Source organism: Anopheles funestus, chromosome 3RL (genome assembly GCF_943734845.2).
Source record: "Anopheles funestus chromosome 3RL, idAnoFuneDA-416_04, whole genome shotgun sequence".
Taxonomy (NCBI): domain Eukaryota; kingdom Metazoa; phylum Arthropoda; class Insecta; order Diptera; family Culicidae; genus Anopheles; species Anopheles funestus.
In genome coordinates, this window is record NC_064599.1 from 27,545,074 (window position 1) to 28,105,795 (window position 560,722).

Sequence of the window (560,722 nt, forward strand, 5' to 3'; positions counted from 1 at the left end):
CTACGTGACAGGTTCGAGTAACGGCGTTACACTTAGCGCCCACGGTGAATACACCTGCACACAACAGTACGACAATACTCAAAAGTCTTCAGAAAACATGTTGTGAGGACAAATTAGTATAGAATGTAGAAGATTTCTAGATACATAGTATATGGAAGATGCTCATGCAGATGAGTATAGCTGTTCGTAAGGCCAAGAACTCTTAGCACTGAAAGGACGAAATCAAAATAAGCGGGAAAAGGATCTTTTATTTTTTTTATGGATGATTTTGAGGAAGATGTTTAGAAGCATTTTTGACCTCGTATGGGTAGAAGGACAATGGAGGAACCGCAGTAATTATGAGTTCTACGATGAGTTGTACGATGAAATCACTGTCGTGAAACGGACTCGCCAGACTTCGGTGGGTGGGTCATGTCATTCGAATGTCACCGGACAACTCAGCTCGTAAAGTCCTTTTAGATTGTTTACATGGACAGAGGAGGCGTGTTAGGCCACAATTGAGGTACTCTATGGATACTACCAGCGTTAACGTTTTAATGCGTTCTCATGCGTTCAATGCGTTGGTAAAATATATTTCGAATTTTTGAAAGGCAATGAAATTATTAGTCATTGTATGAAGGTGCATTTTATTATGTTTATCGGTTAGTCTAATGGCTTCTTCTCAACACGCACGACAAGTGTAGGATAATGTTTGTTATTTTAGTATTTGTTCAATTAGATTTTGTTTGGTGGCTAAATTTTGTCCATCGAATGTGGGTTCCAAAAATTGGGTTTCCTAGTAGAGTGAGTATAATTTGTAAATGGGTTTAATTTTCAATTTTTGTTTTCATTTTCTTTGAGCTCAACAATTTCGTAATCTCGGGTTTGCATCCATGTGCCCTGTTAATCAATGAGTGAGTGTTACGAATAACGGGTTTCAATTCGCTCGCTTCCAATTACTGTGTATAACCGAATTACCATATTGTGGTGAGACTCCTAAACACTAATCGAGGTAGGGTGGTGTGTGTTTTGTATTTTTTTGCAAAATCCAAGCTTTTGCATTGTTAGTTTACATCCATTTTGCTAATCATTAACTACAGCTCTAGCTCTACACCTTTTCCGTCCGCAGACATAATGCTGTTTTGTTCTGCTCTCAATGTTTCAGTCAATCTTTGTTTGCCCTACAATGAGCATAAGCAGCTCCTGAGGTGAACATATTCCTCCAAGTGAAAGGCTATGCAATGTATATTATTTCTATCATTTTATTTGCTGCAAAGCGTTCCATTCTTCAGAGACTGAAAAGGACATTTACGAATCATGCTGTTGAATTATTTGCTAATGCTCGGTGCAGGGATAGAACATTTGGTTCCTTGTGAAAGGACTGGGGGCCATTGGTTCTCGTGTGTGCTGATTCTTAGCTAGCTTAACATACAGTTTGGTTTGACAATAAATAACGTGCTTGTATTAGCTATGGCGTTTTAAATGCTTAGAATTTGATTCCACCCTGAACCTGTGCCATCAAGGTGGCAGATGCCTGCAGTTTCTTCGTTTCTTCCGGTGTGAGAATTTGTTTCACCACGTGGCTAACTCCATTACGGCCTAGTACGCATGGCAGCGAAAGGTAGACATCGTCAGTAATTCCATGTTCACCCTGTATGTAGGACAGATGTTAAAATGAGTATCATTTAATAGCTACAATTTATATACTTCTAGTCATGCAACTCACCTTAACCAGAGTGGAAACAGCGTGGACGTTGTACGTGTTACGCAGAATGGCAGAAGCCAACGATGCCACACTCAAACCAATCGCCCAGGAAGTGTAACCCTTCAGACGAATAACCTCGTAAGCACTGTTCACAACTTCATGATGCAATTCGCCCCACTTCTCCGTGTCCGCATCAGTACCGATGCTTGGGTTAATTTCGGCCAATCGAACACCGGCCACATTTACACCGGACCACACCGGTACACTGCTGTCACCGTGCTCACCGATAATCCAACCATGGCAGGACGTCGGAGCAACGCCCAACTTCTGCGACATCAGGAAGCGGAAGCGGGACGAGTCGAGGTTGGTGCCCGATCCGATGACACGGTTCTTTGGCAGACCGCTCAATTTCCACGCCACGTAAGTGAGAATATCGACCGGGTTAGACACAACCAGCAGGATACAGTCCGGGCTTTGGGCAACCAGCTTGGGAATGATGCCCTTCAGGATGTCGGTGTTACGCTGGACGAGATCCAACCGACTTTCTCCCTCCTTCTGGCGCACACCAGCCGTAATTATGATCAACCGTGATCCAGCTGATACAGAGAAATCTGCAAATAAAAATTAATATATCGCGTTACTTGTTTTTTTTTTTGTTTACAAATTTAGCATCATAAACAATTGCTGATCTTCTGATTACGCAAAGAACAAAGTGAACAGAAGGCGCTTACATTTGAAAAGTTTACAAACGCCATCTAGATGTGAGAGTTGGTAGTATGACGTTCGTTTGTGAGAAAACATGAGTAGCGTGAGAGAAATTACCTCTCTATATCTCACAGTGAGATTCATCTCACTTATTATTTTTGGCGCAAAGAGCGTTTAGATGAAATGCTCTCGTAAATAATAGGGAAACAAAACATTCAAGAAACATTGTAAAAAAGCTTGAATAAAAAGAAATATTCAATAAAATAAAAAAAAATAGTCTTCAATAAAATAAATCTCGTAATTTTACGAAATTATCAACAAATACGTGGTAAAGAAAAAAAAAACCACGCATCATCTATAAACAGGATTTAAAAAAAATCTATTTTTATCCCTGATATTAGTCTGTTTCAACACTTATAAACAAACCGGAAGATGATTAATCTTGATGGTGCTACAATAATCACTCTAATGAGGCGTCCAGTTTGCGCTTACTTTGCAATGGACTTTGTTATGTTTGTCCAGTGATGCATGTGGAAGTTACTGTAAGCTAGAAGCAACCTATTAAAACGTTTAATGAAAGTGTTTTGTTGTTAGTCCGATAGACACAATCGGCGGGACGATTTGCGGCCTTTTTTTCAAGCAATAATAAAGAAATATGACACACAGATAAGAACACTTTAAGCTACGAGCAAGTAATGTACCGAAGAAGGGTAGCTAACAGAGGTGAATGATAATGGGTAAAGGGGTGTTGGTTGGGGATCGGTTTTCTTCTTTCAAAAAGCTAATCGCTAAAACGAGCCCGAATTATTTAGCAAAAAACGTTATCTGGTGCCGCTCAATTTACGAGCGATGATCTTGTAGTAATACAGTTGCAAATAAGAACTTTATCGATGGACTAAAAATGGCGTACAAGCGTGGTTTAAACATGACAGAAGCATGTTTCATTCCTCATTTGTTTTAATAGTTAGAATTAGTTATCTTAACTCTCCGCTGTAATCAAGTTACGTGGCTGGTGTGTTTGATGAAGCTTTAATTAAATTACAAACACTCCACCTTCTTCTATCGCTTCAGTTCAAGCTGAAATGAAGCTTTATCGTTCCGTTGTCTGGAGGGCATTGCACTTACTTTCCCCTAGTTGCATTGCTAAACTGCACCTTTCTGCAGCGTATTCTACCGTCCCACTTTAGTAGACAGTTGCAATTGATGCATCCTCCATACCTCAGAATAATAAAGACGAAGGCAAAGCAACTTCGACTGGCCAAGACAAAGTACACTTGAGAGGTCAAACTGAAGTCAGTGTTTTTGTATCGAACGTGTGTAGGGGCATGCGCCATGGTGTGTTTCACCCTGTACGCTGAACACGATGGGAAGGAAACATCTTTTATTTTTGGCTGGTGCAATTTCTTTTATACTTTCATCCCGTGCATTATAATACATGCGTGTATGTGTTCAAACTGAACTGTCCTAATAACGGATACGTTTGTTTTGGGGTAATTGAAAAAACAAAAAAAGCGAACCGCAAGTCTACAGCAGCACTCAGCACTTTCGCTTTCGTTCGTGTTATTTTCCCCTGATGGAAATTTACAGAGGGACACAAATTTAGGGCAGTAAGGTTTAATGCCGAAAGAGCGGCAACCAAACAAATATTGCCGAATATTTGCTCTCTCTCGCTCAATTTATCTAACGGTCGCTCACAGACAGTGTTTTAAATTGATCACCCCAACAGTGAAGATGGCAATGTCCGAATGATAGTAAAAGTGTTCTTGAAATGTCATTCAGCCGGACGGGCAGGTCTGGAATGATCCATACTGGCCACGACACCACCACGGCGAAGACACTCTCGTTCCGTTCCAAACTTACCGGTGCCTGCGTTGATGTGAGCATTCTTCATGAATGCCGAACCATGCTGCAGATCCAACATTTCACCCTGCAGCTTGTCCGCGTTGACGTCAATGAGGGCTACCTCGCTGGACACATTCTGTTGGAAATTAGGCAAACGGAAGGCAAAGTTTGTTGGAGGCAAATCGTTTCATTCGTGGCATTCCATTGCACTTGAACTTGTTCGGCTGGGATGGGAACATACCTGGGTCAGAATACTGAATGCACAGGCCATACCGACCTGACCGATACCGACCACGGTGACCTTGTTGCCAGACGAGGTCATCGGTTCGGCAATCTGGGTAAGCAGCTTATCTTTTAGTTCAGACATTTTTAATTGAAAAACTTTCTATTCTGTGGAGATGGAACCGATGCAGAGAATTAAACCACTTTACAATAAGCACACTAAATGCTGGAAAGCACTGAACAGCACGAGAACTCACTTTGGAAAATTAACGGCTATTTATCCGTCCGTAACTTGCGGAATGTCTCGCCGGAAAAAAAACTCGCGGGAGTCAGCGTTGTCGCGTGTGTACCGTGATGCGGCTAGCGATGGAATATTTGTACTGACCTCGGTACGATCCACCGATATCCGAAACCGAGAGTGCGTCGTGGTCGGTACGGCATTTTTGAAGGTGACCTTTGGTATCGGTGTTGATTCTCGTTTCTCCCTTACCGCGCTTTTTCATCGTTCTCTTGCCAGATGAAGATACGCGCGCAGTACGTACAGAAACGAGCGCGTTGGACAAGTGAGCAAATGGAGGGTTTGCTTCCTTTTCACGCACAGCACTCACCGGGCCGGTTAGGGGCACACCCGGCGAGAGCGAGTGAATACGGTCTGTGTGTGTGTGTGTGTTTTTTGTTTGTTTGATGATGATGAAATCGATGGAACCTAGCTGATGTAGCTGGTGCGTGATGGTGCGTCAGCTGTTCGGGAGCTGTTTGTGGCGGGCTATGGGCGGGAGTTTTGTTTTTGGTATTGGTACTAGCTCACCACGTGGTTTTGATTGCCAATTTTAGAACTTTATTTATACTGTGAGAATATCATAAAAAAATTAATAGGAAATTAAACTATGCAACTAAAAGCAACAGGTAAACCCTGCTCTTGTTAAAGATAAGGAAATGCCGGTAAGCACACCCGCACTCGAATGGTTGTAAATGAGGGTGTTTAACTGTGTAAAAAAAAAATTACGAAGAGCTTTTTAATACTTATTCAAAGCTGTTTGTATACTCTTCCATGTAAAATTGATACGTGATTCATCATACACGATCGTACTCGATTCACATTTCTAAACCAAGCAGGCGAGAGAACGGACTGGACGCACGAGTCAATGCATGATGCAATGGTGCACTGGAACGCAGCAATACACATGTGCAATGGTCAACGCAATTTGTGAAATACACACGCACACGAGTCGCTCGCAGGAATAGGCAATGCTTATGAATGAACCATTTTCCCAGCTGCACTTGAACATCTGCCAAAGATCGTAGACGGAGCGGCAATAGATGCAATACGGCAGTGGAGATAGCATGGATGCAGTTTTGTTTCATGCGACTGCATTCTTTACGCGCCCGTTGCTACTTTCAATGTCACTGCCGTGGAAGATGTAAGGCACGCGACATTTTGCACGTACTACTTTGCACTAGTATGATAGAAAAAAAGTGAAAGGGTAAGTGCAGTAATAATATGTATATTTATAAAGTAAATTTGTTTTCAGAGTTATAATTCGTTTTAGATAATTATTCGAGAACAAAGATCAAATGAGTGTATATGGTAGAAATGGTGAAAATTTATGTTTTTAAGTTAAGCAATACATAGAAGATTTTTTATTAAAATAAAAACATTTCGCTAGTGACTGTAAATCGCGAAGTAGTAAAAACATAAAAAACACGATAAATAAAGTGATTCTTTGTGTATTAAACGTAAAAAAAATGAATAAGTTTTTTTTAAATTGCAACAATCGTAATATGTGTCCATGTATTATACAAACATTACTTTTATATACTACACTTTGCAATGCAAAACCAACACATACCGTTAAATGGGTCTTCGTATAACTAATAAATTGAAAATACTGAAAATTATATGCTAAACATTTCTTTTGATACAGTTTCTAAAAACAATTTCATTTTTTGATAATTAAAACCGAAATACATGGAAGTTGGAATAAGAAAAAAAATATTTGCCACACACAATTGTGCTAAAAACCCCTGCCCAACGTGCTATACAGTGTGTTCCAAACGTTTTGCAAATAAACATGTTTCATGTTACTTTTTTGTAAATGGTTCGTCTTTACGACTGAAAAAAATGTTTCTGAAGATCTAAATTATCCTTTTTAATCTGAATGCATGTTAAAAATTCTGGTAAATTTGCTTATTAACTTAGTTAAATTAATTAGAAATCGAGGCTGTTTTGAAATATTGTTTTGATATCGTATTGAATTAAATTCGTTATTAGTTAATAAAGCAGATCGTTACCTGTAAAGATTTTATAACATTTTTTTGTAAAAATTGTTCCTTCAAATATATTTATTTATTTATTTATATTCCAAGATAATGATGATGAAATATAACTTACACTCAAATTGAACAAACTATTCAAGTACTATGGACGTGAATGTGAGTGAATAATTGTTAAACATGGAAGTGGTATCAATTAAAGAACTTTGATTATTTTTTTTCTTTAATGAATTTCTATCTAAATTCCTGAAATATTTATGTTTTTTTTTCATTCAAAAAATAATAAATTCATGACAAGAACAATATTTTATGTTCTGTTACTGTTTTAAAATTGTTCAATCATAAAAAAGGAAGAAATTTACCTCTTGCAAAATATATTGCTCCATCCATGCGATTTATATGACAGAACTTTTCATCGATGCGCATTGACCATTCGATCTTTGTTCGATATTTTCATCCTGTTCGTTTACGTTGAAGTACTATTTGTTTTCTGAATTAATAATTTCCTTGCCATCTTTTGTATTTAAACACCATCTGGCTGCGGTATCTAGTCGATGCTGGATTTTTGAGGTTTCACATTCGTTTCCGTTTCGATAACATATTGGCAGCGATATGTGATGTAGGAAATGTATGGCTTTTAGTTCACGTTAAATACATACATTGCGGTAAGCAAAAAAAAAAATATTCTGCTCAGTTTATTTCCTCTTTATTCGCGAACCTGGTACAGTTGGTAATTGATAGTAATTTAAAATTTATCATTCTTGAAATTATTTTATATGTTTGAAATAATTAAAAGCAAATGAAACAAAAAAATTGTTGAAAATTGTTAAAGCAAATGAAGAAAAAGATTTAGCATTTTCCACACACGATAGAAGAAGTCAGGTGCATAAGAAAGGAGGAATTATGTATGGCTTTAAACAAGACGGATGAGCCCCGAATGCCACACTTCTCGCAGGGGTTCATATTTAAAAACACATAAAAAGAAGGATGACTAAACTAACGCGCTCGAGACCGATTATCTTAAAGCAGATCCGCAAGCTCGAAACTATACGGCTGAAGAATAAAACCGTATCCCGCCATCGGTAACAGTGATGAAACGAGTGAACAACTGTTTAAGTTTCGCTTCGTAAGCTTCACACTCGCCGTTCGAAATGGCCATCCAATTCCATCAAATTGTTTCGTGCGATGATTAGATAATGTTGCATCGTGTGATGCTCCAGTTTATTGATGTACGGTTTCCACCCCTTTAGAACCGTCGGTCAAAACAATCTTCTTTACACTCGAAAAAGAATCTTCTCTGATTAAAGTTTCCTCGGTTAGTGTTTTCTTTGGTCCATTTTTTGGAGCAAAATGTGGAAAACATTGCTTGATTTTCAACAGCAAAATACACGATTGTTTTAAGCGTCCGAGCTGCACCGACTGAGCGCAGTTTAAATATCTTAATTTATACAAACCACGGGAACGACTTGACGAATCGTGGCCAAACGCGACGAAAGATATTCGCGAATTGTTTAACTGAAGGAGAATATACACAAAGAAAAACTGGATAAACTGACTGTAAAGAAGGTTTGGTGAAGCAAAACCGAAAACATCAATGAAGTAAGGAAGGTTTAAAGAACTTTCAGGTACGATTCGCTTGAAGCAAATATTAACAAAAAAAAAACTAACTAAAGGACATACTGGGAAACAGGAAATGGTCATGGAATAGCAGGCGTATAAATGGTCAAAATATAATAAAAGTTAAATAAAGTTGAAAGTAATTTTGAAAAGATTATCACTGATGTCTTTTATAAGAAAAATAAACAGAGTTAACAAAGAAATCGAAAAGGGAAAATCCCTTTAAGATAACCCTATTTTAGTACAAAATATTATTTATATAAAAACTACATATTTTATAGCATTTTGATGACCACTTTATCCAAGCTCGAAGATTAGTGACGTTGTGTGTAAAATTGCTGCTAACAGATCCGAAAAAGAGGAAAAGGTAGGAAGTAATAATGTTTACCTGAGCGCTGATCTACCCGATGGCTTGGAACAATTTAATTTCGCATTTCACAAGTTGTAGCGGATGACGATCAAGTGATCTCTTCTTCCATTCCTTTCCCATAGATGATGCCCACGATGGGGAACAGTGCGCCTCACGGGCGTTAAGCAAGTGTTATCTTTGAAGCCTCCATTTTTTGTTGTTCTTTAAGGAATCGCCTGATCTGCTGCGATCTCTGCAGAGATCTTTCACGGATGATTATGTGTTCCTTTTGCTGGTAGTTTACCAGAAGAAAAAGAAAAACCTTGATGAGCCACAGATAGGTTGAACAGTCGGAAATTTGATAAAGATCTTGCCGTGTATGTTTGCTTGTTTTATCCGTTGTAAAAAATCTTTTTTTTTCTCCTGCGATAAAAGGCTTGAAGCAAGCACGAATAAGTGTAGTAAGTCTGCGCTTCGATGCCAATGTGCATACGTCTGTGAGTGGTACAGAAGCTGGCATCGTTTATTAAGTTTCGGGCCGAATGTCCGTGGCTGAGTGTGAGTCTGTTGAGCTGCAAGCTGTGATTAAAACAGTCGTACATTCTGGTGTGACAGGAAGGCGGTGCTGAAGAACTACAACGTTTGCTTTCCACCATGTCGTTACATTGGAAATGTGTGTTTTAACAAATATCGGATACATGCGCTTGAGCTTCTCGTTGAATTCATTAGAGGGATAATGTATGCCTCGAAAAAAAAATCAATTTCCCAAACTATGTTTAGTTAGAGGTGCAATGTATTAACTAAGTATTGAAATCAATATTTTGGTAACATTCGAGAATTGGGCAAAAATTAATGTAAATGATGATGATGAGCTCCCACGTTGTAGTACATAATTGCTCCTAAGATTTGGAAAGCTCCTGACACCTGTACATACCTAGATCACTTACAGTTCACATTTATAGCAAGAATTAGAACATTCGATTATTAGTCAATTAGTCGATTAGTCGATTATTACATATAGATCTAGAGGAATTACTAGGATTGTAAATCGGACAGAGGTTCGATTTAAGAAAAGTTTGTTTTATAAAGATCTGTAAAGTATCTTTCAATTATTCAAATATTTTAAAGCTGAGTTTGTACAAGAGTTTTTTTTTACACTTATGTTGTATTACTATTTTCGTATCTTGATAATGAAATCAATTATATGAGTCAAAAGTTAAACAATTCTATCTTAATTTAATTTTATTGTAATTAAACATTATACTAGCTGTCTTTTTGGGTTTGACACTTCATATGATTTATTTTTGTTGTCCTATAAAATGTGCACTAAACAATAATATATGGATCTTTAGTACAAGATATCAATACCTCGCTGTTATACAGATCTCAGTCAATTTTACCCACAAAAGTGACTTTATTTCATGGTGAAGAAAAACTTGTTAGACAGCATTACATATAGTGCCGTAACCGTATATGCTGCGAAGCATAGTAAGAAAGTTCTGCAAAGCAGACAGGCAATGTCTTCCTGATTGTAAGTAGAAAGGATCATACGCCAGTCAAGTACGGTAGCAAAACTGGCGCATTTTCACTAATTAGCTGCTATGCTGTTCATTTTCATTAGAGCAAAATGCAAACGAATCCTGTCGGACCCGAACATCTCATCATGGTTGCAATATGAAGCATAGTGCATATTAATTATTCCACCCTATATCACAATGTTAATTGAAGTTATTTTTAAAAAGAGGGTATAACTAATTATTTTGCTCTCAACACTAGTGCTGATTTGAGTAAGTACTGTGTCTTCCATAAAAGCTATTCACGGAAGTTACAATAACATGCTTTTTAAAATACATCTTATTGTAATTGTAATTTTCGTCAAGTAAGTGGAGCTGTACTAAAACTATAAGAATTTGCACTAAAACTGCAAAAAGTTGAAAAATTCAACGGAATTCTTGTATGCAAAGTAGGACATTACGAATAGTTCATTCGAATCAAGGGATGCTTATGTGTTAACGATTCTAACTACGATTAACAATCGATCCTCCATGTAGATTAGTGGTGTGTGTCTGTGTATGTGCCCGCTATTAAATATATAATCTATCAATCACTCACTACACCAGAACGCCTCATGACCTCAATCGGGCTGGCGAGAGTGATGGAACATGAAGAATGAAAGAAAAAAATGGTCGACGCGATAACACACACCCGGATCGGTTTTAGGCAGGAAGTGTGTGCGGTTTTTGTGTTTCACAGTTCAGTTATTATTAACTGCAAACGACATCGAAGGGCACACCACCGGCCGTGTACGTCGCTCCGTTGTTTCGCGTCCTTTTTTTTTCGCATGGATGCATTCGTAAGACAAAAGGGAAAGGATTTCGGTAAGGTTAAACAAAGGCGGCAAAATGCAGCCTTCCTAAGCACAATTATATTCCCAGCACAGACGGGCGATGCACAGGGCCAGGCTTTGCATTGGAACAGGTTGAGAGTAAACTTTTTTTTTTTTGCTTCTGTTTTTTCCACATTTTTAAAAGCATCAGGCGACGTCAGCGGACCCCTGCTTCAATACCGTGTTTTGCATGCCCTACAATGGTTGGCAGAGAAGATGGCTGACAGCAAAGAATGGAAAAAAAGGGAGTAAAGCATGCTGGCGACATGTTTTCACTCCTATGGTGATTTTACAGTTCCAAAGGGGGAGGGGGGGTATTGTTTACGGGAGGGCATATATATATATTTTGTTGTTGTTGTTGTTGTTGCTGTTTGCATTTTTCTCACTACACTTCGACACGTACAAGTGTCTTGAGTACATGGCCAAGGTTTCGCCGTCTGCATCTGGTGTATCGAATATCAGCCAGGCGGGATTAACGTTGCAGAACTTCACCAAAACGTACTGATATGGATATCAACCTCCATTAATGTGTGTATATGCGTTAAATTATAACAAATAACGACTAAAAAAATTGTATTTCAAAAAGAAGATGAATAAGAGGTTGAGATATTAAAGGTATTTCAGAAATTATAAACCCATAAGGGTATTCCTCAATAAAGTAATGAAGTCCTCAATAATCTTCATTTGTTGAGGTGTTTAAGGCTAAAATTATAGAATTCAATTCAATTTGTTGACGATTTTAGGTGGAAAATTAATGTTAGGTTTATTATAGATTTTATGTTTGTTTTGTAATTAGTAACAATCTATGCCTTCTACTATGCCTCAAGGCTCTACGACATCGACACACACACACACCGCAACTCATCAACTTTACCACTTTTGGTATGGTGTGAACTGTTGGTCTCCTGCCTTATAATGCATTTGGTTGGCGAAACAAAAAAAAATCCTTCCCCTGTCCCAGGTTTGATCAGGGGGGAGTGGCGGACCACATTGCTCGGGTTCGATTTTCGCTCCATAACAACCATCCCCGTTCCATACGGCAAACGTTCTGCTCCACTTTTTTCCCCCCTTTTGGTTTTTGCTTTTAATCGTGACCAAGAAGGATCGCGCGGTGACGCGTCAGTAGACAAATAAGCTTGTCACTTCGTATAAGTGCAATGAAATCTACACCATTTGCTGAAGGGGAGATTGTCCACAATTTTTTTTGCTCTTGGTGTGTTTTTGCTGCATACATCCATAACTACTGCGAAAAAGGGGGTGAAGGCGGTTTACCCATACACACTTACTGATGAAGCGTGACAATAGCTGCTTTAAAGGCAGGGTTTTTGATGTCTGGAATGAAATTCGGGACCCAGTGGAAGTGGAACCTGGCCAAAAGGAAAAACGGATGTCGGATGCCAAGGATGTATCGAAGAAGCACTTGGGCACGTTTTCCGGTGTCGTTTTGTTTTTCCTTGCTTTTTCTTTTTTTGTTTTTGGTACTGCAGTGACGTGGATTTCTTCCCACGTCAAAAGGGGAGAAAAGGGTGGAATGGAGGTGGCAAGTAGCGGGTTGTGCAATTGTCCTCGCTGGGAATTTGGTGTAGTGACATGGAAAATTTAGTCATCAAACATCGGAACCGTAGGGTTGTCGGTTTTATTTCTCTTGTTGTGATGATTAACATTTGAGCATTGAAATGTGTCGTAAGGGTTTTGGTTGATATTGTTAGGGTTGAAGATAATAAGATTTTAAGTGTGATTGAATATAGAAATTGATTTGCAAATGATTTCACAAACGCTAAAATAATAAAATGGAGATAAAGAGTGAGATTCCTTTTATCCGGATTTAGTATGCATTATCCCTGTTCTTTGGCTAGATAATTGAAGAACACGGATAAAAGATTGTTTAAAGTAAACTACAACAGTTTACATCGATTTTTAAACTGATCTGTCAAATTGTGCTTCTAACTGTCAGTTTCGAGTAGCCCGTATAAACCGACATCCGGATAAACGGGGTAGCACTAAAGTACTAATGAACATTCCATGCGTATGTTCACCATCCCTTATTGGCTATCGGGCGAGAATACTGAAACATAGTGAGTGGAATAATATATTGCTATCGATTTAAGTAACTCCAATTACCATCTTTTACATTTGTCCCGATCCACTGATTGATAGAATCATTAACTGTCGAGAAGCTGAAACAGCAGCTATAAAACGATCGCATGTTGATCGCATGAGGGTACCGTAACAAGATTGTGAATCAATCGACCATTGAGTGAGGTGGAGAAAGAATAAAAAGATCCAAGCAAATAAAAAAAAAACTCCTATAAACCGGTACATTTGAAGCCGTACGCGTTCCGGACGAAAGTCTCGAAATTCTCGGGACTTGTTTTGGTGAAGCTTCGGGAGGGCTAAAAAGTCAACTGCCGTTGGCTAGCCGTACAAACGGTGAGAGACATTCCAATCCAACGTACAAAACCAACGTGTGGTTTACGGTGTGCTGATAGTATAATTTTCACATTCCCAAAAAAACACGGAACAGGTTAAAAATTGCACACTTACGCCAAAACTTTCCTATTTGTTTGCTCAAAATTTCGTTGTTGCGTACGGCACACACACTCCAGTGTTTTTTTGTTAATTCCAGTCGGGTCGGTTTCTTTACGCTGCATCTCGTGAATCTATTTCCCCTTGGTGCAAATGTTTTTTTCCCTAGTTGTTTTCACTTACCTTCCCTTCTTGCTTTCACACTGTTGGCAAAAGTGCAGCCGAACGTGTGAAGGATAGAGATACAAACAATAAGGAAGGTTCGTTCTAATTGAGAGAGGGTTGCCGAGCAAAAGGGTTTAGGAGAGACAACACAGAAAAAATGGTTATGCGAATGCAAAGAAGAGAGATTGTTGGTTAGAAGAAAAAAAATGGAGGTGAATAAGGAAGGTGCTCAGTCTCAAACCGTTCAACCCCCCAGAGTGGAACGAAGGGGCGTTGATGGGTTTTTGAACGGTGGAGAAGGTTGGTTTGGGAACAATCCGGTCTTGGATCGTTCGTGTAAAATGCGCACGGTGAGAATTGTGAGAACAGATCAATAGGACAATATTGAAGTACTACAAAAAAAAAAATACAATTAGCACCGGACCGTTTCTCTGTTTAACATTGTTTCACCAACAACTTTAAGTATATTTTCCACAATCAAGCTTTAGTACTTTTCCTCTACTAAATATTTCGTGTACTAATTTTTTTTTCTATCTTTAGAAAATTTAATGCTCTTTAGAAATATACTAAATAGTACTAAAATTCATTACGTCTCGGTAATTCTATATACGTAAACAAAAAAGAATTATGTAAAAGAGAGTTGGAAAAGTAAAATATAATTCCTTTCACCGATTTTAATGACATGTTTACACATTAAAAAACGGGAAAGAATATAAATTAACAATTTGAACATGTTTAGTGAGTAAAAAAAAATAGATTACTTTACCATATCTACCATTCCGGTAAACAAATATGAACTTCATTTCGAACGAAGGATCCTGGTCACGGCATCAAAATTGTTAAACATATTCCGCTGAGTGTAAACTTTCGACCCATAGTGCCGAGGTAGGCTTCAGGACATTTTTTGCACAATAACCACGCATGGGTGTGCAATAAAAAGAGAGAGAGAGAGAGAGAGATAGAGAGAGGGTAAGTGCGAGCAGGAGCAAAGCATCAAAATCAACCTGGTGGGTCATGATGGCGGTGAGCATATTGCCGGGTGGTTTGATGGGTGACGACGAGCCGGTGAAGGTAGCCGTGCTAGTAAAACAAATGCCCCTACTCCATCGCTGTGCCCGTGCCCGCATGGAACGCGAGGCTCGGCTGGTTTTTTGCAAGGCAAAGCAAGCAAAACCAAAAAAAAACAACCAAGACCGGATCGGCGAACGCGACTCGAGTGCGTCGGGAAAAAAGGCTGTTTGGACCCGGTTTTCGGCATCAGAAGGGCTTCGGCAGCCGCAGGTCGAACAGTGCAGTTGTGCCCGGTGCAGCGTCAGTTAATATGTGCAATCGGATGTGCGCGTACGTGCAACGGTTGGCACTGCTCGGGTTCTGCATCGTGGCATTCAGCGTGTTCTGGTGGTGCTTCTTCTGCAGCATCTACATCGTAATGTTTGGCGATGCGCTAACGGCCACAACCACTGGTGGATCGGCAACCGATCGCGGCAATGCACAGCACTCTGCCCGGGTTGGCATGATGGCCAGCTCCGACGATGGTCACTTCGGTTCGTCGTGGGCTTAAGTGAGTGTGTGATCAAGTGTTTTGACGGTAAGGGCAACACGGCACGAATCGGTCAAAAAAAAAACGAGAAAACCCCAGGAAACGCATCACACGGAACGAGATAAGCATCAAACGGTCTGACGCGACAAGTGCCAAAAAGTGTTGAATGTTTTGTGAGCAGAAGGTAGAAGGAATAAAAACAGCTTCACGATTCGCTGGTTGATCTCCACTGCCTTTTTGTTTCTCGTTCAAAAGCATTTGCCAAAAAAAAAAAAAACAGAAGAACGAGAACAGAAAAAAAGATCAAACGAACGCACGGAAGACCAAAGCGTGCGGGCAAATGAAGTTATTAGGAGGAAAATAATAATCATCGTCGCGGTTTCCGGCGCCAGCGTAAGGAATGTGTTTGGCCGGCCAGTTTTTGGAACGAATTAATGTGAGTGTGATGGTTTTTGTTTTTGTGTTGTGTTACGTTATCAGTGAATGAGGTGCCATCCGTTGTTAGTTGGCCGTTTTCTATGCATGACTAAGTCACTGAGGTACATGTGTTTACAAGCAAATTGTTGGTGATTTACCTTGTGTTGGTGATTGTAAAAAAATGAAAGTGAGATTTTGCTGCTGTTAAGGTGGTTTTAGTAAGTGGCATGTTTTGTAAAGAGGCTAGACTTGTAGAAGAATAACGATATTAACGATAAAAATAAATTTGTGTTGTATAATTAAACGCCGAAGTACACCAAACATGACAATTAAACAAGCTAACAGAAGGAAATTGTGAACTAGACATCTGCAAGGTGAGTTTCGCTGTTTTGATTTAAAAAAAAAATATTTAAAAATGAAACGTAAAGAAAAAGACGTTGTTGTCAATCATAACCCCACCAAAATATACCAGAAAAATAATGGAGAGCAAAACACCAACATTGTGGAACGATAAAATTACCTTTATTTACCTTTAATTGCGTCATGTGCTGTGTGTTACGGTCCCTCGTTGTGACCATTGGGGAACTGGCGAGGGTTAACAGGATGTAAAATTTATGCAGTTGCATTTCCAGCAAGTGGAAGACCGAAAAGGCCAACAGGACAAGGGAGCAACAAAGGCAAAAAAATTCAATCATTAGTTTGATCATTTCGGGTTCCGGATGGTAAATAATAAAAATTGTAATGTGGTGCCGGTTTCCATTTTCGGTTACGGAAGGTGAATGATGGTGTAAGTAAAACAGGAAGGAGAAAGCAAAAAAAAAAATACATGCAAAAAACGATGCAACCACGAGACAGGTCGATCGGTTTGTACCGTTCGATGAAGCCAATGTGACACGTTTTGCTTTGCTGGTCAATGCGTGAACTGGGGGCAGGTATCGAATTGCAGCCGAAAGCAGAAGTATATGCAAACTTTAATATACTCGTACACTCGTTATGGACTTTTTACATGTTTTGTCAAAACTTCCCAAGAGTCCCCAGGTATAATACACACGGAAAGGAGGGTGGGGAGACACATTAAACGTACTGCTGGCGGCTGAAAACACTTTTACAGCTGTGCATGATTGTGCGAGTCATAAAACTGAGCGAATGTTTAACAACAGGGAGTATTGAAAAGAAACGGTTAAAGAATCCAGGTAGTAAATGTCGAAAATAGTAGTAAAATATGGGTGCTTTCTTGAAAGTAAAACAATGTAATTGAAAACTTGTGAAAAGCAATTAACAATCTACAGCAAGATTAGAATGCGGTCGAAATATGAGAATAAGATACATTTTAAAATTACAGTAACATGAGACATTCATCAACATAATTTGTTTTATAGCATTAAATTTTTAGTAAAATTTAAATATTGAAATACTGAACAATCCATCAAACAGATATTATAAACTGTTTGCATGAATTTAATATAAATTATAGCAAATGAAATAATAATGAACTACACTGATGGATGAATAAATAGCAGCTTATAGCAGTAATGAAGCGTGATATAAAAAGTTTTCTGCAAAACAAACATAAACGACAAATATCTTTTACCTTCACGATCAGAAAAAAAATCATACGATCGAAAATAAATAAAGATGTGCTTTAAATAAACAGTACACAAAACAAAAGCGTTCGCACCGAAACATGTCAATGCATCTCGACGCAGAACGAAGAAAACTTTAAGCACCACCACCTCGTTAAACGACTGCATCCAATTAGTCCACGAGTCGAAAGCGATCTTGGAAGGAAAATATTTTATTCTCTTCTAAACGATTGCGATTGCGTTCCGTGCCATTTGTGAAAACGATCGTACGTTTGGGAGCGAATGGTAAAAATCGTCCCGATCGTAACGGCAGTACCGTACTAGGTTTCGTTTGCCGATTATCTGCAAATTGGCTCGAGGAAACAACGGGCCTGATCGGGCCTGATGGCAGGATCGCCCAATTAAAGACATTTGATGGCCGTGTGGCGCACAGCATGCGTAGGCGTTACGAGGGGTAAAGTTCTCGGGCGTGCGTTTTGTGTGTGTGTTGTGTGTGTTTTCCCGGTATTTTGCTGCGGCATGGGTACTTTTCCCATCGGTAAATGAGCCGATACGATTGCAGCACATTTCCAATTACGTATGCGGTTGAGCATTTTAATGAACTTTTAGTCTGCCTACGGATACGGTTTACAAGGGTTGATGGAGGTGCTGATGAAACAGAACCATTAGCGTGCGAAGCGTTCCAAGGGATAGGAATTGATGGGGGAGATCGTTGTGATGATGAGCTAAAAGAAGTAGCTCAGATGATGAACCAAATGAAGTAGCTCAAATGATGAGCTAAAGCAATATAATATTTCTAATTGTATGGTACAGTTTCCTCCCGCGAGTATCAAGCTAAAAGCTCCATTTAGTGCTATAACGTTAAAACATTATCAACAAATGTTTAACCGTCTATTGTTTCCGATGCACTTACCTGCATGGTTTGTGCTATGAGATGTGACAAATAGCATCGAGATTCGTTTTTTTTTGTTCTCTCTCTCTCTCTCTCTACCCATCTTTCCTACATCTCAAACGTTCCTATGTTCCCTTCATACACTGAAAGTCTCATTAGACGAGTACATTATGGAAGGATGGGACAACTTCATGCCCCCTGGCAGAGTCAGTAAAAGCCACTTTCTGAAAAGAATTCAACTCACGGCCGAATGGTAACATACGCTGGCGCGTGTAGATCCTTTCATTGGTAAGATTGTGTCGTTTTTTTTTTGGAATGTTGCTGTAGCAAGAAAGACTTCACTGTACACACATTGAACCACGTTTCGTCATCCCGAAAGATGCTGCCAGCGCACACACGGGTGCATGCCAGAATGTGCTGGCTGCTGTGGTCTTTTGTGCAACAGGAAGAGGAAGAAAGTAATTAAAATTTATGTGTATGTTTCAGCAACATCATCGCAACATCTAGCGCAGGCTTTTGATGGTGTGCTGCAAACAAATGTGCCGGGTGTGTACAGCGGGTGTGGGATGAGATTTTTCTCGGGCTTTTGCTTTTTCACTTTCGATTGGTAGGGAGTGGGGTTTTTGGAAAAAAACAAACCACCAACCCATTCATGCGCCATCTTATGCGAAGGGGGACAAAATTACGAAATTCAGAGTGAAGATTTCCGGGCGTTGGTGGGAAGAACTTGATGAAAGATTACTATTAGTATCCGTCGCGGTCCATTGTGAGTAACAAGTTGGAGGTATGTTTAGGTGAATACACATATCATTTACCGGCATGTTACATTTCTTTTGCTTTTATCGTTTTGTTTGCAAGATGTTCCCGCAAGTACGTTGGCTTGCATAAACGGTACACTTCAAGCATCTTCTGTTTTACTTTTTTTCAAAAGAGAGTAAAAAAAGTATACATATCTGGAACGTGATGCTGGATAACGAATAAACGACAAAAAAGCAAATAAATGTACTTCACAATGAACATTTCGTTTAATGAAACATGGAATGAATTGAGTGACACGTAAATTATGGCATGTTATAAAAATAGTCATTTTATGGTTATTAACGTTATTTATTCGAGCGATACAATGGCTTGTACATGTCTAATGTACAGTACATGTTTATAAGAAGATGTTAATAATATTTTCATAATAGGATTCATTAATTCTAACCAGAAAGTTGAATTAATTTAACGCAACGTAAATTAATGCAAACTATTTGAAACAACTATTTTATAGCTTTTAGTAGTATTTTAGTAAATTAACGCACGATAATGTGTGGCTACAATTTTATAGAACAGGTTTTTTTTTTATAATATGTTGTAGAGTAATTAACCATAATGCAAGTTATGGTACAAACATAAAAAAATTTATTTGATTTTGCAGTATAACATTTTTTTATTTAGTTTTCTGATAATGCTCAATTGCGAACTATTACTCGTTAAGCCAATGTAGATTCTTAAGTGAATCATTTGTTACCAATTTTATACCGTAAGCATTTTACATTGCTTTGTGTTGGCAAAATTGGACAGCGAGAAAAAAGGAAACAAAAAAGAAAAAAAAAATTAAATAAGAAAGCAAATACAAAGATGGGCTATGTCTCAGCTTGGACAAAATCGCTCAATACACATTGCACACACTTCCTTTGAAAGTGGTCAACCTGCTCGAGCACCCGTACGCTGTTTCGTTGCAAAAGCTGATCGAGACTTCCCTTCGCTGCATCCTTTTATGGGAACCACACTGGTAGTCGATGGTACTGCTGCTGCTGCTGCTGCTGCTGCCGGGGTCGAGACCACCCTGGCTGAATAATTTTTCAGCTCTTCCCCATGCATCGTTCCATCTTCGGATCCGGAACCGTGCCCGATCGATGCAGACGGTTTGTGCTTAAAGGTGTAATTTGTGGTGAGGTGGTTGGTGTACACACAGGCGAAACATAACTACCGATCGGTCGATGGACCACTTGGCGAAAGGTAAATGAAGGTTGGTGGTTTCTTGTTCTGTTGTAGTTGGACCGTTCTGTTTTGCTGCTGCATTCCGATGCCGGCAAGTTATACTTGCCGCTGGAACGAAGTACTGGAACCGCTTGCATACGTAGTCTCGGTGGGGGGAAATTGAGTGTGTGTGTAGCGGCGGCCCAATTGTAACGTTGCATTGATACAGTTTTATGCTAAAATGTATACCGGTGTTTATTATTTTCCTTCTTGTTCAGTTTCGATTGGTTTCCGGTTTTGTACACTTTAATAGCGCATTCAACTATTTGTTACACTCACAGCCCTAGCCATAAAATGCTTCAACATTCGTGGTACTAGTTACATCCAAAAGCTATCCTTTCATGATGCTTTGTATTTATATAAACAGACTCGGTATATTGTAAATCAACTGGTAAAAAATATTTAGACTTTAACAGCTGAATTATGAAAACCATGCATGCTATAAAACGATAGTGGCGTTATAGTTATGTTACGTACTGTATTCTGCTTAGCAGATTCAATGTACTATTTTGCGTTAATTGTATGTTGCAATTGAGAAACAATAAATTCCAGCCGTCAGAATAACAGATGCTTTTTGCTGGGTGATATCTACATAAAAGACCCAGTGTTATAACAGGGTTTTTGTGTTGAAGTATGAAAGTTAGAACCATTTCAGAATCCACTTTGAATGGAAGTCAACTATTTAGAGATAAAAGTCGAAACTCAATCTACTTTATTGATTCTTTGCTAGATAAAATTTCTTTAAAAATTATTTTAAACCTAGGCAAAGCTATCACGGTGTTAGTTGCGAAAATTTTAAATGCAATAGATTTCCGTTGGAACAAAATTTATGTGTTTATTAGTATTTTTTAATGTGAAATCCATAACTACATAACTTCATGACTTATCAGTCATTTTGACGATTTATATTAAAAGTGGTTTATTTTCATTATGGAAGGGTTAATATTTGATGATAAAAAAGTGTCCGTTTCCCTAGAGTAATGAAGCATAGTTGAAAATAAAATATAAAGCTTACCATAATTGGTGCTATAACCATAATAGGGTCGCTTACGGTAGTACTAAGTTTCTCACATCAACTCGAAAACCCTGTAATGCTGTTGAACTCTTCTTAGGTAGTTGAATAAAGTACGGCGATCGAGTCCAGTTGTTTTATTATTAACTGGCGTTACAGCAATTTGTCAATTGTGAAGCACGCGTAATTAAAGTTATCAAGTACCGTTAAGTTGATAAACTCAATTAATTGCAGGGTTTTTGTTTCTTATCTAACACGTGTTAAAGAAAAAAGCTTACCAGTAGCCGATGGACGAATAAGTATCTGTTAACATACATCACATTGAAGATAGTACCATTTAGTAATGGTGTTTGTTTTATAGAATGGTGTTTGTTGAAACAATCACGTACAGGCGTAATTCGGTAGAACTGAAACCACGCCTATAACCGTGCGTATGTTTGGGTTAGCATGATTAATCCATTTCGTCAACTATCTGTCCATCGTTGGCGTACTGTTTGTTGGAATTTTATCAGTTTCGCTGTTTGGTGTAGCATGAAGGGATGGTAAGACTGCACTCTGTCTGGCAGGTTTATTATCTGTGTCGAAATGGTACATTGGATAGCGTGGAGAAAATGGTACCATACCCAAGGATGGAGACTCGTCATCGTCCTGTATATTAACATCGATACGACCAGCAGACTTTTCAAATGTGTGTGGAACTGAGGAAATGATTAAATATGATAAAAATGAAAACAATTGTTTTAGTATGAAAAAGTGTTGGAAAAACATTTCGTTTTTGGGGTAATACTTACTCACAAGCGACTGTAAACTACCGTGAAAGAATTTGCGAGGTAAGGACGAGGCCGTTGTCATATGTGCTTCAACAACCGATGCCCTATGCTGCCGTTGGCTAAGGTTCATTAGGGGTACCGTACCGATCGTGATAGGAACTCGCACCTGTGGACTGTATGCCATTCCCTGCACCTTGCCAGTGAGCTCGACAAAGTACTCGATACGAATGATAGTGTCGCTGCGTGTCGGTGGTTCGGAAGGCACAAGAAACCGTCGTTCATATCCGGCTGATCGTTTCGCATCGACGCCACTGCACTGAAACTTGGCCAGCGTGTTGTACACGGATCGCACGTGCTCGTAGGGTGATTTGCTACAGTAACGCACCCGTCGGCGCAGCTTAAGTTTCACCTCCGTAATGCACTTATTGCTACCGTTCGATATGTCTACCGTGACGAGAATGAACTGTCCCGGCACGTAACCCGTCATCGGAAGCTTCACGTTGATGGCGAGCGGTTCGGACCGGCACGGACCACAGTAGAAGTGTTTGATGTGTTCCTGCACTACCGCCACGTTTAGTGGTGGCATCACGGTATTTAGATTGAGTTGATTCACCACGGTAAACGCGATTTTGTAATTTTGATCAAACTTCCACGGACGTTCAAACACGACCTTTGCCGTGTAGCGAATATAGCCATAATCACCCTCGAAGGATGTGGGCAGTTTGTTTGGTAGTTGCAGTGCGAACTTGTAAATCTGCCGTCCCGGTTCCATTACGATCGGTTCATCTGGGTGGAGGGGAAGATTAGAAAAGTCCGAACAGCTTAAAGAGTGAGCGATTGCATGTGGGCATCCGTATCCGTACCTGTTTCGGAGCGTACAAAATCCATGGAATGTTTGAGGAAATCTTCTCGTCCTTGGAATGCAATCGTCGTACCAGTTCCATAGGTTTCCGTCCATAGGACACTGGCCAGTCCGGTAACTTTTAACGAAATACCTGCGAAATATTGAGGAGCGTAGACATCACCATTAGCGACACCGCGTTATTCGAGTGCGTACCGTAGATTGAGCACCTTTCACTTTCTTTGCCTTCGGAAGATCAATATCTACTGTGCCAGTAAACTTTTGACCAGCAAAAAATACGCCATGACTATTGTTGTCGAATGAGATCGTACATGCGGGTGAAGAAGCCATTAGATCTTGGATTGATCGAGCGGTAGCAAATGCTGCAAAGGATCACAACTCGGCTAAAGTACGCCAGGTGGCCACAAGAAGAGAGAGAGAGAGAGATTCACCACCAAACACTTTCACATGAAGACGGTTCACGGTTGCGGTCTAGGAAAAAAGGTGTGAGCTGTTTCGCGACGCACGACCAAATGCACGGAAGTTTTGTAGCACAACGCGTTAAGCTTATCTGTTGGAATGGCGAAACAGCGATAAGATATGGCGGGTTTTTGTGAAAAGATTGCGATTTCACTAGCGGGGGGGTTAGTTTTAGATGACTAGCGGATTGAATCACTTACATTTAGCCAATCCCATGTAGGTGTAGGTGAGGGAATAGGTGAAGGTTAGGAAGAGATAAATTTGCTTTATTTGCTGCTGTGATACAAGGCTAAATAAGGTATAATTGCTCCACGCGATGGTGATACAAAGGGCTACAGACGAGGATTAAGCTTGGCCATCATCAATCATTCGATTTAGAACCGTTTGCTTTGCTACTGTAGGCGTTGAAAAATGATTCTTTCTGTTGGTTTTATAACTATTATGTCACATTTTCTTTTATTGCGAAGGATATTACGATAATGAAATAAATTTTAAATGTGTTTCTTAAGACATATTGTACAATCTTCTGGACTATTGCACCGATTTATCTTTTCAAAATTTTACTAAAAAAGAGAACACAACCAACAATCTTTACTTCTTGCTTCTTGTTTTAAAAATTTCGAAAGGTGCTTTTTTATCATTTTACAAGTTCTGGTGGATATACCAGGTGTTGTGATAAATGTTGAAGGCATCACGCCAAGATTACGATAATTTTATTAGTGATAGTTTCGTTACAATTTCCGAAATATTGTCACGGATTATTGCATTTATCGTTAGCAACCGTTATTTCCATTCGCTCATTTTGTCGTGCATTCCCTTTTCGGCTCTACATGAAACTAAAGTGTGTGCGTTTTGCGTATAATAACTAATATATTTTAATGTAAAATAATAATTGTTACCCTGTCATACCCTGTTATCATTTTCCTTTACAGGGTTTTAAAGCTCATTTATAATTGTCAGTAGAATTTTTCACTACGATAAAGGACTATTTCAATAATGGACATTTCATTTCCCTAGGCTGTTGAAGTAGTTCTTTACGGAAATAAAAAAAATCTATCGACAGAGTTTTTAAATCTTGTGAAACATATAAAGATTTATACCTTTGTGCTATAAAGTTTAGAAATTCAAAAAAATAAATAAAATAAATCAGTTGAGATTCCTTAAAATCTTTAAAAAATCTAAAATACTTTAGATAATATAAAAACTCGTTTCCATTACTTTGTACTAAATGAGAATTTTTCAATCCAGCAAATTTTATCCGCTTGTTTTGGAAAGTGGTTGAAACCCATTATATTAGACAGGAAATGTTTTACATGACCGTTTCTGTGTTTTAGTTATCGCGCAGTTTTCATCACGCTCATTTGCATTCAAATTAAAATGCTGCATTTGGGATAGGGAAAAGAGAAAAAAAAAACAAAACGGATCGGTGTCAACTTCGCTGCGAGAAATCGTTCCGAAGCGAAAACATCATACTATCGGTGGCAAAGGACCCCTTTCCATGGTCTCGCTATCCAAAGTACAATGCGTTACTCGTTACATATTTCATGTAAAATTCCTATCGTCCCAAATATGGCACACACAACCACCGGATCGATCGCTATTGGTCGTCGTCGAACATGGTAAAGCTCTTAAGTGGACTGTCAGGTCACTCAGGCAGCAGTCGCATTCGGAGAATAAGCAATAGCATGAGGCCACGGGCAATACTAAACGGCTTGCGGCTTGTTCCAAGCAAAAATCAGCGAAGATGTGCTTCCACATACTCCGTATAAACGAGCATACAGAACAACCCGTATGCCGGGCCGCAAAACTGGCCGGTTTTGCGCCGATCTGTGCTCCGTTCCCTCACAAACGGCTTTGTCAACCACGGGGAACACTCGATTCATCAGAAATGTACATATTTTGTACAATTCCTGAAACGCATTTCTATGCAGTCGTCCCAGTTTTGCAACATTCATTCTGAGCCCCAGGGTTCGTCGTCTTGTGTCTTTGAATGGTTTGCAGACAACAGATGGAAGAAAACAAAAATCACCAAGCTGAAAAACTACTTTTGATCGGTGGTAACGCTTTGAACATAATTTGGTGTGGTGTATATTTGTTGAAAAAAAGGGGCAGAGAGGAAAGTGTGGGAGAAGGGGGAAGTGGGTGTACTGATTTTAATTAAAATAAATTAAGCAACTTTTCACGGTGCAAACCTCAGCCATGTGTTGGCTGATTTCAGACATTTGACTGCAGCACAGCCGATTGTGGTGTAGCGATAGTTTGGCTGATCGATCAAACGACTCAAAACGTTAGACATGTTTCAATGTCCAAAGATTGTGACATGGTACGGATGTACAAGGATTAACAGACGATGCGAGTAGCTGTTGTTGCCATTCGAGCTTTGCGAATGTTCATTCGCATCGGAATCCGCGTTGTATTGATTTATTCATGTTACAAACGGGAAAAAAACGGTTTTCCACTGGAAACCAACTTAAACGTATGCAACGTTACCAGCTGTTGCGAATTTCGTTTACATTCCGCATCGTTAACTCGCATTCGATTACTGTTTCACGAAACTTCAAATGTATATTTTTACTTAAATGAGTTATATGTTCTCGAGAAAATTTGTGTATTCGCGTAAGAAAATAATGCAATTGTTAAAAATCATCAAAAATGAACCTGCAACACCGCGAAAGGCATTGAATGATCTCGAGCACCGCAGCTCACACCAATCTTAATGTGTGATCTTTCTTCACGATCTGCTACTTAGTAATCGGTGCAACTGCACCTGCAGCTATGTCCGCGCTTAATGAACGCCTTAACATTGCAGCAAATTTGTAGTCCGTAAATGTAACCTCCGAAAGGATCGTGACGCTGTTACCGCGGTCGCCGACATTCTTTTCCGCTTTGTGGTTATATGTCGCCCTTGTTTATGTAGTATGCTCTCTCGTACATGTTTTGTTGTCTGTTCCTTCATGGTTCTCTTGATCAAGATCAGGGTAGATCAGGCTGTTGTGTGTATGGTTCGTTGAAGCAAGATGAATTTGACAAACATCTGTGGGATTTTAAAGGTAATGGAAAACTTTGGGTTTTTTTGTCTTTTAGAGTAAACGTTATCTCAAACTTTGTGTGGAAATAAAATTTAAATAACTGATTGTTTGATAAGTTGTTTGTTGACAGAATGATATTGAATTATTTGCAGCAAAATGTTGGCAATAGAAATCTATATTTGTGCGCAATTTTGAGTGTTTCCTATTAATATTTCATTATAAATGAAATGCATTTCAAAAATGAGTTGTGAAGTACTTCAAGCTGAGAACATGCTGAGAATAAAGAGGATCTACTTACCCGTAAATAAATTGTCAAGACAGAAAATGAAGTGGTTAGAAAGACGTTAAAATGTTTCGTATCTTGCTTGCTAATTCATGTCTCTTGAATATTATATACTTTCCTTTGAATAAGCAGCTGCTGTTATCAAGTCATCTGTCTAGATAAAATTTGAATTTAGTAGCGTTGATGAGCGTTTTTTGGACAATGTTTAAAAAAAATGATCGTTGAAATTAAAAAAATATATATGAGTATAGCTTTTCATTATTCGAGGAATCTTACAATAAAAATACATAATTAAATATAAAAATCTTATTACAGTTTTGTTGTGCATTGTGAAGCAAAACTTTTAGTTTTCAATACTTCTTCGGCACTTTTTAATAAATAATAAAAAATAAATCATTGTACCCGACGCTTTGGTCGAAGCGACACAGATATCCTTCATAACAACAGACACCGTTCTGTTTGTCGCTTGAATGAACACTACGAACTAGAACACCTGGACCGGATTATTGCGGGCGTTGGGTTGACTCCCACCTTCGTTACCAGAATTATGAACTGCGATTGCAATTTGCACGTGAAATGCGTGACGGAAAGGATTAGAGTATGTATGCAACTGAACTGAAAAAATCAGAATGAACCGAAGCGGTAATTTATTTTTCAAAGCTGGACACATTTATTGCGTCACAGAGCTGTACAATGATTAAATGTTTCTTTTTTATTAAAGTTAAAGTAAAGTATTAAAGTAGTAAAGTAAAGTAAAGTAAAGTATTTTTATTAAAGTTTCCAGTTTAATTCGACTACTCTTAATAAACCACCTAAAAATACATTTTTTTGCCCTGGAGTTATTTAAATTTGCAGAACAAAACATTGGTTGAGTTGTGCATTGTTTTTTTTCCTTTACTTACTGATGCAAATTTTCAGCTGCCCCATACACTATAGTTCCTACCGTACTTTCGTACCCTTTCCAAAGCCACAAACGTTGGTGAGAAATTTGATTGGGGTAGCACAACCTATTCATACCAGTTATCCACACTTGAAATCGTGTCGGGCTGGGCAAATGGTTGCATCTACAACTGCAGTCAATTTGAGTGGTTTTCGCTGAAGTGCGAGACGTAGGATCGAGAGTATGATCATAAACCGACCACTTGAACACGCCACCGCTCATACACGGTGGCAAATAATCCATTACATGAAGTTCATAAGAAGCGTTTCTACGTAGCATTTTTGTTGCTGCTTACTTTGTTTTGTTTTTTCGTGAGTGTGTGTAGCTAGTGCGACTGGCTCTTGATAGAAAATGTGTTTGAAGGTAGAATGTGTGATTGCATGAATTTAAAAAAGTATGAAAGTGCTGCTCGAAGCACGCATGCAATGTTATTGCACATGTACCAGATGTTTCTCAGTTCGTCGAAAACACTCGTCTCGGCAGACTAACATAACGTTACAGAAATTATCCAGGACTAATAGCTTTATGCGTTTTTTTTGGGTTTTCCTAATAATTCCGCTCGGTTACAGGACGAACAAGGCAACGAACGGTGGATGGATGAAAGAAGAATCAAACAGCAGAGTTTTTCACTTTTTTGTATTCAAATTTCATGCCTAGTATAGGAGCAACATTTTTACAGGGGTTTTCAGTTCAGTTTTAAATGTAACCGAAATTTTTCCTTTCAATAAACTACCCATTGAACTTGGTTAAAAATTAGGGGAAGCTATCAATCAAGGGTAAGTTTACATTTTAAACGAAAAACTTCTCCAAGTCATTTTCCAGTCATTAAAATCATAAAAATCATGATTCTGTCGTTACAACTCAAAACAAATAATCAAAAACATCAAACATAAAAAAATGGAAACCATCAGTCAGAAAACAATGTTGAAATCGTAGGAATTTTCGATGTGGAAATGGAACGTAATAAAAATTAAAATCCATGTCCACGGAATCAAATACTCATTAGATTAGTGAAATAGTCTTTTACTGAAAAGTTTTTTTTTTAATTTTCTAATGAACTTTTAATTTTAAAATCAAATGAACCCTGTAAAGGAAGAAATCGATTTTTTTTATTCGATAAATAAATTAATAAACCAAACTTCACCATCGAGTGTTGGACTGGTACATGTGAGTACGATATAGAATACTCCCCTGCTGGAGCATTCATTAAAAACTACTTGGAAAATTATTAAAATTGGTAGAAAACTACTACAAAACTCAATTAAACACCCAAGTGAACTGAAGCTTGGATTTACCTATGCAAAAATATTGAAATACTCGTCAACATCTCCTTGAAAAGGCGTACAAAACTAAAGAAATATTGTTTTTTTTTCTTCAAAAAGTTCGTTCGATTGCATTCACTTGTAAATTATAATAAAATTTCACGTTAAAACAAATACTAGTTGCTTTTGTAGCAGGAAGAATTGAAACAAAACAAAAAAACACACTCAAGAAAAAAACAAAAAAATAAAACAAAAAATGCTCAAATTACCTTCGCCGTATTGTGAACTACCGGAGCGAAGTACTAGCCGTCTGGCAGCGGCCCTAGAGTGTTACACATCAAAGACGGGTAGAATTTTTAATTACGGTTTTTTAGCCATTGCTTCCTTTCCAAATGCTTTCTTTTTCGTACGAACAGACGAACAGCGAGTATCCTTTCGCGCCGTTCCGATGCACCGTATCGCCCGGCATTTTCAGGGTGGTACGGCATCACCGAGGTGGTACGGGACGTTGTTCGGCGGTAGCATTCCTTGGAGAAGGCCTATCATGCGGTATCATAAGCCGTTGCATGATTAGAATGCCGCTTTACATCACGCTCGATGCACATAAATGGTTTTGCCAAGTCTGGTACCACCACTTGTGAATGTGAAGTGGACTAGAGGGGGGAATATTACGCCACAGTGCGATCGCTCATTACTGTCTTTTGAATAAAGATGTGCACAAGATACGGCACTCTAAGTAAAAGTCCTTGACGCAATGATACTGCCTGCGGTGAAATGATACTATCGGGCGCGCTGTCGATGAAAATTTTGCGCCAAAGAAGAAAGGAGGCCCGTTAATGGAGTTTCTATTTTGGTGTTGTGGGCGCATCGTTAAAAAATTGAACGTCACTTGGAAAGTGGAACTTAATTTATTTTCTTTTTCCTAACCGATTTTGTGTTTAACGTTTTCTTTGGACTTTTATTAACGTTTTTGTTTGGGAATTATTTTTGGGGTAAAAACTCGTGCAAATTGTTTTTTAAAAACCAAACACAGATAAAACAACTTTTTCTAATCGATCCAGAAGGTCTTTTGTCGAAGAATGTTACAAAACAGATGCGAATACTCGCTGTAGGTTGAGTTTATGGACATCATATACCAGGTAATGTTTGCACAAATATGTTCACCGAGACGCATTTGGCTTCTGTCCCCCCCGGGGAGAGGAAAACCATTTTATCGGATGATGTGCGCGACAACGATGACAGACGACGTTGACGTACTTCAGCCATCAGGAGGACCATGCGCCATGATGCGACGACATATCAGTGTTTGACCATGCAAATGAAGTCATTTGTAAAGTGTTTGAGCATTCTCTGTCTCTATATCCCGCTACACGACACCTTTCCCGGTTTTATATCGCAAACCGTTACAAATGACGCTGACGGTCGCCACATTTTGCAGTACGCCGACTGGTGTTAAAAGCCCTTGTACCCCAATAGGCAAAAGGACGATGAACTTGTTGCAAAACGATTGAATGTGCTGAGACTGGCTAAACGTGGCAGAAGTACGTACTGCTGCTGTTGTGCTAAACGAAGAACACTTTGAATGTGTGTAGTCTACGCAAATATAGTCGAAAGTGGATCTTGAGATTGATTCGAGTCCGGGGCGGTTATCGTTGTCGGTCGGCATGTTGGTAAAGTGCCGGGGGAAGCGTTGTCAGCTTTGAAACAAATGTGCCAAACACTCACCCCCACCCCCTGGGCACGTTGGTGAGTAATTGGAAAGCTTTCATTTATGTGGTTATGTGGATTGATGTGGAATGGTACATCCGTTTGGTTTTCTATTGGCGGGAAAATCTGTCAGCTAGACCAGGGATGAGCAACCTTTTAGAGCTTCGGGCCACATTCAAAAGCAAAAACTGGTTGGCGGGCCACATTGCAGGATGTATTGATATAATAATGAATGTAGTAAAGCTGCTTTTATCCGGACTTTTTCGGACTAGATGCATTGTTGTATTTTTTTAAAATGAATTAGGATTAAAAATCTTTTTTTTTTAGTTTTGCGTGTTGCATTAACCGGGTAATTTGCACTTTTAATTCTTAATAACATTTGCTATAAAATTTGCTTCGCGGGCCGCATAAAACCACTTCGAGGGCCGCATGCGGCCCGCGGGCCGCAGGTTGCTCATGCCTGAGCTAGACGATTGTTAGACGCATGGGAATATTTCGTGAGGCGTTGATGTGCAACAAATTATGGTTCAGAGATTTTTGTTTAGTTTTGTGTGAAATTTTCTACAGAGATATAGTTGTCATAAAATGAAATGCTCTAAACCAAATAATAATAATTAGGGATCATAACTTCTGTAATAGTCAGATAATTTTGTTTGAAATTATTTATCGACGCATTTTACAATCAAAACCATTACTTGCATTATGGTCTTTGGTCCAAAAAAACGGTCTTTACGAACAGTTCTCCACAGTTTTAGAGTTCAATTTTCCAAAATAAGTTTCAAGTAGATCTTGACAGAGTTGCATGCTTTCTGGTAGATTTTGACGAGTTTTTCAGAATCGAGATTCCAGTACCAGAAATACGTCTATATTGTGCTCATGTACATTGCTAGCAATAACACTCAAAATAATTAGCATCATGACATTAAATTTATTCCTGGAATTTGTTTTCCATTCTAGTGACAATTTTCCACATGTTTTAAAGTAGTTCATATCGAGTTTTGCAGTTATTTTTGTACGAGAGCATCCGTGAAGGATTACAGGGGTTATTATTGAGTTTTGTAACAGTTCGAGTATAAGTTATCAAGTAGATTTTGACGAGTTTCGGAACGTATTTCAACAGCAAAAATTATTGATGTTAGGGATCCTTCCACTACTACGTAATGATGTTAAGGGACAGAAGGAATTCCCACCAATCACCAAACAACCAAAACAAGATAGAAATTATTATGTGCAGTATTGTCTCTAAAAAAAGAGAAACAACTGTTAACATGTTTCAGTGCTGAGGACTTACAACCAATGTTCTAAAGTACTCTTTTGACGATCTTTCGCTAGTCTTTTCAGTAATTGACGCTCACAGAAAAGGAAATGTTCTTTAATTTGTGACACGTGATGATCGGGGAAATTCTATGTAACAGGAAATTGATAGATAGATATCATGTATAAAAAGAAAGAGCTAGCAATCAATAATCGACCAAAAATAATAAGATAATTTAATAAAAATCTCGCTATGAACTTCTATATGCCGTCAAAGGTTTTGTGCACAACATACAATTTTCCATAGAGGTTTTAAGACCACGAAACTCCACCAGGAACGATGTTTAATAAATAACACGAATCTTCTTCAGCACTTTTTGGAAACTGTTAACACCCAAAATAACGATCGTGGAAGAGCATAAGAACATACGTACCTTGAAAAAACTTGACACTATTGAGCTGGGCCAGAAACATGACTCAAATGTGCAAATGGCATTAGTTAATTTTGACCTTGTAAGTCTTCCTCCTTACCACCCCAAACTGCATATATTGTTGAACAAATACGGAAACTCTTCTACACCTGTTCTCCTGTTACAGACACACTAATCAATTTTCGAACGTGTCTGACCCGCTAGAAGACGGTGTCATGAACATGACCGTATTCTTCTAGAGTTTCTTAACACTGTTCCGAGTTACGCTTGGTTTGTGTTACATTAAACGCTGTTGGGTTTTTACACGAATGTACGTATAAGCTGTTTATTTGTTTTTGTGAGCAGAGTTAAACAGCTCAAATTTCATGCAGAAGAATCAAATCATTCATCAACTGCAGCGTGTTGAATCCAGACGGTGAAACTGTGTGACATTTACTATATTCGTCATGTTATGCTATTAGTTGTAAAACATATCAAGAGTTGGAATTTACACTTCGAATAAGTTTAAACATGTGATAATGAACGATAATAAATAGAAAGCATTATTATTGTGCCACTAATTATAGAACATATGAATTGTAGATGAGGACTCTTCATGAAGAATTTATTGATTGGATGGTTTGGTGTCATTCTTATTGTGTCATTCTTAGGTCCTCCTAGCCCTGTTTTGTCATTTCACACACTTCTATAGCCTTCTATAGCTTTCTATAGCCTTAGATTTTTTTTGGGAAATTTAGTAAATGGATTTATAAATGGATGTATTTTAATGCGAATTTGTTGAAATAAGTTTCTTTTCACTCAAATAATGCTTTAAATAAAAAATAAATAAAAAATAATACAAAATTAAAGAAAAATCTATAAATTTGAAAATCTCTTAAGGCAATCCTTCTTTTTTTGAGTAATTTAACTAAAACTATAAATTGATGTATTTTAATGCGAATTTGTTGAAATAGGTTTCCTTTCACTCAAATAAAGCTTTAAATAAAAATAAATAAAAAATAATAAAAAAAATAAAAAAATTTCTGAATATTTGAAAATTTCCTAAGGCTGTAGCCTTAGCTTTTTTCAGGGAAATTTAGAAAAAAAATTAAATTGATTTATTTTAATGCGAATATGTTGAAATAAGTTTCTTTTCACTGAAATAATGGTTTAAATAAAAAATTATAATAAAAAATAAGTTTTTTAAAGTTTTTTTTTTAAATGGAGTAACATAACAATAACGAATTTAAGTCTTGTAGCTAAAACGTGCTAGCAATATAGAGAGTAATTGGTTTCTCCTTTTTCTCTCATTTGCAGATCAATAAAAATGAAGGATGTTTACACGCACGAGCAGCCGCATTGAGCAACATGATACCAAGGTTGCATTTCATACACCAAAACACATCTTCAGCTCTTCGATCGAAGGCGCCCGATTGGGTGGTGCCGCAAGCAACGCACTGAAACAAGTCAATTCTCTAAGCGCTTGGAGCTTAGAAGTGGAAAATATTTCGATGATCGACGACGAAATGCAGGTGATCGATACGATCGATCAGAGCTACTGGAATGGAAAGTTTGTACCACCTCCACCGAGACCACCATTTCTAGAGGAATCCATTGCACCGGACGGTTTGACCACCTGTGACCTGTGTTCATGGGCTTGGCAGGACAAGGGTACACTATCACTGGATGGGGCGATAAGTATGTCTAGTAGGAAGAAACGAATGCGTGTAGTGAAACTATCAATTTAATGTTTTTATTTCTTATTTTTATTTATTTCTTAGAGGAAATTTTCTCATCTTCAGACACGAAGGAATTTAATTGGACGTTTGCGCTGATAGTAGTTTCGCTAACATCGGCTTTTCTCGGTGCCATAATAATGATAGTATTTCTTAGATGTAAAAGGTAAGATCGAATGCCCGTATGACACTTTAAGTGCTTACTAACCAGATGAAAATGTTTTCCAGAATTCGAACGAACCAGCATGGACTTCGCACATTGTGTTTCGATTCCAGTAGTACAAAGGATACCAGTGGGTTGAATTTCGATAATCAAACATCGAAAAACTCAACCAATGGGTCATGTAGCCCTCGTAGTACAAATTCCGGCCTGTGGACATGGTTTAGCAGTCGCAAGAATCTTTCGACGCCGGATCAGCTGGTAAACTCCCACACGCTGCCAGTGGAGAACCATTACACGCACATGGATGACAATAATTACAATCCGGTGCAGATCGATGAAGCGTCCTACGCGGAAGTGGGAAACGAAATAGGTCCCTCAGAAACTACCTCCTATAAATCAGGCTCCGTACAACATGTGAGTAAGTTTGCTTTGCGTTGGAGTGCAATTTTGTTGCTGATTATTGTTAAGACAACGTTGTTGTTGTAAATTGTAAAGAAAAACAAAAATCAAACGAATTCAAAACACAGTTTAAAGACAGACACTTTCTTTCAGGGTACAGACAACGACATTCTAATAATGAATTGCCCACTGCCAGCAATACCGACCGGCTCCCATAGCGCTAGCGGCGGCGGTGCTAGTGGATCCGGCAGTGCGTACTATTCCGGTTTGCTCAACAATGCCAACATGGCTGGCGGTGAGGATGAAGATGAGCGTCCGTACGAGATTGTCGATTTAAAGGAGATGTCATCGCCCCACAAAAATCATAACGTCCAAAGCCACTTCTTGAATGAAACGAACAACTTGCTGACGATCGAGAAACATTCCGAAACGCTACCGGAAGGGACGATCAGTGCATCAGACTATGTTTGATAGCTATAGGGGTTGTCAACTGTTTTACAGCAGCTTTTGGGTACAAACTGACACAAGAAACATTCCAATCTGAAATGAAAAAGAGTTCATGATCAACACATAAAGGCTTTGAAAAGTTTGAAAACGTTTGAAATGTCTGAAGTGTGTCTATGCAATTGTATTTATTGAATCATTTTCGACCAACAATCCAAATACTCATTTCAAGCTAGGTGAAATACTTTTTTTGCAAATGCAGTTTACTCATAACGTTTTAGTAGTAAGATAATTCTGATTACATTCTAACGTTTAATGGTACATTTAATGAAATCTTCGATTGCGCTAGAACCTTTTACGCCAACAAGAGTAACGAGTCATTTAACGTAGTGAAGTGAACAAATTAGTGTCTATCACTTAACATTACATTTCATACGGTAGTGCGATAGATCGCGATAGATTACAATTTATCAAAACCAGACTGTCCACGTTTTATGTGTGCCCGTGTGCCTATTAGTAAGTGTGTGTTTTTGTATGTGTGTTTCATCCCCAGAAGTAGCCTTAGTCGTACAGTACGTGAGCGATTGATCAACGATAACCAGTGTAGCGCAAAATTACGCAACAAGCAAACAAACAAAAAAATTGAATTTATTCAAATAAATATCAAAATAACATTAGCAAAGTGAAACACCTTCCCTGCCCGAAACGTACCTTTAGCTTGTAAACAGAGGGAGGTTTTTTTTCTCTTGTACAAGAACTAGTCGTAAGTGTTAGTGCAGTGTGGGTTTTGGGCCATTGGAAGTCAAAATTCGTACAATTTTACAACAGCAATTTGCATGGGAGCATTTAATTAATACACGGTAAAGTTGAACACACTAACGTAGAAAACCCCATTTATGCAATTTAGCAGAAATAATACAGTTTCATGTAAAAGACGATTTAGCGCCATAGTGGAAGGACTTTTGTAAACAGTTTTATCAAACACGGCATCAAGTTTTGATGCGAAATTTACACCGAAAATAAATACTCCTGAGAGGTTCTTTTAACGGATGGGTTTAAATTATTTCAGTGAATATGCTTGTGGCTGAATATCGGTAGTAAATCTCACAACTACCAGTGAGCTTTAAATATGTCAACTGAATCAGCTTGGAATCAGCTTGAAACCAAATGGATGTTGACACCACTAGCGGATTTGTTATCAAATCCTGACCTTCGCAGGAGTGACGTACAGATTGTGGTTGAAGTTGTCCAACACTCTATCTATATCTTGAGTCAAAGATCAGCACAGACAACAACATTGATGTTAAGTTACGCGCTAGAGTGGTGGCTGTCTAGCGGTCTTTCTACAGTCTGAGGAAATTTTTCCAGCTCAAAACACCTGCCACGATGATGGAAGCTCGGATTATGTAGAGCTGATATAGCTCCAGCTCTCTCATAAGCCTCCGAGACAAGAGCAAATGAACTGAATGAACTCACTATCGTAAAACGAATTAGACTCGCCAGGCTCTGGTAGGCTGAAGTATTGTCGGTTGACCCCATAAAGTCTTTTTGATTCTGATTTGATTTTGATTGAAAGACTGTTGACAAGATCCCATAAAGGTTGATCTGTTGTACCATACTGATTTTATTTTTCCATCCATTCCATTTCATCTTAATTTTGGCCTATTCTCTGTCTTCTCTTTTTTTCGTATTAATTATCACAGAAGTTTTTTGTGCATCGAATCATATTTTATTCAATATGGTTTTTAAAATTTTATTTTTTATTGTTCAACTTTTATCAAATTTTCAGCCAACAGATCGAACCATCATTTTGGTGCTCTTCAGGGAGTAAAAATATCCTCGAAAATTGTACCAGGTAATACCACCTCGTATGGTGAGTTTTCCTTGCAAATATTCACCATTCAAATGACTACATGAAAGAAAAGGAAGAAAGAACTAATATGTAGTAAATATTACGCTACTAGAATATTTTGTATTGCTGATCCAGTACCTCTCATAACATCGATGGAACCACCACGCACCATCATACGATTTGGCACAGTTGGAAAAAAATTCATCATTGTCCTGATCGTATGTTGAAAATGTTGTGTTCCCGTGAGTGGTAAATGAGTCACCTGCCGTACCAGTGTATTTGCCAACCGATTGTATGACGTATTTTTCGCCTTCATCTCCGATCTTAAAGTTAGCGTAATGTGCATACGCAATCACACCGTCGAAGTCTTCCAGCACAACGAGCAGTTCGTGTTGATGGGGTTTCAAGATTGCATGCAGCTTATCCAATCCTAACCAGTGTTCGCCATGTAGATCACCAAACCCATCCTTATACTCGGTCCAGTTACGATAGAAATTGACCGAACCATTGAACCGTCGCTGGAAAACGATCCAGTTACCTCCGAATTCGTGATTGTTCGTCCAATCACGTGATACTTCAAACGTTCTGTTGCTGGAAGCATCTGGTCTAATCAAATACACTCCCGTATCCTCTGGTCGTCGTTCTAGCTTGTGCTCTAAATTGATCATCCCATGTGTAGTTAACGTCGAAAATTGACTTAATTGTTCCGAAATGTGTCCTAAAGCTCTGTTTGTCGCATTAAACATTTCGGTCGTTTCGTTTTTCATTTGACTTATACTTTGACGGCATGAACTTTTCGTTTCATTTAGTGCAAGAAATACACTGCTGAAATCACGCTTTACTTCGTCTACACGATCGTTGAACACTTTTGTTGTATTACTCAAGATTCGTGATAAATGTTCAATTCGCTCTAGTATTCGTGATTCGGTTCTAGCCGTGGCTTCATCCAAAAGATAAGGTGGATTGTCAGGAGGATAGTGAGTTACCACCACTCCAACACACAAGGTAAGTAACACAATGCTCCAGTAAGTCATTTCGCGCAGAATCCGCAGAATTTCAGCACAGAATCCGTCGATCGCTATCGTACAATGCACAGTACCACACTAAACTGTGGTTCGGAAGTGATGCAGCTACTTATAAAGACCGTTCTACGAAGCGTGATTTGTTCTTTGATTATCACGACGAATACATTTATCATATATTTGGGAAGTACCCTTAACCAAGATAAAGAATTAAAATTCTTTGCATACATGCTTTCTGTGTGACCTTGACAAAATGACGATAGCGAAACATTATCAACATGTGTGGCTAAATATAGCTGAGTTCATGACACATAATTATGTAGGCGACGCGTGTTCATTAGTTTAAAGTACAAAACTTTTTATTAATGACGACTCGTTGCTTACAGTTGAGTTGCTCGATACAAACTAAACTTTAATTCTAAGCTAAACCTACTTGTTGTGCCTAACCGATGGTGTTTGGTGCAGCGTGGCTTGATGGTGTCGGATGGCGAACGGGGTCCAGAACTGCTGAGTTGTCGTCTGGTCCGGTCTGGACGACAACCGTGGGAAATGTTGCACTGTTCTAGGTGTCGTATGACGGTCGCTTGTCATAGGCACATAACTTCTCCGGGGGGTGAAAAAAGCGTGTCCTCATGCGTCTAATCTGTCCACGAGAGTAGCTTCACTGCGATGGTTGCGTGGCTCGTTCTGTAGGCGGGATTTTCTTTTACCGATTTGATTTACTATTGCTGATACTAGGTGACTTAGATAGCAATAGGCAATTATGATCAAAATTAAAGATACTGCAAAGCTAAGTCCGATTCCGCTTAACAGACTCCAATTCCATGTTATATTCTTGTACTGTTGTAGGTAAATGTGTTCGATATGATTGCGATTCGTTAATGTTCTATTGTCTAGGGACGCCAAAGGAGTTTCTACGATTTTTCGATGAATTGCGGTGTTGAATGTTGTTCCTGACACTGAAGGGCTCTTTACATGGATTTCCTTTGATGTGAATGTTTGGTTTTCGAACTGAATGGTACAGTTAGAAAATGTAAGTAGGAAATTTCCTCTCAGTATTCTGTCATTTGGGCCACAATCGGTTTTGATTAGCTGTCCATTTGCATTCTCGATAAGTAAGAGATTATCCGCTATGAGTTTGGCTGTGATTGTGTAATCTTGTACTACAATACAATTACTTTCTTTTCCCATCACTAGAGGGAATATGCAATTGTCGATAAATTCCATTGTATAGGAATACCTTTGAACGTATTCTTCCGGTTTCGTTGTTGTGTAGAGTATCTTTTTGTGTTGTAGCAGATATCTTGGATGATGTCTGATTACGGAATTATTATGGTTTATCGCAATTATTTCAATGATTTTTGATTCGACTTCTTGTAACTGAGGAACTTTGAGTATGTATAGCAGTTTTTCTTTGCTGACTGCTATTTTGGGTGTCACGTAGGTTAAAGCTTCTTCAGGGATATCTGTTTCTACTCCTTGGTCTTCTAAAAGACGTTTGATGATGGCGTATTCACGTGGCGACAAAATTTTGCTGTTTGTAACAGACATTTTGGATAACAGTATCGCATCTTTGATATCTTCTAGTATCTTATTGATGGTGTCTATATTGATCATTGTCGTCAGCATATCAAGTTCGGTAAGGAGTACATCATTTTTAACTTCGATTATCTGCTTCACTTCATTGGTGAGGATTTTGATTCTATTTCCAAGATGTTCGTTGAATTGATATTGTTGGTTATTGCTTTCTATAAGATCATTCATCGTACGATTAATGATTTGCAGATCATGGGCATCCGGGCTTCCTCCGATCCATTTCCAAACTGACCCTATAGCTTCTATGCTTCTTGTTTGACGCTTTCTTGGTTTTATCTGATACAAGTTTGAATATACGTTGTTAATCTTATGTTTAGCGATTTCCGAAAGGGGACTATTTGTTGGCCTATTGATAGATTGATTTAGAAGAGTGATCGTATTTTCGATATCTGTTAAGTTAATTTCGTGAATTATGTTAATATTGCCGATTTGTAGCTTACATGGGTGTTTATCTAATATTAGTATTGGCTGATCAATTAGATTACTGATTAACAATTCCTGTGCTTTGGAGTAGGTGATTTGATGTATTTTGAAGATAGCTATTAAAATAATCATTTTGATTAGATCCATCTTAGTTGCTTATTCTTGTTTCCTATAGCGTTTTCCTATATCTATTCTATCTTTTTTTTTATCTCTTAAGTAATTATTAGTTTCTTCTCTTAAATAATTTTGTTTGTCCGTTTTTCCTTTTTCCTTTTTTTTACGCTCCTTCGTGCTGTATATTGCCAATACTCTGAAGATTGCTAAAAAGAAACTGGAAAATATTGGTACCGGCGTGTCAATTATTTTGATCCGAATCGTCTTGTCCTGTAACGATAAGACAATATTAGTATTATGTTTAAAGATTGTTTAATCCGTGTTAATTAATTGTTGTTGCATTTGACATTTTTTTTGGCGCAATTTTTCCACGTGTTGTCTTATCTTATTTTCCACGTCTTGTCCTGTAAAGATAAAACAGTATTAGTATGAACTTGTTTGAATATTACTTAATCCGTCTTAATTTGTTTTTGTTGCGTTTGACATTTCTTGGCGCAATTTTTATTGTTTTTTCATTATTTTCCACGCATTTTGCTTTTGAAAAACGTGGGTCGAGTTTTTTCCTGGTATTTTTCTTTATGAAAATGTCCTGCCCTTCAGTAATAACCGGAGGATTTTCCTTTTTGTTATTATTCTTCTTCATTCTATTTGCAGCCTGGAGAAGATTTTTCCTTACGTGTTGAAAAACTTTGTATGCATTTGCAGTCCTTTCTATAGGATTCGTATAGCCTGGATTAAAAATTATCTCATTCGGAGTGTACTTAGTGACTGAATGTACTGTATCATTGTACAAAGACGTCACAATCTGCACAATCTCTGACGATGTGCTGCTATTAAATTTGTGCTTGTTGGTGTTGTAAAGTTCTATTATGGTGCTATGAGTTTTTTCAATTTGTCCATTCGACTCTGATGAGGAGGCGAATTCGATTACCGTACCAAAGTTAGCTAAAAATTCTTGCAATTGGATGCTAGTGAATGCAGCTTCGTGATCACAAATAATTTTTCTTGGCAATCCGAATGTTCTATTGTACTGTGAAAGGGCCTTTTGAATATCTGTCATGTTTCTGGATTTAATTTCTATAAGTTGAAGGTGTTTCGAAAATGCACATATTAAAGAAAGGTAATAATGCTTATCCATTCCGAAAATATCCATGTGAACTCTATGAAAAGGACCATTTTCTATTGGTCGTGGTGATATTTTAATATTGTATGGTTTTCGTTCGTATTTATGTTGCGTACAAATCGCGCACGAATTAACTAGCTGCTTGATTCGTTTCATCATGTTCGGGAAGAAGTATGCACGTTTAAGTTGTCTTTCAACTTCGATTATACCTCTGTGGGCTCTTTCGTGTTCTTTTCTTATAATATCGTCTTGGATTGGTTCGGATGTTACGTCTTCAACCATATTTTGAGTAATAACAAAATGACAATTTGAATTGCAGAAGTTTTCTCTGTATACTGCTTGAATTACATGTAGTAAGCTTTCTGGAGCAAAAATAGCATTTTGCTTTCCATTAGAAAGGTCTTTCATTAAGTGTGTAATTTTTCTTCTATCAAACGATGGTGAACTAATAGTTGTCCTCTTATAGTTTTGAAAAATGTGCTCTGTAACAACGGAGTCAGAGTTTCCTATTTTGAAAATGATTTGGTTTCTGTAACTGTTGATAGCTCTCTCTGTAAAATGTATGTAATAGTCGTCGGAAGTATCAGCTGAATGTATTGTATCAGCAGAAGATGAACTGAAATTATTTTCCACTGAAATTTCATCTACCGAAACATCGTTTTGAAGTTCGTTAGTGTTAACTTCCACTTTTCTACTGAGTGCGTCAGCGACTACGTTGGTCTTTCCTGTCTTGTAAATTACGTCATAGTCGTAATTTTCTAGGTCCAGACGCCAGCGTATCAATTTGGCATTTTTATTTGAGTTTTTTATGAAAATCAGAGGTTTATGATCGGTAACTAGGGTAAATTTATTACCATACAGGTAGGGTTTAAATTTGGTTACTGCCCATATGATGGCTAGGGCCTCTTTTTCAGTTGTGGAATAATTCGACTCTGTTTTGTTTAGAGTACGGCTAGCGAAAGCAATGGGTTTTTCTATTTTATCTATTACCTGTGAAAGGACGGCACCGAGGGCGTAGTTACTTGCGTCGGTTGTCAGTATAAAAGGAAGTTCAAAATCGGGGTAAGATAAGATTTGATCGGAAATTATTATATTTTTTAATCTTTGAAATGCCTCTTCATATTCTTGATCATTCAGGTTAATTGTTGAATCCTTTCGTAAGTACTTAGAGAGGGGTTTTGTTATTTTAGAATAGTCTTTTATAAAACGTCTATAATAACCAACAAGTCCAAGAAATTGCTTTATTTCTTTCTGATTTTGCGGAAGTTTCCAATCTTGGATCCTTCTTATTTTTTCTGGGTCAGGTTTTATTCCATCGGGAGTGATAATGTGCCCCAGAAATTCGGTTTCTCTGCGTAAGAATTCACACTTGTCAAGTTGTATTTTGAGATTGAAATCACTCAATCTGCTAAGAATTTTTGAAACATTGCAGAGATGATCTTCAAGGGTTTTTCCAATTATGATTATATCGTCTAGATACACATAGCAGATTGATCCAATATAGTTTGATAAAATATTATTCATAACACGTTGGAAAGTTGCGGGGGCATTTTTCAGTCCGAAAGGCATTCTCTTAAATTCAAAATGTCCGAGAGCAGTTGAAAAAGCTGTCTTTTTTGTGTGGTCGGGATCCATTTCAATTTGGTGAAAGCCTGATTTCAAATCTAGTGTGGTAAAGTACACCGATTTGCCGAGGTTATCTAAGATTTCTTCGATTTGCGGGATGGGAAATTTGTCGTCTATAGTTTTGTCATTGATTTTACGGTAGTCAATAACAACGCGTACCTTACGCTTGCCTGAAGCGTCTTTCTTTTTGGGAACTACCCAAACTGGTGATGAGTAAGGGCTAATGGAATGTTTGATGATTCCGTTATCAAGCAATTCCCTTATTTGCTCTTCCACATCAGTTTTGAAAGCGTGGGGGTACCGATATGATTTTGTATATACAGGATTATCATCTGTTGTTAGAATTTTATGTTTTACCACAGATGTGGCTGTGAGTTTCTCTTCTGCTCTTAGTAAAACTTTTTGATTCGCAATGATTGTTTCAAATAATTTATCTTTTTCGAACGTTGATAAATGATCAGTGCGTATTATTTCATTTAGGATTTCTTTCGTAACACTGTACTCTGGCTGTAACGGGATTGGCGAAATTGTTTCAAAATTATTCACCCGTAAGTTCAGCTTTCCTTTAATGACAGGTGTTGTTTTTTTGGTACTTAACACCTTTGTCATCGTTGTCTTATTATCAGCTTTATATAAACCTGGCTCAATAATAATACCTTTACACAGTTTTTGAAATGTTGGTACGAGCCAGTCGCCATTTACTGTTGTATCCATTTGTAAATGATGCGAGTATAATTTGCTGGCGGGGAAGTATTTTTTGTATTTTAATTTCAAGTTTCCTAGCTGAAACGTTTCGTTTTCGAAGTTTATTTTAGCTTTGGTTTGCGCCATAAATTCTGAGCCGATGAGAGCATCAAAAAAATTATGAAACTGTAACTCATAATAGATTTGATTTGGCAGCATATTACCGAGTAAGTTAATGCTACCCTTCCTATTAACTTGTTGACATCCAGCAGTGTTGTTTATTTTGGTGTCGTTTACCTTTGTAGTTTGCGTCAATATGCCTGGTCGTATAATGTTTTTATTCGCGCCAGTGTCAAGCAAAATGTTTATAGGTTTGTTCGCTTGAGTGTTTGATGTTATGTAGGGCAAGTAATTCATGTGTTTCGATATTCTGGATGAGTTAAGCAAAAATTTACATCCAATTCCTCCTCGGCATCAGATTCCTGATTATCAGAAGTATTTGATATTTCTGAATTAAAAAATTGTTTCCTGTTTAGCGTTAATCTACTCTTAGATGACCCTATTTCCATGGGTTCGGGAGGAGAATTTACACTATCGGGTTTACGAGGTCTGTTGTCTTGTTGTCTTGCTGTCTTGTTGTCTTGCTGAGGTTGCGCAATGCTTTCTTTAGTAAATTTTCTGTCTATTAGTTTTTTGTTTTCATATTGCCCTATGGGACGATAGATTCTTGTGTCTTGTTTATTTACCTGAGTAAGGTTCCGGGTTGATTCATTTGACGTGAATTTGCATATGAATGCATATGCATTTTCTATAGTTTTAGGCTCGGACGCTTGTACGTATCCAAAATACGGTTTTTCTAGTCCACTAACGTATGCTGATAGGCTATACTCGTCTATAAAATCGTTTATAGCATCCCAATGTTGATTATATTTTGGGTTCTGTTTTGCTAACGATTTTATGTTGTGAACCAGTTCTTTTGTTTTCTGGTAATGCTTATTAGCGTTACCCTCCATTTTGTTATGCCAAAGTTGGCAATTATACGTGGAAAGCTGTTGTTTATCGCCAAGAGTTTCCGTTAAAATTTTCTTTACGTCGTCAAATGTTTTTGGATTTCCATTTGTACACAGCATGTCTTTAGCATGTCCCTCAATTTTATTTATCACCGCAGTAATGTAAATTTCAAAAATGTTTGGTGACACAAGGTTTTCGAATAAGCAAAGAGTTTTTTCTGCTGTTTCTAGCCAACTTACAAGTTGCTTTTTGTTGCCATTAAATGTTGGCAGCATTTTTATTGGATCCGGGATTCGGAACGGGTCTCCTGACATCGTCATTTCGCGAACAGGTTCATTTTGCCGGTATACTGGTCCATTGTCATTGCTAATGCTTTGGAATCGCAATTCATGTTGCGTTAACCTTGCACCTATGTTTTCCATGGCTTGCATCATGCGTGCCATCTGCTCACTGAAATTCTCCAGCGGAATAGATGGAATTTGAGGTTCCATTGTAAGGTTTTCCAAAGATAGATCCAAATTTTCAATAGGTATGTGAGAATGTTCTCCAGATACCAAACTTTCTTCTGACTCGGAACTAATATCAGATGTAAATCCTTGTTCCTGCAGCAGTTGTTGTGCTTTTTTAAAAGCAGTTTTCTTAATGTTTGGCATCAATTTAAAATTGTTGATACTCAAACTCAAAGCTCTATCTAGTAGTGGCTTTAAACTCGTTCGTTTATCTGGTAGCACACAATTTCACTTTCCCGGAAGTTGATAAATTTGAAATAATTTTACTTCTCGAAAAATAAAAAATCTTGTTGCTATCTACTTGTATTTCGAAGCGTCTATCTAGTAGTGCGCTGTCGAAAAATCCTTCTACGTCTATCTGGTAGTGCGTAAAGGGGGTGCCGAGAAATAAATTTACACTTTTCACCAACACAATACTCTTTTCACTATCAGTCTGGGGAAAATGAAAAAAAACCGTTACCGTATGTGGTGGGACGTTACGGTTTCTTACACGCCTATCTGGTAGTACGTGCAAGAAAGTATTGATTAGAGAGCACTGTAAAAATATTTTCGAGCGTTGTAACTACACTTTTTCTATCACTACACTACACTGCACAGTGAATAAAAAAAGGTCGGTACTTACAGTCGGTGGGTCCGTGGTTCGTGTCAATTCGATGCTTAGGGGCGGGAGATCCACTACTCCTCGGCGGACGGTGATCCTTTGCTGCTCCGGATGCTAAATGCGGGATCTTTTCGACGAAATTTGTTATTTTTCGCCTTCCACTTGTAACCATTAAGCTTTTCGTTTAACACACCGGACGGCTGCGCCAATTATGTAGGCGACGCGTGTTCATTAGTTTAAAGTACAAAACTTTTTATTAATGACGACTCGTTGCTTACAGTTGAGTTGCTCGATACAAACTAAACTTTAATTCTAAGCTAAACCTACTTGTTGTGCCTAACCGATGGTGTTTGGTGCAGCGTGGCTTGATGGTGTCGGATGGCGAACGGGGTCCAGAACTGCTGAGTTGTCGTCTGGTCCGGTCTGGACGACAACCGTGGGAAATGTTGCACTGTTCTAGGTGTCGTATGACGGTCGCTTGTCATAGGCACATAACTACATATCGATTATTTAACGACAATCTTATTATTATAATTGTTTTTGTTTAGTTTGTGGTGTTTATACCACAAACAGATAGTAAGCCTTAAGTCGCTACATTTTTGTGGCTTTCACTCTGTCTAAGCAATCGTTATCGTAACGTTAATCTAGCATCCAGTAGGAGGCGTTACAATAGAAGTAGATAGGAAGAGATTATATCAGCGAGCGATCGCAACGAACGATCAATCTTTCGAACTACGTATCGTCGAGGCGGACAATTGTAATAAAGTTTGAGAAAGCAAAACCCAACAAGTTTAAATATGACTGCTCATTGGCCCATATAGTGAACATTCAAGTTTTGGTTGAGAGTTTAAATTCTTCATAAAAAATCTGTCATTGAAAAAAGGAAACTCCAAAACCAGGACATTTTCAGGATGTCTTAAATGAACAACTTCCTCGTATATTTGTGTCCATTTGAAGGTATAGCCATATCAGTGTAAGTAGAAATTGAATTAAGAAATAACCACAAAAATCTACCTGTTTACAGGGAATTGAAAGTTTCATGATAACCGTGATAAAACCGAGTTTGCCGAGTAACCACGCGCGATTCGCTAAACAAAAACTTCGGAATTCAAAAATTCAAGATATTAATAAAGAAATAATAATTTAGCCCATAGCGGATTTTGCGGAGTTTTTAATTTATGACAAAACGTCACACGTTTAAAGCTGTGAAGGTGATTTTTGCTGTCGCGTAGCCCTTGAGAGACGGGGACTGGGCAGGATAAGCTAATTTTTCCTGGTTACAGGACCCGGGATCTGTAGTTCTGTTGTCAGCATTTGTAGCTATACCGCACTGATATGGGTATGGATCCGAAGCCTCTCGAAGGATAATATAGGCACTCCATACCCTACTCCGACTCAATACGTCGACGTCGTACAGAATGGTAACATATCTCTCCAAATATCTGAGCTTGGGTATACGGGTAAATCCAACCCCTTGGGAAGATGGGGTATATGGCTAAATTGAGCGGAGGGGGACATCCAGCGACTGTTCCCCATGTCAGGGGCGGCTGAATGTCCCTGCTGTCCTAGCATCCTAGGGGACTTTAAACAGCTAAGATGCGTAGGCCCTCGGATGAGACAGTGGGTTGGGTGAGAGGCCTTGAAAGCCACTCTCAATATAACTGCAACGAATAGTCACAAATCAAGTATTCAACCACGAGCTAGCTGAATTGTTTGGCGATGCAGATATCCTGACGGTGGTCAAAGCCGGAAAAATTCGATGGTTGTGGCACGTGATGAGGATGCCGGACTCATGCCCCACCAGGAAGGTGCTCGTCAGCGATCCGAGGCGGAGAGGATGGATTGCCGTGGATGGAGGACTGCACCACTGGACCGAGTTTCCTGGAAACCGATTGGAAACTTGGCCATGTTCTCGCGACGTGCTCGACCGTGAGCTGGCCATGAAAGAATAAGAAGAAGACACGGGATCACCGACCGATGAGGCCCCCAAACCACAGACAACCGAATTATGTGCGCTAAAAGGAACTAAACACTTAATCTGTATGGCCAGATATGGCCAGCAAACGATGTAAAGGCATTGGCAAAAGGCGCACTTGTGGATATAAAATGGAAAAATTGTCAGAAATAGATCTTCGTCGTTGACGTTACGACCTACTAAGTCACGTTGGTCATAACTGCCTTACAAGACTTATTGTAAATCATTGCCATGCAATAGCTGAAACTTTCAACCAAGTTGACGAATTTATTTACAGCAAACAAATTCAAAATTGACAATTATAGTAAAAACTTCAAACTATTACTATATAAATCGGCATCAAAAGAGATTTTGTTTCAGAAGAAAAAAAATATTGGAACAATTTGTTCTGCCTGCATAAGAAACAACATGCATCGAGATCTCAACCGTAAGTTTAAATTTCAAAGAATGTGCCTTAAACTGCATCCCTGTGCCTTGATAAGGGCATAGTCGAATATGCAGCTCAATTGACCAATATTTAGTATAGTGATTTTTGTTGTTGTTTATTAATATAAATCTTTATCGTACAATATATACGGGTAAAAAAAATCATAGATTCATTCGTACGCAGTGGTGTGTGCGCTATGCCTTTTGAATACCTTTTTTTTGTTAAATAATTCGTCTACTAGCGATAAAACTCCATGTCAGGCTCGTGATATTGGTAAGATAATTTTTATCAGTAAACTTTATTCTTTCCATTACAAGCGGTTTTTGGTGTGCTGCATTGCTTTAGCGTTTCTGTTTGTTTTGCTCCATCGTATTCGTTTTGTTTCACCTACTGACCCAGCTCGGCAGATCGTGTTAACCCAGGATGTTTTGGGGTCTAGAGTATCCATATTTCTTCAGAGCAGCAACGACGTACACAGCACATACTAACCGAGCTCCGAGTTGCACAAACAAACACGCAAATTCGTTAAGATTTAATCGCTTTCTAATGTAAAGAGCTCTTTTTGTTTGGTTGATATTGAGTTGGAGATGTTTACCGCAGCACGTAGTTTTTTTTGTTTGTTTGCGTGCGCTCTTGTTTTTGTTGTTGTTTAAATATCGAATTGAGTTTAGTTCGAGTAACTTTCCATCTTATGCTGATTGTTTGCTCCATCTGACGTTGTTTCGTAGTAAAATTAAAGTACGAGGAAGACGCATATTTTAAGCACAACTATACACAACGAAAAAAAAAGATAAGGAGAACTGGAACAGAAGGGGCAAGGGAGAAGAAAAAAGACACAAAAATTCGGCAAAACACAACACGTTACACGCGGAACACAATCGAAAGGATCGTTGGCTAAAATAAGGAAATGAACCAATTCAGGGTAGGCAGCGTGCTGTGTCCAGAGTGTGGGACCCCATTGATTTGACCGGGGTCGGTTTGCTGGCGGAGTGATCTATTCTTTATGCGATATCCGATTGTAACGTCGTCCTAAGAATCGACTGCCGGCAAAGGAACGTACCGTACGGCCAACGTGCTGGGCACTCTGGGGGCAAAAGGGATGTTGCTACAGTTTAGGACGATTCGTTGATGGTCCGGGTGGTTTCTTGAACCAGGTAGACCTGCGAACCGGGCACGGTCGAGGTGGTAACGAACGTGCGGTGCTTGGCACGGACCATACTCAGATTGCTCTCAGCCACATCGGCACGGTCTTCGGCGGCTTCGAGCTCTCGCTGGAAACGGCGAACCTTGGTGACACTCTGCTGTGAGCATTGTTCCTGAGCAGAAAAAAAACGAATAGTGAAAGATTAACAACCGAGTGTAAAAAAGGGGAAAGCACACTCAAAAGCAACTACACGTACCTGTTCGGTTAGCTGACGCTTGTAGGCAGCGATCTTCTGGTTGGCCTTCTCCAGGGCGTCCTGCAGGATCTGGATGTTCTTCTGATCCTCCTCGATCTGGATGTACACCTCCTTGACCGAGCGTTCCTTCTTGCGCAGAATCTTGATCGTTTCGGAGTGCTTTCGTCTTTCCTCGTCCAGCTCAACTTCGATGTCACGCAGGCGTGCCTCGAGCTTGTTGATGATGCGTCTGCTACCGGCCACGGCATTGACCTCGACTTCCTCCAGACGAACGGACAGTTGCTGTTGGAAGGGGGGGAAGGGATCAAATTTAGTGAGTCAGTTGTCAGAACTCCCTTTTGGAAAAAAGTTCTCGAAAACTTGAGAATGTTAACCTACCTTAACTTCAACCTCGAGCGACTTCTTGATGGCTTCGATCTTGACGATTCTTTCCTGTTCCTCGTGCAGCAGCTCGACAGTGTGCTTAAGCTCAACCTGAACGGAGTGACAGAAACGTTTTGTGTGAGGATGTTAGTGCAATTGGAACATTTAGAGATCACATTCACAAAAACACACACACCTGAATCTTCTGGTAGCGCTCATCGCTGACACGCAGCTCACGGGTAACTTCTTCGTAGTCGGCGACCAGGGTCTGCAGTTCGGTTTCCAGCTTAGCCTTGAGCGAGGCATAGTTAGCGTTAACCACGCTCAGCTCGTTGATGCGCGTAGTGGCATCCTCGAGCGAAACCTCCACCTGACGCTTGGCACGCAGCGACGAATCGTAGTTGACACGGATCTCCTCCAGCTCGCCGGTAAGCGACTGGATGCGGCGCTGAGCAATACCGTACTGATCGACGGTCGACTGCAGCTGGCGCTGGATCTCCTCGTAGTGAGCCTGCATCTCGGTCAGCTGTAGCGACTGCTTCTTGATCGTCTTCTGCAGCTCGATGTTGGTGTGGTTGGCCACATCCAGCGACATCTCCAGCTCGGTGATCTGGATCTGCAGCTTCTTCTTGATACGCATGACCTCGCTCTTAAGCTTGGTTTCCGCCTCAACGACGCGAGCATTCAGCTGTTCGATCTCGATACTGGTCTGCTTGCTGGTGAATGGAAGGTGTGGGAAAAAAGCGGAAGGTTTTGTAGTTAGTGTAAGTGCGCAACAGATGATTGGCTACAAACAAAGTGGAATTTGGTGATTCATTCAAGATACACAGATTCACGACTATTGTCCGAAGTGGTGCAGTTGGTAGCACTTCATCACTAACGGTAGTAGATAAGATAGGCAGAAGTTAAAAATAACATAAAACACAACAAATTCATGTTGATCATCGTCTGCTTTCTCATTGAACGACAACGCTACGCACTGAAATGGATTTCCCGAGTATTGTTAGAATCTGTGAGTCATAGCGGTAGACTTTGGTTCGAGGTACTAGGATGTTTAGGTACCTGCAATAGTACTATAATTAATTGCATGAAGATGATGTCTATGAACAGCACTGTCATTGAATTGCGTGAATCACAACAAAATCGTAATACAATGAAATATATCCTGTAAGTGACATGATGTTGTAACTTTTGCTCGTACATATTTGAAATGCAAATGTGTATGTATCTTGTAAGTTGTGATTTCTAAGCGCACTAAATGGCAAACAGAGGAATGTCCAAGAGATCGTTGTCATATCGTACTTGGCATTGTGCCAAATCTTCCAAATGTTCTCGTTGTGAATATTATTAGATGCGACACAGTAAGTCACTAATGTTAAGTAACTGCCGTTCTTGTTGAAGTATTGGTGAAATGAGTAGTGTTCTTTGTTGCTTTTCGACATCATTTTCTTAATGTGGTTCTTGATTGTCTCTATCCTAATCCCACTACTTTGCATGGTATGTGAATACTTCCTCAACGACGACGGTCAACGAGAACGCTTCCTAGTCATGACGGTCTGTTTTATGAGCGGCGAGACATCTAATTATTTCTTTAATTAATAAAATAAATAAACATGATTTACTCGCCGCAACTCGCTTCGTACAAACGATAAACCATCGAGCTTTGCGTTCGGCAATTGAAGATTGCACATCAACCACTAAAAGTTATTGCACAATATTAATTTCAAACAACTTCACATCAACCGCATACCACGTTGGTGATCTTAACGGTCACCGTAACATTTGTTCATTCGTTGGACACGACCGAACAGCAAGCGAGTGTATATTTATGTAATAAATTAAGCCTTCAGTTGACAAGACTGTAAGCGTAAGCGGGTACGTTACATGGGGGAACAAAAGAAAACAACCGCACAACAACAACAAAATGCTTGTAATATAAAAAAAATAAATAAACTTAAAGTCGCCTTGTGCTTCAAACCGCAGAAAAAATATAGGTAATACTCTAGTCTACGAAAGCAGTTCAAGGTAAGGACACTCGGCAATAGCAACGGAACTCACAAATAACATTTCCCCGTACGGTTGGGAGGAAAAGGTAAGCAAAAATAGTGGGGTAGAGGACAAAAAGTAATACCGTTCGGTATGCATAGACCTCAAAATGGATGATCTTGTGTGTATGTGTGTGTGGTCACACATTCGTCAGACCGCTGGCAAAACGCTCCCGTCTAATGTTGCGCGAATGCCGCCAGTACTCATGAACAGAGCAGCAAACGAATGTAAATATATATAAATATATATATTTAACTTCAAAAAAAAAAACATTGAACGGCCCATTCTAGTCGATATTTATAAGCACCATAGCTTCACACTTCAATGTAAAGTCATCGGGAATAGGACCTGCGAAACGTCTTACTTAACGTAGTTCGCAAGCTTGATGAATGGGCAGAGATTTGCAAAGTCGCGCAAAAGATGCGAATAAGCGGTAAGGAACTCTGGGAGAAATGAACGTCGATTGGTTTAGATTTATTATTGCACAACGGAAACGATAGATGGTCTCATAGCCACGTGCACGTTGGCTGTGAGTGTGAGTGATCGAATCGAGAAAAAAGAAGAAGAAATACTAATTATGTACAAGCGAAATTTTTCGCAAAAATGTCTGTCGCGAAAGCTAACCGACACGCGAGGTCACTGACAATCAGACAATCGCATCTGACAGCTGCATCTTGAGTAATGAGATCAGTTAAAAGACTTGTAGCAAGAAGATGAACGACATGGAAAGTTCGAGTTGTTTACAGCGAGTTGATACATTACCTTAGAGGGAGTGCAATAGAATATTTTTTTCTGGAACTCGTTGACAAAACAGCACTCTGTCTCTATCTCTCTTTCTCGATTGTAGGAGAGTTATAATAGACTAAGACATATTGAGGAACTGGGACAGAAACCTTGTGCGTGCGTGTGTGTTTGGAGTTGAAGGGCAAAAGAAGGACAACATACAGCGAGCCCAAATTGGAAGTGTAAGGCACAAACTTGAAGCTCGCTATTGCTACTAAAACTATCCCACTAGCTGCGAGATCTCCTGCTAAATCTTATAAATCTTAATCCTTAACCACTGGACAAACTAATACTAACGTTCAAAAGGATCTACGTCATTTTTGAACGAAATTGAGATGATAACATGCGGCTTGGACGAATGAATGGTGAAGATCATGGATGTGCTAGTTCACCTGGTATCATGCAGAAATTCCTGCGTCTTAACCGCAAAGTTCTTAATCTCCCGGCGCACATTATCGACGGAGGTGTGCACCGCTTTGTACTGCGTGGAAGCTTCCTGTGCCGCCTCGCTAACGTCCACAGTACTGGTCGAACGCTTGACAATGTATCGCACCTCGCTATTAGCCCGGCTGCCCACCTGCTGACGGGACACGGACGAACTGTACCGGCTGCTCGATTGATTCAGCGAACGTTCCTCCGATTCGCGCGTACGGCGCGATTCGTTCAGCAGAATGTTCTTAATCTGATCCGCCGATTTGCCCTTGATCGCTCGCTTCAGCTCGGGCGAAATATCGTCCGCACTCTTGAGATCACCGTAGAACTGGGTACGCTTGATCAGTGCCATCCTGTTGTGTCGTTCGTCTGCTGCGTCCCGTGCGTTCCGTTCGGCCACTTTGCGCTGGTAGCGTTCGATCACACTGTCCGCGGGTACGTGCTTTTTGAGCCTAGCTGCGTCGGCAGTCGCGGTCACACTGAGCACTGAACGTTTTATATCGAATCGGTAGTCGGGTAGGTACCGTTCCGCCGTGTCAACGGCTGCCTTCGATAGACGGACGACCTCCCGGTTGCTGTACGGTCGGAAGTGGAAGTAGCCAGTGTGATAGCGGTTGAGACCACGTTCCTCCGTGTACGGTAGGTACGGACAGCGTGGATCGGGCAGTGGGGCCTCCCCGGCATTCGCACACTTCGTATCGAGATAGTCAATCATGGGCTGGTAGTAGTGCATCGCATGCCCGTAGTTGTTTTGGTAAATCTGGGTGGGGATAAGCCGTTCGCGTCTTTCGCACCGGTTGTCCAACGCAAACAGTGGTGCCATCTAGCTTTTCTAGTCACAAGAAGTTTACGCAGCCGAGGAAAGCGTAAGCGAGAACGGAAAAGGAAGCACACACAATCACAAATACAGACAGAGAGTGTGTGTGTGAGAGAGGGAGACTGCGATCTGCGAATCTTCACTTTATGTATTACAAATCGATAGTATTTGCGTCCCAATATTTCGATGACTTTAATCCTACCACAAATACAAACACATCTAGCAGATTTATTTTTTGCAAAAGAGTTTCCTAATTAATTTCTAGCAATTTTTCTGTCTGGCTTTCGCTTTTGTAGTTGTTTTTCTTTTGCAACTTTTTTCCCCAGAAACACACACACAATGTAGTTCTACCCGTCGTTCCCTAAATTCCTCGTGTAATGCCTACCGAGGGAAATACGAACGAAAAATGTCTATGTTACACAGCAAGGAAAACAAAAAAAAAACTAACAAACAAAACCACAAGAAAACACCGGTGACGAACGTGACGAAAGCACTAAAAACAACTTTGAGACCTTTTTCGAAATAGAACAAATGATTCGTGATATTTTTAGCCCATGATAAAGGACAATGAAATGCACTGATGGTAATGATTAGGAGCGGCGTGCGAATTACGCACTGAGGATCGTGCCGTTTGTGTGTTTTTTGTTGTTGTTGTTGTGCTAGAATTTGACGTTCAAGCTCCCATTTTACTGTTGCGAGAAATTAGAGGGAAAAAGCACACATGCGTACGATTTGCTGCCATGTTTTCGCAGTAAATTAATTGAGCAATTACACGATGTGTGTACAGTTTTATGGTGAACACGTTCCGAGGTTGGTTCATTATGAAATATTACGGGCGAAACTCGTGACTGCATACTGGGTGGGTTTTGAGTGCACGATGGAGTTAATCATTTGGGCGATGATTAGATTTTATCCAGTGAATTGAAGAATAAGGGGCGAGAAAAAAGGGAGCAGAAAAAGGCTTCCATTCCTTACTATCAAACAGCATGAAAATGGATCCATAAGTTAAAAGCAAATTTCTAAACTAAAACAGACTTGAAGTCGCTATAGTTTCTATTTAATTACACAAGACGTTAATTTTACATTTTACACGATGACATTAATAGCTCAGTTCTGTCGGCACGGTGCGACATCGTAAAATTAGTAAGATGTCACCTCGTATAAACCATTTTATTAGGCCAATAAAAGCGAAGAAATCGGCTGTGTGCTGCTGCTGTCACGATCAATCTACACTATTTGCAATAAATTCTATTTACGGTTGGCTTTTTCCGTGCCACATCCCCGAGGTCCAGCTAGCGTGACACATTTGAAGAGCATAAAAATCACCAGTACGAAATGGATCCATTTGGCACGATTTAGTTTCAATAAAACTCTCACCCAATAAAGTGTCCTTGCAGTTTACGAAAAAAATGGCGCACAAAATTGGCAAGATATATTTCGGGAAGCGATTTACACGATTATTAGCACAAATAATGTGAAAATGGAAGGATTGCGGCACAAAATGAACGCTTTCTTCGAAGGTCACCAACTGGTTGGATCACTGAACTGCTCTTCACCTTGGCTGTTTGTCGACTAAATCTAAGGTCAGTCAGTAGTCGTAGTTGAAAAGGGAAAACTATCGGCGGTAGCAACAACCGATCAATCGCAACCCGAACGAAAGTGATCGGACAGAGATGCGGTAACGGAAATTGTATCGTTTCGATGCATTAGATGCTTCGATCGATCGGGTAGGCAAGCGTCTGTAATTCACTCTTGAAGTTTAATTCACTATCAGAGATCGGTGCTACGTATCGTAATGTACGGACACATCGATTATCGAATGTGGGAAGTGTAGCAAAAGCGTGCACGGGCATGAGATATTTTTGTATGCAACTCGTGCTAGCAAACGTTTGCCATTGCCGAAAGGGAGAAACAGGGACATTTTCGCGGTAAGAGAACGTACCGTTCGATTGTTTTTCATCTTGCCTACGGTCAACAAACTGTGCTGTTGGTTCGTTCTAGGAAGAAGTGTACACGTTTGTTTGATTGTATCGTACGGTTGTTTAAAGGTCGTTTGCAGAAAGTGGCACAAAAGAATAGCATTTGCTTATAAGAGTAAACTGAACGTAATGGTGGTGCGTTTTTTGTTTTTTTTTTTTACGAAACCGAAATGGAATGTGAATATTGTTTGACGTTTCAGCATGCTAATTTATTTGTACGGGGAATGTTTTATCGAGATCGCGGTATATTGAAGGTGAAAAAATTATGTGAATAATAATGGAGACGCCTGGTTGACCATATCAACCCAGCTACAATAACATCGATGAAGTGATTCCAACTAAAGAAACTAAAGAATGTAATATCCTAGTCGAGGATCAACTCCAAAATACGCCATAGACCGTGATACTCAGTAAAGAAATAATAAATAAATTAATAAATAAATAAATAAATAAATAAATGAATAAATTTTAAGTACGTAATGGAGACGCCTGGTAGTTTGTAAAAAATCGTTAGTAGATTCTTCAAAAATACACGCGAGTGAGATCTATTGCTAAAGTACTATGTTCAAATAAACTTTAAGTGCTATTTGACCTCAAAACCTTTCCCAGAAGTATCTGCACTAAGCGATATTGAATCGTTAAGCACAGCGTGGAATTCTACGCCACGTACAGCGCCATAGATAGAATCTCGCGCAGCAAATTGTTCGTTGGAAATTCTTGGCACACATCACCGTTGTATCTCATCTGGTGACGTGACATTTGTGTATTGTTAGCATTGGGTGCAGCGCGCTTCTACTTACCGAATGGTTTCAATTTCTTCATCCTTCTCCAACAGACGACGCTCGGTGTCATGACGGAACTGACCGTACTCAGCAGCAAGTGCCTGAGCACGCTTCTCCTCAGCTTTACGGCCCTGAAAGTAAATAAATAAAGCGCAAACCGTGACTAGTCTGACCCCTTTTTGTCAAACGAGAAACAAGGAAGTATCGGCAAACTTACAGCCTCAGCTTCCTTGTACGCGGCAGTCAATTCCTCGCGCTCATTCTCCAGCCGGCGCAGCTCGACTTCATACTCGTGAAGACGGCGCGTCAGCTCGGTGACGGTACTGCGCGACTCGTGCAGCTCATTCTGCAGCTTGTTGTTATCGCGTCCGAGCTGATCCTTCTGCTCACGTGTCTTGTCCAGCTCGTGCGACAATCGCTGGAAGTCGGCCGTCCGCTGGCGAAGATCACGCTGCGACGCATCGTACAGTGCAATCGTTTCCTCCAGCCGGGTCTTGATTTCGATGTTCGTCTTCTCGAGGATCTCGATACGCTTGGTGTACTCGCGGATACCGTTGTTTGCCTTCTCCAGGTCAATGATCAGTACCTCGATTTCGCTCGTCAGTCGGCTCTTTTCCTTCTCCAGCTTGCTCAGACGGGCCTGCAGTGATTCGATGTGCTCCTCCGACTCGGTAATGCGTACGGTGTACTTGCGGCGGATCTCTTCCACCTCCTCGACGCGTGCCATACATTCGGCTTCGTACTTGGACTTGAAGGTACCGGCCTCACCGTTTGCCTTGACGAGCTGACGCTCCAGATCCAGACGGGCCTCGGACTCTTCCTCCAGCTGCAGCCGGATCGATTCCAGCTCCGTCTCCACCTGGTGCAGGCTGGACTCGAGCATTGAGCGACGGCGATCATCCTCCTCCAGGCGGCGTCTCGCTTCCTCGAGCTGTGAGTTCAGCTGGGTCTTCGAGAACGAGATGCTTTCGACGCTGAGCTTCAGGTCCTGCACCGACTTGATCAGATCGATGTTTTCCTGCGACAGGCGCGTCTTGTGCGAGCTGATGTCCACGATCGTGCGGTTCAGCTCCTCGATGCGTATGTTCAGCTCCGTCACCTGCACCTCAAGCTTCTCGATCGTCTTAATGCTGATCTGCTTGTCCTTCGAGATGCTTTCGACCTGCGACAGCAGCTCATAGATTTCTGTCTGCAGTTTCGATTTTTCCTTCTCGACTCTGTAACATGTAAAAAAGGTAGAAGAAGATTGAACGCGTCAGCTAACCCTGTCACAATGTTTCTTTCCGGAGATAGCGATCCATACGGGCGAGGTAGAGTGCCCGAGATGGCGCAAAGCATTCATCGGCAGCTATCGCAGAGGTGCGAAAAAACAACAGGTGATCAGACATACGGATGAGTGGGAGAGGAGCTACACTGTGCGGCTCCGTGTAGTTGTGGAATGATCATCGTCAAAGTTTCGTGCGCCTACCCGACATATTTGGCCCCGTATAAATGAGCAGCACGTCCCAGGTCTTAAAATAGACCGCCAGCCTCGAAACCTGTCATGTCATCTGCCCAGGTTTTACGTTGCTGTTCGGTTGCTTTGCCATAGCGCTTGCTGGCGTTCTTGGGACGCATCGCTCTGTTTACATACCAATGGCGGGCGAATGATGATTGCACCGATTCACCACCGTACCGTCCATGTCCGCTTGGCATTCAAGCGCTGTGAAACTCATTCCACCGCGCTCGTATCGTGGTGTCATACCGCGAGCAGGAGTAAGTGAGTGAGAAAACCCATATGGAAAAATGGGGAGTCGCGCGTTAGCGCGATAGGCAGTTATGTGATCACGCTTCGATATTACCGACCGCGGCCACGAAATACCAGTGAAACGTGTTGCGTGACGTGCGCAAAGAGTTACGAAAAAAACATTCCTAGCCGAGAAATGTGTCTCAGTAGGTATAAAAAGAGAGAGAGAGAGAGTGTGTGAGGCGCTACGAATGAAATGACGAATCGTAACTTAATCATCACCCGCACAGTGGCCACTCGATGTGAAATGAGTGGGTGTTAGTTGAATTGGTAGCTTCTAACTTTGCCGATAGAATGCTTCATGTGTGGAGATGTAGCACCATCGAGATGGTTGATAAAGCGATCATTTATGCCGTTGTTTTGTACGTCGCTGCTAGCGCAAGCAAGAAAAGCCGAAGTTTACCTCTGCTTTGACTTGGTCAAAGTCTCGAGCTGTTCGTTGAAGTCGCTGACAATTTCCTGATGCTTGCGCTTCAGGATGTGGGCAGTTTCCTCCGACTCCAGGTGCACATCCTCGAGGAGTTTGCGCAGCTTGGTCAGTTCGGCATCGCGCTTGCGGTTGATATCCAGCTGCGGAAAAAATGGATAAGAATTGTCATTAATTCGTCGTAGAACGTGTCGTGCTTTTGATGTCGCTTACCTGTCCCTCTACACCACCCTCGGCTTCCTCGAGACGCTCCGAAAGCTGAATCACCTGTACGCTGAGATCGGCCTTCTCTCTTTCAATCTGGAACAATAACGAAGCGACATTAGTAGATTTTTCTTTAAAAGGTCCGTACTTTAATCAGATAAAAGTTAATAACTTCCAAGGAAAAGTAACTATTCCAATAAAAACAAAATAATGATATAAGAATATTTTGCTATAACAAGTTCTGAGGTGCTATAAGTGGTTCAGTGCACTAAAAAAAATAAGATATTATAGAAACACTGAACGGGATTCCTGACTTTATTAGGGTAATACAAGTAGATATTCAAGTTCCTGTACTTAAAACATTCTACATTGAAGAAGTTAACACCTTCTTAAACACTTTTTTGTTATTTCGAACCTATTAAAACATATGCATACATTGCACAACGATCGATTGCAGCGGTGTCATAATGTTCGTCCGAATGGTATCGTAACCCGGAACGTGTGAAATCCGTCCGGAGAAGTTTTTTGGGGTGAAATTCGCTAACAGAAATAACAGAACGAAAATGTGGGTAATAATTTGCGGCCCAATGCTCGGCACAGAAAAACCCGAGTCAGGTAAGCCAGACCATACCAAAACGTTGGAAGAAGATCTATTTTTGGCCAGTCCGCTAGATAGGTGTTCGCCGGTGTGTGCATTTGCTTCAAGAATTTCGGAACGCAAGAAGGCCACATCCTACGCAATGAGGTATTGCGACGACACCCATATGTCTAGCACAGATCCGCAAAGATACGTGGAGGAGGCTTTATGTACCCGATGTACAAAAAAAAATGTCACATGGAAAAGTCATAATGATCTCAACCGCAATTATGTGCCCGTAGAGCAAGCGTAGTTTATATTTTTAATTAAAATTAAATCACCACAAAAAAAACAACGCATAACATTGCTCATCGGTTCGGAAACAAGCACAAAAGAAGGTATCAAAAAAAAAAGAGAGAAGATTAATCCGTCAGTCTTACTGCTTGGTAAGCGGCACACGCCTCGCTGAGATGAAGATTTTTATTGCAAGTGAAATTTTTATTGTCGAGCGACGCAATGAGCCTGATTCATGTACTATAAGCAGCGTCTGCGACGGTTGGGAAAGGAGTCCAATGTTTCGCACAGCTAAGGCACACGCGCGTTCTTTCGGTTGTGTGCCCTCTGTGGAATGTGCCGACGATGGTAGAGTTTTAGCAGATGGCTTACCGACGCCGTGTTATAGCGAGAGATTTCCCATTGTGGATTAAGGGTTTGTCTGCCTACGGTAACGTCCTTTAGTTTATCAACGCACCATTTGAAGGAGGTAATGATCAAAGCTTTAATGTGGTGATACGTATCTTGGGAACCAAGTTCAGCTCTCGGCTTGAGATAAAACCCAGCATTTTAGGGGTTCGCCATGAGCAAAAACTATTTTCGAAAGGCCAATATTCTCTTTTGCCGTTTACGGTCGCTATACGCCCATACACACACCTAACAGCAGGTCACACAAACACACACAAATATATGCGTACCGTATATCTTCTATGAAACGATCTAAAACCACCTTCTCCGTACGATCGCAGGAGCGGAAGCTATTTTTAGCGCTCGCAAAAGGGAACCATCTCACATTTGGACGCGATAGTATGGTGTGAGTTCGTCTTCTTTTTTCTTACAGTATCCACAAACAGTTGGTCGACCTGAAACTACCGTAAAAACTTTATCCCGGCCTAAGGAACGAGGAACAATCACCGGTCGAAGGTGTGTGGTGATGCTGTCGTTCGCTACGGATCGGTGATGTAATTGCTTTACCACTCAAGGACCTGTTTGTAGGCCCATGCCAATCAGCGGTATGTGCCCGAATGCTTTTCAAGACATTGGTCCACCAAGGTTAGTAGAACCTCCCGGGAAAAAGGCGTGGAAAGGGGAAAGATTGTTGGTGGATGGCAGTGATATACATCGACACTTCAAATGGCCGTTTTGCCCGACGTGACAGGGCGCATTTGCAAAAACCTGATGGGCCTGAGTGTCCGCCTACGAGGTGTAAAGCGTAACACCCGCACACGGTTGGTTTGGCGCACGATGGCCTCTGCCGGAAGTGCGATTGACGTGTGAAAAGAGAGCAGACCCGTTTAAATGGGTGCAACCGATCGGTGTCCGCTGTCACAATCACTAGCACCTATTTTTACAAAACTGGCCCAGTAGTATAAGGGTAGTTTAAGGTGTTAAAAAGGGAAGAATAAGGAATTGTTTTACTGTATAATTTCATGAAATAGCCAAAGCATTTAGTTTTTTCCCAAAAATGTACTAAAATGTACTAATAATTTTAAGTATATTTTTAGTACAGTTGTACTAAACATTTAAGTGGTGAAATGTTTACTATAAAGCAACTCTAACTTGTCTAATAAAAAAATCAAACTAGAAACATGTAGCTTTTTTTGATTACATTAACCAATATTTGTTTTTTAAGAAGTAAACTAGCAGTTTTAGAACACCATTTAGTACAAGGCAAATATAGTGTCACTATGGGCACCATCACTTACCCGTTGGCGGAGACCGCGTTCCGACTCCAAGTCATCCTGCAGGAGACGGATTTTGTCCTGAAATCAGACGATAAAACCGTTTGAAAGTTTTTTGAGCCGATGCGGTGAGATATTGCACGCAAGTTATGGGAACTCATCGCGCAAGAATTTCACCACCCATACAGCATTCCACAGCAAATTTACACACTCGTACACACACACACACAAGGACACGTTTTTGGGACAGAAGCAAAGCGTTTTCGTACAATGTAGATCTCACTAAACCGTACACACTGCGAAGCATGTGAACACACAATATGGCCGGAAGATTATCATCTAGCCAGGCCCCACCGAAACATGCACTTGTTTTTAAATTTTTTTTTGGGATAGTTGGTAGTTATTCGGGAGCAACACTTGTACGAATTTATTTGCCCTCTAAAAAAATACTAGGTTCACACTTTCGCAACACGATTATTGGGCAGCAATTTGATGCAATCGAGTATTTAAAGAATGCCGCCATCGAGCATTGATGGTGTCTTCTTTTTGCTTTTCTTTTCAAATAATTTCGTCACACTAGTCACACTGTTTTTTTTCTTCTTCTTCTACCCGATCGCATTTAGTAGTACTAGCGCATTGAGTAGGCATTTAGGCAGCAGCAGAGCATTTCACGACTTTTTTTTATCACAATCATTGCACGAAAAAAACTATGAAACTCCGAAAACACATTGCTGCACACAAAGGTAGTGTTGCACACTAATTGGCATTATGGGAATAGTGGAATGTAGTGTTGAGTGGTGTTAAGTGGATTTGAGCGTTGCTTAAGTATCAGTGAGCTGTGGTAATGTATGGCCATTATAGCAATGGGCAGCGTTTTGCATAACGTGCAGGCGTTTTATATTTTTTCTCCAGCCTTCAGACAAGCACTTTGGTGTGAATGTTGTGTGAGTAGAAAAACTTGTTTAGTGTGTTATGGTAACAAAGTTCAGCATTAAGCAATGTTCTACTTATGCAGTTAATGAGCAGTGTTTTGCTCCTTCAAAGGTGTAACAATCGTTTTTGAACCGAGTGTGTGTGTGGGTACTTGTGTGGGTACGAGCGTCGATCAGTCAATCAGGCCCGATAGTTTCAGCAATTCGGCACCGTTTCCTTTCATTCTCCTTCGGAAAAAAAACTCACCTCCAGCCGGGACAGAGCGCTCAGATCAGCACTGTACTCGATGCTAACATCGGCCGTACCACCTCCGGTTGAGCGGTAGGTGTACTTAGACGTTTTCGTAGTGACAGCAGACGACGACATGACGTTTTCTTCGGTTTCTAGTAGTTTTTTTGTTTGTTTTTAAGCAACACAACTTTTCACTTCACGCAAAACTGTTGGAAGTGTTGCGCCTGGAACACACCGAATGTAACCAAATGTGGGTGGCGCACGGACGGTTCACACTCGTTCGATCGTTGTTCGTGAATAAAGCGCAGCGAGCACGAAAATCTCGGATCCAAAAAAATAAATCCTGACACACACACGCGCACACACACACACCCTCGCACTAATGTACGTTTCCCCCCGAAACCGAGGCAGCGAGTTAAACCAGGATCAATCCACCCTGAACACCGTATGAACCGACTGTCAGAAGCGCACTAAGGTGCCGTGGTTTTCATAAATGCCGGAGCAAGTTTGGTGATCTACTAACCGGCCAAACCGTGTTTGCTGTTTCCCCGAAACACACCATCCTCGGTTTACGCATCCGCTAAGCGTCTCTTTCTCTCTCTCTGTGTGTGTGTGTGGTTGTGTTACCATCGTCATCGTCATTTTCCCTCTGCCAGATATACTGAAAAACCCATTTCGCATTTCCATCCGTGTCGGGTAGAGGCGTTTGCGCAGATTAGAGCACGTTCCTGCGTAACGTCGCTGGTGCTATTTGTCTGGTGTGTTTGGCTGTGTTGGTGTTGGGTTTTGTTTCCCCCCCTTCTTCTGCGCTTGTCGTGGTATTGCGCTACTACGAACCGGTCCAAAAACGCGAAAAACCACCGGCTGTAGCGTATTAGGGCGGCTGCAATGTTGCCGACCGTTTTTTGGGTGCTTTTGGGTTTTCCAAAGCGACGAATCGTTTCATTCGTATCATCCACACTGGCGCACACCATGATCCGTATTGCGCACGCATCGAAACCGTTCCGTTCGCGTTAGTCAGGTGTTTTAAAATTAGCACGAACACGGATTGTTTTATTGTTTTATAAATACTCACGGTTTACTCATATTTTGTGACTCCCTCTCCCACCCCATGTATTTTTTTGCTCCCCTACCCTAAGGTGCCTCGGATGTGATTAAGGACCCCTTTCCCTTCGCCACCCCTACCCACAGCATTGACCCGATGGCGTCATCGGGTTTTGGGAAAGAATTTTTATCCTGCTTCTTTTTCCCTCCTAATAATTCTCTTTACTTAGCTTTCAATCCACAAAAAAAAAATCTTTCTCGCTCGTACGTTACAACTGTAACTGTGTGTTGGTGTCGCAAAAAAACGCATTTCCACCTATAAACTGATTCGTTGCAAATGGCGGAAGAACGAAGTTTCCGTTTTTACCTCGATTGGTAGTACCGAAGAATGGTGAAGCATCGAGATGGTACGATCATTATCTTAGCATTCGTCCCCATAAATGCAGCTGACGTGTTCATACGGACGTGAAAGAGAACGAAGCAGCAGAGGTAAATATTTAGTCACGATCGTTGTAGACTTACGTGTGTGTTTGTGGTTGCTTGTGTGTAAATGACAGTGCTAGGAGGACCCATCGTAAGTGGGACAACAATAATAATATTTGAGCCATTGATGAATTGAATCATGGGGATGCTGTCCTGTTGATGGTCTGTTTTCCCGAGCGTCTCCCGTGTGTTGCACGCTTTCAACGCTTGTTTCTTGAGCCCGATTAACGCTTGAGTTGCGTGACTAATGAGGGGGTTTATTAAATTCAAGCAAGTGGTGGTTTGCGAGACAGAAAAATAAAACTGTACTGTACGTCGAAGAAAAACTCACACAAAGTTCGTACAATTTACAAATTATGCACTCCGATGTCCTATATTCTAGTCTGGAAAGATTTCTTCTAGTAAATAAAACTAAAGCCAGGAAATATTAAAAAAAATCTTTTATTCACTACTCGTGCACCATACTGTTTGGAGAGAATCGTGTAAGCTTTGTAACGAAGCAAAAACACTATGAAGCTTCCGAATTATGATGTGAAAATTGTACAAACACGCCAAAGAAGCTACCGTTATATTAGACTATTTTTGGCTCCGCCTTTGCCATATCCGTACCGTAACAAAACAAACTAAGCCAATGGAATGTTGGTTGGGACTTGCGTTCTGGCAAAATGATACGTTTTCAGTTAAGAAATGTTTGGTTATGCTTACAGGATTGTGAAGGTTATTGTTTTGTATATAAATAATGTAACGATCTCTCAACGGGTATTTAAAAATAAAAGAATATAATGAATCTTTTGAGACGAGTCATTCATATGATCTTTTAACAAATAATCATTCGAATCAAGAGCTGAAAAATCATTCGTTGAAGATTATGGATGAAAATTTATTTTTAGTTTAATCAACTTCATAATATGCAATATGCAAAACTTCATAGTGCAATTAAAGATTAAGAACAAGGTATATTCGAAGAAGCGAAAAAAGAATGTATAAAACTATTAACCTTCAGAGATTCATGAATCCTCCAGGATTCAACATTCAAGGTGAGATTCATTAATTTGTATTTGTATTAAATTTAATTTAAATGTTAAAAAAGAAATATCCGGACTTTGCCATTAACAAGGACTAACAATTTGATACGTTGGGCTTGAGATGGTTGGCTAGGCTATTGAATCTACGGATCTTTGAGTTAATGGGATTGTTGCTGGCATAATGAATGCTAGGAACACATAGAACGCACCCTGGAAGCTCCAGGAGGAACAAAAAAGTTAAAGTTTTCTAATATTTCCGGTGCATCGATATTTTTTCCGGTAATTCGAGACGAGACTACAATCTCAAGAGGTCTTATTAAGCTAAGGTCCTGGTTTCTGGCTTTCCTTAACATCATTTACCTGTAGTAGGGATAGTTATCTATGAGTACAGGGAAACGATCCGGACGAGATTCGCTATCCGATCCTGTAATGTAGAGGCCGTCACGAATATCACCTCTACTATCGGATCAGCCTGGGTCTACCTAAAATAGTCAAGAATATCTCCTAATTCTCGAGTATGCTGACTCCCTCTCTTGTTGGATATTATTGTGGATATTGTTGGATATTATTAAAGTAGTGTTATGTATAAGAAATTACATTGAATATTTTTAAGCAAACATAGGTACAGTAGCTTGAGGATAGTTACAATCGTTGTTAGTAATATCGTCAGCGGACATGAAGATCTTATGGTCAGGAAACACAGATGAAACATCATTGAAGAAGAGAACGATAATGCCTAGCACCTCTAGCCTGTCAAAGGCTGCTGAAAATGTTTAGGTCTGGGTAAATGCAGTCAATTTACTGTCCTTTGGTCATCAGGAATCAGGATTCATGGATCTTCATGAAATTCAAAGTCATTCCATCGGTTTAAAGAGTCATTATTCAATACAAATAAACATATTTTGTTGGAAATAGAGTAAATATATTAGCACCTGTTGTAAAAATTAGTGCTGATACTGAATATCGAAAAATAATGTGAAAAGAGAAAGATAAACAAGCTTCTTTTTCAATTTTTCCTAAGTCAAACGCAATATGGCCAGAACATCAGGTGAAGATCGCATACTAGCTTCGCGCACCTTTTCTTGATTATGTTTGCCATAAATATGACAGAGTTAGACGAATACCTGTAAGCCGGTGCAAATAGGTAAAACAGACATAAATCGGACGAAACCGTACACACTTTGCATATTTCGCGGAACAGCACGAAAGACCAGCAAAACATCATCGTCATCATCATTCTCATCATCCGCTACTACAACCAGCGGACTCCTCACAGGAAAGCAGTCGAAATGTGTCGCCTAGGTAGGGCATGGCGTTCGGTTTTATATTTTTAGCTATTTTTCACTTTGCGATATTCGCCCGTACCGTCCGTAGTCCGCAAGCATTCGCACCCGCCATCAAAACAGGTACAAACGCCCGTCGGTGTTGTCACCGTGCTTCACCATCCAGGGAAAAATGGGAACAGTTGGTGTGAGTGTGTATGTGTGGACAGTGGGAAATTGAGGAATTTTCCAGCCTACTCACATGTTTGCCACATTGGTTTTGTCGAGGAAAAAAGTGTCGGCAATCCGTTTGGCACCCGGTTTCGTTGGTCACACGGCAAAGGAATGCCGAGAGAGAGAGAGAGAGAAAGAGAGTTTGAGAGGCAAAGTACGGACCAACCGGGCGGTTTGTAGTGTTGCGATAAATGTAAAAAGGGGGGGTTGAGAGCAACAGTGATCATTATAAATGCTGGGACCCGTTTCTCCGTTAGCCAACCAGCACTAAACCCTATGGTGTGTGAGATGGACAGATGCATGATACTTTCCTGCCTGTTTGGTATGCTTGCTACAGTTTCTAAATATATTCTACAATTTTCCATACAAAACGAGTTGTGTCCGAGTATTTGTATGAGTGTGCGTGTGTGTGTGTGTGCGCGAAAGTGTATGTTTTCTGTGTGCATGTGTGTGAATAGTGAGGATTATATTTGTATCCAACTAACAATCCAACGTACTGTTGCGAAATTGCATGATATTTACATAAACGCACACCTTTTGATTGGGTCAGTTCTCGTTCCAAGATGGATGTGTGTTTCTTTTCTTATTCACTGTGGGCACGGTAAATGCTTTCCTTTGCTATAAACGGCAAACAAACATTTCACTCACATTTTCATTTTCTTTTCGTTCTTATTTTGTGAATGAACAGTACACAACAATGGTAAAGATCTTATCTCATAATATCATATAATCTTTATCTCAATGATAGAAAACTGAAATTGATCTGAAAAGATTATATATTTTTTTATTGAGTGGTTTAATAAATTGCTCAAAATGAATTTGAGCTACTAGCTCTAAATCTTTATTAAGTGTCTTGCTTCTTTGGGAGTAAAAGAGGAAAACGAGATTGGAAGATTGGAAAAATAATTATATTTAGTCTTGTATAAATCTTAAAAAAAAATAAATTAAGATTACTAAGAACATTGCGAGCAGGTTGAACATTTTGGCCAGTAAGGGCGAAAAACCAAATAAAACTGTACGAAGCAAACTGCGCTGCCTGTTGCAGGCGCGAACTACTAAGTGATCGTCACTGTCTTACATAATGATAAATGATGAACGTAAATAAATTAAGACACATGTTCGCTCCATGAGTCACCGGAGCCGAATGAAAAGGCTTGGACGGCCAATAGGACGGTGAAAAACCCCCATCTCATCCCCTATTACTGGGACGAGGGTTAAGCAAATCATGTGCTAGTAAGTGCTTACCGCTTCCAAGTTGGAAGTTTTGTTGCGTTCGATCGAGCTGCTCCATGTCTGGGCGATGGTAAGCGATCATGCGACTATGCGCAAAATGCCAAACGGCTAATTTTAGTCGGCATGTGTGGGATGCTTCAAAGATGGTTGTCTTAGACGGATTGGATTGTGGTTTATCATGTGCATCGCAGACAGTCCGAAAACCGTGTGTGCAATGGGTAACCGTACTGCGATGGAATCGACTAAGGAAATGAGATGATTGATTGTAAAAAAAGAAATCTAGAAATGTAGTCGGTTTAAAGTAAAGTGCTTTAAATTGATTTATTTCATATGAAGTCTGTAACGAAAACGTTTTCCACTACTGATCAAGTACTTTGCTCAGGTGAAGTTCGCACTTCACTTCCTAAATAACCGCACTAACATTTACTCTTATCTGGAAATTAGTTTATTGGCAGAAAACATAAACCTCCGCCACTCTTACGTACGTGATGCGGCTGCATCACATAATAAACGAACCGCTGTGTGTGGTGAATAGCTTCACGAACATTAGTTTCTAAAAATAGGTCAACCACTTATGAAAACAAATATTAAATATGGAGTGACGATTTCAGCTTTTCGGGTTCATGGGTCATTTGTGTTTGTTGTTTTTCTGAGTTGGTGTTTAGTTGGCATGTTTAACGATTTCTTCTTTTCTTTTTTGTTCCCATAGTAGACGGCAATGTGTAAAGCATAAAATAGTGAATAAAGTGATCGTCTTAGATCGTGATACAGATTTCGAATTTATAGTGATTGTTTTACGTAGTACATGGTGTTGCTGGATTATATTTTGTTTTGTAAATTATTTGAACATTTGTTATTAATAAAATGCCTTGTCAAAAAGAATACAAACAAAAAGTCTTTCGAAACATTTCGAGCATTAGATGTAAATATGCTACTCCTTTTGGGACCAGATTATTAACTCATGATCATTGAGATATTAATATCATTATAACTATTAAGACATGATCAGATAGAACACACAAATTCAATGTATTAGATTATAAGGGTTGTTATACTATAAGAAAATCCATAATTTTATTGCCAATGCCAATTTATTGCCTTCAATCATCAATAGAATTTTTTTCAAACTCTCTAACATTTTTGGTTTTTAAACTATATTTTAGATTAACTTTGGAAGATATTTAGGATTGCGGCTTTATCAAAAATCAAACATTTTTCTTTGTGACTTAAAATGAAGTGAATTATGCTGTGAACTATAATTTTTCAAAGTACTGGGCGCCTCCTGCATTATAGCTGTTAGCACTATACTAAGCATTAAAGTGCTGGAGGCGCCCAGTACATTACTAAAATTTTATTTCGTACTCTGGCTACAATAAAATGACTGAATGAATTAATTTTCCAGATACGCTTACTTTTAATCATACAAATTTTAGGTTTAAAACATATTTAACCATGAAAACAAGAGAAATAAAATACTGGCACTGGTTCCACACGACAGGACAAAAGATGAGAATGACAACTCTTTTTAGTCAGTCAACTCAGAGTGAATGAGTCGTTATTAGGAGTCAGCTCGTTTAACTACTCATTACGAGGTCATTAAAAACCCGGCATAAACGTATAAGTCATTTATAAGACTAAAACCTTAGGAAATTTTAAATTTTTTAAATTTTTTTATTCTTTTATATTTTATTCTTTTTTTTATTTAAAGCATTATTCGAGTGATAAGAAACTTATTTCAACCAATTGGCATTTAAATAAATCAATTTATAAAACTTTGCAAAATTATAAAAAAATAAAAATATTCTAAAAATTCAAAAATTTCCTAAGGCTATAGCCCTACCTTTTTTTTGAGTAATTTTGCAAAATTTTGTAAATTGATTTATTTAAATGCCAATTGGTTGAAATAAGTTTCTTTCGACGCAAATAATGCTATTAATAAAAAATAAATAAAAAATATTAAAAAAATTATAAAACATTATATTAATTAGAAAATTTAAGAATGCAAGGAACGAATGAGTTAACCTGCTTTATCATATATTTTATCATCACATCACAACATATCTCATTTACATCAAGCATTCATTGATAGTGCGAAGCAAATTAAAGCTGGCTCCACAGTAGCCTCGGAAATCATCCATATCGATTGACCACATCATCATGCCGGCAAGGTTTCGATCGTTGACGTAGTTACACTTCTCCAATATGCTTGCCCTATCGTCATACCCAATCCACTGGTGGTCGAGGAATCCGTACGGGATGCGTTGTGTTTCCTCCCACACACGTTGCCAGCCGGATCCTGGTAGAAAGTGAACACAAGCCTCATGGTATGCCATGTACCCGGGCTGTTCTGTATAAGGGCCCGGCAATCCGGCCCCTTCCGATGGTGCCCGCAATCCATTCGATGCGGAGTTCGATAGCGTAAACGTACGTCCATACGCAGGAACACCCAGCACTAACTTCGTTAGCGGTGCGCCTTGACTAAGCCAATAGTTAACACTGTGATCCACATTGAGCATTCGTTGAAAATCGTTCTGATCCGAAGGTCCAGCGAACAATGGTGCATTATGGCCGGTAAATTCATTCCACGCGCCATTGTAATCGTATGCCATGAGATTGATTAAATCCAAATGTGGCACAATTCCAGGAATATCGTAAGAAATCGACGCAATTGTTTCACTTGCCGCGAGAGCACCTGTGACCAGCAATCCATGCGACCGAAGCTCGACGGCCAATTCTGATAACATTAGCACAAAATTGTGCTTATCATTTGCCGTATCGCCGTCGTGCATCCCCGGAAACTCCCAACCCACATCCACACCGTCAAACCCATGCGCCAGACAAAACTCTCGTGCATTACGAGCGAAAGCAGTACGCAAGTCAGCGCTCGCGGCAATGTGAGAAAACAGTGCTGGATCAACAGACGCTCCACCGATGGCGGCCAATGTTTTGAGCTGTGCATTCTGCTGCCGTAACTCGTTGAAGCGACGAATATTTCCTCGACCACCATCATCCTCCAGGTCGAGCCATGGATCTAACACTTTTACTGCACCAGTATCATCCACTCCGAAGAACGCGTACAACAGATGGGTGCATAGGAAGGGATCAATGTGTTCCACGTTGAACTGCCCTCTGCCCGCACGGTATGTTGTCCATGAGGCATAGTAACAAACGATTGGTTCTGTTTCGAAATCAACACGAAAGGTGTTAGTTGGGTGTGAAACGACCTCACCAAGTGCTGAATTACGTCGTCACTTACTTCTTGCTTCTATGTTGCAAATCACAACAAACACGATAAAACACAAAAGAACAACACGGCGAATCATTGTGCCACGATAGACAGAACGTTCAATAAGGACTGACGTACCTTTCATAGAGCGTCAGGTTAAATATTGCAATGATCAAACGATTTAAGATAAGCGTTGATTAGATAACGAAGGAGAAATGCAGTTTAACCTGCTCGATATAGATTAATTTTAATCTTTCGGTACTATTTTAAGAATTGAGGGTATACACGTGCGAGTAGAAGCTTTGATACTATTTGAGATAAGTAAATAAACAATTTTTGGGTGGTCAATAGGGAGGCGTGGGATTGTGCTTCGACTCACTGTAGGAGGTCGAATTCGATTATCTGAGGCACGTGATGCACATATTACCAATATTACGTAGTATATATTTGAAAATAATAGCTTCTTCTCAAATTACTACAAATGATTTTATTATTTCATCTGATAGTGGCGGCCATGCAGGAACTGATGACTCTAGTTAGCTAACTCCGCCAGGAGGCGCTAATAGAAGCTTTGTTTGTTAGAATCAGTTTGACGATGATATTCACGAGTATTTATAGCAGCTACGGCGTTGACTAAGTTGAAGAAAACTTTCGACGTAAGTTTGGTATAAATTATAGTAAAATAATTTTATTTAAGTAAAACAGAGTTTCAACCTTCACTTTCCATCCGACTCTATTGTCATAAGATTATGATAGACATATTTTGCAATGTATTTTAATATTGGTGCAATTTGCTTTAGTCTATAGATTTATATTTAGTGTATGTGTGATAAGAGGATAAAAAATTATACTTTAGCTTAAATTTAAGTTTAAAAATTTATAAATAAAATTATACAATCAACCAAAATTGCGCTCTTAATATTGTCCATGAATAAAAAAACGAATACGAAAAAACCAGACTTCTATAGGTGTTGTTGCACACATTTAAAAAGATTTAAATCGTACAACCATAGCGTTCACTCAATGATAGGGTCAAGAAGGTTACGAAATAAATTTCCTACCGGGTCACTGAGGTGAGATGATCCAGCAAAATGGCAGAATTATAGAAAACAGGAATTTATTTTCAGCTGCTATACTAACATCAACACACACACACACAGTCATTTTCCCACAAACGGAATCGTCGGAAAAGGTAAGATTGGGAAATGGAGTTGATCGTGATTTTAAGGTTTCGCAACGTTTGCTACTCTAACAGCAAGCATTTCGAGCAGACCACCTGGCGTATTGTGCAGGTGTATTTGGAATCGGTAAACCAAACGATAGCCAAGCTACGATCGTGTAGATAGAAATATAAATAAGGGTAAGGAAATTAGTTTCAACTGTAGAATTGAGCGATTTCTCGTAGGAAATGGTGTATACGAAATAGATGAGTGAATGTTTTAGTTATTTGAAATTTTAGTTTTTTTTTTATTCATAAAGAACGGCCTGGCCGTATTGCTATGAAATTTTTTAGTTATAAATTAAAAAAAAAATACGTCGTAATTGTTATAATTGAAACAAAATATTGCAGATGTCTTTGTAATAAAGCAAACGGTTTGTTTAACGGCGCAATTCACACAAAAATACTTTCTCCGCTGGAGACACCTTACTGTTCTGTTGCCGTTGAAGCATGGAATAGTAAAGCTTTCCAGTTGTTGTTGTATTGTATAATATGTACCAAAGTAAATGAAGCTTTTTTATTATAACACTAGTTAAAAACATTCCTTGAATATTGTTTGGGCATAACTTTTTTCCATTATTTACTTAGTAGTTAGCAACATAGTTTAATTTAATGTGCTTATTTTCGTCCAATATTCTGGTGGACACATCAACACCATCACTCCATCGCAATAAGGGTGCTTCCTTTGTCCGTGCATAAATCTTTGTTCAATTATTCCATTATTGTTTCATATAAGACCAAAATTATGCTTGAGCTACAAGCTAAGAATACGGCATAAATATACATTCAATTTTTCAGCAAAATGTCCAGTGAATAAACCATGAACCTCTGAATATAAATTGTAATATAACTAATGTAGTTTTAAGGAAAAAGTATTCGTACAAAAAGTTTTCAAATATAAAATAAAGCATTTTCAATTTTAAACAGGAGTAACCGCTAAACAACGTTAATCGATTACCACAGTCGATACAGACAATGAAATGTTTCACGACATCGTTATGAAATATTTCACAAAACTCAAAGTTTCATCGATTCGATTCATGGTAGCAGTTAATTTAGCGGCAGAACATATTGAGATTATACGTCACTAAAACTCAATAAATATCTAACTATGAATAAACTAAATTTAATTCTTTTATTCAGTCCTCCTATGAACTCTAACTACCTAAAATAAGTCCTTTGGAATAGGTTTCTTTGTAACTGAAAGCTCAGTTAAACGGCATCGTAACAAAAACACTGGGTCTGACGGTTCGATGTTAAAGATGTTTGATTGACGGAGCTTTAGTAAGATGTGTTAAAGAAACTAAATTTTCTTTAACCCACTAACCTTCTTAGAATATTCAAGTATTTCTGAATAAGGCAGATAATTAAAAATATTTCTTTATCAGATGCCACCTTAACGTTCCAAGCAGTAATTGTTTAAATTTTATCATGAAAAAAAGTAGATGGAAGACGAGAGATATTTTCAGAAAAACGTTTATAATATACTGTAGAGTTGTAAATCCTTACGAACATAAGAAGAAACGAAAGAGTCGGTCATCGATCTCATATGGTTTGCTATGGTTGAGACACACGAGCTTAAAGAGAGGATCAGTTTCAGTGGCAACTCGATCGCCGCGGGATGCACACGCACTCTCGATCACTGTTAGTAACGATCGCGTTAATCAATTAGTAATCGTGTGACTGTGAAGCATATGATTGTGCTCATTAATAATCTGCAAACCAAACAGTGTATGTAATGGTGTGTAATGGTTCGGACGTTGCTGTTAAAAAGTGTGTTTGTGGGTGGTGAATGAAAATTGTTTCGAATTGAACTCAAATCAGGGTTGTTTCTTAAACTCAGTGAGTTTGTGTAAACATTAAAATGGAAGTTGTTATAACATTTGCAGACTATTGAGAAAAAACCACGTGTAGAATTAAGAAGAGAAAACTTCACGGAAGCAGTTTCAAATGTTGGTGGGTTCGTTAATGTTTCACCACTGTTTTATGTGATAAATTCCTTTATTCTCTCGTACGGTGGAGTGTGGCGAGTGATAAAAATAAATCTGCCGTCGCGGGCTGTAGCGCTTAAGCGTAGTGTACGGAGATTTTTCTCTCTATCTCTCTATGTTCTAGCGACTTTTCCTAAGACTTTGCCTACCGAAAATACGTCGCAAGAACCATCCCACCACGCTGGTAAATGGTGTTTTCAACGATGCACGGACAGGAGTTTCAGCATTGCAATCCGCTTAAAGCAAGAACTACTCACGAAGAAGCAGCACGAAGAAAACGAGAAGCAAAAACTTAGCAAGAATTTAGTTTCCTGACGGTGAGGGAAACTGCAAGGCACCAAAATTAGATCATCGCTTTTCCGTGATTCGTGAGTTCGAGCGATCCCGAGATGATCCCGCAAGCAAACGATATTCTCACGCAACACGCAACAACGCACCGATCCCACAGGTGGGACTCAAATCGTTTTGGATCGCAATTGAAAAGTAAATGCAATACATAAACGGACTCGTTAATGGTAACATTCGGACTAGGGTAAGAACCATACGCACACCGTGCCGGCGTTGATTCGTACGAATTCGTCGTGAATAATTGTGTGATAAACGATAAACAATTGGCTAGAGCATAGGAAGATTTCGAAGCGTAGGCATCATGACGACACCATGATTGTTTTGCTAGTTGGTGCAGTTGGTTTTTGAGGTTAGGCCATTGTTTGTGCTGTTCGGAAAATGCCGGCGAGATTGTGGTTTCTATTTTCGGCTTCAACACACAAAACTAATCGAACGGACGCTGTAAATGATGCGAATCTTCGTCTGTGCATACAGATAAACAAACTCAATTGTTTCAATCTGATGGCAGATGTGTCCAGATTATGCTAGAGAAAATGTGTTTCAAGGTTTTACTAAATGTGGAGAAGATTGGTTGAAAAATTCTCAAGGACTATATTACCTTTTAATTATATTTTTTATGAAAACTTTGGAAGAGCACATTTAGCATAAAACATGACACATTAAGTGTTATATTCGCATCCAAAATGCAGACTTTAATCGGGACATAGGCTCTTAGTCTGCTGAATGTTTTCTTGATTGATTCCTAATTTCAATCTCTAAACATTCTAGTTTTTGCTTACTGTTACTGAAAATGAAAGAAAAATGGAGAAGATTCAGAAGTAAGAATAATTATCGTTGCTTAATGATAATATCAGTTTCCTCATTAGTAATAAGTCGCATCGGAGGTAAACAATAACTTGAATCTTTTTCTTAAACTTTATTAGTAAATATGATATAATAGTTATTTCTTTTTTCATAATCTTTTTTTTACTTGAAGTAGCAAATTTCATCTAAACGTACAGTCCAAAGACACCAGGTTTTTTGAGAATAAGAGAAAAAGTTGAAGAGATAAATAAATCACAAATCAATCTCAAATCATGTATATAAAAGTTTCTAATATTAAAACATGAATAATTGAACACACGATAATAATTGAACACACGAATAATTGAACATTAGATAACGAGCCATAATGCATATTGATATTATTTAGTAAACAATCAAAGATAATTAATGTGTTTTGTTTCACTGTTTCCCTGAACCTCTTGAATATAACAAGAAACCTCTGCAAAATATAGAAATTACACAAAAGTACACGACATAGAAACAAATAAAAATTAATTTTAAAAGGCATGATGCCTGGGATGCACACTTAATGGACATTAAAATTGTAACAAAAACAACTACTTTTTAACTAAAATGCTTTTCTTAGCCATTGCGATGGCAGATGTGAAAGTAGTTTTCACCTTGTTTTTTTTGTCCTTCTACTGCTCACAAAACGAATCACAAAGATTCCTTTTTTGAAACGAACGAGTAGAAGATCTCGGTATAAATTTATCCCTGTCGACACAAGGATTAAGCAGCAGAGTTTTGCTAGAGTTCTGACATGTGGGATTTTCTTGACACATGAACGGATTAGGGCGACGGTATGTTTTCCCCAAATGCAGGAATGGAGCAGTCATCTGGTTCCCAGATACCATCTGCATGTGTGTGTGGGTGTGGGGGCAAGATAAGCTTTTGCAGCTAGTGCTGTGGATGCAATGTGCAAATGAGAACCGGAATCCGGTCGACAAACTAAATATTGGATGTTAAAGTTTACACTTTTTGACTTTATTTCAAAAGTCAAGCGATAGCAAGACTTTGCAGTTGCATATGATTTGTGTAGTGGGTAGAAAATGAATCTAGAGTTTTGGAGATTAAGGTAGAGTGGAGCGTTCTAACGATAAAGTTCTTAACTTTGTAGTGTGAGATAAAATACTAGCATTGGTAATACATCACAGGTCCGAAACTTATTACCGTATTATGGCTAACACTAATGTGCTGGGGAAATTCTTGTTTTTTTCTTCTTCACCATTCATGGGGTACGAATGGCCAAATGTCACCGAGAAGTAATCACATGCAACGCTGCACTCAAAACAAACGTTGCAGCTCTTTTGCCCCACACGGCGGAAATTCGTTGGTGGTATACCGGTTACTAAAATAATGGAAAATGTGGGTCAGACTATGGGATATTACCAGCGCTTGGGATATTCACCTCCATCTTACAGCATGCGTCACACGGGATTCTGTGCCGAACGTTTTCCCACACACTCACACAAACGCGCAAGTGGCTGCATGTGAGAAGTGTCGTGAAACTCTTCGGTTAGGACACGTGACGGACGTTTGCCATCCGCCTTCGGTTTTTTGGTAGGTTGTTTTTGGCATGCGGGTGTTCCTTCGGTTTGACGCGATTGCGGAAGAATTATGACCCAAATCTGGCTTGTGTGGCGAGAGATGTGTGGTTCGTTTCGATTGGAACACGGCGTTGCATCATGGTTGAGCTGGTGGATGTAGCTTTTCAAAGACAACACACATTTGCGTTGCATCAGGTAAAACGCGTATGCTAAATATAAACATTCACTATCGAATTGGATCGAATTAATCAGATGATAAAATAGACTAGTTCAGTGGAAAAACTACAAATGTAACATTTTTTTTGTTTCCACGGAAGTTAACTTGTATGTCAAAGAAAGGTGTGTTGAAATTGTGTACTAAAAGTGATAATTAAAGATTAATTTCTATTACAGGAATTATAAAAGATTTTTGAGGAAACGCTCTGTTACATTCTTTTTTTTTTTTGCTCGGTTAGAACGGCCTGGCCGTATCAAGACTTATTTTACCACGTAGCAGGATAGTCAGTCCATGCTACGGGGAGACGGTCCGGATGGGATTCGAACCCGGTCCCTGCCGTGCTCTGTTACATTCTATTTACAATACTTTTCATATTTTTTTAATTAAGACATTTGAATCCAATGTTTAGGTAGACATCGAGAAACACTATAATGGAGATCTATGAAGATCCCCGAAAATCCGCATATGTTGAATCTCTTTTTTTCTCTCTGAAATTTCGATTGTAACTCGTATTAAGGGATGAAATACTTGTTTTCATTTTTCGACAAGCCATTAATGCAAGACAGGGAAAAATTTTCCACACATAGTCAGACATAGCCATTGAAGTAAAAATGTTTTGAAAATAAAGTAGTAAAGATATAATATTTAATATTTATTTTAATATTAAAAAATTGTTATATTTTCTGCGTATTTAGTAATTGACATTTAAAACAATTAAATCAATTGGAAAATTTTCATAAAATAATTTTACGTTTCTCTAATCCGCTTAATTCTAGCTAAATGTCGAGCTAAGGAAAATTCTTGAAAATATAATATAAATTTATTCTATTTTTTTATTTTTTTTTTTTGCTCGGTTAGAACGGCCTGGCAGGATAGTCAGTCCATGCTACGGGGAGACGGTCCGGATGGGACTTGAACCCGGTCCCTGCCGTGTGGACGGGCGTCGTTTTTCACATGCACCACCGGGCCGCCCCCTATTTTTTTAATACTAATTTTAAAATAACAATTTCCTTCCTGTAATGCAAACAAATGACTAGTGCAAACAAATTACTAGTTTATTAGAATATTCAAACTATAAAATCTTTTCGAAAAAAATCGTTTCTCTGTTACACACATTTTGCAATACATAAAGAATATTGAAATTTGCAAACTCCACTGTAGTGCACTGTTTATTTTAATCATTTTGAAACTGTTCCTGCCCACAAGACCCAGTTTCCAGTCAATTTTCTCTACGATTGGACCATTCCAAGGCTACCCCAGCTGGGATAATAGACGCATAGTGTCGGTAGTTGTCACTGTGGTTTTATTTATTTGTTTACATTCAACACAAAAATAGAACCACAAAGATGAAACTATCAATAAAGAGCCGTGAAATGTTTTTCGTAAACAACCGGCCAACCCAAAAAGCATCCAATGCCGAAACGGGGAAAAGCAAAGAGAAAAACACTACGCACACTGACCCAATGAATCATGAAACTAGTGGATTATGTGTTTTGCGGGTCGCAAACTAGGTAGCCGTTGTTTGGGAAAAGCCAACTTTCCCAAAGAATCAAACGCACCACAAAAAAAAAACGAAAACGAAAGAAAAACAACTCAATTCACGTGACACAGCCGCTGCACATCGGCTGCACTAATACCGGAAGCAGACGTAACGATGTTTATGGTTCGCTTTTTACGTGAAGAATGCCGTGTGGGATATGACAGGAACACGATGAGTGATTTATGAGAATCAGTAACGATTTGCTACGCCGCGTGAAAATGAGGACCATCCGCGACCATCCAACCGAATGCCGTTCGTATCTTCCTCGTTCGTATGATTTATTCACACACCGCGGCTTGGTTGCTTCTACCCTTGCTTCATCCAGTTTTGCCAAAGGGTTTGGGACTGCATTTGGGTTTCTCCCATTGAACGATGGCTGTCAGAACATGATCAAAGCTTTTGGCTGGGATTTTCGTTTGCAGCGCCGGCCGTTTAATGCCGCGAGGCAGTGCAAAATGGACTGTAGTTGATGTTTGCCAGATTTACCAAAACGTTTCAACCCACCATCGAACGGAACCGCGCACTCAAACGAGCTTGTTTCAGGAAGCTTCCGATTATTGAATGGACAGGGAGCAAAATAAACCATGGATTTTGCGGGCCGGTTGGATTAGCGATGGCTAAAGTGTTGACCGCGTGTTCGTTATGGCGAGGGGAATCGCCAGCGGTAATAATGGAAGCAAAGTTTTTCACCAATACAGTGATTTATTGGTCGATAGATTACAGACTCTATTAACGCTGGGTGGATATTAATCGTGCAAACAATTAAAATATTAATTGTTGGGGGTATAATTACAAGAACAAATGGGAGCAATTTTAAGCAATTGAAAACATTCAGATTACTGTTAAAGAAGGCCGTGAAGTTTCAAAAAAAATATCGACATAGGTTTGAATTGCAAAACAAATAGTATTTCCAATAATCGTGAATTATGATGATAATTTACATATCTTAAAATGTAACTCTACAAGCAATTAATGGTAATTGAAATGTTTCAAAATCTTCAGTCAAGTTCGTTTTAGAAATACAACCATATAAAAACATTTATAATCACACTTTTAAACGGAATTCCCAATAAAAAAAATGTTAGAGAAATTTGTTCAAGTTTTCTAGGACAAAAGCATATTTTTTAGAGAGTTGATCATAAAATGCAACAAAAATTATTTCCAATGGGGGCGCCTAGTACTTAGTATAGCTGGTTCTTACAGACCGTTGGATAATAATAATAAAATATGTGATTTAGAATAGACGAGTCCACTGTAAGCCGTTTTTTAAATTTACAAAGTAATTTTCGTATGAAATTTTTGTTTTCATCAAAATTTTATATTAAAATTAATCAAAAATGGAAAAAGTTTAGCGAACAAAAAATTTTAAAATTTTTTAGGCGCTTCCTTAAAAAAACTAATATAATGGAGTTTCGAAATTTTGACGTTTTCAAAGCTTAATTTATTGGATTACACATTAATATATGGTTTATTCCTAATAAAACGTGTGATTTGTGAACTTTTATTTCAGTAAATATCTATCCCAATGGCTAAGCGTTTTTCTCTTGACCGGCAGGGTTTGATTTTTCACGAGCTCTTCCGGGTAAATTCCAGAAATGGCAGCTGAAAACCCCCAAAACATAGAAGAAGTACCCCAGAAATCGTTGAAACTTTTAAAAGCAATTCGGTACGCAACAACATAGGCATTTGGAGAATGTTTTGGACGTATCCACAAATGGAACAATATGATTGGCTTCGATTAACAACGTATCGGATGTTGCCGGCACACGTGATGTCAAAAATAGTTTTCTTTCCCGACAAACGTCTGTCCTTGAAATATTCATCACGTTGCGCGTTGAGTTCTCTGATACAGAGCCCCAATGTACAGAGACATCGGCATCGACACGGTGCGTTCATGTGCATTTTCTCGGTGGGCGCACAATCGACGGTAAGTTTTCCACCACGGATGGATGCGCCGCCGTCTTCGGGCGCTAATTTGACACTTTAATTGTTATTTATTTAACAAAAACCGCACGATCGTTCGCTTGTTCCATCGGTTGGATGAATTCACTGCTCGGGATCGGGTTCGGGTTGGTGCGCGTAACGCAATAAATGCTGTCGCGTAGAACAACCGTACGCGTGATACGGCAGTGAAAATTGAGACGCTCTAAATATAAGTCACCAAAGCAACTGTCTACCGGTCTTCCGGTTGGCGAACGAGCACACAGTATTGCTGTTGTTGGTGGTGGTGGTGGTGGAAGAATTGGTTTGGTTGGAACTGTTGGGATTCTTTAATGTTTGTACGAAATGGAATACGGGAGACATTCTTCTGTTTTGGGTGTCCAATAAAATGGAATGTCTATTGTTTTATTTTAATCGTTTTTCCCCATTCTCTATGCGTAGCAGACGGAATTCGGGATGAGATTTTCTCGAATTAAAATTGTTCTTTTTCTAATTTGCTTTTGACTTCCGTTGGGATGTTGATGCAGAGTGTAGAACAGACGCTATAATTTTTGCTATAATAAAATTCAATTTTCCAGTGACTATCTCACTATTCGTAGTACGAAAAACACTTCATTCACTTTTACACGTTTAGTGTCGATTCACGGGATTCACGTCACCTATTTAAGTGTGAATGTGAAAGGTTAGGCTGTTTAATACTGTCCTACGGACATGCGCACTGGCCAAAAACGTTTTTATGGCAGTGTTTGTCGCTCGCTGTCTACTGCTTGCTCCCGATCTACATGCGATCGAGTGATTAAGTTTCGCTCGTTCCCAGCGACACATTCAGGTGGTTGACCATTTTGCCGGGTACCATCAGTATCAACGAACCGCTTCACCGGGAGCAACCATTTTTTTCTCTCTCGAATTCGAATCTATCGAGAGCCCTTGTTGGTCCTAGCGCACACCGACGAAGGGCTTTTTTGATCTTAAACGATTTGAATTTATCGCGATCGCGTAACCGAATCGAAAAGAAAAACGATAGAAAGAAGCGTGAAAGGTCGCGAATTTCACGATCGACTTGTGTGCGTTGATGCACAAACGCAGTGTCGAATATGTCGAACGAATAATCGGAACGCGTGTGAACGAAACCGATCGATTCTGTGCCAAAGCGTGATCCTGCAAGCAAGCAACCGATCGTGTGTACGTGTGTGAAACAGGTCTGTCGAATGTTTGTTGCGTTGGTGATGGCAATACTCTTGATACACTTGCGCCGCATTCTACTGCTGGTCACGGTCGTCTATCTGTTGGGGGAGTTCGTGCGGAAGCTACTATACGGTGGTACGGCGGCCATACTGCGCTCTTCACGATCCGTCAGCAGCTTCCTGTTTGCCAAACGGCTTCACCTACAGCCCTGGTTCTACATCTACACGGTTTATCTGTACGTGCTGCTACAGAACGGGCCCGGTTTTAATCAGCTTAATCTGTTCGATAACTTCTTCTGATAAAAGGTGGCAGAATTATCTATCCAGTGCAGTGCGGCTCTTCGGGAATACAGCCTGTTTGTCTAGCACGGTAGTGTTTGTGGACCGATCGTAGCAACCCGTGGCAGGTCTGCGGTACGTTTCGCACGCGTTTACTTAAAGAGCGACAGGGAGCAGCGTACGGGCAGGATCTAAAAATAATACTGCGCCAGTGAATTAGTCCACACGACACGAAGAAAAAACAAACCGCCAGCGAGGAAAGAACATTGTATGGGTTTTGCTTGATCACGATCGTGTGCGTGCTGCGTGCGAGCTGCTTGTGACTTTTGCACCAACACGCTGCAATGTAAACGCATGTTGCGGACCGTTTTTGTGTCGTTGTCGGTGAAGAAGAAAATTCGAAATAAGTTTTTTTTTCCTCTCGCGTGTCACCTTTACTGGAAGAGTGTGTGTGTGTGTGAGTGTGCGTTTATGTGCATTTTGTTGCATCGGACTCGGGACGAAGCGGTTGCAATCGCTGTTGGCCAATGTGGAACGCAGTTGCAGTGTGATCGTGTATGAGTGAACGTAGTGTGAAAACATTCCCAGGCACACACCACATGGTGCGGAATGGCGTAAGAGTGTTTTTTCCGACGTTTGTTTGCGAAAAGCATTCTCGTGATCACCGTTCGCTCAAGTGTGTTCTAGCACGCTCCCATTAGATAAGGGCCATTATTCGGTGCTTACCGTTCCGTGCAGCCGGTAAGGAAAGGTTCTAAGCAAATCTAGGGCTTAACAGTTAGTGTTCGCACATGCGTGCGGATTGGCAGCGAAAGTGCGATCGTAGAGCGATCAGTTTAAAGCCAAACCCTTTCGGGAAGGCGAGTGTGTGTGATGCAACAAGTGGGCGGCATGTTGAATTTTCCCCTTTTGGTGAAGTGAATGGTTTTGTAACGCTCCTAATGCCACTTTTCTCCGAGTGCTTCCAGCAGTCAATCATCGTATCGTTTTTCTTCTTGTAGTGCTTGATGCAATAGTTTCACGGAATGGAAGCAATCAAATGGGTAGCGAGCTGTTGTGAAAGTGTGTGAAAGTATCAGAAAAAGTTGGCATTATAGTAACCACAAAGAAAAAGTGTATCAACATCGCAGTGTATTAAACTATAGCAAAAACCCCGAAGTGTTTTGTGTAAAATGGTAACAATCGTATGGAGAAAGCGTTCTACCATTCTGAGTGTTGTGCGAGAAATATGTCAGTGTTTCAGTTAGGAAAAATCTTCAGCATTATAAGAAAAGATTTATAGCAGCAGAAATCAGTTACGCCGTCGTTCGAACGACTCCTACAGCCACAACATACGGATCTAAACGAAAGTCATCAAAATGTCGTATCGAAGTTACAATGTAAGTAAAACATTTGATTACAATTGCAAATATAACATGTTGTTTGATAGGACTTCACGCCGTTGTAATCTATAGTGTATTCAAGAGGAGATATACACTCATAAGCTCTTATAGGAAGGTAATATAATGAAGATTTTTAAATGCACACAAAAGAAAAAACGGTTTAGTATATGTAGCTGTTCAATGAACTTTTTCTTTTGTCGCCGATTATCCGATTTAACCTTGTGTCGGATTATCCATGCAGCTGAGAAATGACAGTTGCAAAAGAAAGTTTGACATAATCAAAAGGAAAACCAATTAAGGCAAATATTGAATTTCTCAATTTTCAATAAGACACTATAAAATGTGCACTTAAAATAATATCCATTCCTGCTACATTATACTGAAATAATTATTATATTATTTTTTTATTAAAAGAAAATGTACCTATTTTCCGTGTTATTCGCTTTTTCGGCTAGTTACTAGTTTTTCGAAGAATTTTAGATGAGTGTTTATCTGTATATCTTCTCTTAACACTACACTTAAATAGCCAGCAAACATTACACAATGACACACCCTGTTCTTCACTGGAACGAATGAATTAAACAAGATTTAAACTACAGACAATTTATTTTTCTAGTGTTACACTTGCCCTAAATAATGGTACGGCTGTGTCATGGCATTCCGACAGGCCAAGCAAACATGGGAAAATCGCTTACCAATCCTACTCAATTTATGAGTAACAAATTAGGAATCGAGGAGTCACCTCTGACGGTGCAGCATCGTTGTCATCGTGCTTCTGAGTCAGTCGATCGTTCTATTTTAGAACCGTTTTCATCCATTCTAGGTACTTTGCTTATGCCACGAAACATACTCGTGTGTACTGCCCGCTCATCAGTGCCGTAGCCGTAGACTTATGAATCATCGGGGATGTGCCAACATCTTACAAAAACCCGGAGCAATTTATGACACTCTTAGCGTAGCCTCTCTTTTCCTTGGATTTTCTCTACACCCAACGACCAAAGTCCACACATTGTAGAACGTTCCCACTGCTGAGCGTTGTGGAAGTTTGTGGGATTGAAATTGCAAAGGATGGGTTGGCATTCAGTGCATAGCGATGCTCATAAAACGTGTTACAGGCTGTGCTGATGGATGCAAAGCATTTGCATTGCGTGTATTGTTTACACGTGTGTGCCTTTTTTTCTCTACTTCCAAGTGGGCGTTAAAGTCGCGAGAGTACATCAAACACCGCGGTCCTGGGTTTTGTTACTCTCGTGATACCAATGGAACCGCTTACGAAGTGGTTAAAGGGAGTCGTTTTTTTCACGCCCATTCTACACGGATGCGGGATGCAGTTTTTTGGAGGACTGCAGTGAGTACGTGTAGTTTTCGCGGGTGATGGTTAAAGTTTTTAATTGCATTTGCGATGAAAAACAGGTCATGCGCTAGGGCTGGGACGGAGAGCTATATATATCTTGTAAGTCATTAGGAATATGTTTTTTTTTTCGCATTAGGTTTCGGTCCGTCGGTTGGACAAATCCAGTTTATGCCGCTGGGTTTGTGTAATTAAATTTTATATCTTTGGATGTAGAATGAAGTAGTTCGGTTGTTGAGTAGCTATTGGTCTGTAATTAAGCATGCTTTAGTGTATTATGGAAATTTTTACTTCTGTTTTAGTAAAGCTTAAAACGGTTTAAATAATTTTATGGAAAAATAAAAACTTTGAAAGTCACAATAAACAGTGATCTATAGTAAACTGAAGGATATTATATAGTTGAAGATTAATGGTCAGGAAATCCCAGCAAAGAAACACCAGAAAAGAAAAATTTGGATAATAGAGACCATACAGAGAAAATGTAAAGGAAAAGTTAAGAAAAAGACATTAGGGAAAGAGAGAAAGGAAGGGCGGCGCATCTTATATCCAATAAGCAAACCACTAATAAATACAGAATAATTGAAGGATCGTTTAGATTCCAGTGAAGGTCTAATTACTCTCCGGATATTGTTATATCAATGTTTTGCATTATTATAATGTTATTCAGCTTACATTTTGTTTCACAGTTCACTCAAAATAAAAAAGGTTTCTGATCCCGATTGGATTGTCCACCAAAAAACAATTTGACAATTGAACTACGGTGAAACAATGCTCAGGAATTCCAGAAATCCCATCTTGTAAAACCAAAAGGAAGAAGTTAATATTGCTGTTATGTGCAAGATTTTATACATAAACATATTATACAGATTTCCAACTATCAAGAACACACTGAGTTGAAGTTACCACCATCAACTGTTGGTAAACAGGAAGCTTTTATGAACACAACGTTCTCCAAAAACACGTTCCACGAAATGAACTCTAATGCCATGAAGGTGCAAGAACAGGTAACAGGTATAATAAGATTGATACTGATACACATATGTTCCGGTCCGTTTCAGTATCCTTGGTCAACGTCGAGCTACAATGCAAGCTCATCATCGTATTCTACATCGTCTAGTCTGCCCAGCTCCTATCGGAGCTCAAGAGTATGTATTTTAAAAGTTCGCCCTTCCATGTCCCGTTGTGTTGTGCTGTGGTCAGTGTAACGTTCCAACGATTCAAATTGATTTCATGTGTTTATTTCTCAAAATTGATTTGTTTACTTCAATTCCCGGTTTGTTATGCTTATTCCTCTTACACCAAAAGTAAAATGAAAAACATCTTGTACGTCATATGTGTTACAGCTTTTAACAAATTACCGTCCCCATTACCCCGTTTGTTGTCTTTGTCTGCTCTGTTTTAATTCCCTGCTCCAGATGACGTACTGATAAGTCTGGTGAAGGATCTGGTGTGTTACTTGTTTCCGAGTCCATCTTCCAACCGACTGTTTCATACCTTTCCCATCTGTTCGATTTGGTCTGTACCTTTCTGTGCAAAGTGTGTAAAATGGCGATCAACTGTCGTCACCGATAATGCCAACGTGTATGCATTGCAGCATACGCAAGTACGACGGGCGTTTTTTGTCCCTCACTGATTGACAGGTTGGCTTGGCCTGCGATATTTACGTCGTTGCGTTCTTCCGTGCTATTTCGGTCGTATCGCCCCGAGTCCCTAGCATCAAATAGGGGCAACTTGCCCGACCGTGACGGTAAATTCTGTAAGTAGAAGATGAAAATGGATGCCAACTGTTGGTAGACTAGGTGACGATTGGTTAACGCCGCTAGGCACTGCTTACGTCTGGGAAGTTTTTGCACCGTGTTCTATTACCAACGTAAATAAATGAAGATGAAATAAATCCCAACGAAAAAAGGAACGGATACAAGCTTCAAATTGGCGCCAGGAATTGCAAATTTCTTGCATTGCCATTGCAGTTACATGTCTGAGTTTAGCTCATGCAGGAGCTTAGCTTGCAAGACTGAAAGTATTAGAGGATTGATGGATGAGGATGTTCGTTCTGCTGCAATGCAACCGTTTTGCTGGCATTCAAAGACTTATTTGATGGCGCTAGTAGGAATTCCCATAAATCAATGTGATTTTCTTTTTATGTTCCGCGTGCATGGTGACTAGTATTTTGTTGTACGGTTTAAGAGTTAAAAGAGTCGTAAAATAAATAAATGTTAATCAACTGATTTCTATTAAAATACGTGTAAAGCTTCTTAATCGTTGTCCACTATCAGTAAAACTTATATTCTACGTATGTCTGTTTTCCTTCATTTTAGTTCTCGACCGAACCTTCAACGACGTCCCGGTTCGGTTCGTTGAGTTCCACGAGCAGCTACCGTCCATCCTTTACTTCCGGGAGCTACCGATCACCACGATCAACGACGACCACGGCAACGTCGTCTACAGCTCCAAGCTCAACCGTTTCCTCGTTCATCAGTCGGTACTCTAGCTTGGCGGCCGACAAAGAAAAGGAACGGGAAAGAGATAAAGCAAAGGAAGAGGAGCGACGGAAGGAGCGTGAATTGCGGGAGAGAGAACGCGAAAAGGAACGTGACCGCGAGAAGGAACGTTTAATCGAAACATCGAAGAAACTCGAAGCAGAATTAAAGGAAAGTAAACCGGCACCGTTAAAAAAGTCCTCCCTAATTGCGGCAAAGTATGGTTCCAGTAAGGATGTAGCAGCTAATGACGATTCATCCACAAAGAGTGGAACAGCTGGTAAGCTTCAATCCACGAAAGAGACTGTAGTAAAACCGAAGAAAGATAATGCACCACCGGTAACGTTCACCACACGATATGGACGGGCTGGAGTTGCGCGAGAACAGTCCCGTGAGCCGAGTCCAGCGACGAGAACAAACTCCTCAACCACCATCACGCCGCGTAGCAGGCATCGTGAACCAAGTCCCGCTCCAACGGCTGTTACCGAAAGAGCCCGTTCGCGTGATCCAAGTCCTGCCGTGGAAACTAAGCGTACCGGTGGGTATGCGCTAGCAATAGCGAGTAAGCTGTCCGGTACGAAGCTACCGCAACAGAATGCTCCCAACGAATATAGGCGACAGTCGAGCGGTACTGCGTTTGGGCAGGGCAGGGCAAGATCCCGCGATCCAAGCCCTACGGTTCGTACGAGAACATCACGCGAACCTAGCCCTATGGAGCAAAGGCGCATACAGTTAGCTAACAAAATGATCGCTACAGCAGCTCGGTCTCGTGATCCAAGTCCGGCACCAGTTCAGCAGTTGAAACAGACAGTTGGGTCGAACAAGACAAACAGCGGTACGGATCAAAAACAGAGGTTTACGAGCTCCATCACAATCAAAACTGGACCAGGTGCACGGTCGCGCGATCCTAGCCCAGCTGAAGCGAGAAAGATCCCAACGTTCGGTAGTGCGAGTAAAGTACGATCGCGAGATCCTAGTCCAGCGGAAACGAAACGTACCGCAACATCTTTGAGTGGACGTGCGTCTCGCACAGGGAACGATTCTGGGCTAGTAAAACCATCAACATTTGGCAGTGCAAGAAAAACGCGTGATCCAAGTCCCAGTATCAGCAATAAAGTACGTAGCCGGGATCCAAGTCCTGCGATGGTTCCACGCCGAACTTCCCGTGAACCAAGCCCTGCCGAATCCGTACGAGAAAAGTATGGACTTGGAGGTTCGGGAGCTTATCGACCGTACGGTCGTTCGAATAGCGGCCTCGGAGCTGGTAATCGATTTGGTGCCAGTGCAAGCCCTGTTCCGAAGAGTCCAATTGCAGATCTAGCACTGTCGTACATGACGTCCAGTGAGGCTATAGCAGCACGAACGAGTCGCCCATCCTCAAGGCTACGGCTTAACTCACAGTCGCGTGAACCATCGCAATGCTCATCACCGCTGACGGCGAGTCAAATCTTTTCCCCAGAACCACGAACAGTGCCGAACGAAGATCAACAGCGCGAGGGATCTACATCGTCGGAAACCACTACCACTAGTTCATCGTCGGAAGAATCGTCCGAAGAAACGGAAAGTAGCGTTGAACCAGAGCCAAAGATATTTATCGAAATAACGCTTGTAACGCGTGGTACGTCACCAACGCCACCGGGTGCCACACCACTAATAAGAGCGCGCCGGGCAGAAATGTGTAAGACCATTGAAAAGACTATTCAGAAGCAACTGCTACCAGTTGAAACGGCTGACAAACAGGTACAGTCAGATCGGATGGATGATTCGACCAAATATTTACGCTACGGGCAACCTTCTGCACGTAGCTGGTCACCGTTTTTAGACCAAAAGTATGGATCATCTTCACCGACACTTGGATACACACGTTACTCAAGTGCATCTTCGCGCTATAGTCGTGATAGCCCAAGTTTTAGCCGTGAAACAAGCGTAAGTTCCTCGAAGAGTGATGCACCGGAGAAACGAGAACTATCAGCGCTAGCTGCCAGAGTGAAGGAACTTAGTCTGTCCAAGTCCAACAGTCCCAAATCTACCGGAAGTCGGTCGTCGACGGTTAGCTCTCCGGGTGGTAAGCAGAAGACGCCACCCAAACAGAAATCACCAGAAAAGCCTCCACCAGCACCGACAAAGGACAGTCCATCGCCGGTACGATCTGTCGCGAATAAAGACTTCCGCAAGTCGGCACTAAACATGGGTCCGGCCCCTGAACGACCTCGCAAATCTTCCTCCTCCTCGAGCAAGTCGTCCAGTTCGTCGGCATCGACTGCAACGCCGGTCGCTGAAACGAACGGATCGTCAAGTCGCATTCCACACGTACGGCAACAGAACGGCACCAAGGTGACGAAACGTTCTGATCGATCCGCATCTTCCAGCTCGGAAGACACAAGCAGTGCCAGTGGTTCATCCGGTACCGATACCGATCGTGAGCAGTCGATCACGCGTACGGCACCAAACGAACAGGATGATCTCAGCACCGCAACGGATGCATCGAACGCCAACAATGAGTTACTTTTACGTGCGATCCAGTTGGCAACGAACTTTGTGAACAATCAAAACCGTAATGCGACCAGTTGGTACGATAATGCTAGTACGACGAGCATGTCGGAAAGTCTGACAGCGGATCCGAACGGGAAGTCTGGTTGGGAGGCGGGAACACATTACATGGAAAGCATTAAGGATGATTCCAGCAATGAGGAGGATGAAGATGAAGAAGTGGATGAGCAAGGACAGCAAAAGGAAGGTGATGAGGATGGGCAGAAACCAACCTCAGAATACCAGCAAGCAATGTGGTGGAGGCGTTCGGGTAACTTTGAACAGACGGCTACGGTGCAAGAATCTGTGCCGAGTGCTCGTAGCTTCAGTTATCGCATCAGGCGCGTTGAATCGGGTGAAAAACCTTGGTGGTTATCAGATGAAGGAAACAAACCGGTATCCGTTGTGGAACCGGACTCGACGGAACTGTCCAGTACTGCTGGACAGGATATGGATGGTGGGGTAGATACCGTGAACGATGATGATGGTCGTACTACGGCAACGAGCATATTCGAGAGTCAAGCGTTGAGTCCGTTCCGACCGATTCGGGTAACGCGCATTGAGTCCGGTGAACGGGCATGGTGGATGAAGAGCACGGAGAATGTGGCGGCAAAGTCATCGGGTGAACGAAGCAAGCAGCCTAGCAAGGAACAAACTCCCGACTCCGCAGGTAAGAAGAGTCCTGGCTATACGGTGTTTAAGCTCGAAGCGGAAGATGAGGCATGGTGGGAACAGGCCATGGCGGATCTTTCGCGCAAGGATCAAACCTCGGGCAGCAGCCCGAGCAGCTCATCGGTCAGTCGAGAACCTTCGAAGGAACCTACTCCGGAACCACGAAGTCAAGGGATTACTCTTACTCGCGTCGTATCGGGTGAGAAAGCTTGGTGGTTGTACAGTTCCGAGAAAGTGAACGAACTGGGTCAGAATGCAGCTGGGGATAACGCTACCGACAACGGTAGTGACTCGATACGTGAGTGTAGTCCGGTAAAAGCGAAACCATTCAAGATTACACGGATCGAGTCCGGTGAGCAACCCTGGTGGATGTTGGAAACTTCCGATGGACCAGTTTCACGCTCCGAATCGAAATCGAACGTTGTGAGCAGATCGAACAGCTTCAACTCTAAGTCAAGTGGCAAGCAAACCAGCCCAACAAAGTATCGTATAACGCGCATCGAGTCCGGTGAACGAGCATGGTGGATGACTGGGGACAGTCCGGACGAGAGTGCCGGCAGTCCGCGCAAGCTGTCCTCCTTCGTCGAGCAGCACGGCGAAGAGGAAGCCGATCTACAGAATGCTGACATCGAGGCACAGGTGGAACAGGAGCTGGAAAACATCACAAACTTTGTGGCCGGTTTGCCAAAATTCCCCACGGGTGAATACACGATCGAGCCAATTACAAGCGAAACGCCTCCGCTCGGCGATCGTGCCAGTCCGGAAGGTGAGGCAGGTGGTCGGGCTTCACCGTACGATAACATTCCCTCGACGATGTCCGTTTCACTGCAGGCGAGCAGTCAAGCTGGTGTGAACGCGTCGGTAGAAAGTGGTACGAATGTTGCTACGGACGTTGGTAGTTTTAGCACGCGGAAAGACGCCCAATCGCCGGTGTTCATTTCTCGGCACACCAACATTGACGATCTGCTGGGTGGATCATGCCATCCGCTCAGTCCAATGATGGATCGGATGTTTATTATGGATGGACTGCAGGAGATTACACCGAAGGACGTCCGGGTGCATGACAGTACGCCGCAGTTCATCGATTACGCAGCACAACAGAGGTAAGCTTATTGAAATAAGAAGAAAAGATATGAGGAAATAATTAACTATTAAAACATTTATTTGATATGGATTTTAATTTTCAATCATTGTAAAAATGGTGCAAATTATTTTTAATTTATGAAAAATTCTTAATGTACAAATAGTCACAAAATTAGTTTATAATTCTTAACGGATCTTACAATTTGAATTTTAGTACAACGATATTTTAGTACGAAGATCGATCTTTCACATTCACCAACCAAGGCGTGGTTTGTGTCTTCGCTAAGCCAACGACTCTCAGCTCATTCTCACCACACTTATTTTCACTTTCTTTCTTTCACAGGCAACGTAAAGCGAGCACGGTAAGTGATTTTTAAATAATTATTATGTTTTTCATTTAAATACATTTATGAAACGTGAATAACTTGGAAAACGATTATTTAAAAGATTTTTTGAATATCTCAGTTTTGATTCAATCAATACGTAGCACAGGAAATAATGTAGCAACACATGATCTGACGCGGCCTTAGTATAGTTTCTGTGCGTACGCCTTTATTTTCGAATCTGATGAGTCAACATGTGTACCTACATCTACATTACCACCTGTGAAATTTTCCCATCAGTTCGTGGGCGATATGACACTAACATCCTGCTTTTGCTCCTGTGCAAAGTAGCAGCAACGGAAAGGTTTCTTGTAGCTAGCTGCTGTGCTAGTTGGCAACAGTTTTAATGCGCGTTCTGTAACAGAACATACGTTTGATGTGGAACGTTTGCGGGTTATTTGTGGTGTGATGGCAATTTGCTGCCATTTGCCGTCCATCGTATCGTGCTATTTAAAGAAAAATTGCCAACTATTGCCAACTATCGTACACACTTGCGTTATATTACAACGCAGTTATGCTATAATTTTGAGGGTTTTTTTTTAAATTAAAATTTCCTAAAAAAAAATCCGGACATGAGTAATTTTTAAATATATTTTTTCGGGTCATTGGCCCACCGGCTGTTTGACCTAGATGTGCATATGCATAAGATGAGAGTTGCACATTTTCATCAGGGTTGAAGGGAATTATTTTCATGTGCATTGTCAGCGTGAACCATCAAACAACGATCATGTGCTGGTGGATCACATGACTGCGAAATAATAAAATCTTTTCTGCATTAAATTAAATTCTGCATAAGGTTCCACTTGCAAGCCATGACCCTCGGTACAACTTTTAGCTTGGCAATGTAAACATCAGCATGCTTGAAAAATTTCCATGCATCGAAAGATTTATGGCTCATCGGTTGGTTGAATATTTTCAACCCAAGTTGGTTCTTGGTAGTTCTTGAAATCAACTATAACGAGACAGAATCCTACACGTGAATATCATCCAGTTATAATAAGAATTAAATCTAATTACTTTTTAATGAATAATTGCATACACGCGCTGCCCCATTACTAATTATAGCACAAAGAGTGTCCGAATAAATAGGAACGGATGGTTTAGTTAATCTAAATTAATAATGGAAACGTTCGACGGCTTAGCGAAACTCTCGATAGCATCGACCACATGTTTGCGAATTTATTTCCAGCCTCCAAAAAACCCCTGATGCGCATTTTCCACGCGTTCGCGCAAAGCGCTATGCAACTCACATTACGCATTTTGGTTGACGTAAAGCGTAAAATGAATCTCATCGCCGTTTGGTGATTTCTTTCGAAACTCATTTTTATCGTTTTAAAAATAGTCATTATTTCATCAGCAATGAGTAAAATCATCCATCTTTTACCGGTTTTATGATAGGTATCGACCGGTCAAACATATGGAAAAAGGCACCTCGCATCGCTTCCTCCCGTGTGTGTGTGTGTGCGTTCGTTCGCAAACACAAACATTGCGTACGATGCGTCAGGCCTCTCGGTCGACGCCGTCCAGAAACCGTCCAATACAGCGACAGCGGTTGGAGAGTAATGTAAACCGCGAACTAACGAGAAACGGTCAATATTTGATCTTACCACCCTCACACGGTACATCACAAGGGCAAGCAAAACCACGTAGAAAGATAAAGAGACTGAGAGGCTGGACAGGAAATTGCACGCTCGGTGAATGATCATTTTCTTTGTTGGCCTTCGAAAAAGGCAACATTGTTTGTGGTGCCACCGCGCGGTGCCACTTGGAAATGGGCAGGAAAGGCACACCACCACTGCTTGCTGAGTGCAACGCATACTACTGCGTGGAAACGTTTGGTACTTGTTCATCGTGTCAGCTGGAATTAGGTTGGCTGGAAATGAACGTAACTTTAAAGAGTGATTTGCTTCTGAGATTTCTACTGGAACTGTGGAACTATTAAAAGGGATACGGAGACACGAAAGTATTTTTAAAGTATAGATTGCAATTGGTAAAAATATGCTATTTTTATTTAACTAATTTCTACGCAGCACTAATCAGAAAAACACGTGATGAAGGGTTGAAGAGGGGAGGAGCGATCAGCTGATAGGACAAACCAGTACAAAAATAATCGCGAAAAGGAAAAATAAGTGTTTTACAGCGCTACACTAAAAACACAAGCTGTATAAAGTTTACATTCATTAGAGTACTTTTTATTATTATTGTGAGTATAAAAAGAAAAATGGAAAGCAAGTCTGCAGTCTCTAATATTATTAAACCAATTTTTTTTACACTCAAAAGACAAATTTAATTTGTTTAACACTATTTTAAATTCATCTATTTACACCAAAAAATATAAAAAGGCGAATTCAAACAGCAATACAGAACAAAATAAATAGAGCACCCCAAAGATTGCTATAAAAAATCTGCAAAACTACCCTCAGTATAGGCTGCCCTTGGTAATGCAATCCTGCAGCGGTTCCAATAGAAGCCATCGTGGTGAACCAAACCCCCCTAGCCGGCAACACATCACCTTCCCGTACATGTGTGTGTGTGTGTGTGTGAGTGTGTCGCCATTGCAAAAAAGCGGTGACAGACCCGGCTTCGTTTCTTCTTGATTTTTAACACCCTGCCCGTGTGGAACGGCACGCTGTGGGATAGAACCATTTGCTACAAACCGTCCCTTAAGGGCCCAAAAGAAATGGTGCACGCAGTGTACATCGGACAACTACACCGAAACGGGATGACCTACACAGGTGTGCACATGAGGGCCCGGTCCCGTCAAGAAGCCGGTGACCGGTCGGCTACGGGGATCCGCTACTGGGTGGGTCCGGCCGGGGGAAAATGTGTGCAGCAACGGAAGGGGATGGAAAACCCGTTTCAAGGCAAAAACCATCGCCGTGTGTGCGGTGTCGGTGTTGGTTAGCTGGTTAGCAGAGAGCAGAGAGCGTGTGAGCAGGCCGCCTTCGAACGTCTTGAATGGTGTGGCGAGAGCGAACACACAGCCGTACGAGCTTTTTGGCCTTTCAACCGAACCGCGTTAAGTCAGTCACGGAAAGATCGTTGCCGCGGAAGCTTTCGGAGCCGATCGCGTGTGCGAGAGTGGAACGCGTTTTCTGCCGCGATTAGAATCCGGATAGTTCGGAGATCACATCGACGGATCGATCGTTATCAGGCGCGCGCAGAACAGTGTAAAAGGGTGATTACCTTCCCCAGTGCCAGAAGGACAGTGATTTTTGGGGAGTGCAGCTTTAATGACGGCGTACAGCGGAATGTGATCCCAATCGATCGTGTATCTCGGCACGCTGCAACACGAAAGGTGCAGCAAATACAGTACAACGCAGTGCGCGATTTGTAGCGCCCGGATATACGTAGCAGCAGTAGTGTGAAGTGAGCACCGAAATAGAACCATATTTCACGGTCTACACCCACTCTAGCGACCGGAGTTCGGAGTCGGAGTTAATGGTGCAATTTAGCGGTTTGGTAGAATTTATGACCAGAGCCACGTGTAGTGTTGCGGCTCTTTGAAGCTCGCTCGTGGAAAAGATCGATTATATTGGTGGTTGATCGGCTTGGTTTTAGTTTTTTTTTACTGTGTGAAAACTAGAGAGCATTAGTTTAGCAAAGGCTTTTTTAAATGAAGCCTTAACACAAGCCGATTAATTTGACTGCTGCTGAGTGCGTGTTGAGAAAGTGCGTTTTAAAGGAGTGGATGTAAATGTTGATTATTTAGTAAAGAAAAAGAATCAACCATAACCTAAGCTATAAGGAAGTGCATTGAAGTGAGTTTTGCTGCGGTCCAATTTACAAATAATCACGTTCAACGTCATTACCGAAAGAACGAAGTAAGTCAAAAGCGTTCCAATTCCAACGGATCCTTCAAGAAAGCTGGAAACGAGGGCGAAATGGTCGACGGAACTATTTATACGTGTGCTGCGGTTTGTTCACCGCGTCTGGGTCGCCTCAGCGGTTTGGCAAAACGGAAAAAAGTAAAAGTAAAAAAACAACGCAACGACAATGGAATGGAACGCGCAACAGACTCTTGTTTTGGGGAGTTACGCGTTATGCTGGGCAAAAGGGAAAGAATAAGAATTTCAATTTCAAAAGTTCCGTGACGGATGTGATGGAAAACACGGTGAAGGTCACCTTGGATGGATGGATGATTGCTTTATTTTTTTTTTGGTGGCGGAATGGGAGTAAAACAAAGTACAAACAGGTTGGTCAGTTGAAGGATTTATTTTTATAACAAATTTTTACATTCTTCGAAACCGTAAAAGCTCCAATAAACTGTCCAAAAACACGTCAAATCTAATTGCCACCTGTACCCGAACAAGTTCTAGCTGATTGCATAACGAATAAAATCGTTTCAAAAAACGAAAAAAAACAACACCCCAACATGTCGCAATCGAAATGTGAGTGCGGTAATGGTGTTTAAGAATTCATGTCCACGAAGGACGCCGTGCCATGGAAATGGCGTGCTCGATCGATTGGGACGTTCAATGGGCGCGTATGGAAAATTTAATTATATGCAACGGTTTAGCTACAAAGCGGAGTGAACCGGGCTTGCTGGGTAGGCACAGTAAGGAAACAATAGAAAGCACTAAAGCATTCTGGGCACATTGTCGTACCGGGCGCAAACGTGTACAGCGGTACTGATAAACGCACCTCATGCGAACAGCTGGCACCGTCACAACCGGTGTCATGACCTGGTATATGGCTCGGGTGAGCCGTGGGCCGTACACAGTTTATTAAATTGAGGTGCAGTTAGTCGCAAATTATTGCCATATCGCTTACCTGTTACCCGGTTCGAGGGTATGCGCTGGTGGAGATTGTTTGCCGTCATTGCGTTCCATTTGACGTGAGTGGATCAGCAGAAGGTAACTGTGCTTGGGAATATTGGAAACTATCAGGAAAGTGTGATAAGAGTTATCTTATTGGTATGGTGTAGCTCTTTTCGTGGAATGATAGGTTTATTTTTCGGTGAAATCATCAAACATAAGGACGACACTCTGTTGTGATAAGGAATTCTGCACTTTTAGATTAACATATCAGATTCATAATGGATGAAATCCATTTATGGTACGTGCTTTTTTAATAAGATATTTGAGTATCTTCTTATGACTATTTATTCACCAAGAACCTCCTCACTTATAAGGCGCTGTTCCCAATGAACTCGTCATCAGCGCCGTCACTTCTTTATCACCTGTTCATATACAGGCTACATACAGGAGAGCCATAAATCAAATACGTCAGTGTCATCAGTAAACGTCAGGGTCTGAAATGACTTATGCCTAGATGTTTTTCCAGTCCGAGCCTTCGTTCGCTCTGTCTAGGATGAAGTTGTAGAGGAATCTTTATTGCAGACTTGCAGAGAATCGCAGAAAAACCATAACAACTCTCGTAGGCTTAGCCGCGAATCTAAAGAGAATTCTTTAGTGTTACTCAGGCGTGGAGTTACTGGTTATATTAAAATCTTCAAGATCTTTTACGTTCTGAAGACTTAATAAGTGATGATGATATTCCTTTCTCTAATGATTTGCAACTGTCTCCTCAACAAACTAGACTACGGAAATCTTGTAGTATTGACCGGTATTCGACACCTCTAATTGCTGCTCCTCTCGTGTTTGTAGCTTCTTGGATAAGTTCTGGAAACATATCCATTTCAGAAATTCCAGAGCTACAGTAAAAGTCTCGAGTCTTACATAACCAACAATCGCTTGGAGGACCAAAACATTCAATGATGTTTTCAAATTTTGTTAAACGACAGCAATATTCCTGAAATTCTCCACTTCGCTAAGTCATATTAATTATACCTACTTCATTATTAAGATAAATGAAATCCAGAATCAATCTAAAAATCAATTTCATTTAAATAACAACCTTACCCAATTTCTATTCCGGTAGCCTGGCTATTGTAGTTCCAACCATAGTAAAAACTACCACTCTAGATAAAACCCCGTAAAAAAAACGTTCGAATGTACTGTCTTAAAACAAACGGTACTCTTCACGTTAGCAGCGTAAAACTGGCTTGCGAAATGGTTAGTTAGATCTCCACCAGCTTGCCATTTGCTGGTTTGCGACCGTTTTGCTAGAAGTTCATTTGTGCTGCTGTTAAAGTGGTGTATCGCTTCTTACCAGTTGACTGGTACTTCCACATTTCCCAACAAAACGGGCATGCCCCATTCTGCCTGTGTGTGTGTGGTTTTGTTGTTACTGTACTTTCTCGGATTTGCTCGTTACGGATCAGGATCGATGAAAAATGGTGCCTTTGACCTTCTAAAGGCGAAGAAGCAAAAGCTCATATTCTTGTGCCTTTACCCTTTACTCCACTCCAGATCCATGTCCATGCCGTTCCGATCCGAGCATCCGAGATCCATGCAGCCTGCCCGGACTCCGGCTCAGCTAATCCGTTAACGATCGCGACGAAGCAAAACCAAAACAAAGACTTAAAACCCATCCAAATCAGATCATAATTTCCCGCCGTTTCCACACCCCCCGTTTTTTTCGTGGCTCAATCGTGGTTGTGCTAATGCAAACCCATCATAACCATCAGAGCCGGAAACGATGGCTTATTTATCGATCGGTGCCGTTTTGCCGTACATTCGCAATCGGGCCGAGTTGGGCAAAGACAAGCTTCAAGGGGTTCGAGCGATTTGTTACGCTTCCAGTGACATGAATAAAACGCCATAGAGGTGGAGTTGGATTTTTCTAGCACTGGTCCACGGTGATCTTGAACTTGAGTTTGGGTTTTTGTTTACTAAGCGAAGATTAAGTCAAGCTCGATCAAGCGTTTTTTGGATGAGAAATTTATTTTCAATAAAGAGAAAAATTATAATGGAAAAATCAAAATAACATCCCACTTACCAGTCAGTCACTTCATTCATTGATAAGAGTTTTCACGCGGCCAATTTATTTACTGATTGAGACGATTCGATCTGCCAGCGATTCATTTGTGTGTGTGTGTGTTACCAGGAACACGCCAAGCAAAACAGGTTTGCACAAATGCAGAAACGATACAGTAAGCAAAACGAACCCAAATAAAACCACCAAGAGAGACACACCGAACCGTTTGTGTTGACGATCGAACGTGGCCACAGGCCGCCATAAGGCTGTGCCGTTCCAGACCATCCAGTATACCATCGAGAGCTTGATTCTTGGCCCTGGCGACGGGTTGCTGCTGCTGGCGCGTTGTTGTATTTTTTTTTGCGACTATTTTTTGTGTCTTCCACACTCTGGTGCAAAACAGCAAGAAAGCATCGAATGGTGAAGAATAAAATAAACGACAAACGTGAACAGGTTTAGGATTTGCCGTGTACCTTGGTAGAAGCATCCGTACCGGCTGTAAAGGGCTACTGCACCGTGTGTGTGTGTGTTTGTGTGTGGAAAGTGGACGAGTTAAAAGGGGACAAAGACAACGACAAGATTGGCAGCATAAACCTGTTCTGGATTTAGGATGCGGGGTGGCTCTGTTTTTTTTTGTTTGCTCTGTACAAACAATGTGTAACAGTTGGGGCATCGGATTCTGTTTTCGTGTCGCGCAAATGGTTGTGCAGGTCCTCCTTACAGTATAGACGAGCATCACGTTGATTTGTAATGGGAAACCTTTTGGGCAATCGTGTGGAAGAATCGTGTGGATTCGAATGATGTGTTGGATGGAAGTTTTTCGCTTCATCTGATATATTTTGCGGGGACCAGTTGACCCCGCATGTCCAGCCGGTGCCGATGGAAAATGTCCTCCGTACCTCGGAGGGAGGGGGGGTGGAGGGATTTGAGGGGGGAGGAGGGGGATATCTGTGCATTTGTGGAACTTGATGGACGATTGTTTTGCCGTTACAGTGGCACGATGCTACCGAAAAGGTGGCTGTGGAAATGGATTGTTGGAAAGCTCCCGAAAATGGATCCTTTGTGTCCTTTGCACACCGGTCTGCATTGAGAAACAAATCGTTTGGCAGCGAAATGAAGCGACTGGAAGAATGAAATATTCATAAGCGAATATATTGAGTTTGCAAATATCACTACCTGCATCTACCCCCGTTCGGTGCTCGGTTGGGTGGAAAACTTGTCCCCCGCCCCCGGGACGATGTTGGTGAAAATAATTTCGTCTGTAGCCGAAAATTGAGCGATTCGTGTCGTAAATGGGCAAGGAGCAGACGTACGAAAACGACCCGAACAACCGACAGACCAATAATGAATGATCAGGTGTTCGGAATGGCCAGCATCGAATTCAATCGAGCAGTAAAAGCGAACAATGAGGTGTTTTTGCGATGGTAGATTGGGGACCTCTTTCCTCCGCATGCTTGCCCCCAACCCTATGCTCGTCGAAAAGTCTGATATCAGGAGAAAAAATGAAGAATGGCGTCAAACGCAAGTTGCAACCGAAAAAGATTGAAAGATGGACGAAGGTTCATCTTTTCTTGTTTTCTCTTGTGGTACGATCTTTAACAGTGGCAAATGTGCTTGTGTGTGTGTTTACGCTGTATTTTCGCGCGTATGTCATTAGCACCGAAACACACAACAAAATTTGAGCCCCCAATAGGTAGCTATTACTGGAAGGAATAAAAACCAAAAGCAAAAAAACAAAAAAGATTAAAGTGCAGTGATGTTAACTTTTTTTTTTGTTGCCCCCCACCCATTTTGTTGTTGCCTTTTATTATTTCGCTTCATTTTCGACCGAACCGTAATTGCAACGAAATTAAAAACTCGAACTTTATTATGGTTCGCCAATCACAAAGGCAGGAAACATTGCCAACAATGAGTGCTCTTAAATGTGTGCCATTTGAGGGTTGAATGTTAAATTAATATTCAGTAATCATGAGCTGAGAATGCATTACAAGGTGCAACATCCATTTCTGCTGGATGTGCTTGTCCGGTGGAGTAACGTGCGAGATTGTGCGAGTTGTAAAGCAGAATAATTTTTGGGGCTTTTAAAGGGAGAAAAATATGGAAGAAGCGAATAAAAAGCTGCGAAAATAAATTTTATAGTAAAATCCGATTCAATTATAGCAAACCATTAACAAATAACTATTATACTATAGCAGACTTTGGACTCGGAGATTACTTATTAATTTAAAAAAAATAGTTTTCTTATTCTATTTGTCTAACAAATTTCAAAATTAATGAAAATAAATAAACAATACACTCACGCATGAACATGATCCATTACGAAGCATTTTACGCAAACAGCTTAAAGTTCTAATTGCTCGGGAAGCAAACAAAACCAACCACCGGGAAATAAATGGCCGGATTTGTTGATTACAAGGCTCTAACCGGAAGAAGTTTTGCTGTAATGCAAACAACAATCCCCATTTCCTTCACGCCATGCCAGAAGCAACAGGTAAAAGGACGCACTGCTCGTGAAGAATAATTAAACTTGATTAGAACATTAATATCGACTGCAAGTGTCGGTAGAAAGTGGTAGAATTCCCTCTCGTCCAAAGGGTGTTGTGTAGATAAAAGCGAGAGCGGGGAAAACACACAAACACGCACAGCAGCACCCACAGTAAATTGCTCGTCAAAATTATCCTCGCCCGGTGTAATGGGTACGTTCAGATAATGCCACATTAAGGCAATCAAATAATGCGTCCGGAGTCGATTCATTGGTTGTCCAAGTTGCTCGATCACTTGATCATCGTTTGACCTTCGACGCAGCTTGGCCGCATTTGAACCGGGCGGATGCATTAGATCGAAAGTGGCTTCCGTTTCGGGCCATCGGGGTGAGGGTTTTTTCCCCTCTTCTTATTTAGCGCAGAATTCAACCCATCGAGGTACCAGCGCACGGTACGGACGGTGTTCTGACTGTTGTGGATTGGTATTGCTTTCCTTTCGGTTCTTTTTTTATGTGCTGTACGCCTTTACCAAGAGGTAGTTCTAGCTGAGAGCGGAAGTCAGTTATTGCAAACTTCTTGACTACATCCTGGGCGAAGGTAATTTTCGTAGCACCGTGAGAGAGTACACTGGAAGAAAATTGGAAAATTTCTACGACGAGATAGATGAAAAACGTTTTAAATTGTTAACACATTTTTCTCCGGCTTGGGGTTTCGTCGTTTTGACATTTTATTTATAGGAAGAAAATGGCTTTAAAATTGACAAATTGACAAATATAAAAAGAAACTTTTTATATCGCTTTGGAGTATTTCATTCGCCTGAAACGTCAACCACGTATGCCGTAAACATGACAAACAATTTTAATTAATTTATTACGTCTCTAGGAGCTTATCTAAAGATATCTAAAAGGAGCTTCTCGCACATAATACCCGTACCATTGACGGCCACCGACACTATTCGAATAAGTTTTCCACGCTGGTTGCTTGATATGAATTCGTTTGCATAATTTTATGCTTTTATGTAGTGTTACGCTTGCGTCGACGCTCTCTCTCTCTCTTCCTATAAAAATGAAGGAATGCAATGTGTCCAACGCCAAAAGGGTTAAAAACCTTCACACACCTCACATGATCAAGACTGATCTGGCATCAGTAAATTGTGAACGAAAAGTGGAACTGATAGAGTTGGCTTAAAATTGAAGTAAACGTTACGTTCTGCTATCTACTCGATCTTGGATAAAGGGCCAATCTTGAGAGGTCAGCCAACGGGCCAACGGATCTTACCTCCGCACCAGGGAATAACTTCTGCTTGCAAGGGTTTTGTCACAATCGAGTGCACAAGCGAGTGAGAACGATAGGAGAGGCGATCTACAGACAGTAAAATATTGGTTTTATGCTTCCAAGAAGGCTACAGTAATGGTGGTGAGTTGTGTTAGAATGAATTGTTGTGAATTGAAAAAGAAAGGGTACATTAGCAAGAGACCTCTATAAATACTGCCAGTTTGAAACAATGCACGATTCTTATCCGGTAGATCGTATGTGAACGAAAGCTGCTCATCGTTCAGGATGAACGTCAGGATGAATACATACCATAAATTATGGTAAAATATAAAGTATGATATAATTAAGTTGTAAAAGACTTTAACGTGTGGATTGTGAACGAACCCTTCTATAGCACTGTACTTAGCCTTTTATGGTAAATAGTACTTTTACTTACTTTTATGGCTCAATAATGCAGAATTAGTTCACACTGATAAAGGAACACATTAAATTTGTTGGACAACCAATTTTCTGCATCCTTTTTTCTTATTCTCACCCACGAATGGAAACACAGCGATTTAAATTCAATTACACGTTGTAAATTCCAGCCCATCACTTGTTGTTGTCGCAGCTGATTACACAACTCGCTTGCGGAACGGTAAGACCTACAATCTAACCAAAAAGGGTTGTAATGGAAGCGTGAAGGGCGTACAGGACTTTTTTCTGTTTCGTTTGTTGTTCTTCGCGTTTCGGTTCTGAAGACCCCCCGGGGGGAATCTTGGGAATCCGTCGGGTACTCGTTCCGGTTCGTGGCGGTTAAGGGTTCCGGTCGCTGGATGCGTTTTTCGGTCACAGTTTCCTTCAATCGGCTTCAAATAAACAGCACCAACAATGGTGAGAATTCTGGCGAGTCTATTATGCGATTGCCTTAGACGACACGGGACGATCGCCGGGATTGATTCTGGAGAGCGTTACGGAACGCGGCACTTGTTTGCATTGTCCGTGAACATCATTGAAATGTTCGTGAATCGATTGGAAATGTTCGCCCGCAGAAGTCATGTTACGGGTGTAAATAGATTTCACTTTCCCGTACCATGTCACCATTCGGTTTGGTGAAGAATTCCAATGTCATTAACAAACTTTTTAACCGTATGACACCAATTGGAAATAGTTTCTGGTTCCTTTTTTTGTTGTTAAATAGTCTACTTCTTGTGCTATAAAAATCCGAAAAATTCTAGCCTTCGTTGACGGGCGACGGTTTGGTGGTGAGTTGTCGCTTTTTACACGAGTTCGCGGATAATTGTTATTACCAAGCAAGTAATTATACGAACCAAGGGGTCTGATGGGCATCAGCATGAGGGTGGAAACTTTCTCCACACCATTCGACATGGTGCGCCATGGTGGTTGTGCTGAACGGCTGAACTGGTACGGATGCGCTTCGCTTTTGTTTCTCCCAATTTCGTGTGCTTGAAGTTTGTGTGTTTTTTTTTGGGGGTAATTTTGTTATTCTCTCTATTTGCGCTCGGTTTCATTAATGGCTATTCAAAGATCGTATCAACGCGAATCATTGCTGTTCGGTTGGGAGCTGTTGGGACACACCATTGTTTTGTGCCATTTTTCCACCGATAGTGTGGAAGATGTGCTTGACGCATCATCAACAGTATGCAGGGAAGCAGGAAGGACTGTAGCATCCTTAATTGATTTTTAAACATTATTACCCCTGATGACTGGTGGTGTACTGTTTATTGAGCAATTGAACAAAACGGGTAAAATGTAGAAGTAATAGCTATTTGTACGATTCGTTGTACATGATCATTAGCGTGGTATTGTGAAAAAGTGAAATTACTTTACTATTTTATAATTTTTTTTATGTATTTTATGAAAATACTAGAAAATTATTTTTCAAGGTATTTTTTGTTCAATTTTAATTCACATCAATAAAGCTACGCTTTAATTTAAAATTGTGAAACAGTTCCGTGAATCATATATGTTATAAAAACATTTTTGATTAAAATCCGTACACTTTTTTGTACTATTATTCCATCAGCATGTACAAATGATACAAAAAAAACAGTGGAACTAATGATGGAATTTAATTTCAAACCGTGTTCTGTTCTGATCCAACGATCAAGGAAGAAGGCGCATGTGAAATTTTCCCATCATACATCACAGCCTAAAGCAGCAGTGGAGCGCTTTATTTGCTTTGGAGATTGAGTCCCGAGGCACTTCCTTCCTTTCGCTGGTTTCTTCTCGGTCGTAGCTGCCATTTGTCGTAGAAGAATTCTTTCCATTTCCCATAGCGCCAACACGCCCGAACCATAACGGATCCGGCCAAACGAATGTATCGCAGCACGATACGGAACGAAAGAAGGCACACAGCACAAACCTTAGCAAAGGGTCGGAATTCTACCGACTTGGTCGGTCGGTTCATGTTTTTGCGCCTGCTTGCCTTCTTGTTCTATTCTATTCCTTTTACGCTTTTCGAGACCGTCGCGTTTCCTCGGGCTGACAAGCTTAAGGCTGCTCTCTCAGCTGCGCGTTCTGAACCTTGTCTTGTCCCTTTTCGTACGGTTCGGTGGTGAAGATGATACCGATTCTTACCACGTCACGGCAGGTGGAAAGTGTAGAACAATCTAGCGGCTAGCTAATGAGTGATTCAGTCACCGACGATGTGTATGCGTCACACGCCGATGGGAAATAAAAAAGACGCCCCGGCCACTAGACGGAGCCCTACGATGCGTCCAAGAATTTTGCCTCCTCTTGTAAGGTGTTAAGAGGTTAAGCAAGAGAATCTCAAGAATGTTGAACCGGCTAAACGGTTGGACGGTGGTCTGTGGTGCTACAACGTTTGGTTGCACTCTTGCATCCTCAGCTTCGTTGGTGCCGTGTTGTGGGCGAGAGACGAAAGGATCAATTTGTGATCCTATCCCACTTTTTCTCGTATCAGTTTCAGGGTTTCTCTCCGATCGCGTCGATCCATTGCGATGAATTGAGATTTTTAGCTCAGCTTTGAAGGCCGCCGAACCGATTGCTATCCGCTTCGAGCGATGGTGGTGAATCATTTTCGATTTCACCGCGAAAAATTGAAAACCCTCGGCTCGGTTGTAGAAGCCGTACGTACACTCTTGAAGACCACCCACTTTAGATAAAAAAAAGTTTTATTTCGTTTTGTGTGAAACTATTTTTTTAACCTTGAAATACGTTAAACAGCAAGTCAAGATTCTTAATAAATAATTTGAGCGTTTTGAAAATTTTAAATCGAGAAATTTGGCTAAATTATAAACAGATGTAATTAAATATGTACAGATGTAATTAAATATATTAATATATTGATAAATATAAATTATAATGAAAGTCAGAGCCCACGGTAATATACTCTGAATCTCAGATATGTTTTTCTTTATTCAAAAAGATTCAATTTGTGCTTCGTTGCCTTACAAATGTTATGAGCAGATAAGTAATGCCGACTCTTTAACATTTAGGTATAAACAAAATTGCAATTGAATCCTAAAATAGTGTACCTCGGGAACTTGCTATAATACACTCCGAGACCATGTGCTATAATTCCCTTAAATTGTTAAACAATAATTGATTAATAATTGAATTTCAACCGCAACATAATAATTTGAATGATATCCTATCCAAATACAAATAAGGAATATTAGCGTAAGATAAACATAAATCATCGACTTTTACTATCAAGATGACCCAAACCCGCTCTTGGTTCTTATCGTAAATGTTGTCATATGGTACATATTGCGTAAATATAGGGGTGTAGCATATTAAATCTAAAATCTAAAAAAAGAAAAAACAATTATCCTGATGAAAGACTTTTCGAGAAAAAAGAAACAATCAATTGTGACAGATTATTTCAGATTATAAGCTCTGACCTGTTTATTTATGCAAGAATGAACAAAACAAAACAAGATATACTAGCTAGCTGATATCCCAAATACCCGCATGTACCACCCCTATGTACTGTGGCTTGTAAATAAGTCACGGTTTCAAACATCCATTAGATGCCGTGTTTTATTTTGTCCACAGTAAATCAGGAGTTTATTTTACACAGCATTTACATTTAATATTAAATTAGTGGTAGTGTTTTCGTTTTGTGCAAGGGAACGCACCGGGAGCGGATCCAAATTTATAATCATGCAAAACGATGCAACCATTCGACATTAACATTGGCGGTAACATCGGTCCGGTCGGTGGTTGGTGAAAATCATTATGTCTCAATAGTGTCCACACACATCTACACCCAAAAGAAAAAGGGCAAGGAATGGAAGTACAAAAGGTAAACCACAGCACAGTTCATGCATACGGGCCATCGGCCATCGGTACCTATGTGCATCGGTTGTAGAGCCAAACATGTATTGCGTCAAAATGTTGCGGCGTCTGGCTTCGTTCCAAAACGTGACCAGAAAGCGATAATTGATCGGTAAACAGGGTGCAAGGGTGGGAAGGGTAGGAGAGAGGGGAGGATGTGGGGAGCCACCAACCATTCCGATGGTGGTGTTGGTGTGGAACAGAGCAAGTGTTGAAATTGAACTGAAAATCCTCCCTGACATGCTCACGGCACCGTTGTCGGTGTGGTTGGTGTTGTTGGGGTTGCAAACTGCTCCGGTTGATGGTGCTGCTGGGAAATCGAGAGCAAAGTGTTTGGAAAAGTTTTCAATCCCAGATTATGCATATTTTTAGCCGCAACACACCGTGGATGATGGACGGACTGGAAGTGGTGCGAAACTCGATCAATCTAAAGTTTTGTTGGGAAGTACGAAATTGAGCTTCGACATTCATCTATTTCGTGAGCGATTTGGTGTGTTGTGATTACTGTTGTGTTCGTCGTTGTATTTGATTTAAATTAATTATAATGCAGACTGGAACTTCGTTATATTTAAAATATATAAACATTTTTTATAAATATGATACGTTGATGTAATAAATCATATTAAAATATAAGCAAAATATAAAAAAATATAGCAAACTACTATTATTAAATTAAAACGCACACACTTCACGGAGTCCTATCACGTCCTTCTACATCAAATGTGCATAAACTTATCGATTTCATAACGGATTGGTTTTGCGAACCCGAGTGCGCGTCGTGGCCTTCGCTGGCGCCATACCGTTAATCAGCGTTGATACTTTCTACGCAATTTAAACAACTACCCTCCAGTTACCAGCGGCAAAACTGTGCTGCGGTTTTGTGTTCAGAACTTGGCCAAGATGGCAGCACAAATTCAGGGCAACCGATATTCCCACCACGGAAGAAGATGTGTGTCTGTGTGCGCGTGCAAGAAGAGAAGGTATCAATTTCCTTTCGCCCGCGATCTGATTCTGTGGCGCATCGTTACACCGAGCGCGAATTGAACGTTCTTGTGGGAGCGAGGGTTTTTGAAATTGATTCCACCAAAGTTGTTCTTCATCGTCTCCGTTTGCCTTCTTAACGAGGAATAATCAACATTTATGAGCTGCAAAACCATAAAGCTGGGAAAAAATGTCAAGCCTGGTGCAAGAATTTTGTCAATCAAATGTTCACATCTAGAACACGTGTTGCGTTGTGGAACAATGTACAGGAAGAATGTTGAGTTTCAGTATGGTGACGCCCATACGCTGAGGTGAAAAACAAATCGATCTCAAGCTGACGTAGGACGAACAATATGGATTGTGTGGATGGTTTTGCTCGGGCCAAATGAAGGAAGACTATTTGCATAGTAATTGGGTATTATTGCATTACCACTAGTTTCTTGGGTTTTATTGAATATTTGCATGAAGAAGTGGCCTTGGGCAATGCAAGTGCAATGGTGGGTTGTTCCGTTGTTTAAATATCATGTTTTGTGTTTTTAATCCCTAAACATTGTTCAATGTTCTTCGTGTTTCACGTGGAATTGTCAATCAAGCAGTGTAATTTCCAACAACTTATAAGTATTCAAACTAGGGAAGAATATTGAAGGATATTCTAAGATTTGTGCTTCTCAAGATGTACTTCGTATTCCTCAGATGCATTCGATATTAAATTATTACACCACTTCAACGCAACGGTGTCTGGTACAACAAGTTTATGGCCATCTCCGGATTCTCAGAGCAATAAATGATTCGTAACCACGAACGCGATGCGTTTACATCCATAACCATCGCCTTGAGCGTGCGATATTCTTGGGAAAAATTCTCGTCAAAAGAGTCTGGTCGATAGTATAAACAAACAAATCGAAACCAGCAACACCAACATCCAGAAATGGTATTGTGTAATTACAGTACGCATATTTTTTGCCTCTTTCTTCAACACTAGTGTGGCAGTTGGTAGCGGACAGTTACTCACACAGAAACTTGGCACGAAGTTGCCTCTCGTCCGTTTGTTCCAGTACTCTGAAGCTAGTAGGTTTCATTCCATGTGAGTTCGACCATCCGGACAGGACACGTCGCGTGTTAAGTTGAGTGAAGTACCGTACCGTTGGCGACACATATCAAGTTCCACACGTGTATGGGTGCCTTTACACACCCCTGGTATTATCGACAATTTGCTGACGTTTATAGGATGTAATCGATGCCAGTTTGCCCTGATGGTACTGGTCGTACGCATGGGAAAGGAAAAAAAAACCGAAGGAAAATTGTAACACACAATGGAGGGTGAATCTGCTTTGCTTATAGTAGTCTACATTATTCATTCCCAAAAAAACAATTGGAACCAGTAAAACAGAAGACTAAAAAGAGAAAGATAGAGTACCGTTGAGAATATTCGATACGGAAATAGAATGGGAAAGCCTTTTTGGACTAGAAATGGGTATAAATTGTGAAAACGATTTCATCCTTTTAAAGATATTCTCCAATAAGCAATACAATTAAAACACATGTGCCATTAGCGTAAGTTGTTCCATTTTGGGTAGAGAAATGTACCATCTCGTTATCGAAGTTCTTTCTCGCTATTCGTTCGCTTTGTTGTGGCAAGACACCATTTCCTAATCCCTCGTTAATCCAAAAGGATGAAACCTCTTTACGAGATTATTTCGGTCATTTGTGGACGTAAATTGACTTAGCCGTAGCCTCTAACCTTGGACTGGTGCACATGAGCAGCTAATAGAGGGAGAAAACGCCTAACATATGAGTCACTGGCACACTTACTTACACAACTGGGTGTACTCGCAGCAAATAAAATGTATTAGATTTTATTGTGTGCTACCGTATAGCAATCAATATTTGAATATCTCGTCCACATAATGTCCAATTCGGACGTAACACGTACGTAAGAGGTTTAAAATTAGACTACAAAATTATAGCACACGGTTGTAACTGCCGCAGCTGGTGATTGGTTTTATAATGTACGAAAATTGTTACAAATTGTTATCAAAATTGCTTTCGGAGAAGCAATTACGGCACAAAATTTCAACGATGTGTTGCAATCGAATGACGTTGTTTGTTGTGTTTAATTTCCTGTTGTGTTTTGCTCAAGAAATAGTTGAGAAACGTAATTAGTAAACGATTATTGAAATTTGCCCGTGTGTGATATACATGCTATGGAAATATTTAACAATCTGTGGATGTATCAAATTACGTTTGAAGTTGAAACACACTCTTTCCATCTAACCTCAATCGTTCGTAGTGATCCCACTGAAGACACAATTCATTCGTTGAACTTTGAAGCAGTCAGAGTGAGAGCGGGGGCCATCATCATAACCGGTAGCAATTGCATAGTTTTCCCACAGACAATAGCGACCACTGCATTTGTGTGAGACGCATGCGTGTGTGTATGTGTGTGTGTGTGGGGCAGAGGAATTGGCAAGCTGGCATGCGGCATAGCGTAGACAAGCCAGGGTAAATATTTGCTCAGGAAATATAGCTCCAGTATGCGCGTCAGCTGTGCTGCACGTCCGGAACCGGATGGAAGTCACCGCTTTTGTTGAAACCCCCTTGTGCAAGTTTCAATGCACATCTTCTTGCTGGCTGGTTCACACACGGGTGCATTTCCGCAGCCGCCAGAGGTATGGCTCTTGGAGGCGCTTGGAAAGTGAAAGCATCCTATCGGAATTCTTCCGAAAGTTGGAAGATCAAATAAAGTGAATCGATTTAACTTTTCACCTATATTTATTTTTTTTGTTTGGTGTGTGTTCGCTCCGAGTGATCTTCCAGGTTTTTTTTTGGACAGAAAACTTCAAGGAAGAGATGTTTAGCTAAAAGAGTTGCCACTTATGTAGGTGGTGTGGGTTTTTAATACGCAGAAAGCTCACTAAATCAAAGCTTTCATGTACTTAAGTCTACAATATTTTTTGTTAACGTCATAAAACACTTAAAACACCAACAAGATAGATGCATAAAGCAACATACGATAATGCTTTTAAGAGGAACCAAAAGCTTTTGTGCTAGTTTTGTTTGAGTGATATCGAGACCAGATCATGTGTTAAATCCCTTCTCCATATTCTTTCTTCTTTGATCCACTATTCCGTCTCGATTTTGGCCGCAATAAAGCTATTTTGTAATGATTACATTGTCCCAGACTAGAGTACATATGTGTGTAACGCCCCGCACGGTAATACTTTGCCTCGGGTAAGCCATGTTAGATCGTACCATTTCAATTACCTCCCCACGCGCGCATGCAAAACTTCAAACTGAGCACCCCTGTGTAAGCGATATGATACAGTCAAAAAAACCGGATGATTCGAATTTGGATTACTTCCTTCTATTTGTGGCCTGTTTTTTTTCTTTTCAATTCATGCTGCACACGTGGGTTTTTGGTGCGCACAATTGTGCTTTTCTTTTACTTTTTTTTCCTAACCTTCTTAAGCGTCGACCAGGGCATTTCGGTACTGACGATCGGTTTGAATCGGTTTCCTTTCCTTCATTGCATGGATTGAATTTTTTTTTTTTTGATGAAAATGAAGAAAAAAGAACACACACACGTTAGTCGCTGAATATTGAAGGTTCAAACATCTTTGAAGCGTAAGGAAATTAGCAATCATTATAACTCAATATTTGAATGGATGAAGCGTGGTGGAGGTTGGATTTTGTTACATTTGCTACGGTGCGAAATTTTCTCTCACACACCCGAGTATCACGCACCCGAGTGAATTGCACAAAAATTTGTTCAAATTTTGATTTGCACAACGATGTGTGCACGCACCGGGGCTGGGAAGCATGAGATGGGAAGCAAAACAGAAGGAAGAAACAGAAAACGTTAAATAACGAAACAGTGCTATTATTTGTTGAATGTGATGTTTCACCCATGTTTGAATGAAACTGTCTACATTAAAGGTAAAGGTAATAATGGTTTTTGTTATTAAATGATATTTTAGAAATATTTACCTTTTTTTTCAAAATGGAGAAAAAAGATTTTCAAAAACGCTAAACATAAAATGTATTTATGTAAGCGTTACGATAAGGATCTTGCTTTCGATTCAATTTAATTGATAGAATATAGATAGAATGATAGATAATAATAAATATATGAATAACTTAAAAGATGGAAAATTGTAAGCTTTAGTACTCGTGATTGTCGAGGTATCTAATTTCCAATTAATGTCTTAAAAATTATTTTATCTATTTTTTTCTTTTTTTCCCCTTTACCCAGTTTGTAGTGCCACGCAAGAAAAAGAATAGGCATACTAAACAAAATATAAATGAAAATTTAAACAAAACAAAAACACTTAAAAGTTCTGTTAGGTATAATCGTTGATTAGTACTCCGGATGTTACAAACGCATCTCGATCCTCTTATCAGGATTAAGTAACAGCGGGTCAAAAAAAAACACGTGTTAGGCAGTAATATTACGATAGTATACTAGCATACAAACCAACTTTCAAGTAAATAAAAAACATCAAACAATCCTTTTTTTAATAAAATACCTACCTCTATACCACTTATTAAAATGATTGATTGAAGAGTAACTTTGTCAACAACGGGCTTTAAAGTGCGGCTGTTGTGACATTTAAAATTGAGAGAGAGCACTTCAATTAATCTGTTGAATGGTTTTGCTACTGTTTATTATAAGAGTGTGAGATGAATGTGGTGATTTGCCCTAGCGCCACTGCGTGTGTTGCATTGAAAAATCACATTTTGTGAGAGGAAGTAAAAAAAACACTTGCACGTCCGAACGAATGAGGAAGAGAAAGGTGAAGAATATCGAAAGAGACACATACCCAACAATTGAAGAGTAACAGACAGAAACGCCAACCGTTGGACGGAAGCAGGATGCAGCATCGTACGGTGAGGTGAAAATGCCATTTTACATGACTTTCCATGCGTTTGTTTGCAATGGAAATTATTTATTGCTATACGTGCTTGCTATCAAAACAGGAAGCAGTACACAACGGCGTGATGACGGCTCTCGTGTCAGAGAGAAAGAGCGAGAGACAGAGTAAGAGACTCAATGCATAATGCTGTGGAGAGCGTTGAATCTCTCAAAAAACTTGAAACTTGATCAATTATCGCCTCCGGCTGCGTAAAGTATGCAACGATCAACGTAGCGCGAAAGATGCAAAAAGGAAAAGCGAAATGCAAGCGTGGAAATTGCGGGCCCCAAACGCATCGCCGTATGATGGATGATCGAACTCGGCTTGCAGCTTTTTCCCCCCCATTCCAGTGGCACCGTGGCAGCGGTTGTTTGTCGGGGGGAAGAATTCGCATCCACAAAACCGGAAGTGAAGGGAAATGCACGTCAATTCTTTCGATCCAGAGTTTTGAGCTGATTTATTTATTTTTTTTTTGTTATCGCCTTCTCACACTGGTCGCTTTTTCCTTTTGGATGATTTCGCGCATTTTATCAAACGATTGCATTCCAAGCAAAATGGTAAAAAAGACCAGCATGACAACTGCATTTTGTGTGTCGCGCGTATATTGGTAAAGCGTTAGAAAAAGTGCACCATTCCTGTGGTTGGGTTTTAAGTTGATTTTTTACTTTCCTTTTTTTCTCTTCAATCTGCCACACATTCCTTCACTGTGAACAAACTGCAGCAAACGGAAGCGAGAACCATCAACGACCCTTTTGGACCGCTTTTGTGGGATTGATTTTTCGACTAAACATTCAAATGGTCTATTCTTGGCAGGTTTGGAGTTCCCGTACCGTATCGGATTTTGCAAATCACTTCCGGTGGTGTGTGAGTGTTTTTTGCATTCTCTCCTTTGTACAATTGCTGCAGCAAAATGCACCTGATAACTGTACCGCAAAATGGTGCATCGTGGCGCGTAGTGCTGTACGTCTCCTGTCCTGTTGCAACCACTAGAATGACGCAGCTGCACCAGTGTTAACGTGTGCAATTTTTGTACGAGTGTTTGTGCAATTCGTGTGTATGTGGGGTGTGATTTTTCCCCAGTGCCGACAACTGTTCACGGATGGTGCGTTTGTGCAAGCCGCAAAGCGTGACCGCGACGATCTTCCATTCGCTGATGTCCTTTTTCTCCATGCAAAAAACGCGAAAATTTGCAAAAATCTATCAAACATCCGGTAGGTCACGGCAGGGACAATTGGTGAAGAAACCGACGTGGAAATTGTGAGCCCGTAGAACCCGAGTGGGCAAAAAAAAAGTGTAAGGACAGTGAAAACGTCAAACCACCGACAGAATGGAGCCGGACGAACTAATCACGGTTCGTGTGCAATATCTCGTGGACAGTGACCCGTTCAACAGTCTGTCGATGTATCCGATACCGTCGCGGGCTCCGGTGTTTTCGTTTGCCAGTGCCGTACCGTTGGCTACGCAGCTCGGTGCACTGCTCCGCCATCTTGGCGCTCCTCAAAGGGTAAGCGAGAAACAAAATGGTAGTATCTTCAATATTGGTGATGGATAGTTGGTAGAATTGTTTAGTTTAAGTTAAATATTATTTATACAGATGAGTGTGTTTATATACAAAGACTTAAAATTATAGTTTCAAGCACTGGTGGTTGTTCAAGTATTCAGACGTAAATAAATTTGGGTTCCAAACATAACCACAAAAACACAATTCTTATTATTTTTTTAAACTTTGAATATGGATCATATTTGAAATGTTTAAATTTAGTCTTTGGCTATTTGAACTCATGGCCCACTTCAAAAAACTTGAAGCACAAGCAAAATACTGTGGATTTGTTAGAATTCAGTTTAAAATTCTTAAGTAACAAGGCTTCGAAGATAGTTTCATCAGAGGTTAGTGCTCAACATCTGAGGTTAATTTAATATAATATATTAGTGTTTCATAATATTTTACAGTTTTAAATAAAAAATTGAAACATTTATCAAATAGTTAACATAAGATCTGGCACAAAGTAGGGATCATATTAAATTAGTTAGTCATAATTATTGATTGATGAAGGAAAAAATGTACAACAAAGAAGAAAAATTTTCAAGATTACTCCAAGCTTCTCATTACCATTCCAAAGCACCCACAAACTTCAGACGCTTTTAACCATGCAGAATATGGCTGGGAGCATTTTTCTTCTCAATTTACGTCCATTATCCTACATTCCATTAGCCGGCTATTTACTCTTCCACAAAATTGAATTCGTACAGTTAGATAACATCAAACACACATCTGCTGGTCAACCTGGTTCATAACGTTGTTTTTTTGTGTGTGTGTGTTTTATTATAACCAAACCGGTACGACCCATTTTCCGCACGTTCACCATAAAATTCAATGATCGGCGCCCCGTGCGCAGGCTATCGCGCGGGGGGGGGGAAATTGGTCAAACAAAAAGTAAAAGATTCACGCGGCGCAAAGACGACCGAAAGAAACATTCGCAAGACAATTCGATTGTCGTGTTGAGCATCAGTTTCAGTTATCCGTTCACGTACCCAATGGCTTTCGCATTGGGTCACGTTTTGTGGTCGGTTTGGAAAGAGAACGCCGTTTGTCGGGTGGGCCAGTTGCAATCCGCTGCACCGGTGCACACACACGGTAAGGAAACACGTTGCGTTTCAACTTCCGGCTCTGGCTGTTGGACAATTTTTCGCCCGTTTTGTGCTTGGCCGGCTCGGAACCGATCGGTGCTTTGATTCGCACACTCACTCACCCGGTGAAGAAAATTGCGAAGTTTCCATCCGTTTTTTTTTTCGGTGGCGTGTCGGGCGTTAATTTGCGAAAACAATAACAATAAATTGCACGGGCGGTTTGCCATTCGTTCGTTTGTTGCGGTTACGCTTGTTTTTTTTTTTCGTTGATGTGTTTCTGCCTTTGCCCAAAAATTGTTACCGACCCAATCGAGCTAAGACGGCGTGTAGAAAAGACGAAGGTGCTACACATGCCTTGGCGTTTTTGGTAGCTGTTGCTCGGCTAATGTAGCTTTTAAGCGGAAGATTGGTGAATTTGTCGCAAATATTGTCACTAATGGATTGTGTTTACTTTTTATGGCACGATCATTTGCAAGGCACTGCATCCGAAGAGGAATGGTAGGAGGAAGAAGGAGGAGCGGGGTGACACGGGGTTGTTCGAATAAAACAGTACTTTCAGGCTTCCCGCGACAAGCTGTTACATCCGAATGGGAATAATTTTATTGCACGCAACACATCCATCGCTGGCGGAGTGTTAATGGTCATGCTGGATGTTTGATAAATTAACGTCTGTTGTGATGAATGTTTGGGCTGGACAGGATAATTTTTTTTTGTTTATCGAACATTGAAGCGAAATTATGATGAGAAAAGGGGGCCATTTTTCTATGTTTAATCGATTAAAAAGAAATGGAAAGTGTTAATGTAGACATACATACATTAGGTTAGTTTCAACTTCATTTAGTATGGGGCGATTCCTTTTTGCTCTTATTCTTATTTTGAAAGTTTTATTGGTTAAATTTTCAAATATTAGCGTTATTCTACCTTTTTTGGAAAAAAAACTAAATAACTGAAAATAGAAATTAATTGGTTGAAGCAAACACGTTTATTTAGAAAGTGTGCCTAATAATGGACAATTATATGATCTTAGCCTATCTTTAGGTGTGAAAGAATTTCTTCAGGGTGAGGAACAGATAACGATGCTGGACTTGCTAGATCCTTATTCAAAATAAATCTTTTGAAAAAAAAAACAATACAGTTAAGGTTATTCTAAGGATCATACCCCAATAACTTTATAGTTTCAATTTCCAAACAGAAAAATTATTATGTAAAACAATCCATAAAAAAATTATTTACCCTTCGGTTCCTTCAGACAATAGCCCTTCTAACAAAAGCCAAAAGTTTCTCAAAAAAAAAATGCGTTATTATCTGACGATTTTAATGATGTTACAAAAGGCTGCAACCACCGTGAAGAAGATGTTAGATCGAAACATGACTGCACGGTGAGTTTTTCTAACGCACCATAAAATGGTTAACGCATCTTCATCATTGATCACGAGCTGCTAAGTTGCACTAAACAAAAAGCATTAAAGAGCATGTTGATAGCTGTGTTACCTTATGCTACAACCATTCTCACTATTGTCACGATCATGATGGCGCCACAGATGCAGATCTAGTTGAGATTGGGTTTTTATTTCCTATAGAAATTCAACCAACACTCCCTTCCAGCAAAGCGAGGGCAAACTTTATTCTTGCACCTATTTGGTTGCTTCATCTTTGTACAGAAAATCTCGCTTCTCGTTGGCCTACATTGGCCCGCACGATCCCATCGATCACCGTGCGATCAGATACCAAAATCGCTGTTTTCGCACTGACCCGTACTCAGTACGAGCAGGCGAAGCGAATCCATCCGCCCCGAATCAGATTGATGCATTTGTTTCATTCATTAGCATTGGGCCGGAGAATCAGTCCAATGTTCGGACGAGGTCTTTACACCAATCTGTGCCGATACAGACGATATTGGCAAGATACATTAACGCCACGGTAACTCTGCTGTTTCGCGTGTAAGATTTATTTTCAACCATTTCGGGGACAGTAAAGAAACAGTGTGACCGAACGAAGGAACCATCCGGACGGGGAAATCGTTAGTACGCGGCAACCGGTTCGTGCAAAACGGAAATGCTGGAGTTGTGCCTTTCGTCACGCGTACGCGTACGGTTTTTCGGGTAGTATGCAAATGACTAAACGGTCAACGAGTGGCTATCGTCGGTTACATAAAACGAAGGTAAAACCGGCACACATCCATCCATCCATCAGCGAAACCGCGAACCGCGTGTATTGTGGGTGATCGATTGAAAGTGAGTACGAATTCAATTAAGCTGTTTAAAGCTAGATGCGGCAGGGTTTCAATACGAGGGAGAGAGAGCTTCACGTCACTTCACGCTTGACGGTTTCTTTTGCGTCAACAAAAGCGAAAAGCATGCCTCGGTACGACTCTCTTTCCAACCGGATGCTATTCGTTACACGCTGCAAACGACACTAAAGCGTGTGTCCAAGGTACTACTTTCAATCGTTTCGATAGTTACTATCGTCGTGCTGCTTTATAGCTTTCATATTGATTTGTTTTAATTTTGAAGAATAAAAAATTGATTTAGCTATTATTTCCTTGAAATGCAATATTATTTTATAATAAACAAAAATTGTTAATTTAGTTTTATAAGGTAACAACTTTTCCTCCACTGTAACGCGGATGAAAGCGCATACAACGCTTCTCATCATCACTGTGACGCCGAACATTTTCCGGCTCTATTGATTGGGTCTCGCTTTTACAACGCTTTTGGGTAACAAACGTTTCCCATTCTTCCGGAGGCCATCTTAGCGAAATGGCCGCCGTCGGGTGAGGTGTATCACGACATTCGTGCCCGTTCACCAGTGCGGCGCATCGCGTTTGTACCGTAAGCGCCGAAGATGCTGCTCAGTATTCGCGAAACCTCATCCGTGTACAAACGATCGCTCATTCGCTTCATCTATTACAGCATCGCATCATTACGCGCATCGAAATCACAACACAAACGGGCGGCCTCTAGTGTGAGAGCGTAAAGCATGAAATGGGTCTTGGTCCCCGGGCGGCAACTTCTAGAGAGGAGCTTTCAAGCGACGGCTAAGTTGTGTGAGGTTTGGCTGCAAATCATAATAATGACTCAGTTATGTGGCATCTCCGCGTGCGTGTGTGTGTGTATTTAGCAGCGAGATTTTTTGTAGCCCAAAAAGTAGCTACCAATCGATGGTCGATGTAGAATGCGTCGCCCCAACACTGTAGGCCGGACTGTGACCGGTTACATATAATTAATGGCACCTTCGGATAAAATCGAAAGCTTTTTGGGCAGCAAACATTCGCGTGTACAAATGGGTATCGTCTAGTTTCGATTTCAATCGTTGATCGGCAAAGAACTAAAGAAGGTGATTGAGCGGAGTGGTGCATATCGGGGAATGATACGTAACGTACTCACAACGTACATTAACATGAGAGACCTAGAAACACCGAAAACGATGTATAACTTGTGCTTTTATCCCACGTAAAACAGGAAGCATTGTGTAAGGTGATTCGCTGCAACTGAAATTAAACATTACGATGAGCAATAGAATAAAATCCTGCCTCGTTGAGCCGTTTGTTTGTGCGTTTAGGAGCACTTTACGATAGTTACGATTAGGTTTTTTTATGTGTAATTCGTTAACCTTCAAACTTTAATTAATCAATCACTAACTTTTTGATATGATTTCAAAACAATTCAAGTTATAAAAAAATTAAAACATTTAATGTTTTATGTATAGTTCGTGCAATTTCTTACATCTGGTGTCTATTGTTTGTATGATTCTACTGTTTCAACTCCATAACTGCCCACATTTTATTAGTAAAACAATATAATTTAACGACATTATACTTTGGATAGAATTACACAGCTACTGAAGCCTTGAACATAATCTGTAAGCAACTTTTTGCTAGAAATAAACGAAATAGATGAAACCGAAATGCTTCATCTTTAGTTTTCGTCTAAAGCCCCCGAAACCAAAGGTACCTTCCCCAAAAGTTGTTTTTTTAAAGATTTCTTTAAATTTCAATTATATTTTTAATATAACATCCTCATGTATCGAAACTTCTCCAAAAAGTTTTTTTTTATAATTTATCGCGTACAATGTTAAAGTCTTCAGGGGCGGCCCGGTGGTGCATGTGAAAATTGGCGCCCGTCCACACGGCAGGGACCGGGTTCATATCCCATCCGGACCGTCCCCCCGTAGCATGGACTGACTATCCTGCTACGTGGTAAAATAAGTCTTGATACGGCCAGGCCGTTCTAACCGAGCAAAAAAAAAATGTTAAAGTCTTCGCATATTATTCTCATACTATTCTCCTGTTAGCTTAGTAGTTTATCTTATCGATATATTCGCCTCATATTGACTATAAATACGATTTTTCATAAAGCTTTCGCAGAGTTTTATGTACAAAATTCCATTAGGATCAGCATGGTTTGAAGTAATTGAATGTGAAGTGAGCCAGAAATGACAGTCCAAAAGGTACCCTCATTAGGGATTTGAATATTAAAAATATAGCAAAAATAATTTGAGTACATATATCACAAAACACCAACGATTTATCCAGCATCCTGGCAAAAAAAGCGAAAAAAACATGTAAAACACGCATGCCAGTATTTATTGTACCTTATTTCTTTCCCCCCCTTCTAGGAAATTGGAAAAGTGACATAAAACAGAACTTGTTTTTTATGCCACAGTTTTTTTATCACACTTCATTAGATGTGAAAACGACCGGCAAACGAAAAGCTAAGAGTAAAAAAATGGAACGACAACAAAAACTGGCCACACTATTTGTCGCAGCAGCTCTATGGCTCTTAATTTGGGAACTTTTTCATGGTGTGTGTCTTTGTTTTTCTCCGCAAGCTCTGCTAAAAATTTTCACCCGGATTATGCATCACATTAATTATAAATGGTTAAAGAAGAAAACTGTGTTTTCCTTGCTGTCACAATGTGATAAATTGTTTTATCACTAGCATCCTGCGCACAAACGCATGCCTGCCATATCCGTATCTCGTATTGCATTTCACCGGCTGCGGTTTATGAACGCAAAGGGCAATTTCATGGGTGTGTGTGTGTGTTTGTAGGGGGATGAGGCATTGAAGCTGGTCTCTAGGCAAGATCAACAAAACACAAAAACAAAAAAATTAAAACACAAAACGCACCGAACCGTTGCAAGCGCATCGCTTTTCCCGGTATCGCTGACCGGTGCACTCATTGTATACGATTCGGAAATGATCCAGTTGCAGTGGGACGATTTATGACCTTCAATGTTTCACCACGAACGAGATTGCTGAAGGAAGAGGAAGGAACCGGGGCAGATGGGATCCATCCACTGGTGGTAAAGGGAATGCGTATAAAAATGGCCACTATGGACGCTATTGCTTGATGATGATTTTTTTTTGGTTGGTTTTTTGTATTTTGTTCATGCATCTTTGTTACCTTTCGTTATTTGTGGTCGGTCTTGGAACCTACGGTTATTACAGTTTCCAATTTGGGATGCACTTTGTTGTTTTCGCTCGTCTACGCGAATGTTTACACACAAGCATAAAAATACATACACTCGATGCGGGCTACAGAGCTAATATTCATTTTTCAAGCCGTGATGAGCAAAAACAAAACACCAAAGCAACAAAAAAAACAAGGTGTTCCGAAATATGAGTACCTACCATAAAATTAAATAATAAATTTTCATTTTCATACGCCTTGGTGAAGCGTTTGCTGCGGTCTGGTTGCTCATCTCAAGGGATTATTTTGGAGCGAAATTGGAAACTTCGAGCGAGAGAGAGACGGTACACAGCTGCATCATGCTATGAGCGGATAAATGAGTCCAAAGGAAGCAAAACAACAAGCCAATATTGTGGTTTTTTGTTTGATTTTATTTTTTCCTCTGTTTTTCATTTATTTTGTTTCAACGTAGATCTTTTATGTTTTAGGATCTTTTCATAAAAAAAGAAAAAGTCACATATAATTTAAGTTTTAGCTTATACAACCTGTTTTATGTAGTATGAAGTAGAAAAATTGAAGTTCAAAATTTTGAACATAATTTCGTTTTTTGTTTGGGTAAATTTCGCAATTTAGACAAGGAAAAACATTGTGCGACAGACCCTATAAACTGTAAATGTTCTTGTCTAGCGATATACATTAATGGTGCTCGATATCGTGACATGATAACACAATTCTTGGTATCGATATTAAATGTTATTAATATGGGCCAATGTATGGCCTTCAACAAGGCAAGGTGCCACGTGCACTACAGCCAGTAAAACAATTTATTTACTGCATGAAATGTTTCAAGGTTGTGTTCGCTTTCGTTTTCGGTAATCAGAACTCACTCCATTGATCGTGTTAATTAACGTCATTAGACGCCTTGTTATAGCGTAATTTGAAATCAAAGGGCCTATGTCAACAAACCCACAACTGACAGTAATTTGACATATTCTAATAAAATAATGAAGAAAACTTTATCTTAAGTACTTTGAGCAAAGTAAGAATAGTATGATTCAAATATTATAAAAAATTTAATAGACTAATGAACTAAGAATTGAGCAAATGAGCAAATTTTAGTTAGTAATCAAAAGTGAAATGTAAAATATATAATAAATCATTTTAAGTTCATCCTTATTGTGGATCAGTTTGTAATTATTGAAGAAAGTAGAAATACTTTTGTATTTTGCATTCAATTTATTGTTTCGAAATGTTTTCATTTCATTCCGTTGTATTATCAAACTTTAATAACAATTCATTACTTCTTTACACTCCCTTTCAGCTGGACGATGCGGCCCTGCAAGTGTACAAAGACGGAGACTATGGAGCGTACCTCGATCTGGAATCGTCGCTGGCCGAACAATCGGAAGATATTGAAGGTCTTAACTCGAAGTAAGTCAATCGCGGCACTCAGCCGAATCGGAATGAGACGCGAATGCGTCCAGTTTCTCCTGTTCATGTCCACAAAACCAGCTTAACCATCCACCAGTTAGAGATGAATTTAAATTGGGCTTACCGGCATCCTTGCCGGCACTTCCGGCGGCGCGGAATTGTCGAGCTAATTGCAACGCATTAATACCCCTCGCCGCCGAAAGAATGAGGCGCAAATTGTGCGCTTTCTTCATACGGAACTTGGGATTTTTACCGATCTGCCGACCTTCTCCGTCGGGAAAACTCCACTGTCCACTTTCTCGGTGCTCAAGTTTTTGCTTGCACTTGATACTTGAAAAGTTTTGGCCTGGTAGTGCAAGATGACTCCCCGGGCCATAGTTTGTAACGACTTCGTTTTGTGCTGTCACCAAAGTTGGATCTTTGTCACACTTTCATCCGCAAAGTGTTCGTATGCAACCGAAGATTCTTAAGGGTTTTTGTCGAAAAAAAGCATTCTTTTTCTTTACCACTTTGTTTCATCTTTGTTCGGTTTATGTAGAGTAGTTCCGGGTGAAACACCCTAATGACGCAAGTGGCAATAAAATGTCACTTGCATGTTGGGTTGAAGTTTTTTTTTTGTAAGATATCGGATAATATTTGTTGAAGATTTGAAAATGTTCTTCTGGAGCAAAGTTTGCAAATAAGATTGGAGAAAAAAATGGTAAACCCTATTTTTCACGAGTGTAATGTGAGGAAAAGATTTAATCAGTAATTGGATAACGATTTTATGGGATTTTGTCGCACAAGGCCTTTCAATGGAGTTGATGAGACACATAAGTGGAGTTCTTTGTTTTAAGAAGAAAATTATACAACATAATTTTCTGGATTAATTAAACTTTTACTAAACAATTCAGAAACGTTATCCTCCCAAGAACACTAACGCCCTCCAAAATAAAATAGGAAAGTTTCTTTACTTATAGTTGCGTTAGCTAATAAACTGTTACTATTTATGACATTCTTTCGTCTGATTTTATTTTTTCCCCTCTTTTCGTTACACAGCCGCAAAAACTCACTGGTCGTCCGTACGCAGCTCAGTGTGCGAGTTCACTCCATTATCGGTAAGTTGGCAAGAATTATTACGGACCCGGGCACGTTCTTTTCCGTGCGCACCTTCAGGCCAAAAGCCATTCCGGTTCGTTTTCCGGTGACCAGAAATGACAAAACATGTTGCCTTCCACCCCTGAAAACGGTCATAGGTCCTATCCGTGCGGAGCGTGCAGACCGAGATACTTTAAACGAAACAAGGAATCATATTCTTTTCCATCGTCAAAAAGTGCTGTGTGTAGTCTACGGTATCGTGACGTCGGGGTTGTACGATGGGAAATTGGGAGTCTTAGAAAGTCGTGCTCCATGCAAACCGGGAAGTGGAGCTTCGGGTCATAAATGTTTATGGTATATTGGGATGTTTAGATCTTTACGGCATGGTCAAACAAGTTAATTTCATTTCACTGCACACCGTGAGGTAGATGTTGCTAGACTGGAGAAGTTATAAAGGTACATACTTGACGAGAGTACAATCTTTATACGTTTAAATGTTGTAGACTACCCACAAAGAGTAACATTCGCTCGTTACTTTACAACTGGACGAAAAAGCTTTTATTTAAAGGTTCAAGATTTAGATACAGGTTGCGCAAGGTATAACAAAGACAAACAATTTGCCATAAATCAGCATGTTGAAGAATAACGTTCCACCGTCCTGGCGAACACAAAGGATGCAAAGGATGCTTTACGATGTGTCCTTTGAAAATTTAAGAATTTGTCTACATTTTCCTTTTTTTAACGTCAACGTAAACACTCGGGGATCTGTGGGGGTTTCCCTCCAGACAAAGAACATTCCAGTGCCGAATTCCATTCGGATTACTTGTGCAGAAGTTTCTCACATTTTCGCTTTACGGCGAGTATCCATTTTGCTTGCACATAGGTAAGAAAAGTGACAAAGAAATCGAACCTGCTACGGTGGCGCTTTCCTCTGGCTGTGTCTCAATCGTCGTGCATAACTTAGTTGTGCCTTCTTTGATGTTTCACTCAATTAACTTCGGTTTACGGTACGAGGTTTTGGATTTCGTTACGGCACACCTGGGTGTCCCGGATGAATTCTCCGGTAACGATACCTTTCAGAACCCCGTTTTACCCCGGCATGGTGGTATTTTTGCTTTACGTAGCAGCACCATAGCCACTGCAAGCGAGAAATGTTTTTATTCTCTTGCTCATCTTTTCATTTTGTTTTGGTAAGCTTTCTATTGTTTGGAACTGGTCGGAGAAGAATCTCAACAACTAGTTGGGTGTTTGAAAATCGAAAGTGTAGATCGATTCGAAGGAATTGGACCGTTACCGACGGTTAACGTTCTCTGACCGGTTACCCATAAAAGCGTTGGAATTTTTCATCTTCTTTCGGAAACGCGTCCCGGAAGTCCAGGATCATAACGGAAGGACAACGCAAAGTAAATAAATTTTAAATTGGATACTTCAAAGGATGGAATGAAGTCCGGTGATGGAATGAAGCGGACGGTTCCAGCACAGCAGAGTTATCACATTGGATGATAAGGTAATGGAATGTATGCTATCCTTTGTGTGTTTTGGACAACGAGCCATTCATCCCACTAAACATTCATCGATATCATCCTTAAATGTTAGTTGCCCTATTTAAATATTCATAATATTTGCGCAAAGATGATTTGATGAAATGCTTTACCTCTAACCTCAGATGGCTTGTAAGGGATGGAATTACTTTCGAGGGTTGGCTCTAAATGATGGGTCCAAAAAATTTTGATATTCAAATCATTGTTTCATTCTATTATATAAATGCCCAATACTATCCGACTATTCTTGTGTTTTTTAAGTAGCGTTTCGGAACAGAAAATTCCTAACATTTCCTGTAATAACCACGTACAAATATCCGTCAACAAATTTGGTGTTCTGGGTATTCTTATAATAAATATACAGAAGACGGTGTCCTGAGTTGTAAACTCAGATTTTCTCTGCGGTTATCTAGTTATAGTCGGATTCTTTGTAAACGGCTCAGTTGAGATTAGGTTGCGATCGTTTATACGTTAAAGTAGAGTAGAGATGTGCAAAGCGAGTAAGAGTGAGATTGTGATTTGAAACGTTGTATTGAACGAGTTTCGTTCACTCACCACGTGGAGTTGTAGCGACTCTTTTTTTACTTACTCACTCATTAGTGTAAGCATGCAAGCACGTAAGTCGAGTTTCAAAAAGAGTAAAAAAAGAATATAAGAATAGAGTAAAGCATTATTTGAGTGAAAAGAAACTTATTTCAACAAATTCACATCCAAATATATCAAATTTATAAATTTTGCTAAATTTCCCAAAAAAAGCTAAGGCTTAGTACTAAAAAGCTAAGCCTTTAGAAGATTGTGAATTTATAGAATTTATTTTTTATTTCTTTATTCTTTTTTAACTTAAATCATTATTTGAGTGAAAAGATGCTAATAGCAACAAATTTGCATTAAAATACATTAATTTATAAATTTTGCTAAATTTCCCCAAAAAAAAGCTAAGGCTATAGCCTTAGGAGATTGGCAAATTTGTAATATTTTTTGCGGTATACTCATTTGGCTAGTTTGGGTATTGCACCAATGTATTCAGTTTCAACTCATGTGCATCAAACGTTTCGTTTCAACTCATTTTTGTTTCAACTCACTGCTTGCACTCATGAGTGAGTAAAATGACCGAAGCTTAACTTATATGTTCCTGCCGGGGTTTTTTAAGACTCCGAAATGAGTCGTTAAACGAGGTGACTTCTAATAACGACTCATTCACTCTGAGTTGACTCATTACAAAGAGTAGTTATTCTCATCTCTAGTATAGAGTGTAAGACGGCTATGATGTTTCAGACACTGTACTTATATACGTGATATATGCGCACTAATTTTCAAGACCTGGATATGTCCACCGAATCTCAATATGTAACACCAGAGAGCTAGGTGTTCCAGAACAGAAAGTCCTAACGTATCTCTCAAAGGATACATGCAAATAACCGTGAGAAATTTGGATTTTCTGGGTATTCTATTGATTGAAATGCAGGACACGGTGTCTTGGGCAGAATATTCTCTGTTTTCTTGAGGTTTTTTAGTTATAGTCGAATATACTAAGTCCCTTGGAAGAGCAATCGATTCAGATGAGATTTGGTAACGATCCTTTACTGTACATAGTTTACGACTGTTATAACTATCAACTATACCTCAAAGCCACTCCATTACGCTGCATAAAAGTTTGGTAGCACATTGAATAGAAGTCATCATGATCGAATGCCCACAAGATTGACTGTTCGGGTAAAATGCGTTTGACACTATCTTCAGAGTATCAATAAGCAACAGGTTCCAACGAGTGCAAAAATCGTGGAAGAAGAAAACAACCCCAATTCCCCATTAGACTTACACAGGATACTTTCGGTCGAGTTGGCAAACGCGAGCACACCATCGTTCCGTTTCCACATTTCCCATCGGGATGGAAATAAAATTTATTCCATACCATTACTCCAAACGCTTCACAAATTCTCCACCAAAAACGATAGTAGAACGGTCCACACACACTCATGACGCAAGTACGTATCGTTCCGGATGGCAGGAAATTGGTTTGCAAAACTGTGCACCAAACCGTACATCCACCATTGAACTTGCACTTGCAAATGTAGTCCTGTCGAAAAAAAAGGCAGCGAATACTACGCGGCTTGGGGTGTTTAGTGCAAGTGCAACATCGAGCATCAACCATTCTTTCCTGTGATAGGATAGAACACGCAGCCTCGTTTTTGTACCGCCACAAATTTGTCCCAAGCAGCAACTCGTTGGTGCAATGTGAAGTGGTTTTTGGCGAATAGAAGCTGATAAATTTTCCTCCATTTCACTTTGGCGGTTTTTTGGGTCAGACCGCGGTTTAGCTAAGTGTTCACCTCTAAATCACTATTAGTTGCAGTGTGGTGTGTGGTTTTATGTCGATGCCTTTTTGGGCTAATTGATTACACATTTACCAGCTAAACAGGGTAAATGTTTAGCTTAATTCGTTGGTTACAGGGTTTTGTTGAATCGTGATCGTAGATTGCAAATTCATTGTTTTAGAACTTCGAATTGCTCGTTGAAAGGATGCTACTTGGAGAAGAATTTCCATCAACAAAGGGTTCAATCAGCAAAAATTTAAATTTGCACAACGGTGCAAAAGTCACTGCCTAACGCCACGCTGACTCGTAAAAATGCCATTACGTAAAATTTTATCGCTCAAAATGGTTAGGTGAAATAACAGTTAAGACTAATCGTGCCCTATCATTAATTACCGTTCGGACAGTTTGGTGTGTGCGCGCCCTCGGAAGGGGGATGAAAGTACATCGAATCACAGGATTTGCTGCCAAACAGAGCAGTTTCATCGATTGAGAGAGAGAGAGAGAGAGAAGCAAATGGGATAGGGTGAAAACAAAAAAAAATCTTAACACCACATTAATCCAGCGGATATTCTACACTACACGCGCCCACAACACAATCAATGATCAACAAGCATCAGCAGTTTTGATAGCTCATAACCATTTGCTGCCCGCCAGCGCAGGGAGCAGAGGAATCGTAGAAATGAAACGAAGACTAAAGAAGCAGAATGAGAAGAAATGGCCATGAATGCTGTCGAGAGTGTGTGTGTGTGTGTGCTCGCCGTACTTCAACCACGGCCGGTGCGTTCTTCTGCCGGTCTGGTCTGTCTCCTGTGCTGCTGAATCGATGTTTTGTTATGCTAATTAGGCAATTATCGCTATCGAAAGAAAACATAACCATCGATCGGATTCGGATTCGGTCATAAATTCATACGAATTCAACGAACCGAAACCGATGAGGGGGCAGGGTTCGCTTATCGTCCTGACCTGCTACCCAAAACTACACGCGTGCTGGCGGTTTACCGAGGGGGCCCGGGTCCGTCACCATTATTATGCTGATGATGCGGCCCCATGTTGCGGCCACGGCACTTACGCCGGAAGATGATGTTGTTGCGATGGGTGAGTGATCATTATGAAAATGGTAATACGGATGAAGTGTGCCGCTGACATGGGACGCATCATTGACTCGCTGCTCGCTCATCGACTCATCATTTGCTTCTGTGCGGTCCACCAGGGGCACAATTTTGAAGTCTGTTCTATTGCAATTGTTGGGCTGTTTTGTTGAGTGTTTGCACAAAACTGTTTCGCAATAGCAGTGTGGCCAGTGTGGGTGGTCGTGGGCGTTGATGGATGCTAGAAGTGGTCATATCCTTCTTACAATGTTCACTCGGCGCGCTAGGAAACATAACGATGCACAATGTATGGATGCTGTGGGCTTTTTGACTTGAGTTGGGTTTTGTTCGTGACTGTGGAATGCTACACTCGAATATCTTTTGCTGATGGTAAAGAGTTGATTTGCATGTGTCGTTGGTAACATTTTTAGCATCGTTATTTTATTCCATCAGAAAAGAACATACGGTTGATTTTAACAGAGCATAACGAACAGTTTTTCTTCCAGAGATTTGTCAAGAGATCACGAAACATAATACATGAAGAATCTGTATTTCAAAGTTGATTGATGTTTGTAGTAAATATAAGGGGAAATTAAAGAAACAGGTGGGATTTCTTAACATAACATTAACTGCATTAAAACAATTGTCTTATTTCGCCAGTTGACCAGAACCTTGGGAAAGGACACCAAAAACAATAATGTTACGATTTGATTGTATATTTTTGAAGCTTTGGTAATCCATTGTCGCTTCGTTTTCGTTCGCTGAGTGTCATTGGAAAGATTGGCGATTGAGAAATTCTGTACTAAATCCTTTAGTCGCCCCTTTTTGGCAATTGCTTACTAGTCTTATTGGTGCTTACTGGTCTCGACTGACACTTCCCCATATCAGATTCCATTTTGTCCAGGGACTTTTTCACTGTTTGGGCAATTGCTCCAGGACCTCCAGTAAATACATAGAATTGATGAAGGTTTTGAATACTTTGGTTAAATTAAATAAAACAAATGGATTCAATTTACTCCTGCTGGTTGTTCTGTAAGCTCAACGACACACCTAACAATTTAATTAATACACAAAATACTTTAGATTTAATTATCTCATTTACAAGTCAGCAAAAATTGTCAATTTGAACTATGCGGTTTTGCGCTTATTCAACTCACACTGCTGCTGCATGATTTAAATGCCATACCCAGGGTGAATAGACACCCATTCGAAGCTGGTCATATGTGCGCAGTAAATCCCCCGGAACCGTATCTGAGCAAACAAATATTGTTGTGTGAAAAGCGACAGCCTAATGATGATGTCAGAGGGTAGCATCCTGATTTGTCTACGCACGCAACTCCACGTTTCTGTGTATGTGTGTGCGATGTGTCGTTCCCAAATTGTCCCAAAACACATTGCCGTATTGTCTTAAACAAACATGGCCCAAATACCTACCGCACCACACGTTTACCGCTTTGTAGCATGCCGCATGGCAAAAAGGTTAACCTCGCATGTTTGCACTGGGAATTTTTGAAAAGTTCAGCTTTGCAGCTCTGCTAAATTCTGCAACGTTCAGAACCCTCCAACGAAAGGTAATTGCAAGAAAGGCCAACAGCAGTCACCGATTAGCTTCATTCGGTATTCTGCCGTCGAAATCGATAATAATGTACGACGGCTAAATACGACGACGTCGATCCAGAACTGCCAGAAGTTTGGGGAGACGTGAGAAATAAAGCAAACCATGGTCAGCAAATGGACGATAATTTGAGAATTTTCAGCGTAATACCCACAACTTCCCGCTCGTACCAACTTCCATCACACCAAGCTCCAATGTGGTTTTCAGACGAAGCAAAGTAGATGCCGACTTATAGCCAAGCATCGGTTGGTACTAAACGGTACTTTATTAGCATCGAACGGCGATGATAGTTTGGTGGGATTTGTTTCCCCACCCCTACCCAAAAAGGGCCCGAATAATGATCGGGCAGAATTTAGCCAAAAATGTCCGTATACGTAAGTAGCCGAATAGTAGGTAGTACGTGAGGGAGCCCTGCAATGGTTCTGACGAGGGAATATCATTTAAGAGAGCTGCCCGCAGTGGGAAATAACGGGAATCGCAATCTCGAAGACACCTCCATTAGCCTTTCAATGTTGTCGGGTGTCTTTGCGAATTCGCTTTCCTAAAATGAGGCTATATCCTTGCGTCCTGGCCGGGAGTGACTGTGCGAAACTTGGAACCAATCGGTAAGCTGCAATAAACACGGAAATAAAACCTAACCAAAATCGGTCAAGTAGCTGACGAGATTGCGGCTTCCAACTGGAAGATACCTTAAGGGAAAAGCCCTGTCTGCTAGACATAAAAAAACGGCAAATCATTCAATCACTGCCCACGGCCCGCAAAAAAGCAGCTTTTTGCACGAAAAACCATCGTCAAACTTGACGAAGTTAAAACCATTTTTTTCGTCTCCATCTTATCCACATAATTCTTGTCAATAGACTCGATCGAATCGATTTTTGATTCTGATATACCTTGATCACTTGATCAGAGAACTTTTCAATCCCGGATTATCGCAGGAATCTCAGGAAAGCTTCGGCGCGCGCGTTGGCGAAATATCAACGAGTGAAAATATGTTAAAAAGGGGGTAACATTAACACTCCCCTTTTCAGCAGACCTCTCACTACGATGGTTTGTGTGTTTTTATAATAAAGTGACGTTACGTGCTTTCACTAATCGGCGATAAAGAAAAAAATGAGCGCTCCCGCAGTCGTTCGCTGTGTGCAGCTGCTGAGGGTTCAACGAAGTGGCAATTTCTGACCGTTTTGCTTCTTTTTTTACCGCCAAATGGATGCTCGCTCCTTAGACCGGGGTTTTGCTCTAGAAGATATGATATGCCAGGCACGGTGCAATCGTAACAGATGGATGGCTTCATTTGTGGGGAGACCCGGAGAATGGGATTATTAAGGTGGCTAGGCCAAAGCGTGATTATTTATTAGCAAAACGGTAGCAATTATCTCGACCGGTGCCGTGTGATTTGTTTGACTCGGATGTTTGAAGATAGCTTTATTTGGTAGGGTTGAAATATGCTTAACGAAAGGATGTTTTTTTTTTATAATTTCGGGAGCATGGATTAAATTTTGGCCAACAAACTGCTACCTGAATCTTTAACAAAAGACGCTCAAGACTCTACTGCACGATACGCAGCCGATATGGTTTTACGATATGTCAAAATTAATCACACACTGAAGCATTGTTAAACAAACGCTTACCAACATAATTGAGCGAGCAACTATTGTCTTTGCAATGACTCATTCAAGCTGATTGACTCACTTCTGTCTTGCTTCTTTATTTGAGCTTACATAAACACACACATTTACCATTCGAAGCTGTACGAAACGACCCAAATATTTAAACAGACAGCTGTTGTGGTTGTTGTCGGATGCAAAATGAAGTACATCGTCGAGAGGAGCAATCCATTCCGTTTGAAACCTTCTTCTTCATCTGTGGCTTGTTGAGAAAGGGCTTTGAACAAGGTCAGTGATGGTAAACAGTTTTGAAGAAAGAAAAAAAAACGGTACTGCACTTATGGAAGCTAATAATTTTGTGTTTATGATCATCACTTTACACTGGTAATGTCGCAAGAACTGACTCACTCATTCACTTATTGCTGAACCCAGTCAAGGTGAAAACAATCCGTTTGTTGTGTCATTTTTTTTAGCTTTAGACATCACTTAATAATCGCTCGAAATCGCTCAAAACGATCCATCACTTGTTGATTTAATGAAAAAATAAAAACTACTCTACCAAATCTATTGAAAAAGCTTGCTGTGAAGCTTTTTCTTCTAGCTAAAAGCACCCGTTAAGTGTGTCGATTTTCTTCTGTAGGGCTACTTCGTGCCGAGTCAATCACGTCGCATTTTCTTGCTTGATCTTTATTTTATGTTCGTTTATGTCTTTCACCCCCATCCCTCCCCATACTTTCTTCCAACAGTGACATTCAATTGATCGGTAGCGCGTGTCTGCGTTCGAGCTGTTTCATTTTCCTTTTTCCAGCAACAGTGCGTAGCATAAGTATGCGAATAATAAGAATATAAAAATAAAAATTAAATACAGATACAGAAAAGTGGTAAAGTAAGCTTTTGAAATTTGAAAATAAACTAATTAAAAATCAAACTGAGCCTTTTTGACATACATTTTTTTTGAGAAAGCTTTGTAATTAATTGATTCGTGCAAAGTCATAAGAAAATAGGATAATGTTTAAACTCAAAAACTTAGCATAACTGTCTTTCATTTTCTTTGATGTACCCCTAAAAACAATCGTTTGCATTGTTATGTTATGCACTGTAAATTATAAATGTTAGCTCTTTGTGGCGTTTTTTTTACCTTTTTTTTAATTTAAATTTAGAAGATCAAACTTAAGCAAATAATGATTTTTTTTCACGAAGTAATATAATGGCATAGAGAAGATTCGTAAGGGTTTTTTTTAATGTATGATATAACTGAATAAATATCGAAAACTACGAAAGTTCTTTACACATCGCAAATGGAAATGTTTTAGATAATGGAATAGTTTAGATAAAATTATTTTACCCGTAACAGATAAACCAACAGATAACTTTATCTAACAGCATTCACTACCATTTTTCTATCCCCTAACACCCTAACGCAAACTTGCCGCCGTAAAGCTTCACCGGAAACATTCTCCAATGAATCGCTAGAGAAAACAGACAAGAAAAAAGCTTCCTGCGATCTTCTCCAGCAAATGACAGATTTTTTTTTATTATTTCATTGCACTTTTGCAAACTGCACTGCAAGCCCGGGAGCAAACACGAAAGACCATCTTACATTGCGCCCTTTTCCGTTGCCATGGCAATCGCATCACGTTGCGAAAGCACCCGACGATCGGGGCTGTGTTCGGGACGGTGCTGATGAGCTCGTTGACCATTTTAGTTGACAGCTCGTGTGCGGTGAAGGGAAGCAACAAAACAAGAAAAAACAAAACCGACCAACACGACCATCATTTACTGCAGTTGCACTGATCGGGATGGGGTACCATGGTTAAGAGCCATTTGTTTGATGGGGAAGGGTGAATCGATGCTTGTCTGGGCGCAGCACTGATCCGGCCCGTGAAAGGCTCTGGGTGGCTTCGATTTCGCTTTGCGCCAACTGCACCGACGAGCATAACTTGCGCCAAATGCCTTTAAATGAATGAACTTGAACTTCTTCCAGTTCCCGTTTCTTGGTTCCTGGCAACCTAGTAAGACTAGAAATGAAGTACTTTGGTATGGGATGGAAGAATAGTTTGTTCGTTGGCTCTTTTCTCATATGTAGCAGAGAGTTTTCCTTCCAGAGTTTCCTTTATCACGCCAGTTTTTATCAAACGGCGACACTGCAGTTGTTCCCGTTGATTAGCCGAGGTGGCAGCGACGTAACGATGATTGGAATTTGGGGTCTCGCGTCGATCGACAGTTAGCGGTGATCGAACCTTAGCACCTTCGATATTTCCTCACAATCTTTGCGGTTTTTATTAATTGTCACATTTTATCGCCATTCCACGCCACCAAGGTCGATAACTTAAGATCTCCTATGTGCTAAGATATTCTTATAATGACAAAAAAGTCCAAATTAGGAAAAAACAAAGATTAATATTTGTGGAGCAAACTGTATTTGGTTTAATATAAATTGTTTCCCATCAAACATGGTTATATAAATGTTAATTTAATCCAATAAAAATATCTTTTCCCTGTACAACCCATTTTACACAAGAAACGCTAAAAGTGGCCCAGACGTGCATCATAAACAATGCGTAGCTCAGCGAAATATTATGGACTTTTTATTACCCGTACGGTTCGATACCATCACATCCTTATCGAATATCCATCGATGAATCCATTATTAAAGGATAACCATCCGGAAAGGGGAAACATTCCATTCTTTCCCATCTTCTTCCGCACTTCAGAATTGTATCGAACGGTTCGTACTTGTGTGTTGGAATATATGTATGTGGTCGATGGACCACAAGCATCAAGATGCAATAAAATCGAATAAATTTCACATCTCATACGACGTACGAAATATAAAGCAGCTGAAGAAATGGATGTATTCTGGCAGCGTATTTGAATCATGTTCGTTTGCTTCCACGCGTTCGGGTGGACTTACATATCTTTCTATTACTTTTAACAAAAAGACCTTATCATATTACGACTTTTTTTCAGAAATTGATTTTATCGATATGAAACTAACTCAGCTCAGAACGTAAGACAATGAAAAAAGCAGAAAAAAACACAAAAAGTAATTACGTTACAATAATCAGCTAAGAAAGGAAAGAAAAAAACCCGCTTGTCGATACTAATTCGTAATATTAACACCCAACTTCCTGCAAGAAAGGGGCAACTCAAACAACAAAAAAAACATTAAACCACCATTACAACCCGTACTTTATCAACCCCTTTTTTACTAGCTTGTGTAGCGGGTAGCGGACATTATGATTATGGTGATAAATTGCATCCTGTGTGCAGAAGGCAACCATTTTACGAATTAATGGTCACTTTTTACGACGGCTGCGACAAAGCATATTACTTCGCCAACGGCACTGTGGTTGTTAACATTTGTGCACGGTAAATTAGGGGATAACATTTGTGATCCCTTTCTGGGTTTGGTTTTATTGGACCGATGACAGCGAAATGATTTATTTTACACACCAAAGTTACGCTTCCGTTCTAACGTCTGTTTTACGGAAAGCCGATGAACTGGAATGTCAAGAAAGAAGGTGGAAAGTTTATGCAATTTGGAAATGGAAATAATTATAAGACAAGTTTTGTGAGAAAAGACTGTGTTTTTTTCATTAACATTAAATTTCTTCACTAGAAGCGACAATACCGAACTTGACCTGCATTTGCTACCAATACGGATCGCGGGCCCGATATTACGCTTGTGAATTGAAAGTATTTCACTTCAAATTCCAAAATCACTTTAAAATCGATCAATGCGAAACATGAACAAAGGCAACGGGCACCATGTAAACACGCTTGCTTCATCTTGAATAGAAAGGAGCGTTTTGGATGGAAAAGAAAATTGCCCCGGTAGGATGGTGGCACGATGGCCTACAAATTATGGTTTGATTTTTGCAAACTCACCCTCACTTAAAAATCACCGTTCATTCTAAATTCGATCATTCGGTGGGTGGCTGGGAAAGCGATCGAAGGGTGTAGTGGATAAGTCGGTGTGCCAAGAGTTTGATCGCAAATGTGGCATAAAACACAGCCAATTCGCAGTGCAAAAGTGTGAAACGCTTTCATTTCATTATAGTGTGGACAGTTCACAGCTTTCTGGTTTGGTGTGAATGATCATGGAAGCATTTAAGTATTAAGTTATCATTTGCTATAAAATTATTGTTTGGATGCGTTCGAATATTTTCTTTACTTAGATCTGCTGTTCATTTTTTTGTTTGGTAATTTTTGTTCTCATCTTTAGTAAGTTTGTTTTTCTGCTTCTTAATTAGCCTTTTGTAACGAATTTCTTTATAATTTAATAAAGTTTTCTTTGCTATAAGCCGTACGTAATATTATAGTTTATTTTTTTCTTAGATAAGTTTAGTTAATTAAATTATTTGTTTTCTTTTGCTTTATTTACTCATTTGTTAATTTGATTTTTTCATTCTTACATTTTTTGTAAATTTTATGTCATATATGTAATAAGTTTCATTTTCTTCTTCGTAGATTACTCCCTTACAATTTATTCATTATTTATTTATTCATTATTACAATTTATTATTTGTTTGTTTTGCTGTGTACTGTGTTTCTTACTGTACTTTTATTGTTTTATTTTTTGTTTTCTTTGTATGTATTGGTACTTAATGCTTTTTTTCTCAATACCTTCCTTTAAAAAGAACGTTTTTCCCTTATTGGTACGCGTCTTGTTATCATATTTCTTCATGCAAAATGAAAGTGATTTTCACTCCCATTTGCCCATAAGAAGATCAACCTGAATGAAGAGCTTTATGCTTACGTTCCCGTTCATTCAACTCGATCTAACACGATCATGCTTAAACACCAGCAAAGGTCGCTCCAATATCGGCTGAACTTGGACATTTTCAAGCCCGATTTACCTTCACGAAGTGGCCAGCAAAGCGTTTGGTAGGCGTGAAAGTTGTGCCCTTCAATTCCAGCCGATGTCGATAATGGACCGCTGCCAAAAGGAAAAAGGTCTCTGTCCGTACGTTTGTGCACCCACCATTTGGACACACTCACAATTTGGATGAGAGATTGCCGCCCATTTTGAGTGACCTTCTTCTTCCGTCGAGGAACGGGGAGTTGCTTTTTTTTTGTTATCGCGACCTTCTCCCCTCGGTGGCTGTGTATCGGCTAGAAAGGTGAAATTTTATCACTCAAATTAGGAAGGATTACCTAAAATGATTCTTTTCCACACTGTTTTTTTTGTTGTTGCTCGTTGTCGTTGTTTATTTCACGCCGGAGAGCTGGAACGATCCGAAACCTTGTCAATCGACGGGTGGACGAAAACAACGACTGAAACCCTTCGCTAAACCGTTCGCTAGACAGCTCGAACGCGAATTTCGAAAGGCTTTTAGGCAGCTCGGATGCAGCCCATTTGAAGCTCAATTTATTTTATCGTGCCCTGTTTGTGAGCTACGTTGATTGAATTTTACGTGACGATCATGGCGGTTAGCGATAGAGTGGCATTAAAGGAAAGTGAAGCAAACGAAAAAAAACAGAACAAAACTCACATTGTGTTCCATTGTACTTATGGCAAACAACAGTAGTAAGATCCGCTTAAAGTGTTGGTTGCGCTGCTGGATGCGTAAGTATGTGAAGCAATAATCGCAAAAGTTATGTCAAAAACACACGACATATTATTTGCTCCATTCGAACATTTGTTAGTGACCATCCAATGGTATTTCCGTTAGGGTATTTGTTGCGGAGGGCAGCATACAAATCATAAAGGAGCGTTGGGAAATTTCAATATCCATACATCCTCGGGAAATGGTGAACCAGGACATAACGAACTGAAATCCTCGCCACACCACATAAGGAAAATGTATTTATGATGGTGAAATCCTGATCCGTTTTCCCCCTATGTGGCATGTGAATTCGTTTACCATTCTTATGATTTACATAATACGCTTATTCTCAACCAACCCCAAAAGCCCAAGAATATCCAAGGTCAATGTACCAGAGAATGAAGAAATCCACCAATTTCCTTGGAGCACCATTTCCGCATCCCTTTTCCATCTTCCCAAGATGTCATCCTCCGAATGTGTTCCTTTTTCGGGGTTCACAAAATTTGGAATCGGTGGAAACGGCACCAGCACTATTGGAAACCAAGCGACACGGACCCGTTGCAAGCACCGATATTATCATGTCTGTGTGTGCAAAATTACAAATGCGAAACGAAATGTTCAATATTCTGGGCTCGTTTATGCGTTGCCCCGCTTGTTTATGGTATGATACCCCACCGGTCTGAGAACGAACATCGTTGAACTGCGCTTTGTTTTGCGGTGGCTTTTGCACAAACAACGTGGTGAACAAATTCTGGCGTAATTGACGGTTCAGCGCCACGATGCAAAAGCCTGAATGTTCTGAGATTCTCCGCAAGATTGAGGCGCGAATCGCATCAGTCATTCGGTGATGTCTCCGCTCACTGCTCTCTGTCCATGGCACTTCAGGCGTGGTCTGTTCTGACGTGTAGGAATTTCTGTGCGTGAGTGTATATTGGATACATGGATGGAATTCGGGTCGATTATTTAACAGCTTTGAGAGGACGCAACCCAGTGACGGGGCTTGTTCTGTCCGGGCGTCTCAAGACGAAGCAATCTGTGCAGAATGTTCGATACACACTTAACGGCCCCGAGCCGTATCGTAAGATTCGTATCGATTCGTCTATGCTACCAGAAGCCAGAAACCGTCCCAATCGACTGTTATCCGCCCTGCCGATCCGGGGCTATAGCTGCGAACTAATCAAAAGTGCCGGAGGTGGATCATTCAAGTTCATACATAAAAATCGATTATCACACTTGGAACAGTGGCCGGATGTTTGCGATGGTATGACGGAGTTGTGTGCCGTGGGAACGTATATCGTTCAACCAATCGGTTGAAAAGTATAAAAAGCCCAAAAGGATGGTACGGTCTGGAAGGATTCACAATAATTTGAAGGAAAGAAAAACATCCTGAAGCTATAGAAGAAGGTTCAGGTCACACAGAAACTAGTTGATATTCTACACACGTCTGATGGAATGGTGGAATTCTGGGTATACGTACAAAGACACATCTTCTGTAGGGTATTTTAGGGCTTTAGTAAAAGACAGCTTTAAGAAGAATATATGTTAAAACATATCTTTAATTCATTAGTGTATATGCGCACGTTACGGATGACAGCTGCAGAATAAATACAGTGTCTAACATAACTGTAGGAACATTTGTTTTTTTTTGCAATGTATCCTAAACTCCATAACAATATAACAAACATGATTAACTGAATGAATTTGTGTGTTTTTAGTGATTTTTCCATGTTTTGGCATCAAATCTTAAATGAAAATTGCAGGGGTTCTTACTACTTAATTGATTCATATCCGGTTTTGTCGTGTAAGACCGGCGCCGTTATCGCATACATCACCGGGTTGCATAAATTGCTACAGTGAATAATTCCTAAATAAATGGCGAAAATCGATCCTCAAAATAACATGCTTTTAATTTCGAATCTCGTATTAAACCTGGCAATACTATTCTTTTATCATTTGTAGCATGTAAACGAATAGTAAAAAAAACCACAGACTCCATTTTTAAATTTATTTTTTACTGGTATTCTTATATTTACGTCAAGCACTGTAAAATTAAGCTTTCTGTAATCACAAAATAAAGCACAGACCTATCGTTCTTACAAAATCACCTATAGAAATGGCAACGAACGGTTAACAGACGGAAGCAAAAAAGAATAACGGTCAAGGTTGTAATTTCTACCGATAATTCATTCATACCGTTGTCACGACTTTTTCACCCAATCTGCCTGAACAGCTCGGTTCAGCGAGAGAAGAAAAAAAGAACGATTATTATCATGCAGTAAATATACACACACACGGAGGTTTCATTGCACAAGCCAGAGCGTGATTTCACAACCATCGTGAATGGTAAAAGCACCAGGGAAATAATGGGCAGGAATCTAAGACGGCAAAAGATGAAATGTGTGTCAACGGAGCTGTGTGATTCCGTTGTTTATTTATGAGAATCCACACACGGGGACGCGACGTATAAGACACTGCCGGTTTATGGTTCGAACGTGCAGGAGAAGAAAAAAAATCCTCACAAAGGGATGTGAACTTCTTTCAGGGAGTACTGTAACCGTTATTTCCGTATGTTTCACGACCTTGCTGTTTTGTGTTTAATTTTTGTTGGATGCTTTCACAACTCTACTTGTTTGGATATAAAATTTTACAAAAATGGTTCGAACGAACAAAGCATCTGGAAGATGTGCACTTACCTTGCTGTGTTGATGTATTTCCTTGGCGTAAGTGACGAGATTTGCCCTAACATCTCCAAATCTCCAACAAACAGAAGCGAATTCTTCTCCCCCCAAAAGGATTCCCTCTGTTTTATGACCTCATCGTTAGATGACATCCTAAAATCAACGCAAAAGTCAATGGTTACAACAGTGCCCGGATGTTTCGTAGTGTCGGTCAGGCTGTACCATCATCACTGACACGTTGACGACAGGTTAGAGACTTTGTAAGACTTTGTCGTTGTCATTTGTGCTGGTCGTTTTTTATGTGCGAATCGGTTTCCATTGGCATTGCTACGGTTACGGGTTCCATTCTCATTTCCCGTTTTCAGGACAGGAAGCTCCCTGAAAGACCAAGACCAAGGCGAAAATGTGGAAGCAAAGCTTCACTTCTAAAAAGCTCAATAAATGATATTGAAACCACAGTTCGCCACAAAACCATAAACACACAAAAGCGATTTGATGATGTTTTTTCAGAAGCGAAGGAAAAGCGTTGAAGAGGAAGCAAAACGGAAGAGAGTCAAAAACCCCGTCTTACAAAACTTCGGTAGAAGATGCCATAAAAGTTTATAACCTTTGGCCACCACCATCACTGTGACGTCTCTTGCCACCAAACCGCGCCGTATACGTGCATAAAACAAACATCTCCCTCCGAAGGCAAAAGGGTTGCTTGTCACACCATCAACGGCACAAGGGTTAAATTCCCTCTCCAGGTCTAATCTGCATCAGAGGCCTATGTGTTTGCATGTTCATGCTTTTTTTCATACTCCTACGTAGCACTGCATCTGTTGGCATCTCATCTTCCGTCAGCCTTCATATAGAGCCGTGATTGGTGATACATGGTTTTCCGCTTTCTTCCATGAGGTCATTGTCGATTAGTGTCGACGGGATTCGATGTTGTGTGGCTGTGTGCTGTGATTGACCTTCTCAACCTTCCATCGAGCAGCAATCGAAACCGAAACTGACATTCGGTGGTTTATTTCGTGCATGGCATTAGCCACAAAGGCTTTCCCGTTTTTGCAGTCTGATTTGATACGAACGATGAAATTGATGTGCACCCCGGTTGTTAAGTTCACGATCAAGGTCTAACGAATCGGGCCTGGTTTTGTTTTGTTTTTTTTTTGCTGTATTTAGTTTTCTTTATCTTGATGCTAGGAATAGGAAACGCAGCTTTAGAGCTTTCGGTTTCGGTGGTTTTATGTAAAGAAAAACGAAAAAAGCAGGCTTCACGCGCACTGCTTACTACGGAAGGTAAACGAAGCACTTTAAAGGGAACTCATTTTCCCTTCCCTGGTGCCGTGTGGGAAACGAAGCATCAAATAAGTTCAGCAGTAAACGTGCAAACGGTCCGGACGATTCGGTAATTAAAAGAACATCATAACACGAATGTTCCTATAAATACAGCCCAATTTAGAACGACTCATTTAAAGTTTATGTTTCTTTTATTGGGGGGTGGGAGAAAAAAACGATCGATGCCAAAACGTTACGACTGGTGGGGCAGGCTGACGTTAACCCATGCTAATGAGCTTATTAACTTGACTCGGACGAAAAGTACTGGCCTAGCTAGCTGACACTTAAAATAGCTCCCTTTGTTTTATGAGCTACCATGTGCTCGAGTTTGACGCAGGAGGTCGTTTGGGATGAGTTCTTCAAATGAATATCCAAAGAAGAGTCTTCTTCTAAATCAGAATTGAGAATTGACTCTCAAAAGATTCAGCATGATCTAAAAATTCATGAATTCATGAAGTTCTAGAGAATCGTGTTATACAATAGGAACAGTTCAGCAAATGAATCTCCAAAGAAATTTGTCGCCTAAAAGAATCAACCAGTTCTTACCTGTCATGAATTGCTGAAGATTCTTTAAGTTCTAGTGCATCGTGATTTACATGAATTTCCATTCATTTGCACCGAGTACAAGGACTTTTTTTAATTCATAAGGAACTGCGGGATAAACTGAAGTACAAGAACTTAATCAAATGTGAAAAAAAGAAAGTTTAACCCTGAATGGTTTTAAAGCTTTCGGAGCTTTTGGAAATGAACTGGTAGAAGAAGTTTTGCAGGTTATTATCCTGTAGTAAATGAGAAAATAAGTGATAAAAAACAGTTATTTAATTTCTAAAACGATTAAAAGGGAACAATTCAATGATTGAACTGAAAGCTACTCACATTTGAACAATGAATGAGAAAGATTAAATTTCTATGTTGGAACATGTTGTGTGCGGGTGTATTAACCGTGGGCGCTAAGCGTAACGCCGTTACTCGGTCCTGTCACTGCGTGACAGGACACGATGTATCGCTTCGGCAGTTATCAGCTTGCGCACCATCGTGTAGGTCTCTTCATCGCCGGCCGCCAAAGCGACAAGTCGTGGTTGTCCTGTAATATACGTTGTAATAAATGTGTTGATATATTATTCTAATTTGTGACGTCAGTGTGTTTTTAAATACTTCGACGAGAACACAAAAGTGGCGACGAGAAAAAAAAAAAGTAACTAAGAACGCGTAGTGCAAACAAAAAAAGAGAAAATTCCGTTCCCACGTAAACGCCGTCGTAAGGACACGAGCCTGGGGGACTCAGAAATGGAGGAAGAACAGCGTCGTTTCTCGCAACAGTTCGAGGTTGCGGGTACCGCGTTTCCATCGTCAGGGCATGGTCAGCCCATCCTGCCGAACGCAGCTCCGTTGGATCACCATCTAGGAGCAGCGCCAATCCAGCATCCGCCATCGCTCTCGATAGCGTCCCCGAACCATCATCCGCCATCGCTCTCAATGCCGTCTACAAGCCAGTATCCGCCGCCGCAGTCGAACGCGCCTTATAACGGTGAGCCCTCTATGTTACAATTAATCCAGCTTATGCAGCAGTTTATGGCCAAGTTGGAGCAGCAGCAGCCGGTATCACAACCGCAGATTGCATCTCAGCATCATCCGGTATCAGAACCACAGATGGCATCAGAGCCACAGCAGCAGCAACAAGAGGCCCCATCCAATCCGGAACAAATCCTTGACTCGTTGGCGAGAAACATCACCGAATTCCACTTCGAAGCCGACGTCGGTATAACGTTCGAGAAGTGGCACTCGCGCTACGAAGATTTGTTCAGCAGGGACGCTGCAAGGATTGACGATGCAGCGAAGGTGAGATTGCTCTTGCGGAAGCTGGGCCCATTGGAGCACGAAAGGTATGTGAATTATATCCTACCCCGTAATCCGCGTGATTTTACACTCGAGGCAACTGTAGAGCGGCTGAAATCTTTATTCGGGAAGTCGGAATCGCTTTTAAGTAAGCGCCACAAATGTATGCAGCTTGTGAAGACGAAAGCAGAAGATTTCCTCGAATACGCATGTCGCGTGAATCGGGCGTGCGAGGATTTGAAACTAGCCCGCTTGACCGAGGAGCAATTTAAGTGCTTAATTTTTGTATGCGGTTTGAAAGAGGAATGCGATAAAGACTTTCGAGTCAAAATACTAACTCGAATTGAACGGCGGGCTGACATAACATTAGAGCAGATATCCGAAGAGTGTAACCGCATTTCTAATTTAAAGAAGGAAAATGCGATGATCGGTGGGGGGACGGAAGAGCGTGTGCTGGTAGTAAAAAATGGAGAGCGCAGCCATGACAGTTTGAACGGAAAAGGATCGCGCTCGCGTCGCGTGTATCGCGATGACCGGTCAAGGAGCGACAAGCCAAGTAACGCTTGTTGGCTATGCGGTGGCATGCATTGGGTGAAGGATTGTCCGAAATCTAGTCAGAAATGTCGAAAATGCGGCGAAGCTGGTCATGGAGAAGATCGCTGCCGCAAGCAAAAGCCTCGTGCGGGTAGAAGAAGATACCACCCATCGCGTTTTACCAGAACCGTGCGAGTGTGCAGTGTACGAGCCAGTCGTAAATTTGTACAAATCTCCATCAATGGAGTGAGCATCCGATTGCAGTTAGACACTGGCTCAGATATTTCCATCATAGGGCAGACTGCATGGGAAAATTTAGGGAAGCCATCATTGGTGAAACCAACTGTGAGTGCAAAAACCGCTTCTAACGAGAGACTGAAGCTGCTGGGCGAGTTCGAAGCAGATATCACAATATGCGATACTACCAAACCGGCGATCATCCGCGTGGCCCAGGTGGACTTGCTTTTGCTGGGAGCAGACTTGGTAGATCGTTTTGCTCTTGGTTCCGTTCCCATGGACAAATTTTGCGCCAAAATTTCGACCAATACGAATATTCCGAAAGCGTTGCAGCATAGTTTTCCGGAAGTGTTTAGTGGAACAGGCCTTTGTAAGAAAGCGCGGATCAAGCTGCAGCTTAAGGAAAATTGCAGCCCAGTTTTCCGTCCAAGGCGACCGGTCTCTTACGCAATGCAGCCTATAGTTGAGGAAGAATTGGACCGGTTGGTAAAGATGAATGTCATAACGCCTGTCGACTATTCAGATTGGGCGGCCCCGATTGTAGTTGTACGCAAAAGCAGTGGTAAAATTCGGATATGTGGAGACTATTCGACCGGGTTAAACGATGCGTTGCAACCGCATGAATACCCGCTGCCACTGCCAGATGATATTTTTGCGAAGCTAGCACATTGCGTAGTGTTTAGCAAGATTGATTTATCGGATGCTTTCTTGCAGGTCGAAATTGAGGAGCGTTACAGACCCTTTTTGACGATAAACACGCATCGAGGTCTTTACTTGTACAATCGTCTACCTCCCGGAATAAAAATAGCACCAGCCGCATTTCAGCAAATCATGGATGCGATGCTTGCCGGGTTGCGCGACACGTCTGGTTATATGGACGACGTTGTCATCGGAGGCAAGACTGAAAAAGATCACGATGATAACCTACGCAAGGTGCTTCAGCGTATTAAAGAATTTGGATTTACCATCAAGGCCGAAAAATGTGCATTCAAGATGCATCAAATCGAGTACCTCGGACACATCATTGACCGTGCAGGTCTCCGGCCAAATCCAAAGAAGATCGAAGCCATTGTAAGGCTGCCTGCGCCGACTAATGTGAATGAAGTTCGCTCATTTTTAGGCGCTATCAACTACTACGGCAAATTTGTTCCTAGGATGCGGGATTTGAGGTACCCCCTGGACAGATTACTAGTAAACGAAGGTCAATTTGTTTGGACAGAGCAGTGCGAAAAATCTTTTAACAAATTCAAAGATATACTAAAATCGAACCTTCTGCTAACGCACTATGACCCTAGAGCCGAAATTGTAGTAGCAGCGGACGCCTCCTCCGTGGGACTTGGAGCCACCATTAGCCATAAATTTGCGGATGGATCGATAAAGGTGGTGCAGCTCGCGTCCCGCGCCCTAACAAAAGCAGAAGAATCTTACAGTCAAATAGACCGCGAGGGACTGGCAATCATATTTGCGGTAACACGTTTCCACAAAATGCTGTTCGGCAGGCATTTCCGCCTGCAAACCGACCATAGGCCATTGCTGCAGATCTGTGGATCAAAAAAGGGCATTCCCGTATATACCGCTAATCGATTGCAACGGTTCGCGTTAACACTCCAGTTGTACGATTTCGAGATCGAGTACATACCAACGGACAAATTCGGGAATGCAGATCTATTATCGCGTCTCATCAGCAAGCACGCAAAGCCGGAACCGGAGTACATGATCGCGAGTATCCAGCTCGAAGAGGTTGTAAGTTCCGTAGCCATACAATCGCTAAAACAATTCCCTATCCGTTTTAGAGAAGTTGCAGCTGCTACGGAAAACGATGCTTTACTGCGTGAAGTGCGTCGGTACGTCCTGGCGGGTTGGCCTCGAAACACTACCTATGGTGCGGAATTGGCCCGCTTTTACAGCCGAAAGGAAGCACTTACGACCGTCGGTGGGTGCATTCTTTTCGGAGAGAGGGTGGTGGTTCCTGCTGTTTTGCAGAAAAGATGCTTGACCCAGCTGCATCAAGGACATCCGGGCATCCAGCGGATGAAAGGTATCGCGCGCAGTTTCGTCTACTGGCCATCATTGGACAACGACATCGCCGATTGCGTCGCAACCTGTGATGCGTGCCAAGCTGCAGCCAAATCCCCTCGATCGGAAGCACCATCATACTGGCCAAAACCATCTGGTCCTTGGCACCGGGTCCATATCGACTACGCTGGCCCCGTGGATGGTGACTACTTCCTGGTTGTAATAGATGCCTTCTCTAAGTGGCCCGAAATAGTAAAAACGGCAAGTATTACCTCATCGTCTACGATTTCAATCTTGCGAGGAATATTTGCTAGGTTTGGACCGCCGGTCACTTTAATCAGCGACAATGGAACCCAGTTCACCAGTGAAGTTTTCAAGGAGTTCTGCGAACGTAACGGTATCGAGCACATCCGGACCCCGCCGTTTCATCCCCAATCGAACGGCCAAGCTGAGCGTTTCGTGGACACCTTTAAGCGAGCGTTGCGAAAAATACGAGTGGGAACTGCAACGCTTCAAGAGTCTTTGGATCTGTTTCTGCAAACGTACCGATCCACGCCAAATCCTGTGTTAGATCAACGCACCCCCGCTGAGATTATGTTGGGAAGAAGAAGCAGAACGATTCATCATCTATTGCGGCCTCCAGCAGCATCGGAGGCTACGACGTCGAACAACTTTCGTACATGGCAGCCGGGTGACCTCATTTATGCGAAGATGTTCCGGATGAACTCTTGGAGCTGGGCTCCTGGGAGAATCGTTCGCAGGGTAGGCCATGTAATCTACGAGATAGTTACGTCGGACCAGCGAAGACATCGACGGCACGTAAATCAGCTCCGCCGTCGTATTGCTGACCCATCGGATCAGGCCGAGCCGGATCAACAGCAGCTGCCTCTTCATGTCCTGTTGGATGAATGGGACTTGCCGTATCATTCGTCCCGTGAGTCACCGTGCTCTTCGCCGCCAACCACAACGCAGCCAGCGGCGCCAGCATCATCGCCAGCAGCACCGGCACGGGCAGAGACGCAACAAACGCCAGCATCATCGCTAGCAGCACCGGCACGAATAGAGGAGAATACAACGAGAGCATCATCGCTAACAGCGCCAACAGAGCAACAGGCGCCGCAAGCACTCGCGACCATCGACAGCAACATCCATCAGCAGGCACGGCTACCACGACGTTCTTCTAGGCCTAGAAGAATGCCTCGTAGGTTCGACACGTACCAGCTGACTTAAAAGGGGGAGGTGTTGTGTGCGGGTGTATTAACCGTGGGCGCTAAGCGTAACGCCGTTACTCGGTCCTGTCACTGCGTGACAGGACACGATGTATCGCTTCGGCAGTTATCAGCTTGCGCACCATCGTGTAGGTCTCTTCATCGCCGGCCGCCAAAGCGACAAGTCGTGGTTGTCCTGTAATATACGTTGTAATAAATGTGTTGATATATTATTCTAATTTGTGACGTCAGTGTGTTTTTAAATACTTCGACGAGAACACAAAAGAACATTTCATTAACTCCTGGTACTTGATGAAAATAATGGAAAATTAATGTATTTAATCAAGTACATATTAAAAATGCGTAAAATCATAAATAAAGATTGAGAGTCATACATTCGCTTTCAAGATTCACTCCGATTCATGTATCTGAATCAGATTAACCCCAACACCGTACAGGAAATACATCACCTACAATTGCATGTCTGGTACAATTCTCATCGTCATCGTAAAAAGGCAAAAACTCACGTATCGCATAACACTAGCAGCCATTATGCCGGTGAACGAATGCTGGTAACTATTATTCTTCTCGCCCCGCCATCTGCACGGAATGTATCCGCCGATAGCAAATGGCTGTGTCCAATTTTCTCTTATCTAATAACGTGTATAATTTAATAATGAATCAAAATGGATTGATGCGTACGCAAAAGCTCCGGTACACGTATCGCGCACGTACGCAGCGTGCGTTGCGTAAAGTGAAAAATACATCGTCAGCCAGACGACGTGCACGACGCACGACACGAACACAATGCGCGAAGACATTGTGCGGCTAACACATCAACCTGCCTGTCTGCCTGCCTGGTTGCCTGCCGGTCTGTTCCCGGTTCGGTCGCTGCTCATCATAAATGCCCTTTCAATCAAGAGCATAAATGTGTTTATGCTTTCTTCAGCGCAACGAACGGCCGGCGGGCATAGCGCCATCGTAGCACCAGGTTTTCGCTTGTTTCTTCTGCTGAGTTGCATGTAGCATTGTGCCATGTTTCCGTTTTTCCTTTTTTCCTCCCGACCACTCTGGCTGACTTTCGTGACGATGCAGCACCTAGACGGCTTTTTGTACCAAAAAAAACACAAGATGCCACTTCCTTCTGCTGATCGTCACCTTAGCACTTTTTGCCCAAGCGACAAACAAACTTGGGCCAAGCGCTTGGCAAATTTTGCCCAACTGCCCCCAAGCAATCCTTTCTCTTCCTAATCTTGACGCCTGGCGCCATCCGCGTTTCGATGGTGGAGCCCGGTTACGGGTGGCTGTGTGATAGAGCAACCGTCGCCATACACACCGGTGCGGATGATTGATGTCTTTACTGGTCTGCGTTCAAAGCGGCACTGATCGGTCAATTTGATATTGCCGATACGCTTACCGCTTCACAATAGCCAGTACGCCACCGTGGAGATGTATTGATTTCCTTTTTCCTCGTTACGCTTGGATAAGGTCTGATTTATGTTTCTTTCTATAAGAAAAACATTCACTTAGGTACAAGAAAAACTATCACTTAGAGTATTGATTTTGAACGCCAACGAAAAAACATTCAGCCTCGCAATATAACGCTCTAATGATGTTCTTCTTTTTTATTTTCCTCGCGTTTTTTTTTTTGCAGAAAAACTACTTTCCTCCGAAGGTCGCGAACTGCGACGGGTACTGTTTTCGTTGAAGCAAATCTTCCAGGAAGACAAAGACCTGGTGCATGGATTTGTGGCACACGGAGGGCTGAACTGTTTGGTGCAGATTGGTAGCGAAGCGGACCAGAACTATCAGAACTACATACTGCGTGCCCTCGGTCAGGTGATGCTGTACGTGGACGGTATGAACGGTGTGATGAAACATTCGCCGACGATCCAGTGGCTGTACTCGCTGATCGCTTCCCGCTACCGGTTGGTGGTGAAGACCGCACTCAAGCTGCTGCTGGTGTTTGTTGAGTACTGCGAGGGTAACTGTTACCTGCTCGTTAGCGCCATCCGGTTCATGGATACGGCCCGTGCAGTGGTTCCGTGGAGCAACATCATGCGGTAAGTAATTCTTGTTCTTTCCGAAGCAAAAACCTTAGAGAAAAGGCTTGAATAGATACATTTTGTTAAATATATGATCATTTTGTTGAATATTTTGTTTATGGCAATCGAGGCAACTTAAGTAAACTATAATAAGCTTGTACTTAGTCTGATTAGATCAGCCTAGTTACAGAATAGTATCAAGCTCAAGTATTGTTTCTAGACTTCTTATTTAATTGGAATTCTTGGTCAGCCTGAGGCAATGGAATTGCAGTGGCCTTAGAGCTCTGTAATAAGCCACCGAGAAAATTCAGGAATTTGTCAAGAACGATGTAAGATATAGTTCAATTATTTCCAAACCCATCGAAAAGTGCGGATACTCCTTCAAGAATTGTGGAATTTCAATGAAATATTACAACACGAATAATGTCGATTGAAGATCTGATTTAGAGTATTGTAGTTGAGTTAATGTGGAGTTTATCTTTCGCTACCTGTTCGCGATCGATCCCTACGTTGTGTTTTAAGTTTTCTTTCGGAACGGGGAAAATTAATGTTGAGCGCGGTTTCTCGCTTGACCGTTCGGCGTACGTCTTTTATTACAAGTGCTGTGATTTTACAATGGTTCTTGGCCCTAAACGGTCCTTGCACTAACACAACTAAACTATGTGACGGTAACGCTACCCCGGTGAAAATATCAACGCGAAAAATAATGCGTTGACTGTCAAAACAGTGTTGCGCGTGCAAAGCGTAAACACTACCTTTAATTTCCATTCCGATAGAACTCAGGGGTTAATATAGATTAGGAACTGAAGCTACTGATAACGTGAAAAGAAGCTCATAGCATTTAATGTTTTATACATTTATATTTAAAACAAGGACTCCCACTAGGACCACTAAATTCCTTGTTCTTGGTAATGAAAGTTTTACAAGTCTCAATTTAAAATGGTTCTACATTTCATTTCAGGCTACTCAAAGATTACGAGAATGCCGACACCGAACTGTTGATCTACGCTACATCACTGATAAACAAAACCCTGTCGGGGCTAAGCGATCAGGACAGTTTCTACGACGAGAGTGATTTCCTCGAGCAGCAAGGCATGGAGGGTATCATCCAGCGGTACATGTCCCGTCCCGGCACGGATCTCGATCTGCTTGATCAGCTGCAACTGTACGAAAGTGTGCTGCGCTTCGAGGACGGTGAGTGCGATGGTATACGCATACCGGACAATACCGTCCGCAAGACGCTTCGGTACCGTTCCACCGGTAACGATACGACCGATCGACGGAAATCGCGTCGACACAGCACGGGTACTGCTCCACCTCAACCACCTTCAATGGCACCACCTCCGCCACCACCTCCACCACCGCCTCCTCCCTTGCCGGCCTTCCCTATGTATTCGGCACCACCCAGTGGTCCGCCACCTCCACCACCGCCACCCTTACCTTCCCCGATAGCACCGGTTCAACTGTACGGTGGATTGCAACTGCCCGGACAACGGCAACAGGACGAAGACAGTTCCAGCTCAGCACACAGTGGAGACCATCTACCGGGGACCGGCTATCACGATCCATCTCGTGACACTACCGGCGTGACGCCCGGTTTGCGTCGACGTCGGGAACGGGCCGAGCGGCAGAAGAATTTAATACGCGAACAGCAAGAGCTGGGTCAGTTCCAGAACGGGTGCATTCCTACTGTCGAAGATGAAAACAATGTCAACAATGGTACGTATTGCTCGTTAGTCTTTAACTTTTGATTGAAGATCGCTAAGTTCGCTAATCGAGTCGTGTGAAACGACAGCTGATGCTCATTGTGTTACTAACTTGTGTTAATGTATTCCTTTGCGCATGCTTATTTACGTTGTGCGTTGGTGTGTTGTGTTTGTCGCGTGCTCGATGTGATCTCGATCAACTAGGATACACGGCGGTACACTGGAATGGTGCCCCTTACCGCAGATCTAGCGGACACTCCAATGGTATTGGAACACCCGCGAACTCCTCGCTGCTAACACCGCCCACCATACACGAAGATGACAAACTTACGTTACGGCTGAACGGTGGTTTAACCTCGTCTGTGATTTTACACAAGCAACAACACTCTAATCATACGGAGCACACGAACGGTATCGCTCAGACTAATGGCAACGGTACGAGCAATGGGACGTCCCCGCTGGATAGTGTGGAGTACCGCAATAGCCGCAACCTGTTGCTCAACAAACATGGCAGCGGTGGTACTAATGGGACGGCAACCGACCGTTACAAGGTAGATCTCAATGGTAATAGCGTAAGAAGTGTGCGCGGCCTGCTGGCGGAACAGGACGATGAGAACAAAAGTCCCAACATAAAGACCCAGATGAGTCACTCGCTGTGTGCGTACGGTAAGCAGCTAACAAACGGTAAGGATTCCTCAGACACGAGCTACCATCGCCGATCCGGTACGAATGTGGGATACGAACGGACGAACGGTACCCTGAATGGAAACCATATGGACGTCAAAAGCCAAGATCTCCCACCGGTTCAAGGTAAGGCACTGTAACTAGGCAAAACCATCCAAGTACTGCTCCAATGAAGACTGGAGCATACATTAACCTTTATGCATTGTGTGTTTGTGGAAGCGTTACTGATCGCAACTCTTTGAGACCTGAATGTACATCAACTCTATCATACACGTTTTCCTTCCGTTTCCAGCAGAATCGGACAACGAAGATAAGAAACTGATCCTCCAGCTAAAGAAGGACCATACGGTTAAAGATCTGACACAGAAGCTCAGCTGCTTGCCGCTGAGTCCGCAGGAAGAGAAACCTCAGAACCGTATCGGTGACATGTCCGGACTGATTTCCAAAGCCAAGGAAGGTTTGGCGAAGAGCAAAAGCAACAAGGACATCTCGAGATCACCGAGCGTGGACAATGACATCAAAAAGCTGGCCAACGGTGATGCGAAGAAATCCGAAAACGAGCTACACTGGGAAGAGATCCTGAAGAATATGACGCGCAAGCTTAGCCTGTGCGATCTGGACTTTACCGATCTTACGTCCGACGATGATAAGGATCTGCTGGCACCGCGTGGTTTTGGTGGTGCGGTACCACCACCGCCACCACCGGGCGGTATGCTGATGAATGGTGGTATGCCACCACCGCCGAGTATGATGCGTCCGCCACCAACCAACCTAGTGCCACTGCCCGGTCACATGATGAACGGTATGCCGCAGCTCAACAGCTTGGACGGGTCGGCGACTATTAAGAAAAACAAAAAGACTGTAAGTGACTTGGTGGTGTTAGTACTGTGCGTAAATACGAGATAAGCTATTAATATCATTTTGTGTTTAGGTGAAACTATTCTGGAAGGAGGTACGTGATGATATGGTACCAGCGCTTATACAACGCACCATCTGGGATGAGCTGCCGGAAGCGATAGTCGATACGCAGAAGCTGGAGCATCTGTTCGAATCCCGCGCCAAAGATTTGATGACAAAGGTAAGCGCAACCGTGTCCCGTGTTTTCCCAGTCCCAGTCGGAGCTTGTCTCGTCACATCATCGTACTGCGGGGTGAAGCACATCTACTACTACTTACAGTACTAATGTACTACCAGTGTTCATTACTCATCTGTTTCTCTTTACCTTCTCTCGTTCTATCCATACGTCGTTCATGGTGCGCAAAACTTTCGATATATACATATACATATGCAAATGCGATCGGCATCTACATCTTCTTGCCTATGCGAAACATCATTCAATTTCATGCACGTGTGGATGAACGGCCATTTGTTACTGCATACTGTTCAAAATTTTTGTTTCTTTTTTTTCGCCGGGATATCTTTAATACCCGCAACACCATTGCTGCAAAAATCAAATTATCACTGTATGCCATATCATCCCACGCGTCGCTCGGTTCAATCAATCACCAAACCAAACACAAAATCAATCAAAAATATTCAATCACCGTGTCATACTCACCGCGTGTGTCTTTGTGTATCCAAAAACCATCATGACTAAACACTGTACGACCTAACCAGGAGGTGAGTGGTTCCGTAGTTTTCCGGCTCATTGTGCACTTTGTGTGTTGTATCTCGTGTGTTGGTTATTTGCTATTTTATTTGAACTGCTTTGAAGCTAATGGATGCAAGATGTAGTTGCTTAAGTAATACGCAAAATCTTTAAAGCTTTGTAAAAGGAATTTTCTTTAAATATTAAACTAGCTGTCCAACGCGTTTGAACAAACCGTTACAATGTTTAACATGAATGGATCCTGCTCAAAATGAAAACGCAAAAACATTTCAATCCTCTCCTAATCTCACCTTATTTAACTTTACGACCATAGACATCAATTGAACTAAATCCCATCTTAACATCACATTTAATTTTTGACCGTCCGACCGTTTCCGCCTATACGTGTAAGTGTGTACTTTATGCATGTATTTCTCTTTCCCAATCCCTTAGTAAACCCAGCCGAATGTAACCCGCATTGGGATTTCAGATCCTTTTAGCGATTCCCATTTTTTGTTACCATAAGCACAAGGTTGTTTTGTACGGGTTAGCAGCATGTGTAGGGCAGCAGTAACGTTTCTTGCTGTGTCTTAATCCTCTTTGTTTGCATCTTTGTTGGTGCAATGATTCTATTTGATTTCCGTTTTCCGAAGCTCCCAATTTGCTACCGTGGTGGTTTCACCATCAATGTGTGTGTGTGTGGCCATAAACGAAATCGATCTGTTTAATGTAGCACTTGGTGCCTATTTTGCGTTGCTTCCCTTTTTTTTTCCTTTTACTAAGCATCCCATAAGTTTCCGAAGGTGCTACGTGTCTTACTTCATTTCCTGGAGAAAAAGATTTCCTTTGCTACAATAATGTCTATCCAACCGGCTCAACCGTTACTGTACCAGTACCGAACGAGGATAAATCCCATCTCCGAGCAACCTGTCGATGTGCTGTGGTACACATTTTACCCCATGCTGGATCGGTAAAAGTTACATAAAATACGTTCCATGCTCCTTTCGTCTATCCTTCCTTTGTGCTGAATTGCAAGGGGAGAAAATATGGAGCAGGATATGGTATTTGTTAAAAATAGATGAAAGTAAGCAGATAGCATGATGAAAGCCTTACGAGGATGAAAGGCATCATTTGTTAAGGGAGCCCCACAGGAAATTTCGAAACAGACTTGGTTGATTTATCGCACCAGAAATCATCGTCTGATTGGGTAACCAATATACTTAACCTGAGTTTGCCGGGCCCACACGGACGGACACACAGACACGAAACCTTAAAAAAGGAAAAGATGAATGTGATACTCTTATCCAACCAATTTTTTCTGCTATTTGTCTCTTTTTATTTCCCCTTTAGTAGTTCTTGAGCAATACTTTATTCGATGAAGTTACTAACAAGCCTATCCGGAGCGATTTTTTAAACCAATCTGATATTGGAGACCTCGCAATTGAGATTTAATGTTCACTCGTTTCCTAAACGCATTGCTGCTGAAACAAAGGTAGACCAACTTTTAAGCTACTTTATACACGTAGTAGACAACTACCTTTCCAAGGATTACTGGCGCTATGATGTTGCTTCCAATACACCGTCTAGACTAATGTAGTTGAAGTTTTCCTGGAACCTTTCTCGTAAAGTTTACAACTACTACTCACTACTTTTCACCAGGTGTTTCCTACATCTAGCTTATGAACAACTTTGGAAACTTTTCTATCAATGAATGATCTCTCTCTCTTGTTAGATTTAACGACCTCTAAGGTCACGTCTATCGACTTAAAAAAAGGCTAAGGGAGATTGTCATATTTGTACAAACATTTTAAATTTTTGTAATAATATTTATTCTTTTTTTATTGAAAGCAATATTTGAGTAAAAAGAAACTCATTTCAATCAATTCGCATTAAAATAAATCAGTTTATATAATTTTGCTAAATTACCCACAAAAAAAGCTAAAGCCTTAGGAAATTTTTAAGTTTTTAATTTTTTTTTTTATTTTTTCTTCATGATTTTACTTAAAAACTTGAACTGAAAAGAAACTTATTTCAACCAATTTGCATTAAAATAAATCAATTTTTAATTTTTTTTTTAATTTCCCAAAACAAACTAAGGCTATAGCCTTAAGAGATTGCAAATTTATAGAATTTTTTATTTTTTTTATTATTTTTTATTCTTTGTTTTATTTAAAGCATTATTTGACTGAAAAGAAACTTATTTCAATAAATTCGCATTAAAATAAATCAATTTATAAATTTTGGTAAATTTCTCCAAATATAAATCAAGGGTATAGCCTTAGTGGATTATCAAATTTATATATTTTTTTAAATTTTTATTATATTTTTTATTCTTTTTTTATTTAAAGCATTATTTGAGTGAAAAGAAGTTTATTGTAACAAATTCGTATTAAAATAAATCACTTTATAGATTTAGCTAAATTACTCAAAAAATAGCCTTAGGAGAATGGCAAATTTATGGATTTTTTGAAGTTTGGTGTCGGAACTCCTAAACCACCCAAAACCGTCCCATAAAACCGTTTTACTGATTTTATCTCACGAAAGAGAAACTTAGAATCTCCGTGTGTGAGATTTAGATTTAAAAACTAATTAAAAATCCAAATATGCTTCATTTTGTAATTAAAAATAAAACCCTACCCCAAACGTTAATCAAAACGATCTCTAACCAATTTATGCCAGCATAGAGCAGCTCAAAAAAAAAGGAAACGAGTTAAGCTTAATCATAACATTAAACTATCCAACGGTTCTGTTTTTTTTATATCGTGAACTATCTCGCCACGATATCCTCACCGAACTGTAAGCTTCCTTTTCTATGTCCGTTCGCCCGATTGTTGTACCGCACTTGTTTGCACTTATAAATATGCATGAGCCTATTTTACATCTTATTTAGTTTCGCTAACTTGTCCTTCCATTCTTCTACGGTCATCTTTTTGTATGCGCGTGTTCGGAGACAGTGCCGCCGATTTTTTTTGTTTGTGTTTTTTTTTCATGTTCACCATGCTTGTTTTTTTCTTCTTCATTTTTTACGAGCTTCTGGAAGGACAGTCTGACAGGACGCGAAATTTAATAAAACCGTACCGTCTTTCATACTTCACCTTTCGGAAAAAGGGGGAGGACCATTTAGTAAACTGTTGTTATCTGTTTCTTTTCTGCTTTTGCTTGTTATCCTTTTCTTTTTCATGTTGGGTTCGTTCGCCCATTTGCAAACAACGTGATTATCAAACCTGGTCCCGACCGCTGCAGAAGCAACAGGAGCTGAACAAAAACAAGGAAATCATCGTCCTGGACCATAAGCGCTCGAACGCGATCAACATCGCCATGACGAAGCTGCCTCCCCCGAGAGCCATTAAAGCGGCCATTCTGAAGATGGACTCGACCGTCGTAACGCGCGAAGGCATCGACAAGCTGCTGAACATGCTGCCGACGGACGAGGAACGGTGCAAGATACAGGAGGCGCAGATGCTTAACCCGGAGTTGCCGCTCGGTACGGCCGAACAGTTTCTGTTGACACTGTCCTCCATTTCGGAGCTGGGCGCCCGGTTGAAGCTGTGGGCGTTCAAGCTGGACTTCGAGAACATTGAGAAGGAGATAGCGGAACCGTTGAACGATCTGAAGCAGGGTATTGAGCTGCTAAAGTCCAATCTTACCTTCAAGTGCATCCTGTCCACATTGCTGAACATCGGTATCTTCCTGAACGGTGCACCGGTGAAAGGGTTCCAGATCGATTATCTGGCGAAGGTGCCGGAGGTGAAGGATACCGTGCATAAGCACTCGCTGCTGCACCATCTCTGCCACATGGTGATGGAATCGCAGGCAAATACTACGGATCTGTACTCCGAGATTGGACCGATAACGCGCGCCTCCAAGGCGGACTTTAACGAGCTGGCCCACAATGTCGTGTATCTCGAGACGGAGTGTAAAGCGTCGTGGGATAGGTTGAAGTTGATCGGTAAACATGATACGGCACCGCATCTGAAGCAGAAGCTGATCGATTTTTTGGCCGACTGTGCGGAACGGATTATTATACTGGATATTGTCCATCGGCGGGTATTGAACAGGTAATGTTTTTTTGTATAGAATAAAAATTCAACCAACAATGTATTAATTGGTTGATGTTTGGTTTCTTTTTTGCATTCGGCAGGTATCGGAAGTTCCTACTGTGGCTTGGTGTACCTCAGTCACGTATCGCTGAATCGCGCCCGAATGAGTTCTGCCGGATTGTGTCGGAGTTTGCGCTCGAGTATCGTACGACGCGCGAACGTGTCCAGCAGCAGATCGAGAAGAAGGCTAACCATCGAGAGAGAAACAAGACTAGAGGCAAGCTGATTGTGGATGTTGCCAAATTTAAAACACAAGAAGATCGAGCCGATGATGAGTTGCGGTAGGTTTTTGTTGAGGAACTTTTTGTTGCTTCTGTTGAGGAACTGGACATTGATTAAATGGGATTTCTTTCTCGGTTTGCTCTACAGTACCTTGCTTGGAACACCAACGAAGGGTCCTGGTGGTGACGAGGTCGAAATGAGCGGTACCTTAACATGGCGCCGGCGTCGTGGTGATGCGACGGCTTCACCAGTAACGCTCATGAACTCGCACCCAACCGTACCGAGTCCGGCGCACAACACCGGCTCAGTGATGGGTGGCCGGGACGAAAGCTTCACCGATGGAGATGACGAGATATTGGAGTCGCTGGTAAAAACAGCTACCAAAACGGCCACTCCACGACCGATGCAAAGGGAGCGGAAACGAACACGCCAGGCAGATCGGAAATCATGTAAGTTGACAGTTGACCGACTCATCCAAAGGATGGTTTTCTGTCGGGATGAAAATATGTTTTTTACCCTTTTTTTTGTTTCTGGTTGTCCTTATTTTAATCTCACCACCGTGAGACGAAACCGTGTTGGGTTGAAGGCTCACAACACTTGTACACATCAATCGATACAGTACAAAATCAAGAAACAATAACCATTAAGAAAATCTAAACTGCTTAAACCTGAGTGATTGTTACTTCCCCATTACTTTACAACCCATTGTGTTTCGGTTTCGGTGTCACATTAAAAAAAAAAAAACAAAACACCCGCACCCAAAAACGATTAACAACCAAAATAGCAAATAGTCCACCATGGTTTGACGGAGAATTTCTTCCATTCTTTCCTCATTCTTCCCAATTACAACAGTTAAAAGATCTAGAACGCGCGAAGGATTCACAATGGAACGAACCGGAAGCTCACCTCCTCTTTAAACGAGTGCGCAGCATCTTTCCTTTCTTTTTCTTCCCAAAAACCCTTTTTTCCCCCCGTCTCGTTAGGACCGTTTGACCCGTATTTATCCGTTCCCATACCGTCCCATCTCGAGCTGTCGATCACACCGTATACCGTTGTGCCTTCGATTAGGTGCACCCACCGACCTTCCGAACTGGAGACCGTTTCCAATGTCCAATGTCGTTTTCCATTCGTATCGGTTCGCAATTATACATACCGGTGAATATTGTACCAAACAAAAAATGTGTTTTGCTCATGGTGTTTTTGTTCGCTTCCTGCGTGTGTTCGATTGTGTTGCCGTTCGTTTTTAAGTTGTGTTTATTCAACCATTTTTCGTCCTTGTCTTGAACCTCTTTTTTCTTTCTCACCAAAAACAAATCGTTAGAATATTTTTTTTACTAATTTCTCAGTTTATTCAGCATGACATTGTAGCGTATAAGTATTGTCTTGTTTAATTTTGGTATTGTTTTCTATAATTTCTCATATACATCAATGATCATACAGTGCGTAACATTATTGTAAGGCTACTAGTTTTTTTTAACGAAAAGAGAGATAGAAAAAATGTTTAATTAAGTCAAATAGAGCAACAGCTAACCTTTTTCCTGATTTTTAAATATTTTTAAGTACAAAAAAAATGAGATAAAATTTATTTTTTCAAGAGAAAAACGCTTTATTAAATTTCCTTTATAACTTTGTAGAACATAATATTTATCTGGCGTTGTAATTTATTCTATAATATTTAAAAATCAAATTGCCTTGTAATTATGTTACGCACTGTATCAGTCTTGCGTTGTGTTTAATTTGTCGTTAGACAAGACAATGAACTGCATTCGTAAATGCATGAAACGATTCAACGAAGATGATCGTGGAGAATGATTTGAATTCCTTGTTTCCTGTGTACCCTGTTGTGTCCTTTTGCCTACCCTGGACGATGGATATCGCATGCACCAGTGACTGACAATGCCATCGTTCCCGCCCGTTTGCCCCGTTTCCCATCCCTCGCCATCTGCATGGACAAGTGGCGAAAAGTGGCACAGTTTCGCACTCATTCCTCATTTCGCTTGAGCATGAACCAAAAAAAAAAATTACCAACTTTATCAAGCAAATAAATATGCCTCATATTTGATTCCAACATTTTTTTTTCTGTTTGTCTCCTATTTTTTTTTCTCTTGTTCCAACGCCTTCACAATCTTTGGCCTGCCAATCATCGTCATCAACGCAACAATAATCTGAATGACAACAAAAAAAAACAACACGCTGACATCCTTCCTACAAATAGTACGACGCACGTTAAAGAACGGATTATCGGAGGAGGAAAAGCAACATGTGGCCTCGTTAATAAAAGGATATTGAATTCGGGCCGCATCATCACACCCGCACGGGAACGCTTGAAGGAAGACAACGAACGAAAGACCGAAGGACATTTGCCCTCTCGGAGGGTTATATCCGTGTGCGTGTGTCTGTGTATGTGTGTATGTGTGTAGCCTAGTCGGTAAGATAAAAAAGGCGACAAGCAATCCGAGTTTTTTAGATAGAGCGTACCAGTGAGAAAAGCGCCACCCGCGAGCAAATGATGTTCCAAGCTCGATACGCCTCATTCAACATTCTGTTCCGCATGAAATAATTCCGATCGATGGGATCAGTGCGAAGTTTGCTCACTGCTTCACGAGCGTGAAACAGATCACTTTACATCACACTACCAAAACGGAAATTGCGCTAGGCTAGGGCCAAATAAGTGAGATTCCACCATTGCATACTTTCTAGGCGCAAAAAGGAAACGACCCGATCAAAGATAGAGAATAGAAAATGGTGGCACTGCATTACAGTGAAGGCGTCTGTAATGCGCGAATGTGTTGATCGTATTAAAAAGCAACTATTAAACAACATAAAAAACCGACTGTTCGACTACATCGCGCCAATGTGATACGAGGTGGATAAAGGATAAGTTTTAGCGAACAAAGAAAAGACTCAATTCTTATAAAAAATCAAAGATTAATGGAAGAAAACGCCTTGCGTCGAAAAGAAGGACCAGCAGAACAGTAAATGGCAGTAAATCGTTGCATTGTACAGCAGAACGAAAAGCATAACAAAACAGATACTGAACAATTAACATTCAATGGAGAAAAAAACCCAAAAGGATCGACTACCTGGAGAGTAAATGTGCTGGAAGTTTATACACACACAATAGTCCATTTTTACTTGAAAATACAACGTCTGCATTAATGAACGACACATATAAAAAATATTAATAAATTATAAACCATAGATGATGCACTTTTTATCGATCGTGTAAAATTGTGAGAATGGAAGCAAAATGTAGTAGTGACATGGTAAGTATACAGCTACAGCGCTGAACCACACAGTATAAACACGCACTACATACTTAAGTGCATACTTAAGTGCTTGAGTGACGCGAGAGTTCACTAGCGAACTGTAAGCCGGGAATCCTTTATTTATTTATTTATTTTTATTTGGAATCTTTATAGCAACTCGAGATCATTTACTATTGGTCGAATGGATTGAAAAAGATGAAAAATTATTTCCCCTTTATCCGACTGGCACATACCTCTCATTATTTCGTAACCTCATGTCAAACGTTAACGTATGACCCCATCGCCAGCCTCACGATATAACCATGTAAAATTATATCATTCACAAATCAACGAGTTGTAAACATTGACACACTTATTGCACCAACAATCTCGCAATAGTAATTTTCATTGTACGCAAATTGAAGCTAAAAGAGAGAAGGATGAAAAACAAATTTGAAAGTGCAATACGGGAACAGTTTGATAATGTGACCCATTATGCAATATGAATGAGTAACAATGAAACAGGAGTGAAAGAAAAATGATTAAATTCAACAGACGTATGACTTGAAACGTTAGTAATGAAATTGATGTACCAAAAGCACCGATATATTCCAATTTTTTTGGGGGATAACGATGGTAATGCTTGTTATCTACGTGACAGATGTCTTCATCACATTGTCACAGGCAAAAGGAAAATGGACCATTTTTCAGAATCTCTGCTGCAAACGATGTTTGAGTCAGATGTAGCTAAACTCAGTCATACAAATTGAAGCTTCATGGCAATAAGAATGCGATGAGCATTTGGTGGACCGACTCAAAATTCTTTTTCCAAATGTTTTTTATTCAAGTTTACCTTCCTAGTTTTTTCTTTACCACATTTACATAGTCTTTCTTTGAATGAGTAAAATAATCTTCTAAATTTTGTACGTATATTAATTATCAGTTAAGTACTCAGTTTGTAGCTTATATGATATTTGTCATCGTTTAATTATTGAAATTATTAAAAAAAATAATACATTAGCTTTCAAGTTGCTGTACTCAATGTAAGAATTATATATTTAAATAACTGAAGAACAAAACCGTGTTGCTCCTATATCCAAAACATAAAAATTAATGTACAAGTACCTTATATTGTATCTATCAAAGTAAACTTTACGATTCGAAAAGTGGTTAAATGGTTTAAGACTTTAACTATCATTCCTAAAGCATTAAAATGACAGAGATTTTCAAAAACATTATCGGTGTTGGTTCATTGCTGCCAGAATGATACATAAATGTGGTAGTGAAAGCGAAATGATTGTTCATAAAAGTTGATCTCATTCCGTGCGGAAATGTTGGCTCTATCTATGTTGGCAGGCCCACATCATCAACCGACTGTCCCATAACTGTCCGTCGCATCACCGCGTGACGCTTCCCTGCAGCTATAAGCCACACATTATTTACGCTTCAACACAACTTACTTCCGGGCGGGTATGTTTCGATCACGAACCACCCATATGTAGCTCCCAGTCTTTGCTCTAACTATTCTTGATGGCTGGGAACAATCTCTTGCCAGCCTTTCGGTTACGGCTCATTGACCAGAAGTAGGCAAGCAAGCCGGGACCGTGTGGCAGTGTGGCAAAGTTGTCAAGAACGGGCGCGCTCTCATCCTCTGATCATATTGATGAAACCACTACCGAGAGATGAAGAAGACTTAAGGCATCTTCAGCCAAACCCATTCCGTTGTTCGGAACGGTACGATGGAACCGGGTCACCAACATTATGCAATAAACCCACCTCCAAAGGCACCGAAGTGGAATGCACTTAGTGTCGGTGTTAGACAAAGCACTACAAGGCAGGTGATTTTGGGTGACATTTTCGCACTTTCGCTTAACACCGTGTACAATTCCAGTGTTCCGATCCGGTCGGAGATACACATCAGACTCGTGCACGAGTTTCTCGATGGCACTTTTCCCCCCGTGTGTTGGCCAACGTTCGTGCACCGGTCAGTGAAATTATTGTCGCATAATGCAAAACGTACCGAACCGAGGAATGAGGGAAGTAAATTAAACACTGAAACACTGCTACTTCCCGACCTACTGGAGCGTCTGTATTTTGTGGCAGGATAAGGAAGCAACGAGCTTTTGTTTTTTTTTTCAACCCCAAAACCCCCCTTACCTGGGTTTCCATCGGTCGGTTGGTATAATTGTGTCATTGTTGTTGGAAAGTGCAATTTTCTTCCTTATCAACTGTAGCGCATCACATCATCGCGTGTGCGTGTAATGTGTTTTGGCTCTTGGTGTCTCTCAGTCTGTGCTGTTGTGCAATAAAAGGGGTATTGGCGTGTGTGTTTGCTGTTTTACTATCTATCGATCATTAATACACCACTATGACAAATAAAAAATGGGCACGAGTTCATCGGTATTGAGCTGTTTAAAAAAAGAAAGAAAAAGTAAATTTTTAGGGAATGTTAGATTAAGGTTGAATGACATCAAATTTTTTATTATTTAAATACAAAAAAGAAGCTTTCAAACATACTAATTAATTATATGCTATAAAATTAAAACACTAGTGATATACCTTAATATCTCAATAGCAGCTAAAAAGGCTGCTATAAAAATAGCTGCTATAAACAGTTTGGTTTTTGTTGAATTTTAATTGGTCTCATCTTTTTACTCAAAAATCTCTTTTGAATTTAAAAAGTGTCAAAATTAATTTTATTTATTTCGTATTGTTTCTCAATTTATTTTTATTTATTTTCATATTTTTTCATGTAACATATTTTGATTGCACAAATTATATGCAATGCCCAACCAAGAGCTACCTTTCAAAGCATAAATGAAATTAAACAAAACAACACTAACCGTGTAGAATTATGTACCGAATAACCAAAAAAAATAACAATGCGCTCAGTTACATCTGCTCCCAGACGGTGACGATGATAGTTTACCAACCACTGCACACGAAGCGAACCGCAACGACCAAAAAAAAATTATAAGTAAAACAGTGTGTACAGTGAAGTGATAAATAAACCAACAAAGTCTCGTACGCACCGCAGTCACTGTGAACATTCATGACGCGCACGTTGTCGGTAGTTAAAAGATGTCAATTTAAAAGTTATTCGGTGTGAACAATAATTTACTCGCTAGTATATTCGTAGCTTTGGTAGATATTTGGATTTAATAATTTTGCTACAAACAGTGAAACAGTTCATCATGTCCGTTGCAGTGTGTCCACTCGGCGGGGGTGATGATTTCCATAAGAAAATCGTACTGGTGGCTCTAGTGCAGATGCTAGTGTTACAGCTATTAGTGCAACAAACAGTGGCGAATGTGCACGAGCAAGAGTTTCGGGCACAACGATCACTTGCCAGCAGACAGATAGCAAATCGACGGGATACACGCTGTAAGAATAAACTATCTTTCACCAAAGCCACTTCACAGTAATGAATTCCTTCTAAAGTGTTACTCTCCTAACCGAAATATGATGCTCATGAAGAGAATAATATTAAAATATGTGAAAAAATTCCCTTCTTATATGCTTCCTCACGAACACAAAAGCGCACAAACAGTGATGAACAAACAAAGAGAAAGAGTCAAGCATGATTAATGCGGACATTATCCTTTCGCATGAAATAATGTGTGGCGGAAACAACAATCGCCAACTCTAGGCACGGTCTTCAAGGATGTTAGCATTGCGTTTGGCTAACTGCGCCACTTGACACATAAACCCGGACCCGGTGGCGCTCGTGTCTGACGAACGGCCGGAACATGCGGTAAATGCGTCCTTGGAATATTCGATCTGATGACTTTATCTACCGCACGCTTACATCCGGTCAATGTAATCAAGACTAAAACAGTCTCTCGTACTGCGTAAAGTGTTTCCTCTAGCTCTAGATGTGAACCTTTAAACGCTTTCCGTTACGTATTGCAAACACGTCCCATTTTTTGGCTCTCGGTTTTTTGGCCAAACATTCATCCAGTGTGAGGGATGAAGAAGAGAGAAAAAAAACATGGAAACGGAAGGACATTCCCACTCCACATGCGCCTTGTTTGTGGAAGTTATTTCTGTACGAGCTTTCACTCAACCGCACGTAAAAGTGTGAAAGGATCGAATCCTGCATCCTGCAAGCTCCTGTACGATGAAAGCACTTCTGCTTCAATATTCATAACCGGTCCGGTTGGTGTTAGAAAGAGAGAGAGAGAGAGAAAGAGAGAAAGGGAGATGCTTCGGTTGCTTCATTAAACGTAAGGCAAACAACGAACTGGCTGGAGGTTGGGTGGCTCACTTTCAGTAACATATTTTCGACTCCCCATCAATGTACATGCTTGCCAGTTGTTTCTGCTCTTTCCGATCTTTTCCCCACCAGTCGAACTAGTGATTCTTCGGGTAGGTATCAAATAACAACAACAAAAAAGAACTAACCATTTACTGCCAGTACCAAGGGTACTGGATTCGGCAGAAAAAAAAACACGGACCCAAACAGCTTCGTCTGGTAGATTGGTTCAAATTTAATTAACTAAACAACACTGGGTCCCGCGTACGATGCTACCAGAGTTCATCGTACATGTATCGTTCACTTAACGCAACGACTTCACCATCATTCAGGATCAGCGGGACGTTGTGCTTTTAAAGCTGGGCAAATCCCACCAGTTTCACCGAAAGAGAGATAGAGAGAGAGAGAGAGAGGGATGGGGGAAAAATGGATCTTAAACCAGAAGCAGAAAGCCACACGAAAATCTGCACACACAAAAAACCGCTTCTGCTCGACATTCTGGTGGATTTGGTTTTGAATATTAAAAAGTTCATTTGATGCTACTATCACCACCACCAACCGACTTTATACATCTGCATCGGAAGGTTAGGAAGCTTCCAAAGCATCACGGTGGGATCATTGATAAACGAGCGCTAGGAACGATGGTAGCTTTTTTTTTGTTATTTTATTTCAGCAGCCATAGAACCGGCTTCGGCCGGTGGTAGTCACAGATAAGCAGATGAGGAGGGATTTTTTATTCTGCGTAATTGAATCGTACGTACGTTCCAGATGGAGTAAATCGTACGGATTCTGGTGATGAAATGAGTGGATCATATTTGAAATCAATGTCTTATGAGCTTTTCCTTTTATTGCAATTTGAAATTCTGTGACTGAAGTGTTTCTTAGTGAAGATATGTTTTGTTATTGAATATCAATTTAAATTATTGTCGATATTTAAAGTTTAGTTATTGACGAGGTAGACATTAGAAGTGATTATACCCTTATGATTTAATTTTTAATTGAAAATTATTCTAGCTTTTCCGACCAGTAAAATAAAATAAAAAATATTTAATGATGAAAAATATAATCTTTTTAAATCGCTTCAAATCTACACAACCCAATATGGCGTATCTAAACTTCCGCAATAACAGATTTCGTTTCCAAAACACACGCACAAAAAATGCAATTAAAAGTATGAAATTCGGGTCAATGCTTCCATTATTCCACTTGCACATCTTCCGCTTCGGTGCCGTTGTGCTGTCATTAGTCAAAGCTTTTGCTTCCGACGTAAGCCATCACCATTCAGTCCACCATTATCACTGTGCGTCGATCGCACTCGGCTGGAAGTTTTGCTCCAGCATCACGGAAATGACGTCAAACGGATGCACTAAGCACTGCTTTCCATCGTCTTCATATCTCTACAGTTCTACCAATATTTACCGTGTACCAGTGGGGTCAAGGACTGTGTTCGGCAGCTTCCGGTGAGTATGGATCCTGTCAGCCCAACAACGAGTGTGTACTGCGCGGTGGCATTCCGGCTGGACCCTGTGCCGGTGGATATGGGACGTGCTGTATCTGTGAGTAATTTCAATGAGCCTGTAAAGTACACAGGCTTTATTTCAACACACCTTTTCTACAGTTATGGCGTCGTGTGGTGGTGTAGTGCGTGAAAATGGAACCTACTTTGTTAACCCGAATCATCCGGATAGTACCGATGGGACCGGTAGTTGCCAGCTGACCATCTTGAAGATGCATCCGGACATTTGTCAAATTCGGCTTGACTTCGATCACTTCTCGCTGAATGGCCCTGAGATCGTGAATCACATCTGTAACACGGATCAGTTTCTTGTGTCGGGTGGAAGTCCTGCTCCGACGATCTGTGGAAGTGCTACGGGAGAACACAGTAAGTAGCTCTAGATTCTAAGTTGGCAATTAACATAATATTTAGAAGTACGTTGTGAGTAAGCAACTCTGAATGGATTTGTTTGGTGTCTAAACATTCAATCAATCTGTTGTGACCTTTATGTCCGGTCAGTTTTTATAATACAGTTTCTATGAACTGAAATAAGTGGGAACTAACAAGAACTTCGATAGAAACGTCCAGATATTTAAAACGATTTTTGCAGTACAACTCATACACTTATTTAACTGTATATCTTGCTACAATACTGACGATTTCGTCTAAAAGTTGAACTGGACAATTCTTGAAGATTTTAGACGACTTTTATGAATACCATCAGAACCATCAAACTTATATTATCTTGGAGACTCCCGGCGCAGTCATCTAAACCAATCATGGTCGAAGCCCATCATCTAGCGGCCTTTCTGGGGGACTCATCAACGCCATAACTCCATCTTAATTTTGGTCTCTGCCCATGTGGACGAACTAAAAGGACTTTAACGACAGGGTCTATCTTAGGCTGTAAGATTCTGATACTTGTAGCTAAGATTTGGTCAAAATCATGGCGGCTTTATAATTGATAATGAAAGATTTTCTTCTCTCAAGAAAAAAAACTACTGAGAAAAGAAATTGTCCTCTTTAGATTGCCACCCGTTTCAACATCAGGCTACAGAAACTGCACATACAAATAGAACAGACGAAAGTTTCAAACAGATACGGAAGTAGCTCTAGATCTTCAATTTAGGACCAACAATCATACTTTAGCGTTAGTAACTGGTTAGTACATCGAAGCGTTAAACGACTTTTTCCTATTTTTAGTAACAATTTCTGCCTACCTGTGCTACCATGCATACAAACCTTAATATTCACACATTCACATTTTGCACCATTACAGTGTACATAGATGCAGGGATGGGGCAGAGCAATCCCATCATACTAACCGTCATCACAAGTGGACCAAGCTTCCCCCGTACCTGGCGCGTCCGTATATCGCAGATCCCGTGCGGTGCCATCGCCAAAGCCGACCAAGGATGTCTCCAGTACCACACGGGCGTGAGTGGACGAGTGAAGAGCTTCAACTTCGATCCAATCAATGGACGTCAGCTATCGAACCAGGACTACAGCATATGCATCCGGACGGAGCGCAATTTCTGCAGCATTCAGTATACGGCTTGCCCGGGTGCGGTACCCGGCAATCGGTCCCGCACGTTCACACTGTCCGGCAATAGCAATAGCATTGTGCAGGCGATGGTGGGTGGCGGTACGCAGGGCACACCCAACTCCTGCACGAACGATTGGCTGATGGTACCGTGTGCGAAGATTGCGGACCGTTTGCCGATGGCCAGTACGTGCGAGGACAAGATTTGTGGTGGCACTTTCAATGCGGAAGTTAGCTCCGTTGAAAGGACGGTCGTGTCGACGATACGTCCATTCCGGTTGGCGTTTCATACGGATTCGATCGAAGCACCGACCGATGTGGATAATCGTGGCTTCTGTCTCGATTACGTACAGCAACCGTGCACTAGCAATAAGTGAGAAGGTTTGAAAGGTAAAGGAGTCCCTGTCCATTAGCGTCTTAAGCATTGTATTCAAACGCGCCACTATTTCGGATGTTGGCTTTTGTCGGAATAAAAAGGAAGCGGCAAGAATGCGAGCCCAGCTTTTGTACCATTTTCTGTAAAACGAAATGTTTCTTACGAATTTGTTTATTTGAATTTGTTTTTGATCATTTGTCACAATCAGTAAGGTTGTACGTGTTATGTTTTTTTAATGATTGGGTGTGATTGGCGCTCACGGTTTCACCAGTGTATTCTCTGCGTTGTTGTTGATGAGTTCGTAGTTGCACTTGGCAGAACACACGTTTCAGTTATTTAGTTTCGTTTTGATAGAGGTTTTCTAATGAGATGTTTCTGTTTTTCTTTTGTTTTGCAAAACTAATCATTGTATGTGTGAGTGTGTGTTTTTTTTTGTTCTAAAGTTTTACACTCCTCGTAACAATCGTAATCCATTCCGGCTCAACATCGTTAATATATTTGTGGTATATTCTCATTCCTCTGTAATAATTTTTTGACCTTTTTTTTGTATCTTCTGTTATATGCATAATATACTTTTTTTGATTTGATCTGTGTCCATCAACTAGTAAAACACTCCGAGTGGATCATGAAAATGTAAGTAACACGAGAAAAATAGTTCAACATTCTTGTCCGGGGCATATGTACGGTGTGATGGAACCTACTAGGTACGGAACGGGACAACCGAAACCGGTGACGATGGATGTGTTTGTGTGTGTGTGTGTATATAAGTGTTTGTGTGTATGTGTGATCACTTAACTAGATACGCTTCTAAATCCGCCCCGGCCACTTCATCTCTTCTGACCGCTTTATTTTTCCTCCACCGGGCACGGCCCGGGGAACAAAGTCTAGCATAAATTCCATTTTACAATTTGCTTCCCCATTCTCCACATACTTTGACACTTTCGAGTGAAAGATTGCCCATGGCAGCGTGAAGAGCTTCCGTTCTTTCTTTTTTTTTATTTTCCCTGGACAGAGTTATGAAGCTGTATTGAACACAGCGATAGTGAAATATTTAGAACATCGAGTTTGAAAGTGATCCGTTAATTTCAAAACATCTCGTCTTATAAACCTTGTTTTTATTTTCATCCGCACTAAGTATAGTATCTATTGGGTCTCCTGTTTTTTTTTTGTTTGTTTTGTTTCTTATTTTCCTCTTTGCTCTACTTGTTTTTCCGATTGATTTGTTATTTTCTTTCCTTTCTTTTAACTTTTGTTGCTGTTGTTTTACTTTCTTGTGTAAGTGTGTGCACCGGTGGCACTTGTTAACATTAATATAATCAAATAACTAACGTGGTAAAGTGGCTCGTTATACTATCATGTTACAGTGGTACTCTTCTTCACTTGATTAAACTTCTTAGCGTTTTTGTTTGTTATTGTTGTCAGAATAGATTTTGTTTTCTGCTTCTCTTTGGTTCGTTTTAATACGGCAATGACAACATTGATGAGAATTAAAAACGGACATCCGTTTTGTCCCGCTGCACTTGGTTATTATTAACACGTACAATTGAAGGAAATGAGGCGAAAAAAATGTGTTTATCCACACTGATCCTATACTGTTTTGCTGTTTACGTGAGGTATGTGAATGAATATCCAAAAGAATGTCATGAGTGGTGCATTTATTGTTTTTGTGTTTGATTTTGTGCTTGATATTTTAGAATGACAAGAAAAGGAAAAACTATTACAACTGATCGTCTATATACGTTCACTAACATACACCTGTTTTATGTTTTCTTTATTTCCTCTTTTTGTTTCTTCTTGGTTATCCTTTTTTTTCGTGTTCCTGCTTTACTTTCTTCTCGTGGTTTGCTTTTTCGCCTGTGTTCATTATCATTTAACAAATGTTTGCATTTATCTAAGCTTTCGTGTTTGTTTATGTGCTTTCATGTTCGCGATACTGTTTTATCCTCTCTTAAAGCTTATATCACTTTCAACGAGTTTTGTTCACTTTTTTTTTTGATTTATTGGTCATTTATTTTGCATGTACAGTTTGACACCGGGTTTCTGTTTTTATTCGTTTTGTTTCTGTGATTTTTTTTACTGTTTTTTTTTATTTGAAGCCTTTCGGTCACGCTTAAGGTAGAAGAAATTAACATCTTTACATCTTTTTTTTTGACATATTCAACTTCTGAAACAATAGTCAGAGCATTACAATTTTGTCTATCTAACCCCTTGTGCGCGGGTTAATGGTTCACACAGAAAAAACTACATCAATGTGTGCGTATGATTTCATGTGCGGCAACACGCACTCAAAAGTAACTTATACATACGATGAGTAAAAGAGTTACACAATCGTTTAAATACGCAAGTCAACAGTTTTGGTGATGATAAAAGCATGTGTGCAACAAAAACACATCCTAGTAGCTGTAATTAGTACACGCCAGGTAGGAAACTAACACGGTGAATGGTGCCCAAAACTACCACACTGATCACGAAATACTTTATAATTAGATAATCATGTGCCCTCAGGATGAATGATATGATTCACTACCTTATCTCAGTGTGGTGCACGCTAAGGAAATGCTTAATTACCGTTTTTTTAGTACAACGCGTGCGTTTTTAGTACAAAAAGGAACACTGATTTAAACGTTAGTAAAATAATGGTCAAATTTTGTGGAATGTTTTAAATTAGGTTTTAGGGGAAGTTAAATTACAATTTAATATTCTTCCCGTCCGGCAGATGTGTTTGGGTTGAAATAAAAATATTTTGTAAAATTTTAATTGTGCATAAATTGTGCTTGTTTGTATCGCAAAACCTTAACCGAAAACCAACAACAAAAAACGCTGAAAACAATCATTTTAATGTTCTTAAGTGTACCGTTTTGTATTTCATCCGGGCTTTTTTTTGGTATCTATCTCATCCCCAACCCTATAGACGGTGTGTTCCAAACATCCTTTTAGATATTTTTTCGCTGTTTTCCCAATGTTCCACTTTCAAAACAATCCCCTCATAAATGGCCACGGCATGATAGATGAAAAAGTTATGCCGGACCGACTTTTACCGAACGGGAAATGAATGCTTAAAAATTCATCCATTCCGAGCAACAACTTCACTTGCGCCTATACGATTGCACGATCCTTTTTTATGCCTGTTTTGCATACACTCACAGTGAATAAGCTTGAAACAAAAACAAAAAAAGGTTCCACTTTTGCCTAAACTCGAACCCCAGAAGGGTTCCATTTTTAAGGGATGGAACGGACGTCGGTGACGATTGGCGGTGGACTGGCTTATCGATACAAGCACCACCACCGTGAAGACATACCAAAAACGGAAAACCATCGATTTGCTAGAAAGGACTTCATGGTAAAGGACGGCGACGAAAACGGAAATGGAAACAATTTGCAAAAGTTATATTAAAAACTTTAACAAGCTTTCAAGGACTACGAGCAGGATCGTTCCTAGTAAGGAGACAGAACCAATGGACAATGGATCCCCTAAAGCCAACCATTTCGAAGTGGAACGAAACACCCGAAAAAGAGGCGACAACGAAACAGATTCAGGCTCCCATTTTCGATACCCTTCGACGCGCCGTTCATTCCAACTTGACTTTTGTTTCCCCCCAATCATTTGCTACGTTTGCTTCTTTGCACAGCTATTTCGTTCAACTTTACAATTGTATTATGGATTTTGGGCTGTTTGTTTTATCGTTTCCAATAAAAAAAGAAAGATTCCACAATGCCACCTACAAGCCATTATGTCTGAATATCATTTAGTGTCCTACGCAATGGTTTTGATTTTAGTCATCATTTCTGCTGCTCCTGTCTACAACTCATGCATTTTTGTTAGTGAAAGACGTCAGTTTTTTTTTTCTTTTTGCTTCTTCAGGACATTTACTGGGTTAAAATAAAACCTTAGCAAGTTTAGCAAACAATCAATATCCATTCCATGTGGTGGACGAGAAACAGCTCACCAGCAGCATCCGTTGTTTGTGTAAACAATTGTGCTATTTGTGTTAGTGTCGCACACCCTGCTAGATGTAGTTTGTGGTACGGGAATGTAACGCAAAAAAGCAGCAACACCGTGACAAAGTGTGACGACGATGCCGAATGGATGTGACAGAAGCACTTAATGGTAGCAAAAAAAAGATTGAGGGTTGGGTTTTGTTGAAGGGAAACCGTGAAGGCTTACGCGTTCGGCACGAACGCCTCTTTCGACTTCATGAAGTACGTCAGTATATCGATCGGTAGCGGAAACACGATGGTCGAGTTCTTCTCCGCCGAGATGGTGTTTAGCGTTTGGAGGTAGCGTAGCTGCAGTGCAGCCGGTGAGTCACCGATCACCTCCGAGGCTTCCCGGAGTGCCCGCGATGCCTTCTGCTCACCTTCCGCCGCAATTACCTTGGCACGAGCTTCCCGGGCGGCTTCTGCTTCGGCCGCCATTGCACGCTGCAGCTGCACCGGTAAACGCACGTCCTTGCTGTAAGGGTTGCAATTAGGGGAAAGGGTGTAGGGAAGCAACAAAATGGACAATTCGATAGTGATCGCATTTTGATCGAAAGTGAGCAAGAGTGGAGTGAGCTTGAACCAGTACTTACATCTCGACGCGCTCCACCTTAATGCCCCAAGCTTCGGTCGCTTCGTCGAGCGACAGCTGCATGCTGCCGGAGATTGTCATCCGCTCGCTGAGGATTTCGTGCAGATGCCGTGTACCCATCGTGTTGCGTAGTGTGGTTTGGGCAAGCAGCCGGGTCGAATGATGCGCATTCTCGACATTCGCAATCGAAACGGTAGCGTTCGACACACGGTAGTACACGACGGCATCGACCGACACGGTAACGCTGTCCTTTGTCAAAACCTTGGGAAATAAATTTCCATGCATAAGAATCAGGATCGAATGCGTTTGTGCGAGATATAAAAAGTGATTGAGATGAAAGCGTAACATCAGTAAACAAACCGCTTTCTCGATTAAGATCGTCAACCATTTTTATCTGTTGCATTTGCATAACACTTAACTTAACATGAGTAAGAAACCGGTCTCACTACTTACCTCTTGCGGTGGTACATCGTACGTTCGCGTTCGCAGATCAACACGCGCGTATGCATCGATGCATGGCAGTATGAAGAAGATACCTAAGATGGCGTAAAATCGCGAAAAAAACCCCAAGCAAAGAAAGAACGAAAAAAAAACAATTAAGGCGTGAATCAATTAATATGCTAAGTACTTCCGGGCTGCCGTGTCTTTTTCACTTTTCTTTACCATCCGTACCAAATGCCCATGCCGCACTTGATACATTTGGCAGGGAAGGGAAAATTGTTCCGGCTAATTTACCTGGTCCTTTGGCGCCACCTTGCATCAGACGACCTAATCGGAATATAACGGCACGTTCGTATTCCTGCACGACCTGTAGACGTAGAAGAAAATGGGTAGAATGGTGTAGGTACAGGAAACAGAAGGTGTAATTGCGTAGCTTAAATTATTCTCCAACTACCGGCCAAAAAGGCCAAGACGGGACGCTTGTACCGAAGGGAAATGGTTGTTAAAGGAAAAAACCGTTTGTAAATTAATAAATGGTGCAATTTGTTCTCGGAAAACATTTCCTTTTGTTGGAAAAAAATAGAAAATTTGTTTTTCAGCTACAAAAAAACCCATAAGGATTCAGGTTGAAGGAAATTTTACGCATAGCAAAAGTAGAAAAGAATATTTGTGATATCTCGGTATATCTACCTTGACTTTCTATTTCATAATGCTATTTTTTCAACATTTATAGTTAATTATGAATATATTCATTATAAGGAACCTTAAGGTCATGCAAAGAGTTCAATTATAACGGATGTAACGGAGCGACAATAGTAGCTCAATTTTCCAAAATAGTTTTGCGATTCTGGCGTGACTTCAAGGTTGTTTAAATAAATAATAAATTTATTGTTTTGATGAAGTCGATAAGAAAGGCAATTTTTTTAAGCCCAGTGACGATGTTTCAAAACAACGGACCATCAAGAAAGCGCGTCGCCGGATACTGCTGACTCCTGTGATACAAACAACGGATGCTGTTAACAGTACCGCAGATTTGTTCGTTTTGTTTTCTTGTGTGCCTTGCCATAATTTTTCCGATAGCCAGAAGAAATTGTAACAAGATAAATAGGTGAACAAAGATGTTTTTAAATAAGCTTCCGAAACAGATCGAACACCTGTATGTAGTGGGCTATATTTATCTAGCAAGATGGTCAAAAGCGTTGTTTATACCGACATTGTTGAAGCAAGTTCAACATACCAACAATAAATTCACTAACAATGCAGCAATTATTTGAGTGAAAAGAATCTTATTTCAATAAATTTGCATTAAAATACATCAATTTATAAATTTTGCTATATTTCCCAAAAAAAACTAAGGCTTATAGCCTTAAGAGATTAGCAAATTTATAATATTTTTTTTTGGGAAATGTCCACGAGATGAGATTTATTTTTTCGAATTAACAGCAATTCTTATGTTTTGAAAATAGTATCTACATTCACAATAATGATGTACAACACGTACGTACTTTAAAAATTAAAAAGGCACTAGATTTTTTTTAAACTTTACAATATTTAATGACACTCAACCGATCTAATTTTTGAATTTGTATTTGTTTTTCCTTGTTATTGCCAGCAAAATCGAGCTATCCTGACCGCCATTACTGTCGTGGCGTCAAGTCGCGCTTTAAATAGCAAAAATACACGACTGCGACTGTACGCAATTTTTTGTAATATGGAGTTATATGGAGCAAATTAAATCTGGATCGCGTTCGCAAACGCAACAATTGCTAAGCGTTTAGTGACGGGGTCATGGTGTATAATATCATATTGCAATATACAAATAGTGTTCGCTGACGCAATGACTAGTGTTGACTACTAATATAAGCTTATTTTATAATTAGAAACATTATTGTCTTGTTGATTGGACGATATCCTCTCAATTTTCGTCTAAAGTATGGATTTGTAGAATAAATAATGTAAATATATGGAGGATCTTGAGAATCAGAAATTTGCTGGTACTCAATTTATAAACACTGGCTAGACAGTTTTATGTAATTGTTAGGACGTTCTAATTGTATTCTGGATTACTGCACAGAGCGTAATATTTAAAGACACAGATACATCCAGGCTGTTCTTCATGAATAACAAACATATTTTCCTACGAAAGAAGTTTTAAACTCATAACTATTAATTTTTGAAATTAATGAAAAATCATTATACTAAAATCAATCAAATGGTCAAATTAAAGTTCTTTGAAGAATCCTGTGTGCTTCGAGCATAAAAGTATTGAATAATGTTTTATCATTTACATATAATCCATTATTCACCATATGGATCACATAGCTATTCCTTCAAAATCAAACGTTAAAAGGTTTGACAAATTGCCAATTAAAGTATTCTCTTTTGTAATATCCCTAAATCGACATTCTTCCTTCGTAATAGAACTTTTTGTTATTGTATCTATTCTTTCCATTTCCATTTGTTCTCATTGCATCCATTCAACATTTTTAACCCCATCATTATTATGTGGCGTTCTTATTTTTTAAGGCTGCCGAATCATTCATCTTAAGTCAATAAATCTGTTGCACAATCAGCTCCCCGCCACCATTCACACATTTGCCATTTGCCGACCGAATGATGCCGCCCCAGGAACCCGATTTTATTCGCGTGCATTATACGCGCCCATAAAGCATCCGTTGTTTTCTTTTCTTTCCTTCCGGGCTTGCACGAAACTTCGCTACACACCATTATTCCGACTGGGAGTGGGTTTTTTTTAATTTTTGGCGGGGTGAAATTGTTTGCCACACGGTCCGGGTATTTTCATATTCACATCGTCCGTCACTTTATTTAAGTTCACACTTCATTTAGCCAGTACCCTTCAAACATCCCCTGACTTTGCCGTTCTACCCCGTTCGGTGGTTTGGTGGCTTTTTCTCGGCAGTGAGAAAAATAGATGTGAGCACTCAAAATGAGAGCAATTTCCCGCTAGTTTTCTACCGTCAGGACGGTTTTGTGGTTTACACGGTTTCTGCAGATAGCACGCATATGGATGCATGTGTGTTAGGAACTATGTGTGCGTGTGTGTGTGTAGTGATATGCAAACAGCCCGAACAAGGGATGGAAAATTTAAATTTGATTCCCTTTGCTTCCGCGTTCCCGCATTCCCGGTTTCCCGCCGGCTGACAAAACGTCGTCATTTGTTGGAATGATAGTTGGGAAAATTTGGTCGAAATTTGTTGCCACCCTTACCTTGAAGCAGACGAGCAGGCTGAACGGCATCGTAAGGACGACGAGCACCCAGGATAGAAATATCAGGATACGGCCACAGGTCGATGCTTCGCCGTTCGTGTCATCCTCGGCTGGAAGAAAGTACAAGCACAGTGTGAGTGGAAACCAGGCTGACAAGGGCGAGCATACACGTCGATACAAAGAAAGAAAGTTTAGCTAAGAAGTGGTACGCAACAGCACGTAAGAAACACCGTTTGAAGCCACTGTTGGCGTGGCACCCGAACGCAAAGTGAAAAACTTTTATTAGATTTTCCACCATGCATATCGTAGCGTATCGGGGTTGTTCTTTCGAGGTACAAAAAAAGCTGTTTTACCACGCGGCTGATTGTTACCATGGGCCGGGTATTTTGCATTTCATTTTTTTTTTATCTTTCAACCATTTCGGGCGCGTAATTGCTACATGACGGCGATATGGTTTACACCCGACCGTGTAAAGTTGCTGGTTACGCAAAATGGTCGCATGTGTGACAAGTGTTTTTCACATCAAGATAAAACAGCTAGCGGTGTAACATGTTGCGCCAAAAATGTTGCAATCGGTCACTTCTAGTTGATTGGCACGATCGTACCAGGTTTAGAGCCATGCTTGAGTACGCTTGTTTTAAAACACAAATAAAAGTTTTGCATGTTTTATATCATTGCATTAACAATCATTAGATTAGTTTAAACAAATAAACACTGAATAATGCCCCTTAAAAATGTTTTTGACTTTAGTTAATGAACATAGTTTACATAGGGTTGAGTTTTATTTCAAATATGGGCAAAAATTAGAAAGCGCTCATCGCATGTTGCTAAGGCTGTCGATTGCATAGATTGAGGCGTAATCATTGTGCTATGGTCAAATCAGCTATTTTAGCCGCTCCTCAAACTGACCCTTTTGAATAGTAATTAATTACATTAAACAAATGACAAAAATGTTAATCAACTAATGTAATTTATTTCCAGCATAACGACAGCTGCGCTATTGTGCAGCTGATTAATTAAATCAATAATTAATTAATTAATTAATTAATTAATGGATCGTAATTAATATTTACCATTTCAGATTTTTTTTTAAAGTTGATTAAATGAATTTACATTAAAAACTAGTTATATTTTTAACGCTCTACATCCACTCATCCATGTATGCAACCAACCATGAGGTTGACGCTTTCTATTTTTTTATAGCTAATACCTTTTCTACAACACAAGAAACTAAAATTACAAACCAAACTAGAGTAGATCGTGTAAAAAACTAAAAAAAAGTTAGTTTGTTTTATAACATTAACACTCCGACAAACAAACATCTGTTATAAATCGTGGAAAACTCACACTATATACACACAAAACAGGAACCAAAACAACACTAATTTAACTTTGACAAGATTATTGTTGCAAATCATTACTTATCCCACTGTTTGCATTATCGTTTGAAAACTTTCCACTATCTACGTGTCGTTTACTGTGCGCTTTAAGAGGAATTTATTTCAAACCAGTCAACGGTATTAATGCTTTTGTGTTTTTTTTACGTTTTGCCTTCTTTATATAATAGCTTCCATGCCTAGATCTCCACCATACACACACACAGTCATAATTCATTTGCCAAACAAAACCGAAAGCAAACATCAAACCGGAATTGAAACTTTTTTACGCTTTCCTTACTGTACAACAGTAAATCACTCCTGAAAGTATGCAGCCCGCAGCACAAAGCGGCTTTTTTCCCCCGATACGCCTTCATCTAACTGTGTGAGAGTGTGTGCTGTGGATGAAAAGTTGAATCCGTCCACCGTTTGCTGTTGCAGAAAAGTGGATTTATGTTGTGGCACCCGCACCATACTACTTCGCCTCGTGCCTTTTTTATCCTCTAATTCACGATATTATGCTAAAAAAACCACCGAAAATCGTTTGTTTGCATAGACACCAGTTTGCATCATCCAGTGTCGATTCATATCACCGTTACCATTTTGGGGGGACGAGTGCGAAACTTTAACGTGGCATTGCTTTTGCTGGTGGAGGTGTTTTGACTTAACGACAAGAAACGACCAGCTTAAAACGTCCGGGAAAGCTGTCAGAAAAGTTGCCACAAAGATAAACAGAATTTAATTTCCAAAGTAAACGAACGATGTCGCGGTTGTAGTCGGTCATTGATGGACGATACCAGAATGGCTCTTGACAATTTGAGCAGGACAACGATGTGTCGGACAAATGAATTTTCAAGACTAATGGAACAAAAGCCGCAAAGCTACGTCAATCTAATGCCAGAAGAGACAATTAAAATTTCCACAAATAATTTCAATCCACTTCAAAGGATCTGCTAAATCAAGGACGTTTCTCTGACCAATCGGCAACGTTGCGAAGGTCACGATGCCCGGGGAATGTTTAATACCGTAAAAAAAAGAAACTCTACCTCGAGCTCGCTGTACCGTTGAAAGCGAAATACGCCAAAAGCAAAAATGTTTCACGGTGAATTAAATGAAATACTTTATCCATCCTGATTTTCGCTATCTCCGCTGACGTGCCAGGGATCTTGAAAGGCATTCGTTTAACGACAAGCTACAACGAGGAGTACGCTAGGATCAGTGCAAAAATGGAAGACTTCTCCGGCTGTGTGCGTATATACTTCGTCATTGCTTTCTAAAAAGCAACGAGCGACAATAAGATCATACCGTAAAGTTTCATAAAGCGTTGGAAATTGAACGCGGATAGCGAGAAAAAAAAACTTTTTTTCCCCCTGACGAATAGTCTCAAACGTGACTTCAACCCCTAGAGGTAATAACGGTGAGTTTATTTGGCGAAAGGTCGTTGTTGAAAGCTGCAATTAACTTACGCCACGAATTTTACTACCTGCGCCGAGGAAATGACTATTACAAATGGTGTAATTTATTGTCAATTATGTTGTAGCGCAAGGAACGCTTTATGCCCATGCAATTGATATTTTGTACAACAATTGCTCGATTAAGTTGGTAAGGATATTATTTAGCAGTAGCAGATATTTTTGTGTGATAAAATGAAGTGAAATCTTGTTTTGCGCTTGGCATTTTTATTTGATTAATCAATTTAATGATCAGTTGAATGAGAAAAAATTGACAATCCAATTTATTTAAAAAAAGGGTATAAAAATTATTCATCTTTTATTGAAAACATTATAGTATTTTACCAATTATTTTATCGATTTACACATTATGATATTTTAAATTGAAATTTTTAATAGAAAGAATGAGAATATGTGAAGAATTTTGGTGCAATAGTTTTGAAATACACTTATATAAAAGTATCACTTAGCACACTTAATTTTGACGCGTAATTTTTGGGGTTGTGCTACAAACTACCATGCAAAAAAAATCACCGTAAAAATATTAAATGTATACCTTTAACGAAAAACAAACAAATTTGAAAATTTTAAAGAAAAACAGTTAAAATTAAATAACAATTTTGATTTCAATTTGAATTTCGAAACACAATTCAATCAAATGACACATTTAGAGGAAAATTAGGTAGACAACTGAAAAACACGAAGTGTAATTTTTGTAGGTAGTAGTTGCCATGCAAAAATGAAAACAAAATGGTTCACGTTGTTATTCACTGGTGCTATAAACTAATTTTAGTGCGCTGATTATATATTCATGAATATCGATCATACGTTCGTTACGGTGTACGAAAAGTGTAAATGAGGACACGGTTTATGCAAATAAACGTTCAGGTCAGGGGGGTGGGGGCGGTGGTTTAAAAAAGGGATTTAATATATGCTTATATTGATGCAAGGATTCGAAAGAGAACAAGAAGATGAACAAGAAGAGTGGAATCAACCAAGTTACTATTTGCAAAATAACGTGTCTACTTGAACTGCGAATTAATAATCAGACGTTTTACGTACTTCCTGCAGGTTCGTTCGTTCGTTAGCGCGAAACAATGCGAATGTTGCCAATGTCGCAGAGATATCGAAGTTTCGGATCGGAAGATAAACGATGTTGCCAGTGCCGAGGCCCCGATGATGGTCGCGAGATGATGTTTATGGTGATGAATTTAGTACCAGGAAGGTACGTGTGGTTCATCCATGTGCGCACACCCCCACATACACACAGAGAGAGAGAGACACACACACACGTCAACACCGCAGGACATTAAGGGAAGAAATTCCAAGACAACCCCAGTGTAGGAGGTTGTGCGCCGGGATGACACAGACAGGGAGAGAAAAGAGAAAGAATCGAAACAAAATGGTTTGGAAGAAAAAACGTGTGTTGGAAAATTGGAAAGCGCGAAAAGCCATCAAACTGCCCACGTTTCATGGACCAGGATCTGCTAACCAAACGTCCACCATCGGCTCGTTCACCACTTACCGTAGAGCAATAGAGAGTTTTTCATTTTAACATCTAAAAAAATAAAAATGTTATGCAGAATATGAAAAGATGAGTTAGTTTTTTGGATGAACAAATTTTGCGGTACAATAATTTAGCAGGTTTCAGGTACGATTTTGGACGTGGTGATGGTTTGGGGTTAATTTGGAATGGAAGTGGTTAACGGTTTTAGTTGCATCGAATCGAGGTCAATTTGTTATTGTTTGGGTGGGGTATGTAGTTTTGTTACCATGATTGTACAGTGTGACGGGAGATGTGTGTTTGAATTTGTATGAGATTTTAAAGAGACCAAAAGAACATATATCGGCCAATTATAACATGTTTAAGTGACGAATGAATTCATGACTTTTTTTCTATAATTCTAAAATCCTTTTTCTTTTTACATTTTAATAGTAACCTTAGCAGAAAACAGTGTTGTTTTGGCGATTGAATAAAGATTCCCAAAAACTACCCTTTTCACATGAAAAAAGAACAAATTTTTCACTTTTTGTGAAAAAAGAACGTATCGTAAAATGTTATTACCTCTTGGTGGTTTGAAACCATTTGCTATAAAACATATCGTGTCAACGCAGAGTGCCTTTATGGTTTAAAGTCTACCTTCACAAATAGAACCAAAAGAACAGCATTCTCCAAATGTTTTTTTTTCGTACAAAAAAAATGCACATACACACAAACTATCAGGAAACAACCAAAAACCCACTTGCCCGAGAGCACTACTGTTCTTGCAGAAATAACAAACATTTGCTTATGGCGTCCTTTGCTCGCGATACAACCGTATCTGGTTCCCCAGTGTTACGATTCAGTGGGAGAAATTCCTTTCCCATACTGCAAGCTTTATTTCTTCTTGCGCGGGTTGGCAGCTTCTTAAGCCGCAAGACTTTATCGGATTGCATTGGTTTGGTGAACCACGGATTTCGGCACCATCACGAGAGCATTATGTGTGCTGCCGGCAGTGCTGCATCTATACAGAACGGGCTGCCGGTCGGCAAGTATGATGCACACACACACCGAACCTTGCTGCTGTTAACGGGCGTATGAATTACTCCCACATATTAGGGTTGTTTGCAGCACTGTTTATTTGGCATATTTATTTGCCCCCTTCCTGTCGGCGAACATGACTTCGCGGAATGCGAGATCTTTTTTTTTTTGGCCATTCGGTTGAGATTTGTTTGTGTGTTGCAAATAGATTTTGTTTCTACTCCGATGTCAAACGCGAATGAACAAGTATTGCAATTTCAATTTTTGTTGTTGTTAAAAAATAGAAAAAGATTTTTTCCTCTACACCAATAAATGTTAACTAAAATACTTATTTTCTAACTGTTCGTAGAAGAAATGTTTCTCAAAATTTTACGGTTGTATGGTTCTAGGTAATAACTTTCCAATTCGTTCTCGGCATAAGCACTTATAGTACTTTTTTACTACTAATTTTTCAAAAAAAAATTCATATTTACTATGGTCACTGTCAGTAGTACAATCAGAGTGTTTATAAAATAATTAATAACATTTTTTTGCAAAGATGAAAAATTTTACAATAATTTTAATTCAAATCTCCTTTAATCAAATCCCATTTAAACACTCTACCGATACTTTTATTGCGATATTTGATTGTATTACCCGCACGAACTGTTATCGATCTTCTTGAAGCAATGTGCCTGTTGTGTATATTTCACCATATACATGACATACCTAGCACACGATAAAACTCGTCACACTGTTCATTGAAAAGGTAAATAAATTGCGTTGCACGTTAACAAAAGCATTTCCTTTTTCACATTCGTACCATACAGTTGCGTCTCTAGCTCGATCATAAAGGGAGCTTTTGAGAGGCTGAGAGCTTAGTCCTTCTATCCGAGCGGTATTATACATACACATCTATTCCTTGCCATAAAGCATAGAAAGATACAATAAAAAAAACACATCCACCCATAGCTTTCAGTCCTTCATTGTAAGTGATCAGTACGGTTCAGTGCAAAAGAAAAACAGTCCTTTTCCTTCGTTTCCGACGTATAAAAGCTATTTCTCTTGTGCTGTGCTTCGGCATGATCTCGGAGTGGGTGGATGCTTGAGAAAATTGAAGCAAACAGCAACATCAAGTGTAGAGGGCAGAAGAACATGCAAAAAATACCCCCAAAACCGCAACCAATGGAGATGCTTCTCTCTCTCTCTCTTTTACACGTGCAACGTACCTATTCTACTTTCTCCCCGAACCAGTTCCCTAACAATGTCCAAACAAAGTATATACGCTACACGAAACTACCCTTTCAACTTTTCCCCATTTTTCTGATAATCCTTTCTGGCTGCTATAGTACAATCGCAAAATACACATCTTGTGCGAAAAAGAATAATTCTATTTTTGCAAACCATTCTACTTTATTGTAGTCGTACGAAACGCAAACGAATGTCAGAGCGAATGGGAAAAGTGCTTGTGTGAAAACATTTCAGCATGTTCAGGTTCAGGAAGCGATATGACACCATTTTGTTCATTTACGAATGACAATGTTTTGAACGACTTTTAAAATATTGCTCCAGGAATAGTGTCACAGCAAAGATAATCTACAGTTGGTAACGTAACTTTATGGCTAAATATTTTATTTGTTTTTTTTTCGTTTAGATCGTATAGTTTTGTTACGCACTGTATAACTATGATTGTGGAAGACATAGGCTAGCGTTCCTTAGTGCTACATATACGCAGCAACTTATATAAACTGCTATAAATATCGACTTTAAGATCCTTAAAAACAATGTTTGAGCTACTCTGGAATCTAAATCAACTCGCAATCATCTAGTCACGGTTCAATTGACAGCAAATGTTGCTCTCCACGGCACATAACACCGTCTGAATTCCTTTTGAATAAAACCAAAAACCTGCCTTCCACTGATATGCTTAATGACGATTGTGGTTTCAACAGTCTTCAGAGCCTTCCTTCACAAGCATAGATTACGTAAATGAAGACGCAATTAAAATGATATTACCCATAGAAATGGTCGTCACGCCGTTACGTCCATTTCGAACCGGCTAGTGACTAATACCCTTCGTTCGCTTCCAACATTCGGAACCCGGCGTACCCCGCCTCATGTACCACCTCATCGTTCGTCGATCGACGTTAGGATCGTTTTGTTCCCGAGCTCCCGGTACAATACTACGGACCGTACGTAACGACGAATAAGGGAAATTAATAGGATTCACAAAATCACCGCCCCAAAACAACGCTCCACTGTGGGATGCCTTTCGAACGCAGACGAAACGTTTCGTCGGTACATTCCTTCCGGGCTGAAGATTGTCATTTGGGATCACACGAAAGGGCATCCACTTGAGCCACCAGCCTAATTAGACGGAAGCGAAGAAAACCCCGAACCACGGAAATCTGAATAACGAGAGACACTTTTGGGCTATCGTTAGAAGGTACGGTGTTAGATCGACACGACGCGATAATGAGACACATTACGTTTTGTATGTCGGTGTGTTGTGGTCTCGGCCCGCCATGATGCTGCTGGTAGCGGATGATAGATGGTATGTGCTTTTCGGATAAGCGTTTCCCATTTCGTTAAAACACCCCGTTTACAAACTGTCTGTCTACCGGGGACAGGATATGTGCATTTGTGAAACTGTCAATTAACGATAAGAAAGAATACACCAACCAATTTACGTTGCGTTATACGTTATCCGTGACAAAAATAGCAATCGTTATGGTTTCCCAAATAATAAAACTTTTTTCCTAATTCTACATATAAAGTACTTTTAATTTAATTTCATTTTGTAACCTTTACAACAAAGCTTTCCACATACATACATAAAAGGAAAAATAACACTTTTATTTATACTTAATTAAACTTATTATTTAAACATGAGATTTATAAGGAAATCTCAGGAAGAATACTGACTGTGAAATTACTGGATTTTTGTCCGAAAAAGTATTTTTCAAAACGATATACTTTTGCGTCGTTCCGATTACATCTGTCAAAATTCATTTCATCACAGAGTTAATTCTCGCGATCATATTCAAAGATTAAAGTAAATATGTAAATGAACAAAAACAAAAAGAAATATAAATGTAAAAACAAGCAAATATGAAAAAGAATCAATGGATGTCTAAAGCGAAAGAGACATAGATGAACATCTAATCCATATTAACAGTTAGGACTTGGATTATGACACTTAAAAAGAAGAAAATAAGAGTTTATTATGAACTATAAGTCATTTACTGCTTCAGAAACGTAATCCAAGGAACTTTTATAGAAACATTTCATAAAATTTTGTTCGTGTCAAGAATCCTTGAAACTTATTCCTATAACCTACTTCATGAAACGTGTTTTTCTATTTTAAACTGTGTCGTAAAAATGGACATGACATAGCACTTGCCATAGACATCGAATATGCTAGATAGCTCAATAAATAACTACCCTGCGTGATAGTTCCATTTAGCGGCGATCGAATGCACACATGGCTGTAGATAAAACATCCGACAAGAAGGGAAAACGAATAACATGAACTACCGACTAATCATCGCTTACAACCTTTCAGTGACGCACGAAACGTTACCTCACTTAGGGTTAGGCTCTGTGCATATTGCTAGCTTTATGACAACATATCTCCTCATGGTTCCACACGCCAGTTTCACAACATTGACCACTAGTCAATAATTACACACGCTACATTCCAACGTTCCCCAATGGTTACGTGTGATACCAGTAATGGAGTGATTGTGTGCGAAAGACATCAATTAAGTTACTGTCGCCTGTAAGTCTTGCCTTCTTTTTACCATACTATCAACCAGCACACCCATCAAGTACAGCATGTGTCCATGCGCCCATAACCCCCGAGGATATCAGCCCACTGATCCATGTCCTTATTTTAAACCAATCGTGCGTCGCAACAAGGAAAGGCTTGGCCACAATACAGCACAATTCTAGCAACGCCCAATAACGATGCATAACGAAGTCCTGATGCTTATCGCGATCATTCATAATCATTGGCAACGGCAAGGTTGCTTCCAGTTTGCGGTTGCCTGTACAAAACTTTATCTGGCCGTGGTTGTTGAGCGTAATCGTACCGGAATAACCTTCACAAAGGACCGGAATCTATCGGAACATGTTCTCCCTAGCTGTTTTCCCCTCTCCCCTCCTCTCCACTCCAGGGAGCAGCAGGATATCTCAATGCTCGAAAGCGGAACCATTACTACCACATGCCACGATGTGATCCATCAAATTGGACTACTTCTCTAAATACTCCGGCACGCGGCGCATAAACCGAAACCGAAACCCCTTTTTCTCTTGCCCTTGCGATGTCTCTGCACGAACGAACGACTGATGCGAAGATTTCCATTCATCATCAGCAGAAACCGGAACTGTTACTGCTTCGGTGAAAATTTGTGTGAGAATAAAACGGAAAGCTCATTTTTCTTTCAACCCACCGCCACCCATTTTCTTCAGCTCGGTTTTTGTGTTGTCGTGCTAGTTACGGGAGACAAGTACGCTTTTCATACACAACGTTCCAGCTCGATTCGTTTCCCAGCTAGTTTATTCAAGTGAGCACCCAGTGCGACACGGTGCGATAAATCTGTAGCCTGCTGATGAGGAAAATTTAAAATTTTGACATTGTAATTGGTGAAAAGTTTCATGATTTATGCGGCGTGTGCAGAAGGCAGAATTGCTGACGCACACACACACACACACACAGGGCAAGCTTTTATTTAGAAAACGGTACAGTGGTCCTTCGTGCTGCTGTTAAGGTTTATGGTGCACCCATTAATCAGTTCGCTACCGAGAGCGCTTGCAATCGTTTGCTTAAAAGCACTGCTTGAGCGTTACAATTTTCTCAGCGCAGCTGATGGAGACGCCTGGTTGTTTGTAAAAAAAATCCCTTCAAACGATGGAGACGCCTGGTTGTTTGTACAAAAAAACGAATCCCTCCGAAACGAAACATGGAACGACGTTCGGTTTTAATATACGGACCGGTTTTGAGTGACTTCACCCATCACAGCATGACGGACGCTCGCGCACACACACGTAGTCGAAGTTGCCAAATTGCGGTAATTAGGAAGATTTGAATTAATTACTGGCTAGCTCGAAAAAGCTTGCCCAACACAAGAGTTTCCCTAAAACTTCACCGCGCTCGCATCATAAGGAGTACGAACTTGATGAAGACAAAACGATTTCAGTGCTGCCCTGCATTTCCACTTTTCCACTTTACCATCTCCCATTTACCCCGGACGATGATGGGGGGATAATTTAATTAAAGTATGCCTCTCTGCGCTTGGTATAGTGTAGCATTGCGGCATCAATGTCTGGACTAGAGCAGCTGCAAAACCATTTTTGGGGGAAAACGTAACTGTTTTACACCCGGGGTAAAAGACGTACATTTCTCTTTTCCTTTTGGGTCTGATTTAAGGAAATTTGTCAGACTGGTAAATCATTAATTTTAAGGAAAATGTATAAAATTGAAAAGACGGTCAAGAATTTTATAAGCGAAAGCTTTTAATACGAGGTATAATTTATTAAGAGTAAGGAATAATTTTTTTAATTCGAAAGAATCCAAATTACAATATCAGCTGTTCTTCGTAAGAAAGAAAAAAAAAGTTTTTATGTATGAAACTTTGAAAGAAAAATAATTTAATATATGTGGTATAAATAAAACGAAGCTTGTAGAATGAAAAGCTAAATTCCTATAAGAAAACTTTAACTAAAACGATGCTTGTGTTTGATATTATGAATATATTGTTATAGTTTTTGATATTTTGTTTAACGAAGGCAGCTAACATATTGCAAAAGAATGCAAATAACGCGAATTTTCCAAACTACGAATTTATGTGTAATAATGAATTTCTTTGAACCGCATGACGAATTCGAAGGGTATCGGCCAGTTTGATTCTAGTATTGGAAATGATAGGATTTTCTACTGTGTAGAGGAATAGAATATTTATTCGTAATCATCAAGAAATATTTGCCGAGCCCAGCAGGAAATTCAATTCAAAATTCAATTCCTAACTACTGACACATAATCATGCGGGATTTCTTCGGCAAAGGCACAAATATACTACTTTGCTCAAAAAAGAAAATATCTCTCCACTAAGTAAGATATGCTACATTCAACCAAGAAAATAGCAGCAACAAGAAAAATCCTGTCACGTTTTCTATTAGATTTTCCTGCGCTTCTCAATTTCCTTCTTGCCCCGTGCGTTACACAGCGATACACAGCGTGGTAGAAAAGGGCCAGCAAATGTTGCCAACATTCAGCACACACAAAAGCTACGAAATCTACACGTCTGCACTGCAAAGAGGATTTTTCCCGTCAGCCATGATCAATTGGTAAGCCTATTTTGTGTGTTACATAATATGACAAGGGATTTGTGGTATGGTGATCATATGAATATTGAAAGCCCAGCAAATGCAAACGCCGTGGATATGGTGGAACGAAAAAAAAAGCCTCGTATTGATCGGTAAAGTAACAAAGAGGCACGGCATTTTTAAACCACCACACGGGGCACGATATTGTCTCGATGCGACACGGGCACCCATGCCGTTCCACCGTTCTGAAATGACGATCACCTTGACTACTGTGTCACCAAAACACAGACCGCGTTAGCATCACACAAAAGGATAGTCCGCACCCAATCGGGATGGCGACCATTTCATCAAGCATTCAAATGGGCCTCTACTGAATGACTCAACCACACACATCAGCTCACCACCGCCATTTCAGCTCTGGCCATCATATTGTCCTCTTTCACTAGCTCTAGCGAGTGTTACGCGTGTTACGCGTTAGGTACAACATACCCGGTCCGTGGGTGGTCATTACGCCCGTCCGGGACTCGAGTGATTTCCTTCGACCGCAAATGATTGGATTTTACGGTACCACCGATGGTAATAAATTGCCTTCATTCGTTTGGCTTGCCCACTTTTAATTGAATTGAACCGATAACGGCAATGCGCTCGAAATCGAATAACTTTCTTCTTTTTTTTTGTTTCTCTTTGCTGCTCCACATTTTTACTCAAAACCGCTTTCCTCGCGTTTGCAATAAATAATGAAAAGCTTCTTCCCGGCCAAGCAACCATCCGTTCAATATATTTCTGCTTTTTTTGCTACTGCTGCTGCTGCTGCTCGTCAATTCTACTATTTAGATATCTGGTTTAATTTCGTCATCCACGTTCCGAAACCAAATGGGAACGATTTATTGGCGGACAGAAATTTTATTTCTTTTAAATCCCGCCCAGTGCCATAAATTTTCCCATTCCATTGACCGCTAATTTCCGGTTTCCTTTCCGAAGTGTAAATGGTGTGATAAGTAAGTGAAACGGTTTCGATTCACCAAAAAACCACTTCACAAATTGCTGTTTGTTTTGCATTATAGCAGTGGCATCTGCTGACTGTGACATAATTCAAGCACAATTACGATGGAACGATTTTTTTTTGTGCGAGAAAAATCAGCTGAAATAAATTCTTTCAAATAGTGTTTGTTTAGACAATTGTCGTGGAATTTCAGTCTCTTCCCGATGTACGCGCGGTACTTGAGTGAACGGAATTTTCAAATTTAATCGAATTTTTGTTTCGTTTTGATGATTTCAAGTTCTTCTTTTTATATTGTAAATTAAACACAAACATATTTTTATTTAACTTTTATAAAAACTAGTTTTAAGAAATTGAATGAAAATTTAAGTAAACTGGAATATTCTCGTAGTACATTAACACTAAAACTGGACCAGTCATTTTGAACAGAAACGCTTCATTTTTTTCATATTACTTTTACTGTTTAAGTAAGTACTATAAAGTAAATCTGTTACATAAATATTATATAGTACGAATTCTAAAATACCTAAAATGTTATCCATCTGTTCACAATTGTTTGCAACGTTAAAAACCCAATGCAAAAACGCTTAAAACGCTTGGTAGTTCAAGCGTTAAAAGCGTACATCGAGTAGATGAAGTACATTTAAAAAAAAGTGAGTCAAAAGATATGGTTCAAAACAGCACAATGATGGTTAAAATTTTTTATCAGCTTTCTTTTTTATTGATAAACATTCGTGTAATCATTTTATCTTAACGTGGGTGTGTTCTTGCTCATGAAAATTATCTTGCTTCCGGTGTGATAAAATAAGTAACGCATCACTTTCAAGATGAAGAGAGCAACAGTTCCAACAAGCTCAAACACACTTACGATGAATTATTTCCACACCATGCTCTTCGTATTCTTTCTTCGTTATCCACGATTGCTGAAACAAGGGACTTTGTGCTACCATGCATCCACCAGCCCAAACAGTCAGGTTTGGATGTTGAGCCGTCACGACCTTGCATCGATACCCCGACGGTACCAGTGTCGTTAGTTCTTGTTGCAAACGTTCCGCAAACCCGTTAAGCGTCGTCGGTCCACCGGCAAGTATGATGTACGCGTACAGATCTTTAAGGGTGCGTTCCTTACAAGCAGCCACACTCTCCACAATTAGCTCGTGCAATGGTTTAATCTGTTGGTGACCTATTACCGATGGATTAAACATTGCCTCGCCGCATCGAATGCGTTCCGCACCAATCGTGACGATTGATCCGGTTGAAGTTTTATAGTCGAGATTGTTTATCGTTTCCTTCCCCATGTTGGGACTAACCGCACATACTTTTTCCATTATCTCGTGAGCAATTTTTCGATCACTTACGTTGAGTGCACTTGCCAGATAGTCTACCATATCGCAACCAGCGAAATCGACGCTTGCGATAGCTGCGGTAGCGGGTGTACCTTTGTAAATCGGAACAACACTTGTCGTTCCATCGCCAACATCAACCACGGTTCCGATGGTACGGCCCGCACCATACAGTGCCAACGTTGCCTGCATCGACACATAAGTGGCAGGTGTTGAGAACTTTTCGAACATTATTTGTACCGCTTTTTCCCGATTTGCCGGCGCACTAAGTGGTCGATCGGTGAGCAGCACTTTATGATCTGCCGGCGCAACTTTCAGCACATCTTTAAACGTGTACTCCCAAACACTTTCCATCGCATCCCAATCGCAAGGTACGCCTCTTTGCATTGGGCTACGAACGTGACCATTCGGCAGGACTTCACCAACGCGACGGATAACGCCATCGGTACCTTCAGCTACATGCATAAGGTTTCTAAAAACTCCCGTCGGATCTTCTTCACCGGTAAAACCAACCTTCAGGGTGTGACTTCCATTGTCAATAATAATGGCAGGTGTTTCGTCTACGGACATGCTTACACTTTCGATTTCTTCGAGTGACTAAGTGCGACTGAGGGGTTCAGTTCCGTTCCGTAGCTATCTGTAGGTGGTTTGTTATGTTATGTGAGTTCTGTGAGTCATGCGTGATGGTTGAAGGCGTTGTGTGATGTGTGACTTGCACAATTGTCACACCGTCGGTTATCTTCACCGAACAAAAAAAAAGATAATGATTGTTAGGCCAACAACAACTTTCAACTGTTTGATAATCTCAACTGCTTTTTTCTGTTGAAGCACATTGTACAGTTGTACATTGTACATTGTACAAAAAAAAACGAACTTTTTTTGCTGTTGAATACCCACTTATAGACACCTTTTTATAATCAAATTTAAGATATTTTATTACAGTGCGTAACAAAAGTATACGAGTGCATACTTATGGTGAGAATAACAAAACAATTTGAAAGGATAGATACAAAATTGGAATGAATACAACAAAATCTATTTCCATGATTTTCTTGGAGTTTCATTTTGTCTCCGAATCCCTTTTCGAAATACAAAATAATATCCCTACAGCAATTTTTTTTTTTGTTGGGAAATATTAATCACACAATTTAACGTTTAATAATACACATCATTAAAAAGTTTGAAACAATTGAAAGGTTCATATGCTAAGTAAATCGTTCTAATCCGCATTGCTTAGCAAATTCAACCACAATTAAAGAAGAAAAAACATTTGTTTCAACATTTTCGCAGGTTTGGTGATCTATTGTCACACCATTTTGGCCTCGAAATTGATGAATTTAATCCTTCTTTCAAGGTTTTCCTTACGAAATAATGTTTGACCATTGGGAGGGTTGGCGATCCTTGCTAAAATCTTGTCCTTAAAACATTTTTTAATAAATCTTTCAATAGCTCCTTCTGGCAATTGCCTACTGTTCACGGACCTTCAATGACATTTTCGCCTAATAAAGTCCATGTTGTCCAGGTACTTTGCCACTATAAGGCCAATTGCTTTAACCGTTTCTGAATATTGAAATATACAAATATACAAACTTATTAGCTTTACGGTCAGAAAAATTAAAAAAAAAACCATAAGCTCTGTTTAAACAAACAACCTGAGAAAAATTAAGTATTTAAACAAAATTGCATAAAATCATGACTGATTGTTCCGATGAAGCTGAGAAGATATTCTTTCTCCACAAAAAAAAATCCACTGAAACGAGGGTTACTTTTAAACGGAACAAATTGGTATGAAATGATTTGAAACTCCACCAAAAACCGCCCCGTCATTACAGCTTGTGATACTAATGGGGTGAACTTTGTCTTCCCAAAAATTACTAATCACTCTACCGCAAGTTAGAAGCACAAAGAAAAAAGCACCCAAGTTTCAAAAACTTGTCACTGAAACTCCCGAGCGTAAAAGAAAAGACGATTTACTTGCTTCTTCTATGCATTTGTAACCACGCGTGAAGACAATTTCATCATTGCCTTGAAACGAATCATTAGCAAGCAGAACATCTCAGACACACTTTTCGGCATTGACAAACCGGGGGCCAACCTCGGGCCAGCCGGACCGGCTTGATAAAATGCAGTACACAACTACTTAAGCGATAAATCACTATCGAGAGCACCCTCCTGACCTGACCTTCTTACGCAGCAAACTTTGGACAACCGCCAAGGCCGTTTCGTTCGAAACCTGGCCGGAGAGTCGAATTTATCGTCCGGCCTATGGGGGCAAACAAGAACAAAAACCTCTCCCGGTGGCCGAAGTGAGCACCATTTGTTTGAAAAGGTCAGAATGATGCCGCCCTGCAGGCAAAGATCTGCAGCTTCCATGACTTCGAATAGCCTTCGACGTCACCGTGTTGAAGTAGGTCAGTGTTTAGTGTTTTTAGCGACCATTTAGCAAAAGCGGCACTGAGGGCATGATTGAGCAAACTTTAAAGGATAATTTATTTTATACAAAAACGTGGAGAGTAGAGCAAACGGAAAGGCGGGAAGGTTTTGTCGACACCCGCCTGAATGTAGCTGCTTTGACTACTAGCACAGAGCTAGCACAAACTCCGGTTCCGATTTGGGTGTTGGCCCCCCAAGAAACAGTACCAAACTGGAGGCAATAAAGGCACTGAAGCGTATCCGTAAAGTAATCGAAGTCTGTGAAGTATGCATCGTCGAACTGCACCCAAAAAAACCGATGATGTTTTGTTTTACTCTGATGAACCGGGGGCTTTTAACAATCTGGCGCAATTGTTTCAGCTAGAGAAGGGGTTTTGATTGAAAATTTTCCTAAGGCACCCACCCACCGGTACGTTGGTAGAATCCTTTGTTCTAGTAAACGAACCCAAGACCAGACACAGCCATCAGACGCCTTTCATCACACCGGTCGAAGTTGAGCAAAGCCCATCAACTCGGCAACCCGACGAACGACCCATTCCATTCTTTATCGGAAAGTTTCCACCGGATTATAAACTGTATTTTCATCAAATACTCATCAATCACTGGGTTCTTTCTTTCGGGGAGAATCACCCCTCCGAATGATAGAGGTGACATTCGTCTGGTATAAATAGAGAACCTCCGAATACCCCCCGGGGGATATTCGTTCCGTTTTTTTTTCATATCTCAACCCTATCGAAAACATGTCATTTATGATGAAGTGTGGCCTCTTATTACAAACTAGTACTCAACGTCTGGTAACAGTATCTCTTCAAACCACGGCAACACTATTGTCTGCCAATAGTTGTGCAGAGGTACAACACATTCACTGTCTGTTACTCTGAAGTCTCTTGTTTCCTGTATTGCCGCTACTCTGCTGGTACTTGACATCTTGTCACTCTCTCTCCCTCTCACACACAGAAACACTCGGTGCAGTGATTTCCTTGTGCAGTGTGCAGTGACACACAATGTGGCCTAGAAAAGTGATGAAGCAACCGAAAATGACACGGCAGGAAGGACATCACATCCGTCTGACCTGCCTTTGCGCGAAGTCTATCATCCTGGCACGGGATGTCAGTGCCGGCAGTCTTCGGGCAAACTGTGTGCAACTGTGTGTTGTCTATTGTAGAGTATCTGTCAGTAAGTGTGCATGGATATGTATGTGTGAAGGAGGTTTGATGAAAAGGGGGAGAGGGTAGAAAAATGGATTGGATGCGACCGTTACTTTTTAGATGGAAGGGTTGAATTTCTAGACAAAAATGAAAAAAAAAATCCTTTCATAAAATTGAGGAAAAATTCTCTCAAGAAAGGACCTTATAAAAAAAAATATCCTCAATACAATCTTGTGCATTGAACGCTGTGCAGTGCAATATTCAGTTGTGTCCACTGCAACGGGCACGGATTGACAGGTTGGGGTTTTTTTAATTAAATTTTACACACATTTCAGTACAATCGTGTACATTGTCGCTTTACAGCACATCAATGTACTACTGCTATTGGCGTTTTTTTTTTTTGTTGCATTGTGATTAGGGAACTAGGACATTAGGAGTATCTATATAGGGTGGTAAATAGGATGTGTGCGCACAAGGACATATATATACACACACACACAAACACGCGCGTATTATCACATGTTTGGAACCACCAACAAACTAAACACTCAAAAAACCACACGTTCCCTCCTTCCACCCTACCTTCCACTATGACAGCACTGTCTTCAGGCATATTTCCGTTTATCAGTGTGATGTGACCAAGCTTGCCTCCTCCGTTGGTAGTCGTCGTGATGGCAGATTTGGGGTTCTACGTCTGCTACGTAGAAACACACTGGGCAAAAACACTGTACAAGAAATCGACCGCTACACTACACGCGGACCGTTCTGGACCTACGCGACGTTGCAATTATCCCAGCACGGATGTAACGTCCCAGTGACGCCAGTCCACCGTACCCGATATGTTACACCACGGGTTAGTGTTGCCGTACGGTACTACACCTCGACGAAGGGAAGGGTAAAAACGGTAATACTTTATATATCGATATGCAGTGGCTTGTGTTTTTCTTTTCTTTGTGCGAAAAGTTCGCACAGTCAATGTGTGGTTTGGTCGGATTTTCTCCTTGAGGGTCAGTACTGGGAAACAATTTGCCGCGAAATCAATATTCGATCAACATGCATCATTTCGTAGGCACTGTTTAGCTTGTTTTTAGTACACTGCTAGCACGTGGGATTTTACATGCCATCCACTTACGGAAGAGACGAACAAGTATGTAACAGACACTCAGGCACACACAAACGCACACTCTAAAATGCACACATACACAGGGAAAAGGTTGAAGGCAGAAGGGTTTGCCCGATGGGTCGTGCCTTTGGTTTTGCGAATTTCTCCGCAAACTTTAATCCCTTGCGCCTACCGTTATTGATCACCGGAGAGGGGATTTTTGGTACGTACGGTTTGGGATGTCGAGATTGGAAAGAAGCACTTCCTTGCTCCCTTCAATTACCGAGAGGTATCTTTTCTCAGCCAGATTAATAAATTACACCACCGTTACAGCCTTTACATGCGACACAGGGTTTTGCTGCTCAGGATTACACCATTATCGAGATAGGACAAGATTCTCACAAGAAAACAACTCACAATAGACAACACAACTAGGGCACATCAAGATTTCATTTCAACAAATCACACCAAATTTAAATCTTCATTATTTTTTCCATCATTTTTTCTAACACAAATTTTCTTCACCAAAACTTCAACTCCACGAGGGACAAAACGGTAAATACAACTCCCAGTAGCAGGGAGGGCCTAATAACACCAGCACACTAAATGGACACAGTCTGCAGATGGAAAGTTTTTGGGGAAACAAGTTTAATAACTTCCACCGTAGTACGTTGCAGCACTACGGAAGTTCATCATGGCGCGGGTTCGCGAAACAAGGTAACCGTAAGGTACTGTAACAAGGCGAGAAAGCAACTGCTACCATCACCTCATACATACATAAAGGTTGAAGGAAAAAGCACACACACACACGTGGCAAAGCGGCCACACAAAGAACACCCAATCCCGCCGAATGCGCGCGGGGATAACGAATTTTTGAACGGAAATGAAACCTGGGCCCCGGATGCGAAAGCTTGCGAACGCTTGCTACAGAGCAACCGAAGAACAACACGCGAATAATACACACGGTTTTGTGTGTTTCTCGGGCCAAAGGGGTCACAAGCAGACACAAGTAACAACAAAAAATATTATAAAAATCAAACCGACACTAGAATATTTAGCCGCGTCACTTAATATTTCTTTTCTTTTTTTTGGGGGGGAAATATTGTATTATCCTTTTTAAAGAAAAGAAAAAAAGGTATCGAATGCCTTCGCTGTTAGGTACCGTATTTCATGCGTCACACTGCGGATCGAACGCACGTTCGCTTATCAAAAACGCAACACTTGGTACAGCTTCCAAACCGGAGCAACGCAGCAGCAATACTTGGCGCAGGCAAACGTTCGAACCACTCGCTAGCGAACGCACAACCAAACTAAAGTTCCAGCGAACGTACGGGTAAGCTTTGAGGTCGTTTTGTCTAACTGGTTTGGGACTAGGATTTTTTTTTCTTTTTGGTTGCCTTCCCTCACAATTGTTACACCAAAAAAGGATCCCCAAGTTTTCTCCCCCAGAACTCGTCCGGGTGAGAAATGCTCTCACTGCTGGAGTACATCACGTTGTGAGATGCGTGAGAGTGTTCGAGAGGATCACAAAAAGCTTTTTAGTATGCTCCTGAAAAGCTTTCCCACTGGTGACGGGTAACTGTTTACTAACATGGGTGCAAATGTAGATTCAAGCACACGACGTAAAACGAGCTTTTCAAATTTGTTCAACAGTGTGTTGTGAAAAGCTTCAACCGTGGCTGAACAAAGGATTTCTTTACTGGAGAAGCTTTTCAGGACTTTGCTCTGCTTTTGAACATTCAAATCAGGGGAAGTAATATAACGCGAGTAGCCACAAATTCCCAGAGAAGGCGAGAGTGAGAGAGAAAGAATCTTTTTTGAGAAAGTTCTCTTCACATTCTCCATATTTATAATTAACACTGGTATTGTTGTACCGGTGGAGAGTCCTTTTCCATCTTGCTGCTCTTAGTAGCTTTTTCTCTCTCGCTCGCTCCCTTTCTTTCTAACAGGACTCTGTTGCGTCGAGAAGGAAAATAAAATAATTGTTTTTGTCGTTTATGTTTTGTCCTGCAGAATTGTATACGAAATAACATGTGCAGTGCCCCAACCACAGCTAGACAGCTCTTTATTCCAATTCCATTCTTTGTTACGAAAAAGCTAACTTGAAAGGAATACTTTTTATACACAAAGTTTGGTATATTTTTTATCTTGTGCGGTACATTTGGTTTTGCCATACAAAGAAAAGGCATATCAATGACGCACAACATTCGTCAACCGATTAGAGAAACCACCACTCGTTAATATTAATCCTTTTGCCCAATTCAAATTGAACGAACGCATCATATTAATGTATTGACAGTGAATCTTTCTTTCATCATTTTACATTTCTAGTCTGATTTTTTTCTGATTGGTTGCTAATGGCCCATCAAAGGTCATTTCAAATAAAGAATAAAGAGGAATCCAAGTATGCCCATTATCTTGCAACAGACTACCAATTTCGTTTATTCAAAGGCCAACAACCTGGCTGAGAACTTAACCCTTGGAGACTTACTTTAGAGGTCGAACTATTTAATGACTGACGTACAACGACATAATAAACTGTTATCAGGGGAATAGACAAAGGTACATCAATCAAATTTCGTCACCTGTTAGCTTTCGGGCGAGGGAATTATATGAATAACTATAACAATACGTCATGCAGTATCCTTGACAGGGTGAAGCATCTGGTGATTAATTTTGAATATTTCATAAAAAGAATGAGGTAAAAATACTATTCAGTAAATAGTGGAATATAACGTAGAAATCTATAATTTTAATAACATTACACATCTTATAGGGTTCTTAGGATTATAAAACAATGCTAGCGAAAATTATAACAAACATAACGCATGAAATCTAAATGGTGTAATATGGCACGACAATTGCATGAGTAATAATAAAATGGAAAACATTTATTAGTATGCCGTCAATATGGCGATATCAGTCAAGTGCAAACTCGCGACTATAAAGCATAACAGAATGGCATTGAAGTATAGAATATTTATTTTATAGCATCTTTATTACTAGTACATATAGTGGAAAGCGTTTATAATAGAATGTTATAGAGTCGACATCACGTAATAAATTATAGTCCATTTAACACTTCGGGCAATATGAAACAAAAATTTTAGGATCAGGAATCAAATCCCAACTGGACTGTCGCCCGTAACAAGGACTGACTATTCAGCTACTTGGTCAAAATAAGTCTAGTAAGCCAGAAATTGCAAACGTGACCTTAGAGGTCGTTAAGCCACGAAGAAGAAGAATCCTTCATTAATATTGTAATAATAAAATTATAACTTACCTAACTAAACCCTCATCCCAACACCTAACACGCATTCTAGTTCGATGTTGTTTTATAATACTCTACATACACTTGAGCAATACTTGCTTTCACGCACACATTAATTGCCGAAAGAAAAATGTGCCAGGGTTTATCCTTGGCATAAGTTCCATGGTCAAAAACAACGCACCTCCATCATTAATCAAAACTTGCGAAAAAACCAAAACGCTTGAGCCGCTGTCGATTGAACAAAGAAATTGTTCGCTTTCCCCTTTTTTCCCTCCATAATAGAGGTGAAATTGTTTAACTTAGCATTACTTTCTATTTCTCCTGCTTCGAACTACACCACGGGCACCTGCACGTTGTTCTATTTATGGTATGCAGGAAATCAAGGGCTCGTACACAGAAGGCTCAATTGTAAAGAACTCGTGGCTCGTGCGTTACGCTTCAAAGCTCAAAGTGAAGGGTGAACAGAATTAGCACGCGAACGAACAATAAATTCCATGTGAATGTAAGTCACGAAATCACGCCCCGCGTGTCATGGTTCAGCATGGTTTAGTGCCGGAATTTTTGGCGGGGTAGGGCAACAACCAGCGACCGAAACAACAAGTTTCAACAGTCTTCAACAGGTTTAACGCCGTAATTTTCATCGTTTCTTACCTGTTTTCCCAGAGTGCGATGAAAAATCGATGAAACACACACACACATACGCAGACCGGATTTCATTTGTCTCTCGGTGACACGACCATACAACACCCCTTTTCAGGCATTGATTTGTTGCTGAAGTCGGTGTTGATGTTGACACACGGGGTCTTTTTTTTCACCATAAATTTGCCTTATTTGCTTACGAAACGCTTCGATGGAAGTGACTAAATTTATTTGTTTTTGGATGGGGTCAAACATAATATGGCAACGCAACAAATAGCTAAGCAGAACATTTCTAGGAGGAATATGTTAAAAATGTGTTTGATTCACAAACTGGACCAAAAACTGTTTTGTTTTTTTGTAAAACGATAAATATGCACTTGAAGATAAGCTTTAGTTTTATTCTCGAACGTTTGTAGAACTTCTTGTAATTGAAGACAAGAAACGAAATATTGTGTATAAACTTAATTTAGTTGCACTCTGTAACTCGTGATGCTATAAAACACTAATAACAAGCTCCATTGTGCTTAACGATCGTGAAGTTGAACGAATTCCTTGCCTCTAAATTTGCTGGTACAGTGTATTCCAACTACTCAGCACACAATTTTCCCCCCGACGACAATTCAATTCCAACTCCAAGCACACACTTACACACGTTCCTGTCATTCCCAGTTTTATTTTCGTTAGTGGCCCAAAAGTGACGTGAAACATGTGAAGTACATGTTGCAACTTTCCTCTAAGCCATCATTTCGTAATGCACCCGATTATCCAGCACATGCACAGTATCGCCCCAATGCAACCATAAATGCGCGGCTGCAATATTCCAATCGTCACCTGCAAAAACGTTCCCCAGAGGCATATCTGTTGACTCGCCCATTCAGCCGGGTAGAGTTTTCTTTGGGTTCGGACAAACGAATACTCTCCAAGCCATTGCAAACAGGTCCGGAGACGTTGCAGTCGTTCGCTGCATTCGTACAACTGTGATTTTTGTGCGACCAGAAGAAGGGCTTCTGGTCCCTGTCGTCGAGTGTGTACTCCGGACCGAAACCATTACTCTGGACTTCTTCAGCACTTCAGCAGATCAACTTTGGTGCTTTGCTCGTGCAAGTGCTCTCAAAATGCTCGTCAGTGGAATGTTACGTGATCGGTGCACGGGAGCACCGGAAACCCCATTCATAAACTCTGGCACGTTCGCCAGCATCACACGTGGTAGTGTGGGTTTTGCCTATTGACCTTAACTTTGCTCGGGGCGAGCAAACATAAGTTTGTTTGTGTTCCCGTTTGTTCATAAATGTTTATTCTAATTAGGATGTACTTGAGCGAACCGGTTCCTGATAATAGCTGCAGTACTTTGTACAAGGAGTTCTCGAGTGGTTTCATCGATTAATAGTGGCTGGACAGAAATGATGGAATTTTTAAAAGTAAATATTTACTAAACACAATTCTATCATTCTCTATAACAAAATGTACAATGTACAGCTGTAAACTTTTACATCTTACTATTCACAAACGGATAGTGATGAATTGATGTTTATGAATAATATATTAATGTCCATTAACTTTCTCCAGCTATCAATCCTTTCACTAAAGCACACAATATTGTGATCCTCTCTTCATCTGTTTGAAGCTTCTTTAGATAAATTGATTCCATGTCAAGCGTAACACTTTCACACGCTTAATCTTAATCCCGCTCTAATCCTCACCCACCGCACGGTAAAACTCGCATTCAAGCTATAATTAATTAGGTCCGGCATCGTTAAAATGATGCCTTTCGCTTTTTAAGTTCACTCGCTGCACAACTTGAACGACTACGTGACGTCCGGCGGTGCTCATGAAGGCGAAGAAACATGTGCTTCGTTTATGTACCACGAATAAGCTAACCGGATAATCCTTACTTCCAACTTTCAACACCATTCTTAGTGTATCAGGCTCTAGGAAATTGTTCCCGTTTATCCAAGCTAAATGGGTTTTTTTTTGCTGAATAAGATGCAATTTTATGTAAGATAAATTTCCCACATTCTTGCCTGATTCATTGCGGGGTTCATGCTCTGGGTAAAGCAGCATTCCCGTTAGGAAGCATTTTAGACTATTATTTATTAGTGTGTATTGTGGAATCTACATCGTGTTTATGTTGCTGAGGTTTTTGCGACAAGATAACAAAAACCAACCTTTTCGAAACTATTTAAGCAACACACAGAAATTTTGCCCATTGATTTGGAGAATGTGTTGCGCTCAGTTACAACAAGAAAAGTATTACCCCGTCACTACATGCTTAGCAATTGTCGCGTTTGCGAATGCCTTTGCCTTAGGAGATTGGAAAATTTATATTTTTTCTATATTTTTAATATATATTTTTTTTCTTTACTTTAATTATAGCATTATTTGAGTGAAAAGAAACTTATTTCAACAAATTTGGATTAAAATAGATTAATTTATAAACTTTGCTAAATTTCGCAATAAAAGCTAAGGCTATAGCCTTAAAAAATTGTCAAATTAATAGATTTTTTTTCTCCTCTTTTTTTATTTAAAGCATTATTTTAGTGAAAAGAAACGTCAAGTCGCGCTTCGAATAGCGATTTTTCGCTGAAAATACACGCACAAATTTTCTGAATCGCTTTCGTAAACGCGACAATTGTTAAGCGTTTAGTGACGGGGATATGTGTAATAAACATACGCTCGATTGGTTCCGTTAAGATTAAGTTTACATTTGGTGAGTTGTAGCGGCATAATAAGGTGAAATAATGTCAAAAATTCAAAATCTGTAACTGTAACTACTGTCTTCGGTTTCTGGTTTTTAGCATCTGTCAAATCGTGTATTTGATTGTCATTTCCTAGTAGCACTGTATTACTAAGCTATTGATATATTTTGACACAATTTTAGATATAACATCTTGGTAATCGTAATATGTATTTATTTAATTTCATGATAAACACCATCATCATCCATGCAAAGGACTAAATTAATCCAAATTGCAAATTATGCAAATACACTGAACTGAACATTGTCACACTTTCAAACAACTTTCACATAAATTACCATCAATTAATTTTAAAGTATCATTTCATTTTCGTGTAATAAACATTCGACAACATTTCGGATATCACTTTTTTACTTGTTCTTAAACTTCACTTTAATGCACCTCACATCCCATTGGCGATATCTGGTTTTATACGTATGACACTGTTACCAACAAATTCTCTGCCAGGATTATTTCTTTTTTTTTTGTTCAAGAAAACAAAAACTAGATCCTGTCTTATATGCCACCTTCAACGACTGCTTGCCGAAACGACCAGATAAAATGTCGTTCTCGCTCTTGAAATCCATATGTTACACCTGTCACCGGCAGGGAAACATATTATCTTTCCGCTCTCTATCCGTACTTTATAACCCGATGCTCGTAAAAAGCCCTCCAAAGAAGGAAGGAGAAAATAAAAAAAAAATCCCCCGTTCGACGTTTATCGATGGCGTCGCTCCTTGCGGAAGGATGCAGACTACAGTCGGGTTAGAAATAAAAAAAAAGAAAATAAAAGCACAGACTAACACAAACGTAATTTCTGTTGGATGAAATGAAATGAAATGGAAGTAAAATTCATCATCTGCTGTCATAATTGCGTACGGATGCGGGGTACAGTTCTTGCCAACCGAACCGCCAGCAGGATGGTACACATCCGTTTCTTTTGCACCAATGGTGCTAAGTGTAGGAAACTGCGCCGGAAACGCATACACGGACTGGTGGCTCATCGACAAAACGAGGGGAAATGGATGGAAGAAAATGAGAAAAATGTTTCACACAAAAAAAAGTTGGCTTTCTGTAAGATAGCACCTTCGAGAATGCTGATTGAGAAAATATGAACCATCAGCTGAACGACATGGACAAATTTATTGGCGAGCAGTAAAAGAACTTGATTTATAGCAGAAGTTTAAACATATCTTCGTAACTTAAGTATTATTTTTCTTAACTGACAGTTTGAAGCTAAACTAGCACATGTTGAATAAGCGAACAACAAGGATAATGAACCATTTTCTTTTTCTATTAAATATAAGTGTATCATGTATGGTAGATAGAATTTATTTATGTGTATTGTTTTATTTCATTTTCCAACTTATTTATTACAAAAAAAAAATATGAGCTTTTTTTATCGAACTCGGTTTAGGAGTTAAAACAGTTTAAGTCGGTTTAAGTTAACATTTTTATTGCTTTAATATCAAGTGCAAACAATCAATTAAAGTAATATTAATTGATTTTCTGTCACGGTTGATGAAAGGGTTATGTTGCCAATTAATTAGCATTTTAGTTTCATGAATATTTGTTATGTTTCGAGTGATTCTTGGAGATTCTCTATCGTTTCTTGAACTAAACTGTTTGCTCGTTTAATAATTGAATCAGAACTGAATTAATGAATTACTTCCCAGACTATCCTTCACGATAGCTAGAGAAAAGCTTCAAAATTGTTTTTAGAAAAAATTAACATTTTTTACTAAACATTATACTGCCTTTCTCCTAAATAGAAGCATAACTGAAGGCAACTTTGTTCAAACACAATTACACAACAATTTACACCGAATGTGAATTCATCACAATAATTGTAAAACTAGATATGCCGCACAAAAATTTTCCCGTAGCGAATACCAAAAAACACATCCGGCGGTGCTAATCGGGAGGGAAAACTATCGATTTTCTCATCACAACAACCAACAACAACGGGTAATCATTTATCAGCCTCATTCGACCTGTGTTCCACCAGTCGTCGAAGGGCGGACAAAAAGCGTAATGTGTCCGTGCCGTTTATGAGGTGATATACGCCAAGAACACGTTGACAGAGGAAGCTTGATGCAGCGGAAGGAAAACTGAGGCTGCAGGAAAATGTCCATCTCACTCAACGTGATTCGTCAATCATTTTTCGACAATGTATAGCCAAAAAAAAGGAAGGAAGGAAAACCCGTATCCGGACCTCCTTCAACGATAAGAACGGTGAACCGGAGCTCTCGATGAGTCGTGTCAAGCGTGCCGAAGAAGTATTGATGGATAGGAAGAGAAAAATTAAGTAATGGATGACAAAATTTATGATTAATTAGGCGAAAAATGAGATCCTGTTTGGAAGAAGTTATACATGGAGCGTATGAGAAAAGGACAGACTGTTTTTTTATGGAAAATTGTTCATCTGGTAGTCTACATAGTCTTAAATATTTTGGTGGTTTCATGTTTTCAGTAAATAAAAAATGTTTTGAAAGCAAGACATAAAATATTCCACATAAATTATTCCAATGTAATACAATTTATTATTCAAAAAAGCTTTACAATTTAAGGTAGTCAGAATTCCTTCTGTATTTCTAGAAATGTATACTTATATTCATCAGCACGGTCCCGCCTCTAAAGAACAAAAACTTCTTTTCAAAAACTCAAATCCGAAAGACCTATGGTGTGCGAAGAGATAAAAACACCACAAGAGAATTAAATATTTACGCGCACACACACAGAATAAGATGCGTACTCCCAAAAACTGGGGAAAAAAGGAGGAATTGTTTCCATCCCCAAAAAGTTGTTTTGTCTTTTGCCCATTGCTTTCCATTTCTTTTCATGCAGGGCTTTCGTGAGTATCAAGATCGCGCACAACCTTGAAAGCACACTTGGCGCCGCATTCAAGCAAGATAAGATATTGTTACTGTGGTACATTTATTCTTCCACTGCCAACCAGGATAAAACGACAGCAAACTGTGTCCCAAGATGACCTTGGGGACATGTTGAAATGAGATTGTAAGGCTTAAGATAAAATGGAAGAATGATCATCCGCCAAATTTTCCGAGCAAATACGTACCCAACAGACGGCCGTGCCGTTGCGTTCCCAGCGGTCGTATGAATGGTTGAATGGAATCAGTTCCTTTGTGAAACACAATTAACGAACTGAAGTAAAAGACTACTTAGAACGCCATTAGTCGTTACATCAGCGATTTATACTGAAGGAAAGGTTTTTGGCCGGTGCTCGTTTAGCGTAAATCGCGTTCCAGTCGGTGCGACACATCTTACCATTTGCGCAAGGATACAGACGTATGGTGGGTGTTTGTCGCGAAAGATTGCTTACTCCAGCAACGTACGAATTAAGTCTCAAGACCATAAATCAACGATGAATGCACAAACGGTTCCCATGAGGGAGGGACAAAACCCCCTTTCGGAAAAGATACCAAACCGGGTGGTAGGTGTAGTTCGAACACAATTGAGAGCACTGTTTGTTGTCAGTGTAATAAAACACCACCATTGACACACGTATTGACAAATTGAATACGCTAGAGCGGATAGATTTATTAGTTCCTTACTGTCACCGCCGTATGTGTTCAGAATATACAATCAGCGCCAAAAAAAAAAATCGTTCATCTTTACGTTAGAAAAGAAGCAGCGACGAAACAAAAAACAAACAATCTTGAGGTTATAAATGTCTTCCTCAATATTGTTCTATTTATTTCTTGATGTTCGGAAATAATTTATTTATGATACAGATAACATTTATATGGAATTGAAGTAGTGGTTTATGGTACATAATTAAGATGATGGAAATTCTGGATAAAACCAGGAGAGAAAAAACATGAACCTGCTATGCGTGATTCATTTGCTTACTTTAAAGGAGTATTGACATCCCAAAGTAAAAAATTGTATACTTAAAAAACGCTTCAAAGTGTCAAGTTTATCATTAACTTTACACGTAGTTCTTGAAATACTCCATTTTAAAGTTCCAGACCGAAAACTTTAAACTTCAAGAACAATTATCTAGAAAACAGATATTAAAAGTTATCGGACATTATAAATCAAACACGATTGATTCGATTTGAATACGATTGACATTTTTTCAGTTGAAAAAAAATATTTCCGTCATCGTACATTTTCGATTTTTCATACATTGAATTTTCGTTATAAAATTTTTCATACATTTATATTGGTTTTTGCACATCTAGTTTTTATGATCGCCACAGTGTACTATCCTCTTAAACTGTTTTCATAGGTTAGACACATCATACTATGCAGATGCCATTGCTTATTACATTGCTAAAAATATTTCGAAATAAACAAAGTCCTATTTAGGTAGTCTTACTCATTAAACAAAACACCTCTCAAATAGTCATTCTGGAGACAAAATTTTTAAACACCACAAAACAAACCATTCTTGCCTCACTGCAGTAAACTATAATGATACACTCCACCTCCAGCTTTAGCTGAATTGCTCATTTCCATAATCTAAAACGATTCCCTATTCTGTATTCATTATTCTCTCTTCTTGCAGCATCTACATACACCATCATCGGTCTGATGTATGGTAGAGGATTTTATCACATATTAATGAATCCAAAATTAACTAACTGCTTTGTTGCAATAAAGCATCCCGATAGGGCATAGCTGTCTGGCATAGTTTTTGGGCGAACGATTCAAATAGCAATCATCTTCAAGGCAACAGCACAACTGGGAGCTGCTCATGAATTTCGAGTCCTAAACTAATGTGCCAATCTGTTCTTCCATTCGCTTCTGGTAGCTCGATGCGAGCAAAGTCCTTCTCCACCAGCATCCAGTATTGTTTTACAATGCAGCCACAAAAAAAACGTCCCAACGGCAGCTCCAGTGACAGCAAGGTAGTTGAGCATGCAAGTAGATAGTGGTGCAAGTATAATCGAAACGACAAAGCAGATTCGTGAACAATTATTCAACGTGAGATACTGGAGTGAATGGTGGTAGCCGGGTGGCCACTGGTTTTACTCGCTCGTTTTAACGCAATAGCCCAAAAAAGTGGTCCAGTGAACGAAACCGAAACCAGCGTGCCCAGAGTCAGGGCATAGCTCAATAGAACGGTTCGAGTGCATTTGCAGAAGCGCTTGAATAATGCATTCGTAATGTGATAATGAATTTTAATTATGGACCAAGATTGCTTCATTAGATTGGGGATGTATCGAGTAAGCCGAATTTCACATCTACATACGTACGATTGTAAATGGAAATGCACAATGAATGCATTTGTTAGGAGTCGTGTTTACGTCCGCTTGTTGGAGTTTGGAGTTGTTGAATGTGGTTTCAACGTCTAATTTATACTACGACATTATTTTGATTAATTGACACTTTAGTTTAGACACAGTAATGCTTTAATTATTGATATTGTCTCTAAATAAATCTTATGAAAAGAGTCATTCATATGAATCTTTAGCGAAGAGTCATTCAAATTATAAGTTGACTTCCAAAACATTTATGAATCCACATATGTACATCCTCAAAGAATGTACGGTGTCAGACTTTATAGGATTGCAACGGGTGCCAAATCCCAACAGGACCATACTCTTTAATATCTTCGACTAGAGTTAAATAAATTAAAACATAGTCTTAATACCATAAGAAAACATAACCAAAGTACTTCAAGAATTCGATTGTGTGAAGACCGATGGAGTTGAATTTTAAATTTCTAACAACTCTAACTTTGTGTGTCAATACTGGCTTTCTTTGACTTAATTTACTTGCTCTGAATTAAATCTGAATCAAATTCACTCAACACTACACAAATATAGTTCTCAATCAGTCGTATGAAGGGAAAAAATCGAGCTTAAGTTGTGATTGATACAAAATAGTTGAAAACAATACTTCTGCTGAACAAAAATTTTTAAACGTATAATATACGTTAATATAATTGTATGTTCAGCAAATTATCTAGTTGATACAAAATAGTTGAAAACAATACTTCTGCTGAACACAAATTTTTAAACGTAAAATATAGGTAAACTTGAGGTGAATGTAGTTACAGCGTCATAGTTGCTACTCGCATCATAATTGCTATTCAATTATTTATACACAATAATTCGATGTAGCTACGCTACGTACAAAGAGCTCATATCGACTTATTCTCCTAAGCTAGTTGTACGAAAGAAAGAATGACGTATAATTGCTATAACTACCGTACCCTGTACACAGTAAACATGGCCTTTCAGGGTTTGCAACATTTCGCCAACTCACCATGCTGTCGACGTCTAATCGGAAAGTATGAAAGCTTTCATCCTTATTTTTCCGAGGCGTACCATTACCAACCAGCCAATGACAAAACGTTTCCACACGTGTTTGATTTCATTTGCCGATGCATATTTCAACTGCGTCATGCCGACTGTTACGGTTATGTTCTCTGGCCTGCCGCATACAGTGCCATGATGTTCGGCCATTGCAGGCCATAGTGAGGAGTAATGGAGGAGCGAAACGAAAATCAACAGTCACCTGCGACAAAATTAGGTCAGCTCCGAGCGTTTTGTTTGCTCTTCAATTTTATCCATTTACTCACCCTTATATAAAAATACCTTTTCTACTAATTCACAATAGTTATTAAAACGCATCAATATATCAATACAAAAAATACACACTCAAAAGTGTGCCGGAAAAAAAGCCAAACGAAACAAACAAGGTTTGCAATGCTAATGCAAATCATTTATCCAACCGAATGAACAATCTCAAGTGTCCTTCTAGTACCTGTACTTGTGCAATGCAATCAAGTTCTACGTGAGGCACCGTTTTTGCGTTACCGATTGTGCCCTTAAGCAAAATTGTATTCCCTCCAATCAACCGTATCGGTCTTTACAGGTCACTACACTTTTGAATGCTACATAATGCAACGGGATAATTGACTTTGGTGCTCGATCGAACGCTATTATGTAGTTAAGCCTCGGAAAGGTTCGGATGTAATCTGCGATGTTTACGCTAGAATTACTATTTAAGATGATTCAATCAATGTGTCGGGCCAGTGAGGCAAAATGCTAAAAGCGGAAGTAGGTTAGTTTCTACCTGGCACATAAAACTAGTACCTAAACCTTGTATGTGATGGTTAGAGAAGCTATATGTTACTTTTAGTTTTATATCAGTTTTATAAGTTTCATTTAATTTTAAGAATGTTCCTCAGTTTCTTTAAGAAAAACTCTCATATTTTATTCTCATCATTCTTACGGTTTTTATTCTTCTTCCTATTTTGTACAGCATTTGTTAAAAAGTTTGAAGAAAAAACATGATTTTATATCTTAACTTCTTCAACCCACTTTTATATCAACAGCCTTGCTGATTTGACATTTACTAAACTGTGCACGCGATTCAATATTCGATTTTGTTAATTCAGTAAAGCTGTTTGGCATTTAATGTCAACTGTCAACTGTTATTTTATTCATTTGAGTAATTTAGTAAAGTGGACTCACTCCATTCTATTAAATCAATTCTTCATCTATTTCATTCTTGTAGGATAAATATAAAAGGATAATACAGGGATAAGATAGAAATAAGGATAGTACAACAAAGTCGATCATAATTTTCCACTTCAACTTTGAGCGAAGCGAGAAACGGTCGGATTCAAATTTATTCTCTAAGAAACTAAATATCAATCATAATATATTCACTATTACAAGCTATATTTCTCCTTGTATTTGGAACATCTTCTACTCCACGATTAAAAAGCTCATCGAAATTGTTTTCTAACCAGTACGTACAATTTGCGTTATTTCTGTAAGAAGCTTTCCGCTGAGATAGAACGTTTTGTTTTCACTTTTGCTACCAAAACCTTGATTCCCGCAAAGCCACCGCTAAAAACCAACGAATCCATAAACCGATTTCAGTTCCACTACGGCACGATTGTTCCCAATAGAATATAGAACCTTTCGGTTAGCCACTCGTTCCTTACGTTCTTACTAGCTATTCGCCACCTTTTTTCTTCACCTTCCATTACATGCCAACATTACTTTCCTTTTCCGTCACCAACACTGGCAAAGATTTTGCTCTAAGATAGCACGAAACCAACGCGATCCCGGTCCCGTTACGGTCGCGTAAACGAAAACAACAACAACGACGAAAAAAAAAAACATTCCCACGAAGGATATCGTTTTTCCTTTCAGAAGGATTCGGAGACACAGACGCCGGTGAGCGTTTTTCCTTGATGGGAAAAACTTTTCCCATCCATCCCCGTTGCCCTGGTTTGCGGCCATATCCACCAGCTCGTGAGAGAGAAACCACTAATCCAGCCATCCGGAGTACCTTTTCTTCTCCCATCCCCCAACATCCATGCTCTTTCCCCACACCCCATGACCGGAAGCGCTGGCCGGAATGTAAAAAGCAACGGAAAAGATTCAAAACTTATTTACAGTAAATTGCAACTTGTCGGAAGCGCTGTGACACTCTGATTAAAAGTAAATTCTACTCTTTGTTCTAGGGCACCAGGCATAACCTCCGGCAATTGTATTTTTGTTTTCTCTATCTCAATCTCACTGTTTCGCACTCTCTCTCACTCACTCTCGCATCCACCATTTGTAACTGCTTGCGATGGAATTCATCGGGGGGAAGGATAATTTTCCCTCGGATCGTGTTATTGACAATGGGCAAAAAGTTGTCCCCGCGAAACTGGTAAAACTTTTTCGTTCCATCAAGATAAATGAATCGGACTGATCGGTGACATCCCCGCTGGCACACGATATTTAACGACAAACAACAAGTAGACAATAACAGCTGATGGTGCGCTTGGTATTAATCAGCGTGACTTTAGCAATGACTTTATTTGCCCAGTTTTTGCTTCAGGGCCAAGTTGCTTCAATTCGAGTCGGGACTACAGCACACGAGAAGAATCGTGAAGAAATGAATCCGGGGCGGCGTAAACACGCAAACGTAAATGAAAACCATTTCCGATGGAAAATTGTTCGTGATGTGGAATGATTTTTCGCTGTAACTGTTTATTTCCCTAAGCTTAGGCATTTATAATTTAAATCAATCATTATGGCACACGGAACCGATTCGTGAAAATGATCATGTGAAACGCAAGGGAAGAGAATCATCGAGAAAAAGCTGCAACCCCCTTATCAATCTTCCCCCAATTCAAGAGTGTAATATTTGCATACAATTTCGTAAGGAGATTACTGGAGAAAATACTACTCCCATAAAAATACAGATAATGTGGGAGTTTCTTTTTTTTTGTTACATTTTCCCATTTGAAAAACCATTTCGTGTCCCAGCGGTATTGGAATGTTTTAGTACGGGTTTTTTTCTTCTCCTTTTTTATCATTTAAATCGAGAAGCAACGACATGCTTTTTGGGATTTAAATTACATCCATTCGATGGAGAGAGAAAAAATTATTTCACTTCCAAACGTTAAGTGGAACATTTAAAGCACAGCATCTTAAGCTACACTGTCGATACCTTTCATTTATTTATTCAACCTTCACGTTCGTAAACATGGGGCGTTGCTTAGGCTTGGTTGAAATGTAAGAATTTTTTCAGCTTGAAAACCAAAAGTAAAAAAAGAAAATCACCCAAAAATCAATCCCAAAAATTCCGTTTATTTTTCCAAAACACGTACCAAGAAGTTATGGAAGATGGAAAACTTTTCCTTCCAACTTTTGTGCAACTGGGGTTTTTGGTGGCTGTAAGCAAAACGGTTCAACCAACCAACCGGTACTTAGTTCTGTTTTGACTTTATTTTCAACCCTAGCGCCCTAGCATCGAAAGTTCGCAAATCGGAGGGTAAATGCAAATTACATCCCTACCGCACCAAGGATCCTTGGTCAGTAAAGCAACTTAACCAAAAAACAACAAAAAAAAGGTCCGGAACCGTCCATTTATCCAGTGTTGCTCTAAACTGGCCTCGCTTGTTAAATGGGTTGCTCCGGGTTTCGTTACTGTTCTTTTTCCTTCTCTTCGATGCCTTTACAGAATGATGCTTCGGGGTGTAACTGTTTAACACAGCGTAACCAATGATATGATGCTAAGGTTCTTTGCGTGCTGGAGAGAAGGCATGCGTAATCCGTAACACGTGAACGAAAAGAACTGTTATTACTACGGTTACTCGTAAATGTAATTGAAGCTTCACTAACAAATTCGAATTGTATCAGATAAGATGCTTTAGGTATGCAAGAAAGATCGAAATAGAGACAGAGATTGAAGTAATATTGTGTTCAAAACTGGAAAAAATACTTAATTGAAGACAAAAAAAATATTTCATATGTTGGTTCACTAGCATGATCCACATTTTATACTTTTAGACGTACTTACTTACTATGAAAATGATTCAAAATTTTTCATTCCAAATCTATCCTATAACTCTATCCCTTCTATTTTGTTCTTATCAGCCGGAACAAGGGCAAACTTCTATCAGCAATTAAATTTTCCACTCAATAAAACATCATTTGTGTCATAAATCTCCCCGTTAATTGCGACTATCTAAATAGCATTTTATTTTATGAGCTAAGATTAGTAATAATATTTCTGCCAGAAAACTGTTTAGTAATAAAACAATAGTTTTAATAGACATTGACAAAGAAATCAATTTATGCTATAAAATTCAGAAGCGGTTCTTTGGTGAGCTGTCGTGGCTCTAATGTATCGAACAGAATTTTTTTTCATTATTTAATTTAATCCAAATTAACCGTCGCAAACTATACTTTAGTATTCTTCTTTATAAATTATATATGATAACAAACAAATAAAAATTATTTTGCGATATTAGGAAAAAGTTCTACCTTTTAACGTTAGATGTTTATGCGAACTTTCCAACATTCTAAACCGCTCATTGTACTTTGTAAAATATATTTTTCTTTAACGTAAAAATACTCCTTAATTAGAAGACATATAACAGAAAAAGTTGAAAATAACATCATAAAGCTCATATTCGTATACGAACGCAGCTAAGCAAACAAACCTTAGTTCGTTCCCTCTTTTCCATTACAGTTTATTCACTGCATCCCGTTAATGCATCACGCGAGTGAATGAAACACCGCACCAAATGGTCATTATCTCCCTAGATAGGCGGAAAGCTTTACTACAGGAAAGCCAGACGAAACGTGAACTCCCGCATGCCAATCTACCACACAAAGCAACATCATCAAGCACCGCCACGAATTGCCACGTTTTACGAGCGCTAATGTTTACTGCGAACAATTTGCACCGGTCGGAAAATTCAATTTCAGTCTACTTTTAATATGGTTTTTGTGTGGCAAGCTCAAACAATGCCGTCGTATTGTGATGGAGCATGGAAATCAACAGTGAAAAACCAATCAACGATCAGACAGAATGAGTACTGCTTACAGTATGGAAGTTGATGGAACGTCTCAGTTATTTCATTGTTGAGAGAATAAACTTTTTCCCCCCAGTAGAATATGAAGCTGTAAATTACTTATTTATTAGTTTGATAAACCAAACTATATACGGTCAAAATTGACTACACATTTACAAACACATTAATTTCCAACTCCGCAGTTGTCTGTCCAGCAGTTGTTTATTTAACACTACATTACTCCATCGGCACTGAGCACAAGTAAATTGATATTCAAATTCATCATCATGTCCAGCGGAAAATGCACCTCACGTTTACGCAATTGGATTATTTGTTCATTCCAGCGTTCAACTATTTGCTAGCCCGTCGGTTGAGTGTGTGTTATTTCGAAACCGAGAGAGAGCATCATTAATCAATGGCTGTGCCAGTGAAACGTGTGTATCCTAAACCACGCGAATCTCTTATCATCAAGCCGTACACATTGCGATGCAAGACAGTGCCCGGCGATGGTTGTGCACGTACAACGATGCCCCCCGCCTTTCGTTCGTTCGTGATGGTTTCGCCCCAGCGAACGAAAACACGTGAAACACCATGCGCCTCCATTAGGCACGAATTACCAGGCTTCTCCATCGTTGGGTAAATTTGATTACTCTACCCAGGCAAAGAAAATTTCTTGGGCACGGCCAACCAAAAAAAAGAAGAAGAAGCAAATCCCAGAAGGATAAACACAGGGCACTCGCTTCGGTGTCTCACTTTTACCATCACGCCTACCAATTAATGTTTTCCGAGGCTTGCGAAAATTAGTTTATCTTGAAAATCAAGAAAATAACAATAATTTGCTGGACCTGAGCCTGAGGTAGGCTCATTCATAATCCACCTTCCCCTCACTCATTGCGTTGCTCCCCCCTCTCCATTCTTCTCCACCGCAGCTATCAATTCCACACAAGTTAACCCACTAAATGTTGGTATGCTTCGGTGTGTTTTCCCGCGTGCCTAATGCCAAGGCGTTTTCTATAAATAATCCAAATTTTTGCTACCTTATCCAATCGCAACCAGCACAAATGGGCTCGTTTTCATAATTAAAAGCCTCTCCACTACCACGAGCAAAATGTTTGCCCAAAAACCCCTTACAACCCTTTTTGCTGGATAGCAGATGGTATTTTACCCAGGTCAACCATTTGCGACAAAAGCGAATGCGAACGGGGTAAGCCAAAAACCTGCGGCATTTGCTCCTGCTTCCTGCGAGATAATTAATCAACTTTAGTAGTAATTACGTAAATCCTTCTGAGGGTAGAAACGTTCCGTTCCGCATAACCTTCACGGCTGTACCCGAAAATGCTCATCGAGATCGGTTACCGAAGGCTGGAAGAGATGTTTCGAATGAATTAGATTATGAAATATGAATTTTACGACGTGGTAACACTTCAAAATTATCTTTACTCATCGATACTGATTTAATAATGCGCTCTGCTGTTTAATTAGAACCATAAAAAGTAGCTGTAACAAATAATTCTAATAAATTCATTTGCATCTGTATCTTTATAATATTACAGTTCTTGACAAAACTATAAGACCACTTCTGTCTTTTTTCTTTTCTGAAAATTTAAAGAGGAATTGAAGAATCAAATATAAGAGATGTTCAACGAATGTAAGCACAGTAAAATACATAAATTTATTTTTAATATTTAAAATTGCCCGAATAATCTTGAAAAACGTGTAAATTTGTGAGACACATGAAACAGTAGAGCATGAAAATACGATTCCGATTGTTACTAGCACCACGTGGGATATTGACATATGATTACTTCTCAAGGGTACAATCAAATCGTAATTAACATCTCACCCAGCGTCACAGGCCATGACCAATAATGGGTTCTTTTCCTTCATTGTAAATCCGATGGGATACTATTATTTATTACATTGAGGGTCGATTAAAGGACTGATTTCTACTAGTTGTTAGAGACCAAGGCAAAGGTAAATAATTTATATGACCCATATTTACATTACCGATGAAATAGTTCTGTTTCGATATAGTTTTTTTTTATTTTTGATCGATATTTATTTACGTATTAGTGTTTAAAATTGTAATATTAAAGCACTATATTCCTGTTTCGCAAATTAATGAAATTAATTTTAGTAACATGATCAAAAGAAAAGAAACCCAAAAAATACAAATATTACAAAAACAAAACGATCAACACAATATTTTTTTATAATTAAATCAAAAACATATCACGAGATAAAAACAAAGATAGCTAAGTAGATCAGTATCAGTGTGAAACCAACCGCGAAATTCCTGCGAGTGTTGGGATTTATTTTATGCACATTCATTTCATTCCTGCTTCAGATCTCTGTGTGCATGATACTGTGGCATAAAAGTAATACGATAAACTTTAAGTTATATTTATCATGGGGATTATACATTCTTTTCGCCATATATCTTCTGGACCGTGGCCAGTACCAGCGTAGGAAAGGCCCCGCGAGCGACGACATCCAGCAGCTGTCGCAGTGCACCGAGAGTTCGCAAACCAGCAACCAGACTGCAGGGCTCTAGTGTTACAATTTTGTTTACGACCCCTCTTACGAACAAAACGTGCGAGCCTATACGATGTCACGGGGGGATTCCCTCCCGTACGGCCATGTGCATGATTGTGGGTGGCTGCGATTTGACTACGAAAACCAAAACCACACGGTAAATGGGGTTAGCAGCGTACCGTGGTTTGGATGAAATATTTACACGATTCTTCACGCATGTGCTTTAAAAAAAGAACGGAAAGAAGAACAAATACCAATGCGTTGACATATTTTGTAGCAAGTTATTTTTGTTTATAGTTGAAACTAATGGCATTCGCTAAATTGTAAGCCTCATTAAGGAGCAAAATTAGTGTAATGTTTACTAGGGCTTTTCTGTTTGTATTTTGCTTTACTAACGACATGATCAGTTTTATAGTAAATAACATATAATTCAGAATTAATTTACTTAAAGAAACTAGTAAAATTGCTAGTTAATTAATGAACTATATTATTTATTTTTTATTAAATCAATTCTCACTTATCGTAAATTTATTGATTCCTATTGACTTCCCATAAAAATAGAACACAATAACTGATAAAGCTTCATATTGCGTCTGTTATCATCATCTCCTAGAAGCTTCACCGTTGTATGTAAATGCTACCGACAGCAGATGCGACACTAGACGTATAGAAGCGAATCTATATACTGGAACAAACCACCATCATCAGCATATTATTCCACTCAATGAATACCTTATTGGAAACGTACGACACCAACGCCCAATCGCGACAACAGCTGTGGGTATATGGGTACCTCAGGTCACAGCCACAACGGCCCAATCTCTTAAAACGCTGTCAGCATTTCCGTATTACAAAATCCCCTCGACTAGCTCAAAATCTCTGCAGAGCATATCCGTGAGCACGTGCAGCTCTAGGAAGCACCGTAAAGGATTTTGTCCAAATTACCCCCCTCCAAACGATTTTCGTATACCGCAGCAATTACCATGACAAGGAAAGGAACGCTTCTTGGCTGAAGCGTTGACAGAAGGAGACCGTTTATTTTTTATTTCCTGCACAAAAAAAAAGAAATCCCTGATGTTTGACGCATAGGTGATGAATTTCGGTCGTATAGAGAATTAGGAGAATTACATACAGAAAGTTTTTCTAAAGCCAACCGATGCCTTTGCATACCAACCTGATGAGTACATGGATGAACCGGACGCGGTAGTGTCCGGGCGCCGCATCGAACCGGCACGGGAATTGTTGTTATTGCCAAAGTGCAACATTTTGATCGGATGCGCTGCTGGATTAATAGTCGGTGCCATTCAGTCGATCGCTCTTTGCACGCGGTCCGAAACCAGCATGCAACACCAGAAAACCACAAGTCAGTTGTACGCGTTGCACCAAAAATCTGCTACCACTAAGTGGTAAGTGGTACGGCGAGCAGGAGGAGGGAAAGAATCAACCACCACCGACGTATGCGTTGGAATAACTTCGAAATAACCGCAAAACTGTCAACGCACCTTCGAATGGTGTCAAATGGGTGGAACTCCCGCGTGACAAATTATACGCCAGCACTCAACTCCACTTATATCTCGCCGCTAGGCTGATAACCACCGTGAACACGATGGTTTCTCGGTATATTCACACACTTTTTTTACAGAACTAATGAGCTGTAGAAACCGATAAAACGACACATACATGCAGACACGCTCACACCTGTAGAGGAAGCGAGTGAAATCAAAGGGCGTTTTGGATTGGATTATATCCCACCTCAGCAATAGACACTTTCACGAATTCACTTGCGTTGGTTGTAGGACCACAAAAAAACTCTTCAAGCAATACACCACACTAACGAACACTATTTGAAGAAGTAAAGACGAAATTATTTTACGCGCGTACTTGAACTCAAGCCGATTTTTGCTAATTGCATCAAACACCATGCGCCTCCATCGGGTTACAATTTCCACAAAGCTTCCTTTTTTTTAGAACACTATTTACTTCAATTTATAACGACGTCACTATTACCTAAACCAATAAATATCGCACAAAATCATTAGTTTATATTTTCACAAACCGCTCCCACAAAGAAAATGCACCACAGTTTAGAAGTTTGTAACGAACCCACGGTAGACGAAAAGTGTCGAACATTCAATATTCATGTGCGGAAAAGTCCACCTGCCTTACTCGCAAAAACGACGAACCAACGTCGACTGACGGCAGTCACCCACGGACGCTCTTCCTGAAGGTGCTCGTATCAAACCTGTTTTTTTTTTTCTGTCATGCCCGTGCCATCCATTAACGGGTATGGTAGCAGTAGAACAATCGTCTACTTCTGTTGATAACTTTGTGTGCGCATTTGTCTGTGTCGGTGTGCGTTCTGTCCGACGACTTTTGCTACAGGTTCGGGCTTCACATCTACCGGTTGCTGTAGAGTTCATTCGGAAACTCACCCTGTACGGTTCGTGTGATATCCTTGGTACTCATCGCCACGGAGTAATTCGGCTATCCTGTGAGTGGTCTTTGATTAAGCGAAACGAAACGACCAGTGGCACTCATGCGCGCGCCACACCAATGCGTGTTATCGGGCGTTATCGCGTAGGTATCTTCCACCGAGCATCATCATCATCATCACTCACTGGAGAGGCAACGCGCGATTGACCGAGCATTCGAGTGAATGGCGCGCGAGTGATTTTATGGGTATGCTTTTCTTATTTGTTTTTAACACGCCGTACCAGCGAAGCCAGACCCGCGGGGAAAGATGGGTGGCATGGTTTTGGGATGAACGGCAGTGGAAATTCCATTCCACACGCGAGCGATTTCTTTATCGCAATTTTCCGACAAACACTCGTACAATGTCGCTTTGCTCGCATAACAGCAGAACGACACGCTACAAGTGCGCACACGAGGAACAGGTCTGCTCAGGCAATACACAACCAGTGGAGTACAGTGTTTTGCTTTTAGTGGACAAAATGATAATGGGAGAAGAGAAAAAAAACTCGTAGTACTACTATTTCGAAGACATTTTTTTTAAATGTGTAAAATTGTTTAAATAATCGTTACATATAATAAAGAAGCGCTTAGTTGTGTAAAAAGTAAAAAATATAAAATACAAATAAAATAAGCACCAACTCAAGTAAAAAAATATAACCAAAAATGAAAACATTCTAAAAGAGGAAAAAAATATAACAACAAAATGAAGATGATAATAAAATGGAAAATAACGTGTGTATAAATCAGACCATCATTTTATTCCCTTATGAAAAAAGGAAATTGTAACAAAACACGAGGAATGGAACAACAGCATCAGGGCACGCATGCGTTCCTTACGCGAACCATAAGATCCATCGGTCGTGATTATACGCGGCGCACTTCGTGCAAGAGTCTCTTAAACATCCAGTTCCCGCACACGAATCTTCAACCAAAACAGCTCGGATGATTTGATGTTTAAGGTATTTTTTTTTCATTCTTCGTCTGAACTTCACGTGTCCCTCTGCTGCCGCCCGCAGACGTCGACTTTGGTTCATTTTGTGAAACAAAAACGTTTTGGGGTGCAGCAGGGCAACTGATACAAGTAGCTTAACTACGAAAGAGGCCTGCCAGCGCAAATATCAACAAGACTTGCAGCATGTCTAAAAGTCCTTGACTGCTGACGCCTACACTTGCCAGTAAGAACATGAACTCAGAACGAACACAGATTTACCATCTACTCGGGCTAATAGCTTGTTGGCTAGCCCTTTTTCTTTCCCGACCGACTAAACGTGTACGAGTTTAGCGAGAAAAAGGGGTTCAACAAACAGAAAAGAAACGAGAAGGAGAAAAAAAGGTAGCAAAGATAAATATGTACACTTCTTTTGACTCCATTTTGTTTTGGTTTTTTTTTCTAATTGAAGCTTTCCCGTGCTTTCATGTGCGAGGTGTTTGCCGTATCGTTTACCCTATCCCCCGGTATATTCACTACCAATCTCATCATGCGAGCCCTCGGGCTATCATTTACACCCTAAAATGAATTGCACGAACCTCGTACACCCGGGAGGGATGGATTCTGATTTGAATTGAGCAACTATAATACACTGTCCGGACTTCTGGCTTTATTACACACGCCACCCATTCAGTGGCGTTTCTTCATCTTTGAAATGATGGTCCGGACGCCCTCACCCTTGGGGCCATCCCACTAATCATCCGCATGATTTCTGATGTCCGTTGAGTCGATAAAAAAACGCACACACACACACCAATGCAATGAGTGGTCGTCTGCGGTCACATCTCTCAGCTTCACAGCTTTTATTCATGCACTGGCCCATTCTCGCGCGCGCACACACAAACACAATCTTGACATAACGACCAAAGGACACGTATAAAATGGACTGTATAAGTTGGTGTCATAAAACAGTTTTCCCGTTTCATTTCTCATTTCAGAAATTGCGGACTTTGACCATGCGGTCGTTGTAGCGGGCGTACAGAAAAATAATGGCCGTGAGTTTACTTTCCGTCTGCCCTTTTTCCTCTTCTCACGCTGGACTGATGGTATGATAAAATCCTTTACATGTTCTCCTGCGGGAACCGGACCGGGAACCTGTTTGCGTATTGAAAACTTTCATTCATCTCATGGGCATACAGACCAAACAAGCTTTTGTTTAGCCTTCTGCTTGGTAGTAGAACACTTTTTTTAATCCTCATTTGGGTGTTTTCTTTACCATCGCTGTTGTATTATTTTTTATATTTCTTTTTTTTAGAATATATTATTCTACCTATTGCTGCCATGTTACAAAATCTGTTCTACATGTTTGTGTGTCATACATCTACTCACTATCTCTCTCTTTCTCCTCCTAACACGAAAAACCTTTAAACTGTTCTCATATGTACACACAAAAATATCTACAAAACCGAGACACCAGCTACGAACAAAAAAAAAACACGCGAGAATAAAATGGTGACCTGTGCAAAGTATTTCCGTACGTGTTTGACCCAATCTGATTGATCCCAGCGGGGTTTTTGTGTGGAAATGCTTTGCTTTTGATACACGTTTCGGTAGTCATGTTTCGCAGCAGGGAAAATCACAGAAACCACACATCCGGAGGTGGGGTTTTTTTTGCATGAATTGAAGTTATGTTTCAGCCAGTATGTGACTGTTAATTTTAACCTAACAGCAATGTGACAAAATTTCGGTAAAAATGTAGTTTACTTTTTCTTATTTCAAATAAGTTTCTGGTGCTTAAAAAATTTTATGATTTCGTTTATGGTTCGTTTTAGAGAACCTGGATAAGAATTTATGTTTTTAAATTTATGGTTTTAAATCATACAATAAGAGTGAGTAAAATTCTAACCGAAATCGAAGAAAAAGGTATTTTATGATCAAAACAATGACTAAAGCAGCTGAGCGCAGTTTGAGTATCAACAGTAAAGTCGGAGAATATATTCGCAAAAATCATGAAAAATTTTTTTAAACATTTTTAAACAATATATTCTGTTATTACCACTGTTTCATCCTTATAATGTGTTTCATTATGAAATAATAATAAAAATCATACACACGTCACAAAGCCACGCTTCATTTCTAAATGAATGAAGCTTTGGGAAAGTCATAACTATTTGATGGGGTTTCTTTTATGAATCTATAATTCAGGTCATTTTCTAATGACATTAACCCGTAACGTTGGCATCAAAATTTTGATTACAAACGACGTACACGATAGTACCGCCTAATGAAGGAACACGTTTCAAAGCAACTGCTTGTTACGGACGTACAGCTGATTGTTCTGACACCAGCAACTCACACGTTAATTATGAATTATATCGTGCGAGAATCTACAACTACACTGGGCCAACCGTTACCATCCTCACATGATTAGCACTGCGTTTGATCCATTTGACACGAACCGAGTGTTTCAAAAAGAAGAGAAAAAAACGGCAAGCTCTGGACAAATCCGGAAAACATCTAACGAAAGCAAATTCCTCACACGAACTAGCTTTTACCGCCCTCCATCGCGGCGTTGTGTTATTAGGATGGAAAAAGTTTTTATACACGCTGCTGACACGTGGTCGATGTATCGCGCAAAACGGTTTGACACCGACAGTCGATTGCTATTCAACGATGTTAGTGGCACTTTCGCTAATGTTGGTAGCCGACCAAACGATGTGCGTCACACGTGGTTCGACAGCTTGGAAGAATTAATTTTTAAACCAATCACTCGTTGGCCCAGCTCAAACGCTAGCCGCAAGGGAAAACTGTCAGCCGGAGGCCAAGTCAAGCAATTTGTGAAATGTGATCCGGTGGCATATTGCCTGGTGCGAATGGTTCGTTGTAGAATGTTCCATCGCATTCCATCGGTGTTACATTGTTTAACAAATTATAGTTACCGGCATGAGGTTACTGAAAGGGTTTTTTTTCCTTTTTTACACTGTTGCTTCTTCCTTTTCCGGTATGATGTGTGTTCCAGTAGAATGGTGAGAATTAATTTGTATATAAAACTCTAGACATAAGATCTTTTACACTGAAAGTTTAAAATGATTAATTCAAAATTTTGCATTTTCTTTAAATTTTAAAGTATTATTTTATTTCTTTAACGTTCTCCTTTTTTAGTTCGAATTGAAGTAATAAAAAAGGAAGTTTTATGCAACGGACATATTTTAAAACAAAGCAACTTTAATTTTTTTTTGTGGGAAAATCAAGCAATTTTCACCTTTTATTTCTGTTTCAAATCTGTTGCTTTTTCCCGCAATTGCAAATCGGCGCTCGTTGACCTTAATTATCTATTTGTGTTTGTCTTTCATCTGTCTTTACTTTGTCTGTTACCAGAACTACCAAACTCTATTCGCAATATATACAACTCATTCTATTATAATCAATATTTTATACTAAAACATCTGGACTAACACTTTTACGAAAACTTTCAAATATGGATATGGATAGAATTCCTTCAAACTTCTTTTCTGGGGCATGTTTGAAGACATCCATTAAACAAAACAAATTCTGCAAACTTGCACCATCATAAAATATCTCACATTAGAATTCGCTTCCCAAAAAAGGAACTGCTCAGGTGTGATAAAAAATCGCTTCACATTCATCTACCTTGAATAGCGCTTCCCTATCTGTTAGCAATGCTATTGTTCCGGCTGTCATGTCAAAAATATGTTTGAACATTTTTCTTCCTCAAATCATTTCATGCTTTTATACAAATCTGACAGCTGAGAAGGTGTGTAGAATATACCTAACCTTCAACACCATTGGGACTGTTATAAAGCTGCAGTTTCTAACCTCACGGGGAGATTCAACTTCTTCCCAACTATTCAAAGGAAATGCCCGAACACCGACGAGAGTCCTTGTTTTAAATGAAATCGTACAAATGCTTTGCTTTATGTTTCGTGCTAGACATTGTGTCTATAAGACTGCACACTGTTTTCCCAAGTGAACAATAAAAGTTCCCACAAAACGTGATGTGTCTCACAGTATTCGGGCAAAGTTGGCACGTACTAAAAGGGAGGGACGGATTTTGAGATTCTTGTCCCTGAAAACTGCTTTTGCTTAAATGTTAGCAGTCGTAAGGTTGCTAAAAATGAGTTGGATCGAAACGTTTGAAACGCATGAGTTGAAACGGAATACTTGTGTACAATACCCACACTAGTCAAATTAATATACTTCTCGCTCTGTCTAACTACCAAACCTATATAAGCAAACAAGCGGCTAGTCTGATCGGGAACGACATGATAAGGAAACCGCCACTGCCTAAAAGATTGGCAAATTTATATATTTTTTTTAAATTATTTATTATTTTCTACTCTTTTTTTATTTAAAGCATTATTTGAGTAAAAAGAAACCTATAGCCTTACGATTTTTTGGAGAAATTTTGCAAAAAAAAATAAATCGATTTATGTTAATGCCAATTGGTTCAAATAAGTTTCTTTTCACTCAAACAATGCTTTAAATTAAAAAAAGAATAAAAAATCATAAGATAATAAAAAATTATAAAAATTTGAAAATTTCAAAAGGTTCATTTTGCACCAAGTTTTGCCTATAACTCTGTCGGTATCCAACGGATCTTTAACCTGTGGTCGATAGATGGCACCAATGGCTACATTTTCTTCATGGACGGGCATGCCCTCAGATGCCTGTGCCAGAAGTTATTCGAGGAACCAAGTTCCATACCCTGTTTGAGAAAATGTAAAATTTTCCTCATTTCTGAGCAATTCAGCAAAATTTTTAAATGTGATATATTTTAATGCGAATTTGTTGCAATAAGTTTCTTTTCACTCAAATAATGCTTTAAATTAAAAAAAGAATAAAAAATCAGAAAAAAATTTAAAAAAAATTTCCACCCGAAAATTTCATAAGGCTTACCCCTTACGTTTTTTTTGGGAAATTTTGCAAAAAAATTAAAATTGATTTATTTTAATGCCAATTGGTTGCAATAAGTTTCTTTTCACTCAAATAATGTTTTAAACAAAAAAAAAGAATAAAAAATTATAAAAAAAATAAAAAATATAACAATTTGAAAATTTCATAAAGCTCATTTTTGCACCAAGTTTTGCCTATAACTCGGTCGGTATCCAACGGATGGCCAATCTTTAACCTGTGGTCGATAGATGGCACCAATGGCTACATTTTCTTCATGGACGGCCATGCCCTCAGATGTCTGTGCCAGTAATTATTCGAGGAACCAAGTTCCATACCCTGTTTGAGAAAATGTAAAAATTTTAAAAAATAATTTTTTTTGCAAAAAATTAAAAAAATAAAACAATTTGAAAATTTCATAAGGCTATAGCTAGTGGGTCAAGAGCGAAAGAGTATTTCAATCGCTCCGGTCATCTTATTGTGCGCGCTCCCTCACAGCTCACGGGAAAAGGAGGTAGGTGTATCGCAGGAATCGCTCCTGCGTGCAGCGCTCCTTGTGGTGCGGAACTTCGCTCTTGGGAGCGCATCGCTCAATCGCTCCTGTGTGTAGCGCTCTGTACGGAGCTACCTCTTTTTCCAGTGGGCTGTGCGGGAGCGCGCACAATAAGATGAGCGGAGCGACTGAGGTACCTCTTTCGCTCTTGACCCAACACTACTCATAACCGGCAATTGTAAAGAAAGCTCGAGTACTCAATTAAAAACCCTGACCTTCTAACATCACTCTGCATGTTGGTGTCCAAGACATGGATGCAAGTGATATGTCAACTCTTTGCACTCTTGATCTAGATATTGGAGATTTTTATTGATTTTCCTATTATCCTTTATAAGCTTTCTCTCTCCGTGAAAGCCGGCTGGTATCTTCATCAAAGGGTAACGCATACCGTCTCAGTGATGACAATCTACGATAAGATGGACATGCATCAACTCGGGGTCTCGAAGGTAAACCCCACAAAAAGGAGATAAACCACTAAAAACCATTTGTTGTACTCACACACAAGCGTTTTGCTTTAGCCAGTACGATGTCGCTCGGTGGACTCAAATTGGATGGCTTCAGGGATGCTCTGGCATGTCACAAGATCAAACACACTTCAAAAACCCGAAACGTACGAAAAGTCAACCAAAAGCAGCTCAAGCGTAACGAGCTGAATTTCGTTTCCGCTTACCGAACTCGTGACCCCCCAGGAGTTTTCCTCCATGATTGCATTTGCTCGGGATTTCAAATATGAAAATGAGATTCGAAAGGTCCTCGGGCAATGTTTTTGTTCTGCTTTTTTGGCAGTTATTGCTGGTTATTTTGTCTGGAAACAAAATTGCCGAATGTCGAACATCCATGTGCTTTTTAGCTAGGTGGTTTTGTTTCAGAGAATGTTTTGCAAACTATCATTCACAGTTAAAAATCTTTCGTAAAAAAATCCCTTACAAATGTATTTTTTTGTATATTTTTTTTGTATTTTTATATATTTCATTTTTATATTTCATATCAATTAAAATAATCCACAAATTTCCAGGAAAAAACCAATGCATGATTTTTTAACACTTTGTTGAGCCACTTTTCTTGTTTCAACCAGCACCTTTTCACACCTTTTATGGTATCTAAATTTAAGCCATTGCTACTATCGAAGGTTCCATTCGGTCAGGGATAACCGAACATAACGATGTGAAATGAGTATGCAAATGTAGCGATACGCCAAGTGAACAAAGACTCTCGTCCAACAAAGCCCTTCTTCCACGGACTTACGTTATTGAATGTGAAGAAAGGAACGCGTATCATTGAACTAATCGCGTAACATTACGCACAAGAAAAACCCCATTTCACACACACGCACACAGAACTACGCACAACAGCTCAAAAGCATGTCCTTCGCAGAAGCGTATCCTCCCAAAACCCACATTTCTCCTGTCGAAAAGTTCTTTTAGCACTGAACGTTTGTGTACTCGGTCGTTGGTTCTTACCAACGTTGAACGCCCTTTCCCCCGGTTCCGTACACAAAAGCTAGAACCTTTTCCGACTGTTAATGGCTTCTTGTCGCTACAACAGCTTAGGCACTCATAATACCTTGGAAAACATTCCTTCCAGTGGGGCCGAGACCTGAAACTCATTACTTTACCGCTACAGCTTTGTTTGTTGCCCGGCCCGGCTGAAGCTTGCCAATACCCCCACGGGTACACACCAACCATCACACCTCGGGTACATCCATTGAACGCCCAAAGTGGCCACCACGTCCTGAAAGGTGATAAGTGTTCGACGAATCGGTGAAGAAGCTTGGTGACTTTTTCCAATTGAATGTCAGTACTTATATTGTACCCATCCGGTTGGACAACAGTGGTCACGGAAATCCTGTCATTTAGCCAGTTCGAAACACGAATCGGAAACTGATGCTGCTATCTGCTTTGCTGTCCCGTATCTTGCCGTATCGTGCCGGCAAAATGGTTCAGTGTGTGAGTGTGTCCCAATCATAGAAAATGGGACGAATAGAAGCAAAGTCAACTTATGGCTCTCGATTACGAACGGCACCAATCTTCCCCATGGGACTTTTATTGCTGGAGCACGTCGTTAGGTACCAGCATCGAGGATAGCCTGTTATTTGAATTCCCATTTATTGCAGGATTATCCTTTTTTTTCGTTGAAATAGCTTTTGCTGGTACGAGTTGCTCATTTTTAAGGACATTGAAAATGGCACAAAATCACACAGCACAGATATTGTTTCATTGTATAAATCCCATAAGAGCGATTGTTTGTATTAAAATTTATTCGGTTTTTTTAGATATAACGCATCAGCTTTCTCTTTTACAAGATTACGATCGAAGCGATAATGGCTGAATGTTTACAAGTTTTTTTCACTCGCTTTAGAACTTTAAAGTTTATAACCAACAGCAAATCTGAATGTTTAAGTCTATATTTTGTTCAATTTGATCATTTTGTTGAAATGTTACACACACAAAAAGCTTTTGAAAGCTCTTCAAAAACCAAACACTTTCCACGTTGAATAATTGCGAATGCACGAAGATATTTTCAATAGAAAATTTTTCTTCAGTTTACGAATTTAAGATCTTTAAATAGATTTTTTTTTAACTTTAAGCTTCTTAGATTATTAAGAAAAAATGGTGTTAAATTCAACAGGTTATTAGGAACAGTTCTAAGAAGTACACAATGTAAAATCTTCATGATCTTTAAGTCTTTAGGAACATATTCCACAAGTTGCACTATCGAAATCGAAACCTTGTCCTATTTCACACTTTACAACAAAATCCCTTTTATTAGCACTCGTCCAAAAAAAAAATTGGAACAAAAAAGAATGAAAAAACCACTCACCATAATTCCGCACCGTAGCTATATTATTGGAATGCAACAAAAGAGACCAAAACACAATGCATTAGTTTCAGTGAAATGGAAAAATTCTTTTGTTTAGTGACGCTTCCTTCTTCTAGCAAAAAAAAAGAAAGCCGTCAACATTTGTATTCCCATAAGGTGCAACAAATGGGAAAAGTATACTTACTACCCATTATTTTGCTCCGATATTCGTCATCGCGCCTTCGGAACGATGCGTTCGTACTGATCGTTGCAATACCGTAGCTATTCGCTACGCCCGCTGCATCTCCGGCGCCATTAGTGCCACCACCGCCACCATTTACCACTGGTGGTCCCATAGGATCGAGAGGAACCATCATTTATGCAAATATCACGTTCAGTTCCCTTCTGTTACACACTTGCTACTAACCAAGATTGCTACACACTTGCTATAAAATCGTCCTATAAATGGAATGAAACGATCGTACACAAACACACGCGCACTTGTTGAAACAAAAGAACAAAAAAAAGTCTTCACCGGACGGACACTAAATGTATAATCAGTTTAAAGTAATTCAGAAAATTCGTTTTTTTTTCTGCTGGAAAATGGAAATCAACAACAGTGTTCATAATATTGCAAGTAAAAAGCACCACAATTTTCCCGACCTAATCATTGCCCTCGGTGGTCGAGATCGTATCAAACCAGATATCAATACTAATTTAAATGCGTTCGTTCCAACGTTCCAGAAGTAATTCCAGTTATTAGCATGTATTATTCACTCATTCCACAAGATAGTTTCTATCGGCATAAGCGCATATTGACGGTATCGGATAGTAAAGGTTATTTTTTAATTTTATCGATCAATATTGTCAACTGAACGTCGACACTATTTCCTACTGCTGTTGGCAAACATGCATTTAATCACAATCGGAACGAATAGTTGTGATACGGTATGCTTAAAATAAAAAAAGAATAAATGTTTTAACTGACACTAATTTTTAATTATTTTCACCAAGTAAGGTACATAATCAAATGTGAAAAAAGGAAATTTTAAACTTTTGAACTGTTGGAATATACGCTGAAATATACGCTTCGAATTGTTGTTGAATGGGCAATTTTACCTTTCTCATACAAATAAAATGGTTCATAAAGTCTTCTAAAAGCTTAATTACTAAATTTGTTGTTTTTTGCGGTCACTTTTGAATACCTGAAAAACAACAACTGATTTAGAAAAGCTTTAAAATATTTTTTTTGGGCTTATATTGTTTAGAATGATAAGATAAGTTATTAAAGTAATTAAATTATTTCTTAAGTTTTAGTAATTTATTCTTTTAAATGGGTATGAATATTTCAATCATTGAACCAACATGCTATTAGAATCCTTCAGAGGTTATTAGAAAAATTAGTGTATTTTATCATTTTTTTTCTCGGTTAGAACGGCCTGGCCGTATCAAGACTTATTTTATCACGTAGCCCGGATGGGAGTTGAACCCGGTCCTGCCGTGTGGACGGGCGCCGTTTTTCACATGCACCACCCCTGTATTTTATCATTTTAAACACAACGAATCTTAACCAAGGAGCAGCAATTGAATATTATTACCAAAAAAAAATTTGTTTGTTATTTCTATAATAACTCACTTCCACACACGATTACTCTCGTTTACACATCCTCAGAAATAACTTAACACCTATGCACATTCCTTTTCGCATTCCACAATCATAACACATAATTTAACTGAAAGCTTTCAACCACCACACGAAAGCACCGGACGGTTAGAGCTAGTCCAACTGACCACTGAAAAATGCAACAGGTATATGCAACGGCCACAGACAAATGAGCGTCCGAGGTGTATTATAAACATTCTGGCCGCTCCTTGCACTAGCAAAACATAACTTTTCTCATCGCAAACAAAACACCGAACGTAAGTAAAAGATAAAGTGTATTAAAAACAAAACAAAAACACTGTAATAACTAAAGTGTAGTGTAATCAAAATGGAAACACAAAAACCTCCAAACAAAATCCCATCAAAATGGGAACACAAACCGGGCGACTCTAGTGAATAGAGGAGTGAACAGAGCCGTACATATGATTCAACAAAACCGAAAACAAAACTAACGAAAGTGTGGAATTTTCCTGGTTTACTAGCTGTGGTTTACACTGACAAAGATGCAGATGATGACGATGACGGTGGTATCACCACTGTTCCGATGGTTGCCTGCGAACACAAGCAATACGTGTTGTGCACTGAGTGAAACTTTTCATTTTCGACTTGCACCACTGTATACGATCCGTCCCTCGCGAGCACTCCTGTACGCTCCTTCAATCCGCCGCTACTCAAACCCCCTCGGTTTGCAAGAATAGTCCGATGCAGTTGACATAGAACGGGATGCATTTGTTTGGTTGGTAACTTTACGGCGAAAGAAATGCGTCCGATGTGAACTCTCTTCAACTTTACCTCATCACACTTTGGTCCTTCAAACTGTTCAGTGGTAAAGTGGAGAGTGGCAGTACGCTCCCAAGTAGGAGAAAAGGCGGCAAATAGGCAAATAGCAAGACGATCATTAAAACACACACCCCGGTTCCTGCTGTCACTAAGGAAGAAACCGGAAAGTAACTCTCAACAGCAAAAAAAAATTTCATTTTTTTCTAGGCTAAAACATGAAGTGGACAGTTTCTAGAACCGGGTCGTCCTAGGACGCAGCTGCAATGGCTCTCATGTCTTCAACGAACTGCAAACTGTTTTGCCACTATTTTATGCATCCCTATTTCTCCTAGTGCTGCACCAGGTTGGTCCTCTTTTGCGTTTAGACTTTTCTGTAGCTGTGCCATTATGAACTAGCAGGAAGAGGACTCGAAGTACTGCTCCAGTTCACTTTACCTTCCCTGTAAAGGCCACCATTTGCAATAATAGCCTGTATGACGCCCTTTAACGATGGGCCCGATGGTACAAAAATCGAAGCAATGGTTAGAATGAAATAATTCATAAATCATATGCGTTGTTTCGTTTTCTTTTCTTTTAAAAATTCTAAAACTCAAACTCAAATGTACTTTGTAATATAGAGAACTTAATCTATTGCAGACATGTCAAACATGTTGCCGGCGAGATCTTCCATACGCAAAACATTTCTCTTAACATGTCGCAGGAAACATCCCAAACTGTTTAGTACATTGATGAACTGGATGATGTGAACTCTCTTCGACATCAGATCTGTAACGGAATTATCGAACCGAGTACATTTCCAATCAACTGGATTGTTGAATGAAGATATTAAGTTTCAATGCAGAATGCGATCTGGCTCTTCAAACGATCCACCCCGCTATTAGCATCCTGTGGTCGCCATCAAAGACTGAATAACCCTTGAGATAGGTATAGTCAGGCCAAGAAACTTCGCTCTAAAAAGCGCATTCAGTTCGACTACGGATCGGATTAGTGCACCTCCCATTATCAATCGTATGACATTTACCATTAGTTTGAAATTTTAGAACGGTTCTGTTCTACTATTTTTTGGAGTTGAGATGAACGTATACCTTCCACTTCTGGAATGCCAATGGAAGCTAATCACAACCCCCGATCTCACCTGTCCTCCCGCAGTCATCGATCCTCTCACCGCTATTCGACAACTCGGACCGTAAGGTGTGTAATCCATATGCAATCCGACCTGCGAACCGAAATGAGTTTGACATTACTGATCTTATGCCTTCTTGCTAGTCAAATTGCTTTATATTTCCGTATGATGTACGGCACTATCGATGCATACGCACGAAGGTATTACTCTTCAATGCTTCATTTTTCACTCCTCATCGACCAACCAGTAGAGCTTGGTTGGTGTAAATTGCTGACCAGATACTAAGCTAGACCAGCTCGGTTGCGGAACCGATATGGCACGTCATTAAAAACCTGCGGCTTTAATGCTTTAAATAAAAAAAGAATACATTTTTTTACGGTTAGAACGGCCTGGCCGTATCAAGACTTATTTTACCACGTAGCAGGATAGTCAGTCCATGCTACGGGGAGACGGTCCGGATGGGATTTGAACCCGGTCCCTGCCGTGTGGACGGGCGCCGTTTTTAACATTCACCCCCCGGAATAAAAAATATTAAAAAAATTTAAAAAATTCCTGAAACAAAAATTTTCTAAGGCTATAGCCTTAGCTTTTTTTGAGTGATTTAGCAAAATTTTATAAATTGTTGTATTTTAATGCAAATTGGTTGAAATAAGTTTATTTTCACTCAAATAATGCTTTAAACAAAAAAATAATAAAAAAATTCTATCAATTTAAAAATCTCCTAAGGCTATAGGCTTGCCTTTTTCGGGAAATTTAGAAAAAATTATAATTTGTTGTATTTTAATCCAAATTTGTTGAAATAAGTTTCTTTTCACTCATATAATGCTTTTAATAAAAAAAATAAAAAATAATAAAAATAAAATTAAAAAAATCTCAAAATTTGTAAATTTCCTAAGGCTATAGGCTTGCTTTTTCTCGGGAAATTTAGAAAAATTTATAAATTGTTTTATTTTAATCCGAATTTGTTGAAATAAGTTTCTTTTTGCTCAAATAATGCTTTAAATAAAAAAAGAATAAAAAACAATAAAAAAATTAAAAAAATATATAAATTTGAAAATCTTCTAAGGCTATAGCCTTGCTTTTTATTTGGGAAATTTAGCAAAATTTATTTTGCGTGTAGTTACTTGAAAGAGATGATTCAACAAAATGTGTTAAAAATTGTTAAACTTCTGGGAAATGATAATAAATTCTAATGCAACTCACCCATGCACTTATCTATGCGCTTTAGACATTTGGTGATCATGGCCTTTAAACCAGTGAAGCTCGAACGTTGTCCATTGCCAATCGATTATTCGTGCCCTTTCCCTACAGACACGTCTACACCATCACTTTTCATTCCTCCTGAAGACTCTGGTACACATTTCTTGTTTCGAATTACTACGCAGAGGGATGCTTTTATTTCTTCAATTTCCCATCGTTCAATCTTTTGCTGAGCATCTACTACATAAAAGAGACATAAACCAATAATTTCCCTTTGCGCGAAGTTGTAGAAGAAACAGACTAGTTATTAAAACTAAAATTAAACATAGCAAAATTCTTTCACAATATACTAAAAAAACTTCAATCCCGGGGGCTTTACCTAAGGAATAGTATAGTTTATTTAAATTGTTCTTAATTTATTACGTTTATTGGGCAGTCAAAATGATACCCCTTCTTCAGCAGTCATTTTCAAAACTGTACTATTTGCTATTAAACGTGAACATATCTACTATGTGAAGCCCTGTTAAATTGTCAAGATTGAAGAAGAAAATCAATTAAACAATGCCCAGATGTAACATAACATATCAGTAGAACAAGCTAATGTTCTGTACCGCCTTTTTTCACTCGGGTTCCGTTGTATTTGGAGATGTTGGAAAAAGTATTTGCTGCTTAAACTTTCTTAATACGAAATGCACGGGGGATAAAAACTCTCAAAATGCCATTGAAACACATAAAAAATAATAATTACCTACAAAATCTACAAAGCTCATTTATCAACAAAGGCTCAATGAAACGCACTATTTAACGGATTGTTACTTTGTCGAGTTTTCAAAATGTGGACGATAAAAGTTCTCGGGAAAACTGCTTAAGATGGCATCATAATACGATTCCCGAAGCAAATATCTTTTTAACATCGTTTTTAAACCAATTTTCCTTCAGCTTTTTCGCATTGGTGTAGTTGTGTGAGCAAAATGGAAGCAGAATGAAATAAAAGGGCGTATTTCGACTAAAAAAAAAACTCGTTACTGTCACTTAAAAGTTTTAGGAAAATTTAATCCGATTTTCATTTGTTTGATTTTACAGAACACAAAAGCAAATTGCACTAACAAGCAAACAAAGTAACGGGGTTAGAGAAATGTTGAAGCTACGGTATGATAAAATGCGAAATCTTTATCCATTTGATAGCCGAAACTACCTACGGAACGGTTAGCAGATTAGAAAAGTCGATATCCCTGAGGGTTTGATGATACGATAATTTTCGACAGCTGCTGATGAACGTGTGTCCACTTCTTCTCATCAACCACGGCCAGTATTTCCTCCAGTATATCGCGGCTAAGCTTTTCCTCGTACAGCTTGTTTAAATACTTTACCATGCGGCCGTACTGCTTTAGGGAAAATGCGTGCCAAATCGTTAACAACAGTACCTAAAATTTTAAATTAAAAATTGTTAAAATGGATTCGCTTTCGTTTTTTTTTAACTACCACAACAACTACCTTTGAATCGGTGTATTCAATAAATTTGCCCACTTCACCATACAATTGATCCAGCTCCTCCGCATAATCCGGTTGACTTACGTCCTGTGCATCGAACAAGTTCTGCAAAACCCGCAACTTGCACAAGGCCACAAACTTACGCTGACAGGCATCCAGCAGAAGTTGCTTTTGTTTGTCCATTTGACTAAAGAAGAAAAGGCAAACATTAAATCACATGGCCACAAACGTCTCGAACTCATCGAACGTACATTTTAACTTTGGCTGCATTTGGTCGATTATCAACCTTCATGCCATAGTACGCAAGCAGTGCATTCTGGTCAACTTCCTTCACCACCAAGCTAGCCAACTCAATGATACGAAGCAGCTTCACCTTCAACAGTGTCGCCGGTGCGGCATCAGACGGGTCGAGTGATTTCGTAAACGCGTACGGAAGGTTTTGCTTCAGCTCGCTACTATCGTAATGATCTGCCATCGCTAAATGAGCTGCCAGATGGTTGGGATTATCCTTCAGCAGAGCGTGATACAGATTGTCCGCATTTTCCGAATCCAACTTTGCTATTTGTGCCGTCTGATAATCGCGCAATCCTTCACAATACTCATCCCATTTGCTACGCGTTTCCTTCGCGGGTGTTCCATTCGGTACGCCACCATTAGCACCGTTCGGTGCGGTAATTACATTACCGGATCCATTCGAACCTCCACTGGTTGGGTTGCTTCCGTTAGTCGCATTATTGGCCGTGGCAGTACTGCTAGTGGCCGCCGTTGAGCTTTTCTTTGCCGGTGGACCTTCCGTCAGTATGTACTGGAAGCTGTGCGATACACACTTCTTTATGATGTCCTCCTTCGCGTACGTAATACTGCCCTCGAGCCAAGAACACTGCGGTGGTATGGATGCTTTCTGTAGCTTCTCGCTAGGAACCGGCGCTAGGTAGATGGGGCGACATGCACCAGCCGCCAGGAAGCAGCTCGTCATCTTTTTCGCACCTGACAGCACCTGATTGTACGATTTGTACACGTCCACCGATAGACTATTGCTAGCCAGCTTGAAGTTAACGATCATGTTCGCTTCGGTTAGCTTCTCCAGCAGTTCCTTCTTTTCGTGGCGCACCTGCAAACGGATGGTGTAGTCACCCTTTTCCAGCTTTTCGTACTTATCGTAAGAGTACGCATCACCGCACCGAACCATCATCTTGTTCGTATCGAACACCATCCAGAACTGGGACTCGAACTCACTCTCGTACAGAATGTTACTAAACAGTGGCGTGTAGAATGCTACTTCGTATCCCTTCACCAAATGCAGCTGGTACGTGATGAGCGTTTGATAGATTTGTCTCGCTGGATGAATAACGTCGCGCGCCGTTAGTGGTGTCACCTTGGTTTCGGAAGGTTTTAAAACCATTGCAGCGGTTTTTAACGATACTACCGGGTGTACTTCTTCGCTTGTCAAGGCGGTTAGGTCGATCCGATGGATCCCGCTAGCGCTATGCATTACCGCTGGAAGGATACACTCATAAATTAGCTTCACATATAAGATTAAGATAGTTAAAGCATTACGTACATCCATTCAGAGGGCTAATGCCATGGAATTTCACTGAATAGCGCAATGGCAACGTTCCAAAGTTTGACCAAAATTTGGCAATACAGATTTCAATTATATGATCACCCTGCAAAATAAAGAAAACATAGAGCAATAAAATCAATTATCCTTCCCATAATCGTCCCCCCATGTCAAACCTACCTCCACCCTAACAGGCTGCACTGTTGGTGTCGTACCGTTGACGGGTAAAATCTTTTGCATCTCCATCGCCTTACAGAACTTCATCGGTAGGATCTGTAGCGTGTGTAGGAAAAATTTACCCCCAACCGCATCATTCGCATCAGCCGATCGCATCTCAATGACGGCCCAGGTCGCATATTTCGGTACCAGAATAAAGTCCCGTATAATGGTGTGCGGTTTACAATCAACCGGTAAGTCACCGCGCACAAATTCGTTCGATTTCGGATCGACTACGTGCGGTTGCACGACCGTGACCGGAATTTCGAACAAAACACCCTTCTCGGGGCAGGAAGAATCGTACGCTTTTACGCTCGCACGGTACACACCCGGTGCCAGTCCGGAGGGATCTACCTTGACGGAAATCTTTCGCGCCGAATAGCACAGATCGAGATAGTGGCCACAGTTGATCCACGATTCCGTTGGTATTAGTGTTAATCGCACGTTGAAGTTGATCTTGTCTGCTGCGTCTGCAAATGTAGGATGAAACATTATTTAGCTGATGCAGCTTAATGAACTCACGACTCACTCACAACTTACCAGCGTATTTTTCGTTGAAAATAACCGGCTCTATGTTGACGGAGAAGTCTTCCACCTTTGTAAGAACACCGTGCCGCATATGGATACCTTTTGCGTTATTGTTTCCCACCGTAACGGAGAAACGAAGTTTGTTCTCCAACAGCCCACAGTACGTGGTAAGATGGTCGAATGCTTTACCAACATTTAGCAACCCATTGCCCTGCGCGAACTTGTCTACGTAATCAATTCTAGTTGCCGTGTTCCACAGCGCACGCTTGATGCTGAATGCCGTGTATGGGACGGCTTTTTGTTTTAAGCCGGAAATCAACAATCCAACCGAACCGGCGACATGTGGTGCCGACATGCTGGTACCATTCATTAGCTGTGCCTTAGACATGGTAAACTGTGGCACCGAAGCAATGGCCGCACCGGGTGCACATACCGTCACACCGAAGCCTCCATCGATGCAGGGATCACGCGATGACCAGGTGTACACGTTGGCCGGTAGCTTCTGATACAGTGCGTACTCGGCTTCCATCATTTCCGGTGATACGTACGCACCGACGCCAACGCAGCTCGGTTGGCTAATGTCGGGCGGTGTGCCAATAGTGCATAGTGCCGGCCCATGGTTACCGGCCGAAGCAACCCACACTACGCCGTATCTGTTTACAAGCTCGCTCATCAGCTCTCCCACCCGACCCGAGTTCGACCAGTGGCCGTGCTCTCCGTAGCTCATGTTGATAACGTCAATTTTACGACCAGCTTCACACAGCTCCATCACCTTTATGATGGCCCGTACGAGTGCCGTTCCCGTTTCCATCGATTCCAACCGACCATCGCCGATGGTTAGCGACACAATCTTTGCAGCCGGTGCCACACCATTCAGCTCGGGATCATTGGGATGGTAACCGCTGGCAATGGAAGCGACATGTGTACCATGACTCGCTGCAAGAAAACGGAAGGAAAAATCGATTTATAAATAAAAAAAAGAGTAATATTATAGGCTTCGTTCCACGCTTATTGCAAACTCACAGCAAACGCCAACCACTTCCAGCACATTTCCTTCGTCGTGCACGTTTATCGAAACCGACAGAAAATCATCCAAATTAACGAGCTGATGCGAACGGGTATATTCCACCACGTGGACCGCATTCTCTAGATCACCCTTCTCAGTCGTATCGATCACCGCCATCCAGCCTTCCTTCGTCGGGAACAGCACACAATCGTACGATGTTTTCAAATCGGTAAACTTTTTGTCGCACGTATTCAAAAACTCCAGCTGACTTTCCAGATTTTCCTTCACCAGCTTCTCCTTCCCACCCAACCCAGTCGGTGGATTCTTGGCCTCGAAATCGCTCAACTCTCGTGCCGCTTCGCTAACGGCTAGTTTGTGCCGATCGTCCCACGTTTTTACCTTCAGATCGTTCAAAATGCGCTCGCGAATGCGCGACGGGGAAAGATCGTGCACACTCTTCAGCCCCACACGGTACTCCGAGCCGGCAATATTTTTCGCTTTCATCGTGGAAGACAGCTGCAGCTTGCGACCAGAGAGACCCGTAATGGTACCATCCTGGCTAGCCGTGACCGTTTTGCTGGTGTCCACATCGCCGCACCCGGAACAGTCGTAACGCTCAATTACTTTAACATCTCCGCCGGGAATTTGCTATCGCGGTTCCGTTCGTTGGCATTGATTATCCCCCGATACATAGTGAATGCATGTTACCGAAAAATAAAAAGTACAAATAAAACAATTAGATAAAGCACACGACACACAGAATGGTTCGCACTGCAATTGTTTGCACTGAAGAACGATAACAGCATGATTAGCGAAATTTGATACATCTGCTCTGCGCCGTCCCTTGTCCACGATCTTCACAATCAGCATCTACCTACCTCTAAACCTTTTGCCCGGGGATCAACGCCGGAATCCAGGATAGCGATTGTCACGTCCCGACCATCGTACTCCGGGTACATCCGGATGAAGCTAAGCGCACCGGTTTCATTCTTCGGTACCAGGGATGTTACAGGGAATTTTACATCAACAACACTTTCCATTTCCTTTCGCACAAAACCGTTCCCTTTTACTATGCTGGTGCCTACAATCGTCTTCACCTTTTTCCTACAGAATCTGTTTGCTGTTTGCTCTGGTGCGCTGGTGACAGTTTGACAAGCTACCGCATTTGCCGATTCATGCCCCCCGGTTCTGTTTTGTTTGGTCAGTTCGTCTAACCACCGCTTATTCGAATGGGGCGAGCAGGTGATCCGGTCAGCTACTTTTCGAAAGCAAACCTTTTCAAATGCGGCTAGTATCATTTATCACTTCCTTATCGTCTATTTCCCTATTTCGGAGAGCTAGCACTTGACACACTTTGCTATTTTTACTTGAAGTAACGATGCATGCGTTACGTTACGCCTATACGTAATATCCTACCGGCAACGCACGTGTGGGGACATCATTTCATTTATACGTTACATAATAATTTATTTCTAATTTGAAAAGAATCCGCTTTGTGTTTGTTTTACAGCAAAAAAACGAATGTTCAGAAGGAATATTTTCAAAAAGTGTGCTGAATTATTTACGAATTCGCAAAGGTAAGCTAATGTCACAGCAAACACCGCCTGTTCAGCCTGGCCGTTTATGACGTTTGAATTGTCGTCTACGTCATATGTCAAACATTTGCATCTTTCTTGCACAGGGAAAAAAATTAACTTTGCGGTATTCTTCAAAAAGTTCGAAAGATTCGTGTATTTTGCGTGCGCTTATTTTGTAATTAGTGTCTCTGTTGTCCGTGATAAGTTGACTTTTTTGTTTTCGACATTATCGTCCTGTAGGTTACACAATGGAAGAAACATCATGTAAGTAACAGTACACGGGGTTTTCTTTTCTGCTACACCACACAGCCAGCCGGTGGTTGCTGTCGATGGGTGTACATTTTAGGGAAAACCAAAACTACCCACACACACGGTGGACATTTTCCATAAGAACATGCATTACGTTCGCTATCCTGACCACTTGTGTTTATTACTGATGGAGTATGTAAATTGTTTCGATATATGATCTGTTTATTTCTCTTGAGTCAGCAGCAATTACTCTGTGAAATTTCTTTGTTTGACTCTACTCTTCGATGCATTGCGTGTCACGAAGCGAGTAGAACGACGATGCAAATGCAACCCCCCAATCAGTAATCAAATTAAATTGTACCAGTGCATGGACGGTAGTCTGCTCGTTAATAGTATATTGCATTTTCAGCACTAGCCTATACCTACGTAATGAAGAGATAAACAGTACTAGTAACTACATCTGGCCAAAAGCCAGCTGTGTGCTATCGTACAATGGTGATTCATCTTTGCACACAATGTTATCACATTTAAATGACAAATGTTTTGCCTGCCCTACCCCAAAGGGCATGTAAGTTACTGCCTTCACGAACAGCGAATAGTAGCTGTACATTAATATTAGAAACGATTATATGCTATGATGTAGGTAATACTGTTTGGAACTTTCCCAATCGTACAGCAGAACACAGGGTGAAAATCACTTAGCACCTGAACGCGGCTGTTAGCACCTGTTTTGAGCTATTGTTATTATTTGTCTGTGTACAATACACGTAATCGATAAGCTTGTTATTTTGCAATTAACGATGGTTATTATTGATGATGTCCAAATTGATTCCTTCCCTGTGTCGTATAGGTTTTGTAACCATGATGTGAAAAATGGTGGGGAATAGAGATTTAACACGCTTTTTTACATTTTAGATCAATGTATAGCCCAACTACTGTATGGAAAATTAAGATCAGCATTTCGTTGTCAATGATCATGCGATCAGTCAATGGAACGTTTGTTTCATGAATTTGTTTTATGTGATCCTCATAATACTTTCAGTTCAGATGGATGGAAATGCGTTAGAAAAGTAATTTCAAATTCTCATTAGTATAGCCAGACTGTAGCGTTTATTTTCCGATCTGGTGGAAATGAATGATCAACCATTGTTGATTATTTATTTTCATGATATGGCTGATCCTACGGAGGATTGTTCCGGTATTAACAATTACATTTTTGGTATTGGCACTATAGATACTAAAATTCAATATACAAGCTTTGGATATCATCAAAACAGCAGCACTGCAGCTGTTTAGCTGCCTTGATCTGCTACAAGATTCCTCTCAGCCACTTAACCTTCGATTAGATTGAAATCGCTTATGTAATTTTCACTAAGATTCTTCTTCATTTGTGGCACTACAACCACGAGAGTTTCTTGGTCTGTCTTTTCTGGCGTTCCTGGGCTTTATTTACCCGTAGCGACAGAATCACAATCCAGCGTACCGGATTTGCGGTGAGAATTGAATTTGATTTCCCAATAAAATGGTTCCCAAAACAATGTGGATGACCCAGTCCATTTGTATTCACTATACGCTAAGTAGGAAAGTCTTTAGAATATATAAAGATGCGTACGGCAGCATCAAAACCATTGATCAACTATGCATCTTTTTTACCAGCTCTGTTTAGCTCCGTTAAATTTCCCCGTGCCTTCCAGGAAATTTAACTCTGGCGAATTAAACCGGATTTCTCACCACTCAAATAAGCATGAAATGATTTAAATAAAACTACTGAAGTGCATACTTCTAACAGTTGTAATTTAATTATTTTGTTTTGTTTTGAACAAAAAAAAACCTTTCCATTTTTGTCTTATTTATTTCCGGTATTCTTATTATTAATTAATTATAATGATCTACCATCACTTGTTCATGAATATGTAAACCACAAAAATTCTACTGGCTTGGGTTGTCAGGTGTTATTCTAACGACATGACCCATGCCTTCCCGAAGCCTAGCGAGTCTAATTTGCTACACGATAATGAGTTCATTACACAACTCACAGAATCTGTGGTAACGACTGTTCTATAGGTCATTGTTAATAAAAGCGTAAATAATAAGCAAAAACTGATAGTTTGTTGTTCATTCTCTAAATTGCTTCAAATTTATCTGACCTTTTTTATAATTTATGTTTAATACATTCTCTGCATTAAGTAACAATCTTTATTCTAGACGGTGAATGCTGTTATTCACTCCAAAACTAAAACTCCTCTGTTCGGCAAACTGTGCAAATGCCAAGCTCACGGAGGAAGTCACCTAAATAAAAACGTGAGCGGTACCGTCCCTAGGAAGCAAGTCACCTTTTTGTGCAAGCTGGGGAAATGGTAACATAACCGCATGTTAACCTTACGCTTTCGGTAACTTGAGCTGACCAACAAACCGCATCAACCGAGGAGAGCGAGAGAACAAAGTCATCCGCGATCGTTTGAATCTTTTGCTTCGTACGAACCGTTGTTAATGTCGCCATTTGGATGTGGTGTGGACTAGCAATAAATCTTGCCCCATTACTCCGAAGGGAAATGTACAGTTTGTGTTTTATGCGGTACAAACTGAGAGAGGAGGGAACCTGTCACTCGCGTACGATCGCGAACTTGATCGGGTTTTTTCATCCCAAAGGGATGAAGCAAAGGGTACAGTGTTTTGCCGGAAGCTTGGCCACCGTCTTTCTTCTCACCACAATGTGGAGCAAAGAGAATGCTACACTGGAGCTGGAGAGCTTTTTGCGCGTACGTACACTGGGCCCGTTATTGGCGCGTTCGCCTTGCCTCAACCATTTTCTCATGCGTTCGATGTGCCACGCGCTCCACGTAAACCCGCGGAGATTGGAAAGGTTTGCTTTCAGTTCACAAACGCTCTTTGAAGCTGGCGGACGGCCATCATCCGCGTTTGCGTTGGCGGTTTTGCGTTACGAAAAAGCTTCATTCGCGTGGTGGTTAAGCTGGATCGGAACTGGTTTTTTGTTGTGTGCTGTTGTATTTTCTGTACATTGAAGGAGCCATTTTACCGCTTAATGGAAAGGAACGAAAAAGTGTGCCAAAAAAGTGGCTTTCGTAGCTGAAAACATTTTTTCGTTGGTTGCAATGTTTGAAGTGATTTGGCACAAGAAAACGGCTAGTGCTTTTAAGAAGCTTTCCGTCTACTTCACTCGTCAGCAGTGTTTGGTCAATACATAAATGGCCGTAACTGAATGAGAAAAGTAACGGAAACCATGTTGGTAAAGAATCATCGTCGTTGAGGGAAAAGGAAAATCGAACGTCGATAATTATGTATATTAAGCTCGACAAGTTTTCGACAGTTACGTGACACCGGATACACAGAGTGCGTGAACCAATCGGTGGAGTGATTTTTATAGCCTTTTCCCCGTCCCAAACCGCCAAAGGTCACTGGAGCATGAATGTGCCGTGATATGTTTCGTGGTGAATAAAACACATACAGAAATGAAATCAATACCAAAATAAAAGCGAGCAAAAGTTCAGGTGGGATTGGCCTGTGGGACGAGATTTTCCCTGACGAGTTCCATTTCATATCAAACTGTATAACGAGCACTCTGAACACACGTTAATTGAATGTTACAGTTGACCTAGTGAAATGAGCCACCGAGCCATCCACCAGAAGCTTCTCAATATGGGTTTCTCTCTTTTTCGTGTGTGAAAGAAGCACAATTACAGCTCGTAAAACCGTTACATGAAAGCACTGTGCCTCAAGACAAAGACGAGCAAGACGAGCAAGACGAGCGAGCGAGGAAATTCCCTTCACAAAAAAAGCACAAACTCCCAGCCGTGATGGAACTGAGCGATCATAAAGCAATAGAAATGTTGTGCTCCGTGTTTGTAGAGTGAAGTTTGTGGCCACACAATACGCAGCTGTGGAACCTGTTGGTGAATGTGTGACGGTGTGTTTTCACGTTGAACGTTTTAGCAAAAATTCATTAAACACTGACAACTTACTAGTATCCCGATCGGTAGTACCCATCCATACGTTTGAAGATTACGTCGTCGATCATATTTATTGGAGTGATCGTCCTATACGAAAAAACACACTTCAAGCTTCGCCGGAGTTGGTTATACACGCGTGAGGAAAACAACCTGGCCGCTACCAATGCCAAGCGTTCGTACCAAGGCTTTGTTTTCTACTAAGCTCATTGCAATGATCAATTGCTTACGTAGTGGTGCAGCACACTCAAAAGGCAGTTAGGCCGAGGCGCAAGAATCGCTGTTGGACATGATGTTGGCAAAGCTATTACGCAGGCACCATTATTTCACCATTACGCACCGTTGTAACAGTTTCAGATCTCCCTTTCATTTAAGGGAATCTACCTGTGTACGATGATTTGCAGCAACGAGTGCGAAAAGGTACGATTTTTGCGCCAAATAGCTAACATTGAAGTGTGTCTGACTTTGGATTAGTTCAGAAAGAGTCCCGATCAGATTCGAAACATAAAACGTTGAATGGGTGAATTCAGTGATCAAGCACAACCATCGTCAGCTGGCAGGCATCACTACCCGAAAGAACTCCCCAGCAAGATGCGCGTCGGTGAGGACGATCTGCCAAGCCTCGAGTACATCGAGGATCCGTACATACCGAAGCTAGATCCGAATTGCTTTACACCTTCGCTGGACGAGGTGTACGATATCGATGAAGATGATGGACTGATAGGACACGAGGAACAGCACTGGTCCGACGAAACGGAACGTTATCTCCGTTCGCTAACGCTCGATCAAATTCTCGGAGTACCCTCCGACGATGAAGATATCGATCCAACGTCGGAAGTGGAGCTACAAACCGTGGAGACGGAGTTCAATCCGCCGCTATCCTCAGACGAAGGCGATAGCAGCGAACACCCGTCCAGCAAAGATCCTGGCGAACGGTTAGGTGTTGGAATCTGTTTCGAACCTGCCGGCAAAGATGAAACACCACCGAGTCCGTTACGATCGGGCAGTGGTGGAGGTGTTGTGCGAAACATTCTGACCGGCCGATTGTTACTCGGCGGTGCCACCAACAGACGTATCCGTGCACTGTTCAATCGGCGCAAAATTCGGGACGTACGGGTCACGTTCATCGATTTCTCGAAGCCATATCTGGCCCGTATCTCGAGTGGTGATAACTACAAAAGCTTCCTCAACATTGGGAGTGCACCAGGTAAGCGGGAGCCGGTGGTTTTTCAGGGTTTGGGGGCGTTCTCCACAGGAAACAGGTTGCATAAAATAGCGTCCCAGGAAACGTCCACCACGACGCCTGACCAAATGCCATCTGCCTAGAATGCGTTGAACCACGTCGATGAAACCCTTCAAGTGTGGAAACTTTTCTGTCGATGACGACAGACACGGAGGACATCAACGATCGCCTTCATCAACATTGTGAAATGACGCGGTGTTGTTCGTATAAATTAGCTAATAGCGGAACTCTTACTTCTTGCGTTAATTTATGTTATTGTTAGGTGCTTTTGCATTAAGTTTTGCAGTAAGTGGCGTCTTATTATAATATGATGGCGTGTTATGAAAAGTTGTTGAAATGAGTCACTGTATTTGAACAGTTAGTTTTGAGGTTCTATAACGCCATGTTTGTCATGCTTATCTTTGATTCCTTTTTGTGTCGCATATTCAGTAATAATTGCGTCCTTGAAATTTTCATTGATTGACAAAAGTCGATTAGAATCGTATTCGTACCGCAAAAACGCAGACACATACACTCACCTCAGATAGTGTAAAAGCGGTAGTAACAATGTTTGAGTTCCTGATGCGTTCCTGGTACGTGACATATTTATTTGCTTATCAAAAAAGAATTTAAATTATTTACTAGTCGTAGCAGAATAAAAGAATAAAATAAAACTGGACACTGATACTGAGACAAGCGCTGAAAGACTCGGAAATAACCGGCGTGTTTTTTTTTTGTCCGACTTTCTTGGACGATCACGTCACACAATCGTTCGTTTACAGTTTCATACACACGTGTCATTAGCCGCACACAGCTGTGTGGAAATAGCTTTACTATTTTTTAAGGCCTCTGTTCACATTATTGCTGGATCAGCACGAAAACGGAACAGCTAATCGCTTTTACTTGTGGGTCATAAACACTTCACCGGAGATATGTGCAAGGCGAAAAAACCGTGAACAGCAATTCTTCGTTCAAATTTGCTTTCGTAAAACAGATTTAGGTACTAGTGTACCGTAAGAAATCAAAACCGAACGCGCTACGTTTTATGGCTTGATGCGAATGCGAATTTCTGCAACCGATTAAGAGTTCTTTCACTTTTTCAAGGCCATTGATTTTAGTAAGCTTTTGCCGTGCTTTGTGGCCGAGGCGCACATTCGTGTAAATAAATCAGAAATAGACACGCGTAAGTGCCATTGTGGAGGCAATGGAAAAATAATTATCTTGAATTATTATTCGGCCAAAATCATTCGTCAATTATTTCCTCAATATTCTCGAATTTATTAAAATGTTAGTGGAAAGTTGTTTGTAAGGTTTTCTTCCTTATAACGTGATATACATGTTTTATTTCCAAATGAAACGAAAAGCTTACTTAAGTTTACGCATTTGAGACGACAACTTTGTAGGCTTGGCCACGTTTTCCTCAAAGCCATACAAGATACAAAGATTTTTTTGTTACGAAGTAAGGACACAAAACACATTTCAAGCACGAAAAAAAGAACATAAAAACAGTACAAAAGTTTGGGTGAAACTACAATGTACGGAAACAACTTCAACTGGAAAAGCGACGGTGACAATGTGCAAATGGTGGCTGGTGAAAGTCTTTTTTTAAAACTTCACGGTTAAATAGTTTTTCTGTGGCTTCCCGTTTTCTGCACAATAAAACTTAACGGTGTGTAAAGCTCTAGGTCGGCTCCTGTTCATTTTCACGTGGTAAATCTACTGAAGTATTGAAAAACATTTGTTCCTTCGGATTTAATTTTAAATTTATATATTTAAATACATTATTACGGACGTCGATCATCTTCCTTAGATGATCGTTAATCAGAATTTACTTTAAATAATTCCAGAATAATCAATATAAAGACATTACATCCAATTAATATTATTAAAACACTAATTTATATTATTGCTCTCAATATCTCATTACAGACAATTCTGGAAAATTGTCCGATGCATCTCCGGTTGGGTCGATCAGCTCGGCCGAAATTGCGAATGAATTTTCCGGACTATCAGCCGAAGAGCAAACAGCGCAGCGTGAAGAATGGAGTCAGGTAGGTTGAGTGTACTGCTGATAGCACGTAAAGCTGAACCAGAACATCCATTTTTACGTCAAATTATGACAGAAATTACAATACATCTTCGTTTTCTATCCCCCGCAACAAAAAAAGGAATTGGCACGCGTTGAAGAGGAGATAACAACATTGCGGACGGTGCTACAGTCAAAAATGCGCCATGCTAGTGAGCTGAAACGCAAGCTAGGCATTACCGTGTGGAAGGAAATCACGGACGACGTTAGCCAGGGATTTAAGAACGTCAAAGAAAGCAACGTGTAAGTAAATTATGCGGCAATAGTTAAATCAAAAAGATAAACCAAAGGGAGAAGAGGTTAAATTTTGAGTTCCTTTCCCTTATTCTATTCCATTTCTAAACACTGCATGTCTTGCTAGTGTTTTCTTTCCTTCAAACGAAGTACGTTTATTTCGGTGTTTGTCGATATTATGATATTATTTATATCAAAAATTCACCTTCCTTTATTTTACTCTTACGGTTTGTTCTGTTTTGTTTATTTCTACGATATTTTTCTGTATGCATTTATCAGTTATCAAAGCGTCGAAACGAAGGTCGGAGAAATAACGACCGTGGTTACAAGTGCACCGATGTAAGTAAAATTCAAACCACTCTTTCAAATGCACGTACCTATACAAATTTGTGATTAAATTACCCATACACAATATTTGAGTATATGTTTTTCTCACTAACAAAGCCCCGTAAAATCCACTAACCACTCGTTCGCTTCGATGTTACTTTAATTAACTCCTTTTAAGTTTTGTTCTTTGATTGTTTTTTTTTTTGGTTTACTTTTACAACTGTAATTATTATTATTTTTTATTATTTTATAAAACAAAATAATATCCCTGAAATTAAAAATTGATTAAAATATAAGTACATGTGTAGCTGTGTGCTCAATAAGCCTCCATTTTTTCTCTTTCGCTTGCATGTAAAAAAATAGGATATCGAGAGGGTAAGTCACTCAAAACCTACGTACACTAACATGCTTGCTGTCTCTACTAGTTAACTAACCTCTACTGACGTTAACCTTCTTCTGTTTGTTCTTCTCTATGTGTATTTCTAATGTATTAATTGTTGTACACATAGTTAGTGACACTATAACCTAATAACAAATGTTTTGAAGTAGAATTGTTTTCGAAGCGAAATATTTATTTTGCGCACTTTTGTCTTCATTTCTTTCCAATCGGCATACAGCTACCAAAAGACGGAAAGTGCGCTCAAAACGACAGCCGGTAAGACAACATCTGTGATCGGTGGTATTGCGGGAAAGATGACCCAAAAGTTGACGGAAATGAAGCAGTCGGATTCTTTCCGATCGTTTGAAGAACGCGTCGGATCGGCATACGAAAATGTTAGGGTAAGGCATTTCTGGCCCGAAAGCATGATTTCTTTGTGCTAATACTTCCATCTTTTGCTTTTGCAGTCGAAGGTTTCATCGCGCTCCAGCTCGGTGCAGAGCTTGTCTGATATTCAGAATGATGAACGTCGCAGTTCCGTGACAACACCGACCGCCATCCCAGAGGAGAAGCCTATCCCTTAAAAGCTGCTTGCTTTACGGCGAATTATATATGTGTGTGTGTGTGGTGACTTCTTGCAAACGATCTTCGGCAGTAAGAAAACAGGAGAAGGATCTCGTCATCCATCAACAAAAAAACAAGAGCTGTATTCCGCGTAGAAGACTAAGCTGTATTCGGAAGAATGGAGTTTTGTTTCAATTTCTCTTTCATTATGGCTTCATCAAGGTTTCAATCTATCATTTGTGACCGCTTGACCGTTGGCGTAATGAACTGTAAAAGAATCTTATAAAGGAACGAAGAACAACAACAGTGAAACCGAATGCGCTAGCAGTTTTATGGTCCGATACACATCGATTTGCAAAAGTTTATCATATTTAATTTATAAGCCACATATGAGTTCGAAGTTAATTCTACTGTATTGGACAACACAACAAAAAAACAAAACAAAACGAAACAGTTATGCTAAAAGGCGGCCACTTTGTTTTCAAGCAACACCTTCGCGCGTATCGGCATTAGAATGATAATAAGAGCCGGTGGCGATCATTCGAGTGGCAAAGAAAAAAAGAACAAAAACAGCTTGTGCCGCAGTTAACATATAACTAATAATAAATAGCAAAAAATCGCACTCTCTTTAATACAACGCTGGAACTAAGTAAGTGTTGTTTGGCTTCTCTAGTTCAAACTGAATGTTGTGTGTAAGGTTTTTTTTGGACCGTAGAAAACGCATGTTTTCCAAATGCAGGGGGGGGTTAACTAAATCCTTTGTCGCCTCAAAACATAAACAATGAATGCGCTTTATTTTCTCCTCATATTAACCCTCTCCCCCGGCAAAACCAGTCGTATACAGGTGCTATCTATCTATATAGAAAGAATATTCCTACAAATTGCCACATAATGCCGATTTGCTTTCCTGTTTTTTTTTGTCATGCAAAACCACACTCTATCGACGTTATTCGATGTTAATATCTATACACTAAGAAATGATATTCCTGATATAGTTGCTGTGCGGTGATGTTTAGCTAGGAAATGTACTACTTCTTGACTACGGAAGAGACCAGAGTATGATTGGACACACGGTCAAATAGAAACGTAGGGACACCGCCAATCCGTGTACCTCTCTCATATAGATGAACTCTAAAATGGTGCCTAAATTCATAGTTACACATATATACCCAACAAACCGAGTTAAGTTTTTTTTTGTTGTCCGCCGTAGTACAACACAGTGGGGGGCAAGGTCCATAACTTTTAATGCAGCAAATAATACAGCATTCATCGAGGTGAAATTGTCCAGCAAATCGAAAGGAACACATTCATATAGATTCTCATACATTAGCTCCTACACACTTTTTTATGAATCACAAAACAAACACACAAACTGACCACAGCATTATTGGGAGCAATTACAATGTGTGCCCCAGCTAGAGAATAGCATATTTCACCACGAAGTCGGAGGAAAAGAAGAGTATTTATAGTCCTTCCCCGTTCGTACTTATTAAACTTCGCGAAAAAATTATAAAACCTACGTTTTAAGCCCAAAATAAAGACAGTGAACTATAACATCCGTTTCAGAGCGGTCCACATTTTAAGTGTCCAATGCGATTGAATAATGGTCAAGAACTCTCCGTTTTTTTTGTGTTTGAAATACTCCTCTGCACTGAATCTGATGCGTGTTCCTCCTTCAGCGTAACGAACATTACAGGCTTTTGAAAGTCCAGCTAGAACTTGTATAAGGTGTTTCGGAAGATATGTGTAATTTTGATAGATCTTTTTTTTTGTCAAAATGGTGCAGTGAATGAGTTACGAAAAATAAAGAGCATTTAAATAAAATACATCTCGTGGCAAATGCTGACGATCAAACGATCATTCATTAGTTCGATCATTTAACGCGTAATTGCTGTAGCTAAGATACATTGTATTTTTAATGAGAAATGTGAGGAATGTTGGAACACATTCTATTGATGATATTAATTATTTTTAGGGCGATTATGGGCTGGCGTAGGACTCCCCCAACGTCTTATAATCGTTTATTTTGTGGTTTTTTATCCGATCATTCCTCAAATCGGAACTCCAACTGGATCGTTTGGTTTTATTCTAATGACATGGTCAGCCCACCAGTCAGGAGAATCCAATACGACATGCAAGCTTGTATAATTACTTAATTAACTAATCTTTCGGATAATAGAATAATTCGTTTCCGCGTGTTAAGCGATTAAGTAAAAAGAACCTAAAGCAAAATTTGTTCAACCGCATTCATCATAACTATATATTCCATGTAGAGATATTGGATTCTTTACAATTTCGAATTATGAGATAACGTTCCGTGGGTACAGCTGTAAAGATAGATACTTGTGTTGTTTTGTTGGTTAAGGAATTGGGGCGGGCGGGGGAAGTGAAGATTGGGACTATAATGTACTTTACCGTACGACCACGCGCGCGAACTACATATAGAGGATATAACAGTATTTGCGACCCGACACTTCACGGGCAAAAACAAACAAATGTGTAGGAAAGCAAAACCAAACACGAAAGCCACGTTTAGGCAACAAAAGAATCGTTTGTGCGGTTATTTGAAGTAATAATGGTAATAAGAGCGAAACAATGTTTTATCGAACCACTTGCATCCGGGGGCCGTTATTAATTCAACGTAACACAGGCACCGTCTATCGATCGCACACCAGTGAAGCTTTCGGTGAGCTAAGCGCTGGCGAACGATCTGAATGATCTGCTCGCACAATAATTCGGCAACGGTTCTTCGATAATATTGTCATGAGTTTTGTTTTCGTTAGTAATTCATCTAATTTATAGCAAGTATCGACAATGGCATTGGGAACAACAAGATACTACACCGATTGAGAGAGAGATTTGGAATGGAAACGACGGGATCGTAATGATGCGGGTTGTAATTGTGTGATCAATCCATCATCACCTTCGTGACGATTACACTACACTATGCTGATTTAAATTCGCACGGAAAACAAAAGCACACACGCACGCGCGCAGCTGGCATGTTGCCAAAATATTATGTTTAAAATATTCCCTCCCGCAAGTACCGCGAGGCAACAACGGGGGGAAAGGGATCCGTCGATCGCTAGGCGCTATATAAATGTAAAAAAAAAGAATACGAGAGATACATAACACAGGCAAACAGATGCGGAGAACAAACGAAACCTGAAGGCAGAAAGACGTGTGTTTCACCAACTAGGACCGCTTTCAGGCAAAGAAGAACAGCGTTAAACAATTATGTACAGCTCCACTAAAAATTCATATTAGACGACGACGACACATCGATAGTTTCTAATGGCGTGTTTGTGTTTTTTTTTGTTGCTGTTGCTGACTATATCCGGTTCTCTAGGTATCTGCTCTGTGCTCGTTGTGCTGCCTGGTACCAGCACGCACATGTGCACTAGGAGAATCGTTTGTTCACCGCATTTTATAGACGTTTGCCCCCTTACTTGGTGTACTGGAAGTTTTTATGCACCGTCGGCTTGATGTCGTACACAAGCGTGAGGATTTCGCTTAGCAGCGCTGCCTTGTTGACCGAAATGGAACGATTCATTTCGACGATCTTGCTAGCAGTATCGGCATCGATCTTGGCCGCCACACCTTCGCGGCTTCCCATGTGCTGTAGGATGGAGAAGAAACAGATAGATCAATATTCAGCTAGCCAGTATATCGCACCACACGGTGACCACCGCATAAATACCTTCGCCTCAAACTCTTTAAACTGTCGCTCGCGTTCCTGACGGTATCGTTCGATTTCATCCTGTGCCTCCTCCTTCGCCTGTTTCAAGCGCCTTTGCTTTCCTACAATTAAGATATGTTGTTGTTTTTTGAGTTAATTATTCAACGGAGAAATACAAACAAAAACGCATTGCAAATCTTTCGGACGATGGGCAAGGCCATCACGAAGTGGGTGGTCAGACTCTTGGCCATGCATTTGTACTATCGATTTTTCCTGCTTGATGACACTATGCCAAGAGAGGACAAAAGTGAGACACCCTTGGTACGGCAAAAAAAATACTTACGTTTTCTTGCTTCGCCCACTTTTTCCGCTGCACGCTTTTCGGCGGCCAACAGTTGCTGAATTCCCTGCGTTTGGCTAGCCATTTTGCTCGATGTTCGCCCGTCGATTTGATGCGTACTAATCCAATGGGTAGAATATTAATTTGCACGAAATTCCACGCAATGGAATCAATCAGCTACTTTTTTTTTTCTTTGCGAACACAAAATGACTTTTCGTGGACAGCAAACGTCAAAGTGGAGTAAAATGCAAAAACACTGCAAGGTGAGCTCAGAACGGTCAATAGTCACCATATTGGATTGCACCACATCGGAGCAACACTTTAAAAATTAACCCACAGAGGATTTTTCGCTGCAGATAAAGAAATCATTATAAAACTTTAATTTTAGGCCATACGAATTGAATTTTTCTTTCGAGAAATTCGAAACAAACAGCAAACATTCGGGCTGTCACTTTGGTATACAATATGACGTTCTGGAATGATGCTTCATGTACCAACCTCTTCTTCGCACTAGCTAAGCGAAAAGATTGCATCTCGATTTATTGCGACGGTACGCTAGCGAGTTTTGTAAACCTTTTCATAATGATTTCTTGCTAGTGCAAAGCTTTAATGAAAACTGGTTAAATACTCAATCAAAAGGATTGCTTCTTTATTATTTCCTTTCCTTAATAACCATTGCCAAAGTCCGTTCGTGTGTGTGTTTTCATCGGTTTCATTGGATGGTGTGCGAGCGAGAAAAAAACATGGCGTCGGCTAGCTAGGCGCACATTTTGATGTTTTGTGCTCGGTTTTCAAAGCATAAATTAACTAGGTGCAATAGAAGTTACGCAGTGAAATACTCAACAAACTAGTGAAATGTAACAACGTCTAGAAGAAATCGGTTTACACTAACAGGATAACAATTATCTTACTGGAGCTTGTGCAATGTGCATTCTCTAGCATCGCTTGGCGAATTTTGGGCGGGCACTTTAAGCGAATGAAAACAACAGGCGCACATGAGCTGATGGTATACCTGTGATGTGGATTGGTGCTGCTTTTAACTCATTTTACACATCTTTCTCCGCGAAAGTGCATTTAGTTGTTGAACGAAATCGCCTCCAGGAGGAAAGAATGCTCACTAAAACAGTTTGAGCAATTAAGTAATGTCAAGTTCGGTGTTTAAAGTGTACGACTCCTCAAGTCGCGATGGATTCGGAAGCGATGCCGGTGCAAGCGGAGCTATTGGCGTCAAGGACAGCACCTTAAGCAAATCGTTGACCGCGGTGCACGAAGATCTTAAACTCGACTCCAACCTCGTCATAGTGGTGAATAAGGATGGGTCGGTTTCTGTGGATCAGGCTACTCTCCAGAGCCTACTAGGTAATTGTGCTGTTGGTTGTTTAGTTGTTAAGACAACAACCATGTTAGCTTTATTTATTTTTTTAATTCGTTTCGGTTCATATCTTTTTTAGCCAACGAAACGAACGATACATCCGTCAGTGTGGTTCGCATTTCTTCCCCTACGCCAAGCATCGAGGAGGAAATAGAAGAAGAGCAAAGACTTCTAAAGGAAGAGAAGCAAAAGTTAGACGCCGATGCCGATGCTGCCAGCTCCAATGAAGATTCGAACGAGGACAGTAATTCCGTTGCTGGCACCAGTTCCGCTACCTCCAGTGTAGCCGGCATAACGACGCGCCGTGGTCGTCCGCCCGGTAAGAAAAATTCCGGTACGATGCTGCTGGGAGATGATGATGATCCGAAGCACGTAAGCCTAACGGTGGAGGCTTACTATCCCCCGAGCGAGGCGTCCAGCTTTGCAGCCCAAGTGCTCAGCCTAACCGGGTACGAACATCCGCTGCGTAAGGAGGCGGTGGACATCGAATATCTGAAGCAAATCGTAGCAAACGATCATTGCTACACTCCGCTTTTGTCACCAACGCAAAAGCTGCCCCCGCGAACATTGTTGGACGATGTTGATTCGGCGGAAGAATCGACGATAAACACGACAAACAAACCAAAGCCGGGTAGCACCATCAACAGCACGCTCATTGGAAAGTTTGCCGACGTACGTAAAGGTATCACTGTGAAGGTGACCAAAACGGTTCCCACAGCGGCTTCGAGTGCAACTACAATCACACAGAACAAGCTGAGAAAATCCATTTCCGGCCCGGGCCTTGTACTGCCGGAGCAGAAAAAGGCAATCAAACCTGGAAAACCTGTAACGAAATCAGCGAAAGAAATTGACGACGAAGATGACGATGAGGACGATGATTTCGATTCGGATTACACGGAAGAAGAGTCTTCCTACTCGGAGGACGATGACGAGATGGATGCCGATTTTAGCGTCACCGGACGTACCACGATCAAGAAGCGGAAGAAATTGGTAAAGAATAAAGTGTCTCCGAAAGCATCGCAACGTGGACCGTATAGAAAATCGGACGCGAAAGAGCACGGCGAAGCCGGCCAGGCAAAGGAAGCCGATAGGCTTAAGCACGGTAAGGTGATTGTTAAACCTATCACACCAACCGCAGTAAAGCCGTTGCCACAAAAGACACTACTTACAAAGGCGGAACAGATCGTTAAAGTAACACCCGTGAAGAAGGATGTCGTGAAACTGCACACCAGTTCATCCTCATCCGGATCATCAACACCGACCGGTACAACCAGCAACAGGCAACTGTTGCAACCGGGCACGATTGCTGGAAAACTACAACCCAAACCCGACACAAGCCAACCGAAACAACCTTCACCCGCTACCGCTTCGACGACAGCAACCGTAACCGCACCCAGCATTGCGGTTCCTAAAAAGGAAAAGAAACCCAAAACCAATCCACACGACGCCGCACTGTTCAGCGATATGTCCGCACTCTTTTCCACACCGGACATAATTAAGAAAGTTAATTCGGGCAAAACTCCAACATCAACGAATACTTCTACGGGAAATATTGCTAACGCTGGGTCACCGTTGATCACCACCACCACCAGTCAACCAAGTTCTCCGGTGGTAAAAATGCACGTTCTTACAAAACCGACCGAACAGAAGCAACCAACAGCACCGCTACAAACTTCCACGCCTACTGCTCATACACTGCCCAACACGCAGCAACGATTGGATCTGATCGATGCGATCGTACAGGAAGATTTGCACCAATCGGTACCGGTTGCACCAACTCCCAAGCCGAACATTTCCTCGCAGATGCAACCGTCTCAGTCTACAGAAATACCAAACATTGTGCAAATGTTGGAGCAACCGTCCGCCAGAACGGTTGACGCTAGTAGCACAATTTTAACTCCATTGCTGCCGGAAGTAAAATCGCTCCAACCAGTAGTACAACCAGTGATACAACCGGTCGTTGATCTTCTGCCCGACACAAGCATCCTGGAGGCACTGAACAGTAACGATGATGCGCTACCGGAAGAGCTGCTAGAGCATGTAGCGGAATTGGCAAAAAATAAGGAACTGCAAGAAATACTCGACAAGCAAGTGCTTGGTGTGATTGGTTCGGAAGGATTACTAGCCCCTCCCGTTATTCCTATCGGAGGCGAAAGTGTGACGAACATGTTACCGGGACAATCAATGATCCAGGAAGCTTCAGCAAGTATCCCATCCACCATAGCTTTCCCGATTGTTCCGATACAGACCATTAGTTCCGATGCTTCGTTAGTAATGAATTCCAACGAGCCCGTTCAGCAACAGCCCACGGGTACAGCGGATCAGTCGGTACCACGAAGGGATGCGATCCAAATTCGACGTAGCGATGGTCGGCTGATCACGTTGCCACCAATCGAAGCACCTACAACACGTGCCTCGAAGCGACGTGCGCAAGTAAGCGATCCTAGTACACCGAGGTCGACAGTACGTCAATCAATCGATCAATTACCGATCACGGTAACGGGTGGTCCGGAAGCAACGTTTACGGCAACACCCGAAACACCCAAACCTACAAGACGATCGTCTGTCAAGGTTGGAACTACACCAACCTCTTCCCGACCTGTGACACCGGCCGCAATGGTTGTTACCGATGGACCGAACGATCAAGCAGCTGGGCAAACAGTGGACGACGCATCGAAAGCGAAGCGAATCAACAAAACCCGTCAGTCAGTCGATAATAGTCGCGTGAAAAGAATCAGCTCAACGAACGTGGCCATCGCTATCGAGGCGGCAGCGCAAGATGATGATTACGAATCGGACGAAAGCTGGAACTCGGAAGATGATCCGGATCGGTACGAGAATCGCAACGAATTTGGTTGATATTTTAAAGGTTTAATATTTATTTTTTATCAAATAATTCTTTCCCTTAGGCTTTGGTGTATATGTAGACAGCCGCACAACAATCGCTTTATGATATGTTGCGATTTGTGTGAAGATTGGTTCCATGGAAAGTGTGTGAATATAACGAAAGCAATGGGCCAACAGATGGAACATGATGGTATCGAATGGACTTGCCCGAACTGTCTGAAGAAGAAACAAGATCGACAGGTAAAGTTAATAACAAATAAAGTCGCACAACAAAACAATCTCTCGATGCTAATTTTTTTCTTCTTTTCGCTCATTATTAGCAACCAAAATTAATGGCGTTTTGGGCAAAAACCGGTGGTGACACGGGAACTACTGATACGGCTGCACCGTCGCCCAAGCCATCACTGCAAGGCACCACCGGTTCGCCGGCAATAGCGACCGAGGGTAATTGTGTTGTTTGCAATAAGCAAGCTAAATCAGGCTCAATTTACTGTAGCGATGAGTGCATTCGTAAGCATGCTTCAAATACCGTTGCCAACTCTCAACCTGCGTCCAAGGTGGAAAAAACAAAAGAACGTCCAAACGTAGCATCTGCAGCGGTTTCAGTGACGGCTGCTAGTGCGAATGATCTATCAAACGACAGTCAAATGGTAAGAACAGCTTCCATGTACCTCCCTTGCCAAAGTGACCATTCACTAGCAAATGTTTAAATTTCAGGTGATCGTTATGGAACGCAAAACTGGCCGTTGTTTAACCGGGAAAAATGCACCATCGTTGGAAAATCTTAAAAGCTGGCTACAGGCCCATCCTACCTTCGAGGTTGTTCCACCCACCTCCCAGCAGGGTACGATTATTCTGAAAAAGCAGGCAGCGATGCGAAAGCAGCAACTTGAGAAGGAAGCTGCCGAACGTAAAGCGGCATCGTCCGCCAATGCGGTAACAACTTCCACCGGGCCAGTGGCTAAAACGCAAACTCAGCTTAAATTTAACGAACAAAAAAAGATAGTCATATCGAGCGCAACACCATCCGGTGCGGTCACGACTAAATCACAAAATTCACCTAAAATTCTCACCACAACCAGCAAGCAAGCAATGGTGCATAAAGTTGCATCGCCGTCGGCTACCAGCACGTCTTCTTCCCACTTGGTGCTTGTTAAGGGAGCTGTTACACCAGGGGCGAAAGGTGTATCTAGTCCGGCAAATCAACAGAAGATACCGGTGGGATTGGCGGGTAATAACAGCTCACCGACAACAACACACCCGACAACGGGATTATCAACGAGCGTTAGCAAACAAAAGAAACCAACACAAACGTCTGCACCATCATCAGCTCTCTCCTCGGAACAATCGAAACAGTTCCGAAGCTCCAAATCATCTACGACGGCCGGTGGTGAGAACATTCGTGTGACTGTGAAGAAAACATTAAAGGTACGTTTGCTATGAAGTTTTTTTTTTAACCTTATTAAACAAATATGAAATATTAACTATTTATAATTCCCATTCTTCCGCACAGGAACATCTTATGCAGCGTACCGCTGAGCTGCAGGAAGATAGCACCTTTAATCGACTCACCGAAGAGGAGATTGATCGTTTCGTAGAAGACACAGAGCATCAACTGTTTGTACTCTTCAACAAGGACACCGGCATGAAGTATCGGGCCAAGTACCGATCGTTGGTGTTTAACATAAAGGATCGCAAGAATTTATCACTGTTTCAGAAGATATCGGAAAAGCTGATAGAACCAAAGCAATTGGTAAAAAGCTTTCAAAGCTTTGCGTTATTCTATGTTTATTAAATGGTTTCCTTTCTTCTCAGGTTCGTATGACTGCTGACGAGCTGGCAAGCCAGGAGCTGGCCCAGTGGCGCGAAAAGGAAGCTAAACATCAGCTGGAAATGATTAAAAAATCGGAACTAGATCTGTTAGCCTGTGCGAAAAATTACGTACTAAAAACGCACAAGGGGGAGGAAGTGATCGAAGGTAAAACGGACGATCGCGTCCAGCTGGATCCGTCCGCTCCGGTTGAGGATGTGGTACTGCTGTTAAACAATTCCGCCGTTAGCAGTACGAGTGAGCTGGACGATTCGTCCACTGCCTTCCCGGAAGGTTCACATCGTTCGAAGGATTACGATTATGGTGTGTACGGTAAATCGTACACGGGAATATACGGCGGCAGTGGTTCGATATCGAGCAGCAGCAGTGTAACAGGGCTCGGTAGCGGTAAGCTTGACAGTCACGGTTCCGGTGGTGCTGGTTCATCATCATCTTCATCGCGGAAAAAGGAATCTCGCCGAAGCAGCCGCAGCCGCAGCCGGGGCAGAAAGCATGAGCGTGATCGTTCGCGTGATCGTAGCCGATCGAAGCACAAACGAAAGCGCAGCCGCGAACGTAGCCACGAAGGACATACGAGTAGGGACCGGGAACGCGACAGGGATCGGGAACGTGACCGGGACCGGGAACGGGAGCGGGACCGCGAACGTCATCACAAGGGACGTGAACGAAGCAAGGAACGTTCGAAACATGAAGGGAAGAATTCGCGGGAAAAAGACACCACGTCGAAGAATTCATCGGACAAACGAAGAACTTCAACGGCTAGTCGTGGTATGGAAGGGATCGATCCGAACGCGGCTAAAGATGTGCCGGAACCAGAACGAAAGGTCGGCAAAACCAGTGAAGCGCAAAGTAAAGCAACGTCGGGATCGTCCAAGAAGCGGCTTGAAGGTACGAAAGATGCGATTAAACTTCCGGTAACAGAAGCGGAAAGTGATAAATTGCTAGAAAGCAAGGACGCTATTAATCCCGAATCGGAACACCTGAGCGATGCAGCCGCGTTGGAGAAAAAATCTTCAACGCAGGAAAAGAACGCCGACGATACGAAAGTGTCGACGGCAGCTGTTGAGCTCCCGAGCAAAGATTCGAAACCCGATCAGGATCAAGAACCGTCCAGCACAGTGACGATTCCAACGCCACCACACTATCCGTTCGAGGGTCAATCGTCCGACGAACCGAACGGTGGAACTGTGGTCGATCAGCAGAAGCTAGAAGCGGAAAAGAATCATTGGACGGGCAGTGTGCATATGATCGATGTGGCAAGTATCGAAATGTCAATCCGTGCCGTCAGTGGTGAAATTCACGACGTTGCTAAAGACTTTACCGAGGATCTAAACATTTGTGGCACCATTAAACCGGAAATTGTATGGGAATACATTGGGCAGATAAAGAAAAGTCCCAACAAGGAGGTGTGTTTGGTGCGGTTCCATTCAACGGAAGCGAGCGCTTACTATACGCTGTACAATCATTTGCACTCCCGCAAACGGTACAGCGTTGTGAAATCGCCCTCGGTTGCGATAAAGGATTTTTACATCTTTCCCCTGCCGGCGGATCAAATGATTCCGATGATTTTGAAACCGCTTCGAGGCATTGGTATCATAGAAGGTGATAGCAAGCCGAACCTGTTGCTGGGCATACTGGTGAAGATTAAGGGTGGTAAACGGCCATCCTCTTCGAATGCAACAAATGCTTCCACCACATCAAAGGTAAGTAATTCAAGATCCGTTAAAGTTTTATTATTTTAGATTATGTTGACTTTTTTTCTTTCATCGCCATTCAAACAGACCGTACGACATCAATCGAGAAGCACTGTTAGTGCAACGGGTGGAAAGTCCAGTACCGGTACGGCATCTGCATCTGGTAAACCTTCTTTAACGCAACAAGTTATTACAAAGTATGCATCGAAAGAACCATCGAACGATGCAAATATGTCACTCAAACCAACGGAATCCGAAGCTGGCTTGAAGCTCGATACGATGGTGGTGCGTGCTGAAACGAACACTAGGGGCGAATCTGCCGAAATCAATACTCCCGACACGCCGGTTAACGATCCCATGGATATGGAAATTGATATGGATATTATAAAGGCACCGATTGCTGGAAAAGGTAAGAATTGTAATGCAGAATGCTTTTAACGATCTAGTAAAACAACAAATCTTTGCGAGTGATGAATATGAACCACCTTTTACTAGAAGCTTAACGTTTCAACTCGCGATCATGCTTTATTAATATTAATAACTAATAATATTTAATAATGACGGTTTTTGTTAATAATATAATTTGTTCCGTTTTTTTTCCTTCTAGTTGTGGCCGTAGAGGGAAATAGTAACAGTAGCAGCGTTGGGCCGAGTCGTGTACCGGAAGCAAACGCCATGCTGATCGACGATGATGACGATGAACCGTACTCGCCCGGTGGTGGTAGTGATGATAGTAACTTTGCAGATGTAACCGCTATCGTCGACACGACGAAGGTGTCACGGGGCGGTGTCACCGACCATGGTGTCGATCCGGACGAAGAGCGGATGCGGATTGCAATGGATGAATTGAATAGGAAAATAGCCGAACAGAAGAATGAGATTGTGGGGCTGATCAGCATGGCCGATCTGAAGGAGGAGGAAATTAATTCCGCATTGCCACCGTCATTAATTAACGGAATTCCTATACCACCCAATTTATCACAAATTCTGGCCAGTATTAAGGGTGGCGGTAGTGGTACTGCTGCATTAGCAGCAGCAGCAGAACCGATGGATGAAATATCTTCCGGACCGTCTGGTAGTGGTATGGTGAGCGGCAACAATGTGGAACCAATGCCGGTTATAAATCGACCATCGGAAGTGCCAGAAGATGATGAAGAGGAATATAATCCGACGACACCGGCGCTGTACGGAGCGTACAAAGCTGCTGCCTCGATACCATACGCCGCGATACCGATTGCAAACAGTCAGGGTGATATTGATGAACGGATTCTACCAGCTACGCTGCTTCCATCGACCGTGGCGGTACAAAATGTAAACACGTTCGATTCGATCAGTTCGATGACCGCTTCCGAAGCTGTACTAGCCAATCTTGCGGCCTCGTTGCCACCGGTTGCTAATGTTTTGCAACCGACCGGTAGCGGTAGCGGAGGTGAAAGTCGTCTGGCGAAGCTATCTGAAGCAGAATTACTCAGCATGGTACCGGATGATGTAATTTTGCCCGATTCTTCGTCGAAGGATTCGTAAACAAAAAGTTTGTTGCTACTTGTATTGTACAAGAAAGCTAAAAAACACAAAACCATTACATTACAACACAATTCACATCCTTCTACACACACACACTGATACACGTTTTTGCATATGAGAAACAAAAATGAAATCGAAACCGCGAATACGTTCGAATAGCTTCGATTGTAAAATTGCTCCGTGAAGATGATTCAAACAGAGAACCTTTAAGTTCCACAGTACATTTGTAAGCTATCTCGAACGTACAAGATTTGAACAATGGCTCACTCTTTAGCACATAGCGATAGGACTCTTTGTCATTCCTGCAAAGTATATGCACCGTTTGTTATTTTGCATAATAACAAATGATTAGCAATGTTTTGACAAGTGGGCATAAAGGCAATATAAGAAAGAATACTACTAATAACCCCGAAATGCGTTTCAACGTTCCATTGCTACATATTGCTAGCAGTGACTAAGATATGTTACTTGCCACACATACACCATTATTGCACAGTGATTGTTTGAATAGATAACTTTAGCTTGGAAGATATTGCTGTGAAATATCGAAGAAAAAAAAAATATCTCTTTGAACTGCTGAATATTGTGTGTATCTGGCAAATGTGTTCTACTGTAAAAAAAAAAAAAACATTATATAGTTGGCCTATAATAATTACAGTACTTTAACCTTCTGTATAAAGCTACATGCAAAACGTTACAGTACTACTAATTAGCGTAAGATCTGAAATCCCTATTTTCAAAACTTTTGTAATATACTATGTGTACTAGCTGTTAGTTTCTTTTTTTTTGTAAAACTCTAGGAACAAACATTTGGAAATGTGATGTTGAAAACAAAGGAAACCCATTGAACCTGCATTTATACTTTGGTGTATTATGGTTAAGCAGAAGCCACAATTAACATAGCGCGTACGATTTAACGAAAACCTACTCTTCCTGATGATGGTGGACCCTTGCATAGTTCTAACATACGTGTGACTATTCCTTGCATGACGATTAGAGAAGTAACATAATCTAGCACCATTGTGGAGGCTTCCGTGTTTCATTTATAATAGTCCAAACAATTGAAGAAATAAATATGATTAGGATCATAAAAAGGGGTTTTTTTATTGTTGGAATGTCGTGAAAGAATTGGGGATTCTAACTCTAAATTTATTCTTGTAACGAATTCAAGTTTCGAACGCAGCAAGATTTCGACAGTAATTGACTCTAATGCAAAACTGTTTTAGTTAAGATAACAGATTCTCGGATGACTGGACCAGGCGAACGACGGTGTCGGGTCGGCTGAGCAGCCCCAAGGATATCTGCTCAAACATAAAAGGACATAGAAGGGGATAGATGAGAATAATGCAGGAGCATCAGTACAATCGAGAAGGATGGAGGCGTTGAAGAAGGATTCCATAGGAGAACGACGGGATTCTACAGACTGTAAGCCAAACTACTGACACCTATCCTCAAAACAAGGGATGTGCAAAAAAGATAGCTCCAAGCATCTTGCATGTAGAAATCCTTGTAAAAGACCTCGTTACCAGCTAGATGCGATCAAGATAGGTCCTATCCAAGGGAGACCAGACCACCGAACAATACTCTAGCAATGGTCTCGCCAAAGAGCAATAAAGAGTTCTCAAAAACATGGGATTAGTCTTCAGAGCCAGGACATTGATATTTTTCAAGAAAGTGAAAGAGTTTTCTTAAACAAGTTTATGATAAAAATGCCAAAAAGGTTTTTTTAATCGAGAAGGTTTGGAAGGACGGAAGGAAGAGTTGCTAAACTGACCAGCTCAGCAAACTAGACAGGGCAGTCACGTTATTAGAATGACACCAGACGGCCTAACCCGTGAAGTCCTCGAAGTCCATCGAAGCGGTTCTAGTGCCTGACAAGTGAGTAACTGTTGTGTGGTGAAGTGGAAAGTATTTATTGTAAAATAAGTGTGAATCGAAGCCATTAGAAGGATAATCTAGTCTCTCCATACAGAACAGTAACAGGTCGTTCCACATGTCCAAGCTTGAGTATACGGGTTAACGCCGGAAAGCATGGGAATCCTTAAATTAAGAGGAGTGTTAGTTAGTGACCGCAGATTTTCTCTTCTGTCCTGGCATTTTACGGGACTTCCTGGACACCGTTTGGCAGACAGTGTACATGTTACACAAGGTTTTGTTAATTTTATTATGTTTTCTTGATGTTTTATTTTACCTTTAAGTGAAATTAACTTGCCCTTTTTTATTCTGCTTTTCTTTAATTGTCCTTTGCTGTGTTTATAGTTGCATACATATTATTCCTCTACTTACTTCATGTTTCTTAAGTTATCTGATTTCTTTTCTACTTTATTACTTTTTTAACAACAATATTTTTGTTTATACATATTTTTCTTGTTTTTCAACATCTTTAACTTTCATCTATGTTTATTCTCTTGTCTCTTGTGTAGTATTGTTTTTGCATTCATTTATACTATTAATTATTTTTGTATTTCCTTTTCATTTTATATGTGGTGTTTTTTTCTGTCACACACAAAAAAAACGTATTAAACGTTATTAAACCAAACTTTTGACGCATACAGTTTGCTGTCCCCACGAGACCGTTTAAAGTCCCGACTTCTACTCGCAAGGGATCTTTTGGATATACCGCCAAAAACTTGTGGCGCATTAAATTCATCCCCAAAACCCGTTTGATGATACCGAGATGTAAGATTATGTGATGCCATTCAATGTTACTGCATCAACTGGTCAAAAGCGTTTTTGGTGTCACTGGTAGCAGCCCCGGGGAAGATTGGCGAAACGAACTTTGGCACGAGAATGTGGGAGTTAAACGTTCACAGTGCATTAATTTTTCACAAAGTAAAAGTGAAACTCATGCTATCGATACATATTCTACCTCCTTCTACCTTCTCGGTGAATCCTGTCCCATCGATGAACCGGAATGGTTCCAATTCAAATGCCTCTCAGTCAGTCACTGTTTGTCCCTTCGATTGGTTGTGGTTTTTTGTTGTTAAGCTAAAATAAGATTCGAAAAGTTTTCCAAAAATACAGTTGCAATTAGTGCAAAGTTTAGCCATCAATTAGTCGCCGACAGGTTGGATTCATTCATTCCGTTTACTGTGTGTGTGTGCGTGTGGCGTAAATTTCAAACGAGATCCTCCGTTATCCAACACGCATGTTCCGCATTTTGCTGTTCTCACCGCAGGCTGCAGCTCACTTACCGACTCACGCTATATTCACCAGCAAACGCAACGGCGGAGACAGTATATAAAGTGGGAACGCAGTGGCGTTACATTGGTTCAGTTCGTCCCGGAACCGGAAGCAACAGGTCTCGCACATCCCGGTGTTTTCGGAAAGGGAAGTTTAGTTTGGGAAAGTGTTCAAAGTGGGCTCCTTACAGGGACCATTCCAGTGTGATCGTACGCAGTGAATCGTTTTCTTACAATGGTGAATTGTGGCTCCAGCAATATTCACAATCATTAAGGAAAAGATCAGAGTCAGTGTCTGACAGTTTCTGTGGTGTAGAAAAGTGTTTGTGAAAAACACCAAAAAAAAAACAGCAGAAAGTGGGAAAATTCATTCATTGCCAGGTGCTTGGCGTAACGCATTAGTGATCGTAACAATGTGGCACCTGTGGATTGTTCTATTGATATTTACGGCAGGTAATTATCACATTCAAACGTTCAACTGCCCATGGTTTTTGGGGTGTAATGGTTCCCTTAACAGTTATGTTCTTTGTTGTACGATGTTGTCGGGAAAACCGTTCATCGTTTATATGATTTTTATTGGTACAACATGGCGTTTATTTGCCTGCAGTAATTATGTTCATTTAATTGTTCTTAAACGTTTTATTGTTCAAGTATTAATGCCAGTTTTATAGAGCATTTTGTTCGTTTTTAGTTTTTATTGTAATTTTTTCCCCCAAATTATCTTTTTATGTAAGGTCGAATTTTTTTACGTAAAATTTATTTTCAATTCTTTATCAAAATTGCTTTGAACTTATTTCATTTTAATATTTTGTATATTTAACAAAAAATAGTTAAAAGAATACTTAAATATTACCTTAACAATAAATCGATATTTTTCAAGTAGCTTTAAGAACTTTTTTTTTCTAACGCAAGTGAAAGTGAACAATGAAAGTGAAAGTTCCGTACAAGCTTAAACCACAGTACCGGTTTTTAGAAATAGATAAGAAGAAATTATTGTAATGCAAGGCACGTTTTCTGGCTGGTAGGCGATGGCCATGCTATTTCGATGGCATATTATTAGCAAACCATTCGTAACATTAGCTAGCACGGTCACCAAAATATATTTGGCTACACTGCGAGATAAAGAATGATAAATTGCTTGTCGGTAATTATTTACGTGCGAATCGTGGTCTTTTTTTGTTTTAAACACTAAACGATTAAAATGAATCGATATGCAAATAAGTGTGCATGTGTTTTTTGGTGGTTGTTATGTTTTAAAATGATTTTTAATATGTTGTTTACCGGAAGAACGGAAAATCGCTCAAATGGCTATGTTGTAGAATGTTTTCTTGTGATAAACTGTATCTCATCCAATTCTTTATTTGTAATCGCGATCGTGTGATGGCTTTTGCTCGAATGTTGTTTCTCTTTATTCAATAGTTTTTCATTTATCAAACCGTAGGTCAAATGTTAATTCAAATAATATTGATTTTCATATAAATTGCACACTGTTTAAGTAATGTTTTTTTCTTTAAAAATGTTTGAATCGTTTTTCCTACTTTTAAAGTTTTTCTGAAATCCAAACCTAAGTTGTTGAACAATAATAATCTATTTAACATATGTTGTCCTACACTTCATTTTTCACTCTGCTACACTCCTCATCGAGACTCTCCATAATTTAAACCTGTCCACCAACTTTTGGAACACTAGGTCCCTAAGGATATTGATGCAGCTTTGCCAATCTGCAAGAAATGATAAATTAAAATTTTAAAATCCTTGTTATTTATATGGTGAATGCGATTACATCTTCAATCCTTCAGAACCTCAGACAAACTGAAACCAGGGAAGGAACCCTGGAGTTGAATTACTCTGGCTCTGGCTCTGGCTAATTATTATTTAGAACCCTCCCCAAATAAATGATAATAATTGCTGATTATCAGATCAATAATTATAATAATTATAAATAATAACGTTTAACATCACACAACAATACATTTTGAAATGGATAATTAAAATTCGATCTTCCTTCTCAAGACTGGGAAATATGTGAGCAATGTTGTAAAACTAATAGCACTTTGATCGTTAGTCACTTGAGAATCTCTTGAGGAATATTTGTTTTATATTATTATTTAACTGTTCAATAGCTTATAATTGAAGTTTTGTAAAAAAAAGATGAGCTTCCGAAATGCATTCGTTCGTTGGTTAGATCGTGGAAGACGAATTAATACCTAGTTTTACGATCTACTAAGATCATCGGCTAAATGTCTTGTGAGATCGTTAATTTTAGAAGCTACTAATTTTGCTTCAAGAAGCTTATTTTGTGCTAAACAAACTAAATCTTTGGGGTGAATTTTATTCAAAACTAAATGCCAACTTCTCGGTTTAGATTTCTCCTTTTCAGACGGAACTGTGTACGGCAGCGTTAACGAAGGTCCCGATGATACCGGCCATGGTTCACCGTCATCGTTTTCCAGCTCCAGATCACTACCGTCCCAACCCATAGACTTCGTCGACACACGTCCTGCTGGGTTGGAGCGGGATCACGTCAACGAAGCCGCGCGGAAGGAGATGGATCTGTTTAGCCAGTTGAAACACATGCAGCATCTGTCGCGCAACGGTCCACACCGATCAACACCGTACACCGCGTCCGAGTCCGAGATGGCCGGTGTCAGAAGATCGCTAGCAACAGTGCTGCAGGTGTTGCTGCCGTACGGCCGACTACAGCAACGTCCACATCTGTCAGCCGTGGATCAAGACCCGTTCGACGAGGAAGAACTGCTCGGTGAACCACTGATACCCGATCGACCCAATTCGGCGAACTATCTGCTTCATGGCAAGCTGGTCCAGATTGGCCCAAGGCAGCGTACAACCGCATTCGGAAGCCCGACTACCGAGCCTGAAAGTCGCAGTGAAGGAACGGCAGATGAAACGTTTGGAACCGTTGGCCAGAAGCGTGCGGCGGCCCTTCGTTCGACGATGGCTCGCCGATCACACATTATGCCTGCAGTTTCGGGTGGCGGTGGAGGAGGCGGCGGAGGAGGCGGAGGTGGAGGTGGAGGAGGGATGGATGATGGCAGCTTTATGCCTTCCATCAGTGTTGGTGAGTTTTACGGTACGGTCATAATGATGAGATTTCTTATCCCAAAACTGTAATCGATTCGGCACCTGCAGGTTGCTAATGGCCATGGCACGCTTCCAAAAAACTTCAACTATCAGCTTCGGTGCTTTGAAATCTTGCATTAGATCTTGTCTAATGTTCTTGTTATGCTTTCATCGGTGTAATGTAATGCATGTTGATGTTAGTGGTTTAGTTATATCTAACGTTTAACCTAATTTAATATGTTTAAGTTTTACTTGTTTGACTGTTAAACGATTTTGAATATTGGGCTATCTCTATTTTTTTTTTCAATATTAAAAACACTATATAACTATGGAAAAAAATTCAAATTGAAAAAAAAATAGTATTCAGAGAAGATTACAAAACGTATTTCAATATTTTTTGATGAATTTTATCACATTGATAAATGAAGAAATAGATCGAATAATGAAAATTTTCCTTTCGTCTCACAACTGTATCGCATAGTATACTTTTATTTATTACTTAGGAAATGTAATAGTAAATGTGCTAATTATTTGTTAAAAGCATGTCTCCTTTTATTAATTTTTATTTTCGGATTGTTATAGAAGTTGTTATACTAGCTGTCATTCACTTATATTTTTCTTTAAAATGATAAATTTAGTTCAAATTGCATGTTTTCAATCTCACAAATAATATTACTACCAAGTTTCCTAATATTTTTAAAGGGAAATGCATGCTCAGAAATAAGCAATTAAATATCATTAGTATTGTCTGGTTGACTAATATTTAGAAAGAAGTAATTCAACGATCAAAGGCTGATCACTCATTTCGAATCGAAAAATAACTCAAACTTTTCATAAATCTTAGCACTGTATTTTGAAAAAGACAATCTGAATTTGAAATCTTACATATTTGAAATTATAATATGTTGTTAAAGGTAACATAAATTTTCGTTGCCTTATTATTTTTTTTTGCCTAAACTTATTTAGCTCGGAATTAAATTAATAACATCCTATATGGTGGTTCTAAGTCTTTTACTGGACAAATTCAGAGTGATCGTATAATTTTGAAATGCACTGTATTTTTCTTCTCATTTGCCAATGGAATGGCAATTGCTATTACGCCGGAATTTATAAAATTTGCTGTACTTTTTTATGTAAAAAAACTTTAAAACACATTTAAATAACCAAATATTCTTTGTGTTAAACTAAAACAAAAATTGCTAAGTTAAGTGTTAAGTGAAATCTTTTCACAATGTACTAAGAATTAAAGGTTTAATCTTGTAGCTGTAAAGCGTTCGTTTTATTAATTAGAAACAAGTAATGCTTCATCCTAACCAGTACAATTTCACCCAATTTTGAATGAATCAGACATGAAACATATCGGAAAATAACGAGTACAAAACTAGTATCATGGCATCGGTGTACCATCAAATCTGTTGTTAAACTATTTAATTGGCTTGACGTGGATAGAAATAGATGGGAAAACAGTATCTCGATGGGCGCCACCCCCAAAAAAACGGGTTGGTCGGGCACAATTGCAATTGTATAACAGCGCCTAGGCGCTTACATCATACCAATTGATTAGTGGCAAAAATTGATTGATTGATCACCGTGGTATAGTAGAACGAAACCATGATTATTGAAACCATTATTCATAGGTAACCGTGTACGCGCCTTAACGCCTTCGACACTCAACGGTGGGGAGCTGTCGCTGTTCGCTCCATAAATACGTATTTTAATTGCCATCTTGTCTTGCCATACTGTGGCAATGCTTTATTGAAATGACGTAAAATGTATCATCATCATCATCGTCGTTGGCCATTTCTAATGGTGGGATGCTTTGAGCTTGAAACCACACGTGATAAGGATAGTATCCACCGTGCATCTATCCATGGCAACTACTGGTGATGGTACTGTGAGTTAATTCGTTTACATACGATGCTGGTGGTGATTGAATTCATCTGCTCCAAAGCTGGTTGCTTAACTCGAAGGACACAGTTTACCGGTGGGGGGATCGGAGTACGCAAATCCTGCCGTCACTTGTCACTCGTCAGGTGATGAATTGTATTTCCCGATGTATTCGCGCCTGTGTTCTGCTCATATGTAAAGCACGTTCGCACTATCCTTGTGTATCGCTTGTCCTGTGTTGTGGGCTGTTTAGGTGTTTTAGCCGGCTTGGCTGATCTAATATCGCTAATTGATACCGACAAGAAAACCGGGCTAATATTCCCCCCTTACCGTTTCAGGTGCGCTAACAAACTTGGGCGATTTCTTCCAAAATCTCAAGCAAAACCTGGAATCGCTAGAGTCGAAAAATCTGAACAACGATCAGGTGAAGCTGCTCGAGGGACAAAACATGATCAGCAATCTGCGCAAAGGTAAGGAAGAAAAAAAAACCTCCGCTCGCCCCACCCCGCAAACGCTCCAATGATGCCAAAGTTTTCTGAAGGGTTCTTCTATTCCAGAGTTTGTCGAGGAGTATCCCAAGCCGGCGGGCAGTGCCGCTTTCCTACACGCCATCCGGAACTATCGGCCCTCGCACCGGATTCGGGCACTGGTGTCTACCGTGCCGGAGCTTTACCGTGGTACGAACTTTCACGATCCCGTCTACATGCTTGCCGGACTCGGAAAATGAGCTACCCGCCAACGATCCGGCCACCCCATTCGGTCCTGTTGGCCACATGCTAGGTGAATCGGTGAAGTGACTGCAAATGTTTTTCTTTCCCCCGGATCTCTTTTTCACCGGATGCTTTACTAAACACCTTCTTCCCAAAAAAAAAACTGTATGAATCACAACGGAAAATCCCACTTATTGCCCTGCTCGTGTACTTGCTTGTAAATAGGTGCCAATAATGTAACGGTGGGGGAAACACTGTTTCACCAACAAAACCAATTTGCCCCAAAAAATAGCGTGAAAATTAGTGTTTCGCTTCATCCCTAGAAAACACTACCAATTATATCTATCAATATTATTAATAAAAAAAATAACATTTAAAAAAAAATATATTAATAAACACAAGAACAAACAGTGTGTTGATCGCATCAAGCATCAAACAAAGCACCAAAAACAAAATGTTGGGTACAAAACAAAACCAAGCCAAAAACAAACATAAAATAAGACGAGATGTTTTTCAATTGTTTGGCCCAGGATAAATAAAATGGAAAGGAATCCGAAAAAAAATGGGAACTATAGGAAGCATTCAATTACGTTAAGGCCAACCAACATGAAGGTGCTTGGTAGTTGGATAATAATTTTGTTGATACCAAAAAGCAGAAAGGTAATTGTAACGTGAGGTAATGGACACCTAGGATAGCTTGTGTGTGTGTGCATGGGTCAACAGGAACGGATGGAAATTGGTGACAAAAGCATATGAACAGGAGTAGGCGAAAACGGTGATGAATTTTCATTATTACATGTCAATAAATTGTACCAACCAGTTTCGCTTTTGATGTGTGGAATAAATTAATGATCTGTCACTGTTTCGTTCTTTCGCTTTTTTGCCTTTGGAAGCCCGCCTTTGGAAGCTTTTACTTCAATTCCGCAAACAAAAAAGTGTTCGGAAAGATTGAACCAGTTTTGCCAGTGTTTGATGAGTAAATTTATTTTTTTAAATTGATTTTGTATTACTTGACATTCATTTTGAGACAGTTTCACAGATGAAATCATATGAAGTTTGTTTTAATTGATTTTTAAACAAATGAATTCTGTAAATTCTCGATCATCGCGCTACTTCTTCAATTGTTTTGGTTTTATCGTTAAGAATAGTTTCATTTTTCCTTTAATTTTATTTTTTTTAGTACAGGATTTTTTTAACATCTTAATAGAAGAATCCCATGCCAAAAAAGGAAATTTCCCTCGGCAACATTTCCCAGAGTTCAACTGTGTTGCTGTTCTGTAGATTGGCTACTGATTCCTTCCGTTCCTGTGTCGATCATGTGCAGTCTGTTCCAGAATGTATTCCCATTTTTTTCCAAATACAAACTTAGCAAGGACAAAACAAGTAGAACTCTTAGAGATTTAAATCATTTATTAGTTATTTAATTCATGAATGAGTTAGAGATGAGAATAACAACTCTTGTTAGTGAGTCAACTCAGAGTGAATGAGCCGTTATTAGGTGTCACCTCGTTTAATGACTCATTCGGCGTCATAAAAAAACCCGGCATAAACGTATGAGTTAAGGTTCGGTCATTTTACTCACTGATGAGTGTAAGTATCTTACCTTTTTTTTGGGGAATTTAGCAAAATTTATAAATGATGTATTTTAATGCGAACTTGTTGAAATAAGTTTCTTTTCACCCAAATAATGCTTTAAATAAAACAAAGATTAAAAAGTAATTAAAATATTAAAAAAATCTAAAAACTTGAAAATTTTCTAAGGCTATAGCCTTAGCTTTTTTTGAATAATTTAGCAAAATTTTATAAATTGATTGATTTTATTGCGAATTGGTTGAAATAAGTTTCTTTTCATTTAAATAATGCTTTAAATAAAAAAAAAGTAAAAAAAATAATAAAAAATATAAAAATTCTACAAACATGAAATTTTTCTAAGGCTATAATCTTAATTTTTTTTGGGAAGTTTACCAAAATTTATGATTTGATTGATTTTAATGCGAATTGGTTGACATAAGTTTCTTTTCACTCAAATAACGCTTTAAATAAAAAAAGAATAAAAAGTAATAAAAAGATAATAAAATTCTAAAAACTTGAAAATTTTCTAAGGCTATAGCCTTAGCTTTTTTGGGGGAATTTAGCAAAATTTATAAATTGATGTATTTTAATGCGAATTTGTTGAAATAAGTTTCTTTTTACTCAAATAATTGCTGCATTATTAATGAATTTATTACTGGTATGTTGAACTTGCTTCAACAATGTCGTTATAAACAACGCGTTTAGCCATCTTGCTTGATAAATATAGCCCACTGGTGGTCGATCTGTTTCGGAAACTGTGTTGGAATCGTAGTTATGATTACGCGTTCGCAAACGCGACAATTGCTAAGCATGTAGTGCTGGGGTCAAATCGAACGTGCCCCTAAAAAGTTCCAACGATAAAGCGTTGCTCAAATTTGCTCAAATCATTTCCGACCCTTGACATTAAGGGAACAAAACATAAACATACGGGTACTTATTAAGCACGGGCCATACATTCCAACATGTTGTACAACAAGTTTGCATCCGTTTAGGTGTATTCCCGAGAGGTTTTTGTATTGCATATTTTAATTGATTGAATCTGGTTTAACATTACGAAAAAGTAACAAATGTTAACACCAATACTTAGTTGCGACATATTCATATGTTTTGTTCAATTGTATTATTAGTTTCATTTGAACTAAACTTTAAATTTACATAAGAGACACTAAAATCTATAGCTATGTTGTATAATCAAACAAATTGTATTTTGTTTATCAACTTTTAACAATCAGTTTTAACACCTTTTCGAATCAGTTATTGGTGATTTTGGATTGCAAAAATATATTGAAGAAAACATCACGTTCACTCGTTTGTACGTCTATTAGTGGCATTTTTTTTTACTAACACATTTTATTAGGTTGGTTAACTATTGCATCTTTCGGACACCACAAGTGTCTCAGCTGTCATAGGGATAGAAAATTAAAAAAGGGGTTAAAAGTAGAAAACACAACACAACGAAACAGCGTTCAACATGTTGAAACACTTGTGCCCTACGTGTGCAACCCGCGCTTAATCGCTTTCAGTTTCCGCAGCAACGTTCGGTACTTGCGTTGTTTTGTTGATCAACGTGCTCGTGAAGTTTTGCTACTGGCGTACAGCCGTATTTTCCGCGAGAGAAAACTCATCCCACCGAAACCATAAAAAGAGAGAGAGAGAGCACGCGCCAGGGCCCTAGCAGGAAGGTATATTTGAAGCAACGGAACCAGTGCGAGAACGTTATCCGTACGCTGCGGTCTAGTCGCGTTCATCCTTCACGTCCGGCCTATTACCGTGTCATGTAGTGTATGTGTAGTGCCGTTTGAGGTCGTGCGCATCCTTCCCCAACAACAGCAACAACAACAACAACAACCCACCATCACCTAACGAAGGCACAAAAACTCACAGTAACCACGGGGTGGAGAAGTTTTCACCGCAGTTATGCACCATCATACATCATCGGCAGCGCGATAGCGACGATAAAATCCCTAAACGGCAGTGTGAGACACAAACGCCTCCGCTTCAAATGGATTGCGATTGTACACGATACTGACCCCGTCGTACATTTGAAACAGGTCACATGCAAACGGATGACATCAGTTGACAAACTGTAGAAACGGTTAGATAGGAATATATTTCCCCTCCTCGGTTTCGTCCCCGATACGTCCTTCCAGGCCCTTGCCCACCGCTCCTCGCCGCCACCCTTTTTCCAGACATTCCACCAACATTCCGGTACTTTTTCGCAACGGCATAGCGGTCAAATATTTCGGGCAAAGCATTGTTTAATCTGGCAGCAAAAAAAAAACAAAAATTGGAGAAACAAAAGGAAAACGTAGGAAAACAAAATTTCCATCACGTTCTGCACTCGTTCTGGCGTGACAATTCTGGACCTGGACGCGGCCCTTTGTTCACAGCCTACACAGTACACTTGCGTACACGCACCCGTTGACGGTCGTGCAGATTCTGCAGCATCCTGTAGGCGAGTGTGACGCGGGAAAGCGGAGGTTTTTCCTGCTTTCCAACACATTCCCACAGTCACATCGATTGATCCGGCTTGTGTTTTGGTGAATAATTGCTAGTGAATTATTACGACATGTCTGCAGTTTGTCCGAAAGGCTAACATATTTCTCAGACTGATTTATGTTTAGTACGTGCTACGTCTTGTGTGTGTGTGTGCAAACCGTTCAAACGTGTGAAGCGTGCCAGTTAAATTGAAAACATCCACACCACGGCTGGAGCAATATCAATAAAAGTCAAACAACGGCAATCCATCAAAGTAGCTTGCTGGTCGTTTACGAGTTTGACTACAGCAATTTTTGACGGTTGCGTGGAAAAACGAGCCAAAACAAGCAACAACAAAAAAGGAAATTAAGTGAATATTTGTGTGTATGTTTTTTTTTTATTGTTGCTGCTGTGCTGTGTTCTTCCGTCTCACAAATATTTGCAAATCGGGCGAACCGAGACGAACGGCCACGTCCGACCAGACCAGTGCTAAGTAGCCGCGTACCATTGCTCGTCTGCTTCAATGTCCTGCGAGAGAAACAAAGTGAGGCTGTGGAATTGTTGAGTTCGCAAGTGAGTGAAGGTGTGCGTGTGTGTGTGTATTTGAGTATTAAAAGCGCGTTGGGGCGTTGTTGGTAGTCGAAACGAGCAAAGGCTACTGGTGATAAAACCAGAACCTCCAACAACACACAAAGTTCTATATCAGCCGACAACAACCAGCATCCAGCAAAAACGGAAGGCGAAGAAAGACGTTCAGCAATAACAACAACTTTGAGGCTGCTTCTACTCTCGCCAGCACTCTCGGGGTTTTTTTGCGAAAGAGAGGAAAATCTGCATCATCCCCCTGGTTGTACATTTTCCACCCCTATTTGACAGTCTTTTGATTGAAGTGTGTGCCGGACTAGGAAAACTTCATCACTAAGCCATAGAGAAAGAGAGAGAGAGAGCCCAGCAACCCAACGCAAGAGAAAAATCGCGTTGTGTGAGAGAAAGCGTGCGAGAGAGATAAAGAGCGAGAGGAAAAACGAAACAACAGGCAACGAAACGACGAGTGGAGCGGTGAAAATGTCGACAAACGATGCTAACTTTATGCTGTTTCCAAACATCAACGATTGTTCATACGTTTCGTGCTACTGGTAAGTGTTCCATGTTTAATAATTGCTCACTTTTTTTTATTGAACAATAAAAATTTCCCTTTTCCGTATAGGAAAATAAATGTTAATATTCATTTAACTAAGAGATAATTATGAAAATGAACAAAAAAAAAGAAGCGAGAGAAAGAGTGAGAAACAAAATTCTACCTTTTCTGCTTGACACAACAACAATCGCCTCCACTGTTGCGCCGAAATGGTTCGTTCCCAGGCGCTCAATCAATCTTTTTGCCATCAATTTATGTTTTCCTTTCGCATCGCCGAACATTTATAAACAATAAGTATACACGCACCTACTGCCACCCGACTAGCGAAGAAAGACCGGGTCCGCACACACTTTTCGCGCCGCTGCTACTGCAGGTATGACAAAGAAAGCTTTCTGTTTATCTTGCTACGAAAGCGTACGAAAGAGTGAGAGACATCGCAAAAGCATGGAACGAAACCGCAAGATTCGTATGTACAGCAACCAGAGCAACCAGAGCATGCTGCGTTCGTTTGCTCAATGGAGACGCCTGGTGGTAGGTGTAGAAGTGTGTCCCTTTTTTTAATTTCACAACCCAACACGAAAAGAGCACAATTGGCACACGAAGTGTGTGTGTGTGTGTCTCGAAAAGCAAATCGCTTGCGGAGTGGATATGCTTTTCGGTGCGGCAAAAGATGATGCGAATTTTGGGCCGAAATATGCTAAGGTTGCTAAGGTTAAATGCAATCCTACACCACTCTGTGTTCTGTGTTCGCGTACCCGCTGTGTCTCCCTTTCTTTCCACACATTTTACACATAATCTGCAAAAAAATACTTTCACAAAAATTCGTGTGGAATTCGTCTGTTCCCAGCCTTTTGTAGGTTAGGATGTTTTGTCATCGTTTTTCGAGCACTCTATTGCGGCTTTTCTCCGTGTCCGGATCCGTGTGATGTTGCATTTGGCGTGATTCTAGGAAGAAGAAAAGTTATTAACAATTACGTGAGACTAGCAGATCATGAGGCGTAGCTTTTGTGTTGAGTATCATTTATCAAAGCTTGTTTAAGGATAATAAGAATGATGGAGAACATAGTTATAAATATAAATACAAATATGAATTTCTTGAATTCGATATCACTTGATTGCGAGAGGATTTTCGTATGTGTTCATATGAGTAAAAAAAATATTTCATTTTGGAGGAAAACAAAAAAAGCTCTAAAAGAGACAAAAAAACATAAGTTTAAAGGAGCAGAAAATAACAAATACGGTTTTCTATTACTTTTGCATTTTTTTTTGTATTTGAACATAATTTGATATATACTTCAACACATTTCCTTTTAATTTCAAAATAAAATCCAGAAATAACTATATAATTTTCTTATTTTTTATCTCGAAACCCCAACTTAAAATTGTTGAAGAATATAAATATATTTATATTCATGTTGAAGAATATAAAAAGCATATAAAACATTTTTTTTGTTTTTTAGATGTTTTTAAACTTTTTGTTAGATTCATCCATTGTTACTTAGTGTAGCAAAAAATAATTATTCCCTTTAGAGATAAAAAAAATATTGTCTTAAATAGAGAACGTTTTGATTCGTCACAAAAATCGGCTTATGCTACTCATATATAATAATAACGATTCGGCATCCATTTATTGCTTAATGCAAAACGTATTTTTGCAATCTTCTTATAACGAAATAATTCACTTTAAAATGCACAAAATGTTGCCTCTTACTATGTCTGTTAAACAGTAAAATAATGACAACACTATAAACTAAACTCATAATCAATGCAGAGCTGTGCATGAAATTCAAAATGAGTATTTTAATGAACAAATATAATTGAAATTGAAATCGAAAATATCAGCATGCTAGCAGACGAACTTCTGAATACGAATAGTGAAATAATCACACACTCTTTTCATACAATCAAGTTCTGCGAATGGGCACAAAAACGTTGAACCCAGCATAATAATATTCCTCGGCAGCCCTGCATACCTCACATTAAATGTCCAGGTACCAAGATATCCTTTTATGCGGGATGATTCCGTTGGAAAGTGAAAGATTTTTAATCATTTAATTTTTTGTGCAGCGTAATGGAATAATTTGGAATGGAATGAAGATAGAAATGGTTCGTGCTGGATCGGTGCACATTTTACCTATTATCAACTTCATTTCCATTACATCCACGTAATTTCATCAGTGCGAAAGCGGCGTATCATTGATGATAAGACGATGGGGTATGACATTCCTGGGGTGAATTAAGCGAAAGCGAGACATAAGAATGTTTATATACACTTTTTTTTATTTATCTGCTTCTATTTATCCCACCCAATCGTCATCAAACTGGATAACATTTTTATTCCTTGCGAGGAAAGCTAAAACCCTCGCCCGGTTTTGTTTTTTTTGTTTTTTGGGTTTCGTCTTTTTATCGTATTTTATGGGTATTGCTTCACTTTGCTCTCTATGGGGCTTGTGCAGAAAATATGATGCCTCCGTTCGTAGCGAACATGGAACAAAAAAGAAAACGGTCAATGTTGAAGCAATACAATGCTTGCTGTGTCCGGACATTACCATCACTGTTCGGGTAGCCAATATAGGGACTAAATATTCAACAGAACGTACCGAAGGGAGTGCCAAAAGCGTGACATTTTTTTTGGAGAAAACATTTCACGTTCGTCCTACCGACGTATGACAGCGAGCTTTGCTTATTGCTGCGGGTTTTCCCGCCCCCCACCTCCCTCCATCATTATTGTCTAACTTACAGATGAAAAGCATCTTGGCGCCAAAGGTTGTCAGAAGAAATTCTGTGTGTGCAAGAATCATGCCAGTGGCACAGAAATGGTATGAAAAGAAGAAAAAAAAAACACTGAGACGTATGCTTTTCGCTTACGTTCAATGTCCATCGGTCCATTTGCACTCTGGCCTTTGAATTATGTTGTAAATGGTTTAGGTGCCGTTCTGATGTGCCTTTTGCTGCAGGCTTTACCACGGTTTGGGATAATTATGCGTCCGAGGATTTGTACGTCAATGTGGCTCGGTGCAATTGGATTCGTTCGAGCTGCGAGTCCCAGGTTGATTATTCTAGCACGTGCCAGCCATTGTACAAATATTGCGTATGGTTGGTAAGATAATGGTAATTTCTTTCGAATCATGTATCTTGTATTAAACCTTTCACAAATTATTTTAAATATTTTACTTCTTCTTTACTTTACCTTTTTGATATTATTAACACAAGAACTACCAAGCGTTTTAATCGTTTTTTATCGTAAATCATTTATTAAACAATGTTGAAAAACTTTATCATGTTTTCATATAATGTTAGAGTTCGTTGTACAGAATAGACGTGTAAAAGTCATGCATGAACTGCGATAAAGCTGTTTAATCTAAAAAACAAGTTTTTTAACACTAGAACTACCGGACCAGTCATTTTGATCGAAACGCTTAATTTCAATCAAATTATTTTTTTGTATTTAAAAATGCTATCATAGTTGGTGGTTGACTTTTGAGGATCTATTCGTTAGTATTAACTTCTAAAAATATTAAAAGACACAATCCAACTTAAATTCATCCACATTGCATATGAAGTAACACCCAAATGTAAAACGCTTAAAACGCTTGTTAGTTCTAGTGTTATTTGTTTCGAATATTGAACAACAAAACTGTTCTAAAAAGCGATTGTTTAAGGAAATATATTTACTTATAAGGCACTAAAACAACGTTCAAGGCTTACTGCAAGAATCCACTAAACCGCTCAAGGACGAGCTTCGTCCATTATCGTTATCCCGGCCTTTCTGGCGGACGCATCAATTTCATTGTTCCATCTCAATTTGGGCCTACCACGCCTCCTCCTGTCCATATGAACGACTTAAAAGAACTTTACGGGTTGGTACGTACGGTGTAATTCGAATGACATGATCAACCCATCAGAGCCTGACGAGTCTAATTCTCATAGAGTTCATTATAGTGACTCCTCCATTGTTCTTCTACAAATACGAAACATTTTTATTTCAAATTTTATAAATAAGAGGATTTCGTTATTTTTGAGACAGAGTTCATGTCTCACACGCGTATGTGGGTGCTTGAACTATACAATTTCTATATAATCCCAACTTCGATCGTCGGGACAGGTGTTCTTAGTGAAGCCCTAAGAATGTAGAAAGATCGGTTGACAACCTCAATGTTGTAGTTTAAAAACATTCCTTTGAAAATATGGAATACCATAGTAAAAATGACGATTATTAGATACTTACGACTTATCAAGCGTTATCTTACCTAAAGGCACAATTGTTTTAACATTTTTAGTTATAAGTGTTTGAAACTTGTTTGCTATGGCTAAGAACTAATTGTAGATATTGAGAAAAGCCTTTAAAAACTTTGTTTTGTTCAACGAAATTTTGTCATACGAAATGTTACAAAAAGTTCTAACAAAAAATCTTGATGTTGTGAGTTTTCTATAGATGCCTTGAGTTTGAAAGTTTTTTTTAATAATTATTTTATTATCAATTTGATATACATTTAATGATAACTACGGCCTCACTGTCCAACTCGTCGCAAAACGAGCTCATGGGAAATTTGCACGCAAAGGCGTGACAGAACAATCAGATATACATGTGTTTCAATTTTTTCCGCTCTCTATAGTCAATAACCTTTACCAGTAAACCTTGTGCTGGTTCCAATTTAACCTTGAATGGCACGCAAACAGTTTTAGGTAGGGCTTAGAAAGAAAAAAACTTTAATTTAATTGAATACATGTGTAACTTTTTGTACATTACAATAACGCGTATCATGTTCCAGCTTGAGTACTCATCTTTTATTCGAAAAAAAACATACAATACTCTAGTTCTTTTTTAAAACTTTACCTTGTTTATAAAATTACTTAATTACTTTCCGTGTGCAACTCAACAGCTTCAACCATAAAGAGTTGTTTTATTATATTCCTACTTAAATACTACATACAGTTCGTGACACAGCGTGCTTGAAAGCTTTGAAGCTTTCTTAAAATTCAAAGCTCTTTTCATGAAACAACGAATTTGCATGATGTGCTGTAATAACACGAGGCACCATCAACATAAGAATGGATGGTGGTTAGCATACCAAGGCATCATCGAATCAGAGTGTGAGCCGAAGTTTATTAATTTCATAAGGTCGTTCGTGAAATGTTGGGCTCTATGACAAGGAGAATTTTTCGTCTTCTTCGGTCCGTTCCTTTCAGTGTGTATAATACTTTTAATTTACTAAGCACATAAGCAGACACACAGACACACACGCACGTGCCAACAGGATCGAGAAGAAGTTTTTGTGTGTTTTCAACTTTTTCACGCTTTATTATTATTAACTTGTGATGTAGGCAGAATATTGTATTACAAAGATTTTGAGACACTTTAAGATTGCTTTTCTTTGTCTTTCAAACTTGCCCGCGGGTTGATTTTGTCGTAAAATATTGGTTTTGGTGCGATCGGGTCGAATATCGTTCACCTTCTGCTAAAGTGAGCTGAACGTTACGTGGACACGTTACGAACTGACGAATGATGCCAATAAAGCGTGAAAGTAGTAAATTTTTTTGCGCGAAACAAGCAACCCTCAAGTAGGAAGAAGTGTGGCTAAGAACAAAATTGTAAGCCAAAAAAAAAGGAAAATCTATCTCGAGGGATTTCACAAAGAACTTCCAAACGGACTAGCGTAACGCAAGGGACGCCGACACCGTAATGGAGACGCCGATGGTTAGATTTTTATGCGCATCGCATGCTAACCCATAATAATGACCACTTCACACAGGCCATTTTTTTGGGAGGCACCACCACCGTGTGCTTTCCGGGACACCACGAGTTGGCGACTTCATCGTCTAGCAGGTCACACTCACAGGTTTGATGCACGCACGATTTTTAAAGCGCCCAGCTCTCAGCACGCTAACAGTGTAAAACGAATGGCGTATGTTTGCGCACCATTCGTGATCGCTGTGGACGATGGTTTTGTTTCAGCAGCAGCAAAACAATTTGATGGCGTCCTGTGGACTGCGGATACGACCCGCTGATATACATCTCGGACCAGACTTTGTACGCCTGTTCCACATTTCTGGTCCACATGCCCAGCAATTTAGTTGCTTTTGAGTGCTCAACCCCTCATGATTATAATTTGAAAAGAAAAGAAAAAAAAACACTGAAAACCCACGGCAAGGTACACACCCTCACACCCTTAAGAGGATGGAAGAAGAGGTGGGAAATACCAAGAATGGTACTTTGGTATGCGCTTTGCCTTTGGAACCGGGGCCAGTATCATCCGGTCGCTTTGAAAGTAACAACATTTTCCCGGAATCAACCCTGTTCCCTGTTACCTTTTGCACACGGCGATGGTCAGCACGGTAGTACGGCACGGGAAAAGAAATATGCAAATCATGCGCTAACTTCACCGTAAGAACATTTCTAGAGTACTCTTCGTTAGGACGTTTCGCCTTGTGGATGGGTTGGTCGTTTGTAAAACTGTTGCATTCCCCGGATGTTATCACATGTGTTACCGTAGTCGTAGAGCAATGCTGTAATGCTCAATTACAATAATAAACCAAACGTTAACACTCACGTGCGGGGATCGTGACACTCAGGGAGAAACATTTCTCTGCTTGTGTCTAATTTTATTTTGGATAACTATATTTCACATCTAAATGTCAACGAGGTTTATTCGTAAAAGTTTTTTTTGGTTTTGTTATTAAAAATTGTTTGAGTGATCCAGATGCAGTGAGTTGCTCTGTTTGCACGTGAATGTTAAATTATTACCATTGGATAAACATTTTAGAACAACAATTATCTCATTCATGCTAATGAATGTGCCAACTTTTACACTCCATAGCTTTTGGATTTATTCTGATTGAATTAGAATATCATACACAAGACAAAAGGAAGCTTTGTTTGTGATGAAATTAATTGTAAACATAAATAAACATTTTCATTAGCAATATTTTAGGATGACAGAAACAAATATTTGTTTAACATATTTTCAGCTTTTTAAAGCAATATCAATGGAGTGTAGTTTTGTGTTACTAAAATTTATCAGTTTATTTAAATGTTGTCGCTTTTTACTTCAAATTATTGAAGGAATAAAGATTATTAATGTTTAAAAAAGTATTTTCATTGATTCTTTTCTGACGCCTTTAACAGGGGTTTCCAACTCGTTTTTAATAGTCAATAGAATATTATTGTTATTATTATTTTTAATAAATGATAGACACATTATTTTCTTCAATGTTGAACAGCCCTTTATCAAAAAGATAAATTAGATTGACAGCAAAAAAATGGGTTCGTAAACTTTGAAAAACAGCATGAATTTTCTAATTTCGATTCTGTATGAAAATTTTGTATGAAACTATTTAGCAATTCTTCACTTTGATTATACCATCAACCATCAATTATAATGATTTTAGGAGATACATCATAACCATACCTAAAATGGAAGCATTTTTTAAAACAACTCGCGGTCTACCTCGCTGCTGAAATTCTTGGAACTGTCCTCTGGAGCCAACACTGTCGAGCGCCATCGTCAGACAGTCTCGTATATCAGCCCTGCAGGCAAACGCATCAACTCCATTGATTCATCTCAATGTCATTCTTCTGTCTTCTTCTGGATGACCAAAAACGAATAGAAAAACTGAATCGTCAGGTGCCATTCTAAAAGGCATAACTCACTCACTATCGTCAGACGAGTCTTCTTTGTTGTACGATAATGAAATAATCGTGCTCATCATTATAGAAGTCCCTATATGTCCATTATTCCTTGATGCACATGAGGACTTTTATAGACAAAAGAAGAACATAAAAATCCTTCTCCATACGCCGTTTCGTATTTTTCTCTCGATACGACTAAGAGGTTTTCGTTAAATTTTCACTGAATTTCTGTGTCTCTGAGGCGTATGTGAATATTGAAACTGTAAAGATTCTATATAATCCAAGCTCCGACCTTCGCAACAGAAGTTTGGAAAGAAATAGTGCGAAATAAAACAAGCAATGAAGTACTTCGTCTATTCCACATGTATCCTTATTATATGTATCCTTATACAACTCCCCAGGCATGGAGTAAAGCAATAAGTCTTCATAACCATTCATTTTGAACTCACAGTACATAGTAAGATCAACAATAGTTCCACAACTAAATAACAACAAAGTAGTATGAAAATATATAAACATTAATTTTGAAACCATAAAAGCTAACCGGTTTTTCCCTTTTTTTCGAAGTAGCTAGTTATCTATTGCCTTCTTTCCCTATTTATGAACTAAATTTTTGGGCAGTTCGGAGATATGCAGATCGAAAATTTTATCCCAAAAAAACGGTCTTGTTATGTTAAGTTACCTTTTCGGAGAGTATCTATCCATATCTGTTTAAAATAACTGTTAAATATCTCATCTGGCATTATAATCATTGTTGACTATCGTCTAGCAAATTGTGGTTGGAGTAAGTGAACGCTGCGTATGAGGAACTCACGGTACAAGTCGTAGTTTGGACCCAAAAGGACCTGTTTGATTAAACCCTACTATTCGAACCAAAGTATGGCGTTGGTTTAGCTTAATTTACTTCTCAGCTACCTAATCTTTTATCTTTACATGGTAGAGCGGTGCTAAAGATGACCAGAACTCTAACCACCAAGATCACTATCCAAAAAAGGGAAAGCTTTTCTAAGATAATCAAAAGAGCAAATGCAACACACCGTGTACACTTGAATTGCCAAAAGTAAGTGTATGTTAGCATTCACTTCATGTTGCGCTGGTGGTGGTTTTCTTTAATCTTTCATTTATGTTTGTGTGCCTTGCCGAGCGAGGATCAGTTTCGCGTTTCGCCAACACTACGCAACACGAAACCGCTTGGCTCTCGCCACGTTCGCTTAGTTACTGCATTTACTTTCTAAATGACCTTCGCCATCGTTGTCCGCCGTACATTGTGAATAATACGACAAGTTAAGCCGCTGCCGGGGCCCGGCCAACAACCATTTTGGGTTAAGGATTTACTGGCAAGCTTTCGATTCGACCGTGTTTATCTTGCAACCATCCTGGCTGAAGATGCTCAGACGATCAAAGACGTGATGCTTGTTTTTTTTGGTCCGTTTCTTCCCGCCCTCCTCATTTTCTGGACTCCAGGCCGTTCTATGTTGTGCTTGTTTACAAGTCTTTGCAAATGTGAAGGCCTTTATCTTTACCACTATCTGCCGAGACGGCCACATTTCGGGTTTTTTTTTTTTAATTTTGCGTTTTCGATTTGGTTGTTTTGTGAACGGATCTAAGAATGGTTTAATCCACGCTCAGTGCACCATTACCGGAGCGAGCTTTGTATGTTTGGGTTCCGCTTGTTTCCTTTTTGATTTGAAGGAAAAGTGGTGAAACCAATTCGTAGTATTGAATTTTTTATGACCTTTTTTAAACATAGAAATATTTAAAATAAATACATGATCCGATAAGTCCTTTGTACCATAGTTTTCCATTAATTTTGTTAAATTTAGTGTTTAAAATTAATTATAGATTTCAAGAATTAGCGTATCAATCTTTTCATGAAATATTTCAAGAACGAACTGAAACGAAGTTACACTAGATAAGGCGAGTTATGAATTTGACTTTACATATCAATAAATGGTTCCAGTTTTCCATTCGGAATTTTCCCAATACCTCGTGAGATTTTCCCACGTTTAGAGATAAATAAAATGTGTAAAAAGATTGATTGTTTGAACATTTTTTTTATTGAACTGCGAAAAAGTATTGTTGCTTCTATACAGCTCGTAACTGAAGAAGCCAAAACCCACACACAATCTATACTATTTGAAAAGTGGTTACAAAATTTCATTGTCCGATTTGCATAATTTAATATGAACATGGTTTTTCGGCTGAGAGTGGGAAATGTTACACCACTTACCGTGCTGGTCCGTATGGAAATAAATAAGGGGCGATTTATTTTGTAAAGGATGCTTAGTATTCAGCATATCCAATGGCAGATATAAAAATGATCAAGAATATCCTTCACTTTTTTTTTTGCTCTTCAAAGAAGACGTCCTTCGTGCCTATGTCTCCTGGCGGTAAAGCGGTGAGAAAAAGTATTACCAACATTGACAAACAGCATGATTGGGTTTTGCATAAGACGCACGCCGGCCACATTTGGCTGTGCCTGCGTCTATAAAAGCAACCACTCAATTCAGGCAGAGATAATCAATTCCACTTGCTCAACTTCACTAGTGCCAAGGCATGACAACAACAAAAAAAACTCACCCTGGAATGGAATTTATTTGAATAAATCCCTGTGCTGCTGCAGCACGCATCCGACATGTTTATCGTCTTCTCACCACACGCCCAGACTCGGTTGTTTGTGTCGAGTGCGAGTGTTGTGTGTGCCAGCGAATCAAAAACGAGGTCCGATGAATTGTTTTACTCCCCTGTGGATAGAATAAAAGCCGCAGCATCTTCATTCCCATTCACATTCATACCTGGGCTCCTTGCCTAACACCTCTTAGTGATATGGGATTTTGTGTGTTAATATCCCTACGGTCTCATTCATGGTTTTATTGTATAAAGCAGTCAAAACTGTTGAAGATGTTGCCCTTTCCTTGCAATTGCACGTCGAATCGTTTGCTTTATTGGAAACGGAAATCAATTTTGATTACTTTATGAAGTCTTAGTCCTTTTTTTAATAACTAAAAACATGCATATAAATTACATATTTATATTAATTCTAAACATTCTTCAATATCTATCTAATGGGTGCTGCTTATTTATGAGCTTAACATCGAGCAGAATTGTGGACAATTTTTCGAAAAAAAAGGTTCATTCTCCTATCTACGACCTTGTACCCTCGTCAGACATTAGAAGAAATGAGTTTCTTTAGCTAGCGTTTTTTTTCTCTCTCTTCTTCTCTCTCTCTCTCTCTCTTACTCTCTGTGCAAATAAGTATGCTACGTGCATGCAATCAACATCTATCTCAAAATGTGCGTGACGTGTGGCAATAAGTGTGCGTAAAAAGGGGCCGCGTAAAACGCGTGCAAAAGGGAAAACTGTCACCCAATTTTCACCTTCGTCTATTTTGGCAAACACATCAAATATGTTTTCCACCTATGATGTTGACCAATCCGAGGGTTGATGGTTGAATGTGAACGATACGTTCTTACCTTTACTGACAATGTTATCATGAAGGGAATATTTTCCTGAAAAAAAATCTGCTACTAAACAGGGTTTTGATCAGATTTTTTTTTCACTGAGTGAAATGAAATATTTTGAAAATACAGGGTTTTCGTGTTGAAGTAGATAAGTTGAAGCCATTCCAAGACTTTTTTCAAGTTCAGCTAGAATGTGTTCAGTTAGATCTGGAATCCTTTCCACCTGTTGGTACTTTTGAAAAGTGCATCTTGAATATTTTCAATAGATTCGAAACCCCTGTAAAAGAGATATAATTTTGCTATTTCCAATTTCATTTTACTATTTTACAAAGTGAAATCGATTCTGTGCAAATTTTGTACAGAAATTGAAAAAGTAATAAAACAATCCACTTCAAATTGGAAAAATCCAAAAATGATCTCAACTTTCTCACTATAACTCCAAAACCCTGCAAGTAACAATATCTTCAACAAAAAAAATCACACTATAATAAAATCGTTAAATATAAGCTAACAAATAACCATTACCTATCCACATTAATTCAACGAGCCTTCTTAACATTTCGAGATAAATTTAAAAAATAGCCGACAAGCAACGCTGTACCTCATTCACTGGTGAAAAGCTGTTAATTGGAATCATCCAAAACAGTGCTATAATCCATCTTTCATTATCATATCTATTATAATGTGCAAAAAAAAACAAATGGCAGACCAAAGCTGCTCGGGATGGTAGTAGCCATGCCATGATTACATTAACGCACGCTACCGTGCGCGCGCCTTCGATTCGAAAGATGAGGCGGTAAATTTTAAATATCGAACGAAGGAAGTGGAATCCCAAAAATATAACTAATTATTTTTCCATTAGCGTTCCACAAAAAAAAATCCCCAATTCATACCCGGTACCATCACACCTTTTCTCAGATATTCAATACCTAAAGCATTCTGTTGAAGTAAAATTTAAATCATCATCACTGCGAGGGGGCTTTTTTACCATTAAAATGCCATTTCATGTAAAATTCTGAATAGCTAGTAAGGTAAATTGAATAATGATGACCCATATCAGATGGGTTTATTTGTTATTAAACTATTCTTTACAATCGAATAATTAAACTAATCATGTTTGATGCCAAATTATTGAACGAAAATGAGCAATACTTAAGCTATTATTTTCGTACTGCATTTAGTACGTTCTGCTCATGCTGTACCAGAGTTTTCCATTCGATAAATCATCACCGAGAGGATCTAATTTGCATTGGAAATTGCGTGAGGCACGGTACAAGCCGAAACGGTAATGATGAATTGGACTTTCTCGCTGCACGAAACTGTGAAGCAAAACCGGGCGAGCGAGGAATATAGGATTTCAGTTTCTAATTATTTGTAAATTTATTACACAAACCTTTTTCCACCATTCGTTACTGTTGTCAGGAAGATAAAGTAGTATATATATGGTTGTGGTTGGCATAATGATAATGGATTTTGTTGTGCCGTTTCTGGGGCAAGCCATTTCATTCGAGTTTTCCGCTCAGCAGCCGTGGCGTAAAGGTTATCGATACTGTAATATTAATGTCTAAATTAACCATGGTCTTTATGTTAGGGGCCAAGGTAATAAGAGCAAAAATACTCTGTTTTTAATATTGTTAATTAATTCAAAAGTAATCAATACGGCCAGATCGTGCTACATAAATTAAAAAAATAAATCCAAAAGTTGTGATGCATATGCCATAGTGTCTGAAAAATAATCTTTTAAAAGGTTAATAAATATTTAAATACATATGGAAAAATAATAAAAAATATGATTGAAAATATTTCATCTGAAATGATAGATTAAATTTTGTTTATTTAACTTCCTACATTTTCAAGCGTCGATACTAAAAAAGTTTTACATTAAACCGTAATACTTCCCTTCCAACGTGTCTTCTACGTTTCCATGATTTTATTTGCTGCCTTCCTTTTCCCCGTTTGCTTTAGTACGACGCATGCACATAACTAAAATGACATAAGTAAATAACAGCCAGCCAAAAGTTAATCAGTGCACAATCTGATTTTCTCCTCTAATGGAAACGATAAACAGACCAGTCAGCACCAGAGCGCGTCCTTTTGCGCGATGTGAAACCGTTTGTTGGGGGCATGTAAAAAATAAATGCAAAGCCTTGTCTGCTGTATGTGTGTAGGGTTTGTCAGACAAAAACAACAGCAACAAAAACTATTTGCTCTCATGACGATTGAAGATGAAAACAGGACGCAGCAGTAGGCAAGGGAGTGTATGTACAACTCGAGGGCAACGATGGAAACAAAACAAAAATCGGAAAAAGTATATCAAACTCAGGCCAAGGCGTGCAGTGGTTTCAAAGTAATGAAATATTGAAAATCATTGCAGCAACGTATGAATTTTTAACATCGATAGCGTGTATTTTCTTTGTCTGAAAAAATGCCGCGCGCGAACTTAATAGCCGCCGGGTGAATATGTAAATAAACTTTTGCTATGCTATTACGCTGAGCGTATAGTAGAGTTGCAAAGGGTATTATTTAGTTGTTTTTTTAGTGTGTCACATCACATAGTGGCACCAGAAGCTTAAATTACTGAGGGAAATGCATGCAATAAGTTAATGGTTTGACAGGGCGCTTTTCAGTTGCAATGGAAAAAATACCGCCATTGCTGGGTTATTTGGCAAGTTTGAAGTAGAAAATTTGCTTTTTGATTTCTCTAAGTTATCTGCCAGTAATGCTCGAGAAAAAGGGAAAAAATCAATTCTCTTTCTATGTACATATTCTACTTTAAATCAAAAAGAATCTAGAACTACCACTAACTATGTTATTTTTACTTGAAAACCCTGCAAACTTTCTCAACCGAGGTGATATCAGTAATTCTTGAACAAAATACAAGGATTCTGCGTTTATATGGATAAGTTTGAGAAACTTCTGTCTATTCTAGTTGAATTGGTATGATTTGTGTTTTTTCCACTTTTTAAACAGATTTTTGGAAGTTGAATTCGAACTGGTTTTAAAGCTTTCTCCACAGAAATAGTGACAAATTTTGCAAACCTTAGAGTTGCAAACGTTCCAGAAAATGAAAATAATTCTAAATCGCGCCACGTAACATACCAACATGAAAAGTAAGCTAAAGTCTGAAACACAACCCCCCCCCGACTCACGGGCACTCATTTGAGTGACTTTTTTTCGTGCAGGGTGGTTCGAAATCGGTTGCGTGTTTTTTTAATTATGTTTCGAGACACAGACACCTGAGGGCATGGCCGTCGAAGAAGAAAATGTAGCAATTGGTGCCATCTATCGACCACAGGTCAAAGATTGGCGATCCGTTGGAGCTTTCGCGAATAGCTCCGGCCACAGACATGGTAGCGATTAGTGGTGCATGGACGAAATGTAGCCACAAGTGCCATCTAGCCATGGCCAGAAGAAAGTTTGGCGATATCTTGGATACCGGCGGAGCTATGGGGCAAAGTTGGGCCAAAAATGAGGAAAATTTTACGGTTTCACAAACAGCGTATGGAACTTGGTTCCTCGATGAATAAATCACTTTTCACTATGCGAAAACCTCCTTACAATTTAATAGTAATTGTAAAAAAAAATCAAATTCAGGCCACATTGCACAGTCTCCGAACCACCCTGTATTACGAAATGTCTCCAACTTATTCACTCGAAAAACCCTGTAAATATCGTGCAGAAACTTTCGACACTACAATTCAATCAATGTTCGGCTGTACATCTATCGTACACATCATTATTTAGAAAAGTTTTCTAAACAACTTTCATTGCTGACATCTTTTGCCCTCGCCACGATTGTTACAAGATTGTTCAGACATAGATGGACAGCAAGAGTTATGGAAAAAATGCAATTACACTGACGAAGTTTTCGCTCTTATGGAAAAGTAAGCAAATTTAACTTTCTCTGCTCTGTTTGGACAACAACAAAAAAAACAGCAGGGAAGCATGCACTTCGATTACGACGTACCTAAGTGTTTTATCTTTACGTTGAGTTACTGATGTAATGCCATAATAGCCTTATGGTCTCATGGTGAAATCTTACAGTCACATACAGCGCCGTGTGTAAAGGAAGCTGGTTTGGTACCTTCTCTGTACCGATTTTCCCAGCGGGACAATCGTTTCAATGCTGTGGTACATATTGTGTACCGTGTAACGAGGGGGTTTGACAAAGTAATAGCCATTTTCATGGTACGCACCGTATAGGCTAGTTATTGAACGGGTTGTTTGAGATATGAATAAGTATTACGAGCAGCAGTAAATGCGAAGGTTTTTTTTGGCGATAATTTAATAAAACAGAAACGGGCACTTGGGTTTTATTAAAGTTTTATTGAAGCACTAAAAAAATGTTTCTACAATTATATTTCATATATGAAAGGAAAAAACAAAACAACATTTTGTGCCAAAAAAATCTTTAAATTTATATCAAGGGAAAGCCTTTTCTGATAGGGACATAATATTCTACAATTTAATTTTAATTAAGTCTGTAAGTTTTATTTGTTCTATTAGGGTTTCTCTAAACCATTTCGAAATGAAATGGTACATTACTGGTCAGAAACGGTTGCCCGTTGTGCTTTTACAAAGTTAAAGGGCGTAGGATTGGGCTTCTCCTTTTCGCCGAAGTTACGAATTAATTCTTCGGCAAATAGGTCGTTTCCTTTTCGTATGTCTGTTGAGACAAAAAAAAACACCCACCAATGGAGATTTCATTCTACGAGGCTTCAGATTTATTCGATCCACTCAATAAAAAGTGTACCCTTTTGCTCGCTATTTGCGATTCGGTTGCCCTTTTTCGCTTTCCTCTTCTCAACAAAGACTTGTCCAAAAGATTGATGAATCGAGTGGCGGTAAAAAGGGGCGGTAAAAGAAGTTACAAAACCGGACAAAGAATAACTTATCGCCGATTGGAAAGTGAAGTGGAAAAGTATTCGTTGTTTGTATTCGTTAACTGGTGTTGTTTGTGATTTTGGCTTTTTCCACTAGTTCATCACTTTTGACTGTTATGAGTTGAGGTGAAGAAAATTAAACCGTGATCAATTACCGATAAACTTTAAGGGCATAGCAATGTTTGGTTTAATCTTGAGTGTTTCTTTGTTTGCTCTGTTTTTAGTGAAGGTTCATGTAAAACAAAGCAACATTTGAAGGCTCTTGTTGAAGAGTATAAAGATATTTGAAAAATAATTTAAAGTGTTTTAAAGGCTTCAAGTGAATAACTTAATATCAAGCTAAAGTAATAAGTAATTCTGTGCAAAAATTTTCTCAATTTACACACTTTCCTACATGGCGGATAGGTCAGTCATGAAATTTTGTATAATATGCAGACATTGGAAAGAATTCCACAACTACTTCAACACATTCCAGTTTAATGTTGTCTTATTATATGAATAATGGTAAACAATTGTCATATCTAAATCGTTCTTAATATATAAATCACTCAATCAAAGGATCAAACCCATTTAGCAAAATACTAATCTATGATCATATTCATCATTCTGACGTTTTTAGACCTTGAATTAAACTGAATACCGCTATCTAACTGCGAACGTGTCTTAGAATGAGCTTTGAAGTTGTGAGCATGTGGGAGAGTTTGAGCCTGCGAACATTCCAACAACACTCCAGAACCATCAAACAAAACCTCAGTGAGGAAACTCAGTTGGAAAACAATCTACTTTCTCATTCACTGGATTTGAATTTGATGAATTTCTTCATTTCCACTTTGCTTTTGATTGTAAATAGCGTAAGATTTCACATTCATAGAATCGTCTACGGACCAATGTACAAGCTAAGGATTTGCATGAAAGGAGCAACATTGAGTTCAATGAAAAAAAAACAAGTACACAATTTTACCAATTCTTACAGGGGTTTTCAGCCTTTTGTTTAACAAATAAAGGTCTTTTTCAACAATTCAATGATTTTAGTCTTTGTTTTAAACGTAACATTAAATTACATGAACATATTCAAAATCTACTACTCACATCAAAATATTCAGCCAAAAATATGATACAACCATTGAAGTAACATGTCAAGAAGCTTTTAAGCACCGCAAAAGATTGAACGATTAAATTATTAGACTAAATTTATTATGCCAATTTGAATGTGTAATGTAATTGACACGTTTTAATCTCATCTGGCGCTCTGCTGAGCACTCGTGCCCACTACAAGGAAAACACATAAAAACAATCCAATGAGACAGTGACTAATATATTAGATTATGGTGCAAGACGACACTGCAAAAAACAAAAACTCACTCGTACACTCGAGTACGTTCTGCATGTTTTTGAAAGAAACCATGAGTTTTCATTACGAAATTGGACAACGGTACCAATGTTGGTGGACTGATGGTAGTGTGGAAATGACATTTTTTTCTGCACAATTCGAGAATATGAATCTCTGTCGTTGCGGTTAAGAGAAACATACGCTCATGTACATACGTTCAACCGGCAATTGGCAAAACGTTGACCTTGTGAAGTGAAGTTTTGTATTTGCGAACGAAACGTACTGCTGATGCTGCTTCTACTGCATGTTGGATGGGATGGTGCATAATGCTTTCAGCACGGTCGCAATACCGGATGTTGGTGCACTTCCGTTGGTTATGATGCACGGCTAGTGGCAATAATGCTACTACACAACGCGGGAAAGCGAGATGTTTCGAGATGCTGACGATGCTTCAATGTTTGATGATGCGGCTTTTAAGTATTTGCAGACCAAACGAGTGCTTTGATATAGTTTTTTCCCCATTTTTTTAGCTTAAGAATAGCGCATATGAATCATTTTAAACGTATTTAACAATGGTGGAAATTTTCTTTAATTTAGACTTTTTTTTTGTTGCTACTTTGAGTGTCATTTCATTTAATTCACAAGCAGACTTTGGAGAGCTTTTTTTAATTATTACAAAAAATGCTCCCCAAGTCCTTTCGTTTATTACAGCAATCAAAGGCAATGAATTTGCAGAGCGTGTAGTACAGCAGTAGAACATTTACTCCCTTCGGTATGTAACATGGGCCACGTGTTACCTGATCGTTGTGATAGTTATGAATGATTCAGCAGCAATTCACCCTACCATGATATGGAAAGGGAATGTTATTCAGGCACCATTGGGATTAAATTATGGTTGTTTTTCCTTTTGTCATACGTTTTTCTTTGATGTTTTTTTAACATCAATCTTTTTTTTTGCTTCTTTAACATTATGAACTAATGCACTACTTGGTACAATGTATGCCATATGTTTTCCTCCGCTTTCTGATCTACAAGGATTACTAATCTAAACATGTTGTGTATCATTGTTTTTTTTCTTCTTTGTATTTTCTCCCTTTTTTTTGCTCCCTTTTAGCGAAGAAAATGTTTGGAAGCTGTGCGAGCAAGTGAAGAAAACGTACCCTTCGGAGCTGCCGAAATGTTACGCCGTGTTTGTGTCGAACGAACGGCGCACCGTGCCGCTGTGGAGACAAAAGGCGGGCCGGGGCGATGAGAAGCTGGTGATATGGGACTACCACGTATTTTTCATGCACAATCCGTCACCGCACCGGTGTCTGGTGTTTGATCTAGACACGACGTTACCGTTCCCGACCTACTTCCACAAATACGTTACCGAAACGTTCCGATCGGATTATGCCTTAACGCCGGAACATCACAGGTAGGTTTTCCACTCGTACTGTTGTTTCATAATGGGTTGTCTTGTTTTTTTTTTGGCATTTCACAATTGACAGGTATTAGAGAATTTGGGGTTAAAATTTTATTTTTCCATCCAGTGGGGTTCAACTGTAATAACATCTACGTCAACAAAATTTTTGATATTTAATTAGGAATTTTTTGATGAAATTAATGATCATTAAAAAGCCACAAAACGTCCATGTTCATTTATATATTAATTGAAAAACTTAGTGTATTTTACACAGGCAAGCACATTCAAAGTCAAGTTTGAACTGATTATTAGTACGGATAAATTAAGAGCGTTCATGAAAATATCCTTCAAATTCCGCAAATTCAACGTCTTTTTATAACCTGCTCTTGTCTGAGTGTTTTCTCTTGTTAATTTTGAAATAACTTTCAATAGCTTCTTTCCCAAAAGCACCTTCGTAAGTGTTTTACGACGATTTCCCCAACAAGGGGAAGAACTTTTCTGAATCTCTAGAGTACCTTCGGAAAGCAATTTTATTGGTTCAAGTACAATTGCTTTAAATGCTTGAGCACCCTTGAGCAATTATATTGGTTTAATTCGAATAAATGATATTTGTTTTGCAAAATTAATTCAATATTGTTGGTAGAAGGTTAGTACGAAATGATAGTAATTAAATTGTTTCAAGAATTAGAACAAGAAGATATTATTCAATTTCTAAAAATGCGGCTGCTGGGTCTTAAAAATACTCTTCTGGCTATATGTTCCGTCCCTGCTGTCATTATTAATACTTTGTCTAGTTTAAAATGTTCTTATTGTTGTTTTATTTTTATTTTATAAATTATAAAACTTTTTATGTTTTCTTTTATTAAAAAAGTCGTCATCAACAATGCAAACATATTTTTCCTATGGAGACGCCTAGTACTTTGTAAAACTAGCAAAATAGAGCGTTGTTTTTAATGAGAGGATTATTTAATAGTTCTGATTTTTTTTCTTCATAATTTTTTCTCATAATTTTTAAATTTAGTTAAAAAATGTCAGACTAAACAGAGATTTATGTTTTTTTTTGTGATTCATCGTTATAAATAAAATATTTGCATTTATTTATTTCTTATTAAATAAATGCTTTTTTTGACTTTTATTTAACACAAATGTCCAACGTGTAACTGAAAAGAAATGAACGAACGGTTAAGCTTATCGATTTCACACCTATCAGACACGTAAACGAGGACAAAACAGCAAGACTGCAGAAACGCTTTGATATGATCGTTAATCAATTCTGGATCGGGGGTGCCAAATTTAATTCATTTTGTATTTTTTTTCGCTTTGCTTTTTGTTTGATATCCCAACCATATGTCTATCCATAAACCATCCTAATACCTACCATTTGCTCGTTTTGCTGTCACGTTACACAGATTCTTTCGGGTGATACCGGCAGAGAAATATCTGGCAGAGTTTTCGTCCGATCGACGACATATGCGTAGACCGGATGGTTCCTGGATTAAACCACCACCGTCCTATCCACCAATACAGACAAGCGGTAAGCTAATCGAAATCGTTTCAGTCCAACCATGTCGAGCCAAACCGGTCAAATATTAGCACTTTGAAAAGCGACAGAAGCTGCTAAAAAATATGCGCTAAACACGGGAACGCAAAGCGAAAACTTAATTTGCTTCTCTTGATTTTTATTTTAGCGAGCACCCACAGCTTAGACGACTTTATCTGCATGAAGCCCGGCAAGGGACCGGGTGCGGTGTACGATTTGCTACATTTCGTACAGCAGTTCTACAAACCGCCGGATCGGAACATCGGTACGAAAACGCAAAATTAAAATCACATTAAGCAAGGCACGACGTTACGCGGCGAACGAATGTTTAGCGATGCCGGTGGCAATAGCTAGCAAGAACTAATTAGCGAGCACTGTAACTGAGGGCCAATCCAAGCGCCGACTACGCGTACGCGTCGGCCTTCCTCTCCCTCAAGAAGAAAATGTACGGTGGCGTACGGGATACGGTACCTTATCAGAACACAACACCAGGAATACGCACCGTGCCATTGTGTAAGAAGTATGAAAGTGGGTAAGTTAGTGGGTTTTTGGTCGGGTCTCTCGAGCAGTTTTGCATGGTGTTTTTTTTTTCGTTTTTGTTTCGTAAATGCTAAACGAAGCAAGAGCTGTTGCGATGAAGCGATGAATGCAATAAAACCGGTGCGAACCTTTAGCTACCCATTACTGACAACGTAAAACCGATAGCCCTAAGTAAATGTGTCCGTACAGTGGAGAGAAGAAAAAACAAACGGTGAACGTATAGCATTTTTAAAATTGCTTCCAATAGTGCTACCGGAAAAATGAGAAGCAACTTAAATTCTGAGCGGAAAAGTAAATAAAAACACGCTTGAAGAAAATAAGAAAAATACATGTTAAAGCTGCTTTCACACAGCTTGGCGACTATATTGGTATTGGGACAATTGCGTTATTCAAAAAAGGTAGCTATGAAGCCACTAAACTATTGCCACGTACACTGGAACGGACCCTGTCCTGTACGATGCAGCAAACACACAAATATATGTATTACGATATCAAAATCAAATAAATGCACAAACAGATGCAAGCATTAAAACCAACTAAGAGCTAAGAAAACAAAAAACAAACAAACTATAAATTGCCGCATTTGCAGCGTGACTTATTGTTATCTAATGTAATAAAACGAAACGTCGTTGAAAAATGGAAGAAGAAAAAAAAGGTCGTCCTTCAAAATCAAAACACAAACATCACATAAACATTAGCAAAGTGCACCAGCAAATGAGACAACAATAAGAAAAGAAAACCACAACCGCACGAACAGAAATATGTTATTGAAAATGAGAGAAAATAAAAACTATCGGCAAGCAAACAGCGAAGAGAGTTTTGCAGTAGGCACGTTACATTACTTCTGTTTAGACGATAAAGCAAACTTATGAAATAACACTGCAGAATCAAACAAAAGCAAAAGGAACGTCTCAATACGTTACCGTAACTGCACACAGCCTAAATGAGAAGTTCGTTGGCAAAAGAGAAAAAAAAACAACATCCGGAAATGTGGTAATTGAAACATTATGTATGGAAATGTATCTTCTACTCTACAATGTGATATTAGTTAACTAATTACAAAAAAACACACCCGAGGCGAAAGAAAGCAACAAACACCCAAACATACAACTGAATTATGATGAAATAATAATGGCACGCACACGATAAGAATAACATGCAATATGTTGAATGTTTTTCAAGTAGATCTTTTTAAAAAAAAATGCAAGTTTTAGGAGAGTTTTAATCGGTTTTATTTCGAACATAATAATTTAAGAATGAAATTAATTTATTAATTAGTTTCATTGAAGAATCCAGCAGATGCCGTCATACTGACAATTTAAAAAATTAATTATATTCATTACACACATTTTCATTTATTTTCACAAGAGCAAGAACATTATCAAACGTAGTAATATGAATGATTAAACTTTTTTATTCAACTTTTTAATGTTTACAACAGTTGTTGGTTCAATGATTGGTTTATTCCCTTTAACTTTTTTTTTGAAATAATAACAACTAATTTATACATTTGAGACGCAATGTTGTAGTGAACATTTTGCAATAAAATTTGAATGTTGGTCCCAATCCGCATCAGATTTGGAATCTTGATTTCCAGAAGTTTAGAATAGTTTTTGAACCATTTTACTATTGAAAATGGTATGATAAGTAATTAAAATAATTTATTTGTGTGTAAATTTCATAATTAATTCTAAGCAAATATATCAATCATTGAACCAACATTTATAAACATTTAAAAATTAAATGACAAATTTTTATCTTTCATGGATTCAGATTTGATTATGTCCTTGTAATGGTAATAAAACAAATGAAAATGAGAGTATCTTTTACTATAGTATCTTTTACTACTTTTTTTACTTTTACTACTTTAGTATCTTTTACTAAAATGGTCAAAACCCTGTAAAATATTATCCAATCAATTTTAGTAGCATTTTATTGTTGATTTGATTCGATGCTCCAGTTTAAACAGTCTGTGGTTGAGGTAAAAATCAATTAGCAAACGACAATCTGTTTTGTGTGTAATTGTTTAATCTTGCTTTGGTGGGGTAATTTTGTCGCCAAACAAATAAAAGCCACGGTTAAAGCTATTACTGTTACACATCTATTTTCATCCAGCTTTATGTAAGCAGTAACATTAAATAGTTATAGATAGAAAAGAAGGAAAACATATTTTAACAAGGATCCATTGCGGATCGGTTTCAATTTAGTTGTTTGTTTTATTCTCTAGAACGAAATTTTCAAATTAGCCTTTTGTAACTTTACGTATACATTGTACGATGTTTGTTGTCGGGAATATATGTGAAAGAAGGGAGTAGAACAATGTATTTACAGGGAGCATGTAGTTAAAATGTAAAGTACATTCAATTGGGCCTACCAACAGAGGCTGTACTATTTTTCCATTGTATGTATGTTTCATACAATTTATCTACAGCTAAGTTTACAGGGTTTTTCGGTGTTGGAACAGTGAGTGTTCTGTAGTGTTTGATTGCGTTTAACATTCTTTCCAATCAGCTAAGCTTTTAGCAAAACTCGCCGATACATTTGTTCATGCCAAAGTCGTCATATTGCCACCGTCTTTTCCATGTTTTGAAACAGTTTTGTACTAATATTGATAACAAATGTTTAATAACAGAAAAAAACAACACACTTAGCTCTCTTATACAAAATTTGCACTACCAAGCAGCACAACGTTTCGTGCTCGTAACAGAACAAATCGTATATTTTGGTCCATTTTAAACAGATAGTAGAAAACAAAATACATTTCGTTAAACTCCTACAACCGAGCACGAGCACGATGTTGAAAGGATGAAGGGAGGAAAAGAAAAAGACGAAAAAAAGCAAAAACCCAGACGCCAAATTACTTACAGACAACTTAATCTTTTGATAGTCTTTTGCAATCTTACAACATCAAACACATCTCGTACCGGCATTGGTGATGTTTCTGTACCTAAACACGAATGAATGGCAAATGGCCGAACGCCATGGGACAGGTTTTTTCTGTACTTAGCGCTATAACCAAGCGCCATACTCTAGCATCTTAATGAATCACCTTAACCAATTTCTATCTCAAACCGCACCCTCTTCTTTGAAGTTAAGAAGTAAGTAAAAAAAAATCATCATCAAAAATCATAAAGCAAGCATACTTAGTGAGCATTCCGGGGCGGAATTTGAACGAATAGTGAACAAGAGACAGAGGGCAGAAAAGCGGAAAGAAAACAACAATTATGCTACGCTTGTACTATTGATCGTGCGCAAGTTGCGGGAACTTATTTACGCAAAGCCAGCACTTACTATCCACACTTATTCTCAAACCAATCCAAAAGTCCAAGTACGGTTAAGATCGTTGTTAACTTTTTCCCCCATTCTCTTCCTCACTGTTTGTAGTTAGTGACATAACATAATTATTAACATATTTTAAAATGCTACGGATTTAACTAAACAAACAAAAAAGAAAAAGTAAATCATAACATAAAATGAATAAACTGAAATATGAAATCCATTACGTTTATTAGTAGCAGTATGTATTCACTATCTGTATTACAGTTTGATGAGTCTACTAAAGCATTATCAGCGTGTTAGCGTAACAATTTAAGATTATAAAAAATGCTGATACAAAAAAAACAAACATCCTGACACTTACGCATCTAAATTACGATACTCTGCATGGTCCGGTATATGGTAAAAAGAAAAGGTAAAATGGCAATCGTATGAGAGCAAAGAAAAAAGTAAAAACCACTTCTAACAATGATCGATTGCAATAATAATTAGTTTTTGAAACGGGGAAATAAAAGAAAAGGTACGAAGGTTTATTTATATTAAAACATATTTTTTACACAGTACAGTAAAATGCAGTTTGCACAACTCTTTTTACTATCTCCTACACGATCAAGGCCTCAACGATCACTCAAACATATTTGCAACAACAACAAAAAAAACGAACGCAGGGTAATGTGTGTGGTGGAAGTGGTGAACAGGTCACCATAATGTATTGCTATACTTGGAAGCGATATTAGCGGCTGTTGCTTATTTATCTCGCCATTTGTATCAACACAGTACATACTGCAAAGAAGCAAAAAAAAAACGCTACTATACACAAACGAATTAACAAGCAAAACTGACAGGCAACATGTTGAGACTATCTTTTAACTGTAAACGGAGAAGAAGCGAAAGAAGAAAAAAAACACACATACACACACGAACGTTAACATGTATAGCAAATGGGAGCTGTGCGCTGTTTGCACGGCGATATTAAACTTTAAAATATTAATTACATAATTACGCATAAGAAGCATAGCCGTAGTACACTAGCTGGATTTTTGGGGGTTTTTTGTTTTGTTTTACCATAACTAACACACAAGTGTGATAGGAGGGAAAATCGGCCCAATTTCCGTTTCTTTTCCTCTCCACAATTTTAGATAACAAAATTATATTTCAACTAACTTATTGGGGTTGTAAATTCAAATAGATTCGTTGGAAGTATTTCTGGATTTTTTTCAAGATGATCTGGAATGTGTTGCGGTAGTTCTAAAATTTGAAAACGATTCTGTTAAAAAAAATTACAGTTCACAAAAGTTTTAGAAAGTGGGCAGAATGCCAGATCAACCTAGACATATTCTAGTTTAACTTGAAAAGAATCGAGAAATGACTTCAACTTCATCTGCCGAAAAACCCTGTAACAAATCTGTCACATACTACTGTTTACTATACTTTCTTCGAGGGAAGTAAGTAAATTGGTATACAAATTGATTAAAATAAAAAGTTAGTCCCTTTTGATTTCACCATCTCTTAAAAAGGAACGATTGATCCAGATTCAACGTATATCTCTTGTCACAAAACTTATCGCTACCCTTCATTGAACCAATTTTTCAATGCACTAGTGTACCTTGGGCTTTTAATAAATATATGTACACACAGTTTGTACAAATGCATACATTTTAAAGCTTAAACCTACAACAAAAGTGTTTAACTTTATAAATCCGTCTCTCTCTATCTCTCTCTCTTTCTCTTCCTCTCACAAACATTTTCTCTAAATCACTCTCCTACTGCTTCAACCATATACATGTACACAACCCAATAATAGTGTCCTGTTTGCACGCGATGGACCAATAACAAAAAAACACACTGGCCTCTGGGAAACTTTGTTATGGCCGATGGTAGCCATTTTTATCCGAGTACCCTTTTTATGAGATCAATTTTCCCTTCCATGTGACAACCGTAAGGCAAGCTGAAGAAATTAAAGAAAAAAAAACACACTTTTCACCTCTTTTTCACACAACATTTTGGTTCGGTTTTGATGTGCGTAATTAGCGCGGTTTGCGATAAAATGGTAAAGAAATTGATAACTAGGTAATGGTAGCTATATTAATGATGTACGATGATAACAAAACTTAGTAGCTAATCGTGAAATATTAACAACAACAAAAAGTAACTGCATTTCATAACCGTTTAATAACACTATTTTGCTATATATACTCTAAATAAAACGATATTAAACCAACTAAATTGATCGTCACAACTGGAACATGCTGAAACTAAACAAACAAAACAGCAAAAGAAATATCAAACTCGACCCCATTTTTGATGTGTACTGTACTGTTTCATCAACCACACAAAACACACAAAGCGAACATACCGAACAAAGCAAACAAAGCAAACAAAACAAAATCTAAAGCTTCTCCTGCAAACCAACTACGCAACGGAAAGGAAGACTGTGTATTTTGTGGTGGCAAACATGCGCTACCAGCTTTCTAAAGTCACAAATACAAAGTTCACAATCGCAATGCACTTTGCTGTAATCTGGAGAGGTGTGACAAAAAAAATATGCAAAACATGCAAAACAAAATGTGACGCTACAGTTTGGCAAATGTGCGATCGATCGTTTATTCGAAGTAGAAAAAGAAAAATCGTTTTTTTGTTCAAATAATTGTTATGGAAAAACATTCTTTATTTTTCTAAAGTTGTTATACCGTACATGATCGCAACACACACAAAAAAATGGAGGGGAAAAAAATAATTATCAATTTTCCTCACTAGAACAAAATAAACGATTGTTAGGGCAGTTGGAAGCAGTTGGAATCAGTGGACGGTTGGTGATGGATCATTTAAGTCATACGAAGGATCGGAAGGAAAGGAAAGCATTTCTTGGATGTGGAGCGAGGCGCAATACTGATGTAAGATTACAATATCAAGAGTGTGGACAACTCGTTCAAAAATACAAAACCAAGTGTAACAGAATGGAATGATGCTTCAATAAAATGATGAATAATGCATTTATTTGGACGGAAGGAAATGTGTGTAGTTGTTGTTTGGTCTTCTTCTTCTTTTCTTCTTCTTCTTAGCTAGTTTCCCACAAGTAATATCACGAATAGTTCACAATTATGTACGAATAGTTCGTTCAAGGTAAGTAATCCAGACTGCTAAGGCAGCGCGCTGTCACTTCTCGAACAAGACAAACCAGACAAAACCACAAGAACAAACCCAAGCAATCATATGGAGGTGCTCTGTCAACCTGCATAGAACAAACCAGACAAACACGACATAGAACAAAACAGTTTGATTTTGTCTTGCATGTCTGTGTCACACCTTGAAACTCTCTATACCTTGTCAAATTTCACCGAAGCGAGTTGTGTGCTGGATTGCTTTGTTAATAGTTATTGTTGAACAGATTTTGAGCATACATAAAGTCACCGAAATTGGAATAAAACGAGGAAAGATTGCTTAGCGACAGTACTAGGCATTGAAATTGTCGATGGAGTGACAGTTCTACACGACAATTGGCAGAGCACCTTTCGAACAGTGTGGTGTTTGTCTGGTTTGTTTGGCTGTTCACAGCGCGCTGCCTAAGGTTGGAAATAGACGAAGCGAGATTTACGCGGATCGAGTAATACGCGGCTAGTTTATACCAGATTTAGCCCAGTTCAGGTGTCAAATTTGCCGCGCCTGCTATCGCGCCCGCGTTTCCGCAGAGTTGTTGAAGTGCAGCAACTCTGCGTTTACTCGGTAGCGAGATCGATGACATAAAGAGTTGTTTACAATTTTGTTGATGATTTTCTGATTAAGAAGAACCAAAACATAAATATTTCGCTACAAGAACTAAAAACTACAACAAAAAGAGTAGGTTTATAGCTGCAGTGAATAGATTTTCTTAAGCTATTGGCACTGCGTACGCGGTTTGGTCCATACACGAGGCGCGGTTTACTCGCCTGTTTGACCGACGTTATACCAAAATTGACACCCGCGTATTACTCGATCTGCGTAAATCTCGCTTCGTCTATGTCCAACCTAAGAGATAATTATAGGTTACAGTAATAACATATAGGAATCTTTTCAAGGACTATTTCAAGGACGAACTGCACTATATGATGGAATTGCAATGAATAAGTTAGTAGGACACGTTAGCTAGTGCAGTAAAAGATTTTATATGTAGAATTAGACAAATGAACTGTAACGAAGTTGACTTGGGATATGAATACACAGTGACAGGATCAATCTCGAAAAACTCCAAGAATTCATTTTCTTTGACATTGTGATATTTTCTCATATGGACATTACAATGCTTTTCTATGAAGGACTACCTGTCCGTCGTATAAAATTGACCTGCTATTTCGAATATCCTTTCGAGATTGATGAAAGGCCTTTCCCCCGAAAACAGGCTTGTCCTTAATGTGCGGCACAAGTTGAAGGTGATGATCGAGAACAAAATGATCCATCATATCCTCGAGGCTACTATCCAAATGGCGAAGATTCGTTTTTCGGAACTGGGTTTCAGGATATAAGAAGAATAAGGATAACGTCACCGAATGTCTTCGGAAAGTTTTGGTCTTTGTCAAGATGTATCATAAGAAAGAAGTTTTGGTATTACGGTCTTACCCGGCCTCGGTCCATCTCACAAAAAATTTGAAGGATTTAAAATATATAGGGATTTTATCTGCTAACACAAATGTGTGCAAGTATTTTAAAAGTCTTAAAGTTCACTAGATTTTACCAACAGTTTCTTTTTTTATGGGGTAGACTTGAAAAGGAAGATCTTTTTCAATAATATTGACCTCGATCACCAAAAAATATCGTTTTTATTCTGCTATATTTATGTATGAGCTTTGCTCATTGCAATAACGGACAATTTGAAACGCTATGCAACATAAAAACAGATGCACTTTGTGCAACATAAATACCGACGTAAGACGTTTCGCGAGAACGAGATCGCAACATACCAGAGCGAGCCAAACGGTGCCACACACGGCGCTAACGTTTTACGAAACGTTTTATGAAAATAAAAACTTCGTCTGTCAAACTTTTTCATCCGCTTTCCGAAAATTTCAAAGGTGTATCTCAAAGTGTGCGAATTTTTCTTCTATATATCATGTAAGTAATGCAAAAAGCACCGTAAGTTGCAGACGTTATCATTTGACTAGCAGTTTAGCAATCGATACAAAGCTAAAAGCCGATAAAGTTCGTCTAAAATCGTGTGTACTTGTGCCGCTTGTACCGTCGTGCGTAAGTTAATTGAAACAAGAAAAAAAGAAAAAAAGCTACACGTTTATTATCAGCCCTGGCTGGTGCCATTTGCCGGCATTTAAGTTATATTAATGTGAGACGCAAATGGTTTCTACCGCTGACAAATTGCGATTGCAGCGGAAAAGCAAGCGTTTTTTGGTACGTTGTGTGGACAAGGCGTGTAATAATAGGCGGATGATGTTCAGTGGTGGAAAATTATCGATTTTTCACAGTGCTTTTCTCACTCGGCTAAGGTGAGCTCACTCGCTCTTTCGGTTACTCCCTTGCAATGTGATACAGGAAATGAGTGAAACCGGACCATTTTCCAGCCATTTCGCTACATCAGCCGTAAGCAAATGTACTGAAGCCGGTACGGTGTAAAAAAAACCGAGTGATCATTCAGCTCATTACAGGCACAATGTAACATAACTTATTGGAGAGAAAATATGTTAATGCTTGATGATGCGGTGTTTTAAAAATGTGTGTTTAAAAAAGTGTTTCCTTTAGTGTATGTGCTTATGTGCGATTGTGTAAAAACAACATAAATCATAACTGAAAGATCAACTTGTTAATTATTACACCGCGCTGTTAATCACACTCTCATGAATGTGTGAAAAAATCACAACAATTACGCGCAAAAAAAAAAGAACAAAACACAAAATGGGTGACAAAAAATCCGCACACAAAAAATAGGGGTTGATTTTTCATCTACCCTCCGAACAGCTGTTTCGATCGATTTTTGACAGACTGGAAGATTGGACGGGTTTGACAGAAGCTGTGATTATCCGTTGTGTTCGCAACCAAAAACAGCCGGTTGAGAAGAAAATTTGCACGAAACATACGCAGTCGTTCTTCTTTTGCCTGCTTTTGTTATTTTCTCTATTTTTCCATTATGAAAACTCTCTAACTTTTATGCTTTTTATTATTCATTTTTGTTGATCAGATAACAATTGTATTTAGTATAGTTTTAAGTAAATTTTATAGCTAAATTCAAAATAATTCTAGCGTAATATAATAAGGAGATACATTTTACAACTCGCGCTAGTTTATTTTTAGGGAAAAAATGTATGTGATAAAAATGTAAATAAAACAATACAAGCAATACTCAGAAAAAAAGAAAAAAAAACGTTAAAAAAGAACAAAACAAAACATACACAAATTAAACAAATCAGAAATTAAAAAAAAAGGTTTTGAGAATTTGACACAACAAACGTACTTAACAATTATATGAGGTATGTTACAATATGTAGTTTATTATTGTAGAAAAATGATCATATCGCACATTTCTTTTGTGCAATGCAAGTTACGCGACTGTTTGCTTATTTTCTTTACTTACTATTTTCGATTTGCAATCTGCCAAAGTTTGTTTTACATAACAAAAAAATGCAATAAACTCATTTGTCCTTAATTGCTTAAGCTACAAAACATTAAAAAAGCATTTTAAATATATTTTGCAAAGTTGCAAAGTTGGATCCTATTACGGTGCGGTACTGCGCATGATCACCACAGCCGGTCGTTTCCTCCGAGAACTCTCATGCCGGGTCGGTCGCGCGTTCTAAATCATCTTTTAGCAATAAAAGCGAAGAAAAAAAAAACCGAACACCGCCAAACGCATTAGTTTTCCCTGCATTACATCGATACGAGTGTCGCAAAAAAAAAAGCTACGGAATTTTATTGCTGGCCGTTTTGCGTAAGCGTAAGCGTGTGTTTTGGACCGATCGTTGTCTAAAATGATGGTTTCTCCCATTTGGTGATACTCCGTTACAGATACTCCTTGGAAGTGAAGCAGTTGCAGTAACGTACGACTGAGGCCATGGCTTACCGCAACAACAACCGTCGTGGTGGTGGCGGTGGTGGTGGAGGAGGTGGTGGTGGAGGCGGTGGAGGCGGCGGTGGTGGTGGTGGTGGCGGTGGTGGCAACTTCGGTAACAACTATGGCAACCGTATCAATCCTTGGGATGCGGGTGTGGGCGGTGTCCGTGTGAACAATGATGCGCTCTCATTTGCCAACAGTTTAATTAATAATCTGCTCGGCAATCAGAACGCGAACCAGGTACCGTCGCTACTGGACGGTGTTCAGTCATCCCGGTTCGACGACATGAATGGTTATAACTTTATTAGGGTAAGTGTGTGCGCACCGTGTGTGTTGTGTGTTGTTTGCTGGTTTTTTTTTTGTATTGCTTCTAGTGATCATCTTGCCTGGAATTGCAGGCATTTTGCTCATTTACTTTCGTTTCATTTATTATATAAGTTTTCAAATGTTCATCGTAAAACCGGTTAAATCCTAGCTTTTGCCCAGTTTTACCCAGTTTGTGAAAAAGTTTCACAAAACGTTTCCCATCAACGAACAATTAACAATTTTGTTACTATTTTTTCTTGTCTTCAAATTTGGACGATTGCTCCTTTTTATGTTGAATTTTTGCATTTTTTTTTAGGTTTTGTTTTATTTTAAACGTTTTTTTTTTGTAAGATGGCGAGTCATTTTACTTTAAATTTTTTAATCGATTTTTTTTTCTTTTTTAAATTTTTATTTGATATTTTCTGTATGATTTTTAGCCATTTTTTCTTGAAAATGTTATTATTTCATTTTACATTTACTAATTTCTCTTATTGTACGAGAAAATTATAATATTTTTTTTCGTTAAATTAACGCTTAATTAGACTAGTGTATAACAGCATAACTCTTGCTAATACGAACAGAATTTAGGGCGTTTTGGAATTGTTTCGTTTTGATCTTACATAATATTCCTCGAACATCAGGCACAGCATCATTTTTGGCCGTATTATCCTCAACACCAAAATAACGTATAACAGTTCACCCCCTTTTTTGTGGCATATAACACACCCCATCCCGAATTGTTTATCAGCCATTTTGGTCAATTCAATCATCCAAATTAAACCGTACAAACGTTTCCTTATGTTTTCCTCATTTATTTTTCTCTCTCTCTTTTTCTCTCTCTTTCTCTCTTTCTCCATTTTGTATTTTGTAACGAATGGTCAGAATCGATATGGTAAAAATCGTAACATGAATGGACGTGGCATACGCAAACCGGATGCCGTTGCCCGTACCAAGAATGTGCTGGCGAAGAATTATAATAAACCGTTTAGCAAAGATGCACTCGGCAATGCTGGTACAAGCAGCCGTAATCATGAACATAGGTAAGAACGATGAACACAAGAGCATTTTGGAAGCTTCGGAACAAACAACTTTATAGGCGGATGTGTGGATGTGGAGACCGCGTGTATGTCATATGGGTTTTAATTCAACCCAAAAAGCACCTAGCTCCCGGTATAACAGTTTAGTGTTTGGAAGCTAATATAAGTATCCGTATGGCTACAAAGTAATCAGAGTTTTATAGACAGCCTTTTCAAAAACCGGAATAAATGAGAAAGTTTTAAGCAACAATTTCTAGTGTTTCTGGAACTTTTTCATTTGTTTTTTTCTCCCGTTCTTCGTTTTTTACTTTGCCCATGTTGGTGGTGCTTCTGGTGGTTTCATTTTCATGCATATTCATTGCACCGATAAAATACTGCATTCATTGATAATGCAAATTATGGCAAACACAGAAGAAGACAGAAAACAAAAATCTTTTCTAAAAGCGTTATCTAACTTTATTTTACATTCTTTTTCTCCTCTTGCACGGTTCGGTTACGAATTATTACAACATCTGTTGTTGAATGGTCGTTTCAAAGCAACGCTCTGTACATCTTTGATATTGTTAATTGATCGTTTCATGCTCTGTTCATTCTTCTCTGGTTTTTTGCGTTTTTCTTAAACTCGTTCCAATGTACGAATGTTTCGTTTTTGGTTTTGTTTTTGGAACTTTTTCTGTCGCCCTCACCACGTTAAGCAAATTCATTTCACTGTTGTTGTTATTTTGTATTTTTTTTTATCTGTTTACTTTTTAATGCAAAACGGTATGCCTCTAAAATAAATACCTGTATCTTACTGTTCTTACTATTAAAGCACGTTACACAACGTAAAAAAAAGCCGAATGTATTAAAACACGTTTCGCTGCTAGACTTGTAATTGGATTGTATCATTGATCATTTTATGAAGAGAAAAAGCTATTTTCCTTACCTTTTGCGTCGGATAGTTGTTGCTGCTGGAGAAAGTAATCCAAATTTGAAACAATAATAAACTCTTCCTGATGTTCGTGGAATGTTATGTCCTTAGGTTTTGATTAACTGTCTATTTTTATTTCACCCCAAAAAGAAACACTTTTTAAGTGTTTTTGGGGTTTGGTTTTAGTTTCTGTTTTGTTTTGCTGTATTCTAATTCTAATACTTTTAACTCATTGCTATTGTTTCACCTTTCTAGCATTATGATTTCGATTCTGTATGAAATTTCACAAAACCCATTTATTGTTCTCTCTCTCTCTCTCTCTTTGTGTGTGTTTTTTTACCGGTTTATCCCTTTTTCAGAATGACTATATTTCGCGGTTAAATCTTGGATATCAAAGACGAAATCCAATTCAGTCTAGTAATAATAGTAAAAATAAGAACAGGTAATAAATATTACAAAACCATCTTTGCACACTTGGCTTTTTGCATCATTTTTTGTTTTACACACGTTATACGCCAATAGTAGTAAATAGTTGCATGTGTTTTATTCTTTTCCATTTAAATGTAGTTTAACAGTATTTATATAGTTAGTTGAATGTTTTCTTACCGTTACCGTTTGCTATGATGGTCTAGTTTTTGTATTTGCCTTGGATCTTTATACTTCTTTTTTTCTTTTTTCTGTATCTTCAATATGCATCATAAATAATTTAGTCGAATGTTTATCTTTTTTTTACTCTTTTTATGGACATTCAATGCATGATTTTTATTTTTTGTTTTTACTTTACTTCATTTGCTTTTCAACAACATAGTCATTGCCTTTGCCATGGGTTTGCACTGCATCGTGTACATACAGTGTCGGAAGCGCACAACCGGACACTTAGAAAATGGACAATTGTTAGCCTTGGTGAGCGACAAACTCGAAAGTTGTCTCTAAAGAAATTAATGGTTTTATTATACTATCCTTACTCCTTACAAATAGTAAATAAAAATTCGAATAAAACATTCGATTTCGATACTAAATTAGAGCATGATTTATATAGATTTTTTTTGCAATGGATTCTGTTACAAAACATAGCAAGTTTTTATTGTTCACAAAGCCTTATAGAGATAATAAATTTGTCGTAGGACTGCAACATAAAATTAGGCATAATAAGAGCGGGCAGTATTATTAGAATCTTTGGTACAATCAAAGACTAAGGCCAAAGTGCAACACTTTGCATTCGTCTTCGTCTTTAAAGAAAATCATAAATATCCTTTGCAAAATTAAATAAAAATGTATGTAATTGTTATCAAAGTGTTATTAAAAAAAATGTATAAAAAGTAGCTCACGAAGGTTACAAATTGTACAAAATTTTCAATGTCCGGATTTGCGATTTCGGAGTACTGCGTCGAAAGAGTAAGAGTGAATTATGCTGGAAGCACCGACCATCTCAAAATGCAAATGTATAATAAGATGGTAAAAAAAATTATTACAAAGGGACTTTGTACTATACGTGTGAAGGATAGTCCATAAATTATATAAAACTAGCCTCCGGTGTGCGTGTGTGTGTTTGTGCGCGTGTGTTTTATAGAATTTTTCATTTACTAAAGTATCCAATATTAACAAACCATTTTTTCTTCCATCTTTTTTCGCTTCACGATTCTGTCCGTCACGAAACAGTGGCAATAAGGGAGCAAAAAAGGGTAACCTAGCTGGTGGTGGACCGGCTTCTGCCGCCGGTAGTAGTAGCAGCGCAAAGGAGAAACTTTCCTCCGCCAAGGCATCACCGTACATGGACGTGTCGAACGATTTTCTGTACTGTCACATGTGCGATAAGCATATGTACGATGCTACCTCGTTCGAAAACCACATCACCGGTCGGACGCACCGCGTGATGAAGGAAAGCATCGAGGAAAGCTACCGGATGCGGGCGACCCTGCTCCGACAGGAGGCACGCATCGCCGAACAGCTCAAAACGATCGAGATCGATCGTCTGAAGCGTATGGGGAAGGCGAAAAATTACTACAAGGTGCGCGAGTACTGTCCGATGTGTGAGCTGTTCTTCTACGGGCACATCATTGCCCACCGGCGCTCGGAGAAGCATTTGGATTTGAAGAAGTTCCTGCACCCGAAGTGTGATGACTGCGAGCTGGAGTTCCACAATCGCACCGAGTACGACGATCATTTGCTTTCGGTCGTGCATATGAAGAATTGCAAATCCAAACCGAGCCGGCTCGAGATCGAACGAAAGACAAAACGTAAGTTGCGGCAAACTACCTTCAAACCTGATTGTTTGATCACTAATGTCTTTCGCTTACCCACAAAATTCCAGAATTGACCATCTCTACCATGAGCGATGAGTTGTTAGATATACGTGAAGAGATTGCACCCAAAAAACGGAAGGATAAACCGGAAAGTTCCGGCACGGGTGTGAAGCGATCCGAAGCGGATGGGAAACCTTCGACCAAGCAGCACTCGGCACCAGAAACGCAATCGACATCGGGCGGCGCGGGTGAAAATGGTGACACGAGTAAAGTGGACGACGAAACGCCAGCTATGGCTGACTCGACCGTCGAGGATGGTAGCGAGTGTGGCAAACCGTCCACAGTGGAGGATGGTGTCGGTGCAACGCTTGACGATCCAAAGCTGGACGACGAATGTCCGGAAGACGAGCTGGCAAAGGAGGAAGAAAGTGAAGACTGCATACTGGATTACAAACCGGGCGACGAAATAGCCCCAGAGATCGACAACAAATTGCCCCGGTACAGGAAGAACCGTGCGCTCGGGTTGAGCCTGATCGGGAAGTTGGAGTGTGTCGAGTGTCGCATCTGTCACAAGTACTTCGACAGTGAGGCAACTGGCGAAGTGCATGCCCGTACACATTCGCACTATCGTGCATTTATACGCTTTCTGAACGAGAAAGCCATGGAGGTACGCATCGCCCAGAAGCGTGCGGCGGTTGCGCTTGAGGAAGCCGAAGCGGCCAAGAAGAAGCAAAAGCTTGCGGACGAAAAGAAGCACACAGCGCCGGAGGACGTTAACGGTGAGCCGGGAAATGCGGGTGAAACCGAAAAGAAGGACTCGGACCTGTACGATCCATCCGAGGCGACAGGTGATAATTATGATGATACTACCAGTAGCTGTCCCGCTCGTTCCAATCCGAACCCTAGTGATATGGCATCACCTTCACAGTATGCGAAGGCAGACGACCAGTGTGATTGAGTTCGATTTGTGTGTTTTTTTTTACTTATTTTAGAGAATTATTTCTTTTTGCACGCAACCGTATGTTAATTGTTAACTTTACGCATATTATACAATGTTGTGGTGTTTTTTTTTCTTCTTTCGTTCCTCTATTGCTTCTATCGTCGCCGGTTTTGTGTTGCACATCACCACTATATTTACTAATCCTCCAAAAAACTAGTGTGTTTGCGCGCGCGTGTGTGTAAAACGAGTTGACCTTTGTACTGTGAATATACGCACATGGTGCACGTGATAATTTGATTATGCTAAAACGATTCGGTTTATATTTATTTCTCTTTTTTTGTTGTTGAAATTTTTATTATTTTCTTTTAGGCGGTTTATTTTCTGAGATGATGTTGGAATCAGTTCTTTGGATGTTTTTTTTTTCAAGTTGTAGTAAAATCTTTCCACCTTACTCGAGCTTTTACAGGAAGAAATCAATTATTAAATTGCCAATTCATACTTGAAAAAACAATTCAAAAATGGTTCCATAAATTTCTCACATGTACTAGCAAACCCAGTATTTTTTTTATTCACCGCATGATATTACGTTTTGTGTTAGATGTTCGTTCCCGCGCGCCGTTTTTTAATTCGTTCGATTCGGGGCCACAATTAAACTTTCGGGTCCGTTTTTTGCTTTCACGTTTTGAAGAATCGGGTGATGCCAGTATGGCCGAGGATGGCAAAAGTGATGATGGCCAAACCGGATCGGAACAGGTCGAACCGATGGAAACGGATGTGACCGGTAAGGATACGGTTGCCATATCGACAGCAGCAGCAGCAGCAGCGGCATCAGCAGCATCAGTGACGGATGATGATGAGTCTGGCACACAACCGGAACCGGACTCCAGCAAGGAGGATGATTATAAGGAATCCAAGGAGGACAAACACAACACGAAAGGTGGTAACCGGCGTGGACGAAATATACGATCGGGACGCTTTGCTGGCCGCTATTAGTTGGGAAGCGGAAGGAATGTCTTACAAATGTAGTGCAGCTAGCAAAACAAATACTTCTTACCAAAGAAAACTGTTTAAACTTCGATGCTAATGGCATACGTGCAATGAGTTGATTGTTTCTGAAAGAGAGAGAGAGAGAGAGAGAGAGAGAGAGAGAGAGAGTGAGAGAGAAAGGGTGAGAGAGATGTCTGCAAAATTCCGGATCTACTTGCACCCATCTACACAGTTGTGGATCGCAAAACAAAATCAGACACTCAAAAAGTCACAAGAACATGGTAAGGAATGCAATGGACATTAAGGACATTAGTACATACCGTTTCGGAGAACACACGGTGGCTACCGGAAAGGAAGGGAAAATGGTAATCGTCATGTGGTTTTTTTTCTCGTGTAGCGCATTTTACGTCCCAACACTACTACTACTACTTACTACTAATCTACACTGTGGTAGCATTATTCGCCCATTCCGGGTACTCACCTTACGCGGCTACATTTCTATCTAACGCATCTAGCGCATCTAAACCAAACAAACACACACGATTTCAGATGTAAAACCTTTGATGTGTTTGTATGTGTGTATGTGTGTGTGTGTGTAGCGCTTCTAGAAGGATCAATCAGGATGATCCGTGCAAATTAATACCATATATTACCAGAAACATTGTGGTAATATATCTTTTGTGAACCCCCTTTCGAAGCCAGTTGCACATTGCAAAAATAAAAAAGTGAAACAAGCGAGAGGGAGAGAGAGAGAGAGAGAGAGAAAGTGTGTCTGTGTGTCGTGTGTAGAAGGTTTGTGAAAGTGATTAACAATCGACTTTACTGTTGGAATCCTGTCCGGATTCGTTCGATGGTGCTTTGTTCGTTCATTAGCTGTTTGCCTAATAGTTCTGTATGTGTGTATTCATCCGACGCAAGCTTTCTCGCCGCATTGTGGCAGAACATTTGAGTGATACTACATGGGGTATATGGAGTCGTTTGCACATGTACGCAAGGGAGGGAGTGATTGTTTTTTTTTCGTTTACTAAATCGTAGTGCAAATGGGCTTGGCACAGATGAGCACAATCGCTTGTTAATGATAGTAGCAAGATTTATACTACAAGTACCACTAACAGACTCACATACGGTCACAACAGCAGAAACAACAGACTCTTAGTAGTAAGGAGCGTTTCAGAATGGTTCTGGTATGTTTTTTTTCTGTTTCAGTTAAAAAAGATACCAAAATAAAGGAAATGAGGAAAAAAGGGAAAAATGAAGAACGAAAGGATCGAAAAGAAATGTAACAAAAAGGAAGAAAAAATAACACGGAAAACACAAAAGGAAAAAATAGAAAAAATATGAACAAAGAAGGAAGATAAAAATGCACAAAAAGAACAAACAGCATAAAAATGGAACAAGAAAGAAGAAAAACGAAAGGAAAAAAATGAAAAGAAACAATAAGCAACGGAAAGGTATCCGGAAAGGAGTAAAAAACAAATAATAAAATGAAATCAAAACGATCGAAAAGGAATGCAAATTCGTAACGTTTAATTTAGTTTTAAAAATGGAACCAATTCCGTACCGGTACGAGTTGTTTGTTTATTTACAACCTTGCCCATCACTACATAGCCAGTAGTAGACAACGATCTAAACGTAATGGTAATTGTTTCTCTTCGTATACTCTACCCTAGACACCCGGCGCAGCTGTTCATAACCGATGTATTGATATGTATGCAAGCGAACTGTTTCTCGCTATGTGCAAAAACTGCGCCACAATAAGTGGCTAAACAAAAATATAACATTAAAGAACCTTCTGTATAATGGAATTGTTTAAAACTGGCACGGGCTGTCTTTAAAAGGAAGAGGCAGCACATTTCTAACCATTGTCGTACGATGTACGATTCAATAGCAATGCAGTCACTAGGACAATGACACTCTAATGAAGAGGTCCGCAGTAAAGCAAACATTTTTCCACCAATTAACTAAATACTGTGCAGCTCTCGTTGGGAATGGATGGCTACAAAAAAAAACTTCAGCACATAAAGGCATTTGAAAAGAAAAAATAAAATAAATAAATTCGCTTCTAATTGTGTAGTGCATAACAATGCGTCATATAACGAAAGTTTCCACACACACACACGAAAAAAAGCAAATTTGTCTTAAACTAATTCTCCCGCATCTCAAAGGGCAATGAAAAATTCCCACATCAAACCACTTACCACTAAACCCGCCTGCGTTAAGCTTTTTGCAATAATACTTAAGTTTTCTTTCACACTGTCATGCACCGAACCGGTACAAAAACACTCAAATCTAATGGTGATGAAAGTCCATAAAAAGCAAAACTACAATTATTCACGCACACACCAACAAAAAAAAACACTGATTTGCACACAAAAAACATTGCAGCGCACATGAGGGAAAAAAATTGTCAACGCAAGCAAAAGCAAAGCAATGCTAACAAATACAAAAATAAAGTGAAACAAATTCAGCACACTGTTAGTGCGCCCGCCCGAAGCTCTACAATAGCGCCAAGTTGAACAAATAAAACAAACAAACCAAAAGGAAGCAAAAAAAGCGAAAAAACAGTAAATATAAGCTATCGATTAGCCGGCTCCGGTCCAAAACATGTGTAGATGATTGTTTCGTAGCGAAAAAGTGTAACCGTTTCAGAATCATACTATTAACAAATGCAAAGGCAAAAAGCTAAATCAAATTACAAAAAAAAACTCGACCTTAAAACCATTATGCACCACATATATGACACACACTGTACACCGCCAGTACACTGTATGTGGCCTTTCGGTGTTATGCACCCGCCATCAAAATTTTGGGCGTTTGGTACACAGGCACTTTGAATGAAATTGATACAAACTATGATATGGATTTGGATAGTGGGGAAAAAAATTGGTAGCAAAACAGTATTTGCGCCTGCGAAAGATGTCGAGCGATCGTTATGATCTTTTCCACCATGATCATAAAAAAACTATAACCGATCTAACCTTACAGGCACATATTATTATTGTTGGGCCCTTAGTTTTCTCGGTTGGAAATGACTTAAACGAGCGTTCTGAAATTCAGAACCACTACGAAGAGGCAGAAGTAAAAGAATTAATACACCCTTGGCGTCACAAAATCGGGCTACGGCAGTGCAGGCCATTGCGCTGTAAATCAAAACAGAGTGAGATTTGAGGAAAATTAATGTAATAACAAATTCAATTGTAGCGACATACTTGTAGTAGGTACAACGATCGAGCTTTACGACGTAAAGTGACGAACGATGCACACAGGCGTTGTGTGAGGCAACGGGTTTCACTCCGACAATGGGTGAGGTTCGAATGAAAACATCTCATTCCGAATGTAGACCAAACCTACACCTACGTATCGAATCGAACGCAAGAATGCAACTGCAATAAGTGTAACAAAAGGGTAACAATCGCTGTCAGTACAGTTGCTGCCAGCAAAAACGGACGGGGGAAAAAAGAAGCTTTTTGACGAGGGGCAATGATATCCGGCAGCTTTTATGCGAACAGTTTATTGCAATGCGAAACGAAGTAAAAATGAGTACCGAAACTGTTTCGTCCGGGTGGAAGAAATGTTTCCGCCGGCAAAAGAACCGGGGCAACCCCCGGAAATATCTGTTGCACAAGCGAAGAAAAGCGATTTATTATGCGAATAATAAAGGTCATTGTGGGAGTACACAAGGGGAAAATCGGTTATTCTTATCTTTATTGCAGTACATTGTGACGTGCTTTGTGTTTAATTTTATTGGAAAAAGTAAGTTTTGCTCAAAAAAACCAAAACAATTTCAACAATTGTGTTCATTTTTGCAAGTAGCTTTTTTTACAGCGTATCACATTGTAAGCCACCTAAAAACCTTATGGTTTAATCCTCCCGGGAAGTAACCGAATGGAATTTAAAATATCTTCCGTTCACAATGATTTGGAATTTGATTCGTGAAGTCATACAAAAGCAAGAAGCAATCATATCGACTTTAAAATACATCAATTTTACTACATAAGAAAATAAATCCCAGCATAAAAGCAATCAGAAACCACCTCAAATAATATTTCAATAACCAAACATTTGCTCTAGACCTTTAACTGTTGGATAAGGAGCGAAGAAGAAGTCCTTCAATTCCTTTTCCTTCTCAACATCATCAATTGGCTTCTAGTCACTCTAAACTCGGTCTATCCCTGTCCAATAATCCATTTTTCTTTGATTAAACGGGCAGTAAACCTTACCGTTTACTTTGGTGTTGCTTCTTACCCTTTTGTCCCGTGTGATCTTTTATGTTCCCTTTTATCTCCTACATTGTCATCTTCCTCTCCATCTCGAATGTGTTTTGTTAAGGAATGAACCATTCTGTATCAATTTGTCGTTTTATTGGGACTTCTTTTTCACAATACCATTTTACCTTTTATGATCCTCTCCGTTCTTTGTACCTCTTACAGTTAATAACCCTCTTGGAACCTTTTAATTTCATTTTTTTTTTATTTTCTACACTCCATTTTATGTTAAGATATTAAGTTAATTTGTTGTAGCCGTTAAGGTAAATTTATTTGAAATTGAATTTAAAAAAAAAGTTAAAAGACATATAAAATGGGGTGTGTAAGAGTATGTTTATGATTTTTATTAAATTTTCAACACATTTATCATATCGCTAGAAACAACATCAAAGTATCATGTGCAAAAGATCAAGTAGCAAAACCACTTACAAATGTTTGTGTTACTAAATTGTAGCCAAAATACAGTTTTTTGCTTTAAATATTAGAAAGTATACCGGTGGTGTGGTTTACCATCAGTAACGTTGGAGACATTTTAGTACTAACTTACAGACGCACACAAATGTATACATAATGATCACACACACACACACACGCACACGTACAAGCTCTGCTTTCTATGGTTAAAAGAGTGCTTAATTATTGAAACCGTCGATCATTTAAATGCAGGGAAACCGAATCAGTACAGTGAACTTCGCTACCATTGCACTCATTTGCCGATCGATTTGTTGAAGCTTAAGGTGGCACCGAGTTTCTTGCGTATCCTCGGTGATGACCAGCGTGACGATCGATTACTTGTCAGCAAACCGCTCGAGACTTTAAGATCGCTGGTAGGGACACCCTCATCGACATCATCTGCTTCAGTTTTGATCTCCATTTTCTATGTAGGAAATTGATTTAAATAAGTTTAATGAGTTTCAATAGGCATAGTTCCTTCAAGGCTCACGAAGGTACCTGTACGATCAACCGTAGTAGCTGATGTTGTGTGTCCAGTGCCATCCCAATGTCGCGCAACTTTCGCTTCTGTTTCTCCAGCTCAACCGCAACGTAGTCTTCCGTGTTTTCTAGCACATAATCGATACCACCTGTCCGAAACCCGGTAAAAACGTTAAACACAGCCCAACGACAGTTCGCTTCGGAAAACCGAATACGTTACCTTTGTAATCATCGGTAAAAGGATTGCAGAACCACTTACGCAGGACGGAGTCGAGGAATCCCAGTTTGCACTTCTTTTCGTTCGGATACTCGATCAGCTCCATTTTGTCAACCATCTCGAGCCACATTTGGGGCAGTTTGCGTTCCAGCTCCGTGTGCAACACCACCTGCATGGCAAGTCGCTTGAGTTGCGCGTTGCGCCGCACCGATTCAATGTCACCGACGGCCAAACCGATCAGCAAATTCATCAGTAGAATGGGCATCAGGATCATGAATAAACCTTCAGAGCAGAACCCCCCAAAAAAAATTTAATTAGTCACATCTCCGTGGCCGACATTTTGATCGTTACAGAGACACTTACACAGAATGACGAACGAAGGGAACGGAAATGGAAGATCTCCAACATGGTACGGTTGAACGTACGTGCCAACGAAATCCATCTCTCCCAGCATCATGGAGAATGTGCGCAGCAGTGACATGGGAATCGACGAGAACGACAGATGATTCACTTGGGGTTCAGAGACCTGAACAAAACAGTCGGAGAAGATAGTTAGGAATACGACTGAGACGGTATGTAATCTTCCTCAAATTTGTGTACCTTTGAGAGAAGAATGTAGAATGCCAACCCAAAAGCGATTATCAGAATGCTGAATACGATCAACACTTTAATGAGGGTTTGCAAGATTTCCAAAAACATCACCACGTATATACCAATCTGAAAGGAAACAGCCCAAAGGAGTCGTACGATTAGGTTATTTGTCTTGAGGAATTCTACATTTAAAAGAAAAGGATATTCGATAATCCCAAAGCTACGGCATGTGCTTTTTATCTGTAACAGTAGAAACATAGCTCAGTTCTTTAACGGTAGACACAGTCATGGTCGGAGATCTTAACCTACATATTCGATGTCTTAGGAAGCCAGTTGTCTGTATTTTCAACAAGTCTTCCTCGATTTTTCCTACTCCTGTTTGTTAGTAGAGCGGATTCTTAACGCCAAGGATGCATTGGAAGCTTCAACCGCAGTCAAGATACTTGGTTTAGCATCACAATTCAAACCCCGACATTCAAGCAAAATTCAAACTCTTTCAAAACATGGTTAAGAATTCATATTGTAACATAGGAAAAACTTTAAAGACATAAACATTGTGGCTTCATATGTAATGAATTTACCATAAAAAGTTAGAGAAATTTTATGAAAAATTGTTTCAGGTCGTTTGTTACTAAATATAAACTCCACGAATTAAGTTCGAACCTATAATTTGAAGTATTCTTTAAATTTTAATGCTTGGAAACTTTGTCAGTTAAGATTAGAATCAAAATGTAAAATTTAACATTTATTGCAGTACTATGGAAATTCTTGAAACATTTAGTAGTTCTCTATAAAAGAGAACATTTGCCGACGACACAAAGGCCATGTCAAAAGTAAATGCTTTTAAGGTGACAGCACAGACTATTTAAGTTTGATAAATCCTTCAAGAGGATCATTCAATAAACAGAGTATTAAATCCATCTGTAAATCTACTGGAGAGGACGAAGATCAATTTTTGTACTGGATCAATCTATAACAGATGATAGAAAATGGATGCATCGTTTTAATAACAAGCGGAAATATGTCCCACATACCTCTTTTCATTTTTCGATACATCGGAATTGTAATCAACAATGGCATTTCTGTAACAACAAAGGTTGTCGACATATTGCCAAATCGATTCAAGCATCCACTTGCTTCATCGAGGCCTATACGCATTTTTACTTGCATCATATTGGATTTTTCGAAGGAATTTTTTTTTTGTATCTCCCAAACGATGGCTTTCGGAGTGGATTTACACACGGTGAAATGAAGAAGCAAAAAAAAAACAAACATATTCCAATAACTGAGCAGGGACTGAAATGACGGAACATTCTTCTTCAATAAGATTCATTCTTGTTTCATCGCAAACGATGATGAGAAAATTTTATTAAAGCTTACTGTTTTATAGGCTGTTGGAATTGGAAACATTGAGCATATATTATGTTTGTTTTTTTACGAGCATTATGAAACCCTTTTATTAGACAACATTGCTTAAGGAGAAAGGGTATTTGATTGCATTTCATGATGTGAGATAGATGTCGAATTTATTCCTCTAAGAAATGGTATAGTGTGGTAAACACAGCACGAAACGATCAATTATTAATTTTTGAATATAACATATTTCCTGCCTATTTTAAATTGCTCAATATTACTCAAAATTAGAATAGGAAAAAAGGCTATTAAAAAATTTCTCTTACCTGATCAAACCGTTGCAGAAACAGCAGCAAATTAAACCACGACAGAAACACAGTTATCGAAGCCGCCGAATAGTTGATGCTGACGCACATGCCACTGGAAAACATGGGCCATATCATAATCAGTGCGGACGTGTAGAGTATCCACGAGATGAAGTTGTTCGGTTCGAGCAGATAATGCCACTTTTGCTGATAAACCTGCAACAGTTCGCGCATAGCATTCACGACGATGTAGATAATAATGCCAATGCCGGACACAAGCGTCGTGGTGGACACATCCATCTGTTCCTCAATCTGTGGCGGTGCGACTGAGGTCGTCACGTTTGCCATGGTACCATAATTGTATCCTTTCGTGCGGGCTAATGTTGAGCGCAACGCTAGTATGTGTTGCTGTCCACCGTAAGCTCCACCGTCCGGCGTATCACCTCCTTGCGTGTGCTATTGGTGCCAAATGTGAGATGAATTTTTAATCAACCCTAAACACAAAGTCCTCCCATTTTACTCGTTTTACTTACATTTCCAGTTGGATTTACGATGGGAGTAGCGTTGCGCATCAACTGCGACGTAAATAGTGTTACGAAAAATAGAAACACACTGTAGAACAGCAGATTGGCCAGGTGAAAGTATTTGCCGTAAGAGTTCCACTTCATTTGCAAGTACTTTTGGCTGAGGGGATGCGCTAACAGTTCCACCCGTCCGTGTGCTACCATCGCCTAGGGCCATCGAACCGAAGTTTCGGTGGATTGGCACGACGGAACAACAGCCAACAGGTACAGCGGGCGATGAAGAAAAGATTAATTGCATTACTTTGAGCGTAAACTAATGAGGTTTGAAAGCTACCAATTTAACGGACAGCCCGGACAACAACGACAGGAACAACATTGCAATAAGGGTGACGATACGCTAAGAAATAAAGCTCTCCTGTGTGCAAAAGGTTAATGGCGATGTAAAGTGATCATCGAAGCGAGTGCAAAAGTTTTGCTACTGCGGTGTTTAAGCTTTTAAGCTTTAACTTGCCTGCATTTCGATGGCATTTATTAAAAAAAATACTTTCATGAATTCCTTTTCACAATGAGGATTAGTTTTTCGACACTTGCTAGTCTATTTGGTCAATTAGGACTAGGTATATTCGATCGAATTGTAACCTTTGTGTTCCTATATCAAATCAATTACAACTCTTTTGTTTAATCCTACGATTCTAATTTAAATCCTTTTCAATTTTTAATTGTTAATTTATTGTTAAATTTTATGGAAAAAGGTCTATACTTAATTGCGGACCATTACATTACTTTCATAATTATTTCATTCCATTTTTACTTTATTTTTAAATATAAAGTTAACACATATATAAGTAGAAGTTAGAAAGAAAATAAAGGGGAAAATATTCCAGGAAGCACTGTACAATAACATCGAAACAAGAGGAATAATAAAAAAAGCGTTGCATTAAAAATTAGACACATGAAGAAAATAAAAACACTGAAAACTAACATAAAAAAATGTTAATAAAATCAAACCACCATTAATAGAACCACCTTCTACATGTTAAATGATTCACATCCATTCACTACACAGATAAACATAAAAGAAGATCAAACACAAATAAACACAAAAAAACACCCACATTAACGACATGCAATGGTGGTGGACGCCATTTCGGGTCGTTCATAGTTTTCCGTATCTCTGCAATGGACTCTTGTGACTTTTGGTACGCGTGAAATGAATATTTGATCTGCAGCGAGGCAAAAGCGAAAATAGACCGCATCAGTTCTCATGCAGATCTGTTAGGATGAATTTCGATCGTGTATTAACGGGTGTGTCATAAAACGGTGAGACATCTTCTAGTGAAAGTATCTCACTGTACTGTACTGGAACTCAGCGTTTAAGAGAAGATTAAAAGCGAATCCGTTTACAAATTGGTGGAATATTACGACCGTCCGCAGCTGATATTCCCACTGTAAAGCTCATGCAGTGTAACAATACAATTCAAGCTGGTAATAGATAATTGTGTGTAAAATTTTGCGGAACAGCATGCGGGTCCGGTTCCACATCAGCAAAACCATGCAGAGAAGCACCTCGAGCGAAAGGTTTGGTTTAGTGGCCCCGCTTACGTTCAGTGCCGGAAGCGGTATCGGTTTCGATATCTGGACGGCTTCACCGGTACGTGCATCCATCTGTGCGTACAGTGCCGGACACTGCAGACAGGTAAACGAGTATCGAATCTGTTTCGAGAGGTTTAGTTATTAGTCAGTTAGTTGCATTGTAAGTGGTTGATTTTTTTTTGGGTGAATATCACTTCACCTTCCCATGTTTTGGCCACGTGAAAACCTTACCGCGGTATTGTTGAATGTTTTTTTTTGTGCTGAAATGAAATTAATTAACCCGCCATCGGGCTACAAGGTGCGGTACTTACGTAGAAACTCTTCGAGTCCTTCTTGCAGTTTGCCTTGGTGATGCAATTGTCCTGTACGGCTTCGAAGACACGCGGCATCGAAGCGATCAGGGCCAGCGTTACGCACGGATGTTTGTCCGATTTCAGTGCCATCACCTCGCCGGAACGTTCCTCGTGAGTGGCCATGGCAAGGGCCGCCTCCGGATACTTGTAATAAATCGCATAGTCGATTGCGCTCATGTCCATGTAATTGTGAAGCAGTTTACAGCCGAGACTGAGCAGCAGTACCACCGCATTGGGTTTGTTCTCCATCGTGGCTAAATGTAATGCCGTATTCTGGTTTTGGGATGGTAATAAAAATGGAAATCAGTTGCCATCTACTTGATCACAGTATGGGTACTGTGAAGAAGGACAATTAATCGTTGCTTTATAACTGTGTTGTTTATTTAGGAACGCAGTATTGATTGGCATTAGAGCTCTGTTCAATTAATTTTAAGAAAAGGGCAGATGTAAAAATAGCACTTTGAATAGAAGACTTACATAAACCAAAAAATGGACAGGTTTTTGACATTTTTTAAGAGAGTTCTGCGCCTCCTAACGATAATTCCAGGCACTTTGTGGTCATCTAATTGAAAAATATGTCATTTTATATATGTTTTTCCGGAAGTTTAATTTAGCATATAGCTCAAAGATGAAGATCTCGAGAAAAGTGATCAGTTATCGTTCTCCGGAGAGGCAGGAGGAAGCATCTGGACAAGATGGACATTTTTATGTACCCGACAAGTAGACATTCAGCCAGAAAAAGAGCCTGAAGATGTTGGTGAAAGAATTCTTTTCGAAGAAAGCGTTACGTCAGAGTCCTGATTGATGATGCGATTGACTTGATACTGTCTAGGATCGAGTATGATAAATTAATGAAAGAGCGTGTACTTTACGTCCGGCACCATGAAGCTACGCGTTGGCGACACCAACATCAAATTTCCGTGAAAAATTCCTTGTGTGTATGTGGCTTTCCATTAGCGAAAAGGAAAATAATATTTCCTCCAGAACTTACGGTGTTTTTGGATATGATCAAGTACATAGCTATCCAAAGTTGTAGTGAACTTTTGGACAAACCACCACGCAATGGTTCTCAGATGTGACCGTTTCATCTTTAATAGCCAAATCTCAACCAACGATTTTGAGCCACAAAACCGAATATAAATCAATGGCCAAGACCACCAAAAAGTTTATGAAAAGCATTTCTATCTCAGGTAGCCTTTGCTTAGGTTCCTTCCAACTGGCGCATGGCAGTCCGGTAGAAAATCAAGAGATCTGTCTAGAACAGGGATGAGCAACCTTTTAGAGCTTCAGGCCACATTTAAAATCAAAAACTGGTTGGCGGGCCTCATTGCAGGATGCATTGATATAATAATTAATGTAGTAAAGCTGCTTTTATCCAGACTTTTTCGGACTAGAAGCATTGCTGTATTTTTGAAAAGTGAATTAGGATTAAAAATCTTTTTTTTTAGTTTTGAGCGTTGTATTAAGCGGGTAATTTGCACTATTAATTCTTAATAACATTTAATATAAAATTTGATATTGGCTATTCGCGGGCCGCATAAAACCAATTCGAGGGCCACATGCGGCCCGCGGGCCGCAGGTTGCTCATGCCTGGTCTAGAATGCTTAATGAACATAAGGTTCAAGAAAGCTTTAGTGCAGTTATTTTTATTGTTTTTTCCAACACCATTCAAAATAAGTCCATTTTTTGTTAATGCGTACGCTATTTTTTATATTTTAATTTGCATTTAAATAAATTTAAATTAAAATAAAACCACTTCCAAACTTACCCCATCTTTGTCAACCTGATCCAGCAGATGCGAATGGACAGAATGCAGTAGCTCGATCGTTTGCGTGTAACCGGACATTGCGGCCAGATGTAGCGGATTGCGTCCGTTATGGTCCCGGTGCAGTAAAGCGCCCCGGTTCAACAACATCTGCACGACCCGTGTGTGGCCCTGCTGCGAAGCAATATGCAATGGCGTCAACCCTTCACCATCACTTTCGTTTATAATAAACGTTCCCTTCTCGGAGTCAAGTAGCTGCCGCACTGTATTGTACCGTCCGTATCGTGCCGCAAAGTGGAGTGGACTTTCGTTATTGTTATTCTTCAGATTAATACACGCTCCAAGCCGTATCAGATTCTCCAACGAGCGAATGTGACCTTCACGGCTAGCGTAATGTAGCGGCGAACAGCCCGCATCATCCTTTTCGTTCAGCAGCTGAAGCAGATAGATTTCGGACTGTGTGTGGCATACCTCCTTTGCGAACTCATCCAAACACCCACCGTTCATGATGACCAGATGCAGCACGTTACGGGAATTCACATCTTTTAGGCTAATGTTTGCACCGAGCCTGATCAAGGTCATTACCGTGCGCCAACCAGCACGCGACGAAGACAGCAACAGTGGCGACCGTTTCTCCTTGTCCATCGCATTAATGTCGGCACCCTCCTTCACCAAATACTCGACAATCTCCGGATGGTCAAACATGGCGGCACAGTGTAACGGTGTCATCTTCTGAATGTCGGTACAGTTCAAGCTGATGCGCTTCTCGACCGGTTGCATGCGAAACATAAGCTTCACTATCTCGATGGCGCCCTGTGCTGCCGCCAGATGTACCGGCGTTGAAAGGTCATGCTGTTGGGTGGAAATTTTTGCTCCCGATTTAAGACACAGCTCTACCGCCTTGATATCACCACCATGGACGGCCGAGTGCAGTGGCACATTGCCTTCCGAGTCGTAGAACGAAATCATCTCCTCCCTTGTGCAGCCCTTCGATTCACCCCACTGGAAGAAGACTTCCATTGTTTTGGAGCTGGCGTTTTTAGCTGCCTCGTGTATCGGATAGTATCCGTTGTTGCACGGTTTCCTTGGACAAGCTCCAAACTCTGAAATCTGCATGTTAATACGATATCCCCACCAGCAGGAAAAAAGGTCAATAAAAGCTACCATAGAAATCGAAGAAAAACCTTTGCTTACGCTTACCAATATTCTCGCACACTCTTCGTTATCGTAGATAGCGGCCAAGTGCAGTGCTGTTCTACCGTGTTCTCCACCCTGCTGTATGTCGATCACTTCACGATATTTGCCCATAACCTGCAGCGCATTTACTTTGTTCTGTTCGGTTGCCAAATGCACTGGTGCTAGCTTCTTTTCGTTGAGAATGTTTGTCGCTACTGGACTGTGGAATAACAGTATCACGTTATATCGATTAAATTGAAGATATATAATAAAAGCAATGATTTAATTAATTAATTAACCATATGTAACGTATCTTACATTTAAAGGTGTATTTTGCAATATTCATACATCTCAAATTTTTCTGACAAAAAATTTAGTTATGCAGTTATACAATCAATTTCGTAATATAATAACAGAGTAAAACTATCCCTTTTAAAAAATTTATATCTTCTACGAGCACCTACCACTACAACCTACCAGGCGTCTCCATTAGGATGGAGGCGCATGTAACGATATAGCAATATAATAAATTCAATGCAATTATACACAAAAAATATCAGAGTAAAATCAGTTTTTAAAATGTTTTGAAAAATTAGTGACACACAAAATTTTACAAAAATATTGACCCGTCAAACCCATTTTTAAAATTATACCAAATTGGTAGAACATTAATAACTTCTTTTTAACAACGAGACTCGTTATATCTAATCTTATCAAAATGTTACCTGAACGCTAGTCAAAAAAAGGAAAAGTTAATTTAAAGTGAAAACAACCGAACATGATGTAAGTTAATTCACGTAGAGACAAAAAAATAAATTAAATAAATGAAGGTGGATAATTTATTTCAACCAATACAATATTCATTTCTACTAGATGATGTTAGATGAATATTTTTGTATGTGATTTACATTACATAATTAAACAATTTTTTATTGCTATTACGTATTATTTTCAAACACACAAATGAGATAAAATTTACGTTAGAAAAACTTTCAATGCAAACATCTACACGTGCGATGCATACTGGAACGAATAACTTTTTCCTCGATATGATGTAAAGTTTTTCAAATTTCGCCCAAAACCCTATCCAACTCATTGCTGAAACTATTGTGTCCTCTTATCCGATTAAACGTTGTGCCAACACCTTGCAATTACGGATAGTATGGTTTTGTTAAATACTTACATTTTCAGTAGAAATTCCAACGCATCCAGCGAATCATTCTCGACTGCCGTATGAAGCGGTGTGTTTCCAACCATGTCTTGTGCATTCAAGTTTCCTCCTTGGCCGTGTATAAAGGTAAGGATGTTAACACGGTTTCGTGCCGCTGCCTGGTGGGCAGCCGTCCGACCCTTGCTATCTTTTACCGACAGGCGGTTATTGTCTCCCTCATAGAGCCGTATAAATTCCTCGAGATTACCGGCTTCTGCTGCCTGTTTAGAGTGTTGGAAATTATGTGGTTGGATTACAGAGTGTTGGGTCATATAAAATCGATCAATAATTGTGAAAATGGTCCATGTTGAATGTTTCTTTATAGTATTATCATTAGTGTACAATTCAATATAATGATACATTTCAATTAATTAACTTAAATTTTCACTATTATATTTTTTAACACATCAAAACTATCTGCAACTGTTTTTGAATCACTATTTCAATCTTTTTCCTGTGGCTTCTTGTGTTAGCACTAACACAGATGGCCGCTCGATACACACCACATATCGCTTTAAAGCACTAACCATCAACACAGCAAACGATGTACGTGTACTTTTTTTCATCACATCAATCCAACACAATCTTACTCTCGGCGTTTCAGTATACGCCGACTTTTTTAATTTCTTTTCCATCAATTCGCTCATGGAAATGTCACAACTGCGTGTTGCCAGAAACAACCAAACCCGATCGGAAGATGCTTTCCAACTGATGGCACAAATAACCCTTCGTCTATGCATAGCTTTAACGCTTTCGATTAGCCAAAAACACATTTGACATCTTTCATTCTGGCAATGATAAAAAAATGATACGGCAATGACACGCAATGTCGCAATTATTGTGCAGTTCCTAATGTTGGCGATTTTCTTTATGCTTCGATAGTACATACAACCCCATTTCTGTCAGCCTACCTATTTATCAGTTATTTACTTTGCTGAGAAAACTGACTGTGAAAACACACTATCAATGTCATTCGTTGCCTTTTGCATCCGAGACCGCAGCGCGTGTGGGGAAATGGGAAGTCCGCTAGATACCTAAACATTTGGTTAATCGAATGAGTGACAAGGCTGATGAAATACGTGCCTATCGTTACGATCGCTAGTACAAATATGACAGACAGATGGTACAATGAGTGTCATTGTTGATTGTGTGATAATTAAACTATACTGAGCAGAGTAAGTGATAAACAGTCAAGGGTCAATCGATTTCCTTATGAAACGTGGTGGATGGGAAAGTACTAAACACAGCAAAATTTGCCCCCATTAAGTACATTTATACATTAGTAAATTGGAATATTAGCTATGAACACGTGCAAACTATAACCTACCAGGCGTCTCCATTAGAATGGAGACGCCTGGTAGGTTGTAGTTTGCACGTGTTCATACCTAATGCGCACACAGAGATGCATGAGCGTATACAGTCTGAGCATATGAAGTCTTATCAATGTTACACAAAAATCATTAAAATTAAATCAGTTTTTAATAAATTAATTCATGAAACACCAAAAAATAAACCCATCTTTCATCCTCGAAAACCTGATAGTAACCTTTATTACTTCCTCCGCATTAATGCGTGCCGTTCCTTGCAGGCGCAGCACACGGCTCCAATTGACCGGTATTTTCAGCGGTGTTGCGATCGTGAATCCGTTACGTTGCGAACAGTTGCGCCACATATGTCGAAGAGATTTTCGTGTATACATAGCAAGGGATAGCATCCGATTAGGTACACTCGAGGCTAAATATTGCGGTCGGGTTCGATAGCGTCGGTAGTGGCGAGATGCACTTTAACAAGCACTATAAATTTCTCGTACGTTTTGTTGATTGATGCAGGGCATATGAAGGATAGGAATTTTACGTACACATTTAAACATCTTTAAACGCACATATCCTAACGTTTTATACTAAAATATCGAAGCAATACGATATATTATTCCTCTGAGTTCAAGTTACACTTACATCACGGTATATTAATTTTGTGAAACTTTGCGTCCTAGTAGATTCACTTTCTCATTAATTACACTTCAACAGATAATAACTGTGATTGATTAATTATCTATCGTAAACGACCGATGTGTTGCAACTTTAGTAATTGATCTATTGCCCTTCCTGCTGGTACACCGGTTAGGCAACAGCAAACACTTCATAAAATGGGTTGCCTTTGTAAGATCGAAAAATATCCCGCAGGCAACCAATATAATTCATCAACTGCTATTAATTTATCATCCAAACACTGCTGGACAGTCACGAACAACTATCCTTTGGTAGTAAGTAAGAAGTATGCTTCATGTTTACTTGATAACTTGTAATAGATAATTTGATGAGATTTTTTTTCTTTTATAGTTTTATTCTCTTTTTGTAGACACTTTTAGTGTAACTTACAGTAGAATAATTAGAATTCTTATAAAAAATAACAAAACAAAAATAACAAATAAAATTATAAAAAATATACTTTTTACTATAATAGATATATAAATACTAATAGAACTTTGAGTCACTTTTTTATGCACTTAAACAATTTTGATTTATATGTTTCTATGCTTATAAATCACCCTGGTTCATAACAAGGCAGGAAAAACCACACACGTCCACGTAATAATACATAAGCCACCGAGGATTATTGCCCAACGTCATAAAAGCACGTCTTAAAGTAAGCAAACGTTTACTTTCATAGTTCGTTTTTATTCCACAAAAAAACAGTCACCAAATAAAAAAATTAACAAAACTCAACACAGATGTACAATAATACATGGTAAAGAGTAATAAAACTTCCATGCAAAAATGTTGATATTTGCCCAACGAACTGCCCCAAACCAATGGGGCAAGAACAACCGATGCACAATCGTTTGATCCTTAATGCAATGAACCGTTACACTGGACTAGTGATTTACTCTTCCTTATCGGAACACATCGGCTAAAGATCGCGGACAACGCGAGACTGAGGATAAACTACCTAGACGCTAGGTATTATATAGCTCCGTACGTCCATCAGCAGGATACGCGAAAGGATGCTGAGAGAGCCACAGTGAACGTGGAGAGCGAGAAGGAAGTTGCAGGTCCTTCTAGAATGATGCCAAAGAACAAGCAACTTTTGTAAGAGAAAAGCAAAGTAAAAGCTGCCGTAGAGAGTGAAACACTCTCCGCCATCAATCAAAGAGTATCCTTTTGCTGTCGAAGTTGTGGTTTAAATCGGAGAGCTTTTACTTTTACCTGCTGTCGTTGAACGCGAACCACCGTGGTTGAAATCATAGATCGTACCGTCAATTACGCTTTACGATGCAACCAACCGTACGGAAACATTGGTTTGGCATTGAAATGGCCATCACCATCAGTAAAGCCATTGGAGCAGATACGGTATAAAGTTAAATTTCAACGGGACAAAAAAAGGATGGAAAAAGGGGGGTAAAAAACATCCCCATTCCCTATTCCCAAAAGGAATCGTCTACATGATGTTTTGATATTATTTTTTAAACTTTCTACAGGGAATACTCAACCGTTAGCAGCGATTTGTGAAGCATTTTTCGAGTACTCATGTGTATTGCATGGTTCCATTAGCTTCACGCGATCATTGGTTCAAGTTTCGAGCGAGTTGTAGAAATCACCGCAGTACCATAATTGAATGGGAGCATTTTTCATCCAACCATCAAACGATGTAATCGGTATGGAAATGGATATAACATGACTCATTTGTATCTTATTAATATTGTAAATTTCAATTACAGGGGGAATGTCAATTATCCGGGCGCTATTTAACTGAGTGCCGGATAACCCGCACTTTTTTTAAATTACACTTCCAAAAGCGATTTGGCATGTAACTAAGCATGTGCACAATGCGTAAGAGTGAGTGATTTTAATCCTGTAAGTGAATGTATGGTTTGAACTCAGCACAAAAGTTTTAATGACTCTATTCATTGCTCTTTTGCATTTCAACTCACTCAATATGTTTTTTTTTGCTCGGTTAGAACGGCCTAGCCGTATCAAAACTTATTTTACCACGTAGCCGGATAGTCAGTCCTTGCTACGGGGAGACGGTCCGGATGGGATTTGAACCCGGTCCGGTCGTGTGGACGGGCGCCGTTTTTCACATGCACCACCGGGCCGCCCCGTCTCACTCAATATGTAAGAGAAAGTCTGAACTGAAAGATCTATGTTATGCCTTCTTTCAGTAGAAATTTTTAAAAGCCAAATTGGTACAATAGTCCATCAGTAACTCATGTCACAAGGGTTATTCTTATATTTATTTCCAGGAGTGTAGATTGTGGAAGTGCTGAGCTGGACACATTTTGGGGCGGATATCAAATCCCACCCGGTTATCTTGATTATCCAGAATAGATAAATAAAGACAAACTACTGAAGAAACCATAATCCAAGTCCTACAAGCATTCGATTTTGAAGACCGATTTAGCTGAATTTGGTTGTCTAACAACTTCTTCCTTTGTGTATCAATACTGATTTTCCTTAACTTTATTTATCTGTAGCAAGACATCCAGTTCTACGTACGAGGTTACGATTCGGATGCACCTCTACCACACACAACAGCGGCCTGTGAGGATCCATGATTCTTTGAGGATTTAATAATCTTTGAGTATTCATAACACTTTTAGGATTTAATACTCTTTAAAGTTTAATGAATCCGTGAGGATTCTTAGTGATCTTTAAGGATTCATGAATCTTTAGAAGAAATATTCAAAAGAAAAGAAAGATTCACTCAACACTACTTTTATAGCAACACCCATTTACGGAAACCATATTAAAAATGGTAATTAATTTAATCGCGAATAATAATATCCTAACCTTGATGGAAGAGGATGAAATAGCTTCTATCTAGTTTTACTCACCCTAAGTATACGGTACGGACTGTCACTCAGTAGACATACTTCCGCTTCGGCTGGTTGTGTTAAAATCGCCTGCAGTTCGTTATTGTCGTGTGCGTTAATTTGGTTCACCTTCGTAGATTGAATGCCATGGCCGGTCGGCAGCTTCAACCGTGACAGTAACCAATTCTGCAAGATGTTACGATACAGCCATATGAATTACAAGCTCACCGGGACAGTTTCCACAAGCTTCTCACCTTAAAGGCTTGCGTTTGTTGAAGATCCTCTTCCACTTGATTGGCGTCACAGGTCGGTAGTGTGTGCTCTGTATCGGAACGAACTGATCTAGGACTGTGTATTAAGTAAAGTGGCGTAGGCATCGTTTACAGCGAACTGCTGATGCTGATTAGCATCATACACTTGGAACAATTTATAGTTTTTTAAAAAATTAATTATTCATTCACTTGTTTAAAAAAAAGAAAATATTTCACTTCCTATAAGCTTAAAACGCTTAGATGCTTTCAAAAATTTGATTAAAAAATGTTACACTTAAATTTATTATTTATTATTTTATTATTTTAATTTGTATGCACTTAAAGTATATTTTTTACAAAAATATACCAGGTGATATTATGAAATACCGTCTGTTTTCACAAAAGAACGGACAAAATTTTTAAGCACTTTTCTTCTTTAAAATGTAATAACTTCATCAAATTTGGATCACTTAAACTCGTTTATATTTCGCAAAATTTCGCCATTTCTAACAAGCAGCAAGTTGTACGATTACTGGTCACGCAAAGTTATTAATCATACATAACGAACATTTCCAATAGACTTTTCTATTACCAAACCACATTACCACCTTCATTGTAACGCTGCTTTGTACGTGGTGTATAATTTAAACAGCACTGTTAATCACGGACGAGGTTTTTCACGAGGCTTCAAATGCATATGCAAATATTACGTGACTTTTCAATCACTTTTTGTAAGCAATTTAAACACATGTTCACGCTTCACGGTAACAATATTTTGCGAAAAAGAAACACACAGTAAGGGAACAATTGGACAAGCATTGGAGTACACTTTTCTTTCGTTTAAATTTACTTTCCTTTTCATGGAAAAATAATAATCAAAATTTAAAAAAATCAGAATTTTAAATATTTTTCACTTTCACAACAATAAAATCATTTGTTTTTGTTCACAATCACATTGATCGGTATTTTATAAATTAAAAAAAAACTGTTTAACAGGCACTACTAAAAAGGACACTTTTCACAAATTTATACCAGTATGTTGTGCACTAGCTCGTATGTACGTTCGGCATGTCCAGCGGCTGACGGAATACTGCTGCAATAGTATCGGAACGAGTTAAATTAAGCAAATGATTAGAGCGAGGCGAGAAAATGCCCGTCTGCCTGCAATAATCCGAAAAAGGGAAACAGGAAGGGCAACTGGAAAAACAGTGGGTTGTTGTGTGCGTAGCAATATACTGGAAAAAGCTAGATGGTAAAGCTTCACCCTTCGCAACCGAATCCACACGAGCGGGTGAATCGAATCGGGTGAAGGTGATTTCCACTATCGAGGAAAATAAACAGTAAAATAAAAATTGCTTTCCAACAACATTTAAGTGTGTGTGTGCCGTGTGTATTGAATTTCCATTGTGCAGCTCAGAAACTTTTCATTTCGCCCACCGTAAAGGAAAAAACGGGGAGAGTCACGTGGAAGAATATAACGGACAAGATAAACCATACGCAATCGCAAAGAAAACATCATTTAGCGCCTGCTGGTAGGAATCGCTTCACTGTCTGTTACGCTCGTAGGACGAACACCGTTTGGCATGAAGCGCACAGATGAATGATTACGATAAGCGAACGATCATCGGAATCCAAACGAATGCCTTGTGTATCAACGGACGACACCATCAGTGATTAGTGCTTTAGTGATGAAATAAGGTTTCTTTCGAGTAAACGTACATGATGTTTGTTGTTATGGCACGTTGGTCCTGGACAGCAGAAAGCGTAATGAAAGACAGCCTACAGTGTCTTCCGTATTGCCGTTGTTTAGACGAATTATTTATAGCATCCAATAAAATTACTCCGAGCTGACGAAGGTTTAATAAACATTTAAAGCTTTCATAATTTAATTGTAGCACACGGAAAACAGAAAACATTTTCTTACCGCAAAAGAAAAACGAACTCAAACTTGATTCACCAAAAAAACACGGAACCAAATTGTCAGTGTCCCCGTCCAGGGAGAGTCGGGCCAATTCCGTCCATTTATCAAAGTAACGTTTCAGTGTCTATTCCCCGACGAACGTTCAACGGCGTACAACTGCTCGGTCGATCTTATCGGTCATTATTTTAATGGGTGGCCCGGGACAGCTGAGTTCCAGCCATTTGCGGTGCAAGTTTAGTTTTTGGGTTCCGTACGGATCATTCTACCAAGGGGTGTAACTTGTTGCATGTAACTGCACCCCCTATTAGACCGGTATAAGTTTCACAATTCTGTCATCGGTTCGTTAGAAATAGAGGCTTTTCCGCGCAGAACTATCTTTTTTTTTTGCTGCTAGACGTACGTATATGTTGCGTATGTCAACATTGCGCCAGATTTTCTCGCCGAAGCACTGAAAATCGATTTTCTACCAGTTTCAATTTGAAGAGTAGAACGGTTTCGTTCTTTTTATCATGTAATGTGAAACTTTAGGGTGTGTGATAGACAACTATTTTCATCAAAAGGCTGTGCAAAAACAGTTATTAGATTGTTCGGTAAATAGAAATAGACTATGAGGCATCATGGAACAAAACCACGGTGGATTAAACATTTTTTTATTAATATTGGAAAACCTTGTATGGTAAAATTATATTTATTATATAAACTATTACAATTTTCAATATTAGGTTTATAGGCATGTATGAGTTCATGTACTAATAGTTTGGTTTTTAATATTTAAATATTTTAAATGATCGTTTAATATTTTGAATATTGTATTTACTTTCTTTCTCACAAAATATTAAATTTCTTTAAGAATGCATTTAATTTAACTAAAATTGTTCTCTTTGAAAGTTTTTTCTTCATTTCTTTCCCAATTTCCATTCACATTCACAATTTTCTGGATGCTATATGACAGGGCAGAAGTAATGGAGACAGAAGTAACGGTGAATAATAAAAGAGGGCAAGAAATAATGATTTTTCTGTCGTCTCTATTATGGAGTTGATTTCGCCTTGGAAAATTCAGCAAGATTGTTTAATATCGTATGAATAGAAATATGTACATTAACCTCTTAGAAGATCATTGGAAGCCTTGTCCTTTCCAAACATTAGTAGCTTATTTTTCATCATGAAAAGGACTTGGTTTACGTAAACAGGACAGCACGAGTATATCTATAACGATTGCGATTCGTTCAAATGAAACTGATCAACCGTTCTAAAAAATTATAATATCATTGATACAAGAAAATGTTTACCATTTAGAGATGAGAACAACAACTCTTTATAATGAATTAACTCACTCATATGAAAGATTTAATTCACTCATTCATTCTCCCAACCAATGCGAATGGTATCGTAGTTTAAGTAATAAAATGGCCGTTCTACACGAATAAAAAATACCTAACACATTGAGCAAGATAAAGCAAACATAATAGTTTTATTTTACGATATACAAACATTGCTAATAATAATTAATAAGGAGAAAAAATTACAAAATATTCACACAACACGGACAGCTATCCTTCGGAAGACATACTTTCGGATGAGCGTCTCTGTTCTAGCGATCGAACCATGAAAACCGTTGGCACATTTATCACCAATCCGTAAATGAGCAAACACAGCAAAATCACTGTACCGATCCAGATGAACGATTTTCGTATACGGGGCCACAACAGCTTGTTGAATGTTTTTGCCGGCTGCCGTAACCAGTGGAAAGATACTTCCGGACGACTGTGGAATGAACGATAAATAAAACAAAGCGTACAGTTTGGAATGCTAGAAAGTGATAGGAAAGATTTAACACCCATTCAGGGAATAACAGATTTGTTTTGTCGAACAATCAAGCATTTGATGTCGAATCACATCGAACCTACTAATTAGTGATGCAGACGATAGCTAATGATTGAAACAATACACATTGCGGGTACATTAATTTGTAAGAAACGAAATATTTCCAATACTTTACGAAACGCTGCTTTTAAACAGTTCAACACTTATTGTTCCGAAAGAAATCACATACATGTTTACTACATTTTGGTGAACTCTCATTTGGTGTAAAACAAAACAAAACCAACACTACGGTCAGTAACGTTTACTATTAATTGAGATAAATAGACAATCACATCGAAACCATAGAAATCTACCGAACGTCCATATGTCACGAACATTTACACAAGCCACGACACTTCGTGGGGCCGTAATTGGTGTAGATGTTTTAGTGTTGTAGGGATTCACATTGCTGAGAGCAAATCAAGCGATCAAACGGAAGAAATTAAATTCTTCCCATTCCCCAATTTCTCCGACGACCTCACCTCACGTCTAGCATACTTACAGGGGCTCAGGAAGATGCTGCGGTGGTTTTCGACCAACTCCAACCGGATTCTCCGCAGCATCTTCTTCGCTAAGAATCTCCAGTTCCAGTTCGATTTTGCCCTGTTTACAATCATAAACCATACCGCGAACCGAAAAAAGGAAAGGATGAAAATTAATTTAATTAAAAAAGTTCAATCAGCTCCCGTGCGTTTGATGATACGCTTCCACGTGGATATTATGTACCGTCAGCGATACACCACCAGCAGGTTGTCGACGATCGCTTGCATCAATGTTGGACGTGCGTTTGCCATGTACCGGGAACCATCCTCTAACACGACGCTCAACAAACAGATTCAAAGAACCACCTGCACTGCTTCCGTATCCTGTTAATGATAGGCTTTCGGTAAATTTACACGCATCGGCCGTACTTGCCGGGACAGGCAACTGCGCAAGGTTGAGATCCATCGTGCCGAGAAAATCATCTGCCGAAAATGAATCATTATCCCAAATCTGTACGGTCAGCGACGGTGGATACTTGAGCTCGGTATCGAATTGCTCGTAGAAAGCTTTTCGGCGACGCAGCACTAGCTGAAAGTGTAATAAAGTCTTAATTATCAAAGTTACCTCAAGAGTTCTACCGTTACCAGTGGCAACCCGTTTCCCGAATATCATTAGAAAGGGAGAAAAAAACGGGAGAGGTACCTACCATCCCATCGGCGGGTGAGTAATGGAAAGGAAATACCATGCGCCAGTTAAAGTTTCCTTCACCGGTTAGCGACCGATAATGAACGTCCGTGTACTGAGCTTCCGTGAACTCCTGCAGCCAGCTGTAACGACACGAGCCGAACCGGAATAAACAAAAAAAAAGGGTTGAATGCCACTGACCTTATCCCATTGGTGGACTAAACCTTGGAAGATTCATACTAACCACTTCACGTAGATATCACTCATCTCCGTACCGAAAATGTTACGCTCGTTTAGCATCACGTCGGCCGTATTCCAAACGATCAGCCGCAGTTCATAAGGTTTCGGTGGCTGAGGTGTAATGTCAAGTGGTAGCGGATGCGGTTGATTAGATTCGTACAGCTCGATCCAGAGTTGAACCTTACCCTGTTCAAGGCCACCGCGCTTGGGATGATACAATGAGCGCGTTTCCACGTGTTCGGGCGTTAGGGAAAACCCGTTGGCAACGTGATGGAAATTATTTAGCGCCAGCAGGCACAATTGCTCCGTTTGACATTCATTAGCGTCCAGCACGTCAGCATCAAATGGTTGACCTCCAATAGAGATCCTGTTACCCTTTATGTGAGGTTTCGCTATCCCATGCTGCTGGCATAGCCGTATCAACATTTCGGATGCTTTCAGCTGGTGGCGCCATTTGTTGCAACCTTTGGTTGTGAACTTGCTCGGCAATCCAAACGATGGCAAATGTTTGCTCCAAAACCGATCCTCAATATCGATGGACGTACTGCCAATAAGATCATCCGAGGAAGCAAAGTCTCTGTCATATACCGAAAGATGTAGCATTTGATCTCTGTCAGAAAGAAGCACTGTATTAAATATCTTTAAAATACTTTTTTGCACGATGTAGTAAACCTTCAACAGCAGATTTACCTAGGCAAAATGCCACGCATTTCAAATCGTCTACCAAACACAGGAGATGCCTGATTGGGGATATAAAAAGCTCGATCCCGTACACGCTGGTTACCGTACGATAGTACAATGTAAGCGTCCGATTCGGACATAAGATCACGCGATGAAAGATTTAAGGCTTGCACAACGTATACAACAACTACTATTTCCACGGGATTCGACATTGTGGGCAGTATGGTCTCTTTTCTAAAATTGTAAGAAAAATGTATAATTAATGTCTAATAATGAAGAATTAATTAAATTATCAGTATTTTACGGCACAAACGGTTGCGTTGAAGACTTCACTAGCGAACTGATTTGAATATGACATTTAACGGCACCATACTTCTGTGTCGCAAACGCTTTTGTCTTCTGATGTTTCTTTTTTTGAAGATTATAACTTCCGCTCCAATCTTTGAATCCCTCAAACTCGGCTAAACTTTCCAACTCTTTAGCGTAAATCTGAGACAAAGAAATTAATGGAGTTGAAGAAGAGATTAAAGCTAATGTAGTTCTATTAAATGTTTACCTTAAGAGAATATTTTTGATCATTTTGAGGAAGTTGATTATTGTAAAACTTTGACCACCATGTGAGTTCCACATTTTCGGAACATTGTTCCGTTGTGGGTTTACTGGTCAAGTTCAAGCCTTCCACCTGTTTCTTTATCATGTCACGAACGTTGGTCCAGTTGATATTTCTATTCAGTAGATCCGTTGGAAGTAGAGTCACATTTTCTTCCTGATCTACATCAATAATTGTTGAGCTTTCACTGAAAGATTCAGGTTTTATAGAGCTTTCTACAAGCAGTTCTGAAGCATTTACGATTGCATTCCCTATTGTTTTCAGGCGCTTTTCATCAGTAAAATCAACATGCTTGATAGTCATCAAGGGCCAATAGTTAGTATTTACTGGGAGACGCTATAACAAAAATTGACACTCTTTAATTACAACTTGTTTTCATCTCTCTCCTCGTTCCACTCACCACAGAACAATTTTCATATGCTTCTGGGAAATTAACACTATTTCCGTAAGCAATTCTTGAAACTCCGCTCATAATGCTCGCATCTCCAAGTGTTAGTAAAATTCGTGATTTTTGTATTTTGCCCTTCGAAGGTTTCTGCATTTGCCTTAGACCAACAAAACGTACACGAATTCTATATGTGGTCAAGCGTGGAGCTATTTCCGGTGGTAAACCATGTACAAGCAATCGTTCCACTTCAGTTTGTACGTCTCTCTCTAGGGCAGAGGGAATCTACAAGATAAATGCGTTATATCAATGTACAAAGCATTAAATTAATTTAACATATCACAAACGTACCTCTGCTATATTGCTTGAAACTAAAATTTCCGCTATCCTTGTTCCTTTGTAAAAAAGTGGAATCCATTGTAGCGAAATTTGAAGTGTTTGTAAATCTTCACTCTGTCTATTCCGACAGATCTTTGATGCAGCTGATCTATCGATACGGCTTGTTTCATCGTTGATATCTATTTCTTCTGCTTCCGATAATGTTACTGATGTTTCCAACCAGCCGATTGCGTTCCTTACCTTTAGATGAAATTTATACGTAACTTTATAACTTCCTGTTTCGCACGAAATTTAATATTTTGTTTGGTCAACTTATCTTCTTGAGGTTTATCGATATATAATCTTATTTATTTAAAAAATTGATATTTTAGAGAATCTTTCCATGAAATTATTCTTCGTTTTTAAGCCAAATGGATAAGAAAGTTTCCAAGGACTAGTGTACATGGATTCAACTTTTACGATATTTTACCGGTCCTGTCATTTCAGTAGGTCACCTACAGTCAGAGAAGTTCTTTTGTAGTGCTAAAACATAAAGAGGTGTTTGTCCTGCCATTTTATGCTTTCTATGACTTTTTTTCTTTTGTAACAGGAATCGTTATAGTTAGCTAGCCAAGGAAATGATCTATATTTCAAGGTCTGTATTTACAGTTTACCCAGGGTAAATAATTCTACATCACACAATGGATCATATTTCTGCTAATTTATCACAGAGAGCGCTAATGTCACTTGAATAAGCGCACAATGATCAGCAATAGAAGAATGACTAGAGATAGTGAGTTGCCAACCGGTATCGACAACCAGTTTAAGGACATTAAAGTCATGATATCAATATTTTATACTTGAGAGGGCAAAGTTATGGCATAGTAGGTAGTGGAGCCGATCTTTACCACAACAGGATCAGGTTTGACACTAGATTTACACTAGAACTATCGGACCAGTAAGAAAAATTGTTTAAAACACTGAGAAACTCTAGTGTTAAACACACAGAATGGTCGGAAAAAATCTATTTCTACATTGAAAGAAAATTCATTCTCTTACCATTTCGTTTTCATCCCATTGAAAGTTGAACAAAATGGTACATTTCTGGCCTAATTCGTCCATTGCTACGCTTGACATGGTAAATGGTACATTCTGAAACTCCACTGTTTCATTCCAGCACGGTGACAGTGTATTGGGAATAGTCTGTATAATAAAAACATGTTACAGAAACAAAATATTCATTGATGTGATCAACAATTACATTACCGATAGCGCCATTTCGTAGCTTTCAAACAGAACCGTTAGTTTAACGTTACACTGTTCAGCGTCAAGAAATCCAGCAAAAATCCGTCCTTGATACACGTGTACCTTACAGTGCATGTATTTCGTTACGAATTGATTGCTAATCTGCTGCTGCTGTCCTACATCAGTCACTTGCCTTGTGGGATCTTCCAGCAATTCATCCGGCGTTAGCTGTTCCTGCCGTTCTGTTGCTATCTGTAACGCATAGTCCAGTTTTGCATAAATGCAACCGCAACGATCCGGACACGAATGATTGCAATGAATCGATCTCGGGAGGATTGTGCATCGCTTGCCGCACTGTACACCCAACGGGCCTGAGGGGCTTGGTTGATGAATGTAATGAAGCATGTTGAATCGTGCAATAGCATCCACTGATGTATGTCCAGGACGGGAAAAACGTAACAAAATGTCTGGCTGTTGGTTTTGTTCCTTTTGCAAAAGAAATGTGTGACTTAGGACAAATTAATTGGCAAATCGTTACGAGCTACTTACATCATGTGAAAGCTTCGATAAACAATTTAAAGTTGTTTCCAGTTCTGTCAGAATTCCTGCCACTTCGTTGATACTGGTGGAAGCGTTCAAACGTGACTTTAAAGTTCGAAGTTCGGATTTCTTTAACAACTGGTAAAAATATGATAAAAAAGAAGATTTTCCATGAAGCATCTTCAAACAGTAAACCTCACTTGAACTCACCAATTGCTGTAAAATATAACTCTTTCGTAGTTGATCTAATTTTGTATGTTGTTTGTACATAGATTCTACTATCTTCTCGTAAGCCATCGTAAAATCCTGTTCTAGTATTGTTAGCAAACGAACGAAAAGTTCTCGCTCGTGGAAAACATTTTGTTTTGGTTCGAAATTGCTTACAGCACCTTTGAGCAAGTCCGTCAAACGAACAACTCTGTCACTTAACTTCATAAGCGCTTCTTGAATAAAATACTTATGTCTAAAATCTGGCAACTGCACCTTGATGGTAAAAATTGTCTCAGTAGAATCCAAAGGTACCATCTGAAAACTCTGGCAAGATGTTGAATTGCCCATTTTCAAAATGATGGGTTTCGAGAAAATATCACCACAGCTAAGATATATCAATATTTGATGCGTGGATAACTGACCAAATAACTGCAGTTTTAAAATGTTGAATCGAATTATAAACACCTGTTCTTCCCAGTAGTTTGTTTCCTCGAGTGGTTCGTAGATTCGAATATTTTGCGTTTTATGAGCCGGTACTGATTGAATGGATAAAATGTCGGTACTGATCGACATTAACAATTTTCCGACGTACTGCGAATCTTGAGCACCGGCGTAAAAATGTATCCAAGCTGGTCCGAATGTAGGTAAGTTAGCTGGAACAAGAAATGTGTAAATAATAATAATCTTTATCTTTCTTTTCGAATGCCCGCTCAAATTGTTTAATAATAACTATTAAACCCAACTTAAAGTCTAACCAAAGTAGTATCCTAGACTCAACTCAAAAAGGAAGGAAGGAAGAAGATCTAGATACAAAAAAGAATAAAAAATAAGGAAAAAATAAAAAAAATCTATAAATTTGAAAATCTTCTAAGGCTATAATGGCCTTAGCTTTTTTTTGGGAAATTTAGCAAAATTTTATAAATTGATTTATTTTAATGCGATTTGGATGAAATACGTTTCTTTTCACTCAAATAATGCTTTAAATAAAAAAAATTAAAAATAAGAAAAAAATAAAAAAATTCTAAAAGCTTGACAATTTTCTAAGGCTTACCCCTTGCCATTTTTTGAGCAATTTAGCAAAATTTTATAAATTGTTTTATTTTAACGCGAATTGGTTGAAATAAGTTTCTTTTCACTCATAAATAATTGCTTTAAATGCCTTAAATAAAATTTCCTAAGGCTCTTAAAATTTCCTTAGTTTTTTTTGGGAAATTGAAAAAAAAATATAAATTGATTTATTTTAATGCGAATTGGTTGAAATGAGTTACTTTTCACTCGAATAATGCTTTAAGTTAAAAAGAATAAAAAATAATAAAAAATAAAAAAAATGTACAAATTTGCCAATCTCCTATGGCCTTAGTTTTTTTTTGGGAAAATTAGCAAAATTTATAAATTGATGTATTTTAATGCGAAAAACAGTTTCTTTTCACTCAAATAATTGCTGCATTGTTAATGAATTTATTACTGGTATGTTGAACTTGCTTCAACAATGTCGGTATAAACAACGCGTTTGGCCATTTTACTAGATAAATATAGCCCACTACATACAGGTGTTCGATCTGTTTTGGAAGCTATGTCGGAACCGTAGTTATGATGACCTGAGTATTTAATTTAAATGAGAATTTAAGATACATCATTTAACTTAGAATAGTGCCCTCCTAAGAACTTAGGATAATGCCCTGCGGGACAGCCGACGTGCTACTGAATTTTAACTTAATTAATAAAATTCATACTTACACAAATCGTTAGTTCGTTGAGATAAGCATGCGATATGAAAATCTTTCATAGATTTGACAAAGTTGTAGCAACAATTGGCCGTAATTAGATCTATTTCCAATATTTGATTTGGTGATGGATATGTTCCAACAAAGCTTAACTTTTCATTCCACCGATAGCTTCTACTATAAGAGCTGGTTTTGGTCCGTACCTTTTTGGGACAGCAGTACATTTAAATCGAATTTATTTGAAGGAAAATCCTCAATTAAGTATTGGTTTTTACCTTGGATCCTCCATAAGATACTCGCACGGCATACTCAGCGCTATTGACAAACTCTCCACGAAAGATGTTGCAACAGTATCGAACCCTTTGTATCTCCTCATTTGCAGCCGATGTGGGAAGAAGTCTATTCCTGCATTAAATATAAACTGAGCTTTATGCGCACATAATGTTCAAGCTTTAACCATTGCCAAACCTTTCGATTATGTCATAGTCCTCCTTGTAATCCAGTACTATGGGTGATGGCGTTCCAATAGCAGACGCAATCGATAAATCTATCAAGAGATAACCACAGTGCAGCTCGTTCGAAAATGCTCTTCCCATCGGTTCAAATGTGGCCCACTTTTTGAAAAATCCATGATCTGAAAACATAAAAATATTAAGACATTATCCAATAATCTAACCCTGGTGCCTTGTTGTCGTACATACTTTTCTCTTCCCATACTGTGTTTAGATCCACGTGAAACTCTCCAATGCACGAATTCATGCTGGTACAAACGGACGGACGATATAAGTAAAACGTAATACCCTTTCGTCGAAGTTTTCGCTCAGAACAATGCAATGTAAAGCTGAAATACTTCAAAGCAAACATTAAAATTATCAACTATGTACAAAATGTTACCAAAGGTGAATGTTTTTACCTCGTTAAAGTAAGGATTATCGGTACGATAAGCAATTCTTGTGCGTTTGTATTTTCCGTTGCAGGATACCATCACGAATGTGTCACAGTTAAACTCTTGTAAATGGCGCGCTTTGTACACGGTAGCTGATACAAGAAAATCTTGTTTGTCATTTTGTACACACAGCGCATTTTCCTCTAGTAGATTCTCCATTTTCACCGTTGTTTCTGTGCTGATTAGATCGTTTTACTAGCTGTAATAGAGCTTGTTTAAAAAAACTGCTCACAAACACACTCAATGCCAACTGTGATGTAACGGATTGTGAAGTGTCATGCACGCGTTTCGTTACAAAAAAAATTTAAAAGCGCCAAAACGCTTGACGACGTTGTAAATTCACCACAAGTGGTGAGTTTATTAAAGGTGGTGAAAAGCAGCTGTAATGCAGCAAATGTTTCAAAATTATTTACAACAAGCAATAAAAAATACTTTACCAAAACACAAAACGAAAAATGTAAAACGAAAAACAGCGATACAGTAAGGAAATTCGAAGGAATGTTGAAAAAAAGGAAAAATATAGAAATCTACTCGAAAGACTCTTCCAAAAAGCTTTACAATTATTGTTACTTAAGTAGATATCTTATCAATTGGTTCTACTTCCAATTTAACTTACGTTATTGAAAGCTAATTTCCAATTCCAATTTATTCCAATTCCAATTTAACTTACGTTATTGAAAGCTAAAAATATTCAAAATGAAAATTAAGCGTTTTTCAACCGTTTTTTACATATGGCCACGGCTTTACAAATGTTAAGTTGCATACACACTGCGGTTTTTACTGTCGGTTTTTTTTAATCAAAATAAACTTTATTCCAGAAAAATTTATTAAAACATCTCTTATAAGAGCTATAGCTAAGGGTTTAATATAACCTTATCATACAAGTAATACATTCGCTGAAGATTTATTCATTCGCTTTTTTACATTAAAAATGTCAATTATTTCGTTTATCATTTAATCCATCAACTCAATCAAATTCTTAGAGTAATTTATTATAAATGGTATCATTTTGAATAAAGCTCGAATAAAATAAAAATAATAATAAAGCACAATCATCGCATAAGGAAAATCAATCCACCACACGCTAGGGATTATTGTGCATCGTGTGCAGCTTGACATTGCCAGCCCGCGTGAGCTGGGTTGTGCCGAGGGCATAGGAAACTCGCACAAGTCTCTGTCCAGCCCTTGAGAAGTGTGGTCACGAATGTAGCGCGTTCGGTTGGTGTACCTGGTAAGCGTCCTCGTAACGGCTGTTGTTTTTGCTGTACCGCCGTATCGCAAGAAACCTGTTTTCGTTCGAAAAGCTAACCGTCGGATGCAGTGGTCGTGAAACGTGTTCAGAATTGATCATTTCCTCCCGTTTTTTTGATCGAAACCATGTGCCAAGCGAAAATTGTGTGGCTGCGGAAAGCTATACGTAAACCACCGTGTATATTCCAGGGGCATTATCATGCACAGATCGAGTCGAAAGTTGAATGTGGTTTAGTGGTGTGACAGTGATGAACGGAGCATGGACGAATCCTCTCCAGTTTGCATCCGTTTGATCGCCCTACACGAATAAAATACATCTAACTCAGATCCTTTTTGCGCAAAGGTTGTGTGAGTGCGTTTTTACGTATAAACAGAGCTGTGAGTGTATGTGTGCGAACGATCTTACCAGATGTATTTCTTCACCTGTTATTACCAAATGATCGTTACCAATAGCTACGATTATCACAAAAACAACGTAAACAAATGTAATAGAGCGATCGTGAAGTGTTTCTAAACATCCAACTCTTTAAAAACATAGCTTGTATAAGATAGTGAAGCATGCAACATCGCAAGAATGACCCGATTTATATGCCAGACATCAATGACCTTTACTCTTCTCCTAGCGAGATGATGCTTCCAATAACAAAAAAAAAGAATAAATCAATCTCAATGATAATCATCCATTTGGTTGACTGTACGTTTGAGCGCTTTCCATGCTACGGGAGGGGAAAGAAACAACGCCAGTACAAAACAGTAAAAAAAGGTCAAATATATGCTGGGCACCGATGTGTTCCAGTGATACAGATGTGTTTTATGATGAAACGTGTGTGTGTATATGTGTATGTGCCTTCCTTTTCATAATGTGTTTGTCGTTGAATTTCAGTTCCCAATTTCAGAATTAAACCACACCGTGGAATGCAGTGAAAGTACGCATTAATTCTACGGGCTAGCAAGAGTATTAGCTTCTCCAACAGATAAGCAGATTGGTTCTACGAGAATCAGTTCTACAGATTCAGACACCAGCTTCAAAAGGTATGTACTCAACCAATATTAAAGAAGTTTAAGAGACAAAAAACCTTTGCAAAATGTGTGCTCAAAACATGCCTTTGAATTGATACCGCTGTGACCGTCTGTCGCAGATGGCTTTCAAATTGTGTCCACAGCAATGTCAATGTATCGCTTACGATGACATCATGTTTAGCCAAGAGCCTTTCCACTTGTTATATGCAATCAATTTGAAATGGTAAATTAATTCTTTCGATTTGTGGTTATATTTTTAACATTCACTGTGCCACAAATATGCAGATTAGTAGCTGCAGTCATACGTTTTTTTTCTTATCTCTGAAGTGCTTTGGAGTTTTTTTTTTGCCTTACCAAACCAACTGATCAAATAGCTCGATCAATAAGGTCTTGTGACTGACACGGTTTTTAAAGTCGTTTAGAACTTAAATTGTGTGTAAAACAACTCCTGCATGCTGGGGCGGCCCGGTGGTGCATGTGAAAAACGGCGCCCGTCCACACGGCAGGGACCGGGTTCAAATCCCATCCGGACCGTCTCCCCGTAGCATGGACTGACTATCCTGCTACGTGGTAAAATAAGTCTTGATACGGCCAGGCCGTTCTAACCGAGCAAAAAAAAAAAAAAAAACTCCTGCATGCTACCTATGTAAGTTCATCTATCGAGAATGTGCAATTTTAATCATTTGTGTACATTGTATGAGATGACATCAACTCCCCAACAAAGTTCCGTAGGGAATTCTTATTTAACTCTACAAATCTTGTCTAAAACCGGTTGTGTTGATTGTCTCTCAGTGGGCCTTTGGAAGTACTGAAATCCGAAATGTCAATCCTTCGATACAGTGTCCCAGATTTGAACCCAGATCTAGCATGTTTTGCGGTTGCGGGAATCGATCGCTAAACCCATTTGACCGTCTCGTATTCTACATGATGTGTCTATTAATTCCAACAAGGTTGTCAGTTAAATATAATTATGTGAGAAAACGATGTAATCATGCCTACATCCGGTAACGATCTTACAAGTTTTTTTTTCTCAAATTCTGTCTTCTTGAAGTTTGCGAATGAACGAAACGAAAATAAAGATGAGCATATTGAAAACAAAAACCATTCAGAAACAATCTAAACAAGAGACTCGTAAACTCGTTTTTGTTCGTTGCTCCAAAAACATTAGAAAGGATGAAAATGTATCTCCCAAAAGAAACGTGAGACAACGCGGTCACTGAGCGACAGCAGTGCTTTGGTGCCGCTTGTCGTCAGACGATATCTGGATTCTGTTTTGCTTTCTTGAAGTAAGCTGAAACTCGAAATCGTTCCAGTTCCAGGATCGCAAGACACTGCATGTCTACGGATACAACTTTCGAGACAGCAATTCCACTTGTATGTATTTTCGTTCGTTTGCACAGTAGACACGGTGCACTATGCTGCTGTTACACTTTAAGGCTTCGATACAAGATCACCGAAAGACCTTTTCGTGGGACGAAAGTTTTCGTGAATAAGTTTACGGGTAGCTAAAAAGAATTGGAGTATTTCCTTTAAGAAAAATCGGCAAGGTTGATATCGTACGCTGTTGTACATTTTGATTGTGCAATATTAATTCGTACCGAAAATTGTGATCCGGTTTCGTTGCGAACTCTGGCGCAAAGCGCACTGCACAAAGGAGTCAACCGGTTGCATTAAAATGCAGGTGGTCTGAACCTGAACATGTCTGCAACGCATATTATGCAACCAGCGGGTACGGGGATCCATTTGACCCCTTTTTTCCCTTGTGTTGTAATATTCATTTCTGGATCATTTCGCATTGATCTCGTAGGATTTTGCTACTTCACACCATTCGGGCCAAAGTAATGTATTGGTTTGACACTGACAAACTGCTAACATCTGGTGTCATTTTTGCCCTGTTTTTTGCGGTTTTTACTAAACAAGTTCCAAGCCAGAATAAGCCCAGTAATATAAGGAGATCCAGTTCAGAGAAGTGTCAATTTGCTAACGTACAATGAAATGCGATACAGCGTTTCCATCCGAAAGGAAGACTTATAGTGTCAAGAGTGTAATGTTCGTACATCTTAACCTGGATTAGTTCAATGGAAAGTGTAAAAACAACCTTCGTGTCTTGGCATGGAAAGGAACTATTTGAATTTCCCTCAAACATAGTCGCAACATGAATGTGCACACTGATGCAAACAAAGTAATTTTTGTTAGCTTAAATGGCACCTTAAGAAAGTGCACCAACAATGGCGTAATGTGAGCGAACTTAACTGTCCTAAAGCCTCCGGTAAGCTGGACACAGTAGCTATTAAGATTTTTCCCCCGCTGGGGTTTGTCAAACTGAGGGCAAAAGCACTTGCCCAATCCTTTTACCCTGGTCGAAAACCGTACGATCGTTACAAGTTTTACAAACGACAAAGTGAGTAGTTCGAAACATTAGCATAACAGTAAACTAAGCTGTAGCCATTCCCGGGGGCAGTACAGTGTGGTTTGATGCCGATCGTACAAAGTTCGGAACACACACGACAAACGAACGAAAGGGGTCGATGCAAACAAAACACTAATCGCTTGTTTGAGTTTTGTTACTTATTTCCAAACTCCATTGGCCAACTCAACCGAAACAGAAAACACATGTTTTAGGCGTCATGGAGAGAGACGTTCCGTGTAAGCAAACGAAAGTGATGCTGGAATGCTGGTATGAGAGTAATGCTCCTGTACTGTCTTGATTGTTTAACGATCAAGTAGATCAATATTTGGGTAATTGGCTCGGGGCTCGGATATAAAGTCTTGAAGAAGTTCTAATGATCTATCCAAAACTTTTGATGTCCTCAATTTCTTGAAGTATTTCCATCAAAATATTTTATTTTAAATGCTATTTTAATGAATTTTAATCAAGGCGAGTTCAGGAACTTTATTGTTTATTTGGTATTCAGAGGATCGCTTTATAATTTTGTTCTTTATGTCACTTCTTTGGACTCTTCAAAAATTGAAGGAAATCATGGGATGCCATTCCTGGTTTTTCAAGATTTTAATTTACTCCTAACAGCATGCTCAATTCCTTCGTAAGATGCTACGATTCAGGCGAGATTCGTTCCCAGATATGTCGTGTGAGAACCCGGCGCCACTTTCACAGCGCCACCGATTTCTTCATAGTGTATCGAGCCATATGTATTGCCACAATCACAAGTAAACAGCATGACAACCGACGGGAAATGCAGCTCTCTCTTTGGCGTTCATTAACGCCACGTGTTTCGTGTTGGATGATGATTAAACCATTCTCCAACCAACAACAGTCCGGTCGATCACTAGAGTCAATTGCCATCGATAAACGAACACAATCAGAAAAGTGCGGAGAAGTGGAGAAAATATGATAGCACTGTGTGCAAAAATTCTCCTAATTCTCCATGAAGCATGTCAGGCGTGAAGAATATTCTGCCAAGCAATTCAATCTGCTGTGAACAAAATTTAAGATTAAAATGCGTCTTTTTTTTCTACAGCAAACAAAACTGAATAAGATTACGATCGAGTTGTTGGGCAGAACGTACAGAACAGAAGGAAGAAAGTATTTCTTCTACACCCACACTCGCACACGGAAACAATGAATGATTTCCTCAATTTTCCATTACGAATTCCACCCTTGCCGCTACCCCGGGGTATAATCATTCTGTGAGTTTTTCGCTTGACCTCTCACTATAAACGGTTTCCCACTGCCCAGTGCAGTGGTGGTTCTCCCATTTTCTTAGCTGTTGGTGTTTTTATTTCTTTCCCCTCCCAAAACGTGCTCCAAAGCATGGAGACCTTGTTCAAGCCATTTCCGAAGCGACAACCTGTGTGTGTGTGTATATGTTGACTCTTGGGCGATTTTAAAACCTTTTGCTGGTGGTGTTTTGCCGCTTCTCAGGGGACGCCACCCAAGGTAAGAGGGGCTTCCTTTACCAAACAGCGAACCAGTGAAAAAGCAAGAAATGGGGAGAACTAACAACAACAACAACAATACACATTAAATGCAACCGGCCCGATGGCCGTGCTAGGTTTGCTGTTACCCCGTGGAGCATAATTATGCTGACCGCGGAACCACGCGGACGGCTGTGGGTGGAAAGGTGGAAAGGAAATGACGAAGTTTGCTTGACGAAGTGCGACCGTATGTGCTTGGGGTGTGAGTAACACTAAAGAAAAAAGACATGGACCCTCCAAAATAAAAAAAAAACCCACAGCCATTTGTATGCGTGCACGGTTGTGCAGTGAAAGGAATGAAAGCTGTATCAGAAGATCAGGCTAAAGAAATAAGCACCAACCAGTGTGTGTGTGTGTGTGCGGTATTGTGTTTGTGTGAAGATTTGGGTATTTTTTTCTGTTTCTTACTTTAAAGACAATCAAAACCCTCGGCACACAATGAGAAGCGGGCCCTTTTGCACCAAACGCGACATTGGGTGACTCTCGATTTTGAGGTAATTCTCATGCGCAACTAGACAACTGTGTAGTAAGTACGCACCCCGGTTGTGGTTTTTTCCGGCTTCTATGGTACCACGGGGACTCTGTTTTCCTATTTTTATGCTATCCCGGTCGGTCGGTCGGCATGGCAGAAGATCATACCGAATCGAAGAAATACAACATAACAGCTGCCCCGCACGCTTCGCCGTTCACATCGCTGTCTTTACAATCGATCTCAGGGCAGACAACAACAATGGTTCGAACAGCAGACAAGTCGGTTGGCCAAAGCGAATTTATAGCATTTTCTGCTTCGCTGAAAAACTCAAGATATGAATGCCGAGATACTAAACAGCAACTGAGCTGGGACAGGAAGTCAGGGTGGTCAACATAGTTTGTGGTACACGAATAAAGAGGAGGGAAGTAGCAGTAGAGAGTTGATACTTAAAGACCGAAAAAAAGTCACTTACTTATGATTCTGCACAATCACACACACACACACACACACACACACACACATACAAATGCAAACCCTTTATGTCTACACACTAGTGCTGCCGGTGCGGAAATCCCGAAAGCAGCAGGGTTAGATGCATTTGCATAATGTGTGGAAAATATAATGTACGGATCATTACTAAATTGTGGTTTGGCCCGGTATAAACTGCTGTGCGGTGCAGTTTTTTGTTTCCCTATGTTTGCTTCTATCTTGATTAGTTGAATAATTTTCTAGCCATTTCATACCACCCAAACAAAACCCATTGGTGATGTTAGGGGCAATGTTGAAGATTGCATATTCATGTGAGAGCATGGTCATCTAACCGTTCTCGCTGTAATAAAAAGATGGTAGATCGTAACTGATTTTCTGATGCTACTTTCCGTTTTTACTTCTTTGCTTTGTTCTATTTCGTTGATATATTTATAGAAACAAATTAAAAATGTTATCCCTTCGATGTTTTGTATCATAAAGACATTCCATTTTCTCTATAATAGCAAACGATCATAAGAATCAATCGATGGGTGGTTTTGTTACAGTTTTCCCTATTTTTTGTTGTTTTTTTCTCTTCCATTTTCCACTTTGCTGTAACCAAATTGTTCCCCCTTAGATCTACTTTAAGAACCGCTCGCGCGAGCGTGTGTAACATAAGAATTAAAAATAGCACGCAATCAGGTCCGTCGACCGGCAAACGAACCATAAGGGAAGAAAAGGTACGGCGCTATGAAAATGGAAACCACGTCGCACATTTGCGCCCTGTCAGCGATGGCTTCCTAGCCGACCGTTCCCTCGTATCCGGTGGTAAACATCAAAACGCCTAGGCGCACATTAGAGTGTTGCGGCGAGTCCCGAAACAGGTTGAACGAACCCGACTACTTCCCAATTTTCAACCACAACAACAAGAGATTCAAATGCCCGAAATCCACGGCTTCCGGCACAGCTCAATCGATTATTGGTGAGAATTATGGAGGGTTTTTTGACATAAGCTTTAATCATCGTTTAAAGTTAGCCAAACAATCAACTGGACCGAAATTGAATTGTATTGCAAAACAAAAAGCAGCGAAAAAAATGCAAGGTCGTGGACAAGAAGAATGTTGGCATTCAGGTTGACGGTCTATGTCGGGGTAGCGAGCACATTGGTATCCGGTCGCATGCGGAAGTTTTGCATCCGGTGTTATGCATCCTTTCGGTGATGAACACTTCCTGGTATTTACCTTTCGCTAAGTAATACATCCCGTTGAACGGACGTGTTTTTGTTTTGTTATTATTATTTTTTAATTTAGTTGTTGATTTTTGAAACCGCTTTTTGGCCTCTTCTATTCACTTCTTTTGTTTATTATTTCTTTTTTTTGTGTTATTGTTAGCTTTTTATTCTACTTTCATGTCGTTTGCTTTATAATTTATTTCTATTATTATTTTATTATTTCTTATTTCCAAATCGATGAGATTTCTATTCTATTTGCTCTGATTAAAACTTTGTTATATTTTTTAAAGTAATTTATTTTATTTCTTGTTATTATAAAAATTTAATATTTGTTTTCAATAGTTTGATAACATGTCTTTCAGGTATGTTATTTTAAGAAAGGCATTCATTTTCTTAAATATCATTTAAGGAAGATCAACACAAATTAGATTAAATTGGTCTTCAGATTCGGTGAAACATTCTTAGAAGATTGAGTTTTGATCAGGAAACTTTATAGCATATTTACGAAAAACTAATCCCAACAACTAGTAAAAAAATTACAAAAGTATCGCTCATTAATATTTATGTTTTTGTTAACATGTTTTCCGCTACAACTTTATTTTCCTCGATTTTGAATTTATTATACAGTCCGCTCCAAAACTATAACACTACCCCGGTATATTATGCCAAAAATTATACAACAAATTTCGATTGTATGAGAAGCTTATAACACGTGTTTTCGTATTTTTTTATGGCTTTAGTGTATCGAATAAGAACCGAAATACGAAAAAGATTGTTTATTCCATTGTACCGAAAATTCATAAATTTTTCACTTAATGTAATATTTAATTTTTAATATTTTGATTTATGATCTCTTTCTTAAGCCAGCGGAAGCGATTGGCTCTTGGGAATCACGTCAAGTTTATAATAATCTGATCAAGCTGTAAAGCTGTATGTACCTCTAAAGTTTTAAAACAAATACGAAAATATTGGTTATAGTTTGTTTTTAAACTTTGAAGAATACTGTAATTTTTCATATTTCGGTGTAGTTCATGTAACTTATTGTTTATTTATTTCAAATAGATTCGGCACAAAATTTCGAAGTAATCAAAGATTTTTTTTGTTGTATTGTTTTTGTTCATTTTTGCAAGTTCATGTTATTAGCTGACATCTTAAATCATCGTTTGTATTTAATGCAGTTGTAAATGCGATTGTTGCTACCCTCTGCTTATGTAAGCATTTTTCGTATTTATTAAATTTTCCTTTGTTATGGCAAGCTTTTTTCCTAACCTTAACCGAAGCAATTCCAAACGATTCATCCATTCCGATGAGTGCCTATTTTTGGTACGTTCGTACGATCGCTCAATGTCACCGATCGTTTGTGATCTCATGACACAGATTTCCTGTCCCCGATCGCCATCAGACAGGTGACAGGTCGTTATCATCTCCATCGTCAGCGCTCCGCCCGTTTCGACGGTGGTCCATCAATAGTGCTTCCATTTTGATCAGTTTTCCTTAGGGGAAGTTACACATTTTTACGGACAACCGTTGCCGATGGCATGAATGGGATGAAGAAAAGAAAAATGTTAAAAGCACCAACCGTTTTAGAAACGCCCCGGCTTTACGTAAGCTAGCCAACAATTGTGGATTGAAAAGACGCTGAAATGCTGCGGGGCGTGCATCGACAAAAACGAGGCTTCGGCAATTTGTTGCAGAATGTGTGATGGAGGTTACGCACAATAGTTTCACGCTGCGCTTTAGGGCGATTGTCTCGCAAAACTGTGTTGCGTAATGTGTGTGTGCAGAAGCGTGTGTCCCAACCTTGACAGCGAAGCGCCATTCCATCCTGCATACACATCGCAGCGTGATAGTTTGTGATAAGAATCGCAAACGCATATCATCGACGCAGCGATGCACTTTGCGTGCACAGTGTGGGAACTCCTCGGGACAATTCACTGTTGGTGCCGTTCTACGTCTTCATCACCACACATGTGGTGGTCGTACGTACAGGAGGACGAGCTATGGGGTGTAACTGTCCGGTTTTGTTAGTTCGGTTCACAAAAACTGCCGCGTCAATATATGTCGGGCTGACCGGTAGAACTGGTCCCAAACACGTTCCACCGTTGGATTGGAGGTAGACCGGAGACAACTTGCCGGTAGAGTTTGTAATGATGCTAGGTGAGGTGACATTTCGATCGGCCTTGGCTCTTTCCAGGTTGACGAAGAATTTATGTTTAGGCTTGGCCGAGTACGGTAAAGTGCAAGCTATTGCTATGTATGTAGCTAAACGAAGGAACCGCGTTAGACTGGAGCTGGTCAGTTTATTCGTGTCCACTATGTTCCTGAATATATTAAACAAGAGGTGCAGTTCATTCTTCGATGAAGAATTCAACCTTCAGGCATTCATGTTTTGTGTGTATTAAATATTATAACATCAGATTCCTTTGCTATTTGCTTTGTTAATTATTGACGTCATTTCTGCTCTGCCTCCAGATCTGCTCCGTATGTTACACTGAAGAGTTCAAGACATTCCTTACGTATGTACAAAGTATCCCCAATTTGTTATTCTCCTGGTATTCTGTTACTCTTTGTCCTAGTATGTAAATTTCATTAAATTAATCCATTCCGGAACTCATATATTAAACTCCTGTTCCCTTAACGAAGTATGTGTCAATAGTGTTGGACTTGTTAAGGACTTGGGTTTGATCAGTACTGCCTGGAGAACTTTGAGATTTGAGAAGCCTGGCAGCTTGAGATTTTTAAAATCCTTTAAAATCCTTTTTTTGCTCGTTGATCAAAACGGTACTGGAGTATGTTGCTCAGTAATTTGGACTCCTTTGGCCAGAGTTTAAATGGGTGACATCTTTCGCCAGGCCGACGTCTTTCGACTCTCAAGTTTCTTGAGGGTTATTCCTCCACATTGTCTAACTACGAGTCCAGAGTTAGACTTGAAAAAGAAATCTTGTGAAGATCGCCGGTCTTTCATCCTTCATTGCTTTGCTTCTTCATGACCATATTGATGCTCCTGATGCACTCTTGTCTTCGATTTTTTATTATATCCTCTCCCTTTCTTTCCGCTAATTAAACGGAAGCAAGGATCCTTAATTGAGTACCATATACGGCTTTAATTCCTTTTCCAACATATTTTACTTCAATTTACCCTTATCCGATATTTCATCATCTTATATTTTGGAAGGAGTTTGGAAGGAACTAGAAAAAGGATATGCACAGTTCATTTTCCTTAATTTAATTTTCCTATTTTGCTAAAAAAACACACAAGCATAAGACAAAAATAATTACCTGAAACAAACAATACGATACGAAATGCACCTGGGAAAGTACTGTCTTCCCAATTAAACCAATCCATTTAAATCTCGCTCCATCTGCAACATTGTGATTGTGCTGACATGCAATACAACAATGGAAAGAAGCACAATCGATAAAAAAAAGATCAACCGATTGCATCGATAAATTGTGGTTAGTGCTATGCAAACAAGATAACGCACAAATCGGCAACAATCGACGGAAAAGGGCACATTACATTGAATGCAGTTGTGTACCGTGTGCAAATGGAGGACACATTTTAGCCGTGCATTAGCCGTTCCGCTGACGTCCAGATTCCGACCACTTTCACCATTATGTTTGACCGTTATGGGGTGTCCAACCAGTTGGCTGGCCAGTTTCGTTGCCAAAGGGTAACTTCTTACTGGTAGGCTCCGTGCTATCCACCGCGAAGGGAACTTTCGTTTATGTCGCCCCTGTCGTCGTTCTGTGCCGTGATTGACGGTACGATCCGTTCAAGTACGCTAGCTGCAGTCGCCCTACTGGGACCATTAACGTCCATCCTACCAGACATCATTTCCATATGTTGACATTGTGTACCAGCAAAATAAGTGAATGGTTTTTAATTCATTTTTAAAGACACTCCATTTGATGTTTGCGTTGTATGAAAGGCTTTACCGTGCTGAGGGGGGGGTTTTCATTGTTATCGCTTCATTTCGCTTATAGAAAACTTTAACAGGATGCTGTTAGATTATTGCTAGACTAAGATGGATTGACGGAAGCCGAATAAATGTTGTTAGCAAATCCGAGCTAACGTTTCGCTGGCTGTACATGTGCAATCGGGCTTATGGTTATGGGAACATTCCAACCGATTCCACCACTGTTTAGCGTTAGCGTATGCGTTCGCGAACGTAGCAGGTTTTGGTTCCCTTTCCAATCGACCAACCTTGCTTTCATCTAACACCTTGAACATAAGCCAGGGCCGAACTGCAAGCCTGGCAAAACATAAAAGAGAAAGTAAAACTCCCCGGGAGAGTGTAGTGCACTTTCCTAGCGGGCAACATTGACTGCTGCTGGTTCCTCTCCTGGTTCCTGTCACACGGAACGTTTCCTGTTTTATCGCACTACTTATCTAAGGAAGGGTTGTGTGAGACGGGTTTAGGAGACAGCAACCGTGCTGTGGTTTTTTGTTTGGTTCTGCTGCCCCATTCATCAGCAGCCTGTGACGGAAAGGCATCACCGTGTGATTTATAAGCTTTTTTCGAAGGCGGAAGAATTTTTTTTTCATGCTTGGTTGATCAGACACCACAAGCTTTATGTAGCGAGGCTTCTGTACAGATATTATTCATTTCCGGTGTTAATGTTAATAATTGTGAGTAATTGTTAGAATTTGAGTTATTTGTGATCGACAACCTGTATCTCACCTAATTAGTGCAGCGTAATGATATCAAGAATATTTCAAGTCAGCATATTTAATAAAACATTGTTGTGTGAGGTCTAGGTCTCAGGAATATCTAGTAAAAATACCATCAGTTTTCAAACATACAGCGCGAATGACCTTTGAACTTAATAACTTCTGGACAAGTGAATCCAACGGATGATTTCAACGTGTGAACAAAACCAAATCTACGGTAAAAAATAACCAAAGAATATACCAAACAATAAAACCTACGGGTGGCAAAAATAGGTCGACAAACTCAACTTTTGAGTGCCTTGTTTTTCGGGACTGGGAAATCTGATAGTCCAGATAGTTTTCAAGATTAAGATCATGATCTAGGAAAAGACACGGATATGTAAAATGAGCTGGAACTTTAGGGGTTGTACACTGATGGCGTGGGGAACTTTTTTCATTTCGTTGAAAGCTTCATTTGGTATGGACCTCAACGCGGTTCGGTCCGGAATTCCTTGGAGGAAATACTCCTATTCGTACTGGACAATGACCATGGGCTTGTGCTTCATTTCCCACTAAAAGTTCTGATAAAACCTCGGAGATTCTTAAATAGCCCTTATGTCCTCCGTATCTGAATTTCATTGAAAATGTTTGGTATATCGTTGCGTTCCTCGTTCTTTTCAGCAAACCTTTCCCAACGTAATATTCGTAAATACTGAGAACGGATTAAGTAGATTATTTTAAAAGTATTGATTTTTTCCATAAACCCACGGCTAATTGAAGTAATTCCCAACAATATCTCGTAATATAATGTACACGCAGTACTAAGAACTTCACAGTAAATTTGAATTTCATGTGGAATTTGTTGAAATATAATCAAACATTGATCAACAGCAAAAGTTTTTAATAAGAATTTCATTATATTAAATATTCTAAACCATACGAAACCTCAATTAGTTTGAAAATCCTCCTTACATCCTCCAGGATAATCTCTTTTTTCTAAAGATTTTTTCTTGTACAATTTTTACCATATTTTTAACACTGTATAAAATGAAAATGGTGAACACAAACAAAAAACAAATTCATTCAATGCATTCCGCTAAGCTGCAGTGAATTTCCTAACCAACAAACATTTGCACAACTTCGACGGGCCACCAATCAACCTACAGGCCACCCTTTCACATTGTATCGATGGGATAGTTTCAAGAACGCAATGCAGTAATAATGCATGCAGATTGGTTAACATATCCATTCTACCAGCGAATGTGTGCGTGCGTGTGTAGGTGGGATCGTGGATGTGCAATTAAGATGTGCTATTGTTTTCTCAGCATGAAGTTTTCGCGCCTATCGCAGCGCACAAGTTGTTGTGGCGCGATGTGCGCAGCGCGCTCAGTTCGGGCACACGGGGGCGCCACAAACCAAGTGACCTATCCTTCACGCATGAGAGAATGGGGTGGTTTGTTTTTATTTCGTTAGCTGCTCGTATTGTAGCTGTAGAAAGGGAAAACTTTTTATATGAAGAAAGAACTATGATCGTCCGTCCGCATGTGTCCATATACACGGAGGGCCTTTTTTGCCCATTTTCCTCGTTCGTTCAATGCATAATGCATAAACATATTCAAGGCTAGATTGTGTTTTTCATTGCATTTTTTAAAATTCGCTAGATGGGGAAGGAAGGTTCTACGAGCTGTAAGTGGGACATGTTACATTACCGCAAAGTCATCTTATGCTTTAACGACAACTTGACGAATCATAAATGTATTATGGTAAACAAATCTTTTAACAACAAGCCAGTCAGTTTCTTCGTCTGTTTCATTTTTATTTTGCGCAATGTTTGCAATAAAATTCATAGCATACATAAACGAAAACACCACCGAGAGCCGTAAAGACTCGTTGCCCGTATGGTAAAACTCCGTACCGGTCAAAAGGTTGAATGTAAATAAATTGCTTTTATGAAAAGCTTGCTCACTTTCCTTTTACCATAAAAAACCCAGCAAAAAAAAAACCCCAAACAATCGGACGAGTCGGGAGCTGGGTAAAAGTAATCGCACACAACCCCAATCGCTCATTATGGTACGGCAATAAAAGGAAGGGAAAAACTGATCTTACTTTCCTGGGGTTGTTATTTTATTTGGCAGCGATTACTCCATTCACCGTGCGGCGATCAGCAAACTCCGCAAGCCTCAAACAAAATGTCTTTGTAGGTGGTGTAAATGATGTTACGCACAATTAGAAAATAATTCAAAGTTCACGGTTGTCGAGGGTATTCGGGGGAAAAAAATCAGGTGTGAGGAAATTGTAACCTCTCGTAATTTGTTACCCCGTTTTTGTTGTGTTTCTTTTGGCATCCGATCATTTCCTATCGGATGATCGGTGAAATTCAAGAACCATCATCTTGATACGGACTAACATTTGGTAGCAAAATGGTAGCAAATTGTGTAAAATAATTTTCGGAGACACTTTGTTCGTGGTGTGCGAATTTCTCATCGATCAAAACAAAGCCAAAAAAAACATTATCAGATTAGCTGTGGATGAAGATCATTTGGCGAACCGATTGTTATAGCGTTTCGCGTTCAAGTTCATGTCATAAGGCGCAGTAGCTACAATATCGCCGACTAACTGTCATTTTATTTTTACTCAAAACTTGCCGCACAATGACGTTTTGCTCACTAACGGGTTCGTGGTCAGGCGTAGTAGCAAACTTCCATTCGTGGCACACCTTACACGTTACGCGTCGTGATCGTTTTCAGGGTTACCAGCGCTGGCTGGTCGTGATCGATGCCAAAAGCGGGATCGATATTGACGGGATGTTTGTTACGTTGCCTCGGTCCAGTTTTATGTCCACCATGCTCGGACCGTATTATTATGGTACCGAGCGTGTCAAGTGGAGTGTATCGACAACAATCGAAGTTTTCAGCGTGCCGCCTCCACTCATCGACTGGGACGAATCTTAAATGTCTATTCATTGACTGGTTCGTTCTGTAGAAACAGTTATTGCGAAGTGTTTTTGTTTTGTTCAAAAAGCCATCAACCTCTTCTATTGGATGATCCCAAACGATGCTACTCGCTAATTTGGATATCCGTTTCATTTCATTATTATTTTGCGTTTTTTAAAGAAAATGTTTTAAGAATATCGGAAGCTGTTAGTACACAACTTAAAGCATGTTGGGAATCAGTCTAGTAAAATTGTAAAATTGTAAAGGAAGTAAGGAGTTAAGAACTTACACATTCTAGTTTATGGTAGGTATGCCCGGATATACCGATCTGTCCGGCGGGGAGTCATGGCGGATAATACTTTTCCTCAAACTTCCTCAGTCATTCAAATCCCACAAAAAGCCTCCGTTTCCTTTTGAATTTTTTCTCAAATTTTGTTTCTCAAACAATCAAATTACAATTATTGTTATTTTTAATTCTACAATATGTATTTACATTTAAAATAGCACGCCAAAGGAGTACTTTCAACTAAAAAATCATTCAAAATCATTTGCGATTGCCTGAAATTTTGAGTTCTGAGAATATCGCCAACTGTTATGTCCCCGAGTCCATAGATCTAGCCATTACAGCCACTCCTCCATTGGTTTTTCCACACATCTTTGAGCATCTTTCTCTCAAATGTCTAAGCGTTTCGTCAGTTTCGGAAAAAGTTCAAATCCTACAACTAGACTAAACATTGGTGTCTCTATAATTATTGCCACAAGTCTCTCTCTCTCTTCTTGGCTTTAACGACCTTACAGGTCACGCCGGCCATTTCTGGCTTACTAGACTTATTTTACCACGTAGCCGGATAGTCAGTCCTTGCTACGGGGGGACGGTCCGGATGGGATTTGAACCCGGTCCGGCCGTGTGGGACTGGCGCCGTTTATCACATGTACCACCGGGCCGCCCCGATATTGCCACAAGTGTAGGAATCTATTCTCAATAAAAGAAAATAAGAGAGTTCGAGCTTCATGGCAACTTTCTGAGAGCCGAAAACAATGGCCATGTTTTTGTTTCCTTGTCGCCGAGAATGAAAGAAGCATAGGTTAGTTGTAGAAAGTAACAATTTTACTTGCCTATCATCCATATGGGAACGCACACAGAATAATAATGTTCCTGCTGTATCAGTTCCAATGGATCATTCGCTACGGCGTCATGCATATTTATTACGGTTTGTCAATTAAATGTCTACCGACGCCCAAGGAACTGAAGGATGTTGTACAAACGATGTCTCATCATGCTGTCTGGCATGATTAAGCGTTTTATTTTCTGATCCAATAGGCTCTGGCTATGCACCAATCCAAAGACACTGGCAATGTTCATGTATGTTGAAACATCCAGTATGCTTGCCGCGTTGTTATCGTTTTGGAATTTGGTAGCTCAAACTTCAGACATTCAATCTAGAGTTCAACTTTCATGTGCCCGCTCACCCGCTCCCTTCCCGATTGTGTTCCATAGGCGACATTACGGAAAGCTCTCACCGTACCGATTTTCTATTTCTTCCACACAGCCCCATTCATTTTCCGTTTTCCAACGCGCTCCAACGTGCACGAAGGTATTGATTTAAACAATTAGCATACCCCCCTTAACGTCTGCACCTGAACGTGGTACACCCTACAAAGCCTTGTGGTACTTCAATGCTCACGACTTTCACATTTCAACCCGCAAGAAGTGCGGAAAAAAGATCACTTCAGTTCACAAACCAAGAGCAATGGTGTGTCCAGCACATGCGGAGAGATCCTGCACACAGCACCTTCAATTGTTGCAGTACTTTGAAGATGGCTCGCACACATCGCTTAAAGGTCTTAAATTACCGCTCACGTTACCAATTGTCGGTCGGGCTTTTGTTGTGTCCAGCAGACTTTCTAAAAATGTGCGCAAAAAACCACCCCTCCCGAAAGTCTATCAAACACCCGAACCCTGAAGGCAACCCTGCAGGGGGGGGCTGGTGTAATGCATTTTCTCACTTGTCGTTCGAATTTCCTTCACTTTAGCTCGATTAGCCGATAGTACCCTATCGTTGGCTAAGTGTGCTTATCAAGGGTACTGAGAAAATGGACCTCCAGGCCACATCATCACTGGGCAACACGAGGAATTCAATCCCGAGACGCCATAGTAAACGATCGAGAGCATCGATTTGAAGCTACTTGATAGGTAATCAATCTCTCGAGAGATCAATTTATGACGATCAAATATCCGACAGTGAAGGGATCCTAGCATCTTTTATCATTTTCTATAGCAATTCAGTGGCCCACTAATATTGCTAATGATTGAATGTTTATCCCCCAAAAAAAATTTCTCTTCTTCGTAATTATCTTATTGTGATCCAAAATTTCACGCAGCCTTGATGGACCTTTTGAGCATTGTGAAATGTTTTAATACTTTCTTCACAAAATTACCAAAGTACAAGCAACATAAAGCATTACTGACTGGTCGACATTTAGGTCACTTCACGTGCGTGGTGCATACAATCGATGGCGCCCGAATGCAACCGGTATGATTCAACGTACGACCAAAGTCCAGACCGAATTTAAAACATGCAACCATAATAGTACGTTACACACTAGATACAACCATACGGAACAACACGCAAATGCATCGGCTCATCGAAGTATCCTCCCTTAAAGTCGTATTGTGTCATACAACCTGCAATGCGATCGTATCACCAGTCGAGAGCTGTCGATTTCATTACTTTATCGTGCAGGGTTGGTGGCCGGAACTCGCATGTACGTTACCATACCCTGGATGAGAAAAATTTAAACTATGTCACACCATGACCAATGAAAAAACACGCAAAACATTGAAACTATTCTACCGGGTAAATATTTTATTGCTGGCCACAGAACAGACGGATCGCACTTTATTCTAGCACGCCTGAGCAGAGAGATAGAGAGCGAATCGTTAGATACTTCCTTTGTTCCACTTTTGCAGTTACTGTAGGAAGTGATGAAGTATGAACTTTATTTACCATCAATTAGGTCAGTGTCTGGAAAAGTGAAATTGAATACAGTACGTTCACCATTTTTATGTCGATATTTTCCAATCCTTTTTTTTATTGCGCTCCTGAGTTGTAGATAATTCCTTTTTTTCATTTAAGATGGTCTTTAAAACATCAGTTTTTTTATAATAATTTGTGTTGTTTTAGTGTATCAAAGCGATATATGTAATTAAAAGAAATTATTCAGAGCCAATTACAACAAACTGATAATTGTGGTTTCGATTAAATTATTTTCTTGTACTAAGTTTTGTATTTTTTACTCATCGTATTATCGTATTTTCTCGTGTAGCATATCATATGGGTCAATTATTTCTATTTTAAAGTAAAGAAAACATAGTTTTATAAAACAGTAATTTTCATAGTAATTTTTATTCGGAAATCAAATGTAGCTTTTTTTATTATAATGCAAAAATATAATTTTTTTTTTAAATAATTAATACAAGACAAATATTTATAATCGTAGCTCAGAAAGTGGTATTCATTTTCCCTTTCAATATTGATTTGCATTCAGGCAAACTGCTCCATAAAAAGTTAATAAAAGTAAACACTACTACCAGGAAATGCTTTTAGTTCAACAAGAAAAAAAAACTCATTAATTACACAATTAAACTTTTTCAATATTTCTAAGCTGTTTACATTTTTATCTAAACAGTGTTACATCATCACCTTTCGTACGCTATGAGGCAACTTTCTCCGTTCGGCTTAGGGAGGCCATTCACGTTTCCGTACCGGCGCCGGATTGACATTGGTGTACGGTGCACCGGACCCGCCTCATGGTACGTGGTTAATCAGCCGATGATCGATCGGCCCACGGGGTAAAAACCGCATTTGCATCCGCCACAAAACCGGCGTGCCCCGGAAGCAGGCTGATCAAACTGATGTCGGAAGTCGAATACTAAGGGCTAATGAGCAAAATTGCACCAGCGAACAAAATCGTATCACGTATCACAAATTGTCACACATGATTAGTGTTGTACTAAGTAGCTCTTTTTGAAGAGGAGAGGACGAGAGCTCTCTAACATCTGCGAGGTGAGCGCTCCATGTAGCTCCGCACTCACTTGCGCAGGGTACGTGTGCAGAGTGCAAGTGAGTACAAAGTGCGGAGTACAGAGCTACCAGCAAACAAACATGACTTCTCTCTTTGATAGGCTTGATTGTTAGTTTGGCAAAAAGAGAAAGCATGCTAGTTTTTCTTGTTAGATACGGAGTGTGGAGTGGAATGGAAAAGCTCAGTAATTTAAGCAATTTTATTCATAAAATTCAAATATATTTTAAATTCTTAAATTTAATAATTAAAAATTACATAAATTTTTTTATTACTTCTTACAAACTTCAGCGTTATGCTTTATATACAAAATTTTGTTTAATTTTTCCGGTTTTAACCGGTTGCGTTTCTCCGTTTCAACTTCCGCTGCCTTTGAGAAAACTCGCTCGCAGGGTACAGATGATGCCGGAATACATAATTTATCCAACATTATTTGGAAGAGGGTGGGATAAATTGATTTTTTAAGATGCCACCATAGTAATGGATCTTCTTGACGATCTAAGAATGGTTCTGCTAAGTAACTATCAAACTCAATACTGTTCCTAGATCTTTTACTGAGCGAAACACATCTAGTTTCTTTTCTATTGTTATCAAATTCTGACCAAAAACTGACACAATTTTCCTGTTCTACTTGTGTTTCTTGCTGCGGTTCGCTATTTGTATCGTTAATTTCTGTAATTTTTTTCATATCTGAAGTTATGCTATCATAACAATTTTTAAATTCATCGTCATTGTCAAAACCATCTTTTTTGAATCGCGGATCTAATATGGTAGCTTGTGCTATAGTATTGGTGTTTAAATAATTGAACCTATCTAGAACACCATCATGCAAATCTTGAATTAGCTTTTTAGTTTTTTCCGACAGATGAGACATTTGTTGAAATGAGAGCAATTTTTTAATAATCAACATAACAATAACTTTTGTTTTTGACAATGTTATAGATTTTTCCGCAGAAACTTCTTTCGTAATCAGATCGAAGAATTTTAAAATTTTTGATGCTTCTTCAGTAACGATCCAATCCCTAGCTGTTAAATTGCAATTAACACCTAATAATGCTAATGAAGTAATGATAGGGTCTTTGTTCAAGTGAAATCTTTCCAGCATATAGAATGTAGAATTCCATCTGGTAGGAACATCTAATTTCAATTTTAAAATATCATATTTCAAATTGGCTTGGGATTCTCTCAATTTGGAAGACGCTGTTGCGCTTTTTTTAAAATATACAACAGTTTGTTTTACAACATCTACAGTGCTCCTTATATTTTTTTTTATCGCATTTTGTACTACTAAGTTCAAACAATGAGCAAAGCAAGGAAGATTTTCTTTTTTTAATAAAGATACTGCCAACTTCATATTAGATGCATTATCCGTTATGATATTAAACACCTTGTCTGATATTTTGTACTTGTCCATTACAGACTCCAGCCAATTAGCGATGTTTCGCGATGTGTGGTTAACTTCGAATGGTCCACATTCTAATAAAAACGACTTTAATTGGCAATCCGATTCCTGTATGAAATGGGCTGTAGCAGCCAAATAGCTCTGATTATTGATATCAGTCCAGCCGTCAGTTGTTAAGCACACAGTTTTTGCATTAGCAAGACTTTTCATAACATTTGCCATCACCTCTTCATACTCCGTATTTAACATGGTACCACTTAATGTAGCCCGTGAAGGTAGTGCGTAATTTGGACAAAGAGTCTTAAACAAATCCCGAATATCGAATTCTTCAACTAATCTAAATGGCAACGAATGGTTGCAAAATATGTGAAGCAGCTTCTTATCAACAATTTTTTTGTTGGATGAACTTAAAGGTTTAATAACATTAACGAATTCACCGATAGATTTTTGCATTGGCTTGGATGATAAAGGATGTACGCTCCCGGATGAAGTAGGATGTACGCTCTCGGATGATGTTGTTCCTGCTGAATGTTCAACTACTTCAGCAGTCCGTTCAATTAACATCGTTGGATGTTTTTTTTCCATGTGACGCTTTAAGTTGTAAGTTGTTCTCCCTTTAATCGCAATCACATTTCGACACAAGCGACATCTTTGCTCTTTAGGGTCCTTTTCTTCTTCGAAGAAGTACCATATATCGGCTGTCCTTCTATTTGCCATAACTTTGTTACACGCTTTGGTTTGATATCTGATTTGTAAGTAAAATATACATTTTTTAGTATTATTTCACATAGTACTATACTACACTATTACTTACGCCAAGCAGAAATCACAAAACTGTGTTAAAAATAGTCTACAACCAACTAGCGATTGACCACACGTAAAATTGCAATTAAAGACCGTTACGAGACGAATACACGTAGAGAAATGATTTTCATGAATAGTTGAAGCTTAAATTAAAAGACACCAAAAATACAGTGACTATTGTTTAATATGGGACACTTGAAATTCTAATTGACAAATAATATATATACAAATCAGTATTGAACATAACAATTAAAGATTGTAGTTAATAAATATATATAGTAATAAGGACATACCATCGTCCAGACAAATATTTATGGATATATGTATATGTTTCTCTCAAATTAAAGTAAACTTCTCAAGGTCTCATCGCTCTATATTTTAATTGTTCCAAATTAGATGAGTAGCACTGTACACACTGATTTGTGTCAAACCATTCATCATACTTTTGGTGGTAGTCCACATGGATATGATGAGATTGTATTGGACAAGTTTGAATGGAGTAACGGTACACAGGTAAAAATATATTGGTACAGTTTAGTCCACATGCGCAAGTGTCGTCAGTTTAGATTTAGTTAATGCACACTTTCAAAGACAACGTGTTTCATTAAACTCCGAGCGCACAGAGCGCGAAAAAAATGGAGAGTACGAATCTACATGCATAAAAAAAATTGTTTTCGCTCCGCACTCTTCGTGTATTAGGCCTCTCCCCAGTAAGAAATTCTTAATGCTTTCTCGCTCTGTCAAACTAACAATAAAGCTACCAGAGCGAGAAGCTCTGGTCAGCTCACATTTAGCTAACGTACACTACAAAGACAACGTGTTTCATAGTTTCCGTGGGTACAGCGTTCGAAAAAAAACGGAGAGTGCGGAGCTACATGCAGAAAATAAAAGAGCTACCTCAGAGGCCTCACTACATTGAGGCGAGGCCTCAATGTAGCTCCCGAACTCAGTACACAACACTACACATGATAGAAAGAACCAATTTTTCCTGCTCGCGCCATCTGTGTTGTTTTGTAATTTTAAAATTTATTTCCCATATTGCAGTGAATCATACTTTGTGTGTTTGTGTGCCTTTTGCTGCATACAAATGTGTTTGTTCGGTTAAGTGAAGTACAGAGAACAAAGCAAAAAAGGAAGAGTTGTGGTTAGGGGAGGTTACGCAAAAAAAAAACACCACCACCAGCAGTTGACCGTTGAGTGAGATGGTAATGGCTTAAGCAATGCCACTTTTCCACTTAAATCGACCGCGTCGACGCATCGAGAAATAGCGCGTAGGGTTGGAGTGGTTGACGCAGTAAGCCGATCGAAGATCCCAGGGCTAAGCTGTGGCGGACTATGCTGGAAATGAGTTTACTTCGCATCTAGACATTGGTACCCATTCGCCACTTTTTTCCCGCCGACAAAATGTATCGAATCGATTCCATACTTAACGTTTGTTGATGCACTGACTTTCTCACTGGCCGTTGTTCCCTTTCGGATGCATATATAAAACAGATTTAGTAATTCAGAGCTCATGGTTTAATTACGTCAGAAAACAAATATTAAAAGTATTAGCATCTCAAAATAATAAAAAAAAAATTGATGCGATCTCTTGTGCAAATGGCAGCTCGTTGAGCATTAAATTTGAGTTTAGTTAGTAAATGTACAAAAAGTGATCATCAATAGAAACTAAAGAACTATAGAAAAACAAAATCTAAAGGACGATCCAAAACAACATTTTTCTCTCCTCGCAATATGATCGCAAAAAAAACCCCAAAACCACTGTGTCGTGAAAGATTAACTCGATCAGCAATTTGGTGAAGAATTAAACCAATTAAGGTTTGGAGTAATTGTTTCAAACGTTTGTACGCTTGTCCGCTTCACATGAGCGAAAGCGTGGACGGTTTTAAATCACACGACACACTGCTGACTTTGACCTGTCTAAATCAGCCCTCTTCCGCTTGATTTGATTAAATTCACTACAGCAAACATGGCCGAAATTGTGGCGATTCCTTGTCTGACGTTCGCACCGGACTATAACCATGGGAATGGATGGTCGTTTGTATGTACGAAAAAAAAATCCATTCCATTCATTGGTAATTACTGTGAGCTCTCACATGAGACTCTCTTGTGCAGTACGGCGTTTGTAATTGAGGTTCCACAAACAGAGTCAAGCTGTGTGATGTTATCTAAAGTACGAAATGGAGAGAAAATGATGTTTCTCAGTTAACCTGTAACCTATTCTAATTCTGGCTCGAATGTCCAATCGCGTTTTCTAACGTATCTACTAAGCGGCACCGAGAAACCCCGGTTTCAGGTTGAAGCTGTCGTAAAAACGAATCGCTTTTCACAAGAAAGACATTAGAAATCATTCCGAGAATAAGTTTAATCGAGTACACGTACCTCCTGAATGCGTTCACTGACTTTCTGTAAGATGCTTGAGAATCTAACCGATCCTCTACGTGTTTATCGTCATTTCAGGTCATCTGCTGGTGTCGAAGAAGTATTTCGACCCGTGGCAATTTCGATATCTCATCGGTCATCGCTGCACCATATAGCGATCACGCATCAACGTGATCTTTGACCTGGCAATCATCAACATTCCGTTAACAGACGATCTCTTTCACCATGGGGTGCGACTGTGAATCATGCATAGCGAAAACGCTACTGTCCGTGTTCAATTTTCTTTTCTTCGTAAGTACTTACGGCACTTGGTGTTGATCAATACCGTGCACTTGGGAGAAACATACATAAGCGAGCTAATTACTATTACTTTATATTCTGCTCTTGATTTCTAGGTTCTAGGCACGATCGTACTCGGAGTAGGCGTATGGTTGGCCACAGATAAGACATCATTTATAGCGTTACTGAAAATGGTTGAAAATGATCAGCTCGAGGTAGGTAAACCGCAACACCTTTCACGATTTAGCTACAGTTTCAGTTATAAGTGCTGAATACAAAATTCGTCTAAAGACTCACATACAAGACACAGATCGTCGTTCTATCGATGGAGCGTCATCGGTCACATACGGTTTGTGATAATTCGTTCATTTAAATGCATCAATTGCACTCATGCATGTGCCAGGTTTCGAAACACAACTGGCGATAGTTGACGCCTCTAGCCACTTGTGGGCACCATATATGAACGGTAAAGAATACCACACTTTATAGCCGTTGGGTGATTGATTACGGCTACGTTGCATCATTGAATGCATATAGGAGATGCAGTATACCATGCTAGCTTTTTTTTTTTTGTTTTGTCTCATCGAATTTGCATCCGGCGTGTGTTGGCGTCTTTAACTAGCGTTGGAACAAACGTGGGATGTATAGGCAAGCAGTACCGCAACTAAGAATGGTTTTACTATTCAGCATATTTAGTAATGTTATTTGTCATAACGATTACCAATCAATGTGTCATGTTGATTCCTGATGATGTAATTTCCATTGGAAGCTTAACTTCAACATTTGTGAAAATATTTAAAAGATTTTTATAAATTTTTCTAGATCAACAAACTTTTTAAAAAATTGCAATAAGAATTTTTAACTAATTTATAACGCATTGCACCAGGTCATTGACATTAAGAAATGCAATTCTAACAGCAGGTGGTCTAGTACCATTTACCGTGCAGACAGTGCGCCACATAATCGCATGGTGAATATTTTATTCCTTTGTACCAACGACCAGTCAGTCAGTTTATGACAGCAGGCTGGTTCTGTACTTATGCTAGAGTACCACATCTCATCATCAATTTTTAAAACCTACTTCAAAGCCTCTTTAAAGTACGTTGGTTTCTAGGAGGAACCTTTCCAATACCTTGAAAAGGAATGGCATATGTGTCATATGGGAAAATTGTATTTCTCCTTTTGTTTTATTTATCAATGTTAATTTTTTGTTCTTTTCATGTTTTTGCTACGTTTTTCTATCAAGTTTCACATTTTTTATTAGAATAAATGGTCTTTCTATATTTTGACATTTTAAAGCAACTTTTATATTAAAGTTATAGTAAAGGCAAAGATTTATGTTGACAGTTTTAGTCGATTTAGTCGATTTATGTTTCAATATCTTTCTATTAGTGATAGTGAAACAGATAATTATAATTTTTCGAGTATTGCCTGTTCCAATACGTTGTTACTGCTTTCGTTTTCTATTATCTCTTTGCATCTGAAATATAGCTCATAATATATAATTTCGGGAAGGTCCCACCAAACTGTTTTTACTAACTTTTTGATACACAAATTTTTTGATAAAAAAATTATTTTTTTTCCTTGTATGTAATAAAGCTTTTCACATTTATTATTTGAGTTATGATTTCCCCAGTTACGCCTGATTCATCGCGTGCCGAACGTAATATTTGATTGATTCACATGATTTTACATTTTATACCTGTATATTATTCATAACAACGAAGCAAAAGATACCTTGATTCTCCACGCATTCATACGCACATATGTAGCATCTGTCAAGCGTAGGTTTAATTTGTTCAAACAACACTCTCGTACACGACTATTGCAACACACCGTACACAGCCGTACGATTAAGTGACACTTTGTTTGTTAATTAAATAAACACCATACGCGATCGTTCCATACAACTCCGAACCGTAGGGTCCATGAAGGTACTACCCATACTCATGATAAACGTGGTGGGATCACTTTGTACGATCGCTTTTACAAAGACACGTGGGATGAAACCTTCATGAGCAGCCATGTAATAGTCTGTAACCACTTCAATTTTATCTTATCACTTTCTTCATTTTCTTTTACAGCATTTCACACAACCGGCAGTGATAGAGCAGCTAGCTTATCTGCTGATTGTAATCGGAGCGGTAATGTTCTTCCTCAGCTTCCTCGGATACTGTGGAGCGATACGGGAAAGCCAGTGCCTTCTGACAACGGTAGGTAAATTATGGCATCGCGTTAAAAGGCACAGTAGATAAACAATTTTCTGTAGCGACAACAAATCATCGGTTGTTGACGAAACCACCCCCAAAAAAGGGTGATCGTTTTAAAAGCTCACAATAATGGGTGGTGTTTTGTAATGCTGCACATGACACGTTTGGGGCATTAAACACGAAACGTTTTATGTACGTTTGCACATGCGTTTTGAGGAAGGAAAAGAATTTGTCACGGTAAACATTGTTCAAATTAGACAACCATTCACGAGGATTTATTTTCCCACACAAGTCAGCGTGTACTTAACCTTTACCCTTACCTTAAGGCGGATACGTTATTAGTTTAGTAATAACGTTACAAATTACGTTACCTTTTGCTGCCTATTTTAACAATCAATTTCGACATGCTTCAATACAAAACACAAAAATTGATTTTTATTAAACAATAAAACTGACACTTATTACCGATAATTACACTCAAGTGCACTAACGGCAGTTAAGATATTGTAAATAATTAATTTTCGTCTTGTAAAATCACCACACTAAAGATGATCATAAGCCGATCGTGTTTAGTGTACATCGTTAATGAATGGTTCCGTTTAACCGTACGCTAAGCTTCACCCATCTGTTTTTTTGCACACGCTTTATGCTACAATTGGCCATTGAGTAGTTAGTTGGTCTGATCGTTTAGTTAGTTTTTTTTCTCCTTAAACTATTCGACCCACTTATGTTAGGTAATAGTACACTCTTACAGTGACGAAGCCCTCTGCCTGCGTCTTTCATGCATGTTCCAGTAACGTTCCATGTTGATGCGTTACGGTTTTGTGATGTTGAAAACGAAAGCTACGAAGAAGTTGCTTCGTAGACGATTTTGTTTCTCTGTTGGCTTGTTTTTTTTTTGCTGTTGTGATTGTTTTATATGCATCGCCGAACGCACGTTACTTTACGTCATGTGCAAATGATGGCCTCGTAGATAGAAGATACGGCTGGTATAGCAGCATCCGGCTAATGATCAAGCGTTTTAAAATTTCTTGAACTTTCATCAAACGCGACCATTTAACCAATACATTGTTAGATTGTTGATTTTTTGCGTTTTGTTTTTTTCTTCGCTGAGGCATGAATAATTTAATGTGAACGTTGCAATTCATTAATTTCAAATATGTAACCCTTGGATGTTGTGCAATGTGGAAAAAAATAATAAATGCATCCAGTGAATGAGACTGCTCATCTTTATCCTTATGTAACGCAAGGTTGTTAAAAGTTACTGGATATAAAAAATACATAAGCATACTAAATTTACTTCATAATTATTAATTAACCTAAGTCCTTTAAAATAAATGTAATACTTCAGAAAATAGAGAATAATGCTAATAAAAATCGATCTTTCTTCTCCACACATACAGTACGGTCTATTTGTGCTGGTAATTCTGGTGGCAGAGGTGACTGCCTTCGGACTGGCCGCCGCATACAAGGATCGGGCACGAACCGAAACCAAAAACTACCTCCAGACGACGATCTCCAACTATTACACAAGCAACGATCGCAACCAAACCGATGCGGTGACGCTAATGTGGAACTACATGATGTCGGAACTGCACTGCTGCGGCGTGGACGACTACCGGGACTTTGCACTGTCGGAGAAGTGGAACGAAAGCAAACGGGATAAGATCATACCGATGGCCTGCTGTGTACAGACGGCACTGTTCCAGCCGCAGGATAAAAATTGTCCCTTCTCTCCCACGGAAACGAACAGTTACTTCAAGAAGGTACAAATCGCCTATTGGTGCATGAGTTTCACTGTACGATAGTTATTCTAATTGTCTTCATTTCTTCTATTGCAGGGATGCTACAATGCACTCACCGACTGGATCATGTACAACCGGAACCTGGTCATCATCGTAGCCATTGCGGTGGGTTTGACGCAACTGCTGGCAATATTTTTAGCATTCTGCCTTTGTAAATCGATCGAAAAATATCGAGGCATGCGATTGTAGACCATCGCGTGCGTGTATCCTTAGGTGTGGCATAATTCGCAGCCACGGATGCTGCAGCACAACATCATCATTGGCACACAACTTTTGCATCACAGACCAGTAACATGGCGAATTATTGTTCGCGCTCATCATTCTACGTTGCAGAAGCGACAAACAAAAACAGACGGGAACATTGCATCAGCTGCAACGGTAAAGTGCACTTTCGGCGATAAAGTTAACACAGAAAATAGTCCGTTTATAGTGCGAACGCTATTACTTTTTTTTTCGCCCACATCATCATCCACCAAGAATCTCTTGAATTGATTAATGTTAAGTCGGATCTGTAAAATTACAACCACCGCTGGATATCTCTTTTCGCGTTTACGAAAGGTAGATGAAATTACCTCCAGTATAGTAGCAACATAGTACTACAGAACGCCGTAGTAAACAAATTTGATTCATTCATTTTCGCCCAAGCCATTGTTAGACACGAAATCCTTTTTTGTGGTGAATTTCGTTTCAGTTAGAATTTATACGCGTATTTAGCCTACTTCTCTTTTCTTCTCGCATAAAAAGCGAAATCTCGTTTCTCGAATTACTGTTTTTTTTCATTTCTTTTGTTAAGTTACGTGTTTTTAAGTGACGAAAAGTAAAATATAACGATATATCGTAAGGGAAATCTACATCCTTTCTGTGTTTGTACGTGTTTTATTTGCCGGTTCCGTTCGTTCACCTGTTGTGTATATAGCTTCCAAACTGAATAACACACTGTTAACAATAAAAGTAAATTTAAAAGCTAATGTAATATGTGTCTGGGTACGATACAAATTTTCTTCAAACAAAGATGAAGAAAGTGTGAGCACGTTGAAGCGTTCACCCGACTTTAACGCTTAAGGTTTTAAGCATTTGATTGAGTGCAAGTGATCACTGCGACGAAGACAAAGTACTTACTTGCCAGAGGCGTCCACCTGAGGAGGTGAATATCAGTTGACGGCGATGATCAAGTAGTTGAGGAGTTCTGCTACATTGGTACGATCGTAACTTCGGATAACAATCCAAGCCGCATAATCCGGAGGCGCATTGTCACGGGGAATCGTGCCTCCTATTGGCTACATACACTCCTACGATCCAGAAGATTACTACGATCCATCAAGATACGAAATGCAGGTTATATCGCACACAGATTCGTCTATTAGTCCTCTATGACTAGAGTCCGGCCCGGTGGTGTATGCGATAAACGAAAAATGGCCGGCGTGATCTTTGAAGTTGTTAAAGCCAACACGAAAGAGAAAGAAACAGTCCTGCTGCCGGAAGATGCCAAAACTCTCGCGATGTTCGAGCGTCGTGTGCTATGGACTATCTTTCGTGGTGTTTGTGACCAAGGCGTATGGGTCGGAAAAGACAGGAAGGATACGATACTTGGAAGGCACGTGATGAGGATGCCGGACTCATGCCGTAGTTTGAACTAGAAATTCCGCACCATGAGGCGAGATTGTACCTTTATATTCCCCCCTCCATAGACCACTTTTGGATCAAACGAAGGAACCGACACAATGATGTTGAGATTAAGCTAAAGCTAGTAATGCTCCAAACCAGTCACATTACACCATGATTAAACCACTCAAAATACCTAATCGGATCAGTCATGTTATGAGAATGACGACGAACGACACAACTCGTTAAATCTTTTTAGGTAATCCACATGGACACTGGAGGGTATATGGTTTACCCATATTAAGCTCAAGTATTGACGTTAACACTGAAGTATGATGAGCGCCAGAATGGATAAAGTAAATGATTGGCACACGACGACACTTGACTTTGTGACGATTTAGACGACTCTGGCAGTTAAGCACGTGTACCGCCATATAAAGAAAGGGAAGAAATATACAAAAGAACAAACATAACTTCATCGGCAATGTATTTAACTGTCTATTACTGTCATTTACTCACAGCTAGAGAATGCTTCACTACTATTCATTTACGACCACAAAACGGTTCCAGTTATTTTATATTTACTCAGTATCTGTCTTCAGAAAATGATACTGACAAGCTTAAATCTTCAAAGCACATTTACACAATCAAAAGATTACGATTACGAAGCAAGATAACTCCTGAACCAATAGCAGTACATCACTACGATGTACTACGAGTATACCATTGTCATCAACCCATTAAAGCACAATCTTTCGAGTGTCACCGATAAGAAACCTTCATCTTCAATATGTTTTCAAATTTCAAAAGTGAAGTAACTAGTTAATCTTACCTATCATTCAGCTATTGCTCTATCTATACTGCTACGAGAGAAATAAAAAACCTCGAAGCAATATACAGGCTGTACAGGTAGCGAATTGGTTTTAAATTACCCTCTAAAGGTAATGGTTTATCTGTGCCCTGGTGATAAGATACGGAAATTCCCTTTTGTCATGAAATCTGTCGACATTTTGTATAAATAGCGGACACGGTTGGTAGAACTCGAACCGATCGGTCGGTTGTTTAGTGTGTTTCGCGATGAAGAAATTGTGTGGTCTTACCTGTGGTGGCCTGCTGCTTTTGGCATTCGTTGCAGCAGTACCGAGTAGTGTTCAAGCGCGTGGTATTGTGTCCGGACGAGCTTTCGATTCGTTCCGACTACCGAACAGTACAGTCCCTACACACTACACCCTACGGCTGGATACTGATGTGCATCGAGGTGTTTTCGAGTATACTGGAAATGTTCAAATCAGAATAAACGTGGTAGAATCGACCAATCAAATCGTGCTGCACAGTTTGCGCAATGAAATTTCGAAACTGCAGCTACGTAACAGTGCTGGCCTAAATGTTGCGGTTAAGAATCATGAATTCGATGAGGAGAAGGAATTCCTCGTAATCAATGTTGGCACAACGTTGCAAGCGAACAGTGGTACCTACACGCTCGAAATAGACTTTACCAACAGTATCGATCGTACCGATCAGGCAGGATTTTACAGATCGTCCTACGAAGACGATGAAGGTGTTACGAGGTAAAGTATCGGATTAGTGTACGATCGATTTGCAGAGAGAAGGATGAAAGACAAATGTGTCACGATTTTCCTCCCCCCAAAAATTGGCAGATATCTTGGATTAACGCAGTTTGAATCGGTCGACGCAAGAACTTCGTTCCCCTGCTACGATGAACCAGGCATAAAGACAACGTACGACATTTTTATCGTGTGTGGCATTGAGTATCATGCCCGGTCCAATGCACCACTTCGTGGAATCCAACTGCTGGAAGGTGGCAAAAAGTTGTCCACCTTTGCCACCACGCCACGCATGCAGACGTACCTGGTCGCGTGGTTAGTGTCCGATTTTGTGTACGAGCGCGAAGTACTGACCCAACCACAGCTGGCCGTGGCAACATGGGCTAAACCTTCGTCGGCCCATCTGCTCACCTATTCCGTTGATGCGTCCACGCGCTTCATGCGTGCTATGGAGGAGTACTTTGGACAGCAGTACAGCATGTCCAAGATTGACAATGTGGCGATCAAGGATAGTGACTACAGTGCTGGAGCCATGGAGAATTGGGGCTTGGTAACCTACAGGGAGTCGGCTATCTTTTACGAACCAGAACAAGGCGAACAGCGACAGATCGGTGTCGTAACGATCGTTGGGCACGAATTCACGCACCAATTTTTCGGCAACCTGCTGGCACCGAAATGGTGGAGCTACCTGTGGCTTAATGAAGGTTTTGCACGGCTCTATCAGTACTACTTGGGAGATATTGTACGTATTTTGTAGGTTAATTCCTTCCCAACAGGAACCATTTTGAGCTGGATTGTATATTGGATCTCTTTTGTCTTACTACCCAGAGCCACCCGGAACTGAACCTTCGTCTGCGCTTCGTAACGGGACCATTACAGACTGCACTAAGGGCAGACGAATCGCTTACTGTTCGCCCCATGACATACTACACGGAAACGCGCCGGGATATTTCACGGCTTTTTGATTCGATTGCATACGACAAATCGGCCTGTGTTCTCCGCATGATGAACTACGCACTGGGTGAACGAACGTTCCAAAAGGGACTGCGCTACTATCTTGCACAAAAGTAAGTTCGTTTTAAACGTGTAATGGCTTCTGACATCAGTTTTATCATACGCTATTCGCAATCACATTTACAGTAAAGATCGTGGCGTGGTTGAGGAATCGAATCTATTCGACAGTCTCGCACAGGCTGCCACGGAAGACGCAGTTCTGCCGATTTCTCTTTCCTTGCACGATATTTTCGGTTCCTGGTCCAGACAACCCGGTGTCCCGCTGGTGAAAGTTCGTCGCGATGGCGATGAGTATTTCTTCACACAGGAACGTTACGTGGCTAGCGATCCACCAGAGGAACCGTTCACTAACTCTTGGTGGATACCGATTTCCTTCTCGACACCGAGCAACACAGAGTTTGAAAAGTTGCCAGCCTTCTGGATGCCACCGAACGTGTCGGAGGTGTCGTACACGATTGAAAAAGCCGAGGACGAAACGCTGACGTTTAATCCCCATTCCACCGGCTATTACCGTATCGAGTATGATGAAGCCATGCTTAAGGAATTCGTAGATCAAATGAACAAGGACCACACTGCCATCGAAGCTTCCGCACGTGCCCGTCTGATCGATGACACACTCAACATTGCACACTCCCGTGGAGGCAACTATGAGGTAGTACTGCAGCTGCTGAATTATCTCCAAAAAGAAACAGACTATGTGCCGTGGATGGTAGCGTACGAAAACTTGCGTCAGATGCAGACACTACTTCGTAACAATGAAAAGGCATCTGGTTTGCTCCAAACCTTTGTGCAAAAACTTGCATCTCCAATGTTGGAGAAATATGGTGTCGATCAAGGATTGAAAGATTCCGCTTTTGTTCAGGAATTACGAACGATCGCGATCGAGCTGGCTTGCAGTGGTAGTCAATCGTGTAAAACGGTTGCACAGACTGCCGTTAATTCTCTAGCACGTGGGTTAAAACGGCACTACAGTACAGCGGACGGTGCACTCCTATGCAGTGGACTGCAGCAAGTCAATGGTGACCAACGTAAAGCATTCGTAGAACAAATTTCGCACACACTGGCCGATAAGAATGTTAACGACATTTTCGTCAAGCAGTACCTGGAGCAATCTCTTAGCTGTACGGGAATCGATATGATGAAGCTGGAATCGTATGGCAAATACCTGTTTGCACTTAGTGAAACAGATCGCTCCAGAGCGCTACATCGGTTGTTCGTTGAGTCAAAGGTACCAGTCACAGATGTTGTGGAATCCCTTCAATCGGAACTCTCGCTACGTCGCAGGTACGATTTATTTTAGAGAACTTTAACAATATGCAATTCAACAGCAATGGAATGATAAATGTTTACGATTTAATTTATTTACACAGCAACTCCGCTTATCATGCCAACATCCCGAAGATACTGTTGGAAGTCGCTCGCTACGTTACGGAACCTTCCGAGATGCAATTATTAAACACTGCCACGGCTACTTACGCCTCCTGGATTGGTCCTGAGATTGAGGAACAACTTAAGGCTAATCGTAAATGGCTCGATCGTAATGTCGAACCACTGGTGGATGCCCTTACACGCTTTCTGGACGTTTAATCGTACCAGTTTAATTTGATCGATCACGACACGAAATGTGTTTTTAATATGTAAGACACATAAACCAATAAACTTACAACGAAATGTTTACACTTTATTTCTGGGTCTGCCTTATACTAACAAAACAATAATTCTATTGTTCATCTAATCAGAAGCACCAACTCTATTATCATCATGATTTGTGTGTTTTTGTAATCGGTCGTGTACTAGAATTGCAAACACACAATCCTATCATACAGTTTGCAATCTAAATATGTATCTTATCCCGAAGTGATTGGTGGTTGTCTAAATGACGTAAAGTCTCTCACTTATCGGTTATCGACATAATAGTAAAAGCAAAACACCAAAAAGCATGCCCGATCGAATATGCTTCATAGCTAGACATTTATTTTTACCACCATTTTTATCAGTATTTTCATCTTATACCATATCAATTGTGTGTTTGAAGGTGGTGTATCTATTATATGGCAATCATAACCTTCTAATTCATTGAGCCAAGAAGAACTCTGCAATAATTCAATGAAAAGCAATGACTTGTACTTTTCTTGAATGGAGACTTCGCTACGCACGCCTTCCCTCCCGATTTATGTCCAAAGTTAAGGTTCTTAAATCATTGAAATTGGAAGTCTTAGCTATATTAATTGAGTTTCACTTAGATGCTGAAATTAAGGACTCAACGATCGAACGATCTTCAGAGATCTCGCAAAATGCAGGCTATAACGAAACTTGATATGATATCCAAAAGAAACAGCTCGTTGATGTAATACACTCTGCCAACGGGTCAAATCCAAAAGAAACTGCTGTTGGAGCTCAGAAATGCTAATAAATAAAAGTTTATATATCTCGTCTTGTACTTGATCAACTATGTTGATGCCAGAGACAACATAAGTTAAGAAAGAAAAGAAATAAAAATAATAATCCGAAGACCGTACCTATGATCGTGTTTATGGCCATGATACTTCACCAACAAGTGATCGTTTGAATATCAAAATCTCATCTTGAAGAATTCCCCACTCTTTCGTTGTGATTGACTATTATGACCACGTGGTAAAAACCCACTCTTCAAAACCAAACAGAAGTTTACTTTAAAAAAAATAGTTATGCCAAAACTTTTGATTGAAGTTCTTTTTTATTATGAACGTGTATAGCTTAAGATATACCAACAAAAAAATTCATAGGAGTGTATGCTAATACTTGAAAAATATTAATTTCCAATTATAAGGGAACCAAAAAACACTATTCTTCAAAAGCTCATATTTATCAATACAATGCAATGTATAAAAATCAATTACATAACAAAATATGTACAATTCTAAAATTGCTTATTTATAATACTTATTCATCACCATCGTAATATGTGGCAAAAGCCCACAAGTGCCACACAAAGCACGGCAATTAAGACGAGACGTATTCCATCACTAACACTGCTGCGCACATGCGCAACAGGTTCTACGCCTGATCCTATCCGCGTCGCTGCACATTTCGTAGTGGATTGTGTTACGAAGATGAAGTCACCAACGGCGATGCTGTTTCTATCGGCGTTTTTGCTTTTCGCTTTACGCATACGAGGAATCTTCACCCAGAGCAATGAACAAACGTCACACGTTGTAAGTAAAGGAAATGTAAATTTTATTTCTTACCAAACATTAAATCTTGGGCAATCGTTTACAGGTACTTCTCGGATCAACTAGATCCGATGGGACGCGTGAGTTCCGCTGCGGTGGATCATACATCGGCCGAAACGTGGTGCTTGCCGGGGCACATTGTGTCACTGGAAAAAATCAACCCACCCTTGACACTGTCCGTTTCGGCAGTGGCACAAACAATGTGATGCATTTTCGGATCGTCAACCACACGCTACACTATCGCTACAAGCCACAGTTCGAATATCACAACATGGCTGTCTACTATCTGGATGCGCAACCGGATAGTGTCGGTGCAGGACGCTTCAAACCGGCTTGCATTCTTAAGCCACATATGAAGCAGGGCATTGTACAGATGGTTGGCGACAGCTCTAATGGGCGCGGATTGTCACTCCAGTCGACCTCGCTGGATGTGGTCGCGTCCGAAAAGTGTCACGAATACTACAATCCCATACCGAAGCTTCGCTTTGGTGTATTGCTCTGCTGTTTCTGTGCGATGAACTCCGACACAACCGAATGTTCTGTAAGTGAATGCTGCGTTACATCACGATCAGTTGTGATCATCAGTTGACCCTTCGCAAACATTTTTTTTTGTTCTCTCTGTTCCAGAATATGCACAGCTCTCCCCTACAGTTGGTAATCAATCGGAATGGGAAAAGTGTACCCTTTCTCATCGGTCACAAATCGATCGGGAAAGCTTGCGGTGTCAAAAGTCCAGCCGTCTTCACGCGCTACGGATCGTACTACGAGTGGTTGGAAACCATCACGAATTTACCGTTGGAAGCAACTGGTAAGAACATTAACACCCTGTTCCTCATTCTACGATTTAGTATTAACGTGTTCTTCCACTTACAGATTGCTTTAGCCGCTACTGATAAAAGAGGATCAATTGTCACCCAAAAGCGACAAGCGACACATGGTTATGCGCAACAATGCTGCCCTCAGCAAAATAGGCCATACACTCAAAACCAGTTTACAAATTGGATTTTTTTTCAATGACATTCGAGAAAATCCCAGTAAATATTTGGGGGTTTTTCAACGTGCCGCGACATAATGGTTTTCTAGTAAAGACAAACAGGGTATAGTTAAACATAGATGTAAATGATCCATGTTACTGATGAGTTTATTTAACTTTTTACTAATCAGCCAACTATATTCTGTATAGTAAAATCATTTAATAAAGTATTGCTTCTGATACTACGTTCAGCACGAGATGATTGTTTCTTTTCATCATGTAAATTTTTGCATGAAATAGACATATTATCCTTTTCTTTTTTATTACTATAATTTGGTGTCGTTGGATGCTGGCCAATGGTATTATTATTTTACGCATACAGCATTTTAATATTGCGCATTTCATCAAACACGGATGAACTGGTATGTAACACACATAAATGAGTAAGAATTTATGAATTTTCTATATTCCCGTAGTGTGGAGCAGGTTTGAGGAAATGGAATCAAAATTAACAGTGGATCCCCCCTGCTCTAACTCATTAATTACGACTTATTAGCAACAAGATCAACGTCAAGTGGTACTGTGCGTGTGATTTTCTTATAATACCTATCCAATTATCACCATCAACGGAGAACAAACTTGCAAGATCTAACGCTGGATTAATTAAACACAAAACTAATAAAAAAAAAAGAAGCACTACACAATCTTCTCATTCTATTCGTCGATCGTAACGACAAAAATTCCCCAAAGCGCGGACACCGAAATGCATCACAAGCGTTATATACGCTTTCGAGAATGTTGTTGATCTTCCACAACTTCACGATCACGATCTAAGTGTGCGTACAAAGCGGACATAAAACAGACCCTCGACCGTGCCGCAGCGCTGTCGATAGATCCAGTAACGCGTCTACTGCGAAGTTGAGCAGGTGCTCCCGGCAGGGCAGAAACCGGCTTCAATCTAACCGTAGTACTGACACGGAGCCTTTTAAAAAGTGGCTAGAGAATAAAGGGGAAAAAATGGCTGTAATTAAAGGAGTCCTTCTTATTATGTTTGTTCACCTCTTTTGTGTTGTTCAAAACCGGATTCAACCGGCAGAGCGTGTCTTTCCAACCGACATCAACAAAGCATTCATACCGACTGTCCGCCAAACGCTTAATGGTGAGTAAAAGAAGAAAAAAAGGTCCAATCCATTCGGTGGGATAAATAATAGGAAGCCTTATCTGTACCCTACTTACAGATTGTCATCTACGCTATCATAAGTATGGCGATTATTATCTCGTGTATCCAATCTACGGTGTACCCGCAAGGCAGGGAGAATTCGCTCATATGGCGGCAATCGGTTGGCGACAGTCGAACGGTTCAATCAGCTTCGACTGTGGAGGATCGCTCATAACGACACGCCACGTGCTAACGGCAGCCCATTGCGCTATAAACGATGATGGGTAAGCAGCATCTCAACCATTGTGTCTGTATGCACACACCCCCTAATGGATGTCTTTTGTACAGGGTCGCCCCACAAGTGGTACGTTTGGGTGTGATTGACATCACCGCCGGATTGTACGATCCACAAAACCAGTTTGCCCAGGAGTACACCATCGCGACCTTTAGGCGTCATCCGGAACATGAATTCCGTACGGAATATCACGACATTGCACTCGTTACGCTGAACCGTGCCGTTACACTAAGCAGTGCGGTAGTACCGGCGTGCCTTTGGACTGGTGCCCAGGTCCCTATGCGACGCTTAGAAGCGGCCGGCTTTGGCCAAACTAGTTTCGGTGGCGAACGTACCCCGATACTGCTGAAGGTACAACTTTCGCCCGTCGATAATGCGGCGTGCGGTCGGTTCTATCCACCCGGGCGACGACGGCGACAGGGTTTGATCGATCAGCAGCTTTGTGCGGTCGACGAACGGATGGACACGTGCCATGGTGATTCTGGCGGTCCGCTTCAAATTAAACTGATGGCAAACAATCGGCTCATACCGTTCGTTGTGGGTATTACATCGTTTGGCCGGTTTTGTGGGACAGCTACACCGGCCGTTTATTCGCGAGTCTCCTCGTACGTGGATTGGTTACAAACGGAAACAGGACAATCGTTCGATGCTAGAGGTACGGGGTACGATACGTTAACATTTGTCACCTTTCTTCCTTATTGGCAGCATTATCCCTCTTCCTTTGCAGCCTGTGCCGCCCGTCACATTAATGAGCGCGAAATTGAGGAAGCGATGGTAGCTAATCGTGTAGGCGATAACTTATTCGTTGAACCAGAGAAAAGTTACATGGATTTGGAAACGGTAGCGAAACATCGTGTATATCTTGGATATAGCACCTCCACTGGACGTATCCAATGGAACTGTGGCGGTGTGCTGATCAACGAGAACTACGTGCTCACGGTTGCTCATTGCGATCGGTTCATTCTCAACAAAACGCCCGATTACGTGAAGGCGGGTGATATAGATATTTTTAAAGATCACCCCCAGGCACAGATCGTTCAGATCGAACAATTCATAAAGCATCCCGACTATCGAGACGGTGGTTCCATCGATAATGATATAGCGCTCGTTAAACTACGAAGCAACCTAAGGTAGAGGGAAAGAGAAGAGTGGTTGATTATTGTTGAAAATAACTAATGACACATTATACACGTGGATTCTTACAGATTGGAGCCGAACGTAGTGCCCGCCTGTATACTAAACTCAGAAGCGCTTACGCTTCCATTCTACGAAATGGCTGGATTGGGTCCCTACAACATGAATAACTTTCTGATGGATGATGAACCTTTATCGAACAGTATGTACTGCCAATGAAAATCTCCAGTTCTACATATCTTTAAAAAAATCACATCCTACCCACAGATAATACGCTAGTATTAACGAGAATGAGAGCAGACAGTAGTTCGTGTAGCTGGCAGTCGAGCAATAAGATCATGTGCACCAAAAATAACCAATCGCTGGTACCTGGAACATGTCGGGTAAGTGTAGAATGCGTTACTCCAATTACAAACTCACTAAAAACTGTTTTACATAGATCGAGCACGGTGGTCCTTTGGAAAGAGAAATCTGGCACCATGATCGGTACTACACGTACGTGTTCGGTTTAACCGTTGCCGGTGATGATTGTGGGTTTGGAGAGGAAGCAAGCTATGTAAAGATTGCATCGCACATAAGATGGATAGAACAGACGGTATTGGGTAACAATAATAGACGCAGCCAAATCAGATCTACCCGAACAAAGCGTCAGATTGTGTTTCCAAACTCGGGCGAATATGTTCCCACGTACTCGGTGATACAATCCTGCCAATTGCCAGATGGACGTAGAGGCTCCTGCATGCCGTATCGGTCATGTGCGACCAATCTTATGGGGACAACCATTTCCATATGTCAGCACGGTATCGAACCGATTGTTTGCTGCGATACTACATCGACCACTACACTAACACGACCGACGCGCCTTTCTGCTTCCGGGTCTGGCTATAAGCTAAACAATTGTGTATCGTACTGGAAGCAGTACAAACGCCCTCCTATAGAGGAGTTCGAACACATCCCTTCCGAGGGAAGACCGATCGGTGAAGAGGAGTATCCTCACATTGCTGCGATCGGGGACGCACAGCAGAACGCCTGGCCATGTACAGGTGTTCTGGTGAGTGATCGATACATAATTAGTGCGGCTAGCTGTCTCGCATCTGGCCGCGGGTTAAGATCGGTCGGGTTGGGTTTTGGAGTTGGAAGGCCCAACATATTCGAAATAGACGAGATCATCAATCATCCCTCCTATGGGCGAAGGTTAAAGGATAATTACAATCTGGCGTTGATACGGGTGAAGAATCCGGTTCGATTCTCTTCCAGTATGCTGCCGGCTTGCTTGTGGACCAAGAGTGATATGGTTCCTTTGAAACTATACACTGTTGGAAGAGGTGCACGTGGTAAGAGCAAACATCAGTAAGAGTTATTAAGAAATGCTTAAGAAAAATTTCATTCCTTTTCCGCTAACCTTATAGGACAAATGCATGTTTATCCGAGAAGCGCCATGTACAATGCAGACTGCCGTGCGTTACCCAGTGGCGACAACTCCATTATGGATGCAGAAAACGTATGTATAGAAAACTACTATTCCACCGATACCGTTTGTGCGGATTTGGCCGGCAATCCGGTGGAAGGAATTGTCGATTACAACGGTACACGTATTCCCCTGATCGTGGGAACAACGTCCTATACGATGGGATGCTTAACATCTGCGAACACACAAACAATTTCAATCTTATCCCGGATTGCGGTACACATGACATGGATAAAAGAAATCGTTGAACGATAGGCTTCGTTTATATCAGACAGATAACCAGTTGGTAATAACCGAAAATGGAAAAGGAAAAATGACAACAATAAAAGATACAATTTTTTTTCACAACTTTTCACTAACTATTGCAGCACGAATTGCATAGTAACAAAAACTTAAAAGCTTAAGCTACACTAAAACTCTTCTTTTCTTTAACGTTTAACGCTTTTCAACTCTTAGAAAAAAAACCTCTTAGTTTTTACGTTACATGCCGAAATGGTACTTAAATTGATTTTATTACACATAATACACCCGTCAGCTAGGTTTTTGTACACTAGGAATGTTGTAATGAGTTTTATTTACCTGAAATGTTCGCTAACTTAACGCTTATAGTACTGAGAATTCTCTGTCGACTGTTTCATGATGACTAGCTATCAACACTGGTTGGAGGAAAAGCGTGGCTTGCGTTGCAGCATTTTCTACTTAATTCCTAAGGCCACTCATCAGCACTATCAAACGTGTTCTCATAAGTTAACCATGTCAGTCCATTGCCTTCCGGTTTGTGTGAGGAGGGTAACATCACGTGCCGCCACCAGGTACGCTTACGCGTTAAACCTAGGAAAAGCTTCCAATTGTTGCGCGATCCAAAATTGTACGGATTGCGGTACGTTTTGTTCATAGCTGCAAGTCGCTTGGTTTCGGATTTGTTAATGTGCGCCTCGATGCTAGTTTCACCACGCGTAATTAGCGTGCTGTGCCAGGCTGTAAGGGAACCGAGTGCGAACAGTGTTGCCACATTTATCAGTGCCATAAACAGTATCGCCCCATGAATGGTTCCCATACGGTGGCTGGGATGTGGTATAGGTAAGTCATGCTCTGCCGGAGCCATTCCGTCATGTTCGTAGTCATTCATTTCAGTCTAAAATGGGTTGGAAAACATTATACTAACCGTAGGCTTTGTCACTACTACCCATTTCTTTTAGTTACCACAGGAATTATGTGCCCCGAAAGGTTGAATCGTACTGGATGTCCTTGCAGTGGTTCCATTTCCTTCCAACCATCTTCGTCGAGAAACAGTACACCATAGCCCAGCTCAAATCCGAACGATATTATGAAGAGAGTACCAATTGTCGTGTACAACATGTACAGGAAAAAATACCTATGATTGTGATAGCCGACACAATTATTAAGCCATGCTGAAAAGACAAGGAAAGAACACCATTATCAGATTGGTGAGATATCAAAATACAAAAATAATCGAAACTTACGACAGTGATGATCCATTCGAAGTACACACCGATTACATACGGAGCAATGATGTGTACGAGGAGGTTTTGGGGCAATACACTTTTTGCATATGCTAACTGCTTCCGCAATCAATTCCTTCTGTAGTATTGTAGAGCACAAAAATACACACACACACACATTAGACACCTATAATAAGATGTATATTTTCCGAATACTTTACCTCCGGCGGATAGCCCGGTGAAACGGAAGCAGCTTTATAGAAATTGTACACTACATTTAATAGCAACCAATGGCCCACTACAAGTAAGAACACAGTCATGTAACGATTTCTGTTCCACCAGTACGGCAATCCGATCCAGTAGCATATCGTTACGACGGCAGTTGTTAAACATACGACGGCAAAGACAAAAAACTGTGTTGGAAACAACAAGGGAAAACCAGAAAACCTTTTAGTTGATCTCTTCACTTCCAAACGCCAAGCGTACCTGCTTACCGGACCTAGAAGATGGGTGAAATTGTCAACGAACCAAAATATCGGTTCCATACAAACGTCCGACACGTACGACTGGTTCATATGGTGATTGTACGTTAGCGAACGAATACATTGTTTACCGTACTGAATACGAAATCGAATAGTTTGGCTGCAAATAAGCGAAAGCAGTGCAATTTTAGATAGATAGAATTTGGTTACGTTTACCGAGTACAGAAACAGATGCTATTTCACCACTGTTTACCTTAAATTCTTTGGAAGCTCACGAAGACGCCACTGTATACGACTCATGGTGCACGCTCCCTATACGGATAGTATCATTACAATTTACTTTCCTAATTCCATCGGGTCAGTAAAGCGTTCAAGCGGCGAAAAAGTGGTTTGTAGTTTTGTTGATGTTTTGGAAAAGTGCAGCAGCATTTTCAACTGACACACATGTCAACATGCGCAGTACCGAGGTTCATACATCAAAGATGCAAAGGTGAGACGACGAATGGTGCTGTTTTTGGGTTCGACAACCATGACGAAAGTGTATTTATAATCGCATATAGGTACGCACAGTTTTTCATCGTTCCGTGAAAAATGGATTGTTATTTCCAGTTTCTTATTGTAGTAAAGGAGTAAATTGAGCTTGCTTTCGGTATTATCTTTGTGAAATTCCACACGAATCGTAGGGTGAAATAGTGAGTTTGTGAATGGAATGAAACGTTTATCTTGCCTCCATTCGCAATTCGGAAGCAGCGGATGCAGCAAGAACATACTCTAATGGTAAGTACTCACGTCTTATAATCTGCATTACGTAGAATGTTTCATGTATTGTACTGTTGTCATATAAACTGTAAAAATCTAGCTTGTTGTAATGTTTAATATGTATTGTCATCTGTTAAGCCATGCCTACCTTTACTATTTAGGTTGATTTAGGATCAGATTGAATTCCCACTTAGAATACATAGAGTGTTAGCCTTGGCTTGAGCCCAGTCATGTAAGTAGTAAAGTACTCACCCCTCGTGTAGCTTACTTCTCATTGCAAAAGGACGATTTTTAAGAGTGAATTTTTCTATGCTTGTGCCGCACATCGTTGTAGTATCTTGCTGATTTGGTCAGGTCTCCAATCCACTGAAGGCTGCTTGCAGTCTCAAACAGGGAAAGTTCCAAATTATTCTGCTGAGGAACTCGCAATGTTTCTTTGCGCGCATTTTGGGGCCCCAAAACTAAAGATGGTCGCACTGTCGATAAATTAAAATCATGGTTGGAGTCATTTTTGGAGACCCTAACTGCTACTCCTCAGGGTCCCTAAAACTACGCAGACGATGGCGGAGTAAGGGAGGGTGGCGCCACGCGGCCGTTTAGTCCTCTTATAAGAAAATCCGCCTCTGACTACAAAAGCTCTATTGAAAAGCTTCAAATTAACCTGCTAGCCGGATAATATCGTCTTGACGGTAATACCGAAATTATTTAAATGATACACAACATAAAACAATCTTTAATTATTTTGGAATTCAAGCCTTATCATATATCTATAGTACTATTTAAAACATTTGTCAGCACATCGGTGACTTTTCGCAAGAAAAATCATGTCCCAAAAACACGATGTATTGTCAATCAAGGCTTCATGTTAGCCACTATCCAATCCATGTGACTGGTCACACGCGTGTAAATGCCGGGAAAACTTTCTTTGCCGCACGAATTAACACCAGAACACACGATACCGAACTGCACAAACCTTGCCCCGGATACGTCTACACTAAAGCCCAACGGTCCACCAGAATCACCCTGGCAGGAGTCCACTAGTCCTTCTCCGGCCGCACACATCTGCCACTCTTCGGCTAGCATTAATCTCGGCATCTTTACGCTCAGTTTTTGCTGACATTCCGGTATGGGAACATTGTAAAGGATGGCTTGCAGCAACACGTCAGACAGCGATTGTCGTTGCGTCGTACCCCAACCAGTAACAATGTATCTGTTCAACACTTTATGTTTCAAGGCTTCATTTATTGGCAGGCATATTGGCTTGATGGAATCTGGAGAGTGACACGCAAAGAAGAAAGCCGATACCATTATGCATTAAACAGCAGATACGGTTTTTAATGGATTTCGAAATTACGACTTACCTGTGAACTCGACTTCCCGGGCCATCCTGATTAACCCAATATCATGCAGAAACTTTATGGGCCGATTATAGTTATGATGCGTGATCGTGGATTCAATATCAACGTCGATTGCTGGATCTGCACATTCGATTTCACCGTCACTGTACACGTGACAGTCCTCATGCTGGAGTTTGTCATGCTCACCGAGGCGCACTTTTGTTCTGTATTGAGATGTCGAATGATATTCGTGGGTGCTATACAACATATCATGCCGTTGCCTTAATTCTTGATACTTACAGTTGGAGCCTACTGGATGTTTTGATGCAATGTGCCGCAGTCAGCACGTAACGATTGTTGATCAGCGATCCTCCGCAACCGTCTTGCAGGTTACCATTTGATAAGTACCGCAGCAGTACCATCCATGGATATTCGAACACACGTGTCGCATTACCGTGTGCTATTCGGTTGATCGTTATTGTTCCACAATCCATCGTCGGTAACAGACTCCAGTCCAGTGTGGTGGAAGAATCTGGCTCAACGCCAACCGTCATCACAAGCCCAGTGCCGGTTTGAACCGGAATATTTACGGGTGGTGCTCGGGTAGTGGTAGTTGTAGTTGTAACGGGTTTGGGTATGATCTCCAACGGTTGACAACATACGCTACGCTCCACACCGGGCTGCCGCTCGGTTAATGTAATTCTGAACGCCCCGAGGAGGTGGTGTTGGGGAGGTAACGATGGAGTGAATGTTCCGGCATCGTTCAATTGAAACGCAGAATCCGTCGGACTTTGTCGGTGTTTCGCATTTGGGATCTTCTTCTGTAAGTGTGAACATGAAAGCGGAAGGAAACAATGGAAAACAAGTTGCACAAACACAGTCTTGTACATTGGAAGATTGGTTAATCCGTGTCCATCAGTGGCACGGTACAAGGGGAAAAAGGTTATAAAGTGTTGCACGATTTTTAGGAACACAAACTCACGTGATATCACTCCAGAGAAGGTTGTAATAAGAAGGCAGGCAACTAACACTCTTTGGAAACCCATCGTACTGTGTACAAAGGAACGTCCTATATTCAGGTGTTCCCTATTGCGATGGTACACCCAATATTCCGTACCACTTCACTTCCTTTGCAAACCCCAAAAAAATAACACGCAATATGCTGTGCACGATCTTCACCAGCACGGCACGAGGTTTAAAACTGACTGATCGAATCGTACTTGCTTAAATTGCAAAGATCCCAAAAAAAAATCTTCGTTTCGCTAAATAACGAGAAGCTGATAAGATTTTGTGGACTCACACTGTTAGCAAATTGAGGGAAAGAATAAGCTAAACCTACGTAAAGAAAAATATTGTTTTATTTGTTTGTTTTCCTTCGGTTATGATTAATGTTCATGGTGATAAGCTGGTTTCGGGAAAAATCGCTTATCACACTTTAAACGATCGCCATAATGTCAAAAATTTAAAAATTAAAAATCTCTCTCTCTCTCTCTTCCTCTCCCTCTCTTTGTCTTGTTGGCTTTTAACGGCCTGTAAGGTCACCGCGTAGCCGGATAGTCATTCCTTGCTACGGGGGGACAGTCCGGATGGGATTAGATCTCCAGTTTTGTCGTGTGGACTGGCGCCGTTTATTACATAGACCACCGGGTCGCCCCTAAGTAATTAAGTATATTTTTTATTTGGATTTTTATTGATCTACGCTCTGAAGAAAAGTCCTGCAAAAACAAAAAAAAACGACTGGCTGTCGAGACCATATTCTCTATATATGATGCATGAGATGAGTCAAAGTCTGCCCGGGTTAGCCAGTTTAGGTATGCGTCTTGAGATACACCAAAGAAGAAATCAGACAGAGTAAATTTAGGACCCTCTTTTCCGTATCTCACATGTGTACTCTTCATACAAAAATCTTATTAGACAGACACTATCAATCTACGGGGCCAAAGACGGCCGCCTATTTAGCCTATAGTTAGATCACTCAATGGGTAGTCCGTGTAGACAGGTAACCATCCACAATGAAATCGGAGATTCAGGACTTAAAGGATATAAAGCTGGTTACGATTCATCACTTTGGTGTAAAGCCATATTACTGAAGGATAATGAAGTTGCACGTGAAAGGATGGCTTTACATATGCACAAATGACTCACACTCGTTAGAACACATCTTGATATCAATTAGCCATCATAAACGGCATTCAGCACTGTTATGGTGCTGAAAGACGGTAAAACCCAGTGTACTCCAGTGTCTGAGTGTAAATCATTCTGATGCACAATGACTTTCTTTTGAGGATCGCGATGACTTTCGACGTTGTTCTGATGGTTGTTGTATTTTTGCACCGAATAGAACGCATGAAGCAGATATATTGGAAATTTGGCATTTATATATATCAACTGTATTCGCTCCGCCCATCGTAATCGTACTTTAACCAAGGTTGATCACTTGCCGATACTCAGCTTTACGATGCATTGAATATATCAGCTACGAATTTAATCTGACTGTGATTTTGTTACTGCACAAATTTAAATACCTTCGACATTTGTTTTTCATAGAGAATGGTCCGTTTCTACATTGGTTCTTCATACAATCGTCAGTACTGTACAAATTCTTTCCGTAGCATAGTATAGCATCAGAACAACTTGTATATGGTCATGACTAGTGTTGGGAATCTGAAAGAGTCTTTGAACTGAATGAATGACTCTAAACCTCTGTTCTGAAGATTCTAAGTATTCAATTCTCATTGAATTATAAACCTTAGAGTTTCGAGACAGCCCGATGATTTATGTGGTTGCCCCTCACCCTCCTACTCAGAGCACTTTTGGAATAAGTCCACCAGCATCCATTTAGAATAAAATTTCATTTAGAATTGTTGATCCCCCCCCCCCCCCCCGGCAATGAATCAAAAATTCATGAATATCTCAGGATTCTTTGTAATTTATGAAAATTGATTAATATTTTGGGAGTTGCCTCATGAATTGAATGACTCTTCACTGAAGATTCATAGGAATGACTCTTTTCAAACGATTCAATAAGCACAATACTAATCATGACATATGGTCATGAAAAGATTGTTTTATAATCAGCACCGGCTTATCGCGCTTTTGTAAAAGCCCATTTCTTTCACTGTTCGGTTGCACTTGCCATCTTACTTCATATAACGTATGCATGGACTGATTTTAGATATTTTACTATACTTATTCATTGTCAGCTACTAGCCAACGTTGTTATGCTTCGCCTTTAGTAGCTATAATGTTCTATAATGTATAATGCTATAATGTCTATGTACATAAACAATGTTTGATAACGTTATCAGTTAATTCTTCATTTACTTCAAGTTCGCGGAAAAGCTTTAGCATATGCTAAGCTTCATGTTTTGGGTGGCCTTCGCTAAGATTATGTCCAACTGGCGCATATTGTTTTTGATTGCATTGATATTAGGGTCTTGAACCGACTGATTGTACTGAAAGTTAGTATCACGTATATGTAGCATTTCTTTTATTTCAGGCGAGTCCTAGCTTACATATTACCGAAATAGAAACACATTTACAATCAACAAATTCTTGGAATCATTGTTATCATCGGTAGTTCATTGGCGGTTGAGCACGTCGTTCTGACAAAGCCAGGTCACATAACTGGTGCCCCTCTCCGCTGCGTACCAAGAAAGTGCGCGTTAGTAACATGTTTGGTTTAGTAGCATCCTCATCATGTGCACCCAATGGAACTCTAAACCACGGGGATACGCAGGCTCTCCGACGCGACAGTTTTAGGAGAGGAATTGCAAGCCACCTTCAGTAACAATGTGACGATAAGAAACCAGTAAGAAGCGAAATTCTTTGACTCGACCATCGAAACTGAACAAGTTGACAATTGAAAACTGTGAACATGGAATTACAGATTCCTCACATCATTCGGAATTACCTGAATTCGGAAGAGGTCAAGACACACTCAAGACTTCTTTATATGTTGCACAACATAAAAACATTCATTGCTTTTGTATTTCAAACATTTAATGTCATAACATTGATACTCTTTCATATAGTTTCTCAGTATATCGTCAGGCTGCCCCAATCATCATGCCAAAACCAGTCGAAATTGATGTGTTGTCAATCAAGGTTTCATGTTAGCCACTATCCAATCCATGTAGCTGGTCACACGAGTAAAAATTACGGGAAAATCTTCTTGGCCGCACGAACTAACACCAGCGCAAACGATACCATATTGTATGAACTTTGCCTCGTTCACACAAAAGCCTAGCGGTCCACCAGAATCACCCTGGCAGGAGCCAACTAGCTCATTTCCGGCCGCACACATCTGCCACTCATCGGCCAGCGTTATGTAAGTTTTTTTTTCGTTCATTATACGCTGACATTCCGGTATGGGAACATTGTAAAGGATGGCCTGCAGCAACACGTCAGACAGCGATTGCTCCTCCGTTGTACCCCAGCCAGTGAGGATATATTTGTTCAAAACTTTACGTCTTAAGGCTTCATTTACCGGCAGGCATATTGGGTTGATGGAATCTGGAGAGTGACACGCGAAGAAGAAAGGCAACATTGTACGTTGAACCGTAGCCAAGGTTTTCCTAGTTATGGACTTACCTGTGAACTCGACTTCCCGGGCCATCCTGATTAACCCAATATCGTGCCGAAATTTGATGGGTCGATTATAGTTTTTGTGCACGACCGTAGACTCAATATCGACGTCGATTGCTGGATCTGCACAGTCGGTTTCGCCGTCACTGTACACGTGACAGTCCACTTCCTGGCTTTTGTCATGCTCACCTAGGCGCACTTTTACTCTGTATTAAGAAGTAGAATGGTGCACATTATTGCACATAAAGTTTTGTAAAACATCGACATACTTCCAGTGCAATGTATCATGCAGTACCATTTAATTTTTGATACTTACAATTTGAGACTATTAACTGTTTTAATGCAGTGTGCCGCAGTCAGCACGTAACGATTGTTGATCAGCGATCCTCCGCAACCGTCTTGTAGTTTACCCTTCAGTGTGTACCGCAGCAGAACCATCCATGGGTATTCAAAGACACGTGTCGCATTACCGTTCGCAATTCGGTTGATCGTTATTGTTCCACAATCCATCGTCGGTAGCAGACTCCAGTCCAGTGGGGTGGAAGAATCTGGCTCAACGCCAACCGTCATCACTGGTCTAGTGAAGGTTCGGACCAAAAACTCTACAGCTGGTGCACGGGTTGTGGTAGTTGACGTAGTTGTAACGGGTTTGGGAACAATCTGCAACGGTTGACAACATACGCTACGTGCCACACCGGGCTGCGTACAGGCCGCTCGGTTAATGTAATTCTGAATTCTCCAAGGATGTGGTGTTAGTGAGTTAACGATGGAGTGAATGTTCCGGCATCGTTCAATTGAAACGCAGAACCCATCGGACTTAGTCGGTGTTTCGCATTTGGGATCTTCTTCTGTAAGTGTGAACATGAAAGCAGAAGGAAACAATGGAAAACAAGTTGCACAAACACAGTCTTGTACATTGGAAGGTTGGTCAATCCGTGTCCAGCAGTGGCACAGTACTAGGGGCAAAAGGTTATAAAGTGTTGCACGATTTTTAGGAACACAAACTCACGTGATATCACTCCAGAGAAGGTTATAATAAGAAGACAGGCAACTAACACTCTTTGGAAACCCATCGTACTGTGTACAAAGGAACGTCCTATTTTCAGGTGTTCCCTCTTGCGATGGTTCACCCAATATTCCGTACCACTGCAACCCCAAAAAACAACACGCAATTGGCTGTGCACGATCTTCACCAGCACGGCACGAGGTTTAAAACTGACTGATCGAATCGTACTTCCTTAAATCGCAAAGATCCCAGTAAAACCCTTCGTTTCGTTTCGACCAACGAGAAGCTGATAAGATTTTGGCGACACACACATGCTTTTGGCAAGATGAAAAAGACTACGTTAATACAATGTATGGTTGTATATTTCATTTGGTTTTTGTTTTGGTCTATTACGATCAGTTAATGAAGCCGTAACGATCATTCTATGTGAAATGTAGAAAACATACAAAGCTGAAATGAAAAACCACCATCCATTTCCATACACCAAAACATGGTTTGCATTCCTTCTGTTATCCTAACGAATTCGGTATTATCATTATATTCTTTCTCTCTCTCTCTCTCTCTCTCTCTCTCTCTCTCTCTCTCTCTCTGGCTTAACGATCTTTAAGGTCATGCCGGTTACGGGAGGACGGTCCCGATTGGATTTGATACCCGGTCCTGTCGTTATTCGACATTAATCTGCAAACAGTATATGCATATGTTTGTAACTTCTCCTCGTTATCCTTAATCCAATCCTTAAGGGGAAATATATAGTCAGCATACTTCAAGAAATATGTACAATCTCACAGAATATAATCGGGAGCCGACGCAAGGGAACGGACGCTTCTGTCTGCTATTCAATATAGCTCTGGAAGGTTTCATGCGAACAGCGCGGTTCGACATCTGGAGCACGGCTTTCATCTGTTCTCTCCAATTCCTTGGCTTCGCGGATGACATCGACGATTGTAACTCCAGATAACAACCCAAGCCGCAAAGTCCGGAAGTACATTGTCCTGGGGAATCGTGTTTACTATGGGCTCCACCGGTTTTCTGATAAAATTAGCAGTTTGATTGACATCTCGTGCGTAAAAAAAGGTGTACCATCGCGTGTTCCGGATTGTCCCCGACGCAGTGTTCATCGTTCCGGACCCCGACAGATGAGCGCTACCCTTCAGCCAGTCGTCCTTGCCGACGAACCGAAGCCATTAAGTGGCCCGCGTCTCGGATCCGCCATTTTGTGAATAGTGTCGCGTGTTGCATTGGATTAGTGTTGCCTGAGCTAAGGACACCGATTTTTGGTTCACGAGTTTCATCGACTTTCATCGTCGCGTGTAAAAAACGATCGTCCTTTTCGGTACGCGAGTGCATATACGTGTTTTCAACACCGTCACGAGCGTCGCACCGCTGCAACAACGCCATCGGCCACGGGCTCCAACCACTTGCAGGACGTACCCGCTAAGAAGCCATTCCGTTCAACGAACCCCACGACACCATTTTGTTCCTGGACCGACGCCGTTGCTGTTCATCGAGTCGTGCTTAACATCAGTGCTGCTGCATTAGTGTTGCCTGATAGGACAACACTACCATCTCGGCCATGTTCGGTACGACGGTACAACACAGCCCCGATAAGCGGCATGATGCTCCAGCGGATGCCGTCCCGAACCTTCCGGATACCGTCCCCGCTACCGGCTCAAATGCGGTCGACGTTCCCACCACCAACACCGAAACGCAGAACCACCTCGCTCTAACTCGAATCAGCCATGGACCACCCGGTGGAAGCGTTTAACACGGTGCGGATAAATCTACCAGAGATGGACCTTAACGACCTGCCATCGTTCTTCTGGTCCCTCGAGCATTGGTTCGCAGCGCAGGGGATAACCGCAAAGATGGACAGCAAGCGGTACCACATGGTTATGGCGCAGATTCCTGTTCGTGTGCTGCCCGAGTTGCGACCGCTGTTGGAAAATGTGCCTTCGACAGACCGGTATACGTTTGCTAAGCAGACCATCTTGACTCATTTTGAGGAGTCTCAACGCAGCCGCCTTCACCGTCTGTTATCCAGCATGGAGTTGGGCGATCGCAAACCGTCCCAGCTGCTAGCAGAAATGCGACGGGCAGCCAACGGTGCCATGACAGAATCGATGCTCATCGATCTTTGGGTTGGTAGACTACCGCAACATGCTCAATCGGCCGTAATCGCTACACGAGGGACAACCACGGACAAGACTCGTGTGGCAGATGCCGTTCTGGATTGCATCGCTCATCAGAATCAGAACGCTACTTTCCAACGATTGGCGGAAGTTCAGGGTACGCGTGATTTCGAGGAACGTATTTCCCGCGAGATGGCCGAACTCAACCGAAAGCTGAGTGAGTTCATGCTTGAATCACGACGTCGTGATCGTACCCCGCACCATCGTGATCGATCCCAATACTGTTTTCGTCCGCGATCACGAACACCATCGGGAAGCGCGTCGAACACATCGAACGGTGAATGCTACTACCATCGCCGTTTCGGCGCAGCCGCACGTTCCTGCCGACCACCGTGTTCTTTCCGCGCACCTGCCTCCTCTAACCAGACGGGGCAGCCGTCATCGTGCTGAAACAACGAAGGAGAGATCGGCCTGCAGTGTGACGCTGTCAACCCTGCAAGCAACCGGCTTGTCGTTACGGACCGAAAAAGCAACTTACGATTTTTGATCGACACCGGTGCCGATGTCTCCGTAATCCCGAAATCCAACAATTGCCAAGTTTCACCTGATTCTTCCGTACGTTTATTTGCAGCCAACGGTACACCAATCATGGTGTATGGGGAATCTCTTCGTACACTTGACCTGAGTCTACGCCGTTCTTTCCTCTGGAATTTCATTGTCGCGGACGTAAATTCAGCGATCATTGGAGCGGATTTCCTACATCACTACCATCTACTGGTGGACATTCGTGAGGGCTGTTTGGTGGACGCGGAAACTGGCCTCCGGGTTTCATGGCTACCCGACACTACGTGTCAAGACACCATCAAGCTGTGCGACGCAACATCACCGATGTTCCAACTACTTCGCGAGTTTCCGGACCTGACTACGAGACGACCACTGGACACAACTACGCAGTCAGAGGTTTTGCACCGCATCGAGACCACCGGACCGCCTACGTTCGCTCGCGCACGTCGTCTTGCACCGGACAAGTATGCGGCCGCACGCGCCGAGATCGAATCACTGATGCGTCTGGGTGTGTGTAGGCCAACGAAGAGCAGTTGGGCAAGTCCACTGCATATGGTGAAGAAAGCCGATGGTACCTGGCGTCCGTGCGGCGACTATCGTGCGCTTAATGCTCAAACGATCCCGGACCGGTACCCGTTACCATATCTGCAAGATTTCACCATTATGCTGAGGGGAAAGACTGTGTTCTCCAAGGTGGATCTACACAAGGCGTATCACCAGATACCCGTTCATCCGGATGACGTGCCCAAGACTGCCATCACAACACCATTCGGCTTGTTCGAATTCGTTACCATGCCGTTCGGTTTGCGCAACGCTGCTCAGACCTTCCAAAGGCTAATACATGATGTGCTACGAGGGTTGGACTTCGCGTTCCCGTACATCGATGACATCATTGTTGCCTCAACGTCATCTGAGGAGCACAATATGCATCTTCGGCAGCTGTTTGATCGCTTGGTGGAGCATCGCCTAACTATCAACGTAGCAAAATGCGAGTTTGGGAAGACGGAGATTTCGTTCCTGGGTCATCAGGTAACTGCAGCAGGAATCCGTCCACTGGAGGAGAAAGTCCGAGCCATTGCAAAGTTCCCGCGACCGGAGACGATCATGGACCTGAAGAAGTTTCTGGCCATGATCAACTTCTACCGACGTTTTCTCCCACATGCTCTGCAGGCGCAAGGAGCGCTACTGGATATGATACCCGGAAACAAGCGGCGAGACAAAACCCCCCTATCATGGACTCCGTCCACCGAAGCTGCCTTCGAACAGTGTAAGCAACAGCTGGCTCAGGCCACCTTGCTGGCACATCCGGTGCAGTCTGCAGAATTGTCGCTATGGAGCGACGCTTCCAACATCGCAGCTGGAGCCGTCTTGCATCAGATCGTCGATGGGCAGATGCAACCACTGGGATTCTTCTCCAAGAAGTTCGACAAGGCGCAACAGCGGTACTCTACGTACGATCGCGAGTTAGCTGCAATATATCTCGCCGTTCTCCACAGTTCTCGGACAGTTCTCCACAGACATCCGCCACGTGGAAGGGAAAGATAACATCACCGCCGACTTGCTTTCCCGTATTGAGACCATCCAGCCTGCTACACCGACCATCAACTACGACGAATTGGCAGAGGATCAAACCCGCGACACTGAGCTCGCCGACATACTCAATGGAAAGACCCGGTCAGATCTCGTACTTCAGCGCATCCAGATTCCGGACAGCTCGAAGGAACTATATTGTCCAACGGAACTGCGATTGTCCAACGGGAATCATCCGCCCGTACGTGACGAAACCATTCCGACTACGAGTCCTGCGATCGGTCCACGAGATGAGTCACCCCGGCGTGAGAACCACCACCAGACTGATGACGGAGAGATTCGTCTGGTTAAATATCCGCCGAGATTGCCGAGAATTCGTACGTAACTGCATCGCTTGCCAGACAACGAAGGTGCATAGGCATATGCAAAGCCCGCTGGTACGCTATCCAGCAACCGAGACTCGTTTCGCGCACATCAACCTGGACATCGTGGGCCCGTTTCCCATCAGCAACGGATATCGGTACTGCCTTACGATCATCGACCGGTTCACGCGCTGGCCTGAAGCCATACCGTTAACGGACATAGCTGCACCAACGGTGGCATCAGCACTTCTACACGGCTGGATAGCCCGATTCGGCGTGCCTGCTTTCATCACCACCGATCAGGGTCGGCAGTTCGAGTCAGCGCTGTTTTGTGAACTTTGCCAGGCGATGGGTACCAAACATCTGCACACCACGGCGTACCATCCGCAGGCCAATGGTCTGGTCGAGCGCTGGCATCGTACGCTCAAAGCAGCCATCTGCTGCAAAGACACCGCGCGCTGGACCGAACACCTGCCCATCATCCTACTAGGACTACGCACCGCGTACAAGGCTGACATAAAAGCCTCGCCAGCAGAACTCGTCTACGGCAGCACGCTCAAGATCCCAGCAGAGTTCTTTCACAGCAGCCCGCAGACGATTCCACCGGATACTACCGAGTTCACGCAACAGCTGAGGAAGGTGATGGACAACATGCGACCGACACAAACCGCTTGGCACGACAAGAGAGCTACCTTCGTACATTCCGATCTACAAACCTGTACTCACGTCTTCGTCCGGAATGATACTGTTCGCCTAGCTCTCACTCCACCGTACCAAGGCCCTTACGAAGTCTTGCGTCGTTCCGAGAAATGGTTCGAGGTCCTGGTCAACGGTAAACCGACAAACGTCTCCATCGACCGTCTAAAAACATGTTATACGCTGCGAGAACCAGTTTCGACAGCACCGCCAATGCCGCCATCTAGTGTTGGGTAAAGTAGCACAATTTGGTGTGCTGTGCGCACACGTTAGCACTCAACGGTGTGCTGCGCGTGGAACGATCCAGAGTAACTGATCGGAGGAAATCAAGTTGCTCCAAATCAAGTTCCGGAGGAAATCAAGTGCTAGCTCTGTACTACGTGTGCTGTGTGCTAGCACTGTGCTAGCACAATAATAACATTACCCAACACTACCGCCATCGCTCGCATCACCGCCATCAGCGTATACGTCGCCGCCGACATCGAATACAGCGTCACAATCAACCTCACACAGTACGACACCTCCTGTCGCCACCAAAGATTACTCGACCGGTGTTACCCGTTCGCAACGTCGTGTGACCATTCCTTTGCGTTACCGCTAACACCAATCTGAAGGGGAGTACTGTGGCGACCTCTATCGGATGCTGTAAATACCGACCACTGTCCAGCTAGATGTCATTCTTGGCAACACTGGATTCGAAGTGGGTAAATAAAAAAGTGACTTCTTGGCCGGCTCTTGACGTGACAGGGACTACCTAGTGCGCTCGCGACTAACAACTATTAACTGATCAAATATAATAAAAATTGCTTTCCCCACGTTCCCGAGGAAGCTAAAATGGTTTTCCTTGGCATTATTAAACTGTAGCCGGACAGACAAAATCCCATCCAGACTTCTCAGGTCGAACGGAGCAACCTAACAACTATTGTTCAATCACACACATAACGCTTAATTTCTTTAATGCGAAGTAAATCGCCTTCATGAAAATGCCTTCTACCGTATCTGATGACGCCAACCACAGGCCCCTGACTGTATCATGACGTTGAACTCGTTCTAATATGACTGGCAGCATTATCACAGATCTATCTTCCACAGTATCGTCTCATCATGCACCTTCACAGAATCTTTTAGCATAATTACACGTAGTCTATTCGTTATTAAATAATACCCCGGCCACATACAGAGAAAAAAGCTCGTTTTGTAAGCTTACACGCAACGACAACTGACATTTTCTCTCATTTATGCCTAGCTCAAGAACCATCCAGGCTTTGCGTTTGTTGCAGAACTCCTTCAGATACGCTAATAGTTCTACCATAGTTCTCGCGGTAATAGTTCTACCATAATCATGCTGATCACCGACATCTCCTTCTGGTTCCTTCCTTCTGTCGAGACTCTCCTTCTGGTTGCTGGTCCGCTTCACTGGTTCAAAATAGCTTGCAGTCTGAAAAAGCGTACCGTCCGTATTCTTGGCTTTTCAGTCATAGGTTGACCAGACCAGATGTTCTCATCGCCTCAGAAAGTTTGTGGAGCGTGTAGTGCTTGTTTTATTTCTGATGAAGCCAGCTTACATATTAAAGAAATTGAAAAATATTTTCGATTGCACAATCCTTTGAATGTCATTCAGCGTAAAAAAAAACAAAAATTGCTTAATGTTTCAAACGTTTAATTTCATATCATTATTGTTAGTTTACATCGTTTGTCAGTACATGGACGGAGTAAAAATCATGCCCCAAAAAATCGATGTATTGTCAATCAAGGCTTCATGTTAGCCACTATCCAATCCATGTAGCTGGACACACGCGTGTAAATGCCAGGCACGTTTTCCTTGCCACATGATCGCACACCAGCCGAAACGATACCGAACTGTACAAACCTTGCCCCGGATACGTCTACACTAAAGCCCAACGGTCCACCAGAATCACCCTGGCAGGAGTCCACTAGTCCTTCGCCGGCCGCACACATCTGCCACTCTTCGGCCAGCGTTACGTACAGGAAGTTTTCAGTCATCTTTTGCTGACATTCCGGCACTTCAACATGGTTAACGATGGCCTGCAGCAACACATCAGACAGCGATTGCTCTTCCGTCGTACCCCAACCAGTGATGATGTATTTGGTCAATACCTTACGTCTTACCGCTTCATTTACTGGCAGGCATATTGGCTTGATGGAATCTGGAGAGTGACACGCGAATTAAAAAAAAGGCAGCATTATTGTACATTGAACCGTAACCAAGGTTTTCGAGGTTATGGGTCTAGAGTAGACGATTTACCTGTGAACTCGACTTCTTGGGCCATCCTGATTAACCCAATATCGTGCCGAAACTTGATGGGCCGATTATAGTTTTTGTGCACAACCGTAGACTCAATATCAACGTCGATTGCTGGATCTGCACATTCGATTTCGCCGTCATTGTACACGTGACAGTCCTCATGCTGGCGTTTGTCATGCTCACCTAGGCGCACTTTTGCTCTGTATTGAGATGTGGAATGATATTCGTGGGTGCTATACAACATATCATGCCGTTGCCTTAATTCTTGATACTTACAGTTGGAGCCTACTGGATGTTTTGATGCAATGTGCCGCAGTCAGCACGTAACGATTGTTGATCAGCGATCCTCCGCAACCGTCTTGCAGGTTACCATTTGATAAGTATCGCAGCAGTACCATCCATGGATATTCGAACACACGTGTCGCATTACCGTGTGCTATTCGGTTGATCGTTATTGTTCCGCAGTTCGTCGTCGGTAGCAGGCTCCAGTCCAGTGTGGTGGAAGAATCTGGCTCAACGCCAACCGTCATCACAAGCCCAGTGCCGGTTTGAACCGGAATATTTACGGGTGGTGCACGGGTAGTGGTAGTTGTAGTTGTAACGGGTTTGGGTATGATCTCCAACGGTTGACAACAAACGCTACGCTCCACACCGGGCTGCGTGCAGGCCGCTCGGTTAATGTAATTCTGAACGCCTCGAGGAGGTGGTGTTGGTGAGGTAACGATGGAATGAATGTTCCGGCATCGTTCAATTGAAACGCAGAACCCATCGGACTTTGTCGGTGTTTCGCATTTGGGATCTTCTTCTGTAAGTGTGAACATGAAAGCGGAAGGAAACAATGGAAAACAAGTTGCACAAACACAGTCTTGTACATTGGAAGGTTGGTCAATCCGTGTCCAGCAGTGGCACAGTACTAGGGGCAAAAGGTTATAAAGTGTTGCACGATTTTTAGGAACACAAACTCACGTGATATCACTCCAGAGAAGGTTATAATAAGAAGACAGGCAACTAACACTCTTTGGAAACCCATCGTACTGTGTACAAAGGAACGTCCTATTTTCAGGTGTTCCCTCTTGCGATGGTTCACCCAATATTCCGTACCACTGCAACCCCAAAAAACAACACGCAATTGGCTGTGCACGATCTTCTCCTGTACGGCTAGAGGTCTAAAACTGACTGATCGGATCGTATATGCTGAAATCGCTAAGATCACAGGCCAAGATCACCGTTTCGTTAAGCAGCGAGAAGCTGAGAAGATTGTGTAGTTACACTCACACTGGTATGCTATTCGCACGATGAGAGAAAGAATAGGTTAAAACAACGCATGGAGAAATATTGCTTTATGCGTCTGTTTTCTTCTGCGATATGTTAATGAAACCATCACGATCATTCGATGGGAAGCGATGGTGAAATGCACAACCTTTACCTTCCCTACGGAAAAATGTGGTTTCCATTTCTCCGTATATCCTGACGGCTTTCTGTATTGTAATGCTATGTATTTTACATTAATCCGCTAACAATCTGTCCAAATATAATAGCATTAATTTTGAACATTGACCATAGTGCCGTGCAAACAACAGTAAAACCCACACCAGCACATTAACGGCCCCTTCTCTAACAGTTATCAAGGAGCTTTAAGCGATGAGATGACCCCTATAAACTTGATCCGGCCAGAGCATTCGGTACGTCGACTAATACAAAAGACGATTCAAGATGCTACGACTCGTCCCTGTGTATGTCAATGTCGTATTTAATCTCTGGAGGGATGGTCAACCGTAGCAGAGATCCGATACCGCTCACTAGCGTACCGTGCTATACTTGTGTTCAGGGATTTCTTGGTTCGGGGGGATTCCCACCGGGCCCTTCCGTAAACACTTCGGACTTCGGACGTTGCTGTTGGGACCGGTTTTGTCATTGTGGGAACACTTGGAGTTGTTGGCAGATCCTTCCGCGATTATTAAACTCTCGCACGAAGCTACTGCGGCATAAAGAAGAATTTATGAATATGTTACGAAATGATAAGAAAGAAAAACAAAGTTAAAACACGTTATTCAACATTAACTATCAGCATTAACATGGAGCTACGTTACTGCGTTATCGCTCAAAAATTTGTTTAGGAACACAATTTAAATTGGCGCATAGCGGAAATCTCGCAGAAGGGGAAAATCCTTGTGGCGATTGGAAATCCGAAACAAAAGCAGATTTAGTGAGGCAAATAATGTTCTCGTGCAGTGATTTGTCATCAAACAGCTAAAGTGTAATAGCAATACGGGCTGGCCGTTCTTCATCGAAAAAAAAGTTAAAGTGTAATGAAAATCGAAGTACATTCTTACTCCATGTAGTTTAGGGTTATGTATAGCGTTTTTTTTTTTTGCAATGCATTATCTAGATAAAGAAATTATGCTTTAAGCATGAAGAAAAATTAGAACCGGTTTTTGGGTTTACAGTTATTGTGTACTGTACAGCCGATTGATTTCATACATTGGACGCTTGTCCCTGTAGTTACAATGAGAAGATCTCATGATGGTTGAATTTTGAACTTCACAAACTTAAAATTATATTGAACATTTCTCAGCAAAATCGGATAGGATTGCCCATAAAGACAATCGAAGGTGCATCAACGCATGCGCCACAGCACAATACCTTAGCTTGGCGGTAGTGCCAATATTAATTTTTCATTATCAAGTAAGTGATACATTTTGCTTCCTATTTGTTGGGATTGCCTCTCATTGTGCTTTGCAATCATTGAGCATTGACCTCTGTGGAGACGAACAGGGATCAATTTCGAATTCATGGAGGAAATAGCAAGGACAGCCCAAACTTAAGTCTATGCAGCGTGATCTTTAAACGTCAATCTTACTTGATTCATGTTGCGTCGTTGGGTGGGATTTTCCCTCTTCAGACTGCCTGTTTCCTAAACTCGGACAATGTTTGCATTAAAATGTTGTAAGTGGCCAGTATACTGATGTTTCAGAAGCGTTGTTACATATCATATCAATGTTGTGTCGCGCGTTGTCCATCTTTTGATATCTTGCGTAATGGATGTCGTTGAGATCTTCGTGACTGATTATACTGTTATACTGATAATACTGATTATGCTGAACATCCTGGGAGATAGGACAACCCCAACAAAGCTTTGTGATACACTATAAAAAAAATGAACACATTGTTTTACAGCTAATCTTGTTTTTTTTTTAAATCTTTATTACTAAAACGAAACAGAGCTGCATAATTTAATATTGGGGATTTCCTGTTGCTACCACAGTTGTCACAGCAACGCTCACAAATTAATCCTAACCCTACTGGTCTGGTCCAAAAAAGTGCATAGAGGTGCGTGATGAGTGTGGTTTTATGAATGGGCAGAACGAGCTGCATTAAGGATGATGTTGTGGTTTGCAAAAATGGTTTTGTTTTATATATATATATTTTTTTGTTGCTTCAAACCCCGTGGGAGACTGTTTAGCCATGTGAAGCCTTATCATAGAGATCTACACCACCCCTTTTGCACAGGAACCTGGATTGATATAGCCTTAGCAAAACAAAATCATGAATGAAATACTTATTTAAACTATCTGCTGTGTTATCTATTTCGAACCCAAATTGCACAAAACATTTTATCTGGATGGATGGTCACGAAACAATTTAAAGTATACGCATAACTATTGGATCCGGTTCTGCACGATTAACACTACCTGCCAAGAGGAGTTCGCCCCCGTCGTCACACGCTAATGCACAAAGTATTTAAAAAAAAAACCTATATTTGTAACTAGGGGCATTAAAATGTGTGTCTAATTGGAAACACGCATCATCACATATAAATCTTCCGCATGCAACGGGAGACGGATATATATGCGGCAGCATATTGAACCGTTGTGTGACGGTGGCGATAGCAGCAACAGTAGTAGCAGTTCCTATCCCTCCCCGAGGCGCAAACATGCGTGTACAATATGGTTAAATACATTACCAGTAGTGTGTAGGTGTGTCAAGCCACTATCGATTATCTTCCACATTCCGATAGCAAATGGTGATGCTCTAGCGCTTTATGCAAAGCAACTGACGAACATCATACAGAGGGGGGGAAAGAAATGATCGTAAGGATGTGTCGATGTCACTACCATATGCCAAACTCTAGGTACCTTGTTGTTGCTACCACTACCACATTTCTAGCTTTTCTATCAACTAACACATCTTCTGCGCAGGTGGGGTAGGTGGCTATACAAGAAGCAGTGTTTCCACCGTTTGAAGTGGCCTTGCGGTACCCTATAATGCGATCGTGTCTCCCTGCCCAACGTCCACTAGGGACTACGAAACTTACCAACTAACGAAAAAAGGAAGCTGGAGCGTAATAATTTTATCGAAACTTCCTTCCTTCGCATCATCCACTTCTTACTTTTTGTTCATTTACTTCGATCTCATCTTAGAAAGGATGATGATCGGAAGTCAGCAGGTGGGCCTTTATCTAACTTTTTTTTTACACCCTTCTACTCTCGTCACACTTGTTCGGCAAACAAACTGTCAATTCTTCCAGAAATATACTGAAAATAGTATATGAAAAATTCAGTACTGTCTCACTTATTTTTATGCCCATCGTTCATGTGCCGATGTTTGCTTCATCATAAGCTTTCTACATTACTCTGTTGGTGTTGTTCTTGTCGCTGTCTGTCGGATTGTTGAGAAGCATTTGTGGAGCTGCCGACACCGTTCGCACCGTTAGAACTCCGGCTTCCATTTGCTGCCGCTAGCGCTTCCGCTGTCTGACTAGTGCTCTCTAGACCAAGAGTTGCGGGTATGACACCACCAGTCCCTTTCGAACTGGATCGCATCGAAGCCTCTTCCTTCACGGTAATGCGATCTGCAACATTGTCCAATGGTTCCGCTTTTATTCTGCCGCACGCAAGCAACGGTTTCAGTACGCTCGATTCACGTTCGTCCGGTGGTTTACAGCCATGGCACCCATTCCTTCCCAGCTGCCCGACACCGGCAGCTTCCTCTTCCTCCTCCTCGTCGTCCTCGTCCTCCGCCTTTACCTCGTCTGCCGCCTCCTCATCATCTGGCTCGTCATCGCCATCGTCGTGTTCGGCAAATTTGAACGAAAAATCATCAAAGCTACTGCCACCGTCAATCGTCCCCCTTTCATTTGTTCCTCTTTCGATGGCAAAATCATCTTCGGACAATGTTTTTATCTGCAACAATTGCTCGATGGCCGACATTTTAGTTGTGTTCGTAGCGGCAGTTTGCTGCTGTTGATTCTGCTCCTGCTTCAAGGCCACCCTACTGTGCCGTTCGTGATGCCGGCAATGATGATGATGCTGCTTGTGACGATACTTTCGCAGCACGTTAGCTTTGGCCACCATCTCGTAGCATTTCGCGCAATGATAAACTACATCGCAACCGCTACTATTTAGACGATGTTGCTGTTGCAGCTGCTGCTGCTGCTGCTGCACATTGTCATAGCGTCCATGCATTTGTTTGTCACTACTGCTTCCTATTCCACCATCCGTTTCGTTCCAGTCCAGCAGCAGCTTTGCCCGCAACAGTCGCTTATCGTGCTCTCCGATACTACCGTCCTCTTTAATTTTTTTCATAATCGTTTCCAAACCACGGGTAGGGATTACCGGATCGTCCAGGTTCGAGATTGATCCGTTTCGCTTTCGCTTCAGCGAGGCGGAAGGCGATGTAGCGGATTTACTGCGCCATTCATCACTGCTGGCACCGATGAAACCCCGCGAGTTAAACAGCAACATCTGACCACCGTTACGATTGTAGCAACCGCCACCGGCGGTCGTTGTACCGAAGATGGTTTCACACAGCAGCTTGCTTTCCATCTCTACCGGTAGCAGCTTTGCGCGATTCGCTAGATTTTGGAGCGTGTGGAAAAAGTTGTAATTTTTGCTACTTTCCAGCGTTTCGATCGCATGCAACCATTCCTTCGATTTATGCAGCACATCCTTCAGCTGACCGGCAAGTGGTAGAAATGCTTCGATGTTTTGCGCACGCTCGAGAAGGCTATCGATTTCGCTGATCTTATGCTGCGTTTCCGTTTTGAAGCACTGATTAGCTGACTGTTCCCAATCAACGATCTGTAATTAAAAAAATAAATATATAAAATCAAGCGTGAATTTTATAGCAGCAGAAAGCATCCTACACATACCTGCAGCATAATACCGTGCAGCTGGGACAGCTCTTTCTCTAATACTGTGTGCGGTAGTATTCGCATTCCCTCGTTAATGAGCTTCTTGATTTCTTCCAGCGATAGCCGATCGACCGTATTTTCACGCAGCGTTCGCACCTCCCGGTACCATTTGTACTGTGTCAATCGATCCTTCAGCTCGGTTATCTGCGGCAGCTCGATGCACAGCGCATTGCCATCCTCGATCAGCTGATTTAGCTGCTGCACGTTAGTGTCCTTAAAGCGTAACTTTAGCGCTTTATCCGCCTGGCGCAACCATTCCTGCCCGATGCGCTGCAGCTCACGGACGCTATCACCTTCCCGTATCACGCACCGCAGATTGTTGATCTCGTTGATAAACAGCTCGAGCTCATCCATCGACAGCTTGTACTTGGCGCACTCGAGCGAATTTCGTGTGCGCGTGCGTATTTTGTTAATATCAAGCTGCTGTATGACCGTAATGCACTTCTGCGCCTCCAGTATGGAAAGGTTCAGGCGCTCCAGTATGACACTGTTGGGGAACTTTTGGCTTTCCGCTTCGTGCGCAATGCTTTGCAGCTCCTCGAGCGTGATCGAGCTTGCCACCGACGGATCCAGCACGTCGCGGACACGGAACAGCCACTTTTCGAACGATTCGGCCTTCACCTTTAGCTTCTGCACCATCAGCGGCAGCTCGTCCAGCGTGTACCGGTACTTGAGTGTGTGGTTTTCCGGCGGACATTCGCACAGTTCGGCAAAATGGCGCAAGCAGGCTAGGTTCTTGGTACATTTACAGTTGACGGCCGACAGGAAGCAGGTGGTTTTGCAAATTTCACACTGCCTCGCATCGTCCGTCAACAGCTCAAACGCTTCACGTTCTGCATTCGATACACCCTGGCGGAAGAAAGCAACGAAAGTATATAAAATAGTGTAACAAATTTGCGTACATTATTTAAAAACAATTTTGAAAGATATATTCAAAGTAAGGAGAAACAGAAAGGAAAGGATTTCTTTTTTTTTTGCTTACCCATTCGAGCAGATTCTTTCGCAACTTTTTCTCCGTATCAACCATTTCCGCCATATCGATGTAGCACGCTGTTGCGATACCCAAATTAAGTCTGTCCGGTTCCAGCGCCATCTTGCACACGAGCTCATCGTGCGAAAACACACAGTATCGCCTTAGCTTCGAATAGTGATTGACACACTCCCGGCCCATCTTCATCCAGTCCGCCGGTGCAAAGTTAACCGCCTCGGCAAAGTTATACCCCTGATTAAAGCCGGCATGGTACGCGCGCGGGAATGTAACGACAAATTCGCCCGCGTGCTGATCCGTCCGGTAGACGGGCACGTCCGCGTTCATCAATATGTTCGGATTCATAATCGTTACCAGCTGGTGCAGCAAATCTGGCTGCGAATGGAACAGTTCGGGTGCGGCCGATTTCATCGCCAGCTCGAAATCTTCCGCACGGCTACCGGGCACACCGTACCACGTTTTCGGCTCACCCCAGTGCAGATAGTTGATCGAGTAGCTCCAGTGGTCCTCGTTGTGCCAGCAAAAGGTAGCAAAGCACATGCCGACGTACATCCACGGTACCTTCATACCGCTGATGTCGGCATTAATGTGCCCGAGGATCGATTCGTCCAGCACTGGCAGATTGTTCAGGTTCCAGCTCGATTCTGCATACTCCTGATCGTTCGACGTAAGGTATGGTGACGCTTTCGTCGGGAACCCGCTACCATGGTCCATCGTGTGCAGATCGGCCCCATACTCGACCGTCACATCCTCATCGATCGATGAAACGATACGCCAAAATTCCTTCTCCACCAGCTCGGTCGGTACGAGATGGACCGGCATGTTGAAGTAGTTCGATTTGAACTGATCGGCCATTTCGCCGAACTGTTGCAGCGTGTACTCGCGTTGCGCCTGCTCGAACCCGAACGCTTCCACCGGTTTCGAGTTTTCCTCGACAATACACTTCGGGCAACGCCAGTCACCCTTCGGAATGTCCTGCAACGGTGGCATCAGGCAGAACGTATGGTACGATGCATCACAACCGTCGCAAAGTAGCATCGATTCTTCCACATCACCCCGGTTGCACATGTGACAGATGTACTTTGCCATCGGATCGTACCCATGCGTTCCACCTACGGCACTTTTTTCCTCTTTCGCCACATTACCATTGCTGGCCGCTTGTTCACGGGCGGCTGCCGCCAGTTTGCTCGCAAACTCCAGCATACTCCTATGGCGCAGTTCCTTCTTGCTTGGCGACATCTCATCCGACGAGCCACGAACGCTGCCACCCGCACTGCTGCCCGCGGTCGAGGAAGGTTTGCTGTTGCTCTGCTGCTGTGCAAATCGTTGCGAACGGCGAGCCGCCGTCATTGGCGGTTGAACCTGCTGCCGGGACTCAATGCAATGCGGCTCATACTCACAATCTTCCGTTGGCTCCGGGTCAATGTTAGCCAAATCTACGACCTTACCCGAACGATACACATCGAACGGATAGAGCAAACGGTCGTAGTGTATACGCAGATTTGAACCGACACTTTTGCCCTGCTGGTAGCCCATGCGGCACGCCACTTTTGACCATTTGCGCTCCTTCGTTACCACCTCCAAACCACCCTCCTGGTTTACGATCTTGTGCAGGGTGTATAGATCGAGCGGCTTCCGCTCTACCATCGGTATCTTCAGCGTTGTTCCTTGCAGCTCGCAAAATTTGGCAATTTGATCGAGAAAGTTCAGCTTAATGCGTGTTTCCGCTTCCAATTCATTCAGCCGCTGAATGCGCGGCGTAAAGGTCAGCTTTTCCACATCCACGGTAAAGGGTGGCTGCCAGGACTGTACGGGGTGTTGAGGTGAGGTGCGCCATCCACCGGGAAAAAGAGGATAAATCGATATTGAAAAGAATGGTTAATATATGAAGGTTTTTGTTTTTGTTTTTGCTTTTGCTATTCTGCTAATCAGCTTTACACTCAGTTTCCTAGCAACGAAGTTGCCTACAAGGATTTTCTTTTTAAGGTGCACGTTAAAAATATCAGTTTGTTTGCGTGGCAAACATTTTATAGATTAAATAAAGGATACAAAAACAACGGACACGAGAATAACAAAGGCACACACACACACACAGGAACACACTAAAAATTTTAATAATTGAATACACTCACGCTCGGTGGTCGTATTTTGCAGATTCCATACTTTTCCGCCGTCGGGCGTATTTTGTTGATGTAGACAAGCGGATTTTTGAAATCTTCCTCCGACGGTTCGAACACAGGAGCTTCCGGCGGAACATTGAACTGAAAGTCGTCACACTTGTCGAGCGATATATGCGGTCGGTTGCCACCCTGCTTTGGCTGCTGATACAAATGGTTGCGATTATTGTGATGGGCATTATGGTTGTGATAGTTCATCGGTTGCTGATCTTGCTGGTCATCCGCACAATCAGCACCCAGCCCGGATGCTCCGGCATCGGCGGTAGCAATAGAGCCGCCCGGAGAATTTGCCGCACTCATGGCAGACGATGATTGCAGATGTCTGCTGCCTCCATTGACGGTCCCAGCGGAGGCACTGTTTGTCCCCGGCCCTGCCGCACCTGTCATCGTCGCTCCGGAGGACCCATAGGTGCTGCCGTTGGCGTAATTATCACTACCACTGCCACTACTATTGCTGCTGCTGCTGCTACTACTGCTCCCGCTGCTGCCACTTCCGTTCGTCAAAGAGTTTTTAGATTTACTTTTCATCGTTTCTCAGATGCTAACATAGCTTACGGTGCCAGCAGAACAGAAAATGGTGTAATGGAACTAATTTGCTTTAACGCGAGTCTGATATACAATTTTGTTAGGCGGATTTTTCTTCATCCAAGGACACCATTCGAACATATTTTTCGCGTTTTTCCTCCGTTTGGCCTTTAGGTAAGTGGTTCTAAGCATGCACTTCACAGGGAAACATTACACGCATCGGTAACATATTTGACGGCAATTGCGGGAGACAAAAGTGAAAGATGAAAAAGGGCTGCTGTTGCCTGCCTGCCTGGCGGCTTGTCCACTTTTTGTTTGCACTTGGCGTAATACGTTGGTCTCCGACGGGGTTGGTCACTATCAAAACTGGAGCCGAACGTTGATGAGGGATAAAGTGTGCGGATAGGTTTTCACTTCACAGAACGAATTGAACTGCAGACGAGAGATTTATCGTTTTTTTCTTTATCATTAGTGACCAATCACACAAAAACTCCATACGATCGAAAAACACACTACTGCACAGAAGTGAATTCCCGCATGAACGATTTTCCGCGAGTAGGCGCAACCTTATTCGACACCGTCTGCCTTTTCCTTCCGGGACGGCAAAAGTGGCGTACGTGCGATTTTTACATCGACGATTCTCGTGTTCGGAGGTTGGCTTTTTCGCTGCAATCACTGGCCAGAAGTTTCGTCAGGAAGAACGCACTGCTTAGTTCGATGAAAGAAAATCGGGGTCATTTTCGACGAAAGGTCCATTCGTCGACACCAAATGAACTGTAGCACAGCCAGGTGACAGTATAACTAGCATGGTTATCCCTGTATGGTTGACGGATTCAAATCAAAGAGCTGGGGTGTCTTTATCTTGCTTAAAAAATTTCCCAAAAAACGAAACCGACAATGATCAGAAGCAACGCAAACACATTTTCTTGCGGTGCTGGTGGTACTACTAATTATGTAAATGTGTATGTATGCTCTTAAATTACAATCCAATTAATTTATAAGTCATTCGCCATATAACGACTACATGAATCACAGTAGAACGTCGATTATCGGATGTTGGATTAAATTCTCTTAATGCGGATAATCATAGGTCCACTGTAATAGTAGTGCCTGTGGCACCATTTCTGCTATAAAGCGAATAGGAAGGAAACAATCTCATTTGCCATTTTCATCGGCATATGCATTTATCCATACCATAGTCCAATCCCCACAGGCGCAGCCAGCACGCTTTCTAGTTTTGTTCGGTTTGATCGTTGATTAGACTGAGGGACAAAGGATGAAGATTTGGTACGTGGAATAGTCTACTAGAAAGGAAGTTAAAATAGTATTCCGTTGGCCGCTGAACATTTCATGTGTTCAAAACTGTCATGGTTGTCCCTGCGAAAGTGTACATACGGCTTAAGATTGTATACCTCAAAGTCAAGGTGTGTATATATCGTAGCAAGTTGTATCGTTTATAAGTGCTAATCGAAGAATATGCAACAATAATTTTAATATTTTTAATCACGTTTCCTACCGTTTAAAATTGCAAATTTGCCCTATTTACGCACCAATTATTGTTTTCAAGCAATTGGTTTAAACAATTTCCACACTTTTTTCAGCTTGTCTGTTCGAATCGAGTTTGCAACTGCAGCAAAATCCTCTAGCACGCGCAGATAAATGCTATCGTTATTGACATTTCAGCAGAAGGATCAAATAACAACAACACATTAATATATCTCGCCAGTCGTAGATATCAGGAAAAAAAGTCACAAACTCGCAATAATCCGACAAAAATACGATGCAAATCTGCGTGCTGCAAGCGTACGTTGTCGAATGATGCGCTATTCGGAAATACCGCGCGAGCTTGCCGATAGACAAACGTGCAAAAGCAGGGTAGGTCGTGATACGAAAACTGGTCGAAGCTTATCGTCAACAGGCGGCCACAACGAATCGTACGATGGCGATGGTGATGATGGATATGAGCGATTCTCCACCTCCTCCTCTGGGAACGTTTCGCAACAGCATGTGGAAAAAGCGCTCGATGGAAGCATCGATGCGCCATTGATCGAGGACGGCAAACGCAAGCCCGAACGCCAGCGCGATCGTCAACCGCTGGACGATAAACACTTGTGCCATAAAGCAACTGCAGGTTCGATCGAAAGTCTCAACGATGGATGTACGGCAACGTCGTCATTTAGGTAACTTGCCGACGCCTTAAACACAGCTCCATACATTTGATGGTATTGATAATGTTCATCTTTTCTTCGATCCAGGCCATGGCATAGTTATTCGAAAAAATCGTACAGTTTACCACCGAATACAACGATCAGTGACGTGGGCTCGATTGTATTCAGTTGCCAGCAGGTATCACCGGCCGAACTGGCCGCACAGATAACGCTGCTGGATTTTCCCATTTTCAATGCAATTCAACCCGAGGAGCTGACCGGGTGCGGCTGGACGAAGAAAAACAAACATACTCTAGCGCCGAATGTGGTGGCGTTCACCAAACGCTTCAATCATACGACGTTTTGGACTGTACAGGAAATACTCAACGGCGTCAGTCCGAAGGATCGGGCCGAGATTATCAGCCATTTTATTAAGGTGAGTCACCGGAAAAAAGATGCTTCACTCCCTCCCATATGATCGATATGTTTAATGTAATATGTATGTATTGTTTTTTTTTTCGTTTTCTTTCAGGTGGCTAAGAAATTACATGACATCAACAATCTTCATTCTTTATTTGCCGTCATATCTGCACTCAAAAGTGCCAGCGTGCATCGGCTTAAAGAAAGCTGGTTACTGGTGTCCCGCAAAGACCAGCAACAGCTCGATCGGTTGAGCCTTCTGTTTGATGAAAGCGACAATTGGGCGGCACTACGAAAATGTTTAAATCAATTCAAACTTCCTGGAATACCGTACCTAGGTACGCGGTAACGAATGATTTTTGAAACCATTTTGTTATGGTTTGTGTTTAATGATTTTCCTGTTTTTTTTCAGGGATATTTCTGACGGATATTATCTACATCGATTTATTGCACCCTAGCAAATCGCGCGAGGAGAGTTATGCACGCGAAACCAAAATGAACAATGTGTTGCGGGTGTTGTCTAGCTACCAAAGTTCGAACTATACGTTCATCAGTCCGGTACCACCGACGCTACGTTACCTGCAGTCCCGGCGATACATTGACGAGCTTCAGAACATATTTGAGGAGGATCAATACAAGTACCGTACCATTTGTCTCGCTAGTCTAAGGGCGCTCGTTTATGAACCAGCGTATTCTTTGTGATTTTAGAAAATCTCTCAATTTGGAGCCAACTGCAACCGCGTCATCAGGCACATCGTCGTCGGTCGGTACTGTGCGTTTACCAAAACCAAAAACGGACCACAGTGATATCGGTAGCCGCAGCCTGAGAACTTCCATCGCTTTGACCGAGGGTGAAGATTCTCAAGATTCAGCGCTATGCGTACCAAACACTAGCCAGAATACTGCACCAAACACACGGCAGTTTATACCTGGCCACAGGAAATGTTACAGCTTAGGAACAAAGTATGTCTCGTGGTACTGGTGTGACCGTGAAGATTGACTAATGGCTACGTTTTTGTTTTCTTCCGCTGTAGCATTTTTTATCCCAGATCTTCCGAACAGTCAAGCGCCTCCTCATCCGGATCGAGCAGCCGTCACACGAAGGTAGTGGATGGTTTGAGCAAGATGCGCCATTTGCTCGACGATTCCTACGTGGAGGCAAAGCGCGCAAACAGCATCGGTGCAACCGGTGTTAGCGGTCACAGTAGTGATCACGAATCGGAACATCCAACCGCACTCCAGTTGGTCGAGCTGGAACCGATCACGAGTGGCAATTTAGTGGAAGGTTACCTGAAGCGAAAAACTGTCCTCAAGTATGGTCGCAAACCGACCGTAGCGTCCTGGCAACGATACTGGGTACTGATATGGTCCAACACGATGATCTACTTTCCGCCGAAAACGTTTAAAGGGTATGTTGGGTGGGCTTGTTTTTTGTTTTTTGCGCACACTATTCGTATTAATCTGTTCCTTTCTTTCCCAGCAACGAACGAAGTAATTTTAAAAAGGAACCATCCAAAATATTCCCCCTAGAAGGATGGACCGCCGAAGAGTCGGATCTTCCGCTGCAGGATGAATTCTTCCAGCTGGTAAATTACAACCATGGACACGCGTATCGTTTCAAATCTGGTTCCAATGCTTCCGCCAATCGATGGCTAGCGGCACTGAAGCAGGTGACAACACCTAAACCAGCGGAACCACTATCTATCTCACTGAATCTGATATCATTTGAATAGCGAGCACTTTACCCCCCTTTCTTTCGCATTGATTTTCTCCCCAATCTTTTTTTTTTTGGTTTGTGAACGTTGATATTGCAAAATCGTACTCAAAAGATTGTCTGTGGTACGATCACATTTAGCAAGACTGTTTTGTTTGTGTGCTTACGCATTCTTACATATTATATGCCTCAGTAGGAAAAAGGAATACGCGCATAATTATGTCCGCTTTCCGCTTATTGTAATGAATTCTCAATTTTTGTTTTCAATTTTTGGCTGATTGTTTGTGAATACATAATTAGACCTATCAGGGCCAGTACGGAAATAATTGCTTTGTGCCTAGTATTGAATCGGTGGTGTTAATCAAAATAGCCCGCGTAGTTGTTAATAACCCCGGTATCACTTTCTGTTGTGGTATTTTGAAAACGCTGTTCGCACAGTAGGGCGATACAAAACACTAGGCGAAAACAGGAGCAGCAGGAGAACAATGTTTGCAGCATGCAAATGGTCGTGTAACACATTATCAAGCTTAAAAGTACCAATAAAGGTGTTTTCAAAAATGTTAAAACGAAAACTATTCTCTTCTGGAAAAAAGAAATTTGTGTAATTTGCGTAACGAGAGTTTTTACCGCGAATGAAGCGCCGTTTAAAATGGTTCAAAATTAAATGGCGGATATTATTGAAGAACAGTTTTTCAACCCTCAACATTTGTTGATGCAATAAACAATCTACTAATGAGGATGAGTATTACATAGTTGGTTAGTAAATTAACAATTTTCCCCCCTTATCAGTATTGTTTCTCTATTTGTTAAGCTCGATATCTGAATTACCAGTTTTCAGTGGCGCCATCTGTCCGATCTATCCATGACACGAACCATAATGCTGAAACTTCAGTTTTATTTGGCTTCCCCGTCCAAGGTACGCATACTGTCGCGCTGTTGTACCATTTTTCTACCCCACCAGCTGTCAAAACGTTCGGCTTGGGAGCAACCTGCCCATTGTACGCTTTCATCGCCAGAAAAATTTTCAAGTGCCCAGAGAAAGAAGACGCCGAGGCGAAATTGAACGAAAATTTGGGAACGGAAACAGTGCAGACAGGTGAATAATATTTCGCAAAAATGTCTCTATGACGTCGTTGCGTACCGTTAGCAAAAACGCAAATTGTCGAGTGCAGTGTGCATTTAGTTTTTGGGCAGCAATTTACGGCAAACTAGGTGCTCGCTGGTTAATAGCGGGCACGGGTCAAAAAAGTGAATCGAAATTGACAGGGGCTCTCTCTCGCGGATGGGCGTGCCGCTGTATGTGCGATATCATTCGAATTTCGGAAACGGCTTGTGTGCGAGCCGCATCCCATGTGTGTGTGTGTGTGCATGTGTGTAATCGTTGCGGTCAATCGAAAAGAAGATGAGATGATGATGATGATGGGAATTATGAGAAGGAAAAGTTTGGCTGACTAGCAGCATACTATAGCTGTAAAAAGAATACACAACGGCCCCCCCAAAATCTCGCTAGTCGGGTTGAAGTGATGCGCGAAAGGGAATGTGGGTTGAACGGAGCGGAGGAGGAGGAGGACGAGGAGGAAAAAAAACGCGAAGCTCTATGCAGCGCAGTCCGTCTGTATACGGGACGTGCGTGCGCTCTTGTGTGTGCGTTGTTTTAAGGATTCCAAATTTTCTCTATTGCGCACCCATACGTACGCATGCGGGCGTATAGATTTATGTATGCATAATATATATGTCACATGCTATACATGCCCCATCGATAAGGAAAAGTCGATTGGTGGCAGCATATACATTTAGGGCGAATGCGGTCATGAGGTGGATCCGGCACGATGGGAGCGAAATAAAAAATTGAGAGGAAGCGTGCATGCGTGTGTGTGTATGTGTGGTGTTGTGTCCGTGTGTGTGTGTGTGTGCTGGCAATTCACTGTAGTGGCAGAGTGACGAGATTGAATGGAACATTAAAAAAAAATGCAGCAATAAACAGGGGGCGCGCGAGAGCATAAATGACCCGAAGAGCTCATAGATTGATAGAGATGACATCATTTCTATATATTTACCAAGTATAGAGCGGCGGCACCGACATACAATGGTGCGGTCTGTATGCGCGGCGCAGCATTATTCGTGGTGTTTGTTAGCCGTTTGCACTTGTTGTGTTCGACTCTGCTCTGAACTCTCGCAATCGTGTCAGATTGCGTTAAACTGGCTAGATAATCGAATCTGATCTGTGGTTAGAAGTAGACACGCGTAAACGTTACAAAAATAAAAAAAAAACGCCCGTAACACTCATCCATAGGGCTGGGCAAGGGCTGGGTCAACACCTCGGTTCCGTAGCATCGTCAAGTGCAGAAATCAAGTAGGCACCGATCGTAAATGTCAATATTTAATCAAAAACGTGAACAGCGCGAAGCGAGCAGACGGTTCGACGAAGAACGAGTGAAAGAGATGGAGCGGTTCAAGGTATCGTTATGTTATCGCTAATAGATATTGGGAAACTTACAATCATTTGCAGGATGGCAACCGAAACCGAGACGGCAGCGATTCATACAAATGGTGGCCTGGAAACGGTATCCGAAGAGGAGGGCACCAAGCCGCGCCCGGCCGACATTGAGGCGGATATGCGAGAGATGGAGCGCCGCAAGCGGGTGGAGGCGATCATGAATTCGCGCCTGTTCCGCGAGGAACTGGAACGAATCGTGGACGGTCAGATGCGCGAAGGTTCGTCGACGATACTCCAGCAGCTGTCCGACATCATGGGCATGCCGGCCGCCCGTATCGGTAGCGTATTCAAAAGCTCGAACTGCGTGGTGCCGATCAACGATATCCGTGGCGTGGAGTCGATGAGCTACGAGAAGGGTGAGAAGATATTGCGCTGCAAGCTGGCCGCCACCTTCCGGCTGATGGATCTGTTCGGCTGGACGCAGGGCATCGCCTGCCAGATAACGGCCCGTTTGAATGCCGACCAGGAGCTGTTCCTCGTCAACCCGTACGGTATGCTGTTTCACGAGATTACTGCTTCCTCTCTGAACAAGGTGAACATGCAGGGACAGATCGTCGAACATGGAACAACTAACTTTGGCATCAACACTAGTCGTAAGTAGAGTTTTGCATTCGAGTTGAGTGTGTGTTTTTTTTAAATATGTTTTTGCCTGTTGTACATCTTTCCTTCCGCAGAGTTCACCCTCCACTCCGTAATCCATGCTGCCAGACCGGATATTCGTTGTGCAATATATGTGGCCTACAGTGCCGTAACCGCCGTATCGGCACTGAAGCAAGGATTACAGCCGCTCACGAAGCACACTGCCCTCCTGGGAGAAATAGCCTTCCACACGTATGCTGGAGGTAAGATGTTTTTTTTTTGTTTGTTACTAACAACCCACCGGAATGTGACTGAATGTGAATTAAATTTAACTAATATTAATATTATAAATGATAAAATTATTCCCAGCAAAAGGGAATAAAATATTTTTTGTTGCTGTAACTGACCCATTGAATGTCGCAAAGGTGTATCATTAAACGGCCATAATGAGCAGTGAGCTCCAAGATTAAAGCATATTCTTATTTCTTATCTAATCTCTAACACGTTGTATGAATTCTTATTATTTTGTTTGATCACCATTCTTATGCCTTTTGTGTGTGATTTAATGTAATTTGTTTCCTCTCTCCTCTGCAGCATTGAACGAACCGGAAGAGAAGGATAAATTATTGCGCAGCCTGGGACCGGTCTCGAAGGTGTTGCTGCTGTCCAACCATGGCGCATTGTGCTGCGGTGAAACTATCGAGGAAGCATTCTACCATGTTACCCACATGGTGCATGCCTGTGAAGCGCAGCTAAAGCTGTTGCCGGTTGGGTTGGAAAATTTGATTTTAATCCCGGAGGAAACGCGCAAAGCCATCTACGATGCTGCACGCAAACCGTCCGGTGAGGGACACGAGGCAGCTGCTGCTCAAACGACGGATAATAAGGAAGGACAACTTTCGAAAGTATGATCATTTGTGCCCAAAACATAATTAATAAGCAATTAATTGCTTTAATATGAAGTTTGGGTTTTTGAAGATGTAGAGCGATTCGGTAGTGAATTCTAATCACTGTATTGTTCTTGCACGTATACTTGCAGACCCCGAAGTGGCGCGTTGGTGGTTCCGAGTTTGAAGCCCTCATGCGAATGCTCGATAATGCCGGTTTCCGTACCGGGTACATCTTCCGCAATCCGTTGATCAAGGGCGATATTCCAAAGCCACGCAACGACATCGAGGTACCACCAGCAGTGTCATCATTAGGCTATTTAATCGAAGAGGAAGAACTGTTCAAGCAAGGGTAAGTAGGGAACCACCCCAATCACCACCACCACCACCACCAACGACTGAATTGTAGCTTCGATTCGTTCAATCTATTTTCGTATACCATTCACTTCCATTTCAGCATTTGGCGCAAGGGAGATCCGCGCAAGGTTGGCGATCGCACCCGTTGGCTGAATTCGCCCAACGTGTACCAGAAGGTGGAAGTGCTTGAAACCGGTACACCGGACCCGAAGAAGATTACCAAGGTAGAGATTGTAACAATTGAAAGGAATCTAAACTAATGCAGCTAATAATCGCAAACTGTGCAACCGGGCGGCACAACTGCACCAATGAGCGCGCCGGTGCAGCGAATTATTTACAAATGCCTTCGCCCCTCTCCTATATATAACGCCTACGGTTCACCGCAACAACCAAAAAAAAAAACTAACGATCATACTAACGATCGATCGATTCGACAGTTCGATCTTTGCGATATTTTCGTCAGTTAAAGTGGGAAACGTATTTTACGCAACGTAATTGTCTTCTTTCTTTAGTCTTTTGAATCATTTTACAAAACAAAACAAAACATTACTACTAACTCAATAATTGTGTAGTTTGGCTATACTTACACACTACCCCGGAAAGGTCTGGCAAGAGCTCTTGTTTTTCCTTTTTTTTTTGTTTTTATTATGCACAAAGTAAATGTAACCAGTGAATTTTTTTAACCAGTAGCCGTGCTTTAATTTACAATCTAGCAAATTATTTCGATATTTTAAAATGATATATATATACATATAACAAAAGTGCGAAAATGTTTGCTTCGTGCATATTTTATTCCAATTCGAATTGGTGAACTTGGTAAAAGACAAATGTTCAATATTTTATAGTTTTGTCTACGCCACGTACCAAAGATGTTTGAAATTGTTTGTTTGTTTTTGTTTTGTTTGTTTTTAAAAATTAATATATCTAATAACTAAAATCTTCATATCAATTGAAATCGCTTGCAGACATTCCTTTTTTTTCAAATTAAAGTAAATAGCAGAGATAAATGTGTTTAGTACAGAGAGCTAATAACAACTAACATTCCACGATACAAAAAGAGCAAAATATTTACTGAACGATCATATACTTATATACAATCAAAAATTTCGTAATTCGCTACCAATTTAATGTTCGTACAATTGTTGGCACGTGTGTGCCATTGGTTTAGTGTGGCAGCTTTATTGATTGCTAACAGCTAGTTGTTTTTTTTCTGCTTATCGAATTCGAAAGAGTAACAAAAGTGTGTGTAGAAACGAAATATCGATAATTTATAATCAAAGTGCATCAATCGGTTGATAGTACGCCCCTTTTGCCCAGTGTAACTAGCACGGATTGTTGTTAGCCTCAAACACAAGAAGTGTAGTGTAGTTTGTCAGTACAATAGATACCATTGCGGGGCAGAGCGCACTACAAATATAACGTTTGTTACACTAACGTCAAGCATATTAATCAAATTAATAATAAAAAGCCACTAAGCCACCTAGTGTGATTCAATGCCGGTGGGTTTGTCCAAAAAACTAAAGTTGGTGTTTTTTTTTTGTATTGTTGAACTGTTGTGAAACGTTGGCCGTTCATGCTCATCTTGTGTTTTATTAAAGGCAGGTTTGAAAACAAAACAAACACTCAGTTTTCCCCGCGCAACGTAGAGCGAAAATATCCTCCATGCACAATAGTAATGTTGATCATTAGCTCTCTTACATTTGGAAGCATTTTTTTGTTGTTGTAAAGACTAATCTGCTAAATTAGCTGCATTTTTTGTGGTTGCTGTTGTCACCGTTTAGCACCGTATTGATGTTATCTAATTGAATTTATTTCATCTTTCTTTTGTTCTAATTTTCATTTTTGTTTGCTTGTTCTATCTAATTCAGTGGGTTGCGGAACCGTCTCCAACGCATTCGTCGACGCCGGTTAAGATCGAGCATGCGCATCAGTTTGTGCCGACAAACACTAATCCGAGGGAATTCAAGAGAATTCAGCAGCAGGTAAGTCGACATGAATCATACGTGACGTGATGGAACGGCTTCTAAGAAATTCGATACATTTCTGTTTTGCTTTGTGTTTTTCCCCCGTCCCCTCAAACCTCATTTAGATTAAAGATAACCGTCGCGCAGATAAAATATCGGCTGGACCACAGTCGCACATTCTGGAGGGTGTCTCGTGGGATGAGGCAAACCGGCTGAAGGATGCAAACGTGTCTGCTGCTGGAGATCACGTCGTACTGATGGGTGCCGCCTCCAAGGGTATTATTCAGCGCGGTTATCAGCACAATGCCACGGTTTACAAGGCACCGTACGCAAAAAATCCATTCGATTCCGTAACAGACGACGAACTGAACGAATACAAAAAGACGGTCGAAAAGAAACGACACGGTGATGGTAAGTATGCACACAATGCGCGGTCGCACGCCTAAGTCCCCCTGACATTTAACGCATTCTCGCGTACACATTTGTGTAACGGAAATAACAAACGACCTTCGTCACGTGTTTTGTATTGCTTTTCTTTTTTCGCCCCGTATCACAGGCACAGATACAGATTTCTCCGAATCGGAAGCACTTAGCTCGTTGCAGATTAGTGGCCCGGCCAAGGGCGCATCACTCGTCAGCCCGCCAAGTCAATCGGAACAGGAAGACACAACAGCAGGTAAGATGTTTTGTCTCTCGTGCACGAGAGATAAACAGTGTCAGCCCCCGGCCGGGTGCTGTCGAAACGTGACCGTAACGTAACGTTCGATTTGGTTGTTTTTTAGAACATCACGTCCTAAGAATAGAAACTAAGCAAGCGCCCAAACCAAGCCAGCCAGAGGTTGTACTAAGCGACGGTAAGTACGGCCATAGCAGCATTTTGCATCTTTTATCTATGTTTTGTGTTTTACTTGTTGGAAATGAAATGGAAAACGGAATGTATTTTAGCGTTAGAAGGTTCCCTTCTTCGGCACATGTAGTTACAGGTTTACTGTTTCAGCGAGGACTGTAAGGCAGAACAGGCTGTGTAAGTAAAGACCTTTTAAGTGAAGTGTGATCCGTTACCACCTTGAATGTCGTACACGGAAATTGTTGGTTGGCTAGATAAATGGCACGCCAGGTATGTTCAACGGTGGTATACGATCTATTATTGTGTAAACGGTTTTCCATTGTCCGGACAGCACCAGAGTTGTCGTCAATGGTCTTGCTTTTTTCTTGTCAGTGACTATACTTCGTGTATGGTACATTTATGTGTGTTTCTGTTGTTGCTTTACAACAGGTGAATGTTAATAACATTGTTTATTCTTGTCTTCCCTATATCAATTTGTCTTCACCTTTTTTCCAATAATGAAAATCTCGAAAATAACCCCCCCCGGTATGTGTTGTGACGTACGGATGCAGACCTGGGAGCGGTGTATCCAACGTTTAGGACATGCAATTACAATGGATTCCGTGTGGCTACCGATATGGCCAACGTACAACATTTCCATTGCGTCAGTGAAAGGAACGATCGTCTATCGCAGCTTGCCGATGAGCTGGCGGTACCTATTTGGCGTTTAGATCACCGTCACATGGATTGGAAGGAATTCTGTAGCTTGCGGAACGAATCATACGGCGAACATTGGAGTGTGGTAAAATTCTTGCACGAATTGGATAAGTTGTGCGGGTATCGCGCAACAGACTGCAACAACAACGCCAGCGGATTGAATTATAATTCTCTGCTTATGATGGCTGATGATTGGTCAATCGATTATAACAGCATGCCGAATGCTCGTAATTCGATTGCTGCCGTTGATCTTGCACCTTCCAATACCTTAGGGCTGGTCAAAAGTATGTGCAACTTGTTCACCAAGATGGAACAAGATCTGGAGGAATTGTTTCACTCGTTCACAAATATTGTCGACAAAGTTGCGAGAGAAAAAGTCTCCCAATAACGATAAGGATGATGGGTGCGCAGTGGAGATTTGCGATTGAATAGTTTTGTCTTATTACGTTTCCCTTCTAATTACCATTTGCAACAAGCTTTTGTTTTGTTTTTCTAAAGATTTAAAAACGCATCTAATCCTAAGAAAGCAGGAGCACAAGTTTACTATTATTACTTTCCACTATTTTCGTCTCAGGCGAGCAAGTACAAAATGGCGAACAATCCGATGCACATATGAGCACCTTTTCGCACAGCAGCAAAGAGGTAAGTAGTGTAGCTTTCCCAAACTTTTCCATCGTCCCCCGGATCTGGTGGTGAACCTTGGATGTTCTAAAAATGTGGCTTCTCTCTGAGTTGCAGGATATTTCTACCGATGGATCCCCTAAGAAGGACAAGAAGAAGAAGAAGGGTTTAAGGACACCATCGTTCTTGAAAAAGCGAAAGGACAAGAAGCGCGTCGAATCCTAAACGCCCGAGCCCCGCATTGCAAAATGAAATGGGATGCTGTTTGTTTTTCTTCTTCATGTGATGAGGCACGTATTTTTTTTGAAAGGGTGTATTTCCTAACCCGCGAGAGCAAAGAAAAAAAGAAGTATAGCAAACGATCTAGCCACGTGCTCGTCCAAATTTTTGGAGAAAATGCAGGCGCGCAGATATTCATCACACGATTTCCTGAACGACGAGAGCCGAGAACCAACACGACTCGATTATACAAAAAAACGCCCATTATTATATCCCGTATGTGTAGTATGTAAGTTTTTTTTGTTTGGCTAGAGAAAGGACAACAAACTCTGCTGTACTTTGTTTGCTTTAGCTTATTGTTTTCCATTTTTAAATTTGCTTTCAACCGTTTTTTGTTCGTTGTAAACTGTTCTCTCCCCTAGTAGAGCATAGAATTTATGCGGAAGAAAAATGTATCGCGTCAAACGAATGCGCGCAAACAGTTAAATCAGTTTAATTCTCGAGACAAATTATAGTGGGAGGGAGAAGGACACGATGTATGCATAGGACAAATGCTGATGGAAACAATACACAGTATGAGTTAGTAAGCGTTTATAAGAGAGATATGAATTGCTATTTATGAATCAGCACGATTAAACGATGTTATGTATTTATGTTTTTTTTTGTTCTTTTCCGGGCAAATATTGTAAAACCGAATCGCGCGATTACAGCAAGGCCAGCAGAACAGACACAAAACAATGCTGCAGAGCCCGGTTAACTGCATGGTGGGTGGGAGATGATTTATCATTGTGTTGAGAAGAGGGGTCGGTTCGATAACGAATTTTTGGGGGCAATGTGTCTATTCCCGGCAATGCAATTGTTGGCCGATAACGATACAAAACCATGCAAGCAAAGTGAGAGGGAAAGCTTTTGTACGTGGTGTTGCTGCTACATCTCGCTTTCATCTATTTCATCCCCACCCTGCCGTAGACGTAAATGCGAAAATGCAATCGCTGAAAATGATATATAATGTTTTTTTTTCTTTCTATTTTTATTTAATTACTTTATTATAATACACAACATTGAGGTGTGGCGTGCGGAATAGTGTCCTTGTGTTTTAGGACGTGCAGCTTATGAACAGGCTGGAACGAAAAAAAAAAATCAAACATCCACACGCAACACGGATACAATGATATTTCCCCGTGCTCGTTGGGCAATGAGCAAAACCATATAGAAGTTGACAATGAACTTATACAGCCCGCGCATTACACAATGAATGAAACCGAAACACTCAAAAGCATGCCAGCTTTCTATTCGTAATTGAATGATATAAAAAAGAAACAAACACAGCCGATAAATCGAAGTAGATATACTGATGAAAAAAAAACAAACAAATAACAGATAGTTAGAACAGAGAGCGAACAGAAAGGAGGAAATAGATACAGACAACCAGATCATGATATGGACATCACTTGAGCAAACTAAAATTTTAGTAAGAAAAATCAAAATCACCTATCTTGTAGCTTCTTTCCGTTCCGCAGCTTTACGGATATTGTGCAGCAATATGTTAATGCAATATGTCGTTTGTTGTCATCCAACCAACGTTAATGGTGGACGTTAGTATGGAACGCAAATAGCATACATCAGTTTCGGAACATAATAGAACGAATAATTGACGAGGGATGGATAGAGTAAAAAACACACAAAAACACGAAAATCATAACGAACTAGCTAAGAAAGTGTCAGTTAAACATGATATATATCCCCGTCAAAGTTGTTGAAAGTGATGGTGAACCGAGTATGAGAAAGAAGAGAAGATGACGCATTTGCATTGCATGCTACGATTGCATAAATAGCTTTTTACTACCGATGAAGTGTCTTCGTTTGTTTTTGTTTTGTTTTTTTTTACGCTGTTTCTTATTTAATTAATGTGAGTATTTTGATTTTGCGTGCTTTAGGCTTGCGTGCGTAAATACATGTGTATTTTGGGGATTTTTGGGGTAACATCAAACCGTTTGTTACAGCATCGTGTGATAGATACATAAACTCTGAGGAAATTGAGAGAGAAAAAAAGCTTTTCAGTGGTGCCGCGTATATGAAATGATTTATATGCGTGTTTCTTGCGCCACTACTTTCATATGCGTGCCCAGACATTTATCCTCCTCGTATCGGCATCTATTAGGGAGGATTTTATTTTATAAAACTCAATTTGTTACTTTAAATTCCCACTATTAAGGATTACTATTACTTTTTTTGTGCATTTAAATTTGTTTCCTTGCGCGTTAAGCTGCAGACGTTACGTTAATGCGTTTAAATTGTAATGATGGATTTAATCCTTGGTAAACATCCGCATAGTATGTAGAATTGGATGACTCTATACTGTGTATGTGTGGGCCTATTGTGTGTGTGTGTGTGTGTGAGTGAAGCGTTCCTATAGCTACGCTAAAGAGGAAACCCGTCTGCCGAAAGGAAGCATGAATCGATTAAACGTTTTGCAATTTGTTTTTCGATTTTTTTTCTTTCTCCCTCTCTCTCTAGGGGGATCAATATGCAATATACGCAAAATGAGAGTATTGTGTAAGCTTTCCGCCTGTGCTTTTCTTACCAAACTTTCATCAGTATATTAGGGATATTTACAAAATGAAACCCCCGTAGTAGTTTGAACGAGCAGCGGATCATTTTTGATTGGATATATTCGAACTGGTATTCATTACAACTCGACTTCATCGAAGAAGAACTTATAGAACTTAAAGTTAAAGACCATTTGAAGGGAAAAGGAAAGGTGACCGCTCACTCACCGGCGGGGCAGCCACGCCACGATGCTTTGCATGGGACGAAAAGTGGAAAGTTGTTTAGAAGAGGAAGGAATATTTTGTGCAAAAGCGTGCGTGTGTAATGCAAATGATAAGAACCAACAAGTGACTGCTTTTTTGTTTGTAAGTGAGCATATATAAATGTGTACATCCTTGTAGTTTTTCACGTTCCTTGTGCTTTTTTTCCTATTTAACATTTATATATGCAACTTGGAACACCACGAAACTCCCCGCACACAGTTCGTTAAACTATTTCGATGCTTGGATATTATTTACAACCGGATCGGATTATAAAGAAGAAAAGGAAAAATGGGGGGTTTGGGGAAAATTCCGACGACAATGAAATGGCCAGCAGCGCAGCGGTGAAACATATTTATTATTATTCTAGTGTTACATGGCTGGTTTTCGCGACAAAAAAAAACAAACAAACAGCGATGCTTGAAATAGTGTGTGTGAGTGTATCAATGGGGTGGAAAAAGATTTGGATAAAAAAAAATAAGAAAAACATAGAAAAATCTAAATTAAATAATTATTTTTTTTATTTTTTCGGCAAACATCAATTCGAAATAGTTAAATAGGTAAAATCAAATCAAACACGCGCGCGCTCTCTCTATTTCACTCTCTCTGCTGGCGTAAAAAAGGTGTTTTTATTTTGCTTCCCCAGAGGAAAATTACTTGTTTTTGGAACGTTTCGTTTTAATTACGGCAATTATGCATTAATGAGTTTTGTTTTTTTTTGTAGGGTATTTTCCGTTCCGTTGTATTATTACCATTTGCTGGCACAAATTTAGCCGTTAGTGAAGCAAAACACAAAACGCAAAAAAAGGATAAATAAAACAATTCCTAACTTTAAGAAAGAAATGGTTAGTTTGTTTTGGTTCGTTTTTAGTAGTGTTGGGTGAATCTGATTCAGATTCATGAATCTGATTCAGATTCATGAATCTGAATGAATGATTCTGAATCTTTGTGGTGAATTGTGGTCAGTACTTTTGGAATAAGTCTGTGGCGAAACACAACACAATAGTCACCAGGCAACAACAACATTTCTTCAGAATATTAGCTGCAATAGTCGATGATCACCCGCTCACCAGAACGGACCTCGCGAACGCGATACGCAAAGTGAACGCAAAAGAATATACATGTGAATAGTCCAATAAATATTACACCACAAATAAATTGGCTATAAGTCCATTCCCAGCTAAATCACTCAAAAAAGGGCTAAGGAGATTGGTAAATTTATAGATTTTTTTTCATTAGTTTTCATTCTTTTTTCATTTAAAGCACTATTTGAGTGAAAAGAAACATATTTCAACAAATTCGCATTAACATAAATCAATTTATAAAATTTTGTTAAATTTCCCCAAAAATTTTCCCCAAATTTTTAAATTTATAGATTTTTTTTAATTTTTTATGACTTTTTATTCTTTTTTTTATTCAAAGCATTATTTAAGTGAAACGAAACTTATTCCAACCAATTCCAACCAACTTAAAATAAATCTATTTATAAAATTTTGCTGAATTTCCCAAAAAAAACTAAGGCCTTAGGAGGGCCTTAGCCTTAGGAGATTGGCAAATTTTTTAATTTTTTTTTATTTTTTTTCTTTTTTGTTAAAAACATTATTTGAGTGAAAAGAAACTTATTTCAACAAATTCGCATTGAAATTCATCAATTTTTAAATTTTGCTAAATTTCCCAAGGGAAAGCATCTCTTGTACATACTGCAGAAAGAACCTTTAAGCTTTAAGCAAACAAAAAAGATTATTTCGAATGGAAAAAGTAAGTAGAAAATAATCAACTAACTACTTTTCAGGTGTTACAAACGATAGCAAAAACTGTCTCTGCGCGTTAATGGATCTATCGTGTAGCTGTTAAGCTTAAAACACACGTGTATTTGAAAGCAAAAAAAAAACCGGAAACCATGACCCGCTTCGTCATAAATCTGGGTCCCCGAAACCCTTTTGTGTTTCGATTGCCCAATCGAATATTGAATATGCGAACGCACAAAGTATGGTGAGATAATGAAAGAAACAGGGGCTTTCCCAATGGGTAAAGTTTCCATTCATGCACTTCCAAACCGTCCTCATGAAATGTTCAAAAAAGCACAAAACCCCCCCGAATTGTGCTGATAAATGGTAGCCGTTTTTTATTCTTTCTAAATGTTTGTTCTACGATCATGTTGGTGGAGATGTGATAAAAAGTGAAGCTAAAGAATTTTCCTTTCGATCGGAAACATTGCTGTCGAAAGATAGCAGCCGTTATCGCTCCGTGTTGTTATCAGATATATAGATACGAGCATGTTTGGTATATAAAAGAAAACCGAAGCATTATCTTTTATTTGCAGCTCTACGATCGTGTGAAACGGTTGCACGATCGCGGGGTTTTTTATTATTTTAATTCGTGAGTGATACAATTTTGTGCGTAACTGTAAAATGATGGTTTCTTCGTCGTCATTACTTGTGGCGCTATTTTTAGTGGTACGTAATTTTTATGAAATAAGTCAATAATATTTTTCTTTCCGTCTATCTTATTCAAAAACGTTGCTGCAACCAGAACCAAAATGGCAGCACAGACTAATTGAAGTGCAACCATGTTTGAAGTGTACACTATCAGACGATCAACGCCGATACACGATTGAGCGATAAAATGTCGCTCTGTAAAATGATTCATTCGGCAAAGGAAAGATTTTGTCAAATGATTTTTAGGACAAAAATAACTGTGCTGTGAAATAAATAAGGTTGCATTTATATTTAAGTGACATTATTAAGTTTTCCAATAATTCTTTTAATTTTACAAAATTTTAGCATTCACAATTTCTAACTCCTTCTTTTTCAATTCTTTCCGTACAATAAAATTTTGTGCAGTGTTTGATAAATGTCATCACCGGAAGCCATGTACTATCGGTGACACAATTTCAAACCTCAACCTGTGCCGATCGACAGGCGCCCGGGATTTTCTGCTCCGATTGTAACACGGTGGCCGTGTGCGTAAGAATTGGAACCGTTTGGGAAACGTTCTGGGTCGAGGCATGCAATCCGGACGAAGGGCTGTACTGTAACGAGTTCGAGGGCGGCTGTTCGACCACCATCGGATCGTGCAATCCGGGCGGGGAAGGAAACTTCGAGTGTAACACACCGGGCGTATTTCCGGATCCGTTCAACTGTCGGCTGTATCACATGTGCTTCCTAAACGGTAACAACCCGGTAGCCATTAACATGGACTGTGGTGGTGCGGCCTTTTCACCTGCGACCGGAGATTGTTCGTTGCCACTGAACGACACCATCTGTCTTGGACCGCAGTTTAACTGCAGCATAGTCGGCCAGATGGATGCATGGCCGGGCAATAATAATATCTACTACATCTGTGCAGCGGAAACGGTCAACGGGAATCGGGTGTTGCGTCCACGCCTGTACCGATGTCCGGCAAATCAAATGTTCCAGAACGGACAGTGTGTGCAGCGCGATTGGTCCAACATGCCACCGGGTACGATTGTGCCGTATGAATGTGAACGACCGGGACTGTTTCCCGATCCGTCACACTGTCGGTACTATTACAGCTGCAATGCGGATCTGGTCGCAACGCATTTAGAATGCCCGGATGGTACTCACTTTAATGCGAACACACTTTCCTGTGTGCTGGGTGTTTGCTAGTGAAGGATGGCCTATTTCCAATGTTGTGCTGTGCAGTGGAATATCAATTGCAATAAAGATCTTTTAAAAATAAAGAAAAATGGGTAATTCAAAATGAAAGAAATATGGAAACAAATGGATAAGTAAGATAAGCTACTACGAATTATAATTAAAAAAAGAATTCAAAATTCTTATTTATAGAGGATAAAAGAGCCTAAAATCATTGATCACTTCTTTAAAAACTTTTGGTCTCATTGAAATTCTTTACTAAAAAATTGTTTTCACGCAACCACGTGGCTCGATGAAATTTACCGTTGCGCAACGATTTATCAATTCAAAATTTGACAGCATTTGAGCTTTTTCCCTTTGTGAAAACTCGCGTATTTTAATCTCCAATATCGTCCTTTAAACAAAAGGAACCAACTAATGGTTTTAATTTTTGTGTAATTTATTTTTTTCTTTACAAAAACATTAAAATTAAAAAAATATTAATTTTATGTACTGTCAACTTGCTTCACCGGTCGGTGCACATTCTGTGCGCATCAAATTCGAGCAGCACAACATAAATCGAGTACCTAGCAAGCGAAGACGGACGGGTAGTTGCTGTAGAGTAGCATTTAAATGGATTTATTTAAATGAAATCCTATCTGATTCCTTTCAAAACTATCACTAAAGTGAGTGTAAAGGTGTTGGCAACAACCGGTGATAAAGTGCAACAGTGGAAAAGTAAGTGAAAATTGGTAATTTCAGCATTTTGCTTTCACGCTGGGCTGCAGTGCGTTTGAACCTGTTTCCCGAAGTTAAGGAGAGGGAGCGATTTGTTTGCAAAGATATATAGCGTTCTTCGGCTTGATGGTGTGTGTGCGTGTCTGCGCGTGTGTGTGTGTGCGATTCCCGGTGTTTGTGTTACCTTTTGCGTGTTTGAAAGTAAACGAGAAGCAATACAAAACCGAAACTGGAGTATTGTGCGGTAAAAGGTATAAAGGGAAAAAGGAAAAAGGGGGTGAAAGAAAACCTAAGAATGCGTGTGCTTCCTGCAGTGCAGTGCAGATCTTGAGATGCACTTGTCAGTGCGGCGTGTGTCCTTTCATAAGGGAGTTTCTTTTGTGTGTGTGTTTTTTTTGTTTTGTTGTGCGCTGTGGGTTTTTAAAGAAAAGTAAATCAATAAGTTAAACACAAACAACAAAGTGAGGGTAGAAAATTTAGATAAATCGTGCAACAACGAACCAACGAACAAGTGAACGGTTGTTGTAAGTGATGAATGAAAGCTCCAGAAACGTACCAAACCTACCCCCCCATCAAAGTATGCTTTGCCATACATGTACAGTGCGAATGGAGTACGTTTTTTTTTTCTACACACGTTATTGCTCGAGTGATGCTGCCCAAAAAAACAAGGGGGAGTCCGTAAGACGCATGCAGACCTAGACGACTCCCCCCCTTTCGGTACCTTCCCATGAACGGATGCAGTGAAGAAAGAATGTGCGAACGAGGGAGAGGCAGCGACGGTCATTGACAGTTTACCGCTAGATTGAGTTTCCCGTGCCTGCTGCGATGGTAGCGAATGGAGCGCAGGGTATGCTGCGTATGCTCCCCCGTGCCACCCCCCTACCCCCTTGGCTCCGGTAGCCATCACATATCTACCGAGCGTTGGCATGCAGTTCGGCTCGGCGGCTCGCGAAGCTTTCTGCGCGCTCTCCACATCTGTGCGCGGAGTTCTCGTTGTGATTTTGCTTACGCAAGCACATTTTCCAATCGCAGCATGGCCGGGAGTGAAAGATGCTGCGTCTGACTGGATCTGGCTGGCGGATAACCTGTTTGGAGATAAACACATTTCTCTTCATGCCACGCTCCGGGGGGGGGGGAGGTGTAATGGGAAAAATGTAGGCCGGTTGAACCAATAACAGGAACTGCTATGATAATGAAGATGGGCCGTTTTTTTTTCGTATCTTATCGGTTCTTTCTTTTTGCTACTGATTTTCACGAAAAGCATACGCATACGAGTGGTGGAATATTTCAAACATACTTTATTTAAAACTTCCATTTGTACTACGAGAGGTGAATAAAAGCAAATGTTGTCCTTGGCGTTGTTCTATCTACCTGTTCGATTAGCTTTTGACCTTTTCAAAACATTTTTTTTATTAGAATTATGAGCTTTACTTAAGGACGCTTTATTTTTGAACATGTTTATAAAGCGTGTCTATTTTTTCAATATTTTGGAAATTAGATTACTCTAAAAAATAAGTATAAATAAACAATAAATAAAATATGCAATGTTCAATGTTTCGATCAATTTAAGACAATTCGAATTTAGAATGAAAGTTTTTCAAGAAAGAGATAAGCAATAAATAAGACTGAACATCTTCTTAACACTTTGCTGTTTAAAATATTTTTTTTATAATTTTATATAGTAATTAAAAGGATTCATTATTCTATTCGGTCTAAATATATTTCTTAATCGAAGTAATAAAATTCTTGAAATTTCTATTTTTTTTCTCATTGTGTTTAGAGTAAATTAATCTTCACAATATTTAAAAAAAACTAGATAAATCATGCTAAACCTACCCTAGCTATCAAACAAAAACTGTGTAAAAAACACACACATATTTATAAATTCATAAATTATACCCTTAAACTGCTCAGTTCTTTTGCGCAATAATTTGTGGCATCAAATTTGAAGCTGAATCCTTGCGAAGGATTTTTAATTAACTTCAAACGCTGCTCAAAAAACATCCTTCCGAAGCGATTCCCGTAGAAAGTTCGCATGTGCAAAAATGCCGTTTTTTATGTGAGATTGCTTTATTTAGAGGTAGAACAAATGTCGCGTGTACGTGCCCAAGACCCGGTGGGCACAGTGTTTGCACGCTATATGTGGTTCCCCTTTCTGCTTGCCATCAAGCAAAGACAAGCTGTGTATTGGCGTATGTCAAGCATAAGGCCCTTGATACCAAAAAAAAAAACACCTCCCCACCAGTAGGATGAACCTTCCCAAGCTAAAAATTTGCTCTTTCCCACCTCTTCCGTATATGTATAATTTTCGCTACACGCCAGCACTACGAGGGTTTAGTGAGAGCCCATATTCCGGTATCGCTTGTTTAGTGTGTTCTTAGCCTTTTCTCGGCCTCACTCGGCGCCGGGAGAGCGAACGGTTCGTGTGTATCCTTGTGTTTGTCCTGACGCTGCAGAGACAAGAAATAAGGGGGAAAATCGATATTTCCCTCGGGGGTGGTGCGCGGTGTAATGTGTAGGGATAACGCCACCGCTAGCGATGATTCATCCTGGTTTGTTGGGCGTATTGAGAAAAACGGATTCGAGCGCATTAGATATAGAGGGGTGCATTAATACGCAACCGACAGCCGGGCCGGTGCGTTGTGTACGTTTCGTACCGAAGACTGCGTACCACTTCGTTACCATAGGGGTTGGAAAAGCTTCCAATCTAAGTAGGGTGTGCTCTGTACTGGTGAACGGACGTACGTTAATTGTTAGTTTAGTTCAGTGTAGCGGATTCTAGTGTTGTGTGAATGAAAATGTTCCGTTGTTGACCGTTCCTGTGTGGTGATTTTTCCCCCTTTTACTTCCCAGATCTACTACGACCATGTCCGGCAGTGTGAAACGCTAGTGAAAAACTTAGCTCCTGGAAACGTGGAAACAACAAGCCGGGAAGGAAGGAAAGAACGACAAACAAAACCAACCATTTCGCCATGAACGTGCAACGAAGGTGCAATCTTGCGGCTCGGCTTGCACTGATAGCGGTACTACTGCAGCTGATGTTGCTCTGTAGCACCTGCAATGGATATATGATAATAGCAAGCGAAGAGGACGAACCGGGCAAGGTGCTGTTCAACTCGTCCGTGTACAAACTCGGCTCGGAACGGCAGTACAAAATCAATGCCCACAAATCGGCCCACTACGTGCACCATCTGCTACGGGTCGATCCGGACAATGGGCAAGTGAGCCTGAAGCGCAAGCTCAAATGTGATGGCATCTACTATCCTACACTGTTTACGTTTTACGTCGACTCTACCTCGAACCGGTTGCGTAGCATAGATTATTACAGCTTACCGGTAAGGATATTTATCGTCGGACGCAACTGTTCCGACGAGGACGAAACGGTAGCGGCCAGTTTTCGGAAGCTCTTTGAAGAGGATGATACTGGCTACCACCATCACTATCAGCGATACAAACGTGCTGCGCCAGTGTATCGCTTAGCAACGGCCGTAGATACTCCACTTGCAGCAAGTGAAGATGACGAGTCGGAGCAGAACGATCAGCGTATGTACGGTGAATATTTGGGTGATCGGTTCCATTACTATCGCTCCGAGTATCCCTGGTTGGCGGCTACGAGTGTTACCAACTATACGACCTTTCGCGAAGGTGATGTCCTGTTCGATACCGTGCTGGAGAATGAATATCGGCACGGTATTATAACGCGCAAAAGGCGTGAAATAAGGGATCTACCAGCGGATCGCATACACCGCAAAATAGCCGACGCTAAGCAGTGGATCTCGGAAACGTACGCTTCATATGCGATCCACACGACGGACAAGTGGAAACACATTTGTCTGAAGAAATCGCAGTACATCAACTCGATCAGTGCATTTCTGCCCAAAACGGTTCTGCACCACTGTGCGGTTCGATATTTGGATGTGAACGATGAACGGTTCGAGATAGAAACGCGCACAGGTGATTTAATTGCAACCGGAGACTTTTGCATCCCCGAAACGCTTTGGAAGGTGATCATTACGTATAATGTGAGGTGCGACCGGAAGGATATTATCGATGCCGATCATCGGTTGAAGATCGTGTACCACCATCAGGAGCTGAACGATACAGATATTGCGAAACGCGTTCGGAGAGAGTTGCGCAATCAAAGTCCATACTTCGAACAGGCACTGTACGTTGCCTCCGTGCTGGAGGAACAACCGTCCGGTGCAAATGTGATCACGGTGCGTGCCCGCGATCCAGAAGATTCGCCAGTAGTGTATTCCCTCGTTTCACTACTAGATTCACGTTCTCAGGCAATGTTTAAGGTCGATTCGCGTACCGGCATTGTCACCACTTCTTCTACGCTCGATCGAGAACTGATGGACGTACACTACTTTCGTGTTATTGCTACGGATGACAGTTTTCCACCCCGTTCCGGCACGACCACACTGCAGGTAAATGTGCTCGATTGTAACGATCACACACCGACGTTCGAAGCGGAACAATTTCACGCAACCGTCCGCGAGGGAGTTAGCGTTGGTTCGACGGTAATAACGATACGTGCCACGGATCAGGATATAGGGAAAAATGCCGACATAGAGTACGCCATCACGAGCATCGTTGCCGAAGCTCAGGAACCAACCGGTACGACGATGGTACTGGATGGAGATGATGAGCCCCATCAAGCGGAGAACGATAATGGTGGTGATGCGCAAAAATTCCGCATCGATGCACGCAGCGGTACGATATCGACACGGAGTGCATTGGATCGGGAAGTTGCCGGTATGTACACAATTATGGTAACTGCTACCGATATGGCTACACCGCAAACGGAACGCAAATCGGCCACGACGACGGTGTTGGTGAAAATTCTGGACGACAACGACAACTATCCGCAGTTTAGCGAGCGAACGTACACGGTGCAGGTGCGCGAAGATCAGTGGGCGAACGAGAACAACGTGATTGCTCACATTCAAGCGACCGATGCCGATCAGGGAAATAATGCTGCAATTCGGTGAGTACTAGCGAACGTTAGATTTAAATATCATGAAACAGAACACATTTATGCACATTAAAAATGGACTACTTTAAAGGGTTTTTCATACAAGTTCCCTGTCACTTAGTTAAGCTGAGAAGAAGTTTTATATCTCGAGGCACTTTGTGTCTGTCGGATATTGAAGATCTGGCTTTTGTAATATTTTCTGCCCGATTTGCCTGAAAAGTGTAAGCATCAAATAAAAATGCAAAAGAAACATGAACTTGAAGAGACTTGGACAACAGAGTTACTTGGAAAAGACGGACATTGTTATGTGAAGGTGTCAGTTGATGCTGACCATATAGAAACAGTGGTTGAAGGTGCTAATGAAAAATTTCTCTACGACGGAATCCAACTTTGGGATCTTAATGGATTACAAAACCCACTTAACACGGGATGGTAATGGAAAACGTGAGTTCTGAATAATTCTCGTCCTCCATTCTTGGAGATAATCATTGACGACATCCATGATCCATTCTTGAAGAAAGATCAGTTGTGATTGACGATCATTGGAAAAGATATGTTCTGTCATTGAGGGCTTGCCGTGATTTGAGATATAGCAAGTATCTTCCGCCAGTTGTCTTCATCATTTTGGTCTTATGTTAATAGATTACTTTAGGAGAAGGATTGCCAAACAGATAAACGTTTTAGTCTAGATCAACCCTCGCAATATCTCTCAGAGGCGAAGGACAGAACTTTTCTTAAAAGAGTATCTCAGAAGCAGTGGAATTTGTAACTGGATTAGTGTTTCTTTCATCGCCATTGGAAAGCAGACCATTTTTGAAGCATTGTTAAACTGTTGCAATACATAAAAGTACAACTTTGTCAATTTTTAATGAAATAACCATGCAAAGCTTGTTATCTTGAAATTTTAATTAACAAAAGTTGTGTGTTTGACATTCTAATTTAAGAAACGACAATCACTTTTCCTTGGATCATTCTTATGCTCGTTTCTATTGCTCGGAAAGTCTTCGATAGCAAAAGCTCTCCATCAAACGCAGCTAATTATTTCATTTTCTATTTCCTTCCCGTTCGCACAGATATGCAATCATCGGTGGCAATACGCAATCACAGTTTTCCATTGATTCGATGAGTGGCGATGTGTCACTGGTGAAACCGTTGGACTACGAAAGTGTGAGAAGTTATCGCTTGGTAATTCGAGCGCAGGATGGTGGTAGTCCTTCCCGTTCCAATACGACACAGCTGCTGGTGAACGTGCTGGATGCGAACGATAATGCACCACGATTCTATACCTCCCAGTTCCAGGAAGCGGTTCTCGAGAGTGTTCCGGTCGGGTATAATATTGTGCGCGTGCAAGCGTACGATTCCGATGAGGGTGCTAACTCGGAGATAACGTACAGCATACAGAATCGGGACGATGGGATGCCGCTGGCCGTTGATCCACGTACCGGATGGATACACACTACCAAATCGCTGGATCGTGAAGAGCAAAGCCGGTACAGCTTCCAGGTCGTGGCTGTCGATGGTGGAATTCCTCCCAAATCTGCGAGTACCTCCGTTATCGTGACGATTCAGGATGTGAACGATAATGATCCAACGTTCAGCCCGAAATACTACGAAGCGATGCTGGCTGAAGATCAACCACCGGGCACACCGGTGACAACGGTGACGGCGACCGATCCGGATGAAGATTCGCGGCTACACTACGAAATAACTGCCGGCAATACGCGGGGTCGATTTGCCATAACCTCACAAAATGGTCGAGGGTTGATAACGATTGCCCAACCGTTGGATTACAAGCAGGAGCGACGGTTTGCCCTTACCATCACGGCAACCGACAGTGGTCAGCGGACAGATACGGCGATAGTGAACATAAACATAACGGATGCGAATAACTTTGCGCCCGTGTTCGAGAATGCGCCTTACAGTGCGTCCGTGTTTGAGGACGCTCCTATCGGTACGACGGTTCTCGTAGTATCGGCTTCGGATAGTGATGTGGGTATTAACGCACAAATAACCTACCTGCTGAACGATGAGTCTGTGAATGGGTTAGGAGCGAACGAACCGTTCACCATTAATGCACAAACGGGTGCTATCATAACGAACGCGAAGCTAGATCGAGAGAGTACGAGCGGTTACCTGTTGACGGTTACGGCAAAGGATGGTGGAAATCCTTCGCTAAGCGACACAACGGATGTGGAAATAAGTGTGACGGACGTGAATGATAATGCGCCGGCATTTAAAGTGCCACTGTATCAAGCAACGATTCCGGAAGATGCCTTAATCGGAACATCGGTAGTACAGATCGCAGCTACCGATCTTGACATGGGGCTTAATGGACGGGTAAAGTACGCACTCAGCCAGAAGGACATGGATGAGGGTTCGTTCGTAGTGGATCCCATTTCCGGCGTAATACGCACCAATAAAGGGCTCGATCGCGAAAGCATTCCCGTGTATCATCTGACTGCGATTGCAAGTGACAAGGGAACGCCAACGATGAGCAGTAGCGTTGAAGTACAGATTCGGTTAGATGACGTGAACGATTCACCACCAACATTTGCCTCCGACAAGCTAACGTTATACGTGCCGGAAAACAGTCCGGTCGGTTCGGTTGTCGGGGAGATCTATGCACACGATCCGGATGAAGGCGTGAACGCGATCGTACACTATTCGATCATCGGTGGTGATGATTCGAACTCGTTTTCGCTCGTGACGCGACCGGGCTCGGACCGGGCACAGCTACTAACGATGACGGAACTCGACTACGAATCACCACGCAAACGCTTCGAGCTGATCATACGTGCGGCCTCTCCACCGCTTCGAAATGACGTGTACGTGGAGATACTGGTGACGGACGTGAACGATAATGCGCCGGTACTGCGAGACTTTCAAGTAATTTTCAACAACTTCCGCGACTGTTTCCCCAGCGGTGTAATCGGGCGCATACCGGCGTTCGATGCGGACGTAACGGACAAGCTTACGTACCGTATCCTTTCGGGTAACAATGCAAACTTGCTAAGGCTAAACAGCTCCAGCGGTGGATTAACGTTGAGTCCACAGCTAAACACGAATGTGCCCAAGTTCGCCACGATGGAGGTATCGGTAACGGATGGGATCAATGAGGCGAAAGCAATCATGCAGCTAATCGTGCGCCTCATTACGGAGGATATGCTGTTCAACTCGGTAACGGTGCGATTGGATGAGATGACGGAGGAAGCATTTCTGTCGCCACTGTTAAGCTTCTTTCTCGATGGGTTGGCCGCTATAATACCGTGTCCGAAGGAAAACATCTTTCTGTTTTCGATTCAAGAAGATATCGATGTGAGTGGAAAGATATTGAACGTGAGTTTCTCCGCCCGCCGACCGGATGTGGCGTTTGAGGAGTACTACAGCTCGCAGTATCTGCAGGAAAGAATTTATCTAAACCGTGCCATACTGGCACGACTAGCGACGGTTCGTGTGCTTCCGTTTGATGATAATCTTTGTGTGCGTGAGCCGTGTCTTAACTATGAGCAATGTTTGTCGGTGCTAAAGTTTGGAAATGCGTCAGGATTTATCCATAGCGATACGGTGCTGTTTCGACCGATACATCCCGTCAATACGTTCGCCTGCAAGTGCCCGGAAGGTTTCACGGGCAGCAGAGAACACTATCTCTGCGATACGGAGGTGGATCTGTGCTATTCGGACCCATGTCAGAACGGTGGTAGTTGTATGCGTCGCGAGGGAGGCTACTCGTGCGTATGTACGGAACAGTACACGGGAGTTAATTGTGAAACATCAATCGCTGGTTTGAAACCGTGCATTTCGGAAGTGTGCGGCGATGGGTACAGCTGTCTGACGAGCGGACAAGGTGGACATTGGCCACCGTACACAAAAACGTGCGAGCTTATGTCGCGATCGTTCACGAGAAATTCGTTCCTTACGTTCCCGGGCATGCGTCAACGGCATCGGTTTAACATACGGCTAAAGTTTGCGACCGTTCGCGACAGTGGACTTCTTCTCTACAACGGACGGTACAATGAGCAGCATGACTTCATTGCGCTTGAAATCATCAACGGAAGAGTGATATTTTCCTTCTCCCTTGGCGACAAGGTGGAAACGGTGACGGTGAATCAGCAGCGCAAGGTATCGGACGGTAACTGGCACACGGTTGAGGTGAAGTACTTTAACCGCACTGTACTGCTTTCGCTGGATAGCTGCGATACTGCAACGGCACTGGCAGGACTTGGAGAGCGTTGGAACTGTGCGAATCAAACAACGCTTGTACTGGACCGACGGTGTGCATCGCTGGTCGAACCATGCCACCGCTTTTTCGACCTAACGGGTCCACTGCAAATTGGTGGTTTACCCAAAATTCCGGCTTACTTCCAAATACGTTCCCACAGCTTCATTGGTTGCATTTCCGACTTGTACATCGATCAGCGTTACGTCGATCTGGGTGCGTACATTGCCGACAATGGAACGGTGGCCGGATGTCCGCAGAAGGCAGCCTCGTGCGCATCGGAACCTTGCTTCAATGGTGGCACGTGCCGGGAAGGTTGGGGCGAAGGATGGGAGTGTGATTGTCCCGATGGTTTTACCGGGAATGCGTGTCAGGAGTCGGTTGCATTGCCGTGGCGTTTTCATGGTGACGGTATATTAAGCTTCAATCCTCTGCTTCGTGCAATTCAGCTGCCGTGGCTGACGGCGTTTTCATTGCGCACTCGGAAGCGTGACACTTTCGTGATGGAAATTCAGGTCGGACAGAATAATTCGGCCGTTGTGTCGCTACGGGATGGCATCCTACAATATCTGTACAATGGAGAACCGTTGCAGTTGGTTGGAGCAGACTTGGCGGATGGACGCTGGCATCGGGTCGAGATTAAATGGATGGGCACAGAGGTATCGCTTACGGTGGACTACGGCCAACGGAACGGTGTACTTCCCGTAACACAAAAAATTCAAGGCTTGTACGTCGGTAGAATAGTGATTGGTGGTTTGGAAGGAACAATCGGACAGCATTACGGTGGTCCGTCGGAAAACTATGAAGGATGTATACAGGATGTTCGCGTCGGTGGTGTACAGTCCGTGTTGAAGCGTCCAACAGTGCGCGAAAACGTGCTGGACGGATGCGCCTCGAATGCTAAATGTCCCGACGATTGTCCGGAAGAGTCGTCCTGTGTGAGCAACTGGGATGATGCGTACTGTGAGTGTGCGCACGGTTTTGTAGGCAACGAATGTAAACCGGTCTGTACAGTGAAACCTTGCTCGGATAATGGAATCTGTCGGGCGGATACGTTCAACACGAAGGGCTATCGGTGTGAGTGCAACAGTAGCTTAAGTTCGGGAGAATATTGTGAGAACACCGTCCAGCAACCGTGCCCCGCCGGTTGGTGGGGTGAACGTAGCTGTGGACCATGCAAATGTAACGTAAAGCAGGGCTATCATCCAAACTGTGACAAAAGTACGGGCCAGTGTTACTGTCGCGAGAATCACTACCAACCGGTAAACGATACGATTTGTTTACCGTGCGAATGCTACACGGTGGGATCGTACGGGAAGTCTTGCAACAGCTCGGGTCAGTGTGAATGTCGCGAGGGTGTCATCGGTAGGCGCTGTGATTCGTGCTCGAATCCTTACGCGGAAGTAACCCTGAACGGTTGTGAGGTTGTGTACGACGGCTGTCCAAAATCACACTCGGCCGGATTATGGTGGCCACGCACCGCTTTTGGAGAGCTGGCGGTTGAAAACTGTCCCGCACCGGCTAGAGGAAAGGGTACCAGACGCTGCGATCAAGTTCAGAGCGGTTGGGGTACGCCCGATATGTTTAACTGCACTTCGGAAGCATTTTTGGATCTTCGCAAACAGCTGTCCCAGATAGAGGTGGAGGGATTGGAACTGAACACGTTCATTTCGGTGAAAGTGGCCGCAAATCTACAGCAAGCGTGCATAAGCGTCGGTGGACAGGCTAACGATAAGGATGGAAATGGTGGGCGCGATAGCCGTATGAAGGATTTCTACACGATCGATTCGGAAAAGACAATGGGCGGTACGTCGCTGTGGCGGGAAGATGACTTTGAGCTGGACTACCTACTGAACGATGGGCAATCATTCGTGCAGAGCAAACTGTACGGGGCGGATCTGCTGATCACCGATCGTATGTTACACGAGCTAATGCGCTACGAATCGTACCAGCAGGGATTGAACCTTTCCCACAGCCAGGACAAACACTACGTTCGGAATTTGGTAGAAAGTGCCGGCGAGATATTGGATCGACGATACGCGGGCGAATGGAAAAGGGTACTAGATCTTACCGGACGTGGACCGGACGATTTGGTGGATGCGTTTAACCAGTACATGATCGTGCTGGCACGATCACAGCACGATACGTACACGAATCCGTTCGAGATTGTCCACAAAAACATGGTGCTCGGAATGGATATTGTAACCACGGAATCACTGTTCGGTTACGAATCACAAATGGTGAAACAGTTTAATCATGGTGTGAAGCAGCAAGCGAAGGGAAAACAAGAACCACCCGGTCACCATCCGGAGACGGTTATCCTACCGGATACGAGTTCATTTTTGCAAAGCTTACCCAAACAGAAGCAACCGATGATTGCTTTCCCCAAGTACAACAACTACATTCAGGATCGGTCGAAATATGATCGACACACGAAGGTACTTATACCGCTGGATATGTTGGGCATTACGGCACCGGACAAGAATGAAATAGTGAATCAAATCGCGGAACATCGTGCCATTTTCACTTACGCCCAGTACAAGGATGCTGGTGAGCTGTTTCCGGCTAATTTCGATGAAACCGTCACGCGCCGCTGGGGTGTTGAAATGCAGATCGCTAGCAGCGTTCTGTCAATTGCAATTGTTACGCCAACTTCCGGTAAAGAATCTTACACGCAAACGTTCCCATCTGCCGGAGGGATGGAAAAACTTGCTAATAATCAAGTGGAAACTATTGCTCCTCCATCCGCTAAACACGGTACGGAGCGGACGAATGAAAAGCTATCGATGAACGAGATTAAAATATCGATTCATGATATGAGCGATCAGGATGAAGGATTAGACACGCTGGATCAGCATGCGCCGCAAGTTCCGATGATAAACACGCCGGAGAACGGGGAAGACTTTTTCCACGATGATGATCTCCCCGAAACGGTGGTGCTGGCCCGCAGCGATAAGACATCCTCCATGGAACGATCGTCCCAAGAAGGGCCGTACCGGAGACGACGTAGAAGCATTGTAACGGCGGACGACGGTATTACTGAATCGCCCGAAATGGATACGACTTCGCGCACCAATTATGCCCCGCTCGGACAAACACATCTGAAGCAAGCACTTAAATTACAAATGTGGCTAAACATACCGCGGAATAGATTTGTATCACGATCCAATCCACAGTGCGTCCGCTGGAATACACATGCAAACCTTTGGACACGGATCGGTTGCCAGACGGAAATACCGAACTACGAATCGATCGGTAGCAATGATACGATTTTAGTGAACTGTACGTGCAATCAGTTAGCCACCTACGCGGTGCTAGTAGACATTATCGATCCGGAGGATATTCCGGAACCTTCACTCTTGGTGCAAATTACTTCCTACTCAGCGTTCCTGCTTTCGTTACCGATTCTGTTTGCGGTCATCATTTCGTTGGCGTTGCTTCGCGGGCTTCAGACAAACTCGAATAGTATTCATCAGAATTTACTGTTTTGCATTTTCTCTGCTGAGTTACTATTTTTTGTAGCCATACAGGCGCGACGCGATCTGCTAGACAATGAGGTATGTATAGCAACAGCAACTTAGGTCCGTAACGAGTGATAATTAATTAAATGAGTTCATATCTCTTTTCCGTGCGTCTAGTTCCCATGCAAACTGGTTGCTATTGCGCTGCATTATTCTTGGCTGGCGGCATTCGCTTGGACGACGGTGGATTGCGTGCATCTGTACCGCATGCTAACAGAAATGCGTGACATTAACCATGGACCGATGGGATTCTATCATACGATAGGGTACGGTGCGCCTGCATTACTGGTGGGTCTTTCCGTTGGTGTACGAGTCCACGAATATGGAAACAGTTTGTTGTAAGTAAAGCTTTATCATCTTTACCTTAAAACCCTTAAGGTCACGTAAATATAATGTTGAATTTCGAAAACTTCCCACAGCTGTTGGCTATCGGTGTACGAGTCCGTTATCTGGTGGATGGTTGGACCGATCGCAATCGTTTCGGTGTTTGATCTGTTTATCCTATTCCTATCGGTAAAAGCTGCTTTTACGATCAAGGACCATGTGTTAGGATTCGGCAATTTGCGCACACTGCTTTGGTTGTCTGTTGTGTCACTACCACTGTTGGGCATTATGTGGGTACTAGCAGTGTTGTCTGCGTCGGAAAATTCGCAACTGCTCAATATGCTACTTTCCGCCGTGATCATTATGCATTCACTGTTCTCCATCATTGGATACTGTATCATCAACAAACGCGTGCGTGAAAATCTTCATAATGCCTTTTTGCGTTGTATCGGTCGTAAGGTGCCGCTGCTCGAATCTTCTATTGCGATCAGCAATAGTTCCCAAAACGTAGGCTCACCGAAAACGCCCGGATTTGCGGGCGGTTCCGGTGGACAGTATGATACGGCCCGGAGAAACATTGGCATCAGTACCTCTAGCACGACTTCGCGCAGCACAGCTAAAACGAGCTCCAGCCCATATCGTAGCGATGGTCAGTTTAGGCACACGTCAACGTCTACCTCGAATTACAACAGCGATGGGGTGGCTTCCTATATGCGTGGACATTATGATGATAGCGCACTGCGTAAGATTAAAAACAGTGGCCAAGGAAGGGATGGGGAACGTCGCAGTCATCGAAGACATCGTCGAGATTCGGATTCTGGTAGTGAAACGGATGGTAGAAGTCTGGAACTTGCGTCGAGCCATTCAAGCGACGATGAGGAATCGCGTGTTGGACGTAATAGTAGCACGCATCGTAGTACTGGTGTGTGCAGTACATCGTACCTGCCGAACATTACTGAGCATGTGGCTACGACTCCACCAGAGTTGCATGTGGTGCAGAGTCCGCAGGTGAGAATTTGAAAGTTTAATAACTAAAGCCAAGAATCAGAATTAATTATAAAATACCGATTTCTTCACAGCTATTCCCGAACGTTACACCCACCAGATGGCCTACCCAGAATGCTGGTAATTATTTACCTCCTGGCAATGGTAAGTTTATTTGTTTAATATAACTCTATTAATTATCAGAATTATTCATGTTAAAAACCTTATACCTGCACAGGTCGTTGGTCTCAGGAAACAGCCTCAGACAACGAAGCCCATCCTCACAAATCCCCAACCAACGGTGGTTCACTGCCGAATCCGGACATCACGGAAACTTCATACCTGCACCAGAACCGCATGAACATGCCACCGTCGATTTTGGAAAACATTCAAGAAAACTACAATATTGGCTATTCCAACACGGACCTGCGCAGCGATCGTAATTATAGCAATTACGGTAACACGGATAATTATATCCCTCCGGCTGATTACGCAAAGCGGTACGATTCGCAAGCCTCGGTAAACCCTTCCAGCACTCTGCCCCATCATTATGCATCGTCGGTAAACGGCAGCACTGGTGGTGGCGTACCGATTGCCGAAGCACGCCATACAGGATCGATGCAGGTTATCAATCATATGCGTGCTTATCAGCATGAAAATCCGTACGCACTGAAAGAATCACTTTACGAGCGATCACGAACGCTTGGGTATGGGTCCAGTGGTGGAGGCGCCGAGTCACCGTACCATGGACACCCGCTTGCTGCACCGAATGATCTGTACAGTCCACCCGGTTCGCATGTCATGTCATTCAAGTCGAGTGTACAATCGCTGCTGAAGAACGATTATCAGCAACAGCAGCGCCAACAGCATAAGCACCATCCGGCAGGAAATGGTGGCGAATCGGACCGTATGTCCGAAGGGTCCGATAAAAATCCGTACAATTTCCCGTACACCGCCGAGGAGGACCATCTGGTGCATAACGGTGTGCCGAGAATGCATCACACCGGAGGAATGGAAAACATGGGACAGCTGGAGCATATTGCTTCCTCACCACCGCCTTCACAGCTAGTTATGCGTGGTCCTGATGGGCTTTCGCCTGCACCGTTGCAATCCATAGGACAGATAAACGGTGGCAACGAGTAAGTATTCGCTTTGCTTTGGTAGTTTTCTTACCTAACAAATCAATAACTAAACGTTTCAAATTCCAATTATATTGCTAACCATACGATCGTTTCTGTTTATTCGTAACATTTATTCGCATCTGTTGAAGTAGCTGGTGTTGGGACCGTCTAAAAATGTTAGAATAAACAGGTGTCTCCTCCTGCAAACACAAGGATCCGGGAGAAAAGATATAACATATATTCACAGAAATCTCAACAAGAGGGAACAACAAAATATTGTAAGGTGAGGTAGTGGTTATGGTTTTATATGAATATTTACTACTAAATAAGTAATGTTGTAATTTAAATTTTTTTGTTTTTACTGTTAACAGTATAAGTATATCATTATCAATGCCAGATTGAATATTGGACAGTAATTGCACAAGGTTTTCACGAGGTCAAATGTTAGCTGGATTATTTTCAAGCAGAAGTGGAATATGTAGAGGTATGTTGAAATTCAAATGTGCGAGTTCAGAAAGCTTCACGCGTAATCAATTCTACGCTGCAAAAGCTCCAGATTTCACAGCTGTCTCTAAGTATTGAACTTCATCTTGAAAAGTATCCAGAAATGGTCTAAACTTTATCATTTCACTTCAAAACCCTTGTGTTATGGCATCGTTTAGGTATAGAATTATTTAAATTGTTGTTTTTTAGTTTAATCTCCTTGATTTTATTAATCAATTTGTTAGTATAGCTTTATGTTTAGTAATCGATGGTTCGTAAAGCTTCTTCACAACGATAGCATATAATTAATTTATTTGTTTACAATTTCTTATAAACAATATTAATTAGTTTCATCTGCGTTGCTTTTTATGTGTGATCTACTGCATCATTGCTCAATTGTAATGTCTCGATGTCTTTCGCAATCCACAGTGCATCCAATGACGACGATGAAACAACCGTCTAGCCTGCAACGTTTAGATAACCGACAAGTGGCTTGCAGCGTTTATTTCCACCGTTTTGCTACATATTGCGTGCTCTCTATACAAAACATTAGGAATACTCCCCGCCGATCCCGTCGCGGATCTCCATTCGTTTACATGTATATTTACGACAAATGGGACAGCAGCAAACGATGATGAACCAGAGACAAAGAGAATTTTGTAATATATTTATACTATCACTAGCATGAATATAGCCACATGGCTCAAACAAGTGGTGCTACATTCATGTTTTGGATGTATATATTTATACAGATCGATTTAAGGATATACAGAAGATTGTGGTCGTATTTTAATCAATCCTGTTTCTCTGCCCGCTTTTGCTTTGTTTTCACTGCAAACCGTACTGAAATCCTGTTCCACCGACCCAGTGTACTAGTTTTTTTTTTGGTTTTACTAAGCCCAAACATTATTTTTTTGTGGACGTCCAACTATGTGTAAAATTGCCTAAATAGCAGCTTAAAAATGAAATGTGCGAACGAAAATTTGATTAAAAGTTGCAAGAAAAAGGTGCTTTTTTCAATTCACGTTAAGCAAGCAGATCGATAAACAGACAAACAACTGCCATCTACACGAAAGGGAGCAAAAAGTGAGCACTGCCTTGAGTATAATATTGTTGTTATAACGATTAGTATATGGCTTTCGAATATTATTGCGAAACCTGCTCCATATAATCGAATAGTAGGTGTTAAACATTTGTAGCGCAATGTGCTTTTTATACGATCATTAAAATGGGTTTTTGGAAGCTAAATTAGACAAGAAGTAGGGAAAACAGAGAGAGAGAGAGAGAGAGAGAGAGAGAGAGAGAGAGAGAGAGAGAGAGAGAGAGAGAGAGAGAGAGATAAGAACGAACGAATGCGTTAAACAAAAATTTTAGAGCAAGTGAAATATGGGCGAACAAAATACAGTGAAACGAAGAATGAAAGTGCCTGAAAGTAGGTGAAATTTTTGTTTTTAGATTTGATCTGCGTGTTGTTTGAAAATCGTACAGCTGCATATGTGTAGTGCTAATTTTTACGTTATACTCAATTTTAATTTGCAACTTCCGTTTGCAGAAGCGAGCTTTTATGATGTTTCAATATTTAGACAACCTTTATCTAGGACGTATGAACCGGAAATGCTCTATAAACTCGATAAACATTTCCCGATCTTATTCCACTAGGGTTTACGATCCCGCACTTGGCGGAGAGGAGTGTTTTTACACGAACTGTAGGAGCAAAGGGTTCCGAATGCAAAAGACTTGATTGTAACTTTTACTGCTTACTGCCATACCGTAGAAAAATCCGCTAACAGATAAATTATTTTAGTAGCTAAGTGCGTCACAAATTGTACAACAAGTTTGCTTTTAGTGTCCTTGCGTCCCAACGAATGTACTCTCTTTTATGTGTTTAATTTTAAAACCTGTTCCCAGTGATGATAGTCTAACGCGCTAGTGCTATACACACACACATTCCATCCAACGATTTTATCTCACAAATTTAGTTCGTACACAAACAAACATAAACCACCGGCATTGTGCAGGTTCTCCTTGTATATGATTGTACAATTAAGGGCTACACAATAATGGTGCTAAGCGACATTCCAGTGATATATTTTTGTACTTGAGATTTTAAACGTAACAAGCAAAGTTCTTTTTTTAAGTTAATGAAATCATTACGCTATAATGTGGGTGTGCCGTATGTGTGCTTTCTACGGTGTAAGTTAAATGTGTGTTTTTTTTTTAAATTCAAACCATTCCATTTCGCACGACACCCAACCGCAACCACCTTCCGTTCTCTAGGAAGGGGGGCATATATTGCCCTTTTTCCCTTCGCATTTTATTTCCCGGTTTTCCTAAGTCCGCGTGCGGAAATATAGCTGTAACTGAGTAAAGAGTGACTGTGTAATGCAATAGTGAGATTTTTTAAATTGCTTTCTTATATTAGCATTTGTTAGGTAAGATAATATTTAACATTCGGTGCACTGATTCCATGCGTAATGGCGAACGCCACTCATCGGCAAGCAGCTGATCCGAGTACATACAACAGAATGGCAGGAAGAGATATATGTAGTGTTTAAGAGATACTTGAAACATGAAATATTTTCATGTAAGCAAGAAAAACAAACAATAAATCTAAATGAATATGTGACCATACGACAGTGGTGTTAATTGGAAAGGATGCCAAAACCGACAATTATTGACCAGATCTTCTCTATGCGACTGGTACTGAAGAATCTCCAGCTGTACTTCTATCGTTTGATTCTTTTTTATCAGTCTAGACGACCACGTGCAATGTAAAACTATACGACGCAAAGGACTCTTTTGAAGTCCCTAGTCAATCTACCCCCTAGGATCTGTGACTGAGAGATGGACTAGCCCGTTTACTCTACTCTGGCTAAAAACAAAAAGAGCCAGAGATGCGGGGATGTAAATTTTGGAAACCATCTTCTATAAGTCGTTCCAGAAAATTTTACAAGGATCGAGCAGAGATTTTATAGATTGAACAAATTCATTTCTTTGCAATATATTATTAGACAGACAATTCTACTTTTTTAAGTCCCTTTTCATATATTTATTTTGCTAGTTCCTAGCAAGTGCACGAACTAGCATTGTGTTGCCTAATTCTAATTTCTTTCCAGCTTATTCTAATACAGAATGGATGCTGCAGTTATTCACTTAAATATTTTCTGACTTGCAATATTCAAGCCAGGAATTGAGAAAACGTTCCTTAATGTTTGCGATGCTTGTGAAAACACACAGATAATGATGCTTATACGCTACTACTTAGACGATTTATTCTTTCTGCCTGTTGCCGGCTTCTTTTTCGTTGCCTTAGCTGCCTTAGTTGATTGGCCAGCACTCGCGTCTCGTTTTCGCTGTTGCATCTTTCGCTTTTTAGGCGGTTCTTCGTCAAGCTCGAACAGATCGTCAGCTTCATCATTACCGTTACCGTATTTAGCTTCCAGCGAATCAATCAGCGAGCTAAACGCACTCTTTCTCTTAAGCGCAATCTGCTGCTCCAGTGATGCTGTGCTCTGTTGCTGCTGTTTAATTTCTTTTGCAATTTTTGCTTCTCGAGCATATTTCTTGTGCCGCCGGTTGCGCTTCTCTTTCGGTTCCTTTGTGAAGATTACGTATTCCGGTACCTCCTTTTGGTCGATCATTTCCTGCACGATTTCGGCGATGCGTGGTTCATCTTCACACGTCATGAATGGGACCGTCTGCATCATGAAGTTAATGCACCCTTTTCCGCCAAGATATGCACGCTTTATGTCAGTACGCTCCGTTTCGGAGCCGGTGTAACTTTTCTGATAATTTTGTATATCTTCCGTGGTCAGTGGTTTGAAAAACTGTTGCCACATATCCATCCAATTGGTGCTGGCATCGTCATCATCGTCGACGACGCCCCGTTCGTCGTATATAGCGCGCGAATCCTTGTCGCTGAGGATGTTGTACAATTTGCTTAATACTTTAAATTTCTCGGTTGCCTCTTTTTTGTCGCTTTCCGGTACACGGTCAGGGTGTGTCTGGAGCGACAGCCGATAGTATGCTTTCTTAACTACAGAAACGAAGTGAAATTCATTAATAAAAACAGTTTTCCGATAAACAGAATCCAATTCTGCATATCATTTTGAACGAATTTGCTACTCACTCTCTTGCACCGATGCATTTTTCTCGACACTGAACAGTTCGTAAATATTTCTCGTACCATAGTACTTTTCACATACATCGAGTGTTCCGGACATTGTTTCGAATGATTATTACGAATCTTATCAACTGAAACCTGTATAATTTTTAGAAATAAACAAACGAGTAGCGTTCTTCGCCAAATACCGGAGCTTATATTTTGTCCACAAATGAGCGGGAAAAATAAAAGAAATCTGACAGTGAGGCGAATTTTCGCCTCTAATTCAGTGTTGCCAAGAATTTCAAACGGTAGCCTCCTCGGTTGTGTTTCAAAAACGGTTCCGAAAGGTAGGAAAAAAGGTTAAAAAAAGGTAAAGGAAGTTATATAAAATTTTGCACGAATATATTCAATTTTGCACAAAAATGTACGGATATAAGCCTTTCACATGAAGATGTTCCTTCAATACAAAAAAAAACAAATCGCCGAGACCTTTCTGCTGAAACCTTTTCGCCCTGACAGCTGTCAGTGTGCTATTGCATCAGAAACGAAATCGCCATTTTTCAGCACAAAATGGCGAAACAACACAGCAAGGATCAGCTTCGCAAGTGAAAAAGTACGAAAAACGCAGTTAATAATGGAAAAATCCGCCAAAAACATAGTGTCCGACGAAACATTTTGCATCTGGAAAGGGTGTATTTTGAATAGTGTGAACCATCTGCAACGATCCGATCGCTGGACGTTCCAAAATCATTGTCCCAGAGCTGGTGTCGTCGGTGGTGCTGGTGCTTACGAACAAAAGAATCTGTGCTTAAGCACTCGTGCTTTCTCGACGTCTACGACGAACAACGAGCATCCCGTTCTACGCATAATTACGCTAATGTTGTTGATGTTGCATGCTACGATGGTGACTAATGACGCACGTTTGGACTTTCATATCGTAACCGTGCATCATATGGAATAGTAGAAGCATTATTCCTTAAATTGGATTGCATCGCAATCGTTTTTTGTGAAAATTGTCTGTATATAGAAGTTCGTTTCTGTGCTACACAGTAGTAACAGTAGTACCTAGCAATAGCTGTGTAAATATACAACCCGTGCGCAATGCTCTCCGAACGCAAACAATGTTACTATCGTACGTCATCTGACGATAAGCGCAACAGCACTGTTCCAACCATGGCGGAAGCGGAATTTGGTGAATGGTCAAAGCAACAGTCGCAACACACAGATCACATAGCGGATGTTAGCGAAAAGCTGGCTGACCTTCAAATGGGGGACCCTTTAGAACCGACCGCTACGTACATCGCTCAGAAGCGACCAAGTATCATCGAAAATGTAGTGAATGTGTTCAGCAACTTGATCACCATGGCGAGCCGCTATGGAACTAAACCAAACGTACAACCTTCATCGCATTGTTTAACGGAAAAACAGCAATATTTGGAGAAATCGTTCATCCCTTCAACGCCCTGCATACCGATATTCGAGACGAACAGGAATGGCAAGGGTCAGCTAACGGTTCCGTTGGATTACAGCTGCACGGTCGATGATATTGCCATGACCCCGGCAGGCGTTTACGTAGAGGAACTGGCGCGCAGCGAACGTAGCGCCCTGCGTTCGCGGCGTGTTCGGAAGCGACGAAAAGATCCATCCAAAGCGAACCAACATACGCACGTCGGTAGTGAGGCCAGCGGCAAAGGCTGTGGTAAAAATCGCAAAGAAAAGAAACGACACGCACTGCGAAGAGACATACTGAACGATAATCAGGCGTTATCGATCGACGATTATTACTACGGTTATGATTATCGGGAAGGAATACAGGCCCATTCGATGGATGTACAGTCGCTGCCTCAACGATGCCTTTCCGCAGGTTTCAGTCCCTCGTCGACTGGTAGTGTGGGCAGCTTCCATGATGCATTGCAAGACATTACTACCGTGGGAAGTTTACATCTTCGAGCGGCTTCCGATAACGTGCGAGCTGTCCCAGTTTCACCCTGCAACCCACAGCAAAACCACCCCGCCAAGCAACCTTTAACCGCCGTTCCGAACACGGCGAACAACATGATCACCGATCAGGAGAAACCAAAATGTGATATTGATTCTAACCGTGGAGAATTTGTAGTGTTCACGGATTACGATGTGTTCACGACACCTTCCGCTAGCCCTGCGCGACGGCCGCGTCCTCGTAACCTTTGTGCGGCTTTCAGCTATGTTTGGCACGGAGATGATGAGGAGGAAGATGATCAGAGTGATTACACTAGCGATGGCGGCATTACGGAGGACGACGATGAAGACGGCAATAGCACGGACGGAGGCGATGTTTTTCAGGACGACGACGATGATGACGACAGTATCGTGTTTTGCGAAGATTACGACGACCTGAACGATGATTCTAACTCATCGTCTGGATTCGAGGAGAAGAAGGTATGTGTGTTTTATCTTTCTACTGTATTTACTAATATTAGGTGATATACTTTGTAGAAATATAACTAAATACGATCACTCTTTTGTACTTTTTTCGTGAGAACAGAAACACGTTTTTTTATTTTAACTTCTTTTTATTATTATTATCATAAGGTCAATGATCACCTATTTGTGGATTGTTGACACATGGCGCGATGGTGACGATGGTTGTGTGTACATTTACTACCGATCTTTCGTCATTCATGAATCAGCGTTCTTTGGGAAATTCCACCCCGATCTCCACCTTCATTCATTGTTCGTACGGTCGCACGAAGGTTATTCATTGATTCACTGATGCAATTTTTCAACGGTTTGTAGTGTAAATTGTATTTTTGTGCTATGATTATTTGGCTGTTTCTGCGAAGGGAGGTTAATGAGATTTTTTTTTGGTATAATCCCTCCCGCTTCGTACAATCATTGCACGCGTTGGAGCATGATCGATGGTGGTTAACATGTTGACTTATCGGATGATTATGCGTGGACGATTTAAAGTCTTTTTAAAATACTTATCTATCATTTGTATTTCCGGATCTCTATATATGGTTAATAAACTTTTATTATTGTCTACAAATTGATCAATTGTTTGTTTGCTTTTTTGTGCGTGCAAAGTTTTCTTGATTAAACTTTGTACAGAGATGTTAAATTTTTGCAATATGTTACATACAGGGGTTAATGTTTTGGAATTGATTTCCAGATTTCTCATACGATTTTTTTTCCATTTTTTATATTGAGAAATTTACATGCGCTGTTATACATGCAAGTTGTACGGTACGTTTCACCGAAAAGCTTTTTAAATAAATTAAAATGTGACGTTTGTGTTGTTTGCAAAATTATTACAAATCAAATTATTCAATGAATCATGCTGCTAAACTGGAGCTTCGTTGTTAAGTCCTCAAAGACATGTTTGTAGAAATTACTAACAATTTACTCTTGCCTATCTTTTGAGGTCTCAAGACACACAAATTTTGATATTTTTGTTTGTGTAGAACGATATCATTGTTGTCAGGGAAGAAATGAAAATAAAGAAACAGAATAATTTTAATCGATCTAGCTCTTAATTTACATAAGAATGTAAATGTTGCAATATTAATTAATTTCTTATCGTTCTCTCTCTCTCCCTCTCCCTTCGTCTCAATTCACAGGTTCGCTTCAACTTGAAACCGGTGGTGCACGTTATGCGAGCGTGGGATTTTGCCTACCGTCAGGCACGCAAGGGCGATTGGGAGATGGCAGCCAGGGACAGTGAGCGATTTCGGAAGCGAATAACCGACCTAGAACCGGTGCTAGGACCAGCACTACAGTCAGCGTTACGTGATAAAATTTATGCCGAACGGTTTGGCGGGCAAGAAGATACGCGCAAGATCTTAAATTAAATGTGAATTGTAGCGGCAAATATTAGGCATTGGTTTGTATATTTTCGTATAGATTGTTTTTGTTTTGCTTTTAGCATCTTGTCGTTACCCCAGGTGTCCCGCATAGCAAGATACTCCGCAAGTGCACATACAAAGAAGCGTTTAAAGAAAAAGAAAGGGATATAAAATAAGTGAGGTTTATATGCATTATATTTATACGTTATACAGTTTTTGCTTTAATTTAACAACACATTTAGGCATTGTTTATCCCCTTTTCTGTAGATATTCTAAGAAATCAAACCATTCGCATATATCCCGGGGGAAACAGAAAACTATACATTAGGCCACTGACTTTAGTTTGTTGATAATTTTAAAACACCGTTGAAAAAGTATGGAATAAAAGAATGCAGAAGGTAATGAAAAATATTCAGAATTATATAGCAAAACTACGCGTTCGTTGCAGCTTTATTTATCCTGGATACTAACGATTAACTTATCACAAAACGGATGGCACATGATGACCCTTGAGGTGTATGGGCTTTGTTAACACAGGAGCCAGGAGTTTGGTCTTGGCTTGTAGTACGTTTTGCACGCTAAAGACTGGTCAGCTTTGGCTTCGTGTACTTGGTAGGAGATATTTTGCTTTGCATTTTATAGCGTGCTGCCTCCCGGAACGCAACGGTCAGTAGCAGTACAAAGCACAGGTATAGCACGTACGGCAGGTACGGTTCGACGTCCCGTATGACGTAAAAGGCTTGCAGTGTGCGCACGATATACGTTGGAAGTTCTTTTTGATGCTGTTTTGAGAGGGAAAAAAAGAGATAGAAAAGAGCTTAGCTTAAAGGAAGATAATAAGCTGAAAGCGGACATTTTTTTTCGTACATATTCGATCCAAAACATCGGTATGATCATCTCACTGAAGCGTTTGATTTCCTCCGAGTAGTCGGTAAGTTTCGGTATGGCCAGATTCGTTTGCGTTCGGGCGCACTGATCCAAAGGTATGCCGAAGGATGGATCGACAATCGCGTAGCTGTGCTGCTCTTCCCGGTTCGGTTTCATGCCCGTTATCTTATGGGCTGTGGAGAAATTGCGCGCATAAAAGTGTGGGCTTGTGGCCACGATAGGAACATCTGGGAAGGATAGAAGAAAAACAAAATATTTGCAAATTTTGTGCCAAATGTGTCTATTGTGTCCGCCTATTCGTGGTATAAGGTGTAACAAAAAACAAACATTAAAACCACTAAAAGTAACAATGAAAATAACACCTGTTTCTTACTATATTACCCCACAAACTTTTTTTTTAATGCCTTAAATATAAAAAAAAGGATAAAAAATAGAAAAAAAATAAAAAAATCAATAAACTTGCCAATTTCTTAAAGCTATAGTCTTAGCTTTTTTTGGGGGAAATTTAGCAAAATTTATAAACTGATATATTTTAATTCAAATTTGTTGAAATAAGTTTCTTTTCACTCAAATAATGCTTTAAATGAAAAAAGAATTAAAAAAAATAAAAAAATCAATAAATTTGCCAATTTCTTAAAGCTATAGGCTTAGCTTTTTTTGGGGGAAATTTAGCAAAATTTATAAACTGATATATTTTAATTCAAATTTGTTGAAATAAGTTTCTTTTCACTCAAATAGTGCTTTAAATTAAAAAAGAATAAAAAAAAATAAAAAAATCAATAAATTTGCCAATTTCTTAAAGCTATAGGCTTAGCTCTTTTTGGGGGAAATTTAGCAAAATTTATAAACTGATATATTTTAATTCAAATTTGTTGAAATAAGTTTCTTTTCACTCAAATAGTGCTTTAAATTAAAAAAAGAATAAAAAATAATAAAAAAATAAAAAAAAGTTCTATAAATTTGAAAATTTCCTAAGGCTATAGCCTTAGCTTTTTTTGAGAAATTTAGCAACATTTTATAAATTGATGTATTTTAATACGAATTTGGTCAAATAAGTTTCTTTTCCCTCAAATAATGCTTTAAATTTAAAAAAAATTAAAAATTAAAAAAATTGATAAATTTGAAAATTTCCTTAGCTTTGTTTTGAGAATTTTTGCAAAATTTTATAAATTGATGTATTTTAATGCGTTTTATTTTAATTCAATGCGTGTTTTAATTTGTTGAAATAAGTTAATTTTCACTCAAATAATGCATTAAAGAAAAAGAGAATAAAAAAATAATAAAAAAAAATTTTAAAAATTTGAAAATTTCCTAAGGCTATATAGCCTTAGCCTTTTTTTGAGAATTTTTGCAAAATTTTATAAATTGATTTATTTTAATGCGAATTTGTTGAAATAAGTTACTTTTCGCTCAAATAATGCCTTAAAGAAAAAGAGAATGAAAAAATAATAAAAAAAATTAAAAATTTGAAAATTTTCTAAGGCTACGTTTTTTCTGGGAAATTTAGCAAAATTTTATAAATTGATTTATTTTAATGCGAATTTGTTGAAATAATTTTTTTTTCACTCAAATAATGTTTTAAATTAAAAATGAATAAAAAATAAGAGAAAATAAAAAAAAATCTATAAATTTGCCAATCTCCAAACGCGACAATTGCTGAGCATGTAGTGACGGGGTTCTCTGTTGTCGCATGCCAAAGAGAGAGAGAGAGAAATGGAACTACACCGATCGCTAATTAAAGGAAGCCCCGATAATAATAATGCACCCCTTGCTTTTGATTGACCAAGTACGACAAGTGATAACGAACCATTGCATTACTACAACAGGCTTAGGCTCACCACAACATCATTCACTGACATTGACACGCTTTTGTATATAAGCATAAACGATCCTTTCTAGCTCCGTTAGGGGATCGTACAGCCAACCGCAAACGTGTCGTACATGCACGTGTAAATACAACGAGAGTTATGCCGCCAAACACCCGAATACCCTTTCCATACGGTTCTCTTCCGTCCCAGTTAGACGTAACATACATTTACGCTCGGTTATGCTTGGTGGTTGATAATTACTGAGCTTTCGGCATTTGGTTGACTTTGGTTAACAAAAAAAAACCCCTGCCAAATGTTTCGCGTGCTTGTTGGTGCATGGAGAAGGGGGCATAGGTTTTATTTCGGTTGAACAAACCAAACCCCCCTGCGGCTAACCTTGCTCTACATTAAGGAAATTTAATTTACTTCAGCGTGTTCGAGCATGAAATTGATACTAAAAATCGGGTGATAAATTTCTCTATACGCTACATAACAAAAAATATGTTTACATTGTGCATGAACAATGTTTTGTAGGTGTGGAGCACTGTTATTATTAGTTATTAGCATAACATGTGTATAGATAATTTTGATTGGAATAATTAAAACAAAAAAAAAACAACATTTACAGTGGTACGAACATAAATCTGAGCATATCGAAGTTGAAACAAAAGCTCTTCTTTGTTGAGGATCACAGAAATGAAGAATCAAATTAATTCTTTTAGGAAACTTGATGAAATAAAAGAATTATTGTATCATGTTTTTTTTTAATTAAGTTCATGAAACAGGAGTTCATGCTCAGTATCATTAATTCATTGACGCCTGTTTGGTATGGTCAGTACTTCAAGTATCAGTAATGGATAAACAACGTCTTGAGATAAAAACAACAAAAACAATCTCTTTGTTAGATCGAGATCGAACTCGACAAATAATTATAATGAAGAATAACTGTATAGCCGGCCGTCTGAACTTCATATGCTTCGTGTGTATTACTTTCAATTGAAGTTTCAAAAGCTTTTGTTTCATTCAATTTTCAAAATCAAATCCACAAAAAATATGAAGTAAGATATAATATTTTTTTTCTGTTGAAGAAATATTAATCATTATCTCGTAATAAGTATCCTTGAGGACGAATTTCAGTCCTCCCTGTAATTAAAACCCTGTAGGGTAGTTGTATAAAGCAATTTATATGAAATGAAAAGTAATCCTCCTTTTATGTTGGGCGAAGATCCAAGCGATCATCCAGAATTGCAGATTTGGGCATCGGTATATACGATCGACTGATAAATGAGTTTATCAATTAGGAGAAATAATTCCAAAGTTTCACTTACCATGAGAACACTTGGAAGTGTCCGTCATTCCATCCTCAAGCAAACCAAACTGTCCCTTATAGCAGTCGGCAGTACTGTTCGGTAAACGATCGTACGAATCATCCGGCAGCGCGTACTTGTATCCCGTCAGTGGACCTTTCTGTACCCGGCGTTCAAAGTACAATGGCACGGCTCGGCATAGTGTTTTGCGCCAGTAGATTAGTACCGAGCGCTCGTCCAAATTTTGTGGATAAGTTGCACCTTCGGATGAGTTCTGAATCGAAGCGAAACAATCCCCTTTGGCAAGACTGAATCCTGGCACGGTTGGTTCGTACTCGTACGTGTTCATCAGGAAAAACTGATCATCGCCGTACTGTTTCCCGTGCCGAACGTTTACGTGCTCCTCGTTATCCTCGTACATCTGGATGGGAGATAATTTAAAACATTAATTTTTGGAAGGAACTTATCGAAGGTGAAGCAAAGTAGAGGTGTACCGTTTTTAATACGCCGACATTGTCTGACGGTACCAAACCGGGAACGAACTTTTTGGCCTGGTTTAAAAATGGTGGTCTCGTGTTCCACAAGTAATCGTATATCGTCATTCGGCTGAAGACGGAATCGCCGGACATGGTGTAAATTAAATTAAGACCGCGTTTCATGAAGAAATTGTCATTTTCCATTCTAGCGGCAACACCCTGTTTTAATGAAGGTAGAACTTTTCTAATCATCTACAAAAAACACAGCAAAAGAAGAAACTTTCCAACACTTACCAACAAGGAAATGTTCGGTACGATGATTGTTTTGTTCAGTATTCCCGGGACATTCCGGTCCGGTAGAAACACCAGCCGCCTTCTGGTGACGTAAGACATGGTGGAATTGTGCGCGTGAAATGTAATGTTATCATGCTCGAGCGTTTCACGGTAAACGATCGGGACCACTTCGTCCAGTGCGAGCTGATCGTCGGTACCGTCGAACCAGCGTTCAGAGTTGGTGACGTTGAAGATGAATATTCGACATGTAACCTGCAGCACGCGAAGGGATCAAACAGGTGATGATAACAGGGTGTTAAAATTCAAACAAATTTTTCCTTAATGCTTAATGCTGAAACGTACCAGCACATCGTCCGTGTCTTTCCACCATTGGTAGTATGGCATAATTTGTCGCATCGTTAGTCGATCTTCTAGTATTAGTTGGGTTGGTTTATAGATATGGAAAAATAGTCCAATTGTAAAGCAGGCAAGAGATAGGGTGGTTGTTATGCATATAATACATAGTGCTGGAATAATTACAAGAAACAATACATGTTTGTTAATGTAAAATTATAAAAAAGGGAAATGTTTTTGGTAATTGGTAATTTTAACACAAATAATACACGTTGTGTACTTAAACTGACTTGTAACCGTTCTTTCTATCGGTTCCCGCCAAATTTTCAAACGCGGAAATAAACTGGCTGCGTACGTTAAGGTTGCAGTCTTAATCGAACAGGCAGTTCGATTCCTTTGGGAAAAATTATATTTTTCCTAACAGTTTCCCAACGTTTAACTCATTTTGAATTATAAATTACAATAACAAAAATATAAAGTTTAATTCCAAATATACGAGCCTTATATGTTCGTTGCTGTTAACACCAGTATGAAGATAACAATATTATTTTCCAGACATGAAATTAGAACGCAGTAGAGAGGGCTCGAAGGACTCTAAAACAAGGATTAACAGTTTTCTATATTGTTTCTAAGCTGGGTCTTGTGGCAGAGCTGGGTTCGGCAGATAATTAAGGCAGATGCTAAACATGATCGTTTGACAATGATATCGATTTTATTATTACAATTTTTCGAGTCAACTATTCCAATACATCGAAAATGTGCATTTATTGCAAGGTCCTTCCATATTTATCCAGATGCTAAAATAATTCCACAAGATACCTTTAAGATGGAAGAAATCATAAGAATCATAAGAAATCATCACATGGAAGAAATCAGTAGCAAAGACTGATTATCTGAAGTCTAGTAAGCCAGAAATCGCCGGCATGACCTTTAAAGTCGTTAAGCCATGAAGAGAGAGAGAGAGAGAGAGAGAGAGAGAGAGAGAGAGAGAGAGAGAGAGAGAGAGATAAGGTACCATAAAATTAACATGTTCTCTATTTATTTATTTATTTATTTATTTATTCGTCAAATTGTCTGCCGCATGGATTTAACAATGGTTCTTAAAATCTAGGGGAGTAGGAAGAACGGGATATGGAAGATGTTGTAAGAGGAAGCAAGATTGGTTATAAGGGGAAAGACGAATTATTAAGGAGGCGAGTGCGAAAGCGGGAAATGGGAACGTTGAAATCGAACAGGTGATGGTCTCTGTTAAAGGCAGCGCATGCTCTTAACCAGGGATCATTCTGGCCAAAAACCGAACGGCGGGTTGGAATAAAGATGGGAGGCCTGTCGCGAAGTCTGCGAGAGGGAACATACAGTGGTAGGGAAGATAAAAGGGAAGGAACATCGAAATCGCCGGAAAGGATGCAGGCAATGAAGTAGGACTGCGCTTGCCAATGGCGGGTTTCAATTTCTATTAAACCCAGCAAACGGCAGCGGAGAGAATAAGAGGGTACTGGAACGGAGTAACCGTGAAGAAATCTACGTACTGCGAAGCGCGTAAATTTCCTCTGAACTCTCTCTAGTCTCTGCATAGCAGTACCTCCAGCTGGAGTCCACACGACGCTGGCATAATCAAGAACGGATCGAACCCAGCAACAGTACAGTGCCTTAAGACAAAGAGGATCGCGAATTTTCGAAGACATGCGCATAGTAAGGCCTAATGCTCTGTTCGCTTTATTGATCACATGGTTGGTGTGAGTAGCGAACGAGAGACCCTCATCCAACCAGACCCCAAGATGATCCACTGTGAAAGTGAATTCCCTGCATATTTGGGTACCAGATAGGTAATAGTCCCAAGACAGCCGGGCAGCAGCAGGTCTCCCGATAAAGATGACGCAACATTTAGGTGGACAAAGCACCAACCACAGAGAGAAATTGTTTACAAAACTCTGGAGAGATCGACAATCGGAGGACGAGGACACGGGAAGAAAGATTTTTATATCGTCAGCATAAAGGAGATGTCCATCAATTGGGAGAACATTGATGCAGTCATTGATAAAAAGGGAGAACAGGATAGGACTAAGTGCACTTCCCTGAGGGACAACAGACAAGCCCACAAATGACGAAGAAAAGGAGTTGTCCAATCTAACTGTATAGGATCTATTCGAGAGAAAGGATCCCAACCAAGATAGAATTGGACTACCAAATCCAAGTTTCGCGAGTTTTGCTAAGAGTAAAACATGGGGCATTAAAATGTACAAAGCTCAATGCTGATTAGATGTATTGACACTGCGAAAAGTGTTTTTTTTATAAAGTATTCATCCTAGGTAAATCTAACGGCTGAAGATCGTCAATACTAATAATTGTTAATACTTTTAATATAAAATATATTTCTAGCAAACAACTATATGGCCAGAACTTGATCCGGTAGGTCGAACAAAGGACCTACTATTGACTAAATATAATTTAGTACTTTTTGGATTTATTTTTAGTACTGAGCATCTATGTAAGTAACGCCTGAAGAATTGCTACCACTTTAACATGCAGCAATCTCAGTTGTTATTATTAGCAATCAAAATTACTACAGTGTACATATCCTGAACTGATTACTCCAGACTACGTCGAGCAGCCACAAGATGATTGATTGGTAGGAAAACAGTTGCAAGCAACAATAATTGAACCTTTCATCGATATAATCCTATCGCCACACACACACACACATAGAAAAAAAAAACAAAGAAACACATGCCAACTATCGCATAATGTACGCCGAGCTGTATTGCATATGCAAACGCTAGCCGGTTTGTTAATAAACGGCTGATTTGATTCCCTTATTGATTATCACCAACAATAATGTGCTGTAGGTCATGTACGCATGTCGGCGGAGATAAGCGGCATTTGCAGCAGGGTGTGTGTTTTGTACGCCGGTTCCATGTAATACAAGTGGGCAAAATCAGTGCCCAAGTGTGCACCATTTGCCAACCCACTTACTGCAAAACAAATGCCAAATAAATCGTACAAACTGCATAAATGATTTGATGTTTTTAATATTTAAAACTTTATATAATCAAATGTGTTTCTATTCCACTCACACACATACATAAAGTCACTTATCGGTAATACTACAAAAAAAAGGTTCCCGAAATAGAAAAACACCATTTTCTACACGCATTTCCTCTTATATTTTCACCTCCCAGCGATAGTAATTTTTGGGGAAAGAAGATTACCGAACGCTTATCACTTACTGCTGCCTAGTGCTTAGACTACGGCGTAATCAATATTTCATTTCCTTGTAGAAATCAGCAAACACCGTTCAACGCTTAAAGGGGTAAATCGAATGTTCGTTACCTTTAGCATTTGCCGGCTTTCTTCGAGCAGGAAGTTGAACGGGAACTTTATTTGCTTTCAGTAACTTCACATCCATCTGTTTATTTTTTATTTAACAAATTGTATAAATGTTTTTAAAAAGCTTCACTACTTCACTGTATGCACAAGAAATAATTTCTTTTTTACTGACTTTCAGGAATCGGAATTGTTAAGGCTAATGATCCACTGGAAGGAGAGGATTTTCCTTGTTCGACGCCACCACTGCACTATCAGGCTGTCTCCACAGGACTGGTCGGCATCCCTAGCGGGTACGATTAAAACCCAAAAAAAAAAAAGAAACCCACAATAACGCAATAACTATCGCATATTCACCTCTTATCAATCCTATTTTAGCGATGCCGCGCCGTTACTCCTCACGATCATCAGCGTCACCATTATCATCATCGGTGAGTTTGTGTGTGCATGGTTTGTTTACCGTTTTACTGGGTTGGGAGTGATTATTTGCAAATTGTTTAAACTGAATTGATGAACTCACGGGGCGTAGAAGAATTTGGCTGTAAATGGGTTGGAGAATTTATTGGGCAGAATTTTCTTAAATACCTACGATTTTACGGGAATCGATAACGAAGCACCTCAATAGAGTTATCATACCGAAAAGTGTAAAGATACGGTGCCCCGTGCAAAAGTACCCACAATCAGAATCGCGCATGGCCTTTTCGTTCCTGCGGACTGTTTTCAATTGTTGCGTAAGCCGTTGGAGCACCATTATGCTCCAGATTCGTACTCACTCCCAACTCACCACGCAACGCCGTTCGTTAAATGCCATTGATATTGAACCTCTTCCAATGGGGGAGAAGAATTTAGCACAACACACACACACACACAATAGATTAGCGCCGAATGAATCGGCACAGAATGAACCGAACCTTATCATTATTTGGCATGAGGCGCACGTATCTGGGACGTCATCCTATTCGAGCAGTGTTATCAGGCCGCGTGCCATGATAGGATTAGTGTGATGAGCGGTTTTTTTTTAATATTTCTACCACCAGTTCATGGACAGTGATAGCTGTACACACTAGCGCAAATCTTATTCGTTTGCTCTGTTTTGATTGCTAATTGGTAGTAAATAAGTAAAAGCGATCGAAGAAACCGATGCAGCAGTGGATAACTTCAAGTAACCTAAACAATACTAGTTCTAAGGGAAAGAATGGTAGAAATCGAGAAAGCAAACACATTTCTTTCACATTCAGTATTTAATTAAGTAACAATAAATTATTTATCAATTAAGTAACAACGATCAATCATCGCATCAACTCCGTTTTGACAGTTAAGTTGAGCTATCCGTATATATAATGTTTTAATCCGTATTTTTAATTTTAGTATTTTTTAAATTAATAACACATTAAAATACTCGAAAGGATATTCATATTCTTCCTGGACGATGCCTGTTCAAGAAGAGATCGAAACGCATCCTTACGAAGGAGACGCATTTTGCAAGTTGTAATGTGCGAAGCCATGTGTTTACATTACATCGGTTGCGCACTCAATAAATTGGCTGCGTACTTGTGAGCTGCATCCGTATATTAACAGCGTTACTACTCACAGTAAGTCGTTTTGTGTTTAAGTTGTTTTCACAAATATTTATCCTTCTTTTGTGAATTTTTTTTTAGTTTCATATGGTTGGATTTTTTTTCTCCAATAAATAAAAGGGCTGTGTTGAAGCTGAATCAGCTCAAGGCGAACTGAAAACACTGAACCTAAGACGCTATTTAAGAGCCTTTTATTTCCTGGGTACCTTTGGGAAGGTACTGAGGCTGAAATCTCAGGATTCCGGAATTCGTGAACTACACGAACTCTCTATCAAGCATATCTTCTTCTTCTTCTTGGCTTGGCCTTACAGGTCACGCCGGCCATTTCTGGCTTACTAGACTTATTTTACCACGTAGCCGGATAGTCAGTCCTTGCTACGGGGGGATGGTCCGGATGGGATTTGAACCCGGTCCGGCCGTGTGGACCGGCGCCGTTTATCACATGCACCACCGGGCCGCCCCTGTATATATAATGTATTAATTAAGATCGTTTTTTTTTTAATTTTAGTATTTTTTAAATTAATAACACATTGAAATACTCGAAAGGATATTCATATTCTTCCTGGACGATGCTTCGTTCAAGAAGAGATCGAAACGCATCCTTTCGAAGGAGACGCATTTTGAAGTTGCAATGTGCGAAGCCATGTGTTTACATTACATCGGTTGCGCACTCAATAAGTTGGCTGCGTACTTGTGAGCTGCATCCGTATATTAACAGCGTTACTACTCACAGTAAGTCGTTTTGTATTTAAGTTGTTTTCACAAATATTTATCCTTCTTTTGTGATTTTTTTTTTAGTTTCATATGGTTGGATTTTTTTTCTCCAATAAATAAAAGGGCTGTGTTGAAGCTGAATCAACTCAAGGCGAAGTGAAAACACTGAACCTAAGAAGCTATTTAAGAGCATTTTATTTCCTGGGTATCTTTGGGAAGGTACTGAGGTTGAAATCTCAGGATTCCGGAATTCGTGAACTACACGAACTCTCTATCAAGCATATCAAGTGTTGATAAATGACTGAAGCTAAAGTATATCAAAGGATAGGCTTCCTAGCTTAGTACCTTCGTTACATTACTAAGATCCAGACGCGTGATCTTTATGGATCGATCAACTAGAATGCCAAAGAGTTTTTTAGGAAGAGCTGTTCCTGATGCGAGACATGTTCTACACTTGTAAGAAGACATTTTATAGCAGAATACATCATAAACAAATACAGTAAAGAGATAATAACTCACTGGAAAACATCAATATACAATATCAAGGACGAAAATAGACCGAAAATTAATGCTAGATGACATGGACATGAGTTCTGGAGAAGTTACTTCACTGGGAAAAAGAATTATCGATAACTCCCCAGAGTTTCTCACCATCAAAGACTGAGCGAAGCGTAGCATTCTGTAATATTCAGGATGTTAAGGGGTTTTCCAAACATTCTTCTATCAGTTTTTTATCAATTTTACGGATAAGTTTTCTCTTCTTTCTGCTTAGGAAACACTGAAACCAAATAGAGTATACTGTTGTTCTCGTTTTATTTCTGTCCACTCTGTTTCCATCGTACAAAAGCGTAACACCGTGGCACCGTGGACGCCCGTAACGCGCGGCCGAACCCGAAATTTCTAGTCACCCACGATGCCCCGGTGCAAATCCATTTTGCCATCGAGTCATTCCTCAATCAATCCTAAACTATTCGATACAATGTGTACCCATCACTCGCTTCGGTGCGATCCTCATCATCGAATGTCACGGGTTTTTTGTGTGTTCTTGTTGTTGTAATAATCACTTACATTTAATGTGTATTTTCCATATGATGTTTCTACTCAAAACCGTTCCCTTTTCTGTGTGTGTGTGTGTTTGTTTGCTTTTTTTGTTGTTTCTTTATGAATTACATTTTATCCCCACCAGGACACCTTAGCCACCGTACCTATTTATACACTTACGAGCTAACATATTACATTTTACAGTACACACAGTGGTGTAAGGGGTTTTTTTTTGTTTGTAAAAGGGACGTTTTGCTACCACTAATAATAGCAAAGAGAAGGTTAGCAAAATCGTAACATTTACATTTTGGCAACTGAAGCACTACGTCAAGGTGTGTAGTCAGCAATAAATTACCAGCCTTTTTGTTTTTGTTTTTTAATGCCGGAACAATTGTTCCAAAAATTGTCTTTCCGGTATATAGATACAGCTGTGTCTGTGCGTGTGAGTGAGATATTACAATTTTCATATTTTTCAAGGCCAATAACAATATATTGCTGTTTGTTTTTGTGATTTTTTTTAGTATACTCAAGTTGTAATTACTAAATTTAAATTGTGTCTCGCATGACGTAGTGATGTGGAAACACACACACACACAAATGCGTATTAGCAAAATGTGTTTTCCCAAAGTTTATAATTTAGGGTTGCCATTTAAAAAAAAAAAATCGTCACACACCGTCAAAATTCTGTAAATTGAGCAAATATAAGTTGGTGTATGAAATAATAGGGAGGGTTTGTAGTTTTTTGTTAAAACCTTCCACATAAAGTGTACCTAGTTGTCTCTTCCTAGCAGCAGTAAACAGTTTCCCATAACCTAACACACATACACCATCCACTGGAACAGCTATAGACGACTTTGGAGGTGGACTTTTTGGGGGGGGCGGAAGCCCCCCTTCAGCTCAGTATCCGTGTATGGCCCTGGGCGCCATTTCCCTTTTCGATGGTATATGTATCTCAGTATCAGTAATATTTCCCCCATTTGTTTTCGTTTGTATAAATCACATAAAATAATTGGAAGGTTGTAATAATTGGTTGTAAGTTTCCCTTCCGGCCCCCAAAAACTAAACCGTACGCTAGGCGTTATTCGTTAACAGATTGCAGTTTTTTTTTGTAAGCATCTGTTACATTTTTGTTTTCTCTTTTCCTTATGCTTTTGATCAATCATTCCTAGGCATAATGTTTTGGGCCATTACTTACACCGAAGATTGAAGAAATTTCAAGAATGGTTGATTGTTTGTTCCCGTTTTTCTTCTATCAGATTCATCTCCATCTAGCCTAATCCTCTACTGTGATAGTGTTAAGTACTGTACGAGCGACCAAATCCAATTGTCGCATGACACACCTGTTCAAACTTTTCCCCGCAAATGGCTTTCAATGTGGTGTCACAAGCGGGATTCTACGTGATTTCACTCACAAAACGATGAGTCTCTTAATGGTTTTCTGCCTATACACCGGTACGTATCACCGCGATCGCGTTTGCCTTTGCAGGCTTGGACGAAGAAGTTGTAACCGTATCACGTACCACTAGCGCGGTAATCTAGTTACTCTTGCTGTTCATTCCATTGTCCATCTTGGCCTTCTTTTTGGCCTGATCGACCGACGCGGTCGCTAGATAGTTGGAACCCTCCAGGTGCAGCGTGCTCTGGCGGTGTGACTTTCGCACGAGACAGATAACGGCTACGACGAACAGGAACCCACCGAGCCCGAACAGTGCGATCGTCAGTATGAACTTGGCCCGCGGTGGAATATTGGTGGCTATCTTCATCAGGTCCAATATTTCGTCCGGCAGCGAATCGATGCCCTCCTCGAACCATAGGATCGGGAACACAATGTCCGGGAAGTTGGCAACCTGTTTGATGTCTACCACCTGGCTGACGGCAAGGTTGATCTGGATGCGTGCACGTGCCCTCAGTGCGGTACCCATCTCCTACGGATGATACGGAAGATGATACGAACGATTAGTACCCGGTTACGCGTGTGTGAGGGAATGATTTATCGGCCGGAACAGGTTACTTACCGGTTGCACATCGATGAATAGCTGATGCTTGTCTTTTTCGGGCGGTGAAATACCTTCCACTGCCGTTCGTAGCGTTTGGTCAGCCATGTAGAAATGTGGAAAACTGAGCAAAATCGGCGAGTCTGTTTGGGGGGGAATTCGGGCATTAGATTTGTTTAGAGCAAGGAGATGCAATTTTATAAAATATAAATTATCTTTAATCAGTTTGTTTCCACGATCGAACAATGATCGTTTATTGATCATTGATTCATATAAAAAAAAAATTTACATTTACAATTCGATGGAACCGATTTTCAAATTATTTGCTCTTTTCTGACTATAGTATCTCAGCTTTTTCGATTTTTTTCGCTTTTAGTGATGAAACTTGGTTTTCTTTAATAAATAATGTTCTTGTAAAAGCGAACTTTAAAGAAATTTTAATATTTTTTATCTTAAAGAAAACGAAAACTAATTAATTGGGTTCGTCACTTAACGCTTCTTAAGTCTTTCTATTATATTGTTGCATATTTTTAGGCGCATGCGGATACATGGTAAATTTATTGCTTCTCACACGTTTAAATTACGTTCTTAAAAGTATTAAAAATTGATGGGATCAATTTTAAAATTATTAAAATATTCTATTTAAAATGTTGATTCTTATGCTAATTCAAAATGATGCAAAAAGATTCAAAATGGCAGCAGATATTGCAAATTCCCAAAATGTTTACCCCGTGACCTTCAAATTACTGACACATTTCCATAAAAAACCCCGCAATTAATTATATTAATTATCACTAGAAAAACAAACTTCTACTTAATATTCAGTATAATAATACGTACCATACTGGCAGAGCGATACATTGAACAGTCCGTGCGGGGCGCACGGTGGTCCGGCTGGACAGTAGCACATGTTGTTTGGGTTCTTCTCGACCGAGGCAAACACATCCGGCGAGGGTGTAAACCGGTATCCCTTTACGCCACCACGGATGGTAACTTCCTTCTCGAAGCTCAGCGGTAACAGCCGGCACAGATCCTTCTCGTACACATTGAGCGTGGAATTTTTGGTAATGCGCGGTGGGAAGATGGAACCGTCCGTACCGTTCAGTCGGTTACACTGTTCCGACAGCCAGTGTGTTTGGTGCGAACGGCCATTATATTTGTCGATGATACCGTACTGATTGATATCGTCCACACCGGTCCAAACAGTCACAGTGTCCTTGAGGATGGAAAATGGAAAAGAAATGTTAATGATTAGCGAATATTGATTATCATAAATTAGTGATAAAACGAGTTGCTTAATTTTAGTGCAAGCCACATTTCTACATTTCTACACTCGGAATGCGGAAATGAAACATTTGCTATAGATATCCAATAAATGTCAATCGATTGACGTCAGGTTCGTCGCTCGAGCGGTCACACCAAAAGGGGTTGTAAAATGTCACGTTGTTAGTACGTCAAGTACGTGATTTTAAGTAGCACTCTTCGCGTATTTATACACGCTTTGCATCCAACGTTTGCATTATCTATTATGAAGATGTCACACAACAATGGTTACGATCGCGCGCACCGCGATCGCACTGTTTGCACCGTTTGGCTCACCTTCGAGGTGCTGTTTTTGCCGTACATCAGACCAAACTCTTCGTACGGTAGTTTCTGCTCCTTCGGCACCACATCCTTCGCCAGCTTCAGGAGTGGATCTTCGTAACCCCAAAGCAGTTGACCGACCGATACCTCGACGAATGGTTTTATCTTCAGGATGTCCATAATGCTCGCCATCGCTAGTCGTAGAAACCTGTTGCTCCCCAATAAAAGAGAGAGAGAGAGAAAAAAGTAGACGATCGCGCATTAGTTAGCACGTGGAGCAATCGGCAACGAGTAGCTTTGTTTGCTAGCGAGATAGCTGCTACTATTTGCTTTGATACACGTTCGATCCGATCGTATATGGCGTATAGACCTTACCGTGCGGCATGTTTACTCTGCGACGTGGCGCTCAGCATCGGTATGTTCGGTACGATGACTACATCATCTTCCAGACCGCCGGACAGATCCTCGTTGAAGATGTACACCCGCTTCTGGTTGTAGCTGATCGTGCCGTTCGGGTTCTCTTTAATGTTGACCTTTTCCCATGTTTGACTGCAGGAAGAGAGCGAAACATTCAACCAGACGGCGATTAGCATACGTGTGGAATTTTTTTTTTTTTTTGGCAAAACACTTCCCAGCGAAATATTGCTTAAATATTTCCCATGCATAAAGGGGATAAGCAATCTGAATGATATTAATTAAACGATATGTAACGACTATTTTACAAATGCTTTGACCTTGAGATTATGCTAATTATAGTCCAGGTTTTTCCTAATGCACAGAAGAAGAAAAAACCTTTTTGCGATTCGATCAGATAGTGTTTGCAAATTGAGCAGGAAATTTCAACACACACACACACACCAAAACTGACCTGCTTTTTGTATGGATTATACAACATTTATCAACACCGATTGTCGCATGTCAATGAGATTTAGTATTCGGTGTCACTGTTTTGCTAACGAGCAGCTAGGACTAGTTTTATTATTTCAAGGTGAAAATTAAACAAACAAGAAATAAAAGATCCTTTACCCACGAACAAACACTTGACGCGTGAAGTGAATCATTGTCGCATGTCGGATAAAAGCATCTTTTTTTGTTTGTTCAGCATACCGTCACACGGGTAACACTCATTAACCTTCAGTGTAGTTGCCTGTAGCCTGTTATCTAATATACGCCATAAAGCAGCTGAATAAAACCATTTATTCTTACAAGTTCAGAGCTGTCAAGCGAAGATCTTCTCGTGTGGATTTTAAGTACACCGTTTTGAGCAGCAGTAATGGTTTTTTACCTAATGCTGCCGGTATAATAAACGCACAAAAAAAACCGCCATCTTCCAAAAGGTTAAGAAATTTGAAGTTTTTTTTTTTTATTAACTTACACATAAACGTATGGTCCAAGCTCATCCAGTATGGGTTTGGTGCCGTTGTTCAGGAACTCGTCGGCATTCGTGACGTTGTAGACGAAGATGCGGATGATCGGTTCGACCGGTGGTCGTGACCACCAGCCGAACGATTGTCCGCCCACCCTCAGTGCCACCTGGTGATCGATGACGGTTCTGATAAAGGCCGTAAATCCGAATGTGACTAGAACACCAAGCACTAGCAAGCTTAGCGCGAATGCTATCACAAACCCTGGGAAGAAAACAGAATGGGAAAAGGTAACGAGTTAGTACTGAGAATCGTTTAGACATATCAATGTTAAGCTTGAAGAATCCTTCAATTATGAATATGTTTTGCAAAAATTATATCCCACTATGAGTGTGTTGCTGATCATGCCGATCAGGCATTTAACTTATCTTCGCAGTAGCTCTGGTCAGAACGTTGATTTATCGGCGTATAGTCTCCTAACACCTCTGACCGTGCGTGGTGATAAGTTGCCGAGCTAGTCGACAGCAGGAAGGTCAAGATCATCGTCTGAGGCCGATACCTAAGGGCAACTAGGTCTCGCACCTGATGCCCCATTCGAATGCAAACTGCATTAATCTCCAATAGCAAATATCGCGAAATGTGCATCTCCTTCGTGTGGTCGCTTTCGCCTCGGCTCTTGTTTTTCCCCCCGCGTGTCGATTTTGCAAATCGATGAAATTGCACCGCCTGATGGTGGCGAAGGTGACGATCGTACACGGGTGTACATCGGGTTAACGAGAAGAGAACCTATTTGCGAATAGGAATCGGCCCGGTGTTGTGCATTCGTGAGGATGACCTAACCTGTTGAGCTCTTCGGGGTCCACCTTTGCCAGGGCTGGTGGTGGTATACGGCTATGATGCAATGCGCTTATGACGGTGGATTTTGTTGGAACACATTTTTCCACCACACACACACACATACCGTCTAATGCTCAGTGTCCCTCATTCCAACAGATTGCTTTATGGTTCGCAAATGACCCACCCGTTCGGTGTACTACGGGGGGTGTATTTGGGTGGCTAGGTTGAACAGGTGAAAAGCTGAGAAAAATTCCCACCTACCAACATGATTCGGTAGTAGGGGCCGGCGTCTTTGCTGTGCCGTAGCACCGTAGGTAATGAGATGGGCCCCCCCCGGGTATGCAACCAAACCAAACTTCTGCCTCGGTTTTGTGCATTGTTTTATGACCGAGCTGGGAAGGTAACATATATGGGAAAAAAGTGGCCCACAAACCAAAAACCGGGTGGCGCAATAGAGCGTTTGTTTGCCTGTAACCGAGCAGCATGTATCACCTTCCCCGCAGGTCGTTGTTTTGGTTTCAGTTTCATTTTTCTGCTCCGTTTCAAACAGTTTTCCTATGCCAGTAGTGTACTGACGTTTCGAGAGTGTCCTTACATTGTCGTTACATTGACACAGACACACACACACACACAATGTGCAATAATGTACGCAGCTTTAGTGCATTCAGATGTGTGTCACCGGTGTGGTTAAGCTGAAGCTTGATAGCTTAATCTACGGCTTAAAGTAATCTTTTTCGAGAGTTTTAGTTTTTTCTAAAAGGAAAATAAAGCTTTGGGTGGAAAACCATTTTCCTAAATATGATGGGAAGTTTAAGCTTAAACTCCATCTTAAACCAGCCTTATTGAATGAATGATTTTTAAAGAGGAAAAATGGACTTCCTTCACTAGAACTTAAAGGGAAGTTTAAGCAAAAAATTTCGTCTTAAACGCGACTCTTGTAGGGAAAATACAAAATACAAATATTTTCAGCTTTTTTTTTCCTCAAAAATTTGTATTTGTGTATTGTAAAATCCTTTCCCCTTAACTTTTGTAGTATTGGACTTTAGAGTTTTAGCTTCAACTCAGTCTGCAACTAAGCTATTTAAGGACTTAATTCAAACTTAAGGTTGAGCTTGTCTCTCAACTTTACGAGAATTTAATGCTTAATACAATCTTGTTCGGAGTTTAATGTTTAAAGAGTAAAAAATATAATTTCTTAGAGAAATTAGAGAAATAGATTTTCTTCCCTTAAACTTGAAGTTAAGTTTAAGCTTATACTACACCGTGCCAATATTTTTGCAATAAAAACCATAGTCAGTTTAAAAAAATTAAAAAATAATTTGTACTTCATTGTATTTCATTATTTGTTACATTAATCAAGAAGGAAATATTTTATACAAATATATAAATAATTTCATTCTTATAAAATTTCAGGGAAATTTAAGACTAGTTTGCGTCTTAAATTAATATTTTTTACTTCTAAATAACATTCAAAGTAAATGCCAAAACTCCACCTTGAAGCTATCTTTTCAAGAGTCTTCTTTACAAAATTTTCATTTTTTGTATTGTGAACTTCCATTTTCATCTATATCAAGAAAATGGAAAATGAATGAAAATGTTACGAATTGGAACAAGGAAATTGCCTAATCGTCTTTTTTGCTCAACCCCATAGAAGTTACCACTACATAACATTAATTTTCGATTAAAGCTCCACTGATGGGGTGCTGGGTGCTTAAAGGGTGTTCATTAAAGGCCATGATGAATATGGTCCGTCGAACGATAGTCCAAAACGGGCCACACCGTACCGATGATCGTTCTAGCCAAATTGTTGCTGCGCATAATTGAACCATCCCTTTTGCTTGTACACCACACTTTCGCGTAACTGAAGGTTTATTATATGAAGAACAACAAAAAAAACAACTCCCTCGTCAAAGCTTAATGTAGCTTGTCGCACCATTAGACCTCCAGAAAGACGTACCACTTGCAGACGTGTAACGACGTCACTATCATTAGCACTCTGGCGCATGCTGACGGTCGATACCTTCTGTGCGCTCTGTCGCCGCTAATTGATATCGCTTCCGACGGTGACCCTGAGATGGCCATCAAAATTATCCTTCAAATGCCACCACACTAAACGTCGGACATCGGTCCGAATGTCCGATGGCAGGGCAAACAGCTGCCCCACTCTACGGCTCATGAGCGTTTCACAAACACACCATAACACACAACCTCAACAAAAAAAAAGCACAGCATAAAAGATGGGCAAATTAAACCGGATGAAGCGGTCAGCATTCACTAGCCCTGTTGGGCGTCCATCGTAGAATCAAAAGATGAAATTTCCTCCCCCTCTTCCCCTTGCCCCTTGTTTACCAAAGCTCCATCAATTCAAGCTTCCCTTTGTCTCGTCTCGGGTTTGTTTCCTCTCTGTTCGATCTCCGATCACTTAATTGCCTGCGAAAACGGGTCTTTGACCTCAAACCGTCCGCATGTTCTAGGGTTGCATCTTGTAAAGGTTTTTTGAAGAAGATGGCCGTTTGCGCGTTTTTGAGCAGGAAATAACGTTCACGAGCTTTAAAAAGCTGATTTATTTTAGCATGCAAATTTTGCACGCACGAAATTCACCGTGAACTGTCGGAAAGCCATTAGATCCAATTTGTTTGCCACTAAAAAGATGGTCTGTGTGTGTGTGTTTTTTTATAATTCAACACAAATTTTAATAAGTTCCTCCTTTGCTATTTTGATTAAAGTTCGTTTTTTAGTTTAATCGAGCTAGGTCATTTAGAAGAAGGAAAACCTTCAATCGGTGTTTTTCTTTTCTTTCGGTTAAAATTGAATGAAATTTTTCAACCCAATCTTTCAATGAAACAATTACACAACAGTGATCAATGTGATTATGTTTCGTGTACCACTTTTTCACACTTTCGTTTCCGCCATTACTACCGGATTAAGCAAAACTCTCTCTCTCTTTTCACTAGAGGAATATTGTGGGGTGTGTGTTTTTTGGACAAGAGAAAATGGATTAAAATTTCCCTCTATTTCTATTCGTTTAGTAAAACATTTCTCGTACGTTGTTTTCAATTTACCAGGAGGAGGTTTCGGCCCTTTTTTTCGAAATGGGATGAGTTTTGTTAAACATTCCAACAAAAAAAACGACCAAAACGATCGTTCGACGGCAAAAGGTTTATGTTTAATCTTTAAGCGTTATCTTAAGCAGCAGTTTTTAATTTAAATACGCTGTGTTGTAACATAATTATTTTTCATCTCATGATTCATTTTCTCACCATTCCCTCACCCCTTCCGGAGCCTATCACCGGTTGCCATTGATTGCTTTCCCATCGTGAGAATCGTCGGCTGGCGGAGTTTTATTTTCTCAGGACAGCGAATCGTCTCACCTTTTTTCGTAGGGCTTTAAATGGTGTGGGGTCACTAAGAGTAACATAAATAGACAACACCGCATACCATTGTGGGGGACCCCACTGTCTTTTTGCCTTGAATTTTTCGAAAAGGTGTACCCAAACTAAGTGCGCGATTTTTGTGCGTTTGTAGCCACGGAGATGGCATTTCGGGGTTACCTGGTATATTTGTTTTTTTTTTTTACTTCTTCCCCACAGTTTCGTATGGGTCTGTGTGGTTTACAAACAACAAGCACACCTTTTTGTTTCTGTGTGTGCCATATTTTTGCTTTCTTTGTACCGTCGCTCGGTAACACGTTTGCATGTTGCCTGTTCGCACCACCGAACAGCGCTGGTGCTGTGCAAAGTCCCTTACGCAATGGCAATTTCTTTCCATTAACCTAGCGAAGCTCCGATCACCAATACTATGGCACGTGAACATGGCAGGGGAATGAGGAACCGGATTCATTACGTATGGCGTTCGGGCAAAGGGAGACCTGGCAGCTACGGAATGGCAACAAGCTACGAACCTACGCCCGAAGGTGGACCGTACGGATGCGACTGGTATCGCATCGTGGAACATGATCAATGGACACCACTACTGATACAAACACGCCCAGCTGTGTTTTAACACAGGATGAACATTTTGGCATAAAATTGAAACACTTGTGTTTTTTTAAGTTAATAATTTTTGTTAAAAGACAAGTAGATAAATGACAAAGACAAATAACTAAGATAAGTCAAAAGTTACATTTCAATTAATGGAAACATAAACGAGCTACACGCTACAAGTGTAAAAAACAGAAGTAGTTTTTGTTTTAAATTTAAAACACGTTTTGAAAAGTACATTTCTACATTATCTTTAGGTTTTTGGTTACAAGTTTTCGCTATCAATGGAAGGAGTTTGTGTAGAAAACAATTTAAAACTGTATACTATGCTAGTTTTTATTAATTTTTCAGTCTCGTTGTTTTGAATTACGTTTATGTTTGTTACACAAAAAAATTGTATTTCAACAAACTTTTAATATTTGAACTATTCACCCAACTTTTAGGTAGTCTAGGGAAAGCTAAGAAAAGGTTATTTCTTCTTTTTCTTCTTCTTTTTCTTCTTCTAACATATTTTGTTGTAGTTCTTACATTTAAAAAGATAAGCTTAGTAACAGTAGTTTTTTATTTTCTTTTTATAATTTGTAGAATGTGAAAGACATTAGATGATAAAAATCTCAACCTATTAAAAGGCATTGATTAAGCGATCGTTTGTCTTTGCAAAATAAAATGGTTTTGTTATAAATTTATTTAAAAGATAAAATAACTATTTGATTTGGAATACAGTCAAATTTCGTTTTTATTTTAAGTTCCTGTTTTAAATCCTGTGATATACAAGCCAATTAATATGTGGAAAAATGAGGTCATCCATTAGAATCCAAAGTAGTAATGCAAATACATCAGAATTGTGGAAAATATTTCACAATAACAAACAATATTTGTCCACTTGTTTGTTCTGCATGTTCCCATCGTGCGATCGATGCATGAATCGCACACCAATAGACAAGGAATAGGCTCACCGTGGTGTTCACGATCACGAAGAAAGCCATGCAAATCTCGTGGGGTTGGCAAATCTCCCCTGCATACTTGATCAAGCGGTTTACTAACTGACTGCGTGGCTCGAACGATCGAATGATCGAAACGTAACGCAAGGAAAAAGAACGAATGAAAGCTTTGCGAAGCAATGCGGCTAATAATCGATGAAATGAAGACGCATACAACTTTGGCTTCGTCTGTAGTGGCGTTCCTAAGCAAAAACTCCATTGCGGCAGCATCCAGCGAGGAGAACGATACAACAGGAAGATAAACCCGTTTATAAGCATATGCTAATACGACAATATGGTACGATTACACGGTGCATCGTTACGAACGGCTTGCTACGCACTTTGCACAAATGACATCTGCGATCGAGACACTAAAATTGCACGGAAAGTGAAATACTTTCACCCTGCTGTTGCGCTATAAACCCTTGCATGATAAATCGCCCACCATGCATGATTGGCGGCACATTGTTATATTTTACTATAAAAACACAACACACTACATACTTACACCACTTTCGAAGAAAAGCGCTGGACAGTTTAGCACATAACCGATTACTTCTGCCGTACATTTTGTTTTGCTATGTATTTTCGTTTTCGTCGGCCACCGTGCTCACTGCTGCTAGGACGGTTTGTTGATGCTGGGCGAACAAAGCAATATTTTCCGAACTAACACTCGCTGTATTGTAAACACGTTAAAAAAAGGAAAAGAGAAAAAAACCCTTGTTCGTGAAAGGAAGGAAAGCGTACAACAGCGATCGCGTTTTGCAAAACCAAGGTGATCGATTTCTTTCACTCCACTCCGCACTGCGAATGGAATGTTAAAATAGATCTTCTGGGTAGCTTTTGTTTTTTTTTTTCTTCACAGTGTCTATACCATCCATTCGTTTCACTGGATGTCCCATTATTCACTACACTCTCCTTCGGCCGGATTTGTTTACAGACTTGATTTTTTTTTTTTCGTTTGTTGCACGGGTACGATCTCCCTTCACCACTTTCCGTGCTTTTATTCGGGTTTCCGATTGGATAACTCGCGTACTTGTGCGACCTTGCCTTGATGTCCGGTTTGGTTTTGAGAGGATTTTTTTTCCTCAAATTCTCGTTTTACATTTACCTTCCCTCGCAGTTGTGGTGGTGACGATTAAAATAATTTCTTCATTAATGATGACTTTAAGCTACATTTCACAAAAACCCCGTATCACAAGCGATTATTTAAGCAGGATGACAACTGTTTCCGTTTTCGTTTCGAAAGTAATTATCAAAACAAGATCGATCTTTGTACCATCAAGGGTTGACGGCCATTTTGTCTCACGGACGACCAGTGCGGTGATCATTCACCACGAGGTTTGCCTTGTTCGCTCGAAGGCAGCCTGCCCGGAAAAGCTGGATACCCTTCTCCGAGGGAAACCAGTTCTGTGCACGATACCATCCATCCTGCAGCAGTTCAGTACGGTTTCTGTTAGTGTTAGTTTATACTTTCAACCAACTGCGACAACACTAGTGGTAGAACGCGGAAGCGACCGCCAGCTTTCGTTGAAACCGATCTGGAGAAGGTCGCCCCTAAACGATTGTCTTTGTTTTAGTGGATTTGTTTACCTTATGTATCGACTGTTATGCTGTTTTGTCTTCCAGCTTACTGATAACGGACAATTTATGCTAGACTAAAAACATGTTTTCCTAAACAGTGCGATTTTTCAGCTTTGCATGCGCGCATCTGCTTAGTTCGCACCCAAAATGTCCAACGATTGCGATCAGCGCTGCGTGTAGCGCAAAGCAACACTATTGCAACAGACGTGCGCAAAATGTCACGTTTTCGATCGCCGTTCGTTAGGAAAGGTAGAAACAGGTTGGCATAAAAACCGATACGGCCGGCAAAAATGGATGGCGTTCCTAGGCGATATTGCTAAACTGAAGAAGAAATATCCTATCGTAAATGCGAACCAACCACACACACACACACGCGCGCGCGGGTCACACTCGGGACGGAATTTTGCCGTTCGCCTTCGAGGCACGCGCCATACACACATTGGCTGGCCAATTCAAGGGTTTCAGTGTACCGGGGGCTCCGGTTCAGAATTATGCAACCATGGTGGGCCACCAGGTATGTAGCAACTGCAGCACCAGCACTGTAGCCACTGTCGGGCCATGTCGGGTTGCCATTTTTTTTTTGCGGTGCTTATTATCGTTTGTCCATAACGCACCCAATTGTGCTAAAGCGTGTACTACTCTTGTGGACGTTCTTTAGAGCTGGAAAAGAAGAAGCGCGTTAAAAATTGGACGGAATGCTTCGAATGCGGTAATTTTAGAGTGCAGTTACCGATTCTCAAACGTGTTTTGAAGCCATTTATTTGCTAGTTGCTAAAAGGCAACGAAGAAATAGAGAAAGAGAGTGATTTGAAATCACTACTACCAGTTGACATTTTAATAGACTAAGACAGTGGTGTCAAACCTATGGGCGCGTGGCATAAATAAAAGTGATCGTTGTAACACGCAGTTCGTCATTTCAAGCGATTTTACTTGACGAATTAATCTAAAGCTTTTCGAGGTGTTAAACAAAGCATTTGTTAAAAAAAATTCCAAGTAGTCTCCTAAACTTGGCACCTGTTATACGCCGGTTTTGAAAATTCAATTCAATGATTTAAAAAAAATAAATTTAAACAAACAAGTAAATAAAGGGGTTTCAATTTCAATCGAGTAAATTTGCTACTTTTTTTTGTTAATGTTTTCTTCAACAAAAATCACCTTTAAAGGCGTCATACATTAGGATCCTGTTCACAGACTAAAAAGGTTGAGAAACACTGGACTAAAGTACTTAGGCTATAAGAGTATCATCTTATACACATTTCGTTAGCACTAAAGATCCGTACCGTACGGGGTAACGGGGTTTCCCAACGCATCTCTCGCCTGTCATTTCACTTCAGTCAGCATCGGGATTGGTTACTACATTGCATGGGTGCGCAATATTGCAAAGCAATAACGTCACCACTATTCTCCCATCTCGCGAGTCTCACGTGCACGCGTGCTACAGCGTACGGCCCCCAAAACCCAACTCTGTAAAGCTCCTCTTTTCACGTACTTTTTGCACCTTACTTTGAAGTGTACGTTCAAGTTGCCACTTATCCAAAAAACTTGCTCTCTGGCGCGTAAGGCTCAAATGTCTTATTGATCAATAGGCGAACGCACTAGTGCGGCGACTCAGAACTGCTGCGGCTAAGGGTAAGGGAGATCTGCTGCGGAGGTCACACCGAGTGGTGAGATGGAGTTTGCTCTACTCAAGAGATCCTTCCCATACACTACAAAGCAAGGGGGGAATTCAAACGTGTCTATGGCGTTACGCGACGCCACTCAAATTCACCACATTCGGCACATTTGGGGAATTGCGAAAACGCACACGCAAAATCATCGACCAGTGTGGAAAGTGCAGAATCGAATGACGTAGCTGGTGGAGATCTTTGTGTGTGTGTGTGTGTGTGTGTGTGTGTGTGTGTGTGTGTGTGTGTGTGTTGTAATTTGAACGCCACGCACCAGTTTCGATACGTGTGAAGGAGCCAAGCGAGAAACCTGCGAGCAAGTTTTGCGTGATCGTTCTGTACACTAGCGTTGCCACAAATGTCACACCAGTGTGCAATGTCTATGGCCACTCTAGATGAGGCCACTCACCCTAAAAGATTGCTTCTCTCTCTCTCTCGCTCTCTCTCTCTCTCTATTTCTTCTACTAACAAATCTCGTGGAGATCTTAGTCAATCATAGCTGATGAATGGACTTATTCGAAACGAATAAGAATCTCGCCAACGATCGGTTGCATAGCGTTCATTAAGACGCCCAGATTGGGACATTCTTCGGAGCCGCAACTTTTGTCCATTCGGTTTGAAATTTCTTGTCCGAACAGGTGTCCAACCAACTACCAGCTTCTAGTTGGAGTGAAGTGCAATTTTGTTGTTTTAAATGGTAAAACACGAATCGAACCATGAAGCACTTTCTATGTACGCGCGATCGTAGCGCGAAGGAATAAATTTCACCAAAGAGTGAGATCACCCAAAACACTCGTCTTTTCATGATAACGTTTCTTTTGCAAAAGGTACATCACCGTATGGTAATAGTTGTGTGTGTGTGTTTTTTTTGTGTTTATGCTGATCCATAAACCACCTGCACCAGACAAACGCTGTGGAACGCAGCTACAAAACGATTCGTTTGCATCGTTTGCATTTAATTAGAGCACTTCACTACACAGCAGCAAACAACTCCCACTCCACGGGCAAGGAGTGATAGCACAGCCGCACCACACACATTGCTTTCTATTAATTATATCTAGGCTAACAGTGCGCCACAATTTGCCCGCAAGTGCTTCGCTTTCGATCGGGAGGCTGCCGGCTGTGAAAACAAATCACATTCATTTTTGCGCTATCGATCGAATCGCGCACGGTGATGGATCGGGCCCGGTTGGACGTGAACGATGTGTTGGATGTTTCATTTGAAGAAAGCATAAAAATCATCCAACCAAACTCATCGTTTCTTTGCAGATGCATCTTTTAATGCTGTCTGTGTATGTGTTTTTTTTCTTCTCAAAACGACGAATGCGGCCCATTTCTAACTTCTCTTTTCTCTGTTTTAAAGGGAAAAGTTGTTTGTTTTATTTTGCTAACGTGAAAACATTACATCGGTTTTTGGTGTGCAAAATAGAAAGATTTACAACCTTTTGGTACCCCTATGCAGCAGCTACTGGGTACTGGGTCCTAGTTCTTGTCATACACATTATGCTTTACAAAAAAGGCGTTGCTGGCGTACAGCGAAACAGCGTCTAATAGTGACTGGACACCCGGTTTTGAAGGTGAAAACACTTTTCAAATGTACCTTCAGAAGCAAAAAAGGGGGTAGGTTTTTCTCTCTCTCTCTCTCTCTCTCTCTCTCTCTCTCCATAATTTGAGGTCATAGTTTAGGGTCGCAGCTGGTGCACGAAACTAAATTAAGCCGCGTCAAGAGCAAAGTGGCACTAGCCACTGCTCTCAATGGCCTTAGACGAAATTGTTTTGCTTGCCGTACCGGGTGGGTAGTGGTTTGGGGGTTAGTCAGGTTTTGAAATGGAAAAAAGTCCCCTCACACACAACCCACAACTACCCTGACGTCATTGGCGTTTAGTATCAAGCAACGGCGATACAACGTGTCCTTTGTATGTGTGTTTGGGGCTATTTAAACCTTGACGGTTGGAGGATGCTGAATCACACTGGCCATCGGTTTTATAGGGATCAGAGTCAGAAGGGGCCCAGAGAGAGGAAGTTAATTGCCGGCTCTGTATAAAACATTCGCTCTTGTGCCGCTTAGAACAAGTTACTTAATTGTAGTCGATCCACAGGTCGCGCCACAGGATTATAATAGCGTTCGCTTCAAATCGTGCAGTTCAATTGCAGTACCGATCGGCAGCTGCTAGTATGCCGATCGGCATAGAAAAAGGTGAAGCAAAAAAAAAACAGGCCACCTCAGTACGTGCCTTAGTTGATGCTGCTTTTAAATTACCTTCTGCTTGCATTATTACCGACTTCCTTTTGCACTTCTCTGCACTGGGCTTTTTGCACCAGTCACCCCTTCAATAAGGGGGTGACTTTTAATTTATTTCACTCAAACGGCGACAGAAATGCAGCAAACAAAGACAAAGCATGACAAAAGAAAGTCACACCAAGCGGACAATGTAAAGCTGCACACGGGCAGCACACATTTGTTTGCGGTGACGAAAGTCCATTTCTTCCGACAAACATCCGTTTGGTGGATGGAACAAAAAAGGGAAACCATTTCGATTTTTTTTCTTCCTTTTTTTCAAACATTCATTTCCGTTTGAGCAATATTGTACAAAAGTAGGAAAAAATGTAATTTCTCTGTTGTATAGTATGAAATTTAAAACATTACTTTTAATGTTTCCTGCTGTTTGTCTACGAATTGGTCAAAATAAAAACCTCTGTTCCATCAGCTATTGCAGATAAAGTTGCTTCATTTACAGCTTCTTTGGTTTCGTTTTATGCATGCGTCTGCAAATCCAATCAACGAACGCGCGGTTTTACGCAACGATCCTCAATTGTGAAATGTGAAGCATTCATCAAACACTTCAATGTTAATCGGGCAACAAATTTCGGGTACGTTCGTCGCTTGCCGTAACGCTCAAGTCTTTTGCTGCTGCTGTGGTGTTCATCCGCGACCCAAATTGTGCCGTGCTGTGACGGCTGTGACCCGGCTGGGAATTCTTCAATCGATGGACATGTGGAGGCCATATCCACCCTTCGCACCGATCACTTCTTCCGGTTTCCCCCTGCCCCGCCCCCCTCCCCTTGCAGGCACCATCCCTATCGATTTGATGAAAGGCAAGGTCGTTCGGATTCACCGCAAAGCAATCGATCGAGAACGAGATAGTGCCACGGGATCATTTCACAGCCATGGAAGGGGCGGAGGAGGGGAAGGGGGAGAGGGGGGGCGGGGTAAATGATAAATGTGATTACTTCACTGTAGCAGCATGCAAGGTAGTGATTGCACACGGCAAATCTCGCGTAGAGCAAAGAAAACTCGTTTCTAGACCCCCATTAGTGCACGGAATTCGTTCGAGACAGTTCTTGCTGTGGTATGCAACCAAGTCCCGTGTTACGGTAGCACATCGTTACCGCTTCCTGCGGTAAAAAGTGTCGAAACCACACTCCGGTAACAACTCCGGATCGTTGTTCGTGCCGCACACATTATCACAAACGCACCGTTCACAACACGGTTGTGGCAGATAAATCATGCGAAGTGAAGTGAATACCTTTTTTTGGGGCCAGTAAAGCCAAAAATAAATTGCAATTTTTATGAAATATTTTAAAATGCATAAATAAAGCGAAGCAAAACAAACAAATCGACACACACGCGCACGCGCAACATGACTGTAGCGCATTTTGGGTGACTCTGGCGGACATGTTTCCCCCATCGGCGCAAGAAATCACTTTTCAGGCTGCTTGCATTCGCGCGGTTGATTTTACACATTCACGCGCGCCCAACATCCACGTTGCGCTTGGTACACTGGTTAAATATTTATCGACTTTACACAGTGAGCTGGTTCATTTTTACGGCCACAGGGGTTCAGGAAACGGTAGCACTAACTGTAGGGTAGGAATGCATGTCCGACCAGGTTCGGGTTCGGGTTCGTTTCGTCGTTTCGTTCGCTGCCCGGACACTATGTAAACTGGTTGCACAACGGACGGATCAACTTGTAGCAAAAATGCTACTCCAAGCAGCCCTGGCAGCATTCGACCAGTGTATTAACAACATTCGCAGACGTTGGGTTTCATTCAAACGATCGAACGATTTGATCTTTGTGAGTGTGTTTTTTTTTGTAAACTCCTTCGGATTTGATATCGAGGCCGGTTGTCTACCCTTTTCCCCCCCTCCCTTATATGACACACAAACACATACACACACACACACACACACGCATCATCCATCTTGACACTACTAGTGGTGATTGCGGAACATGCGTCAACCCCCGAAACATTTCCCAACGGCTCTATCACAAACGAGTGTGCGCTCGCGCTTGAAGTTCACCACCAATCCACCACCACAGATCACAGATCGTGAACACTTTATTTGCTAATTGATACCCGCCACGATGAGTGGCTGAAGCGAAGTGACACATCGGGTGACACACACTGATCCGATCTTAAGCACAAAGGAGAGTGAAGTGTAAAAAAAAAACAACCCCGAACAAAACCAAAACAAATCCATAACGACGGTGTACGATACTAAACAAATGAAGGAAGAAAAAAAAACTACACCAGATTAAATCGAGTTTTTTTTGTTGGGTTTTTGCTCTTGAATGTAGGGTACCAGTAGTGGTTGTTGTGGTGGGAACGCTGTTTTGCAAAACCGAAAATAATTCAAACTAACAAACAAAAAAAAAAACACACACACACAACGAATGGAAAGGAAAAAAAAGGCACAAAATTCCGCAACGCACGAACAACCGAAGCACCGTTGCGTGTGCGCGCTTCAACGTTCACTCGAAAACTGGTCCCGCGGACGTCTTGGGAGCATTTCGAAGTCCAAACTCATGCTGCGTTTTCCCCATCATCGGCCACCACAATCAACGTGCACAGCGACAGCAACGATGACGACGACGACGACGACGACAAACCTCGATCGCTAGCCACCACGATCACCAAGACGCGCGAAATCGAATAACGATGGCGGTGACTTAGCGCGGGCGCACTAGGTGACTTGAGCCTTTCGGAATGCCAACAACCAGTACGGTCCGACTCGGTATGTGTGTGTGTGTGTGTGTGTGTGTATGGTAATGGAAATACCCTGTTGTATGTGTGTATGTTGGTGGGCTGCTGTACCGAGCTGCGGTGAGCTACAAATTACTACTGCCTCACTACTTCGTTGGGCTGATGTTAGTGTTTGGATGTTGGGGTTTTTGAGTTGATAAGTGTGTGGGGAAGTGGAATTAATTTAATTAATTCTTTGCGGAGGTATGAAAACAAAACTTGATTGCAATTTCCGCAAAGATTTAATTTAGAAGTGAAGATCGCAACGAAATTCCTTCCGCCACACGCAGGACGGAAGTTACTATAAAGATATTAGTAAGTTTAGTTATCGAAAGCCATACATCTAAGGCTAAAGCATTTTTATATTAAGATGCCATAAAAAGGAAAATTGTTGTTCTAATGTTTAGAAATGATTTAAATGAGATTCTTAAACCTCAGAAAACAAAATTACAAAAATAAATTTAAATCATTTGTTTTTGAATAATTTGCCTAGCGAGTGATATAATTTGGGACTCATTGAAGTTGATTGATATAGTAAATAAGTGTACCATTTTGTAATAGTTTAAAATCCCCCTGCCTGATTTACTAAGCGTTTAACTGCTAAGCGTTTTAAGCGTTTTTTCATACTGATACTAACTTTGCAAACAATTTTGAAGAGCTGAATTACATTTTCATGTTTTTTGGGGTTCGTTCTGAAGAATGGATGTGTACAAGTCTTGCTGCTTTAGAATTATTTAATTCTAAAAAAATATGTGATGAAAATGAAGCGTTCCAGTCAAAATGGCTGATCCGATAGTTCTTGTGTTAATAGCAAATTCAACACTAAAACTACTAAATGTTTAATTTGTAAGACAATTTTAGAAGAACTCAATTATATTGTAATATTTTTTTGAAGTTCTTTCTTAACAATAGATACAAAGTAAGAATGGTTGAGCTCCAATAAATATTAAAATATGTTAAATTGAAAGGAAATGTGCCAAAGTAAATGACTGGCTAATAAAAACTGTTTTCAATTTTTATCCTTTTCAAACCTTTATTGAGGTGAGAGGTGGAACTTATCATCATCATCATCATATCCAAGAAGTAATGTGTAAGAGAGATCATCAATCAATCTATTAACAGGTAATTCTTAATAATTTTGAAGTTATTAGAGGTTTATTCTTTTCAATCCTCAAATTACTTCTCATTTTTAAAAGCAAATATTGGTCTGTATGCCACAACATCCGATCGATAAGTTTGCTTCAGGAACTTTTCAATCATCGTTGTAAGTCACCAACAGTCACCGGGGGCTTACCGCTGTCCAGAGCCACCCGAAGCAGAGGAATTACCTTCCCCAACTAGGAGTACTTTGAGCAGTGGCGGACAGTGTACAGAGTTGTTTCATAGCAAACGATGTGTTTTTTTCCTGCGTGTTTTTTTTTCCTTCTACATACTCTCCATAGCCACATTAATGTTCCACAGTCATTTGTAGCGACCGGTCCGACTGGGTTGTCCGTAGGAAAGGGAAAAGCTCGCCTAGGAACGTTTGTGCTGGGCCTATGCTGGGCCTATTGTGCAGAGCCCCAGTAGAGGTGAGCTCCGCGGAAGAATCAGAGGTGTGCTGAGCCTGCACATAAACCCTGCAAGCGCGGCCCCATGTACACCGAGAGCTTTCTTTAATTTCTTTAACGCACGATTAAGCAACGTTCCCAATGCCCCGCTTGCACGGGCATCCATTGTATGTAGTGTATAGCTGCTAAAAGTTTTAAATTTATGGCGTCCGTTCGCTTTTTTTCTTCTCTGCGGTGGAAGGTTGACGGTGTGTATGCTTTGTTTTGCTAGCTTTTTATTGATACTGTCACCACCTGGAGTACTGTCTTTTTATCCACCCCAGGTATGGGCGCGTTTTACGGTCGGGCTGGCGGTATTCTGGCCAGAGGCGTTAAAACGTGTACGGCGTTGCAAGAAGAAGGGAACAAAAATCCATCAAACCTTGAACTCAAATCGGACGAACTTACTATGGTGGATGCTGCCATTCTGACGGTCAAAACCGGCTTTAAAAAGGGAAACGGTCACGGGAAGAATTTGATTTCCATTAACGTCCGCGGTGGTATTGCTTGGTGCAATTTAAATGTCACACGCTTTTTTGGGCGCAAAAAACAAAGTTATTTTAAACCACACTTCTTGATGGGTTCATCTTTCATCTCGATCGGGGATCATTTACGTAAGAGCTGGACAATACCAATTTTTGCTCACCATTGAAATTATATGATTTAAAGTTGATTATTATTTCCTTCACATTCGCGCTTTTGTGTTTCTTATTATTTATTTGAAAACGAAGCATAACCACAATTTCTTACTTTGGCTGAAGGAAGAAAAGGTTACCTTCTATTGTCTTCGGCTATATGTTTGCTCAGTGGTTGTGGCAGATCGGCTAAAGAAACCGTCGCCGAAGGTAAGTTCGGGCGCTAATGAAGCATGGGACAGTGGAACATCATGGTTGATCTGTTTCGATGACAAATTACCACGGTAGACATTGGCGCTCAACCGAACCGTCTGTCAAACATGGATAAGCTAGTTTAAATTCAGTTTCTAATCATCGTTGGCCTCCAAACGGCCTCGATCGGCCACAGTTTGCTATGCTCCTCACACCATTTCGGAAAGAAACCGTCGAAACCGTGGGCAAGGACATTGAAGGTCTTTTCATTTCTCCCTCATCCATCTTGTTTTTCTTTCTGTTCTCGACTTGACTCTGGTTACGCCAGACAGTGTAAGCAAAAATAACCATATTCCCCTTGTTTCTGGTCAGAGTTTTATTTTTCTGTTTGTTTTGTTTACCGGCAGCAAACGAATCAACGAATCGGCAGCACAACATTGTGGTAAACTGCTGACGCAAAACGATCAACATTATCGGTACGGAGCACGACACCGTTTCATCTTGCAGCAGCCTCCGCGATGCTCTGTGTGTGTGTGTGTGTTTGTGTAGACAAATTGTGGTAACCCGAAACGAAGCCACCAGAAAATCAACAAATTATCGTAAGCTAAAAGATGCTGATGATGGTGCGAGAGAAGTGAAGAGCAAAGAAAAAGCACACAAAACGGCGTAACAATAAATAATGAACTTGCCAGCCCAAGCGCAAAGTTCGTTGTGTGGGATGTGCCTAAAAGCAGCAACATCAATGTTCTAGGAAATCCATTAACAAATGCTGCTGACGTATGGAAACATTCTCGCGAAGTGATTGTGATGTTGGATTTATTTATTCAAAAAATACTTAAACTTTTAGATCAATACCGGTTACCGGTATTCGGAATTCGGTTCCGAATGCAAGAAGCGTTCAAATTATGTGTTTATTTTTGTTTGGTGTCGTGATGCGGGTAGTCGATAAACATGCTTAAATATTCATACCGATTGTGGTCGAAAATCTTCCTGCGGAGAGGTTGTCGCCGTGTCTGATCGAGTTTGAATTTCCGCATCTCTTGTCTCCGTTCGACCCAACCAGACGACCTTATTATCATATAAATTCTTTAATTCTTTTCCTAAAAGAATCGTTTTCTTTTTTTGTTGTTGTAGAACAAACAGGAACATTCTATCAAGGACAACCGTGAGATTGCGATAAGAACAAGGCGAGATCAAGGTTAAAAGGTGAACGAGAAATGTGAGCTGTAGAAAAACCAGCTAAAAGCGTTAAGGAAATGAGACAAAACAAGAATACAGCAAAAAAAAAACACCGACGATCAATATCATTAGGTGTAAATTGTACAGAAAAAAAGATTTATCACTTTTCACAATTAGCCAATTATTTTCGCTTGATCACGCAAATGTTTGTTCCACGTGCGGCGCTCGTTGCGCGATTTTCGCAACCTGTGCTGTTCATTAATCAAGAAACCACTTTTGATGAGTAGAATCAATGTGCCGACGGGAATTGAGGGGAGGGGGGGGGGGATAATTCTCCCTAACGATGAGAAATGATTCTCGGGCAGCTTAGTTTTCCAGTTCCAGCTTCTTTTAAACTGTAACTGAATTGTTGTGTGTTTTTTTCCATGGCTTTACACTGATTTGCTTCATATCGCGGTGCATTTCGCATGGGTCGCGATCATTCACCATGGATTGCTGATACACTGATACGATTCAAATTTTAAAAACGGCTGTATGTGTTTGTGTGTACAAAAACTATTTTTTAATTGCTCTCTGGGTGGGAAAAATCAGTTCACCTTCTAGACCCGGGGGTGGGGTGGGAAAAACAAAACAAAATTCGGTTGCGCTTAGTTCCGGACGATCACGATCGGTCGTTTTCGCGCTGTAATCGTAGCCACGAACCGTCACACAACCAGTGTATAATGTTTTGCCGCAACTTGAGGCACATTACTAGAAAACTAGAATAGTAGCAACTAAACTTGCCACAATACCAGCTTCAACTAGCGCGTTTACTGTCGATCGTTCGGTTTGATAACAGGCTTCGTTGTATTTTTTTTTGTAAGCTTGCAATTTTATGCTAATTATTCCAAATGTTGTTCTGAGTGATAAAGCTTCCCTCCCCTATCCTCCCCTCCACCATCTTACCCCTTTTTTCCCACTGATAGCAAGCAAACGCTTAGCAGCATCCCGGGCGCTTAACAGCGCAAATCTACCTCAACGAAAAGGTGACTCGTTTCTGTTGACCTTCTAACAATTTTGTATAATAAGAATCGATCGCGAATGCCATCGAGGTGACAGTACACCCCGGCGAGGAGGGAGAAGGCATTTAATTACTATCACTTGGAAAAACGTGTTTTCTAGCTGAGTGATATAATGGAAGAAGGTTTAGAAGGCGTAATAGGAAACAGTTTGAGGATCCTGCCGTACCGGGGTACGACGATACGCAACTAAACCGGACGCAAATGGTCCGCCATTGCGAAGGGTAGCAATCAACAACATCGTTACACGTCACTGGACAACGATTTGCGTGAGAAGCATAGCTTCCTGGAACTGGACGGCTCGGACGTTGTGAATCAACTTCCAGGCGTCCACACACACAGTTTGGAATTTAACGTTTTGCAATACTCAAAAAGAATATTCTATAAATGATGCTTAATGTGTGCGTTTTTTTTGTCGCCATATAATTGAAAACTCCAACAGCATGACCATAATTCCTATACAGCGTGACGGAGCATTTTTTTTCGGGGCAATGTTTTGTTTTGCATAAAAGCTTCTTGAACGGTTTCATCTTGTCGAATCACTCGAAAACAAGATGTTCTTCGATAGCAATTGAAGCTGTAGGTTTTTTTGTTTGTTTGTTATTTGTTAGCTGTGAGTGACATTTTCATGGAGCAATTTTGTTTGATTTAGCAAAACAAAACAAAAATCACTCAATGACTCATGTTAAGGTTATGTTGACTATGGTTACTTTTGAGCGCATACCATCAGGTATTGTCATCAATATTATTGCCCTGCTAAAATCACACCCGGCTCTGTTAGTTGCAATGAAACGATGGAACCATTGAGTGATGTTCATGTAAAATTAAAAGAAAAAAAAGCCGCACTGCATATGGTTCATTGTGCTTACAAGGATTCGCACGCCCGTCTAGTCATAATCGAAGGTCATATTCAGCGTACCGCTCGTACTGTACTGTAACCTTTTACGAATGGTCAAAACTGTACCTTTATGGCATACCGAATGTGGTCGTGTTGGGCGTGTTGAAGTTTGTGAATTCGCGACACACAACTTAATCTGCTCAGCTAGACTGACCTTACTACATTGTTGGTCGTAACCGAAGGGCGTGAAACAGACATGCAAATGCGTCCCCGTTAGAGATGGTTTGAGAGCATTTGAAAGCAATTAGTAAGCTACTGCTATGCGCTAGAATGTTCAAGGCTATTTGCTAAATGGTGAAAGATTGGAAAGAGTCTTCAAAAAAAATATAGAGAGGAAGTATTAAAGTCTAAAAACAATAAGGAATATTGTGTACATAATTGTATGCATTGTTATGAATAGTATGTTGCGAATCAATGCAAAGAGAAGTACATTAAAGCAATAAATATTAAAGCCAAAAACAAATGTTTAAATGTTTGAAATATTTATTTAAAAAAAATGTATAACAAACTTTTCCTAATACATAAATATTGCAATATAAACCAAGAGATGATTGAGTAGTAAAAATAAAAACTATAAACAACAAACAAAACGTGGCAGCAAAACGCTTAACGCAATTTGAAACAAGTGAACATCACATTGCATACTTTGCGGCGCTTATAGATCAGAGCTGTCAAACACTTTCAAGCAAAATTTGAATCAACTACACTTGAGTGTTGGTTTTGATGGCAGATTACATTTCAGTTGATTTTTTTGTTTTTATCATTGGACAAAAGAGCAAGAGATCGTTTATTTTACAAAATTATACAAAATATCAGAATTAAAAAAAACATGCTAAAAGGTAACATTTTTCGGCTCATTTCAGTGGCTATCTGTTAAGACAAGTACAAAACAAGTATTTTTACGTTAGATAGATTTTTAAATGATAAGTTGCATGTGTCTCATTTAACAAACAAAACAAAACAACAAAACGTGACTAATGAATCGATGAAAATAACTGATTGTTTTATTTTCCCTCCTTCACCGCACGCGTCGGTGTGAGCACAATGATGCAGGCCTAGATTTCATTTAGTACCATTGACATTGAAGCAAAACGCTAATACTTTGAAGCACTCTGTAGCACTAAAACAACCGATCGCTACCGACCTGAGCTAGAGCCATTTGGTAACGAAGTCACGCATCCACACCGATAAGTCAGTGAAGGTTGTAGAGTATTTCTTGTCTTGTTTAACTCTCCATCTCCTCCCCTTCCCAGTACAATTGCCACCCATTGGTCATTAGGAACGCTCGGCGCATAGACAACAAACCACACATTTTGTGGAGGTAGTCTGAAATTAACACTACCCTAATGTGTCAGGAATCATGGACAAGTGTTTCACCGCTGTAGAACCCAAAAGCATTGAGGGTCATCTTCGAAATGAATCACTTGCGCGCTTCAATTTGAACAATCACTTTTTTTTATAATTACCATAAGAAACAGTGCAATGATACGTTTTCAATGGTGAACACAATGAGGAAGCAGGCAAATAATTGATCTAAATGATCGACGAGCATTCTACTGCATGAATGCTTTTATATCCAATGGTTAATGTTTTGTTACATCCAACAGTAATTATGCTGTAAAATTTGGAACTCAATGCAATAAAAATAACAAACCCCTTTCGAAACAATGTTTTATTTCCCCTTTGCTGAAGTAGCACATGTCCTTGTGATGTACTGCTTCAATGTTTGTTAGGTGATATAATTTAAATCATATTTCGGTTACAACACTAACAGTTTCTGAATTTTTATTTAATATTTTTACACTAGAACTACCGGATCAGTAATTTTCAGTGAAACGCTTCATTGTAATCACACGAATTGTTGGAGTTTAGTAATCCTAAAGCAGTTGATGAATAACTTTTACAAATCTTTTCTTTAGGATGAACTCCAAGAGAACGATCTTAATTGAACCAAAAAAAAGTAACCACAAAAAACGCTTAAAACGCTTTAAATTTTAGTGGTAATTAGCACAATATCACTATACTTTTTAAAGGTGTTGATAAATAATCAACAACAAAATACATGTAAAAAGTTTTACATTTCTTAATAGAAAAAAGTAAATAAAACTATGCCCTCAAAAATATATTTTTATCGCTCTAAATTATTCGCTATTTAACACTAGAACTACTGAATCAGTTATTTTGATTGATTCATTTTTCAGAATTAAGAATTAATTTTCATTTTTAAAAAATTCGTAATTTATATATGTATTGTAACTGTAATTTATATATGTATTCCATAATACAATCTCTAAAAAATTCTGAACCATTGTTGAGTTCTTCGAAATTGTTTAAAAAACACAATTGTTCCACGTGTTTTTGTTTGCTTTATATGTTCTAATCTGTTAATTATTGCAGTGTTTTCAACACAACTGTGTACACATAAGACACGGACATACAAACAAGCGTGTGCAACCGTTGCAAGAATTGAGTCCAATGGTAACAAACACGCAAGTTTCTATATTCTATTTCTAATCGCATTACAATCATTAGAAACAGTTAAATTGTCTAAAAGCGTTCTCACTACCTCTTGCGACCATTAGCACTAATTATCAGCACGTTGTTCGAATGAAATTCCTTCTTGCATTAGCGCACGCAGAGTCCGAGAAGTGTTTTTTTTCGCATTTAGGAAAGAAAACGCCTTCAACATTAACCAAAAAAAATCCACACACCAAAATATAAGCGAGATCAATTATCGCTTCACATCCGAGTGGGTCCGGGCGCGCAAAAAACCGCATCGAACCGATTCGCCGCTACAGCCGTTGTTCAGGGTGGAGGAAAATTTCGGTTGCGTTTTTGGGATTAGTAGACGCATGAACCATTTTACCACCTCTCCTGCCTGCGTACCGTTTTCGCATACAAAAAACAAAACCAAGGATCTTAGCACGGCACGTGACCTACTGACAGTGAAACTGATCGATTTCTCGGCAGGGCCTCACGGTGCAGTGGCGAAGCAATCGTTTCAGCTGTACAGCGTACGTTTCGTGCGCTTTGCGCTAAAGTTTGCGCACCGGTATTGGCTGTGGTCATGCGTCGGTTAGCAAAACTTAAATCCACGCAACGTAATACGGTGCATGCAGCACGACAGTTTCGTGCTTGTTTTGGAAGAAAGGCCGCAGTGCGAGAGAGTATCGAAACCAGATAAAAATAAAAAATAAAAACAATTGATACCACACGCCGATGCACGGTGCATGTGGCAATGTATTTATCTTTTTCTTTTGTTTTGTGTGTGTAAAGAGAAAATTTTCCACCTTCCAAAAAAAAGGGGGCACAGATAATTTTCCAAAAGCGACTTTTGCGAGTTTTTGCTTGCATTGACCGAATGGGAATGGCGAATTGGAAAGGATCCCGTACACATTGCGAACACAGATGAGTCATATTACGTTACGTTTAAAAATATTGGAAAGCACACTTACACAGCTTAAAGTTGCGCCTTCCGAGAAACATGATGAGCTGGTTCCGACCTTTTTTTGGTTTCCCTCTGCGACGAATCTGCTGCTAGGTGAACCGATCCGGCCGAGGTGGCAACACTAGTAGACGGCTTCGGCGATCGTTTCTGTTCGGATCTGTCTCACTCAAGTTGAGCGGAAAGCCCCTTGAACCAGCAAGGACCGTTGGATGATGTCAGCACCCCTTCGTGAAGTGGAGATGATTTTCACACAACACCAATCACTGTGACACAAACATATGCACAAACACGCACACGGGAGGTTACGATCACACTTGATCCTCACCGTAAGTAAAGGCCACGCGTAGGAGCCTTTTGTTTGCTAAAGCTGGCTGGGAACTGGCATCAATTTCGGGGGTGATTTTTTTGTTTTGTTTTCGCAACACAATCGAACTTTGGTACGGAACAGCACACATACACGGAAACGTTGTTGGATGGAAAGCTACGATACTAAACAAATATAAAAAACAATATTGGTACGTGACGTCAATAAACAAAGAAGAAAAAATGCACCAAAGAAACAAAACATCTAAAAAAACACTCATAAGTAGAAAGCTTTTTTCGGCAAGGTTTGGCCAAATATCCGGAAGTAAAAAAAAACGGGGAGTAAAGTGAGAGTAAACAAAAGCAAAACATCAGCCGATTGTGATCTGAGCACGGGAAAACGCGACCAAATATTGAGGTAACGTATAACGTCATTTCACCGCCACTGACAAAGAGGCCCCCGAGAGGAACGCAACCTTATAAAATTATGTCAATGATAAGCATTTTTTGGGACCTTTTTGAATGAACATTTTATAACGCGCGAAACCAAAGATGACAAAGTTGAACGAATCATCACACCGGTAGCACCGTTACGTTTCGCTCCCTGTTTCGGCTTAAGAAGCGTAACGCTTGGACTGTGACCGAATTATTTTTCTTTTTTTTTCCCCCCCCGGTAACATCCGTAACGGGATTGCGAACTGCAAAAAAAGTGAGGAACTAAGGAACTAAACACAACACACAGAAACGCGTACGCACTATCCAGACGACGGGCGGATATTGAAGAAAAAAAAGGGCACACACACGCCTGGGCACTAAACTAAACAAAAACCCGCTAACCGGTGTACACGTGTAACGTAAAAAAAAGTAATCACCGAAGGACTGACCGAGCGATTGTATGGAATTTGGGAAAGGTTTTCCGTGCGTACGTGTGTGTGTGTTTGTGTGACGGTTCCACACCGTACGCGGGACTTACTTCCGAACGTGTCGAGTTCAACCAACCGACTGAACCGTCCGATGTGCGTTGCGCGATCGCCCATACGATCAGTGGTTGCGTTTGTGTGTGGGGGTTGACCATCGGATAGATTATGGTGTTTGCTTTCCTGCCACCATACTAACCCTCCGGAAGGCACTCCGGGGTGATCTTTTGCTGCTACAAACTGATCGTGTTGGAATAATGGAAGGAAATTTGAAGACAAATGATATCATAAAATCTTTACTACCAAATATTAGTTGTCCTGTTGTAGTAAACACACAGGTTTCTTTAGTACTATCTTGCACTAAAGGGTTAAGCGGTGGTTTCATTGCGAACCCGTGGAAACAGACTTTCCGATTTCCGAAACAGACTGGAGGTCGAAATATGAGGACTGACCGTGTCTACTTACTGCTGGCTTTCGATTGGTTTTTAATTTCTTTACCTTTAGCTTTTTCGGTTCCAATCGTTACGGTCACTCATCGAAAGACTTCAATGCTAGTCAAGCGAGGAAACGCGCAAAACGTCAAGCTCCTGCGCTGCGGATTGATGTTTTGCTAATTGCGATGAACGTTGTTTGTTTTGTTTATGAACAGCCGCTACACATGACGCTGGCACATTTGACCTAGACCGGTGCAGGAAGCATTCCGGTACCTGGTCGGTAGTTTCGCTACGAAAGAAAGTCCCCCAGCTGTGCAGAACATGACACAACTCAACACTCAACAAACGGGCATCGCTTAACGGGGGCAGTGAGCAAAATGTGCTGATGAATTATACAAAAATGATAATGTTTTCTTTCAAAATGGTTCACGGTGAAAACTTCATCATAACGCCAAAAGACCAAAACCAGACACGTTATAATTGCGCGTCCCCTTGCCTACACACAGACGCGCTCACGGAAAGTGAACAGAAATCGTGCGCCTATCGCGTGAACGGGAGAAAGATGGATGCTGATTATATTAGAAAGGTTAGCAATATAAATGATGCAAAATATATGCACATCTGTAGGAGTGTATGGAAAGTTTGGTTAACTTTTTTTTGTGTGGGCGAGGGCGGACATTACGTAGACAATCGAACGTTCATTTTGGGGATGGAAGCGAATCGAATAGGTTGATGTATTTGTTTGTAATGCTCCATTTTTTTGACATCACTTTGGGAAGGTTTTTCACTGAAACTGGCTATTCTCAAACGCTAATGGTAATGGTTTATAGGTGGTTATAGGTGATTAGCATATCGTTTGAAGTAGTGTAAAGCTAGGCCGTATTGTCTCTTCGGCTACGTAACATGTGGTAGGCGGTAGGAAGACCTCATTTTTTATGTTTGACACTGCAACTTCACGAGATCTTGATCTACCATGTCTGGCTTTCCTTGAGTATATTTAATCGTAGTTAGATAGCCACTTCTGAATGCGAAACAGCGCTTCAAATTGATATTCTTATAAAACCTATCATAAGAAGACCGACGCCATTTACAAGGAAATTGACTTTGCTAAAGTAAATGAATGAAATTGGACACTTTGGTTGGGCGTTGGTGAATTTGGGATAAAAGAGATCCGGAATCGAACAGGTAATATGAATCGTTAGAGGTTAAAAGTGCTTTAAGAAAAGGGTTATTCTGACCATGGCTAGAGTGACGCATGGGAGCAGTGGATATCTAAGTAGTGGAGAGTGGAATCCAGCATAAAATCCGGCATTTAGCTAAATTTACAAATTGATGTATTTTAAAGCGAATTTGTTGAAATAAGTTTCTTTTCATTCAAATAATGCTTACAATAAAAAACACAATACAAAATAATAAAAAAATTTAAAAAATTCTAAAAATTTGAAAGTGTCCTAAGGATATAGCCTTAAATTTTTGTTTGAGAAATTTAGCAAAATTGATCAATTGATGTATTTTAATGCAAATTTGTTGAAATAAGTTTCTCATCGAGGTCAAGAAAAACGGTAAAATTCAAAACAAGAATAGGAAATTGTGAGTGATAAATTCTTGTTCGTAGCAGCTCTAGCAGGCCTAGTTGACGACAAGGATGAGGATAGCAAGCTTGCTGATGAATAGGAAGTAAACTTTCGCTACACCGTTACAATCCTGAAGTAGACGTTGAAGATTAGAAATAAGTTCTCAAAGAACCTCAGTTTCTTGATAGGCAGAATTCTAAAAGCCCTGGCTTTGGGTAGCTATCTAAGTTTGATCAAGATTTGAACCCAAACCAGGTGTGTAATTGAGCTGTATTTAATCTAGCAAATCATCAAAATATATATTCTAGAACGAATAGTTCCCTTCAAAAATATTCAAACATCATAAGGCAAGCGATCATCGGCGTTACATTCAACTATAATAACCCGGACAGCTCGTTTTTCTTTCACCAAATCAAACAATGCAGTCCGATGCATCGATACGATCATTTTACATCTACACATCAGCAACGGAATTTGTTTTATTGCCTTCAACATGGTACGTCACTTACGGCAAAACGGCTTTGCTATTATCATTATCTACTATCAGACCGCCACCAAACGGTTCTCAGCGGCAAATTGAACGGGGCCCGGGTTCGGGCACCGTAATACGCAGTACTGAAACAATCTGCCCCACTAATAGCTTAGCTAGTACGATCCTCCCCCCGGTGCTACAACTGCAGTGTAGCGATGCAATGCAGCGCATCGAAGCACGTTCTAAAGCGATTTTTTCCTCCGTTCGCATGCATATCGGTGCAAGTGGTAGAAGCAGGTATGTGATCGTACTACATACACGGATGTAGGCTAGATCGGGCAAAGACGCAGAAAGGGATGGAGTTAATTTACAAGATACGGCAACAAATAAAAAAAAAATACACACACAAACACACAAAACAAAACAGATACACTACGTAAAACGTATTCTAACTTATTTCTTACTAACTGGCACATCTAGTTGCGCACTAACGCGAAGAGAATAGCAGGCAGCCAGGGCTATGAGAACCCTAAAGCTCATCTTAAGATAATAAAACAAAAAACAAAAAAGGCAAAAAACGTCTAACGAGGGCACTTGTAGCTGCGTATCAAACAATCTGCTATCGATCATTCGAACAATCTGAACGTACTTTGTTACGAGCGAAAAATCCTATGCTATTACTGCAGAAGGGCATACGATGTGTACGGGAGACGGACGATTACCGAACGGATCTTGCCCGTTACGCTCAGCGAATTTGTGAGTATTCATTAGTGAAATGTGGGAAAGGAGCTTTTTCGGCGTGAAGCTCCACGCGGCTTTACGAAACTAGCGTTTCGGTGTACGGTCAAGTCATGAGTCGGCAGACGCTAAGCATTACTTTTTCCTGGAACTTCTTGCCTGGTAGTAACATTTGGCAATGAGCAGTATAAATGATAGCACGAAGATCGCCAGCGTACCGACGCGCAGTGACATCTGGATGGCATTAGCACTGTACGTGCTGTGATAGATCATGGCGCGCAGTTCGTCCGAAATAATGCCCGGCACAACTTCCAACCAGATCACCGGTAAATACTGGCCTTCGTTAAACTTTTCCAGCCCCGATATCATGGCTGCCTTCTGCACTTGCACGTTGATCTGAAACCGTGACGCACCGTCAATCGGAAAAGCTAACCGTGGGTGAATGTCGGCGTATGTTTCATGCTTTTCCTGCACCGGTTCCAAACCTTCAATCGACTCGACTAACATTCGATTGCCGGTGTAGAAATGCGGAAACGAGGCAAAGATGGGCGCACCCATCGAACAACCGGTAATGTTAAACAATCCACTCGGTGGGCACGATCCGGACTCGAGATGGCAAAAGCAATGGTTTGGCATGTGTTCGTCGGGATGCGAAAATACGTTCGTTGGAATTTTGTACCGCCACGCCGGAATACCGTCGAGTGCTGTCACCTCACTATCGTACGCGAGCGGGAACTTTCGGCACAGTGACTTGATAAACACCTTCAGCGGTTGTTTGCGGTCCATCAGATGGGGTGGAAATTGGGACCCATCGGTTCCGCCGACATGATCACACTCATCCGTATGCCAGAGATCCAGCCTTGGTTTTCCATCCAATTGTTTGATAATGCCCAATTGCTGCAAACTAGATTCGCCAGAAAAGACAGTAAAATTCTCCGCACTGGTACCATTGCGCTGAAGCAAGAAGAAAGGAAGCATTAATAGACACTAATTCGTTGGATATTTTCTACCATCAGTAATCGTGCTTACCGTCATTAGCATGCCGAACATGGAAGTTTCAATTTCATTGCCAAACATTGATTTGGCGAGACTTAGCAATTCGTCTTCGTATCCCCAGAGCAAGGATTCCACCGGTTTCTTGATGAACGCGGATGATCCAGCCGAACTAGCGGCCACATTAAAGGTGATTTGATTCCACGTTCCTTCTTGCCGTTTCTTGGAAACTCCGGTAAGAAACACTACGTTCGGTACCACGACCTGATCGAACGGTTTGCCTTTAGACTCTTCCGGCAGGTACTGTATGTCGCGATACTCCTAATAAAATATAGCAAAAAATAAACATAATCAAAACTCTTTTCATTCCCTGAATTGATCGATAGTGTAACAACGTTTCTTCACCTACCCGGTATGAGATGGTTCCATCACCATTATGCGTCACGTTCACTTTCTTTGCCGTTTCCTTGTAAACGTACGGGCCTAAATCTTCCACTTTAAGCTTGGTTGCTTTACCGTCAAGGAACTCCTGCGCATTAGTGTAGTTAAATACGTGCACCTTAAGTAACGGGTATACCGGTGGTCTAGCCCACCATTCTGCTGCAGTGGAATTTTCTCTAAGTATTAATTGCTGTAACAAATAAACGTATGTACTTTATTATTGAATTTAAATTCTCAACCAACTCGCTTATGACAGTTACCTTTAGTAGGGAATCGTTGTACATGTTAGTGCACCACATGATGAAGAATCCAATTGCACTTGCTACAAATACTACAAATAGAATGGCAAATACTGAAAAGTGGAAATAGAAAAAAACATTAGTATGCATATGTATTAGTACCAGTATAAGTAATACAAGTATGTAATACAAGTATATAATCAAAAATTCCTTGAGGATGTTTTATTTTCTAATATATTCCCCAGTAATATTTGGTATTATACTATTAAGATTCGGAACACAGCTGTTCCAAGTATAGTAAGTTTCAAAACTTTCTACCACAAATATTATTTTAGGAAATTATTTTCTATGATAGAAGCAACTTAATGGAATCTTTGTAGAACCAAAATGTTCCCAATGTATTCTTTAATGTCCAATTAGAGGCTCGAAATATTGGAAATAAAGTTATTAATTAGGTAAAAGCCAAAGACATAGACTCTGTCCAAAGCAGAATTCCTTTTAGTCAGAGAGGAAAATGGTATAGGATTTCTTTTGCCATATGCTGAAAAAGGACAGTCTTTAGTCCACTAATATTGGATGAAAATATAGTAATATCGGAAAGCCTCGCAAGAATCCAAAGAATCTGAACTATTCACTAAGTAAGTAAAAAATATTCGGATTCGTGATAAAATCTTGGTGATCGTTATGTCGAAAAACCCAAAAGTCGAGGTTTCTTTCCATTTACTTCAGGACGGCCGGACCTTCCTAAAGTATAGTAAGTTACAAGCGAACAATCCTATGCTATTCTTGATCTTGCTGGATCTTGCCCGTAACGCTCAGCGAATTTGTGAGTATTCATTAGTGAAATGTTGGAAAGGAGCTTTTTCGGCGTGAAGCTCCAGTCCTTCCTAAAGTATCAAAAGTAGTGTTGAAGTACCATAATAGTTAGCTTTACACATTCGTCCAAGGAAATTAATTCGCTGTACTTTAACATCCTTTAATTCCATTGATCTTTTCACACAAAAGTTGACTAAAAGTGATACATAATAATAACTTTATGCCCTAAAGCTTAAGAAGAAGGATATCAGAGAGTTTGTTTCAGATGATCATACAAAGGATTCTTCGGGCCAAAGCTTTGGCGTATGTAATAAAAATGTGACAACGCTCAAAGAAAAGGATTCTTATGTACTGTTCCAGTACTCCGATTAGAAGAGTTACTCCGTTACAGTCAAGAGGGAAGGTGGAACAACAAAAAAGGTTTCAGTAGAGAAGTCTTTCAAAGCCTCAAGACCAAGTACGTGGACAAGTTGGATCTCCGAGACTGTATTACGATAGCTAAAGCTAGACGAATTACTCAAACCTCCATCAATGCCGTTAAAGTATATTTAAGCTTTTTTTGCAAACGATATAAGATCAAACCAATCAACCAAACACTAGGAATACCACTTCACAAAAACAAACTACTTCAAGTCTCGATTCGATTGAGCATGACGCTAGACTGAGCGTACGATTTAAATGTTTGTACAAATATCCATCCATCAGACGATAAGCCAATTGTTGAAAATCTCCATACCGAAAGGTTTGGTACGGATCGGCACTACGTCTCACACACATCACACACATACATAGCTATTAATCACTTATGGCGCTAGATGAAAGGATCCAAATTATTATCAACAGCGTGTTCTGATGCGTGCTTAGTGACCTTTTACGGCCTTGGTACAAGCGCACAGTAGCGGCAAACGCAGTGATTAGCACACGAGAACACGTTCGAAAATCTATTTTCTTTTGTAGGGAAGGATTTTTGTCCCCACCTCATTCAGTGATAGTGGTTGTTTTAGCTGTGATTGATTGAATTCAACAATTTTAACGACTTTGTCTTTTGATTTTTTTTTGTTAGGTACATCAGTAATCTCCAATACCAGAAATATGTATGTCATGTACAGTTGTCGTAAAAACCGATTGCTTCCGATTCGGGCAGGAGTGTGGCACGAAACAAAAGGGTATGTTTTCAATTTCCTTGACATGGGTTGAGGTCTGCCGGCAAGATCAACGCGTTGCGATAATGCACACATTGCACACAGAGACAAATGCATATTCCGATCTACCGAACTGCTACTGCTGCGTGGTTTGAGGTCGCTGCCGATTGTGCACAACAATCAGCGGGAACGGCGTTGACGAGACGCTAAAGTGCATGTGCAAGAATGCCGTCACAGTATCGATAGGTGAAGTGATCAACGGTGAACCATATTTCATTCACCATACAAAGGATGTTTGTGTGGCTAATTGAAGCGAGCGCGCGAAATGGTTGCAGACTCCACTCGAGCAGGGTGTAATCTAAAGCTTCACATACTTCCTATATTAGATTAGAGGCTTGTGGCTGCGTGCGCACTACCAGCAAAGGGAAACAAGAAGCTTCCATCATCATTACACCTAACTTGACTGCTGCTGCTGTTTCTTGTTCCAGCTCACACATGCAGATCACAATCCTTGACCCGAAATGTCATGTTTTCTTTCACAAAAATTGATATTGCGTCTGTACGCAATGTCTTCTCTTCTTCAGCGCCGAATATAGTTCGCCCATATCACCGATCGTCGAACGTCGATTTGTTGATACTGGGCTGTGACGATCGCTCAGCTCAGCTAAGATGTGTCTAATGTACGTTGCGAAGCGCCAGAGGACTCATTCCACTGGTGGCAAACCGTTTGGGGTTGGCCCAGACGGTTGTGTAGCAATAATGATGATTGGTGCGCGGTAGAATCTAATGCGGAAGCAAAGCATGTGTCGGCTTAAAAAAAGCAAAATAATATAACACACTCAAATCACAGCTACATCAGTCCGAATGGAAATGTTTCAACAAGAAAGAGAGCGTATGTACTGGTGTGTATATTGGGAATGGGCAGTAAAACGAGTGCGATCGCGATATGAACCAACAGCGCGCCTTTATGTTTCACTTTCGACGTCCCGTCCTTTTTTTTCGGGTGCCCTGTACATGATAAATCGAACAGATAAGGCGCCAGAGGTCAGCGTAGTTCATTATTTAAATCTAGCACTTGAGAAGCCATCACATTTCACCTGCCATCAGCTGTCAGGCACATGGTCACACCAGAAGACACACACCAAGTGCGTAATCAACAAATCGTACGATGGTTTTTGCGCAAAACCTTATTACGTTGTACTGAAGTTGGATGTAAGATTTGCAACGAAAGCCACCGAAAATGTAAAACACAACAACTCACTAAGTATTCGGATGCACTGGTTTTCTTTGGCATCTTCACCGGTTCGCTGCTCTAGACCGAGGTAATAAAATATGGTATTCAATGCACTCGTTCTCCTCTTGAGCGGTTTCCTTGGTCGATCGGTACCGGAGGTGGTCGGGATGACCGTCTCTGGGCTATTGAAAGCAACCATCTCGGGCATGTTGGTGTACGAATGCGGTTCGAAAACGTGTATCTCTTCGGTACCATACGGTATTGTCGCTACACGTCCACTAACGGCCACACCGCGCTTAACCTAACAGCTGCACAGTCAACGGTTTCGAAGGCACTTCCTTCCTATTGTGCCCTTAATCAACGAGGGCCTTCAAGAAGAACTAAACTATCACACAAAAACCGCGCACTTGTCGAGTCGCCGCACTAGACTGAAGTCCTTAATCTATTATTTGAGCACTTTTGATGCTTTCTTCCTCTAGCGGTCTCGGCGTTAACGCACCCCGATGCCTTATCGCTTGCTAAGGGGGGAACTATGTTTGTATTGGTCAGGCCCGACTGATAACTGCACAAGAAGGGAAAAGAAATAGCTCGCAGCATGGAATTAAGCGATCATCGATTGATGAGCCCTTCACTCACAAACACCAACCGAGGGTCTTTCCCATCGTGGCTGCGATAGCGCTGAGGACAGCGACTCTTCCAGCGATCGGATAGCATATACATGTGAGACAATTTGTACCATGTCTTTCGGAATTGATTTTTCAAATACTGTAATAATATAGTGCTCTTATGTGGTATGGGTACAGTAAAGAAACAAAAAAATATGTTTTTAATCAGTTTATAAAGATCATTGTGTACCAAAAGAATCAATCATCAATGCAATGCGTATTGCGATGGATCATTAAGTTTTTTGATTTCGAATCTAAACTGGAATCGATCATTTTCTTTCGTATACCAAAATGGCAGACGAAATTGTCATAAATAGCCTAGTTGTGAGCTAACATGCGTGACCTGGTGATAGAACAGCATAAACATCTTCAAAATTGTCGTAATCAATTCGTCTTGAATTAACGATCTTCTACTTAACGACTTGACTTAACGATCTTCGTATGGTGCCTTAAAAGGCTTATACCAGAAAGTCAATACTAGCAACGGAAAGGGATCGGTTGAAATGATATACCAACCGACAACCCTCCGTGTGTTAGACAGCTCAGAGCAATATTAATATTGTTTAAATTAATCTAAAATGAAACAAAGATGCATATGAATGGGACGAAAAGATTAAGAGTTAAAACCTTCTTAATCTATAACAACATACAAGTAATAAAAAGTAAGTAATCTGTAATTTATTGAATCTACACAACTGGGAACAAAATGACAATTTGTTTAGTAGTACCGGCGCCAATCTTCACCCAACAGGACTGGTACCAAATCTCATCTTGGCAATGTTTTCCCGCATGAAGAACTATCTGAATTGAGAGCCATCTAAAGTGAACAAATAGTTTGTTATTGGCTAGAACAATAAATTAAGGAACGGCCCGGTGGTGCATATGAAAAACGGCGCCCGTCCACACGGCAGGGACCGGGTTCAAATCCCATCCGGACCGTCCCCCCGTAGCCATGGACTGACTATCCTGCTACGTGGTAAAATAAGTCTTGATACGGCCAGGCCGTTATAACCGAACAAAAAAAAAAAAAGAACAATAAATTATACCAATTAAGCCTAGCCATCTCATTAATCTTCAACAGCTTTTCGTAATTGTTCCGGTTTCAAAGAGAGCATTGCAAATAGTATTATTGTTGTTTACTGTTTTGTCAACATCGTTCTTCCAAATTCAACAGCTAATGTCAAACTACGCAGGGCAAGTCTTCACTACAAAAAATACCCTTCAAAGCACAATCTATTTTAAATACTTCGCACAAACGTAGTGTAAATACAAGAAAACGAGTACTATTAACCACTAATCGTTTAGATGAGACAATTTAACCAAATCAGGATATTTTAATTATTCGAATCATGCCCAAGAAAAGGCCTTTTCGTTATGATCCTTTGCAGTGTGGCTGCCGAACCCTGTACATCAGTTTTCTCTCTGCTACTCTCCTGTCATGTTTTCGCTCTCCGAAACATTCCGATATTTTTCCGTACGTTCTCTATCAACAAGAATGGCTTCGACGTTGGCCGTAATCCAGTGCTAAACCTTACGAACCGAAGGCAAAACAAAAACACAAACTCAAAGCAAAGCAATTTCTAACGGTGGTGCTCAATAGACGAATCTGTATCTAATGTGAATAACGTTCATTTTGCGTGTGCTTTCGTCGCTAGAGTACGCCAAACCGTGGTTTACCATCATCGATGACAATGGAGCAGCAGACAGATAGCGTCAGCGTTGCAGCAGAAGCTTGCGGACGACCGAGCACCCACGGGCGGCCCAACTCCGATCGAATATCGAAAGCGGCCACTGCACCCCGTACATCGTCCGCGGACGGTATTTGTCGGTTCAATTGGTTCCTGTCGCTGCGAAGAAAGCGGTCCTCATCCGCCACGACTGTGGTGGTGGCCACAGCCCACAGCAAGAAGAACGATGGTGCGGGAGCTGTCAAGGATGAGTTGTTTACCAGCGATGAAAACAATCACAACAGCCACCACGAAGGTGGTAGTGTGTTTTACACCCTGCGCAAACGGTTCCAGAAGAAATTTACCTCGGTCAAGGTGAAAGCATTTGAGCCAAATGTGGCCAACACGTTGGGGTCGGCCACGACAAACGGTAACACCGCCAGCACAAACACAAACTGCAACGATACGGGCCGCTGCAACGGTGGTGTGACGCAGGATCGACTTCCGGCCGATACGTGCGTAAATGGAAGTGATTTCGCACGGATCGTTATTGAACGGCATGCCCAGAATCCGATACGGTTTTCGTCACCCAATGCCAACCTACCTGTGATAATGAACAGTAGAGATACTGAACCAAATGCGGTCGACGAAAGCAGACCACCGTTGGTAACCGCATCATCCGTTACTGTCCCAACCGACCAGAGCGCTTCCGATATGGACGACATGATGGCACAGATGCGTATCGATCTGCTACAGTACGGTTGGTACTGGGGCAAACTGACACGACTAGCAGCCCAGAAACGGCTTGCCCAGAAAGTGAACGGGACGTTTCTGGTACGGGATTCACAGACGGAAAAGCATCAGTTTACGGTCAGTTTCCGAAGTTCCGGAATAACGCTACACTGTCGCATTGATTTTGAAAACAATTACTGGTAAGCGTTGTACTGGCCACTAAGGGTATTTCGCTTGCAGAATGGTGTAATAATTAAATATCCTTTTCTTCTTCCTGCAGGTCATTCTCTGGCTTAACAACACCTACGAACTACAAAACGATGGTGGATTTGATACAGGATACGATGAAAAAGTCCGAATACGGTGTGATAGGTTATGTGAAGCAAGACACAACCCTAATGCCCCCGTTTCCTGTCCGCCTCACCAGGCCCGTTAATCGTTTCTACGAAGTTTCCTCCCTACAGCATTTATGCCGCTTTATCATACGGCAAAAGATTGATGCCAAATCGATCGACGAACTGCCACTGCCGGAAAAGCTGAAGGAATACGTAGAGGAGAACTTCTACGATCTCTAGTTAGGCGTTTGGATATTGGAATGGAAGTAGTGTAAAGGAAGCGATTCATACCTAACGAAGGATAAATATGTGTCCCTTCTACCAGTGAAATCTCAATTAGGTAAAATGGCGGGGCTGATTCGTCCAGGACGATCGTAGGAAAAACAAAGCTGATCGCCGTATTGATCTGCAAATTGGCAAATTCGAATGCACTCTGTATAGCATGATCACGTTTCAACAGTTCGTTTCCTCATCCTTAATGGCCAACCAATGCCGGAAATACTATTCGCTCCATTCATATTAGCAAAGTAGATTAATTCCAAACACGAAGGCGATGAACTTCTGTGCGACCTAAGTTGTCTTCACAAACGGAACACACACACACACACACATACATAATATGTACATAGATAATTGTCCTTGTCACGATTGTATCACCAAAGATAAGCAGTCAGAGAATTGATCGACTACACAATAAAAAGAAGTTCTAATGTATGAAATTAATATCATTTGTTTGGTTCTTACCATTTGCTTCACATATATATGTATATCTTTTTTCTTTAATTACTCGATTCTTTTATTTCTGTCATTCCTGAGCCAAATATTTTTGGTATACTGAATGCATAATGACTGTGCAATGACTTTGTCTAACTGCGAGGAATACCTTCCTTTTCGTTTCTGTCGCGTCCCGTACAGTGCGCAAACACGCTAGTCATATCATCGACGATCAAAGTTTAACCCAAGAATGTTACGTGCCTGAAATGATAAAAAAAGCGCGCATTTAAATGAAAGAGGAATTCTTTCTTTGTGTGTTAAACAAACTCAAGCCTACCGTTGTGAAGGCCGAACCAACGGCGTTTTGCAGATGATGCGTAGCATCTTCTGATTTGACCAAAAACTCGTGCACTAAGCTAGCCTCTTCCATACGGCGTTCGAGAAATTTCCACGTTTTTTCGAAACCGGGCGAAGTATCCTGCAGCATGTACAGTTCTGCCGTTTTGTAGATACACGCTAACCCAATGCGTCGTGTATACCAGTTAAACTGAAATCGATAGAACATATGAGAACGTTTTGTTTCTAAACATGCCTTGAGATGATTTGCTTACATCGACCGAACGATCTCCTGCATAGTAGCAAATGTCGTCCACCAGCGTTAGCACGTTCGCCAACGAGTGTGGTGCGTTCGGCGGTAGCGCCATCAGTCCGAGTGCCTGTGGCCAATACTTCAGGTACGGTTCGAGCAAACGGAGCCGATATTCAATCGCTTTGCGTGCAAAATCCGATGGGTTTGGAACCTTTTCCACGTCCGCCGTCTCTTGTTTGAGGTAGTCGATGAGTTTTAAATTGCACTGCTTGTAGAAATGATGCACGAGCTCTATTCCACCGCGTGGAAACAACCCGTGGCTAACGCTGGGATAGTTTACTGCTTCAGCTCCCTTTGCGATGGCCTGTATCGACCAGCCATGTGATTGTACAAATGCTAACGCTGCATCCAGTATCATTGCTTTGGTGCGTTCCACGCCAGGATCGGACGGTTCCCCATCGTCCGCGGTAGATGAAAATGTGTCTGTATGTGGGTTGGAACTCGTACCCGTCGCACCTGTCGCTGACTGTTGCTGTTTTGCATATTCCTGTTCTTTCTTTTCTTCACGCGCTCGGAAATCGTCAAAAGTTTCGTTTGCCCTCCGAAGAAGTCCGCTGCTGCCAAAATATCTCCTAGGAATCGTGCTCACGATCTTGGCAGTTTCAGCTTTTCCAATCGTTTTAGAATTTAATAGCACATTTCTACCTAAAAAAGAAAATTTATAAAAACTTGTTAAAACACATTATTTTACAACGAAAACTAAATTTAAATTTATTACAACCAATTAACAAATATAATCTTTAAAGTATTTTGTAATTCAATTTATTCAACATGCATGGGCAGTTTGGAAACGCTTTTATCATTACTACGTCTCATTTGTTCAATAGCTCCGTTTACTCTTGCCAGCTGAAAATCCAACATATCCAACCGCAATAACATTCCCTGACACAGTTCTACCTTTTTCTCCTTTGACAAAACCGGTGGCAACTCTCCATTAAGCGTGCTAATCGTTATCTCGGCCGAATGTTCCTCACCCATCTGTGAATTATTGTCTTCCGCAGTGGCTTTCATTTCATTTTTATAATGCGCACGGGTCAAATCAATTGCCTTTCTAAGCTCTAGCAGGAACTGTGCCTCAAGCGTACCGAAATAGTTCCAAATGTGGCTCCTGTTGCATTGATCAGTCTTTAGCAGTACCCACAGCGCCGACAGTGCACTCGTAATGCTATAACTATTGTCTATCAGATCTGTCTTTACGCCTTTTCTCAGCACACATATGTGGTTGGTAAGCATGTCCTGCAGAACTTCTCCACTGTACCATCGGACCAGTGGTTCATCCTTCATTTTGTCACGCATATCACCGCTTATTAAATCCTTATAAACGGTGATCGCATACGCTCGTACGGAATCATCATCGAACGTTTTAAGCATATGCGATATAATTATGTACCGTCCTTCATCGTCGAAAGTGTGAATGTAATCTGTTAGCACGGTTATGCCAACATCGCGGTTCCGCACACTGCCCGATCTTTCCAATGCTCGCACATACCGCTCGCAGAAGGTGCTATGAATCGGTGCGCGCAAGTCTTGCGAAGAAAGTTTAATGTTCCGTACCAATTTAACCAACGCTTGCGCTAATCGAATGCCCTTGAAGTACACTACCGTACGTTCGCCGCTTAGTAAAATCACAACGTAGCGCAATCCCATTTCAAAAATGTAGCGACGATCGTAAATCTGAGGCACACTGTCCGGTAGTAATTCTTCGCTAAGCAAAAGATAGAATAACATAGCAAAACCCTCCGTTGTGTACGTTTCATGGTACAAAAAACAATCGTTGTTTGCTTTCTCTTCGGAATCGATTTTCTTCCGCTTGCTTTGCAGGTTGTTTCGCTTTTCTCCATACGGTAACAGAAACAGTGGATCTTTTACGAGCAGCACGAACGATCGGATCATGTCCTCCGCAACTTGGATGGAATAGCTTTTGCCGGCTGAAAAGGGGGTTGAAATTTATTAATTTAGCAAGGCAATTTTTTGGTACTCGAGCTTCGATGTTTACCTGACAATTTCGCAGACGGGCGTAACGTTTTTCTCGGTTGTTCGATTCTTTGCAGTTGAAGAATGGGAAACAGTTTTCCCATCAAGCGAAGCAAGAAACAAATCAATGCATTTTTCTGCGTTAAACTTGAGTCGAAGAAAACCTTGCTTGACGGTTGATCCAGGTGTTTGACGATCGGTTCCAGAAACAGTAGCAACGTGATGTAAAGTTGCAACAATCGCCGGATGGATTCTTCAGATTCCAGCAGACCTTCTTCCCTTTCCTCCATATCTTTGTTCAGCACGTCTGGCAAGGCAATTTTGTCCAGATATTCGATGATTGTTTGGAAAACCCACTCCAGACAACGAGCCCGCTTTACCGGTAGGCGTAGAACAGAAATCTGCATTGACTTCAGCAGGCTCGTGAACACATCATCGCTCGTAGTGGTGCGGATTTTTTCCATCAATTCGTACAGCACTTCCGGAGGGCTGCACTTATGTGCAATACCATTTAAGATTGTTTCCGTGGCAGAATACAACTCGGGTTTAGTTTCAGCATTTGCATCGGTTAGATTGTTGGCAATTAGTGAAACCAATTCCATCGACTGGAGCTTTATCGTGGTATCGTTTGCTGGGTCGGCAATGATATCGATGGCCGATTTGTAATCACCTTCATCCAGTTTTACCAGAACCGATTCAAGCACATCCATAGTGAAAGAAACCGGGGAAGGTGCCGATGCCATGCGGGAGACGGTAATTGACGCTGTCCAATTGCTCAACAATATGCAATCAACAGATCACAACACTCGCTTTCAATCCACAAAGATGGGAGATTTTCACGACGTTGGTGGCAACAACCAATGTTCTAAAATTGAACCTTTTGCACTTTCTACACTATTGCACGTATACGTTTTTTTACAAAATGAAACGATTTAATGTACCATGCTTTCCCTGTACAGAAATTCTACCGAGCAAAACAAACACACAATAATCCATCGCCCCCCGGGCTGAACCCTTCACATGTAAACGGTTCAGCCTGAACGTCATTCGCTTACGAAACAGTTCAACTTTCCCGTACAACGGTGGACGAATCTTAACTTACCTAAGCTGTAGGATGACTGGCGAAAATGGAAAATTGCGCGTGGAAACATATTTTATCTACCGGGGCGCGGTACGTTCTCACCTCCTTACGAGAGTTGATTAAATTCGAAAAATCTCGAGGATGCTTTTCGTTGAAATACTTTCATCAACAGTGCTTGACAGATGTGCTGAATTGCTGAATGCTGAAGTGTTTGTACACCAAAAAGCAACCGTTTGTTAATCCGATCGCTTTTCTTTCGGTATGATATTCATTTGTTTAGTTTGCTTGTAATGTAAAGAAAAACATTCCATTATATTGTATAAACATTCTCCAATAACTGTGTGTATTGCATCGAAATTAAAAACGTTTCCAAACAAAAGCAATCGGGAATGCAAATTCCGCAATTTCCGAAAGTTTCCAGTTATCGACGCGATACACTAAACCCGCTCCAATTTGCAGCTGTCAAAGGTGCGGGCTACAGACACAATCAAATTTTTGCATAGGATTATCAAAGATGGTTGTCAGAGTCGTCGCCTATGAATTTGTAATCACTGCACCCAGTTTGCACCCCCAATAAAGCACCGAAGCGCTAGAGCTTTAACAAAACGTTAACTATGTAGGTGAAGCTAGTGTCGTGCGGAGAAAGTTGCAGGCTACGTTACGTGCATTCCAAAGCGGCTTCAAAAATGTCGACTCGTTCGCAACTGACGAAAGACCTAAACGGTAAATAATGTTTGCAGAAGAAAATTGTTTATACCCAGCCCACCGTTTGCCGAAACGGACCGTAAAGTAGCTACGAATTGAGAAGCGAAAGGTGCAATCGGCCACACACATCGTTTTGCAGTCCGTACGACGATCCTTTCGTTGGTGAATAATGAATTTCACCCAAGTTGCACCACCCGTCCTCTTCCCCACTGAGGGTGGAAACAATGACCGCAGACCAATCGGTGATGCGATACAAAGCCCCAACCCACATAACTAGGAAGCAGCCTGAGTCATACTGGTCGTGTCTGGAAATGCATTCAACCAGCACCGTTTTTGTTATGATGCAATTTCGCACATCAATCGTGCTGTTAAGTGGCGACCGCACCAGATCGTAAATCGAAGACCTTCCACTTGGCGATAGTGGTATCTCAATCGATACGTTTGATAAGGGGAACCTAGATATGAGGCAAAGATTAGTCCTTCGATTTCACACTGCGTACAAGACGACAGTGTAAATTTGAAGAACGTTCCGTCAACATGCTTTCGAAGCGTAATAGCGAACTCTCGCCAGCACTAATTGTTGAACATGCTGCAAAATATTTAGCGAAAGTTTTACAATTGATTCACCTGAGCGGCAATAAGAATTTAACAGGTGATACATACACCCATCGCGATCTGCTTGTCTGTCTGAGTCTGTCGGAGGAAACGTTATAGCTCTATAAGAAAAGAAAATGGAACATGTCTTACTAATACAATTTTGCTTCCATTTTTCATTATTTACAGAGAGTGTGAAGACTCTTCTCGGCCGCCACACCAAAATTCTGGTAAAGTACATGGTAAAACTTGAGGTTAAGAGCGATAAAACGGAGAACAGAGTTTTGGTAAGTAATAGCTAACTGACCCAGCGATGTTGCAATAGAACCAACAACACCCATCGATGGGTAAACTAAACTACGCCTCGTTTTCAGGTTTTCACACCGGTGCGAGTGTATCTGCTTACAGCCAAAGTACCGACAAGGGTAAGTCTTTAGACAACTGCAGTCAGTCTCACAGTTTATCGTGTGTTGTGCGATACGAGCGAAACGATAAGGGCAGCTAAACTTAACTATCCGATGTGTCTATCTATACCTTACACCCTTGCAGATAGACTGCCATTTTCACTACCTAGATATACAATCGATCGAAAGTCGGAAGCCAACACATTTTACAATAACCACCAACGATAAGAGTTATTCCTTTTCAACAATTGGTGATGCTGGAAGTTTCACATCGGTAAGGATCATAAATAATATAGCTACGTAAATAGTACTTATCTATCTGTTGTTTTTCCACTTCCATCTACAGAATGCCGACGTAATTTTAACCGATCTATCATCTGCAATCAAGCAGATATTTCCCACGGTTCCGCTCCGATACATAATAAGAAAGGTAATTGTAAATGTAAAAGAGCCCAGTTTAGTATATTCAATTTTACTATTATCCTTTACCCTTTTGCAGATCGATGTGAATCCGATCGAGCGTACTTCCATTTTTTCGGACGAACTGCGTCCATCCGATCCGCGCAATGTGGGCCCTTGTGGTGGGTTTAGCATGCAGTACGCCTGCATGTGCGATCTCCATGCGGTCCAGTACCGGGAGGAGGTGGCATGGGACATCGACACCATTTACCTCTCGCACGATGCCCGCGTGCTTAATTTGCGTGACTTTGATCATTTGGAGCAGAAAGATCTGATGGCGATCGTTGCCGCGCTCGAGTACAATACATTTTTTCGTGGACTGAAAGCGTCCCATACACGGCTGTCCACGGAAACGCTCGAGCGGGTGTTGCAGGTACTGCGGCGATCGCTATGGCTGGAGGAACTGCATCTGGAATCGTTGGGATTAAAGTATGTTGGGTGGTTTGCTCTAGGTATGGAATTTGGAACCTGATTTATCATATTTTTACAATTCCCTTTTGCAGGTCTGACTTTATACATAAGCTAGCTGTTGCTGTGATATCAAATTCTGCGCCTGCATTACGATCGATTGACTTAAGCCATAATGTTATCGAGGACAAAGGTACGGCTTAGATTGTGTTACATGTGGATAGTATGATAAAGTACTAAAAACCATAATTTTTTCTCCCTCCCCCTACACAGGAGCTACACATTTGGCTGGACCAATAGCAAAAATGTCGAAAAGCTTTTCCAAGCTAGCGCTGGCACACTGTGGCCTTACGGCCAAAGGTGTTAATCAGTTGGCTCATTCGCTTTCGTTAAATCAAAATATTTCCAACTCACTCACTTATCTCGATCTGAGTGGTAACATTCTTAAGGATGACGTAAATGTAACGTATCGTTAGAATTGGCGTAAAGAAGATCTCAAAGAATGAGAGAATTAATTTTCAATCATTTTTTTTTCTTGCAGAATCTGTACAACTTTTTAGCACAGCCTAATGTAATAGAACATTTGGACATTTCGCGTACGGATACAACATTAGAAAGTGTATGTATGTAAGATATAAATGTGAAACCCGTTTTAAGAATGCGTAAACCCCCCGTTACAGGTCTTTGGAGCTCTCTTGCGCGGTTGCGCCACGCACCTTCTACACTTGAACGTATCGCACAACAATTTCGGTACGAAGAAAGGCAAAGAAATACCACCCTCGTTCAAGCAGTTCTTCACCAGCAGTCTAAGTCTGAAGCATCTGAACATTGCCTGCTGTAAGCTGCCGCTGGAAGCACTCAAGCATCTTCTTCTGGGGCTGGCATGCAATGAATCGACCGCGGGGTTGTACCTCGATCTGAGCGGCAACTCGCTAGGATCGCAGGGAGCTCACGTGCTCGAATCATGCATTCACGGTGTGCGCGTATTAGCGAGCCTCGATATTAGCGACAACAATATGGATTACGAGCTGGCACACGTGCTAACTGCAATCGGCAAAAACCCCTCAATTCGATCATTGTACATGAGCAAATGCTTTACCGGCATGAAGCTGAAACACATCGGTACGGTAATGGATTCGTTGGTGAATTTAATCCAGAAGGAAGATTTCCAGCTGCAGGAGCTAGTGTTGGCAGAAAATCGCCTGAAAACCGATCTGCACAACTTTATCAACGCACTCGGCAGCAACCAACATTTGCAGATGCTGGACATCACGGGCAACCTGATGGGTGACATCGGTGCACGGTTGCTTGCAAAGGCGCTGCAGATTAACAACAAGCTAAAAACAATCGCGCTCGATCGTAACAACATTACGCTGCAAGGTTACGCGGACATTGTCTATGCGCTGGAGAACAATTTTTCCGTGCGCAATATGCCATTCCCGCTGCATGACATTGCACCTTGCCTGAAGCAACACCCGGAACGTACCGATGGGTTGATGAGAAAAATGCAAGAACTGCTGTTCCGCAATGGAAATGGATTCAAGCGCACCCATGGACAAGGTTTTCGGTAGGTTTTGCTTTTTGAATATGGTTGTTGAATTTCTCACGCAAACCTGAAACAAATTGCCTTTCTTTTCAACAGGCTACAGCATGGTTTTCTGCTCTCGTCCACACATCAAGTGTTGGACAAGTTGGTAGCAGAAACGCAAGAAACGATGTCATCCCGCCAAAGCTCTCTCGATGGTAGCTTGTCGCGTTTGCTGGAGGATGCCGAAAACTGTAAGCAGCTGCTTCCGAAGCTGCAAGAATCCGTACGCTGTGATCCGCACCCGATTGAGGTTCGGCTCGGAAAAATGAAAACGGAACTTCATCAGTCGATTAAGAGCTATCTGGAGGTAGTATGTTCGATTCGACAAGTGCGTACAACAGAAGCTTTTTTTTAACAGAAGAAACCTCTCTATAATTGTGCAGGAAACGATGGAAACAATGCTACGTACAGGCATCGAACAGTGTCCGAAAACGTTAGGTTCGCAGGTGGTGTTGACCGAGCTGCGTAAAGGATGTGCGGAGCGGTTGACAATCTCGGAAGAATTCTTGCAAAGCTGCCTCGTAAACAGTGCCGGTGGGGAGGTGATGAATCGCATCAGGTACGTTTAAGCGCTGTGATTACGGTTAGAAGCGATTATTCGGAAGATTCTTTATCGCCTTTTGTTTCCGTAGCGAGGTAGAACAATCGTTGGCAAGTTTGATTTCTGATCGCGCAACAGATGAGGTGCTGGAAGCGTTAACACGCTATCGCAAGGGTTTGGGCATTGCCGAGGGACCACTCAGCTATACGGACGATTTGCATTCGTTAGATGGAAGCAAACATAATTCTAGTCAGGTACTGTTTTGATAGTAACTGTGGGTGCAAATGCAAGCAAATTAATTCTCAAACTTATTCACCATTCTCTCCAGAGCACCGAACCGATAGCAAACTTTGAATTGCGTGGATTAGATTTACCGAAACTTGGTCTTGATTCGCCCACGGTAAGTGTTAGCCGCAATGTGCAAATCGTTGTAAATTGTACCTCATTGTTTCATCTTCTCTACCAAACGTTCAAATTCATTCCAACATTTTTTCATCGATTCCATCCCATTCTTCTTTACCACATCGCGCTCTCACACACCCAAAACACACACACAAATATACGACAGAAATTGGAATACCTAAACCTAGTGAGTATTATAGCCTAGCCGGTCACTACCATATTTTTTTACTGCATGCATCTTCCCAAACATTAATTGGCTGTACTGTTTTATAAGTTTGCTTCCTTTTGATGTATTACCTGCATCCAAAAAGCAAAGGCATGACGATTCCACTTTCGGTTTCTAGTTCTAGTTCCCGAATTTTTCATGCCAATGAAATGATTTGCTACTTGTTTGAGCCTTTGAGCTAATGAAACATTTATCCACCCGCTAGGCAACACCGCAACTGCAACACAAACGTCGTTCGATTGCGCGAAAAGTGCGACCACAGTCGGTGGTTGGATTGGGTATAGAAAATCTAAGCCTTGCTAACATACCGGACGTGACCGAGTCGTCCATTGCGAGTGTGTCGCGAAGCAGCAGCAATACAAGTGGTTCGAAGAAGTACGAATCACCGAACGCGAAGGAAGACGAATGTTGTGACTCGATTACCGAGCTTCCGAGTCAATCGTTAACCTTACAGCATTTGGTTAAAGGTAAGTTAAAGTTGGAACCATTTTTTGATTCTTTTCAAGTTGAACTGGAGTGTGGTTAGGGAGATTTGTAATCGTTTTTAATTTCTTTAACATTAACAAGCTTAAATCGATTCTGCTTAAAGCTTTCTCGACTGACAAAGTTTGTCTAATTAGATCGATGGATTTCAAGTTGTAAATGTTCCAGAGTGTGAGATTCCATATCTACTCCAACACATTCTAGTTCAAAATGAAAAGAATTCAGAAATATCTCCAAATTTTATTCCTAAAATTCAAAATCGGTTTTGCGTTCATTAAACTGTTAATTGTTTCGCACATCTTTCGCAGGACGTCCGAAGCGTGCAAAAACACGTGCACCGAAGAAACCGGTCATAATGGACAGTAGCGTCGGGGCTGGTGGTGGTGGTGGTGGTGGAACGGCTGTAAACGAAGGCATTGAATCATTCTTCCGGCCTGGTTCGGCTACCCCATCCACCCTAACGCCGCTCGTTTCTCCCACCTCCGAGGAGTGTAGTTCGCTCAGCTTTGTCGATAGTCCTACGCTGAGCCGCGATGATGGAGGCCGTTTTAGCAATGTAACATCGGGCGAAACAACACCGATACTGGAAGAACGTAAACCACTGAAATTGGATCGCTCATCGCCACTGTTAAAGGGTGTTAACTGGACGTCACGTTCACGCTCATCGGATAATTTGGAAAAGGTTTCGCCCTCGGTTAATCGTAAATCACCGCTAGTGAAAGCGGCCACAGAGGTAGTGGAAACACCGGTGCGTGATTCACGGCCGCTGGATAATGGTGCTCCACCGATAACGGGCAGCAAATCGCCTAGCAATGAATCGGTACGCAGCCATCACGTGGAACCACCGGTGCATGGCATGTCGCGGCTTGGTAATGGAACGGGACAGAAAACACCGATCATTTCACCGAAACCACGACCGTGGTCGGTGCTGGGGCATGAATCAAAAAATGAGTTTAACGAACCATCGGTCGACAGTATCGATACGGATGGGGATTTGGTGCTGATCTCCGGTCAAACGCCGGGAGGATCAATTGTTGGCATAACGCCCGGTGCTATAAGTACAGCCGGTACGGGTGGAAGTATACTGGGTATTACACCAGGTAAAGCCGGTTAGATAGAGTCGGTTTAGGAACGATTCGGTCAACAACACCTTCTAATTGTACGTTCCATTTTTTTGCAGGTGCCGTCATCGAGAAGAAATCCGTCAGAGATATGGCGGCAGGATTAAACAAGCTGGGAGGTATGGACATGGTTTCGAGTGTTTTGTTTTAACACATATCTATCACATTTATTTATTGTTTTGCATGTTATTAGTGAGCAGTTGGTTTGATTGCATTTTATGTTTTATTTATTTTATTTTATTTTTTTGCATACAATTCCACCGCGTGTGACTTCTGCGACCCTTCTTGATGGATGACGATCATTCGTGCACGTGTGTGTGTGTGTGTGTTTTCTTTTTAATTTATTTGCGTCCTTATTATTTGCTCGCGCTGTGTGATCGTACCAAACCTTCACACCAAGCAGTAGAACTCGAGCGTAATTCCCTGATGCGAAGTTCCATTTCCACTCACTCGGCATCGGCCGTAATGCGTACCTCACCGTCCTCACTGCTGGGGCGCAATAGTCAGAAAGTTAGTAGCATTATAAGTAGCAGTAGTACTAGTAGCAGTCCGCATAGCAGCCCCAATAGCAGCTTTAACACAAATCGTGATACTGCACTGCCCAGCAGCAGCACTGAGGAATCCGTCGCACCGTCCACTGATGTGCCACCGAAAGACGAAACGCAAATTAAGCGTATTGTGGCTGGCAAAAAAATTACCGCTTTGTTTGAGGTTGGTTTCGATACGGTTAAAAGTTTCCTCTTTTTGTCATTTTGCTGCAATCATTTTCATCTCGTGACACATAATCGATTGTTAAGTTTCCATACATTCCTAACAAAAGAAGCACTTTTCAGGTTTTTTTTTGGCACGTGGGGTTTTTTTTTTTCATTCTAGTAGTTATTTCCTGTGTGCTAGTAATAACATTTTCATCTGCTTTCACTCATTAGTATTTCGTTAATGTTTTGTTATTAACTATTGCTTTCCATTTTACTTGTTTTAGGAGACGCTAGTTGAAGGACTGCAGAAATCATCACGTAAAACCATGTACAGAGAGTCAACCGTCTATAAGGACGAAGACACGGTCGATGTGTAACGGAAGCGGGGAGAACGAGATGCGCCATTTTTCACTCTCACTGCAATGCAAAATGCAAAATTAATCGCAAGCGCATGGTAAAGCATCACGAAAGGAAGAACTGAGGGGTAGGGGGATAGGTGGGGTGGTATGGATTATGTTGAACAGGTTGAGGCGAGTCAGCAGTATTTGGCGCAAATGATATTTGGATACGGCAGGGTACACCAAAACGTAGGTTTCGTTTTATCGCTCTTTTTAGTACGCTTATATGTTTTCGTTAATCTATTCTATGTTTTAAAACAACACTTTTACAAACACCGAGACGCGTCATGCAAAGACTCAATTTAAATGCATACCAAGAAAAGTATTATTTTAACTACAGAAAGCAAGCACAAGCGTACGCGTCGTGTACACGTTGCGATCTAGTTTCTTTTACCCTTTCGGACAGTTTGCTCTCCCACTGTGTGAGTGATGAATGTGTGTTTTATATTTGTTTAGTGTAATGTAAACCTTTTTTGTTTATTCGGTTTGTTTTTTAGCTGTACTATCGCCACACCATAATGGTAGCTCATTAAAAGACTGTTATTATTGTCCTCCAACCTTTTTTCCGTCAACGGAACACGGTGCGTTATTAGAAACTAGCGGGTAAACATGACTATGAACACTTGTTTTGCTAACTTCTTTGCCTCGTCAAAGGCATCTTTTTTAAAGGCAGGAATGTTATTAAAGGGCGGCAAAAGGGAAAGGGTAAGGGTTAGCGATTAAGGGTACTGTAGTTGTGGCTGGCAGTGTGGTGCCAGGTAGATACGCAGGAACAAAAAGACAGGTCAAAACAGAAATTACTCACCCGTTCGAATATGTGTGTTAGCTCTCAATTCGTAACGAATGGTAACGGTGATCGATTCCAGGTGGCTGCGTCTTTCTGTATCTTTTTTTTTAAACATTCATACACGTACATTCTACTGGGTCGAAGGATGAATAGTGAGAAGGAACTGTGCCAAACTAAGGATAGTAATATGCGAGAATCAGCTGCAAATAACAAAACGAAAAAAAACACACACTTTCTAGAAGAGTAACCAATGGTCGTCTAGACACATCGATAATCGTACATAGTTGTCATGGTGACGAGTAACAACCGCAAGCATATAGCAGTATGGTAGAATAGATCACACATTAGATCAATTACACACAACACACGTATGAGCATTATTAACAGTTCGAAAACGTAATCACGGTAGAGAAGTTTGATGATTTCGATTGACAGTGAAGGTTGAGCACAAATATATAAATGCTACAGTGTGTTTATGGTTCCGAAGTGTCGTGTCCCTGCACGCCGAGAAAGACATTCGCTGGAAGTAAGTGTGCGTGCGTCAATGCAGGTGCAGCGTGGCAACCTTTGGGCTCTACAACGAAACCGATTAGTAATTGATCCCTGCGACACTCTCATAGACCACATAGACATACACACACACCCGTTAATAAACAATCGTATGTATTTTTCAGTAGCTTAGACCGTTTGTGGGTCGTTTCGAATAAACTAGAGCAACACAAGATGAGCAAGCCTCCAATACTACACACTCCAACAATAAAATTCCAGTGTTTGTAGATTTTTAAAAAGAATAATCTCCCATCTTTAAGAATTTGGTTTGCAATCCGAAACGGGTGAATGATCACCGATGATTCTTTGAAATTTTTAATGTTCTATTCGACTGAAATCGGGATGTGCGCGGACGCACTTCCCGGCTACCAAAAATTGCGCATACGAGTTATCCACATGAGGGATAATCGCAGGGGTCAACCCAACCCAGAGTGCAATGGAAAAGCCTCGCCCTGGGGGAACCGCCTTGCTGATCACGGTAACCCCTATGCCAGGTAAGTATGCTTTCTGGTACGCATTCTGCCCCTCCGGATCAAACGGCTGCATGCTGCGCTAGCGATTGCTAACTGCAGCTGTTCTACCGGAAATGCGTTCATCTCACGCAACGGAAGCGAATTCGCATATTCATCTCAGTAGGCTACGCATCGAGTGAACGAAAATGTTTGTTTTTGACTCCTTCAAAGCCATCCTAATTGAATGATGTTTAAGTATGGAAAATTTAAATGATTTACTTTCATTAACATATTATATTAAAGCGTAAATATTCTGGCCACGTGATTAGAATCATATAAATAAGATAAGATTGCTTACGATTCATTCATTCTACATTCTTTATTTGGTTGTTCCGTGTTGCACGCGTAAAAGCTGCACTGAACGGGTGTTGTTGATGAGTGTGTAAAATAAATTAATCAAACAAACGATTGCATACCCTTACTTCCGCTTTACAAGTCTTTTATAGTTGAGTGTGTAACAACGATGGCCTCTTCTCTAAAGACTCTTTTCTATTACAACGCTATCGAAATGAATGCCGGTGTAGAAGATGATCCACGTGACCAAAAAGCACGCGAAGGATGTCATGAAGCCTTCCTTCACCACTTCCCACATGCCACCGTACGCATCCTCGTCGATGTTCTGGAAGCTGGTGCTGTACAGATAAACTGCTCCACAGTTGAGCAAGGCAAACCTGTAGATATTAACGAAAGATTAGATATTTGTATGGATAGTTTGCAGCACTGTTTCTCAAAAAAAAACTTACAAAGCAAGAGCGACGAATCCTTTCAGCGGAATGATGCCCATTACTATACCGATCAGGATGCTTAGAACCTGTCGGGCCCAGTATACTACATCTAGAAAATCATCCTGAAAGAAATGCGTATGAAATGGAAGTGAGTATGATATGTTTCAACAAAACGTGGATCAAATTTCTTATATTCTAATATAGTAAACCTAACCGAAATGAATGATTAATTGTTCTGCAGGTATAAGAAAGGTAGATAATAATTTCTTTTAGTTGATAAATTCGGTTAACCATTCTTCCTAATTATACCCACTTCAGAAGGCACTTAGCAATATTTCGCAAGCCCTTCTACGCGAAAAGCATGTGTAGGTACCTTTTCAGCCCACTCCGAGTTGGGTTTGATAGCGCGGTTCCACACTGAGGCGATGTGAGACTGTTTGGCCTTCGATGACTTCTCGGAATTGGAATTTTTAACTACCATTTTCACTGATTAAATGCTCCGTGTTTTGCTCAAGTTTTGCACCATCCACAACACGGCAAAATTACAAAGTTCCACACAGCTCTAGCTTTTTATTGTTATTATTAATTATCGTGGAACCTTCATCGATGACAATATTGACAGTTATGTTGTGACATCACTGGTGTCCACCTATACATCCAGTTTCAGCACTATCACGCACCGTTTTTGTTGAGGAAAGAAAATGCATTTTATTCGTTTATTGAAGCTTTACAATTTTATTATTACAAGGAACAAGAAACGACGGAAATTGCTAATTTTTCTTTACTAAATGTATCTTGCTTAGATAATATATTTTGTCTAATTTTGAAAAGCTACAAAACAAACGGAACAACCAGTGTGCGCTATTGTCATCTTTCCTTGGTGTTGGATAATCAAAATAATAGAAAGTGTGTTTTGCAAAATGCCGGTGCTTAAAAATCTACTGTTTATACGATGTTTCCATAAGGGTATGGATTAATTTGTATAGCTTTGCGTGTGCTTAAATAACTTTCGAATCTTTTTTCCACAGGAGTGCAATCTGCTCGTGGGGCCGTTGTGTTAAATTCGGAAACGAAAAAATGTGTTCGCAATCCAAACAAATCCAGCCCGCTAACAAATCTTCCTGATTACACCTTTATGGATGGGCGTGTAACACCGTTCGGGGTAATTTTTGTTGCATAAAACCTGGTCCAGATTTATTGAAATCAACAACATGTACTATTCTGTTTCTTTTGCCACAGTCTAACCAGAAGAAAAGGATTATTCAGCAGCGTGAAATCGCTAAACAAATAGTAACACTTTCCAAAGAGATGGACTTTGCCGTGGAACGACACAACCGACATTTGGCCGAGGCAGAAGAAACCAAACGAAAGCAGTTGGGTGAAAAATTAAAGCCCAAAGGACATTTATTACTGAAGAAAAAGTAATAATAGCTTTATTTATATGAATAAAAGGTCTAATTGCTAGTTGTTAGCTTGGTTGCTGACGTCGTAGCGCTTCTACACCTTTCATGAAAGATTGTACACGTGCCCGGCACAGCTCAGCACTCCAATGCCCATTTACTTTGAAATGGGAACCAACAATTGCGGCGTGTGCTAGTGTCCAGTAGTTGCGCAAATTATCAAGCGTAAGACCAGAACCGATGATAAGCGGTAAAGTGGTATTCCCGTGTAGTGCTTGTAAGTCGCCTCGTTCCGCACTAGAGCCAGTTGAGCTTCCGGTTACGATTAAACCATCGGAGAGAAAGAACTCTGCCGCGTGTGCCGTTTCCGCAATCGACACATCGTTCGTAATGGCGTGCGAACTAAAAATGGAAATGAAATCAGTACCCAGTTTTCTTAAGGTACGTAAAATTCCCCTATTACCTGTGCTTTTTCTTGATATCGGTAATCACGAGGACATCATCCGCATCGATTTGTTTACGATATCGCAGTAAAGTCCCGGCGCATGCATCCGTAAAACCTTCATCAGCCATGTGACCGAATACAAACCCTTCGGCCCGTATAAACTGCAGCTGGCACACTTTTGCTACGGCAAGTGCTTCACGATTGCATCCGGCCAGAATTTGCACCCCACACGGTATATCAGGTACCGTGTCACGTACTGCCAGCGCTACTCTGCTCATTGCAGCCGTGATCTCCGGACCGACACCATCTGCCGGCCGAATATAGGGGATGTCGTGCATGTTTTCAACCAACAATCCATCCTACGGGGCGAAAATTAGTGTTGCGGCCTACGCGGAGCAATAGTTTGTATGCATCCAATCAGGCTTACCACTCCACATTCGCGATAAATGGTCGCTTCGGCACGCACTGCACTGATAATACTATCCATGTTACCTTTGTACAGGGGAGTTCCTGTTGGTAGAACAAACACGTTATTCGTAGGGTATCACACTCCCGAGCAGGCTTTTGTGCTTTCACTTACCCGGTAATGCTTTCACATGAACCATCCCAATGATGGGAAATGGTTTTGCGAAAAGGGATAAAAATTTGGACATTCTTTAGTTGCGGATACGGGATTTGTTTTGGTAGGCCAGCCGCCTTTTGACAAACGCACAACATTGAGCAGATTTCGTAGCTGGCTGTCAATTGCCATTGCAGGAGAACGCACAAATTCCATTTAACATGTTTTAATAGAAAAGAAATGTTACGAAAAATACTAAAATAACAGCTGTGTTCAGATAAGTTAAGGGACGCTCCATAGGACAAGAAAACAGTTGTTTCGACGCGTAGCCTACTGAGATGAAATGCGTGCGCGTTCTCGCGAAGGGCTCTATTGTTCAATGATGTGAGATGAGAGCGTTTCGGGTAGAGCAGAAGCAGCAGCAGCCGCAACAGTTAGCAATCGCTAGCGCAGCATGCAGCCGTTCGATCCGGAGAGCCAGAATGCGTACGAGAAAGCATACTTACCTGGCATAGGGGTTACCGTGATCAGCAAGGCGGTTCCCCCAGGGCGAGGCTCTTCCATTGCACTCTGGGTTGGGTTGACCCCTGCGATTATCCCTCATGTGGATAACTCGTATGCGCAATTTTTGGTAGCCGGGAAGTGCGTCCGCGCACATCCCGATTTAAGTTATAAATAAAATCACTGAGATTAAAATGCGTCCATTGCAATTGTGTAAAATATCATGTGATTATACATGAGCTCTTGAAAGAAGAGAATCTATTGTTGTAAGATGTAATGAAGTTGTAATAATCGGGAAACATACACATTAAATACAGGATTTTGTGTATTAGGTACTTTACGAACCAAGTTTCTAAATTTTATTTGCATAACAATTTTGTCTTAAAAATCACATAGACAAGTAATGATGACAGGATGCAGTAGAACAATTAAGATCCCACGGACACCACGTGATTACAGTGTGTACAATACTAATTCATCAGCGTTTCGTACAAAGATACAGTTTTCCAATGTTTAACGAAGAAAAGTAAATATAAAACCATTCATTAGGAACAGATAATTGAAATGCTGTGATTAAACCATGTAAACTATTTTACTTATCTTGAAATTTTTTTAAATCTGCTAGAAAACCATGAATCTTCAAGAAACTACTTTTTTATGCATCAATAAACTGAATTGTTAATGCCGAGCTATATCATATTGCTGCTACATGTAGGCTCAGCTATAAATCAGACAAAGTGTCACCTACGCTGTCTGTACGGAACTAGAACTTCCATTTATTTTGCATTCCACAATAGTAGAATGTGGGACTTGCTAATGTACGGTAAAACGGGTTACTGTCGAATATTTTACGCTTAATAGTGTTGGGAGAAAATTAAAGCTATAACTGCTTCTGTTGCCCACATTGCACCTTATTTAAATTTGTTCATTTTATTAGTAAATTTGACTGCACGAATAGCTAAGATAAATTTTTGTAAAACTTACCGCCTAAAAAACAACATTTATTTGTACTACGTGAAAAATGAAATCCAAAGAATCATCCTAATGTGGGCACTAATTTTGTTATTTTGACTTATTCACACTTCCTCCACATCGCGTGATTCTGTTATCAACGGGAAATGATAGCGCTTTGAAACTTAAATCACAAGACATCAAACAATGTGTCATCGAAAATGCGCCACACTCAAGACCGGGGTCTTGATCGTTGTATCGTAATGAAGTCTTTTGAAAGAAAATGTGAATGCTTATCAGTCGCGACAAGTGCATCCAATTGTGCAGATAGCGTTGCATAATGAATGGATGTCTACCGTCTACCTAATTCTCCATCGAGGGTGGCATGACTGACCACTTAACCATCCCACGGTACGGTAGCGTAGCCAGTGTGTTCTTAAGTGATTCGAAAAATGGGATCCCAGTTCTAGATCGTTCCGTTCGACAAAAGCATTTCAAATTGGCAATCCCTGTCGTATGTTTCCATTGCATCACGCCATCTGTGGCTTTTTTTGTGTCGTTCTCGATTCCCTTTCTTCTCAGCCAAAGGCTCAATCGAATTAATAAAATATGCGAAACGCGAAACGACGACCTAGAACTTTCGTAATACTTCTCGCTTGGCAGAGGATGTGAGCGGGGGATTGCATATACTAGCGAGTTCAGTTCATATTTCAATATTACTTCACAGAACCCTTGAGTGTACGATACAATGATAACAGATTACATTTTGATGAACAAAAAAAAACAACAATGATCAAACAATTACAATTTAACATCAAACAGTTGGTCCTATTATCAGTTCTTTATCTTCATTCATTTTAAGATAAAAATGCTGATCGTAGCTTATTACCTCAAAGGATAGCGGATGCATCTGTTAGGGGAAGACGAGAGGATGCTAAAGTATGAAAGGGTTCGAGTGGACCAAAAATTGATGCAAAAAATTACGATCGTACGATGTTGCCGGTCCTGCCTCCAGATCGCGTGGTGTTTCATTCCTCTTATGCATCGGCCCACCATTTATTTGTGGTGTATTGCTTTCAATCATATTTTTTGGAATGATGTCTTCCATTATCTTCATTACTTATTCGTATTACAGGAGTTGTAATAGAAAACATGCACTTTACTACATGAGACATTTAGATTTTGGGTTGTTTTGAGAGTTTTTTTTGTTTGAAAGCTGGTTTAAATCAGTCTGGATTTGCAGCATTTCCTTTAACTGCCTGTTGAGAAACAATAGTCAGACAAAAATATTCAAATCAATTAACAATGGTTAAATTTAACGTCTATACAGGTTGCCAAACCTCTGATTAAAGAGAAGCATGAATTATGTTCAGTTCTAATTAATTACAACAGATAAATTAAAATTTGCTTAGATTAAAAAAACAGCTTCATTTCTGATTACTTTTTAATTTAAATGTTTTAAATATTTGCCGTGTTTTAAACTTTTGCCACATACTGTTACGAGGCACAAACACATACACATGCTAGGAACGAATTGTTTTTTAGCACGAGAAAGTTTCACGATTTTTGCACACACTACCACGCTTGCCTGCAATCGACCAATCACAGAGCAGAATGAACGATCAGCCGATCCGTTGAAAGAGCCGGTAAACGTATGGGTTACGTGTGCAAGAAAGAGAAGCAAGCTAACGCTTGACAGTTGCGATGTAAATGTGTGCGTAATACAGTGCGCGACAGAATGATGGCGGAACTAATAAATTACAGTTTTATAGAAGTGTATCGGTTAAAGCATTACTCTGCGAGGTAATTATCATTTGTAATGTAAAAATAAAATCATATGAAATTTAATTCCACTGTGTGCGAGTGGTTTTGCACAGTTTTCGAAGCTATTTGTCAAATCCGTTTGCCCAGACCGTGTGCGATGAAAGTGTGAGGCACTGTACAGCTTGGTACAGCGCGAAGCGTTTACCTTCCGCGGCAGTAACGTATTTTTTTCAATTGGAAATCGTCCGTCGCGTCGCGTAGGTTGTGTGTCCGCGAGAAAACTCAAACGGCCCGCCGCTCTCGTAAGCCAAGGAAAACGAACATCATCCTTTTCAGCAAAAGCAAAAAAAAGCACCGTAACAAGTCAAACCGCGAAGAAAAGTCTCCGTACACCTTAGGAACCGTGTAAGGTGAAGGCTGTCGTCGTCCCTTGTGAATGAAAAATTTTGGCAGCAAAGTTTCGTTTTCCTCAGCTCCTAAAAACCAACGGTGGTGTGCGTGTGTGTGTGTGTTTATGTGTTTGTCTCTGCAGTAACGTGCTTGTGCAAATTGCAGTGTGTTTTTGCAGCAGCAGCAGCAGCAGCAAGGCAAACGAAGCAATAGGAGAGTCGCTTTTTGCATTTAAACAAAGTATCAGAAATATCCCCAGCATCCGTGCGTGTAGGCTAGGAAAGGGCGTACAAATTGAGGGTGTGAAAGAGAAAAAGGCGAGAAAAGGGAGAGCAAGATACCAAATCACTAAAGTAAGGAAAAACCTCCCCCCGCGGTGAATTCGTTCGAATACGAGGGAAAAACACATAATACACATCCAAGTAGCTCTGCCGCATTCAGCGCACCATTTCTCAAGTGTGTCGAAGAGCTGGGTTTTCTCCGATATCAAAACAGTGTGTGCTTTATTGTTGTGTGTGTGTGCGTGTGTGCCTAAAGCAGTGTATTAGTGGGAAAATCGCAGGGTGAAAGTGCATTGTTCCTGCTGCCCAAAAATCTGCGAATAAAATAACAAAAAAAAAAACCCGCACCAAATCCACCGCCGCCACACAAAACGCCATCAAGGACGAACATGAACGGTTACACGGAGCTGCCCACAAACATGGAAAACAGCCGGTAAGCTTCCAATACACTTGTGATTTATCCTTTCCATGTGTCCCTTCGCTGATGTTTGATTGTTCCTTCTTCTTCTTGACGGAAAGTGTTCGATTGCGAGACACGCATTTGCCTGCGTGTGTATTACACACTTGGTTAATTGCAGTGTGTGTGGCTGGCCCTGAAGCATTTATCGATCACTCACGCATAACGTACCTTCGAAGTGAAACATGATCATCGCACCGCCAGGCGCGCGGCTGTATGAAGCAGTTTTGTTTGGGGCCATGGTTGACTAGATTTGTTCGATACGAATACATTTAGTAAGGTCGACGCATATCAGTGTTTAGCCTCCAAGTTGGCGTTGGCGTTAAGGTCAGCATAACATTCATGTTCAGCAGCTCCAACAAAGTATGCGAGTAACGTGATGCACCAAATTGCATTTTTCGTCGAAGTGTGTGTGCCCATTGCGTGCTTTGGTATTTTGGGTATTCACATTCGGTGGATTGAGTAGGCATCGACACAAAAAAAGAAACAACATTAAAAAGAATATTTGCAACACACTTTGGTGGAGTTTATTTATTTTACAGCGATGATTCAGTAGATGATTCAACACGTTTTGCACTGTTCCTCAACTGCTGCTGATATCATCGCTTAGCACAGAAAAAAAACCCTGCCAAGATCATCGATGAGTTAGGAAAACGGTATCATATCTCGCACCATCCGGTAATGATAACGCCCCGGCTGGGGCTAGCGGGTTTTTCAAGTGTCAAATATTGCTTCACTGGCTGTGTGCTGGCTAGGAGTTGGAATGTGTGTCTGCTGCTTAGTGCGGTAAAGCACTGTCCGCTGTTTTTCCTCATCCCTTGCCTACTCTTGATGTGCTACGGTGCATGCGCACTAGACGCGTTGCACCGCTAGCGGAACATACGTACACATGCAGGCCTAGTTGTGTGTGGTAAACACACACACACCAACATATTGTCGGCTTCTATTGCTACACAACGCGCCGTTGCGTATTGGGGTTCCGCGTCGATCAGATGATTTTCTTCATTCGCGCTTCGCACGACCCAACTGTTTCGATAAACGTGTATAAAGGTGGGATAAAGAAGAACAGGTTACAACACTCGTGTGCTACTACGTACAAAAAAAAAAAACAACACGCACACAAAATCTCTCAAAAAAAGGCTTCTAGAAAGAAGTGTATCACGTGAATGGATTTGCGCGAAGTGAAGCTATGTAATATTATGGCAATACTGGAATGTTCCGCACTTTTTCGGCTTCTCACACTTATGTTATGACGGTCGAGACTAGGTGTTCCCCGTCTGCTAATTTAAATTCCCCGTGTGGGGGTGTGTATGTGCAAAAAAAATGACATTTCTATGACGTATGATGTCCCTAGTTACGCGAATAATCCGCGTATCTGTCCAATATCGTTTATACTTCGTATTAACGGGTTCAGTACTTATTTACATTCTACGAAGCACATTCATAACAAAAATTTTGATTTTTTTTAATATTTATATTGATAAAATATAACGTATTTTTAAGAAACTTTAAAACTTCGCAGAATAAATGTCAAATTTTTAAAATCCGCTTATCTCGATTTTGCGTAACTCGGGAATTGAATGTAATCACTTTAGTACAAGTTGGTGGGAAAATGTGATAAGAGTGATTAGCGTGTGACTCGTAGCTATATAAGAAAAACAAAGTAGGAGGGGTATTACAAATTACCGACCGGCAATATCACAGATGGCACACGACATATCGTGTCTATCTGTTTATGAGGTATTTTTTCGTTGCGATAACCGGTAAAACCAGTTAAGGAGCAACAAAATTTCGATAATAATGCTGCTAAACCATTCGACACTGAAATTCGCTTTCAAATGTGTTGTCTTCTTTAAATGATGTTACTGCGTTTCGGATGGCAACAGGAAGTCGGTATACGAAATTGTGCCTAGGAAGGAAGAATTGCACACGAACCTGCGGCACAAATTCAATCCAAGGCAGGTGAATTAATTATTTGCTTACTGGGTCAAAACTTCGCTATACGGCGATGGCACAAACCTGTCAACCCCTTTCTTGGGTTCCATGGGTTCGTATGTATAATTAATGTTGTTTTTGATAAAGAAAAAAAAATTGTTTGTTTATAAACTATATTGACCTGTGTGCTCATCAAGAAACGCAGGTCGATTCGTTGAAAATTTAAATTGCTTATCGAATTAAAACGATGATCGTACGCTGCTTAACCTTTTTTTTGCCCCACCTGTACTGCAGGGAAGTAAAGGAATGAATATTCAACCTCGCTTGGTTGAACTTGATGAACTGATAATACATTGATAAAAGGCAAACCAAATGGTAAGCAAAACATTCGCTTTGTTTAAAACCTTTTTTTTCCTTGCTGCCATTATAAAGAAGGAAGAGATGTTGCGAAGGACATTGGTGTGGTACCTTTAAGACGTCTTTAAGGTACGAACGCTTTCAAAGGAAGGGAAGAAACGACCCCTACCGGGGGGAGGTCATCAACGAATGGCAAAACAAAACAAAAAATACAATTCGAAACAACTTTTACTTCTCGGTTAAACGACGTTTTGCTACGTTTTTTTCCTTGTTCTTCGTCTGCAAAACGTAAACAATGGCACAGATCGTTCTTATGCTTTATCGGATCTCGGCCGAAAAAAGGTGAGTGGCCGTTGGTGATGATTCGACGAAAGGTTGTAAATATTTGTGCGGAAATGTATGTAAAAAAAAAGGTTTTTTTCTTTCCCTTCTTACACCTGATTCAAGGTGGGTCAGCAGAGAAGTATTGTGGAACACATATTTGTTGTGATTACTGAAACTACAGATCACCCATTATGTCACATCGTGTCGTGCCGTTGTTTATTTGTCCATCGAGCACAATCGCGTTTCGGGCTAAGAAGCATGTCGAGGACACGACGCTACTCCCGTCCGTGCGACACCGGGGAGATGTGTCTAAAGACATCGAAAGTTGTCCGAAAGTTTGCGCAAAACATTCATCGTACCCCGTAACCCGGTTACGTCCTGTTTGGGGCCTTTTTTTGTTGTTGTTTTATTTTGCCATTCCAAAATTTTGTGGGACTCTCGCAATATATTGCTGGAGTGGAGTTAAAGAAAAAAACTGGAAAAGATGTGGGATAGGTCTACACACAGCATCTCCTTCGGCATCGTTGCTGTTCTTGTTTGGCGATCAAGATTTCCATCCACTCCGCGTGAGGGGGTTGCAGCATCGTCGATGTCTCCTTTCGCTCCAAATTCCTTCGAGCTAGTCACATTCATTGCGGCTGCTGGTCAATCGTTTATGTAACACCCATTTGAAGTTGATGGAATTCAGGCAAAGTATTGAGCAGGTTACGATCGATAGAGCTAGTGTGTCTGTGTGTGTGTTGGAAACCAATTTAGATAGATAAAATCTTATAATAAAGAAATCTTGGAAACTACAACAAAATGGGCAGGAATTCTCACAAATTCTATTGGAATATGTATCGTACGAAGTTGCATTGCATCAGCAGCAGTGCATGCAAACGCTACGTGGTATATCGCGTGTGTCATTGTTTTATTTTTGTGCAGCATAGATCGAGGGCTGCTGCACTGCTCCGCGTGTCAGAAATACCATTCACCTGCGCTTGTGTTGCGCCGTTTGCCGTACACAGTTGCGCACCGTCCTCAGCTCGATGGCGTGCTTTGTGGCGTACGCCCCAAAACGTCAGCCAGAAGGCTGCTGAGGGCGCTGCTTGCTGCTGTGTATCGCGTCGTCGTCGTCGTCGTGGCGCATGATCGACGATGAGATCGCGTCGCGTTCATTCACAGTTAATTTTTGCCAAGGTCGTCCGAGTGAACGTCGCGACCACCGTTCCTTTGGTCGGTTGTGTGTGTGTGTGTGTGCGGGCGATCGCGCACGATCTCCGCATACAAAGGTGGCCACCGGTGCGCGGACAAGACTTAGCACAAGATAGAGAGAGAGAGAGAGAGCGCGCGGGTCGACGGTGAAGCAATAATCCAAAACCCGTCCCCAACAAATCTGCCATCAACCTGGCAGTGTCAATAGTGCGTTGCTGCCCTCTGTCTCTTTACAACGCTGGTTTGTAAAGGTGGGGAAGATCTTTGACGTGTGTTGCACCACAATCTCTGCCGAAACCAGCTGGACGACAACAACAACAACGCCGGGTGGAGGAGGCTGGGTCTAAAGTGCGGGCCGCAGTTCGATTGGGTTCGAAGTCGTAGCGAATGTGTTTGAACACCGCCACTCCACTGGTGGTGGCATATTTAAACACGTCGTAGATGAAAGCGAGAGTAGCCGAGAGATTTTAGTTGTCTAGAGAAGAACATGCTTTCTTGAGGGGTTGGGGAAAAGAAACATATTTACCCAATAGTATACGTATGTCTTCAAGCTACAAGGGGCCGATGTTGGATCGCATCGAAAGCGCGCGTGCCAGTTGTGTTTAACCTTATCGTAATATTATTGTGGGAAAGAAGCGAATTACCACTACCTGTTCGATCGTCTTACACTTGGACTGCATTGAATTACATTTCAATTTATTAATGTAGAGAAAAAAACATAATTGGTTTGGTGTCCTTTAAATCGCTCATGGTCAAGCACCATCGTCTGCCAGCGTATTGTCTCGATCTTTCTGTTGGAAACACAATTAACGTGAATATTTCACCTAAAGTTTGCTGAAAAGCCTCCTCTCGTCAAGTGTTCATGGTAGGCAAGACGAAAAAAAAAATTACGTGTCGGATTGTCCGGTGTCTTTCTAATTACATGCCCGGTCCATTTAGAGCGTTGCGAATTTACTTTCACTTTATTGAGATCTTTATAGCATTCTCTCAAACCTGGCTAAGAAGGTTTTCTTTAGCGTCAGACAGAGTCCTTGTTTTAGAGTCCGACCTTCAACGTCGTGGCAGATGATTTGAGTGGAGAATGTTCCTCATACTCGAAATTCTGCAATCGATTCTCAAAAAGATTTCTTATACATAGGATCCTTGAGGTGAGATCTGGATAAATCTATATTAGACGATCCTCGAACGAGGTTTCTTCCAGAATTGACAGAGATGGTTTGCTCAAATTAAGTTTGAAGTTGTAGACGATGCAGGCGAGTACATCTCACTGGCGTAGACTTTTGGTGATTGCATCAGGATACTGATAATTTACACCAATTTATAGTTTGCAAACAAGCCTATTCTTGTGAAAATGTTCCAACACTTCTTTTGGTGGGACTGTTCAAAAATTATCTACTATGAGCTGATGATATTCTCCCACAGGGAGATGATAGTTTAGCTTAGCCAAAGTTACTTGCAAACAAGGTAGGACAAAGAGCAGAGACACAACAAATCGGATTCAAATCTATACACTACATTTAAAAGCCAAAAACCGAAAGCCAAATGTCATCATCATTACCGGTGCCACTGGTTGTGTGGCACACGTACCGTTATTGCGGAACAGGTGTTTGATATTCAAGACACTACGTCCAATTATGCGTGCACCGTATCGCATCGCTCACTTGCATCCACAATGCCACCAACGCCACTCATCGGCCTTCCTTTTGGTGTGTGCCGCGGGTACGAGTTTTGGATCCAACGGCTTTTGCTATCAAAAACAAACGAACTATCCCATCAGTACGCGATTATTAGGGTATGTTCGTGAGACTTTGGCATGGTCGTCACTAGTCCGGCCGACTGCCGCGGACCTTGAGACGTTGATGACAGCGAGACTGGTTTGTCCGTTAGGAGGTAAAGGCAGGCTCGTAGTGTTGGTTCCTCCAGTGCTACGGTACCTAAACAATTCTGCGCACCTTCGCAGAGGCCATTTCCTTGGTGGGTGATGGTGGTGGTGGAATGGTCATGCTGGACTTTGGAATGTCACACTCCTCTGGTAAGCGTACTTGAGTTTTTGGACGCGACACAATTCGACAATTGACCTCCAGTAGCAAAAACTGCGTGCCGATGTGGCAAAGACATGTTTGGTGCGTAATGCGGACACTTTCGTTGGGTGCCGGTGGACATCAGTTTTTGTGACCAGATGGTAAGGTGAAGGATTATGATGTTGCGCACGACAAGCTAATTACTGTGGTACAATTCACAGGTAAACTATTGCATGCATGCCAAAATGCAGAGAAGGTAACAGAGTTGCGATTAGATTCGAACATTCACGTACGGTTAGTTCGTTTTGAACTTGAACGAATAATTGTGCACCTGAGTACAGCAAAAAAAAAGAAGGTTTATCACACCTCAATGCTAATGATATCGAGGAATCAGTGTTTGCAGGTATGGTGAACTCATCCATTACTTGGCAATGGTTTTGAAATTCAGAATAAATTGTTTACGCAAATAGACATTTGATATGATTCAATGAGATGAGTAATCTTTTGAGGTCACTTTTTTAATAAAATATATATTTTATAAATTCGGAGTTGTCTTCAATTTACTATTGAACGCTCCCTCTATACGCCTGTAACAATTTCTTAATGTTTGTACCACAGCTGTGGTGTGGTGACAAACGACCCTACAAACCAAGGTATTTCATCATTGCTGACGGATCAATAGAAAGATATCGTTATGTGACTCGTACCCAATTGCACCCATTGAGCGCACGATTATGTTTGTGTGTCTGCGGTTCCTGGTTTATTACGCCATCGTAACCCGTTTCGCAGTGTTCCAGTGCTTAGCAGTGTTACCGCTAGTCCAATTATCATACTCACAGGTTTCTCTGCAGCAAGTGATTGCTAGAATAGCACGAATTGGTTGGGAGGAGGGTGCACAAGTGCCGACATGTTGGGCCCAGGATTAGGTCAAAGGCAACCTAACCAGGTCGATAGATGCGTCTCCTACCCGCCCGGGTAGAAGTTTTCTCTTGTTATACCTTAATGGTTTCTCCGTTACTTTCGTTTTCAACTGATGTCTAAAGCCTTGAAGGTTTTGTTCAATATTTGGAGACATCCGGAGAACATGCGAAATTGAGTGCATCTACTTTTGAGGTGTGTTCCTCAGCCTTCTTGATAAGGCTCTTTCTTTTTTGGTGAATATAATTTAGTCATATGTATTACTACGAATTGCTTCACTCTTTCTTGTTGAGCTTTAGTGTCTCTTACGAGGGAGGGTGCTTTATTTGGCAAGACCTCACAAAGCCTAGCGGGACCAGTTGTTTGAAATATACACTTGTACGGGTTTTGTGGACCCGCTATGTAAGAAGAAGAAAGAGGGTAAAGTGTAGTGGGTAAGCAAACGTGGACCTTGAGGCCTTTTCATATGTGCTGTGCTACTTCTTAAGGAATGTTTTTTTTTTGTGTCGCAAGTGTTCGTGCAAACGCACCACGAACTCCTCATATGCTTTGCGTTATATTCCAGTATGCAAAACAAACTTATGACTTGAAAAAGGGCTTCCGAACACAAAACTTGGTTGGTAAAATGTGCTGAGAGGTGCCCAAAAATTTCGCTGGTGGAAGCGTTTGTAGACACAATCAGCTGGTAAATATTTCATTTATGACAAGTTTGTATTTGGAGTGAAATAAGAGACACTTCCTTATGGCAAAAGGGGAAAATGGTGTGTTAGGAGTGCCTTAAATGTTTTATCTCCATGCATTGATTGAATTTCTTTATTAATTCATTAATGGCCTTCATAATGCTTTCGATGATTAATGAGATGTTCTAGGCAACTTACGTGAAGGTTGATAACGTTCGGGTACATTTACGTCATTATAGCTAATATTACTTTTTATCGATTAACGATCGTTAAGATACGCATGCGAAAACATACGGGTAACTTACCCGTACATGTATCTCCTTCACTCTTCTTGATATACAAGGGGTATTAATTAAACCAATCATTCAGAAAAATTTGCCCTTGAAGTTACTGATATCCGCATGTCGATCACCTTCAATTTTCTTTACTTATTTATAATAGTTTGTGTAGCGTTTTATTTTATATTGCTTTATTAAATGTTTATGTTTCCTTCTTCCTCCATTTTAGAAACTGCTTGCGACGGATCGCGCGACACGATGACCAGGAATTTTCTAACCAAAGCATATTGAACGCCATGGATAAGTTTGTCCGGAATGTCAATGCCATGGATGAAACGATACTGGTACCATGCAGGTTAATGGATCGCAAGGTAAATTGAAGCAATTTAAGAAGTTTAGAAATGAGTAAATGTTAGGAGAAAAGCCAAATTTTCTCATGCGTTGGAAATATGCGAAAATTGAGGCTAGTGAGGAGGTTTTAACACGCAGTTGAATATATTTTTCATGAATTTTTGTATTTTGAATTAAGAGAAAAAAAGGATTGTATTTCCCATCAGGTTAATACCTCTCTTATTAGATGTACTAAAATGTTTGTACTAAAAACATATGTAAGCTTGTCAACAACCTGAGTCTTTTGTATACATTTTAAAATGTTATAATTATTGCTATATTGAAAATAAATACATAAAACGCTTATAGTTGTTAGATGAACAGTACAAGAGCAAATTAGTAAATATTTAATAATCACTGTTCAGAGAAAAACGATGCAATGTGCTGTTTGTCAAATTTTCCTTTGTGGATTGCAGATTGTATCCACTTTTCCAAATCTGCTAATGTGGCAACGGCGAAGGTGTGTTTTGCTAGTCGAAAGCCGGTGGTCGTAGCTCACCACCAATGACCAGCATGAAATGGCATTAACCCATTGTAGTATTGGGTGGTGGCGGTGTTCAAGAAAGCCAAGAAAATGTTTAGTTTTGCTGCATTGGGGCAGGTGCTATTCGTTGCGGGGAGACTTAATGGTTTCTTTCTTGGATGGAAGGTTTGCAATTTTCCCCGCGTGCCCCGGCGTCGCGAGAGACCGCCCAAACCAACGAAAAATAATCATCCGACATTTTTTCGCAACTCACATCCACAATGCTCTTTTCAGTGGTTTTTTTTTTCGTTAATGTGGATTGTTGCATCAACGCGAGAGCAGTAGTGGCCCTCTACACGGCAGCGCGATGCATTTTGTATTTCCTTCCTCCTTTCACTGGTGCTCTTTTTGTTGCTATAAGAGCTTCGTGTGAAAGCAAACCCTTTATAGAAATGGGCTATTTTGATGCAAACTACACTTACTTAAGTGTTGCAAATTATCAGATGCGTGAGCATGGTAATTGATAGATAATTTCAAGCTAGAAAGGTTATATAATGGAATGACGTTTGCATGAGTTATCAATCAAATTAAATATATAATGTTTTAATGGGAGAATCTCAAATAAGAAAAGCAAACATTTAAACCATATAAATAAATAAAAATATTTAAAAAAAACATAAATATTTAAAGTATGGCATATTACTGCTAGGAGTGTTTTTACAAATATTTGTAAAGCTTTCGCACGTGTGTGCATCGATCCTTTCCCTTTTGTTGCATGCAGAAAATCATACGATGGAAGCAAGATTTCTCTTTTCATGCTTTTGTTTATGTTACCAATCAATTTGTTGTAAATAAAAGATTTATTTTTCTTTTGCGAAAATGAAAGTGAAATCTTTTCAATAGATTCATTGTGGAAAGGCTTTCAATTCTTTCGTTTGTTGTTGCTTGCTTTGTAAGTTAATGATCGGATGACAATTTACTGTAGTAGCGATCACTCTTACCACTTGTGGTAACTGATCATGTGTAAAAATAGTTTCAGTTGAGTTGTCCTTTTTTGAGTGGTCTTTGTCACATATTGGAGCAGAAGAAAAGTGATAATGTTTATAGAAAGTTTCGTACATACTACTGGGCGAAGAGGAGAATATAATTAAAGAATGTAAAGAAGCAAACAAGCTGGTATCTAACCATTCGTGTATTGTTATTCTTTCTCTACCGCCATGCAGGTTGGAGACGCTACAGACACTGTGCCAGCCGCACCAAAAGCACAACATCACGGAGCACACCATGGCAAGAAGTCGAACCGTGCATCGATACGCGAAATCCTAAACACTTCAGAACTGTTCGAACTGTACAACATGCTGAAGTTGGTGAAAGTGGATTTGCTTTGGGGACGCCAGGATGCGGAAGACAGTGTCGAGGAGTCGGTGGTAATGGGTTGTGCGACGAAGAGTTCGACCTCGTCCAAGGGTAACAGCAATAACACTGACACCACCGGCACGAACAACTCCACCGCAAATAGCACTAACAGCAGCAGCAATACAGCCACGGACGTGACCACCAACAGCAACAGCACCGGATCGTCTACTATCGTGTCCGGAAGTGAAAAGGTCGATGCAAACAACAGTCCCGCCACGATGACATCGGCAAAGGGTCACAATCGACGCCCGAGCACGGTATCGGTCGCATCCTCCAACTCGGCCAGCACGCTGAGCGATTCCGACAGTGAAACGTCGGCGGAGAACGATTCCGGTATCGAGTCGGAAGGTAACCAGGAGCAGGACCGCAGTGCCGAGCTTGCCAAACAGTTTCGCACGCATCTGATCGGGCTGTACCGATCGCTGGAGCAGATGAGTGAAGCCGCCAACTATCTGACGGCACGGTATCAGAGCGATGTCGGGCCAGTTTAGATTGTACACTGTTGCCTGCCTTTACTACTCTCTCCCGCGCTTCGGGTATCGCGAGGCAGCTCGTTAGCCATTGGATCCCGTGGGGTTTTTTTATTGCTGTACACCGGGCAATATCCTAGAGATTGCTGTTGGTTTCTTCGCGGACACAGCGGTGGCGGATTTTGCATTTCCGGTTGGTTCATTTCGTGTTTGAGTTTTATGAAGCAATTATTCACACTTTCCACATGGTGGTGACATCTTTAAACGTGAAAAGAAAATCCTCCAGAGATCCCAGTTGAACAGAGCAGAGGGTCAATTAAATTGTCGGACGAATGATCGTATAGCTGAGGGGGGACGCACATAGTACTAAACTAATCAGAGTGATCACATCGATCATATGCTGGGAGCGACTGGGAAATAATGGGAACGGTTACATAGAAATGAAACTTCAGGCATATTTTGAATCAAGCCGAGAAAGAAAGATCTGTTTTCGTGCCTGAGCAGCAGTAGAAGAGAGAATTTAGAGGTACGCGATTTGTCACATACCAATTTTGGGTGATAGACTTCATGATTGTAAATTCGTTTAATCGTATATGTGATGTAAGCGCGTGAGGAATTGGTTTTAAGAGATAGAGCGCTAAAGAAAAACGGGGAAGGGAGTGAGTGCGTATGTGTGTAGTTTGAGGAAAAAAGGATTGCAAAGAAAAGTTAACTCAATTGATCATGAAAAAGTGAGCAAACAAAACAAAAAACACACACATATTCAAACATAGAAAAGACATCACTGCTGATACTTGCTGTTTTCTGCGTGAAACTTTTCTAGCAGATAAGCTCATCTGTTTGTTTCACTTTTTCGTATAAGAAGGAAACAGAAAACCCCCAAACACTCTCCTAAGCCACACATGCGTGCTCTCGCATAACGAGATCCTAAATTGCAATCTTTTTCCCCCATTTCCTGGGAAAGGGTTGCGCGTACTTGAGACTTTCTGTTTTCACAAGCTTTATGTATATTAAATTATTTATAGTTTCTGTACATTGTGTCCTGTTTGTAGCGAAAAAAGAAACAGGCCCCGACAACATTCGCCAGGAGTATTGCTGGCCGCACGCGAACACGGTTCTGAATGTCATTTGATTTGGTTGGGTGAATGTGTGTGTGTGTGTGTGTGAGAGAGAGTTCGAATATTTAAGTAAAATCCTGGCATGGTTGGGTTCAGTGTCGGTGGGCATAGGTTTTGCGCAAGGTGTAACACATATCCTTTGACCAACTATCGCATACATCGGCAGAATGTGGCTAGTATAGTGACCCCCGGCATACAGCGTTTAGGTACATTAAAACAGTGGCTGCTTTATGATGCAAAGTGTTCGGAAAGGTAGCATATTATTGACACGCTTTTGGGTAGTGTGAATCAACTAAATCGAATCATTTTTCTCTTTATCCACATCCCCATAAAAGGAAACCTTTTTGCTAGCAACCCTCTCTAGAGTTGCTGCAGATAATAATTTATTTATTCCTGGCTCATTAGTTTGCATGAGTTTTGCATGCACCCCAGTTTAAAACCAAAATACTCTTTTCCAAACCACCAAAATCGGAATTTGTAAAGGGCAATAAAATATGTATGTTTTGTTTCGTTGTTGATACGTATGTCACATATGTTTTTCTTTCCCCCCTTCTCCCTATCATTGTCTTCATTGCCACCCGGTTATGGTAAAACGGTCAGAATTAATATATTATTTGCTATCAGGTGGCAAGTCGCACACTACAAGCGCCTAAAGCAAAGCAAAAAAACCCAACAAGTCTTTCATATCGATCATCGGTGCAGCATTTGAGACACGAAAGCATTTAGTATGTGGAACGAAACAACAACAGATAAAAAAATACAAAAAAAACTTTGCAACAAAGAAACAAAAAAGAAAAGATAAACACCTCAGGATTTATTATGCAAACCCCATTAAATGCTTGTGCATCATGCCGGATGATCGAACGTTAGTTTAGTTTTGAATTAATCCAAATAGTACGTTCATTACCGTTTCATTCATCCGCGTTTGCGTTCCGTCGGTCGGCATGTCGGCGTGTGGTGATCGGTAAGAAGCTACCACGTGCATGCATACCGATACAAGAGACATAACATAATGGTGATTTAAGCTTTAGAATAAGCCTTTGCATTATACGTTTTGTTTGAATTTGGTCAATGGGTCAAATCGGGATATAGTGTTAAGCGAAGCAGTAGCCGCAGAGAGTCATGGTGATAAGCTAATCACGTTAGATAGTGTTTCTGAACGGGGAGGGGTTTTTCGGGTGGGCGATATGATAAATTGGATAAAAAACAACAACAACAAAAAACATGATTTTCACTGACGAGCCTAGTACGAGGAAAAAAAAGCAAGTTACGGTGATATGCTACAGCAAAAAAAGGGTTCTGTTTTTGGTTCTTCTTGTGCCTCATCCAGAAGGATTAGAAAATACGTAATGCGTGTTGCTAGTACAGTTCGGAAACACATCGCTGTCTTTCGTTTGCTTTATAGTTGATCCGTTTGTTTCATTTGTAGCTAGTGTGGTGATGTTCGATGAAACAGCCACTGTAAAAGTTATGCTTACAAATTTGACTTGAACAATGTGTGTGTGTGTGTTGCACAGAGAAGAGAAAGTCCTTCTCTCTCCTCTTTCGCATCGGTGGCTTACAGTAGCACCAAAAAGATAATGAAATCATTCCGTATCATTAATCAAGAAATAATGAAAAGAAACCAATAATTTTAGAGCACAACATAAAAGAGAACGAGAGAGAAAAAACATAAAAAATAATCAATTAAAAAAATAAAAACTAAAAACAGGCAATATGAAAGATTGTAAGGAATGTAAAAATTAGGAAAACGAAATTGATGAAGAAAAAGAGCGTGATAGGATAGTGATAAAAAAACGATATGGCAAAAGAAAAGTTGTGCAAAGCGGTAATGTGTAGTGTGATGATGGTAAAGAACATGTATGGCCAAACAACAATGAACAAGTGAAACAGAAATAGTGACAACAAAATGTTATCGAATGAAACGAGTATCTAGGTGTATGGTGTACGGGTAAAGAAGTAAAAACAGAACGAAAAACGAAAAATAAAAACAAAAGTAAAGTGCTTACCCGTCATGTGACAGCGTTGTTAAGCGCTCGCATCTTCAATTGTTTCACGGCCGTTGCAAGGAAGAAGCGGGCTTTGAGCCTTTTTGCTTCAAAGGAGCAACATTTCCACGATGCAACGTTAAAATCTGAAGCGAAGTTAAACACGGATACGGATAATAATTTCACTAAACACACAAGCTGTTACATAAAGCAATCGAACGAATATTCCAATGCAAATGCAAATGATGGCCGCGCGCAAACCACACGCATGTAAAGAATGAAATTACGCGTGGATCTTTAAAAGGAGCAAAAGGAAAAAAATCCAGAGCAGTGTAAGTCAAATTGTGTAAAGTTGGTTTAGTCTATCTTTAAATGAGAAACTAGTGAAAAGAATCTGAAATGAAAAAAGGGGAAAAACAAAATAAAACGTGACATAGCGAAGAAAAAATATATACATATATTTAAATAACAATATTATCGGTGCTGTTGTGTGCTTAATTTTTGAACTTAACGTGTCGAAGGAAATGGCGTATTTGGACGTGCGTTGGAGCTGGTTGAAGTCCGAATCGCTTTAAAGATAGAGGAAAGCGTTAAACACAGTAGCTCTTGGTGAAGATTTAAACTTGAGAAACACTACTGTCGTGCTTTGAGAAAAGGTGGACAAGAACAACGTACAATTATATATTCCCTTTAGCAAACGGTAGGTTATAGCGTACATTAAAATAATTTTGTACACATCTTTTTTCTATAATATCCGCTCTCTAATGTATCTAATGCTTTATAATTAATTTGATAACATTCTGTCACAGTAAATATTTTTCACATTGTTTCGTTTCTAGAATGATCTTAAAAATCTCTTTCCACACCGTAGGTTAATTGAAGGGATTAATAACGTCGGCTGGCAGTGATCTGGATCGCCTTGATAAAGTCCAACCCAGAGTCCAAGTCGAGTTGATGAAAGCTTGTGAGAGTTGTGATCAGTGCATTAGTGTGACCATTTTTCATTTCGTGATACACATATATTACGCTGTGTGGAGGCCATCCAAAGGGTAGACACATTAGCGTAACCTCTAATTTACCCAACTTCCGTTTTGTTTTTTCGGTTGCTCAACTACTAAATTGGTTTGGTGTGTAACGAAAGTGTAACGAGAAAAATGATTTAATTTAAACATCGTTTCATTCTACTGCTTATGCCAATGAGCCAACCTTTTCGATATTGTTTTATCTTGTTTTTATTTTGTTTCCCTTTAAGAATTTGTCTTCCGAAATGCTAGTGCTCTGAAATGCACTTACCGTAGCAAGGGATCAATCGAGCCGATGGGTCAAGGCATACCAGCAAACATTGAAGCGAACGAAGAGAATGTAATACTCCGTTTCATTCACTGCGTGTGATGTGGTTTGTGCCTGGTAAAAGTGCATGGTAGGAACAGTGAACAGGAGGAGGTTTTGTTTTTGTTTAAATGCACCTGCTGCAGCTACTGTGCGGGGTGTGTGTTTGCTATGCAACTATGCGTGCCATCGATGTTGAAGTGACCACCATTGGCCTGATTAGGTGGCATCGCACTCACGCACACGTTCGGCCAACCTGATGCGATCGTGGGTAGTGATATCGTGAACTATCGTGATAGGATGAGTTCGCCGTAGTTTACACACCTTTTGCAGCGAATGTGTTTGTGTGTGTGTGTGGCCTATTGACGAAACAGAACCCATTTTGCATAATGGTTGGGGTGCGTGATGATCGTTTGATTGTCGCAAGCGATCGATAAAACAGTGCCAAAGCAAGTGTGCGCGGTCAAATGTCAAGCCTTGGTTGGGGGCTATTTCGATGCGCATTTGACACTTACTGAGTGAGAATAATTTAAAATTCAATTAAGAAAATGTATATCATTTTATATGTACGTAAGAACTTTTTTTTGTTTCTACTTAAGGAGTGGAGAGCACTTTTTTTATTGTTCTTGATTTAAATTATTCTGTAAGTGGGATTGTGTCAAGTTTTGGAATGATCTGGACTCTGGGTCGAGTCGTATTGAGACCGACGCCACTACCACTAAGCCAACGAGCCACGTGTCGTTTCACGTTGTTCATTGTATATAAAAAAATCTATTAATTTTATTAGTTTTGCGGCATGCTTGAGAGACAAATATAAAATACAAAAAAACATTTTGTTTCAATCTGTCTAGAACACATCGTGAATATTAATTACACGAGAAACAATGAAATGGACGTACAAAATGGTTCTGAAATTTACATAAACCAAAATCAACAAACATCATAAAATTTTAAAATCAGATAATTCTACCTCGCAGCGTGAAACTGGCGATAAAATCGTTTAATTTCATTCGTGCATGAAATGCAATGCACACGAATGTAGTGGCCGGAACCAACTTTTACGACTCACAATCGTGTCCATCTCACTGTGGAGCTTAAGTGCATTTTAATCAAATTAGACCGTCGAGTAATTGTTCTACAAAAACCACCTTCACGGAAGTCATGATAAAAGGGATAACCTTTGAGTATCGTGCGCGTTCATGTGTTTCACCTTGATCAGCATTTAACATTGGGCGCTAGGTCGCAGTACCAAGCAACGATGGTAGTAGAGCGCTTGTCTTAAAAAAAAGCTATGTGTGAACTGATAAAACACCTACGGCTGATACATAATAACCTTAAAAATGATTAACAAAAACTAAAAATATAGCCACCACAGCAAAGGAGAGCATTCGGAATGGGGGGGGCTGTTTTTGGTAATATATTCACTCTGTATACATCACGGCTCATCATTGTGATCTTATCAATCGGGAAACCGTGCGTTTGACCGGTTTGGACCGGTTACATCGCACCGCCGTCTGCCACCAGTGCGCGCCCAAACCGTGATTGTTCAAGGCTTTTAGGAAGCGGTTTACATCACAGTGGATTTTTCGGTTCGGGTCTATGCCCTAACCTTGTGTCGATTCCATCCGCCGATGAGGGGAGAAAATAAGAAATATATATATGTTTAATAGCAAGACGAATCAAACTCAAAGTCCCCATTCACGAATGGGACGAAACCCCTCTCAAAAAGGCAGCTAAAACCAGTGTACGACACATCTCATAATTCTCACGCACTCTGATCGCGCATCGCTAGCTCTGTAACACGTGAAGATCACGTGGTGGCAGTCATCTTCGGCTTATCGTATCGCAGCAGCATGCTTGTGCATCTCTCGCGCTCTATCTCTCTCTCTCTCTCTATCTCTCTCTAGATGTAATTGGTCTCTTGGCACGGCCGGCCGCATGATCGTGCCCACCGAAGGCTATATGCACCGAACCGGAAGCCGCACTACACATGTTAATCAGTTTTCATTGCGGTTCCGGGTTACTATTTGGACCAGGCGCACTTTTTGGACGGTCGTGTCCATGTGATGCGGGCATGCTTTCTCCGAGCTGCCAGTTCATTTGGCTGATCAAACTCTATGACCTTCAAGTCGTTCAGAGAACAAGCTGATCGTGTAAGAGCATGCACTGGTCACGCTGCTATGATGCAACGCATTTTCCAACGCGAGGTTATGAGTATTATTGCTTTTCAGCTTGAATTCTTCTGTCCTAAAAACTTGAGGCAATCAAAAGAAAGTGAAGCGAAGGGTCGTACAACGAAGAACACCGTAAAGAGCTGCAGTAAAAGAGTGCGAAGAACAATCATTCGTAGATAGACGAACGGAGTCCGAAATTGAAAGCGATAAGGAATTTTAAACCAAACACGACCCTAGATGCAGTTCTTGCTTTCCTCATTCTTCCTCTTCTGGGTTCTGGTTTCTAGGGATGGTTGAGGGTTTTTTTTCGTTCTCTCTCTCTTCAGTTTTCAAACTATAAAGGCACAAGCTTGATCACCGATTGCCTATCGTTAGCACTATTTCCAAAGCGTCTCGATAGGGTGACTATAGAGGGTAACAGCAAACGGTGGAAGAATGCATACGGTGGACGACAAAATTTGTTGGACTTTGAACCTCCGATTCGAAGGATGGTTTCTTCTTCACGGTACTGGGGGAACGGCATTCCATTGCAATAGGGCCCGTTTTCGTCGAAGGCTAGATCTATTCGTTCAAGATTAAGGTCTGGTTGAGACTGGTGGCGCTACCTACAGACATACGCACAGAACATGGTCTAGCGCATGGTCCATGCACGAGACACACGGCGAAAGCATGATCTGGTCCGGAATGCACCTTGCACCCCGAGACAAACCGGGCCACCGAAATTTCGGCACCAGATTGAATAAATCGTTCGACTGGTTTTCGTATGCTTTCGTATGTGGCGATCATTATTCAATCAAGTTTTATGCATATAATTCTGATCAGTATCTTTTCCAGTAACTTACTACATTACATTGTAGCAGAACAAAAGTTTTTAGTACAACGGAAGAGGATTTTTAGAACAACGCATCTCTGGACATGTTCAAGTCTATTGAAAGTCTATTGTCATCATGGTATCAATTTCCACTTTGAGTAAACTTTGCCACATGAAACGTTTTCGTTATTCTCTTTATGGTAAGTGCAATAACAACAGCACCAACCAGCTGACCACGCATACACCATGGTTGATATACATACTTGATCAAGTTTCACTATGGCGAACTTATGCGCGTAAATTACGCATTCGGCACGTTTTGCCTAACCGACGATAGGTGGTAGTTTACCTTCAGACATGCTCCTCTACCTGCTGTGGTGCAGCGGCGAATGCAACCTTTCTACAATGTTGGGGGCGCGAATACGGTACGGAAAGAAAGAAGGTTACAGTTAATTACAATCCAGTTAACGGACTGCTACAATCTGCTGGTATCCGATGGCAGTGGGTGTGGAGAATAGTGTGTTGGATGAAATGAAATTAAACAACAAAAAAGAAGCTACACACGCGTACAATACGCTTTTTCTGATGAACTGGATGATCGATTTATTAGTTTACTAGCCGACCGTGCTTTGTTCGCATGTTAATCAAACGGAACCGGCATCTGATCGCAAAGGATCAAGTTCAAACTTAAGCTGGAGAGTATACGAAGGTGTGTTTTGGAATTAATCATCCCATGGAGGACAGTGCTACGCATTAAAGCGAATAAATTCTTCACACAGTGGACGACCATTTGTCAATAAGTCAAAGATTTCCGAGTTGAATGATTATAACTGTTCATACTGCGATTTTACTTTACTTCGGTTTACATAATTTTCTTTTCCAAACTTTTTGTTTGAAGATGAAGTGATTGACACATTTTGTTGATCTTTTGAGCAAAATCCAACTGCATTGGAAGATGATCAGATTATCTCGAAACAATGGATCTGATCGAATGAGTACAGCACAACAAGTAACAACTGAGAAGAATACTCTGGCAAAAAAAGCGTTATACTAAAAGAATGCATATCTGGACGCATGAACTTATAAGAATTTCCCAAGGAATTCCCTTAGGAAAAAATTGGATTTTTTTTTACCTGATTTTAACCTGATTTAATAAGGTAGCTACTGAAGAATCAGAATTCTCTAAACTGTCTATAAATCTGTCTTACAGCAAATAATGTTAGATTGTCACGAAGCACTAACTGTATCGATTAGTGATTAGGCTATAAATGTATTCTTTTTGAGAGAGTTCTATTCTTCTTCAGAGTTTGATCTTACTTGAAGCCGAATCCTATTTCATACTCTTGCTGGTTTTCGAGTTTCCAAATTCCCGGTATCCCAGAAATCCCAGAATATTGTACTAATTTTTTTAAGTGTTCTGTCTAGCAGTTCTTCATCATCTCAGATGAGCTGAATTACTGCAGTTTCATCACATATGTGATCGGTTTTGCGGATGATATATTAACCAAACTTTCAATTGACATGATGACAATCAGAGAATGAAGCAAAGGCAAATATGCAATCCTTTTCCGATGAAACCCTTAAATGGACGTCGCTCAAATGGATGTTTGCTCTTAAATAATAACTTTAATTCTTGCGATGGTTTTGTTGTTGTGAGAAATCAAACAAAAGTTAATTGGTTTCTTTATTTACAGGAACGATTCTTTATGATTGATCTCATTCCTTAAATGCGTCATTCTGTTAAGATCAAAATTTGAATTCAGATTCAAAAAATGTGACAAATTTGTCACGTGATAAAAACCGCTTTTTCCGGTAACCGCTTTGATAAAAGAAGTACACTTTAGGGGCTTCATTTTTTGCCACATTATGAACGCAGAACTAATTGGGCAGAGAATTAATATTTGTTAACGAGTTTATCGCCTTTCAAGCGAGTTTACTTACTTTTGTAAATATTTGTTTACGTCTACGTTAAAGTTTTTTTTCAGCTATTTTTATGAACAACTTAAAAGTTTTATTGTATGAGGATATATTGCCTAGGGTGACGCAAGATCTCAAGGATTTGATTGTACAATTAAATGTATGTGTTTGTGTGAGCAGATAAGGTTTGCTATCTCTGTACGATAGTAGCTTATGTTAAGCAGTGAATTACTAAAGCGCATTGTTCTGAACTTCGAAAACTCCGGCTCTAGAGAAGCCTTCTTCCAGGCAGGAAATCCACTGATATGTTCCGTAGTCTCTGGGGGTTGCTTGACTGGTACTTTGTTTTCTATGAGAAGCTTCTAATTTTTTGAAACGTACTTGACGAGAGTAAAACCCTAAAGGTGTTTACAGTTAGTTGGGATGCTGTTAATGGTGGAGAACTGGAGTCATAGCGACATGGTCAAAGAGTGAAGATGCTATCAAACGATTGAAATACACAAGCGGACTGCTTTCGAAGCTTGACTTAAACATGCCATCGAATATAGAAGATTGGACTACCTATTCGTCAGTTGCATAATTGAAGTTACTGACAGAAAAATGTTTATCTTAGAGAAGCTTTCCATCTTAGGGAGGTTGTAACTTCACATGTATCTAGAATATCTTAGAAACTTTATGTATTGCTTCGTCTTTTCAGCTGGAACATATCGCCCGGTCTGTGCTAAAAATACTCAGATTTTAAATCCGCCATTTTTCGTACATTGATCGTTCGTGAACTTAAATGTTTGTTGATCTTAAGCTCAACCTTAAATGAAGCATATAATTGCACAAATCAATGTCAAGTAGAGTGAACAAACCCCTTTTCGAAGCATTTCTAAGTGCCTTTCCTTGAGTTGTTTCCAATGATCAAGTGCCAGCAAATATTGGTCCAGGGTGTGACGTGTGTGTTGGAGGATTCAAAACAAAAACTGCCATCTCACGATCTTCGTTTGCATCCTACAATTGATCGTAAGGGTATACGTATACCTTTTTGATGTTGTTGTTGTTTTTTTTTGCTTTTTTCGATACACTCATGAATGGGCCAATGCATGTTTTGTGGTTCCATTTGGTTGAGAAGAAAAACCCCAACCATGTGCGTCATCGGACACACCTCACCGGGAGCAAGCATGACGATTAGTTCTGATTTTGCGCTTCCAATTAATCTCTTTGTACTGCTTTAAAATATTCTTCTGAAAATTGACCAATTACGCACGACAAATATCAATTTCGCATCATGATGAGTTTGTATCTCTTCGTTTGTTCGGTAGTTGTTAATTCTATACTATTCTTTGCGATAGTTCAGAATTCGATCATTATCACGCACGCGCTTGTCTGTAGGGCTTAGGGCAGCTATGGGCAACCATTTGGAAGACGTGCCTAGAATGCTTAGATTTTTATTGTGACGCTATAGCTATCGGTGAGATGAGGACGAGCTTTTTTTTTAGTGCCGCCTGCTACATGCTCGTGTGATCCGCGATCGCGTTTTGGCATCGTAGACAGAGACCGAATAGAAGCCATTCATTCGACGGATCTAATCGGTACGGCGAGGCATAGGAGATGCACAAGGGTAAGAGATTGAGGGCAAGTGGCTCGTGGTGTTAAGAGGGTTAGTTTTTTTTCTTCTTGTTCTGTGGTACGATCATGCCAGGGGTTTATTTTAGCTTGCACAGATCTAGAAACGATGGTGGGTAATTTTGGCTGACGCAAACGAACCCAACGGTGTAGCCGTAATTGAAGTGAAGTACCAGCCTCACGGACCATTCCACCCCAAAAGATGATTGGGAAAGCCTTGAGATTGAGAAGGCCTCGAACATTTCTCTCCGCGTCTTCGTGTTTTTTTTTTGGCGGTTGTGCCGGATAGAGGTCAGTTGCGGAAAATTTGAACGCAGTATTTATTGCGCCATTCCGCTCAAAATTGGGCAGAAAGGTGGGCAGAAAGAGTGCGAGCTGAGGTGTGTGGTACTTAGGAAGGAAAAGCTCAAACCGTATGACAGCTGTCACACTAACATAGGACAACTAAGCGCGCATTAGTGGTAGCGCAATTACTCAATAGTACATGAATTGCTGGGCGAGTTTCATGTGTAGCTTGCTAATTATTGCGAGTTGCGACAGTTTCCTCCAGTAGCACGATCACTAGCAGATGGGATCGGACCGTGCCCATGTGTACATATCATAAAAAAGTCACAACAAACCGGCAGAAAGAACGGCAGTCAATACCGGAAACGATCTCTAGACCGTACCGATACCTGATTCGAGATTCCACGTAGCGGTATATCATTTCCGGATTCGGAACAACAGCAGAACCACGGTGTGTTCTGTTATGAAGGGGACGAACTATACGATCAGCTAAAAGCACATACCAGACTGGGTAAAGTTTGCACCTTGCAGCTTCCAAAGTGACGGCGGCCATGTAAGTGATTTCAGTGTGATCTTCAATGCGATCATCGACCTGGGGATTTAAAAGAATAAAAAAACCCAATTCAAATTGGGTACGAGATATGGAGTGGAGGCCACCAAGAAGACATCGCATTACTTCCGCAACTGCTGGAAGGTGTGTGTGTGTGGAACGGTGTCTTTACAAAAATGTTGACTATTTGTCAGTCTTAGAGTGAACAAAAGGAATTTTGTTTTTGGAGACAAAGCTGAAAAACATGATGTTTTGTGGCTTCTAGAAATGTCCGATAACATATGACCCTGTTCGGACACTGTCTCAATGTCTCTCCAACCGGAGAGACTTTTAATGGGACCAGTTTTGGGTATGCGTTACGATTGGTATCGCTCCGATTTCATTATCTTAGTTCCTGGTTTTAGCAGAACGATGCAAATTACTTCGTTGCGGTATGGTTTACCCGAACTCGTACAACGAAACGAGAATGGTTTGCTAATTTTTTTCTGCGATTTTGAATGTTAATGGATCTGCTCAGCATCTCAGCATTAGAAAAGTGCGTTTCGAAAAGCAATCTCGACGGTGGGCTTCTCACGAAACCGATGCCATTTGTGTGGCCACACTCGGGCCAGTAATCATCGATCACTGCACGGTTCCAAAGTTCACCTTTCTGTTTCCTTCCTCGCAACCAAACGCTAAGCGCAAACATATAGCCGCGTCTTCTGCAAGGTTCGGTTTGCCCGGTGGTTCGATACGCATTCGAGAAGCTTCCATCGCGTTCCATCATCATCGGCAATCGGATTGCATGCGGAATATTGCCGTGGTGTGGTGATTATTAACAACAGTCGAATAGTGATCGCGATCGCTGCACACATACACCGATCGTCCACTACCCAAAACTCCCTCTCTTTCCTTGCGGCAAGGAGAGTGTGCGTTGTTTCGTGGCGTTGTTTTTCTGGACGTCCTTGGATGCCACGACACGGATGCCATTTCGTAGCCACTGCTGTCTTTCCGCTACGGTACGACATACCACGGTTTTCTGTTTATTAGGGGTTTCCCAAAAAGTTTACAGATCTCGCACCACGTTGGCGCCATTTTCCTACTGGACCGATGCAACACATTGGCGGGGACATTGGCCCACACGTTTGCGTTTGAGACTTAGAGCGATCGTTAACGTGGTTGCGGCTGCATGGGGTGACGTGCGTGTTTTGTTTTTGTATGAACAAAAGCTTTTACGGATTTTCCGCGTTTGTAGAGCAAAACAACAAAATAGTACTAAGGCGGGATCTTTCGGGTGTTTTTGTTTACTACGGCACGCATAGTGACGCAATTAGAACGGGATATTGTTTGGCATTAGTCAACGTTTTTTTCGCTCTATTGTATCATCCAGCAGCAATGTTTCGTAGGTTGTCTATAAGGATATGACAACATATGCCATAATGTATGATCTCTGATGATACAGATATGAAATTGTGTTTCTCTTCTTTTTATGGACAACTGTGCGAAGTATGTGTGACATCAATTAGAGTGTGTTTTTAATTCCCCATTTGCGCAAAGTTTTTGCTCATCCTTCTAATTGTAATTATTCGCTGTGGTTAGTTTTCTTAGCGAAGGTCATACCCGTGGTGCATAAATTAGCGCTAGTTGCTTTATCTTGAGTGAAGCAGCGTATAAATGCTTGTGTGACGCTAGGCATTTTTAAGTGGACCACTAAGTGGCGAAAGGTCACGATGGTAATGAAATGGCGGACAAAAACTAAAGTAACCTTCTTGTTTTTATCTTAAGGTATTTCAATAATGGATTCATGTGGGGTTTTATAAGATTTGTTTAGGGTTCTGTTCGTTATGTCCGTTTATCTCCTCTTAGAAGTAATCATTACACATCTTCTACAAGAAAACAAACTTCCTGGATACGCTGATGACGTAGACATCATTCGGTTACGACACTCATAACCGTAAATGCCGATCTACGCACTTTCCAAGTACTCAAAACTATCTCCTGTTTTACGTCAAAGATCAGTATCGTCAGCAAACGCTGATGTGAAGATATTGCCAACCGATCGCATCACAGTTTTGAGGAAACGTTTTCTCCACTCAAAACGTCTGTTATGACCTAGTCCTCACAGACGCCTTTAGGACAACAAATCTCCCAAAAGTGGTCGAAAAACGCTTAGTTCCGATTGAGAGGAAGTTATTGAGAAAAAAATATTTGTCTTACAGTGGAGGAGTCGTCATAACAATGAGATCTATTAGGATCTGTAAGTTTCAACGATCTTATCATGAAAAGGTCACTCGACGATCACACTATTAAGGTCAATTTTTTAGCGTCGCCGTGAGGAAATGAGACGAGGTTGAACTGAACTGAGGAATATGGGACACGTTGACACTGTGCTGAAAATCGTCTTCAGAGTACAGGGGTTTTTGGAGTGAAATGATAAAGTTGGAACCATTTCTTGAATATTTTCAAATTGAATTGTAACATTTAGTGATGTCGTTTCATGGCTTGTACATTGAAATTTCAATTGAAAAAAATACTACAAAATTATTTAACGAAAACAGAATCATTTCTGTGATAGAGCAAATGGTACAAAAAAAAACTGTTTTTAAAATATTGTATAAAGTTTAAAAAACATATTGTTTTTGTGCAGATGGCTTGTCCAGTAACTAGAAGCGGCCTAAGTCTAGGTTGCCGGGGAAGACGATTCCACAACATAAATATTTACTCCCTCGTCTAATCAGCCGACGACGAAACGTCACCAGCGTGTCCGAGTCGTCGGTGCATGATAATCTCGTGGTTTTACCGTTGCCGTGGCCAACGAATAATGTTTTGCGCCGTTTCGTCATCAACGCGATGCCATCATTCGATGATGACTTTTGTTTTTATACATCCATCTGTCTGTATATATTGGCTGTTTGCCATGGCCAATGTGTTTGTGCGATCTTTTTCGGGGGGTGTGTTACATTCGTACACTGTTCTCATCGTACGGGAAGGGAACCGAGAAGGTCAGCATGGTTCGCAGGATGTAGCAAAGGTATGCGCGTATCGCACCACAATACCGTGCTGTTTGGCTGAGCTAATCAGCTCAGGCAAGCCTTCGTCTGTTCGTGGGGGGTGAGCATTTGTTTGCTTGTTTGTTTGTTTGTCTGACGGGTGTGCAATTTCTGATGACCCGGTTTACTTGCCGTTCAACTATCGGAAGACGTATTGGAAGATAAGACAAAACCAGGACTAGGTGCAACAGGAAGGGGAACAGGGTTTTTTTGGTGCGGGGAGGCATTTCGATTTCGTTCACGTTGCTAACTCTTCCTTCATCGCGGTTGAGATGTTTCGTGCAATCTCTGCCAGTGTCTTCGTTGTTATAATCAAAGGCGGGCGTTTCAGATCAAGCTCCTCCAACAAATGCGACCACACTAAAAACGTCAAAGAGGTTAATGGTCGCCAAACGTGTGCGAACACGCTCAGCCGTATGTGTTTATTTCGCTTAGAGTGATGGAAGATCGTAATCGATCGGTAAAGTTGCATCAGCTAAAAAAAGCTTAGCAGCAGCCAGTGGGATTTACACGAGTACAGGCCACCCCACAGTACGGACTTACCGCAATTACTGATGTCAAGGAATTTATGAACTCATGAGATAGATCAAGACTATCTAGCTTAATACAAAATTGCACACCCAGCCAATAAGTAATCTTTAATTGTCCACGTCACGAAACCATCGTGATCGTCTAAACAACCCATTGTATTGCCTTTCGTTCCGATCTTCAAGATTAAAGCCATGCTTTGGAAGACTGTTGTTGAGGCTCATTCTTTTAAAGGCGTGGTACGAAAGTCAATTTACGTCAACTGAAGGTGTTCGCCCTTCGCGTAGAAATCTCAAAGAAATTAGAAGAGGTAACAAAATGAGCAATTGTATGAGATGGTGGCAAATTACTTAGGGCAAGACAATTTCCTCTCTTTTTGTCCACGGAACACGGGTAAAGCAAAATAAACCCGCTGGGATGAGGGGTTTCCTTTGACGGCGAAAAGCTTTACCACAACTTGTGGAAACTTGTCGGAAACAGCATGTGGCAAGAATACTTGCCAGAATTGCTAGCACTCGACCGATCGGTGTTGATGACTGGCCAGTACTTGCGTCATAGCATTTCCTAAAAGTTGTGAAAACTGATCCCGGAACTTTTATTTGACGTCAGGATGTACCGAGAGAATTAAAGAATCAGTTTCAATATTGCATCATGCTTTTTTGGCAAATCATTTCACAAGTCACTGTAAATGAGATTCAATCAACCACGTTTGAACAGGTGTATTTACATGAATGTTGTGCAACTTCCAGAAGAAAAATTGTCACATTTTAACAGTGGTACGATAATTGTATTATTCGTCGTTGTTAGAATGTAGTTATTGTGTTCTCTTACTATCTAGAAGCAATTTATTTCCTCCATTGATTTATTCAACCTTGCATCGCTAGAAAGTCTTCCCAAGCTCTGTTTTGCAATACCTCGCTTTTATCTGCATTTCCATTTACGATGCAGCATGTGCAAACGTACATTCGACGTTGACGTGTCGCATACGCAACTGGAATACGCGCTAGAGCGGAGATAACGTTTCGCAGACTAGAGCTTTTGATATTTCACCTGTGGCAGGACCAGTTTTGCTGTAACGCTTATATGTTTCAGGGCGTGTCGGTGTGCCGTTTGCTGCTTCTGCGGTGGACAAAAGCATCCAACGCACCGTACCGATCGGTCAAGGTTGTTTGTGGACGCTTTTTTGGAAGGGTGCTTTCGTTACAAAACCATCGCACAGCGTTTTGATATGCTGTGATGAAACGAAAGTGAAGACGAGACTTTTGCTTTTGCGCAGTTGCCTTATGATGGGCTATGAGGGAGAGTCTCTGCTGATTGGTTTTTTTGTTTGTTTTGTTTGTATTGTTTAGGGAAGTAACAGATGTGATTTGAGCTATTTTTGGGTAGTAATCCATCAACGAGAGTGTGTAATCAATTGGTTCGATAAGGAAATTTTGATGTGCGCATAGGATTGTTGAGGAATTCCTTGTGGAAGTGTCTTATTAGTGTGCAATCAATGTAAATAGTAAATAGCTATTGGTTATGAAGATTCATATAAAACTTCTGTGAATTATACATATGTGACAATCCAACCCGAAACGATATCTAACGCCGTCTTGAAAGGAGACTAGGACTGTTTTTTTGGAGGAAGAATTACTAAGTTATATAGCTTATGATATGGAAGGTGTAGATATGTTAGCCAAAGAGGACAACTTTCGACTCTTGCTGAATATTTAGTACTCCTCAAGATAGCGATCTAACTTCCTGAAGAGAAGCAAGAATTGATTTCGATGAGAGAGTCGTCGAATGAATATCTTGACCAGATTTGTAATCTTGGCTCTCGTTTGCGTTATATACGAAACCATCCTCCCTGCAAACGAGGACAGTGTGACGCGTATTGTTATGGTATATTATTGTCGACGGTGTTCCAGTTTGTTTTATTGCACTAAAACAATCGTAACAGCTGGCAGTATGGCTATTCACTGTTAAAAAAATGATTTTTTACTCGGTGTTTTATTGTTGGCTGAAAATTTGTTCGCATAAATTGCTGACACCGTTGCCAAACAGGGAAACCTTTCTTTCTTTTCAACCGTGAAAGTCGCTCAAGGCGAGTAACTGATTGGATCATATCTGAAGTTTCCATTGATGTCTTATAGTAGATTTTGTGGAGTAGTATTTTGTATACTACAGACAGTTTGTTGATACTTTTTGCTCGATTCGTTGGGTTGTATGAATGGGTTTGAATATTTTTTCATTGGACACTGATATTAGTTCTCCTTCGCGATAAGTATCAAGTCTAGCGAAGCGTTCATCAAACTAACACGCAAGCCCTTAAGGATTTGACTGAGGATCAATGCGATAAAGACAAAGTGTGCCAGCTTTCCGATGATACTGATGCGAATGCCTGGGATGCAGAGTATTAGTTGACGATCCAGAGGTAGTTCAGGAGTTCTGCTACGATCGTAACTGTGAGTAGATTGTCTAGTGAAGGAGAATGAACCACAAGCTAACTGAGCTGTATGGCTTACGGTGACAAAGGCGGGAAGGATGCGATAGTGGGGATTCGTTATGAAGATGCCGGACTCATGCCATTCCAAGAAGATGCTCGTTAGTAACCTGTTTGGTACAAGGCATAAAACATTACAGTGAGATCGTTGGGTAGATCAAGTGGAGCTATACCTGTTGAAGATGCAACTGGGAATAGATGGTAGTGACACTGGATGTTTCGTCTTTATACCGACTATTTAACGGATTCACAAATAATTATAGTACTTCTTCGGTGGTGCTCATCATGTTAAAAATCTTCGGCTAATATCACACGACGTTCAGACGTTCAGAAAAGAAGATCAATAAGCTAGGGCTTATTCAAGTCTCAAAGAGTCATTCAAGGACTGAAGCTAGGGCTTGAGTCTAGCAGCAGCCAAATTGAAATACCTATACCTAGTAACTGCCAAGTAAGTAAATAAGTAATTAAATCGATCATAACGATGATCGATGAATCCCGGTCAGCTGTAAATAATTGTACGCTCGATGGAGAAGCTGTGTCTGTACCACACTTTCGGTCCACTGTTGTCACATTGAATATGGAACAAGGCCAAAAATGCTTTCAGTAAGATAATTAAATATTCACTTGAAGCGATTGACGGCTTTTCTGCTTTGAAATTCATCGAGCACACGGACAGCCAGAAGACAAAATGGTAAAACAGTAACAAAAAAAAGAAGAAGAACAACAAACTATTCTATGTTTGGTCGTATTTCCGGTTTTGGCATCTGCCTGGCCGATAAAGTTGCGATCTTATACGCACGAATCCTGTGCCGTGGGTATCTTCGCGCGCCATGGAGACGCGATTAATTTGCATTATTCATCGAGTGAACTTACGGGTTGTGATATCGTCAAGCATTGCGTTTTAAGTGCGAGGGCGGGTGCCGTCGTTCAGGCTCCCAGGTTTCATGTGCGTCATCTGTCGTTTTATGGAGCTGGTGCAGCCAGTTTGCTTCAAGATAGCGCTAACGATGGACAATTCGTCAAGTATATGGGGGAGAGGTTTTATTTCCCTGTTCCCGATAATGTGGTACTCCGGTGAGAACTATCGATCGAGACAGCACTATCGATTCGAACGCAATTATGGGTGGGAAATTGGTTTTTTGGCATAAAATAAAAGTGTCATCACCTTGAATTGTACTTCTTTTGTTCGCTAAACCTGTGCACATGCTAGAAACGTTGAAATAGCGTACACATGTGAACGGTTTTTGTTTTTGCTTTATTGAACCACCGTTCGGCAATGAACTTGAATGTCTGAAGGTGAGAAGCGAAGGGTAGGAACGGCGCTGTGCTGGCGGTGTAAATCATGCACGCCACCGAATTTCTATGTTTTGTCTCACCTTTTCGAATCACACGGCAGGTTGGCCTCGTGATAATTAGCTTCCATCGGAATGCTTGCAACCGTGAAAGGTCTTGCCGGTGGGCTGAGGAGAAGGCCGCCCGATTGCCACCGTTTCCAACATGAATGATCAACGCTTAATGCTCGTCTAATGTACCGACCGATCGTATGCGTTTTTGGCTAATGATTGTTTGGGACATAATGCTGTGTGATCTAAACGAAGCTGTTGCACCATTTCGGTGCACAATAGCAAAAGATTCATAATTGATGTGAGAGTGATTCCGTGCGTGCATCAGTCGGCTTTGGGACAAGTGTTACATTCTGAAATGTCGGGGGAAATCAACCGATGGGCTTGGCTCCAGCGCGTGTGCTGATGCGGCGAGCTTTCAGTAACCGGTCCTATTGGGTTGGGTCCGGTTTCTTTCTCACAGTCGTTTGTCAGCCGAAGGACTTCCAGGCACCCTTCCACACAGGCATCGATTATGTTTCGTTGCTGTGTGTTTGGTTGTTTAAAGCGCTTGTTCCAAGGTGGTTCCGAGTGGTTTGGTTAAGCGTCTGGAAGCAAGTGTGTACGACTACGAGTTATGTTTCGAGGTCCTTTATGGTGAAGGTATACGTGATTTTGGTCGCATCAGGTGTGTTTCGGGATGAATACGCATGGGACAATGGAGACTGTTTGTCTACGTTCAGCTAGACGATCGGTTGTTTTGTTTGTTTGCGAGTGTTTGGAATGCATCAAGAGAGATTAAAATATGTCTTACACTAACTGTGCAGGATCTTCAAATTGTGAGTAGAGGGTGAAAATATAAGAAAATAAATTCTTTAGACACACGGTTAGTGAAGCAAATCAAAGAATAAAATGATAAATAAATGAAATAAATCAAAAGCTTAATAAGCAAGTAATTAATTAAAACAGATAACTACAAAAGTAGGAACAGAAGAAAATGAAGTAATAGTAATATAAATAAAATAAAAAAAAACTTCAAAAAACTACTATGAAAGTAAAGAAATTAAAAAACAAATGAAAAAAAGAATAACTTAAAGCGGTATACAGACTAAACAATAATTCAAATAAATGGACATACAAAAGAGCAAGTAATTATAAAAAAGCAAAATGTTTAAATTCGATGAGTTGTTGTTTAGAAGACGCACTTATCTCTTATTTAAATCGGCACTAATAAAACTTGTAACGAAGCAATCATCAGCACGAACATCCCAAACTCCCGAAGGTGTGTCACATGTTGGTTGAATTA

At 40.6% G+C, this 560,722-nt stretch overlaps 43 protein-coding genes, 2 non-coding genes and 1 pseudogene across 93 annotated transcripts; 21 read left to right on the plus strand and 25 right to left on the minus strand.

The window, feature by feature from the left end:
* Positions 1-599: 599 nt before the first annotated feature.
* LOC125772317 (L-lactate dehydrogenase) lies at positions 600-5,023 on the minus strand. Of its 2 annotated transcripts, XM_049443888.1 has the most exons (5): positions 4,711-5,023; positions 4,473-4,621; positions 4,250-4,367; positions 1,706-2,295; positions 600-1,630 (listed from the first exon to the last, which is right to left on the minus strand). In XM_049443888.1, exons 2-5 carry the CDS (start codon positions 4,596-4,598, stop codon positions 1,466-1,468), a joined length of 999 nt encoding a protein of 332 aa, XP_049299845.1. In that variant the 5' UTR covers positions 4,599-4,621; positions 4,711-5,023; the 3' UTR covers positions 600-1,465. The 2 variants fall into 2 exon arrangements, with proteins under 2 accessions (XP_049299845.1, XP_049299846.1); XM_049443889.1 differs by having other exon boundaries at positions 4,473-5,023.
* Positions 5,024-15,074: 10,051 nt separating this feature from the next.
* On the plus strand, positions 15,075-36,003 carry LOC125770869 (uncharacterized). Its single transcript, XM_049440908.1, has 5 exons — positions 15,075-16,101; positions 33,533-33,913; positions 33,997-34,117; positions 34,180-34,528; positions 34,667-36,003. Exons 2-5 carry the CDS (start codon positions 33,550-33,552, stop codon positions 34,982-34,984), a joined length of 1,152 nt encoding a protein of 383 aa, XP_049296865.1. The 5' UTR covers positions 15,075-16,101; positions 33,533-33,549; the 3' UTR covers positions 34,985-36,003.
* On the minus strand, positions 21,085-23,803 carry LOC125770868 (arrestin domain-containing protein 17-like). Its single transcript, XM_049440907.1, has 4 exons — positions 23,081-23,803; positions 22,873-23,004; positions 22,031-22,795; positions 21,085-21,937 (listed from the first exon to the last, which is right to left on the minus strand). Exons 1-4 carry the CDS (start codon positions 23,199-23,201, stop codon positions 21,708-21,710), a joined length of 1,248 nt encoding a protein of 415 aa, XP_049296864.1. The 5' UTR covers positions 23,202-23,803; the 3' UTR covers positions 21,085-21,707.
* On the minus strand, positions 36,003-37,855 carry LOC125770870 (microfibril-associated glycoprotein 4-like). Its single transcript, XM_049440909.1, has one exon. It carries the CDS (start codon positions 37,841-37,843, stop codon positions 36,893-36,895), a length of 951 nt encoding a protein of 316 aa, XP_049296866.1. The 5' UTR covers positions 37,844-37,855; the 3' UTR covers positions 36,003-36,892.
* A 10,333-nt stretch (positions 37,856-48,188) lies between these two features.
* On the minus strand, positions 48,189-63,141 carry LOC125770867 (paramyosin, long form). Its single transcript, XM_049440906.1, has 10 exons — positions 62,651-63,141; positions 61,496-61,552; positions 58,949-59,035; positions 58,712-58,878; positions 56,740-57,739; positions 56,541-56,653; positions 49,880-50,399; positions 49,699-49,794; positions 49,321-49,602; positions 48,189-49,236 (listed from the first exon to the last, which is right to left on the minus strand). Exons 1-10 carry the CDS (start codon positions 62,768-62,770, stop codon positions 49,033-49,035), a joined length of 2,646 nt encoding a protein of 881 aa, XP_049296863.1. The 5' UTR covers positions 62,771-63,141; the 3' UTR covers positions 48,189-49,032.
* Positions 63,142-69,911: 6,770 nt separating this feature from the next.
* On the minus strand, positions 69,912-71,268 carry LOC125767560 (chitinase-3-like protein 1). Its single transcript, XM_049434240.1, has 2 exons — positions 71,173-71,268; positions 69,912-71,094 (listed from the first exon to the last, which is right to left on the minus strand). Exons 1-2 carry the CDS (start codon positions 71,237-71,239, stop codon positions 69,983-69,985), a joined length of 1,179 nt encoding a protein of 392 aa, XP_049290197.1. The 5' UTR covers positions 71,240-71,268; the 3' UTR covers positions 69,912-69,982.
* Positions 71,269-73,317: 2,049 nt separating this feature from the next.
* On the plus strand, positions 73,318-160,533 carry LOC125769840 (FH1/FH2 domain-containing protein 3). Of its 13 annotated transcripts, none has more exons than XM_049438750.1 (16): positions 73,318-74,102; positions 83,235-83,612; positions 86,025-86,111; positions 87,285-91,750; positions 92,074-92,092; positions 122,254-122,363; positions 123,402-123,460; positions 148,642-149,050; positions 149,994-150,751; positions 150,943-151,548; positions 151,715-152,283; positions 152,354-152,500; positions 156,254-157,068; positions 157,152-157,391; positions 157,480-157,781; positions 159,548-160,533. In XM_049438750.1, exons 2-16 carry the CDS (start codon positions 83,592-83,594, stop codon positions 159,619-159,621), a joined length of 8,682 nt encoding a protein of 2,893 aa, XP_049294707.1. In that variant the 5' UTR covers positions 73,318-74,102; positions 83,235-83,591; the 3' UTR covers positions 159,622-160,533. The 13 variants fall into 13 exon arrangements, with proteins under 13 accessions (XP_049294707.1, XP_049294705.1, XP_049294710.1 ...); XM_049438748.1 differs by lacking the exon at positions 73,318-74,102 and adding an exon at positions 81,565-81,969; XM_049438753.1 differs by lacking the exon at positions 73,318-74,102 and adding an exon at positions 158,185-158,487 and having other exon boundaries at positions 82,257-83,612.
* Positions 160,534-163,193: 2,660 nt separating this feature from the next.
* On the plus strand, positions 163,194-168,278 carry LOC125769844 (uncharacterized). Its single transcript, XM_049438768.1, has 4 exons — positions 163,194-163,964; positions 166,239-166,391; positions 166,454-166,717; positions 167,610-168,278. The coding sequence occupies exons 1-4, from the start codon at positions 163,775-163,777 to the stop codon at positions 168,248-168,250; spliced, it is 1,248 nt and encodes a 415-aa protein (XP_049294725.1). The 5' UTR covers positions 163,194-163,774; the 3' UTR covers positions 168,251-168,278.
* A 97-nt stretch (positions 168,279-168,375) lies between these two features.
* LOC125769847 (band 7 protein AGAP004871) lies at positions 168,376-228,244 on the minus strand. Of its 7 annotated transcripts, none has more exons than XM_049438774.1 (7): positions 227,504-228,244; positions 227,320-227,337; positions 176,489-176,598; positions 173,555-173,627; positions 173,273-173,355; positions 172,821-173,080; positions 168,376-172,702 (listed from the first exon to the last, which is right to left on the minus strand). In XM_049438774.1, exons 1-7 carry the CDS (start codon positions 227,673-227,675, stop codon positions 172,411-172,413), a joined length of 1,008 nt encoding a protein of 335 aa, XP_049294731.1. In that variant the 5' UTR covers positions 227,676-228,244; the 3' UTR covers positions 168,376-172,410. The 7 variants fall into 7 exon arrangements, with proteins under 7 accessions (XP_049294731.1, XP_049294736.1, XP_049294737.1 ...); XM_049438779.1 differs by lacking the exons at positions 227,320-227,337; positions 227,504-228,244 and adding exons at positions 194,649-194,939; positions 196,331-198,461; XM_049438780.1 differs by lacking the exons at positions 227,320-227,337; positions 227,504-228,244 and adding exons at positions 194,649-194,945; positions 196,331-198,461.
* LOC125769846 (actin-3-like) lies at positions 189,007-191,320 on the minus strand. Its single transcript, XM_049438773.1, has one exon. It carries the CDS (start codon positions 191,053-191,055, stop codon positions 189,997-189,999), a length of 1,059 nt encoding a protein of 352 aa, XP_049294730.1. The 5' UTR covers positions 191,056-191,320; the 3' UTR covers positions 189,007-189,996.
* Positions 228,245-232,438: 4,194 nt separating the features above from the next.
* LOC125769843 (tripeptidyl-peptidase 2) lies at positions 232,439-238,426 on the minus strand. Its single transcript, XM_049438767.1, has 8 exons — positions 237,745-238,426; positions 236,884-237,514; positions 235,873-236,796; positions 235,297-235,802; positions 235,117-235,222; positions 233,807-235,052; positions 233,559-233,742; positions 232,439-233,488 (listed from the first exon to the last, which is right to left on the minus strand). The coding sequence occupies exons 1-8, from the start codon at positions 238,162-238,164 to the stop codon at positions 233,279-233,281; spliced, it is 4,227 nt and encodes a 1,408-aa protein (XP_049294724.1). The 5' UTR covers positions 238,165-238,426; the 3' UTR covers positions 232,439-233,278.
* Positions 238,427-238,516: 90 nt separating this feature from the next.
* Positions 238,517-261,850, plus strand: LOC125769842 (tumor protein D52-like). 4 transcript variants are annotated; one of them, XM_049438765.1, is made up of 13 exons: positions 240,062-243,864; positions 245,809-245,930; positions 246,048-246,208; positions 247,144-247,306; positions 247,373-247,410; positions 252,998-255,691; positions 255,770-255,947; positions 256,028-256,357; positions 256,425-257,135; positions 257,221-257,460; positions 257,523-259,241; positions 259,320-259,641; positions 259,840-261,850. In XM_049438765.1, exons 1-13 carry the CDS (start codon positions 243,174-243,176, stop codon positions 260,754-260,756), a joined length of 8,286 nt encoding a protein of 2,761 aa, XP_049294722.1. In that variant the 5' UTR covers positions 240,062-243,173; the 3' UTR covers positions 260,757-261,850. The 4 variants fall into 4 exon arrangements, with proteins under 4 accessions (XP_049294721.1, XP_049294722.1, XP_049294720.1 ...); XM_049438762.1 differs by lacking the exons at positions 240,062-243,864; positions 245,809-245,930; positions 246,048-246,208; positions 247,144-247,306; positions 247,373-247,410 and adding an exon at positions 251,991-252,847 and having other exon boundaries at positions 252,940-255,691; XM_049438764.1 differs by lacking the exons at positions 240,062-243,864; positions 252,998-255,691; positions 255,770-255,947; ... (4 more) ...; positions 259,320-259,641; positions 259,840-261,850 and adding exons at positions 238,517-238,707; positions 246,479-246,538 and having other exon boundaries at positions 247,373-249,295.
* On the minus strand, positions 249,702-251,707 carry LOC125769849 (V-type proton ATPase subunit G-like). Its single transcript, XM_049438783.1, has 3 exons — positions 251,492-251,707; positions 251,170-251,270; positions 249,702-251,088 (listed from the first exon to the last, which is right to left on the minus strand). The coding sequence occupies exons 1-3, from the start codon at positions 251,571-251,573 to the stop codon at positions 250,915-250,917; spliced, it is 357 nt and encodes a 118-aa protein (XP_049294740.1). The 5' UTR covers positions 251,574-251,707; the 3' UTR covers positions 249,702-250,914.
* A 1,123-nt stretch (positions 261,851-262,973) lies between the features above and the next one.
* On the plus strand, positions 262,974-270,475 carry LOC125769845 (uncharacterized). Of its 4 annotated transcripts, none has more exons than XM_049438769.1 (4): positions 262,974-264,391; positions 266,304-267,029; positions 269,245-269,376; positions 269,448-270,475. In XM_049438769.1, the coding sequence occupies exons 1-4, from the start codon at positions 264,352-264,354 to the stop codon at positions 269,684-269,686; spliced, it is 1,137 nt and encodes a 378-aa protein (XP_049294726.1). In that variant the 5' UTR covers positions 262,974-264,351; the 3' UTR covers positions 269,687-270,475. The 4 variants fall into 4 exon arrangements, with proteins under 4 accessions (XP_049294726.1, XP_049294728.1, XP_049294727.1 ...); XM_049438771.1 differs by having other exon boundaries at positions 269,464-270,475; XM_049438770.1 differs by having other exon boundaries at positions 266,304-267,017.
* A 2,220-nt stretch (positions 270,476-272,695) lies between these two features.
* On the plus strand, positions 272,696-299,747 carry LOC125769848 (protein N-terminal glutamine amidohydrolase). Its single transcript, XM_049438782.1, has 4 exons — positions 272,696-274,802; positions 293,223-293,525; positions 294,923-295,047; positions 295,202-299,747. Exons 1-4 carry the CDS (start codon positions 274,732-274,734, stop codon positions 295,336-295,338), a joined length of 636 nt encoding a protein of 211 aa, XP_049294739.1. The 5' UTR covers positions 272,696-274,731; the 3' UTR covers positions 295,339-299,747.
* Positions 299,748-303,824: 4,077 nt separating this feature from the next.
* On the plus strand, positions 303,825-314,414 carry LOC125771576 (zinc finger protein on ecdysone puffs). 4 transcript variants are annotated; one of them, XM_049442324.1, is made up of 6 exons: positions 303,825-303,954; positions 305,854-306,208; positions 307,088-307,245; positions 309,812-310,389; positions 310,464-311,243; positions 312,024-314,414. In XM_049442324.1, exons 2-6 carry the CDS (start codon positions 305,900-305,902, stop codon positions 312,326-312,328), a joined length of 2,130 nt encoding a protein of 709 aa, XP_049298281.1. In that variant the 5' UTR covers positions 303,825-303,954; positions 305,854-305,899; the 3' UTR covers positions 312,329-314,414. The 4 variants fall into 4 exon arrangements, with proteins under 4 accessions (XP_049298281.1, XP_049298282.1, XP_049298283.1 ...); XM_049442325.1 differs by having other exon boundaries at positions 303,854-303,954; positions 305,546-306,208; XM_049442326.1 differs by lacking the exon at positions 303,825-303,954 and adding an exon at positions 305,381-305,776.
* Positions 314,415-316,901: 2,487 nt separating this feature from the next.
* LOC125771574 (transient receptor potential cation channel subfamily A member 1) lies at positions 316,902-331,887 on the minus strand. Of its 6 annotated transcripts, none has more exons than XM_049442318.1 (14): positions 331,675-331,887; positions 331,442-331,606; positions 326,581-326,828; positions 325,422-325,617; positions 324,225-325,331; positions 322,415-322,729; positions 321,626-321,733; positions 320,520-320,717; positions 320,008-320,442; positions 318,338-318,454; positions 318,101-318,263; positions 317,741-318,019; positions 317,539-317,669; positions 316,902-317,464 (listed from the first exon to the last, which is right to left on the minus strand). In XM_049442318.1, exons 1-14 carry the CDS (start codon positions 331,795-331,797, stop codon positions 317,294-317,296), a joined length of 3,756 nt encoding a protein of 1,251 aa, XP_049298275.1. In that variant the 5' UTR covers positions 331,798-331,887; the 3' UTR covers positions 316,902-317,293. The 6 variants fall into 6 exon arrangements, with proteins under 6 accessions (XP_049298275.1, XP_049298274.1, XP_049298277.1 ...); XM_049442317.1 differs by lacking the exon at positions 321,626-321,733 and adding an exon at positions 322,113-322,223; XM_049442320.1 differs by lacking the exons at positions 321,626-321,733; positions 331,442-331,606; positions 331,675-331,887 and adding exons at positions 322,113-322,223; positions 328,154-328,400; positions 328,563-329,959.
* A 3,157-nt stretch (positions 331,888-335,044) lies between these two features.
* On the minus strand, positions 335,045-340,748 carry LOC125767186 (myoferlin-like). Its single transcript, XM_049433499.1, has 13 exons — positions 340,651-340,748; positions 340,123-340,587; positions 339,916-340,059; positions 338,890-339,117; positions 338,554-338,823; positions 338,100-338,489; positions 337,848-338,032; positions 337,553-337,777; positions 336,867-337,472; positions 336,645-336,765; positions 336,182-336,526; positions 335,958-336,058; positions 335,045-335,356 (listed from the first exon to the last, which is right to left on the minus strand). Exons 2-13 carry the CDS (start codon positions 340,504-340,506, stop codon positions 335,143-335,145), a joined length of 3,213 nt encoding a protein of 1,070 aa, XP_049289456.1. The 5' UTR covers positions 340,507-340,587; positions 340,651-340,748; the 3' UTR covers positions 335,045-335,142.
* A 106-nt stretch (positions 340,749-340,854) lies between these two features.
* LOC125767187 (otoferlin-like) lies at positions 340,855-343,777 on the minus strand. The gene is made up of 5 exons (XM_049433500.1): positions 343,489-343,777; positions 343,277-343,424; positions 343,044-343,209; positions 342,589-342,980; positions 340,855-341,504 (listed from the first exon to the last, which is right to left on the minus strand). The coding sequence occupies exons 1-4, from the start codon at positions 343,678-343,680 to the stop codon at positions 342,833-342,835; spliced, it is 654 nt and encodes a 217-aa protein (XP_049289457.1). The 5' UTR covers positions 343,681-343,777; the 3' UTR covers positions 340,855-341,504; positions 342,589-342,832.
* An 871-nt stretch (positions 343,778-344,648) lies between these two features.
* LOC125768752 (tetraspanin-9) lies at positions 344,649-373,302 on the plus strand. Its single transcript, XM_049436811.1, has 7 exons — positions 344,649-344,752; positions 345,656-345,804; positions 368,236-368,448; positions 368,553-368,651; positions 370,521-370,649; positions 372,050-372,412; positions 372,488-373,302. Exons 3-7 carry the CDS (start codon positions 368,383-368,385, stop codon positions 372,638-372,640), a joined length of 810 nt encoding a protein of 269 aa, XP_049292768.1. The 5' UTR covers positions 344,649-344,752; positions 345,656-345,804; positions 368,236-368,382; the 3' UTR covers positions 372,641-373,302.
* Positions 373,303-375,080: 1,778 nt separating this feature from the next.
* Positions 375,081-378,316, plus strand: LOC125768737 (aminopeptidase N-like). Its single transcript, XM_049436788.1, has 5 exons — positions 375,081-375,621; positions 375,712-376,360; positions 376,447-376,685; positions 376,759-377,916; positions 378,003-378,316. The coding sequence occupies exons 1-5, from the start codon at positions 375,131-375,133 to the stop codon at positions 378,217-378,219; spliced, it is 2,754 nt and encodes a 917-aa protein (XP_049292745.1). The 5' UTR covers positions 375,081-375,130; the 3' UTR covers positions 378,220-378,316.
* Positions 378,317-379,683: 1,367 nt separating this feature from the next.
* LOC125768748 (serine protease snake-like) lies at positions 379,684-381,068 on the plus strand. The gene is made up of 4 exons (XM_049436807.1): positions 379,684-379,826; positions 379,891-380,385; positions 380,472-380,652; positions 380,718-381,068. The coding sequence occupies exons 1-4, from the start codon at positions 379,725-379,727 to the stop codon at positions 380,735-380,737; spliced, it is 798 nt and encodes a 265-aa protein (XP_049292764.1). The 5' UTR covers positions 379,684-379,724; the 3' UTR covers positions 380,738-381,068.
* A 567-nt stretch (positions 381,069-381,635) lies between these two features.
* LOC125768736 (uncharacterized) lies at positions 381,636-385,426 on the plus strand. Its single transcript, XM_049436787.1, has 8 exons — positions 381,636-381,976; positions 382,056-382,260; positions 382,325-382,926; positions 382,999-383,401; positions 383,477-383,607; positions 383,673-383,788; positions 383,845-384,739; positions 384,815-385,426. The coding sequence occupies exons 1-8, from the start codon at positions 381,835-381,837 to the stop codon at positions 385,126-385,128; spliced, it is 2,808 nt and encodes a 935-aa protein (XP_049292744.1). The 5' UTR covers positions 381,636-381,834; the 3' UTR covers positions 385,129-385,426.
* Positions 385,427-385,428: 2 nt separating this feature from the next.
* LOC125768746 (palmitoyltransferase ZDHHC16) lies at positions 385,429-387,258 on the minus strand. Its single transcript, XM_049436804.1, has 6 exons — positions 387,072-387,258; positions 386,831-386,978; positions 386,558-386,749; positions 386,358-386,475; positions 386,077-386,285; positions 385,429-386,008 (listed from the first exon to the last, which is right to left on the minus strand). The coding sequence occupies exons 1-6, from the start codon at positions 387,116-387,118 to the stop codon at positions 385,580-385,582; spliced, it is 1,143 nt and encodes a 380-aa protein (XP_049292761.1). The 5' UTR covers positions 387,119-387,258; the 3' UTR covers positions 385,429-385,579.
* A 1,072-nt stretch (positions 387,259-388,330) lies between these two features.
* On the minus strand, positions 388,331-403,369 carry LOC125766926 (uncharacterized; annotated as a pseudogene).
* LOC125768753 (phenoloxidase-activating enzyme 1-like) lies at positions 393,799-394,721 on the minus strand. The gene is made up of 2 exons (XM_049436812.1): positions 394,511-394,721; positions 393,799-394,349 (listed from the first exon to the last, which is right to left on the minus strand). The coding sequence occupies exons 1-2, from the start codon at positions 394,572-394,574 to the stop codon at positions 393,814-393,816; spliced, it is 600 nt and encodes a 199-aa protein (XP_049292769.1). The 5' UTR covers positions 394,575-394,721; the 3' UTR covers positions 393,799-393,813.
* Positions 403,370-405,613: 2,244 nt separating the features above from the next.
* LOC125768734 (lysine-specific demethylase lid) lies at positions 405,614-412,811 on the minus strand. The gene is made up of 4 exons (XM_049436782.1): positions 411,368-412,811; positions 409,230-411,041; positions 408,206-409,096; positions 405,614-408,134 (listed from the first exon to the last, which is right to left on the minus strand). Exons 1-4 carry the CDS (start codon positions 411,938-411,940, stop codon positions 406,668-406,670), a joined length of 4,743 nt encoding a protein of 1,580 aa, XP_049292739.1. The 5' UTR covers positions 411,941-412,811; the 3' UTR covers positions 405,614-406,667.
* A 657-nt stretch (positions 412,812-413,468) lies between these two features.
* LOC125768739 (ras-specific guanine nucleotide-releasing factor RalGPS1) lies at positions 413,469-416,790 on the plus strand. Its single transcript, XM_049436793.1, has 7 exons — positions 413,469-414,117; positions 414,193-414,520; positions 414,617-414,842; positions 414,917-415,142; positions 415,213-415,467; positions 415,539-415,913; positions 415,985-416,790. Exons 1-7 carry the CDS (start codon positions 413,753-413,755, stop codon positions 416,235-416,237), a joined length of 2,028 nt encoding a protein of 675 aa, XP_049292750.1. The 5' UTR covers positions 413,469-413,752; the 3' UTR covers positions 416,238-416,790.
* A 364-nt stretch (positions 416,791-417,154) lies between these two features.
* On the plus strand, positions 417,155-426,738 carry LOC125768738 (protein hu-li tai shao). 4 transcript variants are annotated; one of them, XM_049436791.1, is made up of 12 exons: positions 417,155-417,314; positions 418,728-419,308; positions 419,390-419,557; positions 419,889-420,199; positions 420,334-420,533; positions 420,639-420,762; positions 422,407-422,520; positions 422,628-422,913; positions 423,059-423,178; positions 423,285-423,356; positions 424,620-424,687; positions 424,778-426,738. In XM_049436791.1, the coding sequence occupies exons 2-12, from the start codon at positions 418,729-418,731 to the stop codon at positions 424,889-424,891; spliced, it is 2,157 nt and encodes a 718-aa protein (XP_049292748.1). In that variant the 5' UTR covers positions 417,155-417,314; position 418,728; the 3' UTR covers positions 424,892-426,738. The 4 variants fall into 4 exon arrangements, with proteins under 4 accessions (XP_049292748.1, XP_049292747.1, XP_049292749.1 ...); XM_049436790.1 differs by lacking the exon at positions 417,155-417,314 and adding an exon at positions 417,486-417,514; XM_049436792.1 differs by lacking the exon at positions 417,155-417,314 and adding an exon at positions 417,859-418,571.
* Positions 426,739-429,408: 2,670 nt separating this feature from the next.
* Positions 429,409-431,324, plus strand: LOC125766927 (uncharacterized). The gene is made up of 2 exons (XM_049433023.1): positions 429,409-430,151; positions 430,539-431,324. Exons 1-2 carry the CDS (start codon positions 430,107-430,109, stop codon positions 431,322-431,324), a joined length of 831 nt encoding a protein of 276 aa, XP_049288980.1. The 5' UTR covers positions 429,409-430,106.
* Positions 431,325-431,639: 315 nt separating this feature from the next.
* LOC125768733 (protocadherin-like wing polarity protein stan) lies at positions 431,640-448,973 on the plus strand. Of its 6 annotated transcripts, none has more exons than XR_007418957.1 (9): positions 431,640-432,029; positions 434,883-437,019; positions 438,081-444,780; positions 444,862-445,082; positions 445,164-446,076; positions 446,148-446,217; positions 446,291-447,191; positions 447,323-447,456; positions 447,545-448,054. XR_007418957.1 is itself a non-coding variant. In XM_049436780.1 (8 exons), exons 2-8 carry the CDS (start codon positions 435,002-435,004, stop codon positions 447,357-447,359), a joined length of 10,860 nt encoding a protein of 3,619 aa, XP_049292737.1. In that variant the 5' UTR covers positions 431,640-432,029; positions 434,883-435,001; the 3' UTR covers positions 447,360-448,054. The 6 variants fall into 6 exon arrangements, 2 of the variants coding, with proteins under 2 accessions (XP_049292737.1, XP_049292738.1); XR_007418956.1 differs by lacking the exon at positions 447,545-448,054 and adding an exon at positions 448,086-448,973 and having other exon boundaries at positions 431,641-432,029; XR_007418959.1 differs by lacking the exon at positions 447,545-448,054 and adding an exon at positions 448,086-448,973 and having other exon boundaries at positions 431,642-432,029; positions 447,326-447,456.
* A 1,702-nt stretch (positions 448,974-450,675) lies between these two features.
* LOC125768749 (J domain-containing protein CG6693) lies at positions 450,676-452,071 on the minus strand. The gene is made up of 2 exons (XM_049436808.1): positions 451,786-452,071; positions 450,676-451,692 (listed from the first exon to the last, which is right to left on the minus strand). Exons 1-2 carry the CDS (start codon positions 451,877-451,879, stop codon positions 450,914-450,916), a joined length of 873 nt encoding a protein of 290 aa, XP_049292765.1. The 5' UTR covers positions 451,880-452,071; the 3' UTR covers positions 450,676-450,913.
* Positions 452,072-452,305: 234 nt separating this feature from the next.
* On the plus strand, positions 452,306-456,016 carry LOC125768743 (uncharacterized). Its single transcript, XM_049436800.1, has 2 exons — positions 452,306-454,179; positions 455,361-456,016. Exons 1-2 carry the CDS (start codon positions 452,863-452,865, stop codon positions 455,589-455,591), a joined length of 1,548 nt encoding a protein of 515 aa, XP_049292757.1. The 5' UTR covers positions 452,306-452,862; the 3' UTR covers positions 455,592-456,016.
* On the minus strand, positions 456,004-464,570 carry LOC125768744 (scavenger receptor class B member 1). 2 transcript variants are annotated; one of them, XM_049436802.1, is made up of 7 exons: positions 464,373-464,570; positions 460,701-460,864; positions 460,359-460,610; positions 460,083-460,283; positions 459,610-460,009; positions 456,453-456,700; positions 456,004-456,367 (listed from the first exon to the last, which is right to left on the minus strand). In XM_049436802.1, exons 2-7 carry the CDS (start codon positions 460,752-460,754, stop codon positions 456,164-456,166), a joined length of 1,359 nt encoding a protein of 452 aa, XP_049292759.1. In that variant the 5' UTR covers positions 460,755-460,864; positions 464,373-464,570; the 3' UTR covers positions 456,004-456,163. The 2 variants fall into 2 exon arrangements, with proteins under 2 accessions (XP_049292759.1, XP_049292758.1); XM_049436801.1 differs by lacking the exon at positions 464,373-464,570 and adding an exon at positions 464,022-464,103.
* A 2,530-nt stretch (positions 464,571-467,100) lies between these two features.
* Positions 467,101-496,707, minus strand: LOC125768742 (scavenger receptor class B member 1-like). Of its 4 annotated transcripts, none has more exons than XM_049436799.1 (8): positions 496,635-496,707; positions 495,366-495,847; positions 472,301-472,553; positions 471,301-471,474; positions 470,941-471,133; positions 470,182-470,557; positions 469,363-469,484; positions 467,101-469,272 (listed from the first exon to the last, which is right to left on the minus strand). In XM_049436799.1, exons 2-8 carry the CDS (start codon positions 495,394-495,396, stop codon positions 468,883-468,885), a joined length of 1,539 nt encoding a protein of 512 aa, XP_049292756.1. In that variant the 5' UTR covers positions 495,397-495,847; positions 496,635-496,707; the 3' UTR covers positions 467,101-468,882. The 4 variants fall into 4 exon arrangements, with proteins under 4 accessions (XP_049292756.1, XP_049292755.1, XP_049292754.1 ...); XM_049436798.1 differs by lacking the exons at positions 495,366-495,847; positions 496,635-496,707 and adding exons at positions 478,595-478,762; positions 486,227-486,270; XM_049436797.1 differs by lacking the exons at positions 495,366-495,847; positions 496,635-496,707 and adding exons at positions 478,595-478,762; positions 486,004-486,174.
* Positions 496,708-499,032: 2,325 nt separating this feature from the next.
* On the minus strand, positions 499,033-505,823 carry LOC125768741 (scavenger receptor class B member 1). The gene is made up of 5 exons (XM_049436795.1): positions 504,689-505,823; positions 501,491-501,582; positions 501,199-501,420; positions 500,826-501,110; positions 499,033-500,750 (listed from the first exon to the last, which is right to left on the minus strand). Exons 1-5 carry the CDS (start codon positions 504,867-504,869, stop codon positions 499,932-499,934), a joined length of 1,599 nt encoding a protein of 532 aa, XP_049292752.1. The 5' UTR covers positions 504,870-505,823; the 3' UTR covers positions 499,033-499,931.
* Positions 505,824-506,718: 895 nt separating this feature from the next.
* Positions 506,719-508,783, plus strand: LOC125768745 (uncharacterized). Its single transcript, XM_049436803.1, has 2 exons — positions 506,719-507,925; positions 508,006-508,783. The coding sequence occupies exons 1-2, from the start codon at positions 507,012-507,014 to the stop codon at positions 508,298-508,300; spliced, it is 1,209 nt and encodes a 402-aa protein (XP_049292760.1). The 5' UTR covers positions 506,719-507,011; the 3' UTR covers positions 508,301-508,783.
* A 48-nt stretch (positions 508,784-508,831) lies between these two features.
* LOC125768747 (ubiquinone biosynthesis protein COQ9, mitochondrial) lies at positions 508,832-512,687 on the minus strand. Its single transcript, XM_049436806.1, has 4 exons — positions 512,500-512,687; positions 509,386-510,068; positions 509,112-509,321; positions 508,832-509,035 (listed from the first exon to the last, which is right to left on the minus strand). Exons 1-4 carry the CDS (start codon positions 512,546-512,548, stop codon positions 508,997-508,999), a joined length of 981 nt encoding a protein of 326 aa, XP_049292763.1. The 5' UTR covers positions 512,549-512,687; the 3' UTR covers positions 508,832-508,996.
* Positions 510,160-512,482, minus strand: LOC125768740 (uncharacterized). Its single transcript, XM_049436794.1, has 2 exons — positions 511,420-512,482; positions 510,160-511,351 (listed from the first exon to the last, which is right to left on the minus strand). Exons 1-2 carry the CDS (start codon positions 512,138-512,140, stop codon positions 510,186-510,188), a joined length of 1,887 nt encoding a protein of 628 aa, XP_049292751.1. The 5' UTR covers positions 512,141-512,482; the 3' UTR covers positions 510,160-510,185.
* A 273-nt stretch (positions 512,688-512,960) lies between the features above and the next one.
* LOC125768735 (F-actin-uncapping protein LRRC16A) lies at positions 512,961-522,083 on the plus strand. Of its 4 annotated transcripts, XM_049436785.1 has the most exons (20): positions 512,962-513,201; positions 513,967-514,064; positions 514,152-514,202; positions 514,327-514,455; positions 514,528-514,611; positions 514,681-515,069; positions 515,144-515,241; positions 515,322-515,509; positions 515,590-515,667; positions 515,729-516,615; positions 516,691-516,943; positions 517,020-517,195; positions 517,269-517,431; positions 517,506-517,577; positions 517,746-517,766; positions 518,011-518,272; positions 518,597-519,388; positions 519,469-519,528; positions 519,813-520,120; positions 520,389-522,083. In XM_049436785.1, exons 1-20 carry the CDS (start codon positions 513,165-513,167, stop codon positions 520,479-520,481), a joined length of 4,239 nt encoding a protein of 1,412 aa, XP_049292742.1. In that variant the 5' UTR covers positions 512,962-513,164; the 3' UTR covers positions 520,482-522,083. The 4 variants fall into 4 exon arrangements, with proteins under 4 accessions (XP_049292741.1, XP_049292742.1, XP_049292743.1 ...); XM_049436784.1 differs by having other exon boundaries at positions 512,961-513,201; positions 517,506-517,766; XM_049436786.1 differs by lacking the exon at positions 517,746-517,766.
* Positions 522,084-522,175: 92 nt separating this feature from the next.
* Positions 522,176-522,340, minus strand: LOC125772498 (U1 spliceosomal RNA). The gene has a single exon (XR_007419527.1). It is a non-coding gene; the product is annotated as a U1 spliceosomal RNA (small nuclear RNA).
* A 304-nt stretch (positions 522,341-522,644) lies between these two features.
* Positions 522,645-523,685, minus strand: LOC125768754 (respirasome Complex Assembly Factor 1). Its single transcript, XM_049436813.1, has 3 exons — positions 523,449-523,685; positions 523,094-523,197; positions 522,645-523,021 (listed from the first exon to the last, which is right to left on the minus strand). The coding sequence occupies exons 1-3, from the start codon at positions 523,554-523,556 to the stop codon at positions 522,826-522,828; spliced, it is 408 nt and encodes a 135-aa protein (XP_049292770.1). The 5' UTR covers positions 523,557-523,685; the 3' UTR covers positions 522,645-522,825.
* Positions 523,686-523,913: 228 nt separating this feature from the next.
* On the plus strand, positions 523,914-524,575 carry LOC125768755 (39S ribosomal protein L52, mitochondrial). The gene is made up of 3 exons (XM_049436814.1): positions 523,914-524,041; positions 524,104-524,237; positions 524,315-524,575. The coding sequence occupies exons 1-3, from the start codon at positions 523,996-523,998 to the stop codon at positions 524,498-524,500; spliced, it is 366 nt and encodes a 121-aa protein (XP_049292771.1). The 5' UTR covers positions 523,914-523,995; the 3' UTR covers positions 524,501-524,575.
* On the minus strand, positions 524,544-525,685 carry LOC125768751 (uncharacterized protein F13E9.13, mitochondrial). The gene is made up of 4 exons (XM_049436810.1): positions 525,501-525,685; positions 525,348-525,430; positions 524,939-525,279; positions 524,544-524,877 (listed from the first exon to the last, which is right to left on the minus strand). The coding sequence occupies exons 1-4, from the start codon at positions 525,571-525,573 to the stop codon at positions 524,544-524,546; spliced, it is 831 nt and encodes a 276-aa protein (XP_049292767.1). The 5' UTR covers positions 525,574-525,685.
* A 292-nt stretch (positions 525,686-525,977) lies between these two features.
* On the plus strand, positions 525,978-526,142 carry LOC125772497 (U1 spliceosomal RNA). The gene has a single exon (XR_007419526.1). It is a non-coding gene; the product is annotated as a U1 spliceosomal RNA (small nuclear RNA).
* A 2,776-nt stretch (positions 526,143-528,918) lies between these two features.
* Positions 528,919-543,847, plus strand: LOC125768750 (variant surface antigen A). Its single transcript, XM_049436809.1, has 3 exons — positions 528,919-529,799; positions 537,760-537,901; positions 539,607-543,847. The coding sequence occupies exons 1-3, from the start codon at positions 529,756-529,758 to the stop codon at positions 540,288-540,290; spliced, it is 870 nt and encodes a 289-aa protein (XP_049292766.1). The 5' UTR covers positions 528,919-529,755; the 3' UTR covers positions 540,291-543,847.
* The last annotated feature ends 16,875 nt before the right edge of the window (positions 543,848-560,722 follow it).

Bases quoted from the DNA above. Each gene is read 5' to 3' on its own strand.
- LOC125768748 (XM_049436807.1), top strand. From the start codon at position 379,725: ATGAAGTCACCAACGGCGATGCTGTTTCTATCGGCGTTTTTGCTTTTC. The intron at 379,827-379,890 runs GTAAGTAAAGGA...AATCGTTTACAG, and splicing joins ATGAACAAACGTCACACGTT to GTACTTCTCGGATCAACTAG. The intron at 380,386-380,471 runs GTAAGTGAATGC...TCTCTGTTCCAG, and splicing joins CCGACACAACCGAATGTTCT to AATATGCACAGCTCTCCCCT.
- LOC125769846 (XM_049438773.1), bottom strand. From the start codon at position 191,055: ATGTCCGTAGACGAAACACCTGCCATTATTATTGACAATGGAAGTCAC.
- LOC125768739 (XM_049436793.1), top strand. From the start codon at position 413,753: ATGATGCGCTATTCGGAAATACCGCGCGAGCTTGCCGATAGACAAACG. The intron at 414,521-414,616 runs GTGAGTCACCGG...GTTTTCTTTCAG, and splicing joins TTATCAGCCATTTTATTAAG to GTGGCTAAGAAATTACATGA. The intron at 415,143-415,212 runs GTACCGTACCAT...TTGTGATTTTAG, and splicing joins TTTGAGGAGGATCAATACAA to AAAATCTCTCAATTTGGAGC.
- LOC125768734 (XM_049436782.1), bottom strand. From the start codon at position 411,940: ATGAAAAGTAAATCTAAAAACTCTTTGACGAACGGAAGTGGCAGCAGC. The intron at 409,097-409,229 runs GTAAGCAAAAAA...TTCTTCCGCCAG, and splicing joins GAAAGAATCTGCTCGAATGG to GGTGTATCGAATGCAGAACG. The intron at 408,135-408,205 runs GTATGTGTAGGA...TTTTAATTACAG, and splicing joins TGCACGGTATTATGCTGCAG to ATCGTTGATTGGGAACAGTC.
- LOC125769848 (XM_049438782.1), top strand. From the start codon at position 274,732: ATGTCGACAAACGATGCTAACTTTATGCTGTTTCCAAACATCAACGAT. The intron at 274,803-293,222 runs GTAAGTGTTCCA...GCTCCCTTTTAG, and splicing joins TCATACGTTTCGTGCTACTG to CGAAGAAAATGTTTGGAAGC. The intron at 293,526-294,922 runs GTAGGTTTTCCA...CACGTTACACAG, and splicing joins TTAACGCCGGAACATCACAG to ATTCTTTCGGGTGATACCGG.
- LOC125766927 (XM_049433023.1), top strand. From the start codon at position 430,107: ATGATGGTTTCTTCGTCGTCATTACTTGTGGCGCTATTTTTAGTG. The intron at 430,152-430,538 runs GTACGTAATTTT...AATTTTGTGCAG, and splicing joins TTGTGGCGCTATTTTTAGTG to TGTTTGATAAATGTCATCAC.
- LOC125769845 (XM_049438769.1), top strand. From the start codon at position 264,352: ATGTGGCACCTGTGGATTGTTCTATTGATATTTACGGCAG. The intron at 264,392-266,303 runs GTAATTATCACA...TTCTCGGTTTAG, and splicing joins TCTATTGATATTTACGGCAG to ATTTCTCCTTTTCAGACGGA. The intron at 267,030-269,244 runs GTACGGTCATAA...TTACCGTTTCAG, and splicing joins CAGTGTTGGTGAGTTTTACG to GTGCGCTAACAAACTTGGGC.
- LOC125768753 (XM_049436812.1), bottom strand. From the start codon at position 394,574: ATGGGTTTCCAAAGAGTGTTAGTTGCCTGTCTTCTTATTATAACCTTC. The intron at 394,350-394,510 runs GTGAGTTTGTGT...TCACACTTACAG, and splicing joins CTTCTCTGGAGTGATATCAC to AAGAAGATCCCAAATGCGAA.
- LOC125768742 (XM_049436798.1), bottom strand. From the start codon at position 478,655: ATGTACGGCAGAAGTAATCGGTTATGTGCTAAACTGTCCAGCGCTTTT. The intron at 471,134-471,300 runs GTAAGGTCTATA...GGGGAGCAACAG, and splicing joins CAGAGTAAACATGCCGCACG to GTTTCTACGACTAGCGATGG. The intron at 469,485-470,181 runs GTACGTATTATT...CCCCCCAAACAG, and splicing joins TGTATCGCTCTGCCAGTATG to ACTCGCCGATTTTGCTCAGT.
- LOC125768744 (XM_049436801.1), bottom strand. From the start codon at position 464,097: ATGGATGTGAAGTTACTGAAAGCAAATAAAGTTCCCGTTCAACTTCCT. The intron at 460,611-460,700 runs GTACGTTTCAGC...CGCGTGCTGCAG, and splicing joins AAGACACGGACGATGTGCTG to GTTACATGTCGAATATTCAT. The intron at 456,701-459,609 runs GTAAGTGAAACT...TATCCTTCCCAG, and splicing joins CACTTCCAAGTGTTCTCATG to ATGTTCCTATCGTGGCCACA.
- LOC125769849 (XM_049438783.1), bottom strand. From the start codon at position 251,573: ATGGCTAGCCAAACGCAGGGAATTCAGCAACTGTTGGCCGCCGAAAAG. The intron at 251,271-251,491 runs GTAAGTATTTTT...TCTTAATTGTAG, and splicing joins AGTGGGCGAAGCAAGAAAAC to GAAAGCAAAGGCGCTTGAAA. The intron at 251,089-251,169 runs GTATTTATGCGG...TCCATCCTACAG, and splicing joins TTAAAGAGTTTGAGGCGAAG to CACATGGGAAGCCGCGAAGG.
- LOC125770867 (XM_049440906.1), bottom strand. From the start codon at position 62,770: ATGTCGTCGTCTGCTGTCACTACGAAAACGTCTAAGTACACCTACCGC. The intron at 49,795-49,879 runs GTGTGTGTGTTT...CACTCCGTTCAG, and splicing joins AGCGCTACCAGAAGATTCAG to GTTGAGCTTAAGCACACTGT. The intron at 49,237-49,320 runs GTACGTGTAGTT...TTTTCTGCTCAG, and splicing joins AGCGTCAGCTAACCGAACAG to GAACAATGCTCACAGCAGAG.
- LOC125768735 (XM_049436783.1), top strand. From the start codon at position 513,721: ATGCTTTCGAAGCGTAATAGCGAACTCTCGCCAGCACTAATTGTTGAA. The intron at 514,065-514,151 runs GTAAGTAATAGC...CCTCGTTTTCAG, and splicing joins AAACGGAGAACAGAGTTTTG to GTTTTCACACCGGTGCGAGT. The intron at 515,242-515,321 runs GTACGGCTTAGA...CCCCCTACACAG, and splicing joins TAATGTTATCGAGGACAAAG to GAGCTACACATTTGGCTGGA.
- LOC125768752 (XM_049436811.1), top strand. From the start codon at position 368,383: ATGGGGTGCGACTGTGAATCATGCATAGCGAAAACGCTACTGTCCGTG. The intron at 368,652-370,520 runs GTAGGTAAACCG...TTTCTTTTACAG, and splicing joins TTGAAAATGATCAGCTCGAG to CATTTCACACAACCGGCAGT. The intron at 372,413-372,487 runs GTACAAATCGCC...CTTCTATTGCAG, and splicing joins CGAACAGTTACTTCAAGAAG to GGATGCTACAATGCACTCAC.
- LOC125768754 (XM_049436813.1), bottom strand. From the start codon at position 523,556: ATGGTAGTTAAAAATTCCAATTCCGAGAAGTCATCGAAGGCCAAACAG. The intron at 523,198-523,448 runs GTACCTACACAT...CATTTCTTTCAG, and splicing joins ACTCGGAGTGGGCTGAAAAG to GATGATTTTCTAGATGTAGT. The intron at 523,022-523,093 runs GTAAGTTTTTTT...TAATATCTACAG, and splicing joins GGATTCGTCGCTCTTGCTTT to GTTTGCCTTGCTCAACTGTG.
- LOC125768737 (XM_049436788.1), top strand. From the start codon at position 375,131: ATGAAGAAATTGTGTGGTCTTACCTGTGGTGGCCTGCTGCTTTTGGCA. The intron at 375,622-375,711 runs GTAAAGTATCGG...AAAAATTGGCAG, and splicing joins GACGATGAAGGTGTTACGAG to ATATCTTGGATTAACGCAGT. The intron at 377,917-378,002 runs GTACGATTTATT...TTATTTACACAG, and splicing joins GAACTCTCGCTACGTCGCAG to CAACTCCGCTTATCATGCCA.
- LOC125770868 (XM_049440907.1), bottom strand. From the start codon at position 23,201: ATGGCTTCTTCACCCGCATGTACGATCTCATTCGACAACAATAGTCAT. The intron at 22,796-22,872 runs GTACGGATACGG...CCCTCCACCCAG, and splicing joins TTTTGTACGCTCCGAAACAG to ATGAACCGATCGTAATGGAA. The intron at 21,938-22,030 runs GTAAGTATTACC...TCATTTCCTCAG, and splicing joins TAGTTTACAGTCGCTTGTGA to TTCCACACACATTTGAAAAG.
- LOC125768751 (XM_049436810.1), bottom strand. From the start codon at position 525,573: ATGTCCAAATTTTTATCCCTTTTCGCAAAACCATTTCCCATCATTGGG. The intron at 525,431-525,500 runs GTAAGTGAAAGC...TTCTACCAACAG, and splicing joins TCATGTGAAAGCATTACCGG to GAACTCCCCTGTACAAAGGT. The intron at 525,280-525,347 runs GTAAGCCTGATT...TTCGCCCCGTAG, and splicing joins TTTATCGCGAATGTGGAGTG to GATGGATTGTTGGTTGAAAA.
- LOC125768741 (XM_049436795.1), bottom strand. From the start codon at position 504,869: ATGCCCGAGATGGTTGCTTTCAATAGCCCAGAGACGGTCATCCCGACC. The intron at 501,111-501,198 runs GTAGGTGAAGAA...ATATTTTATTAG, and splicing joins ATGGAACCATCTCATACCGG to GAGTATCGCGACATACAGTA. The intron at 500,751-500,825 runs GTAAGCACGATT...TTCTTGCTTCAG, and splicing joins TGTTCGGCATGCTAATGACG to CGCAATGGTACCAGTGCGGA.
- LOC125769843 (XM_049438767.1), bottom strand. From the start codon at position 238,164: ATGATACTAGCCGCATTTGAAAAGGTTTGCTTTCGAAAAGTAGCTGAC. The intron at 235,803-235,872 runs GTAAGTTGTGAG...CTACATTTGCAG, and splicing joins TTTCAACGAAAAATACGCTG to ACGCAGCAGACAAGATCAAC. The intron at 235,053-235,116 runs GTACGTAATGCT...GTATCCTTCCAG, and splicing joins CATTAGCCCTCTGAATGGAT to CGGTAATGCATAGCGCTAGC.
- LOC125768749 (XM_049436808.1), bottom strand. From the start codon at position 451,879: ATGTCCGGAACACTCGATGTATGTGAAAAGTACTATGGTACGAGAAAT. The intron at 451,693-451,785 runs GTGAGTAGCAAA...TCGTTTCTGTAG, and splicing joins AAATGCATCGGTGCAAGAGA to TTAAGAAAGCATACTATCGG.
- LOC125768746 (XM_049436804.1), bottom strand. From the start codon at position 387,118: ATGAGTCGTATACAGTGGCGTCTTCGTGAGCTTCCAAAGAATTTAAG. The intron at 386,750-386,830 runs GTAAGCAGGTAC...TTTCCAACACAG, and splicing joins TCACCCATCTTCTAGGTCCG to TTTTTTGTCTTTGCCGTCGT. The intron at 386,476-386,557 runs GTAAAGTATTCG...ACAATACTACAG, and splicing joins CACCGGGCTATCCGCCGGAG to AAGGAATTGATTGCGGAAGC.
- LOC125767560 (XM_049434240.1), bottom strand. From the start codon at position 71,239: ATGATTCGCCGTGTTGTTCTTTTGTGTTTTATCGTGTTTGTTGTGATT. The intron at 71,095-71,172 runs GTAAGTGACGAC...ATTTCGAAACAG, and splicing joins TTGCAACATAGAAGCAAGAA to AACCAATCGTTTGTTACTAT.
- LOC125768736 (XM_049436787.1), top strand. From the start codon at position 381,835: ATGGCTGTAATTAAAGGAGTCCTTCTTATTATGTTTGTTCACCTCTTT. The intron at 383,608-383,672 runs GTATGTACTGCC...TCCTACCCACAG, and splicing joins TGATGAACCTTTATCGAACA to ATAATACGCTAGTATTAACG. The intron at 384,740-384,814 runs GTAAGAGCAAAC...CTAACCTTATAG, and splicing joins TGTTGGAAGAGGTGCACGTG to GACAAATGCATGTTTATCCG.
- LOC125771576 (XM_049442324.1), top strand. From the start codon at position 305,900: ATGGCTTACCGCAACAACAACCGTCGTGGTGGTGGCGGTGGTGGTGGA. The intron at 306,209-307,087 runs GTAAGTGTGTGC...ACGAATGGTCAG, and splicing joins ATGGTTATAACTTTATTAGG to AATCGATATGGTAAAAATCG. The intron at 311,244-312,023 runs GTGATAATTATG...CACGTTTTGAAG, and splicing joins CGATCCATCCGAGGCGACAG to AATCGGGTGATGCCAGTATG.
- LOC125768745 (XM_049436803.1), top strand. From the start codon at position 507,012: ATGACAATGGAGCAGCAGACAGATAGCGTCAGCGTTGCAGCAGAAGCT. The intron at 507,926-508,005 runs GTAAGCGTTGTA...TTCTTCCTGCAG, and splicing joins GATTTTGAAAACAATTACTG to GTCATTCTCTGGCTTAACAA.
- LOC125772317 (XM_049443888.1), bottom strand. From the start codon at position 4,598: ATGTCTGAACTAAAAGATAAGCTGCTTACCCAGATTGCCGAACCGATG. The intron at 2,296-4,249 runs GTAAGTTTGGAA...TTTTATTTGCAG, and splicing joins TCACATCAACGCAGGCACCG to ATTTCTCTGTATCAGCTGGA. The intron at 1,631-1,705 runs GTGAGTTGCATG...TCCTACATACAG, and splicing joins CTGTTTCCACTCTGGTTAAG to GGTGAACATGGAATTACTGA.
- LOC125767186 (XM_049433499.1), bottom strand. From the start codon at position 340,506: ATGCTTCATTACATTCATCAACCAAGCCCCTCAGGCCCGTTGGGTGTA. The intron at 337,778-337,847 runs GTAAAATACTGA...TTACAATTTTAG, and splicing joins TCAACGCAACCGTTTGTGCC to AAAAGAGACCATACTGCCCA. The intron at 335,357-335,957 runs GTAAGTATGCTA...TTCATTCCACAG, and splicing joins CAGCATCTTCCTGAGCCCCT to TCGTCCGGAAGTATCTTTCC.
- LOC125767187 (XM_049433500.1), bottom strand. From the start codon at position 343,680: ATGGAGAATCTACTAGAGGAAAATGCGCTGTGTGTACAAAATGACAAA. The intron at 343,425-343,488 runs GTAAAAACATTC...TTTGCTTTGAAG, and splicing joins ATAATCCTTACTTTAACGAG to TATTTCAGCTTTACATTGCA. The intron at 343,210-343,276 runs GTATGTACGACA...TTATGTTTTCAG, and splicing joins CACAGTATGGGAAGAGAAAA to ATCATGGATTTTTCAAAAAG.
- LOC125768750 (XM_049436809.1), top strand. From the start codon at position 529,756: ATGAACGGTTACACGGAGCTGCCCACAAACATGGAAAACAGCCG. The intron at 529,800-537,759 runs GTAAGCTTCCAA...CCTCCATTTTAG, and splicing joins ACAAACATGGAAAACAGCCG to AAACTGCTTGCGACGGATCG. The intron at 537,902-539,606 runs GTAAATTGAAGC...ACCGCCATGCAG, and splicing joins GCAGGTTAATGGATCGCAAG to GTTGGAGACGCTACAGACAC.
- LOC125768747 (XM_049436806.1), bottom strand. From the start codon at position 512,548: ATGTTTCCACGCGCAATTTTCCATTTTCGCCAGTCATCCTACAGCTTA. The intron at 510,069-512,499 runs GTAAGTTAAGAT...TTTCTTTTTTAG, and splicing joins CCAGTCATCCTACAGCTTAG to GTAGAAATGTGCTATTAAAT. The intron at 509,322-509,385 runs GTAAGCAAATCA...TATCGATTTCAG, and splicing joins CAGGAGATCGTTCGGTCGAT to TTTAACTGGTATACACGACG.
- LOC125768740 (XM_049436794.1), bottom strand. From the start codon at position 512,140: ATGGCATCGGCACCTTCCCCGGTTTCTTTCACTATGGATGTGCTTGAA. The intron at 511,352-511,419 runs GTAAACATCGAA...CCCCCTTTTCAG, and splicing joins CCCGTCTGCGAAATTGTCAG to CCGGCAAAAGCTATTCCATC.
- LOC125769847 (XM_049438774.1), bottom strand. From the start codon at position 227,675: ATGATGGTTCCTCTCGATCCTATGGGACCACCAGTGGTAAATGGTGGC. The intron at 173,628-176,488 runs GTAAGGGTGGCA...CTACGTCTACAG, and splicing joins GCCTGCTCGTCTGCTTCAAG to GTCGTGCAGGAATACGAACG. The intron at 173,356-173,554 runs GTAAATTAGCCG...ACGCCATCTTAG, and splicing joins AGGTGGCGCCAAAGGACCAG to GTATCTTCTTCATACTGCCA.
- LOC125768743 (XM_049436800.1), top strand. From the start codon at position 452,863: ATGCTCTCCGAACGCAAACAATGTTACTATCGTACGTCATCTGACGAT. The intron at 454,180-455,360 runs GTATGTGTGTTT...CTCAATTCACAG, and splicing joins CTGGATTCGAGGAGAAGAAG to GTTCGCTTCAACTTGAAACC.
- LOC125771574 (XM_049442317.1), bottom strand. From the start codon at position 331,797: ATGCCTACGCCACTTTACTTAATACACAGTCCTAGATCAGTTCGTTCC. The intron at 325,618-326,580 runs GTAAGTATTTAA...GTTATTCCACAG, and splicing joins TTGGAATTTCTACTGAAAAT to TCCAGTAGCGACAAACATTC. The intron at 320,443-320,519 runs GTAAGTAAAACG...TGGCACCAATAG, and splicing joins TCGTAAATCCAACTGGAAAT to CACACGCAAGGAGGTGATAC.
- LOC125769842 (XM_049438765.1), top strand. From the start codon at position 243,174: ATGGGTGAATTCAGTGATCAAGCACAACCATCGTCAGCTGGCAGGCAT. The intron at 256,358-256,424 runs GTAAGAACAGCT...TTTAAATTTCAG, and splicing joins TATCAAACGACAGTCAAATG to GTGATCGTTATGGAACGCAA. The intron at 259,242-259,319 runs GTAAGTAATTCA...CCATTCAAACAG, and splicing joins ATGCTTCCACCACATCAAAG to ACCGTACGACATCAATCGAG.
- LOC125768755 (XM_049436814.1), top strand. From the start codon at position 523,996: ATGCCGGTGCTTAAAAATCTACTGTTTATACGATGTTTCCATAAGG. The intron at 524,042-524,103 runs GTATGGATTAAT...TTTTTTCCACAG, and splicing joins TATACGATGTTTCCATAAGG to GAGTGCAATCTGCTCGTGGG. The intron at 524,238-524,314 runs GTAATTTTTGTT...CTTTTGCCACAG, and splicing joins GGCGTGTAACACCGTTCGGG to TCTAACCAGAAGAAAAGGAT.
- LOC125768738 (XM_049436790.1), top strand. The intron at 422,521-422,627 runs GTAAGTCGACAT...AACCTCATTTAG, and splicing joins TCAAGAGAATTCAGCAGCAG to ATTAAAGATAACCGTCGCGC. The intron at 424,688-424,777 runs GTAAGTAGTGTA...CTTCTCTCTGAG, and splicing joins TTTCGCACAGCAGCAAAGAG to TTGCAGGATATTTCTACCGA.
- LOC125768733 (XM_049436780.1), top strand. From the start codon at position 435,002: ATGAACGTGCAACGAAGGTGCAATCTTGCGGCTCGGCTTGCACTGATA. The intron at 437,020-438,080 runs GTGAGTACTAGC...CCGTTCGCACAG, and splicing joins GGAAATAATGCTGCAATTCG to ATATGCAATCATCGGTGGCA. The intron at 444,781-444,861 runs GTATGTATAGCA...CCGTGCGTCTAG, and splicing joins GCGATCTGCTAGACAATGAG to TTCCCATGCAAACTGGTTGC.
- LOC125770870 (XM_049440909.1), bottom strand. From the start codon at position 37,843: ATGACTTACTGGAGCATTGTGTTACTTACCTTGTGTGTTGGAGTGGTG.
- LOC125769840 (XM_049438750.1), top strand. From the start codon at position 83,592: ATGTCGTATCGAAGTTACAAT. The intron at 123,461-148,641 runs GTAAGTTGGCAA...TTTTTTTTGCAG, and splicing joins GCGAGTTCACTCCATTATCG to AAAAACTACTTTCCTCCGAA. The intron at 157,069-157,151 runs GTAATGTTTTTT...TGCATTCGGCAG, and splicing joins CATCGGCGGGTATTGAACAG to GTATCGGAAGTTCCTACTGT.
- LOC125770869 (XM_049440908.1), top strand. From the start codon at position 33,550: ATGTTTACACGCACGAGCAGCCGCATTGAGCAACATGATACCAAGGTT. The intron at 34,118-34,179 runs GTAAGATCGAAT...AATGTTTTCCAG, and splicing joins GTATTTCTTAGATGTAAAAG to AATTCGAACGAACCAGCATG. The intron at 34,529-34,666 runs GTGAGTAAGTTT...ACTTTCTTTCAG, and splicing joins AATCAGGCTCCGTACAACAT to GGTACAGACAACGACATTCT.
- LOC125769844 (XM_049438768.1), top strand. From the start codon at position 163,775: ATGTCCGTTGCAGTGTGTCCACTCGGCGGGGGTGATGATTTCCATAAG. The intron at 163,965-166,238 runs GTAAGAATAAAC...ATATCTCTACAG, and splicing joins AAATCGACGGGATACACGCT to TTCTACCAATATTTACCGTG. The intron at 166,392-166,453 runs GTGAGTAATTTC...CCTTTTCTACAG, and splicing joins ATATGGGACGTGCTGTATCT to TTATGGCGTCGTGTGGTGGT.